The 553272-nt window shown below is 38.6% G+C and overlaps 7 protein-coding genes, 2 non-coding genes and 1 pseudogene across 23 annotated transcripts; 6 read left to right on the forward strand and 4 right to left on the reverse strand.

Moving 5' to 3' along the window:
- Window positions 1-4284: 4284 nt before the first annotated feature.
- LRCH3 (leucine rich repeats and calponin homology domain containing 3) lies at window positions 4285-113201 on the forward strand. Of its 10 annotated transcripts, none has more exons than XM_059920906.1 (21): window positions 4285-4590; window positions 45230-45374; window positions 46986-47112; window positions 50142-50247; window positions 54301-54437; window positions 55603-55712; window positions 63315-63408; window positions 64760-64880; window positions 67257-67405; window positions 70989-71065; window positions 79957-80008; window positions 80394-80543; window positions 83884-83934; window positions 85611-85664; window positions 89904-89975; window positions 93708-93756; window positions 94612-94719; window positions 96228-96346; window positions 96964-97101; window positions 103689-103766; window positions 110298-113201. In XM_059920906.1, the coding sequence occupies exons 1-21, from the start codon at window positions 4329-4331 to the stop codon at window positions 110421-110423; spliced, it is 2325 nt and encodes a 774-aa protein (XP_059776889.1). In that variant the 5' UTR covers window positions 4285-4328; the 3' UTR covers window positions 110424-113201. The 10 variants fall into 10 exon arrangements, with proteins under 10 accessions (XP_059776889.1, XP_059776886.1, XP_059776885.1 ...); XM_059920903.1 differs by lacking the exon at window positions 110298-113201 and adding an exon at window positions 107216-109186 and having other exon boundaries at window positions 55651-55712; XM_059920902.1 differs by lacking the exon at window positions 110298-113201 and adding an exon at window positions 107216-109185.
- Window positions 56602-56674, forward strand: TRNAR-UCU (transfer RNA arginine (anticodon UCU)). The gene has a single exon. It is a non-coding gene; the product is annotated as a tRNA-Arg (tRNA).
- A 6209-nt stretch (window positions 113202-119410) lies between the features above and the next one.
- IQCG (IQ motif containing G) lies at window positions 119411-165738 on the reverse strand. The gene is made up of 11 exons (XM_059920913.1): window positions 165669-165738; window positions 157151-157221; window positions 155910-156177; window positions 151290-151513; window positions 148273-148401; window positions 146138-146219; window positions 134170-134331; window positions 133104-133178; window positions 122222-122353; window positions 121036-121137; window positions 119411-119613 (listed from the first exon to the last, which is right to left on the reverse strand). Exons 2-11 carry the CDS (start codon window positions 157156-157158, stop codon window positions 119473-119475), a joined length of 1323 nt encoding a protein of 440 aa, XP_059776896.1. The 5' UTR covers window positions 157159-157221; window positions 165669-165738; the 3' UTR covers window positions 119411-119472.
- On the reverse strand, window positions 135703-137217 carry LOC132365398 (heterogeneous nuclear ribonucleoprotein K-like; annotated as a pseudogene).
- Window positions 165739-166033: 295 nt separating the features above from the next.
- Window positions 166034-169452, forward strand: RPL35A (ribosomal protein L35a). Of its 2 annotated transcripts, none has more exons than XM_059922109.1 (5): window positions 166034-166083; window positions 166718-166762; window positions 166976-167128; window positions 168226-168370; window positions 169391-169452. In XM_059922109.1, the coding sequence occupies exons 2-5, from the start codon at window positions 166752-166754 to the stop codon at window positions 169412-169414; spliced, it is 333 nt and encodes a 110-aa protein (XP_059778092.1). In that variant the 5' UTR covers window positions 166034-166083; window positions 166718-166751; the 3' UTR covers window positions 169415-169452. The 2 variants fall into 2 exon arrangements, with proteins under 2 accessions (XP_059778092.1, XP_059778091.1); XM_059922108.1 differs by lacking the exon at window positions 166034-166083 and adding an exon at window positions 166207-166283.
- Window positions 169453-173460: 4008 nt separating this feature from the next.
- On the forward strand, window positions 173461-300892 carry LMLN (leishmanolysin like peptidase). 2 transcript variants are annotated; one of them, XM_059920915.1, is made up of 18 exons: window positions 173461-173679; window positions 194192-194289; window positions 194922-194952; window positions 195837-195919; window positions 196417-196540; window positions 199256-199434; window positions 203437-203542; window positions 207200-207294; window positions 211145-211262; window positions 212491-212598; window positions 215547-215623; window positions 218518-218628; window positions 228745-228877; window positions 230611-230770; window positions 232885-233015; window positions 266265-266447; window positions 286824-286884; window positions 300854-300892. In XM_059920915.1, exons 1-17 carry the CDS (start codon window positions 173461-173463, stop codon window positions 286842-286844), a joined length of 1977 nt encoding a protein of 658 aa, XP_059776898.1. In that variant the 3' UTR covers window positions 286845-286884; window positions 300854-300892. The 2 variants fall into 2 exon arrangements, with proteins under 2 accessions (XP_059776898.1, XP_059776897.1); XM_059920914.1 differs by lacking the exons at window positions 266265-266447; window positions 286824-286884; window positions 300854-300892 and adding exons at window positions 238969-239179; window positions 243801-247461.
- On the reverse strand, window positions 296007-309167 carry LOC132364385 (GRIP and coiled-coil domain-containing protein 2-like). Its single transcript, XM_059919980.1, has 2 exons — window positions 309101-309167; window positions 296007-296905 (listed from the first exon to the last, which is right to left on the reverse strand). Exons 1-2 carry the CDS (start codon window positions 309165-309167, stop codon window positions 296007-296009), a joined length of 966 nt encoding a protein of 321 aa, XP_059775963.1.
- Window positions 309168-310026: 859 nt separating this feature from the next.
- On the forward strand, window positions 310027-409920 carry OSBPL11 (oxysterol binding protein like 11). Of its 3 annotated transcripts, none has more exons than XM_059920916.1 (13): window positions 310027-310217; window positions 338368-338436; window positions 344058-344233; window positions 345098-345177; window positions 346818-346994; window positions 357038-357239; window positions 361129-361274; window positions 366792-366932; window positions 369982-370480; window positions 373354-373540; window positions 380672-380854; window positions 403400-403553; window positions 408217-409920. In XM_059920916.1, exons 1-13 carry the CDS (start codon window positions 310027-310029, stop codon window positions 408280-408282), a joined length of 2271 nt encoding a protein of 756 aa, XP_059776899.1. In that variant the 3' UTR covers window positions 408283-409920. The 3 variants fall into 3 exon arrangements, with proteins under 3 accessions (XP_059776899.1, XP_059776900.1, XP_059776901.1); XM_059920917.1 differs by lacking the exon at window positions 310027-310217 and adding an exon at window positions 312427-312497; XM_059920918.1 differs by lacking the exon at window positions 310027-310217 and adding an exon at window positions 320598-320620.
- Window positions 409921-420456: 10536 nt separating this feature from the next.
- On the forward strand, window positions 420457-486180 carry SNX4 (sorting nexin 4). 2 transcript variants are annotated; one of them, XM_059920920.1, is made up of 14 exons: window positions 420457-420637; window positions 434293-434414; window positions 440234-440369; window positions 440447-440596; window positions 441061-441108; window positions 447777-447832; window positions 451132-451204; window positions 460110-460171; window positions 471514-471579; window positions 475322-475411; window positions 479182-479281; window positions 480671-480816; window positions 482102-482216; window positions 485014-486180. In XM_059920920.1, exons 1-14 carry the CDS (start codon window positions 420497-420499, stop codon window positions 485059-485061), a joined length of 1353 nt encoding a protein of 450 aa, XP_059776903.1. In that variant the 5' UTR covers window positions 420457-420496; the 3' UTR covers window positions 485062-486180. The 2 variants fall into 2 exon arrangements, with proteins under 2 accessions (XP_059776903.1, XP_059776904.1); XM_059920921.1 differs by having other exon boundaries at window positions 420499-420590.
- On the reverse strand, window positions 427077-427149 carry TRNAR-UCU (transfer RNA arginine (anticodon UCU)). The gene has a single exon. It is a non-coding gene; the product is annotated as a tRNA-Arg (tRNA).
- Window positions 486181-553272: the final 67092 nt, after the last annotated feature.

The following is a 553272-nucleotide window of genomic DNA, read 5'->3' on the forward strand; positions in this document are numbered from 1 at the left end:
GTGAATTGAACACCCACAGAAAGTAGTGGAATTGTTTGTGGCTTGTCAGATATCTAAGAATTGGTAGTAGCCATGCTTTAGCCTTTGTAGCACTGTAAGTAAATATACTCTGCCAGTGATGATTATGAGATTTCATCACTTTGGTATTCCAGTTAGGTAGACCTATTAGAAAAGGCCAGTGCTCCTAATCAAACATTATGTATTTTTTTCTAATAGGCATAAACTTCGCCACAATTTTAATTTATAAGCAAATCATAAAATACTTCTAAGTACGAAGAAACTTAGACTTTATTGCCCAGTGGTTATTTTTTGTTATAATAGATAGGTATATCATATTTTGCTGTCAATAGCTTTGTAATTCACACAGCATACACAGTGTCAGGGTAACTTTTGTTCTGATTTATATTACTCTTAGGAGATAAGAGGAGAGGAAATAGCTGACTTTGCACTACAGAGAATGAATACCATACATTCTGAATGCAGGCAGTATTAGGGCAGAAAATGATTCCTTCATTTCTGATCAGTCTACCTTCGAAGTTTCATCAGAATTACATGATTACTTGTTTTTTGCCACTGTAAAAAAAAAATGAAGCATGTGATTTAAGCTTTCCTTAAAAGCAAGTTCTTTTTGCATAATCAATTTGGAGTTAGCCCCTTTTTAGAAATGATAACAAAAAACCCAAAGCATTTACAACAGGAATTTTGGACTATTGCAGACCATTAATAGGGATTTAAAGATTTGTTTATAAATTGTTGACTTCGAATGTTTCTTTTTTTCCCTGCCATTACAGTTTATTTTCTATCTGAAATCTATTCAACTAAAAGCTTGATAAAACAAGGAAATGTGATACCATTCTGGAACTGAAATTCCTTTTTCTCAATGTATTTGGATGAGGTTTACCATTGTTTAAAGATGAATAGGAAAACTGTTTCCCTAGTGTGTATGTGTTTAATTTCTACTTCCACTTCTGTTTCCCTCTAAGAAGAAAATCACATTGTCTAAATTTTCTTGTATAAAGTTTTAAAAAGTCAATTATTAGTGATTCTTATTAAAGGAGTCAGAAAGGGTAAGACCAAACATTTATTGAATATATTCAACAAACCAGTTTCTGTGCTTTATATTTGAAGAGAATGGGATTGGCCAAGATTTTAATCCTACTGCTTTGAGTTTATAAAGTGGAATCTTAAAGGAGTAGCCATAATATATTTCTAGTGAGTGAAAGCAGGGAAAGGACTTTATTTCTGCATGATGGGAAACGCAGAGCTGGAGAGAGTTACTGAGATTGGAGTGAAACTTTTGTCCTAGTGTTCAATGAGTAAACTTCCAGCCTGTAAAATACACAGGAAGAAGCAGGGAAGTTCTCTATATTATTCCTAACATTCAGTAACCCCCATTGCCTATTTTTTCATCTCCTGCTTCCAGACCACAGAGCAGTAGTGGAATAAGTTATAAATCCTTGTATCCCTTTTGCCCACAGCCCTTTTGCAACTGTTTCTCATCACTTCTTTTATTCATCACTAGACTCTTCGGTGAATTCCCTACAATGACTCCATTTTCTATACCTCATTCTTACAAGATGATCTTGTTCCTTGCTTTATGTAGAATATTGAGGGAGTAGGATGAGAATTCCCTCATATTCTACCTTTACTTTGTAGATGAAACTACGAATCCTTAGAAGGCTCAAAATTAACTTCTTGATCTATTTTTTCTTCCAGCCTTTCTTTATGTAGGACTGGTTTTCATGTATTGATAATAGTGTATATATAGCATCTTCATTTTTCTTGTATCCACAGGCCTCTGTTTTGGCCTTCAAATATCTACAGACTTAATGTCTACAGATATTTTGGCCATAATGAGACCCTGTTCTCAAAAATTGTAATTCTTTTTTCTCCTAACCTCCTCTGCTGTATTAGCACATAAACTCCTATTGATATACTCAGCCTAGGATATGGAAGATAATTATAGAGTTTAACATATTAAGGACCTTAAAATCTAGTTGGCTAGACAAAGTAACATCAGTCTATAAACTTGCTCAGAAGTTCAGAGACCAGGATTAGCATGGTATGTTGTAATTATAATGAGATGTGCAGGTAGTTAGGAAGAATGAGGCCATATTATAGAGAATTTGTCAGAAGAATTTGGTGTAAATGTGGAAGGTAATAGGTAATCAAATATAGATGACATCTGTGCATTTTAAATATCTGGCAACTTTCTATAGCATTGTAACATTAATATGGAATATATGGTTATGCTTTTAATTATTGCGGTTGAAATAGCTCTAAAAAATATAAAATGAGGACCTGCTCTTTAAATAGCTTAAAGTCTAAGAGTAAAAGAACAATTTTAGGAGTCCAGAATAACAAAAACCAACTCATGCGTTGGATAAATGTTACTTGCCAGGGATGACCATGTTCATAAGAGACATTGATTGTGGAACTTGTCACTGAAGAAACTAGAGCACAGTATCAAGAATTCACAGAACAGGGCTTCCCTGGTGGCGCCGTGGTTAAGAATCTGCCCGCCAATGCAGGGGACACCGGTTTGAGCCGTGATCCGGGAAGATCCCACATGCCGCGGAGCAACTAAGCTTGTGCGCCACAACTACTGAGCCTGCGCTCTAGAGCACGTGAGCCACAACTGCTGAGCCCGCATGCCACAACTGCTGAAGCCCGTGCGCCTAGAGCTCCACAACAAGAGAAGCCACCGCAATGAGAAGCCTGCACATGGCAACGAAGAGTAGCCCCTGCTCGCCACTACTAGAGAAAGCCCGCGCACAGCAACAAAGACCCAACGCAGCCAAAAATAAATAATTAAAAAAAAAAAATTCACAGAGATCTGAGCAACCAATACTAATCAGCTTTGGCACCGAGATTAAACATTTTTACAGTCTCTTCCATTTAGGAGTTCGGGAAGTGCTAATCAAGGTTTCATTGAAGAGGTTGACCTTGAATGATGGACAGGATCTCTCTCACATTATTTTCTTTTGCTCTCTGACATGAACTTTTTGGCCTGTGGCAGTGTTCTCCACAAGAACCATTGTAAATCATACCTGGATGTGTTCATGCTGATATTCCTTTCAATTTAGAGTATTACTCTCACCTTCCAGCCTTCCTTCAGATTTGTTTCAAAACCTCATTCGACGTACAAGATTCCTTTTCTCTGAATTCTGATGGCTAATCCCCACCACTTCAATTTAGCCCTTTTTGTGGTTTTAATCTCTAATTGGCTTATTTGTCTGGATTTCATAATTACATAATAATCTAGGAAAAACTGACAGTCTGTTTCCCACAGAAAATACTAGTTGATTGATTGTAGGGGAAATTTACATCATTTAGCAGGAATGGCTTAAATGTGTGAAAGAAACAATATGCTGAAGACTGGTTGCAGTATATGTGAGGTCTAATTGGTTTAAAATGAAGTGGCGGGAATTCCCTGGTGGTCCAGTGCTTAGGACTCCGCTCTTTCACTGTGGAGGGTGCGGGTTCAATCCCTGATCAAGGAGCTAAAATCCTGCAAGACACGTGGCGTCGGCAAAAAATTTAAAGAAATTTTTTAATCAAATGGAGTGGTATTTTCTACTTTTTCAGTAACTGAATGATTTTTTTTTTTAAACTATTTCTTCAGTTCTATATTTCCCACATGTAGATTATGGTCAGATCATTTTCTCTTCCTCAATTTTGGTTCCAAACTAAAATTTTAGACTTCAATGCCGTTCACCCAGCTTTGTTCAACAATAAAATTTTGCCTAAAGAACAGGTACTATCTAAGGTGTTTGTTTTATTTTCCTTAATAAAGCTATTTTGTACAAGGAAGAAGGTTTATACAACCCTTTCAATGAGAATTATGAAGTTTGGGGCCAGGTTAACACTTCTTTTTCCCTCAGGCAATAATAGTTAATAAATCCACAAGTCTCCATTAGGATCATTTGGCTTATAGAATGACAGAAGTCGAACGTTTCTCCTCTCACTGCCAAAGTTTCTGGCAGCAACGGTGTTAAGCCTTAATATTTACTCTAATCCTCCAGTGCTGAGGAAGGAAGGTAGAGAAATTCTGGTGAGACGCGTTGTCTGGAAGATTTTTTTGTGGAGGCATGTTAGAAAGGCTGCTGGGAACCTAGAGTAGGGAGCTGCTCCAGATTTGCGAGTTCCGTTTTAATTTCCCTTGGAAACCTCACGTGGGCGGAGGCCAGCGCCTGGATGTGCGGGGCGGCACCGCAGCCCTGCCCATCAAGGGACCCGTCCGGGGTCTGTAAGCCCCTTTCCCCGCCCACCCATCATCTGGCCGCGCATGCGCTGAGCCGGCGGGCCGGAGAGTTGTCGGCTGGGAAATGGCGGCCGCGGGTTTGGTCGCTGTGGCCACGGCTGCAGAGTACTCTGGCCCAGTAGCGTCGGGAGGTAACCTCTCCGTTGTTAACTGCGGCCCGAACTCCGGGGCAGGCCCTGGTCCTGGCCCGGGCTCATGGAGCCGCTCCCTCGACCGAGCGCTGGAGGAGGCGGCGGTAACCGGGGTGCTGAGCCTGAGCGGCCGGAAACTGAGGGAGTTTCCCCGGGGAGCGGCCAACCACGACCTGACGGACACCACCCGGGCGGGTGAGTGGGGTGGGGGGTATCCCTGCCAACAGAAGGCCCGGGGCGCGGTCAGAGGCCGCCGCAGCCGATGCGGAGAATCGCGGGTCTTTACGTTAACGGGTCCCATTACTCCTGGTCTGGACCCGGGTACCGGGGAGAAGCCGACTGCCCCAACCCACCCAGCCCTGGGGCCTGCGGGCCAGACCCCGAGCCTGGGGCGAGGCGGACAGCAGCGTCTCTTGAGAAAGAGGGCCACAGGGGACTGATGGGGAGTGTTTTACTCTCTTAGAAAATTAACTTGTGCCGCTGCTGAGGTAGACCTTTGCTCCGCCCCGGGTTTTGCAGGCCCTTTCGTACTGGGGATGCCAGATTGACTTTACTAAGATTTAGGTTTGTAGCGCGCTCTTAATCGGAGTCGCATTGGTCGCTGCATTGTCAGGAAAGCATGACTCCCGCACAGGCGTGTTTTTCAAGAGTTGTTGTTTTTAGTGTGAACCCGAACGCTTTAACTTTTCTTTCTCCCCTTCGTCTAGGTGACTTACCAAATGTACTTGCAAAAAATAACGAGAGCCCACCTTCAGACTCTCACTCCTTTCCTCTTTCCTCAGGCCCCCTCAAAGAAAGTTGAAGGAAGAAAACTGTTTAGAAAAGATGCATAGGTTGCCTACCGTATCTGTACTTAATGCTTTTTAAAAACAAACATCAGTTTGCCTTATCTATATTTTTTTAACACAGAAAAGAAAATAAATGAGGTATTATTTGGTTTTCTTAGTTGTAGAGAACAATGTCTGGTGACTGAGGTGTTCAACATAATATGTTTCTCTTGTGTTTAAAACATAGCTTTCTCAGGGAGTAGATTAAAAACAGAGTCAATCCCCTTATATATAGTGTGGTATGATGTAATTATTTTCATATACCTTTCCTAAGGTGTTAACTTCTCCTATGTTTGTGCATTCATTAAAGATTGCTAAGTATTACATATGATTCACTCATTTTAGAAAGATAAGCAAAACTGTTAACACTACTTCAAGAAACTATTCTTTCCAAAGAAACTTTTGCTCTAGTGTAAAATGGAAGGAATCAAATACCTATTTGTTTAATCTCTTTTTGGAAACAGTTGTACTGAATATAGTTTGTATTTTTTAGTGAACGACATTAAGATTAAATTTTCTTGCTGATGTAAATATGAGCAACCACTTGCCTTTTGCATGTATTCTGAGAGACAACATCTAAAATTGTCATTCATACCCCAGATTTCGCGATTCTGTTCAGTAGATGGCTATATGGCATATGACTGGTCAGGAGATGGATAGCATAGTGATTTCATATGGGCATGAGTCATTTCAGTATTAGTACATTAAGCGTGGAGTTAAAGAATACGTTGATTACAGGAGTTTATCTAGCTCACTGTCTTACCTGCTTTTAAATAGTTCTAGGACCAAAGTGTGTTTTGCCTTTAAGAAATATTTTTTTAACTAACAAAACCCAAAGGCATTTATGAAGAATAATAAGTAATCCCAATGAATTTTTCCCTTACTATGCCCTGAATTTTTAATTTGTTATTATCCACACTTATTTTTATTACTTTGATAGTTTCTTTATAAACCAAATCTTTTGTTGGTCGACATTTTATCTGGCCAGAAAAAGTGTAGAGGGGAAGAAAAAGATTACAAGGTACTTTATAACCTATTAGACTAGATTCATTTCTAACATGTTAGAAATATCACTTATTAAGTGTAAGAAATTTTTGGCAGACCTTGGTGAGTACAAAACTACTGAAATATTCTCTGAATTATTTTAAACAGGTGATTTGATATGGATAACATCACTGATAGGGTTTTCACTGTTTACTATTCATTGGTAGGTGTTTAAAATACATTGCCTTGTTAAATGCTTAACTACCAATGGATTAAATATTATTATCCCTCATTCGCAAATGAGGAATCACTCAGAATTTACAGATGAGTCACTCAGAGAGAATCATATAAATAATATTAGTGGTAGAATTTCAGCCCGGTTCCATCTTACTCTTTTCTCTCCACTATGCCACACAGCCTCTTTACGTACAGATAGATATTACCATTCCTGTTTTTACAGATAGTGAAACCAAGGTTTGGAGAGAAAGATAATTTGCTCGAAGACCTGTAGCTAAAGGCCAAGGAAGGTGGTGTTAGCCAGGATTTGAGCCTAACTCAAATCCTGTTTGAGGTAACTCCAAAACCATATACTACCTGTTACACAGGGTACTTTGAATTCAGACCCAACTTTTGTTGGCTAAAATGTTTTGTTTGGGCCCTATAGAAAATTTAAAGCCAAAAAAATTATTTGAATGTTATATTAAACTTGCCACACAGTCTGTTCTTTCCTAATGTATAGAATGTATCTGGTAGAGCTGCTGTCCTTACATTTTAAGAAACAGCACATATTACCGATTTCATTTATAACTTGACATGATTAGAATTCATCATGCAGCATTTTCTTGAGGTTTTTCCTTCCTGTTTGTTTTAAAAGATAGATCTTTAGAAAAAGGGAAATATTTATTTGGGAATGAGTTACTTGATCCAGGGAACAAGGAAAATCTTAAAAGAAATCATGAAAGACTTTTGGGGGCAGAAAGGTTGTAACTTGGATTTGGGGAGGCGGAAATGAGAAGGAAGGCCATTCCGGGCAGTGGAATGGATCCCACCCCGACACAGGGTGTGCACATAATTCAGGGTTAGCCAGTCAATGTAGTCCATCCCTCTGGCAACAGTGATGGTTCAGAGATAGGCACATTTTCCTGTCAGCACATGAGAGTGTTAATTTTTTATTGGAACTATTGAGAAAGAGGCATGCTTTGAACCCTGGGGTTGCTGAAAGAATAGAATGTGAACCTGGAGCTTGCCAATGAATTGAAAGCAGAGCCAAAAGATGGAAAGAGTGAGGCCAAGTTCTGTTGGTAACCTTTGAACTTTTGGATCAATAGCCAGGCCTTAAGTTAGTGGTATCCTTGGACTTTCAAATTATGCAAGCTAATAAATTCCCTTTATTGCTTATTCTGAGTAGACTTTTTGAAACAAAATAGGAGTCCTGACTAATACAGTGAAACTGCTCTTGATGAAGTTGTGGGGAGATCAGCTTGGTCAGAATAAATGGTTGGATTAGAGCATATGAGAGCTACCTTTTGCATTTGAGGCAGCTAGATTGATGATAGGTTTGGAGAGAGGGAGAGTAGTCAACAGTCATTCATTCAACAAACATTTATTGACTAAGGGATTTTCAGGTGTAGATACACAAAGAGAACCAAGACACTCCCTGTCCTCAAAGAACTTAAGGGATCTAATGAAATAGAATAAATAGATGTAAAGATTATTTGAATTGTCTAATAATAGCAAAACTTTATGCATAAGGCATTATGCTACGTAATATAGTGGAAACAAAAACAAGAAGAGACTCTAACCTGTAAGCATTAAAAATCTAGTAATTTGTTTGGCCGGCTGCAATAACAATCCAGGAATGAAAAACAGTCAGAGATCACATTGGAAAATAAAAGTGTACAAATGCTGACCGAATTTATTTTTTTTTAAAGAGACAGAATGCATCAAGTTGACTGAGCTATTAAACCTGTAGGACTAGGAAGGTGGTAATGCTACTGATAATAATAGTAGCGAACATTTATTGAGCTGTTAGCATATTCCAGGTATTGTACTAAGCTGTATATATAAAATGCACATACAACAACCATGAGTTGTAAGTACTAGTTTTAACCCCATTTTACACATGAAAAAATGGAGACTTGAGATTAATCTGATCAAGGTTACACAGCTAATAAATGACAGAACTGGGATTCAAATTCAGATACATCTGATCCTGAAACTTCTGTTTTTGATAACTAAGCCACTGACAAGTTTGCTACACAATTTCTTTAGTTTGCCTGATACCTTTAAGTGTCTGGTAGCACATCTAGTTAATCTGTAGCAGCAAATAGAAATGTAATCTGGAACTTTTAAGAGTGAAGTTAGAACTATAGCATAAATTTGAGACAGTCGTAATGAAGAGTTTATGTGATTCTTGGAGAAAGAGGGTCACTGACAACCATGGGATACACCAGCATTTAAAAAGGCAAGAAGAGGAATCAGCCTGAGAAAAAACCAGAAACAAAGTTTTGTAACCAGGCCTGTACTAGAATTAGGAGAATCCTAAAGCCAAAGAAACCGTAGTAACCATCTTAAGTTATTTTACAGATGAGAAGCAGTCTCAAAGATTAAGACTTTGTTTAAGATTATGTAGTGAAGTGGTGCTGTTTTACAGAAGGCAAATAGGGTCATAGTCGAAGGTGTAAGAAATCTTTTCTGAATGGAAGATAGAAAACAAGAAACCAAGGATTCAGCTTTGGGAAAAAGCCTATGGTTGATGGCAGACGGGGAAGACTAAGATTACACAAAAAAAGGAAACAAATTGAGGTGTAGTGGGTGAGCCAAGGTAACACAGTCTTATTGAAGCCGTGAGCATTAAGGCTTTCAAGAATTGCGGGGGGTGGGGGTGGGGGTGGGAGCGGGGAAAAAAAAGAACTGGGTACTTATTTCCCATGTAAAGAAGAATGAGGAGTGCCTGAAGACCATTTAATTTTTCAAAAAAGCAATCTGTAACCCACAAAATTATGGTTTTGTTAGTCTTGGAAATATGCACTGGAATGCCAGGTCTTAAGTGGAAATCATATTTTTCTTGGATCCTTATTTATGTATATTTTGTATCAACCACAGTATATGTACTGTGAATTTTTCTAGAACAGTGCTGTCCAATATGGTAGCTACTAGCCATAAGTGGTTATTAAAATTAAAATAAGTTAAAATTTTAAAATTTGGTTCCTGGGCTTCCCTGGTGGCGCAGTGGTTAAGACTCCGGCTGCCAATGCAGGAGACACGGGTTCGGGCCCTGGTCAGGGAAGATTCCATGTGCCGCAAGGCAACTAACCCTGTGCGCCACAACTACTGAGCCTGCACTCGAGAGCCCGCGAGCCACAACTACTGAGCCTGCGTGCTACAACCACTGAAGCCCACGCGCCTAGAGCCCACGCTCTGCAACAAGAGAAGCCACCGCAATGAGAAGCCCGCTCACTGCAGCAAAGAGTAGCCCCCACTCACCGCAGCTAGAGAAAGCCCATGCAGAGCAGTGAAGACCCAACGTAGCCAAAAATAAATAGATAAAATAAATAAAATTTTTTTTTTAATTTTTTTAATTTTTTATTTTTTTACTTTTTTTCTTTTTATTTTTTTTCACACACACACTGTATTTTATTTTTACAAGAGATAAATAGACTGAAACCAAGCATTGTACATGGATGACCACAACAAAAGCAACAATGATTGCAATTACCAAACATGAAACACACTCATACTATGTCATAATATTGACATTCAGTCCAGTAATCCTCCACTGTAACAGCTCCTTTACTTTGCAGTGAAAATTGATTTGTATATTCTTTGCCTCTGAGTCCTTGTGGGATTTTTTTTTTTTTTTAATTCAGACAGAAAGTCACAAAAATTATACTCATCCTCATCAGTTCACTCAGTCCCATGTAATTAATTTTTTTTTTCATCTTGATCTTTTGTTAGCACTTTTATGAGTTCATCAGTTTTTCATTAGAGTTCTGAAAATTCAGTTCTGCTTATTCATTCAGTTCAGCAGTACAGTCAGTTACCAGAAACCTGTACTTGTCAGAGACTTTTCCATGAATTTCTTAAAGATGAAACCCTTTTATAGGAACATATTTGCAATAGCATCAGAGTACACCCAGAACTGTCTGTAAATGACAAAAGACTTAAAAATGACCACAGTTAAAGATTTGATGAAAGTTCATAATAATGCAGTTGACAAGAAAATTAGTTATTTCTGAGATATACATTTTAAAGTAATAACTAGGATTATGACTTATAACATTATACCAGAACATATAAGATTTTTAGAAATTTCATGTAATGTCTGAAACATTTATATTAACATATTTCCATACAAATAACCCAATGAAAGTTTAGTATTAGTTGTTTTGTTTGTTTGTTTGTTTTTTATACTGCATGTTCTTATCGGGCATCAATTTTATACACATCAGTGTATACATGTCAATCCCAATCGCCCAATTCAGCACACCACCATCCCCACCCCACCGCAGTTTTCCCCCCTTGGTGTCCATATGTCCGTTCTCTACATCTGTGTCTCAACTTCTGCCCTGCAAACCAGCTCATCTGTACCATTTTTCTAGGTTCCACATACATGCGTTAATATACGATATTTGTTTTTCTCTTTCTGACTTACTTCACTCTGTATGACAGTCTCTAGATCCATCCACGTCTCAACAAATGACTCAATTTCACTCCTTTTTATGGCTGAGTAATATTCCATTGTATATATGTACCACATCTTCTTTATCCATTCGTCTGTTGATGGGCATTTAGGTTGCTTCCATGACCTGGCTATTGTAAATAGTGCTGCAATGAACATTCGGGTGCATGTGTCTTTTTGAATTATGGTTATCTCTGGGTAAATGCCCAGTAGTGGGATTGCTGGGTCATATGGTAATTCTATTTTTAGTTTTTTAAGGAACCTCCATATTGTTCTCCATAGTGGCTGTATCAATTTACATTCTCACCAACAGTGCAAGAGGGTTCCCTTTTCTCCACACCCTCTCCAGCATTTGTTGTTTGTAGATTTTCTGATGATGCCCACTCTAACTGGTGTGAGGTGATACCTCATTGTAGTTTTGATTTGCATTTCTCTAATAATTAGTGACGTTGAGCATCTTTTCATGTGCTTCGTGGCCATCTGTATGTCTTCTTTGGAGAAATGTCTATTTAGGTCTTCTGCCCATTTTTGGATTGGGGTGTTTGTTTTTTTAATATTGAGTTGCTTGAGCTGTTCATATATTTTGGAGATTAATCCTTTGTCCATTGATTCGTTTGCAAATATTTTCTCCCATTCTGAGGGTTGTCTTTTTGTCTTGTTTATGGTTTCCTTTGCTGTGCAAAAGCCTTGAAATTTCATTAGGTCCCATTTGTTTATTTTTTATTTTATTTCCATTACTCTAGGAGGTGGATCAAAAAAGATCTTGCTGTGATTTATGTCAAAGAGTGTTCTTCCTATGTTTTCCTCTAAGAGTTTTATAGTGTCCAGTCTTACATTTAGGTCTCTAATCCATTTTGAGTTTATTTTTGTGTACAGTGTTAGGGAGTATTCTAATTTCATTCTTTTACATGTAGCTGTCCAGTTTTCCCAGCACCACTTATTGAAGAGACTGTCTTTTCTCCATTGTATATCTTTGCCTCCTTTGTCATAGATTAGTTGACCATAGGTGCGTGGGTTTATCTCTGGGCTTTCTATCTTGTTCCATTGATCTATGTTTCTGTTTTTGTGCCAGTACCATATTGTCTTGATTACTGTAGCTTTGTAGTATAGTCTGAAGTCAGGGAGTCTGATTCCTCCAGCTCCGTTTTTTTCCCTCAAGACTGCTTTGGCTATTCGGGGTCTTTTGTGTCTCCATACAAATTTTAAGATGATTTGTTCTAGCTCCGTAAAAAATGCCACTGGTAATTTGATAGGGATTGCATTGAATCTGTAGATTGCTTTGGGTAGTATACTCATTTTCACAATGTTGATTCTTCCAATCCAAGAACATGGTATATCTCTTCATCTGTTGGTATCATCTTTAATTTCTTTCATCAGTGTCTTATAGTTTTCTGCATACAGGTCTTTTGTCTCCCTAGGTAGGTTTATTCCTAGGTATTTTATTCTTTTTGTTGCAATGGTAAATGGGAGTGTTTCCGTAATTTCTCTTTCAGATTTTTCATCATTAGTGTATAGGAATGCAAGAGATTTCTGTGCATTAATTTTGTATCCTGCAACTTTTCCATATTCATTAATTAGCTCTAGCAGTTTTCTGGTGGCAGTTTTAGGATTCTCTATGTATAGTATCATGTCATCTGCAAACAGTGACAGTTTTACTTCTTCTTTTCCAATTTGTATTCCTTTTATTTCTTTTTCTTCTCTGATTGCCATGGCTAGGACTTCCGGAACTATGTTGAATAATAGTGGTGAGAGTGGACATCCTTGTCTCGTTCCTGATCTTAGAAGAAATGCTTTCAGTTTTTCACTGTTGAAAATGATGTTTGCTGTGGATTTGTCATATATGGCCTTTATTATGTTGAGGTAGGTTCCCTCTATGCCCACTTTCTGGAGAGTTTTTATCATAAATGGGTGTTGAATTTTGTCAAAAGCTTTTTCTGCATCTATTGAGATGATCATATGGTTTTTCTTCTTCAATTTGTTAATATGGTGTATCACATTGATTGATTTGCGTATATTGAAGAATCCTTGCATCCCTGGGATAAATCCCACTTGATCGTGGTGTATGGTCCTTTTAATGTGTTGTTGGATTCTGTTTGCTAGTATTTTGTTGAGGATTTTTGCATCTATATTCATCAGTGATATTGGTCTGTAATTTTTTTTTTTTGTAGTATCTTTGTCTGGTTTTGGTATCAGGGCGATGGTGGCCTCATAGAATGAGTTTGGGAGTGGTCCTTCCTCTGCAATTTTTTGGAAGAGTTTGAGAAGGATAGGTGTTAGCTCTTCTCTAAATGTTTGATAGAATTCACCTGTGAAGCCATCTGGTCCTGGACTTTTGTTTGTTGGAAGATTGTTAATCACAGTTTCAATTTCATTACTTGTGATTGGTCTGTTCATATTTTCTATTTCTTCCTGGTTCAGTCTTGGAAGGTTATACCTTTCTAAGAATTTGTCCATTTCTTCCAGGTTGTCCATTTTATTGGCATAGAGTTGCTTGTAGTCGTCTCTCATGATCCTTTGTATAAAAATAAATAGATAAAATAAATAAATTTTTAAAAATTAAAAAGAAAAAATTTGGTTCCTTAGTTGTACTAGCCACATTTCAGGTGCTTAGTAGCCACATGTGTCATATTGGACAGCACATTAGACAGACCTATTGTCTGTTATGTTGGATAGCACAAATAATAGAATTTTTTCAACATCACAGAAAGTTATATTGGACAGTGATGTTGGGGCATACTGTCTTGAATAGAATTGAAATTTTCTTCTGCATTGTTTATTTTATAAGTCATACTTCTTTTGGCAATGTCTTTCTATGTCCGTGAATACAGTAAGCCACCATGGTCACTAGAAATGAAAACACCTAAATATGGTTGAGAAGGCCAGAGGCAAAGGGAGGAGGTAGCGGCAAATGGGGGCTCAATCATAATTACAAGATCTTTGCTAGCATCTCAGGGCTGGGAGGGGATATATAATTTTTTCTTTTAGAAATAATATCTTGTTAATAAAAACTGTTTAAGCATGTCATCTTTGTTAATAGGGACATTAACTATATATTTGACACATTTAGCATCCACTGAGTATTATGTGTTGAAATCGGGAAGCTTCTAAGAGCCTTAGTAATAAGAAAATAGTAGAAAACACCGAAGCTAATTTTATTTGATTAATCAGACTTTCAATTTAGTATACTTAAAAATCATTCCTTCGGATATTAAGAGTTGTACATGCTCATTGTAGTACAAAAAGTTATAAAGAAGACACTAAAGATCATTTGTAATTCCACTTACCAGAGATAACTGGTAATGAAGCCTGGTTTGAAATCTTCAAACATTTTCTTCATGAAATATACATTCTCACTTTTTAAAAAAATTCTAAAAATGGGATCATACAAAGGCTGTTTTATCATCTAATTTTTTTTCACTACATGAGATACAATATCAGAAAATATAGATCTGTAGCATAATTTTTAATAGTAGTCCACTATAGATATACTGTCTTTTAATTTACCCTCTTGACACTTCGGGATTGTTTCGACTTTCACCATTACAAATGATATTGCTGAGAGTAACTTCGTGCGTATGTCTTTGCAGACTTGTTTAATTATTTCCTTAGGATAAATTCCTAGAAATATAACTGATTGGTTAAAAGATAGGCACAGTTTTAGGTTTTTTAAAAATACAGATTGCAAAATTGTACTTCCAAAAGGGTTGTTCAGCTTAGATTTATACCAGTAGTACATGAGTTGTCTTCACTTTGCACCCACTGATTTTATTCTTTTTGATCTGTGTCCGTCTGATAGATGAGAGATAATATCTCCTTGTTCTGTATTCAGTGCATCTTGAGGAGTGTAATTTTTACTACAATAAGAAAGTAGTATATAAATATAAGGGGAAAATATTTATTTCTTCTAGTTTTTTCTATGTCCTTTTGTCATAGAACCAGCTGATGACAAAGAATCAGAAGCTCTTTGTGCATGTATATAAACTCCTGTATATTTAATTTGAATTCCTTTGTAAGAGTAACACATACTTATTATAGAAAATTTAGAAGAACAAAATACACAAGGTAGAGGAAGGAAAAAAGGAATAATACTACTGCATAGATAAACCACTGTGAACGTTTTGACATATTCTTCCAAGTTTTTTTTTTAATGTATGTATGTATATATTGAAAAACATGGTATCAGCTTTTTGTAGTTTGCTTATTTCCACTTCATAGTATATTAGAAATATTGTGTCATATCTATTAACATTTTCTTATAATAGAATTGTAATGGTTGCAAAGTATTTAATTGTATCTTTGTACTTAACCAGATCCCTTTTATTGGGCATTTAGACTATTTCTAATTTTTTATTGTTATAAATAATACTATGAACACTTTATATACATAACTCTTTGCTTACATCTCTCATTATTATCTCTTATTGGGTAAATTCCTAGAAGTGGAATTGTTCTAACAAATTATATGCAACTTTTATAATGTTAAGTAAACATAATTTACAAACAAAATTACAAAAGCAGTTACTCATAGAAACAGTGTTGCATATTGTATATAGTTTAACTAGGTTTATAGGCCACCCACAAAAAAGTAATTTTTTTCCTAAACATGAAAGTCAGCTTAACTCACATTTCATACCTCTTTATACCTAAAAACCGTGATCTCCCACATGTCTCTCTCTCTCTCTCTATAAAGAGTGTGTGTGTTAATGACACAAATTTTTATTGAAGTACCTCTAACCTCAGAGAAGATCTGGGGTATAGAACTTGAAGTTGCCTTAATAGGGAACTTGAAATTTGAAGGCTTGGAATTTTATTAAGAATTCTACCCTATATTATATGTTCATGCTTGTTTTAATACAAATCTATGGCTTCAAATTACCCACCATTAAGGAAGACCAAACCAAATAAGTTTCTATAATGTTTATTCTGTTGTTTTCTGTAATCCACCTCTCCCCCCACCACCCCCAGTATGCTAGTTTCACAAGTATGGATATAATATTGTATATACTACTACTCTTTATAACAAGGTTTCTGTGGAAATATGTATATTGAATTGCAATGTGGGATGCTAAGAACACATCTCAGGAAACAACATTTATAACTCCCCTCTTACAGCTTTACCTCCTGTTTGGAATGAGAAATCCTATAGCTCTAATATAGTCTCATCCACATGCTTCTTCCTTTCTCTTCTGCTTGAAGAGCCTATTCTCTTTCTTAGCTTTGGAAATAGTGACAACTGACTTCTGTGTGACTGGGTGTAATGAGGACCCTTGGGGCTTCAATGATATAGTAGGATTCAATCAAAACATTCTCAAGCATAATACCAGTGAATATACTTCCCTTTTATGTCAAAAGTCAGGTATTCAGACCCTCTTTAATTGGTGTCATAGAGGATAAGAGTGATGATGTTATTGATACATGTGCTAAGACTCAGTACCCCAAAATATAACCAGTAGCAATTGAGAGTCTTTAGGTGTTTGAAAATTTTCAAAATACGACCTTGATCATTTGATGTAGCCCCTGGCTAGTTGGCTCACATTCCTCCCTTGAAGACTGCTGTGATTCAGACAGTGATTAGCCTCTTCATGATCTTTCAGTACGAGAAAGGGAATTTCTTTTTTTTTTTTCTTTTGGCTGTGTTGGGTCTTCGTTGCTGCGTGCAGGCTTTCTCTAGTTGTGGCGAGCGGTCTTCTCATTGCTTGGGCTTCTCTTGTTGCGAGGCACGGGCTCTAGGCATGCGGGCTTCAGTAGTTGTGGCTCGCGGGCTCTAGAGCACAGGCTCAGTAGTTGTGGCGCAAGGGCTTAGTTGCTCCGTGGCATGTGGGATCTTCCCGGACCAGGGCTCCAACCCATGTCCCCTGCATTGGCAGGCGGATTCCTAACCACCGAGCCACCAGGGAAGTCCTGGAGAAAGGGAATTTAATGTTAAATATCCGAAAGCACTCTAGGCCCTACTTTGAGGCAATATGGGAAATGAGAGACTGTCTGAAGTATGGAACCCAAGAGTAGAGAGCTGTGACCTCTTGAAAAGGAAGAATATTAGAAGACAGAGACTTAAGGAATTTCTTGAAGCAATGCTATAGATGACGAGGGATTCCTTTTATAGCATGTACAAAACAAACCATTGTGTATATGAAGTGGGCTGAGCTGCTTCCATGGATTCAAAGGGGTGGGGTTGAGTAGGGTAGGGGCGGTGTTACTTTGGGAGTAAGAAGATGTTTCTTCTCTGACTGCTTTTAAGATTGTTTTCCCTTTGTCTTTGATTTTCTGCAGCTTGATTATGATGTGGCTTTCTTTTTTTTTTTTTCTTTTTTTTTTTTAATATTTATTTGGCTGCGTTGGGTCTTTAGTCGCAGCACGGGGGATCTTTCGTTGCCGAGCACAGGCTCTTCATTGTGGCACGGGGGCTTCTCTCTAGTTGTGGCACGTGGGCTCTAGAGCGTGCAGGCTCAGTAGTTGTGGTGCGCGCGCTTAGTCGCCCCGCAGCATGTGGGATCTTAGTTCCCCAACCAGAAATCGAACCTGCATCCCCTGTATCGGAAGGCGGATTCTTAACCACTGGACCACCAGGGAAGTCCCTGATGTGGCTTTCTTTATATGTGTCCTACTTGAGGTTTGCAGAGCCTCTTGCATATGTGGATTGAAAAATTCTTGGTTATTATTTGGTTTCAGTAACACAAGTTTTTCTGTTTTCTTGGTTGACATACTATTCAAAGTCATAATTACTCTTTTTGTTATGACTTGCTTTTCCTAGGGTACTATTATTATATAGCATCTTCTTCTGAAATTTTCAAGTGTGATCTATGGGTCTATAAAGTTTTGTTATTCAGAGTGTGGTTTATGGACCAGCAGTGTGGCATCACTTAGGACCGCGGTCCCCAACGTTTTTGGCACCAGGAACCGGTTTCATGGAAGACAGTTTTTCCACAGACGGGGGGTGGGGGTGGGGTGGGAATGGTTCAGGTGGTAATGCGAGCGATGGTTTAGGTGGTAACGTGAGCCATGGGGAACCATGGGGAGCGGCAGATGAAGCTTTGTTTGCTCGCTACTCGCCTCCTGCTGTGCAGCCTGGTTCCTAACAGGCAACGGACCAGTACCGGACCAGTACCGGACCAGTAGCGGTCTGCAGCCTGGGGGTTGGGGACCCCTGACTTAGGATTTTATGAGAAATGCAGAATTTCAGGCTCCATCTCAGAATTAGAGTCTGCATCTTAATAAGACCCCCCAGGTGCTTATGAGAACGTTACAGTTTTGAGAAGCACTGCTCTACAGCTAATCAGGTAATTGAGGTTGCTCGTCTTTTCCCAGAGGGTCTCTGAGTTTAGTAAGTGGTTGACCCCAGTTATTCTAACCTCATGCCACAGAGGTGAACCAAATTGAGCACTCTCAACACCAGTCTGTTAAAAAAAGAGGAAAGGTGCAGTAGGCAAAGAAGAAAGTTATGCCACCAGTTACTTTGTTCCAGGATATGATATGCTCATGATCTGGGCATATCATGGATATGTATATGGCTGGAATTAAATGTGATGTTAACAAGTCCTTTTGGACTGTGCCTTGGCTCAGCTGGGCCGCTGCCAAAGTTACACTCAAAAGGTAAAAAAAAAGCCTTAGTATGTCATCCTATAGGTGTAGTAAGGATGCCAGCTTGTGCAGAACCCCCAACCTGTGTCCACAGCTTAATCTTCTTGTGTTTTTTGGTCCCCACTTCTATTATGAGGATTGGGGCTTTCTACCCAAAATTGTTATACCATAAGCAGGTCTTTATTTCTCATTGGATATTTGTTTCTCGTATTTGCTTTTAGAAGCCTAATTATTACTGGTTCAGTTGTTTATCTTGCTTATGAAGACACTGTTTAGTAACAATAGAAACAATATTCTTGAGGTCAGATCAACAGCGATCAGCATAAGTTTATTAATTTTGTTGTCTTATCATAGTACTTGCAATTTTGTAAACACTTCTTTATTTTCCAACGTAACATAATGACAAACACAGCTTAAAGACTTACTTTCTATAGAATCTGTATCTTGATTATCCTCTCCTTTTGTCACAAAAGAAAGACAGTTTTTCATAATAGGTATAGATTTCTTCACAGCACCCTTTATGTTATCTCTGCTTTTTAGGATCCTTCTGGACTTAAGGATCTCTTAGAGATTCAAGAAGTTTATAACTGGCTCTACCTGTTGTGTTCCATACTCGCATGTCACTGCCTAAACCCTTCACATGTAGGAGCCCTCCTCTTGAGCAAGCCTTTCCCCATCCCAGCATTGCTGCTGAGAACTTGAAAATTGCATTCCAAGAACAAAAAGATTTTCTAGATCCATCTTGTTTCCCCTCTTCCCCCAAATAAAGCATCTGTTATCTTTAAGCAGTCTTGGTTCCTTCTGGTGAGCAATAGGATACAGGATTACGATCTGTCTACTGGAGCCTCCTTTTATATCATTTCACATGACAACTGATACCAGACAGGATGGCATCAAGAGCAACTTAGATACTTTATGTGAAGGAGTAGGAACCTTTCAAAGTCATGAATGTGGACAATTTTAAGTCCTATTTGACCAAATTCTTTTCTTACTCTAGTATTAAAGCTCTTCAGTTGAGTCTCACTTATGTTCTAATCTGAGTTACCAGCTTTTCCTTTCCTTCATACCAGTATAGTCATATTTTATGTATCGTGTTACTATATATTATTATACCAAGCTATATTTTGAGTGAAAGTACTATCAAAAGCTTCAGAATATTGACATTTAAATGCCACCTTGTGACTGCTCATTTTCAATAAATCTCATGTATATGATGCCATTGAACCCATATTTTTGAAGGCTCCTGAATTTAACTTCCTTAGTGTCCTCAGTGTAGTTAGTCTGATTTCCTTTGTGTATCCAATAGATTAATCAGGACCAATTTCACCAAAGATTTATTTTCTTTCTTTAAACAGAGGAATATTTCATATGCATAATGACTTTCTAGCAAAATGTATTTAAACTAACATACTAAGTATTTAACAACTATTACTTAAATTCAATGTAAAATAATATTATGATCAAGAATAAATAGTATTGAATTATTTCATGTACTCTGTGCCTCAGCAAGTGATGGTTTTTGCGGAATACAGTATATTCTTTGCTGTCTTACATTATGCTGCCTTGTCAAAAAGATAATTTTTTACTTTGCCAGGGTTCTTGGTATGACTCAGAACTTTCCATTTTTCTTTAACTTGTTGTGTTACTATTATCATTAGAGTACGTATCAAAAGTTTGAGTTATTTCTTCCTCCAGTTTCTTCTGGAGGAAGAAACCTTACAGCAACATAAATATATCACAGTTGCAGCTTCATAGTAATATAGTGTTCAAGTTTCTTAGTATATTTTCCAAATGCGGACAAACACAGAAACAGAGATAATTACAGAATGCCAATCATTTAGCTTCTCTGAGAAAATAGAAAGAAGAAAAATCATATTGCTCTTAGTTGCAAACATTCAAATTATTGTCTTGGACTAGAAATCCTAGGCCTGCTCTACCAATACACAAGTCTGTTGGATTTACCCTAGCTTCCCATAGAGCGCCGGTTGTCAAAGTGTGGTTCCTAGACTAGCAGCAACAGCATCACATGGGAAATTGTTAGAAATACATATTATTGGGTCTCACCCCAGACCTATAGTTTCAAATTCTGGGGATAGGGCCTTGCAATCTGTGTCACAACAAGCCCTCCAGGTCAATCTGATGCATGCTAAAGTTTGATAGGCATTGCCATGGAACATAGAAAATCTCATAGTAATTATATAATTATTTTTAAAACTTCTCTATTAAATTCAGAGCATCAGTTATTTTTAACAGTTCACAAACTAAAGAATTTATCTAAATTCTAAAGCTCCAATTTTGAAGGGCCAATATTTTGAAGTCTTCATGGTTACAACTCTGCATAGGAAGTCCTAGTGCATTGCTTGCTGCTCTATGGAAACTTTGTTATATCATTCCCCCACCATACTTATTTTTAAAACTGGAAAACTGCCTTTTGCTTTTTAGAAACCATTGAGTGGTGGGGGAGGAGTAAAGCTTTGATCACAATATAAGAACATTTTATTAGAAGTTTTATTAAATACCTCTTAAAAATTATAATAATCCCCTCCCCCCCAATGTAAAGGAATAAAAATTCCAACAGATACTGAAAAGCAGGCCAGGGAGCATGAGTAAGACTTAGAAAAGTAACCCCTATCGCTTCCCGTTACAATTTTCAGCCTTCCTATTTTAAGATGTGAAGGAAAATCCAGTCCAGTGACACAGCAGGGTATAAGTATACTGTAGTTATATAATCTGTAATCCCTATGGATCTTAAAGGTAATATTTAGTAAGAGTCTCTGTCTGAAGAAGTAATTTAATGATGCTGTATAATACCTTTTATGTATTAAATGGTATCTCTTTAAAAATCCTGATTTTCACTAGGATAATGGCGTTGCCTATTAATCGTATGCCTGTTTTTCAGCATTTTAAAATAGTAATTTATAGTATAATAGTGTTTTGTGTAAGTATATTTATGCATGGGCTTTGAATTCAGAGATATCTAGGTTTGAATTTCAATTCAGTCACTTACTAACTTTGTGTGACCCATAGGCATGTTTCCTAACCTTCCTAATGGCAGTTGCCTCATCAGTACAGTGCCTGCCTCGTAAGGACATTTTTGTGGATTAAACAAGATTATAGCCATATGGAACATTTAACAAATGCTCTAGTGCTTATATGTGCTCAGTAAAAGTTAACTTCCTTTCTTTTTCTCCTTTCTTTCCCCTGTTTAATTCAGTGCCATATTTATTTAGTAAGAATGTATTTTGTGCCTATGTCTCAGGCACTGTTTTAGGAATGGATATAGGGGTTTTTTTTTTTAAATTTTTTTTAAATTAATTAATTAATTTTATTCATGGCTGTGTTGGGTCTTCGCCTCTGTGCGAGGGCCCTCTCCAGTTGTGGCAAGCGGGGGCCGCTCTTCATCGCGGTGCGCGGGCCTCTCACTATCGCGCGGCCTCTCTTGTTGCGGAGCACAGGCTCCAGACGCGCAGGCTCAGTAATTGTGGCTCACGGGCCCAGTTGCTCCGCGGCATGTGGGATCTTCCCAGACCAGGGCTCGAACCCGTGTCCCCTGCATTGGCAGGCAGATTCTCAACCACTGCGCCACCAGGGAAGCCCCATAGGGGTTTTTTTTTTCCCTGTTTTTTTGTTTGTTTGAATATTTATTTGGCTGCGCCAGGTCTTATTTGCGGCGCGCGGGATATTCATTGCCACTTGCGAGATCTTCGTTTCAACATGCGGGATCTTTTTAGTTGCAGCATGCAGGATCTCTTAGTTGTGGCATGCAGGATCTCTTAGTTGTGGCATGCGGGATCTAGTTCCCTGACCAGGGGTCAAACCTGGGCCCCCTGCATTGGGAGCAAGGAGTCTTAACCATTGGACCACCAAGGAAGTCCCTAGTTTTTTAAAATATATAGAGATTGCTTTTTAAAATATATATTTAATCTAAAATAAACCAACTCCAGTTTGTTACAAAATGTTTTCAATTTTTTCAGTCTTATTTTACATTTCATTATGGAGTCATAAAATATATATAACAGGATTAAATTGATACATTGTACTACCATGGTTCTAAACGGACACGTGCCCCCCAATATAGAAGATAAAGATGGTTGATTGGTTACTACTGGTAATTGGTATCATGTTTTCCCAGAGTTTTTTGTTGAAGTCATTTTTGTAATGTATGATTTAGTTTCCTTCTGATTGTACTTTAAAAGTTTCATTTTACTTTGACTTTTTGGATTATCATTTTAAGGATTTCTTTTAAAATTTCTGGAGAAATTATTTTAGTTATCTTTAGATTTTATATTACTTAAAGTAAGAAGCTATCAAATAAAAATATTATGTTTGGCTGCAAATTTTCCATCATTAATAATGCATTATATTTGTAAAATATATACAATGTCCTTTTTCAAAAAACAGAGTTCTCATCCTTTTTCATTACACAATTTTCACATTTCAAAATAAAGTGACTTTATCATCCCAGTGCAGCATATGTCACCAACAAAAGAAGATTAGAACCCAGGTCTCCAGACTACAAAGATAATTCTCTTAGCTAAATTAAATTAGAGTTTTAAGTTTGATTTAATTTTTCACCCTTCTTGTTAAATTTCTTTAATATTTTTATCATAGCCCAGCTTTAGAAATATGTACCAAAATTTTATCAACCTACATACATTTTTCAGCATCCCACACTCCTAGGATATGTAGAAAACAAAAATGGGGGGGGGAGCTATTTTTCCAAATCATTCAGTATACATTATTGCTTTTCCTGGGTAATATGTATGCAAAGTGATAAAGCATGGTGTGTGGGCCTTCTTAGACTCCAGCATCCTTGATAGCTTTTCCAGTAAGACTTTTTTTTTTTTGGTTTATTAAGCGCTCAGTTCCAAACATTGACTGCCCTGGGGCCTCTCCAGACAGTGGACAGAGGGTGGATAGAAGGGCTGGAAAAAATGCAATGTATCATGGTATTATAGAAATGAGACCTTTACTCTGGCAATAGGAATTCACATTTCAAAAGCTGATGATTGTCAAGCTCATCTCAGAGACTTTATGAGAATGCAGAAATAGTTGCTGCTTTTTAAAAACTTGGCCATTTCTAAAACAATTTGTTTTTGCTTTAAATAGCCTTTCATATTAATAAGCAAAGTATGTAGTCGGTTATTTTTGAATTAGTTCTCTTCTTTAAAATGTGTTGGGAGACAGCATTCCAAGCAGGAGAAAAAAGGGGCAACTGTATCATAGTTTAAATGAAAATATAGAGTGTTGCAATGAAAAATAAAAATTCATTTACCTAGATTTAGTTGTGCTGAAAATAGATGGCATTGCTCTTGTCAGTAATTAAAAGTTAAGTACTAATTTGGGGTTAGGGGGAGCCTCTTGAGATAGTAAAAAAAAATCTCAGAAAGTTGCTAGAAACATCTTGTTTTAAGTTGTGAAGAAATAATGATCAACAAAAGCATTTACATAACATCAGTATTTAGCAATTTTACACATGCTCTGTAAAATAAAAGTTTGGGATTTGAACATTCAGGTATTAACAATGAGACCAAATTGCTCTCCAGTAGGAGCCTAGGAAACTTTGGTCATCATTAGTGAGCTAGAGTATACAAGATTACCAGTGCGAAGAAGTCCAGGATCAAGGTATCAACATGGTTGCTTCCTTCTGAGGGCCAAGAGAGAAACCGTTCCATGCCTCTGCCCTAGTTTCTGCTGGTTTGCTGGCAGTCTTTAGTGTTCCTTAGCTTTAGAAGCATCACTTTGATCTCTGCCTTCATCGGCATGTGGTGTTTTCCCTGAGTGCATGTCAGTGTCCAATTTTCCCCTTGAGGTAAAGACATGGATCACATTGGATTAGGACTCACCCTAAGGACCTCATTTCAACTTGATTCCCTCTGTAAAGAGCCTGTCTTCAAATAAGGTCATATTCTGAGGTACTGGGGGATTAGAACTGTAACATACCTTTTTGGAAAGACAAAATTCAATCCACAACAAGTGTTAAGTTCAGTTAAAGAGAAATAAAGTTCTAATTTTGCACACCTGAAAAAAAAAAAAAGATTACCAGCGTGATATTTAAAAACTGCATTAAGACTATAATTGGTTTTATAGAATGACTGAATTGCAGAATAAAAAGGTTGTTTGAGTATCACTTTGTCTTCATCCTTTTGGTGAATAAAATAACCTGTTATTTTTACCAGTAAATCCTCAATTTGATTTAAGAGTTATACTATGAAGAAACCATTTCTGGAAAGCTGATTAAAATTTTAAATAGGGTAATGATAATACATTTGGCCATAATTTAAATTCTGCATACATTTTGCAGAGAATTTTATAAGAATGTTAAGTTTTAAACAAGTGCTATTTCATGCTTTTAAAAATAAATTTAGGCTAAGCACTTAAAAAAAGAAAGACAAATACATGTTTAAATTAAATACTAAGTCAGTAAAGGGATTCCATTGTGAAAGAAGGCTGATGATACAATCTCAAGTACTGACAGAAATTAACCCCACCATAGTAAATTATAAATTCAAAGTTGAAATCCTTTCATTACACTGCAATTGTCAAAAAATTTTGAATAAACAGTCAACTGAATATTTTCATTTTATGGTATTTGTTGAGGATATAATATACTTAATAAGACATTTCTGTGAAATTAAGTATAAATATGGGCCTGGAAATAGGTTTAAACCTTTCAGTAAAGATCAAAAATCAAACCCCATACACTTTAAAAATATTAGCAGTTTATTAGGAATTCTTCCCTTTCTCACCTGTACTAGTAACAAGATACTGGTATCAGTATTTTAATGTAGACAATTGGTCAATCTGTATAACTACAACAAAAAAAATAGGCGTTAATCTTTTAATGAAAAAGGAATATATAGAAACCCTTAGGTTTTGGAATACATAGAAACTCTTAGATTTCTATATTTTACCTTTTCAGGTTTATATATGCAAGTCTTATATTAATAGTCACATATTTTAAGATGGGAAAACAAGTTACTTCTAACAATTTTTTTTTTCTAGTAGCATGTTACTATGTTAAAAAGATTTGACAGTGCATTCATTTAACCTGGTGATCTTCTATTAACAACAAATTAAACCTTATTGTAAAGAAACTTCATAGTATCATGGCCAGATTTCCTAATTTTAGGGGAGGCCAGACATGCTGCAGTTAAAGTTTGTTGTGATGAGATTGTAATAAATTTGTTCAGAGAGTTTATGAAGTTTTAACTTTTAAGGTGCTAGAAAGAAACATAAAAAGATGTCACTATATCATCTAAAAATTTGACTGTTTTGATCATAATCTATACTTTTAATTTTATAACTGATTAAAACCAAGATCTGCCTCATAATGAGGCTCATTTTGGCATCTCTGTAAATGCTGCTGTGTGAAAGTAAAAATAAGGAAAATAAGTTGTGATAGTCACATTCATAACGTTCATAAAAAAATATGTATTCTCTGAATTAGTCATTATCAAGTGGTCATCATTCAGTATGAATTCCAATGTTATAAACAAAAATAAGACATTAATGGATTTTCTCTACTTATTTTTAACAGTCTACTTCTTTTTTGCTGATTATCAACATCCCTATTACTGAATCCCTGGGCCCTTCTAGTTCACATTGCTTTTGACTTTGGGGATTGTTAATTATAGAGATTGGATCTTATTAAAGTATTTGCTTCACTCAGAAGTCAGATAGGTCAGTGGCACTCCCTCTTAAAATGTGCCTAATCTTTTTTTATTTCAGTAATGACACCATTCATGGTGGTCTGAATTTTTATACTCTAATGTAGAAATTAAAATTAGCATCGGGTTGAGATTTTGAAATTTTTTCAGTCCTTGAAGTTTTTGCTACATACCCTATACACTTCCCATTATTTTCTTCCTCTAAGGAATCAAGAGATTTCTTCAAGGTCCTTGCTTTCTGAAAAGGAAGAGCAATCTTATGACAGACCATTTGTTTTTTCTTTCTGCCTCTGCAACAGGTGGGCAGTGGTCAGAGTCCTGACTCTCCTAGTCCTCCTCTGACATCACGCCAGCAGGAAGGCGGAGGGCTCCTCGTTACTGCTGGTTAGAGGTGGAAGTCCAGGCTCCCCATAATGTCTCCACTGATCCCACATGATGGGGAGTGGGGCCACATTACCTTCTAGTAGGCATAAAAGTCCCGGCTCCTTCCTTGACCCTCTTTGACACCACACCAGTGGAGACTGGTGGGGAGCCACTAAAATGTTAAGTTACAGTCCTGCAAGGGTGGAAGTTTAGGCTCCCAGTTAGCCTTTGTTCCATGGGTGGCATGAGGCCACAATTTTTTGTGAGGTGTTTGGCTGAAGTAGAGTAGTTACTGTCTAAAAGTTTTCTGTCTTGTTAAGTTGCCCCTTTCCTGGTCCTTTGGATAGAGAAAGCAGGCTTTTGTTGGTTTGTTTGTTTGTTTGTTTTTGTCTCTGCCCATTGGTGTTTCTGGATTGCCAACTTGGAGATGTCAGCTCCAAGTCTAGGATACATGAGGCAAAAAGAAAACCCAGGGGACTGATCACCGTGTCATTCCTTGGGTCTTGAAGTCCTTAGTTGTCTTGTTTCAACCCTTTAGAATCTCCTTATGTTTGTTTTAGATGTGATTGCTAGGGTTTTTAGTTTAGGAATAGGGAAAAGTACATCTGCTTTATCTTCCTGGAAGCAGAAGTCACTGATTGGCATTTAAAATTATATAAATTTACTACCTTTAATAAAAAATTTAAAACAATTTAAAGAGAATATCCATATATAAGTAATATGACTTCAAAATGAAAAGCATTAGATCTAATATTCTCATTTCTGACCTTTCTGGGTTGTATAATTAATAGCTAAAATAAAATGATTTTTATTGCATTCTCTCAACAAAATTTTCATGGCAGTGGCATAGTAGTTGAAAGCATAAAGGAAATAACTAAATATAGAGTGTTTTTTGGATTTAAAATTTTGGAGCAAATTTAGAGAGAAGGTTTAAAAAGTGTAACAAACTTTTATCAGCCATCACAGTATCTTCATTTAATGGGCAAATGTTTATGTTCTTTCTCCTTGGTATTTGTTAGCCTGTGGGAAGCACCCTAAACAATATCATTGAGGTTTGTTAAATAGTTACCAAATCATATTTTAAGTTATTACTTTTATATAATTCTTTAGGGACTTGACCTTCCTTAAGAATTTTAGTTTTTATTTCTTATTGAATTATTTCATATTGAATGTGTATTTTAGAAACTTTTAATAATTTGTATTTACTATTTCTTTATGTGTTAAAGGATATTATCCCTATAATATTCTTCTGAAGTTTGTATAGCTTAGTGTTAAAAATCTCTTATACAGAATATTTGTCATAATCTCAGGCCCTTTTAACATTCACAGCAGTGACTGTTCTCATAGAAAGTGATAGTACTGTATATCTGGGTATTGCATAATGGGCTTTATTTGGTAAGGATGATGTCATTGCGTGGGATGGCCTGAAGGAGTTATTAGAAGAACATAAGACTTTTAACTACTAGCATTTCTTAATAAATGCCATACAGTTGAAAACATTAATTTGTGTTTAGACTGGCTTAGCTTTAGAGATTTAAAGAAATAAGTTCTACTGTTATAATTACAAAGCTGAATAGAATGAAATGTCAAATACTTTTTTTTTCCCTGGGAAAGAGAAATGGAGTTAGGAAGGAAAGAGATAATAAACAGTTTACATTTTTTTTTTTTAAAGACTAGAATTTAGGGCTTCCCTGGTGGCGCAGTGGTTGAGAATCTGCCTGCTAATGCGGGGGACACGGGTTCGAGCCCTGGTCTGGGAAGATCCCACTTGCCGCGGAGCAACTAGGCCTGTGAGCCACAACTACTGAGCCTGCGCGTCTGGAGCCTGTGCTCCGCAAGAAGTAGAGGCCGCGATAGTGAGAGGCCCGTGCACGGCGATGAAGAGTGGCCCCCACTTGCCGCAACTAGAGAAAGCCCTCGCACAGAAACGAAGACCCAACACAGCCATAAATAAATACATAAAAATAAATTAAAAAAATAAAAAAACACAGTTCAAGTACTTTCTTTAAAAAAAAAAAGACTAGAATTTATTTATTTGTTAATTTTTTTTTTAATTTATTTTATTTATTTATTTATTTAGTTTTGGCTGTGTTGGGTCTTCGTTGCTGCACGCGGGCTTTCTCTAGTTGCGGTGAGCGGAGGCTACTCTTCGTTGCGGTGCACGGGCTTCTCATTGTGGTGGCCTCTCTTGTTGTGGAGCATGGGCTCTAGGCGCGTGGGCTTCAGTAGTTGTGGCACGCGGGCTCAGTAGTTGTGGCTCACGGGCTCTAGAGCACAGGCTCAGTAGTTGTGGCACACGAGCTTAGTTGCTCCGCGGCATGTGGGATCTTCCCGGACCAGGGATCGAACCCGTGTCCCCTGCACTGGCAGGTGGATTCTCAACCACTGCGCCACCAGGGAAGCCCTATTTGTTAAATTTTTAAAGGAACATTTATTTATTTATTTTTGGCTACATTGGGTCTTCGTTGCTGCATGCGGTCTTTCTCTAGTTGTGGCGAGCGGGGGCTACTCTTTGTTGCGGTGCGTGGGCTTCTCATTGCGGTGGCTTCTCTTGTTGCGAAGCACGGGATCTAGGCGCGCGGGCTTCAGTAGTTGTGGCACGTGGGCTCAGTAGTTGTGGCTCACAGGCTCTAGAGCGCAGGCTCAGCAGTTGTGGTACACGGGCTTAGTTGCTCCGTGGCATGTGGGATCTTCCCGGGCCAGGGATCAAACCCTTGTCCCCTGCATTGGCAGGCGGACTCTTAACCACTGCGCCACCAGGGAAGTCCCCAATTTACATTTTTTGTTACACAGTTATGAAACTAACTTTTTGAGATTTGGGATTACAGAATACTTTCTGTTGTTTTGGGGTTTTTTTAAAGATTTATTTATTATTTATTTTTCTTTATTTTTGGCTGCTCCGGATCTTAGTTGTGGCACACGGGATCTTCATTGAGGCATGCAGGATCTTTTGTTGCAGCGCACGGGCTTCTCTCTAGTTGTGGCGTGTGGGTTTTCTCTTTGTAGTTGTGATGTGCAGGTTCCAGAGCGCATGAGCTCTGTAGTTTTGTGGCATGCAGGCTCTCTAGTTGAGGTGTGCAAGCTCAGTAGTTACAGCACATGGGCCTAGTTGCCCCATGGCATGTGGTATCTTAGTTCCCTGACCAGGGATTGAACCCGCGCCCCCTGTAAGGTGGGTTCTTTACCACTGGACCCCCAGGAAAGTCCCCAGAATACTTTGAATTTTTGTTTCTTAAATTTCTGTATTATTTGGTTTATTGCCAAGGTATAATATACGGTTTTTAGAAAAGTCCGTAATTTTGGAGGAAGATTTTTAACGTACATATCACTAAAAAGAGGCAGATTACATTTATTTTCTACTTTGAGTACTATACATTTTTTATTTTGATAAAATATATGTAACAAAATTTACCATTTAAATCATTTTTAAGCATACTGTTCAGTGGCATTGAGTAGATTCACATTGTTTTGCAACCATCACCACTGTATCCATCTGCATAACCTTTTCATCATCCCAGAGTGAAACTATATTAAACAGTATCTCTCCATTACCTCTTCCCTCTACGCCCGGTAACCATTCTACTTTCTATCTCTGAATTTGAGTATTCTAGGTGCCTCATATAAGTGGAATCATACAGTATTTATCCTTTTGTGTCTGGCTTGTTTCACTTAACACAGTGTTTTCAAGGTTCATCCGTGTTGTAGCATGTATCAGAATTTCATTACTTTTTAAGGCTGAAGAGTATTTTGTTGTATACATATACCACATTTTGTTTATCCATTCATCTGTTAATGGACACTTGGACTGTTCATTGGGTTGTTTCCACCTTTTGCCTATTGTGAATAACGTAGCTGTAATATTGGTAGACAAATACCTGTTCGAGTCCCTGCTTTCAGTTCTTTTGGATGTATACTCAGAAGTGTAATTGTTGGATCATAAACATAATTTCATGTTTAATTTTTTGAAGAACCACTCTACTGTTTTCTATAGCAATTGTACCACTTCACATTCTCACCAGCAATGCACAGGGGTTCCAGTATTCTGTATCCTCACCAACTCTTGTTATTTTCTGACTTTCGTTTTTAATAATGGCCATCTCCGGGCTTCCCTGGTGGCGCAGTGGTTAAGAATCCGCCTGCCAATGCAGGGGACACAGGTTCGAGCCCTGGTTGGGGAAGATCCCATATGCCGCGGAGCAGCTAAGCCCGTGTGCCACAACTACTGAAGCCTGCGCGCCTAGAGTCCGCACTCTGCAACAAGAGAAGCCACCACAATGAGAACCCCGCGCACTGCAACAAAGAGTAGCCCCTGCTCGACGCAACTAGAGAAAGTCCACGCGCAGCAACAAAGACCCCACGCAGTAAAAAATAAATAAATAAAATTTATTAAAAAAAAAAAAATAATGGCCATCCTCATTGATGTGAAGTGGTATCTCATTGTGGTTTTGATTTGCATTTCCTTAGTGATTAGTGACGTTGAGTGTTTTTCCATGTTCCTTTTAGCCATTTGTATATCTTCTCTGGAAAAATGTCTATTCAAGTCCTTTGCCCATTTTTTAATTGGGTTGTTTTTTCTTGTTGAGTGTTAGGTATATATATGTGTGTGTGTGTGTGTGTATAATATTCATTCTGGATATTAATCTGTCATTGATTTACCCATTTTATTTTTAATTCATGTTGCAGAGGATTGGTGGTGGTGTGGGTGTAATCTGACCTGGTCTGTAGGTATCTCTCCTATATTTCCTCTACTGCTATTAAGGATCTTTTCTTAAGATTTCCTTCATGGAGCCGACATTTTAAAGATTAATTAATTAATTATCTACCAAATAAACTTTGTTTATTCAGAAATAATTAATTTTCCAATTTTTAATTTAAAAATAGCTGATTAGAGAATTGATCAGCATGATATATCCAGTGTTGGCACACTAAATTAACTTAATTCTAGCAAATAAACTTGACCTTTTAATAAGTCAGATATTGTGTTAGATGCTAAAGACACAAAGCTCTTAGTCTCAAGGAACTTAAAATCTAATGAAGAATTACCCTACTGTGTGATAATTGCTACACTAGAGTAATAGAAACACAGTGGGCGAATTCTTTGAGTGCCTAGACAAGTCAAGGGAAGTATAATGAGATTATGCTTGAGATGGCTCTTAAAGGAGGGGCAGGAGTTTTACCAGGGTATCAAGAATGAGGAGAGCCCTGGAGTTCAGTGTTACTTCCTTTGAGAGGGTTCCCAGGGTTAAACGTTACTGGTATATATGACTCTGAAAAGCTGGGAGGGAAGGAGAGCCAGCCCCTGTGAATGAAAGGGAGAAATTAAGAACATTGTGAACATCCTAAAAGATGTCTCACTATATATTTACATGTTTGATAATAAGCAATACACAATGGCTAAAACATCTCTTTTTTTAAATGAGAGATTTGGCCCCTTTTTCCTGTGTGCTTTAGGTAACCTGCTCATGCATAAGAGCTGGAAACACTGAAGAACACTATATATCTGTAGAAATGAATAAGTACAGTTATTTAAGTTTAAATTAAAAATATTTGCATTAATTGGTTGAATGAATTTAACTTATTTTGGGTGTGATTCAAATAGGTGGTTCCTTTTAATGGAAATGTCACCACATTATTTCTTCTGATAGCTTCCATGAGGATAGGGAGAAGAATAGACAGGTAGAGGAGAGTACGATATTAGATCTGGTGGGTCAAAGGAAATGATCTCAGGCACCGTATTATAAAAGTCAGACACTGGTCTGAAAAAAAAGAAGGGTGCCTCCTACAGCACTAAGGAGAATCAAGAATGGTAATTGTAACAGTTCGACTGTATCTGAAAGAAGGGGAAAAATTGAGCAGACTTCTTTAAGAGCAAAGAATGAATTTGTTGAACTAAACAGAGAAACACTACTTAGATATTTATAATTATTTTCTTTTAAGAGATTTAATTTATAAAATTATTTAAGTTATTGACAAGTTTTTGTGTTATAAAGAATTAGGGTTTTTCCTTTTCTTTTTTCTTTTTGCCAGCTTATGAGGAGTGAGCAATATCATGTTAGTAAAATAATTATATTATTTTTCTGGACCTTGTGACCTTCACAGCCTCAAACAGAAATAGGAAGTCAGAAAGTTAGCTGGGAGGAAAATGCCACATCAGTTAAATAAGTGTTTCCCAAAAACTTTTTTCAAGTTTAAGAAGCCACATTACTGTCGTCTTTGGGCTCCAGGTTTGTCCCCCGAAAGTAGGAATCAACTACTCCTAATTCATAAAATCATAAAGTTATTGAACAGTTAATGGGAGAAATAGACTTAGGAAAAAGTACCTTTTAGCATGCTTTTTTTTTTTTTTTTTTTTTTTTTTTTTTTTTTTTAATTTTATTTATTTACTATTTATTTTTGGCTGTGTTGGGTCCTCGTTTCTGTGCGACGGCTTTCTCCAGTTGCGGCAGGCAGGGGCCACTCCTCATCGCGCTGCGCGGGCCTCTCACTATCGCGGCCTCTCTTGTTGCGGAGCACAGGCTCCAGACGCGCAGGCTCAGTAATTGTGGCTCACGGGCCTAGTCGCTCCGCGGCATGTGGGATCTTCCCAGACCAGGACTCGAACCCGTGTCCCCTGCATTGGCAGGCAGACTCTCAACCACTGCGCCACCAGGGAAGCCCCTAGCATGCTTCTTACCTGAAAAAAAAAAAAGTAAAATAATTGAAAACATCTCAGTGAAAGTGTTAGAGAAGAAGATTCTGAAATGTTCTAGAGATTGAGATGGTAGTAAATGGTAGAGCTAGGGCTAAAGTCTGGCTATATCGTATGTCTCATTTAAGATAATAGTTTTTCTCTAAATTGCATTGTTTTGGGGTATAGTTTTGAAAACTTTTTTATTGGCAGGGTATGTAATGAGCCATATTTCAAGATGAAAGAAAATATTATGAGAATTGGATAACACTTTTAAGGATGGTCTTTGTAAACTCTAAAATTGAGTTCATTTTCCAATATTATATAAAACCAGAATCCATTCTAGGCAGAAATTCACGTTCTTTCCTGTGTGAGCAAAGAGAGTCTTTTAAGTTGGTTGACTTTTTTTGTCTTCTCTGCATTATTTGAAAAGGAATAATATGTAATACATTTGAATGATATGTAAAAATAAGTGAGGGGAGAAAAATTTAATTAGAAAATTACAGGAATATATATACGTATGTATGTGTGTAAATATATATATGCCCTTTCTTATCAAGATTTAAGATTAATACTTAGTGATCTTTATTGTCATATACCTCTTCAACTAACATGTTTCACTACAGATAGCCACATGTATTTATGGTGATTTAAATCCTTTAGATACCCTCTGTACCTATCATGATATGGCAGGTTATAGTTTCTTTAATTGTTCTGCCAGAGCAGAACTAGGGTGCCCTTTTCTCCAGCCTTCAATAGCATTTTTTTTTTCCACTGCCCTCCAGCCTCCACTAACAGGCACTGGGAGGCCCCTTAGGGCCACTGCCTGCTGCCTCATTTTAAGCCAGTGCCAGATGTTTTAGTTTTTTGTTACACACCACTTCCAGGTACCAATTTCTGTTTTGTTTTTCAATTACTGTATAACAGACCACTACAAAGCTTAGTGGCTTACAAAAAAAACCCCAACGGTCATTAATTCTGAAACTTCCCTTGGGATTGGTGGTTTTCCCTTTTGCCCCCTACCCCACAAATCTAATGCCACAGATGTTGCTGTTACACGAGGGTGAAAAATAGCTGATTCTACAACTGGGGCACAGAAGTTGCAAGATAAGCCTGGAACATCTTGCTGTGTCAGAATATAAGGAAATGCTAGGGACTTCCCTGGTGTCTCAGTGGTTAAGAATCTGCCTGCCAATGCAGGGGACACGGGTTCAAGCCCTCGTCCGGGAAGATCCCACGTGCCGCGGGGCAACTAAGCCCGTGTACCGCAACTACTGAGCCTGCGCTCTAGAGCCCGTGAGCCACAACTACTGAGCCTGCATGCCACAACTACTGAAGCCCACATGCCTAGAGCCCATGCTCTGCAACAAAGAAAAGCCACTGCAATGAGAAGCCCATGCACCGCAATGAAGAGTAGCCCCCGCTCACCACAACTAGAGAAAGCCCATGCACAACACCAAAGACCCAACGCAGACAAAAAATAAATAAATAAAATTTTTTTAAAAAAGTTATTTGATTTTTGTCTGCGTTGGGTCTTCGTTGCCGCGCATGGGCTTTCTCTAGTTGTGGTGAGTGGGGGTATTTGTTGCAGTGCACGGGCTTCTTATTGCAGCAGCCCCTCTTGTTGCAGAGCACGGGCTCTAGGCACGTGGGCTTCAGTAGTTGTGGCACACGGGCTCAGTAGTTGTGGCTCACGGGCTCTAGAGCGCAGGCTCAGTAGTTGCGGTGCATGGGCTTAGTTGCTCTGCGGCATGTGGGATCTTCCCAGACCAGGGCTCGAACCTGTGTCCCCTGCATTGGCAGGCAGATTCCTAACCACTGCGCCACCAGGGAAGCCCCCCAATGTCATTTTTTATATACCTTAACCACTCTTTCTTATGGTTGTAACCTATCTCAGCTTTTTTTAAATTATAAATACTTATCTATGGTTTGATGCACATAATAGTTTTTCCCTCAAGAGTTGGATTTGGTTCATTTTATCTAACACTTTTTTGGAAATAAATTATTTTCAATCCAGGTTATGTAGTATTTAAAAAAGAAAATCATAAAGGCAAAATTGTGATTTGGTCCTTTATCAGTATATTAATTATGTTACAGTCTTACCATAGATGAAGCTCTATAAGATGGAGGACAGGATTCTTACCCATTTCTGATTCCGGAGTTTTTGTTTCATTCATTTATTTGGTCTTTTTTTTAATAAATATTTTATTGAGTACCTACTATGTGCTATGTACTATGGCACTACTAAGTGCCAACTATACAGAGTTGAACAAAACAGACATAGTCCCTACTCAGTGAATATTTGCTATGTGAATCTAGAGTGATCATTCTTGTGCACCCCCCCATTAATATTAAAGATTCTTTTTACTATTTTTTTAGACTTTTCTCTTTAACATATTATTTTTAAACTTAAAGTAGATCTGAGATGAGTTTAACTTGGAGGGTAACTTTTTTGTAAATTAGGAAAATAATCAGGCATTTGATTGCAAACAAAATGCCTTAAAACTTTTTCCATTGAAATATTTCTTTTAGTTAATTGAAACTTCCATGGTACTTTTTTTTTTTTTTAACTTTTGGGTTTATTTATTTATTTATTTATGGCTGTGTGGGGTCTTCGTCTCTGCGCGAGGGCCTTCTGTAGTTGGGGCGAGCGGGGGCCACTCTTCATCGCGGTGCGCGGGCCTCTCACTATCGCGGCCTCTCTTGCTGCGGAGCACAGGCTCCAGACGCGCAGGCTCAGTAGTTGTGGCTCACGGGCCTAGTTGCTCCACGGCATGTGGGATCTTCCCAGACCAGGGCTCGAACCCGTGTCCCCTGCATTGGCAGGCAGATTCTCAACCACTGCGCCACCAGGGAAGCCCCATGGTACATTTTTTAGCGAAAATTTTTCTCATATTTTTATCAGGCCACAATAGGGTTTTTCTGCTTTGCTCAACTGAATAATACATCCAAGGGCTGTGCCAGAGTGGTATAGTTGTTGGCTCATATTACTAGCATTAGCAGAAAAGATAATGGCTGGTGCAAGACCAAGGCCACATTCAGGATATGATACATAGAAGTAACTTAATAGCTTAATTGCATAATTGCTTATTATCCTGTTTGTGGCTGTTTACAATACTTGGCAAATCTCAATTGAGCTTGCAATCTGGAAACAGCCTACAACTGACTACACTGACACAGAAATGGAAATTTAGGGGGCTTGTGTGGCAATAACTAGTCTTATCTGTATGTGTGAAAGCAAGTTTACTCTAGTGACACAAAGATACAGTAACCTCTCTGCTTATTTAACCTCACTGAAAGATAAGGAAACTATTTTAAACATTTTAATGTAAATCTTTAGATAAATGTTCTCTACCTTTTTTGCCTTTTAAAGGTAGAGTATACTGAAAGCAATATTCTTTTTGGTGACCAAAGATCATAAATTATTGTATTGTACTCTGTAATATTTTATTGCAGGGTACAGTACCCTGAAATTAGGGGGATGGGTGTTATTTGTTTTTGCTGTATGGCTGTCAGCCTTATGAAGCTGGCTTTATGCGTGTGTGCCTCTTGGCATTTTACAGTATATGAAGTAATTTTCCATGCATTGTTTGATTTGATTCTTAGAACAATTCTAAGAGGCAGTGACAAAGAGATGAAGAGAAATGGAGAGGCCCAAGATATATTTGGACCAAGAAACTGACAGTGTTTGTTGATAGGATTAGATTAAGGGAAAAAAAGAAAGGTGTCAGGATGCTTCCAGAATTCTGACTTAAGCAACTGGATAGACAAAAGCATCATGTACTGAGATAGGAAATACTGGAAAAGGAATATATTTGCGAATATATAACATCGGCATTGGCATTGTGTGTGAAGTTAGCCCTCAACAGCTAAGAAGTCTTTTTTCCCTCTATGGAAAAACATGAGGTAGTTTCAAAGCATTCAGTTTGCATACCAACTCAGGACACTGGCTATAAATGAGAATTTCCTACATCAATTTAGTTACCAGGACAAATATGGTTAAATTTTATATCTGTCTTTATTTCCTTTGTTTGAACTTTAATGATTAATAAAATTGGAAATATCAGTCAGTGGTCTAGCTGAGCCCTTTGCTGTTTTCAACACAATTGAGATTCTGATAGGAAGGAAAGAGCATAGATATTCAAAGGGCAATGAACTACATCTGTCATAAATAACATGACCTTTTAAAAAGTCCAAATATATTGGGTAATTATGTTAAATATAGAGTGCTTCAGTTAAAAGATTAAGATTGTCAGACAATAAAAAGAAAGCAAAATCTACCTATGTGCTGTTTATAAGAAACACGTTCAAAGTGTAATGATCCAGAAAGGTCGAAATTAAAGAATAGGAAAAGGTACTCTGTAGAAATATTGACTGTGTTAGTTTTCTATGCTGTATAACAAGTTACACAAACTTAGCAGCTTAAGGAACTTCATGGTTTCTTTGGATCAGGAGCCTAGGCACAGTTTAGACTGGTCTGCTGCAAGGCTTCAGTCAAGGTGTTGATCAGGCCTGAGTTCTCATCTCGAGGTGTGACAGGGGAAGGATCTGCTTCCAATCTCCCTCAGGTTGTTGGCAGAATTTATTTCCTTGCAACTATAGAATTCACAGCAGCTTACTTCTTCAAATTTGGCAACAGAGATAGGACAGATCAGATAGACAGTCGTAACCACGGGAATGACATCACATCATCTTTGCAGTATTCTATTGGTTAGGAGCAAGTTAGTTTTGAAGTCCCACCTACACTCAAGTGGAGGAGGGGGTATTATACAAGGGTGTAAATAGGGATCATGGGAGTCACATTAAAGTAAGTCCACCAAACCAACCAAAAGAAGAGATTTCAAAGCAAATTACAGTACTAGGAACGGAAGAAGTAACTTAAGAATTATAAAAAGTTTGATTTATCAGGAAGGTAATAATTTAAAATTTTGGGGACTTCCCTGGCGGTCCAGTGGTTAAGACTCCATGCTTCCACTGCAGGGGGCATGGATTTGATCCCTGGTTGGGGAACTAAGATCCCACATGCCACACGGCATGGCCAAAAAAAAAATTGATAATAATAATAATAATTTAAAATTTTGTAGGTACCTAATAACAAAAGTCCAAAATACATAAAGAAAGGGTTAAAGAATTAAAGAGAGAAATAGACAAATAGCAATAAAAATGAAAGACTAATATACCCTTCTCTCTCAGCAGTTGATAGAAAAAACTGACCAAAAAAAAATCAGTAAGGACGAGCCTTGAACAATGCAGTTAAACAGATGTGACCTAGTAGACATAACTAGAACATTAAGCCAATGTAGAATAAATATTCTTGTCAGACTCACATAGAATATGTATAAAAATGGACCATGTGCTGGACCGTAAGGAAAATCTAAACAAACATGAGAGGATTGAAATCACATAAAGCATGTTCTTTTACCATATACAGTTGTTAGAAATCATTAACAAAAAAGATAATTAGAATATCATTATATGTTCGGAAATTAAGGAATTCATTTCTAACAGAATGAGATGAAATCATAATGGAAATGAGGAAATATTTTCTAATTGAATATTCTAATTAAAAAATGTATATATATAGACTCATGAGATACAGCTAAGGCAGCACTTAGAGGGAATTTTATAAAAGCTTTAAGTGCATATATTTGGAAAGAAATAAGTCTAAAAATTATTGAGCTAAGCCTCCATCTCTATAAATTAGGAAAAGAATAGCACAACCCCTTCCCCCCAATAAGAGGAAGATGATAAAGATAAGAACAGAAATAAACAAAATAAAAACTGTACAATGAATAGGGTTAACAAAGCCAGAATGGATACTTTGAAAACACTAATGATATTTTCAAATCTCTGATGAGGTTGCTCAAGAAAGAAATAAGGTGCAAAAACCGAAGTCAGAAATGAAAATAGAGACATCCCCACAGATGCTGTAAACATTAAAAAAATAAAGAGGATATTATGAACAACTTTATGCTAATAAAATGGAAAATTCTGATGAAAATAGCAAACTCCTAGACTGTAATAACTGAAAACTGGTTCAAGAAGATATATATAAAACTTTAATAGTCTTATCAATATTAAAGAAATTCAGTCAATAGTGAAAAATCTTCCTTCAGGGAAAACGTAGGCCCAGGTGGCTTCACCAGTGAATTCTAAGAAGCTTTTAAAATGAAATCATTTGAAAGCTGTATAAATCCTTTCAGTCAATAGAAAAAGAGGGAATACCCCCAAACTAAATTTTGTGAGACTAATACAACCTTGATATTAAACCCTCAAAGTTAGTATGAGAAAAGAAAATGGTTCAAACTCATTCATGATCATATATGCAAAAATCTTGAACCAAATGTTAATGAACTCAGTCTAGCTAATGTAAAGGATAATACATCATGACTAAATTTATTTTATCTCAGGAATACAAGATTTAACATTAGAAAGTAAATTTAATATACTGATAGAATAAAGTTTTAATAAGGAAAAAATCAGTTCTACACTAATGGAATAAAGAATAGTGGAATAAAGAGTAAAATTAATTCAATATTAATGTAGTAAAAGATTGAAATCCTATGATCATCTCAATAGATGGAGAAAAAGAGATTGATAAATATGACATTTGTTACTGATAAAAAACTCATAGCAAACTAGGAATAGAAAGGAATTTCCTTAATCTGATAAAGAATATCTACAGAAAACCTTTGAAATTGGGAACAAGACAAGAATACCTTCAATTACTGCTTTTATTCAACATTATACTAGAGGTCCTAGCCAGCATTGTAAGAGAATTAGATGGTAGATAGATAGATAGATAGATAGATAGATAGGTAGGTAGGTAGATACGTACATACGTATCAGAAAGGAAGAAACAAGCTTTCATTATTCACAGAACTAAGTAATTGTGGATTTGGAGCTATCCAAATGAATCTACAGATAAATTTTATAGACTAATAAAAAGATTTATCAAAAGTTGCAAGGTACAAAATCAATATATTGGAATCAATTTTATTTCTGTGAGTAACTAATGGTTAGAAAATAAAACTTGAAAAATATATATCATTTATAAAATAATAAAGACCTGTGAATAAATCAAGTAAAGATGTCATTTTTTTCCAAATTGTTGTTTGATTCAGTGCAATCTCAGTAAAAGTTCGAACAAGTGTTTTTATGAGATATAACAGGCTCATTCTAAAACTTACAGGGAAATGCAAAGGACCTAGAAAGCCAAGACACACTTGAAGAACTACAAAGAGGAAGGAATACCTCTCCTACTAGAAGTGATGTAGGAGTACATCATCACTCTACTAGATTTCAGAAATCATTGTAAGCTATAGTAATTAAGATTGTGTAATATTGACATAAGAATATATAAGTAGTGCAATGGAACAGATTAGAGAAGCCCCCAAACAGGCCCATGCAAATGTAGGCACCTGATATATGACAGGTGTTACAGGGAAATAGTTGGGGGGGGAGGTGATGGTCTTTTCAGTAACTGTCACTGGGATAAATGGGTATCCCTGTAGGAAAACATGAAATTGGCCTTCTACCTCACATCATACTAGAAAATAAATTCCTGGTAGATTCAATGTCAGACTCTAAAACCTTTAGAAAAGAATATCTTTGTGACCTTGGAGTAGGGAAGGATTTCTTTTAAAACTGCAAATACCACTAACCATAAAGGAAAAAATTAATAAAACATTTTACTCTATTAAAATTAAAGACGTTCATCAGAAGACACCACAAAAACTGTGAAACTTCAAACTACAGAGTGGGAGAACACATTTGCAACACATATAACTGATAACAATCTCATATTCAGAATTTATAAAGCTGTCCAACAAACCAAAAGACTTGAGCTGGTACTTTACAAAAAGGGAAATCTAGATGGCCAATAAACATATGAAAAGCTGTTGTACCTCATTAATAATCAGGGAAATGAAAATTAAAATTACAATGAAATGCCACTGTATAAAAATCTTTAAAACATAATAAACATTAAAACATCTCAATAACGAGTATTAGCAAGGATATGAAGCCACAAGAACTCTTTGTACATTGCTGGTAGATGTGTAAATTGGTACAATCTCTTTGGAAAACAGTTTGGAGTTGATGATACATAAATCTTATTACACAGCATTTTCTCTCCTAGTTCAGTGTGTAATCGAAATGTTCATCAGTAGTAGAATGAGTAAATAAATTGTAGCACGTTCATATAGTAGAATAGTATGAAGACAATGAAAATGAAGGAACTACTGCAGTATGCAACTACATGAATGAATCTCAAATGTTGAGAGAAGGTCACAAAAGAAAACACATAAAGTATGCTTCTACTTTTAGAAAGTTGAGAGGTGTGCTAGGCAGAATTATGGCCCCCCCCCATTAGGATGTTGGGATTAGTCTACATCCTAATCCCTATAACCTATGAATATGTTACACTACATGGCAAAGGGGCATTAAGGTTGCTCATCAGCTGTTCTTCAAATAGGAAGATTATCGTTGATTATTTGGGAGCAGGGGGAGGTGGGCAAAGTCACAGGATCCTTAAAAGTGGAAGAAGGAGGCAGAAGAGGGAGACCCGCAGAGATGGCAGCATCAGAAGGACTCCACCTGATATTGCTGACTTGAAGATGGAGGAATGGGGCTATGAGCCAAAGAATGTGGACAGACTCTAGAAGCTGGGAAAAAGAAGAAGACAGATTTTCTCCTAGAAGCTCCAGAAAGAATGAAGTTCTGCTGACAATTTTTTTAAAATAAATTTTTTAATTTTATTTTATTATTTATTTTTGGCCTCATTGGATGTTCGTTACTGTGCACGGGCTTTCTCTAGTTGCGGCGAGTGGGGGCTACTCTTCATTGCGGTGCATAGGCTTCTCATTGCAGTGGGTTCTCCTGTTGTGGATCACGGGCTCTAGGCGCTCGGGCTTCAGTAGTCGTGGCACACAGGCTGAGTAGTTGTGGCGCACAGGCTCAGTAGTTGTGGCATGCAGGCTTAGTTGCTCCTCGGCATGTGGGATCTTCCCAGACCAGAGATCGAACCCATGTCCCCCTGCATTGGCAGGCAGATTCTTAACCACTGCACCACCAGGGAAGTCCCTAAGGAGCAGTTTGTAATTGAAATTTATTTCTTTCATTTCTTCAATTTTTAAAATCATACTAACAAAATTTAAGTAGGAATTTATAAAATAACTTTTGTTGTATTTTGTATTAAATAAGTTATTTACCGTGTGATTCTGTAGGAAATTTTTATTTGTAAATATTTGATGCCCTTTGCTACCTGGGCTTTTAACTTTTTCCTAATGAATACAATATGGGGAGGCATTTTGGTAAGATGGTGGTCTTTCCCAACTTCAGTTACTAAGTACTACTTCAGAGTGAAGCAACTCGGAGGCTCACAGGCTGGTGGGACCTGTAGGGAATATGTGAGTCTGGGGGACATACTGGGATCCAAATGAAAATAAGAGGCAAAAACCTATGGCAGTTATCAAAACTTTTGAGTTCTCAAGAAGAACTGTGCCCCAGAGGGGAAGCTTAGTTCCAGTGCATCATGGAGCTTGCTTCCACTATTTTGATGTTGAATGCCATTCACGGTACTCTAGCAGCTTGATCTGAGCTCCAAAGATGAGGCAAGCCATGAATTGGCAAAGGAAGATAATTCATTTAAAGGAACTCCAGCAACCAGAGAGGATGAACAAGGATTACATCTAGAAGAAGTGATTTCAATGAAATAGAACTATTCGAAGAGATAGATGACAAGTTTAACAAATAAAACAAAACAGAATGTTCCAGTAGTCCCACTCCTGGGCATATATCCAGAGAAAACTCTAATTCGAAAAGATACATGCACGTACTCCAGTGTGCATAGCAACACTATTTATAATAGCCAAGACATGGAAGCAACATAAATGTCTATTGACAGATGAATGGATAAAGATGTGGTGTATGTGTATGTGTGTGTGCGTGTGTATACACACACACACACTGTGGAATATTACTCGGCCGTAAAAAAGAATGAAATAATGCCATTTGCAGCAACATGGATGGACCTAGAGATTATCATACTAAGTGAAGTAAGACAGAGAAAGACATATATCATATGATATCACTTATATGTGGAATCTAAAAAAATGATACAAATGAACTTACTTACAAAACAGAAACAGACTCACAGACGTAGCAAACAAACTTATGGTTACCGAAGGAGAAAGGGGAGGGAAGGGATAAAGTAGGAGTTTGAGATTAGCAGATACGAACTACTATATATCTAACAGCAAAGTCTTACTATATAGCACAGGGAACTATATTCAATATCCTGTAACAAACTCTAATGGAAAAGAATCTGAAAAAGGATATATATATCAAGTTTTATGAATCACTTTTCTATTCACCAGAAACTAACACAACATTGTAAATCAACTATACTTCAATTTAAAAAAACCAAAAAACAAAAACTAATTTATCCTGAGATTCTCAAGAGAAACAGGGTGACATGCTTCTAATCATAGCATGAAAGAATTAAAAAGTGAGGGGAAAAACTTTTCTATATATTAATTTAGGGAGAGAATGATTACTGTTGAGACTCAGATTCATGGTTTGGAACATTGAGTAGAAGAGTATATCAAAACAGAAAAAAAATATAAAGAAGGAGAAGGAGCAAATGGAGGAGATGCAACAACTAAAGGTATAATAGAGGAGAATTTCTCTGGTTTAAAGAAGGATTGAAAGAACCAACTGAGTTCTGGACCAGAGTGTTAATTTAAGGGTGGAGGGAGACAAAGAACAAGCTGCTTACAAAGGAAAAATAATCAGATATGTGCTGAACTACTCAGTGTGACACTGAAAACTAGAAGGTAGTAAAATAACATCTACAGATTACCAAGAAAAGAATTGTCTATACCTAGCTGAAATATCATTCACTTGTTATGGTGAAAGCAAGGTACTTGCAGATGTGCAGGAATTCAGATCCTCCATCTAAGGAAAGTTAAAGGATTCTCACCAAATAATTCTCAACAGAGAATTTAAGGGGCAGAAGAAGAGAGAAAACAGTAGTGAGCAAATGAATCTCACAGTGTATTTAATTAAATCTAAATGGTAATGACAGAGTGACTGTATTTCAGCATACTTCTTTGTCCTCTTCATTTTCTGAAAGTTTGCAGCTGATGGAAAAGCTTGATTTGACTCAGGTTCTGTCCCTTTGGCAAGACCATAAATGATGTTCTGTTCTTCTAATGGGCATATACTTTCTGATTATCTTTTTGTAAAGATAACAGCCATTAATACTCAATTCTGGATCCATTAATTCATTGAGAGTTGCAAAATGCTATATTCTATCTTTATTTTTCGTTTATAGCTAGAACACTTATATAAAGATGCTTCCCTTTATCTATTTGGTTACTCAGTGATACAGTTCACATAGGGAAGGCAAAGTAAATGTTTGCTTTCCCCCCCCCCCTTTATCAGCTTACGAGGTAATGAATTGGTTCTTTATCATCTTTTGGGGAGGATAAATTCAATAATATGTGATAGATTTCAATTCGCTGCGATTATTATCTTTATTGAAGCTCAGATTATCTCATCTTTGGCCAGTGGGAGCAAAGATGGTTCCTGAGTCCTTTTGACATGACAGTGATACTTTTTGACTGGTAAAGAAAGGAACAATATTTTTTTGTTTCCTTTTGCTTCGCTTTTCTGAAAACCTCAGAATGTTGTCTGAGCTTTTGGGAAGGTGGATTTTAGGGATCCATTTGTTTTCTAGGATATTTGGTACTTAGCATGCTCTGTGATGTAATTTTTAAGCTGGTATTCCTTGGAATTTATGTTACTTGCAAAGAATAATGGTTTTATTTTTTAGTATATGTAGAGTCAAAAGGAATCAGCATTTCCCAGCAACAGGTATAGAGGCATATGTTAAAATGGTTTCTTCAATCATTTAATATTTGAATATTTAATCTGGACCAGTCTCCACAATAGGAGCTCTAGGAAATTCAAACCATTATGAAACCTGCTTTTTTATTTAAAATTTCAGTAAAATAAGTTCCAAGGATTGATTTTAAACTTAATTTATTTTTTCTTTCAGATCTGTCACGAAATCGCCTCTCAGAAATTCCCATAGAAGCATGTCACTTCGTTTCTCTTGAGAATCTCAATTTATACCAAAATTGTATTCGGTATATACCAGAGGCAATTCTAAACTTGCAAGCTCTAACGTTCTTAAATATTAGGTAAGGATTTTTTTTTTTTAATTTTTAGTTTTGTGTGATCTTTTCAATTTTCCTCTTCCCTTTCACTAAAATTTACATTATCTGGGGAATTCCCTGGCGATCCAGTGGTTAGGACTCCGTGCTTCCACTGCAGAGGGCATGGGTTCGATCCCTGGTCGGGAAACTAAGATCCCACATGCCACGCGGCCAAAAAATAAAACTAATAATTAAAAAAAAATTTACATTGTCTGTTTATATCAGCCATATCTCGACATATTCTTAGACTAAATTAGCGGTATTTTCTATATCCCTCTAGTTTCTCCCTTTGTCTTTGTCTTTGTAATAATTAACAAACTCTAAGAGCCTTTAGCCTAATAGACTTGGAGCGGTCTTGTAGCAGTGGTTTTCCAATTACATTTTCAAATAAGCTTCATCAAATGAGAATAGTACATCTGAAATTACTTTGTTTGGTTTTTGTGATTACGTATTTTTGCGTACTAAGTTCTGAATATATAAATGCATTTATTCAACTCATCTACTCCATTTTTTCACATCTTACAAGAGTTCTTTTGTTATTTTATTTCATTATAAAAGTTATAAATGTTGACTGGAGAAAATAAACAAATGTAGAGAAGTAAAGGAAATTCATCAAAATGTTATGTCTGAGTTATATAATTATAGGTGAACTTTTCCTTTTTTGTAGGCTTTTAGTCAAATTTTTAAATGAGTTTTTCCCCTTCTCATGAAATATCCTTTGGAAATATTTTTATATGTAATCATTTTAATGTACAGTTTATATGTTTCTAAAACTCATTTTCCCTCTGGGATATTTATTCTTTCAGTTTTTTCCCATGATCAAAGTAGCACTAGTAGACAGTTTTGTATGTGAATGTCTAATTATTAGATTCTAAAAGTTTTAAAGGCTTATGATCTGTGTTAGTAAAATCATCAAAGATCTTGAAAATGGGGGCAATTGTTACTAAGGATTAAGATGTTAAATCTGCATAAGTAAAATTTTAACTTATTTTTATCCTAATGATAGATGTGTTTTTTACTTTCAGTTCTGATTTGAATATTTTTGTATAAATAAAAATTCCTTACCTATCCTTCAGTTAATATGATATATTTGAAATCACAATCTGTCCCTTATTTCCCATAGAATTATATTTGGGTCGTTTATGTACATTTGGTTATAATAATGTAATGATGAGGGAAGTAAATTACAAACACTTTGTATATAACTCTTTGGAAGGAAGAGGAGAGGATGTTAGTTATCTACCCTATTTTAAAATCATTTTTTCCTATATAAGTTTAAGTTTAATAAAATAATAATATGTTTTGTTTATATGGCACTTCATTATTTACAAAGGAGTTTTATGGTGCAAGAGTCCTGTAAGCCCTGTGATTTACAGATGAGGAATCTGTGTAAGTTGCAGATAAATTAAATGCTGTGCCTAAAAGCACAAAGCTGACAAGTGAGGAAATGAAGACTCGAACTCAAATCTAATATCCTGTTTGTTCCTTGCAAGACTTACCTTTGTTAGTATCCTGAGTATAGAGTGAGAAAGATGGCAGTTTTTTTTCCTTGAGTGGTGGTCTCTGACTTTTCTCTTTTTCTACTTACCCATTTAGTCGAAACCAGCTGTCAACACTGCCAGTACACTTGTGTGATTTACCATTGAAAGTCTTAATTGCTAGTAATAACAAATTGGTCTCACTTCCAGAAGAAATTGGACATCTCAGACATTTAACAGAACTTGTGAGTTAATATTTCATTTTTTGATTGTTTTATATATGTGTGTGTGTGTGTGTGTATACACACACACACATGCACATACTCTTTTGTGTTTTTGAGTTATTTTTAAGTACTGATAATGAAGTTTTACTGATTGATGAGCTCTCAAGTGCTTCAACACAGAATTGGGAAAGAACTGAAAGTACAAGTCTAATCAAAGTCTAATCAGGTTCTAATCAATATAAAGTGATTTCTATGTTATTAAACTTTTGAGACATAATTTAATAAAGGGTTTGAATTTTTTTAATTAAATCTTGTTAATAGCATCAATATTCTGATTTTTGGTTAGTGCCTATAAGGAATGGGCAGTACAAAGGTCAGGTTTATTTTTTTACCTTATAGGCTATCTTTAGAACCTAGCTCCCACTCTAAAGTGAGCTATTTTTTATATTTTCTAAGAAGCTTAACCTTCACCTACCACTTCTTGTTATTCTTGAGTGCTTTTGTTCTGGGCATGGGAATAAGGCTTTTCTTATTTAATCACCACAATAACATTATGAATTGTTATCATCATATTACAGCTGAGGAAACTAGCACTCAAGATAGGTTAAGTAATTTGCCAAAGGTTCCAGAGGTTCCATAACTGAAGTAGAATTTGAAACCAGTCTACCTTAACTCCAGAACCTATGATTCCTATTTCTGAAATGGTCAAATACAATTATGTCCATTGAGATTTGGGAGTATAATTCCATGTAGGTTTATTAACAAAGATGTACATCATAAACAAAAAATAAATACAGTTGGCCTTCTGTTTTTGTAGGTTCTACATCTGTGGATTCAACCAACTGTGAATCAAAAATATTTTTTAAAAAAATTTCCTGGGAATTCCATGGTGGTCCAGTGGTTAGGACTCTGCACTTTCACTGCCAAGGGCGTGGGTTCGATCCCTGGTCAGGGAACTGAGATCCCACAAGCCATGCAGCATGGCCAAAAAAAAGAAATAAAATTTTAAAAAAATTGTTCTTTCAGAAATCTCTGAAAAGGAAAATTTGAATTTGCCGTGTGTGACAATTATTTACATAGTGTTTGCATTGTATCAGGTATTATAAGTAATCTAGAGATGGTTGAAAGCATACAGGAGGATGTATGTAGGTTATACGCAAATTATGCACCATTTTGTATGACACTCGAGCATCCATGGATTTTGGTATCCTCAGAGCCAATCCCTTGCGGATACTGAGGGACAACTGACTGTACACATAAAGTCTAATTGGACCACATGTTGGGTCACTTTTTTTTTTTTTCAGGTGGATTATGAATATAAAAGGTCACATATAAGAATTCACAAATATATTAAATTTAGAGTCTAGATACTAGACCACTATTTAAACTTTCTGTTTCTACTTATTGAATCCTAAATACTTAAGAGATAGATAAGTCTCACAGAAGGTGCTTTTAGCTTTCTATGAAAGAAGTGAGTTGATACTTCAGTCATAAAAAACAGCTTGTGGCAGAGTAAAAATTAATAATCGTAATGCTCCTGATTCCCTTGTGGGTCTTTCTGCAGCATCCTTATTGCTTCTTTTCCTTTTTTTTCTCCTTCATTTTTTTTTTAGTGAAAGTAAACTGCTGTCTTTCAACATACATATTTTCTGAGAGAAATATTATAGATTGCTATTCCCTTCTGGCTCAGACTCAATCTTCCTATCCTTTCGACTTCTTTTCTTTTTTTTTTTTGGCTGCGTTGGGTCTTTGTTGCTGCACACGGGCTTTCTCTAGTTGCAGCAAGCAGGGGCTACTCTTCATTGCGGTGCAGTCTCTTGTTGTGGAGCATGGGCTCTAGGCATGCGGGCTTCAGTAGTTGTGGCTTGTGGGCTCTAGAGCACAGGCTCAGTAGTTGTGGTGCACGGGCTTAGTTGCTTCACAGTATGTGGGATCTTCCCGGACCAGGGCTCGAACCCGTGTCCCCTGCATTGGCAGGCAGATTCTTAACCAGGGATCCCTTGACTTCTTTTAGAACCCTTTTAGCTTTGATACCTAGAGCATTGGGCTAAGAAGTCTAGCTTCTGATTCTACTTCAATCATGAATGGGTAGGAAAGGTAAAAATAGTATTATTTCTTTCTGAGAATATTTTGGGAAAATTTAAAAATAATGTCTGAAGCTTATTGAAGTTTTTTGTAAGCGGTCTTTTCTAATAGCAAGTCTCAGTATTTTCTTTTTATTTATATATTGGAGGAATTCTAAGTGTTACTGTGACATCTTAGAGCTTTTATTAACCTAGGCAGCTTCTTGTTGCTATGCATGGGTTTACAAATTCTGGCTGGTCTCAGAATTATGGAATCCTGAATTTATCAATCTTGGAACCTTGTAGTCAGTCTCTTTTCAGAACCAGTGGAATCAAGCTATTTGCCAAGATACCAGAAGGCCTACCTAATATATGTATTAGAATCAGGTTGATGAGCTGCTAATAGAATAGTATCTACTTTTTCCATAGCCTTTGAGTTATGTGTACTTTATTATTTTTCCCTCATGTTCAGTTTGATAAAGAATGATTTGAGTCATCTTCAGTGCATTTTTATTTTATATTCTTGAATAGTTGAACTTGTATTTTGAGAATGGGATTTCCTTTCAAATAATTTTATCATTATAATTTTTATCATAGTTTTGTTTTTTCTTCTAGTTTCTTTAGAACAATATAAAATAAAACTATTGTCCTAAAGGTCTGTTTTAATACCTTTTTTTAACCTTTTCACCAACATTTTCATTTGATCTGATATTCTAGGCCTCCTGTCCACATCTTAAGTCATTTAACTTTAGTTCTGCTCACAAAATTAATGTAGATCTATATACAATGTATAGAGTCAGTCAAAAGCCTATACATTTTAAAAATTAAATGCTATTGCAAACTATGGGATTATTCTTGGACACAGAATCATAGTACTTTTTACAACAAGAGGGGTATTATCTTCTCCAACCTCATTTTACAGATAGTTTAAAGCATGCAAGTTTGTAATATTAGTACAATTCTTTACTTTGTATCTTTTTGAAATAGGATGTGAGCTGCAATGAAATTCAAACAATCCCTTCCCAAATTGGTAATTTGGAGGCCTTGCGAGACCTTAATGTAAGAAGAAATCACTTAGTACGTTTGCCTGAAGGTAAGAAATTGTGAAACAGTTTTTTTTGTTTTGTTTTGTTTTTTGCCTTTTTATTTTAAAGATCTCTCAGACTGATGGGCACTTCAAAAATGTATAAAAGTTACAGCCAGTATTTGAGATGTAATGGTTTCTTTAATATGTGCTATCTGTTCCATTGTGGATTTTAAAAGCTAGACTCTTCAGTGAAAAGCTCCAATAACTATTGAACAGTGATTGTAATTTTAGATCCTGTTAACTGATATAATTGATAACTCAGGGTAGGGTCACTGGAAATTTCAGTTGGCATAACTACTTAGGAGAAACATAACATGTTTTTGATAAGGGGATAGTTTAGTATAATGAAAACATTCCTGCAGTTAGCACTGACTGACTTAAAATGGACTTGATTGAATTTAATAATTTTATCCTTCACTGGAAATGTTCAGATAGAGGCTAATTAACTGTGTGGAGGTGATGTGTAAAATGAATAATGAATGGAGTGAGAGACTACACTAGGAGACTGGTTGTCTTAGGCTGACTATAAGTTCTGGTACATGTATTTGAATGATAAAAATGATTAAACAAATTAATTAAGTATAATTGATCAATCGTTCAAAAATATAAATTCATGAAAGAGAAAGCTATAAGAGAAAGTGAAAATGGTGAAAATCATTATTTTATTAAATCAGAATATATATTTCTTTAATTTTATTATGTAAAATTTAATATCTAAATGAGAGTAATGAATCACCCAGCTACATCAGTCATTAGCTCATGGAAGTTCTTGTTTCATCTATACTCCCATCCTCTTTCTCTTGCTCTGTCCTCTAGATTAACTTGAAACAACTTCCAGAAATTCATCTATAAACATTTCAGAATGTCTGTCTCAAAGATAAGGAATCTTTAGAAGATGTTTTCATGACATTGATTATCTAGGTTCTTCTACAAAATACGACTTCTAATGTACAGTAAATATTGAATTAACTAATGATGCTTTTGCTTCATTGTAGAATCCAGATGTTTATACCAATTTGATCCTGTATGATACTGAGTTCTAATATACTAGTGTGTGTAGCTTTGACATTTTTTGATCCCAAGTAAGCGTCTCAGAAAGTGACTTTTCCATTCCACTTTTATACATTTTCTGCAACCATACTACCCAAAATCCTGCATATCTTTCCCTTCAGTAGGCTTGTCCAGTAACCTTTATACCTTTTATCTTCAGAGCCTTCCTCATTTCCTCCTGGTTCTGCCTTCTACCACCTCAGCAGTGGGAATGCAGGCCATTAGCAGGACCGACCAAAATCATGACTGACATATAACTCAAAATTTCTATCAGGATTACCCCTCTACTCAGGACCCACCTACTGTGGTTGATCTTTAAAGGCTTACTAATGCAATAATACTGACTTAATATGAAATTAAATAATCAAAACAATTGGGGTTTTGGTGAAGATGAAAATCTGGGATTTCAGATGATGATTGCAGTCTGATAGTTTCATCATCTAATTTATTTCTCTATCTTATTTTGAATGCATATTACCAAGAAAATCGTCACACAGATAGTTTCAAATGTTTTTTTGTAGACTTATCTTGTAATCTCAGCATACTCAGTTAAACTGAGATGGCAGGAAAGCTTCATCCAACACCTACACAAATTAGTGTGGAAGTTCATGTTCCTTGGTGATCTCTAACATATTACAGTTTGGTAGATAAAGATATTATGTCTTTTGTTATATTGTCATTTTGATTTTAAATTAATTTTAATTTTTATCAAATACATTATTCAAAAAGTCAAATAGTAATAAGCTTAAAATAAATAATAGCATTCTCCTGCCTCAGCCATTCCTCTCTCCAGTTTCAATGGCCAGGCATATACCTTCAAGTCCTTTGACTCTTTCCACTACTATTTGCTGACATATTTCTGAATGATCTGCTTTTACAGCTATTGCTGGATTTATCAACTTTGACATCTTGTTTTTGTTGTTGTTTTTCTAGAGTTAGTAAGTCCTTTTTTAAAAAATTTACTTAGCTTTTTATGTACCCGTGGCTAATTCCTCCCTCTTTTTCCAGCAGCTTTATTAGTCAAACCAATCAGATTATGTATCTTTCTTTTTTTCCCCTGAATATCTCCCTCATTGAACCTTTTTTCTTTCTCTTCCAGTCTGGACTGGTTGTTCTCTGTTATTTTCTGCCTAGCTTTTCTTCTTCTTTGCTGAACTCTTATTCCTCTTATTCCTGGACTTCATGTGTATTTTCTTACTTTTTTTTTTTTTAATTTCAGCTTTATTGAGGTATAACTGACAAATAATTCCTCTTTCTTACTTTACTCCCTTGTTTTGCTAGAGGGCATCTTCTAGTAGTTTCCTGAGAACATGTGATAGGAAAACATTTTTTGAGATTTCACTTGAAAAAAAATATCTCTATTCTGTGCTCACCATTGATTAATAATTTGGTTATAAATTCTAGGTTGAAAATTATTTTATCAAATGATTTTCAAGTCTTTTTTCGCTTTTTGCTTTCAATTTTAAAAATTAATGGTTGAGGGACTTCCCTGGCAGTCCAGGGGTTAAGACTTAACACTCCAGGAGGCATGGGTTCAGTCTCTGGTCAGGGCACTAAGATCCCACATGCTGCATGGCACGGCCGAAAAAAAAAAAAAAAAAATTTAATGGTTGAAAATTTGATGCCATTCCCAATTCCAGTCCATTGTTTGTTACCAGTTTTTTCCTCTGGAATATTTTAAGGTCTTCCCTTTTTTTTCCCTACCGCTCTGAAGTTTTATGATGATGTGCCATAGTATGAGTTGTTTTATTTCAATAAACTAGATACTTGGTGGGCTTCTATCTAAACCAGAGATTCACGTCCTTCGTTCTGAGAAATTGTCTTATATCTCTTTTTCGATAGTTTCCTGTCTTCTGATTTCTCTGTTTTCTCTTTCTAGAATTTTTGTGAATTAGATATTGGACTCCTTTAATTGATCCTATGGTTTTCTTATCTTTTTTATTGTTCATTTCTTCATCTTTTTGTTTAACCAGGTGGTAAACAGTTCCAACTGTTTATACTCTAACCATTCTTCTGAATTTTTAATTTCTGCCATCTTATTTTTCATCTCTAAGAACCCTTGTTTTTCTCTGATTTTTTAAAAAAACATTCCTTTCTTGTTTCAGTAATTGAGTATTTTATCTCTCTGAAATTAGAGACATTAATTCTAGTTTTCAAAGTTTTCTTCTATTTCCTATATATTACCTATTTTTTCAGAGATCTTTTTTTCGATTGGCTTGCATGTTTTGATTTCTGTCTTACATGTTGGAGGCTCTTCTAAATGTCTCTGGATCATGTACTGTCTGTATAGAGCTAATTAGAAATTCCAAGTATACTGGGCAGGAATTGTATAATAGTAGTTAAGCAGTAAGCTGGATATTTTATTGGGGGAAACTCCCTATCAGTATCTAAAGGCCGTTTATATGGGACAGTATAGTTTCTCCAGAGAAAGATGTTTTCCTTCTTCTACAGTGTTGTGTATGTTCCTAACTACTGCCAGTCAGGAGCTGGGGATGGGGTGAGGTTGGGGAGGAAAGTGCTAAGGTCTTGTGGTTAAGTTTGTAGACTTTTACTTAAATCCTCCATTTTCAGCAGGGAACTCATCCTGACTTTCCATTGTGCCTGGGGTCCTTGAGTTCAGAGCCTTTCAATTCAGCTCCTGTCATGATTGGAAAGGAATAGTTACCTAGCTGCATGAGTTGGGATTGAAGATCTAGGCATCTGACCTGTTCTTTATACAGATTATCATGTAATCCTTGTGTTGTTCACACTTTCTGTGGTATCAGACCTAGTTTCTAAGACTTTCTGTTGTTCTGTAAGGGGTCAGACAGTTTGCTTTTCATTAATATTACCATCCCTAAGCAACTAGATTTCATTTTACGCCACTTTGCTGTATATCAGTTAATCACTACGAAAGAATGGAGGTAAATACTTATGTTAAGTCCATTATATTTAGCTAGAAGCTCCTGAAAAAAATTGTCTAGTTTTGAAATATCATTAATTGTTTATTTCCACCTTATCTCCCTGCAGAGCTAGCAGAGTTGCCTTTGATACGGTTAGACTTTTCCTGCAATAAAATTACAACAATCCCTGTTTGTTATCGGAATCTCAGGCACCTACAGATGATCACCCTAGATAATAATCCACTACAATCTCCTCCTGCACAGGTAAACCATAGTTGATTTGAAGTATGTTGTGAACTTTTTGACAAAAGATGAAGTTTAAAAGTTATAAGTTATATGTATTTATCTTTTTTTTTGGAAATTCAGTTCTTTTAAAATAAATTCACAACTCATATGTATTCTTTAGAAGCCTTGAATAAATGGGATGGAAGATAGGTAATATTCCAAAAATGTTTTTCCTTTCACTAAATTGACTTCTTTTTAATTTGAAGGAGTCTTCCTTACAGTTTTTTTCTAATAAAATTTGAGTTATTTCTTTCTAGTAAAACTTAAATGTAGACAGTGTAAATGCTAAAGACAAAATACTCAGCTTACAGAACTAAAGATCATCAATGTATTTCTCATGACCATTGTTTCTGTACTTTCCTATTTTCTAAAATCTTAAGTTCCTCGTTTAGTCAGTCTGGTCATTTGTTTATCAGTGACTGAAATGAAACTACTTAATAAAGTTATTATAAGGTAGCTTTACAAATAGATTCTAGACATTCTGTACTCTAAAAAGTGTTGACCAGCTTATATTTTTCACTGTAGCTTTCCTTACTCTGCAATTAATTGATGGTCTTGTACAAGCCTCTGTATGGCAGCTGTTAAACTTTATGAGTAAACTTCATAACTATAGAAAGGTCTCATAATCCTAAAGAATTTGTGTGTTGACTTATGGGACAGAAGTCAGTAGGTAGCAACAGAAGTGTATATAACTTTTTTAATCATTTCCTGCTTTTCTCTCTTACAGGAAGTAGGATTGAAAACGTAATTGTGCATGATTGTTGGATTCCTAAAAACAAAAGTTACCAATATAATCCATGGGGAGCAATGCTTTAAATCCCTGACTATGCCTAACCAATCAATATAAGTTTACTTGGTATTCTAACAGTGTTTATAATCATAAATTATTTATTTTATATGTTACTGAAACTTATTAGTGACTAGAAAACAAAAACCTACATTTATATCACTTAAATGCCTAAAGTAACAAATGATATAATGTTATAATCAGTACATTTTTAATATTACTGTATATACTTGATAGAAATGCCTTCTATTTCCAATATACATTAAGTAAAAATGTATTTTTATTTTAAAAGGCGAGGGGACACATATATTTCAGATGAGTAATAATTTGGTTGTATTTATATGTTACTTTGTTTAGATATGTATAAAAGGCAAAATCCACATATTTAAATACCTGAACATACAGGCTTGCAAGATTGCTCCAGATCTGCCAGATTATGATAGGAGACCCATGGGTTTTGGCTCCTGGTGAGTATGTTGTATTCTTTTATTATTATATTCCATCTCACAGAGAATCAAATAAACTGAACCTTTAAATTTACCTGACTCTTTGTTTGACCAAAGGGAAATATCCTATTCTGACACAATTTTTCTCAGAATGCTTATATTGAGTAAAAGTTGATTACATAGATGTGACAAAGTGTAGTCCTAAGTCAGGGTTTCTCAACCTCAGCACTGTTGATATTTTGAACTAGATAATTCTTTGTGGTGAGGAGCTGTCCTGTACATTGGAAGGTGTTTAACAGCATCCCTGGCATCTGTAGCACCTTCCAAAGTGACAAACAAAAGTGTCTCCAGTCATTGCCAAATATCCTCTGAGGGGTCCCCAGTTGAAAACTACTGGTCTAAGTGACTTGAATACTAACCTTGGCTCTCCTGTTAACTAGCTCTGTGACTTAAGGCAAGTCATTCAAACTTTTTGGGCTTCATTTTTCCCAGAGGGAGTGAAGGGGTTGGATTTGATGACCATTAATGTCACTTCACGATCTTTTAAGTCTGTGAATCCCTCAGCTACATATAACACCTGACTTTTACAAAGTTATTTTTTTGGCATTCCCAACCAATGGAACAATCTTAAGTAGCAGGAGTTAAATTCAAAAGGCCTCTAAACAGGCAAAATTGATGTCTCAGTGAAGGTGCAGTAATATTCATAGACTTTACTCAAAAGAGAACCCTTTAGGCCTTCTCTTAGAACTTGTCACATTTACGTAAAAGCACAGTCCTAACCTTCTCAGTGTCTTAGTCTAAAACAGATTAACAAACTTCTGTTTTGGTAGAGTTTCTAAAAGCAGGCATTAAAAATACAAAAATAATTTGAAGGAAAAAAGAAACTGTAAAAAGCAGATGCATAGGGAATTCCCTGGTGGTCCAGTGGTTAGGACTTCACACTTCTACTGCAGGGGGCCTGGGTTCGATCCCTGGTCAGGGAACTAAGATCCCGCAAGCTGTGTGGCGTAGCCAAAAAAAAACAAAAACAAAACAAAAAAGCAGATGCATATTCAAAAATTCAAGTAAGTGATAAACTCTGAAAGGGAGGAAGATTCTGTGTGAAAGAGGCACAAGGGGGCTTCTCATTGGGGTGGCTTCTCTTGTTGCGCAGCAGGTGCTCCAGGCGTGCAGGCTTCAGTAGTTGCAGTGCACGGGCTCAGCCGCAACTAGAGAAAGCCCACGCACAGCAAGACCCAACAAAGCCAATAGATAGATAGATAGATAGATAGATAGATCCTTTTAACTCTGAGAGGACTGAAAGCACATATGTGGTGTTAAGGAGGACATAAAAGGTTTTGACAGATGGTAGGGGTTAGGTCTTACATACAATGTGCTAATCTAGACCTCTCTTAGAGGAAGGATTTTGGCAGTGGGGGTGGATATGAGGAGACCCAGACCACTAATACCAAGAATTTTAAATTTTCTCCATTATCTCCTTTTCATTTCTTTTTCCTCCTACCTCAGTTCATTGCTTATAATATGGAACTCTTGTTTCTTATTTATAGAAGAAAGTTTTGTTTTTCCTATTTAAATATTTCTAAAAGTTTCTACTCCGGTACTCTTAAAGAAGATGTACAACAAATAAAAGTAGGTTTTCTTTTATATATACACTAATTTATTTTCTCCCTTGGAGTTAGTAATCCTTGGGAAGGAAAAGTGTTCCTCTCCTGAAATAGCGGAGTAGGAACATTAAACTGCTACTGTTGCCTTTGAGGTTTGCGTGTAAGACATGAATAGTGATTACTGGTTATGTGTATGTGAGGGTATGCCTGAAGAAACCAAGGAGGAAGCATCATTACCTGTATGAACAGTGAGCTTTGGTTGAGGGCTGCAGTGCTAATTGAAGAACCTATTTCTCTCTGTGACTCTGTCCTTAGTTTTGAAGACTAATTAGTCTTGGCCTAATTTTTTTTTTTAAATATAGCAATCTTCATTATTTTACTTTAAAAACATATCAGGGCTTCCCTGGTGGCGCAGTGGTTGAGAGTCTGCCTGCCAATGCAGGGGACACGGGTTCGAGCCCTGGTCTGGGAAGATCCCACATGCCGTGGAGCAACTAGGCCCATGAGCCACAATTACTGAGCCTGCGCGTCTGGAGCCTGTGCTCCACAACAAGAGAGGCCGCGATAGTGAGAGGCCCGCACACCGCGATGAAGCATGGCCCCCGCTTGCTGCAACTGGAGAAAGCCCTCGCACAGGAACTAAGACCCAACACAGTCATAAATAAATAAATAAAAAATTTTAAAAAAAATTCCTGCCACTTTGCCTCTTAAAAATCTCTTTAAAAAAAAAAAAAAAATCAAAAAATCCTGGGAAGAGACTTGTGTGTATTTGCTAAGAGATACAGGAAAGCTTCAGTCAATAGAGAAACCTTTCCTAAATAGGAAGTCTAAGTAGCATAAACATGTCATGTTTCTCCAAAGGAATTAGTAATTATAGATCTAATATATTCCAATCCCTATAATAATCCCTAATTATGCTCCCTAGGTTAATCTGTCTTATACATTTTCCATTTTTTCCAGAGTTATGTTACTTTATTTATATATATATAAAAAACAAAAATATTTCCTTCAACTCCTCATGTACCAGCAAATGAGACATCGTACTTTCATGTCTTTCTCACTAAGGTACAGATTAGTAAGATTGCATTGTAGTTAGCAGTGCATTTATTCAAAATGCAGTCATGGAGTCAGAAGGCCTTAGTTCTAGCTCTGGATCTCTGTACTATTAGGCAGTTCACTTAACCTCTCTGAACCTTGGTTTCTTCAATGTGATCTTTACCCTGTTTATATTCTAACAGTAGTTGTGAGGATCAAATGACCTGTGTTTGAAAGTGCTTTGCTCACCATAAAGCCCTATATGAATATTAGGCATTAGAGTTATTAGCTGTCTACTGTGATCTTGGACAAATTTAGTCTAAGAGTCCTGTCTTGCTAAAGAGAATTTTTATTAATCCTGTAGCTCTTCAGGTATTCAGTACAAGTTACTGCTGTGGTAATTTCAATCCTTAGTTGCAACTTTCTAACTACTTTTGTGTAGCATAAAAACATCACACAGTCTTTCTTAAATCATTTTATAAAGGTCACAAATGTTTTTACTCATTTTCAGATGTAAATGTTTCCAACTCCTTTAGCAATTTACACTGTTGTGATAACTTTATTTTATACAATGGCACACATTTTTTAAAATAGTGATCTAAAGTGAACTATGCTTTTTTGCTCTGATGATTTTAAGCAGCTTTATTTTATAGACTAAATATATTTATTTATGATGACGTGGCAGTGAGCCCAAACGAAGGAACGACTAAGCAACTGGTAAGAAAAGTCCTGCCTCTGTAACCCCAGTAGTGGAATTAATTCTCTACAACAAGCCTGAGCTTGTGAAAGCAGTGGCCATCCTTTATTCATATTTATATTCTAAGCACCTGGAAAACTGCCTGGCATTCAATAAATGTTTGGTGAACTAAACTCAAATGAAGCAGATTTAGTGACTCTCTCTTAAGGACACAGTCTTCATAGAATGATAACTTTTATTTAATGCTTTGTACCAGGCTTTGTGCAGGTCCTTAGCTTATATTTTCTCAAGTAATCTTTATAGCAACTCTGTGAGATAGGTGTTGTTAATCTTTTTTTTTTTAAACTTACGAGAAAACAGGTTGAAAGAGGTAAAACGGGTTAATTAAAGTCACATAGCTAAGAAATGATGGTGCCAAGTTATCAGTCCAGATCTGTTAAACTATTTGAAAAAAGCCATATTTTAAACTCCTTACTGCACTATACTGATTCACAGTTCATCTCCCTGCCACACAGAGTAACATAAGCATTTGAATCCATTTTATGCTAGGTAGTTTACTAAAGAGACTGGACTTTCTAACAGGACATAGCTGGAGCCTGGCTGGCACAACTCTTCCTGGCCTCACAAAGGCCATATTTATACATAGGGTGACCATCTGTCCTAGTTTACCTGTGACTAAGGAGTTTTCTGGGACACAGGACTTTAGTGCTAAAACCAGGAAAATCCTGAACAAACCTGGAGAGTTGGTTAACCTATGTCTCACTTTAATCTTATCAGTTTAATCTCTGAGGCAGAGCAAATATGTGGAGAAGCTAAAGGTAACTGAATAAAGAAGATAAAATAATAGCTTAGTGCAAAGATTTTTTTCTCTTTATGTTGCCCACTTATAAAATAGCACAGTAAAATTAGGCTTACCTTGATTGGTCACTTCACAGAAAATACATTATATAAAACAGTATCCTCTAGAAATCTGAAAATCTTTACTTGAAAATTTTACATACTATTAAAAAGTACTGTTCAGTAAATCCTGAAATACATGTATTTCTTTTGGCATGTGCAAAAAAGAATTCTTTAAGTATGGCTTAAATATATATTTCATTAGAAAGCTTTTAAAATTAGGTACCTTGGCCTGACTTTGCTGTGATAAAACACACACAGTACCTGTCCTTAAGATCTGGACTCTAAAACAGGCATAAAAGCAGACATGTCATGTAGACAGTATACATAAAACATTTTACTTAAATGCTAACAATTGGGAGATCTAGATGAAGGGCAAATAGATATCATTGTATTACTCTCCCAACTCTTGTGTAGATATGAATGTTTTCAAGATAAGAAGTTGGGGGAAATTCACTACTTTTTTTTTAGAGAGAAGTAATTTTAGAATTATACTGAGACACTTATTTTGCTAAATGATCTTTGTAGTGGAGGGTAGGAAAATGAATTAGATAGCTGGAAAGTGCCTATATTTTTGGATCTTTATGATCAGCATGTTTAGCACATTGGACAAATAGGTCTGTATATTACTAAATACATACAAGGTAAGATCTTTATCAGTAAAAATAAATGACAAGTTATAAAAGTGTCTTATATTCACATAGGGTTTTTGTTTGTGTTCTTTTGTTTTTACTTAACACCTTTCACTTTATGTGAAGGCATATGAGTAAGAATGTTTAACCTCATTTTACAAAAGTTAAGCAACTTCTTTGAGCTAATAGTTGGTTAGATTATCTGTGAAATCCAAATACATTGCTCTTTCCCTGTACCTTAGGTTCTGATTCATTGTGACAGCATGACACAATAACTTTTTTAAAGTTATGTACACAAACTATGTAAGAATACATGGAATACAAAATTTGATACCAGAAGAACACTACATATTTTAAATTTGTACCATTGAAAGTTGTTTTCACCCTAGGCAGTCTTATTAAATGAAATGCTAATAGACCAATTTTTAACAGAGTCTTTATCGTGTTTTAGACTTCAAATTAAGCTAACTTTTAAAACTATGTTTAAAAACAAGTAAAAACTAAAGCTATAAACAAGTAAAAACTAAAGCTATAAAACTTTTAGAGGAAAATATGGAAGAATATCTTTGTGACTTGGGGTGGGCAAGGATATCTGAGGACACAGAAAGCAATAACCATTAAAAAAAATGATAAACTAAATTTAATGAAAATTAAATACATCTATTTACGAAAAGAAAATATTAAGAAAACAAATAGGCAAACCACAGACTGGGGGAAAATATTTACAAAATACATATATGACAAAAGACTTGTATCCAGAATATCTAAAGAATACCTGCTTATACTTAATGTTAAAAAGACAAACAACCCAGTTGAAAAATGGACAAAAGGCTTGAATAGACTTTACAAAGAAAGATATATAAATGGCTAATAAGCACACAAAAAAGTGCTTATCATTAGTCATCATCGAAATGTAATGAGATACCACTGCACATCTACAAGAACGAATAAAATTAAGACTGACAACACCAAATGTTAGGATGTGGAACAACCAGTGCCCTCATATTGCTTATGTAATATGATATGTAAAAAGTAAAACTGGAACATCCATTTTGGAAAAATGGTTTGGCACATTTTTTTTAACAGCTTTATTGAGATAAAATTTACAAATAATAAAATTTACCCATTTTAATGTGCAATTCAGTGAGTTTTGGTACATGGATACAGTCACAAAACTACCAACACAATCAAGATACATATATTTTTATCACCCTCAGCCCCAGACAATCACTGATTGGCTTTCTGTCAGTATAGTTTTGCATTTTCCAGAATTTCATAGAAATGAAATTGAACATTATGTAGCATTTTGTCTGGCCTCTTTTACTTAGCAAAATATTTTTAAGATTATTGATGTTGCATTTTTAAATGGACAAAAGATTTGAACAGACATTTCACAAAAGAAGATAAATGAACGGCCAATAAACACATAAAAAGGTATTAAATATCACTGATATTAATTATCACTAGTCATCAGAGAAATACAAATTAACACCACATTTTATACCCATCAGAATAATAACTAAAATTAATGACTGGGAATACAGTGTTGGCAACTGGAACTCCAATACATTGCTGGTGGGAATGCAAGATGATACAACTACTTTCAAAAACAGGTTGGCAGGTTTTTTTGTTTTTGTTTTTGTTTTTTAAGTTAAACCTACGCTTACCATACAATTCATCCATTCTACTCCAAGGTATTAAAAACATCAAGAATTTCACTGACATGATGCTGAGTAGAAAAAGAGTACATATTCCATTTTTATGCATTCTGGAATAAGCAGAACTAATTGTATTACTTTTCTATTGTTTCCACCCAAACTTAGAGGCCTAAACAACACAGATTTATTATTTTATGGTTGTGTAGGTCAGAAGTCTAAATCTTGGTCTCGTTGAGCTAAGATTAAGATGATGCCAGAGCTGCATTCTTTTCTGTAGGTTTTGAGTAGGATGTATTTCCTTGCCTTTTTCAGCTTCTAGAGGCTGTCTTCTTTCCTTGGTTCTTGGTCTCCTTCTTCCATCTTCAAGCTAGCATTGAATCCTCCTCTTCTATTTCCCTCTTCCATGTTTAAGGAACCTTGTGATTACATCGAGCCCATTCAGATAATTCAGGATAATCTCCCTAATTTAAGGTCCTCTGATTAGCAACCTTACTTCTATCTGCAACCTTAATTCCCATTTGCAATGTAAAGTAACACATTTATGGGTTCCAGGGATTAGATCTTGGACATCTTTGAGGACAGTCTATACTAATTAAGGTGAAAAGAATTTGAATGGTAGTTGCCTCTTAGCACATAGTGGTGAGGTGAGGGAAGTTGACTGGGAAGGGATGTGTGGGAATTTTCTGGCGAAGTAGAAATGTCCTATATCATGATAGGTGTGTATGTTACAAAGATGTATTCATTTGTCAAAGGTTTGTGCATTTAAACGTATGTAAATTTTACTTTAAGAAAAAGAGTACTGTTAAAAATAAAAATAATTGAGGGGGGCATTGGGAATGGCTGGAGGAATAGATGAAGTAAGGATGTGGATATTTTTAGAGCTGGATAATGAGTACATGGGAGTTCATTATACTATTCTATCTACTTTCTTTGAATTTGGAATTTTTCATATTAAAAAGTTAAACGAATATTCATTTCATTCTAAATAGTTAAGTCCCTGAATGCCATGAAAATGTTTATTAGTAAAATTGCATCTATTTCAAATGTTAATTTTTAAAATATCAAACTTTACATTAACAACTGAAGTTTCTTTTTGACAGCCACGAAGAACTGTACTCAGGTCGCCCCTATGGAGCCCTTGATTCAGGTTTCAATAGTGTGGACAGTGGTGATAAGAGATGGTCAGGGAATGAAGTAAGTGTTTATTCTGCATGTTATAACTTATGATTAAGGAAAAATAAAATGATGAAAATGGAAAATGTCTTAATTGGACTCAATTTCTTGTTATATAAAATATAGAATAGCCAAGAGAAGGGTAAAAATCCCACATAGTCCTACCATCAAAAATGGTATTATGTTTCTTTACCATCTTTTACCTTGTGTGTTTTACATGTTTGTTACCTCATTGTGTTGTATAAATAATTTTATATCCTGGACGGTCAAATGGGAACTGAGCCAGTTACAACTGAAACCTGAACTTTGAGGGCCTGTATAGCCTTGAGCAGAGGTGGTAGAAGGGGAACTGTAAGGTGAGAAAATAGAACTGTAGGCTGATGGGTAATGAGATGGGAACCTTAATGGAGAGTATCCACGTGCTCAAGATAAATAAGTAACTTTCTCAGCTAATTATATCATTTTTCTCTCTCTTTTTGTTTTTTTTTTGGCTGAGTTTGGGTTTTTGTTGCGGTGCGCAGGCTTCTCATTGTGGCGGCTTCTCTTGTTGCAGAGCACAGGCTCTAGGCGTGCAGGCTTCCGTGGTTGCAGCACACGGGCTCAGTAGTTGCAGCGTGCAGGCCCTATAGCATGCAGGCTTCAGTAGTTGCAGCACGTGGGCTCAGTAGTTGCGACGTGCAGGCTTTAGGGCGCACAGGCTTAGTTGCTCCTCAGCATGTGGGATCTTCCCGGACCAGGGATCAAACCCGTGTCCCCTGCATTGGCAGGTGGATTCTTAACCACTGCACCACCAGGGAAGTCCCTCATTTTTCTCTTTTAATTATCAGCATTATGTTTTCTCTCTTCTTTTTAAATTACTAAGGTATAATATTTTAGCTATAAGTTAGGTTAAATGATTAAGGTTTTGTTTAGCAAGACTAGTAATGTACCATTTGTAACATTGTTTTATTGGGAGTCTAAAGCAAATTAATTTTAGAATACAGCCCATTTGTCATTTGGAATTGCTTGGGTATTTGTGCGTGGGTGGGTGTGTACATGATTGTGGCTATATCAATACAGATACATTTATGTCAATACTTTAAATTCATATATGTATGTATATAGAGTCATATATACCCTATTCTTTTTTAAAATTGTGGTGAAATACATATAAAATTTACCATTTTAACCATTTTTAAGAGTGAGTTTCAGTGGCATTAAGTACATTCATATTGTTGGATAATATGTGCATCTCTAGATGCATCTCTGAAACTACTTTGCTATTTCTTCTTAAATATAAATTCTAACGAATTTATATTATATCTGTGTTTTAAGTACCATGTTGTCTAAAATTTGAAATGATTTATTTTAATGTTTCTGCTATTTTTTTAAGCCTACAGATGAATTTTCAGATCTGCCTCTTCGAGTAGCAGAAATTACTAAAGAACAAAGACTACGAAGAGAAAGCCAGTACCAGGAGAATCGCAGCAGTATAGTAGTAACAAATGGTGGAGGTAAACATGATTCCTGATGACATCCAAAGTCTTTATAATCTCTCTGACTTTTTAAGTGGCCTTTTCACATCCACTCCTTTTATTTGTGTATCTGTAGCTTCTTCCAGTCTTTCTTTAAAGACCTCCCTCCTCTTCTCATCTGATTAGAAAAAAAATGTTTTCTATTAGGGTTAAATTTCAGTTTCTCTGTTTCAGACTTGCAATTAAAATACAATGTTTTTCCCTTATTCTTATTTTGGGAGGAAACTTTACTAAAGACAGTTTACCTGGAATAGATCTTTGTTAATCTTGATTTAACCATGATCTTCTTTGAAGTACTATTCTCCTTTTTAAAGATTCTCTTTGTGGTCATTATTTGACCTCTTTTAGGAATTCAGTACATTTCTTGATGTCTACCTTTTCTTTCATCTGGAACTGTGCTCTTCATGGGCATCTGAATCCAAGTTTTCCTTATTCTGGTATTTTAAAATCTGTAATTTAAATTAAAAAAATTTTTTTAATTTATAATTATTTTTATAGTTCATTAACAGAGCTCTTTCTGCTTTCTTGTGCTTTTGAAGCAGACTCTTGATTTTAGCATTCCATTCAATATTGCTTTAGTTTGAATTACCAAATCCTAATGTTTAAATTTTAAGGGCCAGCTATAAGGGAGAAATGACTTTGATTTTCCAGAAATCTATTATATTATCTAAGAAGACCTTTCATCTCTGAATGATGAGTTCAATTAAATGGTTTGCCCCGCCTTTTTTTCCTTACCATCTTATATTCTTTTTTTACTGCTGTCACTTACCATTTCAGTACTTTCCATTTTAATCTTGCTTTTGTATGAGATATCTTTCCCATTGGTTCATTTCAGACTTAAAATAATCTCTAGATCTGTGCCACTAGCCACATGTGGTTATTGAGCATTTGAAATGTGGCTTTTCTGAATTGAGCTGTACTATAAGTATAAAACACACATCAGATTTTGAAGCCTTTGCATGAGAAAGAGAATGTAAAACATCAATAATACTTTATATTGATTATATGTTGTAATAATATTTTAAATATATTGAACAAAGTAAAATATATTATTAAAATTAATGTCACCTTTTCTTTTGACTTTTTTATGTGGCTAATAGATAATTTAAAATTACATGTGTGGTTCACTTTCATAGCTTACGTTCTATTTCTCTTGGATAGCACTGGTCTAGACAGTATGAAAAAGTGGTGTTGCTTTCTTGGGAGATAGTTATAAAATGAACTGTTGATTTAGTCACACAAGTTTGTAGCACATTGGAAAAATGCATTTATGTACCTGGTTTCTAACACGGGTGTAGACTTAAAACCTTTTCAGCCTTTTATCTATTTATATAATTATGATAAGTCAATTCATTTTTATATTAACTGCAGTTATGGAATTATTTAGAAATAACTGAGTCAGAAAACTAAATTGAGAAATAGACTTCTTCAAATTTACTATTCCCAGCAACTGCAACTTTTAGGCAGCCTATAGACCACCATACAATAATGGCTGGGAGTTAATACATCTCTGGAGAAATCATCTTAGTAGTAAGTTTTTTTTTCTAGTGTGCCATCTAAAGTGGCTTTTAAAAATAGTTACTTTTTAAACTTAAAAAAAAATTAATGGGGTGCACCCAAGTGTATTAGAAGAAATAATGATGTGGCTATATGTTATTTATGTGCTTCTCCTCACCCCAGAGCATTTTGAGAAGCAAAAATTCCTCAAATGATTCCCTTCCATCCACAAACTGCTACAAAATATCTGCAATACTGACCTGTAGAAAATAATTTTCTAAATAGGAAAATAAATCTTGTTCTAGTTATGGACCACAGTTACAGGAACGGGAACAGTCGTCAGTATCTACTTCTTTATCACCAAGTCCACTTTCCTCCTGTCTTTTCACTTTTATTTTGAGTTGATTATGTTAGGTTTTCTGCCTCCCAGCTCTTCAAAGAGGTATGATTAAGCCCCAAACCTAAAACATGCAAAAAAAAAAAAACTAAAAGAAGATATATTTTCCGATGTTAAAAAATTGTTCTTCTTATCTGTCTCACAAACTCAAACTGTCTTGTTTAAGATAGTCAAGAGCTGTCCAAAGAAAAAAGAAAGATTAGAGGTCTGTTTTCCAATAATTACCATCAATTACTGCATTCTTTATAGTGAATTAGGACTAAGATTTTTTCTTTAGCCTATTTTTGTGAGTGGCCATAGACTAAATAATAAAGGCTTATGTAATTTAAACTTCTTATTCCTCCCAGTTTCAGAATAGAAAATGTTAGGGAAAAGGAAAGAATGCAATTCAGTGTTTTTTGTGGGCTATCTAATTTGAATGTTTTTTCTGGTGTCTGTGTGTGTATGTGTCGTATGAACAGTGGAACATGATCTGGATCAGATTGACTATATTGACAGCTGTACTGCGGAGGAAGAAGAGGAAGAAGTGAGACCACCCAAGGGCCTGGACTCAGACAGCCTCAGTTCACAGTTTATGGCATATATTGAACAACGGCGAATCTCTCATGAGGTAGTATACACACTTAAGCTTAAATTTGTTGCTATCCCCTAGTAAAAACAGTTTATGACAGTATAAATTTCTATCATATCAGTGATTTGTTGGTTTAGGCTTAATTATTTGTTTTATTATATTTAGTTCCAATTTTATTACTGAGTTTTTCAGATTTTTTTTTAAAATCAGACAATACTCTCAAGTCAAGTTTAGGTTTATTTTTCAAATAAAAAGACAGATTTCAGAATTTTGAAGAAGGAATAAAAGAAGTCCTAAGAGTATCCTGTGCCTTGGAAGAAAATGCAGAGGAATATGATGCTTTTCATTGTTGTTCTTATTGTTTTTTTAATGTTATTAACTGGTAAATCATAGTTTGATCAGTAATTAAGAACTGAACCAAACTGCTGACTTTTGGAGCAACATACAGACTTAACCATAGAATTTTTATGATGAGCTTAATTATATTGGCGCTTTTATGTGAAATCACACAGAATATAAATTGTTTGCCATTAAAATTCTTGGATGTCTCTTATAGTGGAGCATTGAGTTGCCTTAGAAAACAAGTGAGCATTCAGCCCACTGCAAAATCTCTGCCAATTCCCCAACGGTCTCAAGTAGAAATAGCATTCTTCAGTGTATCTAGTCAGCATAATAAAATGGCTGCACTTCATTGTGTGTGATGTTAATGTCTGGAGTTGGTCCCAGGCTTTGAGCAGGGATTATTTGAGAAACACTTGGGGCCTTTTTGGAGAATGATGTATTTAGTCTTTTAGAAATAGCGAATAGTCACTTCAAGTGGGACATGTTATAGAGTGTTATTATCATTCTTTAAAAAAAAAAAAACCCTTGGTCTTCCTGTCTGAAGGCTTTTGAACACAGTATTTTTTGTTGGTGTTCAAATGACATTCTTTTATTTAAAGTTGGATAAAGTTATATACAGTATTCCCCCCACCCCATATCCACAGGGTGTACGTTCTAAGACCCCTAGTGGATGGTTGCCTGAAACCACGGATGGTACTGAGCCCTGTATGTACTATGTTTTTTCTTATACATACACACCTATGATAAAGTTTAATTTATAAATTAGTCACAGTAAGAGATTAAGAATAATAACTAATAATAGAATAGAAAAATTATAACAATATACTGTAACAAAAATTATATGAATGTGGTTTCTCTCTCTCGAAATATTTCATTGTACAAATTTAATGCCTTTTCCATCTTAACTAAGCATTCATTTATCACATGCTGTGACTGTAACTTTTGCAGTTTGAGGTTCAACAGCAAAACTAGCATGAATGTCTTTTTCCTTCACAATTTCACAGATAGAAGATTTCTTCTTACTATAGATCTTACCTCAGCATGCAATTTCTTTTCTTTCCTTATTAATTCAAGAACTTTCACCTTTTCACTTAAAGGAAGCACTTTATGACTTATCTTTGGTATATTCAAATTGCCAACATCACTACTTTTGCACTTGGGGCCATTATTAAGTAAAATAGGCACTGCTGTACTGCGACAGTCAATCTGTTAACCAAGAGAGACTAACTGAGCCGGCTACTAACTGACTAACAGGCAGGATACTCTGGACAAAGAGATGATTTACAACCCAGGTGGGATGGAGCGGGACAGCTTGAGGTTTCATCAGAACAGCGTGCAATTTAAAACTTATTAATTGTTTATTTCTGAAGTTATCCGTTTAATATTTTTGGAACATGGTTGACTGTGGGTGACTGAAATCTCGAAAAGTGAAACCAGAAGATAAAGTGGACTACTGTAAATCAAAGTCCTGCAGCCTACAGATAGCAGTGTGTACCTGTGATTAATGAAACTTGTGGTTCAGGCTATAAGCACTTCTGCTAGAGCAGAGGGCAACTACTTTGCAATAAAGTTTAAGTTAACAATGCACATTATAATCTAAAAGGGAATCCTCTTTCTTGTGGTCTTTCTCTTTGACCATTTTACTGTTAATTAGGCTGTGTAGATGAGGTATTTCTACTAAAAGTGAAAATGCATGTTATGCTACTGATGAAAAATTGTAGTGTCATTTCTTTAATCCATTATATTGGCTAATTTGTAATAAGTTTTTTGATTCCATCTACCTACTATATATAGTAGTTTTTATGATTCTGTCATAAGGCTCTTTATGACTTCTGTGTCATAAGGCTTTCTAAAGTTTGGCACCTATAAAAATAAAATAAAGCAGTATTATTTTAAATGGTTTAATAACCAGTGACGAAATACTTTTTTATATTCTTGGATACTACCTAAACATGGGTTGTTAAAAACAATTTGAGATTTTAAACACTCTGCTATTGTTTAATTTTATCATAATGCCTGTCACATACATAGTGATACTGTCATAAAATAAGGTATGACTTATATTTATAGACTATGACATATTTATTTTTTAAATTAAACCAATGTTACATTCATTTTGTCATGAAAATTTCATGTACCTCTTGCAATAATTTTAGGTAATTGCAGTATGGTAAAACCAGGGTGATAAGTCACTGATGTTAACATACTAGGAGAGATTTTTGTTTACTTAAAAAGTCATATTCACTGAAATTAGAGTAATTATTCTCTCATCAAGATTCTAGAATTGTATCTCATTTAATATGATTATGCCCAGACTTTACGGGAGTCAGCTTTAGCCCTTTGGAGTAACTCACCAAAGAAGATTTTCTAGTTATGTGTGATGTACCTATTTCTTGGAGATAGACTATAAATAGTTTTACATTTGATTTCTAGGTTTTTTTTTTTTTTTGGATAAGTTTTTTTTTCCCCTTCCAGAATACCCATTTTGATGATTATTTTTGGTGTTGAAGTAAGATTATATTGTTTTTATAGATTCTCATTTGACAAAATATGTGGTGTGATATCCCATGAGCCTCTACCTTTGATTTATAATTTTATTTTACAGTATATAGTCCATATAACTTAAGCCAGTTTAATTTTCTTTGGTAATATTTTTTGAAATGACCTTTACCCTTCAGTTTATAAATAAATTGCCACTATTTTTCTTTTAATTAATATCATATTTTACCATAAATAGAAGTTACTTTTTGCTTTATCTTGGTATTCCACCAGCATCCCCAGGACTATTTGTCTGACTAACATAAGTAACAATTTATGACGATGAAGAAGTAAAGAAATGTAATCTCCCCAGTGAACTTCCTATTACTAGAAATATTCAAGAGAGGCTGAGCAAAAGTCACGGTAGGGTTGGTAGGAATTCCTGTTCTAGATGGAAGTTTGTACTAGATGACCTCTAAGATCCTTTTCAACTTTCACATCTTATCATCTAGTAAATATTACTGTATGGTCATTATAATTCATAAAATACGGTGTGAAGAAAATCTGCTTTTTTAAAATAAATGTTTTTGGATTGTGAACAGTTTTGTGTTTACCAAAGCAGTAATATAGCCTATAATGCTTTTAAACATGAAAATTCACACTTGAAGTTTCTGTTAAAATATTTTTAGTGTAATATACAGATCCCTAAATGCCAAGTTGAATGTGAACTGTGTAATTACACTTTTCTGGATACATGTGGATACATGTGTTAAATTGATCTGTTTTTCTTTTTTTGGCCTAGGGTTTACCAGTAAAGCCAGTACCCATGAGGGAATTTCAAAAAACAGAAGACATGAGAAGATATTCACATCAAAACAGGTTTGAAAAACCAATTCTACTTATTTCTTTCTGTCTGAAAACTCAATAATTAGGTAATGAAATGATTTTCGTTTTGTGTAGATCTATGTATAATGAAGATGTTTAGATACTATGTGTTTTAAATATGATGTATTTAGAGCTAAGTGAAATGTACCTTTGTGCTTAGGTAATAGAAAAAGAAGTAAAATTGATTTATTCATTCTAAATTCAGATCACCTAAACCATTACCTGTATAATTATTTGATTTGAAGATACTTAATAGCAGTGAGATTTTATAGTGATATGTCTGGATTTATGCATAAAGAGGGCTAAATGAATTTCCAGAGTCCTGCAATTATATTAGTTAAACTTTTGATTAGAAACAGAGCCACAGACCAAGACAGCGATATATTCCTCATTCCTATCTCAATTGAAGTGATCTTTTATCTACAGTTAGTGCCTCACACAATATTTCTAAATTTAGCCTGGCCATTTAGAGTACTGCTGCTGCTTCTTTTTTTTTTCAAGAGTACTGCTTCTTATTCTTGAATTCCAAAAAGTTTCTTGTCATAAACTGTATCACAATAGTTGAAAAATTCCCAGCCTTTGGTTTTTGCTTCCTTTTTATTTTTATGAAATCTTAAAGTGGTAGACTTGATATGCCTATTCTTAAACAACAGTAAATTTACTGTGTAGATAGTGTCATACATCATTCTTTACTTACACTTGGCAGGATATTGAAGTTCTTTAGGAGACTGAGATATAGATGGATAAAGAAAATGTAGGGAGAATAATGAAAGAAGTCTTATAACTTGGACTTCTTAGTCTTATTAGTTAGTTCATGGTGATTTAGTTACATTTCATATCTTTGAAATTTATCTCAAAAGAGCTTTTTAGTTACCATGTGTCCTTATATTGAAAGTGTGGTCATTTGAGATTCCAGTGTCATGCAAGGATTTCTTGTTACACTTCCCCATAGTAGGGGGACCTCAGCTTTATCTTTTGTCCTTCCTGCCTCCTGTGTCCATCATAAGTAAAGCCCAAGAGTCCCAGGATATGATACACCCACCCTCAAGGTGAAAGCCAGCTTTTTTTTTTTAACATCTTTATTGGAGTATAATTGCTTTACAATTTTGTGTTAGTTTCTGCTATATAACAAAGTGAATCAGTTATATATATACATATATCCCCATATCCCCTCTCTCTTGCATCTCCCTGCCATCCTCCCTATCCCACCCCTCTAGGTGGTCACAAAGCAGCAAGCTGATCTCCCTGTGCTATGCAGCTGCTTCCCACTAGCTATCTGTTTTACATTTGGTAGTGTATATATGTCAATGCTACTCTCTCACTTTGTCCCATCTTCCCCTTCCCGGCCCCCCACCCCCGTGTCCTCAAGTCCATTCTCTACGTCTGCGTCTTTATTCCTGTCCTGCCCCTAGGTTCATGAGAACCATATTTTTTTTAGATTCCGTATATATGTGTTAGCATACGGTATGTGTCTTTCTGACTTACTTCATTCTGTATGACAGACTCTAGGTCCATCCACCTCACTACAAATAACTCAATTTAGTTTCTTTTTATGGCTGAGTAATATTCCGTTATATATGTGCCATATCTTCTTTATCCATTCATCTGTCGTTGGGTGCTTAGGTTGCTTCCATGTCCTGGCTCTTGTAAATAGTGCTGCAGTGAACATTGTGGTGCATGACTCTTTTTGAATTATGGTTTTCTCAGGGTATATGCCCAGTAGTGGGATTGCTGGGTTGTATGGTAGTTCTATTTTTAGTTTTTTAAGGAACCTCCATACTGTTCTCCATAGTGGCTGTATCAGTTTACATTCCCACCAACAGTGCAAGAGGGTTCCCTTTTCTCTACACCCTCTCCAGCATTTATTGTTTGTAGGATTTTTTTTTTTTTTTTTTGGCTGCATTGGGTCTTCGTTGCTACACGCAGGCTTTCTCTAGTTGCGGCGAGTGTGGGCTACTCTTCGTTGCGGTGTGCGGGCTTCTCATGGCGATGGCTTCTCTTGTTGCAGAGCACAGGCTATAGGCATGCGGGCTTCAGTAGTTGTGGCAGGCAGGCTCAGTAGTTGTGGCTCGTGGGCTGTAGAGCACAGGCTCAGTAGTTGTGATACACGGGCTTAGTTGCTCCGTGGCATGTGGGATCTTCCCAGACCAGGGCTCGAACCTGTATCCCCTGCATCGGCAGGCGGATTCTTAACCACTGCGCCACCAGGGAAGCCCCTGTAGTTTTGTTTGATGATGGCCATTCTGACTGGTGTGAGGTGATACCTCATTGTGGTTTTGATTTGCATTTCTCTAATGATTAGTGATGTTGAACATCCTTTCATGTGTTTGTTGGCAACCTGTATATCTTCTTTGGAGAAATGTCTATTTAGGTCTTCTGCATATTTTTGGACTGGGTTTTTTGTTTTTGTGAAATTGAGCTGCATGACCTGCTTGTATATTTTGGAGATTAATCTTTTGTCAGTTGCTTCATTTGCAAATACTGTCTCCCATTCTGAGGGTTGTCTTTTCGTCTTGTTTGTAGTTTCCTTTGCTTTGCAAAAGGTTTTAAGTTTCATTAGGTCCCATTTGTTTATTTTTGTTTTTACTTCCATTACTCTAGGAGGTGGGTCAAAAAGGATCTTGCTGTGATTTATGTCATAGAGTGTTCTGCCTATGTTTTCCTCTAAGAGTTTTATAGTGTCTGGCCTTACATTTAGGTCTTTAATCCATTTTGGGTTTATTTTTGTGTATGGTGTTAGGGAGTGTTCTAATTTCATTCTTTTACATGTAGCTGTCCAGTTTTTCCAGCACCACTTATTGAAGAGACTGTTTTTTCTCCATTGTATGTTCTTACCTCCTTTATCAAAGATAAGGTGACCATATGTGCTTGGGTTTACCTCTGTGCTTTCTATCTTGTTCCACTGATCTATATTTCTGTTTTTGTGCCAGTACCATGCTGTCTTGATTACTATAGCTTTGTAGTATAGTCTGAAGTCAGGGAGCCTGATTCCTCCAGCTCTGTTTTTTCTTTCTTAAGATTGCTTTGGCTATCCGGGGTCTTTTGTGTTTCCATACAAATTGTAAAATTTTCTGTTCTAGTTCTATAAAAAATGCCATTGGTAATTTGATAGGGATTGCATTGAATCTGTAGATTGCCTTGGGTAGTATTGTCATTTTCACAATATTGATTCTTCCAATCCAAGAACATGTTATATCTCTCCATCTGTTTGTATTGTCTTTGATTTCTTTCATCAGTATCTTATAGTTTTCTGCATACAGGTCTTTTGTCTCCTTAGGTAGGTTTATTCCTAAGTATTTTATTCTTTTTGTTGCAGTGGTAAATGAGAGTGTTTCCTTAGTTTCTCTTTCAGATTTTTCATTGTTAGTGTATAGGAATGCAAGAGATTTCTGTGCATTAATTTTGTATCCTGCTACTTTACCAAATTCATTGATTAGCTCTAGTAGTTTTCTGGTAGCATCTTTAGGATTCTCTATGTATTGCATCATGTCATCTGCAAAAGTGACAGTTTTACTTCTTCTTTTCCGATTTGGATTACTTTTACTTTTATTTCTTTTTTTTCTCTGATTGCCGTGGCTAAAACTTCCCAAGCTATGTTGAATAATAGTTGTGAGAGTGGGCACCCTTGTCTTGTTCCTGATCTTAGAGGAAATGGTTTGTTTTTCACCATTGAGAATGATGTTGACTGTGGGTTAGTCATATATGGCCTTTATTATGTTGAGGTAGTTTCCCTCTGTGCCCACTTTCTGGAGAGTGTTTATCATAAATGGGTGTTGAATTTTGTCAAAAGCTTTTTCTGCATCTGTTGAGTTTATCATATGGTTTTTATCCATCAATTTGTTAATGTGGTGTATCACATTAATTGATTTGTGTATACTGAAGAATCCTTGCGTTCCTGGGATAAACCCCACTTGATCATGGTGTATGATCCTTTTAATGTGCTGTTGGATTCTGTTTGCTAGTATTTTGTTGAGGATTTTTGCATCTATATGCATCAGTGATATTGGGCTGTAATTTTCTTTTTTTGTATTATTTTTGTCTGGTTTTGGTATCAGGGTGATGGTGGCCTCGTAGAATGAGTTTGGGAGTGTTCTTCCCTCTGCTATATTTTGGAGGAGTTTGAGAAGGATGGGTGTTAGCTCTTCTCTAAATGTTTGATAGAATTCACCTGTGAAGCCCTTCTGGTCCTGGACTTTTGTTTGTTGGAAGATTTTTAATCACAGTTTCAATTTCATTTCTTGTGATTGGTCTGTTCATATTTTCTATTTCTTCCTGGCTCAGTCTTGGAAGGTTGTACTTTTCTAAGAATTTGTCCATTTCTTCCAGGTTGTCCATTTTTTATTGGCATATAGTTGTTTGTAGTCGTCTCTCATGATCCTTTGTATTTCTGCAGTGTTGTTACTTCTTTTTCATTTCTCAGTCTGTTGATTTGAGTCTTCTCCCTTTTTTTCTTGATGAGTCTGGCTAATGGTTTATCAATTTTGTTTATCCTTTCAAAGAACCAGCTTTTAGTTTTATTGATCTTTGCTATTGTTTCCTTCATTTCTTTTTCATTTATTTCTGATCTGATCTTTATGATTTCTTTCCTTCCGCTAACTTTGGGTTTTTTTCGTTCTTCTTTCTCTAATTGCTTTAGGTGTAAGGTTAGTTTGTTTATTTGAGATTTTTCTTGTTTCTTGAGGTAGGATTGTATTGCTGTAAACTTCCCTCTTAGAACTGCTTTTGCTGCATCCCATAGGTTTTGGGTCGTCGTGCTTTCATTGTCATTTGTTTCTAGGTATTTTTTGATTTCCTCTTTGATTTCTTCAACGATCTCTTGGTTATTTAGTAGCGTATTGTTTAGCCTCCATGTGTTTGTATTTTTTACAGTTTTTTCCTGTAATTGCTATCTAGTCTCATAGCATTGTGGTCGGAAGAGATACTTGATACGATTTCAGTTTTCTTAAATTTACTGACTGAAAGCCAGCTTTTTGCTCAGGTGCCTTATATATTAGTTTTCTAGTACTTATGTAACAAATTACCACAAATTTGGTAGCTTAAAACATACCTATTTATTATATTACAGTTGTGAGAGATAGAAGTCTGGGCAGGCTTCTCTTGTTTCTCTGCTTACAGCCTCAAAAGGCCAAAGTCAAGGTGTTGGATGGCCTGGATTCTTATCTGGAGAACCCTGGAGGAGAATCCACTTCCTGGCTCATATAGGTTGCTGGCAGAATTCAGTTCCATGCAGTTATTGACTGAGGTCTCCATTACCTTGTTGGCTATTAGCTGGGAGTCATTTTAGCTTCTAGAGTCCACCTACATTTCTTGGTTCTTGGCTGCCTCCATCTCAAGACAGCAGTGACAGGCTAAATCCTTCTCACATTTTGAATCTCTGATTTCCCTTTCTGCCACATCTCACAAACTCTCTTGCCTCCTCTTCTGCTTTTAAGGACTTGTATGATTATATTAGGCCCACCTGGATAAGGTCAACCAATTAGTAACCTTAATTTCATCTACAAAGTCCTTTCTGACGTGTAACATATTTATTAGAGTAACACACCAGAGTGGAGATCGTGGGGGCCAAAAGTCTGCCTACCAAACCGTAATCCATAGTTCCTGTTTTTACTTCTTTTTAGAATCTGTGGATTCTTTATTTTTATGGCACTTTAGCAATGCATTTTAAAAGATTACTTTATTGAACAGTTTTTTTGTTTCCATTGGAAGAGTCATTCAGAGTATCTAATCTGCCGCAGTGCTAGAAACTGAATCAATGATTACTTTTAATTGGGTGTCTCAAAGCATTAGACCTTAATACAGTCTTTGGATAAGAACTCCATACTTTATCCCAAGAATCAGTTAAGCTCTAAGATCAATACATAACTTCATTTGTTTTAGTTAGATATGTGCTAAATATCTTCTTTGTGCTAAGTACGTTTTTAGATATTGGGAAATAGCTGTGAACTTTGAAAGTTCCTGTCCTCCTAGAGTTTACATTCAAATGGAATCATGAATTAGAACCTAGAAAAACAAAATCACCTCCGAATGACTGGCAGCTCTCAGGCTCACAAGACTTGTCTGTAACCTGAGTAATATGTTAACCAAAAAAGTTGATCAGTCCTCCAGTTACAAAGACTGAGAGGAATTGAGTCAGTTTACATATTGCTACTTGCTCATTAGTCATTGCTGAAAAGTTGCTTACCTGTTTTTTTCTCCTAATTCTCCTCCCCTCCCATCACCCACCATGTACATTTCTTCCTACCTACCCCTCCCACACACAAACACAAGACACTACTTGCCTGGGGGATAGTAAAGGTAGGGGGATACATTAAAAGTATTTTGATAAATTGGTAAGTGTTTTGTAGTTATTTGCTAAGATGGATTAAATGAACTTGAAGTTAAAACTAACAAAATTGTCATTCATTTTATATATCAAAAAAAATTTTTAAGGGCTCACTTATAATTTGATTGGCATTTTAGTTCAGGAGAGATGCTAATGTCAGGCTAGGTCCTGGGAAGTTCATTAATTTCTAGTTAGAAGCAGTATAGAATTACAGAACAGTTGAGTAATACCTGGAAATTTTTAGTTTCATGTTAGGTAGACAAAACTAGAAAAGCTACTCATATTAAATGTGGTTTTATGAACAAAGACAAGCAGAAGGGCAGTTCAGAGTCTGCTTCTTACTCTGCTCAAATAAGTTCAAGATTTAAAAAGGCATATAGTTACCTGTGTTTTTGTTTCAGTATCCCATACGTTTTGAGGGGAAGATGCCACTGCCATTCATTTAAACAATATTTCTTGAGCACTGCAGCCGTCTGGCTGTGTTCTAGGTCCCTGATGTCATAAAGCTAATCTTTTAATGGATGTAGACAAGTATATGTAACAAGTATTTGTCAGGAACTGCTAAGTGCTATAAAGAAAAATAAAGCAGGGTAAAAGAGTAGAGTCAGAGCAGGGGGAGAGTGAGAGCAATTTTATGAGGTAATAATATTTTGATAGAAACCTAAAAAATAGAGGGATCAAGCACTCTGGCTATCTAGGGGAGGAACAGTCTAGGCAGAGGCCCTGACAGAGGAACATGCTTGGTATGTTCAAGGAACACTAAAGAGTGTTATCAAGGCAGAACAGGTTTGGACTGTGAGATGAGAATTAAGTTGTGGTTATGTTCTACTTAAGGTGCCTGCTAGACATTCAAGGGGAGTTATCAAGTAAGCAGGTAGATACATAAGTTTGGAGTAAAGGGGAGAGAATTAGGGCTTAAACAACCAGCAAAAGAGGCTTAAGCAGGAAAGGTCATGGGGATAGGAGAGGGTGGTATCCCAGAGGCTAAGTGAAGAGAGCATCTCAAGACATGTGGAGAGAGATAAGCAGTGTCACACATACTGCTGGTAGGTTCAGTAAGGTGAGGGCTGAGAAATAACTATTGGATTTGGACATGTAAAGCCTCAGACTTGAAGAGAGCAGTTTTCAGTGAAGTTATGAGGACAGATCCAGATTGGTGTGGGTTCAAAATAAAATGGGATGAAATGAAGTAGAAACAATGGATTTAACCAGCTTTTTAAAGAGGTTTTGGTATAAAAAGAGAGTAAAGAAATGGGAGTAGAAAGAAGGTGTATACTAAAAGGTTTTGCTTGAAAAGCATTATTAAAACATAGTGTTCAAATCAGGGCACATAAACCCACTTGGGATGGGTTTACATGGTCCTTTCTGGGTTTTTTGGTGTCATTTATCTACAGATGGCCAATAAAAGCTATAGGAAATATTAACAGTGAAATTAGTAGTTTGGGACAAATTTACAGTTAATGCCAGTTATTCTTCTCCCAGACTAGTATATAGTACTGGAGTCACTCATCTCTCATTATTGGTTATATCCCAGTTAAAAGTCTTACCCTACCAACCCACTCTCCTCCTCTTATCTTGTCAGACTTGTGACTGAGGATGCACTGATTAGGAGTGCTAGGATAAAGGTTGACAAGGATTAGTAGAAAGTTAAGGAAGTTTTTCCCTAGCTTTAACATTATTTTAAACCTTGTGTAGGAAGTTATTAAGTAATTTATTTGGTAGTTATTTATTCTGTTCCTTTTAAAAATTATAAACATAATTTATTCTGTCAAAAGTTTTTTTAATGGCTAGAAATTTTTTTAAAAAAAGAATTTTGTGAAAACTTCAAAGATTTGGAACCAATATAAGAAAAAAAAGTGGCATGAAAGAGTATAGTAGAATAGCTTAAGTTTTTGTTTTCTTACATATTATATTTTTAAAATTCAGGGATTACAACAGGGAATATATATCGAAGTATAAGAATTAACACTGATAAAACCGAGAAGCAAGTTTTACTGTTTTTTTTTAAGCATCAAATCAGGTTTCATGTTTTTCTAAAAGATAAAAATCAACAAAATCTTTACTTTCGTTGTTAAAATTGCTTCTTCAATTAAAATGGGAGTAGGAGTGCTTTAAACGTACAGTTACAGGTTCTGTAGTATTCCAGGTTTCTGCTGATAAAATGGCTTTGTGTATAAACCATCTCCATTTACATGTATCTTGTTTCAGTCATGGTAGTAAGATTGTAGTTCTGTGTGCTGTAAAGAAACGATATTGTTTGAGAAGTGATCTCAAATAACCGTATTGTCAGCACTGGCTGTCATAGATAGTTGTTAGCTATCTGTAGCTTCATCAGTGATATCATCACGTGAAATGTGAGTTGGAGACATCAGGTGTTCCTGTAGCTTAATTTAGTGACTTGGGCTCAAGTTTACAAAATGCAATTGGTCTTTCAGTGCTGACCAGACAGTTTGCCTGCTGATTAATAGAAAGCTGCATTAACAATAAAATTCTACTTGTCTTTTATCTATCTGTCTGTCTTATCAAAGAGTTTTTTCTTTCCTTTTTTTCTTTTTTGGGTCAGGGTTCCAGCTGAGCCATCTTCTCTCTTATCACTATCACCGAGTCATACTCAGGTAAAAACATTTTTTTCAGTTTTAGTTTGTGGGTTTTTTTAAAATTAAGATGGTTTTCTTCTTTTATAATACTTAAATTACAGTTAATTGCCAAATATCTATAAATTTCATTACCTGTCTCTTCAATCTACAGTTAATATAATATGTGCACCTTATGCTGGTAACAGTGTTTTTAGACACCAGACAGAAAATAATTCTTTATAATACATGTAAGAACACAGTGCAAAGATGGGAAAAGATTAGCAATAAACACATCTGAAGAAATGCTAGGTGACTGCAAAGTAAAAGTTGCTTGGGTCAGCAGTAGTTTCCCAAATTGATAAAGAATATTGGTAAGTTGATCTTTATCGCTACTTACATATGCAAAATGATACTTTTCTTCTAGTTTTCACATGCAGACTTGGAACTTCATCGGAGAAGAGAACAATTAATAGAACGTACTCGGAGAGAGGCACAACTTGCTGCCCTACAGTATGAGGAGGAGAAAATAAGGACCAAGCAGATTCAAAGAGATGCTGTCCTGGACTTTGTCAAGGTGAGTCCTTTGGATTCATTGAATGATATTCCTAAAGTTTCTTAGAAGTAAGTGCTTATTTGTTTTTCTGAGGATGTCAGGTTTTATTGTCTTAATTTAAAAAAAAAGAGTTGATATCTTAATTACAAGAATTCTCAAGTAAATAGTATAACTGTCTCCTGCTTGTGATTAGATTAATTGTCCTCATATGTAGATAGGCTTGAGGACAATCAGAAGTGATTTATCTTGCTTTTAGGACAGTGATAGTCTCTACTCTTAACTACCTGTCTATCGTTAGACATATCACTTTACTGTCCAGCTGCCATTTCCTAAATCTCTAGTACATCAAGAAAGTGAAAATGCTATATGTAAACTGTAAAGTACCATGCAAATATAAACTATTGTTATCTGAACCTATCACTGACTTCCTTACCTCTAAGGAATACCAAAAATTTGCAAGGCTCACAGGCTTAATACTTTAGTCATCTTTGATTCTTTACTTTCTGTTTTCTCCACATCTACCCAATTAACAACCCCTGTTAATACTTCTTTTTCTAATCAGCCTCTATAGTTGCCTCTAAACCTGGTTTGATTTTTTGCCTATGTTACTTAAGTCTTTTTGTTCTGAAATCACCTTGGAATTTTTTCTGTATAGTTAAATAATTATTTATATTTTTGCTTGTTTAATATCTGTCTCTCCCAGGAATTACCTGGTGGTCCAATGGTTAGGACTCCACGTCCTCACTGCGAAGGGCCTGGGTTTGATCCCTGGTCGGGGAACTAAAGTCCCACAAGCCACGTGGTGTGGCCAAAAAAACACACACACACACACGCATGCACACACACACACACACATATATATAACATATCTGTCTCTCCCATTTATCCATAAACTCCATGAAGACAGGGACCATGTCTGTCATGTTTATTCACTGCTATATCCCTAGATTTAAGCAGGTCTTAGCCCCTAGTAAAGCTCAATAAATATTTTTTAAATGAATGATTGAACAAATGAATCACTCATGCTCTAAATGCTTTCTCTCTTGTTTCGTAACTCTAGCCAAAGTATATCTTCCTTAAGTACCATACACATGATAAATTCTCTTATATTTTTTCAAATGTATCAAGCCTGTGATGATGATCTCTGATGCTCAGGGAGGATAACAATTTTCCTAAGGTTAAATACTCAGCTAATAAGTGGCAGAGCAAAGATTCTAATCAAGACAGGCTGAACAGAAAATGGAAATAAAGCTGATGGAAAATAAACAGTTTCTTTTAAAAAAAAAAAAGTCTCGATGGTAACTAGACTTATCATGGTGATCACTTTGTAATGTATAGAAATATCAAATCACTGTCTTTTGCACCAGGAACTAACATAGTGTTGTAGGTCAGTTATACTTCAAAAACAAACAAACGGACAAGCTAATAGAAAAAGAGGTCAGAATTGTGGTTACCAGAGACAGGGCATGGGGGAGGGAGAATTGGCTGAAGGTGGCCAAAAGGTACAGATTTCCAGTTATAAGATAAATAAGAATTAGGGATGCAATGTACAAAATATATGTTAAATGTGAAAGTTGTTAAGAGAGTAAATCCTAAGAGTTCTCATCATTTCATCATTATTTTCTTTCTCTTTTGTTATCTTTATGAGATGGTGGATGTTCACTAAACTTACTGTGGTAATCATTTCATCATGTATGTAAGTCAGATCATTATGCTAGTACACCTTAAACATCTCAATAAAACTGGAAAGAAAAAAAAAAAAAAAGAACAGGCTGGCTCCAAACCCTGGTCTATGACCAGAATGCTATACTGACTCTCAGTAAATGATAATGGCTAACACATACTATGTCCTAAGTGTTGTTCTATGCATTTTACATAAATTAACTCATTTAGCTTGCCTTCTGTAGAAGTCATATAACTAGTAAGAGATAATTATATTGTAGATAGCCTTGATTAAATGTCAAATTAGAGTTTGATCTTGAACAATTAGGCAGAAAAGAACAATTTTAGTTCTTAAGCAGGAGAAAAACAAGACAGGGAAAAAACTAATCTACTCATGTTAGAATATGTTAGAAAGAGATGAGGAAAGAAGGAAAATGAAATAGAGAGTAATTGCAATAATTAGATTAGGGTACAAAATGAAGGCATAAGACTAGATGATTTCTAAGTTTCCTAAGGAAAGGCAGTGTTGTCCTGTGGTAAGGGCTTAGAATCGGAAATATCTGAATTTGAATCCAGCTTTGCTACTTGGTATGTGCTTGACTTTTGGAAAGTTACTGAGCCATTCTGTGCCTTTATTTTTCTCATATGTTTAATGTTTAACTATTAACTATTTCAGAATTATTATGGCTGCACCTAGTACTTTTACTAGTATGGTGTATGCTGCACCCCCTACTACCACAAAGGGTTTTATAAATTAACTATAAGAGAGATTTCAAGAGAAGCATCATTATGTCTTATACATAGATGTGTAGTGAATGTTGAATAAATCACTGAAAATGAGTGGAAAAAAAAGCTTCCAAAGCAAGGGTTTGAGGCTAAAAGAATGGTTTTAATGGGAGTTAGCTTTGTGGAAAGAATGTCAGATTTGGGGTCAGAAGGCATAGGTGCAGATCTCAATTATGCTACTTACTAACTTTGTAACCTTGCACATATCATATAACCTCTCTATCCTCAATTTTCTCATCTTTAAAAGAATATGATTATGATGTTTGTTTATCTCACAGAATAAGAAGAATCACTTGAGATACTGTGTATAAGAACACATTGTAAAACACTCACTGTACAGATACTGTGATATTATTAATTGACATAATAACAGAAATTAGCAAATTGGGGGGAAATACCCAGTTAGTATGGGAAATTGAGGGGTTTTTTTGGTTATGTTGAACAGGAGATGACAGTGGGGTTTCTAAGTAGAGAGTTTCCACAGGCATTTGAAAATGCAAGCCTGAAATTTGGCTGATAGGAGAGAGCTAAAGCTGTTAGCATTAGAGTGATATTTGAAGCCATTAAAGAAAGAGAGGATGATTTCATTGAGAGAATTTAGTGAGAGATTACTACTCTGTGAATGTGTTTATATCCATGTACATATAAAAAACATAGTTTTTTAAAATTTCTCTTTATAGATGCTTATAGACACAGGAAAATACTGTTTGTCAGCTTATTGCTTTTCCTCATTTAAATTGTAAGCTATTTAAGGGAAAGGGCAGCTTCTTTTAACCAGTAAATCTAGAAAAATACCATACACGAGAGATACAGAGATTAATGTGAGTGATCATTTTAGTAAATAGCATTTTTCATTCCCAGTGTTCTAGATTCTGACCAGCTTCCCTTTTTTGGGGGGTGTGGGGTTATATAGCAAAAAGCGTCACAAAGTCCACAAAAACAACAGCCCCCCTTAGACGGTGAGGTAAGTTTATATCATCACCTTTCTTTGGAACTTTTTATTATTGCAATGAAAATGAAATGTTTTGCATGTGATTATCATATGTTTTCAGTGATCAAAATATTGCCATTTTCTTTTTTCCCCCTCACAAAATTCTCCTTACTAGGGAGAAAAAGACACAGGCCAGGAAGTTTATCAGAATCTATAGATCGGGGTTTTTTAAATCTATACACATCCGTCTGGAGATTATTTCCCTCCTCCCATCCCAGCAGAGTTATCATCTCCCTCATCCATTTTCAGAGCTACTGTGTAATGAGAGATGGTCCTGAGAGCTGTATCTGGCACACGTGAATGGTGTCGGTATTAAACAAAAAACTCTACATAGTATTTCAGCTTCAGTGCTCATTTCCTGTGTGTATATTATTGATTATACTTTGTACACATTAGTTTTATAATATTAAGTAGTACATTTTCATTACAAAGTAACATGTAAGATTGTTTATTAACCTTTAAAAAATCTATACAGCTAGATTCTGAATTATAATGATGTCCTAGCAAAAAGAAAAAAACAAACTAGATTGTAAATTTTATTGTTTTAACGTGTGTGCACGTTTAGTGACATTTACATTTTGAAATAAAATTTATGATTCATTATTTTTTAAAAAAATCTGTGCACCTATTTTGACTTGTTAAAATGAAGCTTATTACTAAATGAATATTTTTTTGTACTTGGCTTTTTCATTAGCTATTTTCCTTTATCTTTGCCTTCTTATTTTTTCAATTTATGATCATTACTTCCTTAAAAAATGCATAAAGGCATTATTTCACGTGAGTGTTGACTTTGCTTTTTGTAAAATAAGTTATTTGAAAACCTAACACATGGGGCTTTACAAGCATCAATCTTCAGCACAGTGTTTTCAAAGCACAAGTGTTTCTGGAATGGTAAAATGTATTGTTTGAAATGTTTTAAATTATCCATTATAAAGTTTTTTAAAATTTTATTGGACATATAATAACTATTTTTGGTCATTTATTTGAGAGCTTATGCATTGGTGTAGTACCTGAAAGATTCACTCAAGCACTTTCAGTTGTCTTTTCTTCACATGGTAATAACTCTGTACAAACCTTTGACAATCAAAGTTTGATAAGTTAATACACTCTTCCTTTTTTACCCAACATTTCCTTCTTACTGGTCATTCTGGAGTAATTCATTATCTGAAAACTAAAGCTCCTCAGGAAAATAACATGTGTAGTTTTAAAATTTCCAGTTGTACCCTTGTTTTGTCTGAGAAAGGCAATGAAGAGATGCCTAGACTAGAAATCATGACTCTTGGGTTTATTGTTTTGAATTTGTCACTAGCTCACTAAATGACCACAAATTATTTATGTTACTGCTACATCTTCAGCTTTCTCTTCTCAGAACAGAGAATAATTCCTATTCCCCTCCTTGCTTTAGAAAGTTTCTATGCAATAAGATCATATTTGAAGTTGTTTAAGTTCTTTAGAAGAAAACCGTTACCCAGAAACAACTTATTAGCTATTTTAATGCATGAATTCTGAATGATTGTGAATGTGGTCCTGTATGTCAGCATCTTCACAAGTATGTGTTAATATGTCTCTTTGCTTGTGTATTTGTGAAACTCGTCATGTGTGTGCATAGCTTGTTTTTGACATTGCTTCATTTTTCTCCACCTCTCCAGTGTCCCTTCCCATCCAGAAGGTCTCAGCACACTGATGATAGTGCCTTGTTAGTGGTAAGAACCTTGCACAAAATGGAGTTTTACATTGCTGTGTCGAGATTTGGGGAATAGCTATTGTACTTTTCATTCTGAATTGATCTAAATACCATAAAACATGATGAGCATCATTACTAAATGCTTTACAAATAGCTAGAACTGTCTCCCTACATTACTTCTCATGATTTACCCAGTGTTCCAAGTGTTCTGCAGATATGATTCAAATATCTTTGTTAGTGTTTCCAAAAGTAAAATATTTGCATTGAGAACCATATTGGCTTTGTATGTGTGTTTGGAGGAGAGGGAATAATATATTTGTTTTTTAAATGTTGTTTCTAATTCCAGGTGAACTTTATTAATCACTGTTTTGTCTTATAAGTCACCTGTATGATGAATGGTTCCCTTACTTCATGATGCTAATTATACAAATGTATATTTGGCATCCTATTTTATTATCTATTTTAACCTACTGAAAATCCCAAACTTTTAGCTCTCAAGATTATCCCTCCATACCCATTTTATATTTTAAGCTCAGGGAAACATTAACTTGGAATGCTGTCTACTGATCATTTTTAACATTGGTTTACTGTTTTTTAAATTTTGTATTTGATTTTATTGGACACATGCAAATTTAGAAGATACCTTAAAACACACTGGTTTACTTTTATTGCCTGTTTCATCAGCTGAAAATGAGTATAACTTCAGAGCTTTATTGAGAGTCTTACTTTTATCAGCTTTGCAAGAGAATTCTAACCATGTACATAATTGCTTTTCCTATCATGTTTTATGTTATTTTTTTCACCATAGTATTGAAAACTAGCAGTTCAAAAGCCTGTTGTCTGTAGCAATTCCTGTCTTAGGAGCTAGTAACTGCCGCCATTGTGCATACTACTGCATGAACTACATACTTGAGCATGAGATTTCTATTACATAAACTTTCATTGTCAGAATTTCTGTGTTCTGTAATCATCATTTCCTTTAAGATGGCTAAAGCACATTTTAACTGACAGTCTTATAAAGAAGTAAGCCTCTGGAGTTTTAGTCAAAGCTAATTGGCATGAGAAGCAAATAACAATTTAATGTAGAAAAATATTGAGAGCCTATGATGATCCAGACACTTTACCAGAATTATCTCATTCACTCCTCACAGCAGCCTTAAGAGTTAAACTTATCACCATTTTACAAATGATTACTGAGGCACAGAATGTTTTGTCCAGAATGTGACTTCTCCAAGGTCACAGCTAGTAAGTACAAGGCTGGGTTCAAATCTAGATCCGGGTGACTTGAGAACCTGCATGAACACTGTGCTATATTGCCTCCTGTACTGTAATTGAAAACACTTTGAAACACTTTAGGAAACTGAAGATGAGATTTAATAACACATATAGTAAGTGCTGAATGCCCAGGCGTTTTTGTCAAGGAAAAAGTGGAATTTGGAAAAACAATAAAATCCCCTTAGCGTGAAATTTGAAATTTCAGCCATTTTCAAAATACATACACTTTTATTTTACTTAACAGTATTCATGTCTGGCCTAAATTAGACGGCCTTTACAAACAAGAACCATGTCTCACATATTTTTGCATGCCAAATAGTGCCCAACATGTATGTATAACAAAAAGTCATTTTTTAAATCATACCTCTGATCTTCTCAAAACTACTTTTCAGTGGCTTCATATAGTAGAATAAAGTTCATATACTTTTTTTTTTAGATTTATTTATTATTTATTTTATTTATTTTTTTGGCTGCGTCAGGTCTTAGTTGCAGCACGTGGGCTTCTCTGTAGTTGTGGCGTGAGCGTTTTCTCTAGTTGTGGCGCGCAGACTCCAGGGCACGTGGGCTCTGTAGCTGTGGCGCGCGGGTTCCAGAGCGTGTGGGCTCTGTGGTTTGCAGCACACAGGCTCTCTCGTTGAGGCACGCGAGCTCAGTAGCTGTGGCGTGCAAGTTTAGTTGCCCCGCGGCATGTGGTATCTTAGTTCCCCCACCAGGGATTGAACTGGTGTCCCCTGCATTGGAAGGCAGATTCTTTACCACTGGACCACCAGGGAAGTCCCAAAATCCATATACTTCTTAACAAAGCCTACAAACCTTTTAGAGTAGGTTCCAAACTTCTTAACATGGCCTATAAGCTCCTGTGTACTCTGGGTACTATGTATCTCTCATCTCTGGGGTCATGCTATATCAGCATTTTTTCAGCTCTGAAAATATGGCAAGCCCTTTCCCACCTCAGGATCTTTGCAAATGATGCTCCCTCTGCATGGAATGCCTCTCATTCCCTGCATATACCCCTTGGTTAATTCCTACTGATCTATCTGGTATCAGCTTAAATGTCACACCCTTAAAGTGGCTTTTCTGCAACACGCCTACCCCCAAATCAAATTTGTCTCCACTGGTTTTTTTTTTGTCATAGTACTTTTAGATGGGTGTCTATTGTTTTGTATCTCCCCCTCTCCCCCACCCCCTATAGACTACTAGACTGTAAGCTTCATGGGCACAGGGATATTCTCTGTTGCATTTACCTATGTATACTCAATCCCTATCGTAATTCCTGGGATATATTAGTTGCTTAATAAATAATTCCTGAGTGAACATGTATTCTGTACATCTAATAATTGCTCATTAGGGGAGTTCCCTGGTGGTCTAGTGGTTAGGATTCGGCATTTTCACTGCAGTAGCCCCAGTTCAATCCCTGGTCGGGGAGCTGAGATCCCACAAGCTGCGTGGTGCCACCAAAATAAAAAAATAAAAAATAAAATCACGATCAGAAAAAAAAATCTCAAAAAAAATTGTTTCGAGAAGTTCTGATGATATAGCAAGTAAATGTTGGATTTGATTTAAAGACCTTGAAATATGGGATTTGAAATAACTGTTAGTAATGTTTAATATCAGTTACACTAACATTCTCTTAGGATTGCCCTTCAGGCTTCTGTTGCTTTCATATATGTCCCATATGTATCTATATCCCATCTCTAGATACTAGAAAGGATCTAGGTTCATTTCACTTCCTCTTCCTTCCATCCTTTTTTCCTTCTTTGCCAGCATAGTGGCTTTTAGCCTTTTTATATTTGAGACTGACAGTAATTCAAGTCCATTTGATCATAAGGAGGCCCAGAAAATCTAAACAGGTGAAGGCATATACAATGTAAGACTGCTGTCACAGCCTTGTTCTTTGGTACATTTCTTTCCTCACTTTCTTCTGCCTTAAGATAATGTTGCAGTGTGTGTTACATGCTTTTTTTTGCACACACGAAAAAGACATTGCTATCTATCAACTTATTAAAAATATAGTTGTGTTTATTATATTGACCATCCTACTCACCTTTTCCTAAACACCACGTGTGTTCTTGTTCATTTATCCGTTATTCGTTTATTCATTATTTGTGATTGTAGTTTAAATTTTTAAAAATTATTTAACTTATAAAGGCTTTAATATCTTTAAGCCTTTGGCATTTTTAATAGATACAATCTTACCCAAGCGCCCTTTGTAAAAGTTCTGTCTTCTCTGATTTTCACTCCCCACCAAATGAAAAAATTGTCATGTTTTGAGCAGCTTTTATCTGTAATCAAAATTCTATACAATAGATTCTAACACTTAACTGTCTCTAATTATATCTCTAATATATCTAACTAGTTTTATGTAGGCTGGTGAAAGGATAAAGGATTCAAAGAAAAGGAAAATTGTACTTAACTTCTCAGAGGTCATTTGGACTTTTACAGAAGCAGAAATGAAATGCTGGTTCATCCTTAAGGTGTGATGCAAAATCCTCATGTCCTGGCTTCTCACATCAGAGCCATTAAACTGAATTATAATAAATCTAATTTGGATTAATATTGAAAAGATGTTGCTCTTATTCATGCCAATTCTGATCAGTTAAAATGAGCTCTTTGACTGGATTTGTTTCCCCTGTCATAGAAACAGCACAGGACTCATTTGTTTCTAAGGCATTTTGCTAAAAAAAATTTGATGTACTCAGTTTTATTTCTATATAAAATCGTGTTTAATAAATCTTGCCTTTCATTTCTTGATTAATGTGGTATGAGGTATTGAAATAATTTGAATTAAACAGGTGGAAAACTGTGTTTAATAAATTATAGGGTTTTTTCCCCCCAACTATTCTCTTTCTGCCCTATCAATATCTTAGTAAACCATTTGAAAGTTTGTCAGTGACCTTTCCTTTTCTCTGCCTGCCTGCCTGCCTGACATTTTGCTAACATAAATGCTGCCTTCTGTTTCTTCTCTTTCTCTTTTGCAATTTAGTCACTGTCAGGTGTGAATCAAGTGGGCTGTGCTGCTACCCTGCCTCATTCTTCTGCCTTCAGGCCTCTTAAGGTATATCTTGTTACTGTAATTTATCAGGAACTTTGAAGAGGAGGTTTGCAGGGGAGGTCTTAAATTTCCCAATGGATTGGTCTAACAACAGTCTGAAATCTAGAATTGTATGAAATATAACTAAGCTTATGAAACTAAGTTTAACATTAATATCACTTGAACTTTTTTGGAAGTTTTATTATGCCAGAAACATAGAGCCTTTGTTAATTCTTTATATTGAGATTTTTGTTTGAAATGTCCTTCTAATTTTCTTATCAAAGGGTTGGGGGTTTTTTGTCATGAGTTACTATGTTATTTTGGTTAATATATGATATTGAGTTAACTCTGTTGTCTAATGGGCATGCAAAATAATTTGAGTATCAGTCCCCCAAAGTGTCACTGCCAAAACCCTATTACAGTAGAGGTCGGCAAGCTATGGTCCCTAGGCCACCTGTTTCTGTGAATAGTTTTAGTGACATACAGCCACTCCCATTTGTCTATGGCTGCTTTTGCACTTAAAAGCAGAGTAGGAATAGTTACAATGGAGATCATATGGCCTGTAAGTCTAAATTAAAAACCTGTGGTATTTTATTTTTTAAAGGCCTCTAGGGATGGTAATTCCATACTTATTATCATATGATACCTAAGAAATGATTCATAATCCTGACTGTCAACAAGGTCCTCTCCTTGTCTAACTTATATCTGTCCTCCTGTGGTTTACACCTATTTCTTCTTGTCTTTCCAGAGTGGAGATTTTCTAGTTACTTAGCAGTCCTTATGTGGAGAATCTTTATATTTGAAAACTATTATGATGCCACCCTTGTCTTCTCCGTAAATAAGCTTTGGCCCTTTTATGTGCCTTTCCTAGCCTGTTTGTCCTTATGAACTTTCACAAGTTCTCTGCCCTCCGTTTTGACTCCACAGTTCCCAACTAGAAATATATCCCTCATTAGAGCCCACGTGGTACTGAGCATGAAACAAGGGTTATTCACGTCTTATGCTGAGCATTAGGTTGGTTTTTTCCATTTTGGTATTCATTTTGCTCAGTATCCATTGTAATTCTGAGATGTTTTAGTTATATTCCTAAATGATAATTAATTTCTAAACTTTGTATCTTTTGTTTTCCTAAATACTTAATTTTGCTTTTCGAACATTTAAAATTTTCTAATTTCCCGGAATACTTTCAAATTCTTGCGTCATGTCCTTCTAAATGCTGACCCCAACTTTATAACATCTGTAAACCTGATAAACCTTCTCTCTGGTTATTATTGAAGCTACACATACCTGGATGACTCCTGAAGAAACTTTATAATTCTCGTCTGTATTTACCTTTTGCTAGCCTTTCTCAGCTAGGTTCCTTATTTGAACTACAAAGAAAATTATTTGAGGGACTGTTTTCAAAATTTTTCCAAGGAAGGTGTATAACTAGTACCATTCTAGGTATATAGGAGAAAAGTTAATTCGTTACACTCAGTGGATACCTTAGGGCATTGGAGCTTATCCTCCCCTAGAATTATAGTTGAGTAAGGCCAAATCTGAATGTGCCAGAAGTTGTGTAATGTCTAACATTCTTCCTGTCGGACCTGCTGCACTGTCAAATGATTCGTTTAAAAATATTTATTCTTTATTTTTTGGTATCTCAGTTACTTTGCAGCAGGTATATACTATATTTAGGCATGATTTTATTTCTTTTGTTGCTTAACTAGGCACTAAAAGTTGACTTTGTATCAGTTTCCATTTTTTGCTCTCCAGTTCTCCAAAAGTTCTCAGATATACTAGTCAATGGCCTCAGCGTGATTTGAATTATTTCAGTATCCTAGAATGTAAGCAGTTAGATTTATAGTTTCAATAAAAATATATTTTTTAAATCACCATTTTGTAAGTCCCCTCTTTTCTGGCTTTGTTTTTCATTACACCCAACTGTATGTTATCTTTTGGTATTCTTGGAGGTAGAGAACATTTGCTGCCATTCAGTGGAATGTGTTTCAGCTCTTCCTTCTACTCTGATAGAGTTGTCTAATAACTTTATCGTTTCATTCCTAAATATGTTAAAAAGTTTCCAGTCTGTCTCACTGTAATAGGCCTTTTTAAATTAAAAAAACTTTTTTTTTTCATCTGTATCTGGAATAATCTCTACTTTTTATGTTTTTCTGTTTGTACCATTGATCCTAGCTTTCTCCTTCCTACCTCATCTTCCTTGAAAATAAGGATAGTATTTTGTTTCCTTAAAAAGATATCCAGCTTTTGCCTCATTGGCCCATTTATTCCTTTTACTAGTGCCTGTTGCTCTTATTTTAAATTAAATTTGTTATTTAAATTTTCATTTCTTCTCAGCATCCTAAACTTAGTTTATTGGCATCTTTAAACTTGATGAACATGTTGTATTTTTCACTAATGAAGATGTAATACATTGCTTCACTCAAGAGCGCAGCTTACTTTTTAAGTCTTAATTCTTGGCCTAAGAGTTATCAAACCAAGGAATCATTACCACAGAATTGTCTTTCAGATCAGTCCAAGAATTTTCTCAACAGCATGGCTTCTGTTTATTTATTTATTTATAGCAGTTTAAATTTCCTGTCATCATTAATCTCACCTGACCCAACTCCAACTTCAGATAAAAGATTTCTGAAAATATTGAAAACCAAAAGGGAGAAAAAAGCATGGGAGTGTGTATGTGTGTGTGTATTTGTGTGTGTGTTTTAAAGTCATTCTGTTCAAAAATGTGTCTCAGTTATCATAAATGATTGAGTGCAACTCATTGATTATTGAATATAACTAGCTATCAAGGCCTGAAAACCTGTTGTTATTCTAGCTTTTCTTGATTCTACTCCTCTGCCAAGTCTTCAGTATTTTTAACCCAGCTAACCAACGCTTCCTTTTAAATTAGCTTAACTCCATTCCCTTTTTTTAGGTACACTCTATACCAGTTGAGCTAGTTCTTCCTCCTTCTTTACAGTTCCTTTGGTCAATAAATTAAAAACATCTTGGATTCATATACTAGTCTCGAAATACAACTATCATCTTTAAATACCTCATTTCCTAACTGAAATGAAGAAACCTTCATCACTCTTTCTTAAAACATTACTCAAGGAGGGAGGTAGCAATACTTTAGAAAGTATGCCAGAAAAATACTATTATAAAATAAAATTTTATTCTCTTCCATACATTTCCCAATAAAATTTTCTACCTTAGGATGGTTTCATTTTTCACAGTCATAGGAAAGGCCTGTTATATAATAGGACTATCTTTAGAGAATGCATTACATAAATCTTGTATTCTGTAGAACTAAATAAAGTTTGGCCTTGGGGGTGTGGTGGGATGTATTGGGAGATTGGGATTGACATATATACACTATTGATACTATGTATAAAATAGATAACTAATGAGAACCTACTGTATAGCACAGGGAACTCAACTCAGTGCTCTGTGGTGACCTAAATGGGAAGGAAATCCAAAAAAGAGGGGATATATGTATACATATAGTTGATTTACTTTGCTGTACAATAGAAACTAACACAACATTGTAAAGCAACTGTACTCCAATAAAAATTAATTTAAAAAAATGTTTGGCCTTAAAAAATATTCAGAATTATTATACCAAATTCTCATTTCTAGACTTAATTTTGGAGGAGAGTTGCATGTTTTTATTCTTTTATTGATATAATCCCAAATGTGGAAAGAGGTACTTTCCATAAATGTGGAAAGTACCTCTTCTTGAATAATAATTATTGATGTATCTATGTTTCTCCACAGAATGATCACAGATCTAATGCTATATCAAGTTCACCTACAACAGAAACAGGTAATAGACACAAAAGTGCAATTAACCACATCCTGATTATAATTCTTTACCAGGATTTTCCTGATAAATTACTCCTTAGATGGCTGTGGCTTCCTTTTCTGAAATGAGAAATCAGACACAAAATTGGGAACTCTGCACATTTTTCACTTTTTAATTCAACTAGTCATTCAGCCACTCAGCCATTTGATATGAAAAAACGAGCAAGAGCTAGCAGGGCTGTAGGTTTGCAAGAGACTATATTTAATATATTAACATTCATTTTGCCTTTATTGATATACCAAAAGTAACATGACAATTAAAAATACATACAAACAGGGATTTCCCTGGTAGTGTAGTGGTTAGGATTCCAGGCTTTTACTGCCATGGCCTAGGTTCAATCCCTCGTTGGGAAACTGAGATCCCACAAGCTGCACGGCACAACCCAAAAAAAAATAAAAATAAAAATACATACAAGCAGCCCTCCCACTTTCAGGGTTACTTTTCTTTTCTTCTTTTTTTAAGTATTTATTTATTTGGCTGCTCCGGGTCTTAGTTGCGGCATGCGGGATTTTTAGTTGCGGCATGCGGGATCTTTTAGTTGTGGCATGCGGGATCTAGTTCCCTGACCAGGGATCGAACCTGGGCCCCCTGCATTGGGAGCGTGGAGTCTTAACCTCTGGCTTATGAGGGAAGTCCCGGAGGTTACTTTTCTATACCAGATTTTCTATTAATAAACAAAATTATCATTTTATATCATTGCAATATTTAACTTTTTTCTTCATTTGCCATTTATTGAACTTTTGTCATGTGTCTGTTATTATATTTAATTTTTTTCCATCTTCTTTAATCTTATTTTGCTTTTCCATGCTGATTCAGTTCATCATTCCCCTGCATATTCTTTTCCTGCTGCTATTCAGAGAAACCAGGCCCAGCGCCCTGAAAGCTTCCTTTTCAGAGGAGCTGTCAGGGCAGAAACAAATAAAGGTAGGTGGCAGTGCTAAAAGGGGCATTGGGGGGGGGTGGTTATACAATGACATTATATGTTACATGCTTTTAAACTTCTACCCTGGGAATTCCCTGGCAGACCAGTGGTTAGGACCCTGCGCTGTCACTGCCGGGGCCCTGGTTCAACCGTGGGTCAGGGAACTAAGATCCTGCAAGCTGCGCAGTGAGGCCAGACAAACAAACAAATAAATAAATAAACTTCTACCCTGAGATGTCACCAAGGCAAAAGTTTTAAACTCTGCGTTCGTCTGTGATCTCACCGATATTAAAGGAAGAGAATCTTAATCTTGTTTGAATTCATTTTGGTCAGAAAGTTTCTCAGTACCACCTAAAAGCAGGTTATAGTGTTTGAACAAAAAAATTACTCTTTCAGGGCTTCAGGGAATGTCCCTTCTCTCTGTAGTGTGCTCTTTTTCAGATTTTTCTGTTGGTAAAATCTGTTTTCTGTGTTGTTAAAGAAATGAATCAGTAATTTTAAAAAAAAAGAACTATTTAGTCTCATGGTTTTTAGTTAATGTGGCAAATTTCTGCCTGACCCCCAAAGGTTACCTAGAAGTGGAAACAGACATTTCACTCCCAAAATAACTATTTTTAACATAACTGATAGATACACTCACAGTGAGATTTAAACTCAAACCAGAGATGCACTGCTGGTGGGATTGTTAATTAGCATGGAAAACTGTTTACATTATCTGCTAATGGTGAACCTTGTATATCCTATGACTAGCAATTTTGCTTTCTGAAATATGTACACATCTGTACCAAAAGATATGTCCAAATTATTCATAGCAACATTATTCATAGTAGCCCCAAACTGAATGTCCATCAACAATAGAATGGGTAAATAATTGTGTATATTTGTACAATGGGATACTAAATAAGCAATGAAAATGAACACATTAGTATACACAACAATGTGGATAAATCTTATAATGTTGATCAAAAGAAGCCAAACATAAAAACATACACACATATAATATGGTTTTATAGGTAGAAAGTTCAAAAATGGACAAAACTAATCTGTGGTGTTAGAAGCCAGGAGGTCCATCGTTAGAATTAGAACCTGTGGTACTAGAAATAACTGTTGGGTACTGATGGGTAGGGAACATGAGAGGGTCTCCTCGGTGTTGGTAATGTTACATTTATTGACTTGCTTGTGTCTGCTTTGTGATGATAATTTATTGAGCTGTTTGCTTATGATTTGTCTAATTTTTTGCATGTGATATTTTTCAATAGAAACGTTTTTAAATGGATGTAATCAAACACAAAGTAGTTGAGCCAAATGGGTAATGGACATGTGGTAGTTTTTCATACTATTCTCCCTATAATTGTGCATATTTTTAAATTTCCATAATAAAAACTTGTTTTAAAAGGTCAGTCCAGAAGTAGAAAGTGCTGTACTTTGAAGGAAACTGTGATCAGGTGGATCTGAGTATTTTTGCAGCACTGGCAGTCGCCTTTCTATCTTACATACCAATATTTTTTAGGTCATGCGTCACCCTTCCTTTCATCTTCTGCACCTACCACTGATTTTAAAGATCCGGTAACAAGACAGAATTCAAGACAGAGAGAAGAAGAGCTGGAATTAATAGACCAACTACGGAAAGTATGTACATTGCCTTTGAATTACATTTTTCAGTGATACTGCTGTAGCCCATAATCCTGGCATCACTTGTTCATTTGACTTATAATTTTTAATAGAATCAACAAGTGCCCATTGTGTGCTGTGGTGCCCATTGTGTGATGAATTTTTTCACTTGTTTACTAGGAAAATGAGATGGGTTATTCCATAAAGCTCAACCCCTGACCCTACTCATTTAAAATTTTTTTCTGCTTCATGATTTAAAGAAATCTTGTTAGAGTAATAATAATTCATATGTATGTACACATATACATATATCGATACATACCACACTTACATCATACGTAGTGTTTATTTTAAAATTGGATCTAGTTGTTTTTTGTTTTTTTAGTCAGAAAATTGTAAGTGAATTCTGTTGTGAAACTTTGCAGCACTGTCGCCTGGCTGCCATACATATATATATATATATGATCTCCTTAAATTATTGACTTGGGATAGAAAGATAAAATAGAGATTGTGGTGCTTAAGTTATTTGCTTTTTAACTTGATTTCTAATTAAAAATATTCCATTGTGACTCCATTATGTCCTGTGTGTCAGCCACTCTTGAATTAATATATTTCACATTTTCCTGTTCTTTTAGCATATTGAGTACCGGTTAAAAGTATCTCTGCCTTGTGATCTTGGAGCAGCTCTAACCGATGGTGTTGTTCTTTGCCATTTGGCCAATCATGTGCGGCCTCGATCTGTCCCAAGCATTCACGTTCCCTCACCAGCTGTAGTAAGTTTATAATGCTTAAAAAAAGTTGGCTCTTCATCAGACATTTGTTAAGTACAGAGGCAGGCACTGTGGAGAATGCTAAGGGTACAAATATGAACAAAGTCCAGCCCCTGCCTTCCGGGTCTCACTTCTACTAGAGAAAAAGTAGGCATGTAAACAATAACTTAACAGCTGTGTGTGATGTTATAAAAGAGGTATGTAAGAAGTGTGCTATGGGAATACAAAAAAGGGGCCACTTCAACTCTGCCTGGAAAGTTCAGGAAAGCATTCCCAGAGGAGGTAAAATTTGAACTAATTCTTGATATATGAGTAGGAATTTGCCAGCAGTACAGAGAGGGAGAAGAGCATTCTGGGCATAGTATTCCTAGACTAAAAAGCTAAGGAAGGTCATGGCATATTCAAGGATTTCTTAAGTTGTTCAGAATAGATCATTCACAAGGTGTTGGTGTAAATGGCAGAGGATGTAGCTAGAGAGGTAAGCTAAGGGCCATGTGACAAGGGCTTCATGTCCCATGTCACAAGGGCCTCATGTCCCATGTCAGGGAAATAGAAGTTTATCTTAGTGTAGACAATCAGGAAACACAGAAAGAATTTGAGAGGAATAATGTGATTATAATTGCAGTTTAGAATGATGAATATTTTGGGGTAGAAGTGACATTATTGAGGGACCAACCTCAGGTGGAAAATGAGGCAGAATATGCATTCAAGATGACTGGCAGGTTTTTTTAGACTGCTGGTTAGATATGGACATCAGTATCAGGATGGCAACCACAAGAGAAAGAGCAAGTTTTAGATTGACACAACTCTCCTTTTTCTTCCTTCAAAATTTTTTAATATTTTTTTTCCATTCTTTTTTATTTATTTGGCTGCATCAGGTCTTTGTTGCAGCACACACGATCTTTGTTGCAGCAGGCGGCTCTTTCATCGTGGCAGGGGTTCTCTTCATTGCAGGCTTCTTTCTAGTTGTGGCATGTGGGCTCAGTAGTTGCGGCGCACACCTTCAAATTTTTATTAAGAAAGATTTCAAACCTTCAGAAAAACTGGAAGAATAACACAAAGAATACCCTTAAAGCCTCCACCTAGAGCTGACATTCATTGCATCTTGCCATCTTGCTTTGTCTATATTTATGCGTGTTCATGTGTGTGTGTGTTTTAATTGCACCATTTAAAAGTTGCAGATATTATAACACCTTACCCCCTAAATATTTCTGAGAATTGTCCTAGGCCACCTTGCTCTTACCCGTAGCCTGAAGCCAGGGATGAACAGTGTGGTGGCTGAGCCCTATTCCTCAAGGTGGGAGTGTGATGTGATTGATTCACGGTGCTCCCTATGGGATCAGGCTGAAACTGAGCAGGGACAGCTCTGAGCCCTTAGCAGCCAGCAGGGAGTGGGGGTAGGAAATGAGGATGGATACACAGGCTAAGTAAAGAGACATTGGGTGAGGCACCAAAAGCATCCACAAGTTATATTCAGATTTCCCCAGTTGTTCCAAGAATATCTTTCATGGCTGCTCTGCTCCTCTCCCCTCACTAGTATGCACACACAACAGGATGTACTCAAGGTTTCCACATTGCATTTGATTATTATTTGATGTTGTGACAGCTCTTTTGATGAGTCTGAATGGATATTGTGCATCTGTAACATGCTTAGCCGTGTCTAACCTTTTCAAAGGTTTTGCCCTCATCTCATTTTCTCGTCATTTGTTGTTATTTATGTTATTTAAATAACATAAGTATGTTATTTACATACTTCCTGATGCAAATCCTTTACTCAAATTGCAGTTTTATCTAGGCCTATAGATTGCCACTCTGGACATTCATCTTGCTGCCTCCCCAGATGTAAATCGTTTAAGCCTCCCAAGGACCTTTGATTCTAATTATAAAAGCTGCTTTGTTACCAAGGTCCCAAGAGGCTGACATGGCCCTTTCCCCTCTAGCATATCCAAAAACAGAGTCATGCATTTGCTTCTAAAGAAAATAGGTAGCCACTTTTTATTTAGTGACCTCAGAAAACAGGCATTCAGCTTTGTGTAGAAAAGGCAGAGAGGAACAGTAGCACTACCAAATCAACTATGCCTCCAAAGACTTGAAAGACTTGGTTTTGCTCCTAAAGGTGGTGATTAAGAGAACAGGAATTGACATGCTATTTGGCAACGCCAGAAGGGGAAGGGCTTATTCATACTTTGCCTTCTTCCCAGTTTCTGTCAACTGAATTAAGAAAAATAAATTTTTTTAGTAATAAGAAAAGACAAATCTATCATTCTTCATTTTCAGGGGAAATAATTAGGAAGTAGCAAGGAGCTCATGTAGAAAGTGGAATATGAGAGGAAGGGTGACTGAGATTCTTTATCTTCATCAACCAAACATAGTGCCTTTCATTTAAGAATGTAAAGTATTTACATACAGGAAAAATAAAACTATTTTATCAATGTTAAACCACTTAGAGACATAAAACACATGGACCTTCTTGTCAAAGAAACATGATATAACATGAAATTAGAGCATTTAAAACTTGCTAATGAAATCAACAACAACATTTAGTCATATTTATTGAGCAGCTAGTCAGTGGTAGGCATTCTGAATAGGATGAAAGGTACAGAGATGAGTTACAAGTGGTCCATTCTCTCAAGAACATGTATTCCTCTTAAAAAGTAAAATAAATGAGGTCTTTCCTGAAATAGTATCCTTGACACTTAAAAGCAAGTAGGCCTACTAAATAAAATTGTTTAAGAGGGGATCTTTTGGGTTAATAAATGACCTATAAAGTTGAGAAACACCTCAGTGTGTAAAAATTCCCAAATTATAACATTTGGGGGTGGAAAAATGGACTTTGAGTCAACCAGATGAAAACCGTCCAGTATTTTAATTAAAAGCAAAAAAATCCCTCACTTTTAAATTATGATACTGATTATTATGAATAAGTCAATATTGCTTTAATGGGGATACTGTTACAGTACTAGATTTCAGTATAGATATTTATATCTATTTTTCCTTCATACTGAATTGCTCTCCCTCATATTAGACTATTTCTCCCCTTATTCTGACCATACAGAGAGCTTTGTAACTTACTTTCTTAGAGATTTTTCCTGATGAGAATATAAAATTAAAGCCAAATACAAATGAAAAACCGTAGCAGTTTCTTTGTGGCTACATTAACACATAGTGATTTATTGTAATTCTTTGAAAACCTGCTAATTAGATCTCTGAGTGTAACTTAAGAAACACTTTCATGATGTACTATATGAACCAGGCTTTTTTTCCCCCCCAGTTCAAGAAATGATCCCTCATTGTAAGGGGAGGTCATAAGTCCAGGTATTTCGAAAGAAACTCAGAAGGGCACTTGTGCTTGTAACCATTAGGTTATAATTCATCTTTCTTTGTTATTTTGGGAGAATCTGTGATATATGATAAACTGCTGTTTGGTTGTTCAATAGGCATAGGTTTTAAGTAGTACAGTTCACATTGTTAGAAGTGCACTATTGAATCATATAAAAAAATCATAACAAATATTGTGATGTGACAACTCATTGAATGAACCATATCACCAAGGAAGATGACCTGAAAAAATGCTGAATCATTTCAAATTTCAAATAGCAAAATCATTTATTTCTTGTTCCTTTCAGTGTAGTTCCATTCCTCTTGCTGAAATTATTACTTTCTTCCCCAAAACCCACATAAGATTTCTTATTCAGATCAGGCTGTACATTACAGAAATGAAACAGGCTCTACATGGCTATCCAAAACCATGTTTTATGTCATACGAAGTTCTGGAAAAGCTTTTGGGGATAGCAGGTCCCTCTGATATTTGACTTAAGGCAAAATCATGAGTCCCTCTACACTCCAGAGTGATAGGGAGCCTACACCTCTGGGTCCTTTTTTTTTTTTTTTTAAAGGTTTTATTTATTTATTTATTTATTTATTTATGGCTGTGTTGGGTCTTCGTTTCTGCGTGAGGGCTCTCTCCAGTTGCGGCAAGCGGGGGCCACTCTTCATCGCGGTGCGCGGGCCTCTCATCATCACAGCCTCTCTTGTTGCAGAGCACAGGCTCCAGATGCGCAGGCTCAGTAGTTGTGGCTCACGGGCGTAGCTGCTCCGCGGCATGTGGGATCCTCCCAGACCAGGGCTCGAACCCGCGTCCCCTGCACCGGCAGGCAGACTCTCAACCACTGCGCCACCAGGGAAGCCCTCCCCTGGGTCCTTTTAACTAGCCATTCCATTGGACACATACAGAGCGGGGATGTGTAACCTGGGATTCATGCACTCCTAAGGCTTCCAGCACTCGTTGAACTCCCTAAAATTGTATGCATGTGTATTCTTCCCAAGAGTAGATTCACAGCTTTCATCAGACTGTAAGAAGGAGTTGTATCCCGGTTATGAAACACTGACCTACATCCCTGGGATTTAGACAAATGCTAAGAGAAGGAATGACTGGAGACAGATGATGGTTCCCCACTCCATTTCCCCTTCATCAGTCAGAAATCTGCTCTTTGTAGGGGAAATCTCAAAGGAATCTTTTTATTCTACTCCACAACCCCCCACCCACACACATCTTAGGGTGCTAATACTCCTCATAGAGATAATGCTGAGTTGGACCCCAGGATCACTATTCTGAGCTTTCTTTTCTTTTTGTCTGAGGTGGTGGTGACTCTTGGACCAGTTTCATACTTAGCAACACGAACTCTATCGTTTTATCCTTTCTTTTGCACAGAAGGAAACTTTTTTTTCTGCCTATGCAGTAAGACCTATTTCACTCTGTCCTTCCAACATCTGAGGGAGATGTTTCAGAAATGTAGGGGTCCTTCTTTTATAGAATGAAATGCCCAGGTCCCCTTCTTTTGCTAGAGTCCCACATTCATGATCCACCTGTGCACACGACGCCCCTAGCCTTCTCTCCCAAACTCAGATCAAGATCCTGGTCTGCTTAGCTAAGGTCCCTTCAGAATAAGGGAAGCTAGTTACATTGATTCTGCTTCCCTTTCTACTGGTATATGGAGAGGGAGTTTCTAGCTAATGAAAAATTCTTCTAAGTGAAAAGCAGTTGTCCTATGTTTTCTTTGCCCAGTTTCTCTTAAAGTTAAGCCCATGCCCCAATAGCTTTCACCACAGTGACTTTTCTATTAGGCCTCAATTCACCTTACCTCCCTCTTAACTAGCAAGGAGTTAAAACCATAGCATCACTCGTACCGTGAACACCCGCTCTTTTACATGTAAAGAGTCTAAGAGAAGGAGCCCAGCTCCAAGTGAATTAGCCAGTGTGAACCCCCATGATTGTTTTTCTCCTTCTGTTAAGCAGATTCTGATTCTATTTATGTTTCACTTTTTTTTTTTTACTTTTTTACCTCAGTTATAGAAGAACTTGGCATAGGCAAGAAGGGGTGCTCTCCATGGAAACCTGTTATCTTCTTTCTAGACTTAATTTTGAAAGCTTTTCAATTTGAAATTTTAAAATTATTATTACTCTCCTTCCATCTCAGTTGTTGCCTTTCATAAAACTTTTATGATAAAGCCAATCCTAGTGCCTGCTACGTTTCTCCGGCCAAGATTATAGTACCTTCAACCATTACTATGTAGTTATCTTGTTTCCTCTCTTCTTGGCAACAGTATGATATTCCATCTTTGAAGAAAACCCAGATATTCCCAAGTGAAACCGTTTTTTTTCTAGAGATGGTACAGGCTTTCATCTGCTTTGTAAAACCTATAGGTCAGATTCCCTGCAAATGTTTGGCTTCCATGCCTGATACTTAAACTAGCAGATGAATTTGAACAATTGAGTTTGTTAATCACTTTGGAAAATGAGATTCAGATTTCTTTCTTACATGATAACCCACTTGGCAAAAAATTTTATCACAACTTTAGGTCATGTGATACAACTATGTTCTAGTCATCAGAGATCTTTTCAGAAAAGCAAGCTTACTGGTTAGTGGCTAGGGAAATTTCCACCCTTTGGAAAATGGTTCTTTAATCCAATCTTTTAAAATTCAAATGTTTAAAAAATTTTAAATATAACCATTGAGTAGAGACATTATGTATCTGTAACATATTTATGAGCAAAGGCTATTGATTTTTTTTATTACTGTTTTCTTTAAAAAGACTGAAAGGAAATGAACCAAAGTGTTAATAACTATAATTATATTTGAATGACTGAGCTGTGGGTAATTAATTTTCTTGTTATTCCTCCAAATTTTCTTTGGTGTATATTGCTTTAAAGTGGAAAAAAATGAAACCGTCCTCCTAAAATTTCTCTATTTAGCACTTGCCTTACAAAAATCAAAGCCCAATGTCTAAAGTAGGGGGTGGCAAACTATGGGCCAGAGGCCAGTACCTATTTTTGCAAATAAAGTTTTATTAGAACACAGTCACTCTTATTTGTTTATATATTGTCTGTGGTTGCTTTCAAGCTCTTAGCAGATTTGAGTAGTTGCAACAGATCATATGGCCTAACATCTTTATTATCTGATTCTTTAAGAAAAAGTTTGCTGACCCTCTGGTCTAGAACATTCAGTTTATGAAGCAGTTGTCAAGAGTATTTTTAGTTAGCAAATTTTTTTAAACTTTGCTAATAACACCATGTTTTCTTTCCTTTGCAGCCTAAATTAACAATGGCAAAATGCAGACGAAATGTGGAGAATTTCCTAGAAGCTTGCAGAAAAATTGGTGTACCTCAGGTAATAAATTTATCATATTTTATGTTGCTAAATAAATTTGGGTATTATTTTCTTAAAATCTTTTAGACATGCAGGTATCTAAAATCTTATAGGGTAGTTCTGAGCTAAGTTGATAATTACTAACATGATTTTGTGTTACTAGAGTCAGTCATTATATTTTGAGCAGTTTCCCTTAATTATTTACAAGGACCAAGCAAAGAAATCATATACACATGAATTTCAATATGTTGTAGTAAGTAATTAGTGCTAAGTAATCAAAAATAGTTATTCTGATATTTTCCTAAATATCCCCTCTTGCTGATTGACTTGTGTACAACTCCATACACAGTAGAGTCTGTGCTTCAGAATAAGTGCATCTCAGACTAAGAATGTTTCAGTCGGCTTCAGTTTTTTAACACTTGCTTTAATGCTTTTAAAAAATGTTTATTTTGAAATAATTTTAGGCTCTGAGAAATGTTGCAAAAATATCACAGAGAGATACTGTATACACTTCACCTAGGTTCCTGGACTGCTAACATCTAACATAAATGTAAACATAGTATGTCATCCAAACCAATAAACACGTAGACAGTGCTGTTGACTAAATTGCAGATTTTATTCAGACTTTACCAGTTTTCCACTAAGCTCTTTGGAACGGAACACACAAGAGGCCATTTCTAGTCACTTGTCCTGCTCTTGAGATTTTTTGCCTCCAGGTTCCTCAGTTAGAGCTTTATTGCCCTTTAATAGTACAAGTAGTTAAACTTTTACCCTTTAAAAAACAATTATGTTAAGTGTGGCACTCTTAAAAAATATTACATATAGTGACATATATAGATAAATTTAAAGAAATAAAAACTGGTGCCATTTGATACTTTTTTCATTAACTACAACCATTACAGTTCATGTCACCATATTTTGTCCAACGTTCAAGGAGAAAAACATGACACTTTTCTATCACCTTCTTAATTAGCTGTCAGAAACCCGGTATTGGCCCCTGGACTCAACAAGTCCACTATTTCTCTCGAAGTTAAGCCCTTGTCCCAATGGCTTTTCCTGATAATGACTCGTTTTACCCAGTTCACCATTCCTCTCTTTAACTAACATGAGTTGAGAAGGTCAAAGCATCACTTGTCCAATGAACACCTTTCCCTTTCAGCTCTTTCACAAAGTGGAAGAGAGCCCAGCTCCACAGAGCAGTTGCACTAGCCAGTGTTAATTCCCATGAGTGTTTTTTCTCCTTTTATTAAGTAGAGTGTGATTCTACTACTTATTTTTTACTTTTTTCTTTTGCATTTTATTTAAGCTGAGTTATAAAATAACTGAAATTTATATTTAGTGATAGTTAGTAAGGATCTTTTTTGTTCCTGTGGACAAATTCAAAGCAAATGTATTGCCTTTATATCATATTGTTTTCTGAAGGCTCATCATCTCTTTTAGAACTAACCATTTTTAAACATATTGAGAGCATTAATAAGGTTTCTAGATAAATGGCATACATTTCTGCATATTAACAGGCAGGTTCTAATATTCACATGTACACTCTAACATTCAGTGTTTCCCTTATGCCTACTTGAGATGATCCTACCTGACCATCACAAGCATGCCCAGTACCTGCCCCAGTTCCATAGCACAGTGTCTTTGAACAAGAGAATGTGGCATGGGTTGGTGCAGGAAATGGGAACCAGAAGAAAAATATGAGTGATTAAAAAGAGGCACCACATACCTAGAGAGAAGAGTGCTGAAAACGGCCCCACACGGCAAGACGTCCTGGCGCACTTAGCCTATGTCAAACCTGTAAAGGACTTCTTACAGTCCTTGTACATGTACTCTGGGCTTTACAGAACTGTCATCTGTCTCAGATTTAAAGTCGATACACTGAAATTCTTTTAGAATATAACTGCCATCGGTCAACAAAATAAAAAACAGTGTGCCTTTTAAAGCATGCACTTTATTCCATCATTTGCCAAGCAATGGTTAACAGTATTTATTTGAAGGCAGGAGATAGAAAAAATACAATTTTAAAAGACTGGGTACTAAAAAAAAAAAAGACTGGGTATTTTTCCAGGGTGGTTTTAGACTGGAGTTCTTGCCACATCCTCCTTCCCCTCCCTTTCCCCCACCAGAAAGAGTAAGTGGACATTCCACATGGGCCACCTCTTCCTTCTCCACTCCTGCCTTCCACCCAAGTCTCACCACCACCATCACTAACACTTTTAGATGGGTTCCTGTTATGCTGCTACTTCTGCTAAAACAGTTGATCATTTGCCTAAAACAAAATGAAGGAAAATGAATAAATACAAACTTGTAGGTTTAAACTAGCATTCTCAGGTCCCTCTGCCATGGGAGGGAAGAAGAAACCTATACCTCTTCTTCTTTTGTTCTCCCCTACTTCTGGGCATTATGACCTTTACCTAAACATGACCACCTGCTGTGTTTAACTTGTAAATAAAATCAGTGATGTAATAATGATCACTTTTGAAAATAGATAACATAAAACTTAATATTGAAAAATTTATCAGATCTTCTGTCCAGAAAACATGTATAAAGGTGAATGATTTCCCTTCTCAGTATAACTTTTTAAATGTTTACAAGTTAAATTATGAATGAAACACTGAAGAATAAAGTGACTGTTAAAAACCTCCAATAAGGTTGGGCATATGGATAGTCTCTTTATTATTATGCTTTTATTAAATATATGTTACATTCAAAAAACTATAGTTGGTGATAAAAACTTCTGTTTGAGTCTGATATCTTATGTTCTGGAGTTATTATATGTTATGTGTGAAAGAATATTTTCCTGTTATCAAGTCCAGTAATGCTTTTATTTATTTAATTTCTTAATCTGTGAACTAGAGGGTTTGGATGATCTCTAAGGCCCATTACATCTCTAGATTCATTTTGTACAATTAGTAAACAGGACTTGTTAAGATGGACTTGACTTGATTTTTAGAGGAACACCAAGCCATTCAGTACACCTGACTTCCAAGTAATAAATTTCCCCTGATTATTATGCTTTCTTCATTCTTTGAACCTTCTTGACTCACCTGGCTTTCTCCGAAAACTTCCCTCTCCTCAGCCCACCCCCAGGTTTTGTCCTTGCTTTCTGGCCTATTTTTTGTTAATAGGGAAGAATGAGTCGAGAAAGAGGTTGCCTCACCCACTCAACCACTCTCAGGCCTCACATAACCATTAAGTCAGCATCCACCTCTGTTCATTTTATCCTGAATGTTCATGCTAATCGCCAACAATTTTATTCCGCTATTTAGTAGTAAAATCAAGCTGAGCACATAGAGGATTCTTTGTGGTTTTGTTTTTCAGCATTTTGATTCATCATAATAAAAAATGTTATAGGATATGTTTCTTTGAATATGACTGAGATGATCATATTGAATTCTATACTCAAATCTGTATTTCTGATCCACTGACTTTATTTTTCTGTTTTCCTTTCCTGCTCACACTTTGGACAGGACAATCTTTGTTCCCCTTCTGACATCCTTCAGCTAAACCTCAGCGTAAAAAGAACTGTTGAAACACTACTTTCTCTTGGGGCACATTCAGAAGAATCCAGTTTTGTCTCTCTATCTATGCAGCTTTTGGGTTTTGTGGCATTTTATTGTACTTTAATGTTAACTCTCTGTATGCTTTATTACTGGATCTTCCCCCTTTAGCCGAAAGTGCATTCCAGTGATTTTTCCACCTCATTCCTGTGCTTGGTAAAGGAGGTTTGTTTCTCATTCAAAAGTATTTACATATGTGCTTTTTTTAAGTTGGTTAGCCATCAAAGAGCTAACCGATAAAGTGGGTAAACCCTTTCCTTGTGCGTCCAGATGCGCAGCTCATCACGTTAGGGAGCATTTATGATTGCTAGCAAAGAGCAGGAAGACCAGTATATTTTCTTCTGCTCATTTGTCCATTTTCCTGGCCTATATGTGGCCTTGTTACTCTTATCATAAATGCTGAGCAGGGTCTACTAATACAATCCTGAGCCTGTTGTTAAAATATGACTTAGAGCTTTATTTCCAAATGGCATAATAAAATTTCCATCTGGCCTTCTTTCCATGCCTCAACACAACTTAAGTGTGGAAATTGTGAGAAGTATTAAAATTAAGAGTTGCTGAACTTTTCAACAGCTGTTCATGTGGAAACAGTTGTACCCCTTCTGTTCTGGGGAGCACCTGGTCACTTAGATCTCTGCATTGAGCTGTGCCCTGAAGTCCTGAAATCTGTCTTTATTGGTAGGCACAAGTCCACCTAATAAGCATCTGCTCTCTGGACATCTGGAAAGCACTGGCCATTTAATCTTAATAATTTTAATTTGATCAGAATGTTCAGTACAAAGATAATGTAGGTCCCTAGATTGCTATTCTGAGCCCATTGTGTACATTGGAAACAGTACACAAGCAAATTATCTGGAGCTGATCTTTCACGGGTAGGCACCTGTCTGCACGTTTATTATGTTTGTTATCTTTAACTTCACTTCTAGAATCCTATTTAGAATTTAAAATTGGAATTTATGTAATTTCCAATATATTTGAACCATCTTAATAGGTGAACTTATATTTGATAGGCTGTTGAGGAGATTTTATCTGAACAGTAGCAGGTAAAGTATTAGGCAGCAATCTCTGTTCTGTACCCAAGGCAATGAATGCCTCTTTCAGAATGCTTAGTATATTAGCTGCTAGCCTTAATGCTTGAAAGTACTTTATAATTGCATTCAGATTCTGGTTCTCATAAATAGTGTTTCTGGACATTCAGGAATCTCTGAACTCTGTTAAGAAAATTGGACAACTGAACTCATGTATGAAGGAAGATTGTGAGGAACATATCATGTTGTAGAAGTCAATCTGAGGATCTGATTGCTTTGGTTTTCTTTCATATTAAATGGGAAAATTATTTAACACATTAAAAACCTTTTACTTTTAATGCTGAAACATTGAACAGTGTTGAAAACAGCAGTAGTGCCTTTTGGAGTTGGGGGGAGGTTTTTTTTTGTTCTTAAGATGTCTCTGAGTCAGAGATCATTCAGTTTTGTGAAGTTCTGTCCCTTTAAAAAAAAACACATGGTGTTTTGTGTGGTTTTGGGGGAGTAATGGTGCATTCTCTTCAGAACAGAGTTCCCTCTGAGCCAGCTAGAAGGTAAACGTGCATCTGGAAAGCATAAGCCACTGAGGGAATGTGTAAGCCACGGGCTTACAGGTCACAGGGCACCCCTGGAAATGGAGATCAAGGAATCGGTGTCAGAGGAAATATGTCTCCCCCCAGAGTAAAACACCCTGCAGGTTCATTTTAAGTATAGTTAATCTGTACTTCAATTGTACTCAGAAGATTTATACAAAGTTGCTAGTTTTATAAGATCAAAAGATTCCATTTACCTTGTTTTATCAAGGTAAGTATTAAATAAAAAGAAAGTGATTAAGAAGCACAAGTACCAATAACGGTTCACAAAACATACGTGTTATATTTTTTATTGCAACTGGTTTTGTAAACTTCCTAATAATATATTAAGTGCCAATGAAAAACTGAGAAAAATCCAGTTATCTTCTTTAATAAGTATGTATAGTCTCTTTTTCAGTAGAACCAGAATTCCACTTTCATTCCTTTAAGTGTAACCTCTTCTTTCTTTCATCTAATCAATGATAGATGTTATTCTTATGATATGCCTTTTTGTCTTACAAGAAAGGATTAACCAAACACATTAATGAGGTAATAAACAAGATAGAAGTAATTTAATTTGCTTAAGCAAACATGTAAATGATTTTCAAATATATGTTAATTAATATGTTCCTGACTAAGCTCACATCATAGTTCTCCAGCATAATTTAATCCATTAAATACCAGGATATGAAATACTTTTTCAAATATGATTTCTTTATTTAAAATCTGTAATTCAAGTTTTTAAGTAATTCAAACTGGGCCTTCCATGAATTATCCAATGTAGGGGAAATTTTCTCAAATACTTCTAAATCTCAAGGATATACTTCAGCTTCTTCCTGTGATCCCTGCCTGGTCTGAGAACCCTGATTTTCATAGTCAGGACTATAATGTAGAGAGCATTCCTCTCTCATGCAGTCTGAGTTATGGCATGAAACTATCTTGCATTCCTATGGTTTGTAATTTCCAAAGCGCTTTCTCCTACAATGTTATATCTTTAGGCTTCAGCCATCCGGTAACTTGGAACTGTTTTTCTATTTTCACCTGCCTCATTTTACTGATCTGCATTGCTCCTTTATTTATCAGGGGTGAAGGATGCTGCTTTTACTCCATAGTAGTATGTTTATCTTCTGTCGTGTGTAAAAGTGTATGTAACTTGTCCATTTTCTAATATTCAAAATGATCTGTATGTACTTTTAGATGTATTAATAAAAAAAAAAAAGTGACAGTGAGTGTCAGGTACCATCTCTGTGTAACTCATATTACAGGTACTGACTTCTCATATCTCAGTTCATTATTATGAGGGGGAGAAGAGATGCTTATTTTTTCTTTTCAGTTCTGTGATGTTCATCCTCTTTTCTCTTCTGTTTGTTTTTATGTTACATTGTCCCATTTCAGGAGCAATTATGTTTGCCTCTCCACATTTTAGAAGAGAAAGGTTTGAGCCAGGTTGCGCTGACGGTCCAGGCCCTCCTGGAACTTGCCCCGCCCAAGCAGCAGCAGCACCAGCCATCTGCTGTGTAAGGACTCCCAGCACCGTGGGCGTTGGCCTGGCCAAAACGAAACAGGACAGCGTGACTGCTGCTGTGAGCCGTCTGCTTAACAAAGCGCTTACGTGTTCTTAAAAGGGACTGTTTCCATGATTCCTAACAGGAATATTTTGCTTCATTTCTCCATTTTAGGGGAGGTTATATCCATTTGCATTGAATTGTTTATGAAGACACGGTTGGTTTTCACAAATGAAACTTAATTCTGTCATTATTGAGAACCCAACGCTGAAGCCTAACCTGGCTGTGCTTTTCTAGAGAGTAGGCTCTTTCACATACTGAAGACTATCTTCTCAGAAGGATATTTGTCTCTCTTGAAGGCACAGCCATGCTGTTATCTTTCCCTGTTTGCAAGCCCTCTGGAATCCACTAGTTTCTAAACGTGGTTGTTCATTAGAATCTCCTGGAGAATTTGTTAAAGTACAGATTCTCACTCGGTTGGTCTAGAGTGAGGCCTGGGTATCTGCATTTCAACAAACATTCCAGGTGTTTCATGTAGTGGAAACCATTGTTCCAAGCTAGATATCTGTATAATTTGGGGGGAGTAATGACTTCATCGTGTTTTTCAGCTCTGTTATGACTACTTGGACTGTTCTGTCCAAGGTAAAATAAAAATAATGTAGAAGGTCTAGATTTTGCTTAGTAAAACAATGAAACAGATACCGTTGCATTTAAGGCCAGTGTCCTAGGCGTCCCCCCAGCTCCAGTCCACCACCACTTAGAGGATGGTTCCATGTGTCATCCCACTAGTATCTAAACATTATAATCAAGCACTCTACACACAGGGTCCAGATCTTTAGGCTGGTAGCTTGTGGCACTCTGCATCCTGTGTGTTGACTTCACTGAGCTCACCCCTTCTCCCCTGCAAGCTGCTCCCAGGATACCTGGACCTGCGAACACCTTCCAGTCACAGCAGATGCACTTCCAGCTCCCCAAATAACAGAAGATTATGAAAATACAGGAAAAGCCAAGCTTCTTACATTTCTTTCAGCTAACTGCCAATTTCCGTAGCTGAGTTAAAGCACTTGTGGCGTTTTAAAAACAGCTTGCTGTCTTTTCATCTAGCCATCTAGCTCCCCAACCAGTGCCTTATTTACTCAATTATGGGTGCAGTAAAAGGGCCCAAGGGCTCAGACAGCACAAAACCAGGAGCCCTAATTCAAGTCTAAGCCACTTGGGTCTTTCTTCCCCTATATTTTGAGACCCTTTTAGTTGTCAGTGATATCTTCTTGTATTCACTGCCTTTGTAAACCAAGTAAATAGAGTAAGTGAAGATACTAGTTATCTAGGTTTTTTCCTGTTGTTAACTGTTCTGGGGTTTCTTTACCAGTACATGCATTTAAGAATAATGTTCTCTCGTTTTATCATGTAGCAGCATCTAAAAGTAAATCTGGATAAAATCATGTTGAGTATCTGGCCAAAGTAATGTTTTCTCCTTGTTGTCACAGGTTTAAACTTATATAACACAAAACATCTGAGCTCAAAGCCCAATCCTTCAGGGTCCTTACAAAACAAAAGTAAAATATGTTTTAAGTGCTTAGAGCCAGACCCCATTATATTTACAGTTCCAAACAGACCCACCAATCATAGGACTTGTTTAGAATTTAGCTGTGTATATTTTTAAACTCTAGGTATTTTTACTTCTAGTCAACATTAAACCTCAGTACAATCTCCAAATTATAGACAGCCATTTGAAATGAAACTCAGCAAAGGACAGGACTATTTGTCACATAGTTGCAAGGAATAATCCCAGTCAGCATACATAATGCAACATTTGGAACATTTGTGACTAATTTCCCCATAGGAATAATTGGAATTTTCAACTTATTTCAGATTTTATACATAGCATGAAACCTTATTCATATATTTTTATCAGACTAATTCAAATTTATATTTGAATAGTTAGAAAATATTTGTTTACAGTTTTGGTTGATAATGAAAGAAAAATATAAGATATATTGAATGTCTTTTCTGTGTCAAGATGCAAAACAAGTCATTATGTTTTTGTTGGAAAATTTTTGTACTCAGTGTTTTGTATATACCTTTTTTTTTTAAACTGGAAAGAAAATTTAATATTTAGCCTTGCTAGACTCTAACATAAGATGAAGATGACTTTGTTACAGTTCCACCTGACCATTTATGAACTTCCTACTGAAGCAGTGACCTTCCCAGCGCTGAAGAGTGAATGAAGATAAGGCTAAGTGCCCGCCCACTAGGGCTTCTGCTAACAGTGGAGATTTTAAGTCAGCAGGTTTCTGGGCTTTCAATCTCATACTTGCTTAGCACTCCAAACCAATTTTCTCTGGAAACAACTCATGGGAGGAAGGGCTTTGTATTTGACTAGAATAGAGTAGGACACTTAGTAGTAGTAGGTCACTTTCCTTAATAGCTTTTGAAAATACAGCCTCACAGCTAATCAAGGAGTCTGATTTCTCTACTTGATAAAAGCCCAGCAGTGACTAATGATGTATGACTACGCTGACGAGTATGATGAATTTTTTAAAACTAAGCGCTTAAATGGTTATAGAAATGAAGGAGAACATGGATATTCAGAAACGTTTTTATATACATATTGCAGTAAGGTGGTTTACAGCATATTTCATTTTATTTCTGAAAATGTTGTAAACATGTAATTAGTAAAAGATTTTGTAAAACATTGTCCTATATTTGTATGTCTGTAAATATAATGCATAAGTTCTAAGAATAAATATGTCAGTATCATGTATGTTATTTTAAATTGCCTGTATGCCACTTTACACATTGACATTAAAATAAAAGACAACACTTCAATAGCATGAAATAAAGGCTGATTTGAAAATGTTCATACCTAAAGCATGGTTTCCTTGGCAAAAATAAAAGGGTAAATTCTTTGATGGAACATCAGTAGAAACTGGGTCCTCATATTGGTTCCTTCAGATCAAAATATACTTTTTTAAGGAAGTGTACATATCAGTACTGTCCGGTATTTGGAGTTAGATATAAGGCTTAATTTTGAAATATATGTGACCCATTTGGAAGACTTTTCTCAGAAATTACCAACTGTGCTATAGGGAGAGCTTTAGCATTCCAAGACATTCTATTCTGATTAATCAAGGCAAGAATGACCCAATGGGCTCATTCTCTTTTAGCAGGAGAGAGAATGACAATCAGCTTTATGTGCCAGTCACAGATTAGGTATTTTCACATGCTTTACCTCTTTTAGTCTTAATACCCCATAAGGTGAGAGTTGTTGAGTAAGCAAAGCAGGTATAGGCCCTACTGTCTCACGTCTCAGCAATAGCTCCAAACTCATCTCCCTGCTGACCTGTGTCCCCTGTCTTTCCTATGTGTGGGTTGTATATCCTGACATCTCATTTCTGTCTTGTATTTATCATTTATATCCATACCTATTTCCCAGAAAAGGAGCTGAAGCAGCTTATAATAAGATATATGTTCCATGTGACAACCCCCCCATAAAAACAGTAAAGTGATAATAAATTTAAAAGGCAGGCAGGAACCAACCTTTATTAAAACTTTATTGTGTATGTATTATCCTAGACACTTGATAAACGTCATCTTGTAGTTCCTACTGAACACCACTTTTGCTCATAAGAGTGTCGTTTATTACACTAGAAGGAATCAATAGCAGAATAACTGAGGCAGAAGAATGGATAAGTGACCTGGAAAACAGGATGGTGGAATTCACTGCCATGGAACAGAATAAAGAAAAAGAATGAAAAGAAATGAAGACAGCCTAAGAGACCTCTGGGACAACATTAAACACACCAACATTCACATTATAGAAGTCCCAGAAAGAGAAAAGAGAGAAGGGACCCAAGAAAATATTTGAAGACGTTATAGTTGAAAACTTCCCTAACACAGGAAAGGAAATAGCCACCCAAGTCCAGGAAGCGCAGAGAGTCCCAGGCAGCATAAACCCAAGGAGAAACACGCCGAGACACATAGTAATCAAATTGACAAAAATTACTAAAAGCAACAAGGGAAAAACAACCTACAAGGGAACTCCCATAAGGTTAACAGGTGATGTCTCAGCAGAAACGACAAGCCAGAAGGGAGTGGCATGATAAACTGATGAAAGGGAAGAGCCTACAACCAAGATTACCTGGGGCTTCCCTGGTGGTGCAGTGGTTGAGAATCTGCCTGCCAATGCAGGGGACATGGGTTTGAGCCCTGGTCTGGGAAGATCCCACATGCCGCGGAGCAACTGGGTCCGTGAGCCACAACTACTGAGCCTGCGCATCTGGAGCCTGTGCTCCACAACAAGAGAGGCTGCGATAGTGAGAGGCCCGTGCACCGCGATGAAGAGTGGCCCCCGCTCGTCGCAACTAGAGAAAGCCTGCGCACAGAAACGAAGACCCAACACAGACAAAAATAAATTAATTAATTAATTAAAAAAAAAAAAAGATTACCTGGCAAGGATCTCATTCAGATTTGACGGAGAAATCAAAAGCTTTACAGACAGACAAAATCTAAGAGAATTCAGCACCACCAACCCAGCTCTACAACAAATGCTAAAGGAACTTCTCTAAGTGGAAAACACAAGAGAAGAAAAGGACCTACAAAAACAAACCCAAAACAATTAAGAAAATGGTAATAGGAACATACATACCAATAATTACCTTAAATGTGAATGGATTAAATGCTCCAACCAAAAGACACAGGCTCGCTGAATGGATACAAAAACAAGACCCATATATATGCTGTCTACAAGAGACCCACTTCAGACCTAGGGACACATACAGACTGAAAGTGAGGGGATGGAAAAAGATATTCCATGCAAATGGAAATCAAAAGAAAGCTGGAATAGCAATACTCAGATAAAACAGACTTTAAAATAAAGAATGTTACAAGAGACAAGGAGGGACACTACATAATGATCAAGGGATCAATCCAAGAAGAAGATATAACAATTATAAATATATATGCACCCAACATAGGAGCACCTCAATACATAAGGCAAATGCTAACAGCAAATGCTAATGCTAAAGAGGAAATCAATAGTAACACAATAACATTGGGGGACTTACACCAATGGACAGATCATCCACACAGAAAATTAATAAGGAAACACAAGCTTTAAATGACACAGTAGACCAGATAGATTTAATTGATACTTATAGGACATTCCATCCGAAAAGAGTAGGTTACACTTTCTTCTCAAGTGCACACAGAACATTCTCCAGGATAGATCACACCTTGGGTCACAAATCAAGCCTCGGTAAATTTAAGAAAGTTGAAATCATATCAAGCATATTTTCCGAACACAGCACTATGAGATTAGAAATCAATTACAGGGAAAAAAATGTAAAAAAACACAAACACATGGAGGCTAAACAATACACTACTAAATAACCAAGAGATCACTGAAGAAATCAGAGGAAATAAAAAAATACCTAGGGACAAATGACAACGAAAACACGACAATCCAAAACCTATGAGATGCAGCAAAAGCAGTTATAAGAGGGAAGTTTATAGTAATACAATCCTACCTCAAGAAACAAGAAAAATCTCAAACAATCTAACCTTACACCTAGGGGAACTAGAGAAAGAAGAACAAACAAAACCCAAAGTAAATAGAAGGAAAGAAATCATAAAGATCAGAGCAGAAATAAATGAAATAGAAACAATAGCAAAGATCAATGAAACTAAAAGCTGGTTCTTTGAGAACAAACAAAATTGACAAACCTTTAGCCAGACTCATCAAGAAAAAGAGGGAGAGGACTCAAATCAATAAAAATTAGAAATGAAAAAGGAGAAGTTACAACAGACACTGCAGAAATACAAAGCATCCTAAGAGACTACTACAAGCAACTCTATGCCAATAAAATAGACAACCTGGAAGAAATGGACAAATTCTTAGAATGGTATAACCTTCCAAGACTGAACCAGGAAGAAATAGAAAATATGAACAGACCAATCACAAGTAATGAAATTGAAACTCTGATTAAAAATCTTCCAACAAACAGAAGTCCAGGACCAGATGGCTTCACAGGTGAATTCTATCAAAGATTTAGAGAAGAGCTAACACCCATCCTTCTCAAACTCTTCCAAAAAATTGCAGAGGAAGGAACACTCCCAAACTCATTCTATGAGGCCACCATTACCCTGATACCAAAACCAGACAAAGATACTACAAAAAAAGAAAATTACAGACCAATATCACTGAGGAGTATAGATGCAAAAATCCTCAACAAAATACTAGCAAACAGAATCCAACAACACATTAAAAGGATCATACACCATGATCAAGTGGGAATTATCCCAGGGGTGCAAGGATTCTTCAATATATGCAAATCAATCAATGTGATACACCATATTAACAAATAGAAGAATAAAAAGTATATGATCATCTCAATAGATGCAGAAAAAGCTTTTGACAAAATTCAACACCCATTTATGATAAAAACTATCCAAAAAGTGGGCATAGAGGGGACCTACCTCAACATAATAGAGGCCATATACAACAAACCCACAGCAAACATCATTCTCAATGGTGAAAAACTGAAAGCATTTCCTCTTAAGATCAGGAACAAGATAAGGATGTCCACTCTCACCACTATTATTCAACATAGTTTTGGAAGTCCTAGCCACAGCAATCAGAGAAGAAAAAGAAAAGGAATACAAATTGGAAAAGAAGAAGTAAAACTGTCACTGTTTGCAGATGACATGATACTATACATAGAGAATCCTAAAGATGCCACCAGAAAACTACTAGAGCTAATCAATGAATTTGGTAAAGTTGCAGGATACAAAATTAATGCACAGAAGTCTCTTGCATTCCTATACACTAACAACGAAAGTTCAGAAAGAGAAAGTAAGGAAACAATCCCATTCACCATTGCAACAAAAAGAATAAAATACCTAGGAATAAACCTACCTAAGGAGGTAAATGACCTGTACTCAGAAAACTATAAGACACTGATGAAAGAAATCAAAGATGACACAAACAGATGGAGAGATATACCATGTTCTTGGATTGGAAGAATCAATATTGTGAAAATGACTCTACTACCCAAAGCAATCTACAGATTCAATGCAACCCCTATCAAATTACCAATGGCCTTTTTTACAGAACTAGAACAAAAAAATCTTAAAATTTGTATGGAGACACAAAAAATCCCAAATAGCTAAAGCAATATTGAGGGAAAATAACAGAGCTGGAGGAATCAGACTCCCTGACTTCAGGCTATACTACAAAGTTACAGTAATCAAGACAATATGGTACTGGCACAAAAACAGAAATATAGATCAATGGAATAGGATAGAAAGCCCAGAGATAAACCCACGCACCTATGGTCAACTAATCTATGACAAAGGAGGCAAGGATATACAATGGAGAAAAGACAGCCTCTTCAATAAATGGTGATGGGAAAACTGGACAGCTACATGTAAAAGAATGAAATTAGAGCACTCCCTAACACCATACACAAAAATAAACTCAAAATGGATTCGAGACCTAAATGTAAGACCGGACACTATAAAACTCTTAGAGGAAAACATAGGAAGAACACTCTTTGACATAAATCACAGCAAGATCTTTTTTGGTCCAACTCCTAGAGTAATGGAAATAAAAACAAATAAACAAATGGGACCTAATGAAACTTAAAAGCTTTTTCACAGCAAAGGAAACTATAAACAATAAGAAAAGATAACCCTCAGGATGGGAGAAAATATTTGCAAACGAATCAACGGACAAAGGATTAATCTCCAAAATGTATAAACAGCTCATGCAGCTCAATATTAAAAAAACAAACAACCCAATCAAAAAATGGGCAGAAGACCTAAATAGACATTTCTCCAAAGAAGATATACAGATTGCCAGCAAACACATGAAAAGCTGCCCAACATCACTAATTATTAGAGAAACACAAATCAAAACTACAGTGAGGTATCACCTCACACCGGTTAGAATGGGCATCATCAGAAAATCTACAGACAACAAATGCTGGAGAGGGTGTGGAGAAAAGGGAGCCCTCTTGTACTGTTGGTGGGAATGTAAATTGATACAGCCACTATGGAGAACAGTATGGAGGGTCCTTCAAAAACTAAAAATAGAATTACCATATGACCCAGCAATCCCACTACTGGGCATATACCCAGAGAAAACCGTAATTCAAAAAGACACATGCACCCCAGTGTTCACTGCAGCAGTATTTACAATAGCCAGGTCATGGAAGCAACCTAAATGCCCATCGACAGATGAATGGATAAAGAAGATGTGGTTCATATATACAATGGAATATTACTCAGCCATAAAAAGGAACGAAATTGGGTCATTTGTAGAGACGTGGATGCATATAGAGACTGTCATACAGAGTGAAGTAAGTCAGAAAGAGAAAAACAAATATTGTATATTAACGCATATATGTGGAACCTAGAAAAATGGTACAGATGAACTGGTTTGCAAGGCAGAAATAGAGACACAGATGTAGAGAACAAACATGGACACCAAGCGGGGAAAGCGGGGGTGGGGGTGGTGGTGAGACGAATTGGGAGATTGGGATTGACATGTGTACACTAATATATATAAAATAGATAAGTAATAAGAACCTGCTGTATAAAAAAATAAATGAGATGCCAAAAAAAAAAAAAAAGGAGTGTCATTTATGACACTCTGCTCCTAAGTGCCATTTTTCACTATAGGCAAGTTGAATAAAGTCAGAATCAGAGACATTACAGGAATTACTGAAATTTTAATGTATCACTATAACTAGGATTATGTACTTTTTTTTCTGGTGAGAAAGAGCAAGAGGAATCTTCACAAGACTCCTAGAAATATTTCTTCCCAGCAATTTTTTTTTCAAGTTATGAAGAAGCTCTGAATCCACAGTATAATCCTAACTCAGGGTTTGAAAACTAGTATAACAGTCAAGGTGACCTAGTATAACCAGGCCTCACCTGGGAATGTCCAAATAAGAAACAACCTGTAGATGAGTTATATGTGATGGTAAAAGATGTTTCTTACTCCCTTCAGGTCCTCCTTCCCACCTCCAGAACACCAGCAGAAAAGACAGAAGATAACTTGGTCACTTCTTGCCTCTCCGCTTGTCCTTGTCTTTGCCTTTACCTTTACCTTTTGAATCCTTGCCGTCATCTTTGTCCTTCTTGGGCATTTTGAAACCACCAATTTCCTTCCGTACCACAGTGCCTCGCCACCAGGCCTGGAGCTGGAAGAGGACAGGGAAGCGGGTACAATTTGTAGTATATCTGACAAGTTGCATTCTTTCTACATAAGGGGATTGTTTCTTCATAAACTAACTTCTGTGAAGATGGTCTCTGAGACACAGAAGTGGCCAAGCATGCTATCCTTAGAGCAATGCTTGCCTGTTGTGCAGGACCCAGAGCTTAAGTCCTGGACTCTGAAGTTCTCAAGGAGTAAAAATAAACAAAAGGGATCTGATTAGGCCTACCTTTCCTTTACACTTAGAAACCTGAGTCCCTTGTACTGCTGCTCTTTATGAACATCCAAGTCTCCCAAATCTAACAACCATTTGATCCAAAAGGGATGCTAGTTACCTGGACCACAGGCAAAAGCAAGCACTCAGTCAAAAATGTACAGATAATCTAGTGATTTCAGTAGGTTTCCCGGTGCATTTCAATCTCTAATGATTGATGAAAGGATCAAAACTCCCCTTCAAAAAGGATTTAGTTAGCTCCCTTGAATATCTTAGTCATTAGACACAACTGTTCTAAATACAGTCTGGTCTACTTTCAAATCAGATTAAGCTCCAAAGACTGGGAGCAAATCCACTAATGAAAAGAAAACAAAAATGGTCTTCAGCTACCTCTTACAGTTTTGCTCTAAATTGAGGAATCCTGACAAATAGAAAACACCAGAGAAGCTCAATAAATACTTGCTAACTATACATCTGACTCCTAATGGAAAGCTCAAGTTTGGGTTTAAATACCTGGTCCTGAATGTACTTCAAAGTTTACTATCTTAATACACCCCCTAATATACATCCCAAACCACAGCTTGCACACTGTAAGGTCTCAGCAGATACTCCTCTTTCAGAGAGAAGGGCAATTGTCAAAACTACAGTTTTAGTCCAGCTGATGTTACTCTTGCTTGAAAATATTTCCCAGAATCTGACTTGCCAGTTTCATCATCACTAATATACACAAGTTCATATAAAACTCTCTCTCTTTTTTTCTGAACTGCTACTTAATCACCTTCACCTTTTTTGAAAACAGCTCTTTATCTGAACCTAGCAGATAGCCTGGACTGACTTACAAATAGGATTTTAAGAAGCAGTAGTATATTAAAAAGAATTCCTTTAAGAGCTATTTTGGTTAGAAATAGTATTCATAAGTTTGACCTCTGGGCACAAGTTCTAGGTTTTGCTTCCACTGCTAACCACCTCTTCCTTCCTGGATTAAAAATTGGGGGCATGTCCTTTTCTCTTAACTCTCTCCCTGCACCATGGACCGTGTGTTGGCAAAGTCCAATTATTAGGCCACGCTTCCTCACAGATTTCCTGTTCCATGTGTGATAATAAACGAGAGCTGCTCTGCACTCCTCAGTGTTTGGCCAGCTACAGAACTGAAAAAGCCCCAAGATGCCAGTTACCAAGGTGCCAGTTTTCTACCTTTAAGCTGCTCTTTAATTCCAAGTGATCCTGTTCTATCTTCTTCCGGGTATTCTCCTTTTCTATACGATCTTCAATGATGACTTGTTCATATTCCCTTATCTGCAAAAGTAGACATCAATCATATGTTACAGGACTTGCTCACTAAGCTGTGGCCCAGCCAGCCCAGCTTTTTTGTTTTTTATGTTTATGTCTGCACCACATGACTTGTGGGATCTCAGTTTCCCAACCAGGGATTGAACCCCAGCCATGGCAGTGAAAGCCTGGAATTCTAACCACTAGGCCACCAGGGAGCTCCCCAGCCCTGTATTTTTAATATAAAACTTTAACTTCCCTGGTGGCACAATTGTTAAGAATCCACCTGCCAATGCAGGGGACACAGGTTCGAGCCCTGGTCGGGGAAGATCTCACATGCTGCGGAGCAACTAAGCCCGTGCGCCACAACTACTGAGCCTGCGCTCTAGAGCCCATGAGCCACAACTACTGAAGCCCGCGTGCCACAACTACTGAAGCCCGTGCGCCTAGAGCCTGTGCTCCGCAACAAGAGAAGCCACCGCAATGAGAAACCCGCACACCGCAATGAAGAGTGGCCCCTGCTCGCCACAACTAGAGAAAGACCGCGCATAGCAATGACGACCAACACAACAAAAAAATAATTAATTAATTAATTTAAAAAATTGCCCTCTCCTTTAAAAAAAAATGAAATACTAACTTGATGTGTGGCTAATGACATCAAAATAATTAATTTTTTAAAACTAATAGAATGTATACCTACAAATAGCAGCCATCTTTTAAAAGAGAAATTTGAGAAGTTCTACATTTATTCAATGATGAAACCATAATCAGAAGCTTTTTATAAATCATCATTTATAAATTATCTCCAGAGGTCATAAAGTAGAAATAAAAACATTATCTAGCTCAAGGGGTTTGGGGAGGGTTAAATTAGTTATATATGTAAAATACTAGAAAAGTGTCCGGGACAGATTAAGCAATATAAAGTGTCGGCTGCGGCTATTATTAATGTCCCCATCAACGAGGACGTCATCATCATCATCAAGAAAGAATCCTAGTGGTTTATAGGCATACCACGTTGTGACCAAAAATAGTATCCCCCAGCTACTGTTGCTTAGCTACCACCCACTCCTCAGTGCTCTGCCTTAACAGTATTAAGACTCTGCTTCCTTACCGTCTTTGCAAGTTCTTGAAGGTGTGCTAAGTCACTGGCCTTAGCAGCTTTGAGAGCATTTAGTTCATTCTGTTTCATTTCTGTGTCCTTATCAAATTTCTCCATCCAGAACTCTAGCTTCTCCTCAAGTTTCTACTTGGAAAAAAACATTAAAATATGGCTCTACCAGACACAAAACAGTATATACTGTATGAAATCATTTATATAAGGTTGAAAAACAAGCACAACTTTTCTATAGTGATAGAAGTCAGAATGATAGTTACTTTTGGGGGGAGGGTTAGTTTATTGATTGGGAATGGGGCAAGAGGGAGACTTCTGGGATGCTGTAAATGTGCTCTATGTCTCTATCCGGATGGTGGTTACAGGGGTGCTTAGCCATATTCATCAAACTATATACTTAATATTTGTGTACTTTGTGTGTGTTATTATCAATTTTAAAACAGGTGGGGGGACTTCCCTGGTGGTTCAGTGGGTAAGACTCTACACTCCCAATGCAGGGGGCCTGGGTTTGATCCCTGGTCAAGGAATTAGATCCCGCATGCATGCCACAACTAAGAAGTTCGCATGCTGCAACTAAAGATCCCGCATGCTGCAACAAAGATCCAGCATGCCGCAAAATAAATAAATATTTAAATAATTTTTTAAATAAAATAAATAAATAAATAAAACGGGGGGAAAAGGGCCTTCCACGTGTCTGGATAAGAGAAGTTGCAGTGAAGAGGAAAGGAATAAAGGGTAGGTAGAAATTCTGAAGGATAGGAATGGCATCAGACATCTCTTTGATTGCCAACACTAAATAATAGTCGAGAAGGGTACAATGTTTTCAAAATTCTAAAAGACAATAAATGTGAATCTAAGATTCTATTCCTAGCCAGCCTCACATTCAAATGTGAGGGGAAGAAAGAAATATACCTGGTCTTTCTGAAAGAGTTACTCAAGGATATACTTTATTTTTTTTAATATATTTATTTAAATAATTTATTTGGTTGCGCCAGGTCTTAGTTGCGGCTTGCGGGCTCCTTAGTTGAGGCTCGCCACCTCCTTAGTTGCAGCTCACCGGCTCCTTAGTTGTGGCATGTGAACTCTTAGTTGCGGCATGCATGTGGGATCTAGTTCCCTGACCAGGGATCAAACCTGGGCCCCCTGCATTGGGAGCACGGAGTCTTATCCACTGCACCACCAGGGAAGTCCCTCAAGGATATACTTTAGCAAAATAAAATGAAAGAGATATGAATAAGAAATAGTAAAATGTATATTTAAGCTATATGTCATAAATTTTTAGTAATAAATCATAATCTGGAACTAAATCCCAAATTAGGCAGTATTGTCTAGTGGAAAGAGCACAGGCTCTGAAGGCAGATTGCCTAGGCTCAACTCCCAACTTTGGCACTCAAACAAGTTTACTCAACTCTCCAAAGCCTCAGTTCTATCATCTGTAAAATAGAAATATATGATGAATGATTTCAACATGGGATGTAGGAGAGGAAGAGAAGAGGTAAGTAAAAGCTTTGCCTTAATAAAGGCAAGTAGATAGAGATATTGATCAGATTTAATAGAAAGAACAAAGTTAAATATTTAAGGGTTACCACTGCAAGAAAAGAATGTATGACAAACTCCTGAAGCATGTACCTCAAGAATGAGACATCAAGAGGAGCCTTTAGATGGTACATAAACATGATTTTTTAAAAAATCAATCACAATCCATGATTCTGATTAACTTAGAGCCTGTCCGTTTGCTGCAATCGTGTCTTTAACATCTTTCTAAATCTTAACACTTTCATTTTCTTTTAATCAAAAAAAAGAGAACAGGCTCCAGGCAGGCAGGAGGAGCTGGCTGAAATGTAATAACATCATCTGATATTTCTTGTACTTCTATTAACATTAATTTATATTTACAGCAAATGATACTGGCTTTCCTTTTATAGCAATAATATTATCTTAACTGAAAATAAATTGATATAGTTGTTTAGGTGAATAACTAACTAGAAAATAGTAGTAATACAGGTGGTATGCAGATATTACAAAACCAGGAAAGTGGTATGCAAATAATTGAAGTTTGCACTAGAAAGCTGGAAATCAAGAAATAAAAATTCTATCAATTCCACTATTGGATGAGAATCTGCCTTCCAAAGCAGGGGATGCGGGTTCGATCCCTGGTTGGGGTACTAAGATCCCACATGTCACGGGGCAAATAAACCTGCGCACCACAACTACTGAGCCCGCGTGATCTGTAGCTCATGTGCCACAACTAGAGAAGCCCGCACGACACAACAAAGAAGAACCCAGGCGCCACAACAAAGACACAGCACAGCCAAAAAAATAATAAATAAAATAAAATAATGATTAAAAAAAGGAGAGCAACAACTAGAAAGCTTGAAAAGCAGGAAACATAAAATAATATGGAAACATTAAGTATAAACAAATGAAAAATCACAATAAAATTAATTGGAGTAAATTCCCCTATCAAAAAAAAAACCTCTCAGATTTTTTAAATCCAACTATGAGCTATTTATAAAAACCACAGTTAATATAATCAAAGGAAAAAGAAAGCAGGTTTGGCAATTAATATCTGGCAAAACAGAACTCAAGCCAAGAATAATTAAATGAGACAAAAAGGGATATTTTAAACTGATAAAAGGCAAGCTTTATTAAGAAGATATTACAGTTATAAACTTTTATATTCTAATTACATATTTTTGGAATATATAAAGAAAAAATTAGAAATGTAAGAAATTGACAGATCCACAATCACCTTAGGAGACTATCACACCTCTCTGAAATTAATAGCTCAGGTAGACCAAAATAAATAACAATATGAAGAATTTGACAGCCAGACTAACAGTCAATTCCGCAACTTTGTACCTAACAGAGGAAACATTCTTTTAAAATACCCATGAAATATTCATATAATGTGAGCATATATGAAGCCCAAGTAAGAGCTCTACAAATTCCAATAAGCATAAATCTTATATTTCACATTCCTAGACCATAATGGAAGACAGTAAGAGTGTAAAGGTCAAAGCATTGCTGTGAGCAATAGAAAGACAGCCTACACTCTTTCCTCTCCAACTTTAACCACTTGGACATTTAAAAAACACCCTATTAATACGGGGAGAGGGAAGGGTAAGCTGGGACAAAGTGAGACAGTGGCATGGACATACATACACCACCAAACGTAAAATAGATAGCTAGTGGGAAGCAGCCGCATAGCACAGGGAGATCAGCTGGGTGCTTTGTGACCACCTAGAGGGGTGGGATAGGGAGGGCAGGAGGGAGGGAGACGCAAGAGGGAAGAGATATGGGGACATATGTATATGTATAACTGATTCACTTTGTTATAAAGCAGAAAGTAACACACCATTGCAAAGCAATTATACTCCAATAAAGATGTTAAAAAAAAAAACAACCCTATTAAATAACTAGGGTTAAAAAGGAAATAACAAAAAATAATAATAATAACAAAAAAAGGAAATAACAAATTGTAAACTAAAAATTATGATGCCTACAATTTACTTTTAAAGGCCCAAAAAAGGTAAGATGGATTAATGGAGGAAGGATGTACAGACGTGTGATAAAGCAAGAATAATAAAATGTGAATGGTAGAATCATAACTAGAAGATGGGCTTTGGGGCATTCACTGTAAAATTCTTTCAACTTTGTGTATATTTGGAAACACTCAAAATGTTAGGGAAAAATAAATAAATTTCAAATTATTTGGAAAGGAATGACAATGCAAGCATTATTTATTAAAACTTCAAACTGTACTCAGAAAAATGTTGGTTTATATGCATTTACAAGAAAATAAGGGACTTCCCTGGTGGCTCAGTGGTTAAGAATCTGCCTGCCAAATGCAGGGGACATGGGTTCAATCTCTGGTCCGGGAAGATCCCATATGCCTAGGAGCAACTAAGCCCGCAAGCCACAACTACTGAGCCCACATGCCGCAACTACTGAAGCCCATGCGCCGAGAGCCCATGCTCCACAACAAGAGAAGCCACCGCAATGAGAAGCCCGCACACCACAACGAAGAGTAGCCCCCGCTCACTGCAACTACAGAAAGCCTGTGCTCAGCAACAAAGACCCAACGCAAACAAAAATTTTTTAAAAAGAGAATAATAAAATTTGAAAATAAATGAATTGAGTATTTAAGAAACTAGACAAAAATTAGCAATATAAGCTCAAAGAAAATAATTATACATAATTATAGTAATTATATAATTAAATACTTATAAATAATAATACATGAACATAATTACCCAAAATTAAAGCAAAAACCAATGTGACAGGGAACAAAACAGATTTGCTCAATAAAACCAAAAGATGGTTTTTATGAAGACCATTAAAATGGTCAAACCTTTGACAAAGCTCAGCAAGAAAATGGGAGAGAAGACACAAATTTTTGAAAATAAAGGATGAAAAAGATAACTTCAGAAATAAGAGAAAAATTTAAACAGTAAGAGACTATAGATCACATGTTTATACTAATAAATTTGAAATGAATGTTTTGATGAAATGGATTATTTTCTAGGAAGATATAAGTTACCAAAAATGACTCAAAAAAGAGGTTTTTTTTAAGTAAAGACATCAGTAATCATTTTAAAAAATTGAAAAGGGAGCCAAATATCTCCTTTAAAATGATACTCAGCAAGACTGTTTATGACTGAATTTACCAGTTTCAAGGAACAAATAGTAATCTATTTTGTTCTATTTTTATTTTTTAGGTTTCAGAGTATAAAAAGATGAAAAGCTTCCCAATTCAAACTGCCAAGCTAGCATAGCTGATCACAATACAACAAAGAAGCACCAAAAAATGAATCTATAGGTTAATCTCATTTATGGAATATATAAATACAAAATAAAAATCTACAATTCTGTCTAGTAAAAGAATAATAAATTATGAACAAGTAGGATTTATCCCCCAAATTTAAGATGATTCAACATCAACAAATCTATTAATGTGTTTTAATTTATTAACATATTAAAAGAGAAAAAGATATCATCTCAATGGATTAAAAAAAAATCAATCTCATAAATCTGAATGCTCATTCCCGATTAAGAAGAAAAAAAAAAAATTTAATATATGACTAAAAGGAAACTTTATTAACTTGATAAGGTTCACCTCCCATAAACCTACAGTGCAAACGTCATACGATCCCCATTTGTGCCAATTATCAAATCATCATCCTCTCAGCTCCAAATCATCCTTCACTGACCCACTTTGTGAAACTTGATGCTTGCAGTAAACATTTGTTTTGCAAGCTGGCAAAATGTGAAGCTTTGTCAGTAGAGGGCGCCAGAGGGACATGACAGAAGAGCTTCTCTCCTTGGTTCCAGTGTGCTTCCTCTTTTGTTTCAGGGGCACAGCTGACTGTGGCATGGGTGTGGGACATTCAGTGGCACTTGTTCACCAAGTCCTGCTGACACAGCAGAAGGATTCTTGCTTGCCAAACAGTCCACAGTTCCCTGCTTGCCAGCTTTACCCAGGGCAACAAAGCAAACATCTGTTTATTCCTTCCTTGCATACTGTCCTTTAGCCCTAGAGTTCTCTTTTATCCCTCCTTTGTAGCCAATTCCTTATTACCAGTTAATGATTCTTTTGTTAAGTGTTCCCTGCTCAAAATACTGATGTGGCTTCTGTCACCTAACTGGACCATAATGATACAGAATTAGTACCAAAAATAGAGTTTGTCTTCCCACCTTCTAATTCACATGTCTTACTAAGGCATCTAAAATCCTTGCTTCTTCTGTTCATCAGATACAATCACCATAATGCAGTGAACATAATGCAGTGAACATATGTTTCACTGCCTAATGCAGTGAAACATGACGTTTTGTGGAAAGTCAAAGCAGGCAATATCTCTGCAGACCATAATATGGCAGAGAAAGGAGAAATGACATAGCCCTGATGCGAGACTGTGAGGGTGTACTGTTGGCCCTGCCAGGTAAAAGCAAACTGCTTCTGCAGTTTTTTCGAAACTAGTTTGGAGACAGGGACCTTAGTCAAGTTAATAGCTGCCTACCAAGTACCAGTGGCCGTTGAAGATTTTCTCCAGTAAAGATACTACATCTCGAACAGTAGTTGCAAGTGGAGTCACCATCTGATTACATTTACATTAGTCCACAGTCACTCTCCAAGATCATTCAACTGCACAGGCCAAACAGCTGAGTTAAACGGGGATGTGACAAGTGTCACTACCTCCACTTTGAAGCCTTTGATGTTGGCACTAATTTCTACAGTTACACCAGTGGTACAGCACTGCTTATGATTTACTATCTTGGTAGGGATGGGACGTTCCAGAGACTTCTACTAGGCCCTTACTACCATAAAGGCCCTCACTCCATGAATCAGAGAGCCAATGTAGAAATTTTGTCTGTTATCAAGTATGTCTATTCCAATCCTATGTTCAGTAACTGGGGAAAATAACCACAGAGTGTATCCACGGAACAGGTGGGCCCAGAGCAAATCAGACTTAAGTCACCATCTATCACCTGACCACCATAATCCCCCATTTTGAGGAGGGGCCACAGTGTTGTTTTGAGTCCCTAGGAATTAGCATCAATTCAGAGCCAATGTTTAGTAATCTCAAAAGGTCTGGATATTTCCTTTTTTCCAGTGCATAGTCACTCTAATAAGTAGCCCCAGGTCCCTTGGGTAAGGCTTGGAGGGAGATTCACTTGCATTACTTGCAGCAGTGCTGCAGAGTTCATCCTCAGGGGGACCTGCTCCCTTCAATCAAGGGGCTCTGGGTCTGTGAATTTACTTAGTCTGGAAACTGGATGAGAGGCCTTGACTCTTCATTGTGGTGACTCAAATCAGGTTTTTGGCAACTAGACTTGGACTTTTTTTCTGTTATATAGATCAAGTAATGCTTTATCAGGCTGCCCATCAATTTTGTTCCTAGAGATACCACAATTAATTAGTCATCGCCAAACATCCTTGTGGGCAAAGGCTTTCTAATTACCAGTACCTCTCTGCTGCCCTCCATGGCAATCGTGTCCACCTTCGCTTTGGTAGTTAAGTGCTGCCACATGTCCTCTGGCACTCCGTGAGTCCATCATCCCCATCAGGTGTTCCCATTCTAAGTTGCAGGGTCCTGTTCTTTCCCAAGGAACCCTAACTTGCACATGAGAAACTTGGCATGACTATGAATTCATGTGTAATAGTGTTATACTCCACCTTCCTTGGTCTAACACCCTTAGAATCCATTCCCATACATATCCCCTGGGTTTCCGTCAGTATGTATCAGTAAAGTCTTGTAATTCTTTTGGAGTGTAAGCTATTTCCTTCTGAGTTAAAGTTATCTGAGTTATCTATCAACCTGGAATCTGCTGAGATTTGACCCTAGTGATGGATCCAGGGACAAAAGGGGTGATTGCAGTAGGTCTTGAGAATGAGCATCCCTTTTCAAGGCATCTGCCTCAGATGAAGTTATTATCACAGAGTTTTCAGGGAAAGGAAGACTAATCTCAGACATAGGAGGGCAGGCTACTTCCACTGGCAAGAGAGGCTTACAGTGACTTGGGGGTTCAAGTCAATTACATAAATTACATAAATTACATAAATTGTCAATTACATAAATCTGAGTCCAACCAGGTGTTCCCATTCTAAGTTGCAGGGTCTTATTCTTTCCCAAGGAACCCTAGCTTGCACATGAGAAACTTGGCATGACTATGAATTCATGTGTAATACTGACTGAAACATCATTAAAACCAAGAATAGAAAAACGGTGCCACATTATTATTACAACTACTACTAAACATTACACTTGCCATTCTATCTGTACAATAAGCCACAAAATGGAAATAGACATATAAATAATGAAAGGGAAAATATAAAATTGTTATTATCTACACTCAGTAAGATTTTCTACCTAGAATATCCAAATGAATCAACTGAAAAACATTAAAACTAATATGAGAGGACATAAGGAACCTAGAACAATATTACAAAAATGAATAGCATTTCCATATACCATGCACTTAGAGACATGTCCACTGACAGAAGGATGGTTACCTAAATTTTGGTATAACCCCCTCATGGCATATTATATAGCAATTGTACTGCCTTACAAAACATTAAAGACAGGGACTTCCCTGGTGGTACAGTGGTTAAGAATCTGCCTGCCAATGCAAGGGACACAGGTTCGAGCCCTGGCCAGGGAAGATCCCACATGCCAAAGAGCAACTAAGCCCATGCGCCACAACTACTGAGCCTGAGGTCTAGAGCCTGCGAGCCACAACTACTGAGCCCACGTGCCACAACTACTGAATGCCTAGAGCCTGTGCTCCGCAACAAGAGAAGCCACTGCAATGAGAAGCCCGTGCACCGCAACGAACAGTAGCCCCCGTTCGCCGTAACTAGAGAAAGCCCGTGCGCAGCAATGAAGACCCAACACAGCCAAAAACAAATAAATAAATTTATAAAAAAAAAAGAAAACATTAAAGACAAAGTAAATTCTTTTAAAAAACTGAGTCTGGAAAAACATATATAGTATGATCCCATTTATGTCAAAAACAAATATAAATAAATACTAAAAACAAGTAAGTATTTAGGTACATACACAAATATGTACATGAAAGGAAAAGAATATGGAAGAAATCTTTGGAAAGGGGAGTGACTGAGAAAGCTTTCGCTTTTTGAAAATCTATATATTTCTGTACTGTTTCCAATTTTTCATTAAAAAGTATTTATGTATCACTTGTGTTATTAGGCTGAAGATGTGAGGAATACTAACTTCATGCATCCAACATCCATTTATCCACCCACTCATCTGATTGTTACCAAACACCTGCTATACTTCTAACATTTGAAACAGGTAACATGATACATAATCCTGAAATTACAGGGGTACAGGTTCTAATAACCTACTGATATGTTTTTCAGTAAAGGCCTGTGAGATAGCATCTAGAAATTATTTTCTTTAACCACAGATTTAGAGTTATTTGCTGAAAATTCATCCACTTTCTCAAAGGCAAGCTATATCATGAGTAAGCTGGAAATTTTTTCCTTATTCATCCAACAGGGATATTTTGAAAGGTTCCATTCAGCTTGGTTTGTTATTAGTATTGGAAATACTAATTAAAACCATTCAGTCACATATAATTCACACAAGAAGAAATAAAATGAGTAAATAAATACATGGAAAAATGGTTAATTCTATTAGTAAGCAAAAAATGCAAAATAAGACAATTCATTAAATTAGTAGACTTTAAAAAATATCTAAAACATTGCAGTACCCTGTCTGACAGGACCAAAGATGGATGGAGTGATAGAATTGAGGAATGTTAAGCCCTGTGTCATAAAGCAGACCAGTGCCTTTGTAGGAGTGAAAATGCGCACTTATAAGCCCCTAATGGATCGTCCTAAATGCCAAGGATTAGAGTCCCGGATCCAGCATTTTGTACGTAGGGGATACACGGAGCACCCACATTTATTCCCTGAGGAAGAAACAAAAGCCAAAAGGGACTGTAATGACACGCTAGAGGAAGAAAATACTATTTTGGAGAAACCAACAGAGACAGTTTGTGTTGATACAGAAATTAAAAGCATCGTTTAACCACAGAAAACTCACCAAGATCTAGGAGGCAACAAAAGACCATTAGGCTAAAGAAGTTCTTGCTTGAATAAGAAAGAATTTAAACATTCTTCCATTCCTGTCCAAAAGAATTAGAGATGGAAGAAGCAAAAAGCAATTTTAAAATGGACATATATTTACATACACCTGGAAGACTGTGCCTTGTGTTCAAATTCATTAAAGCCAGATTCTGCAAGTAAAAAAAAAAAAAAAAAAAAAATCGAAAACAGCTAGTTCTATTGAGGATACCTTGAAATTAGTGCTTGCATAAATTGCTGATGTCAGTGTAAAATAGAGAGTACTAGCATTATTTATCAAAAGTCACAAAATAACAGACTCTCTGAATTAATAATCTCATGCTTGAGATTTACTTTTAGTAAGTAATTGCAATGAATAAAACAGTTATTTGGGCAAAGCTTTCATTACTGAATTATTTATAATAATGAAACTTTGGAAATAACCTAAATATCCAAAACAAAGAGTAACAAATTATGGAATAACCATTCAATGGAACATTATAAAACCACTTAAAATTATTTTATGAAGCGACTGTAATAAAATGGAAAAATGAGTAAAAAACCAACTGGCAATTTTTTTTAAATTAATTAATTTATTTATTTTTGGCTGTGTTGGGTCTTCATTGCTACATGCAGGCTTTCTCTAGTTGTGGCGGGCAGGGGCTACTCTTCATTGCCGTGTACAGGTTTCTCATTGCAGTGGCTTCTCTTGTTGTGGAGCATGGGCTCTAGGCGCACGGGGTTCAGTAGTTGTGGCATGTGGACTCAGTAGTCGTGGCTCGTGGGCTCTAGAGCGCAGGTTCAGTAGTTGTGGTGCACGGGCTTAGTTGCTCCACGGCATGTAGGATCTTCCCAGACCAGGGCTCGAACCTGTGTCCCCTGCATTGGCAGGTGGATTCTTAACCACTGTGCCACCAGGGAAGTCCTCAATTGGCAATTTTTTAAAAATCTTCCCTCAACTAAGAATATGCTATTTTTATAATTTTAAGAAATCAGGAAATTTTAGTTTTAAATTATGACTATGAAGCAATATAGGAATAAGAAAACTGTTTCTTATATAGTGCTAAATGATAAAGGTAGAGGACAAAATTTTACCTGTACTCAAATTACAGCTTTATAAAATATTTATCCAGATAGACAACTTTTAAAGAAAAGTGGGCTATACAGCTCATTTATTAGGCTGGTAGAATTATGGTTGATTTTTCTTTCCTTAAATTTTTTTTGCTGTCCTTGGTATTTTATAAGCAGGACACAAACATGTCAGAGGATAAGAAAGTTTTGGGGACCCACCTGCTGCTCCTTTCTAAGGAATATTTCAATCTCTGCATGAATCCGGTTCTCTTCTTCAGTTTTCAGCCTTAGTTTCTGTGAGAACAACAAACCAATGTCAGGAATTCTTCCCAACTGGGCTGGAAGTGAGTTCTCAAGATTAGGGGTGTAGCTGTGACAGTAGTACAGGTCTTCTCTACCAGCTGGGATCCTAAGATTCCGAGATATTGCTCCAGAGCAGCAATTCCGTTCCCTTCAACTCAATTCATGTTCACAACATGGCTGAGCCATGTCTGGCACTGTGCTAGACACAGGCAACTGCCCAGAGCAAAAGGACCATAATCCTGTGGCCTGGAAACTGGTGTCCATTTAAGGAGAGAAACAATGCTTCAAGGGCACAAGCTTCTCAGGCCTACAGAAGGAAATTCCAGAGTGCAAGAAAAAAGTTTGTTGTCATAGTCTTAAGCCACACTTGGGAAGTAAGCTTTCAAATAAGTCAGAGAAAGGAGTCCGCCTCCTGCACACAGGTGATATGCTCTACTGATGTTTGCTCCTTCTCGCTGACCTCTTGTTCTTTTAGCCATTTAGCCTTCCTCCTCTAATGAGGGTCTACCCTTGTTTCTTTCTCCTGATATTTTTCACTGTGACTTCTCATTTCTGTAAATGTAGGTTTGCATGAAATTCAGCCCTCTAGATTTTGTATTTCTTAATGGAGGGATGAAAGATACTGGTTGAGTGAGAAAAGTAGCAGCAAAAACCTGCAGTTACTGAATATCTTGTTTTGCCCTCTCCCTATAATTACCAGGAGAAATGGCAAGTGGTTTTATAAAGTAAGGATAAAGTGACCAAGAGAAGAAAGTAAAACCAATTTTCAAAGTCATTACAAAAAACCAGGAGATGTAAGCTACAGCCCATCAGAATCTCTGCCTGCAAAAAAGCAAGTCCTCATTCTTTTTTTGTTTTTAACCTCAAATGTTAGGGTTGCTGGAGAGAGAGAGCAACGATTGGGAAAGTCTCCCTCTCTCTCCTCCTTTGTCAGCTGAGGCAATATCAGGAGGCTGATTCATTCCTAATTAACAGTGATTACCTCAATCTCTTCCAGCAAGAGCTCCTCTGTTTTGCTACATTTTTTCTGGGTCTGGGAAATCTGCAGCTCAGTGTTTCTCTTCATATAGCGATTCTCCATGCTGGTTTTTGCCTTCATCTCTTGCAACTGGTCCTTGAGGTGAGCAATATATTCATGCCGACTCTGTAAAGGTAAGACCAGGTTTCTAAATTAAAATACATTCTACCTCCATTCAGCTCAGTCAGTGGCTTAAGCTTACCTTTTGTTCTTTTTTTTTTTTTTTATAATTTAAGATTATTGTATTTCCTTACAAGAGGAATGTTTTAACAAATTTTACAGGTGTCAATCAACCCTTGTTCAAATTGGGCACACATCAAATCTAGCATTATGGGAATTTTATTTGGAAGTGAACTTTTAACTATCAATACAAATGCCAAGATACTACATAAAACATCCACAGGAACTTTTTTCATCTTTTTTTGAATTGTCCACAAACATTTCCTACATAATCCAACATACAACAGAGAAATGGTACATCTTTTTCTTTCAATTTGCATACAATGGAAAAACAAGAATATATATATATATATTTTTTTTTTACAAAGTTTAACTAATAGACACTACCAAGCTGACACTTTAAGTCTATAGGTGAGAAATTATTTAATAAAAAATAATCAGAATTTATTTAGCATCAGTCACTTCCATAACCAAGTATTATTCTGATTAATAAAACTTGCCACCATTAGGCTTCTGGTATATACTTATACCAACTACTCCATCTGTTGCATTGCTCCCCACCTTGGTTCTTCACAACTACAAACAGAAAATCGTTGCAAAGTAGGGGCAAGCATTTGCAAAAACAAACAAAAATCCCCAGCTTATTAGAAGCATGAATGTGTGGTGGAATTTCCTCCCAAGCAATGGACTTTCAAATCACTTAAGAAATCACCAGAACTGAATGTGTCAAGATATTTGCCTAAGTCCAAGAAGAGATGCATTTATTTATACCCAACAGAGGACTGAAAATTAAACTTAGTGTTTAGTTTGGGGGCAGGTTGGGGGGAATTCAGCCATTTGAAAAATGACCATCTTAAAAAAAATGACCACCAAAAATAGGTTCACTAAATTTATTTTAAAAATCATAAAACGTTTCTTACAAAAGAGCATTACATTCTGCACACTGCTCTGAATAGATGCCAGGGACACATGGACTATTGCTACTTTTCCTCCCTGTCCCACTCCCCAAATGTTACAGTGACCACAAAGCAAAGTGTTCACAATAATTACATGGGGGGATTTTTTTTTTAAACCATCAACAATGAACAAAAATTACAAGTCACTCACTCTGCTGCTGTTTCAAAATTTCAATGTTGATTTTTGCACACCCTCCCCCAACCCCCAAGTAAGTCTATTTGTAAGGAACTAAAACATTACATCTGGTGAACAGCAAAGATTTCACTACACCTCAAATGCAGAACACCTGTGAAGCAGAGGAATGTTGGCTTTTTAAACAGAAGCAGAGAAAAAAAAAAAGGATGCAGGACTCCTTCACTAGTCTTAGAAAAACTTTCCAGAATACTGCTTCACAGTGTTCTGCAGCAAATACTGTGCACTCTGTATCTGGGCCTGTGTTCCTGTAATGGTAATAATCCGATCTTCGGACTCTTCTAAAGGCTCATCAATTTTGATCGAAGCTCCTGACTCATGACGGATTTGTTTAATCCGCTGACCACCTTTGCCAATAATAGATCCAGCCAGATCTTTGGGAATAGTTACTTGTGTAGTAATAATAGGTCCACCAAGATCACCGTATGAGCCACGACCCCCTGCGTAGGAATAATCATATCCAGAGCCACCCTGTGGTTCATAAGCCATCCGCCACTCTGATGGGCTCCATGTATCTACTGCAGAGTCCCAGGTTTCATCAGCACTGAAACCAACCATGCCATCATAACAGTCTCCAGGTCTCCCTCTTCTGTCATAGGCCATTAGATCTCCTCCTCTAGGTGGTGGTGGTGGAGGAAGAGAAAGATTCTGAGCTCTGCCACCACCCCAGCCACCTCGTCCAGGAGGAGGTGGACGAGGTCCTCAACGAGGGCTCACATCACAATCTCTTCTGGATGGAGGCATGGGACGCCCACCCCGACCAGGAGGCATTCTGTCAAAACCACCTCTTCCCCGCATGGGAAATCCCACAGGACATCCACGGCGGTCATCAAACATCATTGTAAAACCACCATAATCATAGGTTTCATCGTAAAAATTGGGGTCATAAGGCTGAGCATGTCCTTTGATGGGAGACTCTGATATAAGATCAAGGATGATCTTTATGCACTCTACAACCCTATCAGGTTTTCCTCCAATAAGAACAACTCTGTCAGTGGATTGAGGACAACATTCCTGGAAAAGCTTGATTGTTGTCTGAGTGTTCTCTCGAAGTTCTTTGATTTTAGCACCTTTGACCCCAATAATTCCTCCAGCCAGACTCTGAAGAATCAACAGTCTCAACTCGCAGTCAAAGTCGCTTCCTTTATAGTGTTGGTAATTTAAGCATTCCACAGCATCAGATTCAAGCGGGAGCTGGCTGGTTGCAGTGGGTGATGGCACCTGCAGGCCCTCTTCCAAGATAGGGATGATTTTCTTCAGAATTTCTCCAACTGTTTCAATATCAGCACTGATACTCAATATGCACTTGGGGCCACTGCTGTCTGGGACTGAAACACTGACATTGTAGTCTGTACGGAGAGCCTTAATATTATTGCCTCCTCTTCCAATCACTGCCCCAGCATTCTTGCTCTGAAGCAGAATGCATAATTCAACCATCTCATCAGTGTTTCTAGATCTTTTAAAAGCTTGTTCGTCTTCCATATCTTCAGCAGGGCGTTTACCAAATTCACCATTGGTTTCGGTGTTGGGAAAGGTTCCCTCTGGCTGTTCAGTTTCCATTTTCTTGTATTAAAGGGGCACACCAATCAGTTATTAAATATATCTTTGCAGGGCAGAACTGAAGTGTTCTGGGCGGGACCAACTGACACCCTAGTGCTGCAGTAGCCGGACAAGGCTACCGTCCCTATGCCGCTGTGCAGCCTCAGCCGGTCACAGCTAGACAGAGAACCTACCTTTTGTTCTTATATTTCAACAAGGAACTGGATCTATTTTTCTGCTATCACACTATGGGAAATTTATCCAATAATCATGGATAGTATAAATGAAAATGAAAGATAAGTAGTTCTAAGCATCAGGACTGTGAGATTCTTTCCTAGGCACACCATTTGGGTACTCTGTATCCACACAAATTTCCCATTACTATCTCATTTTGGTGGAAAGAGCACTGAACTAAATGATCAAAAGACCTAACTTCCCACCCAAGCCCCACCAGCCGTGTGAATTTGGCCACGTCAGTTAAACTCTCTAAGTCTTACTTTCTTTAAAATAGAAACATTAATATCTACCCTGCCTGCAATATCTTAGCAAGTAATTATAAGGATTGATTGACAATATGTGTGAAAACTCTTTGCAGGTTCCAAAGTGCTTGGCAATTTCTTTTCTTTTTTTAATTGAGTTAACATTGGTTTATAATATTATGTAAGTTTCATGTGTACATTATATTTCAATTTCTGTATACATTACAATGTGCTCACCACCAAAAGTTCAGTTTCCATCTGTCACCATACAGTTGACCCCCTTTACCCATTTCCCACCCCTAATCCTTTCTCCTTCTGGTAACCACTACTCTGTTCTACATGTTTGTTTTTGTTTGGTTTGCTCATCTATTTTGGTTTTGTTTGTTTGTTTTAGATTCCACATGAGTGAAATTATATGTTATTTATCTTTCTCTGTCTGACTTATTTCACTTAGCATGATAATCTCAATGTCCATCCATGTTGTCACAAGTAGCAAGACTTCATCTTTTTATGGCTGAGTAGTATTCCATTGTGTATATACTGTGTATATATATACCATATCTTCTTTATCCATTCATCTGTCAGTGGGCACTTAGGTTGTTTCCTTATCTCGGCTATTGTGGACAATGCTGCAATGAACATAGGGGTACGTATATCTTTCCGAATTAGTGTTTTCATGTTCTTTGGATAAATACCCAGAAGTGGAATAAATGAATGATATGGTAGTTTTATTCTTAATTTTTTGAGGAATCTCCATACTGTTTTCCATAGTGACTGCACCAATTTACTTTCCCACCAACAGTACATGAGGGTTCCCTTTTCTTCACATCCTTGCCAACACTTGTAATATCAGGCCTTTTTGATAATAAGTGCTTGGCGATTTAATGGCCTTGGTATTCATTTTTAAAATATTTATTATGTATCAGGCATTGAACTAGACTCTAGGTAAACAGTAAAGGCCAAATAGACATGGTCCTTGCCCTCATAGAGCTTACAATCTAGTGGGAAAGATGTAATTAAAAGGAAACAAATACATATAAACTTTTTAAAATGTGAAATATGTTATGAAAGAAAAGGGCAACAGGCTATGAGAGAAAATAACAAGAGAGACCTACATTAGATTGGATAGTCCAAAAAAGGATTCTCTGAGAAAGGAATGTTTAATCTGACACCTGAAGGGTAAGAAAAGTGGGTTGCGCTTCCCTGGTGGTGCAGTGGATAAGAATCTGCCTGACAATACAGGGGACACGGGTTTGAGCCCTGGTCCAGGAAGATCCCACATGCTGTGGAAAAACTAGGCCCGTGTGCCACAACTACTGAGCCCGTGAGCCACAACTACTGAGCCCGTGTGCCACAACTACTGAAGCCCACGCACCTAGAGCCTGTGATCCGCAACAACAGAGGCCACCGCAATAAGAAGCCCACGCACTGCAATGAAGAGTAGCCCCTGCTCGCCGCAACTAGAGAAAGCCCGTGTGCAGCAATGAAGACCCGACACAGCCAAAAATAAATAAAGTAAAATTAAAAAAAAAAAAGGAAAAGTGGGGTCGAGAGGAATTCTAAGAAAAAGGAAAAATGTATGCCAAAGTCCTGAGGCAGCAATAATGCCTGATTTTATGCTGATCTAGAGTTTCTTAAAGCAGTTTGCCCTTACCTCATCCTATTGACTCCAGCATGTATAATAAACCTTTCCAATGCTGGAGCTGCCACGGAGGTATATAGCACTGGGGAGATGTTCTCAGAACAGGATTCCAAGAAGGAGTTATTTCCCCACTGGGCCTAGGAATTCTCATTTCCCTTAAATTTTGCGTGCTGGACAACTGGAAGTAGAGATAGATAGGTAGATAACATACATACATATAGAGATATATCTTATGTAAGCTAGAAGCCTGAGCCTTCAAGGAGAAGGCTGGCTGTTAAAGAAGAGTCCTTCACTTACTTCAGCTTTGCCATGATTATTGAGGTTAGATGCAGTAAGCATGAAGGATATGAACCCACCCCTACTCATTTTGACTGGTTATAAAAGGAGTCAAAGGGCACAAGCTGGATGTCCTAGAACCCTAAAATCTTATGGCAATATTGAGAGGGATCTTCCTAATGGTGCTCAGTGATTTTGAGTACAAACTCTTGCCTTTGACCCTCATAGTGACCATCTGTATTCTACGGCTGGATGAAGAGCATTTTGTACCTCTTCCTTAGCAGGAGTTAATCACGAAAATTTGTTTCTTACACCTGGGTTCACACGAATGTCTAGACTGGGTAGCCCTACATCAACTACAGCCCTCCTGATTTCTCATCCTTTTGTTCTTCATTCAGCAGCCCCATTGCCATCCATGGTCACTGACTGCACTTTGGAAAGCTCTGTGCTATACTGGAAGCTTTGCATGATATCTTAAAACATCCCTGAACTGCTCCACACTCCAAGCCACACTTCGTTTTTTCTCTGGCCACACTATTACTAATTTTCGCATGTTACCTCGCTCTTTCTTCACTCATCCCCTCAGCTTTTTGCATTCTTTAATGACTAATTTCCTTTTGGGGGGCCAGAAATAGAAAGAGTACCAAAGAGAATAGGTTGCAATGATGATGATGAACTCTAGGCTCCAAAATGGATTAAAGAATTAAATACAGATATAGAAAACATGCTTGTTAAATTTGCAAACAACTCAAAGCTGGTATATGATACGTAAGAGACATTAGAATTCAAAACCCTGTTGATTATTAGAACTCTGGACTGACTCCAAGAAGAAGCAAAGGTGAAACTAAAGTCCTGATTTTGGTTAGAAGAATCTTGTAAGTTGAGAATTGTGAAGACCTAACTTGTCTTCCAACACTTTCATTAGAGGCTTACCCAGCTTCTAACATGAGAACCTGAGGTTAGGGCCCCACCACTGGTTGTTGTAATAGCAGCACTCTAAAAAGGTGCCACCCTTCCCTTGTATTCTTTAGACTTCTCAGAGTCTTCCTTTCACTGTGCTTCTTCTAGTGGTTTGTCATCAGAATCTTCACAATCATGAAAGAATATTGCCATACAATATTGTGAAAAGCATTTGGAGTGCTTCCTCTTTGTTTATATTACTGCAATTTGTGGCACTGTATACTGTTTATATAACAGGGAAAAAATTCTCCCCTATCCTCTGTTGTGGTTAGACATCTATAATAGTGTGTACAGTTTTAGGCATCACATTTTTTTTTAACATCTTTATTGGAGTATACAGTCATCACATTTAAGAAGGAGTTTACTCAGATGAGATTATCCAAGACAGTGAAGTGTGCGAATATTTTAGTACAAAAGGAAAGAAAAGAGGAAATTGGTGTGATTGGAAAGGTAATAGTTCAAATGGAAATGAAAGCAGTGGGTGGAATTGGAGCCTGAAACTTTAGAAGTTCTGACTTGATCATGCTTCATCTGCATTTTAGAACGGGAGACTATTTGGCTCAGAGTTTATTCATAGACTCTCATAGAATCAGCCAGTATTCTTAGTTACAGACGGACAGGCAAACATAAAAGTTAATTTAATACAGAACTCTATTTTTTTCCCATGGCTTTTATCACTTTAATAGACCACATTTCCATTTTCCTTTTTCCATCCAACCAAAGAGGCAGCCTGAGGTATAAGACAAGTTCCATCTTCTCCAGCTCCCCAAAATTTCAGGAACCAGTACTCTCCTCCCTACTTTGTGTTCAATTATGAAAACAGACACTACCATTAAAAGCCTCTGGGGGAATTCCCTGGCAGTCCAGTGGTTAGGACTCAGTGCTTTAACTGCCATGGGCCTGGGTTCAATGATCCCTGGTCGGGGAACTAAGATCCCACAAGCCCCACGCTGCAGCTGGGGAAAAAAAAAAAGACTTCTGCTCACAATATTGTGGCAGCCATCGGAGCCTTATTAACTCTAATTGGTTGACTGCTTCTTTCCATTACTAAAGCTTCTCTGAATTCAAATAACAAGTCCAGAAGTCTAGATCTGAAGGCAGTTTGGGGATTTGGAAGTAAAGTTTGGTCTGCTACAAAAACCCACAAATATGCTGCATCAGTTCATGATTGATCATGGAGAAAGCTCTAGATACCATGGACAACCAGGGTTATGATAATGGGTTATGGTGAAGGCAGATCTCTTCTTAGTGAGAATCTTAAAAGGAATTCATACAACTGAAGATCCTTGGCCTATAACTCAGTATTTCTAGGCTGGATCTTTTTTTTTTTTTTTTAACGTGATAATCCATTTATTTATTTATTTATTTATTTATGGCTGTGTTGGGTCTTCATTTCTGTGCGAGGGCTCTCTCCAGTTATGGCAAGTGGGGACCACTCTTCATCGCAGTGCGCCGGCCTCTCACTATCACGGCCTCTCTTGTTGTGGAGCACAAGCTCCAGACGCGCAGGCTCAGTAATTGTGGCTCACGGGCCCAGTTGCTCCGTGGCATGTGGGATCTTCCCAGACCAGGGCTCGAACCCGTGTCCCCTGCATTGGCAGGCAGACTCTCAACCACTGCGCCACCAGGGAAGCCCTAGGCTGGATCTTTGTTGCATATTGGAAGATGAAGAAATGGCATGACACTTGGGTTCACTTATTAGTATGACTTAATCATGGTTTTACAATCATAGCCTGTAAGCATTTTATATCCTCCTCTGTTTCCACACTGTCAATATGGAATGCCGTAAGTTTGTGCAGAACAGCTATACAGAGAAGAACCAGAGTAATCAGAGGCCCATGGCAATAGCATTAAAACGAGATGCCTTTGACTTGGCACAGGGTAATTGAAGACAAATGTTATATGACCTTTTAAACAGTTACATAATATAATAACTTCTTTTTTCTTTTTTTTTAAACTTATTTATTATTATTATTTTTAAGCTGCGTTGGGTCTTCGTTGCTGTGAGCAGGCTTCCTCTAGTTGCGGTGAGCGGGGGCTACTCTTGGTTGTGGTTGCCGGGCTTCTCATTGCAGTGGCTTCTCTTGCTGCAGAGCATGGGCTCTAGGCGCATGGGCTTCAGTAGTTGTGTCACATGGGCTCTAGAGCGCAGGCTCAGTAGTTGTGGCGCACGGGCCCAGTTGCTCCGCGGCACGTGGGATCCTCCCGGCCCAGGGGTCGAAACAGCGTCCCCCGCACCAGCAGGCAGACTCTTAACAGCTGTGCCACCAGGAAAGTCCCGCAAGTTCTCTTTAATAGTGTCTTGACTATTCTTGGTCCTTGGCATTTCAATATAAATTTTAGAATCAGTTTGTCAAGTCTCACAAAAATGAGTAAATATGTAAATTAAATTAAATCCAATCAAGATTCTGATTGGGATTGAATTCAATGTATCAACCAATTTTTGAAGAATCCACATCTTTTTAATTGGAGTCTTCCAATCCATAAACATAGTATATCCCTCCAATTATTTAAATATTATTTAATTTTTCAGTACTGTTTTATAGTTTTCTGCAAAGAAGTCCTGCACATTTTGCTGCTGCCACTGGATTCATTGCTAGATATTTGATATTTTTGATGATATTATAAATATATGTATTTCAATTTCTTTTTCTAAGTCTGCTGCTGATGTATGGAAAAGATACATTAATTTTTATATATTGACCTTGGGTCTCTCTTTTTTCCCCTTTAGTTTCATGAAAATACTGCTCCACTGTTATCTGGCTTTGTGTGCTGATGTTCAGAAGTCTAACAGCAACCTGATTTTTTTCCTTTGTGACTTTGTCGTTTTGCCTGGGGACCCAGTAGGAAGCTTCATAAGGCAATTGCTCCCTCACATTCCAGTGATCTCCACACATACTTTCACACACTCAAACCTGCCATCCTAATTACTATCATCATTTTCTGACCCACAGGTCTCTAATATCCATGTACCTCCTAACTATCTTCTTGTTTTCCAACCTTGACTTGACCACTGGTTTTTTAGTAACTCTAGGGATTTAACTTGATTTCATCTTGATAGCTGTTTTTTATTCAAGGTTTGCCTTGCATCTTCTAGTTCTGGTTTATCTACTCCTTCGCTGATGATCAAAATATCTGAGAGATATTCTACTTTAGTTTTACTGGGTCTGAATGTAACAGCTGAGACTGTAATCCAAGAAGGTAAGTTTCACAACCTAGTGTTACCTGTTGTCTGGAAAATTATACTGTCACCAATATATTTATTTTTTAAGTCTTTATTGAATTTGTTACAATATTGCTTCTGTTTCATGTTTTTTTGGGTTTTTTGGCCATGAGGCATGTGGGATCCTAGCTCCGTGACCAGGGATCAAACCCGCGACCAGGGATCAAACCCACACCCCCTGCATTCGCAGGCGAAGTCTTAACCAGTGGACCACTAGGAAGTCCCCAACAATATAATTTAAAGTGTTTAAAAAAAAAAGAAAAACAGTGGCTGTGATAGTAGCAAAGGGGAGTTGATTGGCAGAGTGCGAAACCTGAGGTCTCTTTTTTTTTTTTTTAAAAGGAAAATTTTTTTTTTTAATTAGTTTATTTTTTTATTTATTTATGGCTGTGTTGGGTCTTTGTTTCTGTGCGAGGGCTTTCTCTAGTTGCGGCAAGCGGGGGCCCCTCTTCATCGCGGTGCGCGGGCCTCTCACTATCGCGGCCTCTCTTGTTGCGGAGCACAGGCTCCAGACGCGCAGGCTCAGTAGTTGAGCCTCACGGGCTTAGTTGCTCCGTGGCATGTGGGATCCTCCCAGACCAGGGCTCGAACCCGTGTCCCCTGCATTGGCAGGCGGATTCTCAACCACTGCACCACCAGGGAAGCCCCCTGAGGTCTCTTTTGATACTATTTGGTTTGGAGCCTTAAAAGGACATTGATACAAATATCTTCTTTTTTAATAGTCAAGAAATAAAAGAGGAAGTTTTAAATAATGGTAGAGCTTTTGAGGGAAAAAAGGCTAAGAAACCTCTGAAAAAGTCTATTCATTAGAGAGAAAACCTAAGTGCACACCAGTTTTTATGAAGCCTTTGAGGGGGAGGGTGGTGCAGAAATGGTTTTCAGGGGACTTCCCCGGTGATCCAGTGGTAAACAATCCACCTTCCAAAGCAGAGGACGCGGGTTCCATCCCTGGTCGTGGAACTAAGATGTCACATGCTGCAGGGCAACTAAGCCCGTGCACCACAACTACTGAGCCTGCGTGTCACAACTAGAGAGCCCACGTGCTACAAACTACAGAGCCCACATGCTCTGGAGCCCTCACCCCACAACTAGAAAGAGAAAACCCGCATACCACAACTAGAGAGAAGCCCATGCGCTGCAACAAAGATCCCTCGTGCAGCAACTAAGACCCGATGCAGCAAAAAATAAATAAATAAATAAAAATAAATGTAAAAAGAAATGGCTTTCTAAAAATGTAGGCTATAAACAGAGGGTTAATAGGGATAATGAAGTGAAAATCAATACCAAAGTTACTTCAAAATTGATAATAGGAAATGAGAGATAATAGAACAAATAAACGATTTGTTCAGAAGACCTAAAGATAGTATCTCAGAAGAAAGGTTAGTGACCTTTTTTAGACAATTCTTCCGAATATATTTTTCAAATATTATTCTAACTTCTCTGTAGGGAATGATGAAGATTCCCTGACTGGAAGCATAAACTTGTTCAAATAGCTAGGCAGTGAAAAGCTGATATTAGGCCATACTTTGTAACTTTCTAAACTGCTAATAGTGTTAGTCATCCTAATGGTACTAATTTCTAACTGCCTAGGTTGTAGACCAAACATTGTTTTGCAAGTCACTTGCTTAAAACTCAGGATGCGGGCTTCCCTGGTGGCGCAGTGGTTGAGAATCTGCCTGCCAATGCAGGGGACACGGGTTCGAGCCCTGGTCTGGGAAGATCCCACATGCCGCGGAGCGACTAAGCCCGTGAGCCACAATTGCTGAGCCTGCGCGTCTGGAGCCTGTGCTCCGCAACGGGAGAGGCCACGATAGTGAGAGGCCCGCGCACCGCGATGAAGAGTGGTCCCCACTTGCCGCAACTAGAGAAAGCCCTCACACAGAAACGAAGACCCAACACAGCCATAAATAAATAAATAAATAAATAAATAAATAAATAAATAAATAAAATTTAAAAAAAAAAAAAAAAAAAAAAAACTCAGGATGCATTTTCCCATAGAGGTAGATTAGACATAAGGTTAGGCCCTAATGACCACAGAAGCTCAATAAATCCACTCTGTACTTGAAATATAATGCAAATGACATTATTAACCCTAACCATCAGGTGTAAGGAGGTATGTAATGTGCTTAATGTCCTACCTAGGACTATGGTCTCCCATCTGGGATCTTGGCATACAAGAGACTGCCTGAGACACGGTCTCCTGGAGGGAAGGAGTGGGTGATGTGGTTGGATCAGTTGGGAGGGGTAAGAACAGGCTTAGAGCTCCAGAGGGTTAGGGTCTCCCAGAGGTCGATTCTGGACATAATTGTACATTCCAGGCCAAATATCTAATTACTCTCTTTATATTTTTAATAGTTTAGGCACCCCAGGAGAAACGACAATTTCTTATACATAACTTCTTTTTTTTTTTTTTGCTTGAGATAGATGACTTCTATTTAGCTGTTTTAGCTCAGTAACTTTTGGCGTTGCCCAGGTAATTCTTACCTGTACTTCAGCTTGCCTTTCTCTTTTGACATTAAGTAGCTGTTTTTGTAGAGATTTTATCTTTTTTCTTCCATTTTTCTCCCTAGGAGAAATAAGAATAATTTGTGTTTAGAGTAGTGCTTCTCAAACTTTAGGGTGCACAGGGTTCGCCTAGAAGCTAAGAAAGAGATTCCTGGGCTTTACCCCAGAGATTCTCATTCATTTGGTCTGGGTTGGGGGCCCTGGAATTTGTATCTCTACCAAGTTCCCAGGTGGTGCTAATGGTGCTGGTCCATGCAGCAAACTTTCAGTAACACTTTAAAAAAAGACTGTGTTATCTCTAAAATAGCTGCTGCTGAGAAAAAGCTAAGAAGAAAAGGAACAGGAAGAGGAAAAAGAAGACTCCTTTCTATTCTGAGCACCTCTCAATAACCTTATGTGGTAGTCTTTATCATTACCCCTATTTTACAGATGAGGAAAATGCATGTAGAATGCTGAGGTAACTTGCTGTGGAGGACATGAGAATGTGCCACACAGACCTCCAAGTACAGGCAATGTAAGCAAGTAAGGGTCCCAGCTCTAGGCTCTGAACTCCTTCACTGTGTGTGCTCTGAGGCCACACTTCCCACTGACTGCTCCCAGCCAAGTTTTGAGTGTGGCAGGGATAAGATCATCCCTTCCTGGGAGACCGAGGACTTTTCTGATGCTTGACTTTGGCTCAAGGGCTCCCTGATGACCTTGCCAAACCATCCTTAGACTGCAGGGCAGTATCTTCCACTCAACCTTTGTCTCCTTCACTTAGGGTGAGTCCAGCATTGAATCCAAAGGCTCCCTCCTCATTTTCTCTCACATAGGTGTTTCCCTGATAAAATCTTTACATTAATAATGTCATCTTGGCATCTATCTCTCAGAAGACACAGACTAACACACTTGCCATGGTCACACAGATAGTAAATGGCAGAGCAGAATTCAAACTCAGTACTGTCTGAATGAGAATTTAACTATTTTATGTTGTTTCTGTTTGCTCTCAGAAACAGAATTCTGCTTATCTCCAGCAATCCCATTATTTAGGTTTAAAATAAAATAACAGAACAATACAAGAAAAAACAATACCTATCTTAGCTTGGGCTGCTATAACAAAAATATCATAGATTGAGTGGCTTACAAACAAAGAAATGGATTTCTCACAGTTCTAGAGGCTATTAAGTCCAAGATCCAGGTGCTATCAGATTCAGTGTCTGGTGAGAACCAGCTACCTGGTTCACAAATGGCCATTTTCATTTGTATCTATATATGACAGAAGGGGAGAGGGAGTTCTGCTTGGTCTCTTTTATAAGGGCACTAATCCCACTGATGAAGGCTCCACCCTCACAACCTAATCATCTACCAAAGGTCCCACCTCCTAATACCATCACATTAGGGGTCAGGATTTCCAAAAACTAGGGGGGGGGGGCAAGAACATTCAGTCTATAGCAACAACAACAACAAAAACACTTATCACTAAATTGCAGCTAGAGAAATACTGCTACTCAGGAATTTTTAGAAAGCATGAACTTGCACTTCTCTGGTTGCGCAGTGGTTAAGAATCCGCCTGCCAATGCAGAGGACATGGGTTTGATCCCTGGTCCAGGAAGATCCCACATGTCGCGGAGCAACTAAGCCTGTGTGCCACAACTACTGAGCTTGCGTTCTAGAGCCCATGCTCTGCAACAAGAGAAGCCACCACAATGAGAAGCCCACGCACTGCAATGAAGAGTAGCTCCTGCTCAACGCAACTAGAGAAAGCCCGCGAGCAGCAATGAAGACCCAACGCAGTCAAAAATAAATAACTAAAACAAATAAATTTATAAAAAAAGAAAGAAAGCATGAACTTAACTAGAATCTTGAGATTGTCATTGCCAGAACAAACCATAGATTATGCACTACCCATTTATAGTACCTATATTGTACCTTATATATTGTAGACACAGATAACTGAAGCCCAGAAATTGAGTTATTGTCCCAGCAGAACTAGGAATAAAACCCAAATTTCTGACTTCTAGTTATCTTCATTCAAAAGCAAAAATTTGATTTGCTTTAGAAATCTAAGACTTCCAGTGAGAATTTTATAGAACTTTAAAATGCAGCAAAGCAAATAAAACTAAAATTACTCTGACCTGGCAATGATATTATAGAAATGCATTTTGTTTTCCCTTTCTTTGCCCAAAGCTTTCAGGAGATTGGTGAAAGTGCCTGAATCTTGCAACTCCTGCATGGTTTCTGTAATTACATCACTGAAAAATTGCCTGTAAGGAGAAACAAAAAAGATGAATCAATAAGATATATTTTCCTACATTCCCAAAGGGCTACAGAAATCACACAAGTTAAGACCCAGAAGGAACATCATAACTAAGTTGGAATTATACTTGGAATGCAAAAATTGTTTAGTATTAGAAAATCTATTAATGGAATTCCTCACATTAATAAAGACAAAAGGAGAAAAAAGCCATATGATCATCACATCATTTAAAAACAAACAACAGGGATTTCCCTGGTGGTGCAGTGCTTAAGAATCCACCTGCCAATGCAGGGGACATGGGTTTGAGCCCTGGTCCAGGAAGATTCCACATGCCGCAGAGCAACTAAGCCCGTGGGCCACAACTACTGAGCCTGCGCTCTAGAGCCCGCGAGCCACGACTACTGAGCCCACGTGCCACAGCTACTGAAGCCTGCGTACCTAGAGCCTGCGCTCCACGAGAAGAGAAGCCACCGCAATGAGAAGCCCACGCACTGCAACAAAGAGTAGCCCCTGCTCACCACAACTAGAGAAAGATGGTGTGCAGCAACAAAGACCCAACACAGCCAAAAATAAATAAATATTTAAAATTTTAAAAAAATAAAAACAAACAACAAAAACTCTTAGCAAACTAGAAATAAAAGAGAAATTCCCTAACCTGAAAAAGTTTACATACCAAGGACTAACAGACCTGGAATGTACAGCATGATACTATGTATACAACATTTAAGAACATGTAAAACCATATGTATTGCTTAAATAAAACACCCACATACCTAATAAAAGTATCACAATATGCAAGAGTATAATAAAAAACAAATTCAGAAGAAATATTTGGGGGAAGGGTGAGGGAACTAGAATCAGAGGCTTCAGTTGTATCCTAAGTATTTTATTTGAAAAAACACTCTAAAGCAATCATGTAAAATGTTAAGATTTGGTGGTTACATGCATAAGGATTCATTATTTTATTATTTATAATTTTCTGCATTTTTGATATATTTCACAATTTTTTTTATTTTTTTTTTAATTTTTATTTATTTATTTATTTATTTATGGCTGTGTTGGGTCTTCGTTTCTGTGCGAGGGCTCTCTCCAGTTGTTGCAAGCGGGGGCCACCCTTCATCGCGGTGCACGGACCTCCCACTATCGCGGCCTCCCCCGCTGCGGAGCACAGGCTCCAGACGCGCAGGCCCAGCAATTGTGGCTCACGGGCCCAGCCGCTCCGCGGCACGCGGGATCCCCCCAGACCAGGTCTCGAACCCGTGCCCCCTGCACCGGCAGGCAGACCCTCAACCACTGCGCCACCAGGGAAGCCCTATTTCACAATTTTTGAAAAAGTTAAATCATTTAAAAATTTTTTTGTTTAAAGAGCTATTACAACACATTTTAGAGATGAGTAAACCCAGGCTCAGGAAGGTTAAATGCCTTGCCCAAGGTCACATAACTAGTTTGAAAAAGAACTAGAACTATTTAATCCAGATTCCTGACTCCTAGTCCATTGCTTTTTATAGTATTCTCCTAGGTAGAGAATTTTTAAAACTGCTATTTAATGTTTTGATCTAGAATCAGTAAGAACTACACTTACTGTTTTACATAATAACTTATTACCAATAGTTCACACAAAAAGATTCAATAACTATATTAAGAAAATAAATACAATGGAGTCAAGAAATCAATTAAAAAATATGATCCAACACACTGAGAATGAAAGGACATTAACTAGCAACTTATAAACAGGACACTGTCTGTCATGTATGCAAATCTGTATCAGATTGTTTTTAGCAAGAGACAATACCCTCCTGGTGAGGGCCTAAAGCAGGGGTCAGCAAGTTTTTCTGTAAGGGGACAAATAGTAAATATTTTTGGTTTTGCAGGACATAAACTCTCTGTTGAAACCACTCAACTCTGCTGTTATCCCATGAAAGCAGCCATAGATGATATGTAAACAAATGGGCAATGCTGTATTCCACTAAAACTTATTTTCAAAAATAGACTACAGGCTGGATTTGGCTAATGGCTCTGGGTAATTGCTACAAACCCTTATTTACCAAAAATTCTTACCGTAAGGTTATACCCTCTTTTAACTTAACAGGCTTCTTTGTCAGCAAGCCAGTTGACAACAAAAAACTGAATAATGAGACAATGGAAATTGAGATTGCTTTTAAGAAACACTCAGGATTAAAGCAGTTTAAAATTTGGCTACTTTGACAGTGTCTGTCTCTTACTAATGGATAAAGTATCATAATAGCTACCAATTTGTGTCAAACACTTGGCTGAACCTTCCTGCTAATCCTTACATTAATGTTGCAAAGTTGCTATCATTATTCTCATTTATTTATTTATTTAATAAATTTATTTATTTATTTATATTTGGCTGCAATGGGTCTTCGTTGCTGCACGCAGGCTTTCTCTAGTTGCGGCGAGCGGGGGCTACTCTTTGTTGTGGTGCGCGGACTTCTCATTGCAGTGGCTTCTCTTGTTGTGGAGCATGGGCTCTTGGCGCACAGGCTTCGGTAGTTGTGGCATGTGGACTCAGTAGTTGTGGCTTGCGGGCTTAGTTGCTCCGTGGCATGTGGGATCTTCCCAGACCAGGGCTCGAACCCAGGTCCCCTGCACTGGCAGGCAGATTCCTAACCACTGCGCCACCAGGGAAGCCCCATTATTCTCATTTTTAAAAACTGTAAACAAAGGCTCAATAACTTGCCCAACCATACAGCCACCATACTTTCAACTGTAGCACACTTCCCCTAGGTAGTCTTTGGCTAATCCTATTATCTGCAGTCACTCGGATACAATGACCAACCCATAAAAGAAGAGAGCAGTGAGCCACTCCTGCACCCACTCTTCAGCCATCTAGAAATACATTATCACATTTCCAAATATGCTCTCGTTCCTTACCTATCAATCTGAATTTTCTTCAGTGTCTCTATATTCATTATGGTCTGCCTTGTAGGTTTTTTGAAGATAAGATCTTGCACTTTGTTAAACTGGCCTCCTTGTCTGATTTCTGGCAACTTGGTCTCTTCTTTATGTACGAATGGACCGGATATTTTTGAGGGTTTTGAGACCAGTGAAGGTTTTTCTAAGCTTTTTCCTTCTAAATGTATTTCTTTGTTATTCTTCTGAAAGCAATAAATGATGTTTTACGTTAAGACAGATTTTTAAAACATAAAGAAACAATGCTACATGAGGGCCTCTGCCTACATTTTGAACCTCTTATAATATTACCACCAGAAAATTACCCTTTTCTTCAGCCACATCAAACTACATGCTCTGCTGTTTTGTGTCTTCCTGACTTTAGACAACTTTCCCACTCTCTGTCATTCCCCAACCTGGTAAACTTTAAGACTATGACCAAAGGTAAAGTTCTCTGTGAAACATCTCTATTAGCAGACATTTACCATTTATAATTATTTGTATAAATATCTCCATTAGATTGTAAATTCTATGAGGGAAGGGACAGTGTCTTAGAGATCTTGGTGCACCTTAAATTCTTTTTAGAACAAGATGGGATATTAAATAAATGTGGCCATCTTTATAATCCCATTGTTTAAAAGAATGTCTAGGGTACAGTAAAGACTCAAATGTTCACTGAACACATGAATTTTAAATACAGTTGTCCCTTGGTATCTGTGGAGGACTAGTGCCAGGATCCACCCCCCACCCCTCAAGGAGACCAAGATCCACAGATGCTGATGGCCCTTACATAAAATGGCATAGTATTTGTTTATAACCTATGCACATCCTCTCATGTACTTTAAATCATCTCTAGGTTACTTATAATAACTAATACAATGTAAATACTATGTAAATAGCTGCCAGCACACAGCAAATTCAAGTTTTGCTCTTTGGAACTTTCTGGAATTTTTTTCTGAATATTTTCGATCCATGGTTGCTTGAATCTGCAGATGTGGAACCCGCGGATATGGAGGGCCCACTGTATAAAGAATGAAAGGAGAATCATACCAAAGAGTAGGAGTTGATAGTATATTTAGTGGTGTGATATAGATTTCAAAGTTCATGTGGGGAATTTTCAAACCCAAACTTGAATACTAAGGGGTGAGCATTACCATAGGAACAGGATATGTCTTTCAATTGATGATTCCTATTTAATCTGTGGCTAAAATCTTGAGCCATTGGGAAGCCACATAACACAGCAATTATGCTGTGCATATGGACTCTGAAACCAGACTTCCGTGTTTAAATCCTGGCCCTATCTGTTACTTTAAACAGATAAACCACATTGACTTTAGGCAACTACTTAACATCTCTATGCCTCCATCTTCCCATTGATAAAATAGGGATAATAATAGTACTTGCTCTCCAGTAGTTATTATGAGGATGGAAGGAAGGAAGGAAGGAAGGAAGGGAGGGAGGGAGGGAGGGAGGACGGAAATAAGAGAGAGAGGGAGAAAGAAAGAAAGAGAAAGAAAGAAAGAAAGAAAGAAAGAAAGAAAGAAAGAAAGAAGGAAAGAAAGAAAGAAAGAAAGTATTTAGAACAGTACACAGAACTATGCAAGTTTAGCATTTGATATGATTACTTAAATTCTTGTGCTGATCCTATGCACAGAAGAGTTTCATATGCATATTGACACATAAAAGCCTAGGTCTTCCTTAGCTGAACTTCAATTAGACCAGAAATGTTAAAAAAAAAAAACAACTATCCATAAAAGTTAATAAACACAGACTCAAGAGCATTTTTCCTTATATCAACCATAAGCAAAGATTCAGATCTGAGGAAAACATTTGTAGGCAAGTACAAAACAAAATGCTGCCTTAAATAAGAATTAAATTTTAAAATACTCCTTTAAATTAAAATTTATGATTGACTACAAAGAGAACAGACGCCATAGAATTTCAACAGTTAAACTGAAATCTATCTGTACATAAGGAAAACGTTAAGTACATGGATGGTTATTACTCTAGATTTTGTCTAGGGAGGGAATGGGAAATGTAAGGCCTGGAAAGTTTGTTTTTTCTGATCCCCCTAACCATTGTTCCTCTACCTTTGTTCTTGGGCATCTGGAAAAGGAAGCAAACGTGTTAAACAGCCTGATGTACTGATTGCCAGAAATAAATATGAATTTTCGGAAGAGAACTTAAAGGAACTAGCTAAATATTCTGATCCATTCACTTCCTTGTACAGTAGGGTATTAGGTCCTAAGGGAAAAGATAAGAAAAACAGTATTCCGGGCAAGGGAGCTCTTTCCAAACTTTGGACCAATTACTCCCACTTCTGGTAGAACTTGGTACATTAGTATATTTTTCATCATTCCATTCCATGATTCTAATGAATGAAAAACTCTTTGGAAATATCTTTAGCTATAAAAATGGTTGTGAAAGAGGGATAATGCTAACTAAACTTTCATCCCAGGGTTGTTATTGTAAGGCTCAACCATGTGAAGCTTTTGGAGAAAGAAAGCATTCACATTCACACTAAGATTTTTAATTATATATACTATGCCCTATAGGGCAATGGTACTGTAAAAAATTATGAGTTAGAACAACTATAGTACTATAAAGTAAAAAAACAAAAAATTATTTTAAGGGTCACCATTTTTTAAAGTTATAGAACTAACATATTGAGAAAGGGGCTTTTAAGCTGCTATTAATCAAAATAAGAGTACAAACCTTTACTTTTTATACTTCTATAAAATCATAAGCAAGGCCTCTGTTAAGTCAGAAAATTTTGTGGGTGAAGATCATAAACCAGAATAAAACTGCAAAAGTTTTGTTCTTTTATTTACTGGAGTGGTGACCACTACTGAATGTTGTTTATAAATTTGGGTTTTTCCTTCTCTCTTGAGTTTCTATGATGGCAAATTGCCCTTTTTAAAGCCTGACAGTAAATATCATTGATAAAACTTTATCTTGTTAACTAAATATCTTCCCTCTTTATTTTTGATTCTTACTGAAGGAAACAATAGAAAGGAAACACTAGTCTCTTTTGTACTATTTGTTAACCAGCTTAATTTAAGAATTAGACTCATTTTAAAAGCATTGAAAGGCTTAGTTCTTGGGTTTCCAATATCTTTGCTTTTCTTAAGTTAATAAGGAAACTAATTCCTATAATACCCCTTAATGTTTTAAAAGTACCTCAAAACTCATAGAATGTTAGTATTAGAAGGGATCATTTAGTTAAAACTCCATCACACTACTGAAGCCCGCGTGCCTAGAGCCCAGCGCTCCACAAGAGAAGCCACCACAATGAGAAGCCCACGCACCGCAACAAAACACAGCCCCTGCTCGCTGCTGGCTGCAACTAGAGAAAGCCCGCTCACAGCAACGAAGACCCAACACAGCCAAAAAATAAATAAAATTAAAAAAAAAAAAACTCTATCACAATTTACAAATGAGAAAACTAAGACCAAGAAAGCGAAATGAATTGCCCATAGCACACAACTAAATCATAAAGGTCCCCAACTCCAAATCCAGTGTTCTATTAAAATTTTGTATAAACTTTTAAAACTTTAATAAAAGCCGTATAAACCCAGGTTATACATATACATAAAGTAATAATAATAACTTTAAAATCGTAAGGGGCGGGCTTGCCTGATAGCGCAGTGGTTAAGAATCCGCCTGCCAATGCAGGGGACATGGGTTTGAGCCCTGGCCCGGGAAGATCCCACATGCCGCAGAGCAACTAAGCCCGTGCGCCACAACTACTGAAGCCCAAGTGCCTAAAGCCCGTGCTCCGCAACAAGAGAAGCCAGTGCAATGAGAAGTCCACGCACCATAACGAAGAGTAGCCCCCGCTCACCGCAACTAAAGAGAGTCCGTGTGCCAGCAATAAAGACCCAACGCAGCCAAAAACAAATAAATAAAATTTAAAAAAAAAGAATATATTCTGTACAAATTATATAATGCAATTTTGTTAAACGTAATAAATATGTATTTGTATTTATAAATTGTTTCTATTTTATATCTACAACCCAAGTTATTAAAATTTATAAGAGCTTAAGAATTCATATAGATTTTGCTCACTACCAAGCTGAGTTTTTTGATAACTCAGTGGTCCTTTGCAGAGGAGTCGGTAACATCATTGAAAATGTAATGGCTGACACAATGATGTGGCTGGATATTTAAAAAGGCAGATTGCAACATATTTAGCAATAACAAAGTCATTTTAGATGAAAGCAATGTTGACAGGGTCCAGTTGAATTTCCTCCCCCTAGTGTTCAGTTAGCTTTTAGCAGCTGAGAAATACAAGATAGGTAAGACACAATTACTTGTTCCATCGCCTCAGTATATATATTGTATTTATATTGATTTACCTATAGGCCTTTTAGAATAATGCCAATATATTGGAAGAAAAGGATATTCTGATTGGTAATGTACCTTGAGCTATGTCTATTTCACTCCATTAATTGAGAGTATATATCTCAGATAATTATTGTAGGCCTTTATCTGATATGAAGGTGCTATTTCCCAAGTTAAATTGAATGGCATAGGTACTGACAATGATGGAGAAATAAAAAGAAAAGAAAGCAAAAATTAAGTAATGCTGAATGTATATACCATGCTGACGCTTTTTCTTTTTTCATACTGAACTGGCATGATATAGTTTAGAATAGAGAGCTGGTCTGTGGTGTCCTCCAGAACTGCAGAGATCCTCAGTACATCTAGAAAGGAGAGTGGCTCCATGATTTCTGGGATGATTTCTACGGCTGTTTCTTTGGCTGTTTCTTCATTTTCTTCTATAGCAGTAGGTGGTTCCTTTGTCACTGCCACTGTCACCTCAGAATGCCAAATTTTTGGAGGAGGATTTGAGGCTTCCAGCTGACCTCTAAAGAATGAAGGAAAAAATAAGTCAGCCACCAAATGTTTAAAAATTACTTAAACTCAAAAGCAGAGGCAGCATGTAGATTGGCTCCTACAAAGTCCATTTTGTCATATAATATAACCAAGATAATGAACAAAAGTAGTTTGCAGATGATTCTGCTAAATACCTCCCAGTAACATTCTGACCACCCAAAGAAAAGCAACCTACTGTTTAATAAAGATATGTAGCCTGGGCTATTTGGCTATGCTTAACCAATTTGAACTTGGACTAAAATAAACTTTTTTCTAGCAACATCTTTAGATGCCAACCAAAACTGTCTCATGGTTAGTGAAAAATAGAATGTAGTAGCCAGTCTCCAAGGTGGACCACATGATTCTCACCTTCTTGTACTCTTGCCCTTTGGTAGTCTTCCCCACATTGAATAGGACTAACCTATGAAACCAAAAGAATATTGCGGTTTCCAAGGCTAGGTGATTTTGAGACATTAAAGTTTCTCCATTATTCTCTCATATCTCTCAGTCTGTGGGAATCCAGATGCCTTGTCACAAGGACACTTAAGGAGCCCTGTGAAAAGGTTCATGAGGGTGAGGAACTAAGGCCTCTTGCCAACAGCCAGCATCAACTTGCCAGCTCTGTAAATGAGCCATCTTGGAAGTGGATCCTCTAGCCCCAGTCAACTCTTCAGATGATTGCAGCCCTGGCCAACTCTGACTTATGAGAAATCCCCAAACAGAACCATACAGTTAAGCTGCTCCCAAATTCTTAAACCATCCAACCAAGCTACGCCTAAATTCCTGACCCACAGAAATTGTGTGAAATAATAAATGTTTATATTTTAAATCACTAAGTTTTAGGGTAATTCGTTATACAGCCATAGGTAAACAATACATGGAAATTTAACATAAGGCATTTCATATATTTTTTCTATATATATATATACATATGAATATATAATAAATTGGAATTTGAAACATACTCTTCCATTCTTCTTGAGTTAGTTTTGTTAACCTCCTTGGTACATTTATAATCTCACAAAAATGCAGTCACCTAAAGTGGGAAGAAAACATTGAGATTAGTTTAAGGGAATGTTGAATGACATTTAAGTTACTTCTATACTCTTCCATTAAGAGAAAAAGAATTACAAGCGCTGTGGCTTATCCCCCCTTTTGGCTTAGCAGAGCAGTGCCGGAGATGGAAGAACCACTGCCACCGTGTGGCACAGGTGTATTAAGTAGTCAGCTTAATTACTGGCAGATAAATATAATCTTCGAGTTTCTTAAGGTAAATTAGTGCCCAACGTGGCTTTTGTATGTTTTTTAATTATATTCTGAGTATTAATTGGTAATCTTTATATAACAGATTTACTTTTCTGTTATTGTGATTACTAAAATATTTAATTTGATGGCTCCATTTCCCTGATCTGCCAGATTAACAGAATTTATTGCACCCAGACTTAGAAAAACAACTGAGATTGCACTTAGAAAAACTGTATTTATCCTGAAAATCAGTTTAACACTGCTGTTAAGATGTTACCCTTCCTCAGTAAACCAAAGTCCTTTCTGCTTAAATAACCTTTACAATGAGAACACCCTATGGAGATTTTTGCTCTATACTGAATGAGTAATGAATGGTAAGTTTCCAGTGTGATTTTGTCCACAGTAAAGTGATCCTGAGGAGGGTGGTTACAAGTATGTCTCATGCAACAAACATATGCAAAAATTAAAGAATCTTTATGTAAACTGAAAAAAAGATACTCCAAACTAGCCAAATTTTGTGGTTCAAGGGCAGTCTTAGGAGGAAGTAGCATGGTGTTAAGATTTTGTTCTTTTGCTGTGTTGTTGTTTCTTTATTTTTCCATTTTTTAGGCCTGGGGCATAGGTAAGTGTGCCTCACATAGGTAAGATAGGACTATGCTTATGTAGAATCCAGTGCTTTCATTCTGTTATGGCTTCTCATTCCTCAATACTAGAAACTCAGGAGTCATTTCTGCTTCTTTCCTGTCATCCTGACATCAGCATTCCCCCAATTCAAACCACCATGAGGTCCTGTGGATTTTACCTTCAATTTCCATCTCCCCCAACACCATGCTGAATCTAGCTGTTGTTTCTTGCCTGAACTACTCTAACAGCTTCCAAATTTTAAAAAATTAATTAACTATTTTTGGCTGCATTGGGTCTTTCTCTAGTTGCAGAGAGCAGGGGTTAGTATTCGGTGCGGTGCGCGGGCTTCGTATTGCAGTGGCTTCTCTTGTTGCAGAGCATGGGCTCTAGGTGCACGGGCTCAGTAGTAGCGGCGCACGGGCTTAGTTGCTCTGCGGCATGTGGGATCTTCCCAGACCAGGGCTCTAACCCATGTCCCCTGCATTGGCAGGCCGATCTTAACCACTGCACCACCAGGGAAGCCCCACAGCTTCCAAATTAAAAGTGATCTCTTTGAAATGAAGAACTCATCTTTTAAAATTGAAAATCTCATCATGTCTCTCCTTAGAACCCTTCAATGGTTTCTCACTAACTTGGGAAAAAAAGTAAAATTCTTAACTTGGACCATAGGGCCTGCATGATCTGGGCTACTCTGTTCCTCTCCAGATCCATCTGGCATTGCCCTTTTATTGCTCTCATGCCTCCAGCTTCAATGGGCTTCTTTCTCCTATGGAATCATGCTCCCTTCCAACTCAGGGTCTTTGCATATGCTATTCTTTCAAGTTGAATGACTCTTCCCCTCACCTCTTCACCACTGGTCCATCAGGTACTAGCTTAAATCAGTGGCATATTTCTAGGTATCTGCTATTTGCCCCATCTGGAGCCAATCTCCACAGAGAAAATTTTTTCTCACATTACCTTCTAATGTGCCATATATTTTACTCGCTCATTGTCTTGCTCCCCCTACTAGAATGCAAGTTCCATGAGGGCAGAGTTTTCTGTTGTTCTGTTTACTCCAGCCACCTCCAAGCCAAGAACAAGGTTTCGTACATGGTAGTCAGTCATTCAACAAACTGCTGACAAAAGGAATGAATCCATGGGGCAACACAAATAAATGTGCAATAATTAGGAAATGTAAATCTCTCACGTCCACTAAGCTATCCCATTCTAGTCTACGAATATTTACTGAAGACCTATGGCACGTGACCACGGTGCTGCGCGTCGCGAGAGTTTGGCAGCTGAATGACTTCTCCTTAAAAGGCAACAAAGCCGAGCTCTACCCACCACCAGAGCCTCCCATCAAGGCTCTTAGATAGCCTCAACCACCAGAGGGCAGACAGCAGAAGCAAGAAAAACTACAATCCTGCAGCCTGTGGACCAAAAACCACAGTTACAGAAAGACAGACAAGATGAAAAGGCAGAGGGCTATGTACCAGATGACGGAACAAGAAAAAACCCCAGAAAAACAACTAAATGAAGTGGAGATAGGCAACCTTCCAGAAAAAGAATTCAGAATAATGATAGTGAAGATGATCCAGGACCTCGGAATAAGAATGGAGGCAAAGACTGAGAAGATGCAAGAAATGATTAACAAAGACCTAGAAGAATTAAAGAACAAACAAACAGAGATGACCAATACAATAACTGAAATGAAAACTACACTAGAAGGAATCAATAGCAGAATAACTGAGGCAGAAGAACGGATAAGTGACCTGGAAGACAGAATGGTGGAATTCACTGCTGCGGAACAGACTAAAGAAAAAAGAATGAAACGAAATGAAGACAGCCTAAGAGACCTCTGGGACAACATTAAACGCAACAACATTCGCATTATAGGAGTCCCAGAAGGTGAAGAGAGAGAGAAAGGACCAGAGAAAATATTTGAAGAGATTATAGTTGAAAACTTCCCTAACATGGGAAAGGAAATAGCCACCCAAGTCCAGGAAGCGCAGAGAGTCCCATACAGGATAAACCCAAGGAGAAACACGCCGAGACACATAGTAATCAAAGTGGCAAAAATTAAAGACAAAGAAAAATTATTGAAAGCAGCAAGGGAAAAACGACAAATAACATACAAGGGAACTCCCATAAGGTTAACAGCTGATTTCTCAGCAGAAACTCTGCAAGCCAGAAGGGAGTGGCATGATATACTTAAAGTGATGAAAGGGAAGAACCTACAACCAAGATTACTCTACCCGGCAAGGATCTCATTTAGATTTGATGGAGAAATCAAAAGCTTTACAGACAAGCAAAAGCTAAGAGAATTCAGCACCACCAAACCAGCTCTACAACAAATGCTAAAGGAACTTCTCTAAGTGGGAAACACAAGAGAAGAAAAGGACCTACAAAAACAAACCCAAAACAATTAAGAAAATGGTCATAGGAACATACATATTGATAATTACCTTAAACGTGAATGGATTAAATGCCCCAACCAAAAGACATAGACTGGCTGAATGGATACAAAAACAAGACCCATATATATGCTGTCTACAAGAGACCCACTTTAGACCTAGGGACACATACAGACTGAAAGTGAGAGGATGGAAAAAGATATTCCATGCAAATGGAAATCAAAAGAAAGCTGGAGTAGCTATCCTCATATCAGATAAAATAGACTTTAAAATAAAGAATGTTACAAGAGACAAGGAAGGACACTACAGAATGATCAAGGGATCAATCCAAGAAGAAGATATAACAATTATAAATATATATGCACCCAACGTAGGAGCACCTCAATACATAAGGCAACTGCTAACAGCTATAAAAGAGGAAATTGACAGTAACACAATCATAGTGGGGGACTTTAACACCTCACTTACACCAATGGACAGATCATCCAAAATGAAAATAAATAAGGAAACAGAAGCTTTAAATGACACAATAGACCAGATAGATTTAATTGATATATATAGGACATTCCATCCAAAAACAGCAGATTACACATTCTTCTCAAGTGCGCACGGAACATTCTCCAGGATAGATCACATCTTGGGTCACAAATCAAGCCTCAGTAAATCTAAGAAAATTGAAATCATATCAAGCATCTTTTCTGACCACAACGCTATGAGATTAGAAATGAATTACAGGGAAAAAAACGTAAAAAAAACAAACACATGGAGGCTAAACAATACGTTAGTAAATAACCAAGAGATCACTGAAGAAATCAAAGAGGAAATAAAAAAATACCTAGAGACAAATGACAATGAAAACACGATGATCCAAAACCTATGGGATGCAGCGAAAGCAGTTCTAAGAGGGAAGTTTATAGCTATACAAGCCTACCTAAAGAAACAAGAAAAATCTCAAGTAAACAATCTAAACTTACACCTAAAGAAACTAGAGAAAGAAGAACAAACAAAACCCAAAGTTAGCAAAAGGAAAGAAATCATAAAGATCAGAGCAGAAATAAATGAAATAGAAACAAAGAAAACAATAGCAAAGATCAATAAAACTAAAAGTTGGTTCTTTGAGAAGATAAACAAAATTGATAAGCCATTAGCCAGACTCATCAAGAAAAAGAGGGAGAGGACTCAAATCAATAAAATCAGAAATGAAAAAGGAGAAGTTACAACAGACACCGCAGAAATACAAAGCATCCTAAGAGACTACTACAAGCAACTTTATGCCAATAAAATGGACAACCTGGAAGAAATGGACAAATTCTTAGAAAGGTATAACCTTCCAAGACTGAACCAGGAAGAAACAGAAAATATGAACAGACCAATCACAAGTAATGAAATTGAAACTGTGATTAAAAATCTTCCAACAAACAAAAGTCCAGGACCAGATGGCTTCACAGGTGAATTCTATCAAACATTTAGAGAAGAGCTAACACCTATCCTTCTCAAACTCTTCCAAAAAATTGCAGAGGAAGGAACACTCCCAAACTCATTCTATGAGGCCACCATCACCCTGATACCAAAACCAGACAAAGACACTACAAAAAAAGAAAATTACAGACCAATACCACTGATGAATATAGATGCAAACATCCTCAACAAAATACTAGCAAACAGAATCCAACAACACATTAAAAGGATCATACACCACGATCAAGTGGGATTTATCCCAGGGATGCAAGGATTCTTCAATATACGCAAATCAATCAATGTGATACACCATATTAACAAATTGAAGAAGAAAAACCATATGATCATCTCAATAGATGCAGAAAAAGCTTTTGACAAAATTCAACACCCATTTATGATAAAAACTCTCCAGAAAGTGGGCGTAGAGGGAACCTACCTCAACATAATAAAGGCCATATATGACAAACCCACAGCAAACATCATTCTCAATGGTGAAAAACTGAAAGCATTTCCTCTAAGATCAGGAACGAGACAAGGATGTCCACTCTCACCACTATTATTCAACATAGTTCTGGAAGTCCTAGCCACGGCAATCAGAGAAGAAAAAGAAATAAAAGGAATACAAATTGGAAAAGAAGAAGTAAAACTGTCACTGTTTGCGGATGACATGATACTATACATAGAGAATCCTAAAACTGCCACCAGAAAACTGCTAGAGCTAATTAATGAATATGGTAAAGTTGCAGGATACAAAATTAATGCACAGAAATCTCTTGCATTCCTATACACTAATGATGAAAAATCTGAAAGAGAAATTATGGAAACACTCCCATTTACCATTGCAACAAAAAGAATAAAATACCTAGGAATAAACCTACCTAGGGAGACAAAAGACCTGTATGCAGAAAACTATAAGACACTGATGAAAGAAATTAAAGATGATACCAACAGATGGAGAGATATACCATGTTCTTGGATTGGAAGAATCAACATTGTGAAAATGAGTATACTACCCAAAGCAATCTACAGATTCAATGCAATCCCTATCAAATTACCAATGGCATTTTTTATGGAGCTAGAACAAATCATCTTAAAATTTGTGTGGAGACACAAAAGACCCCGAATAGCCAAAGCAGTCTTGAGGCAAAAAAATGGAGCTGGAGGAATCAGACTCCCTGACTTCAGACTATACTACAAAGCTACAGTAATCAAGACAATATGGTACTGGCACAAAAACAGAAACATAGATCAATGGAACAAGATAGAAAGCCCAGAGATTAACCCACGCACCTATGGTCAACTAATCTATGACAAAGGAGGCAAAGATATACAATGGAGAAAAGACAGTCTCTTCAATAAGTGGTGCTGGGAAAACTGGACAGCTACATGTAAAAGAATGAAATTAGAATACTCCCTGACACCATACACAAAAATAAACTTAAAATGGATTAGAGACCTAAATATAAGACTGGACACTATAAAACTCTTAGAGGAAAACATAGGAAGAACACTCTTTGACATAAATCACAGCAAGATCTTTTTTGATCCACCTCCTAGAGTAATGGAAATAAAAACAAAAATAAACAAATGGGACCTAATGAAACTTCAAAGCTTTTGCACAGCAAAGGAAACCATAAACAAGACGAAAAGACAACCCTCAGAATGGGAGAATATATTTGCAAACGAATCAACGGACAAAGGATTAATCTCCAAAATATATAAACAGCTCATTCAGCTCAATATTAAAGAAACAAACACCCCAATCCAAAAATGGGCAGAAGACCTAAATAGACATTTCTCCAAAGAAGACATACAGACGCCCACGAAGCACATGAAAAGATGCTCAACATCACTAATTATTAGAGAAATGCAAATCAAAACTACAATGAGGTATCACCTCACTCCTGTTAGAATGGGCATCATCAGAAAATCTACAAACAACAAATGCTGGAGAGGGTGTGGAGAAAAGGGAACCCTCTTGCACTGTTGGTGGGAATGTAAATTGATACAGCCACTATGAAGAACAATATGGAGGTTCCTTAAAAAACTAAAAATAGAATTACCATATGACCCAGCAATCCCACTACTGGGCATTTACCCAGAGAAAACCATAATTCAAAAAGACACATGCACCCGAATGTTCATTGCAGCACTATTTACAATAGCCAGGTCATGGAAGCAACCTAAATGCCCATCAACAGACGAATGGCTAAAGAAGAAGTGGTACATATATACAATGGAATATTACTCAGCCATAAAAAGAAACGAAATTGAGTCATTTGTTGAGACGTGGATGGATCTAGAGACTGTCATACAGAGTGAAGTAAGTCAGAAAGAGAAAAACAAATATCGTATATTAATGCATGTATGTGGAACCTAGAAAAATGGTACAGATGAGCTGGTTTGCAGGGCAGAAGTTGAAACACAGATGTAGAGAATGGACATATGGACACCAAGAGGGGAAAACTGCGGTGGGGTGGGGATGGTGGTGTGCTGAATTGGGCGATTGGGATTGACATGTATACACTGATGTGTATAAAATTGATGCCTAATAAGAACCTGCAGTATAAAAAAACAAACAAAACAACTAATACTAAACTTTCATTGGGTTATTTGTATGGAAATATGTTAATATAAATGTTTCAGACATTACATGAAATTTCTAAAAATCTTATATTTGTATTTGTATGGAAATATGTATTGAAATATGTTAATATAAATGTTTCAGACATTACATGAAATTTCTAAAAATCTTATATTTGTATTTGTATGGAAATATGTATTGAAATATGTTAATATAAATGTTTCAGACATTACATGAAATTTCTAAAAATCTTATATGTTCTGGTATAATGTTATAAGTAATAATCCTAGTTATTACTTTAAAATGTATATCTCAGAAATAACTAAGTTTCTTGTCAACTGCATTATTATGAACTTCCATCAAATCTTTAACAGTGGTCATTTTTAAGTCTTTTGTCATTTACAGACAGTTCTGGGTGTACTCTGATGCTTTTGCAAATATGTTCCTATAAAAGGCTTTCATCTTCAAGAAATTCATGGAAAAGACTGACAAGTACAGGTTTCTGGTAACTGACTGTACTGCTGAACTGAATGAATAAGCATTTTCAGAACTCTAATGAAAAACCGATGAACTCATAAAAGTGCTAACAAAAGATCAAGATGAAAAAAAAATTAATTACATGGGACTGATTGAACTGATGAGGATGAGTATAATTTTTGTGACTTTCTGTCTGAATTAAAAAAAAAAAAAAATCCCACAAGGACTCAGAGCCAAAGAATATACAAATCAATTTTCACTGCAAAGTAAAGGAGTTGTTACAGTGGAGGATTACTGGACTGAATGTCAATATTATGACATAGTATGAGTGTGTTTCATGTTTGATAATTGCAATCATTGTTGCTTTTGTTGTGGTCATCCATGTACAATGCTTGGTGTCAGTCTATCTCTTGTAAAAATAAAAAAATAATAATAATAAAAAAAAAAAAAGGCAACAAAGCCTTTTCAGGACAGTGCTCTTCACCCTCGGAGTCAAAATGAAGATTGGCGGTAAGAACTTAAGTCATTTCTGGAAAGAGATAAAGGAGTAGGAGGAAAGGAGTAAGGGGGTGGTGGGGGACAAAAGATAAAGAGAAGGAAGAGCTCTCCCTTCCTGCCTTTGTGCTCGCAGTCTTTCTCTTCCAGGATAGGATCCGAGAGTTTCCGTTCGCCCTACTGCTATGTGGTAAGAAGGAAAGATACCCCCTTGTTGGCGAATCAAATCTGGGGTATTCGAGGCGGGGGTAGTCCTCCAGTCCGGCTTCACTTTTCCCGCTACAGCACCCGACGCCGCCGGAACCAAGCTAAGGTGTTTCTATGGCAACGCACAGCTTCGGAGGACCTGGTCTTCTCCTTTAGCTGGCTACCATTTTGCCTCCCTCTGTTCCAAAGTATATAGTACATGTTGCAGTTTACAAAGATAAAAGGACTTAGGGAAAGAATTGTACGAGTGCTCTTGAACGTGGCTTATTTCAGTCAGAAGACGATTTCTGAGGCTTATTTTCTTGGCGGTGGCGGAAGATACCTACATGGGGGGGCAGGGCGGAGAGGCGTTTACCCACGAGGCCACGCGGCGGGGCCTTCTGTTTCTTTTTCAGCCATCTTGGACCCTGTGGAGGTGTGTGGCGTTCCCGCAGCTGAACTTTGGGGGCGAATAAGTGGGGTCGGCTCGGCTATATGCCTCTCATGATATGCTGGTGCGGCTCCGAGGCTTTACCAGCTCATGATTTCTATGGATTCCAGCAACAGGGAGGACAGGATGGAGGAGATACGGGACTGATGGTGCTGGTCCCCTGACCTCCGAGAATGGGTGCTCCGGTAACTGGAGTTGCTTGCGGTCCCTAGCGGAGTAAAATATAAAATAGATGCATTTTGTCTGGCAGCAGTGGCACCTTTAGGCAGGGTTCTTTGTTCATTTACTCCCACCTCAAACCTGGCTTTGCCTGTTTACTATGTCTTTCTGTAGTTTTTCTTTCCCATTCAGTGTTTAAAAGTCTTGTTCTCTGCGTGCTTCTCTGGCTCCTTGATCTTTTTTTCCCCCATGATCGTGGCGTGAACTTTCTTAAGGTTTTCTTTTGGGGTTTCTAGGAGTTACTTCCTGTAGTGTACTGTCTTGCTACTTTAGGTTTTGTCTTCCTTTTGGAATTTGCTTAGTTATCAGGTATTCTCTTTGAGTTTGGGGCGCTATTCCAGAGGAGACTAGGTGGGAAACGCGCGCTGCAAGATTTTAAACTGATTATTTTTGTTTTAAGGCCTGCTGGGAACAGGACTTCTAAAACGACAAATATGTCTGGGAGGTATGCGTTTTAAATATCATTGTTTTGTACTTGTAGTTTGTTTATTAGGCGTGATCCTACATGTGAGTTTAAAACTGGTGGGGAAAAAATTAGATGTTTGCTATATAGGTAACTTTTAGGTGGTTGTCATTACAAGCCAAATCATACCTGTGGTTTGTTGAAGTTAAATGAGATCTTTTAACAGCTTATGATTAACAGTATATTTTGTCTTAGGCTGTGGTCCAAGGCCATTTTTGCTGGCTATAAGCGGGGTCTACGGAACCAGAGGGAGCACACAGCTCTCCTGAAAATTGAAGGTGTATATGCTCGAGATGAAACTGAATTCTATCTAGGCAAGAGATGTGCTTACGTGTACAAAGCAAAGAAGTAAGTTGATAGCATTGTGCTTTTTGAGTTTTCACTTGATTGGTCTCATTTGAAGTTTGTTAAGTAAATGGTATTGTTGTGGTTTCTACTTTGGGAGTTCAAGGAAATTCATGGTTAGTGTTGGATATAGGTGTCTTCTGCACTTAGAAAAATTACATCTATTAATTTGTTTTAAGGAAGGCGTCAGGTCCTTGTATTATGATCTTAAGGTTTTATAGAGCATTTTTCATATCGCTTAATTCATTTTGTTGATTTCTTGAAGTTACAATTTTTATAGATGTTTAAAGATGTTATCTCTCTAGAGCATTGGTTCTTAAACCCATTCCAGATCAATTAAAATCTCTGGGATAGAGGTGGGGCTGGGGTGGACGAAATGGGTGGACTATTGTGTATTTAACTTGTATTTAAAAAGATCTTTGGGAACATGTTTTCATTTCCCCCATTCCCCTTTCCTCCTGCAACCAGAGTGATCCTTTAAATTTTTTAATTTTTTAATTTTTTTTGCCATGCGTGGTTTGCAGGATCTTAGTTCCCTGACCAGGGACTGAACCCGTGTCCTTGGCAGTGAAAGCATGGAGTCTTAATCACTGGACCACTAGGGATTTCCCAATCCTTTAAAATTATAAGTCAAATCATCTGTACATTGCTCAAATTCCAACTCTTCCCCATCTCATTTAGTAAAAGCTAAAGTCATTAAGGAGCTTCCAAGACCGTATGCATTCAGGGCTCCCTCTGTCCTCTCTTAACCCAGCTAGGATTCATCTCTTGGCATCATCTTCCTTTCCACAAGCCAGGGACACAACCTCAGTTTTTAACACAAGCTGTTCCCTTACCTTCGAGTCTTTTTTTCCAGTGTTAGCTTCTTAGTAAGGCCTTCCCTGGCTATTTAAAATTACAAACAAGTTCCTCTCTCCCTACACTCAAAATATCCTCACATTTCTTGTCCCCCCCCCCTTCCCTCCCCCCTCCCCATATTACAGCTATTACCATTTAAGCTAGGGTTGAGGGTAACTGGTCTGGAAGTCACCTTGATTTTGTACCACACTATACTGGTTGTCTGGGTTCTCATACCTTTTTTAATCCTCTTTTAAAATCAGCAACACAGTAACTCCTGGTGGAAAACCTAACAAAACCAGAGTAATCTGGGGAAAGGTAACTCGTGCTCATGGAAACAGTGGCATGGTTCGTGCCAAATTCCGAAGCAACCTTCCTGCCAAGGCCATTGGACACAGAATCCGTGTGGTAAGTACATTATTAGCAACGTGGCACCTTTTGAATCAAACTAAGCTCACGGTGTTTGGCTTTGACTACTAAGGACTATTGTGATTATAAAATGTCACCAGTAGATCATGCTGTAAAATTAGGGGCTACTGTGTAAATGTATTATGGAACATTTTTTGGCATTATAAGAAAAGTGAAGGCAAAGGGTTCAAATGGATTGTGCCTAGATTTCAGGTAATTGCTAAAGCTGTCTGGGGGTGGTGGGGAATAGCACAGTTGACCCTTGAACAACGCAGAGGTTAGGGGCACTGTGAGAAATCCACGTATAACTTTACAGTTGGCTTCTGCATCTGTGGATTCAGTCAACTGTGGATCATGTAGTAAGTATTTACTGAAAAAAAATCTGTGTATAAGTGGACCCGCACAGCTCAAACTTGTGTTGTTCGAGGGTCACCTATTTAAATGAACAATTTTCTGGCAAATATATTTATTGGGCTCTGAAGTAATCGCTAGAAAATAAAAATTCAACATACCTTTTCCTGGCATAATTAATATTTCTGATCTCTTCATCATGACAGTCTTGTTCAAATAGGTATTAGCCTTATTTTATAGAGGAAAACCAATGCTCATGTCCCAGGACTTCAACTCCAGATTCTGTGATATTTTTAACAGGATAGCTCCTGTTTTCTTCAGTTAGGATCTATTTTTAATAGACATGGCTACATCCTTGGGGTCACGGGGTACTTTTGAACCCTGCTGAGCAGTTGAGATTTCTCATCAGAGGAGGTTTTTACTATCGTTAGAGGAAGCAAAATTAAATGGACTCTCGGGTTCCCAGTACTGGTTCTTAGTCAAAGAATGTTCACCTAGAAACTGAAGGCTCTAAAAATTTAGTTCCCTTCCCACGAGTATATAAGTCATTGGGTGCCTTTCAGAGATGGGTAATGGGACAATGGGAGATTTATTCATGTTGTGGTATTCAATAACTGTTTGTATATAACATGCACTTAATGACATTATGTTCTTTCCCCCCCCCACCAGATGCTGTACCCTTCAAGGATTTAAACTTATTGAAAAGTAAATAAATAAAAGTGTGGATTTGTTCCCTTGTATTTTTGTTAACACGGCTTAAAAAATTCTTTGCCCTGAATTCAGTTGCTAAGTGCTTAAATGGTGGTGGTTATTGGGCATTTTCAGAGTATACAGGAGCCCAGAGAATATGGCAATTACAGGGATTTAGACAACAGGAGGGTTTTGATGAGGATAGGATGTATCTTAATATAAGACCTTAAATGTTGGGGGGAAGGTTACAAGTAAGCTTTAGTTGGGGACGGTGGAAAGGAGTATCTTGGAAGGTTTACAGTGATGGAGTGCTGGAACCTAGCCTATGAAACGTTTTTGGACAAGTGGAGATACCCGCAGAAAGGACAGAAGTCAATTTTTAGCCAGTATTGATACACACCATGAAACTTTTCCAGATTTCCACATCAAATGGATCTTCTATAACTTTTCCCCTTATTTCAGCTGTGGTACTGGTAACTGCCTCCCTCATTAAATTGAAGGAAACTGAAAATATCTTGACCTCCTAAAGTACCTTGTAGTAGCATGCACTTGTTTAATATAGATTGGTTGGGAAACTTGGGGCTTAAAAATGGTAGTTGGGAGAAATTTGAATGAGGATTATATTGATGGTATTTGGCAGCTCATTTGGATGAGATATCCTTGGGATTTGTGACTGGACAAAGCATCCAGTATATAACACTTGACTGGGAATAATGTCTAAGTTGAAAGTGTCCCTAAGTTGCCACATACCTTAAAAAATCTTGGTGGGGGGTGGTCAGGATTGCCTGGACAGGGTTGCTTTCCTTTACTCCATGTTTTAATAGTAAAGTGCAGGATTGAGATGTTTTGGCATGATACAAAGGCAACTAAGCAGGGCTGCAGAATATTTTAAATCTCAGAATGTGCTGAATACAAGTTTGAACCAAGGCATCAGTTTGCAGTATGGTGGATTTAGGTGTTTGATGCAGTAGCAGGTACTCCTTTTGTTAACCAACAGATCTTGACGTTCCACTGAAAATATCAACAGAAAACTGGGAGTTTGCCAAACTGCACCCCTTTTAACAGTTTTTAATTGTATTTGGTTTCTCTAAGAAGCAGACTCTAAAAAATGATTAGCATGAAGGCGCACAGCAGTTCTACGGTTTGGTTAGTTTAATGGTGGCCCTGAAGCCAAAATTGCTGTTGGAAGAGTCACGGAAAAGGGGCTTGTGTTTGTACTGCCAGTCTTATTTGTCTAGCAGCAACCCTCAGGAGCCATGGCCTCAAGGCAAATGAGGTGGATGGTAAGGAGAAGCAGCTTGGCGTCATTGGTCAGTTATGCTCTCTTCGCCGGATCTAAGCAGTTCATTTCATGGCCCCACAGCTTGAAATTTGGTTAGGGGACTTCCCTGGTGGTCCAGTGGTAAAGAATCCGCCTACCAATGCAGGGGATGCAGGTTTGATCCCTGGTCGCGGAACTAAGATCACACATGCCGCGGGGCAGGTAAGCTCACGTGCCACAACTAGAGAGAAGCCCGTGCACCACAAGGAAGAGCCTGCACTAAGACCCGACACAGCCAAAAGACAAAGAAAATAAATATTAAAAAATAAGGGGGGTGGGGTGCTTCCCTTGTGGCTCAGTGGTTAAGAATCCACCTGCCAATGCAGGGGACACGGGTTTGAGCCCTGGTCCGGGAGGCTCCCACGTGCTGCGGAGCGGCTAGGCCTGTGCACCACAACTACTGGAGCCCGTGCTCTGCAGCAAGAGAAGCCACCTCAATGAGAGGCCCGCGCACCACAACGAAGAGTAGCCCCCACTCACCACAACTAGAGAAAGCCCCTGCGCAGCAACAGAGACCCAATGCAACCAAAAATAAATAAATTTATAAAAAAATAAGGGGGAGGGGGGGTGGTGCTTCTCTGGTGGTGCAGTGGTTAAGACTGCCTGCCAGTGCAGGGGACATGGGTTCAAGCCCTGGTCTGGGAAGATCCCATATGCTGTGGAGCAACTAAGCCCGAGTGCCACAACTACTGAGCCCGTGCGCCTAGAGCTCACGCTCCGCAACAAGAGAAGCCACCGCAATGAGAAGCCCGCGCACTGCAACTAGAGAAAGCCTGTGAGCGGCAACAAAGACCCAACGGAGCCAAAACAATTTAAAAAAAAACAAACAGCCAACATAAACTAAAGGTAACTACTTTGTTGTGCCAGTTAAGTAGATGTACTCTTGGGGATCATCGAATAGAGGAAGAGATGCTTGGGGGTGGTACTTCAGAAAAGGAAAATGGCACAAACATTGCGAAAGCAGAAGGCACTTGAACAATTTAACTGGGTTATGTAGTGACTGAAACCAATTGGAAGTAATTGGACAGTAAGTCTAGAAAACTACCAGCTGCCAGGATTTTAGACAATAGTCTTTATTTTTTTTTTTGTCTACGCTGCCCATGACATGTCGGGGATCTTAGTTCCCCGACCAGGGATGGAACCCTTCCCCCCTGCAGTGGAAACACTGAGTCTTAACCACTGGACCACCAGGGAAGTTCTAACAATATTCTTGTATTAGAGTGTTACTGAAGAGCTTGAGTGACAGGTGACAAGATTCATATTTTAGAAAGATCCTTGTGGCAACCCAGCATAAACTGAAGGAAGGGAAAACCAGGTAGGCTTTGCAGTCTTAACTGAGATATTTGAGTACTTTAATAGAGCAGACTAAACATTAACCGAATGTTTAAACCAATTGATTGTAGAGAGGAGTCTTCAAAACTAACTTCCTAGCTTTGGTTGCTGAACGGGTAACAGTGCATTTACAAAGTTGGGGGACTAGGAGACGGTTGGGTGGGGGGAGTGAGAGCCTGTATTACGCTTTTCTGCTCCCATAGCTAGGTTTGGTCAGTGCAAAGGCAGTCCTCAAGCCAAAGTTACATTGGAGGAGTTGAATGTTTCACAGAAATGAACTTAAAACGGCTAGCATCTTGTCCTTTAGACTATTGAAACTGCCCCTCCACCAGCATGACACTGCCTTTACCCCTAGGAAACTGAAGATGACCGGTACCATTCTTTACTCACAATCCACAATTTCTTTGTGGTTTTGTGTAGACAGTACGTTATAAAGTGATAAATTTTGTTTGACATCCCAGCTTCCACTAGTTGTGGGATGATAGACACATCTAATGAGTCTACTGGTAAAATGCCCCAACCATTTTTTTTTTTTTTTAAGTACATTATCTTCACCAATGAATTGTAAATTCTTGGGGATTTTCTGTTCTTTTTTTTTTTTCTACTACAGTTCCTAGCATAGTAATTTACAATATTCAGTTCCTGGAATGACTGTTACAGCTCGGTGCTTTCAGTTCCTGGTTTTAATTCTTTGTTTCATGGGCCACAAGGAGATTTGTCCCAATTTCCAATTTCTTATAGTTCCTCACGGCTCAGTTTTTAAGGTAGTTTCCTTAATGGCAAGGGTCTACCTAGTCTCCGGGGTTAATGCAGTTGCAATTCTTACATTCATAGAAGTTAAGGGATGGGGTTGAATAGTAAAGAACACATTTGATTTTACAGAAAATGACTTTCATTAAGTGGGTCTAACACGATACTGTAAATCAACTACACTTAAATTTTTTTAAAAAGTAGGTCTAGAATTGGTGACTCAGGATAAGTAAAAATGAAAATTACATTCCATTTACCTTTTATACAGAGAGCTAACCATAAAAGATTTTGCATGTATTTATATGTCTAAGCACCTGGCACCTAGTGAGTGCATATCTTTTCGGTGAATAACTGAATTAAAAAGTGAAAAACTGCCTCAGTAAGGACACCGACGTATCATCCCATTACCAACAGCACCCACTAGTCTTCCCACAGCCCAACTCACGTGGGCCGCCAAGTGGCGTTTATTGGCCGGCTTCGCGCGAATGAGACGCGATGGACGTGATGCAACTCTCGTCTTCCGCGGTGAACTTCTTATGGGTGACGCTAGCCAATCAAAAAGCACCTTTCCACCGCCAAGTCCCTCCACCTGCCTCGAGAGGCGAGGGGCGGGGCTGGCGATGGGCGCGGAGGCGTCACGTACTCCATGGTAACGACGCTCGGCCTGAAGATGGCGGCCGAGACGGGTGGAAGAGCGAGCTCCTCGGCTTCAGGCCGGAGCCCGAGCCGGTGGCAGTGGAGCGGTTCTTTATGGGTCCGAGGCGTTTTACTCCTGTTGGGCGGGCTCCGGGCAAGCGCTACATCTATTCCTGTCTCCTTGGGCAGTTCTCCTCCCTGCCGGCACCACGTCCCCTCTGAGTCTGAGGTAGGGCGACGGAGGGGCCCTGTGAGGGTAAAGTAATACGGGAGGCGATGGCATAGAGGATAGTGATTGGAACAAGGGGTACTGGAGGAGAAAGCGAGATTGGGCCAGAGACTGAACTCTTAGAGGGCTGGGACCTGCTATCAACTCCCTTCCTGCACCCAGCGAAGTGGCTCACTTAGGCACTCAGAACGTCATCAGTTTCCTGCGCGGAGGGTTGTGCTTATCAGGAAGTCCTAGAGCAAAGGTTTTCAAACTTGAACGGGCATCAGAATCACCTGAAGGATTTGTTCAAACACAGATTGCCGCTCCATTCCCTCCCTCTGCCCACTTCTGACTCATTAGATCTGGGATGGGGCCTCAGAATTTGCAGTTGAAGTTCCCAGATAGTTGATGATGATGCTTGTCCAAGGACCTCACTTTGGGAACCACTGATCTAAAGGTTTGAGAAGAAATTGATAGGAGAGCTAGACAAAGGCACTGAAGGGATACTGGGGATTCTCTGGAGACAAAATTTAGGTTGATTTTCAAGTTACTTCATCACAATGCTTGCTTTACCCTGTTCTCCTGCCCTGGAAGTGCCTGCCTCCCTCCCATTACATTTTTATTCCTGTCTAAATTCTTTCATTCTGAGTTCCTTAACCTCAAGGCAGCCTGCTGAAACCACCCCCAGTAGAATGTTCTTTCCATTTCACAGTATGTCTTATCTGTACTCTCTTCTGGCACTTAACCAAGTACCGCTATGTGGTGACGGTTTGTTTTCAGGCGTGTCTTGCCTTTGTAGTTAAATTGTAATTTTCCTTGGGATAAGGTTTGTGTCTTATACTTTGATTTCTCCACAGTACTTAGATCAGAGGAGGGAACACAATAATCAGTATTCTTTGAGGAAAGAAGACACAGTACCTGGGTCAGGGCTGCATGTTGTGATTGATTTTATAATTTGTCTTCTTACTTTAACAAGAAAGATTAATCTAGAAATTTTCAGTTCAGCCCAGAATCTAAGACCATTCATTTTTGTGATAATTTCCAAAAATTTCTATGCATGCTGCTCGTAACCGTATATGCCAGAATACTAAGTTTGGGGTTTGTGGCTGTATTACAGCTTTTATCATGACACTGCATTCTGGCTGAATTATTTTACTTTATTTTTTTTAGTCTCTTAGCAACTTGTAAGTTTATAATACAGTATTGTTGTCTATAATCACTATGTTGTACGTTAGATGTCCGGGACTTATCTACTAGTTTCAAGTTTGTACCCTTAAACATCTCCTCAGTTCCCCCCACCCACCTAGTGAATTCTTTTTAAAAGACATTCCCACAAAGCCCTGCACTTCTCTCTTTGAATTTAGATCAAAAGAAGAGAAAATAGTTCGGAGAACTGCAAAATCTCTGTACTAGAAGGAACCTTAATAGCTGTTTTCTTCTTGTGATTGTTGCCAGTGTACAAATCTCCTACTTATATTTGAACATTTCCACAAATAGGGAAGTTATCTCCAAAGGCAGCCCCTTTGCTTTTTGGAGAGATCATTGTTCTTCTTTTTATAGAGCTGAAAACACAGACGTTCCTGCTGGTCCAGTGGTTAAGACTCCGAGCTTCCACTGCAGGGGGGCACGGCTTCAGTCCCTGGCGGGGAACTAAGATACCGCATGCCGCATGGCACGGCCAGATATAATAAAAATATAGAGCTGAAAACTCCTCCTGAACCTTCCATCCACTATTTTTATTTATGGCTCTTGACTGAACAAACTAAATAGTGATAGTGCTTCAGATATTCAAAGCAAGCTATTAAGTTCTTCTTGAGAGTTCATATTCCTAATAAATTTTACTAGTTCTTCATAGTGTGTGTAGTAGCAAGTCCTCCTAACCAATCTCTTTGCTTTGGCTTGGACACAAAGTATAGGCAAGTACTGTTCATTGTAATACTAGTGACTGCACCTCTTAATTGCAACAGGAAATTACAGTAACTTTTTATTGGTAATGGTGGGGAACTACGAAACATTTTGACTCATATATCTTCTTCTCAACTAAAAACTCTACGTTTTGTTTTGTTTTTGTTTTTATTATGTAAATTAAAACAAACCCCAAAACAGAATAGTACAATGAACTCCCATGACCCTTCACCCAGCTTCAGCACTTAACAGTATTCTCTTATTTTGTTTCATATACTTCTACCCATTCCCCATTTTCCCACTGTTACTGTTACTTAAAAAAAAATTTTTGTAAGGTTTATATATACTGAAATGTAGCAAATGCAATCATGTATATTTATGTAAAACCCACAACCCTATCACAATATAGAACATTTTCAAGTCTCCAGAAAGTTCCCTCCTGTCCTGTGCCAGTCAGTCTCTCCCATCCACCCCAGGCGACTATTGTTCCTTTTTTCTTTTGATATTAGATTTAGATTTTACATCAAATTAGTTTTGCCTATTCTGGAACTGAGCTTATATCAATGCAGTTATATAATATGTAGTGTGATATGGTACATAACTTTGGATTTTCCAATAGTAAATCAACCGTGCATTTTTGGAATAGACCCTACTTGGTTATGATGTATTATCCTTTTAATACACTTCTGAATTCAATTTGCTCATAGATTAAGGACTTTTGCATCTATGTTTATGAATGATGTTGGTTTATAGTTTCCTTTCTTAGTGAAGTTTTTGTTAGCTTTTTTTTTTGAATTTTTGAATTTTATTTAATTTATTTTTTTATACAGCAGGTTCTTATTAGTTATCTATTTTATACATATTATACATGTCAATCCCAATCTCCCAGTTCATCCCACCACCCACCCCCTGCCACTTTCCCCCGTTGGTGTCCATACATTTGTTCTCTACATCTGTCTCTCTATTTCTGCCCTGCAAACCGGTTCATCTGTACCATTTTTCGAGGTTCCATATATACACGTTAATATACGATATTTGTTTTCTCTTTCTGACTTACTTCACTCTGTATAACAGTCACTAGATCCATCCACATCTCTACAAATGACCCAATTCCGTTCCTTTTTATGGCTGAGTAATATTCCATTGTATATATGTACCACTTCTTCTTTATCCATTCGTCTGTCGATGGACATTTAGGTTGCTTCCATGACCTAGCTATTGTAAATAGTGCTGCAGTGAACATTGGGGTGCATGTGTCTTTTTGAATTATGGTTTTCTCTGGGTATATGCCCAGTAGTGGGATTGCTGGGTCATATGGTAATTCTATTTTTAGTTTTTTAAGGAACCTCCATACTGTTCTCCGTAGTGGCTGTACCAATTTACATTCCCACCAACAGTGCAAGAGGGTTCCCTTTTCTCCACACCCTCCCCAGCATTTGTTGTTTGTAGATTTTCTGATGGTGCCCCTTCAGATTGGTGTGAGGTGATACCTCATTGTAGTTTTGATTTGCATTTCTCTAATAATTAGTGATGTTGAGCAGCTTTTCATGTGCTTCTTGGCCATCTGTATGTCTTCTTTGGAGAAATGTCTATTTAGGTCTTCTGCCCATTTTTGGATTGGGTTGTTTGTTTTTTTAATATCGAGCTGCATGAACTGTTTATATATTTTGGAGATTAATCCTTTATCCGTTGATTTGTTTGCAGATATTTTCTCCCATTGTGAGGGTTGTCTTTTCGTCATGTTTCTTGTTTCCTTTGCTTTGCAAAAGCTTTGAAGTTTCATTAGGTCCCATTTGTTTATTTTTGTTTTTATTTCCATTAATCTAGGAGGTGGAGCAGAAAAAATCTTGCTGTGATTTATGTCAAAGAGTGTTCTTCCTATGTTTTCCTCTAAGAGTTTTATAGTGTCCAGTCTTACATTTAGGTCTCTAATCCATTTTAAGTTTATTTTTGTGTATGGTGTTAAGGAGTGTTCTAATTTCATTCTTTTACATGTAGCTGTCCAGTTTTCCCAGCACCACTTATTGAAGAGACTGTCTTTTCTATATTGTATATCCTTGCCCCCTTTGTCATAGATTAGTTGACCATTGGTGTGTGGGTTTATCTCTGGGCTTTCTATCCTGTTCCATTGATCTATATTTCTGTCTTTGTGCCAGTACCATATTGTCTTGATTACTGTAGCTTTGTAGTATAGTCTGAAGTCAGGGAGTCTGATTCCTCCAGCTCCGTTTTTTTCCCTCAAGACTGCTTTGGCTATTCGGGATCTTCTGTGTCTCCATACAAATTTTATGATTTTTTGTTCTAGTTCTGTAAAACATGCCACTGGTAATTTGATAGGGATTGCATTGAATCTGTAGATTGCTTTGGGTAGTATAGTCATCTTCACAATATTGATTCTTCCAATCCAAGAACATGGTATATCTGTCCATCTGTTTGTGTCATCTTTGATTTCTTTCATCAGTGTCATAGTTTTCTGAGTACAGGTCTTTTACCTTCTTAGGTAGGTTTATTCCTAGGTATTTTATTCTTTTTGTTGCAATGGTGAATGGGATTGTTTCTTTAATTTCTCTTTCTGATCTTTCGTTGTTAGTGTATAGGAATGCAAGAGATTTCTGTACATTAATCTTATATCCTGCAACTTTACCAAACTCATTGATTAGCTCTAGTAGTTTTCTGGTGGCATCTTTAGGATTCTCTATGTATAGTATCATGTCATCTGCAAACAGTGACAGTTTTACTTCTTTTCCAGTTTGTATTCCTTTTATTTCTTTTCCTTCTCTGATTGCCGTGGCTAGGACTCCCAAAACTATGTTGAATAATAGTGGCAAGAGTGGCCATCCTTGTTTTGTTCCTGCTCTTAGAGGAAATGCTTTCAGTTTTTCACCATTGAGAATGATGTTTGCTGTGGGTTTGTCGTATGTGGCCTTAATGATGTTGAGGTAGGTTGCCTCTATGCCCACTTTCTAGAGAGTTTTTTTCATAAATCAATGTTGAATTTTGTCAAAAGCTTTTTCTGCATCTATTGAGATGATCGTATGGTTTTTATTCTTCAGTTTGTTAAAATGGTGTATCACATTGATTGATTTGTGTATATTGAAGAATCCTTGCATCCCTGGGATAAATCCCACTTGATCATGGTGTATGATCCTTTTAATGTGTTGTTGGATTCTGTTTGCTAGTATTTTGTTGAGGATTTTTTGCATCTGTATTCATCAGTGATATTGGGCTGTAATTTTCTTTTTTTGTAGTGTCTTTGTCTGGTTTTGGTATCAGGGTGATGGTGGCCTCATAGAATGAGTTTGGGAGTGTTCCTTCCTCTGCAAATTTTTGGAAGAGTTTGAGAAGGATGGGTATTAGCTCTTCTCTAAATGTTTGATAGAATTCACCTGTGAAGCCATCTGGTCCTGGACTTTTGTTTGTTGGAAGATTTTTAATCACAGTTTCAATTTCATTACTTGTGATTGGTCTGTTCATATTTTCTATTTCTTCCTGGTTCAGTCTTGGAAGGTTATACCTTTCTAAGAATTTGTCCATTTCTTCCCAGTTGTCCATCTTATTGGCAGAGTTGCTTGTAGTAGTCTTTTATGATGCTTTGTATTTCTGTGGTGTCCGTTGTAACTTCTCCTTTTTCATTTCTAATTTTATTGATTTGAGTCCTCTCCCTCTTTTTCTTGAAGAGTCTGGCTAAAGGTTTATCAATTTTGTTTATCTTCTCAAAGAACCAGCTTTTAGTTTCATTGATCTTTGCTCTTGTTTTCTTTGTTTCTCTTTCATTTATTTCTGCTCTGATGTTTATGATTTCTTTCTTTCTACTAACTTTGGGTTTTGTTTGTTCTTCTTTCTCTCGTTCCTTTAGGTGTACAGTTAGATTGTTTACTTGAGATTTTTCTTGTTTCTTGAGGTAGGCTTGTATTGCTATAAACTTCCCTCTTAGAACTGCTTTTGCTGCATCCCATAGGTTTTGGATCATTGTGTTTTCATTGTCATTTGTTTGAAGTGTTTTTTGATTTCCTCTTTGATTTCTTCAGTGATCTCTTGGTTACTTAGTAACGTATTGTTTAGCCTCCATGTGTTTCTATTTTTTATGTGTTTTTCCCTATAATTCATTTCTAATCTCATAACGTTGTGGTCCGAAAAGATGCTTGACATGCTTTCAGTTTTCTTAAATTTACCGAGGCTTGATTTGTGACCCAAGGTGTGATCTATCCTGGAGAATGTTCTGTGTGCACTTGAGAAGAAACTGTAATCTGCTGTTTTGGGATGGAATGTCCTATAAATATCAATTAAATCTATCTGGTCTATTGTGTCATTTGCACTTTGTGTTTCCTTATTAATTTTCTGTGTGGATGATCTGTCCATTGGTGTAAGTGAGGTGTTAAAGTCCCCCAGTATTACTGTATCACTGTCGATTTCCTCTTTTATAGCTGTTAGCAGTTGCCTTATGTATTGAGGTGCTCCTATGTTGGGTGCATATATATTTATAATTGTTATATCTTCTTCTTGGATTGATCCCTTGATCATTATGTAGTGTCCTTCCTTGTGTCTTGTAACATTCTTTATTTTAAAGTCTATTTTATCTGATATGAGTATTGCTACCCCAGCTTTCTTTTGATTTCCATTTGTATGGAATATCTCTTTCCGTCCCCTCACTTTCAGTCTGTATGTGTCCCTAGGTCTGAAATGGGTCTCTTGTAGACAGCATATACATGGGTCTTATTTTTGTATTCATTCAGTGAGCCTGTGTCTTTTGGTTGGAGCATTTAATCCATTCACGTTTAAGGTAATTATCGATATGTATGTTCCTATGACCATTTTCTTAATTGTTTTGGGTTTGTTTTTGTAGGTCCTTTTCTTCTTTTGTGTTTCCCACTTAGAGAAGTTCCTATACCATTTGTTGTACAGCTGGTTTGGTGGTGCTGAAGTCCCTTAGTTTTTGCTTGTCTGTAAAGCTTTTGATTTCTCCGTTGAATCTGAATGAGATTCTTGCAGGGTAGAGTAATCTTCGTTGTAGGTTCTTCCCTTTCATCACTTTAAATATATCGGGCCACTCCTTTCTGGCTTGTAGAGTTTCTGCTGAGAAATCAGCTGTTAACCTTATGGGAGTTCCCTTGTATGTTATTTGTCATTTTTCCCTTGTTGCTTTCAGTAATTTTTCTTTGTCTTTACTTTTTGTCAGTTTGATTACTATGTGTCTTGGTGTGTTTCTCCTTGGGTTTACCCTGCCTGGGACTCTCTATGCTTCCTGAACTTGGGTGGGTATTTCCTTTCCCATGTTATGGAAGTTTTTCACTATAATCTCTTCAAATATTTTCTCTGGTCCTTTCTCTCTCTCTTCTCCTTCTGGGACCCCTATAATGCGAATGTTGTTGCATTTAATGTTGTCCCAGAGCTCTCTTAGGCTGTCTTCATTTCTTTTCATTCTTTTTTCTTTATTCTATTCCATGGCAGTGAATTCCACCATTGTGTCTTCCAGGTCACTTATCCGTTCTTCTGCCCCAGTTATTGTGCTGTAGATTACTTCTAGTGTATTTTTCATTTCGGTTATTGTATTGTTCATCTCTGTTTGTTTGTTCTTTAATTCTTCTAGGTGTTTGTTCTTTAATTCTTCTAGGTCTTTGTTAAACATTTCTTGCATCTTCTCGATCTTTGCCTCCATTCTTTTTCCGAGGTCCTGGATCATCTTCACTATCATTATTCTGAATTCTTTTTCTGGAAGGTTGCCTATCTCCACTTCATTTAGTTGTTTTTCTGGGGTTTTATCTTGTTTCTTCATCTGGTACAAAGTCCTCTGCCTTTTCATTTTGTATATCTTTCTGTGAATGTGGTTTTTGTTCCACAGGCTGCAGGATTGTAATTCTTCTTGCTTCTGCTGTCTGCCCTCTGGTGGATGAGCCTATCTAAGAGGCTTGTGCAAGCTTCCCAATGGGAGGGACTGGTGGTGGGTAGAGCTGGTTGTTGCTCTGGTGGGCAGAGCTCAGTAAAACTTTAATCCACTTGTCTGCTAATGGGTGGGGTTGGGTTCCCTCACTGTTGGTTGTTTGGCCTGAGGCGATCCAGCACTGGAGGCTACCCGGCTCTTTGGTGGGGCTAATGGTGGACTCTGGGAGGGCTCATGCCAAGGAGTACTTCCCAGAACTTCTGCTGCCAGTGTGCTTGTCTCCACAGTGAGCCACAGCCACACCCCGCCTCTGCAGGAGACCCTCCAACACTAGGAGGTAGGTCTCGTTCAGTCTCCCATGGGGTCACTGCTCCTTCCCCTGGGTCCCGATGCACACACTACTTTGTGTGTGCCTTCCAAGAGTGGACTCTTTGTTTCCCCCAGTCCTGTCAAAGTCCCGCAGTCAAATTCCGCTAGCCTTCAAAGTCTGATTCTCTAGGAATTTCTCCTCCTGTTGCCGGACCCCCAGGTTGGGAAGCCTGATGTGGGGCTCAGAACCTTCACTCCAGTGGTGGACTTCTGTGGTATAAGTGTTCTCCAGTTTGTGAGTCACCCACCCAGCAGTTATGGGATTTGATTTTATTGTGATTACGCCCCTCCTACTGTCTCACTGTGGCTTCTCCTTTGTCTTTGGATGTGGGCTATCTTTTTTGGTGAGTTCCAGTGTCTCCCTGTCGATGATTGTTCAGCGGTTAGTTGTGATTCCGGTGCTCTTGCAAGAGGGAGTGAGTGCACGTCCTTCTACTCTGCCATCTTCTTTGTTAGCTTTTTAAAATCTTTATTTATTTATCTATCTATCTATCTATCTATCTATCTATCTATCTTTGGCTTTGGGTCTTTGTTGCTGAGCACAGGCTTTCTCTAGTTGCCGTGAGCGGGGGCTACTCTTCGTTGTGGTGCGCGGGCTTATCATTGCGGTGGCTTCTCTGTTGCAGAGCACAGGCTCTAGGCGCACGGGCCTCAGTAGTTGTGGTTTGCGGGCTCTAGAGTGCAGGCTCAGTAGTTGTGGCTCATGGGCTTAGTTGCTCTGCGGCATGTGGGATCTTCCCAGACCAGGGCTTGAACCCGTGTCCCCTGCATTGGCAGGCAGGTTCTTAACCACTGCGCCACCAGGGAAGTCTCTTTGTTAGCTTTTAAATTTATTTATTTTATGGCTGTGTTGGGTCTTCGTTTCTGTGCGAGCGCTTTCTCTAGTTATGGCAAGAGGGGGCCACTCTTCATTGCGGTGCGTGGGCCTCTCACTATCACGGCCTCTCTTGTTGCGGAGCACAGGCTCCAGACGCGCAGGCTCAGTTATTGTGGCTCACGGGCCCAGCTGCTCCGCGGCATGTGGGATCTTCCCAGACCAGGGCTCGAACCTGTGTCCCCTGCATTGGCAGGCAGATTCTCAACCACTGCGCCACCAGGGAAGCCCGCTTTGTTAGCTTTTAATAGCAGAATTATACTGGCCTTACATAATGAGTTGGGAAATTCTATCATGTATTTTCTAAAAGAAAATTTCTTCCTTAAATGTCTGGTATAATTCATAACTGAAACTGTCTGGATCTAGTGTTTTCTTTGTAGAGAGTTGTGGGTTTTTTTAATACTTTTATTGAGCTATAATTTATATACCATAAAATTCACCAACTTAAGTGTCCAATTACATGATTTTTATAAATTTACAGATCTACAGAACCATCACCACAGTCCAGTTTTAGAACATTTCCATCACCCCAGAAAGATCCCTTGTGCTCACTTACAGAAAACCCATGTTTTCACTTCTGGCCCCAAGAAACCACTATGTAGGGATAGATAAGTCCAGTTTCTCTCATACAAGTCTGTTCATAGTATCCATTTGATCTTGTGTCAGTCTTGGTAACTTGTGTTTTTGAAGGACTTTATTTCATCTGAATTGTTAAATGTATTGACATAAAATTGTTCATAATATATTATCCTTTTGATGTCTGTAGAATCTGAGTGATATCCATGCTTTCATTTCTAATGTGGTAATTTGGGTTTATTCTGTTTTATTCTAGTCCATTCTTTCTAGGGGCTTATTAAGTTTATTAATCATTTTATTTTATTTACAAATTTATTTATTTATTTATTTATTTTTGACTGTGTTGGGTCTTCGTTGCTGCACATGGGCTTTCTCTAGTTGCAGCGAGCGAGGGCTACTCTTCGTTGCAGTGCGTGGGCTTCTCATTGTGGTGGCTTCTCTTGTTGTGGAGCATGGGCTCGAGGCACACGGGCTTCAGTAGTTGTGGCACGCGGGCTCAGTAGTTGTGGCTCATGGGCTTAGTTGCTCCGCGACATGTGGGATATTCCTGGACCAGGGCTCAAACCCGTGTCCTCTGCATTGGCAGGCAGATTCTTTTTTTTTTAAATTAATTAATTAATTTATTTATTTATTTATATTTTTGGCTGTGTTGTGTCTTCGTCTCTGTGCGAGGGCCCTCCCCAGCTGCGGCAAGCGGGGGCCACTCCTCATCGCGGTGCACGGGCCTCTCACCATCGTGGCCTCTCTTGTCGCGGAGCACAGGCTCCAGACGCGCAGGCTCAGCAGCTGTGGCACACGGGCCCAGCTGCTCCACGGCATGCGGGATCCTCCTAGACCAGGGCTCGAACCCATGTCCCCTGCACTGGCAGGCAGACTCTCAACCACTGCGCCACCAGGGAAGCCCTGGCAGGCAGATTCTTAACCACTGTGCACCAACAGGAAAGTCCCTATTAATCATTTTAAATAGCCAACTGTTAGCTTTGGTAATTTTCTTTAATTATTGTTTTCTATTTCATTTTTTCCTGTTCTTTATTATTTTTCCTTTCTACTTATTGTGGATTTACTTTGCTCATATTGTTAGGTGGAAACTTAGATCATTGTTTGTTTTTTTTTTTTGTCTTTTTTATTTTTAATGTTTATTTATTTATTCATTTATTTGGTTGCACCAGATCTTTGTTGTGGCAGGCAGCTTCCTTAGTTGTGACTCATGGACTCCTTAGTTGAGGCTCCTGGGCTCCTTAGTTGTGGCACGTGGGCTTCTTAGTTGCAGCTTGCAGGCTCCTTAGTTACGGCAGGTGAACTCTTAGTTGTGGCATGCATGTGGGATCTACTTCCCTGACCAGGGATCGAACCTGGGCCCCCTGTATTGGGAGCATGGAGTCTTATCCACTGTGCCACCAGGGAAGTCCCAGATCATTGTTTTTTAGCCTTTTTTTTCTTCTCTACCATAAACATTTAATGACCTGTATTTCTCTCAAAGTACAACTGTAGCTACATTCCACAGATTTTGACACATTGTATTTTAATTATCACTTCATTCAAAGTGATAATTCATTTTTATTTTCCCTGGTAATTTCTTCTTTGATCCATGGATTATTAAAAATGTTTAAAATATAATTTCTAAATATGTGGTCCTTTTCTAGATATCTTATGGTTATTGATTTCTAATTTAGCGAGTATCTTTTGTAAGATTTCAGTTCTTTGAAATTTGAGATTGATTTATTTATACCTCAGCATATGCTGTATCCTGCTAAACTTTTCTGTGTACTAGTAAAGAATATATATTCTATAGGTATTGAGTGTAGCTTTCTATACATGTCAAAAAGGTGAGGTGATTGATGGTACACTTCAGATTTCTATATTCTTTTTTTATACAATTTTTAAAGGTTACATTCCATTTACAGTTATTACAAAATATTGGCTACAGATTTCTATATTCTTAAAATGTTTTGTCTAAGAGAGTCTTTAAAAATTTCTAAGATTATAGATTTTTTTTTCTTCCTTTAGTTCTGTCAGCTTTTGCTTCATGGATTTTGAATCTATTGTTAGGTACATTCACATTTATAATTATGTATTTCTGAGGTATTAACCCCTTATTATTATAAAATATTACTCTTTATTTCTGGTGATACTCTCTGTCTTGAAGTCTGCTTTGCTGATATTAGTATAGCCATTTCACCTGGCTTACGATTAGAATTTTCCATCCTTTTATCGATACATTTCACTTGTCTGTGGGGTTCGTGTGCGTGCTGTGTGTGTGTGTGTGTTTAGGGATTACAATATGTATCTTTTGCTTATTACAAATATTTAATGTTAATATTGCCTTATCATACTGACTGGGACCTTCATTATAATATTGAATAAGAGTGGTGAGAGTAGACATCCTTGCATTGTTCTTGATCTTAGGGGGAAAACATTCAGTCTTTCACTATTAAGAGTATTAGTTGGGGGCTTCCCTGGTGGCGCAGTGGTTGAGAGTCTGCCTGCCGGTGCAGGGGACACGGGTTCGAGCCCTGGTCTGGGAGGATCCCACATGCCGCGGAGCAGCTGGGCCCGTGAGCCACAATTGCTGAGCCTGCGCGTCTGGAGCCTGTGCTCCGCAAAAGGAGAGGCCATGATGGTGAGAGGCCCGTGCGCCGCAATGGGGAGTGGCCCCCGCTTGCCACAGCTAGAGAGAGCCCTCGCACAGAGACGAAGACCCAACACAGCCATAAATAAATAAAAATAAATTTTAAAAAAAAATTAAAAAAAAAAAAAAAGAGTGTGTGTACTTTAAAAAAAAAAAAGAGTATTAGTTGCATGGAACACTACTCAGCTTTAAAAAAGAACAAAATTTTGCCATTTGCAGCAACATGGAGGAACTTGGAGGGCATTATGCTAAGTGAAATAAGTCGGACAGAGAAAGGCAAATACTGTATGATATCACTTATATGTGGAATCTAAAAAATGCAACAAACTAGTGAATATAACAAAAAGGAAGCAGACTCACAGATACAGAGAACAAACTAGTGGTTACCAGTGAGGGGGGTGAGAGGGGAGAACTACAAACTACTGAGTATAAGATAGGCTTAAGGATGTATTGTACAACACAGGGACTATAACCAATATTTTGTAATAATTGTAAATTGAAAGTAACCTTTCAAAATTGTATTAAAAAATTTTTTTTTTCTTTTTGGCTGCGTTGGGTCTTCATTGCTGCACGTGGGCTTTCTCTAGTTATGGTGAGCAGGGACTACTCTTCATTGCAGTACGCGGGCTTCTCATTGAGGTGACTTCTCTTGTTGTGGAGCATGGGCTGTAGACGCATGGGCTTCAGTAGTTGTGGCACATGGGCCCTAGAGCACGCGGGCTTCAGTAGTTGCAGCACGTGGGTTCAGTAGTTGCAGCGCGTGAGCTTCAGTAGTTGTGGCATGCAGGCTTAGTTGCTCCACAGCATGTGGGATCTTCCTGGACCAGGGATTGAACCTGTGTCCCCTGTATTGTCAGGCAGATTCTTAACCACTGTGCCACCAGGGAAGTCCCTATAAAAAATTTTCATGCAAAGAAAAGTATTAGTTTGTAGATTTTTGGTAGATGTGCCTTATCAGGTTAAGAAAATTACTTTTTGTTCCTAGCCTGCTGACAGTTTTTGTCATGAATGGGTGTTGAATTTTATTAAATGTCTTTTCTGCATCAATTGTTATAATCATGTAGCTTTTTTTTTTTTGTTCTGTTGATATTGTGAGTTACATTGATTGATTTTTTGAATGATGAACTAGCCTTGCATCCCCCTGAGATAAAACCCCACTTGATCATGATGTATTACCCTTTTTACATTTTGCTGGATTTCATTTGCTAGTGTTTTTTTGATGATTTTGCATATGTATTCATTAAGGATATTGGTTTGTACTTGGCTTTTTTTCCTTCTGTAGCTTTGTTGGGATTGGTATTAAGGTAATGCTGACCTTATAGAATGATTTGGGAAATATTTCTTCCTCTTCTACTTTCAGAAAGAGTTTGTATACAAGCAGTATTGTTTTTTCCTTAAATGTTTAGTAGAATTCATGAGTGGAGGTATCTCAGCCTGGAATTTTCTTTATTGGAGTGTTATAAACTATGAACTTATTTTCTTTAATAGATATTGGACTATTCAGGTTATCTATTTCTTCTTGATTGTGTTTCGGTAAGTCATATCTTTCAAAGAATTTCATTTCATCAGAGTTGCCAAATTTATGGAAATACAGTTTTCTTAATGTTCCCATTTGATCTTTTAAATGTCTGTAAAGGGTTCTGAGTTACCAGTTCTAATGTGTCAAGGGTTTTCCACACATCACCAAACCACTCTCCAACACCAGGTGAGTGTCCCACAATTCATGTCAATTCTGACACTGTCTACCCAGAGATAGCATCAGATTACACAGGTTAAGAGTTCAGACCTACAGCATTGCCCCTTCTCCCCTATTTGATCCAATGTAAGTCCAGGTGGTTACCTGTGCTTCTGACCAACCAGCTATCGGAAGTTCCAACAACCCCCTCTTTGGTTTTGATTAATTTGTTAAAGAGGTTCACAGAGCTCAGAGAAAATTTTTACTTACTAGATTACTGGTTTATTATACGAGGATGTAGCTCAAGAACAGTCAGATGGAAGAGATGTATAGGGCAACATATGGAGAAAGGGCACAGAGCTTCTGTGCTTTCTGAGCATGTCACTCTCCCGGAATCTCCACGTGTTCACCACCCTGGAAGCTCTCCAAACCCCATCCTTTCGGGTTTTAGGTAGGCATTACATAGATATAATTGATTAAATCATTGGTGGTTGAACTTGATCTCCAGCCCCTCTCCTCTCCTCAGAGGTTAGAGGGGGTGGGAAGGACTGAAAGTTCCAATCTTCTATTCACATGCTTGGCTCCACTGGTAACCAATCTCCACCCTTAGGTGCTTCCAAAAGTTACCTCATTAACATGACAAAAGACACCTGATCACTTTTATCATTTAGGAAATTCCAGAGGTCTTAGGAAATTCCAAAAATGGGGCAAAGACCAAATATATATATTTTATTATAAATCACAGTATCACAGTCTGTAAAGTCTACAGTGATATGCCCTGTTTCATTCTTGATATTGGTAATTGGTATCATCTCTCTTAGTCTGCTTAGAGATATATCAATTGTATTGATCTTCTCAAAGAACCACCTCTTGGTTTCATTGATTTTTCTCTATCATTTTTCTGTTTTCCATTTAATTGATTTCTGTTCTTTATTATTTACTTTCTTCTGCTTTCTTTGAGTTTAATTTGCCCTTCATTTTCTAGTTTCTTAAGGTGGAAGCTTAGGTCATTAGTTTGAGATTATTTTTTCTAATATAAGTATTTAAAGTTATAAATTTCTAATCACTAATTACATCACACAAATATTAATTGCTTGTAATCTTATTATCATTCAATTAAAAATATTTTCTGATCTCCTTTGTGACTTCATCTTCAACCTAAGAATAATTTAAAAGTTTGTTGTTTGGGAATTCCCTGGCGGTTATGACTCCAAGCTTTCACTACAGGGGGCACAGTGAATCCCTGGTCCGGGAACTAAGGTCCCGAAGGCCTCGTGGTGTGGCACAAAAAAAAAAAAAAATGTTGTTTGATTTTCTAATATTTGGAGATTTCCCAGTTATCTTTCCCTAATTGCATTTTAGTTTAATTTAGTTATGGATAGCAAACATCCTTTGTATGATTTCAGTTTTTTGTATTACTTAAGGATTGTTTTATAGTAAAAAATGTTTTATAGCCAAAAATCTAACCAGGTTAACGTTCTGTGTGTACTTGAGAAGAATGTACATTCTGCTGATGTTGGGGCAGGTGGTTCTATAAATGTCATTTAGGTCAAGTTAGTTGTAGTGCTGCTCAGGTCTCCCATGTCCTCACTGATTTTCTGTCTACTTGTGTTGATTACTGAGATAGGAATGTTGAAGTCACCAGCTATAATTGTGGATTTGTTTATTTCTCCTTTCAGTTTTTAGTTTTTGCTTCACGTATTTTGCAGCTCTGCTGTTAGGTGTTTACACATTTTACATTGTTATTTTTTTGGTGAATTGACCCATTTAGCATTACATACTGCCCTCTCTTTATTCCTGGTAATTAATACTCCTTGTTTTGAAATACACTTTGTCTAATACTAATATAGCCACTCTGGCTTTCTTTTGATTAGTCTTTACGTGATGTGTATTTTTCCATCCTTATACTCTCAATTTCTGTGTCTTTATAGTTAAAATGGGCTTCTTATAGATAGCAAATAGTTGCATCTTGCTCTGTCTAGTCTGACAGTCTCTGCTTTCTAACAAGAATGTTCAGTCCTTTTACATTTAATGTTTACATTTAATGTGATTTTTGACATGGTTGGGTTTGGATTGGCAGTTTAGCTATTTTTTTTCTTTGTTTCACTTGACTGCTTGTGCCTTCTGTTTTTTAGTATTCTATTTTAATTCCTTTGTTTACTTTTTAGCTATATCTCATTGCTTTACTTTTTAAATTGAGGTGTAATTAACCAACAATAAAATGCAATATATTTTTGAATGTTTGCTCTATTGATTATAATATATATCTTGAATTTATGACATCTACTTAAAGTTTATAGCCATGTTAAATATGGGAACTTTTCAACAGTATAGTGTCACTATTTCCTTGTCCTTTTGCTATTACCGTAATATATAATAACTCTACATATATTATAAATCTCACAATTGCAATTTTATAATTTTAGTTTTAAACAGTTAATGTCTCTAAAGAAATGAAAAGAAGAAAAGAAATATGTGTATAATTCTGTTGAATGTCTCCAAACCACCCCAGGTTTGGTGATTTGCTGGAAGGACTCACAGGACTCAGCATATAGTTGTACTCACAGCTAAGATTTATTACAGTGAAAGGATACATATCAAGCACAATCAGTGAAAAGAAAAGGCTCCTGGAGCAAAAACTGAAGGAAACCGGACACAAGCTTCTGATGAAATAAAATGTGTATTTTAAGGCAGGACAAGAAAATTTAAACATAAAGTTCTGTCTCTGTGTCCGTTTGGGCCTCCTCCCTCCCTCCTTGTGTGCATCTGAATTACACATTAAACAGACCTCCTCAAAGATGGGAATGCCTGCTGGACCGTAAAGATCAATTTTTTCCCTTTCTTCTGGCACTAGCAATGTAATTTCTTAAAAGAATACCATTCTTTCCCAACTCTGTAGGGGGCCGTAGTGACTTACTGTTCTCTTTGCCTTTGTACGTGCTTACCTGGACTATATATCTTTGGTGAACTTTATGTAAAATATCAGTATGTCATTTTGATGTATGATTCTTTGTCTTGAGAATGTATATGACTGTGCCTTTGACTTCTAACAGGCATAACAGTTCTCAGAACTTCTGAGAGTCTATCTCCCAGGTTATAATCCTCAGTTTGGCCCAAATTAAATACACTTTTCTCTTCTTAACTTGATTGTTAGTTGAATTTTTGTTGACATTTCCAAGAGTCCTCTCCTAGTGGAGTCACATAGGACATGCTTAATCCGTTTAGCAGTAACTTGTAAGAACAAGCACAAATTGTCTACAGGGAAGCTCGTCTGAGTCTAGGAGTCCAGGGTTTTTATTGGAGATTGGTCATGTAGGCACAGTTTCAGTCACTAACATTCCTGACTCTGAGAAGTAAACAGATGTTCAGCATAAACTGTATTATTTCTATTAACAGCTTGGGCAAAATGAGACTGCCTTATTGCTTAGGGAAGTTTTATGTCAGTGTAGGGACTGTTTACCTTTCAAATTCCGGGACCAGTGAAAGGTCAAACTTGCAAGCAGGTCTTTCTAAAGATCGTAGTCTTAGGCCTGCTATGTTAACTGTTTTCTACACAATAGACTTTTGTATTTACTTATCTATCATTTCCACTTGTCCACATTCCTTCCTACAGATCTTGTATATACTGAATGTTTGTGTTCCCCCAAAATTCATATGTTGAAAGCCTAACTCTCAATATAATGGTTAGGAGATAGGGTCTTTGGTAGATGATTAGGTCATGAGGGCAGAACCCTTATGAATGAGATTAATACCCTTATGAAAGAGCTCCTTGCCCCTTCTGCCAGAGGATACAACCAGACTATGGCCTTAAGAAACAAGAAGTGGGCCTTCACCAGGCACCCAGTCTTCTGGCGCCTTGATCTTGGACTTGTCAACCTCCAGAACTGTGAGAAGTAAATTTCTGTTGTTTGTTAGCCACCCAGTTTATGGTATTCTGTTATAGCAGCCTGAACTGAGACAAGATCCAAGTTACCCTCTAGTGTCATTTCCATTACCATGAAGAACTTCCATTAGTGTTTCCTGTAGTGGAGGTCTGCTGGAGATGAATTCTCTCAATTTTTGTTTATCTGAAATATCTTTATTTCCTCTTCATTTTTGAAGGGTAGTTTCATTGGAGATAGACTTCAGTATTGAACATCTTTCTTTTAGCACTTTAACTATTTGTTCCATTGTCTTCTCATCTTCATTTTTTTTTAATTAAAGACTATTTTTTATTTATTTATTTATTTATTTTGGCTGTGTTGGGTCTTCGTTGCTGCGCGCGGGCTTTCTCTAGTTGTGGCGAGTGGGGGCTACTCTTCGTTGAGGTGCGCGGGCTTCTCATTGTGGTGGCTTCTCTTGTCGTGGAGCATGGGCTTTAGGCACATCGGCTTCAGTAGTTGTGGCATGTGAGTTCAGTAGTTGTGGCTTGCGGGCTCTGGAGTGCAGGCTCAGTAGTTGTGGCGCACGGGCTTAGCTGCTCCGCGGCATGTGGGATCTTCCCGGACCAGGGCTCAAACCTGTGTCCCCTGCATTGGCAGGCAGATTCTTAACCACTGCACCACCAGGGAAGCCCTTAAAGACTATTTTTTAAAAGCAGTTTTAGATTCACTGCAAAATTGTGAAGAAGGTACAGAGATTTCCCAAATACTCTGTTCCTCCTCACATGCATAGACTCCCCTATTATCAACATCCCCAACCAGAGTGGTACTTTTGTTATAATTGATGAAACTATATTGACATTATCATAGTCACCCAAAGTCCATAGTTTACATTAGGATTTACTCTTCGTGTTGTACATTCTATGGGTTTGGACAAATGTATAAAGACATGTAGCTGTCATTACAGTATCATACAGGGTAGTTCCACTGCCCTCAAAATCCTCTGTGCTCTATTAATCCCCCACCCCTCCATCCCTGGCAAACACTGATCTTTTTACTGTGTCCATAGTTTTGCCTTTTCTAGAATGTCATATAGTTGGAATCATATAGTATGTAACCTTTTCAGATTGGCTTATTTCACTTACTGATATGCATTTAAGGTTCCTCCATGGCTTTTCCTGGCTTAATAGCTCATCTTTTTAGCTCTGAATAATATTCCATTGTCTGGATGTACCACTGTTTATTTATACACTCACCTCTTGAAGAACATCTTGGCTGCTTCTAAGTTGTAGCAATTATGAATAAAGCTGCTATAAACATCTTGAACAGGTTTTTGTTTGGAAATAAGTTTTTAACTCATTTGTGTAAATACCAAAGAGCATGATTGCTGGGTGGTTATGGTAAAAGTATGTTTAGTTTTGTAAGAAACTGCCAAACTGTCTTCCAAAGTAGCTGTACATTTTGCATTCCCACCAGCAATGAATGAGAGTTCTGTTGCTCCACATCCTTGGCAGCATTTGGTATCGTATGTGTTCCAGATTTTGGCCATTCTAATAGGTGTATAGTGATATCTTGTTGTTTTAATTTGCATTTCCCTGATGACATATAATGTGAAACGTCTCTTCGTATGTTTACTTGCCATCCATATACCTTCTTTGGTGAGGTGTCTATTAAGGTTTTTGGCCCATGTTTTACTTGGGTTGTTCATTTTCTTTTTCTTTCTTTTGGCCGCGCTGGGCATAGCATGTGGGATCTTAGTTCCCCGAAAAGGGATCGAACCTGGGCCCTCTGCATTGGAAGCGCAGAGTCTTAACCACTGGACCGCCAGGGAAGTCTCTCATTTTCTTACTGTTGAGTTTTAAGAGTTCTTTGTATATTTTGGATAATAGTCCTTTATCAGATTTGTCTTTTGCAAATACTTTCTCCCAGTCTGTGGCTTGTCTTCTTATTCTCTTGATGTTAACCTTCATTGAGCAGAAGTTTTTAATTTTAATAAAGTTGAAATTATCAATTATTTAATTCATGGATCATACCTTTAGTGCTGTATCTAAAAAGTCATCACTGTATCCAAGGACATCTGGTTTTTCTCCTGTGGTATCTTCTAAGAGTTTTATATAGTTTTGTGTTTTACATTTTAGGTCTATAATCCATTTCGAGTTAATTTTTCTGAAAGATGTAAGGTCTGTCTCCAGATTCATTTTTTTTTTTTCCCATATGAATATCCAGTTGTTCCAGCACCATTTGTTGAAAAGATCATCTTTGTTCCATTGTATTGCCTTTTTTCCTTTGTCAAAAATCAGTTGAATGTACTTATGTGAGCCTATTTCTGGGCTCTCTGTTCTGTTCCATTGGTCTATTTGTTATTTCTTTTGCCAGTACCACACTGTCTTGATAATGTAACTTTATAGTAAATCTTGAAGTCAGGTAGTGTCAGTTTTCCAACTTTGTTTCTTTCTTCAACATTTTGTTGGCTCTTCTTGGTCTTTTGCCATCTGTATAAACTTTGGAATTAGTTTGTTGATATGCACAACATAACTTGCTGGGATTGTGATTGGGATCACATTGAATCTATAGATGAAGTTGGGAAGAACTGACATCTTGATAATATTGAGTCTTCCTATCCATGAGCATGAACTGTCTCTCAATTTATTTAGTTCTTGTATTTTTTCTGGGTATTACACTTGAAATTTAGTTTACTGATTTTAAGTTGGGACCTCAATTAGCTAATCTATACATTTTTTTCAAATCTGTTCCTTTTTCTCAGGTCATAAATAAGGTCCATCTTAAGGCAAATCATGTTGTAAAGAGAGATGTTAATGAACATTTAAGAATCAAGACTGTCTATGATAAAAGTATTGAAGAGTAAGTACACCATTATTTGTCATCTTTTTTATTAAGAATCAAACTATTGAAAATATTTTCATCTGTTACCTGGAGTTCCATAAATGGAACTAGATGCTAATGCACCCTCAAAATGGAATTAAGCTAAATATGCTTTTTAGTTTAGAAAGATGAAGGCCATGGGATATGATTTAAATCTATACATCATGAATAATTTAAACACACCAGTGTATATCTACCTATGTGGTCAATAACAGACCTGGAAGGCACTTAAGTACTTGGAGGAACAATAAGACAAAATACTAATATATACAATAATAAGAACATTTACAAAATTATTAACCAGAGAGATGATATAGCCTAATTTTTAATTTAGAGTAAGAAGGTGTCCAGAAAAGAGATAAATTATGAATCTGTAGTAGTTTATGAAGAGCTGTTGGGAGTAGCTGATGTCTTTCCCTGTCTTTAACTTCCCAAATGAATGAGACAGTATGTGATCAACTCTGAAATGCTCACTGAGATTTAGAGGGACTGATATGGCATGCTTCCACAAAGCATTCCTTGGGACTCCTGCCATTTGTATTCTGAACAAAAATGAGACAGTGGTTTGCCCTCAACATGGCAATCTTTATGTTTTATGTCATCATTTTCAGGTTGCTCCCTGAGAAAAGACACCTTGTAAAGGTATGTAATAAATACTCATAGCTTGAATTGGACACTTAAAATGGTGCATTTTATTGTATGTAAATTTTACTTCAGTAATGAAAAACTTACACATGACTATTTTGTGAATGACTGAATAAAAGGTGTTGGTAGTGAATGTATTTCTCATTATCACCAAGGTGTTTTTGTGATGCACTCACTAAAACTTTGTTCATATTTGATATTAAGTTAGTCTTCTCATTTTATAATTTGATATTAAATCATTCTCATTTTTTTACTTGTCCTCTTAAGTTTTAGGGGAGCAGAGCATGCTTAGGATAGGATGAAAAAGACGATGTTTTAAAAACATTGAGAACACTATTCTCTTGGTGGAAATGCTCATTCTCCTGAAGATTAATTGGCCTGATAGTATGAAATGCCAAGGTCATTTATAGAGGTGCTAGCCTCATAAGTTTTTTAACTGTTACAGAGGCACACACACACATTAAGCCAATTCATTATGGGCCACAGAAATGGGTGAGGCTAAAGTAGATCTTCTAAATATAAGATTTTCTTAACATAAACTACCTTCATGTTGGAATAATCTAAATCAGTCTCAAATTTAAAGTAAGATTAATAGTTGCAATTTATATTTTATAGTATTCTATTTAAATGGGGTAGGGAAGGAACTTTCTGGTGTTCTTTCCTCCAAACTAAACTAGAAAATGAGGAAATTCCTTTGCTCCTAGACTCAGTCTTTCCCCAGCCCTAGTCACACAACCTTTGACTAGTACCTATATTCCAGAATTATAAGGCTTTTTCCTTCTTTCCCCTTAGTCGTTAATATCCTATGCTTACTTGTTTTAAATATAGTTTATCTTTTAGCTGTAATTCTGACTGGTTTTTTTTTTCCAACTTTTATTTAGACCAAACTTTTTCCACAAGCTGTTTCTTATTTAGAGAAGACTTTTCAGGTTCGTAGACCTGCGGGCACCATATTACTTAGTAGGTATGTCGCATTACACACCCGTCATTTTCTTCAGTTGTTTAGTACTCTGCCCTCCCCATTCTGTCAGTATGGCAAATTGTGAGATTTATACTGGAGTATTTTATTATGCTGGTTCCTGGAGACCAAACTGTAAGATATTTAAAAAGAATAAAAGAGCATCTGTTGGGTAATCATTCTTTCCCCGATTTTCCATTATGAGGTGACCCACTGGATCTTTTCCTTGGGTGTAGTTGTACCCTTTTTCCCATATCCCCTTCCTTCCTCCTTCATGTGTACAGTATTGGCTTTTGAAGTATTTGAGTGTTTGAAAACCCAGATCAGAAGGATTTGCCACGGAACCAAAATTCTTTCTTAGACTACTTTTCTAACTAAAATAGTAACTATTATAAATGAACTAAATATAGCAGCTACTAGTTTTTTTATAATGTTTTAACTGCTGTGAACTCATCTTTATTTTTTTTTCTGTAATTAAACTTTGATGTACAAATGAACTGAAGACAATGTGCAACAAACCAATACCAATACCTACGGAAGGAAAATGATCACCATAGATGCTGTACTGAGGAATGTGCAGAGCATACAAAATGTGGCCCCATTATAGTACCTGAGGAGCACCTCCAGGTATTTCACCCTGCTCTTAGCAATGTTCTTAGTCTTTAGGATAAACTTATGACAGATTTTCAATCTGTGATTGTCACTAAGAAGATTTTACAGACTTAAGTTCAAAAGCTTCATTCTCTACCAAAAGCAATCACAGTTAGGTGTGCTGATTTTATTCTTCCATTGGTTTTCAAGTGAATTTAATTATTTTTTTCTTTTTTCAATTAATCTCTGGGGCTGCTGAATCATTTCTGCTTAGGACGTTATCTTTGCCCTCCAAAACATCTTTTAGCAACTATATACCTCAGAATTTTTAAAGGGCAATTTAACATTATCTCTTCAAATAAAGATAATGTGTATGCTTTAACCCAACCTGGAAATGTATTCCATAAAAATACTTATAACTATGTAATATATGTTCAAGGATATTCTTTGCAAAACTATAAATATGCCTATATTAATATTAGTTAAATTATGGCATAACCACATAATGGAGCACTACACAGCTGTTAAAGAATGAAGTAGAAGGACTCCCCTGGTGGTCCAGCGGGTAAGACTCTGTGCTCCCAATGCAGGAGGCCCAGGTTCAATCCCTGGTTGGGGAACTAGATCCCATATGCATGCCGCAACTAAGAGGCTGCATGCCACAACTAAGATCCGGTGCAGCCAAAATAAATACACAAATATTAAAAAAAAAAAAAGAACGAAATAGATCTTTATATACTGATTTGGAAAGATAGTTAAGCTTTTAAATGGAAAAAAAATAGTTGTAAATCAGTATGGGTAGTTAGTCTATTTCATTTAAAAATTAAAAATTATCATCAATTATTCAGCTTTCAATAAAGCTGAAATAAAAACATAAAAAATAAAAATAAGAAGTGTATATACACATATAAAAAATTATGAAGTAATCTGGAGATATATGTATATTAAAAAATCTGGAGACATTAAAATTTTAATGGTTTTCATTGAGTTGGATTATGGGGGGCTTTTATTTGGTAACTTATACATTTTTGTAATGTTCTAATTTTTCATATTAAGCATCTATTATTTGTATCAGAAAAAATATAAAAATTTTAAATGCATAAACCAGAAAGCCAATTTATTTATAGCTATATTTTGGAAAATATGATTATTGCTTTAGCTGCTTTTCTCTACTGAGCTGTGTTCTCTCATTACTTTTAGAAAATGAATACATTATCAAACATTGACTTTGTAAGCAAAATTAAGCATATAGTTGAAGTTTACTTTATAATTTTTTTCTCAGAGTATTTGAAGCTCACTAAAGGCTTTTAGAACCCTGTGTATTGGCACTAATACAGCTAACTTACTCAGTTTCCATTTCTTTTATCAAATTTCTTGAAAGCATAGAGGGTTTTGGGAACATGTTTAAAAATTAAAACAACTTGTTAATTACATATTTATCTCTTTTCCTAAGACATTTAGAGATATTTCCTAGACATTTTAAGGCACATTTCTTTGCTTTTTTTCTAAGGTATTTTTGTTTTTATTCTTTTGGCTTTTTCAAATTCTGCTTTCTACTTATCTTCTTGGGGGTCCTGATTTTTTTTTTTTTTAAATAAATGAGAGATCATTTGAAAGAATGCTATTAAATCACAGCTTTTCTTAATATGAACTATTAATAGATTAAAGTAATTGAATTTTAAAATTATAAATACATGTATTAGAGAAACAAGAGTAAACAATGTAATGAAGGGCTTCCCTGGTGGCGCAGTGGTTGAGAATCTGCCTGCCAATGCAGGGGACACGGGTTCGATCCCTGGTCTGGGAAGATCCCACATGCCGCAGAGCAACTGGGCCCGTGAGCCACAACTACTGAGCCTGCGTGTCTGGAGCCTGTGCTCCGCAACAAGAGAGGCCGCGATAGTGAGAGGCCTGCGCACGGCGATGAAGAGTGGCCCCTGCCTGCCACAACTAGAGAAAGCCCTCGCACAGAAACGAAGACCCAACACAGCCATAAATAAATAAATTAATTAATTAATTAAAAAAAAAAAAAAACAATGTAATGAAATGAGAATTTCTGTCTTTTCTCTCTCTACAAGCATCACTTACGCCTTAAAAAAAACACCATTTACTGATTTTCCTATATATAATTTGGAGATTATCATTGTTTAGGAACTTTGATAGAAGAAGTTCTCTAAAAAAAGTATGTTAAAAGGGCAAAGTTTGCTTAGAAAACTAGAAACAAAGGTAATATTACAAGATGACTTTAACTTTTTACCTTATATACTTTTGTATTATCTGAATTTTTAACAAGATACATGAATTACTTATAATAGGGAAATACTTCCAGTAAATAAAGTTTTTTATTAATTAGTTTTGAAGTAACTATAGATTCACGGGAAATTGCTAAAAAAAATGTGTACAAGAAGGTCCCTTGTAATTTTCACCTAGTTTCAGGGTTTAATAAAACCTTTTCTATTGCTGTCTTTTTTGTACCCTGGTTGGATGCCCTTTATAAATATCAATTGTTTCTTTTAATTAATATTATACATTTATGATTATAGTATAGAAAGTAGAAATTTTAATAAAATAAATTTAAAATTAGAGATAGGAATTGAGTAGAAAGAGGTATGGATTTTGATAAAAGCTGAAGGATAATAAATAAAAATTAAATCATACATATTTAGAGTCTGGATTCATTATAAATTAAAAGTCCTGATAGCTAACCTCATCTCTGGTCTGTTTTTCCGTTGTTGTCCCCCATGGGCTTAGCAATGCAGAGTCTGCTGTGGGGGTAAGTGGCCCTGTGGAGCAGTGGGTGTGCCAGACCAAGAGGGAGTCCGGGATGCAGACTTTGTTCTTTATGTTGGTGCTCTGGCCACTGAGAGGTGCAGCCATGAAAACATCATCTCTTATGCAGCCTATTGTCAGCAGGAAGCAAAAATGGACAGGTAAACTTTCCCCTGAGACTTATTTCCCAAGATCTAAAATAAGAACTCTTAAACCATATTCTAAGTGTTGAGAGTACAGTAAGTTTGCATTTGCCAGATTACCTCCAGTAGTAAGAAATGGCATACAGCCTGGATTGGGGTGTGATGGGGGAACCAGGTTATACGACTGCTATGCATATGGTAATATAAGTACCAATTCCAAAGGAAAAGTCTACTGTCAATAGAATTTTCTTTGAAAGTGATGGCACCTCTCTAAGGAAACAATTTGAGCTCTAATTTTAGCACTTCTGTGCTAAACTGTAAGATGTTCAAAATAACTCTTCATCTAATTGTCATATCATTATGTCCTTCACTTAGCTTAATTGTCTCTAAAGAGTTTAGAGTCCCAGAACTTCCCTGGCAGTCCAGTGGTTAAGTCTCCGCACTTCCACTGCAGGAGGAGCCAGTTCAGTCCCCGGTTGGACTAAGATCCCACATGCCGCTTGGCCAAAAAAGAGTCCTCTTTTTTATTTACAAAATATTTCAAAAAATTTTTCTCAGTGAAGCAGCCTTGAAATAAAGTTGTTATGTATACAGAAGATTGCCTGTCACACACCAGACAAATCAGTTAAAGGCAGTAGAAACTGGTATGTCTCAGTATAGTTTATATGTGACAGTCTCAAATCTAGGAGAGTTAATGTGACCACATTCAAAGGTCCAGTGAATGTAAGGACCGTTGCTGAGTTCCTGAACATTCATCTACCTATCAAAATACTAGCTGACTTTAAAGAGCTGTTTCACTTCTATTGATGTCTAATTAATGTAAGGAAAAAATGAAATTATTAGTAGGACCAAGTAGCCAATACAAAGGAAACACTAATATATGCTTCAGAATTATACTGTCAATACTGAAGGTGGTAAGGAGGTCAAAATCGGCATCATGGATTATGAAAGCAGTCTGTTAGCATGTTACTATGTAATTGTTGATCCATGAAATAAAAATCTTTAGCTTCTGAATGTTGAGAATGCATCGAGTCAAATATTTAATATATTACTGAAGAAGGAAGTGCTATATGGTTTTGCAGATGTATATGTACTATTGTTTAGTAAAAAAATATATGTATTTAATAGAGTGTTCCTTTTTTCCTGAGAAGCTGTCATTAAATTTATGATATTTTATAATTACTGGTGTCTCAATATCAAGGAAATATGGCATTTGAAGTGCTAAATGAATGACAAGTTACTTGATAAAATGAGATACTTCTTAAAGTAGATGTCTTTGAGAAATATGCCTTCATAATAGCAGTGCTGCAAAATCATGGTTCTTTATCTGAATTTGACCTAAACCATATGGATTGTGCACACACACAATCTCATTTTTAATATACTGTTGAGTGTCAGAAGAACATTGCAAAACAGTGTACATAATACGATTTCATACTTGTTTTAAAAATCTGTATGGACTTGAATGTGCTAAGGTAAAAGTCAAAAATAATTAGGATTACCAGCTATCCCAGTTTTCTCGGGAGTACCCTTGTTTTAGCCCTAAAATCCCATATCCCGGGAAATCCCTCAGTCCTAGGCAAACCAGGATGGCTGGTTACGCTAAAAAATAAAGCACCCCAACTGTTGATAGCAGTTACCTGTGATAGTGGAATTTAGTGGCGGCAGTTTGTAAAATAGGGAATTTTTACTTTTTTCTTCATGCATTTCTATATGTTTGGATATATAGCTTTTTCCAATGAGCTTTTATTACTTTTTTAAACAAAAGACATGTTAAAGTGAACCTTATGTATTAGGAACAGAATGGCTTCCCTGGGGAAGTAGGGAGAGGGATATAAAATCCCATGTTGAGATGGGCCTAGATTAGTTCAACTCCTTTCAGCATCTGATAATACTGAAAGTACTTAAAGTATCTAATTGTCTTTTGGGAGAGAATCCAACATAGGAGTTATCACATAGATGAGAATCCCATAGCCCAGAGATGCATCTCACTTTCATTGTACTGCTATTATGTTTCTTTAAGGCACTTGAACATTTGGTTCGCTTTAGGTATGAATGACTAGCTGAAAGAATAAATGTTCCTCGTGTCAGTGAATCTGAAGCTACTCATGTATGTATTCTCATACCTGGGGAAGATTTTGTTTTCTTATGAGGAGAATGTTGATGTTAGAAGAGCAATATCTTAAGTTGTTCTTTTTGAATCTTTTTGATAGAAGTGAAACTTTCCTTCAAAACTGCTATATTGCGTTAATTCATTCCATAAATATTTGAGCGCTTAATATGTTGCCAGCAGACTAGGTGAACAAAATAGACACGTGTACCTGTCTCATGGAACTTACAAATTACAGAGGGAGTCAGATATTAGTTAAATACTGATACAAATAGACATGTGACTTCAAATATGATAAATACTTTGTAGAAAAAGACAGGGTGTTGCAACATTAAAGAGAACAAAAGGGGGAAACATAATTTAGATCAACTGGGCAAAAAAGGCCTCTTTGAAAAAGTGAAACTTTAGATATAACCTGAAAATCGATAGGCTTCAGCCAAATAAAGAGCTGGAGAAAGAGCTTATGTTAGGAAAATGCTGTGTCTACCTGTTGCTGTTAGAAGCCACTCCAGTGGAAACTGTGTTTGAGGATGAGAGCTTTAGGGGATGCATTGGAGGGAGAAGTAGACAGGGCTGTTTCATTCTAAATGCAGTAGGAAGTCCCTGACAGGGTTTAAGCCTGATAGTGATGTTTATTTTATATCTTAGAGGTCACCGTGGCAATATTTTGGTGAGTGAATTATACTCATACTTTTCTAAGTGTAAGTCTGTTGTTTTCAAGTATGAAGAAAGTGCACTGTATGTTTTTTTAACTAAATAAGGCAAATGTTACTCTGTAAATAGGCCATCACCATTTGGGGAGGTTTGTGGTATTTCTATGGTAAAATGTTGAGGTAGTGTTGGGAGAAACACCTTGGGGTTCCTTACTGTTTGTCACAGCTTTTGAAAGGCAGGTGGGTGCATGGTGAAACTGATTGAATTACTGTGGGTCCTTGTCAGCTCTTGGACTCTCAAGTTCTAGGCTCAGAAAGAAATATAGAATTCTGTAGATTCTAGAAGGTATAGAATACTGTATGAAAGAAGATAATAGGAAGATAAAAAACTTTATGTTGGGCTTCCCTGGTGGCAGTGGTTAAGAATCCACCTGCCAATGCAGGGGACATGGGTTCGAGCCCTGGTCCGGGAAGATCCCACATGCCACAGAGCGACTAAACCCGTGCGCCACAACTACTGAGCCTGCGCTCTAGAGCCTGTGTGCCACAACTACTGAAGCCCGCGCGCCTAGAGCCCATGCTCTGCAACAAGAGAAGCCACCGCAGTGAGAAGCCCGCACACCGCAGCGAAGAGTAGCCCCCGCTCACCACACTAGAAGAAAGCCCATGCACAGCAACAAAGACCCAACACAGCCAAAAATAAATAAATTAAATAAATAAATTTTAAAAAATTTTTTTATGTTAATGAAGGCATTAGTGGGACAGGAGAAAGGGGATAGTGAAATGGAAATCAGAAGGTTCAGCAACTTGCAGCAACCTGAATGATTTGCTTATTGTCCTATTTTGTACCTACTTTTCCTCTCTACCTACTTGTCTGTCCCTGTGCCTATATATATAGTGAAATGCTGAAGTCAGAAATGAATTTTGCAAGTAAAATAGTGTTATAATTTAAATTTTTTAGTTCATTCCCTTTTTTGGTACATATTGACATACTTTACAAATTCACACTGAAGTATAATTAACTGACTCTATCCTCTTGTGGGAACAGGAGTTGATTAGCCATGTCATAGGAAAACACAGGTATATGTCTTGAAAGTAAAAGATAGTGAAAGTTAGATGTTATGTTATAAAATGACATTTGATATTTCACAAAGATTTTTCTGACCTTGATCAGTTTTTGATAGAAAAATATAGGTTAATAAGTATAATACATATTGTCCTGGAATATAATTAAACATTTAATGTCTGTTTTAACAGGCCAATTGCAGGATATGCTAACCTGTGTCCAAATATGATCTCTACCCAGCCTCAGGAGTTTGTTGGGATGCTGTCCACAGTGAAACATGAGATTATTCATGCCCTGGTAAATTTTGCTGTTAACTATTGTTCTCTCCTTCATGCCTTCATTTTCTGATTATACTCTCATTTTGATGTATATGTTAAAATTTAGGATTACGTGGCATCTTAGATCATGTTCAGTAAAACCTAGTTGATTAGGCCTCTGCCAGTAGACAATTTTTAATGATTAGGATAGCGGCTCGGTTGAGTTATACTACCTAAAATAATTAAACAAGTAAATCTATTGGGCAAATAGGAGTTCTGAAAAAATGATTAAGCTTCTTAAGAAAAAACTTAGTAATTAAAAAAATTCACTTTCATCTAAAATGATAGCTGATATGCTAATTATAGATCTTATCTCTTACAGAGATCTCATTTCTAAAAGTCTTCTTGGTCTATTTACACTTTCTGAATTTTATATATACTAACTGATTCAGAACTTTGCTTTTCCCCAATTGGTCCAAAGTAGTAAACTTTTACAATATGTCTGGGGAATTAAATAAAGTTGCCTAAAACCTAGGAAATGTCCTCCTGACGTCATTCATATGTTTAGAAAACAGATGGGAGTAAAATGCAGTGATTAAGAGAGAGAATGGGACTTCCCTGATGGTGCAGTGGTTAAGAATCTGCCTGCCAGTGCAGGGGACACGGGTTCAATCCCTGGTCTGGGAAGATCCCACATGCCACGGAGCAACTAAGCCTGTGCACCACAACTACTGAGCCTGTGCTCTAGAGCCCGCGAGCCACAACTACTGAGCCCACATGCCACAACTACTGAAGCCCACGTGCCTAGAGCAGGTGCTCCGCAACAAGATAAGCCACCGCAATGAGAAGCCTGCGCACCACAACAAAGAGTAGCCCCCGCTCACCGCAACTAGAGAAAGCCGCCATGCAGCAACGAAGACCCAATGCAGCCAAAAATAAATAAATAAACTTATAAAAAACAAAAATTAAAAAAAAATGGTAGCACCCACTATAGAGTACATTATTAAAAAAAAGAGAGAGGGAGAGAATGGATCACGCAGATCTAGGTGTGAATCTCCTTAGCTTTACTGCTAAAAATCTTTGGGATCTATTACAAATTATTTAGCCTTTGTAAGCCTCTGTTTCATCTATAAAATGAAGATAGTAGTACATATTACAATGGATTTTTTTCTTGAGGATTAAATAAGATGAAACATAAATGGCTTAGCACCATGCTCTACATAGTAAGGTATAATAAAATTAGTGGCTATCATTTATTCGTCTTATTTCGTGAGCTATTATGTATGACCTCAGTCTTTAAATCAGCAAATACCTTGGATAATTCAGTGAAACTCTAGTGTATCCAGATAGCACTTCTGTTCTTCAAGTAAGGAGATTCTAAAATGAATCATCTCTTTTCCTTTTATTAAAAAAGTAAGTCAAACCTGCTATTGTGATGAAAGACAAACATCATTCTAAGTAACATTTTAAGCTTTAAGCTCCAAAAACAATAGATACTTGATGTTGAGAGAACCAGAAAAAAACAGCAGGTTTTAAATGCAGTATATAAGTGAACATGAATGCAGAGGTCCCAGACATGAGGTAAATTAGGTTTTGAACAGGCAGGTCACAAAAGAAAAGGTCCAATTGGCCAAGAAGTATATGAGAACATATTCACATTTACTTTAGCAATCAGGGAGTCTCAAATTAAAGTCAGACACCATTGAATATAAAAGCATGTGTGAGAGTTACTATGTACATTGACTTTAAGGTAGTGATTACCTCTGGGAAAAGTGGGAAGAGAAAGGGTGAAGGTAGTGGGCCTTTAACGATATTTATTCTGCAGTGTTTTATTTCTTTAAAAAAAAGTCTGAAGAAAATATGGCAAAACTAATATCTTAAATCCTCTTAAAGAGTATACATAAGTTTCTATTAGATTTTTAAACTTTTTTGTGTATTTGAATTATTTAAAAAATTGTAAAAACCTAGGAAATTTAAAATATTAGTTTGTCTCAAAAACCATCCTGGAGGATGGTAAGAATTAAATGTTTAACAGATACACTTATTCCCTATAAAGTTATATATGCTCTAGCTATCAATACAGTCATTCCTGATTCTTTCAATACCAGATAAGCCTTCTGAAATGTGAGTGCTTAGAAAAATTTTCAAATTGATATTGTGGAAAAAAATGTGTATTTAGAATATTATGAAAGATGAGGCACAGCATACTATTTTAAGCTTTATATAACCTCAGTGAATTGTATATTAAAAACTGTTTAGATTTTCTTACCTGACTCCATTAAATGTTCTTTGCATCTTCAGAGATTAAAAAAGAAGAAATGTAGGAATAAAAGAATACTCTGGATTCCATTAATCATTTTGGCAAGCCTTGAATGACACAGGCCACGGTTATGTAAGCAAAGACATTTGCCAAAGAAATTGATTAATTAAGTGATCATTTGTGATTGTTAGTTATTTGGATATAAACTATAGCATAGTCTCAATGTATAAACATACTTAAATTAGTAGTTACAAGAGCACTTTGTTTTAGTTATTAGGTTAGGAAACAAAGTAAGAAAAGAAATCTCACTAATGAAATAGGAGATATCAAATGTCAGTATTTTTTTTTTTTTGGCCCATTTTCTCATCTTATTTGGGAGAGGGGATAGAGAATGGGAATTTGAATACCTTTATGTGAAGTAGCTACTATCTTATTAAAACAGAAGACTTCTTAAAAATACTGTCTAAAAATGTGATTATAAACACACAAATTGGGGCTTCCCTGGTGGTGCAGTGGTTGAGAATCCGCCTGCCAATGCAGGGGACACGGGTTCGAGCCCTGGTCTGGGAAGATCCCACATGCCGCGGAGCAACTGGGCCTGTGAGCCACAATTGCTGAGCCTGCGCGTCTGGAGCCTGTGCTCCGCAACAAGAGAGGCCGCAATAGTGAGAGGCCCACGCACCGTGATGAAGAGTGGCCCCCGCTCGCCGCAACTAGAGGAAGCCCACGCACAGAAACGAAGACCCAACACAGCCAATAAATAAATAAATAAATAAATAAATTTATAAAGAAAAAAACCAAAAACACACAAATTCACATTGTAAAAAACTTTTAGAAATACAGATGATTTTACACGTTACTCTACCACCAAAAGAACCACAGCTAACATTTCGATATATGTTTCCAGTCTTTTTTCCAAAGTATACACCCCCCCACATAAACACACATTTATAGTCTTTTTTATTTTAGATATAGATATATATTAAATATGGACTTTGGTATCAAAGACTTGGAATTTTTATGAGTGATCTTACGAGCACACCCCCCTGCTCTAAACTGTATTGTTAATTGTTAATAGTAACATTACCTGGTTGCAATTGTAGAGTTTGTTAGTAAGTTCATGTGAAGAGGACCAACTATGATAAACACGTCTTTAAACAAATAAATGCATTGTCTATACCAACCAAAGAATGTCTCTGTTACTATTACTTTTGGTTTCCTCACTTAGAATTATCTCAAGTAATTGAAATTTAAAATTCATAATATGAAACACTTAATTTCAGTCCAATTCCAGTATATGACAAGTTCCTGTAGAAGTATTGGCCTGACGCTTTTATGTGGTTGTATCAGTGTTCTCTTTTGATAGTGGCATGTTGTGATATCTATAATCAGATTTGATATTTTTCACTGTAAGACATTTTGAACTTTTTCTTACAGGGTTTCTCTGCTGGGCTATTTGCATTCTACCATGATAAAGATGGAAATCCTCTAACTTCAAGATTTGCAGATGGTCTCCCACCTTTTAACTATAGGTATTTGGTTTTTTTTGTTCTTGTTCTTCTCTTTTAGGAGAGTGCTAAGACTAGAATCTGAGAATCATAGCATGTTAAGTTCCATAAATAATAGTGGCTTTATGGCTAGCCTAAGAAGATTGTATCTTATTAAAACAAGATAGGATATAAGGGTGGGATGAATTGGGAGATTAGGATTGACATGTATACACTACCATGTGTAAAGTAGCTAGCTAGTGGGAACCTGCTGTATAGCACAGGGAGCTCAGCTCAGTGCTCTGTGATGACCTAGATGGATGGGATGGGGGTGCAGGGTGGGAGGGAGGTCCAAGAGGGATGGGATATATGTATACACATAGCTGATTCACTTCGTTGTACAGCAGAAACTAACACAACATTATAAAACAATTATACTCCAATGAAAAAAAAAAAAGAGTTCATTTAGCTTCACCTTTTCATTTTACAGATGAAACAATTGAGATGGAGAAAACTTAAGTGACTTATCCAAAGAGCCAGGACTCTTTGCCAAGCAGAGTTCTTTTGCACCACTCTGTAGCTTGTATTACTTTATAGAAGAGTCAGGCCATGGGAAAATATGGGTTGGTTATAGTTTGGTTTTTTAATAATTATTGCCTGTACATGGCAATATTTACATGTTAACTGGTATTTTATTTAGCACATCATATTAACAGTGACCTAGAGGTTCAGGGCCTAAAAGAAATAATACCAAGAATTACTAAAAAAAAAATTATCAAGAATTTTATATAGAATATCAGTCACAGAACTATAACCATTTGCATGCATTTATATAAAAAATAAATCTCTAAATTAAGAGCACATGTCCACAAAAAGACATGTAAATGAATGTTCATGGCAGTTTTGTTATTAATAAACAAAAAATGGAAACCACCTAAAGGTCCATGAATAGAAGAATGGATTAATAAATCGTGATATATTCCTATAACCAAAAACTACACGGCACTAAAAAGAACACATTACTGCTGCATGCAATAAAGTGTATGACTATCACAGTTACAAGGTTCAATAAAAGAAGTTGTAGTCCAGGGACTTCCCTGATGGCGTGGTGGTTAAGAATCCACATGCCGGGCTTCCCTGGTGGCGCAGTGGTTGAGAATCTGCCTGCCAATGCAGGGGACATGGGTTCGATCCCTGGTCTGGGAAGATCCCTCATGCTGCAGAGCAGCTAAGCCAGTGTGCCACAACTACTGAGCCTGTGCTCTAAAGCCCGTGAGCCACAACTACTGAGCCACAACTACTGAGCCCGTGTGCCACAACTACTGAAGCCCGCGCGCCTAGAGCCCGTGCTCCACAACAAGAGAAGCCACCGCAATGAGAAGCCCGTGCACCGCAATGAAGAGTAGCCCCCGCTCGCCGCAACTGGAGAAAGCCCGTGCACAGCAACAAAGACCCAACGCAGCCAAAAAAAAAAAAAAGTCATAGTTCAGTTGTATGGAGTTTAAAAACAGTCAACGATAAAAGACAGATTAGTAGTTTTACTTGAAGCCGCAGGCTATTAAATGCCATACAAGTTGAACAGATTGAGAAGGGGCATAAGGAAACCTTCTCGGGGTGCTGACACTCTTCCATATCTTTATCAGAGTAGTGGTATATGGATGTAGAATACAAAATTAATTCTCACACAAAGATCTCCATTTAGGTAGCTAGAAGTAAATAAATATTAAAACAGATAGTACTTTATTCATCATAGCATTTTTTTAGAGTATATGTTAAGAAACAATTCTAATGTAGGAATACATGTTTTACTTCCTAGATTGTGTTCGTTTGGTGGTATGGGAGAAGTCTGGTCTTTCCTAAGAATTGTGGTCTTTATGGGAAACACATAAGTAGTGAGATAGGCAACATCTACGTAGTGATGTAGGTAAGGAGGACAGAGATTCCTACACACAAGAACCATTGTTAAGCTGATAATTTGCAGTGCTTTCTTACATTCGGGATATTCCTCAAAAGCAGGAAATCTTACAGTATAAATGGAGATAATACAGTAATAAGAAATTCAGGTGTTAGACATACAAAGAGTCAGATTTGGCCCTAACCTATTTATTTGGAGAAACCATTAATCTTGAAATGTGAATGATGAAGAGGATATTGGAGTTATTAATGAGGTAAAAGCTGATTATTTTCTTGTTGGCTTTGTTCACTGTGTTTAAACATTGCCTTGCCACGGAAAAAGAAAAGGAATTAAGAATAATCTTTCTAGGGCATGGGTAGATGAATAGATATATAATACAACAAATAAAAGTATTCATTGTAGAATCTAAGTAATGGTTACTGGGTATACAGGTGTTCACCATATAATTCTTTGAATAAATGTGTAAAATCTTCATAAAATAATGGTGGGAAAAAATAGCCTCTTTATATTCTGTTTTATTGGTGAGAATGAGAGATTCATAGGGTCAGTGGTAGAAGTAATCTAGGAAAAAGCCAGAAAAAAATGATACAGGTTATAGGGGAAAAAAAAATTGATGTCCATTATAATTTTCTATAATAAATATAACACTTTTGTAGTAGTGCTTTTATTTGTGCAAGATAGATTCCCCAAAATGAGATTGTTTTCTCCCATTTAGTTATCTTTTTATTTGTCATATTTTTTCCCATACAGAAAAGTTTTAAAATTTTATATTATTAATCTTTTTTATTGCTTAAGAAAGTTTCTTCTGCCCTACAGAGATTATACAAATATTCTTCTAAATTTCTTCTGGTAAATTATTATTTGAATTTTTTATGTTCATAGCTTTAATCCATTTAGAATTTATTTTTCCTTCATGTATTTGGGGGTTCTTTTGTAAGGCACATATGTGTTTATAATTGTTATGTCTTCTTGGTGGATTGACCATTTCTTCATTATAAAATGTCTCTAGTAACAATTTTTGTCTTAAAGTCTATTTTGTCTGATGTTAGTATAACTGTTCCAGCTCTTTTTTGAGTCCTATTTTCATGGTACATGCTTTTAATCCTTTTACGTTCAACCTACTTGTATCCTTGACTCTGAACTGTGTCTCTTGTAGACATAGTTGGATCATGTTTTTTTTTTTAATGCATTCTGCCAGTCAACCCCCTTCTGCTCCCTCTGGCTGCAAGATTGCTGGTTTTCACCATGATTGTGGGCTGTTGGTTTTCAAAGCTGCCACGAAGCTGGAGAGAGGGCATGGGAAAACGCCACAAAGCTTGCTGTTCTTTCTGAGATTCATCCATTTTTCTTAAAGAAGTGCTTCCTGGATTACTACAAGGCTTTGGTTAATTTCCAGAGTTCTGAAAAGGTTCATTTGGCCAATTTTGATACTTTCCCCATTGCTTTCATGAAGTTCAGAGGTCCTTACTCTGCCATTTTTACTGACATTTGTCTGGAATTTATTTCTGTATATGGGGTAAAATAGGGATTTAACTTTAATTTTTCCTAGTAGGATAACCAATTTTACAGCACAGTTATTAAGTAAATTATGCTTTCCCACTAAATTAAGATGTCACCTTTTGTTAAGTTTTGTTATGTACAGTACTAAGATATGTCTCTCGACATGCTTTTGTTTTATCCAGTAAATTTGTTAAGAGGAAGTAATTCATTGTCATCTTAGCCAAATATTTATTAGCTATTTGAATTTGAGCAAGTTACTTCATCTCTCTAAGCTTCTGTCTCTTTATCTGCAAAATAGTGATGATAATCTCATAAAGTTATTGAAAAGATTAAATTAGAAAATGCTATCAAGTCTTTGCTTGCACTTGGTGTATAGTAAGCTCAAATATTTTAATTTCATATTGATATTCATAAACACTTTTACACTTAAAGTGGTGGTGAATTTGCAAAAAGGACTGTCTTTTTATTCTTTAAATGCAGTCTTGGATTATATCAATGGAGTGATAAAGTAGTTCGAAAAGTGGAGAGATTATGGGATATTCGAGATAATAAGAGAGTTCCTCACACCGTGTATCTTCTAGTAACACCTCGTGTTGTTGTGAGTATCACTGAACTTCATGTCTCATGAGCCATCTGCTCTTTTCGTTCATTATGGTCCCTTCTTTACTAATCATTATTGTTTAAGAACTAATGATTAAATTTCAAAGCCTGTAGCAGGAAACATAATATAAAGGCAGTACAGTAAAGCTACAGGCCAAGCACAATCTGAGGAAACAGAAATTTGGCAATGACTCTTATGGCTGCATTCTACCCACTGCTTTAAGTTGTGATACCAGTGCTCTGTTGTGATACCTCTTAGGATCCCTGGTACTATATGCATAATTGCGGGTCATTTCATTTGGAGTCTGTTTTAGTCAGGGTTCTCCAGAAAAACAGAACCAACAGGATATGTTGAGAGAGAAAGAGATAAAGAGATTTATTTTAAGTAATTGGCTGGTCCAAAATCTGATGAGGTAGGCTGGCAACCTGAAGACTCAGGGAAGAGTTGTAGTTTGATTCCAGAAGCATTCGGCTGGCAAAATTCCTTCTTGCTCAGGAGTAAAATCAGCCTTTGTTCTATGAAGGCCTTCAACTGACTGGCCCATTTATGTTAGAGACTGATCGGCTTTACTTAAAGTCCACTAATTTAAATGTTAATCTCATCCAAAAACACCTTCACAGAAACATTCAGAATAATGTTTGATCAGCTATCTGTGGACCAGCCAAATTGACACATAAAATTAATCATCACACCCTCTTATTTAATGACAGAAACCTATTCTCCCTTCTCCCCCTTCCTTGACTACACACAGCTCCTTCTGACCTCTGAACTTTTGCACTGCTCTTGGGATATTTCCCATCCCTGGAAATCTCTAACTGAAGGACAGACGAAACCAAATGAACAAAATTGTTTTCTAATGAACAACTTATTTTTCTTACAAAAACTATATCCATAATAAGAGCAGTTTATACCTGCATTAAAATCATTGTTGACACAACAGTTGCAAATGGCAATCATACCAGTCTATAACTTTTTTGAAATATATGACTTAAAGGCAAAATCTTCAAATAGAGGAAAAAATATTAAGAGAAATAGTAGTTCAATAGCAAAGAAAAGTGTGACAGTATCAAAATATTTAATTATATTAAAAACTATAGTTTTAAAAGACATTCTCTCTTCTCACCAAAGTAATTCTTTAATGACTATTATATCCAGTGTGGTAAGGAGTTTGCCATTATGTTGGACTTTTGTAGGGTTTATTTACTTATTTTTTTCTGATTCTTAGGATGAAGCACGAAAACACTTTAACTGTCCAATTCTGGAGGGAATGGAACTTGAAAATCAAGGTGGTATGGGCACTGAGCTCAACCATTGGGAAAAGCGATTATTAGAGGTCAGTTTATTTTAGAATTTTACTAGATTTCTTTAATAAAAGAATTCGTACTCAACTTATTCAAACATATAATAGGTTATAAAGTAAAAAAATTTTAAAAGTCCCTTTCCCCTTTAGCTTTCCAGATCTACTTTCCAGATGTAATCACTATTTAAGTTTTTTAAATATCCTTCCAGAAATGTTAGATAGACAGATAGACAGACACACTAACACACAGTTTTTTTTAAATAGGTTCATACGTTTATGCAACTTTTTTCATTTAACAATATATCTTAGACATCTTTCCAAGGCAGTATAAGTGCTTCTGCTGTCATACAATGTATGCTTTCCTAAGGAACCTCTTTCTTCAAAATCGAACACTAAAAATAACAAGGCGTGTAGGAAACACAAATACCAGGTTATTAACAAAAGCAATAAGTCATAATAAAAGTACTAGCTCAGTCTGAAAAGACATCATATTTCCAATAAATAAACTCCTGTATTTACTCTAGTATTTCTTTACCTTAAACAATAGCAAAAAGCAATGGTAGATAGATGAGAGACTATAAATCTGAATAATGGGGACAAGAGTAAAATGTACAAAGGCAAGAGAACAATGCAACAAACACTTCGAAGACAAAGCCTCTGGCCATACTGAGCCAGTTGGAAGAACATGGAGTGAATGAGCATCATACACAGCACAGCATTCCTCTGTTGCTGTGTTCGGCTGTCTTCATGTATTTTGGGTTTTTGTTTGTTTTTTAATTTTTATTTTATATTGGAACATAATTGATTAACAATGTTGTATTAGTTTCAAGTGTACAGCAAAATGATTAATTTAGCTGCTATTGTTCCATTGCACAAAACATTAAAATCCAGAGAGAAATCATTATGAACCAACATGATTCCATCTTATCCTGATGTCATTCCCTTATTTACTCGTCTCACATGAGCTCATTTACATTACAAAAATACATGCATTAGTAGAATAGACTGTATACATGGATCTACTTATTTTTAAACAGCTACATAGTATTATATGAATGTAAAAACAATCCTTTTTAATGAATAATTATATTTTAAATTTTTTGTCTTAAAAATGTTGTAATGAGCAATTTATTTATACCTTCAGTGCCTTACAGGAGTGGCATTCCAGTAGGTGTTCTTAGATTCAACTAAACAGTCAGTCAAACCTATAAGACCTAAACAGGTCACATTCAAAAAACATTAGAAGGATACAAGAAAGAAAGAACAGCATGCCAGCATGGCAGAGTCAGGCATTTCTCTAGTGCTCTACACAGTAGTCTAAGGGCTGTCATCCATGCCTCTCTCCCTCTCCCTCCAGCTCAAATACCATAAGCAGAAGACCATAATAGAGGGGTGCAAGAACCAGCCTGACTTAGAAGTACCATGTCCCAAATAAGAACCAACATCTTTTTCTAACAGTTTCATAGACATAACTTCCAGATGCCTGTAAGGGACATACCCGTAAGAGTCACTGCACACAGAGAAGTCCAAAACTGTGGTTTACCAACAGGTATTCATGTTCATTTATAGTAATCCCAAGTCCAGAGGCATAACAGGTGGTGATTTTTCCTTAAGTCCTGTTGCCTAGTAACACAGTTGACATTCCACCCTTATTAGGTTTCCAGGGGAGCAGAACTAGAAAGTTAATGCAAGATCAGATTTGTTTATATAGAAAAAGGAAGGATAAATCCCTGGAAATGGAATTTCTGGGTCAAAGGGTATATGTGTGTGTGTGTGTGTGTGTGTGTGTGTGTATTTTTTTTTTAGATGTCTGTTTAAATAATTAAATACTTGCAGGTTACATACACCATGATCCAAGTTAGCAAAATTATGAAAAGAGTGAAATTAATGCTTGTGCTGACTGTTCTTATCTAGGTGACCACAAAGTAACAGTGATAGAAACTTATGGAAAACATGTACACTTATTTCTCACATGGGAATAAGTTTCTTTATTTTCCTTAAACAGTTTTCTCAAGTGATTCCCTTTAGAAAGCTGTAGATTGGCCAGAAATGAAAATTTACTTAGTTTTCAATAGAAGACTTGAGAGTAGTCATTTTATTAGTTTCATTAACTGCTGCCTTTCCTCTGAAATCAACTTTGTGTCCTTGAACTATTTTTTAAAAAGATGATATTAAAGTACTTGAGATGGCCATCCAGTGTTCAACATAAAGATTAGCAGAATACGGGAATTCCCTGGAGTCCAGTGGTTAGGACTCCATGCTTTTGCTGCTGAGGGCATGGGTTTGATCCCTGGTCTGGGAACTTAGATCCTGCAAGCCGTGCAGGCACCCCAAAAAAAAAAGAATAATCAGAGCTTCCCAAAGATAGAATATGCTTCCTTAAGAGACAGTGAAGCCCTTACCATTAGGTGACCTTCTGGTAGGAATTTTATTATACAAATTAAGACATTGGGTAGTTAGTAGACCTTGATATTTTGGGTCCCTCAGGCAACTCCTTTGATCCTGTGATTCTGTGATACTTGTTTTGCATATTAATATGTATTTCTGTGATCGCAAAGTATAGAAAGTTGGTTATAAAAGCATTTTCTTTGTAATTCAGGCAAGTGTTCCATTCCCCACTCCATTATCTGGGCATCTGTCTCAACCACCCACTTTACTTTGCCTGAATAGTGTAATGTTTTTAACAGTATTTCTGTTTCCATATATTTATCTTCATTTTCATCACAGAGTTCTAAATGCTAGTTATCTATCATTACAGGGAAATTGTATACAATATAGACATTTGAGGCAGAAAGTAGATTTTGCTTTAAGCTTCAGTCTTGTCATCTTAAAGAAGGCTTATGTATTCCACTATTTTAAGTCAATATTTTGTCAGCCTCTCACACTTGCAACATTTTAAATATACATCAAAGCACTCACGGAAATTATTGGGACTTGCAAGGAGTCCAGTCTTCTAATTAAAATCTGTTGGTGATTTCCAGAATGAAGCAATGACTGGTTCTCACACCCAGAACCGAGTCCTCTCTCGAATCACTCTGGCGTTAATGGAGGACACTGGGTAAGACAGCTGTGAGAATTTTATATGAATTGTTTATTAAAATGAAATGAATATTAAGATTACTATTAAGATGAAATGAATATTAGCTTAAGAAAATACTGACATTTTACATGAAGTAAAATATAGCTATTTTTAAAATTTTGTGCAGTTAGCTATCCATTACCTGTACCAGCTCCACTCATTCATTCAGTAAATGTTTGAGGCCCTGAGGTGTATAGTAATGAATAGAATAAATCCCTGGCATTATGAGATTTATTTTTTAATAAGTAGAGCCCATGCGGATATGAAGGAAAAGCTTACATAAACAATTTTTTTTAATTGTAAGTGAAATTGGTTTACGTAGAGATTCCTGGTTTTTAAGGCAATAGAACTTTCTTGTAAAGCAATAGAATACTGTTTTTAAATGACTCCAATGGGAGTCTTTTTCGCTGTGGGCTCCTGGGTTTTTTTTTGACAAGTCTCAGTTTTTGATAGCTTCCTTGCTTTTTGGTATAGCAGGATGTACCAGGCTGATCTGCACATACCCTATATCATCCTAGATCTGGCATCAGCCAGTTTTCCAAGGAGCACTGGAATGTCCCTTTTGATGGAGAATAGCTTTTAGAAACCACAATCTAGGGACTGTGTTCATTTCTACTGGGTTGTCATTGCTTCTCGTCCTTTTCAGTGGACCAAGTAGGGAAATTCATATTTTTGAAAAGAAAAAAAAATGCTGGATTCCTTTTAGTGCCATTATAGCTCTTTCCCATTTATCCCTGAACAAGCAATGGCCAACAAAAGTGGTCCTGCTGCTCTGTTTAACAACCTATTTATAGCCCTTCTGTAAATAATGCTAGTTTCTTTAAGATACCAGTAGGATATAGAAGCACTGTGGAGTGTTGTGGGTCACTAGTGAAACATGGCACTGGTGAATTTCAAAGCATTTCTTCCTTTTTCTGATGCAAGAGAAAAATGAGCCAGATGTTTCTAAGTATCTGGCAGTATTTTTAAATTGTAGATGTGGAAATTAATTTTCATAAATCCATAAGACGTTAGTGTAGATTAGCTAAATTCCTTCTCCCAGTAAAAGACATTATCATGTCTCCATCCAGAAACCTGGGAATCATCCTTGACAACTCCCTCTCCCTACCTCTCACATCTAATCAATCATAAATCTTGATTAATTTTTAGCTCTTCAGTATCCCAGGAGTCTGTCTACTTTTTGGGTCACATTTATCAAGGCCACCATTATCTTTTCCTTGGATTACTATAGTAGCCTTTTTTTTAATGTCTCCCTGCATCTCAAGTGGTCCTTTCTACTGCCCAAAGCCCTTCACACATTCTGCAAAATGTCGTTTAGAAGTTTTTTAGGCATGGTGTCTCACACAGTGAGAAATACATCACGACCAAAGTACACACATACATATATAATGGTTGAGAGTAAAGATGTTGATGAGGGTGCCAAAACCATTCAATGGAGAAAGAATAGTTTTTTCAACAAATGGTGTTGGGACAACTGGATATCCATATACAAAAGAATGAACCCCTACCACACATGATATACAAAAATTAACTCAAAATGGATTGAAGACCTAAATATAAGGCTAAAACTATACAATTCTTAGAAGGAAATATTGGTGTAAATCTTCATGATACGAGATTAGGCAGTGATTTCTTAGATATGACACCAAAAGCACAAGCAACCAAAGAAAAAATAGATAAATTGGACTACATCAAAATTAAATACTTGTACTTCAAAGGACACTGTCAAGAAAGTGGAAAGAACTCACAAAAGGAGAAAATATTTGCAAATTATCTATCTGATAAGGATCTAGTACCCAGAATATATAAAGAACTCTTAACAACTCGAAATAAAAAGACAACTCAATTTAAAAATTGGTGAAGGATTTGAATAGATATTTCTCTAAAGGGCTTCCCTGGTGGCGCAGTGGTTGAGAATCTGCCTGCCAATGCAGGGGACACGGGTTCGAGCCCTGGTCTCGGAAGATCCCACATGCCGCAGAGCAACTAGGCCCGTGAGCCACAACTACTGAGCCTGCGCGTCTGAATCCTGTGCTCCGCAACAAGAGAGGCCACGATAGTGAGAGGCCTGCACACTGCGATGAAGAGTGGCCCCTACTTGCCACAACTAGAGAAAGCCCTCGCACAGAAACGAAGACCCAACACAGCCAAAAAAAAATTAAATAAATAAATTAAAAAAAAAAAAAAAGAATAAAGAAGAAAAACTAACAAAAGTAGGTTCGTTGCCTTTGATTAATTTTGCCAGGAAATTATCGATAAATCACTGTGGTTTTTCTCTGAAATTGGAACATTTTTAATGTTTTGGGCATAGTATTCATTTGTCTTATTATAATGGTGTAATGTTTAGTCACAAGCAGGAGCCATATTGATAGAATATCACAAATTCGAGGCCAGGGAAGCAAGAAACTAGGGCCAACTGGATCAGATTAGGTAAAGGCTAGACAACTAGTAATTCTACTTTTCTTCTTCAGTTTACTCCCTTCTCTTTTTCTCTCATTCTCTTTGTTTCTTTGCCTTTTATTCCCCTTGTCTCACACCTTAATCATTTTCTCCTCTGTGACTTATATCGTCTTTGAAAATTACAATGGGAACACGGTTTGGTTTGGTTTGGTTTGGTTTTTTTCAAATGTAAAAGCACCCTCGAGTACTCATGTTTTCCTCAAGACTAAAATTTCACAGTCCCTGCTGCAGTGATCCTGTGCAGCAATCCTATGCAGGATGGACTTTGTTTGTAAATGCTCATCTGTGGGGATGGTCACCAAAGTCCTTTTTGAGGTTCTAGTTTGCTCATTGTTGAGATTTGTAATTGGTATGCTGGAGTTGTTTTTTAAATGACAGTAATATAAAGTGCTTTGTTTGAATTATTTCCACAGCTGGTATAAAGCTAATTACAGCATGGCTGAGAAGTTAGACTGGGGCCGAGGAATGGGCTGTGACTTTGTCAGGAGGAGCTGTAAATTCTGGATTGATCAGCAGAGACAAAAGTAAGGATGCCTTTCCTCCTAATGTCTTTGATGACACCGTTTATTCCTGATTTTGTTCTCTATCCAGAGCCTAAAGTGTCCCGATTTTCAAAATGTCGTCTAAACAGTTCAATTTCAAAATGTGTGGAAAACCGTCTACAGTTCTTTATGATAATATCATAATAACTAGCCACAGTATTGTTTTAAAGCATATACCAAAAGGATGTACAGTGTGAGCGCCAGAGCCATAAAACATTTCTGTTTACCTTGTAATTCATAAATATATATATTGCAAAATTTTCCATACTCTAGCATTCTTATTTGTTTTCTTCAGAGAATGCACTCATAAACATAGATGCCACTATTGATTCAGTATCAAAAACATAAAGCAACATTTGAATAGTGTTTCTCTAATCTGGATGCATCTCATAATTACCTAGAAAGCTTTTTAAAACATACAGTCTCCAATTTTGGGGGAAACACGCACACACACATGCGCTCATATATTTACAAATGTATATATTTTTAAACTTTTTGAGGTAATTGTAGATTCACATACAGTTGTAGAAGAAATAGAGCCCTCATGTGTACTTTATCCAGTTTCCTTGATTGGTAACATCTTGCAAAACTGTAGTACCATATCACACCCAGGATATTGACATTGATACAGTCAGATACAAAATATCTGGATCACCACAGGGATCCCTCCTATTGCCCTTTTGTAACTATACCCACTTCCCTCCCACCCCTGAAAACTACTAATCTGTTCTCCATTTCTGTAATTTTGTCATTTCAAGGATGTTATATAAATGGACTCATAATGGTATCTACTCTTTTGGGATTGGCTTTTTTCACTCAGCATAATTTTCTGAGGATTCACCCAGTTGTGTATATCAAAACTTTGCTCATTTTTATGGCTGAATAATATTCCATGATATGGATGTACCACAGTTTGTTTAACCATTCACATGTTGACATCTGGGTTGTTTCTAGTTTTGGGCTATTATGAATAAAGCTGATATAAACTTTTGTGTACAGGATTTCGTGTGAACATAAATCTTCATTTTTCTAGAATAAGTGCCTAGGAGTGCAATCACTGTGTAATATGGTAGTTGCAAGTTTAGTGTTGTAAGAAACTGCCAAACTCTTTTCCAGAATGGCTATACCATTTTATATTCCAACCAGCAATGTATGAGCAATAACAGTTTCTCCACATCCTCACCAGCATTTGGTATTGTCACCTTTTTTTTTTTTTAACATCTTTATTGGAGTATAATTGCTTTACAGTGTTGTGTTAGTTTCTGCTGTATAACAAAGTGAATCAGGTATATGCATACATATATCCGCATATGCCATTTCTCTTGCGTCTCCCTCCCACCCTCCTTATCCCACCCCTCTAGGTGGTCGCAAAGCACCAAGCTGATCTCCTTGTGCCATGCAGCTGCTTCCCACTAGCTATCTATTTTACATTTGGTAGTGTATATATGTCAGTGTTACTCTCTCACTTCGTCCCAGCTTACCCTTCCCCCTCCCCGTGTCCTCAAGTCCATTCTCTACGTCTGTGTCTTTATTCCTGTCCTGCCCCTAGGTTCTTCAGAACCATTTTTTTTTTTAGATTCCATATATATGTGTTAGCATACGGTATTAGTTTTTCTCTTTCTGACTCACTCTGTACGACAGACTCTAGGTCCATCCACCTCACTACAAATAACTCAATATCGTTTCTTTTTATGGCTTGAGTAATATTCCATTATATATATGTGCCACATCTTCTTTATCCATTCACCTGTTGATGGGCACTTAGGTTACTTCCATGTCCTGGCTATTGTAAATAGTGCTGCAATTAACATTGTGGTACATGACTCTTTTTGAATTATGGTTTTCTCAGGGTATATGCCCAGTAGTGGGATTTCTAGGTCATTTGGTAGTTCTATTTTTAGTTTTTTAAGGAACCTCCATATTGTTCTCCATAGTGGCTGTATCAATTTACATTCCCACCAACAGTGCAAGAGGGTTCCCTTTTCTCCACACCCTCTCCAGCATTTATTGTTTGTAGATTTTTTGATGATGGCCATTCTGACCAGTGTGAGGTGATACCTCATTGTAGTTTAGATTTGCATTTCTCTAATAATTAGTGCTGTTGAGCATCTTTTCACTTGTTTGTTGGCAATCTGTATATCTTCTTTGGAGAAATGTCTATTTAGGTCTTCTGCCCATTTTTGGATTGGGTTGTTTGTTTTTGGATATTGAGCTGCATGAGCTGCTTGTATATTTTGGAGATTAATCCTTTGTCAGTTGCTTCGTTTGCAAATATTTTCTCCCATTCTGAGAGTTGTCTTTTCATCTTGTTTATGGTTTCCTTTGCTGTGCAAAAGCTTTTAAGTTTCATTAGATCCCATTTTTTTTGTTTTGTTTTGTTTTAATTTCCATTTCTTTAGGAGGTGGGTCAAAAAGGATCTTGCTGTGATTTATGTCATAAAGTGTTCTGCCTATGTCTTCCTCTAAGAGTTTGATAGTGTCTGGCCTTACATTTAGGTCTTTAATCCATTTTGAGTTTATTTTTGTGTATGGTGTTAGGGAGTGTTCTAATTTCATTCTTTTACATGTAGCTGTCCAGTTTTTCCAGCACCACTTATTGAAGAGACTGTCTTTTCTCCATTGTATGTTCTTACCTCCTTAATCAAAGATAAGGTGACCATATGTGCGTGGGTTTATCTCTGTGCTTTCTATCTTGTTCCACTGATCTATATTTCTGTTTTTGTGCCAGTACCATACTGTCTTGATTACTATAGCTTTGTAGTATAGTCTGAAGTCAGGGAGCCTGATTCCTCCAGCTCTGTTTTTCTTTCTCAAGATTGTTTGGCTATTCAGTGTCTTTTGTGTTTCCATACAAGTTGTGCAATTTTTTATTCTAGTTCTGTGAAAAATGCCATTGGTAGTTTGATAGGGATTGCATTGAATCTGTAGATTGCTTTGGGTAATAGAGTCATTTTCACAATGTTGATTCTTCCAATCCAAAAACATAGTATATCTCTCCATCTGTTTGTATCATCTTTAATTTCTTTCATCAGTGTCTTATAGTTTTCTGCATACAGGTCTTTTGTCTCCTTAGGTAGGTTTATTCCTAGGTATTTTATTCTTTTTGTTGCAATGGTAAATGGGAGTGTTTCCTTAATTTCTCTTTCAGATTTTTCATCATTAGTGTATAGGAATGCAAGAGATTTCTGTGCATTAATTTTGTATCCTTCTACTCTACCAAATTCATTGATTAGCTCTAGTAGTTTTCTGGTGGCATCTTTAGGATTCTCTATGTATAGTACCCTGTCATCTGCAAACAGTGACAGTTTTACTTCTTCTTTTCTGATTTGGATTCCTTTTATTTCTTTTTCTTCTCTGATTGCCATGGCTAAAACTTACAAAACTATGTTGAATAATAGTGAGAGTGGGCAACTTTGTCTTTTTCCTGATCTTAGAGGAAATGGTTTCAGTTTTTCACTGTTGACAACGATGTTGGCTGTGGGTTTGTCATATATGGCCTTTATTGTGTTGAAGTAGGTTCCCTCTATGCCTGCTTTCTGGAGAGTTTTTATCATAAACGGGGTGTTGAATTTTGCCAAAAGCTTTTTCTGCATCTATTGACATGATCATATGGTTTTTATCCTTCAATTTGTTAATATGCTATATCACATTTATTGATTTGCATATCTTGAAGAGTCCTTGCATTGCTGGGATAAACCCCACTTGATCATGGTGTATGATCCTATTAATGTGCTGTTGGATTCTGTTTGCTAGTAGTTTGTTGAGGATTTTTACATCTATGCTCATCAGTGATATTGGTCTGTAGTTTTCTTTTGTGTGACATCTTTGTCTGGTTTTGGTATCAGGGTGATGGTGGCCTCATAGAATGAGTTTGGTATTGTTCCTCCCTCTGCTATGTTTTGGAAGAGTTTGAGAAGGATAGGTGTTAGCTCTTCTCTGAATGTTTGATAGAATTCGCCTGTGAAGCCATCTGGTCCTGGACTTTTGTTTGTTGGAAGATTTTTAATCACAGTCTCAATTTCAGTGCCTGTGATTGGCCTCTTTAAATTTTCTATTTCTTCCTGGTTCAGTCTCAGAAGGTTGTGCTTTTCTAAGAATTTGTCCATTTCTTCCCGGTTGTCCATTTTATTGGCATATAGTTGCTTGTAGTAATCTCTCATGATCCTTTGTATTTGTGCAGTGTCAGTTGTTGCTTCTCCTTCTTTTTTTTTTTTTAATTTTTATTTATTTATTTATTTATTTATTTATTTATTTTTGGCTGTGTTGGGTCTTCGTTTCTGTGCGAGGGCTTTCTCCAGTTGCGGCAAGCGGGGGCCGCTCTTCATCGCGGTGCGCGGGCCTCTCACTATCGCGGCCTCTCTTGTTGCGGAGCACAGGCTCCAGACGCACAGGCTCAGCAACTGTGGCTCATGGGCCCAGCTGCTCCGCGGCATGTGGGATCCTCCCAGGCCAGGGCTCGAACCCGTGTCCCCTGCATTGGCAGGCAGATTCTCAACCACTGCGCCACCAGGGAAGCCCGCTTCTCCTTTTTCATTTCTAATTCTGTTGATTTGAGTCTTCTACCTTTTTTTCTTGGTGAGTCTGGCTAATGGTTTATCAATTTTGTTTATCTTCTCAAAGAACCAGCTTTTAGTTTTATTGATCTTTGCTATTGTTTCCTTCATTTCTTTTTCATATATTTCTGATCTGATCTTTATGATTTCTTTCCTTCTGCTACCTTTGGGGTTTTTTTGTTCTTCTTTCTCCAGTTGCTTTAGGTGTACGATTAGGTTGTTTATTTGAGATTTTTCTTGTTTCTTGAGGTAAGATTGTATTGCTATAAACTTCCCTCTTAGAACTGCTTTTGCTGCATCCCATAGGTTTTGGGTCACTGTGTTTTCATTGTCATTTGTTTCTAGGTATTTTTTGATTTCCTCTTTGATTTCTTCAGTGATCTCTTGGTTATTTAGTAGTGTATTGTTTAGCCTCTATGTGTTTATATTTTTTACAGATTTTTTCCTGTAATTGATATCTAGTCTCATAGCGTTGTGGTCAGAAAAGATACTTGATATGATTTCAGTTTTCTTAAATTTACCAAGGCTTGATTTGTGACCCAAGTTATGATCTATCCTGGAGAATGTGCCCTGAGCACTTGAGAAGAAAGTGTATTCTGTTGTTTTTGGATGGAATGTCCTATAAATATCAATTAAGTCCATCTTGTTTAATGTGTCATCTAAAGCTTGTGTTTCCTCATTTATTTTCATTTTGGATGATCTGTGCATTGGTGAAAGTGGGGTGTTAAAGTCCCCTACTATGATTGTGTTACTGTTGATTTCCCCTTTTATGGCTGTTAGCATTTGCCTTATGTATTGAGGTGCTCCTATGTTGGGTGCATAAATATTTACAATTGTTATATCTTCTTCTTGGATTGATCCCTTGATCATTATATAGTGTCCTTCTTTGTCTCTTATAATAGTCCTTATTTTAAAGTCTATTTTGTCTGATATGAGAATTGCTACTCCAGCTTTCTTTTGATTTCCATTTGCATGAATATCTTTTTCCATCCCCTCACTTTCAGTCTGTATGTGTCCGTAGGTCTGAAGTGGGTCTCTTGTAGACAGTGTATGTACAGGTCTTGTTTTTGTATCCATTCAGCCAGTCTATGTCTTTTCATTGGAACATTTAATCCATTTACATTTAAGGTAATTATCAATATGTATGTTCCCATTACCATTTTCTTAACTGTTTTGGGTTTGTTATTGTAGGCCTTTTCCTTCTCTTGTGTTTCCTGCCTAGAGAAGTTCCTTTAGCATTTGTTGTAAAGCTGGTTTGGTGGTGCTGAATTCTCTTAACTTTTGCTTATCTGTAAAGGTTTTAATTTCTCCATCAAATCTGAATGAGATCCTTGCTGTGTAGAGTAATCTTGGTTGTAGGTTTTTCCCTTTCATCACTTTAAATATGTCCTGCCACTCCCTTCTGGTTTGCAGAGTTTCTGCTGAAAAAGCAGCTGTTAACCTTATGAGGATTCCCTTGTATGTTATTTGTTGCTTTTCCCTTGCTGCTTTTAATATTTTTTCTTTGTATTTAATTTTTGATTGATTAATATGTGTCTTGGCATGTTTCTCCTTGGATTTATCCTGTATGGGAATCTCTGTGCTTCCTGGACTTGATTGACTTGATTGACTATTTCCTTTCCCATATTAGGGAAGTTTTGACTATAATCTCTTCAAATATTTTTTCAGACCATTTCTTTTTCTCTTCTTCTTCTGGGACCCCTATAATTCAAATGTTGGTGTGTTTAATGTTGTCCCAGAGGTTTCTGAAACTGTCCTCAATTCTTTTCATTCCTTTTTCTTTATTCTGCTCCCCGGCAGTTATTTCCACCATTTTATCTTCCAGCTCACTTATCCGTTCTTCTGCCTCAGTTTTTCTGTTATTGATTCCTTCTAGAGTGTTTTTAGTTTTCTTAATTGTGTTGTTTATCACTGTTTATTTGCTCTTTAGTTCTTCTAGATCCTTGGTAAATGTTTCTTGTATTTTCTCCGTTCCATTTCCGAGATTTTGGATTATCTTTACTGTAGGTTTCCTATTTCTTCTTCGTTTATTTGGTCTTGTAGGTTTTCACCTTGCTCCTTCGTCTGTAACATATTTTTTTGTCGTCTCTTTTTTCTTTTTTTTTTTTTTTTTGATGGGTGGTGCTGTATTCCTGTCTTATTGGTTGTTTGTCCTGAGACGTTCAGCACTGGAGTTTGCAGGCAGTTAGATAGAGCTGGGTCTTGGTGCTGAGATGAGGACCTTCTGGAGGCCTCAGTCCAATTGATATTCCCTGGGGTCTGAGGTTCTCTGTTAGTCCAGCAGTTTAGACTCAGAGCTCCCACCACAGGAGCTCGGGCCCGACCTCCAGCCTGGGAACCAAGATCCTGCAAGCTTCGTGACACAGTAAAAAAAAAAAAAAAAAGGAAGAAAGAAATTAAAAAAGGATCAGTACAATATCAAACAATAAAAAACAAAATAAAATTAGAAAGATAAAAATATATCAGGAGAAATAAAACTATAATTGAAACAACTGCAACAAGGTAAAATAAAACCACAGCAAAAAAAAAAGAAAAAAAGGGAGGGGGGCAACAAGCCAAAAGGAGAGATCACTAACAAAGTATAAAGAATAAAATAAAATTAGAAAAATAAAAGCTTTTTAGGAAAAATATAAAAGAATCAACAACAGTGAATCAACAAGGTAAAACAGAACCCCAGTCTGAGAGGAAAAAAGAAAAAAGAAGCCTTGGCTATGGGGGTACAGTTTAGGCTGGGGTGGGGGTGGAACTTAGGCAGAGGCGGGGGTTTAGTGTGGGGCAGGACCTAGGCCGGTGGGGGGTGAAATCTGAGCATGGCGCAGGGCCTCTGTTTAGGTCCTGCGCAGAAGGGGAGAGGCAGCACGTTGAAAGGAGGGCCTCTGGTGTGTGGGGTTCCGGAGTTTGGACGTAGGGCCCTGAGTGAGGGTGTGTGGGTGGGGTTTAGGCCCAGCTCGTGGCAGGGGGTCTCGAAGTGTAGAGGCAGGGCCCTGGGTGGGGGTGTAGGGGCAGGGCTTGGGCTCTGTGTGGCAGGAGGGAGGCTCCGAGGGCAGAGGATTAGGCCTGGGAGCCCAGCAGGCTTCCTGGTGCCTACGTGGACAGGGAAAGCACTGGCCCCATTCCCTTCTGTTCCTTCACGCCCCTCCCCCACTGTCTCCCCCAGGCTGTCCACCGTCGGGCTGGACCCCCAACTGTGGGTGGGTCCCGCTGGGTGTAGGAATTCCTCCCCCAGCCACCCCTCAGGGGTGCTGGTCCCAGAGGTCCGGCCTTTACTTTTGCTCCCCCTTCCCTCCCTCCCACTCCCTCAGGACCCGCGCAGCTGGAGGGGGCCTAGGTGGACAGAGGATCAGGCCTGGGATCTCAGCAGGTTCCTGGGGGTCCAGGTGTGCAGGGGAAACCTGACCACGCCCCCTTTTGATCCTCCTCCCTCCCAGTGGTTCCCCAGTTTCCCCCTTGGGGCGTGGGATCCCTTCCCCTCCCCCAGCCGCCCCTCAGGAACGCCAGTCCCATCCCGCCTCCACTATTCCTCCCCCTTCACTCCCCCCACGCCCCACATCCTACCCAGTCACTGGGTTTTCCTCCCGTCCCCTTAGGTGTCCATGGTCCCCCACGGGAGCCAGCCTGGTAGGTGCCCTAGTTGTGAGGAGATGCAAATTCTGCATCCTAGTATGCCATCTTGACTCTGCCCCCGTCACCGTTTTTTATTTTAGCTATTCTGAAAAGTAGTGTGATATATCATTGTGGTTTTAATTTGCATTTCCCTAATGGCTAATGATGTTGAACATCTTTTCATGTACTTATTTGCTATCTAGATATCCTCTTTGGTGAGATGTCTCTTCGTGTCTTATGCCAATATGACTTTTAGTTCTCTTAACAGTGTTTTTGTGGAACAAAAGTTTTTTAATTTTGATGAATTTCAAATTATCAGTTTGTCCTTTTATGAGTCATACTAATGCCTGATTCCTGCCTTCAGACATTCTGATTCAATTGGTATGGGGTGCAAGGTGGGCATGGAGACTTTAAAAATCTCTCTAGATGATTCTAATGTGCAGCAAAATTTGGGAACAACTACACTGGCAGGTCAGGTTGTAGTACTGGAGTTAACTAGCTGTCCCCAAAGTAACTGCAGTGCTTCCTGCTACTGCTTATGAGCAGCTTTTCTCACAGCAGGCTTATAACTCAGACGTCAGACTCCTTAGTAGAAACTATGAGTGATTTAAACTGCTTTGGGGCCTAGCCCAGATGACAAAAGATAAGACTAACATCTTTAACACAAGTACCCATCACCAGGTACTTCTGTGATGAGCAAGGCCCTGGCCTTGGAGAGAGAGATTGAAGTCTCAGCTCTGTCCCTCATCAGCTTTATGATCTTGGGCAAGCTAATTGTCTCAGACTTTTTACTTATCAGTAAAATAAAGATACTAGTTCTACTTTGGAGGGTTCCTTTTAGAAATAATGAGATTATGTACTATTTGAAAGTTCTATTAATCATAAAATGCCAAATAAAAGTTGTATGGTCAGGCCATTCAAGATGGCTGTTCTCTTGTTCTCTGTTCATCTGCTCGACCAGTCCCTGCTTTATTCACGTGACTATCCAGTCCTCTGAATTATAGGGCTTAATCAGTAACTGCCTACCTGCTTGCCCCCACCCCAGCTGCTGGCTTCCCTGGTAACTGATGAGCCCACCTGACGTCAGTTCCCCATAAATGGTAGCCCCTTTCTCCCCTGAGTAGGGAAGATTGCTGCCACATCCTGCCTGCAGTCTGCCATACACAGTGGGGTGTCACTCCAGGATGCTTTTGTTTCAGACGTGTAAGAATAAACCATTGATGTCTCTGTCACTGTCTCTGCACTCTTTATTCAGTCTGGAGGCAGGGCATCGACCAGGCTTTCAAGCCTGTGGGATACAACATCATATTATTCCCCAACATAGTTCCTTAGTCTGAGTGCATCACAATCACCTGGGGAATTTTTTTTTTTTTCACAGTGCCATGTGCAGCTTGCAGGATCTCAGTTCCCCGACTGGGGATTGAACCCGGGCCATGGCAGTGAAAACCCAGAATCCTAACCACTAGGCCACCAGGGAACTCCCCCGGGAAACCTTTTTTTAAAAATAATATAAAAATACAAGTCCCACTTCCATTTCTGGGAAGATGTAGATGTACTCTTTCCTATTCCTCCTTCTAAGCACAACTAAAACCCCTAGACATTATAAATAAAACAACTGTAAGAAGACTCTGAAAGGTAGAGAGAAGAAGGCAGACTGGTTAGGGACCTTGGAACTCCATTTTATGGCAAAAGTGGAGAAAGAGCTAAATAGGACCTTACTTAATAACAGTGAAAGAGTCATATATCTAGCATTAATCCTCACACCTACATTAAGCATTTCCTTTATGCTTTGAAAAGTAAGTTTATAACTTACAACTGATTTAGCAATTAGTTTTAAGGTATTAAAACATATTGAAATTGTAATGGAAAACACAAACTCTAGAATAGACTTATAATATCTTCTTCAGAGTTTGATACCATGGTGTTTTATCTTTGTGTACAGGAGACAGATGCTGAGCCCTTACTGTAACACGCTCAGAAGTAATCCATTGCAGTTAACTTGCAGACAGGACCAGAGAGCAGTTGCAGTGTGTAATTTGCAGAAGTTTCCGAAACCTTTACCTCAGGAGTACCAGGTAACACTTCTTTGGGGCACAGTTTCAGGAATCAACCTTTTAAAAAGAAGTCTCCATTTTGAATTAGAAGAGTGAATTCTCTTAAGTTTTTCAATTTTTAAGCCCCCATTTGTTTTCTGTAAGTTAGAAAAAACTGAAGAATTCTTCCATTTCTTTATAACCAATGTGTTAATTGATAGCAATTAATTAATATCCAGCAATGTCTTGTAGTAATGGTAAGAGACATTTAGAATATTTATTCTGATCTATTTTAAAATACATATTTATTTTTTTATTTATTTGGCTGCGCCAGGTCTTAGTTGTGGCATGTGGGATCTAGTTCCCTGACCAGGGTTCGAACTCGGGCCCCCTGCATTGGGAGCGTGGAGTCTTAACCACTGGACCACTGGGGAAGTCCCTATTTTGATCTACTTTTTATAAATTGTTTGTATTTTCTTTTTAATTATTTCCAAAGTCTTCGTCTTTAATTTATATCAAAAACAAGGTTCTTTAAAGAAAGAAACTAACCGAAGAAGACAAATATCATATGTCACTTATATGCGGAATCTTTAAAAAATGATACAACTAAACTTATTTACAAAACAGAAACAGACTCACAGACTTAGAGAACGAACTTATGGTTACCAGGGGGGAAGGGGGAGGGGGAGGGATAGATTGGGAGTTTGGGATTGACATGTACACACTGATGTATTTAAAATAGATAACCAATAAAGACCTACTGTATATCACAGGGAACTCTGCTGAATACTCTGTAATGACCTAAATGGAAAAAGAATTTGAAAAACAATAGATACATGTATAACTGAATCACTTTGCTGTACACCTGAAACTAACACAACATTGTTAATCAACTACACCCATTATAAAATAAAAAATTTTTTTAAAAAGGAAATAAAATAGAGTAACTAAGGTACTGTAGTTCAGTTAATTAGAAGACTTGGAAGTTCTGCTTTAGAAAAGTTTGCCTAATGAGATCTGAAAGGTGAAGGAAACAGTCCCATGTGTCCAGTCTGAATCTCTGATTTGACCTTTAAGTTTTTTGTTGAAGTGGCTATTTCTAAAAAAAGCCTCAGCTCTGCCTGCCATTGACAGAGGACCCATTAGTCAGAAATGATATCTCAGAAGTGAATTTAAAGTGATTGCTGCTAAATTTTGAGCTTCCTACATATGTTTATGACCACACTGAGTGCTTTAGACACCAGAAGATGGCGACTATATATTTCTACTCTTAGTAATATAATTTAAAATGTGAAATCTTTAAAATTTATCTGGTACCTTGTTCCTTTGGTGTTCAAAGTATTTTATATATATGATCTCATTCATTTTCTTATGGTTTTTTCAAGTTTGTCAAAACAACATATAAATTAATTCTCCTAAAAACACTTGAAGTACATTAAATTTAAAACATCTTAATTCTATGCATTAGTTTTGTGTTTTGTCAGCTCTTAAAACTCTTCCTATTCATCCTTTTAAAACATTAGTCAAATTTGTCATCTAATAAAAAACAGACTAATTTACTTACCTTGCTTATTTCTAAAACTACAACAACCTCAAAATACCCCTCAGGTAGTATATTACTATCTTTGTGTTGTACTATGTATGAAAAAAATAGATTAATATCTTCTTTGTGTTATACAGCATTAATTGGTTGCTATAAATTGCCTGTGGGCTTTGTTTTGATTATGTAGAATGTTTCTTACTCTCCTGCCTTCCTAATATTTTTTTCTTTGTAGTACTTCGATGAACTCAGTGGAGTACCTGCAGAAGATCTGCCTTATTACGGTGGTTCAGTAGAAATTGCTGACTACTGCCCTTTCAGTCAGGAATTCAGTTGGCATTTAAGTGGTGAATATCAGCGCAGCTCAGATTGTAGAGTATTGGAAAATCAACCAGGTTAGTAGTTTAGTGAAATTAAATGTTATATACATATTAAAAGTATATATCAGCAATACAAAATAGTGGTTAAGGATACAGACCCTGGAGCCAGATTGTCTGAGTTTATGTTGTGGTTCCACTGCTATCCACCTGTTCAAAGTAACTTCTCTGCGCCTCAGTTTTCTCCTCTGTACAAAAGAGATAATACCTGTCTCATAGAGTTGTGAGGATTAAATGAACTAATACAGTAAGTGCTTAGAATTACGACACATAGAAAGGATTGTTAGCTATTAGATACACTTGCACATGTGTGTACACACACTACCGTTTAGTAATACCTTATATTTGCATGACACTTCATTTGCAAAACAATTTCACTTTTATCATTTCATTTTGTTCTTCTAAAAACCTGGCAAGAGACATAGAGAAGATATTATCGAATTTCACAGATGAGGGAAGAGCTACTAAGTAATACATTTAATTGATGTCAGTGCGAGATCCTCCAATGCAGAACTCTTTTTATTAAATCATATTAGGTATTCTATTCTTTCCTCTCCTGAGGAGTGTGCATTTTATGTAATTTAGACATAACGTGTCATTCTCCAGATATCAGAATAATACTATTGTCCCATGGCTAGTAAGATGTATTGCCATCTTATTTATTCCCATTTAGTATATTTAAATGAACAGGTCATCAAGGAAATAAACAGTATGGCAATTGGATATTCAGCAATAGTAGTTATAGCTCATACTAACCACCTTTGTAAACAAAATGTTCTCACATCTGATTTGTTAATCAAGAGCAATAAGTAGTTTTTCTGCCTGTGGTCATCAAAATTTTTAACCTGGTCCTTTCCTCCCCGCCCCCATTCCATACTTTATTTCAGACTAAATCATTTAAAATTAAAATTTCCATAATTTTTGTCCTTTTATTCTTAAACCTGGCAGATGTAACTGGATTTGTACAGTCATTTTTTCCCATCACTTACCTACTTAATAAATGTCTAATGACATAACTACGCAACAGTTGCATGTTACAGCAAAAGAAATGCACATATTTGTCAATTATGGGTTTGCCAAAGATATAGTGTCACATTTTAATATTTTAGAGCTGGAGTTGGCAAATATTTATTATTAAAAGCAAGATAGTCAATATTTTAGGCTTTATGGGTCATGCAGTCTCTGTTGCAACTTTTTAGCTCTGCTGTTAAGTGTGAAAGCAGTTACAGATAATATGTAAGTGAATGAGTATAGCTGTGTTCCAATAAAACTTTCTTTATAAAAACAGGTATTTCTCAGGATTTGGCCTGAGGGTTGGCCTGACCCCTCTTTTCTTTTTTTTGACAATGATCACTATGTGTTTTGAAGACTTTGAAATATTCATAAATAAAGAAATATAAAGTTCTGTTTTATTGTTTTACATTTTCTTTCTTAGCTTATACAATTAAGATTTTTTTAAACTGACATAAAATTTTTATCTTTATAATATTTCAAAATGGGCTAATTGAACTCTGCTTTCAAAAGGTGAAACTTGTATTAAGTGTAAAGAGAGAAAATTATTCCTAGGCTTTTTTTTTTTTTTTTTTATTCCTAGGCTTTAAGGACTTCATTCCTTTGTCCATTAGCTAGTTGGGGGTCATTTAGTCTGCCCCATACCTCTGCAGATTTGTGCTTAGTCTAAGACTAGTTCAACCTGTCATTTATTGACTTCCAGGAGATGGCATAAGTTGAAAATACAAGAACGTCTTGCAAAAGTTGCAACACTCCAAAAAAATCTTCATTATATAAATCACTTGGCCTTATCCTATCATGGGTCACTTGGGAAGTGACTCCTATTTAGGACACCATTGAAGGTGATTCTTAGTGCCATTTCCTCTATATATTTAATTTAGTTGCTTTAGGCCCAATTTTATCTCTTGCTTCTGATATAATAATTCTCCTACTAATTGCTTTATTGAGAATCCAGTTTGAGTTTGGAACCCTCTCTCTTGATTTTTTTTAATTGAAAATTTCCATGAAACATGTTTGATTTTTAAAGCAACTTTTAATTATAAGAGTGGAATACTTCAATTTCTTATTCTTTGAGCCCAAAGTCAATTTTTAATAAAGAAAACTTTTCTGGTTTGCTTCAGACCTTTTTAAAAACTATGGTGCTGAAAAGTATGGACCTCATTCAGTGTGTCTAATTCAGAAATCAGCATTTGTCATGGAAAAGTGTGAAAGGAAGCTGAGTTACCCGGACTGGGGGAGTGGATGCTATCAGGTAAACCATATGATTGTTAATAACTGTACCAAATATTACATAATTGTATCTCATTATATGGTTTTTATATTTTCAAATACATTTTATATCTTTTATTTCTACTGATTAATACTTTAACTTATTTATTGTAAATATTAGTTTGGATATTTGTGTTTTGTCAAAATATTGTCATTTCTTTGAGAGAAATTGCCTTTCTCTGTCTGTTTAAAAATTATATATAGTTGCTATATATCAGCAAGTTTTATAATAATTTTGCTTCTGGGCATAGATCCTAAGGAAATATTAGGAAACATGTAATTTTGTTCTTTTTTTTAAGTAATTAATTAATTTATTTATTTTTGGTTGCGTTGGGTCTTCGCTGCTGCGCGTGGGCTTCTTATTGCGGTGGCTTCTCCTTGTTGCAAAGTGGTCTTCAGTAGTTGTGGCACACAGGCTCGGTAGTTGTGGCTCACGGGCTCTAGAGCACAGACTCAGTAGTTGTGGTGCACAGGCTTAGTTGCTCCACGGCATGTGGGATCTTCCTGGACCAGGGATCAAACCCGTGTCCCCTGCATTGCAGGCGGATTCTTAACCACTGTGCCACCAGGGAAGTTCTGTAATTTTGTTCTTTAAAACTACTTTGTAATGGAAAAAAACTATAATTTATTTTGTAAAATCTGAAGAAAGCATGGATTTAAGAATTAATAAATCAACTACTGATTAATAGTAGATTTTTTTCCTTTGAAATTAGAAATCCAAAGAGAGCAAACTACTATTTTCTTAATTTATTATTTGCATGTCTGATATTAAATGACTGCATCACCATAGAACTTACTAAGATACAGGCATTCTGTAACTTAGGAGCATCAAACCTAATGAATATTCCATACCCTACTAACGGACATCAGGGAGGAGAGTGTGATCCTGAAAACTGAAACATAAGAATTTGTTGTGTATTTCACCTACAAGAGCTAAATGGACTAATGTAGCTGACAATTTAACTTATTATTTTTAAAGTTTCTTTAAAATTAACTCTTTTTTTTGGGAACTGCTTTATTGAGGTATAATTCACACACCATACAATTCATGTAAAATTACCTTTGAAACCTTATAAAAGACAATTAAAAATAAACACTTTCCAGCTATAATCCTATAATCTGACAACTATAATCCAGCAACCATTTTCTGATGAATTCATTCTATTAAAGATTATGTATTGCTTAAATACATAGTTTTGATCTAGTTGTAATCAGAATACATAATTTTGTTTCAGTGACTTTACTTAGTACTTTTTATACAGACCAAGATACCTTTTCCAAGTTCTCCCAATAATAATACTTACTGTTCTTCATAGCTGTGGAACATTGCATCATTTTAAAGTATCATAATTAGGGAAGTCATTTTCCTGTGAGATATTGAACTAATTTTCACTTTTCACTATATAAAAATGCTTTTGTAAGTATATTTACATGCTTTACTTTTTTAAAATCAATTTTTTGAAATAAATTCACATAAGTGAGACTATTAGGATAAAGGGGATAAAGCTGGAACAGTGTGAACTATAATAGGAGGATAACCTTTCCAGCCTGTTTTAATGTCTTCTCTACACCACCACCACCACCACCACCACAAAGGGATTACGTAGATTTGTAATACCATCTACAAAGACTGAATGTACTTGGCTTCCCTGTAGTACCTAGTGTTGTCAGTTAATTTTGCTAATTTCATACTCAAAACCATTTATATGGGGAAATGTGCATGATTTCCAAACAATTAGCATATGGATTAGCTGTTTTGTTTTCTGCTGTTCTTTGTTTTACTTATTTTGACAGAGAAGTTGCAAGAATGGTACAAAAATATGGGTCATTTAAGTGCAAATTGCTGACAGTCTGCCCCTTCACCCCTAAATACATTAATGTGTATTCCTTATAAACAAGGACATCCTCCTATATGACCACAGTACTACCAAAAAAATCAGGAAATAACACTGATACATCTAATTCTTGGACCCCATTCAAGTTTTGCCAATTGTCCCAATAATGTCCTTGTAGTAATAGGATCTGCACTGATACCACATATTGAGTAGTTGTCACATCTCTGGTCTCCTTCAATCTGGAACAGTTCCTCAGTCTTTTCTTGACTTTCATAACCTTGACACTTTTAAAGATTGCAAGCCAGTTCTTATCTATGATGTGTCTCCATTTGGGTTTGTCTGATGTTTCCTCATGATTATATTCATGTAATATGTTTTGGGCAGTAATATCACAGAAGTGATGCTTGTGTTTTTTTGGTGGTACACTTTTTTATTTTTTTTATTTTTTTTGACTGCGTCAGGTCTTAGTTGTGGCACGCAGGACCTTTCATTGCAGTGTGCGAGCTTCTCTCTAGTTGTGGTGTGCAGGCTCATTAGTTGCGGCATGTGGGCTCTCTAGTTGTGGTGCACGGGCTTAGTTGCCCCATCGCATGTGGGATCCCAGTTCCCCAGCTAGGGATCAAACCAGCATCCCCTGCATTGCAAGACAATTCTTAACCCCTGGACCACCAGGGAAGTCCCTGGTGGTGCACTCTTGATTTGTCCCTTTGCTGGTCATGTTAACTTGCTGGTATCTACCAGGCTTCTCCACTGTCAAGTTACCGTTTTTCTCTTTTAATTAATTCCCTTTTTAATTAGTAAGTATTTGGGGGGAAAAGTACTATATCAATAACTTATTTCTTATCATACTTTCATTTTATTAATTTATGCATTTAAATCTGTATTGACTCACAGATTGCATTTTATTCAGTGGGTATTACCATTACTATCATTATTTATTTGGATATTTAAGTTGCCCCAGATTTAGCCAAAGGGAGGGAGCCCTTCATGTTGGTTCCTGTGTCCTTTTGGCTGTCCTATCTTTTTAACTATTTCCTTGCTTTCTAGCACAAGATATTCTAGGCTCATCTTCACTTTCTTTGCCCCAGCCCTGGAATTAATCATTCCTCCAAGGAGCTCTTGTTTCTTTTAGTGGAATGAGGTATTTAGAGACTAAAGTCTGGGTGCTAGGGACTTCCCTGGTGGCACAGTGGTTAAGAATCTGCCTGCCAATGCAGGGGACAGGGGTTTGAGCCGTGGTCCAGGAAGACCCCACATGCTGCAGAGTAACTGAGCCCGTGTGCCACAACCACTGAGCCTGCGCTCTAGAGCCCGCGAGCCACAACTACTGAGCCTGCATGCCACAACTGCTGAAGCCCGCACACCTAGATCCCGTGCTCTGCAACAAGAGAAGCCACCTCAACAAGAAGCCCACGCATCACAACAAAGAGTAGCCCCCACTTGCCGCATCTAGAGACAGCCTGTGCACAGCAACAAAGACCCAACGCAGCCAAAAATAAATAAATAAATTTATTAAAAAAATAAAGTCTGGGTGCTAGATGTATTGTTCATTGCTCTTGGGATACAGCTGCTCCCCAGGTCTTCTTGGTGAACAGAGCTAGGAAATATATGTGTGTATGTAATTTTATATATACTTGTACATGTGCATATATGTAACCATGAGTTTGTACCAGTATCTTTGATTCCAGTTTAACACCAAATAATTCATTTTAGTTTTCTCCCTTCCCATATTTGTAACTCTTCTTTCAAGCAGTGAGAAATCTGGTTCTCTTTGTGTTTAATATGCTTGTTATTTGATCTGTCCACATCCTTTCCATCTTCATCCACCCCTACGCGGTTACCCTTCTCACCCACTTGGACTCTGACACAGCCCACCAGCTTACAACATGTCTCCCTCACTGTGATGCAAACCCTGTGCACATCTTTAGAATATAAATGCTTTCTTCCATGAAACTTTCTAATCTTTGTTGTTCTTTTTCCTATCATTTATTGCCTCTTTATCATAAAACAGTCTGACACTGTTAATTTTGGGGGGAAATTTGTATATCCTACCCTTCTCTCCTCAATTAAAGCTGCTAGAGGTCAGGCACTGTGTCATGGACTTCTTTGGTATCCTTTTCAGCACCAAGCACAATACCCAGTCAATTCTCACTTACAAGAATGATTACATTACATTGCAGCTGTGGTGACGCTTACTGGGTGTGGGTCATTGAATGACAGACTTATAGAAGAGTTTACACTTTGTTGTTTATTTTTTTGATAGCTTATTATAACTTAAATTTCCAAATGAATGTTATATTTAAACTTAATTGATGAAAAGAGTTGTTTTTAAAATGACTCCATTGTTGAAAAACACTTTTGGAACTCCTTTTTAAATTGCTTTTAGAGATAGTTTAATAGCCATCTAAGAAGTCAATTTCAGTATTTTACATCATACCTATGTTGACCTAGTCTTAACCAGTTTAGTCAACTGCCTTTACCAGACTTGGATCTGGGCAAGTTTTGGGTATTTCCAAAAATTACATCTACTTGCAAAGTAAAAATTTGCCACCATCAAACATACTCAGAACCATGCACTTTCTTTGGAAATAGTTCCAGGAGAGAAGTTCCAGAAATATTTAAGGTGAAGTAGCATAATGTTAAGTCTTTTTAGAAAACAACTTTGAGGGCTTCCCTGGTGGCACAGTGGTTGGGAGTCCACCTGCCAATGCAGGGGATGAGAGTTCAAGCCCTGGTCTGGGAGGATCCCACATGCCACGGAGTGGCTAAGCCCGTGCGCCACAGCTGCTGAGCCTGCGCTCTGGAGCCCACGAGCCACAACTGCTGAGCCTGCATGCCACAGCTACTGAGGCCTGCATACCTGGAGCCTGCGTTCCACAATGGGAGCGGCTACTACAATGAGAAGCCTGTGCACCACGATGAGGAGTGGCCTCCATTCTCAGCAACTAGAGAAAGCCCGTGCGCAGCAGTGAGGACCCAATGCAGCCAGAATGAATGAATGAATAAATAAATAAATAAACTTTATTAAAAAAAAGAAAACAACTTTGAAGACAACACAGTCGTTATAAATTTTTTTAAAGTTAGCTTTAATATGTTTGTTTTTTAAAATTGATTTCATCAGTTACCCCTTGTATTTGAGATATGAATCCTGCCTTTAAACATGTTACCAGTTGTATAAAATCACTGTGACCATTTTCATCTCTGAGCAGAGGATCTGGGATAGGGATAATGAATAACAAACTTTTACTATGTCATTTCTATACAGTGTGCTTTTTTTTTTTACAATGAGCATATATTGTTTTTATAATTTATTTTATTTATGTTTGGCTGCGTTGGGTCTTCGTTGCTGCGCATGGGCTTTTTCTAGTTGCGGAAAGCCGGGGCTACTCTTCGTTGCGGTGCGCGGGCTTCTCATTGTGGTGGCTTCTCTTGTTGCAGAGCACTGACTCTAGGCACGCGGGCTTCAGTAGTTGTGGCTCGTGGGCTCTAGAGCACAGGCTCAGTAGTTGTGGCGCGCAGGCTTAGTTGGTCCGCGGCATGTGGGATCTTCCCGGACCACGACTCGAACCTGTGTCCCCTGCATTGGCAGGCAGATTCTTAACCACTGCACCACCAGGGAAGCCCTATTCTTATAATTTAAAACAACTAAAAAAATTTGAGTTACAAAATTTAGCAACTTGTAGAAAAAGTGACGTGATTCATGGCTCTTTGACAGACATTTAACCTGAATTATAGGAGGATACTAGAATCTACAGAAATGTTATTATTGATAACTTGGCTTCAGGGGTCTGTGAATCCAAATTGTATGTAAAGCTGTATGTTACCTTGTTTTTTTCAGGAAGTGTCCATAGCTTTCATTTGATTTTTTAAAAGGTTCTAGACAAAAAGTCTAAGAACTACTACCACAGAGTGAAATTCTTTTAGAACATGAATAACTTAACCCTCTTTATATGAGATTAAAATATGCCCACGTTCCAAATTGTCTTTTATAGCCAGCATTTTTAGTAAATTCTGCCATATTTTCCTACAGTTGAGGGAGAAGTCTCACAAACTAGAATCTTACTGATCTGATTTTTTTTTTTTTTTTTTCACTTTTTGAAGGTTTCTTGTTCTCCACAAGGTCTGAAGGTTTGGGTTCAGGATACTTCATATTTGTGTAGTCGGGCCGGGCAGGTCCTCCCCGTCAGTATTCAGATGAACGGCTGGATTCACGATGGAAACTTGCTCTGCCCATCATGTTGGGACTTCTGTGAGCTCTGTCCCCCAGAAACAGATCCTCCAACTACTAACTTGACCCGAGCTCTACCCCTAGGTGAGTAGTCTCTGTGGTTGGAGTACAGAGAAGGACTTTTCTTACAAGATGTTGAAAATTCCCTGCAAGGAAGCTCTAAAACAGGTTGCGCGTCTTCTCTTCTAATTGCAGTTTTATGGGAAGATCTCCTTCCCTCCATGGTTAGAAATTGAAGGTAGGTAGACTTGACACCTCTCTTCAGTAAGAGTGAGGGTGAGGAAACTTTCTATATGTGAAGAACCTCTGACTTGCACAAAAACATTCATTGAAGGTTACAAAAAGTTAATGTTTCAGCCATTCATTTTGAAAGTAAGAGTAAAAATTCTGTTCATGAATACAAAAAGCAATTAAATATATTTTAGTTATATTATAACTAGGTGAGGTGAAAGAGTGGGAAAGTCACTGGAAAAGATGCTCAAAGAAGGGATTGACATGCCCGCAAAGAAGAGAAAGGTGCAGGGAGATGCAAATATACACAGTGAGATAGAAAGACAGGCTGGCAAAGACAGTGGTTTTCACTGAGAGATATATTACTCATTCTGTGAGACTCCAGAGAGTAGCACTGAGAACAATGAATTAAAGTTGTAGGGAGACAGATTCCAGTAAAATCCTTTAGAACCAGGAGAGGAATAGAAGGGACTCTCTTGAGAAGAGTGCATTCCCTGTTGATGAAGATGTGCAAACTGAGGCTGATGACCCATTTCTAAGAGTTTTAAAAGCAGAACTCATGAACTCTCAATGAAAGCTTTGACCTATGGTCTATAATATTTTAATTAAATGACCTATGAGATTTTATGACAGTTTGATATTTTGGAGTAGGCCATGTTTCATTTTCTCAACTGGAGGTATTTTTTAAATGGAACTGTATAGCCCTTTGCTTGCTCCATGGTCTGGTTGAAAACAGAGGGCTATGTTCACTTTATAGCTCAAAGTTTCTTCACCTCTAAAATTTAATTCCCTTTCTTTCTCACATTCTGGGGCCTTTATCAAGACATGGGCTATAAGTAGAGGGTGAATTTGGGGAGATTAATACTGGTGTTAGGGGTGCCTAAGACCACCCCCAGATTTCATGACTCTCTAGGACTCAAAGGACTCAGCCTCTGGTTGTACTTATGGCTAAGCTTTGTTAAAGCAAAAAGATACAAAGCAGAATCAGCAAAGGGAAAGGGGACAGTGGGTGAAGTCTGGAAGAAACCACTTCCCAGACACCAGCTAAAGGCCGTCCTTGCAAACAGGACTTTCAAATGATGGCCATCTCAGGCCTGCTTTGTTAACTCTTTTCACTTAACTCCTGTGAGCCAGCTGAGTTTTCTGCAGTTATACTAGTAATGCACAATGAATTAAAAGATCTTAGGTCCTTTTGATATGGTATATAATAAATGTAGTGTTAAATATTCTTAGTTAACTTTCATATGAAGTGATAGGATGACTTCATTTTATTGTTATTGTTAAATTGCTTTGGCTAGAATTAAAGGGCTGCTAGTCTACAAATAGGTGGTTCTGTTGGAGTTCCCATCCTCGGGCCTTATCTCAGAGTTAACTATAAGAAATATCATCATTTCAATGTCCAAGAGATGAGCATTGATTGAGCCATTAGCAGTTAGAGTTGAGTTAAAGAGAGAGTTACTCCAGCTGGTTCAGGGGTAAGGATCTTAGGAGTACAGTAAAAAAATGTGTAGAAATGAGGAGAAAGCCAGACTAGTTCAAGGAGCTGTGAAGTGATTAGTTCCTGTCCTTGGAGCATGGCAAAGACAGGTGAATCTGTTGAAAGGAGGTGGGGAGTAGAGATTGCAAATGACCCCACCCCCTCCACCAACCTGCGCCCTAGACTTGACTTCTTATCCAGCTCCCTCTTTGTAGTCACCCTTCTGATACTGTGGTACTGTGTTGTGATTTCTTCCCCTGTTAACCAGTTCTATGAGGAAGCATGCTCAAAAAAGGATTGTAACCTCCGAATCACTACCACAGTTTTGAAAAATGTATAAAATATTACAAGAATAGATGTCTTTTAGAAAAAAAAAAAAGGAATAGATACCTTTTAGGCATAGTTTCCATTAGTGAATATGAAAGATTTATTTCTAAATTTTCTGATCTCTTCAGATTGTGGAGGTTGTTTTGTTTCTATTTATTAAGTGCTAGACACTTTGCTGAGTGCTTTATGTCTATATCATTGTATTTAATCATCACAAAACCTAATGAGGTAGGAATTATCATTTACACATGAGAAAACTAAGGTATAAAGAGATTAAGTGATATATTCACTGTCACAGCTAATGAGGTTCAGATCAAAACCCAGATCTGATCGTCTCTGATTCATTTTGAAACACGCTCTTTGTATCTTTCCTTTTTAAAGAGTGCTATCACAGAAAGGGCAGTGTTTTTGAAGGACAACAAATGTTCCAGAGCGGCCATTAATATTTTAATAGCTTGTTAAATGTTAGTACCAACAGTAGATAAACAACAGTTCAGTTCTCTTCCTATTTCCTTTGTGCCAAATTGAGAATCGGGAGATAAAGGGATATGCCTGTGTTATTAGTGACTCCAGTGTCTATTCCTTATTCCATCCAGGACCACTCTACCTGATGCTGTAGGCCAGAACTTATCCAGTAGACCTTTCTGGGGTGATGGAAATGTTCTGTAATCTGTACTGTCCCATACAATAGTCATTAGCCACATGTGACTATTAAACATGTGAAATGTGGCTAGTGTGACAGAGGAGCTAAATATTTCATCTCATTTTGGTTAATTTAAATTTAAATAGCACATATAGCTAATGGCTGCCATATTGGACATTGCAGCTCTAGGTCAGAAGTTCTCAAACTTTAGCATGCATCAGAATCATGTTAAAACACAGATTGCTACGACTCACCCCCAGAGTTTCTGATTCAGAAGTTCTGGGTTGGAGCCTGAGAAGTTCCCAGGTGATGCTGATGTTATTGACCCAGGTACCATACTTTGAGAAGGATTGATTTTTCTAACATTTAATGATTGCCAGCTGGTTCCATTGGGGAAGAATACAAGTTCTCCATGGTTTACCTGTATTACATACAGTGAAATAATTTTTTAAAATACTTATTCCACACTGTATAGTTCTCAGAAGAACAAGCTCCAGTGCCTTAACATTATCATTTTATTAATTCTATAGCTGAAAAACCAGTCCTTTTTTTCTTACCTTTTTTTTTTTTTTAATTTTTATTTATTTATTTATTTATGGCTGTGTTGGGTCTTCGTTTCTGTGCCAGGGCTTTCTCCAGTTGTGGCAAGTGGGGGCCACTCTTCATCGCGGTGCGTGGGCCTCTCACCATCGCGGCCTCTCTTGCCGTGGAGCACAGGCTCCAGACGCGCAGGCTCAGCAATTGTGGCTCACGGGCCCAGCCGCTCTGCAGCATGTGGGATCCTCCCGGACCAGGGCCCGAACCCGTGTCCCCTGCATTGGCAGGCAGACTCCCAACCACTGCGCCACCAGGGAAGCCCTTTTTCTTACCTTTTAAGCAAGTCAGACTTGAAGCTTGGTTGGTTCTCTGTTGGTCAAAATAGTAGAAAGGACAACTCATCCTGAAATAAAGTCAGGTTGACCTGGTCTCTTGATTGCTAAAAAATGTACTCCATTCTGAGAATTGTTTGGGGGAAATAGTTTTAGCTGTTAGAACAACTCTTAGATAAATTAAAATATACTCCTACTGCCAAAAACTCATAGAATCTTCTGCTGTTTCTAAATCAAGTCTGGGGTGATATGGATAGATGGGTAGATATTTAGAGATTGGGGAACATATGTCATGTTTTGCCTGGGACAGTCCACGTGCCTATTGTCCTGGTATGATTACTAATAGCATTCCCTTGTGTTAAAATTATCAAGAGAACAATTTAGTTGATCAAAGCAAATTTTATTTCACACAGGCAGTCTCTACTCTCAGGAGTCCAGAGAACTGTAAAATAAGGGAAAAAGGCTACAAGCAGGAAACAAGGAAGAAGTACTCAGCTTGGGTTGATGGGCTGGGGTTAAGTATCTAACCTTATTTAGAAAGATCAAGGAACAAAGAAATAAGTATAGAGCCCACATTGGCTCGGCGGTTGGAGATTGGCTGACTGGATATTCTGTGGTTCTGGTCAAGTGGAGCATTTACACAAACAAGAAAGTTATCTAAGTTTTAATTTGCTGATGTGGCACCATGGGCAGGAGAGGCTCCATCTTGAGACTAGAAATTTATTTCAATGCTTATCTCAAAATGTCCTGATATGGGATGATAAATTATACGGTCACCCTACTTAGAAGGGACAAGGTAGAATAGAAGAAGAGAGTCCAGCATCCCATGTCAGAATAGCCAAGAATTTCATTTACTTTCCTGTGTAGCATCTTTAGCTTTGCCAGGATACTACCCTGTCTTTTCTTGGGTGCTGACTTTGTACCTTGATATGGTAGGTACATCTTCTTTTCTCCTACATAAATATTTTGTTCTTTTTCTATAAATATAAAAAAAGACTATGCATATATGGATTTCAGGAAGTCACTCTTGATTCTACTCTTCAAGGTAGTCCTTCTTCACCTTTTAATAATTACCTCTACTCATCTGTCAACATTTTAGTTGGTATAATTTTTTCCAAAAATGTCTATGGAAAGTCAATTTTTTGTTTTCAACCCTAGATCTCTGTTCCTGTTCCTCTAGCCCGGTGGTTACCCTTTGGCTTCTGCTAGGCAATCTATTTCCTCTGCTGGCTGGATTTCTTCTGTGCGTATGGCATTAGGAATGGAAAAGTGAATTCTGAAGACATTCCTTTGTGTCATGTTCCTCTGAACAAAGCACAAAATCTGGGCGAGTTCCAGCCTATGCAGATGGCAGAAGTGGCATTCCTGACTTTGGCTTGGAAGTGTTGACCACAATCAGATCTTGAAGCAGAGCTTCACAGCAGTCATTCCTCATCAGCAACCCAACAGCCTCAAAGTTTGGAGAAGGAGGAGGAATTCCAAATCACCAAGTCTCTTTATTTTTCAGGATAAATACTCTTCTTGAAGTTTTCCTTTGAAAATGGGATAATAGGTGAAAATTTCAGTTATTACATACCTCAGCATTTTCATTAACCTAAAACAATGGGAAAGTTCATCACTGCTGCAATAATTTAAAGAACAGCTAATCATTGCAAGTTTATAAGTTGTGGACCCTGTCCTCAAAAGTATAAATTGTCCTTTGACTTACAGAAAATAACTTGAATTGGGATTTCTACATCACTATTATACCTATTTTGAATTTAATGACTGTATATGGTACACCTAAGTCATTGTTCTCATTGTTTTTTTTTTTAATTATGTTTTGCTAAATCTTATGATTTAACCATGCTAGCCTTTTCAAACCAGCTGTGTGGCAGTTTCCTGCTGAACCATTAGGTGTTGGGTAGCTGTATCTGTACTCATTGATCTTCAGAGAGTAGCTTCCAGTTGTATTCTCCATTAGTTTAATAATGACTTGAAAAACTGGGAAGCAGAGAGAGAAAAATACTCTGCCCTGTGAAAACATTGAAGACATGCAAATAAAAGAAAACCTAATTGTATGTTTTTCAGATAATAGTTATGACAACTGCAATCCAACAAAAATAGAACTTTCCTTTTTGACCAATGAAGATAAAAAGAAATTCTGGTATAGACAGGTATGCAGTTATTTTCAAGTGGGCTTAGGAATTGTTACAGAAGAATTTGACTATCTGAAAATTATTTTATGTGTAAGAAGAAAAGATATAAGTCAAAACAAGATGGTCTGAATTGTTTATAGGAAAGTGTAGGTTTGGTGTAGGGCCTATCCAATAGGGTCCACTTTACCACACAGGGTATGGCTTAGTCCACAGAAGTCAGAAAGTTGCCTTTGCTTTAAAAGGAGGTAATGTCCTTTACCTCTTGTATTTGACACTCTTTCTGTCACCCATAGATTCTGGTCCCCAGAAGCAATTCTGCTCTTGTACTAGAGCTGACCAACCCTACTTAGTAAACCCAATTTGAAAATCTTTAATGATGAATGATGCCCAGTTTTTCTCTCTAAAGCTAATGAAGTCCTGTGGCATTAGAAACATAGCCCTTGGACATGCATTCATTCATTCATTCATTCATTCACTGGTTGGCCCTTTAATTCAGCATACAGTTATTGAGCACTCAGTTTAAGAACTTGTGCTAAGTGAACAAACAGCATAATTACTAAGGAGTAATTCCAACTTATTATTTGGCACTGGAGCCAAACAGCAACTCCAGCATAGAGGAAAGTCACCTTTTTTTAAAAAATGCATACATTTAAAATACTTATTTGCCTACAATTTTAAATTGGAGGTATTTGTCATTGTGAAAAGCTGGGGGTCTCTAGCATAGCCAGCCTCAGCTGAAGAAAATCTAATACCAATGGTGTTTCTGCCTACGTTCTGCATACTTTAAATCATGAAAAGTCAGAGAAAAATGCAGAGTATATTTTTAAAGAAAGTTATAAAAATCTAAACTTATATACCCAATGTGATTATGAATCATCCTGCAAAGTTGTATAAAGAATTTCACCAAAAATAATATGGATTCATAATATAATTGAGACTCAACAGTGATAGGTTCAATTATATTTTGACTGTTGTGCAGTAATGCCATTTAGGTAGTATTGTTTCTGAGCATGGTGCTTTTTATACTTGAAATATATTTTTGCTTTATTTTTTATTGATATAATTATATTTGCACTAATGACTTTCTGAAGAAAATATTATAGATGACATTTTTTCTATATATATATATTTGTTAAGCTTGGAATCTGGTAGCCCAGTGTTTTCTCTGCACAAATGTAGAACCTGGTAAAGTATGATGTTAAGAAATCTTGAGTTTTTGAGGGTAACTAACAGTGCTGGCGTCTTCCTTCCTCTTCAGCAAGTCTTGAAAGTGGTTGCTTATCACTGATTCTGCATAGTATACTCAGTGAAGATTTAGAAGACCACTGAACCTGTAAGAAATTTTAAGAGGCATGGTTTAGTCCCTTATAATATGATAAAATTCTAAAATAATATTCTAAAAAGGATTTTTAAAATCTGAAATTTCAATGCAGAATTAGCAGGCTAGAATTAAGTTTTGAACTGAAGAATTTGAGATGACCTAAATTTCAATATCCTGTGGAAGGTAATACCCTTTATGTTCACAAAACCAGTTCACTGAGAAAGAGACCATGCAGACTGCAGCCATGGTGGGAGTGAGGTGGGGCAGGGAAGGGGAATGGGGATAGCTGATTTGAGGATAGTAGACTGAAGTTCCTTTCTGACTCAAAAGGGTCAAGTGCTTATAAAAACTGACTACCTCAGTTTTCAGTTCAGTCTTAGGTTCATTTTGATAGTATTAAGGTCCCAATGTCAAAATTAACAAGTGAATTTGTCTCTCAGGTTTTCAAGAACAGAATTTACAGGAAGGAAGCAAAAGCCATGTCGCTAGACTTGAGCTGATAGCTTTAAAGAAACTGGAAAGCAGTTAGGTAGTCTTAATGTAGATCCCTCTGTATTCTCCTGAAAAACATCCTTTTCCCTTACTTATTTCTTAAGGATACTTATTTTTGTTAAGATCAACTAGGCATTCTAAAAATGTAATAAATTATGCTTAAAATTAGTTTCAGCCTAATATGTTGGTTTAGAGTTTATCAATATTTGAAAGTGAAACATTAGTGAAGTTTAAATAGTTTTAGGAAGATACATAAATAAGTATATCAGAGTATTCCATAAAATTTTATCAATATTCACTTCAATATCAGAAGACTCACTGATTGAGACCATCTGTAAAATGATTAGATGCTTTCTCAGAATCTTTCCAGCTCTAATATTCTGTGACTAATATTCATGAATATTCAGAATAGTCTAATATTCTGCATGACTAATTCATGCAGAATTGCTAGGTCACTGCTGGCTCTGACCCACCTCCTGGAGTATGCCAGCTTACACACCATGTTCATCGCAGTGTCCTGTGCTCAGAGCCTTAGCGCTGTCCTTGTCCTTGGACACTGAATGGAGAGAGAAGAGCCCGTTTCTGAGGGCATTTGAGTAGTCCTGGCAGGAGGAGGTGGACTTCAGTCACAGCCCCACAGACCTGTTTCACAGTTGGCACCAGTCATCCGTGCCATGTCCCTGCAGCCCAAGAGGACTAACATATTTTAATAAAGTCTGTGCTACTCGTTCTGAAGAAAGAACTTACCTGAAAGGATGACCTTTTTTTTTTTTTTGATACATTTAGTCAGGGTTGGGGAGGGAGTGGTGAATTATTTTCTTTTTGTTTACATTTTTAATAAATAAAATAGATTTAAGAATTGATCTTTATTTATGGTATTTAACTTTAAGTGTAATATATTACTTAGAAAAAACACAGCTTTAATAAAAATGGAAACTAATCTGCATCTTGTCTTTACTTAATTAACACCATCAATTTTTTTAAACCTGGATGAGGAATACAAACACAGCCATGCACTCTATATGGGGACGATGAGGTGTTTATGATGAAGCATAATTCAATTTTTACTTTAACTGGAGTAAAATTGTCCTACTTAAAGAATAGGGACAGGTCTTATGTAAAGCTACAGGGAATAACCCTCCTCAAATAGTTAAGCAGGAAAGACAGCCGACTAAAACAATTCAGGGCAGCCGTCTCTGGCTGGAGGTTATTCCTGTCCCATTTGTTCTGTGCTGTGGGCCAGGAGTCTCACTGCAGGACCGCTCTGCGCATTCAAGTACCACACTCCATTTGGTAGCAGCAAGTAAATTGTGGCTGTGGAGTGTGGGGCGTGATTCTTCCTCATAAACTGACTGTAGTTTGAGAGAACGTACCTGGGGCATGCCTTCACCATGTGCACTCAGAGCCATCCTGCCCTGTGGCCTGGAGCCAAGCACTGTGAAATGGATTGAACACAGCCTCTGTGACCTACTTGCTGAGCTGAGATCTTTGTGGGAAATTTTAATGATAATATTTAGATTTTTTAACATTTTAGATATTTCATGTAAGTAGCTAAAACTATGTACAATAAATTACTTCAAGTAGTTGAATAAATTCAATATTATTTGTACAGTATACTGAAGACGAAGCGTCTATGGCTCATACATTACCTGTTTATACTACCTTTTGGTATGTTCATAGAATATATCTTATTTAATAGGCATCAATACATAAATGAGTCTTTTGTCAACAACTCTCTGGTAGGTACGTTGAAATGGAGTGGTTTATTTAAATCAGCTTGTTAGTGTTCCACCAGAAGTTTGTTCTTTAATGTTTGAAATAAACTGGACATATTTGGAGATAGAAGTCCAAATACACCATCTGATGTTCTGGTAGATGACCAATACCATTCTCATTTTTTTTTTTTTTTTTAATAAATTTATTTATTTATTTATTTATTTTAGGCTGTGTTGGGTTTTCGTTGCTGTGCATGGTCTTTCTCTAGTTGCGGCGAGTGGGGGCTACTCTTTGTTGTGGTGCATGGGCTTCTTATTGTGGTGGCTTCTCTTGTTGCGGAGCCTGGGCTCTAGGCGTGTGGGCTTCAGTAGTTGTGGCATGCGGGCTCAATAGTTGTGGCTCGCGAGTTCTAGAGCGCAGGCTCAGTAGTTGTGGCGCATGGGTTTAGTTGCTCTGCGGCATGTGGGATCTTCCCAGACCAGGGCTCGAACCCGTGTCCCCTGCATTGGCAGGCGGATTCTTAACCACTGTGCCACCAGGGAAGTCCCCATTCTCATTTTATATGTATAGAAATGTTTTTTTCTGCCTATAGACGTTAGTATATCTTAGATTCGATGCCATTTTAACACTCAGTGCCACTAACAATTTTTTCAATTTCAACAGAAACAGTAACTCAACTTTCTGACATTGTCTCATTTGAAAATATTCAAATCACAATATCTGAACATCTCCTGGCTTCCCCCTCACCCAACCCCATTAGGTCTCCTAATGACATTTTAAGAAGGCTACAGGTTGATTGAAAGAGATTTCACATGTGCTTACACACATGGGTGCTCATTAGTGTTTATATAGTGAAGACTTTGATATATTTGGTTGAGGGTCTGAAAATTTAATGGAAGCGAGGAAGCTACAAAGAATAGAGCAAATGTCGCGTGCCTCAGCACAGCCTGCCAGACCAGCCCCAGAGCCTTGAATCTTAACAGAGGTCAGATAAAACAGGTTATGCCACCGTTCTAAAATGATTTGGTTAGCTTTATGCTTGTTACTAAGTAAATAAAGTGTGTAAAATCTGCATTTCTTACGATAGGTTTGACAGAGGAGTAAAGAGGGAGCCCGTAAGTGCTATATAGGTGTTAAATAACCTTTAGGGATAAGCATCATCGTGATGAAGAGAAAAGTGAAGAAGGGAAATATCTGAGGCAAATCAGTCCTCAGCCTGATTGAGGTGAGTCTGTGGCTTTGCCACTCTGGGATTTTGCCCCAGAACCCCGGCACCAGCAGTGTGCCCCATGCTGGATCTCCTCAGATGGGGTTTTTTCCTCCTTTTTTTTTCTAACTTATCCTCTCACAGCTGCCCTCTACCCCAGGCTCTGACCATTCCTCCTCCTGTCTCCCCATTACCATTTCAAAACAGCCCAGTTTTCTGAAGTATATATGCATATCTATTTGGTGGTATTATTAACTGGGGGTGGTGGTGAGGGGGTCTTACCCCTCCATCATTTCTCAAGGATTGATTTGGAGGGAGGGAGCCAGCAGTTCTCACTAATTTATTAATTTGGCAGAAACTCCCCTCCCCCTGCAGTTCGCTCCTGCTGTTTTATAATTTTCATACCACCATTCAGTTCCAGGTCGGGAATGACAGTGCCTGGTGTGGCTGCCGTGCGCTATGGCCCAGGAGCATGGTGGCGAAAATGAGCAGACTGGAGTCTACTGAGCTGAGGAACCGCAGCAGGTCAGCTCCAGGGAGGGCAGGCACCGGTCCGGGTGTGGCATTCAGCTGCCAAAAGTAAGCCGAAAGCATAGATCCAGAACTTATTAGTGCCCAGAGGAAGGAACAGATAGTGAAGGTAAGTCTAAATACAAGGGAGAATGAAGGCCTAAGAATTGGGTACTAAGAAATGAGTCAAAGACGAGGGAAACAGAAAGGGCCAGGGGAGCAAGCGTGTGCATGCAGAATGACCAGACCTTGTAGTGCTGGATGGGGAGGGGCTGCCATCTGTACTTGCCTCCAGGGTGTCAGTGCACTTGAGAGTGCCTTCTGACACTTAGCACAGTGGAGATACTGAATCTAGTGACTGAACATTGAAGAAGTTATTTGTTGCGTACTTACTATATTCAACGTGTATTTAGCACCAACTGTGGCAGGCACTCTGCTGGGCCATAGGAACACAAGAAACAGACAGACATGGTCTTTGTCCTGGAGTCAGTGAAGGAGGGGCACAATTAAGCGATTATTTACGGTAAAGTTTAGACTTGAAACTGATGGAATAATACATATAGCATGCTGATAAGAAAGAGTGGAGAGAGCAAAGGCTTAAGATAAAAGACAGATGCCCAATCAAGTCAGGCTCTGAGAGGTTAGAAGGTGGGAGCAGAGCACCGCACCTTCCACTGTGAGTAGGACACGGAGGGAAGCGGGAGCACGTTTGTTAGGTTTGGTGGCTGTCGCTGAGTTCCCAGTCCTGAAAGGGAGGGAAGTCACCATTGTCTGAGGTGAATAGGGTCTGAGATCTGAAGAGCACAGTTGGCCCTGGCCCTCCATATTTGCGTAAATTCTATCCCCAGTTGGTTGAATCGCGGATACGGAACTGCAGATGCAGACGGCCTACTGTATTCTGCCATTTTATATAAAGGACTTGAGCCTCCACAGATTGTGGTATCTGCAGGGGATCCTGGAACCAATCCTCCTGCGGATACGGAGGGATGAGTGTATTAAAGGTTTAAGCTTCTGTAAACAGATATGTTTTTTTTTTATAATTTTTTTTTTTTTAATTTTTTTTTTAATTTATTTTATTTATGGCTGTGTTGGGTCTTCGTTTCTGTGCGAGGGCTTTCTCCAGTTGTGGCAAGCGGGGGCCACTCTTCATCGCGGTGCGCGGGCCTCTTGCTATCGCGGCCTCTCTTGTTGCGGAGCACAGGCTCCAGACGCGCAGGCTCAGTAGCTGTGGCACACGGGCTTAGTTGCTCCGTGGCATGTGGGATCCTCCCAGACCAGGGCTCGAACCCGTGTCCCCTGCACTGGCAGGCGGATTCTCAACCACTGCGCCACCAGGGAAGCCCATGTAAACAGATATGTTTTGGTGACGACTGTTCTGGGTCTGTTTTTTCTGGAAGACAGTGTATACCTTTTCAATCCATAGATCCAAGGCTAAAAATTTCAAATAATTTTTTCGAATTTTACCTTAATTTACTGTTTTCAGTTTTACTCTTTAGGAACGTCAGTTATGTAGAAGCTTGTCTTCAATTACTATCACTTTTTCTCTAATCCTTTATTTTTTTTTTAATTTTTATTGGGTTATAGTTGATTTACAATGTTGTGTTAGTTTCAGGTGTACAGCAAAGTGAATCAGTCATATATATCCATCCATTCTTTTTCAGATTCTTTTCCCATATAGGTTATTACAGAATATTGAGTAGAGTTCCCTGTGCCATACAGTAGGTCCTTGTTAGTTATCTATTTTATATATAGTAGTGTGTATATGTTAATCCCAATTTCCTAATTTATCACTTCCCCCCATGTTTCCCCTTTGGTAACCATAAGTTTGATTTCGAGTGCTGTGAGTCTGTTTCTGTTTTGTAAATAAGTTCATTTGTATCATTTTTTTTTTATAAGCATATTAGTGGTTTTTCTTTTTTTTTTTTTTTTTTAAATTATTTATTTGTTTATTTATTTATTTATGGCTGTGTTGGGTCTTCGTTTCTGTGCCAGGGCTTTCTCTAGTTGCGGCAAGTGGGGGCCACTCCTCATCGCAGTGCGTGGGCCTCTCACTATCGCGGCCTCTCTTGTTGCGGAGCACAGGCTCCAGACGCGCAGGCTCAGTAGTTGTGGCTCACGGGCCTAGTTACTCCGCGGCATGTGGGATCTTCCCAGACCAGGGCTCGAAACCGTGTCCCCTGCATTGGCAGGCAGACTCCCAACCACTGCGCCACCAGGGAAGCCCCATTTTTTTTTATTAGATTCCACATATAAGTGATATATTTGTCTTTCTCTGTCTGACTTACTTCACTTAGTATGATAATCTCTAGGCCCATCCATGTTGCTGCAAGTGGCATTATTTTGTTCTTTGTTTAGGGTTGAGTAATATTTCATTGTATATATATACCACATCTTATTTATCCATTCCTCCATCGATGGACATTTAGGTTGCTTCCGTGTCTTGGCTACTGTAAACAGTGCTGCAATGAACATTGGGGTGCATGTATCTTTTCAAATTACAGTTTTCTCCGGGTGTATGCCCAGGAGTGGGATTGCTGAATAACGTGGCAACTCTATTTTTAGTTTTCTGAGGAACCTCCATATTGTTTTCCATAGTGGCTGCACCAATTTACATTCCCACCAACAGTGTAGGAGCGTTCCCTTTTCTCCACACCCTCTCCAGCATTTGTTATTTGTAGACTTTTTAATGATGGCCATTCTGAGCAGTGTGAAATGGTATCTCATTGTAGTTTTCTTTTTTTCTTAAATTACATTTTTTATTGAGAAAAAATACACATAACATAAAATTCACCATTTAACCATTTGAAGATGTTTCTTTAGTAAATTCAAGATGTGATGCAACCCTTCATTCCTAATTGTAAACCGTCTCAGACTTTTCAGCTTGTTGCACCTGAACAGGTGTGGTGCTCCTGACACTTACTGGGCAGGGGCCAGAAATGCTGCTAAAGTCCCAGAAGAGAGAATTATCTATCTCCAAAGTGTTGAGGCTGAGAGACCCCACTCTACACCATTACAGCACCACATCACATCCAAGGAAATAAACAGCCATTCAGTTGTGTCATCCCTACTGGTCTCAAGAATGTCTTTACAGCATTTTTATTTCAGTTCAGAGGCAAGGTTCACATGTTTGGTTGCTAGATCTTTTTATTCTCTTTTAATATAGAAGAGTATTCTCTGCCCCATGCTCAGCCTTTTTGTCTGATTACTTTTTGTAAGACTTCAGGCCAGTTTTAGCACTGCATTCTGTTTCCATATTTTATTATTACCTTTTTTTATTGAAGTGTAGTTGATTTACAGTGTTGTGCCGGTCTCTGCTGTACAGCAAAGTGACTCAGTTATACACAGAAACATTCTTTTTAAAAAATTTTTTAAATTTTAATTTATTTTTTATACAGCAGTTTCTTATTAGTTGTCCATTTTATACATATTAGTGTATACATGTGAATCCCAGTCTCCCAAATCATCCCGCCACCACCCCCCCACCTGCCACTTTCCCCCCTTGGTGTCCATACGTTTGTTCTCTACATCTGTGTTTCTATTTCTGCTCTGCAAACTGGTTCATCTGTACCATTTTTCTAGGTTCCACATATATGCGTTAATATACGATATTTGTTTTTCTCTTTCTGACTTACTTCACTCTGTATGACAGTCTCTAGATCCATCCACGTCTCTACAAATGACCCAATTTAGTTCCTTTTTATACCTGAGTAATATTCCATTGTATATATGTGCCACATCTTCTTTATCCATTCGTCTGTCGATGGGTATTTAGGTTGCTTCCATGACCTGGCTATTGCAAATAGTGCTGCAATGAACACTGGGGTGCATGTGTCTTTTTGAATTATGGTTTTCTCAGGGTATATGCCCAGTAGTGGGATTGCTGGGTCATATGGTAATTCTATTTTTAGTTTTTTAAGGAACCTCCATACTGTTCTCCACAGTGGCTGTATCAATTTGCATTCCCACCAACAGTGCAAGAGGGTTCCCTTTTCTCCACACCCTCTTGAGCATTTGTTGTTTGTAGATTTTCTGATGATGCCCATCCTAACTGGTGTGAGGTGATACCTCATTGTAGTTTTGATTTGCATTTCTCTAATGATTACTGATGTTGAGCAGCTTTTCATGTGCTTCTTGGCCATCTGTATGTCTTCTTTGGAGAAATGTCTATTTAGCTCTTCTGCCCATTTTTGGATTGGGTTGTTTGCTTTTTTAATATTGAGCTGCATGAGCTGTTTATATATTTTGGAGATTAATCCTTTGTCCATTGATTCATTTGCAAATACTTTCTCCCATTCTGAGGGTTGTCTTTTCGTCTTCTTTGTAGTTTCCTTTGCTTTGCAAAAGCTTTTAAGTTTCATTAGGTCCCATTTGTTTATTTTTGTTTTTATTTCCATTTCTCTAGGAGCTGGGTCATAAAGGATCTTGCTGCGATGTACGTCATAGAGTGTTCTGCCTATGTTTTCCTCTAAGAGTTTTATAGTGTCTGGACTTACATTTAGGTCTTTAATCCATTTTGAGTTTATTTTTGTGTATGGTGTTAGGGAGTGTTCTCATTTCGTTCTTTTACATGTAGCTGTCCAGTTTTCCCATCACCATTTATTGAAGAGACTGTCTTTTCTCCATTGTATTATCCTTGCCTCCTTTGTCATAGATTAGTTGACCATAGGTGCATGGGTTTATCTCTGAGCTTTCTATCCTGTTCCATTGATCTATATTTCTGTTTTTGTGCCAGCACCATATTGTCTTGATTACTGTAGCTTTGTAGTATAGTCTGAAGCCAGGGAGTCTGATTGCTCCAGCTCCGATTTTTTCCCTCAAGACTGCTTTGGCTATTCGGGCTCTTTTGTGTCTCCATACAAATTTTAAGATTTTTTGTTCTACTTCTGTAAGAAGTGCTACTGGTAATTTGATAGGGATTGCATTGAATCTGTAGATGGCTTTGGGTAGTAGAGTCATTTTCACAATATTGATTCTTCCAATCCAAGAACATGGTATATCTGTCCATCTGTTTGTGTCATCTTTAATTTCTTTCATCAGTGTCTTATAGTTTTCTGAATACAGGTCTTTTGTCTCCTTAGGTAGGTTTATTCCTAGGTATTTTTTTCTTTTTGTTGCAGTGGTGAATGGAATTGTTTCTTTAATTTCTCTTTCTGATCTTTCGTTGTTAGTGTATAAGAATGCAAGAGATTTCTGTACATTAATCTTATATCCTGCAACTTTACCAAATTCATTGATTAGCTCTAGTAGTTTTCTGGTGGCATCTTTAGGATTCTCTATGTATAGTATCATGTCATCTGCAAACAGTGACAGTTTTACTTCTTCTTTTCCAATTTGTATTCCTTTTATTTCTTTTTCTTCTCTGATTGCCATGGCTAGGACTTCCAAAACTATGTTGAATAATAGTGGCGAGAGTGGCCATCCTTGTCTTGTTCCTGCTCTTAGAGAAAATACTTTGATTTCACCATTGAGAATGATGTTTGCTGTGGGTTTGTCGTATATGGCCTTTATTATGTTGAGGTAGCTTCCCTCTATGCCCGTTTTCTGGAGAGTTTTTTATCATAAATGGGTGTTGAATTTTGTCAGAAGCTTTTTCTGCATCTATTGAGGTGATCATATGGTTTTTATTCTTCAGTTTATTAAAATGGTGTATCACATTGATTGATTTGTGTATATTGAAGAATCTTTGCATCCCTGGGATAAGTCCCACTTGGTCATGGTGTATGATCCTTTTAATGTGTTGGTGGATTCTGTTTGCTAGTATTTTGTTGAGGATCTTTGCATCTATATTCATCAGTGATATGGGTCTGTAATTTTCTTTTTTTATAGTACCTTTGTCTGATTTTGGTATCAGGATGATGGTGGCCTCATAGAATGAGTTTGGGAGTGTTCCTTCCTCTGCAATTTTTTGGAAGAGTTTGAGAAGGATCGGTATTAGCTCTTCTCTAAATGATAGAATTCACCTGTGAAGCCATCTGGTCCTGTACTTTTGTTTGTTGGAAGATTTTTAATCACAGTTTCAATTTCATTCCTTGTGATTGGTCTGTTCATATTTTCTATTTCTTCCTGGTTCAGTCTTGGAAGGTTATACCTTTCTAAGAATTTGTCCATTTCTTCCTGGTTGTCCATTTTATTGGCAGAGTTGCTTGTAGTAGTCTCTTACGATGCTTTGTATTTCTGTGGTGTCTGTTGTAACTTCTTTTTCATTTCTAATTTTATTGATTTGAGTCCTCTCCCTCTTTTTCTTGATGAGTCTGGCTAAAGGTTTATCAGTTTTGGGGCTTCCCTGGTGGCACAGTGGTTGAGAATCTGCCTGCCAATGCAGGGGACATGGTTTCGAGCCCTGGTCTGGGAGGATCCCACATGCCGCGGAGCAACTAGTCCCGTGAGCCACAATTGCTGAGCCTGCGCGTCTGGAGCCTGTGCTCCATAACAAGAGAGGCCACGATAGTGAGAGGCCCGTGCACCGCGATGAAGAGTGGCCCCCACTTGCCGCAACTGGAGAAAGCCCTCGCCCAGAAACGAAGACCCAACACAGCCATAAATAAATAAATAATTCAAAAAAAAAAAAAAAAAGAAGCTTTTGGTAGAGGACTGCTTATATAAATTAGGCATATTCACAAACTAGAATAGTTTATAACTATTTTAAAAAATGGTTTATCAATTTTGATTATCTTCTCAAAGAAGTAGCTTTTTGTTTTATTGATCTTTGCTATTGTTTTCCTTGTTTCTATTTCATTTATTTCTGCTCTGACCTTTATGATTTCTTTCCTTCTACTAACTTTGGGTTTTGTTTGTTCTTCTTTCTCTAGTTCCTTTAGGTATAAGTTTAGATTATTTATTTCAGATTTTTCTTGTTTCTTGAGGTGGGCTTGTATTGCTATAAACTTCCCTCTTAGAACTGCTTTTGCTGCATCCCATAGGTTTTGGATCATCGTGTTTTCATTGTAATTTGTCTCTAGGTATTTTTTGATTTCCTCTTTGATTTCTTCAGTGATCTCTGTTATTTAGTAACGTATTGTTTAGCCTCCATGTGTTTGTGTTTTTTATGGTTTTTTCCCTGTAATTGATTTCTAATCTCATAGCGTTGTGGTCGGAAAAGATGCTTGATATGATTTCAGTTTTCTTAAATTTACCGAGGCTTGATTTGTGACCCAGGGTGTGATCTGTCCTGGAGAATGTTCCATGTGCACTTGAGAAGAAAGTGTAATCTGCTGTTTTTGGATGGAATGTCCTATAAATATCAATTAAATCTCTGTGGTCTATTGGGTCATTTAAAGCTTGTGTTTCCTTATTAATTTTCTGTGTGGATGATCTGTCCATTGGTGTAAGTGAAGTGTTAATGTCCCCCACTATTATTGTGTTACTGTCGATTTCCTCTTTTATAGCTGTTAGCAGTTGCCTTATGTATTGAGGTGCTCCTATGTTGGGTGCATATATATTTATAATTGTTATATCTTCTTCTTGGATTGATCCCTTGATCATTATGTAGTGTCCTTCCTTGTCTCTTTTAACATTCTTTATTTTAAAGTCTATTTTTATCTGATATGAGTATTGCTACTCCAGCTTTCTTTTGATTTCCATTTGCATGGTATATCTTTTTCCATCCCCTCACTTTCAGTCTGTATGTGTCCCTAGGTCTGAAGTGGGTCTCTTGTAGACAGCATATATATATGGATCTTGTTTCTGTATCCATTCAGCGAGCCTGTGTCTTTTGGTTGGAGCATTTAATCCATTCATGTGTAAGGTAATTATCGATATTTATGTTCCTATTACCATTTTCTTCATTGTTATGGGTTTGTTTTCGGTAGGACCTTTTCTTTTCTTGTGTTTCCCACTTAGAAAAGTTCCTTTATCATTTGTTGTAGAGCTGGTTTGGTGGTGCTCAATTCTCTTAGCTTTTGCTTGTCTGTAAAGCTTTTGATTTCTCTGTCGAATCTGAATGAGATCCTTGCCAGGTAGCATTATCTTGGTTGTAGGTTCTTCCCTTTCATCACTTTAAATATATCATGCCACTCCCGTCTGGCATGTAGAGTTTCTGCTGAGAAATCAGCTGTTAACCTTATGGGAGTTCCCTTGTATGTTATTTGTCACTTTTCCCTTGTTGCTTTCAATAATTTTTCTTTGTCTTTAATTTTTGTCAGTTTGATTACTTTGTGTCTCAACGTGTTTCTCCTTGGGTTTATCCCGCCTGGGACTCTCTGCACTTCCTGGACTTGGGTGGCTGTTTCCTGTCCCATGTTAGGGAAGTTTTTGACTATAATCTCTTCAGATATTTTCTCGAGTCCTTTCTCTCTCTCTTCTCCTTCTGGGACCCCTATAATGTGAATGTTGTTGGGTTTAATGTTGTCCCAGAGGTCCGTTAGGCTGTCTTCATTTCTTTTCATTCTTTTTTCTTTATTCTGTTCCACGGCCGTGAATTCCACCATTCTGTCTTCCAGGTCACTTATCCGTTCTTCTGCCTCAGTTATTCTGCTGTTGATTACTTCTAGTGTATTTTTCATTTCAGTTATTGTATTGTTCATCTCTGTTTGTTTGTTCTTTAATTCTTCTAGGTGTTTGTTCTTTAATTCTTCTAGGTCTTTTTTAAACATTTCCTGCATCTTCTCGATCTTTGCCTCCATTCTTTTTCCGAGGTCCTGGATCATCTTCACTATCATTATTCTGAATTCTTTTTCTGGAAGGTTGCCTATCTCCACTTCATTTAGTTGTTTTTCTGGGGTTTTAATCTTGTTCCTTCATCTGGTACAAAGTCTTCTGCCTTTTCATTTCGTCTATTTTTCTATGAATGTCTCATTGTAGTTTTGATTTGCATTTCTCTAATAATTAGCAGTATTGAGCATCTTTTCATGTGCCTGTTGTCCATCTGTGTATCTTCTTTGGAGAAATGTCTAGTTGGGTCTTCTGCCCATTTTTCGATTGGGTTATTTTGTTGTTGTTGTTGCATTGTATGAGCTATTTGTAAATTTTGGAAATTGTAAGTCCAGCATGTTACATATATGTATATACTTAGTAAAATCTAGATCCTTTTCATTTTAGGCCATATTCCTTGAAGAGCTGGATAAAATGTGTTATTCTGTGACATAGCTAAGGATTTAGAAAGGACTTGGTAGTGAAGATTCCTGTGGGGAATATTTTGGCTCCTGAAGAGCTTCACCCAGAAACAAAATCTTAGCTACTTTCCTCATTTCACCCAGCTTTCCTTCTTTGGATTTTCCCAATTCCTAAGCTTCTCAGAGGGAAGAAAAACTAGTTAATTTGGATGCTTTCCCTGGAACAGTTTTTACCAGTCACAGTCTTTTTCCCTTCACTTCTGCACCTCTGTGGCAGTGTTGCCTCCATCAGTGCATTTGTTTTCATGCCCAGCTTCCCATAGATCAGACTGGACACCAGAGTTTTCAAAAATTCCCTGGTTAAAAGGAGGCAGATGCCAGCATTAGAGGAAAGACAGGAACAGTACATAGTCCAAAATTAGAGGAAAGAAAAGCTAGAAGGAAGTAGAACAGCTAACCGTTTGGAAGGAGCCATCACAGTCTTCTGCTCACTGTGAAGACAAGGAATACAAACTTTCTTTCTTATACCCTCTGTGCCCCCTCAGCCTCCTCCATCCTTACTCCCTCCCCTTATCTACATTAGATCTCATTGTCTCCCATTTCAGTCTACTGCAGTGGATCTCAAAGTGTGGTCCCCTGGACCAGCTGCATTCATCAGAAATGCAATTCTTTTTTTTTTTTTTTGGCCACGCCTCACAGCTTGGGGATCATAGTTCCCCGACTAGGGATCAAACTTGGCCCCCGGGCAGTGAAAGCATGGAATCCTAACCACTGGACCACCAGGGAATTCCCATAGAAATGCAGATTCTTGGGCCCCATTCTAGATCTACTGAATCAAAAACTCTAGGGGTGGGGCTTCCCTGGTGGTGCAGTGGTTAAGATCTGCCTGCCAATGTAGGGGACACGGGTTTGAGCCCTGGTCCGGGAAGATCCCGCATGCTGCAGTGCAACTAAGCCCATGCACCACAACTACTGAGTCTGCACTCTAGAGTCCATGAGCCACAACTGCTGAAGCCTGCGTGCCCAGAGCCCGTGCTCTGCAACAAGAGAAGCCACCACAATGAGAAGCCCACGCACCGCCACGAAGAGTAGCCTCCACTCAGCGCAACTAGAGAAAGCCCGTGAGCAGCAAAAAAGACCCAGTGCAGCCAAAAATAAATAAATTAATAAATTAATTTTTTAAAAAAAACAAAAAAACTCTAGGGGTAGGGCCCTGCAATCTGTGATCTAACAAGTCCTCTAAGTGATGCTCTTGGAAACTCAGATTTGCAAACTACTGCCCTAAACTCTCTTGTGCTTCTTACCAAGATCCACTTGGTAAAATTCCAACTTTGGATGAACTCAGTTATCAGCCTTGGCCTTAACTTATACCTGGGCAGATGAGCCCTGCTAGGGAAAAGCACTCAGTTGAATGTATATACACTCAAGTGGGTTCTGCGCAGCAATCTTGTCTTTCTCTAGTCACTTTCTCTGCCACCCTTAGGGTTGCCAGAATTAGCAAAGAAAAACCAAAAACAGGACACACAAATTTTAATTTCAAATAATGATATACTAAAAAATTATTTGTTGTTTATCTGAAATTCACATTTCACCGAGCAACTTGTATTTTTATTTGCTAAATCTATCAACCCTAACTAGGAGATATATATAGTCAGTAGGCAGGTAGTTGGAAAGAGAGCCTGGATGTAAAGTGGAAGAGAGCAAACACAGGATGGAGCCCACAATAAAACCATGTCAGTCCTTGTTGCCTCTGACCTTGACGGTACAGATGTCCTGGAGAAGCTGGGACCCTTCATCACAGAACTAAACACACACACCTGGTCCAAAAGCCAGAGATTCTGTAGGAGGATCCAAAGGAAGATAGGGCAGTTGTAGGCCTGGCTGATGCCTCACACCAGCAAGGTGAGCCAGCAAATAAATGAAAATGTGTGTGAACGGCAGAATGGCTATTGCTTTACTTCTGCCCTCAATGTCCTGCAAGAATGTCTCTGTGAACCATCCTAACTGGAAATACACAGGGAAGGGAATTTTGGGAGAAGTAGCTTAACCTAGCCAAGGTGACACATTACAGTCCACCATGCCCATTCTCCAATTTAGAAAGAGGCTTGATATTAAGTGCCAGGGACAGATGAAAATTTGCCCAGGAAGAAATAGCTACCCTTTGGGAGAGCAACATGGTAGAAGAAGATACTGTCTTTGTCTTTCCCCTTCAATCTACAACCAGTAAAACATCCACAACTCAACAAGGTGCCTCTGTGCAACATACCAGAATGCCAGAGAATTCCACACATCTGTACAACTAAGGGTGGGTGGGCTGGAACACATAGAGGAGGTAGAACTGGGGGAACAGCAGAGGCAGTGCCTGCAGTCCTGGCCCTCTGGCTGTGGCAGTTGAGCCCAAAGCCCCAGAGAACCCAGCAGCAGCAGGAGAGGCAGTGCACACCACTCCAGCCTCTTGGCCACAGTGGCACTCATGGCCACAGGTAACTGGGCAGCAGTGACAGTGGGGCCTTGGACCCTCTTCCTCCAGCTGTGGAAGCACCCATGACTCTAGCGCCCTCCACCCCAGCAGCAGTGGCAGAGCCCAGGAACCTAGCACCAGACACAGCAGAGGAGCCTTCATGACCTTGGCTCCCCTCCCCACCCTCCCCCTCCGCTGACAGCCACAGAGCCTGCAACTCACAAGATCCCAAATGCAGAGGAAGAACCCACCATCCTGGTGCTTCAGGTGGTGACACTAGTGACACTGGCAGCAGCAAAGGCACCGACAACCCTGGAGGCAAATGCAGTGATAAGGACCACATGGGGCCACACCTCTGATGGAGGCAGTGGAGGGTGAAAAGTTCTTTCTCTTACTGAGGCAGCGCAACAAGAGAAACCAAAAACTTGTGCTATGGCGCCACCTACTGGAAAAGAAAAGAAAGGCCTCTAATTTCTAATTTGTTGAATTGTTAGAATCAAATAGAAAGGTGCTCCCTGTTCCACATGCCCTGGCAGAGGAACTGAATAGACATTTTTCCAAAGAACACATACAGATAGCCAACAGGCACATGAAAAGATGTTTAACATCACTAATCATTAGGTAAATGCAAATCAAAACCACAATGAGATATCTCCTCACACCTGTCAGAATGGTTATTATCAAAAAGGCAAGAAATAACAAGTGTTGGTGAGGATGTGGAGAAAAGGCAACTTACATATAAATGGAAAGATATTTCATGCTCATGGATTGAAAGAATTAACATTGTTAAAATGTCCATATTACCTAAAGCAATCTGCAGATTCATTGCAATCCCTATCAATATCCCAAGGACATTGGTGACATATACTGTTGGTAGGAATATAAATTGGCACAGCTACTGTGGAGTACAGAATGGAAGCTCCTCAAAAAATGAAGACTAGAACTACCATATGATCTAGCTATTGCACATCTGGGTATTTATCCAAAGAATATAAAAACACTAATTTGAAAAGATTTATGCACCCTTATGTTCATTGCAGCATTATTTACAATAGCCAAGATATGGAAACAACGTAAGTGCCCATCAGTGGATGAATGGATAAAGAATATGTGATATATAGATGTATATAAAATGGAATATTACCCAGGCATAAGAAAGGTGAAATCTTGCCATTTGTGACAACATGGAGGGACCTTGAGAGCATTATGCTAAGTGAAATAAGTCACGTAGAGAAAGACAAATATCATATGATTTCATTCATAAATGGAATATTTAAAAAATAAAAATAAATGAACAAACCAAACCAATCAAAAACAAACACACAGAATATAGAGAACAGAGTAGTGGTTACCAGAGAGGAAGAGGCCAGGGGGAAGGCAAAATGAATAAAGGGGATCAACTGTATGGTGACAGAAGCCAACTGAATTTTTGGTGGTGAGCATGCTGTAGTGAATACAGAAGTAGAAATGCTTGTTGTGTACGTGAAATATGTAATGTTATAAACCAATGTTACCTCAGTAAAAAATAAAATATAAAAAATCATGAAAAGACATATAATAAAGTACAAGAGAAGACCAAAAAAAAAGAAATAGCTACATTTTGTTGAATGCTTGCTATTTTAGGACATCTCATACTCTTTTTTATTAAAGTACAGTTTATTTACAATATTATATTAGTTTCAGGTGTGTGACACAGTGATTCGATATTTTTATAGATTATACTCCATTTAAAGTCATTATACAATATTGGCTATATTCCCTCTGTTGTACAATACATCCTTGTATCTTATTTATTTTATACCTAGTAGTTTGTACCTCTAAATCCCCTACCCCATTTTGCCCCTCCCCCATCTGGTAACCACTAGTTTATCGTCTATATCTGTGAGTCTGTTTCTGTTTTGTTATATTCATGTGTTTGTTTTATTTTTTAGATTCCACTATAAATACTCTTTATACACATTTTACTTACATAGGTATGGGTATACATCCATTACAAACATGATCTCATTTAGTCCTTATAACAATGCGATAAAATTGGTATTACTAATACTATTTCATAGGTGAAGAAACTAAGGTTGGAGACATTGTCCCATGAACATACAACAAGCAAGGGGCAGAGCTTGACTGAAGCCAGATCTCTCTAAAGCCTGTGTTCCTAACCATTAAGTTCTGTGCTACCCAGCCTCCCAATAAACTGTGGACTTTGTTATTTCATAAGCACTAAATCTGCATTCAGTCTACTGACCACCTGGGAAACCTTCATGCACTAGTGCTCAGTGATTGATCCTTGACACCACTAGTTTGGGGAAAAGTTCCTGAGGCACTCATCACACTCCCTGAGAAGTCACCTGAGTTGGATTCCCAGCCCTTTCACTTAGTAATTGGGTGGCCTTGGGCAAGTTACTTCACCTTTATCAGCTTTACTCTCCTCATGAAGGCAGTAATTCCCACCTTACAAAACTGTAAAGATAGATAATACCAATACTAGGAGAACATCTGGGACAGCCTGATTATCCTAGACAAATGGGAGTCTCCGCCTTCATCCCCAAATGGGAGTTCTCCGCCTTTCTCAATGGACTAGCTACTATTGCCTGTGTCTAGGCTAAAGGCCCTTTAATCTATATCTTCAATCCTAATCTCTTATTCTTCCTCTAGATCTGTATTTCCTGTTTCCCACCAGGAGGCATAGCCAACTCCAAATCATCTTACACTTGAACAATTATTCCCAGTTTTTCAATACCAAATACCATCAGTGCCATCTTCAATACCATCTTTCTGGTCCTTGAGCTTACTTCTTTAAAATTACCTCCATCTCTCTCTCCTTGTACCTTGTCAGACATTATGTGTGCAGCATAACTACTCTTTCCCAAGAAAAAATACTTCAACTCCTAGTGCCATATTTTGAAAAGTATATTAGCAAATTATGTTTGATAGTTGCCAAGAGAGTAGATCTTAAAAGTTCTCATCACAAGAAAAAAAATGTTTTCGTAACTATGTATGGTGACAGATGTTAACTAGACTTACTGTGGTGATCATTTCACAATATATACAAATATCAAATCATTATTTTATCATCTGAAACTAATATAATGTTATATGTCAATTATACCTCATTTAAAAAAATCATACTGTGAAAAAAAAGTACATTGGCAAACTTGAGTAAATCAGAACACAATGATCATGATGATGGGGGCCTGGAAACTGGCATACTAGAATGAACATATGTATATCAAGGAAATAGGGAGTTTCCTCCGTTAGAACAGAAGCCTAAGGGTTGTCAATGGGAAGAAAAAGTTCTTTCTCTGTGGGCTTCAAAGTACAGACCTCATCCATGGGAAGTGAATTTCTGCTCGACACAAGGAAATTTTCAGGACTTGAGTCTCTGCCACTGAGGTTGGTTATGGCCATTTGGGGTTCTCTGTCTCTGTTTCATCTGCTTGCTCCTTCCATTCTCTGCGGGGAGGAGGAAGATTTAAGCAAAAAGACATAGTCACCTTCTGCTGTAAGAATCTTAAGGAAAGAGCTTGCTAAGTTTCAAGTATGTGCATACCAGCACCTCTGCTGAATGATTTTAGACACACTGGAATCATATGCTACCCATTTGGGGCCTGTTTGAAGCCTGGCTTCCCAGCATCAGTGGCATGAAACCTAAAGGCTGCTAATGGCAAAGAAGAGATTATAATCCCCCTCTGAGCCAACCAGACACTTCAACTCATAATATTGCCTTGAATAATAAAATGGTATACTTCTTTGGTATATCTAGCATGTTCATTTTCAGCTTGGAGAGCCCCAGTTTCAGGCTATTGTTTGGGTCTTTATTTATCTACCTTCTAACCAAGGCAGTCAATGTTAGCAAGACAGAGACTTCTCTTTTAAATGGCCCTTCTGCTCTTAAGAGTATGAGGACCAGAGCAAAGGGACTTGGCAGATAGGCCCCACTGGCCTGAATACAGAAGATGTGGTGGTAGGATGAAGCAGGGAAGGCTCCTGAGGGTGGGCATGGGGAGAAGGGTAGAAGAAGTTCAGAGGACAAGAAGAAGTGCCTACCCATCCAAAAGGAAACTGCATAGAAACAGAAAAGAAATATTTTGCTCCATCCTCCAGAGTCTGAATGTGTTCACTGTGGTCCACAAATGGAGGGACATGAGAAGAGAAGTACACAGGGATCTTGGGCTCTGGACGTGCTCAGACCAGAGAGAAAGTAGAATTGATGGCTGACCTGCAGGTGTTGGAGCAGTGTGCCTGGGTTCTGATCCAGATCCCACCACTCACTCACTACCTGCCTCAAGCAGGCTGCTTAGCCTCTATTGCCTCATCTCTAAAAAGGCCATAATGTCCCTGGGCCTCTGAAGGGGATTAAAGGACTTAAATTTAAATCGGTTAGAACAGGCTAGCATGGGGAATTCCCTGGTGGTCCAGTGGTTAGGGCTCTGTGCTTCCACTGCAGGGAGCACGGGTTCAATCCCTGGTCGGGGAACTAAGATCTCACACACTGTGTGCAGTGTGACCAAAAAAGCCTAGCATGAAGGAAGCCCTCAAAAATGTTAACAATCATTTTCTTTAGATGGGAAGTTGACCTTCAGTGGCTTCCAAAGTTCTTCACCCTCTGAGATGTTTTGTTAATCTTGTGACTTTTTTCCCCTTCACCTCAAGTCCTGGCTCTCTCTTTTCCTATCCATTTCTATAGATATTCCCCTGATCCAGGATTCTATGCTTGTGCTTGATAGGATGAAACAAAAGGAGAGCTTCGCATTGTTCCCATTTTTGTTGGCTTTCGATTGTCCCCACATGGATCTCTTGAACACCAGCCCTTTCTCCTGACGTCTGCTTTCAGCTCCTTCAACTCCCTTACTGTGTGGTTCTGCACAACAGTGAAGAAAATATCAAGGCTCCAAAACAAGATGAGGCAGGTAAGCTCCTACCCAGACTCCTGACGCAAGTCAGTGCTCACAACGTGACTCACCAGGTAGGCTGGGACAGTTGTAGCATCTGCCCCGGGCTTGCCTTTGCTCCCACCCCCAGCAGCCTGGCCACCAGCAAGCAAGGTTCTCCTGAGTTCTCCAGGCTTTATCTTTTGATTCAGGCCAGAGTGAAACCCAGGAGCCCATGAACTCCAGACAAACAACCTGAGAAAGGGCTCTCTCTACCCTGCCTCCAGGTCAGCCCCCAGAACCATGCTTCATCTTAATCTCCGCTGACAGGTCCATTTTCTGGACAGTTTCTTTTTATTGCATTCAGTGTCCTTCTCTCAAGCAGGCACACAGCTTACACAGCAAATCCTGATTGGCAGGTGCATCAAGGAGTTTCACAGGCAAGTTCAAGCATGTCTGAAGCCAACCTGAAAGATTGTGCCTCCCCTGTCCTGGCTTCCTGCCATCCAAACTACACAAAGCAGCAGTACCTCTGCCTCTACACATCAGTTTGAACATGTCCCATCTCACCCTCAGTTCCCTCTGGCGTGAATTTGCACTTCTTACGTTGAAGTTAATTATATGTACTTTTTGCCTCTCAGTCTTTGCCCTTAACATGTCTTAGTCGGTTCATGCTACTATAACAAAGTATCACAGGCTAAGTGGCTTATAAACAACAGAAATTTATTTCTCATGATTTTGGAGGCTGGAAGCCTGAGATCAGGGTGCCAGCTTGGGTGGGTAAGGACTTCTTCCTAGTTCATAGCTGGTGCTTTCTCTAGTGTCCTCACCTAGTGGAAGGGGCTGGGGAGCTCTATGGAGAGCTCTTTTACAAGGCACTAATACCATTCATGAGGGCTCCACCCTCAAGACTTAACTACCTCCCAGAGACCCGACCTCCTCATACCATCTCATTGGGCATTAGGATGTCCACATATGAATCTGGGGAGGGACACAAACATTCAAATCATAGCATCATCTATGTTTTCCTCATTAATGTTGTGCTCAGATGCCTGAGGATAGCGAGGTGAGTTGGCTTCTTGTCACCACATAAGTTGTGTGGGTTTCCACTTTTCTGTCCTCACATATGTCATTTCCCTAGCCTAAACTAACCTGCCTTCTGCCATGTCACCCCCACCAAACTCAGCCCAAAAGATGATTCAGTGTTGGTACTCCAGGCTCACCTTTGGCTTTGCAATTCATGGTTACAAATGTACAAACATCTCACAAATATGAGGCTTGTTATAAGTGACTTTGTGCTTAGTGGTAGCCTGTGGATTACTAATCAAAATGGCAACAAACACATGCTCCAACTTGGATGGCTTAACCATGAGGACATTATGCTAAGTGAAATAAGCCAGTCATAAAAGAGCAATATTGTATGATTCCACTTGTATGAGGTACCTAGAGTAGTAGTCAAATTCTTAGAGACAGATAGTAAAACAGTGGTTATCAAGGTCTAGGGGGAGGAAGGAATGGGTAGTTACTGTTTAATTGATACAGAGTTTCATTTGGGGATGATGAAAAAGTCCTGGAGATGGATGGTGGTAACGGCTGCACACAACAATGTGAACGTACTTCATATGAATGAACTGAACACTTAAAAATGGTAAATTTTGTGAATTCCCTGGCGGTCTAGTGGTTAGGACTCCAGGCTTCCACTGCAGTGGGCACTGGTTCAACCCCTGGGCAGGGAACTAAGATCCTGCATGCCACGTGGCCCAAAGAAAGAAAGAGAGAAAGAGAGGAAGGGAGGAAGGAAAGAAGAAACTTTGTGATAAACGAATTGTAGACCATGAAAAGACTGAAATTTCTAACTTGGCTGAAGGGATATTTGAAACAAGAGTAATAATGTCAGCTAAAATAAAACCTCAAGTTTAAGAAACATTCTTTTTTTAAAAAATGGTAAATTTTATGTATATTTTACCACAATAAAAAACTTTTAAAGTGATACATGGTGATTATAGAACTTTCAGAAAATATGAATAATAAAAAGAAGAAAATAAAAATACAGTTAAAAGGTTTTCACTTAATATATTATAAACATCTTCCTAGTCACAAGGATAATCTTCTATACAACTTATTTAAAGGCTGCATCATATTTTATTTTATGGATATATATTAATTAACGTAATCAATATGCTATTAGTGAATATTGAGATAATTTCATTTTTTAACTATTAAAAAGATTACGGCAAGAAACATCCTTTTAGCTAAATCATTATGACTATTAGGAGGTAGGTGTGGTTATAAAAGGACAAAATGAAGTATTTTTGTGGTGATGGAATTGTTCTGTATCTTGACTGGTGGTGGATACACGAACCTTCATATGTGATAAAACTGCATAGAACTAGTTACACACACACACACACACACACACACACACACAAATGAGTACAAGTAAAGCTGGGAATGCGTCAACAAGATCTGGGGATTGTATTGAGGTCAATATCCTAGTCGTAATGTTGTACCATAGTTTTACAAGATGTTATCATTGGGGGAAAGTGGGTAAAGGGTGCAAATTATTCCTTATAACTGCATGTGGATCTACAATTACCTCAAAATAAAAAGGCTTAATCTCTTTAAAAGTGAAGGGAAAAGGATGCACATCAAAAATTAGTTTATTAAGATAAATTTTTAATAACTGAGTTAAAAGCACTATTTTAAAGACTTTTGATACATACTACACTCCAGAAAGGTTTTACTGTTTACGCTCCTGCCAATCTTATAAGAGCTCTACCTCATAACACTAAATATTATTACTAAAAATACCCTTTCATCCAATCACAAAATTATTTCTCATCATTATTTAATTCCCTCAAGGTTTTAAAATAGCAACAGACTGTCATTTCTCCATATTTAATTAAGTAAAAGTTGTCCCGTGTTCTTTTCATTTTTATATTGGTTAATGCCTTCTCATTCCCATTTGCTGAGAAACTTCCCTTTAGGGAATGCACATTAGAATTTGAAAAGTGCTGTGTGTAGAAGACATTGATGAACATTGTTAATTTTTTTCTCCCTCTCTCCACCCTCAACAGCATTATCAGCTCTATGGCAACAGACCCTTTACCCATTTAAGCTCACCTTTACACCCCTAGTACCTAGAGAGCATTTGGCACAGAGTGAGTGCTTAATAAATAATTATTCAAGAAAGTTTAGAAATTAACCAAACTCTGCTCCTTAGGTTCTGTGTCTTCACTCTGGAATGAGCAGCAGACACTCAGGGTGGACTCTGGCAACTATTAACATTACAAGGGTGAGTCTTGTGGGTGTGGAAAGGAAGGCCCCCTGTGGAGCTGATTTCTTGGTTCAGCTTTGCAAGTGCAAGGAGGGCGATCTGAAAAAGTCTGGGAGTGATAGTTGGCCTATAGGCTTGTAAAAGGTTGGCCATATTATGCCTCAAACCCTAAGCTCAGTCAAAGTGAAACTTGTGTTATAGTGTTGGTGATACAATACTATTCAGTCAATGAGAACAGCAAGCAGTAAAAAAAAAAAAAAAAAAAAAAAGGATGCTAGACAATTGTGGATAATCTCAAACCCACAGTAGCCTTCCCCATCATATGCCTGCTCTGCAAGGTAGCTCAAAATGAGTATATGACAAGTCTCAAATGTTTTTTCCCACTGTACCTCTGTAGCAGGACAGGCAGAGACAAAAACATTGTGAAAAATGTCATGGGGCTCACCCCTTCCTATTAGAATGTAAGCTCTCTGAGGCACAGATTTCTTTTATTCTCATTGATGTCTTCCAGAGCCGAAAACATTTCCAGCCAATAGTAGATATTCAATAAACATTTCTTGAACTTTTGCAGGGGGGAAAAAAATGAGCAAGATGCTCTTGTTTTATGATGCCTGTTCTCAACGGCCAATACCTTCTAGAATTGATCTACCCCCCTAGTCCAGTCTTTTGAGAGCATCCGGGATGCTAGGAAAGACTCCACTGTGAACCTAGGATTCTGTTTGTGTCTGAGCCTGGTGCCCAAGACCATAATCCCAAGGGCAGCTTCTTAATCTTCTCTTAACTATGGGAGGCTGGGTTTTGAGGCCTGAAGCAGTAGCATAAGACTTGATAAACCAGCTAGGAATAGGGGCAAGGCACCAGCATGAGGACAGGAAGAGTTTCACCCTAGCTGCCCAAGGATGCTTTTACCTAACTGAGAGTCTTTTGATTTCTCATTGGAATTTTCCCCTCTGATCTCACTGAGAAGCTCAAAAAACAGGTACTAACCCAGTACATAGAAACTGGCTTGGGGATTTACTTAACAGTCTTTGGAGAAGGGTTGATGTTGACTCAGGGTTTGCAAAGCCTGAGTGCTTAGTTCTCTCCCTAGTCCCCAAAACACACCTCACCAAAATTGTGTGCAATCACAGTTACCACTCAGTTTAGCAAAGCAAGAGCAAATCTTGACTACCAAATGCTCCAGGCCTCACATGAGTCATCATTCAGCTCTGTGCATACAGCCCAGATGTAAATCACACAGGCATATAGCTGGCGGCTATGTTCTTATACACATTTGGACCTGCTTCCTGGAATCAGAAAAAGCAGCCTTTACCTGTGACTTCTGCCAAGTTACTCTTCCCCATCCCCCCCCCGCCCCCCAATATGAAACCTGGCTGGAAGTATTTCCTTGGTACTGTGAAGTTGGGCTAGGGATTGGGAACCTAGCTCCTCACTTGCCAGGGTCACAGGTACACTGTGCTCAATTGACTGAGCCTCTGCCTCAGCTTCTCTATGAGGGTTCTTAATCACAGAACCATTCCAAGCTCATTCCGTTCAGCCCCTTGCCTCCTGGCAGCTCACTGCTGAATAATCCAAGAGAAACATTTAGATATCTCCATTAGCAGAGATACCCAGAGATATTTTATACAACAGACAAGCTTATGGAATCATTTTACTTTTTTATATTTTTTCTCCCACATAAACAAAATTCCTCTTGGAAAAACTAAATCTTATTATTTGCCACAGTTCTTTAGTCAGCAGTGAGTTCTAGGTCCAGCTCAGAGTTTCAGTTTTTCCCTTTTCTTTTTTAATCTGCTTCTCCAAGTGCTTCATCTCTGGGTAAGAGTGTCACACATCTCTGAATCCCCCTTGTCTCACAGACAAACAGTTCACCTCTTTGTCCGACATGTTTCTATCATGATTGCTGCCCAATTTTCTCATCTCTGCTTGCTTCTGCCCCCAAATCAGTGGCATCCATCATAAAGCCTAGTGCTTCTGAATTTTTTCTTCACACATCTTCCCCTCAGGGCAAGCTTTCTGTCTTTTGCCTATGAATGTTTTGGTTAGTCAGTGCATGCCACAGTGTACTTTCATTCCCTCCTCCTGTATTAATGGGCATCAGTGATGTTCCAGGCTTGGGGGACTCAGCAGTAAATAAGCAGACATGGCTCCTGCAGTCTCAAAGCTTACAGTCCTGCCTCTATTTCATCTTTACATATTTATATATATATATATATATATATATATATATATATATATATATATATATATATACACACACACACACACACATACATAAAATATCTTCTTTATCCATTCATCTGTTGATGGACACTTAGGTTGCTTCCATATCTTGACTACTGTAAATAATGCTGCTATGAACATTGAGGTGGTTATATCTTTTTGAATTAGTGTTTTCATTTTTTTCAGATATATACTCAGGAGTGGAATTGCTGGGTAATAAGGTAGTTCTATTTCTAGTTTTTTAAGGAACCACCATACTATTTTCCATAGTGGCTGCACCAATTTATATTCCCACCAACAGTTTACAAATGTTCCCTTTCCTCTACATCCTCGCCAACATTTGTTATTTGTAGGTATCTCATTGTGGTTTTGATTTGCATTTCTCTGATGGTTAGCGATGTTGAGCATCTTTTCATGTGCCTCTTAGCCATCTGCATGTCTTCTTTGGAAAAATGTCTATTCAGTTCTTCCCATTTTTTTAAATTGAGTTGTATGAGCTGTTTACATATTTTGGATATTAACCTCTTAGAGATCATATCATTTGCAAATACTGTCCCCTTTCAGTAGGTTGTCTTTTTGTTTTGTTGATGGTTTCCTTTGTTGTGCAAAAGCTTTTAGGTTTAAGTAGGTCCCATTTTCACAGAACTAGAACAAAAAGTTCTAAAATTTATATGGAACCACAAAATATCACCAAAGCAATCTCGAGAAAAAAAGGAAAAAGAACAAAGCTGGAGGTATCACACTCCTTGACTTTAGACTATACTACACAGCTACAGTAATCAAAACAGCATGGTAGGGATTTCCCTTGTGGCACAGTGGTTAAGAATCCACCTGCCAATGCAGGGGACATGGGTTCAAGCCCTGCTCTGGGAAGATCCCACATGCCACAGAGCAACTAAGCCCATGTGCCACAACTACTGAGCTTGCACTCTAGAGCCCACGAACCACAACTACTGAACCTGAGTGCTGCAACTACTGAAGCCCACGTGCCTAGACACCCATGCTCCACAAAAAGAGAAGCCACCGCAATGAGAAGCCCGCACACCACAACAAGAGTAGCCCCCACTCACTGCAACTAGAGAAAGCCTGCGCACAGCAACAAAGACCCAATGCAACCAAAAAATAAATAAATAAATAAATTTAAATTAAAAAAAAAAAGATTATATCTGAAAAATTAAAACAAAAGAAAAACAACATGGTAGGGGCTTCCCTGGTGGCGCAGTGGTTAAGAATCCGCCTGCCAATGCAGGGAGCATGGGTTTGAGCCCTGGTCCAGGAAGATCCCACATGCCATGAAGCAACTAAGCCCGTGCACCACAACTACTGAGCCCACGCTCTACAGCCCACGAGCTGCAACTACTGAGCCGGCGTGCCAAGAGCCCATGCTCCACAACAAGAGAAGCCACCGCAATGAGAAGCCAGCACACTGCAACAAAGAGTAGACCCCCTCGCCACAACTAGAGAAAGCCGGAGCACAGCAACAAAGACCCAATGCAGCCAAAGATAAATAAATAAATAAATATTAAAAAACAACAACAACAACAACATGGTACTGGCACAAAAACACACATGTAGATCAATGGAACAGAAAAAAACCCATGCACCTATGGTCAATTAATCTATGACAAAGGAGGCAAGGATATACAATGGAGAAAAGACAGTCTCTTCAATAAATGGTGATGGGAAAACTGGACAGCCACATGTAAAACAATGAAATTAGAACATTCCCTCACACCATATACAAAAATAAACTCAAAATGGATTAGAGACCTAAATGTAAGACCAGACACTATAAAACTCTTAGAGGAAAACGTAGGAAGAACACTCTTTGACATAAATCACAGCAAGATCTTTTTTGGTCCACCTCCTAGAGTAATGAAACTAAAAACAAAAATAAACAAATGGGACCTAATGAAACTTAAAAGCTTTTGCAAAGCAAAGGAAACTACAAACAAGACGAAAAGACAACCCTCAGAATGGGAGAAAATATTTGCAAATGAATCAATGGACAAAGGATTAATCTCCAAAATATATAAACAGCTCATGCAGCTCAATATTAAAAAAACAAACAACCCAATCCAAAAATGGGCAGAAGAGCTAAATAGACACTTCTCCAAAGAAGACATACAGATGGCCAAGAAGCACATGAAAAGCTGCTCAACATCAGTAATCATTAGAGAAATGCAAATCAAAACTACAATGAGGTATCACCTCACACCAGTTAGAATGGGCATCATCAGAAAATCTACAAACAACAAATGCTGGAGAGGGTGTGAGAAAAGGGAACACTCTTGCACAGTTGGTGGGAATGTAAATTGATACAGCCACTATGGAAGACAGTATGGTGGTTGCTTAAAAAACTAAAAATAGGGACTTCCCTGGTGGCACAGTGGTTAAGAATCCGCCTGCCAATGCAGGGGACAAGGATTCAAGCCCTGGTCAGATCCCACATGCCGCGGAGCGACTAAGCCCATGCGCCACAACTACTAAGCCTGCGCTCTAGAGCCCTCAAGCCACAACTACTGAAGCCCACATGCCTAGAGCCTGAGCTCCACAACAAGAGAAGCCACCACAATGAGAAGCCCACGTACCGCAGCGAAGAGTAGCCCCCGCTTGCCGCAACTAGAGAAAGCCTGCGCACAGCAACAAAGACCCAACGCAGCCAAAAAAAACCTAAAAAATAGAATTACCATATGACCCAGCAATCCCACTACTGGGCATATACCCAGAGAAAACCATAATTCAAAAAGACACATGCACCCCAATGTTCACTGCAGCACTATTTACAATAGCCAGTTCATGGAAGCAACCTAAATGCCCATCGACAGACGAATGGCTAAAGAAGAAGTGGTACATATATACAATGGAATATTACTCAGCCATAAAAAGGAACAAAATTGGGTCATTTGTAGAGACGTGGATGGACCTAGAGACTGTCATACAGAGTGAAGTAAGTCAGAAAGAGAAAAACATATCATATATTAACACATATATGTGGAACCTAGAAAAATGGTACAGATGAACCGGTTTATAGGACAGAAATAGAAACACAGATGTAGAGAACAAACGTATGGACACCAAAGGGGGATAGTGGCGGGAGGGGTGGTGGTGGTGGGATGAATTGGGAGATTGGGATTGACATGTATACACTGATGTGTATAAAATGGATAACTAATAAGAACCTGCTGTATAAAAAAATAAATAAAATTAAATTTAAAAATTAAAAAAAATAAGAGTAACTAGGAAAAAAAATAAAGAAATCAGAACATTTCCTCACACCATATACAAAAATAAACTCAAAATGCATTAAAGACCTAAGTGTAAGACCTGAAACCATAAAACTCCTAGAAGAAAACGTAGGCAGAACACTTTTTGACATAAGTCATAGCAATATTTTTTTTTGGCTCTATCTCCTAAGGCAAAAGAAATAAAAGCAAAAACACAGTTTCCATTTTAAAGAACCAGGTATTTCAGAAAGGACTGGTCCTGGAGGCAGTGTGGTATTCCAATGCCCATGGTATGGCTGAAGCTCCGGGGACAAACTGGAGACCACCTCACCCTTCTAAGGGCGCAGCTGCCTCTCAGCACCAGTCCTGTTTCCAGGAAAGGCTGTGGACCCAGTTTTGACAGATCTTCCAATTTTTCAAGAGGAGCTATAAAACATAATTTGATATAAAATCTTTTTATTTTTAAATATTAGCGGACTTCCCTGGTGGCGCAGTGGTTGAGAATCCGCCTGCCAATGCAGGGGACACGGGTTCAAGCCCTGGTCCGGGAGGATCCCACATGCCACGGAGCAACTGGACCCGTGTGCCACAACTACTGAACCTGCGCTCTGGAGCCCGCGAGCCACAATTACTGAAGCCCACGTGCCACAACTACTGAGCCCGTGTGCCTAGAGCCTGTGCTCCGCAACAAGAGAAGCCACCACAATGAGAAGCCCACGCACTGCAACAAAGAGTGGCCCCCACTCTCCGCAACTGGAGAAAGCCTGCACGCATCAATGAAGACCCAACACAGCCAAAAATTTTTTAAAAATATATATATATATATTAGCAACTTTTTTTTTTTTTTTTTTTGGCCACACCGTGTGGCTTGCAGGACCTTAGTTCCCTGACCAGGGATTGAACTCGGCCATGGCAGTGAAAGCACTGAGTCCTAACCACTGGACCTCCAGGGAATTCCCATTAGCAACTAATTTAAACACTGCATAGACCAAGTATATCTGGTGGTTCCATGGCTTTGAACTCTTTTATGATTACATATTAAAATTTTCTGTATATAATTTGTTCTATTGTTTGCCTTAAAGACCTTTGCGATTCTTTTTGCCACATCCTCATCAAAATTCCCCCTTTGTACTTTCTAATATGTCCTATCATCACAAGTACACTCTGTTCCCACTGTCTTAAACCCCAGGCAGATGGAAGATATAACACCTGCCAATTCTTGTCTTTCCTGCTTTGTTTCGTTAAACCCTAAAATCAGCATATTGTTAAACAACTTCACATATATCAGTCCCAGGTCTTTCCCTAAGGCTGATAAGATTTGATAAAACTAGTTTAGCTGCTCCCTATGTTATACTACAAAGGCCTCAGAGTATTTGTCTCCCCCAAGCCCTGGTAATTAAACATTTGTCCTTTATGAATCTTGGGATTCATAGGACTTATGCTTTTTTCTTTTTAATTAATTTATTTAATTTATTTATTTTTGGCTGCATCAGGTCTTCGTTGCTGCGTTAGGTCTTCGTTGTGGTCCGCAGGCTTTCTCTAGTTGCGGCAAGTGGGGACTACTCTTCATTGCAGTGCGCGTGCTTCTCATTGTGGTGGCTTCTCTTGTTGCGGAGCATGGGCTCTAGGCACGCGGGCTTCAGTAGTTGTGGCACGCGGGCTTCAGTAGTTGTGGCACACGGGCTCTAGAGTGCAGGCTCAGTAGTTGAGGTGCACGGGCTTAGTTGTTCCGTGGCATGTGGGATCTTCCCGGACCAGGGATCGAACCTGTGTCCCCTGCATTGGCAGGAGGATTCTTAACCACTGCACCACTAGGGAAGTCCCCTTATACTTTTTTTAAATTTTTATTTTATATTGGAGTATAGTTGATTTACAATGTTGTGTTAGTTTCAGGTGTACAGCAAAGTGATTCAGTTATACATATAAATATATCTTCTTTTTCAGATTCTTTTCCCGTATAGGTTATTACAGAGTATTGAGTAGAGTTCCCTGTGCTATACAGTAGGTCCTTGTTGATTATCTATTTTATATACAGTAGTGTGTATATGTTAATGACAACCTCCTAATTTATCCCTCCCCCGTCACCTTTCCCCTTTGGTAACCATAATTTTGTTTTCTAAGTCTGAGGACTGATGCTTTTTACACTGTGGCAGTGTTGTTTCCCTGAAAGTTCTTCTTTCCCTGGCAGAAAATGTTCATGGTTTCTTCATGTATTTACTTTTTACTATTTTTTTAAAAATTGTGGTAAAATATGTATCTCCTCAGTTTTGTCATTTTAAATATTTTTATGTGTACAGTTCAGTGGCATTAAGTGTATTCACAGCGTTGTGCAACCATCACCACTATCTGTTTACAAAATTTTTCATCTCCCCAAAAAGAAATTCTGTACCCATTAAACAGTAATTCCCTTTCCCTACTCCCCCAGCCCCTGGTAACTTCTAATCTACTTTCTGTCTCTATGAATTTGCCTATTCTAGTTATTTCATATAAGTGAAATCATACAGTATATGTTCTTTTGTGTCTGGCTTATTTCACTTAGTATAATGTTTTCAAGGTTCATCAATTCTGTGGCATGTGTCAGAAGTTCATTTGTTTTTATGGCTGTAAGATATTTAATTGTATATCACATTAAATGTATATATCACATTTTGTTAATCCATTCATTTGTTAATGAACATTTGGATTGTTTCTACCTTTTGACTATTGTGAATAATGCTGCTATGAACATTGGCACTGAGTCCCTGATTTAAATTCTTTTGGGTTTATACTTAGGAATGGAATTACTGGGCCATATGATACTTCTATGTTTAACTTTTCAAGGAATCGCCAAACTGTTTTCCACAGCAGCTGTACCATTTTACATTCCCAGCAATACATGAGGTTTCCACTTTCTCCACATCTTCCCTGACATTTATTTTTTAAAATTTTATTGTAGCTCTTCTAATGGGTGTAAAGTGATATCTCATTGACATTTTGATTTGTATTTCTTGATGGCTAATGATGTTGAGCATCTTTTCATATGTTTATTGGTCATTTGTCTATCTTCTTTGGAGAAATGTCTATTCAAGTCCTTTGACTATTTTAAAATTGGGTTGTTTGTTTGTGGTTTATTTTGAACTTAAGGGTTTTGAAGGCCTCACCACTGTAGGTCACAGGCAGTCACTCTGCACTTTGAAGAGTTTCTTTACAACCTAGAGTTACTCTCAACCTAAGAAGACAGCCTCTGGTATCAAGGGTTGTCCATTTTTAAATTCAGGGCTCACTGGAGGAACTGATCGCTCAGCCATAGAGTTTGTCCCTCTGGTCCTATCATATCATAAGATAGATGAACCAAAAACTAAAATTAAAATAAAAACAAACAGGGAATTCCCTGGCGGTCCAGTGGTTAGGACTCTGCTTCCACTGCCGGGGGCCTGGGTTCAATCCCTGGTCAGGGAACTAAGATCTGTAAGCTGCGTGGCATGGCCAAAAAATAAATAAATAAAAATAAATAAAAAATAAAAACAGACAGAAGCAGAGGATAGGATTTGAAGTTAGTCTAGTTTACTGTTCCTCATTCATCAGTTTAACAAATATTTCTTGAGCACTTTATAAGCAACAAGCACTGTGCTAGGTACTGGGGGTACAGTGGTCAATGACACAGATGTGGGTCATGTGGGAGGCAGGATAATGGTCCCCAAAGCTGTCCACATCCTAATCCTGGAACCTGTGAAATATGTCACCTTACATGGCAAAAGGGACTTTGCAGATGTGATTAAGTTAAGGATTTTGAGGTGGAAAGATTATTCTGGATTATCTTGGTGGGCCCAGTGTAATTATAAGTGTCCTTAGAAGAGGGAGGCAGGAGGATCAGAGTGAGAGAAGATGGAAGCAGAGTTAGAGATTCGAAGACACAGTGCTGCTGGCTTTGAAGATGGAAGAAGAGGCCATGAGCCAAGGAATGCAAGGTGGCTTATCAAAGCTGGAAAAGGCAAGGAAGCACATTCTCCCCAGAGCCTCTGGAAGGAATGCAGTCCTGCCAACCCCTTGACTTTAGGACTTCTGACTTCTAGAACTGTAAGATAATAGATTTGCCTTTTTCTAGGCACTAAGTTTGTGATAATCTGTTATAGCAGCAGTAGGAAGCTGACACAGTTCTTCATCCCCCCATACAGGACACTGCGGTGTGGTGGGCAGCAATCAGCACACCTGGGTCTGACTCGTGTCGTGACTTGGGGGAAAGTTCCTTTATCACACTGAGACTCATTTTCCGTGTCTATAAAATGGGGATAGCAATGTCTGCCTCACAAAGTTGTTGTAAGAAGTAGAGATAAGTTATGTAAAACAGTGGGCATTTAGTAGGCTCTTAGTAAGCGGAAGCTATTATTTTTGCCATCACTGTTTATTTTCTTTTAAATGCTTTCCTTTAATTAGGGAAGAAGATGGGAAATCAAAGACATGGACCTTATTTAGAATTAGGATGTTGGAAGGGGAAGGGATTACAAAATGCTTACTTGGGAGTAATTAGGGGAGATTCTTTTCTAGGGGGCAAGTCCGTGGCCCCAGCTGCCCTTCCCGCTCGCTTTTCCTCTCTCTTAGTGACACTGTCCTGCTGCTCAGCCTCCAGGTATCATACACAAGGATTCTCTTCATCCCATTTTTTTTTAACTGCCATCAAGCCCTGCTTCCTTTTCTCCATCTAAACCCAACCACAAGACAGGCCCTTGTTTTGTTTATCCTTCTCAGTCATGATTCAGGTCATTTTGGTTATATTTGTTCATATTTGGTCATGTTTGCTTTCTTTATGCCATGTTGATACACAGTCTAGATTGATCTCCAGTCCTTGGTCATAACTTGTAATGACTGTGTCTTCCTTCTCATAAAGGACAGGCTCCAGCAGCCAGTTCTGCACTGGGTATCTCATTTTCTCTGCCTGTAGTAGCTCATTGGCCAGGATGGACACCTTACCCAAGCCAGGAATTAGAATTTGTGATCTAATCAGCCCTGACTCAGAACTAATTGGAACCATATCCATCAATCACTCTCTCAGGAGAGTGGTAACAACTATATAACACCAGGGGAGGGGGAGGGGAGGAGAGAAGAGCTCAGCAGACATGCAAGATGGCCCAATGCTTCTGCAGTTTCCTCTTCTACAGCTTTACTGTATTTCTGTCTTCAGATTCCATAAGAAAGGACTATACATATCCTTATACATTATACATAGTGTACATACATAGAATATACGTATACATAAATATGCATATCCATGTACATGAACATGTATATAGCATATACAAATACATATTGAAATAAATTTCTAGGCCACTCCTTCCCAGGGTACCATGTCAGCAAATGGAAATTTAGATAACTTTCATGGCCCTGTAAATGCTCCATGTGATCAGAAATGCAGCATATCCAGTCAGCCAACCCCCAAATGCCAATCTAGCTCTGGGCTCTATACTTATTTTCTTCTTCCTTCTCACCCCAGACAAGGTTGACTGTGTGGCCCCAGTTCATCAGATATTTTCTATTTTTCTCTTCTTTGTTCTTTATTCTTTATCCTATGAAAGCTATCTGCCTTCTGCCCCGTTTTGCAGTTCTCTGGACCCTTGGGAATGGAGGCTGCCTGCTTCATGAAGTGTTAAATAAGGTTTGTTTGTATCACCTAAATTGTCTTCCTTAATCATTTTTAATATACATTTCTCACTTTTCCCTTCAGCCAACTTTAAATGAATTCTGTTATGGCAACCAAAGGGTTTCAGCTAATTTAAAAGTAAAGATCTTTGGGGACAACGAGCTCTAGAATTAACCCTAGAGGAAAACCATGTAATATAAATGCTGCCATACATCCTCATCTCATTTTATTGTTGAGACAGAGGCCTAAAGACTTTAATGGCCAATGTCCTCCATCATCAAATGCCTTCATCCAAGAGAAAGTCTTTGGAAAACCACACAATGCAGTCATTACCAACATTGAACACTGATAAAAGCATTATATCGCTTCTTGAAATGTATAAAAAGATAAGATGAGTTCAGGATGTCCACAGCCCTGGCCAACTGATCTCAATTTCTCTTTGTGTGGAAAAAAAAGAAGCAATAAAAATGATGCACTCAAAGTTTCCTTCTTTCTTTCTTTCCCTTCCTCCCTTCTTTCTTTCCTTCTTTCCTTCTTTCTTTCTTCCTCTATTCTTGCAGGCCCAAGTTAGTCTGAAAAGAGGCACTTTTGAACGAAGATCCTCTCCATGGGTGCAGACATTAATGTTTCGAATACCTTGTAGGTTTGATTGTTCACACTAAGCTAACTCACCAAACCAGGCAAGTCCTACCATGTGTTTGTGCAGCCAATACCCCCTGTAGGAAAGATCCAAAGATTGAGTGGGAATATGCTGAATGCCTGCCTTGGGCCAGGCATCTGACTTCTATTCATTCCTCACAGTTATCCAGTGAGGAGGGTGGTGTTTTTCCCATATGACAGGTAAAGAGCTGAGGTTCAGGGTGGTCAAGTAATCTGTTCAGGATATCACAGATAAAATGTGGTGAATTCCATCTCAGTCTAGGGCCTGCAAAAAAATTTTTTTTAATATATATTAATTTACTTATTTGGTTGCATCAGGTCCTAGTTGTGGCAGGTCTGCAATTTTTAGTATACTAAGCACAACCTTCAGTTGAGAAGGACCTCATTCCCAGGAAAAGAGTTGTAGAGTTTTCCCACTAGGTCTGGAACAGAGCTCACGCTATAGCCTGTGTCAGGAAAATACTCTAAACATTTATCCAATGGACTTCCTATGGTTCTGTTGCTATGGATTCTAGGTGCTAACCTAAAACAATAAAACAGCTGGTTATTTTACCAGCAAAACAAGTTTATTCAGGAACAGCAAAGAATTGCAATTTGGGACATGCAACTATGGTGAACCACATGTAAGTCCCGTAAAGCAAAGGAGAGGAAACTCTTTTATAGAGGAGAAGGGAAGTTGAGAGGGACTATTAAAAGCAAAAAGTCCATTGGAAGAAACTTGGTGTTCTAAGTATAGTGGCTTTTCATTGGCTGACCTGTTGCCATGCAAGGAGAAAATCTTCCTCGTAATGGTGGTACTAAAGTAGTGTAACTTCCTGCCCGAGATGCAAGGTATGTCTTCCTGTTAGGATCTGTGTTGATGTCGAGTGGAACATGCATGAGAGCTCCCCTTTCTGGCCTCCCAACTCCATTTTAGTGAGGTTCCCCTTTATTAATTTTCACAAGGGTTCTACTTTCAGAGTTTATTATAACTGCCTTCTGAAGTGGTCAGTGAGAGTGTGAAGGGCTAGATGGAGAAGGCCTTGGGCTGGGGAGCAACCCAGTGTGGGGTTCTCATCTCTGCTTCTGATTCCTGTGCCTTTGATTCCAAGTCCATAACAAGGAAATAATAATTCTTGTCCATTCTACCTCACAAAGGACAAAGAGGAGGAGAAGTCACTGCCAAGAGTGAGTCCACCAGTGGGCCAACACACTGAGGTCCAATGTCCAAGGTCCCCTCTCACCCTTAGCAAGATCCCTGTGATGGCAGAAAAAAACGTGGCAGATTAGAAAACTCAGGCAGATGCCTCCTCTTAATGTCTATGTGCTTCTCCTAGCCCTACATACTATAAAGCTGCCCTTCCCTGGGGCAGGGCAGGGACCTAGCAAGACAAGCCAAACTGTCCAAGCCTTATCTAGGTCACCTTGAAGCAAGATAAGCAGGGCTTCAACTGTATTTCCTTGAACACAGAATAAAAGGACAGGGATGAGATTAAGTAGCAGGGAAAAATTAATTGCTCCCCTCCCCTAAGGCCTCCCATAAATGCTATTACAGCACTTATAACTATCTATCTTACTGTTTATTTTCATGCCTGTCTCCCTCTGATAGTGAGCAACTTGTAGTCAGGGATCTTTTCATGTTAACACAAGAAAAATGTGAATACATTTTCTGTGTTAAATAAAAATAAAAACATTATAGAGAAGCCTGGGGTCCTCTTTGACCCTCTTTTTGTTTAGCATCCCCAATCCCAGTCCTCTCCTGGGGAGTAACCTTACTTAGCAGGATAGTGTAGGTATTTTTCTATGTATTTCACCAAATGAGTGTCATACACATATGTAGCTTACACAAGTTCAATTTCAGCCAAAACAGAACAAAACAAATAAAACTCTGAGAGAGACATTGTAATTTAACTAGTACCATTCCACACACTGAGTCAATGGCCTGGAGAAGTGTGGGATGAATGACAGAATCCCTCAGTTAAACTCAGGTCCCTCAGCTGTCCTGGTGCTTCTCATAGTGTGACCATTTCACCACCCTTGGGGATGATTTTAAATATTTTCAAAGGTATTTCTGATAATACTTGATTTTTGCCTTAGACATTAACTTTTGGACCCAATCCCTATAAGAGTTGTACTACATACACCCACTCGGGCTCAGTGACACACCATGATGCCCAGTGCAAGATCTGAAATACAGCCATAAAGTTAATTCCTCTGTCGGGACCCACAAAACGGAGGCAACCCAGTGCTCTCCCACACACACACACAAATCTAAACCTAAGTCAGCAGCACTTACGGGAAATGCCTCACTGTCAAGGAAGCCTAACACCAATCTCAGTCCTCCAGCTCAGCTTTAGCTGGTTTACCTGACCCTAGAAAATAGGGCCCCCTAGCCAGTCATGCCCTGTTTCGTGTTGCCACTTCTAATGCAAAACTTGCTCTTGCCCAAAATCCCTGGGAAGAGCAGTCCACTGCTGGAGAGGCCCTGTACTTCCCCAGTCCATGGACTGCTTTCCCTTGAATAAAGGGCATCACACTAAATTGTTTTAGTTTTGTCATTTGACTCTAGGATGAATGCTCTGTAATTTTTTAGGACAGAGGAAAGGAAAGAAGGAACGATCTGGGAGTGGTGGTACCTTACGAAAGAAGAAAATCCTGGCTACAGATTATTCTGAGTAATGGTATTTCTGACTTTGCCAAGATGATATCCAGAGGGAACCACCACTCTGCTTATGTGTAATGTGAGTCTTAAACAGTGGCCATTTGGGGGCTACCTTTCAGAGCAGCAAGTGTGGGCTTTCTGTTTTGAACATGATGTCATGCTAATAGGGCCTCCATCAGCAGGAAATACCAATGACCCCTGTCCACATGAACTCCGTGATTCCAGAATCTGACTTCAGCCAGATGTACTTTTATTTATTTATTTTTTAATTTATTTAATTAATTTATTTTTGGCTGCGTTGGGTCTTTGCTGCTGCACGTGGGCTTTCTCTAGTTGTGGTGAGTGGGGGCTACTCTTTGTTGCGGGCTCTAGGCACGAGGGCTTCCATAGTTGTGACACATGGGCTCAGTAGTTGTGGCTCGCAAGCTCTAGAGCGCAGGCTCAGTAGTTGTGGCGCACGGGCTTAGTTGCTCCGCGGCATGTGGGATCTTCCTGGACCAGGGCTTGAACCCATGTCCCCTGCATTGGCAGGTGGATTCTTAACTACTGCGCCACCAGGGAAGCCCAGCCAGATGTACTTTTAAACGGAACCAGTTTGGCTATATTTTCTCTCAAAACCAGGGGAACTTTGGGCCTTACTCTCCTCACTACATTCTTGGGGATCTGGTCTCCTGGCAGGTACTTGGGGTTTTTAGGGTCCTGGTTGATGATTGCTATCAAATCTCTCCTACCCACCAGCTCCTCCTTAACCCAGAGTTTCACTTTACTATCAAATTTATTGTTTTTTGGATATTCGGGACAATGATTCCTGCAATGGGGAATTCCTTGCAAAGGAGAAGAAAAGTGGGTGGCTGATTCTTACAATGTTAAAGATTGTCCCAGAAAAAAAATAAATAAAATGGTCATCCCGGAGTTGGCACAGCCAGCTCAGAATTGCCAGATAATTTCCCATCAGATCTGGCCTTCCACAGGAAACAGCTGCATTAAGGGAACATCCTAGCTCCTGCCCAGCTGTTCCGGAGCGTGGGGCAGAGCAGAACTGAAAGCATGTAGCTAAGTACTCATTGTGTAAGCCTTTTAGCCCAGCAAAGGTATCAAAACCAGAGTTGTTCATCCCTTCTGAGCAGGATAGAAAATGGGGATTAGAAGGGCTGCTAGAAATAATCTAATCCAGACATGTCATTTTAGATTTTTTTTTCAATCCATTCAATTTACAAATGAGGAATTTGAGGCTCCAAAAGGGGAAGTGTCTGGTTCAAGATCACACGTTTGCATTATTGGCAGAGGGGAAATGAGAACTCAAGTCTTCTGACTTCTAATTCAGTGTTCATTCCTCAACACTGAGCTTTGGAAGCACTGGGTGAAACAAAATTAAACTTCATTCTTTATCCCCAGACATCTGAGCCTTTAATATGCTAATAAAGTCTTCAGACTTTCCCAAACTTTTTTGACTGGATTACTGTTTTAATACAGTGTCTATTTACATTCTCCAAAAGAGGATTAGAGGATTCCTCATAACAATTTAGGAAATGCTACCTATGCCATGCCATTACTGCTAAGTGCTACACCAAATAATTATTCACACATAATCCCTACGATCAACATTATGCAGCACTGATGCTGAAACATAGGATAATCAACCCGTGGCAAACATCACCTGTCATTCTAAAGCTCAGCCATGAGCTGTGCATCTCAAAATGCATAAGTGTGTGTGTTGGGGGAGGGGGAATGTGGGCAAGACCAGGGCTAATGATCAGCTCTTCGCCGAGGTGCAGTCCTTCCAGCATATGGGATTTAGGGCTGGTCAGCCTCCATTCAACATGCATTGGTTGCGCTTCTGAGACGTGTCCTAGATCCTTGCCCTCAAGGAGATCACAGTCAAGTAGGGGAGCCAGCACATAAAGGAGAACTGTGATGATGTAATGACAGGGACATGTACAAGACAAAGTTAAAGGTACTGAGGAGAGAGAGTGAAAAGTTAGGCCTGGAGAAGGGGTTCAGGGGCAGTGGCTAGAAAACTTCCCAGAGGGGTCTTTCCACCGGGTGTTAAAGGCCAAGTAGAATTCACTAGATGGCTGGATGGGATGGGGCGAGGCAAAGACGACGTACAAATGCAGAGAGGGGAGAAACACCATGGGTTTGGGGGCAGCTAGGTAGCTGAGTATTGCTGGTGAAAGGGGGGGCGTCACAGGGATATCTGGCAGGGAGCTGAGTATGAAGAGCCTTCCGCACTGTGCTGAGGTGTTTGGACTTCACCTGTGCATAACTGAAGGCGTTAGCCCAGTCTCTCTCCGTAAATACCGAGCATTCTGTGACTATGCGGAGAGTCAGCTACCTCCTCAGGTCAGACTAAGATTCCAAACTGCCTTGTGAACAGATGGCGTTGTGAGTGTGGAGCTTCAGAGAGAGACGCTGGCTGGGGCTGAGTTTCACAATACCCTCTTCTACCACGTACAGTTTTAAAATGGAAGCTACCCGCAACTTAGAGAAGCTACACTGTTCGAGAATTGTTGAAGAATTTAGAGTCAAAGCTATCCTTATAGCTCTTTTTGTGGTTAAGATAACTTAGACTCTGAGAAGTGAGGTGATACAGCCAAAGGTATCCGCAGTAGAACCAGGATGAGGACCTGTGTGTCCTGCACCCAAGACCAGGGCTTTTTTTTTTTTTAATTGCAGTTAAGTTATCCAAACCAAGAGGAGTTTATCATCAAGCTTGTTCCCATACATTTAGTCAACATCATTTATTCACTCTCTTCTGTAAATTTGGTTTTAGAGACGGAGGACTCATGGATGACAAAAACCTGGTACCTGTGCTGGAGGAGCCCAAGTCAAAGGTGAGGATATTAGGCCATGGGAGGCCCTGGTGGCTCTGGGGACTGACAGCATGCTGAGTGAAACAGGACGGTCCTTACATAGCTAGCTTCGGATGATCATTGTGTGAATATAGGCTCCAGGTTGCCTCTATAGAGAGAAGCCAGAAATCTAGATTTCTGAGTAAAATGTTCTGATTTTTAAAACATGGTAAGGGCCAAACAAGATAGATCTGCAAGTGAGTTTGATCTATGGCTGCCATTTTGTGATTCCTGTTCTAGGCAATTGTTTTATATATATATGCACACACATATATACACGCACACACATATATACACACACACACACACATATATAAAGGATCTTCCAGTGGGCTTGTTAAAAATACAGAATTCTTGGCTATATTCCAATATTTGGAATAAATAGGCCTGGGTTGGGACCCTTTAATCTCCACTCAGCAGAAACACTTCTGATGCAGGTGGTCCACAGACCACACTCTGGGAAACCCTGATCTAGCTGTTGTGTTTCCCACTTAGAAGCTTTCATCTCATCCTCTTAATCTTGGGTCCCAGAGGATTCATGCCGCTGATTTGACCGTGCTGCGGTTCAGTTAGGAAACGCTGTTGTGGAGGCCAAGCCGTATACATTCGGTTCATGTCGGTAATGACAAGCATCCCATGCAAGCTCAAAGAAGGAACAGCGGAGACAGACACAGGAAAAGGGCAGAGGTGTATAGGTAGTTTGTAGGAGGATGGAGGCAGAGAGAAAGCCCGGGTGGGAGGGGAGGGGTCGAAGTTAACTGCTTCATCACAACAATTCACTGCGGGTGTGGGCTTCAGAAGAGTCACCCACTGTTACACACTGACTCTAATCTCTGTCCCTAGCTCTCCAATTGCTTATCTGGCTAGATACTTGATCTGCTAAGAGATGGCCCAGGAGCCTCCCAGAGGAGAAATGATTCTCCGGGTTGCAGCAACACCCTCCCTCCCAGTAGACTATCTGACTTAAACTTTCACCTAAGAGTAACTGTTGGGGGCCATTTTAATTTAATTTTTAAATTAATTAATTTATTTTGGCTGCACCCGCGCGGCATGCAGGATCTTAGTTCCCCAACCAGGGATCGAACCCGTGCCCCCTGCAGTGGAAGTGTGGAGTTTTAACCACTGGACTGCCAGGGAAGTCCCTGGGGCCATTTCTGGATTCTCAGCAGGGGACAGGCTTCTTCACAGAGCATAAGTTTCAAGGGGAAGAGTATAGGTCATTGGAAAAGCAAAACTACAGGGACAGCCTTGACCTGGCCCCTGCTTACCATGCCAGCCCCATCTCCACACCTACACTAGTCTAGCAATCCCCACATTTGTGGATCTCACACTTAATGCTGTTTCTCATCTCCATGCTTTTGCTTGTGTTGCCCCCCTCCCAATGCCTGGGATGCAGTCTGTCCCTTTTTAACCCTCCTTCACCAGTTCAGTGCTTACTGTTTCATCATCTAAGACCCTCGTGACTACCAGGCTGGTCAAGTTCCGCTATCTGTGCTCCTGTGATGCCCTTTCCATACAGTTATCACTCCTTTACTACATTTGATTATATAATCCATTTGGAGATCCATCTTTGTCTTTGGACTGGGAGCTCTTGAGTGCAGGGCTACTTCTTATTCATTTCAGTATTTCTAGAGTTTATTCCAGTGCCTGGCAACAAGCAGGGGCTCAACAAACATTTACTGAATAAATGAGGTTTAACCACTCGGGAACTATGCAATATTAGCAAATCACTTAACCTTCTGGAGTCTAAGATTTTATCTGTACAGTAAGGTAATGATACCTCCCCCCCAAAGCTGTTAAGAGAATTAAGTGAGATAATGTACATAAAAGCATTTAGCATAGCACCTGGCTAAGAGGACGTGACCAATAATATTTTTTAAGCTAAAAGAAGATTGAAGAAATCATCTGTTCTAGCTTCTTGCTTTCATTAAGTCAGTCTCCTCATGCTGCAGGATCTAAATACCATTTTAGTTTAAAGGAAGAAGAAGGTAACCACGTGCCTCCTTCTGGGGATACACACTAGATTGGGTTTCAGAGAACAACACTCGGAAGGGCAAGTTTTCCAGAGTGCACTCTGCCTGGGTCACACCTAAGTAGATGAGCAGGGTTTGCATATGAAACCAAGTCAAATACTCCTTTTACCCAGACTCTCATGAAACAATAAACACTCCAGACTTCCACTACTCTTTAAATCAGGAAGGAAAAATGAAGCAGAATCAATGGTCCCAGGCTGACTATGTTCCAAAGATAGGATGTTACTTCTAAACTCTAACCCATCAGTCCTTCTTACTTCCCACACTTAAGATAATATCCATTTGCCTTTGAAATTGGGAGTGGAGGAAGAGTGAGTAGACATAGTGGAGAGGAAGATAAATTGGCTGGATAAACTGGCTGTTGTTTCATTGTAGTGACTGAAGTAAAATAAAATCAACATATCTTGTTTGTATCATTTTTACACTTAAATTTGCCCTTGAAATAAGGGTGGAAGCTATAGAAGGTCTTAACATATGGACGTATGAGCCTCCCCAAGTCTCATTTAAGACTAGAAGTTTGCCTTTTTTAAGGCAAACAGAAGGAAGCTGCCCAAATCCAGAGTGCAGAGGACCTATCCTCAGAGTGCAAGTCTTTGGACAGCTTGATTCAATCTAGTTCAACGCATATTTACTGCCTACTTTGGGCCAGGCACTGTGCTAAGAGCTGGGGAGACAGATACCGATAAGATGTGGCACCTGCCCTAAAGGAGCTCCCAGGCTGGGGCCCCCTTCCTAAATGATGTCCAGGTCTATCAGTGGATGTGCCGAGTGGGAATGACATATGCCATCTCCCCTCCTGTGCCTACACTCATTCCCATTCAGCTCCAATGCAGTCTCAGAATTGTTCTCAACATAGCACATCTGACTGACCACCTGGCCAGGAGTTGAATCTATCCCTACAGCTGGTAAAGTATGTGCTTTGGAAACAGGCAACTCTAAATTCAAACCCCAGCTCCAGCACATACGAATTGTGTGGTCTTGGGAAAATTCCTTACCATTCCTTGAGCTTCAATTTTCTCATCTGTAGAATGGGAAAGGCTTCACAACAACACTGTGAGTTGGCACTATTACTGTCCCCATTTTAAAGATGAGAAAACTGAGGCACAGATAGGGTACAAAACTTGCAGAAGAGCAAAAATAGAAAGAAGGAGAGCCAGAATTCAAAGCCAGAGGTCTATTTCAGATCCTGTTCTGGTAGCTGCTGGGCTACTCTCCTCTTAGGCTGGTCAAATACTCTCTAGGTGCCAAGAAGCACAGAACTGCCAGACTCGGATGAAATATTCAGTAGAGGGTTTATTAAGGGCAATATTCCATTGGCTGAGACATTAGCTCTGGTTGGAGACAGTTTCTTTTGTCTTCAAGTAAAAAAGGCTATGGTGGAGAGGCCTGCTGGATTTGCAAATATAAAGGCTCACGTCATATTTAAACTATGTGGCAGAGTCTGACTCTTGAAAACAACTCACCTGATAACAGAAATATGAGAGTCAGAGATCACTTGACACAGTAGTTCAAGCCCATCTGACTAAAAAATGTGCCTCTGGGGAACATTGTTAAAGTCACCACCCATTTCTAAGAGGATTCCACGGTGATCAAGGCACAAGTTTAAAAGTAAAAAAGAAAATAAGGCAAAACTTAACTCAGGACTGAGCCATATTAAGTGGGCTGATATTTGTAGACCTCTAGAACAGTGCCTGGCACCTAGTAAACATGAAGTGTTTTGTAAATAAATGAAATACAAACATGTGGGCGTGGAGGAAGACCTAGTCAAAAGCACCCATGCTTGGGTGGCAATTGATCTTTTTTTTCGCACCCTTCCCCCACTGACCTTAGAAAAAATCTTTTCACTTCTGAACCTCAGTTTTCTTGCTTGTTAAATGAAATTATAACAATTACAAATTCAACGGACTTGTAAGAACCAAATGAGACCAGTGAGATATAAGGATGAAAATATGTCATTTGTAAATCATAAAGCACCATACAAATGTCATTATTATTACTATTATTGAAGAACTAGAATGAGGTTCTGAGAGAGTCACATTTCTGGTGCTGGTGCCCAGGATTTTCTGCCCTTCTCCCCAGCCCCCTCCCTGGCACAGCCCAACCCCTAGCTGAGGGCCCAGCCAAGTAGGGAGTAGGGGAGAGCTGTGTCCCTGGCACCCGGGGCCGTAACACAGCGTGCCCTCTCTCCTTCTTTTGCAGAGCCAAGGACGTACAGAGTTATTGGGAGTAGCTGCATCTTGTGCGCCAGGTCAGCAACATTCAGCGTTAGACAGACTTTTGTGGACTGCCCTGAGAACCCAGTGACCCAGGGTAACCTCATTCCTGTGGGCCCTGGCATTGTGAGTTTTAAATGACTGGCTTTGTAATTACACTTCACAATCCATAACCTATTCCAGAAGAGGGGACTGCTTATGCAGAACCAAATCGAACTGCTTGAACTATGGTGTGTCCATCAGAAAAAAGTACAAAACCATGGCATTACCATAAACTGTGAGAATTACCGCACAGAAAATTCCCTTTTCTTTCTCTCTCGCTCTCTTTTTTTTTTTTTTTTTTTCCATTTTCTTTTACTGTTCGGGAGAGAACCATAGTTACCTATTGATTTGTCTCTAAGGTTAAATCAAGGGGAAAAAAGAAAGTGACTCCTCAGGAATATGTGAAAGACAACAACTCCATGGATGCCATGTGTAGGATTTAGCTACCACGAAGGGCAAAAAGCAATATAAAGCCACCAAGGAAAGATGCAACTGCAAGGTAATAAGGAGGAAGTCTGATATGGCCCATGAATTTAAGAGGGAAGCAGAAACCCCCAGGCTGATGGCAACTCTTTGTAAATACAGCTTTTAAGCTACTTTCCAGTACGCCATCAATAGCAGAGGTCAATGATTTCTGTCTAGAAATATTTAGACAGGTTTCTTTACCTGAAATAATGTGAGAAGGTAATTAACATCAGATGTTATTTCATTTACACTCCCTAAAACTCCAGCAGGTAAGTATTAATAACCCACTTTTAATAGGTTAGAGAACTGATTCCTAGGGATGGTGTGTAGTTTGCCCAAGGTCATACAACTGTAAAATGGTAGAGCTCTGGCTAAAGAATTGTCTGCCTTTAGTCAGTGGTCTTTCAGTCACGCCATGTTGTCTCCACCGTGTAGCCCTATGATAGAGATGCACTACCGAACTTGCAAACGGTAGACAGGAAGAGGATCAGTCTGGAAAGTAAAATTTGGTTCTCATACATATAGTAGGGAGTTCAGTCCACCTTGGTATAATGCCTTTAGGTATCTGACAACTGATGGGTATTTTATCTGGGAGATGCTGTTCTATCTGGTTCACTTATTCATAGAAGAATCATTTGTTTATTCAACATACATTTATTGTACCAAGCATTTTTCTAGGCAGTAGGGATAGAAAGATAAGAAATAGTGCTATGCTCCATAACTTACATGTATGTTATATATATTCTTTTCTGTGTATCAATAATTATGGAAAAAATGAACCCACTTGCCCTGTGGAACTTCCTTTCCAGTGAGGCTGTAGAGGACCAATTGTTAAGTGCACTATAAGTGCTGTACTACAGGCATGGGGCGCTTTGAGAGGTCAGTGCTTTCGTCAGTGTCAGCAATTATTCCTAAGGCAAATTCACACACATGCAAATAAGGCATCTTGGGGAATTCATTTTAACCATGTTTGGAATACTTTCAGACTTCAAAATTGTTTTGGCAACAGGTTTAGACAATAAAGACCCCTAGGGAATTCCCTGGAGGTCCAATGGTTAGGACTCCTCACTTTCACTGCTGAGGGTACAGGTTCAATCCTAGTCTGGGAACTAAGATCCTGCAAGCCTCAAGGCGTGGCCAAAAAAAAAAAAAAAAAAAAGACCCCCATACCTGTGCTGTCCTGGCACAAAAAACCAAACGAGTGGTGTAGGCTAAGTTTGGCTCAAATCCTAAGATGATTCTGATCTTCCCAAAGACATAGTGTATGCCAGCTAAGTCCCCAGATGTGTTCCAAGTGTCACAGAAGATTTTGTGTAGCTAAGGATCACAAATGAGCTTTCTTATTGTCGGAGTGTTTGAGGCTGAGAATGAACACTTTGCATGGGACCTCTCTTCCCCAGCCCAATACTTTTATATATGTGAACATGATTTAAATAATTGGGTATAGCCTAAAACAAACGCCAGGAATTAATAGATATAAGCACTAGAAGAATCATACACTTGTTCATTCATTAATGTATTCATTCATTCAATATTTAGCATCCAACAGGGCCTGTGCTTCAGTGGGGAATATGAGATGAACACACCTCTCAGCTCCCAAGAGCATGCACTCTAGAGGGGCAGGCGAAGCGTGAACACAGACACTTTGTGCAGAGCGAGCCAAGAGCCCACAGTGGCTGTTGGAACAGGTGGGCTTTTTTTTTCTGAGAGTAGAGCAGGACGTTATGTTAGAATTTGGTTTTGGAGAAGGAGGAGGAAGGTACTAAAAGCAGAGAGCAGAGGGACTTCCCTGGTGGCGCAGTGGTTGAGAATCCGCCTGCCAAGGCAGGGGACATGGGTTAGAGCCCTGGTCCGGGAAGATCCCACATGCTGCAGAGCAACTAAGCCCGAGCGCCACAACTACTGAAGTCCGCGCGCCTAGAGCCTGTGCTCTGCAACAAGAGAAGCCACCACAATGAGAAGCACACGCGCTGCAACGAAGAGTGGCCCCTGGGACTTCCCTGGTGGTGCAGTGGATAAGAATCTGCCTGCCAATGCAGGGGACACGGGTTCAATCCCTGATCCAGGAAGAACCCACATGCCACGGAGCAACTAAGCCCGTGTGCCACAACTATTGAGCCTGCACTCTAGAGCCCGCAAGCCACAACTACTGAGCCCACGTGCCACAACTACTGAAGCCTGCGCGCCTAGAGCCCGTGCTCCGCAACAAGAGAAGCCACTGCAATGAGAAGCCCGCGCACCACAACGAAGAATAGCCCCCGCTCGACGCAACTAAAGAAAGCCCCCGTGCAGCAATGAAGACCCAACACAGCCAAAAATAAATAAATAAAATAAGTAAATTAAAAAAAAAAAAAAAAAAAAGAGTGGCCCCTGCTCACCACAACTAGAGAAAGCCCACGCGCAGCAACGAAGACCCAATGCAGCCAAAAAAATAAATACATAAAATAAATAAATTTATTTAAAAAAAAAGAGAGAGCAAGAGTAAGTGCAAAGCCATGTAGCTGTGAAAGAAACTGATGGGTTCAGGGATGGCGACAAGTCACGTGTGGTAGGAAAAGCAGAGCACAGGCACAGGAGCTGAGGCTGCAGAGGAGAGCAGGGACAGATCATGAGGGCTCTTACACTGAGGAGCTCAGAATGTGATGGGTAGACAAAGAGGCACAAACTGTAAGAAACGTTTAAGCCCAGGAGTGCCACAGTCATATTTGCATTTTAATAGATCACTGAAGAAGCAATGAGAACGATTACAAAGGGCGAGAACAAAGGTAGGGGACCACTTAGAAGGCTACAGCAGTGACTTGACACAAGTAATATGAAAGCCTTTTCATTCTCAGAAATTTAAATGATACAGAAGCTCTTCCAGGAACAACACATTATCCTACTAATGGATACTTAGGCTGTTTCTAATTTTCTTATTATAAACTATGAACATGCTTGTACAGACAGTTGTTCAATAAATTGCTTATGAAAAACACTGTGTCTTTAAAAAGCTAGATAACCATCATCTTGTCATGGCTAAATTGATTCTTCCAGGAGTTAAGGGATGTATAAAATGGTAAGGTAACTCTTTAAGATTACTTCAGGACTGAGACCAGGATTATGGAGAACAATACTCAGTCCATCAGAATCCAGTTTGATGTAGGGAAGAACTCTCACAGCTCTGGTTCTGGTCTGAATGTTTGTGTCTTCCTCAAATTCATATGTTTAAATCCTGACCCCCAGTGTGATGATATTAGGAGGCTGGGCCTTTGGGAGGTGATTAGGTCTTGAGGATGGAGCCCTCATGAATGGGATTAGTGTCCTTATAAAAGGGACTGCAGAGCTCTCTTGCCCTTTCCACCATGTGAGGGCACAGCAAGAAAAAAGCTGGCGTCTATGAACCAGGAAGAGAGCTCTCACCAGACACTGAATCTTGGACTTCCAGCCTCTAGAACTGTGAGAAATAAATGTTCGTTGTTTAAGCCACCCGGTCTATGGTATTTTTGTCATAGCAGTCCAGACAGACTAAGACAGCTCTCATGGACGTGCTTGGGAAGCAAAGGTGAACAGGATGAAAATGTGATTTATTTTTCCTCTGAGGCCTGGACCTAAAGAAGAAGCTGGTGACAAAGGGGAGAAATTGGGCTGAATGGAAGAGCCTTTTCAGAGCTCACACATGAAGCTGATGGACCAGGCAGCACCCAGGAGGTAGTGTCCCACTGGGTCCTGGAAGGTCATTTGGACATTTGAGGCTTAAAACAAGTACTCTCCACTTTTCCCTCTCTGTGGCAACTGTCTTCCTAGTGGCTTCTTGTTAACACTTGAAACAACTGAAACCCTTCCAAGGTCTGGGTCAGGTTTGTTTGAGGTCACATCTTCCTCAGTTTCTGTACCTGACAGATTGGTGTTAATTCTTTGCTGAAAGCCCTGCAGGGATCAAGATTTCCCAGTATCTTCCCTGTAGACTCATCTCAGGGTCTCCCATACTTTCATAGTCAGGGAGACACCCTATGTCTCCCACCTAAAGCCGAGCTCAGGGTTCTTTGTTCAGATTTTAGAAACAAGGATGAGGACAGGAGGTCAGTTGTGATATTAGAGTTACGGCATCACAGGAGGCTGGAACTCAAGGTGGGCAGAGAAGCTTTTGAGCGCTGCTCTAGGCTAAACTGTCTGAAGCTCTGAGTATGTGCAGATTTAATAATGGTTAGTTCTTTAAATAGTCATATAGTAAAATATTCTTTCACTCGAGAGAACAAAGGATTCCTAAGAAGTGTCTTAAAACTGTAGTGGTGGATCCATTTTTTTTTTTTTTTTTTTTTTTTTTTGCCAAATGGATTCTATTTGGTTAATAAATAATGCTTTTCCCATCGGTCTATCGAAGTCCAGACCAGCTGTGCAGATAGGACGCCCAGCCGGAGGAACGGGAAGCATTTTCCCCCTCACCTTGGGCGGCGACGGCCAGCCTGGCCTTCTCCTCGGGGCTGAGCTGCAGCATCGTGTCCACGACGGGCAGCAGCCGCTCCCGCTCGCTTCCCGGCTTCAGGAGGATGAACTGCAGCAGCACGTTCTTCAGGTATTCCAGGTTGGCGGCCGACTGCTCTCGCGCCTGGTTCCTCTCCAGCCGCCTTATTTCACTCTTCAGAAGCTTAATCTGCTCCATGAGGATGGCGTTGGTGGCTTCTGTTTCCCGAAGCAGCCCGTTTAAGTGGTCGGCACTTTTTGTGGTGGAACTGAGCTTTTGAACCAATTCTTCTTTGGTGAATTCAGCGTGCCAGGAAGGAGGCTCGAGTCTGGCTTCGGGAGAACGGAGCAGCTGCTCTAAGGACTGCGCCTGGATGCCGGCGGAAGATATGGACTCGGTGTCCGTGGTCTCCATCCCCTCCCCCTCCTCCCAGGTCGTGGCTGGCACATCCAGAAGCGGGAGGTCTGTGCTTCTCCTTTCTCGAAGGCTCCTCAAAGGTTGCTGGGAAGAAGCTGGGCTTCTTGTGGACGGCTCGCTCCGGAGCTGGAAGAGCTGGGCCTCCAGCCTGGTCAGCTGCTGCTGCAGCGTCTCCACCGTCCGCCGGTGCTCCTCCTGCAGCTGCAGCACCTGGTCTCGGAAGCTGCCACGCAGGGCCTCGTGCTGGGCCGAGAGCTGACTCACGGTCTGCGCGTGCTCAGACTTCATCGCGGAGTTCTCCGACTGCACGGCGCACAGCTTCTCTCGGAGCCCGGTCTCCTTGGACACGGTCTCCTGCAGCATCCTGCTGAATTTGAATTCTCCTTTCTGCCCTTTTTTTTTTTTTTAAAGATTTTTTTTTGTTGTGGACCATCTTCAAAGTCTTTATTGAATTTGTCACAATATTGCTCCTGTTCTATGCCTTGGTTCCTTGGCCCTGAGGCTCCCAGCTCCCCAATCAGGGATCCAACCCTCACCCCCGCAACACTGGGAGGTGAAGTCCCAACCACTGGACTGCCAGGGAAGTCCCTTTCCTCCCTTCTTAAGCTACACACAAGTGATGTGAAAGCACGACACAGGCATAGATTGGGGAGATGTGGCTGGAACCTCTTTGACCTGGGACCAAGCAACACTTAAGTATGAAATCTTCCTTGTCATGGATACTTGAAACAAATGCCTTCCTTCTTGGCCCTCATTGCTAAAGAATTATGGCTATAAGGACTATAATTACCATCCGGCCCAGATCTCCTGCCAGATCTTCCTTACAGCCAGTCTGTGCCAACTATAACAACCTTTCTAGGAAGGAGATTCCACAGACGCTGAGGAAAACTGTTTCAAATGACTAACAGCCCATACTTAAAGAAAATTTCATTTCCTCCAATTTGCAGAAGGGAAAAATCACAGGAAAGGACATGGCATGGTCAAAGTAGATTCAGCCAAAGAGGTTTTTACCTACCTGCAGCTCTGTTATTAAGTTTGGATCATGGACGGGTCCCTCTAAGGCCCGCCCTTGTCGTATCCCATTTTCTCTCTACTGATGGAGAAGAGCAGAGCCCAGTCCTCTTGACTGTGTTTCAGGTGTGTGTTCTCATGTCTCCAAATAGATTGGGAGATTTGGGATAGCAGAGACCACACTGTTTCAGCTCAGCCACTAACTTGTTGGGTAATTCTTTTTTTTTTTTTTTTTTTTTCTTTTTTAATTTGGGTAATTCTTTAAGATTAAGGCTGCTAGAACATAGGATAGAGAAATGCTGTAGCCACAGGATTTCGGCCAAATCTCTTATAACAGCCTTTCAAATTAGGTAGAGAAATATAAGCTGGGTGAGAATGGAGGCACTCCACCACACCAAACGGTTCTGATTGATTGGATACATGTGAATCCAGAGGGAAGACTCTACCAGGCTCTGTCCTGGTCAAAATTTTGCCCATGACTTGAATGAGTACAGGTGACAACCTGATGAATCTGCAAAGGACATGAAGCCAAACTGGTGGCCTATGGGTCGAACCTGGTCACAAACACTTTTTGTTTTGATTCCTACATATTAAACAATTTTTTGAAATAGTGGTGAACATGTAAAACTTGAGGGACTTTCACATGAAAGCTCATATTTCTGGCTTCTCTTAGAAAATCGGAAGATTTTGCTTCACGGGGCCTTTCTGGCAATAGTCTGTTGGAATGAACTAGTGCTCCTCTCCTTAGATGGGGCAAACACTCTCCACTTACTACAGTCTCCACCTGGCCTACTGCATTCATTTATCTGACCCTGTTCAGCATGTGTCTGTGACTCTTGTTAACTAAAAAGGCCAAAAAAAAAAAAAAAAAAACTGTTACTCTCTACCCTGCAGAGAGTCATCACAGAATTTGCCCTCAATAGCAAGATACATACAATTCCAAGTGTGATATTTTCTTTGCCTTTTGTTCAACTAGCAAAGCCTATATCATGTTTGGCTCTTCGGATCTTGATTAAAAGCTGAGCATGAAATAACACGGTGCAGTGAGAAAGGATCATAGAAGCCTGAAGAGCTCAGGCTTAGGGAGGGCTGGAGACAGATTAGAGAACTAGCTGATCTTGGCCTCTGGAAGCCTGACCAGGCACTCCAAATAATTAGCAGCGTGGCCTGCCAACACTACTGATTTCACAAAGGGTAACTTAAATTGCCAAGAACGACAAGGAAATTGTTGCCACAAGCTCTCCAGGATTGAAAGCACATTGAATCAGACATCTTGCATGGCTGAGGACACTCTCTCTGCTCTGCTTCTTTGAGATGAATTGATACTATTGGGCTGTGGTCTGTGTGAAATGCCTTCAACCTGTTCTGTTCTGAGAACAGATGAGAACTTGGTTTAAGATCTGATCAGTTAAATTCTAAAACATTTGGAATGGTTCAGAAGAGCTAAAATAGGTTTTGTTGCAGGTGAAAGTGTCATGAACAACTATAATTGCCATAAAAAGTACAGCTTATGACAAAGCCAGAGTTGTTTTGAAAGATGGAAAGAAGGAGCAGAATGTCCCTTGATGCTGTTGAGCAACTTTTCACAAGGTTGTATGGTTGCCCAATACCACTTGAAAATCTATGGCGATGGTAGGAGGGAAAGAAAGGAACAATTAGGAGAGAATTCTCATGCATTTTTTTCTGGCCAAATGAGAGTCAGAAAATAGAGAAATGCAAACAGGTGGTAAAGATCCATCACTTACCTGTCTCACAGTCATCTGGGGAAGAAGACTTCCTTGCTGGAAGTTTCTTTTTGTATCTTATGGCTTGCAAGACCTGGCAGTGGAGCCAGGTGTCATTTTTCTACTTAAAATCCAGCAATGAATGGGAACAGAAGCCTTCCTAAGAACCTAATTCAGGGCAAGGGTGTACTTAGGTCCAAGTAGAAGCTAGGTCTAGAAAGAATGTTATTATATATTAAACAATCTAAATCTCATCATGTAATTAATTCTTTTGCTTGGAATCGTTCAATGGCTCCCCTTGTGTTTTAGAAAAAGTCCAAATTTCTCCTTGGCCTGGCATCTGATCCTTCACTACCTTCCTAGACTCATCTTCTGATATATTCCTTTTGATACCTGGCCATCCTGGCCTTTAAGTTCCTCTTATATCTCTTCCCTCTCATCTTTGAACATGTTCTTCCCTCTACCTGGAATATTGCTTCACTCTGTCTTCAATTCATCCTTCCAGTTATAAGCTTACATATCACTTTTCTCAAGAAGGCCTTCTCTGGGACTTCCCTGGTGGCACAGGGGTTAAGAATCCAACTGCCAATGCAGGGGACACGGGTTCGAGCCCTGGTCTGGGAAGATCCCACAGGCCGCGGAGCAACTAATCCCATGTGCCACAACTACTGAAGCCCGCGCACCTAGAGCCCATGCTCTGCAACAAGAGAAGCCACCGCAATGAGAAGCCCGCGCACTGCAACAAAGAGTAGCCCCCGATCACCTCAGCTAGAGAAAGCCTGCGCGCAGCAATGAAGACCCAACACAGCCAAACATAAATAAATAAATATATATATTAAAAAAAAAAAAAAGAAGCCCTTGTCTGATTGCTACATTAGGTTAAAAAAAAAAAACAAAAAAACCACCCACCCACCAATCTATTTCTACTCAGGCTCCATACTATTGATAAATCTATCTTTTGTTGTTGTTGTTGTTGTTGTTAAGTAAGTGAGTTGTTTTTTTTTTTAATTTATTTTTTGGCTGCTCTGGGTCTTCATTGCTGCACACGGGCTTTCTCTAGTTGCGGTGAGCGGGGGCTACTCTTCGTTGTGGTGCGCGGGCTTCTCATTGCAGTGGCTTCTTTTGTTGCGGAGCACGGGCTCTAGGCGCGCGGACTTCAGTAGTTGTGGCATGAGAGCTAAGTAGTTGTGGCTCGCAGGCTCTAGAGCGCAGGCTCAGTAGTTGTGGCGCATGGGCTTAGTTGCTCCACGGCATGTGGGATCTTCCCAGACCAGGGCTTGAACCCGTGTCCCCTGCATTGGCAGGTGGATTCTTAACCACTGTGCCACCAGGGAAGTCCCGATACATCTATCTTGACACTTCTCACTTATTTTAAATTTCTTGTTTAAGATCTGCCTTCCCAGCTCTATACGTAGACTTTGGGGGCAGAAACTATGTCTTATTTATGGTTGTTACCTTTGCAGTTAGCAGAGTACCTGGCATATAATTCATGTGCAACGAATATTTGTTCAATTAATGACTATAATGAAGGCTTTCAGAGAAGAAATAAGAAACAATATTCATTGGCTTTGAAAATCTGAGACCATTTAATCTCCTTTTCTCTAGGCAGACCTCATTTCAGGTCAAGAAGATGAGGAAAAGGAGAAACCATCACTATTTTTTTTTTTGAATTTTATTTTATTTTTTTATACAGCACGTTCTTATTAGTTATCTATTTTATACATATTAGTGTATATAAGTCAATCCCAATCTCCCATTTCATCCCACCACCACCCCACACCCTCACTTTCCCCCCTTGGCATCCATACATTTGTTCTCTACATCTGTGTCTCTATTTCTGTCTTGCAAACCAGTTCATCTGTACCATTTTTCTAGATTCCACATATATTCGTTAATATACGATAAGTGCTCAGGATCTAGCAATTTGCACTCGAGGTGCTCACAGTCTGGGAGGGGGGTGGGAATGGAGGAGTTCTTATATGAAACAGATTATGTCTGTTCTTGCTTATCAAAGATTTACATTAAAGACTTCATGTAAATGCAAACATAGCCCCACAGAGACCTTAAGTGTAGAATCCATGATAGTTATTCAGACCAAAAGACTAAAAAAAAGACTGGGAAAAAAAAAAAAAAAAGACAAAAAAAGAGGGCCCAAGGCAAAACCATCAAATACACAATCCGCTATCCACTTAGCTAAACTAGGCCCAATTCCCTGTTGCCCCAGGCCTGTCATCAGTGGGCTGATATCTCTAGCTCCCTTCCTGTTGCAAGCTTTCTACCACTTCACCTTCCTGAGTCTCCTTTCGCAGATGGGAAAGAGATTGAATTAAGTCCATTAGTACAAGGGTAGACCAGTAAGAGCGTCCTTAGGATCTCCCTTCTCCCAGGCGGGAGCGCGTCTCTCCAGGGCAGTGCTGGGCCACCCAATGAGCAGACTAGGTAGCTGCTTGGCACACCGTAAAGCCCCACCCTTCCAAGTATTTCCAGAGTTTGATAGGGGAAATCCAAACTTTGTTGGGCTCTTTTTCATTTGTTTCACAGGTTGGTATTATTTTTATTTGGAATTATATATGAGAAACACCATCTTTTCAATGCTTAGGGCCTTGAAGTTGCAACTCCTTCCCTGCCAGGGGCTTTATGGCCACATCTGAGACCTTGATCCTAAAATCACCACCCAGGGGAACTATTCTCATGCTAAGAATTCTAAGCCATGCAGAATCAGAGGAGGCTGTGGAGAGAAATGATGCTAAAACTTGCAAAATAAGGTAAATTTAATCTGGATGGCTTTCCTCATAAGATTCTACTTGCTTTCTAAGGGTATCCCAACCTATAAACTTTGTGGATACTCTTCCTGGGAGATGTTCTATGTAAAAGGAGTTCTGTGGTCAAATAATTTTGGGAAATATTGCACCTTCTGTCTCTCTTAGAAAGATATATGATGTACATTAGCGTATTAAATCCTCCAAGAAGCCCTGCAATAAAGGAACCGGTGTAAAAAAAAAAAAAAAAAATCAGTGTTTTTCAAATGTATCTAATCACAGCAAGAAAAAATTTAAATCAAGTAACACCTATTAATATCCTGCAATATTGTGTGGAGCACATATTGAAAAATGCTACCCTAGTATTTACTTTTTGGTTGTTGTTTTGGTGATGGGATGCGGTGTTTTCAAAAGGGACGTTGGCACATATCCTATCAAGTAAATCAATGTTCTCTTGTCAACTGACTTACTTGATGGGAACAGTAAATTCACATGCTGACCCCCAGAATTCACACCCATGTGGGTTCATGATAAAGCATTAGCTGGCTTTTCTTTCTCTCCTTTCCCAGGGTATTCACCAGTTGATGATGGAAAGGTCATGTGGCTCCCATTGACTTTGCATTTTTATGGGCTTCTGTCAGCAAAACACTACCTGCACTAGCCAAATGAGTCTAAAAACAGGCTGAGCACATCACATTGAAGGAACCCGTGTTCTCATTTTATAACAGTTTGAAGAGCTAATGTCACTGTCTACTGTTTATTTAAGCAAAATACTTTCAGGTTCAATAGGGATTCAGGGGAGAGGTGCTGGGGGAGGCAAAGAAAGGGAGGAAAAAAATCATTTTATCAGACTCTGAGCACAGCTCCAGTCTCTCTTCGTCAAGGTTCCTTCCTCCTCTCAAACAAAAGCCCTGAGAGTGTCTGCTTCTTTAACTCCCACAAGGAGCCTTGAGCTTGGCAGGGGAGTGTTTTCAGTGAAACACTCGCTAGCTTACAGCCCTTCAGCTGAATCACCCCACTGGATGGGGAAATGGCTAAGGATTTCAGTCTAAGCTGGAGGCGGGGAGGTTGGGGCTCCTGGTTCATTGAAATTCTGTTTCACCACAGTAGTAGTAACATCTGCTGTGAATGTGAACATTCTGTCTTCTCAGAATTTCTGTTTTTCTCTTTTCCTTCCTTCATTTTTTTTCTTTTTTAAATTTTATTTATTTATTTATTTTTGGCTGTGTTGGGTCTTCGTTTCTGTGCGAGGGCTTTCTCTAGTTGTGGGAAGTGGGGGCCACTCTTCATCGCGGTGCGCGGGCCTCTCACCATCGCGGCCTCTCTTGTTGCGGAGCACAGGCTCCAGACGCGCAGGCTCAGTAATAGTGGCTCACGGGCTTAGCAGCTCCGCAGCATGTGGGATCTTCCCAGACCAGGGCTCGAACCCGTGTCCCCTGCATTGGCAGGCAGATTCTCAACCACTGCACCACCAGGGAAGCCCACCTTCCTTCATTTTTTAAAAATAGAAATTGCAGGTGAACAGCCTTATTCTCACAGCAGCTCTCGTGGGATTAAGTACTGCTCCCCACTCCCCTCCTGTCTCCAGTTTCTCTGCGGCCTGTCCACCTTTTCATTCCAGCTGCCACAGCTGCAGGCTCATAGAGAAAGCAGGTGTCCTGTGCTTCAGGGAAATAAATTACTCTTCCCTCCTCTGCCCATCAGGGTGAGAAAGAGAAAATGTGGCCAGCATTGGTTCAGTGCTAACTAGATGCCAGGCACTGTGTTAAGCACTTCCTATATATTTTCTTATTTCATCCGATTTCCATTTTACAGATGAGAAAACTCAGGTTCACCAGGGTAAGTAACTTGCCCAAGATCACATGTCCTAAGTGACAGAGCCAAGATTTGAAGACTGATGCCAAATTTCGTGTCCTTAACCACTATCATAAATTCATTCATTCATTCAACACATGTACCAGGCGATGTTTGAGTACTGGGGAGACAGAGGTGGGGGAAAAAAGAATCGACTCTTTCAAAGAAAAAAAAAAAAAAGAATTGACTCTTTCCTTGTGCAGCTTACATTCTAGTGAGCAGACAAAAAATGCACAACAAAGCATATAATGTCAGGTGCTTTCAAGAAAACTAAAGCAGGGCAAAAGGGTGGAGAAATGGGGAGGGCTGCTACTCTGTACAGAGTGAGTGGTCAGGGAAGGCCTCTGTGAGGGGGTGACACTGAAGCAGGGATCACCCCGTGCGCCTGCGTTTTCACCCAGACACCCACAAGCTGGTGATTCCAGGCAATGTTCTTAGGACTCTTCATTTATGTACCCTGACAGGTCTCTTTTGTTACCTCTGGAAAACTCCATTTCATCTGGGAGGCAAAGCTGGTATTCTCCCATAGAAATATGTCAGATGTCTTCAGAGCTGTCCAGGGGAAAGGTGCCCTCACCAAACACAACCATTCATTTTACTTGGTAAACCCTATTCTTCTAGTAACCATGGCTAACAGTTGCTAAGCACGTAGCATGTCATGTGTCAGACTTTACATGTGTCATTTCATTTAATGCTGATAACCACTCAAAAGGGAGATTGTCTTACCTTCAGCTGTCATAACAAAATACCATAGACTGGATGGCTTAAACAACAGACATTGATTTTCTCAGTTCTGAAAGCTAGAAGTCCAAGATCAAACTCACCAGTTTCTGGTGAGAATTGTCTTCTAGGCTTGCAGACGGCCTCTTTCTCCCTGTGTCCTCACATGGCAGGGGGCCAGGTGAGAGAGAGAGGGAGAGCACTCTGGTGTCTCTTCTTACAAGGGTACTAATCTCATCATGGGGGCCCCAAGCTCATGACCTCATCAAAACCTAATTATCTCCTAAGGTCCCATCTCTGAATATCATCACGTTGATTGGAGATTAGATGAATTTTCAGGAGACACAATTCAATCCATAGCAGAAATATTATTAGTCCCATTTTCAGGCAAGGAAACAAGTACAAAGAGTTTAGGTAACTTGCCTAAGGTCACATGCATGCAATCAGTATCCATGTGCACGGACACATAAGCCCATGTTCTTGACCACTATGCTATGCAGCTTCTTTCCATGTGGAAGGATGCATTGATCCATCATCCAGCTGGAATACTGGGGAATGCACCTTAAATTCTTCAAAAAGATGAACATATCCTTCTTTGAAGGCATTTTAAAAAAGTGCCTTTCTTTATTTCCCTTGTTCAAATTGTATGCCCTCTTTTCTCCTTAGACATTGAATGAAAGTCAGACTCAGACCCTACTGTACAACAACAAAAAGTTTTTACTTAAAAAAATAAAATAAAACATCTATCAATCAACTCTCCTGGCTCTGATTCCATGACAGTCATGTAAACTTCTGGTAATAATTTAGCTTATCCTGTTGAGTTTCTTTCATGGAAAGTGCTGACACCAAACTTGAGTACTCTACTGTATTTTTCATTATTAAGTAACACTTATCTTTGCAGTTGCTACACATCAGTCTGTTGTGCATTTGGTTAGCGTGGGCTAGTCCCCAGGTCTCATCACCACTGGGAGCAATGACAAAATAGTTTCTGGGTCTCTAAAGCTGAGGCCTTTTCCAGACTCTATGTTGTCCCTTATCCTTGGGTTGGCATGTTCATCCTTCACACCTGCCATTTCTCCAGTGAAGGTGTACACTCACAAGGCTTCTTTTCCTTGATCGGAGCCTGGATGATCTTGGTCGAGGGTGCCTTACTTTTTTTTTTTTTTTTAATAAATTCTTTCAGGATTTGTTTATTTCATCAGTAGTGGAATTAGTTCATTCTTTTTTTTTTTTTTTTTAATTTTGGCTGCATTGGGTCTTCATTGCTGCACGTGGGCTTTCTCTAGTTGCAGCGAGCGGGGGCTACTCTTCGTTGCGGTGCACAGGCTTCTCATTGCGGTAGCTTCTCTTGTTGCAGAGCACTGGCTCTAGGCACATGGGCTTCAGTAGTTGTGGTACACGGGCCTCAGTAGTTGCAGCACACAGACTCAGTAGTTGCGGCACGCGGGCTCTAGGGCACAGGCTAAGTAGCTGTGGTGCACGGGCTTAGTTGCTCCGCGGCATGTGGGTTCTTCCCGGACCAGGGATTGAACCCGTGTCCCCTTCGTTGGCAGGTGGATTCCTAACCACTGTGCCACCAGGGAAGTCCAAGTGTGGCTTACTTCTATAGCTGGCTGAACTCATTGGTTATTTAGAGCTCTTTATCTCAGTCAGTATTGGACTATAAAAGGATAACTTTAAATCCTATAGCTATTACAACAAACTTCATGCTATTTTTTTCTTGGATAGAGGAGTTTGGAATTTATTCCATAAATAGTGAAAAGTCTTTGGAAGGTTCTGAGTTTCAAAGGGGCATGATCAGAGTTGTGATCTGTGAAAAGTGTAGAAAAGACCAGAATTGGAAAGGCCTGTAAGAATATTACTGCACTGTTGCAAATCCAATCTATTTACAGCACCGTAGCCACTCCTACCTCCATGCAGTTTAGATGGACTTACTTTTTTCTATCCTGACTGCCATCACCCTAGTCTTATCACTAGCATCACTTCTCACTTCATTTCCTGTAATAGCCTCCTGACTAGTCTCCCTACTTCCTCTTTTTCTCCCACTAAAATTAATTCTTTATGTGGCAGCTAGAGAGTTTGTTTTTTAAAACATACCTTTATTTTGATTTAATTCACCTACCATGAATTCACCCGTTTAAAGCGTACAGCTAGGGACTTCCCTGGTCGTCCAGTGGCTAAGACTCCCAATGCAGGGGGCCCGGGTTCAATCCCTGGTCAGGGAACTAGATCCCACATGCTGCAACTAAGAGTCCGCATGCTGCAACTAAAGATTCCGCATGCCACAACTAAGACCCAGTGCAGCCAAATAAATAAATAAATATTAAAAAAAATAAAGTGTACAGTTAAATGGGTATTAGTATATTCACAAGATTGTGCAACCATCACCACTAATCTAATTTTAAAACATTTTTATTACCCCTCAAAAACCTCATACCCATTAGCAGTCACTCCCCATTCCTCCTTCCTCCCAGGCCTGGCAACCACTAATCTACCTTCTGCCTCTATAGATTTGCCTATTCTGGACATTTCATATAAATGGAAGCACACACTATGTGGCTTTTGCTTTCTTGCTTCCCTCACTTAACATAATGCTTTTGAAGTCAGTCTTTGTTGTAGCATATATTAGCACTCCATTCCTTTTATGGCCAACTAATATTCCATTGTGTGGATATAACCACATTTTACATTTCCACTAGCAGTGTATGAGGGTTCCAATTTCTCCACATCCCTCACCAACATTGGTTTGGTTGTTCTCTACTTTTATATATATATATATATATATATATATATATATATATATATATATATATATAATATATATATGTATATATTTATATATATAAAAGGTATATATTTATGTATGTAAAAGGTATATATATATATATATATATATATATATATATATATATATACACACACACACACATATAAAATATATATATATATATTTTTTTTGCCACACCACATGGCTTACAGGATCTTAATTCCCCGACCAGGTATTGAACCCACACCCTCAGCAGCGAAAGCTCAGAGTCCTAACCATGGGACTGCCAAGGAATTCCCTTCTCTACCTTTGTGATTGTAGCCATCCTAGTGGGTGTGAAGCGCTATCTCATTGAGGTTTTGATCTCTGTTTCTTTGGTTAGTAACGATGTTGAGAACTTCTTAATGTAGTTATTGACCTTTGCTATATCTTCTTTGGAGAAATATTTATTCAGTTCCGTTGTCCATTTTAAAATTTGGTTATTTATCTTTTTATTAATGAGTTGTAAGAGCTCTTTACATATTCTGGATATAAGTCCCTTATCAGATATATGGTTTGCAAATATTTTTCTCCCATTTTATGGATTGCCTTTTTACTTCTTGATGGTATGGTTTACAGAACAAATGTTTTTAATTTTCATGAAACCCAATCTACTTTTTCTTCTGTCACTTATGCTTTGATGTTGTATCCAAAAGGCTTTGCCTGACCCTAGGTTGTGGACATTTACACCTATGTTTTTCTTTTAAGGGTTTTATTGTTTTAGCTCTTACATTTATGTCTTTCATATATTTGGAGTTAACTTTTGCATATGGTGTGAGGTAGGGGTCCAATTTCATTCTTCTGTATGTGAATAGCCAGTGTCCCAGCACCATCTGCTGAAAAGAATACAGAGATCTTTTAAAAAATAGGTCAGATCACAGTCCTCCTTTATTACAATTTTCAATGACTTTCCATTGCACTTACAATAAAATCCAAATTTCTCTGCCTATCTCTTCACTTTCATTTCACACCACTCTCTTATTCACCATGCTCCAGGTCCCAGGTCTCTCATCTCCCAAAATAAGTAAAGCTTGCTAGTCCCTTAGCTTCCTCACGTTTCTTTATTCTCTCACTTTAAATGCCATCTCCTGATAGATGACTTTCCTCAACTGTTCTTTCTAAAGTAAGTTCTCTATTCCATCTCTCTTATTTTCTATATCATCTCCTTTTATTTTCTTCATGGCCTTAATTACCTGTATATCTGTATCTACTTTACTACTTTATTTACTTTCTTTGAGTAATACTTCTTTGCCTCTGCCATAGTGTTTCGCATATGGTGTACATTCAATTCATAAGTCATGTTGTTAGAAACTATTATTTACAATTAGAAGGGACTTTAGAAATCACCTAAACACTCATTTTACAAATGCAAAAATCTAGGTCTAAGGAGGGTGAATGAGTTGTCTGAGGTCAGAAGGAATACTTTGATACTTTGATACCGAGAGCTCTAATTTCCAGGACAGTTTCTTTTTCATTTATAACACTGATTTGCCTTATGCCAATATCATGCTTTTTTTTTTTTTTTTCAAAATAACTAAAATGAAGAAATGGTTTTGTAATTCCTTATAGAAATGATATTATTTTTCTAAGCTTTCTTCCTAAAATGACTGAAATGGGCCCTCAAATGGAAGGCCTGGCCCGGGTTAGGAAGGCCGGAAGTCACCCTCCAGTAGGGCACTAACTCCTTTGTTTCTCCCTCCTTGGTTGTCCCACCGCCTCCTCCCTCTGCTGCCCACCGCCTCCCTTTCTTCGGAGTCCGCCGCCGCCCCAGCACAGCCATCGCCGAGGCTCCGCCCGCTTCAGGGCCCCGTGCCCTGCTCCAAGATGGCGCTAGGGGCTTCTGCTCTGGGGGAAGTGAGCTCACGCTACTCCGGAAGGGAAGTGGGGGGAGAGAGCAGGCGGGCGGGTGACCGGCCCGGGGGCTGTGGGTGGGGTGGCGGCCGCAGCTGTGGCTTTCACATTTGGGCTGGAGAGAGTGCAAGGGACTCGTCCTGCCCCTGGGAACCCAGTCGAGGGCCCAGGGCCGGGGGCGTTGGAGGAAGTCGCCCCGAGCGGCTCGCCTGTACCTGGAGGCGAGGCGACCCTGGGAGCCGGCGTCCCGCCTTCGGCGGCCTCCTTCTCCGACCCTCCTCCCGGGGTGGCCGCGGGCGGCTCCAGCTCTTTCTCGAGGGCTGCGGCGGGAACCGGCGAGCGGGCTGGACCGGACCCTCCCGCTGAGGACCGGCCGGAGGAGCAGAGGGAGCGCGGCGGGTCAGTCCGTCAGCCCAGAGGTCAGGCCGCGGGTTCCCGTCCGTGGTCCGTCCTTCGCCCAGCACTCCTGGCTAGAGTCCGCGACCTCCCCACGCTGCTCCTGCTTCTCCTTTGAGCATGCCACCAAATCCTCTGGCAGGGTGATTTTTTTTCTCCTTGCTTTTGCCCAGAAGGAGATATATATTGAAAGGACATCTGTCCTCATCGCTACCCCTCTCCTCTTAAAAGTTTTCCTTCAGGGGGAATGCTTGTATTTCTCCCCTGGACCATTTGATGATTACTACTCCAGCCCCCGTCTGGTTTAGCAACTGGGATCACCTTCAGATCAGATCTTAAATCTTATCACTTACAAAATTACAGAGTTGTTCTCTCCCGCCCAAGAAGGGCAAATGGACTTTGGAGTTAAGATGCAGGGGGGTGAACCAGTGTCAACAATGAAAGTCTCCGAGAGCGAAGGAAGGCTGGAGGGCCTGGCCACCGCGGTGACCCCGAACAAGAACAGCAGCAACAGCAGCTGTGGGGGTGGAAGCAGCAGCAGCTGCAGCAGCCGAGGCGGCAGTGCCAAAGGCTGGCAGTACAGGTACGGCCCTTTCTCCACGGTGATAGCCTGAGGTCGGGGTGTGCTGGAGTCTGCATTCCTGCAGTTGCTGAAGGATGACGTTTATTCACTAACTTCAGAAGTAACTAATACATTTCATTTGGACCTGGGGTCTCATCTTTTTTTTTTTTTTAATTTTATTTATTTATTTATTTATTTATTTATTTATTTATTTATTTATTTATTTATTTATGTCTGCGTCGGGTCTTTGTTGCTGCGTGCGGGCTTTCTCTAGTTGCGGCGACCAGGGGCTACCCTTTGTGGTGTGTGGGCTTCTCATTGCAGTGGCTTCTCTTGTTGCGGAGCACGGGCTCCAACACACGGGCTTAGTAGCTGTGGCACGCGGGCTCAGTAGTTGTGGCTCCTGGGCTCTAGAGCGCAGGCCCAGTAGTTGGGGCACACGGGCTTAGTTGCTCCGCGGCATGTGGGATTTTCCCGGACCAGGGCTCGAACCCGTGTCCCCTGCACTGGCAGGCGGATTCTTAACCACTGCGCCACCAGGGAAGTCCCTCATCTTTCATTAGCAAGATTTAATTCATTCATTTGTCCATTCATTCAACAGGTACTTATTGAAGGCCTTTTGGAGAACACATAAATGTATCCCTGAACTTCCTCTACGACTCTAGAGCTAATTTTTTCTCTGATTTGATTCTATACTCACTTTTGTTTTTCCTATATTGTAATTTGTTTACAATAAGTCTGCCTCCCTTGCTTGCTTGTTGAGGGTAGGGACTGTTGAACTCAGCTCGCTCCGGAGGCTAGCAAATGCTAGGTGCTCAAAACATGTTTATCCAGTGATGGATGGAATCATTCAATCAGAAAAGATTCTTTCCCTCATGGTGTTTGCGATTTAGAAGAAGAGATGTACATAAATAATCTGAATACAGAGGCAAAAGTACAACTGCTAGTGCCTCCGAAACTCTAAACTAGTGAGATGTTTCAGTTTGACTCATTCAGACCACTCACACCTCTCTGTCTTTGAGAGATTCTACATTTATTAATTTTCATTGATATGAATGAAAAACTGAAGGAACAGGAAGTGAGTACTGGAGAAGCAATGCTAGTTTTATTTTTTGTTTTTGATATGTAAAGGATAGGTGGGTATAACCATCCAGAATCTTTTTTTCCAAATTGAGAAATATTTGACATGTAACATTATATTAGGTTCAGGTGTACAACATAAAGATTTGATATTTGTATGTACTGTGGAATGATCACCCCAATAGATCTAGTTAACATCTGTCACCACAGAGTTAGTTTTTTTTTAATGAGAATTCTCTTAGCAACTTTCTTATTTTTTTAAATATTTATTTATTATTTATTTATTATTTTATTTATTTTTGTCTGTGTCGGGTCTTAGTTGCAGCATGCGGGATCTTCGTTGAGGCGTGCGGGCTCTTCGTTGCAGCACGCGGGCTTTCTCTAGTTGTGGTGTGTGGGGCTTCCTCTTCTCTAGTTGTGGCGCACAGGCTCCAGGGCGCGTGGGCTCTGTAGTTGTGGTGCGTGGGTTCCAGAGTGCGTGGGCTCTGTAGTTTGCAGCACGCAGGCTCTCTAGTTGAGGCACACCAGCTCAGTAGTTGTGGCACGTGGGCTTAGTTGCCCCACGGCATGTGGGATCTTAGTTCCCCGACCAGGAATCGAACCCGCGTCCCCTGCGTTGTAAGGTGGATTCTTTACCACTGGACCACCAGGAAGTCCCAGCAACTTTCAAATGTTTGATACAGTATATGGTATCTATATGGTATCTATAGTCACCATGCTGTACATTACATTTCCAGGACTTATTTATTTTATAACTGGAAGTTTGTACCTTTTGATCACCTTCACCCATTTCACCCACCCCTCACTCTGGCTACCCTCAATCTGTTCTCTATATTTATGAGTTTTGTTTTGTTTTTTAGATCCCATATGTAAGAGAGATAACACAGTATTTGTCTTTTCTTTGTGACTTATTTCACTTAGCATAATGCCCTCAAAGTTCATCCATGTTGGTGCACATGGCTAGCTTTCCTTCTTTTTTATGGCTGGATAATATTCCATTGTGTATATATACCACATTTTCTTTGTCCAATCATCATTGTCCATCTGATGGACACTTAGGTTGCGTCCATGTTTTGGCTATTGTAAATAACACTGCAATGAACATGGGGGTCCAGATATCTTTTTGAGTTAGTGTTTTCCTTTCCTTCAGATAAATACCTGGAAGTGGAACTGCTGGATTATTCAGAATCTTAAGAATGAATGAATTTGGAATATCTCATGGTACTGGAACTATAGGAATGAATTCTTAAATTTTGGTTAACTGACTGCCTGTGTGCTTAGCTCTCGGTTCTTTTTAGCTTTTGTGCTGTTTGTAGTTGTGAAATTTGAAAGCGATTAAAGTCAAGATTTCATGAAGGATATACATTTATCATGAATAATATCCATATATGTGAAATATGCATGACTATATTAACACACAGAAACAAAGTGTAGAAGATTATAACTTTTTATTGTTAAGTGATTATATGACAGGAAAGTATATTTAGTTACTGTGAGATGTCTAGGCTCACTTTTGGAATGCATGATGCTTTTTCTTTTGTGGTTTAAGACTAACAATATAAAATTATCAATAACTTGGCAGGGCTATTTTGATATGACTTAAGGAAGCAAGATAAAATAATATTTCATGTAGCCAGAGGTCAGTCTTCTGACATCCTCAACTCTTTGAAACCCAGTCTTAATTGAATTAAAAAGTGAAACAAGTTTCTTAACACTGTCATAAAGCCATATACTTTACTCCTATACTTTGATTCAGGACCCTCTTATCCCTTACTTAGGGTATTAGTTACTGGTTATATAATTTTGAAACTAGAATCTGTTGGAAGCACAAATGAAAAAAGTTATCAGGGGAAGTTTAACAGGAAATGGCAACTGACAGCATAGGACAGTCAAAGATTTGAAAAGTTAACACGCAGACTAAGCTGTATTACTTCCTAGTAATATAATCATGGTTACAGTGACTTTAAGTCATCCAGGAAAGCACAGTCTGTTTAGGCAAAGAACTGTAAGATACAGTGGTGAACAATTTCAAGGAAAATAGCTAAAATTTTTTTAAAAATGCTTAAGTATCTGGAAAATTCAGTTATGTGGAACTCTTCCCCAAGGATGCAGATATATAACGCATTACTGCATTTACATACTGACATATCTCTTTACTTAAATGAGGCTTGTTCGAAGCTAATCCTTCAGCCTACCTCTCAATCGAATTTATCCCCTTGTCCTCTACGACACTGACCAAACAATTTTATCCATTGTCCTGCATTGCTCCTTCTTCCCTGGCTTCTTCCTGTGAGGCCCAAAGCTCTAGACTTTAAAAACAGCAACAATAATGAAAACTAACCTAAATCCTTTCCCCTTAAAAACAGTTTACACTCAAACTGCCTCCATTTCCTTAACCCTCATTTATTGCTCAACCCATGACAGTTGGCTCTGTCCTTACCAAGGATATGAGTTAAAAATGATGAATGTTTTTAGATTCCTATTCCAGTTGATATCTCTGCAAGTGTATCTGTTATTATTCTTTTCTTGGCTTTTTTGACATTACCTTCTCTTGGTTTCTCCTTTATTGCTCTGTCGTCTAATTGCTCCTTTTTCGTTTCTTTGGTTTCTTTGGCTCTTTTCCTTTAGAAGCTGATGTGATACTTCATCATCTTCTGTTCTTAAGCTCATGTTTTCTGTTTGTTATCTCAGTCTTTTCCATGGCCTCAACAGCTCTCTCTGGAACTTGAGAGCCATAAATTCAACTGCTTACCTGTAATTTGCTACTATCCCGTTTTAAAAAATGGAGTTTTCAGCTTATGTCTTAGGGAGTGGTTGAAATTTAGTAAAGACTGTGCTTCAAACCCTGGGCTTTGGCTTTGCAGACTTAGAAAATTAATTAGCATAATGTTTTCAAGGTTTATAAATGTTGTCGCATATATCGTTACTTTATTCCTTTTTGTGGCTGAATAATACTCCACTTATGTATATACCATGTTTTGCTTATCTCTTCATCAGTTGATGGACATTTGGGTTGTTTCCATTTTGTGGTTATTATGAATAATGCTGCTTTGAACATTTGTGTTCTCGTTTTGTGTGGACATATGTTTTCATTTCTCTTGGATATATACCTGGGAGTGGAATTGCTGGGTCATATGGTAACTGTTTAACTCTTTTTTTTAAATTTATTTTATTTTTGGGTCTTCGTTGCTGCACGCAGGCTTTTCTCTGGTTGCGGCGAGTGAGGGCTACTCTTCGTTGCTGTGCGCAGGCTTCTCATTGCAGTGGCTTCTCTTGTTGTGGAGCATGGGCTCTAGGCGCACGGGCCTCAGTAGTTGTGGCACATGGGCTCAGCAGTTTTGGCTCATGGGCTCTAGAGCGCAGGCTTGGCAGTTGTGGTGCACAGGCTTAGTCACTCCATGACATGTGGGATCTTCCTGGATCAGAGCTCGAACCCGTGTCCCTTGCATTGGCAGGCAGATTCCCAACTACTGCACCACCAGGGAAGCCACTGTTTAACTTTTTGAGGAACTGTCAGACCATCTTCCAAAGCTGCTGCACCATTTTACCTTCTTATCAGCAGTGTGTTAGGGTTTTAATCTCTTCACCTTCTCATCAACACTTGTTATTGTCTGTCTTTTTGGTTTTAGCCATCCTAGTGGGTATGAAATGGTGGTGGTGGCACATTGTGGTTTTGAATTGCATTTCCCTGATGACTAATAATGTTGAGTATCTTCATGTACTTACTGGTCATTTGTATTATCTTCTTTGGAGAAATGTCTGTTCAGAGGTTTTGGCCATTTTTTTTTAATTGAACTATAGTTGGTTTACAATATTGTGCTAGTTTCAGGTATACAGCAAATGTCAGATATATGTATGTATGTGTATATATATATATATCAGATTCTTTTCCATTATAGGTTATTACAAAACATTGAATATAGTTCCCTGTGCTATGCAGTAGGTTCTTGTTGTTTATTTTATGTATAGTAATTTGTATCTGTTAATCCCAAACTCCTAATTTATCCCTACCCCCTTCCCCTTTGATAATCATAAATTTGTTTTCTATGTCTGTGAGTCTATTTCTGTTTTGTAAATAAGTTCATTTGTATCTTTTTTTAGATTCCACATATAAGTGATATCATATGATATTTGTTTTTCTCTGCCTGACTTACTTCACTTAGTATGATAATCTCTAGGTCCATCCATGTTGCTGCAAATGGCATTATTTTTTTGTATGGCTATGGCTGAGTAGTATTCCATTGTATATATATATATGTACCACATTTTCTTTATCCATTCATCTGTTGATGAACATTTAGGTTGCTTCCATGTCTTGGCTATTGTAAATAGTGCTGCTGTGAACATTGGGGTGCATGAATCTTTTTGAGTTAGAGTTTCGTCTTTTCCAGATATATGCACAGGAGTGAGATTGCTGGATCATATGATAACTCTACTTTTAGTTTTTTTAAAAATAAATTTATTTTATTTTATTTTTATTTATTTTTGGCTGTGTTGGGTCTTCGTTGCTGTGCGCGGGCTTTCTCTAGTTGTGGCGAGTGAGGGCTACTCTTCGTTGTGGTGTGCGGGCTTCTCATTGCGGTGGCTTTTCTTGTTGCGGAGCACAGGCTCTAGGTGCACGGACTTCAGTAGTTGTAGCATGTGGGTTCAGTAGTTGTGGCTCGCGGGCTGTAGAGTGCAGGCCTGGTAGTTGTGGCTCATGGGCTTAGTTGCTCCGTAGTATGTGGGATCTTCCCGGGCCAGGGCTCGAACCCGTGTCTCCTGCATTGGCAGGCGGATTCTTTTCTTGTTTGTTTTTTTTGTTTTTTTTATTTTTTTGGTGCCGAAACCCGGGAGGCAGGCGGATTCTTAACCACTGCACCACCAGGGAAGTCCTGGCAGGTGGACTCTTAACCACTGTGCTACCAGGGAAACCCCTATTTTTAGTTTTTTAAGGAACCTTTGTACTGTACTCCATAGTTGACACACCAACGTACATTCCCACCAACAGTGTAGGAGGGTTCCCTTTTCTCCACACCCTCTCCAGCATTTATTATTTGTAGACTTTTTGTTGATGTCCTTTGGCCATGTTTAATTTGGATTTTGGGGGGTTTTTTTTGAGTTGTAAGGGTTCTTTATGTATTCTGCATACAATTTCCTTATCAGATATATGATTTGCAAATATTTTCTCCTGTTCTGTGGGTTGTCTTTTCCCTTTTTTTTTTTGCCATGCCACGTGGTTTGCCGGATCTTATTTCCCCGACCAGGGATTGAACCCAGGCCCATGGCAGTGAAAGCACTGAGTCCTAACCACTGGGCTGCCAGGGAATTCCCATCTTTTCAATTTCTTGATGAAATTACTTTCAGCACAGAAGCTTTTAATTTTTATGAAGCCCAGTCTTTCTTTTGCTTATACTTGGTGTCACATTTAAGAAATCATTGCCAAGTCCAAGGTCACAAAGATTTGCACATATGTTTTTGTCTAAGAGTTTTATATTTTAGCACTTACATTTAGGTCTCTGATCCATTATTACTTTATTTTTCTTTATGATTAATTTTATTTTTTCTTATGTGAAATAACTGCTTATATCTTTTATTTTTCTATTAATATTTTCTCAATATTTTTATTAATATACTTGAAGTCTATTTTAAGTATTATTTTTAATTACGTCGATGTTTGTTTATTTATTTATTTAATTTTTGGCTGCATTGGGTCTTCGTTGCTGTGCGTGGGCTTTCTCTAGTTGCAGCGAGCAGGGGCTACTCTTCGTTGCGGTGCAACAGGCTTCTCATTGCGGTGGCTTCTCTTGTTGCAGAGCACGGGCTCTAGGTGTGCAGGCTTCAGTATTTGTGGCATGTGGGCGCTGTAGTTGTGGCTCGCAGGCTCTAGAGCTCAGGCTTAGTAGCTGTGGCGCATGGGCTTAGTTGCTCCACGGTGTGTGGGATCTTTCCGGACCAGGGCTCGAACCCGTGTCCCCTGCATTGGATTCTTAACCACTGCGCCACCAGGGAAGTCCTTGAAGTCTATTTTAAAATACTCCATACTAATTAATTTTTTAATATCAATAATGCTTTAAACTACTTTGATAAAAGAGGGATATACAGTGAAATGTTTACCTTATGTACTTGTCCCAGCCACCCAGCTTTCCTCCCTGGAGGCACTATCTTTTACTGATTTCTTCACTATAGTTTCAGATTTATATTAGTTTTTTATATAACAAATATATAACTACATATAATATATTTTAATTTTGTATGGTTAAGTATTTTGCTATACTTGCTGCAAAGATTTTCCATAGTCTTTGTATTTTAATTTATTACCTTTTTCCAGGCATATAGAAAACTTGTATAAGTCAGACTCTTACCCTTTTTTTCTTTCACTTCAAATTATAGAAAATTATTTTTATGAATATTTGTTTTCATTTAGTTTTAAGATGATTTGGTGGTTTTATGTTTAATTTATGTTTAATTATGTTAATTATAATTAATTATGTTTAATTTTAATCCACCTGGAGTTTATTTAGAAATTATGAGGTAGTGTGTTATCTATTATTGTGTTACAAATTATCCGCAAATTAAACAGCAGCGTTTTTTTTTTTTTTAAGATTTTTTTTTTTGATGTGGACCATTTTTAAAGTCTTTATTAAATTTGTTACAATATCGCTTCTGCTTTATGTTTTGATTTTATGGCCCCGAGGCATGTGGGATCTTAGCTCCCTGACCAGGGATCGAACCTGCACCCCCTGCATTGGAAAGCGAAGTCTTAACCACTGGACCACCAGGGAAGTCCCAACAGCGTTTTTTTGTCTCACAGTGTCTGTGGGTCAGTAATGTCTGTGCAGCATTGCTGGGTGATCTGGCCCCGGGTCTTCCACAAGGCTACAGTCATCTTGAGGCTCAGCTGGGAAGGATCCACTTCCTGGCTCATTCTTGTGGCTCTTGGCACAATTCAGTTCTTTTGGCCTGTTGGAAACAGACCTCAGTTCCTCATGAACTGACCACTGGTGGCCTCCTTTGGTTCCTGGCCACATGGGCCTCTCCACAGAGCATCTTACTACTTGGCAGCTTGTTTCATCAGAGTGAGGAAGTAAGAAGAGAGTGCTAGCAAGAAGGAAGTCACAATCTTTCGTAACCTAGGCATGGAAGTGAAGTCACATCACTTTTCACTAATCATTAGAAGAAAGATGAGGTTCAGCCCACACAAAGGTGTGAATACCAGCAGGTGGGGATCAATGCAAGCCATGCAAGAAGGTGCCTGTCGTAAATGTTAGTATGAATGGACTCAAGATTGTCATCTATGATTGAGATAGGTTTGACAAGTACACAGTTGGAAGTAAAGCTGAGAGTTGGAGGCTGAATTTGACTGTTGGGGAATAAGAGGAGCTACTTGGAGATCAGTTGCAATGACCTAGACATAAGCTAATAAAGGGAAGGTGTTAGTAGGCTGGAAAAGAAGGAAATCATTAGAGGAAGAGTGACAGACCTTGGTGGTTGATTAGGTGATTGGGTAGAAGGTAGTAGTGAGGGAAGGAAGTAAAAATTGACTTCAGTTATCCAGAATAAAACTTTGAAAAGTCTATAGGAGAAACAGATTTGGGGGAGTCAAATGATGCATTTGCTTTTAGGTATGTTCAGCTTAAGTTGCCAGAATGTTTAAGTGACCTTAGAGATATGGTGCATTAGAAATGTAGATAATTGCCTTTGTAGTATCCAGAATGTTTTCACTTCTGTTATCACATTTAATCCTCTTGGACGAAGATAGGGCATCTAGGGCTTCGTTATCCCCATTTTACAGTTGAAGAAAACGGAAATCAAAATGAGTTGGCCAAGGTTATATAGCTAGTAAGTGAAAGAACTTTTATTCCTAAGTAGTTATTTGCATAAAGATATTAAAAGTAGATGAGCTGGGCTTCCCTGGTGGCGCAGTGGTTGAGAATCTGCCTGCCAATGCAGGGGACACGGGTTCGAGCCCTGGTCTGGGAAGATCCCACATGCCGCGGAGCAACTGGGCCCGTGAGCCACAACTGCTGAGCCTGCGCGTCTGGAGCCTGTGCTCTGCAACAAGAGAGGCCGCTACAGTGAGAGGCCCGCGCACCGCGATGAAGAGTGGCCCCCACTTGCCGCAACTAGAGAAAGCCCTCGCACAGAAACGAAGACCCAACACAGCCATAAATGAATGAATAAATAAATAAATAAATAAATAAATAAAATTAAAAAAAAAAAAAAAAGTAGTCAACCTTTAAAAAAAAAAAAAAAAAAAAAGTAGATGAGCTCTCTAAAGGAATGAATAATTATTGATAAATAATTAGTTTAGAACATGGTGGTTTCATCATTTACTAGTGTTTTAACTCATGCAGCAAATACTTTTGAGCGTTTACCATGTGTGAAGCCCTCTATTAGTTAATTTCCAAATTAATGTGTGCTCTCAGAACAATGAAAGTAGGGACCCCAAGGCTTGGTTTGGGAGGGTCATGAAAAAGAATCAGAAAAGGGAAGAGCCTCAACTACATTTGCAAAATATGTCATGACAGACTTTTTTAAAACCAAAGCTGAGATGTGAATTTATTAGATTAGCCTTAAATTTTCTTCTTTCCAGAGTAATTTATACTCATATGATTTATATTCACCGTTTAAAAATAGATTTCTTTTTTTTTTAGATTTCTTAATTCTAGATCCTTCCTTCCTTTTTCATAGTAATGTTCAAAGTTTATAAAATGTGTGTGTTTCCATTATTTTTCTTCATGTCAGCTTTCAGAAAAATTTTCAAATCTGCAAATCTGCCACTTGTTTATTTAAAATGGACAGATGAGAACTACCCAGAGGAGGAACCGAGAAGCAAATTGGGGTGTATGATGGGCCTGCTTTTTCCTGTTTTGGGCTCTGTGCTAGCTAACCTCTGTTAACAAACAGACAGATCTCTTTTCCTCATCATCAGATAGTATGCATTTCAGTAAATGGGTAGAAGTCTGCAAATGTATAGTATAGAAATAATTTTTGTGGTCAGACCTGGTATCTTCCACTCTAAATACTCTGTTACAGGGAAAAGTACCCATTTGCAAATGGGGAAATGACATTTGCCTAAATATAACCTAATGTTTGCTGTCTTTGAGATTTTACCACTTCTTTTGAGGTTGATTTGAAGAAAAAGTCATAAATGTTTGCTTTTTTCTCTGTAGGGGTTAAAGGGAAGTTGGATATATATTTCTGTACCCTAGATTTTGTTTTCCTATCTGAAATCTGCTACAGATGATAATAAAAACAAGGGAAAGACAACTTATAAGCATGAAACTGAAAACAGTAAAATACTGTACCAAAAATCTAGTGAGAACTCTACCAAGCCTTGAACAAGATTTTGGTTTGTTATGGTATGCTGTGATTTCTTATATTTCTGCTTTACGAATTTAAATATAATCCATTTGAGTTCATATTTTCCTAGAAGTGATACTGTATTGAAACTATACAAAAAGGGGACTTCCCTCGTGGTCCAGTGGGTAAGACTCCACGCTCCCAATGCATGGGGCCCGGGTTCGATCCCTGGTTGGGGAACTAGATCCCACATGCATGCCGCAACTAAGGAGTCTGCATGCCCACAACTAAAAGATCCCACATGCTGCAACAAAGATCCCATGTGCAGCCTAAATAAATAAATAAATAAATAGTTTAAAAAACAAAAAACTATGCAAACAACTTAATGTTAGAACATACAGATTAGTTTTTTTTTTTAGTATTTTCTGAATAAGTCATGTAATTTAGGTCCCAGAGGTAATTGTCCATCAAATAGACTTGTGGGAAATTATGTCTTTTGTTTTTGGTTTTGAATATAGTAGAGATAGCAGGGCCCATGGTGTAATGGTTAGCACTCTGAACTCTGGAAATAGTGGAGAATATTCTTGATGTAAATTATACTACTTTGAGAGAGGGAAAATCTTTCCTAGCTAAGAATCTTCCACTGTACTGATTTTGTTTAATAAAATGATTTGTGTCCAGACTTGTTCAGGTTTAACTTAAAACTAAATTGCCTGATTGAACAGTCACATTAGTGTTTTGGCATTACCATCTGGGTTTTAGGACAATTAATAGAGTAGTATAGTTTGCTGGTGAAAGAAAGGATTTTCTTTTTGGTTAATTAGGTATTGTAACAAAACATGATTTCCCACCTGGAGTTTCCCTGTACTTGAGTTTGGCTGCCGTTGCAGTTTGCTTCCATTGCTACTATTGAGGTTGGCTGGAAGGTCCCTGGAGGGGTAGACTGAAGTGTATGGTTGCTACTGGCTGTAGCTGGAAACCTTAGTCAGAGGCATAGAAGGGAGAGAAAAAGAAAAGGAACAGGAGGGAAAACAGGGACAGAAAAAGGACATAGCAAAGAGAGACAGAGGGAGAGAGAGGGAGTGAAGGAGGGAAGAAAGGGACAGAATGAAAATTATATAAATGGTGAGATGAAATGCCACCAATGTTCCTTCTGGAACAGGTTTCCTAACCTTGATAGAGGCCTTTTTAATATACTGCCTGAGCCTATACCCTCAATTCTATAAAGAATTACTTGTTTAACAATTTTGTAGATGTTGCACATTATAACTAACATAAATGAAAAGTATTTTTAATTTAATTTTGGGGAATAGGTAATATGTTCACTTGATCCAAAAAAATATTGAAAGGTGTGTAATGAAAATCTTCCTTCCTTCCTTCCTTCCTTCCTTCGATCCTCCACCTGCTCAGGACTCCTTCCACCTAAAAATAGAGGGTACACACTACACTCATGGCTTCCTGTGTGTGCTTTCAGAGATTTTTTAAAAAAGAATTAAGTAAATACAATATACATTTGCCCCACTTTTAATTTTATCACAAATGGTATCATACTATGTGTGTGTGTGTGTGTGTGTGCGCGCGCACACACACACACACACACACACACATATATGTATGTAATAGTAGTTCAGGCTGCCATAACAAAATACTGTACTCTGGATGGCTTGTTTTAAACAACAAATTTATTTTCTTACAGTTGGTGGAGGCTGGAAGTTTTGAGATCAGGGTGCCAGCATTGTCAGGTTCTGGTGAGGGAGTATTCCAGGTGTGCAGATGACCTTCTTTTCACTGTGTCCTCACATGGCAGAGGGGTGGGCTGGGGGTGCTTCTCACTGTGTGCTCACATGGCAGGGGGAGGGGGACGGGGGTAGGGAGAGAGAGGTTGAGAGAGAGAGGCGTGAGAGAGCTCGCTGGTTTTTCTTGTAAGGGCACATCTCATCATAAGGGCCCCAGTCTGTACCTAAGCATCTTCCAAAGGCTCCATCTCTAAATACCATCACATTGGGCGTTAGGACTTCAACATACGAATTTTGTAGGGACACAATTCAGTCCACCTTTATAATAAGTTCCCTGTCGATGGACATTTAATTTGTTTCCAAAATTTTGCTGTTATAATGATGCAGTGAATAACCTTCTGCACATTTCATAAGCATATGAATATATCTGTGGGAAAAATACCCAGGAGTCGGAATTACTGAGTCAATTTGTAATTTTGATAGTAGTTATCAGATTTCTCCTCATTGGGGTGTACAGTGGCAATGATTGAGTGCTTATTTCCCATCAGCCTCATCAGTGTAATGTTTTATTAGATTGGCAAAAATCTAAAAGTTTAATAGGTTAAAAAATGGTACTTCAGTGTAGTTTTAATTTGATTCTTTTTTTTTTTTTTATTATGAGTGAGGTTTTAGTATTAAATTCTGAGTGGGATTTTTTTTCCAGAAAAATTTAACAGGTTTATTTATGATTATACTAAAGTTGAACTGCTGAAACTTGTTCACTGAAACATTCTGAGTTGCATTAATGCTTTATGTCCCCACATTTATATTAAAAATTCAGGGACTTCCCTGGTGGCTCAGTGGATAAGAATCCGCCTGCCAATGCAGGGTACATGGGTTCAAGCCCTGGTCCGGGAAGATCCCACATGCTGTAGAGCAACTAAGCCCGTGTGCCACAACTACTGAGCCTGCATTCTAGAGCCCGTGAGCCACGACTGTTGAGCCCTCGTGCCACAACTACTGAGCCTGTACTCTAGCGCCCATGTGCCACAACTACTGAAGTCCACACGCCTAGAGCCCGTGCTCCACAACAGAAGCCACTGCAAGGAGAAGCCCGCCCACCGCAACGAAGAGTAGCCCCCCCCGGTCGCCACAACTAGAGAAAGCCTGAGTGCAGCAACAAAGACCCAGTGCAGCCAAAAATAAATAAAATTAAATCATTAAAAAAAAAAATCACACACAAATGAAAATGGAAAAACTGCCAATACCTGATTACTGTCCCCTATTTTTCCACTAGCAATCATATACTTAAGTACCTTTTGACCTCATGGGAAAAAAATATCTAACATTCAGAACTACCAATGACAGGAAGAAGAGGATTTTTTTTTTTTTAAAAGAATGAAAGGTTTCCCATCATAGTGGATTCTTAAGCATGTTCTCCATGTATATGGCATGCTAGCTGGATGTCTTTTTTTTTTTTTTTTTAATGAATAAATCCTTTCTGCAGTTAACAGCTAAGTTTTTTTTTTAAAATAAATTTATTTTATTTTTGGCTGTGTTGGGTCTTTCTTGCTGCGAGCGGGCTTCTCATTGCGGTGGCTCCTCTTGTTGCGGAGCACGGGCTCTACGCACGCAAGGTTCTGTAGTTGTGGCTTGCAGGCTCTAGAGCGCAGGCTCAGTAGTTGTGGCTCACGAGCTTAGTTGCTTCAGGGCATGCGGGATCTTCCCGGACCAGGGCTCGAACCCATGCCCCCTGCATTGACAGGCGGATTCTTAACCACTGCGCCACCAGGGAAGCCCTGGATGTCTTTTGGCATAATTGTTATGGCATGGATAGCACACGGGTTGGTGTTTCCAAAAAGGCCAACCAGATAGGCCTCACTTGCCTCCTGCAAAGCACCAGTAGCTGCACTCTGGAAGTGCAGATCTGGTTTGAAGTCCTGAGCAGTTTCCCGCACCAGAGGCTGGAAGGGAAGTTTGCCAATCAGAAGTTCACTGGACTTCTGATAATGTCTGATTTCACGGAGTGCCACAGTACCAGGCTTGTAACGATGAGGTTTCTTCACACCTCCAGTAGAGGGCGCACTCTTGCGAACGGCTTTGGTAGCCATGTTTCCTGGGTGCTTTACCACTGGTGGATTTGCAGGCAGGCAGCTTTGTACGAGCCATGGTATAGAGACCTCTTACTTACCCACCTTCTCCTTGGCTGGTGCTCAACAAGCTAGAGCTGGCGCTGGTGTTGGAGAGCGACGGCCTTTGAGTAGGATTTTGTCCTGTTTTGCTATCATGGTAAATTGTGAAGTAGTTTAAATCAGCAATTGGGAAAAGTCTATACAAAATATACTTATGCCTTTAAAAATTTTTTTCTTATTATATTCTTGGTAGCTCAGAGACATGGCTTCATCTTAGAGTATACATTGTATGTTTTGAAGCCATATTTTTAAAATTTCAAGTGATTTTATAGTTATACAAGATATGCAATCATTTGATTATACACACTTGTAATTGGGAGGTGATCCACTTCCTAGTAGTAATAGGGAGTTTGAAGATATATATATATCTCTCCACCAAAAATTATGATGAAACTATTATTTAAAAAGATTATTTATTTAGTTTTTTGGTTGTGCCAGGCAACATGCAGGATCTTAGTTGCCCGACCAGGGGTCGAGCCTGGGCCCTTGGCAGTGAGAGCGCAGAGTCCTAACCACTGAACTGCCAGGGAATACCCAGATTTTTCTTTTATTTAAGTAGTAGAATGAGCTTTTAAAATTTTGTGTTGTTTTTTGAATAATTAATATTTATAGGTTCTTTAAGGAAAAAAACTTGAGCGTTTGAATTTGTTGTTACTTAGGTAATAAGTGTAAAATTTTCAAAAGAAGAATCAACTCTTTAGTCAGGTTATATATATATATGTATATATATATATGAAAATGAACATTGCTTGGTGCTTCTTGTGTGGTTGTCACCTTTTTTTCCCCCTTTTTTATTCAAATATGAAGGAAGGGAAATGGTTTTCTGCTTTTTCTTTATACTTTCAATTTTGAAAGAATTAGCACAAGGGAAGAAAACATTCTTTCTTGAATTATGCTATACAGACAGAAATTAAATGTTACTCTAAATGTGTTTTTGGAACCAAGTATGGTTTAAAGCCAGAGAGAGGTACATACAAAAAGAGAAAGAGAGAGTAGACATACAGATAGGGAGGGTGGCAGTGGACTTTAGTACCCTGCTGTTCTCTTGGTCTGTGCTGTCTTGGTCTCATTGAAATGGCTTACTGCGAAGACCTTTTGAGAGTGTATGGGGGATAAGTAAATGCTACTATGTGAACAAGAAATAATTTCCTACTTTTCTCTAAAATTTTTAAATGTGAAACATGATGTTGCTCTTATTTGCAAACTTTACTTTTTAATAATTTTCTTTTGAGAAAAAACCTTTAGAATTTTGAGTAATGAGTAATGTACACACATTTTAGATTGAAAGGGTCATCTAGCTAAAGCATGAGAAAACTGAGGCCCAGAGAAATTAAGTGATTTGGTCAGTGTCATTCATGGTGTTAGTCAGTGGGAAAGTCAGAACTAGATCCTGTATCCATCCCTTTTAGGTGTGCATTCCACAGTATAACACTACCTCATACTTAAGCTTTAGAAACTTAATTTTGAACATAAGCGGTATTGAAAAGCCTACTAGTAATGTCTGAAAGTCCTGTTTATAGGTAAAAATTCACCCTATTTTTGTTGGCCAACAATGGTGCTATAGGCTGGTATGAGGAAACTGGCCCTTTTTTTGTATTGAAAGATGGGAGTTATATTGGTTGCAGCCTTTGGAGAGCAGGTTGGCAATATCTATACAAATTAAAAATGCATGTACTTTTCACCTAGCAATTTCATTTTTAGCAGGTGTACTCAAAGATATATGTGTAACTTGTTTTGTTACAGTATTGTTTGTAATAATGAAAGCCTGGAAGCAAATGTCCATCACTAGGGGGACTAGTAGTACTGCTGTGCAATGGATTACTATGCAGATGCTAAGAATGAATTAGACCAAAATGAAATCATCCCTAAGAAAACTGAAAAAAGCAAGGTACGGTGTATGTAATCTCAACCATTTTTTTTTTTGGTTGCACCGGGTCTTAGTTGCAGCACGTGGGATCTTTGTTGAAGTGTGTGGCATCTTTAGTTGCAGCATGTGAACTCTTACTTGCGGCATGTGCGATCTAGTTCCCTGGCGAGGGATCAAACCTGGGCCCCCTGCGTTGGGAGCATGGAGTCTTAGCCACTGGACCACCAGGGAAGTCCCTAATCACAACCATTTAAAAAAAAGAGTGTGTGTGTGTGTGTGTGTGTGCGCGCTCATGTGCGCACGCGCACACTTGTAGGTACATAGAATATCTCTGAAGAGATACATAAAAAGTTGAGAGAGGGCTTCCCTGGTGGCGCAGTGGTTGAGAATCTGCCTGCTAATGCAGGAGACACGGGTTCGAGCCCTGGTCTGGGAAGATCCCACATGCCACGGAGCGACTAGGCCCGTGAGCCACAACTACTGAGCCTGCGCGTCTGGAGCCTGTGCCCCGCAACGGGAGGGGCCGCGATAGTGAAAGGCCCGCGCACCGCGATGAAGAGCGGTCCCCGCACCGCGATGAAGAGTGGCCCCCGCTTGCCGCAACTAGAGAAAGCCCTCGCACGAACCGAAGACCCAACACAGCCAAAAATAAATAAATAAATAAATAAAGTAGCTATAAAATTAAAACAAAACAAAACAAAACAAAAAAGTTGAGAGAAATGCTTGTCTCTGAGGAGGGGAACTCGTGGCTGGAAGACGAGGTTGGATAAGAAACTTTTCACTGTAGGGACTTCCCTGGTGGCACCGTGGTTAAGACTCCGCCTGCCAATGCAGGAGACACGGGTTCCAGCCCTGATCCGGGAAGATCTCACATGCCGCGGAGCAACTAGGCCCGTGCACCACAATTACTGAAGCCTGTGTGCCTAGAACCTGCGAGCCACAACCACTGAGCCCACATGCCACAACTACTGAAGCCCGTGCACCTAGAGCTTGTGCTGTGCAACAAGAGAAGCCACCGCAATGAGAAGCCTGCGCACCACAACGAAGAGTAGCCCCTGCTCGCTGCAACTAGAGAAAATCCACGCACAGCAACACAGAACCAATGCAGCCAAAATAAATAAATAAATAAATTTATTTTTTAAAAAAAGGAAAGAAACTTTTCAGTATATGTATGTAATAATCATTAGGAGACAGTTCTTAATGGGTCTCTCATGTTTCTGCCTGACTTGTTAGCAGAGGTATTGATTCTCCTTTGTTCTTTACTGTTTTTTCAAAAATATTTGTATAGCAAACAGTCTTGGAGGATAGAGATAGTATTTCCCTCCTGAGCAAAAGTCAGGTTTGTTTACTGTCTAATATAATAAACATAATGTCTCCTTGCCGTGGAGGTCAGGTAGACTTACTGTCCTTAAAAGATTTGGGTTCCCTACACTCAGGGTTCCTTTTCTGTACCTCAACCTACCACATGTGCAGGCATCTCCTGCCCTCTCTGCATTGCCCCATGTGATTGGGCTGATGATCTGTCTACTGCTATTGCTGTGACTGCTGAAGTCTTTTGTCTCTGACTTGGGAGTTTCATGTATCCTGCCAGCATCCGTGAAACTGGCAAGCTAACTTGTTAGCTTGCAAATAGGGTGACATCTCAGACCCTTCATAGTTCTTGACAAAATACTTACTGGAAAAATACAATAATTATTTTTTTAAATAAAGAAGTGGGGGACTCAGGGCTTTTTAGGTCCCATCATTCTGACTTGAAAATGTCAGGCTAACAAGGTAAGACAGATCTAAAGAACTGATCTAGAAAATGAGCCCTTTCCCCACAGAGGAATCGACTCCCTGGAGTGGGAGAAAACCAGAACTTGCTGAGCATTTACCATGTTGAAAGATACTTCAAATGTATTTGGGTTGAAATATATAATCTCTTCCTATTTCCTCATTATAAATCTGAAGTTAGATGTTCTTATCCGCATTTACAGATAAAGACACATAGGACCAGATGTGTTACTTGCGTAAGGTTACACTGGGATTCAAACCTGTGTTTGTGTTAAGCTCATGCTTTTCCCATTATAATAAACCACTTCCTAACTTTCTGGAAGCGTTAGAATTGACTTTCTGCTTTTCCATGTAGAAGTTTCTTCTGTCCCATCTTCAAATGGCCAGTTATCTGCATGAGGGATTTCTCAAATTTAGTTGTTTGTAACAATCAAATTATATATTGGACTTCTTCTGTTTTTGGTCTGTATAGGCAACCATTTTACAGCTGTGCTTCTTGAACTTTCTTCATGAACTCTCTCTTAACTGCATAAGACAGTAGGTACCCCCAGTGGATACAGTTTGTGATTTAAAGCAGCCCATGGTTGATATCACTTTCTTGGGAGTTATCTATAATATCTTCAAAATTCATGAGGATTTTATATTCTACTCTGTAATATATTTGTTATTGGGTTTTTCAGAGGTCTATAAATAATATCATGAGTTCAGGACCAGTTGAGAAAGGGAACATTAGGGATCAGACAGGATGCAATCAAATCGTCAGGTTATTTTTTTATTGTGGTAAAATGTACATATCATAAAATTTACCATTTTAACCCTTTATAATTATACAGTTCAGTGGCATTAAATGTATTCATATTGTTATATAACCATCACCACTATTCATTCCAGAATTTTTTATCATCCCAAACTAAAACTCTGTACCTATTAAATAACTCCTCATCCACCCCACCCCCCAGCCCCCCGGCAACTACTATTCGGCCTTCTGTCTCTGATTTTGACAAATCTAAGTATCTCATATAAGTGGGATTTTTCTTTCTCTTTCTGATTTACTTCACTTAGTATGATAACCTCTAGGTCCATCCATGTTGCTGCAAATGGCATTATTTCACTCTTTTTAATGACTGAGTAATATTCCATTGTGTGTGTATTTGTGTGTGTGTGTGTGTATCTCACATCTTCTTTACCCATTCATCTGTTGATGGACATTTAGGTTGTTTCCATGTCTTGGCTATTGTAAATATTGCTGCTATGAACATAAAGGGTGCATGTATCTTTTCGAATTATATTTTTCTCTGGGTATATGCCCAGGAGTGGGATTGCTGGATCATATGACAACTCTATTTTTAGTTTTTTGAAGAACCACCATACTATTTTCCATAGTGGCTGCACCAATTTACATTCTCACTAACAGTGTAAAAGGGTTCCCTTTTCTCCACACCCTCTTCAGCATTTATTATTTGTAGACTTTTTGTTGGTGTCCGTTCTGACTGGTATGAAGTAGTGTTTTGATTTGCATTTCTCTAATAATTAGCGATGATGAGCATCTTTTCATGTGCTTATTGGCCATCTGTATGTCTTCTTTGGAGAAATGTCTTTTTAGGTCTTCTGCACATTTTTTGATTGGGTTTTTGTTTCTTTGTTATTGAATTGTAGGAGCTGTTTGTCTATTTTGGAAATTAAGCCCTTGTCATTTGCGTCATTTGCAAATATTTTCTCCCAGTCCGTAGGTTGTCTTTTCGTTTTGTTCATGGTTTCCTTTGCTGTGCAAAAGCTTGTAAGTTTGATTAGGTCCCATTTGTTTGTTTTTGCTTTTATTTCTATTGCCTTGGGAGACTGACCTAAGAAAACATTGGTATGATTTATATCAGAATGTTTAGCCTATGTTCTCTTCTAGGAGCTTTATGGTGTCTTGTGTTATATTTAAGTCTTTAAGCCATTTTGAGTTTATTTGTGTGTATGGTGTGAGGGTGTGTTCTAGCTTCATTGATTTACATGGGACTATCCAGTGTTGTTTCTACCTTTTGGCTGTTGTGAATAATGTTTCTGTGAACATTTTTATCTGTTGGAGTTCTTGCTTTCATTCTTTTGTGTATATACCCAGAAGTGGAATTGCTGGATCATATAGTAGTTCTATGTTTAACTTTTTGAGGAACCATGATGCTGTTCTCCACCGTGGCTGCACCATTTTACAGTTACACCAGCAATGCACAAGAGTTCTAATTTCTCCACATCTTTACCAACACTTGTTATTTTCTGTTTTGTTTTGTTTGGATTGGTTTTGGTTTTGATAATAGCCATACTAATGGGTGTGAAGAAATTGTTTTATTACTGGAAAAACTCACTGAAGAAAGTGCCTTTAACATGGGTTAAATAGGTTAGCTAATATTTCACCCTGGAATTAGTCATGCCTATCCACCTAGTCACAGGCAGCTTGGAATACTCAGGTCTTTTTTCCATCAGAGCAGATGAGAATATCTTCTCTGGGTAGGCAGGCAGATAAAAAGGAGAGAGCCCAGAACGGGCTGAGCCATTCATTCATGCCCAGCTGTGGAAAGAGTCGGGGGAGGGCTGGGGAGAGAAGGACAGGAGTTCTCTGGAGAAGTCCTCCTCATGGAAATATGTGAGGAGGGAGCAAGTTTCTTAACATTTATGTGAGTTTTTTTTTTTTTTAATAAATTTATTTATTTTTGGCTGCATTGGGTCTTCATTGCTGCGCACGGGCTTTCTCTAGTTGCAGTGAGCGGGGGCTACTCTTCGTTGCAATGTGTGGGTTTCTCATTGTGATGGCTTCTCTTGTTGCGGAGCACGGACTCTAGGCGCGCGGGCTTCAGTAGTTGTGGCATGTGGGCTCAGTAGTTGTGGCTCGCGAGCTCTAGAGCGCAAGCTCAGTAGTTGTGGCGCACGGGCTTAGTTGCTCTGCGGCATGTGGGATCTTCCCGGACCAGGGCTCGAACCTGTGTCCCCTGCATCGGCAGGCGGATTCTTAGCCACTGCGCCACCAGGGAAGTCCTTATGTGAGTTTTGACATTAAAAATGCTTTAACTTCTTATAGTCAAGTAAATTTGCTCTAGAAAGATAGTCTAGTTTTACCCTGTTCTCCTAGCCACCTAGCCCAGTTTTGGATATGTGTAACCTAATTTGAGAAGTAAGGGCTTTTAGGAAACACAGTTCTACATCCCAAAAGAGCAAAGCTCACATAGTCACATGGGAAAGTTTTAAAAAATTTAATCCATACCTATTAATAAGTATAAATAGCTCTGTGCCTGGACTGTCCCACCTAGTCAATGTAATTGAACATTTTAAAAATGTTTTATTTGATTATAAAAATAATATATTAAAATTGGAAAATGTGAAACAGTAAAGGGAGCAAATTAATTATCATCCATAATTCTTCCATCCAGTGATAACCAGTTAACTGTTTTGTGTACTTTTGTTCTGTGCATATATTTTACACACTATATAAAATTCTGTAACCTGCACTTTTAGTGCTATTAATAAGCGTTTCCCCATGTTGTTAGAAACTCATAAGCATTTTAATTGGTGAATACTGTTCTATCATATTTCTTAATCATTTTCTTAATGCCATTCATCTCGCTTATTTGTTTTTCTTCCTTTCCTCTGCATTCATTTCCTTGTCTCTCCACTTTATTTTTTTTACTATTATAAATAGTGCTACAGTGGACATGTTTGCATATTATGTTTGTCTACATTTTTAATTGTCTGTCTGGATACCTAGAAGTGAAGTTCTTGGACCAAAGAGCATTAACATTTTTAAGACTCTTAGCAGAAGGGAGGGAGTCTCCCTTGACTTGTATACTTTTTGGTATAGATTAAGACACAGTTGAAATTAGAATTAGTTTTAGCTGGGATTTATTTGAGTATACAGGCTGTGAATTGAGTTGTTGTTGCTGGTTTTTGTTTCTCTTTTTGTTTTTTTTTGTTGTTGTTTTGTTTTTTTTTTTTTGCAGGCTACTCAGTTGTCTTGTGGTTTTATAGAAAAATTCTGCTTCTGTCTTCCCATTGCCTAATTCATTCAGTGGATATGTATTGAACACCTGTTTATATCCCAGGCTATACACTAGGTGCTGCGTGGACTGCTAGGATGAGTAAGAAGCAGTCACTGCTCTGTGGAATATCTTTTTACAGCACCAGGAGGTACATGTGTTGCAGTCATTCCCATCTGTTGTCAGTTGCTTTTTCCTCAGCTAAGCAGACTGCTCCCTCCCTTCATGCTATTTATGTTACAAGGTAATGAACCAAAGCTAAGCCTTTTTTGGAGGATAGTTCTTGCCTAGTAGAAAGTAGGAATTTTGAACTGTGGCTTGACTGGCATCTCCTTTACTACAGCTTGCATAAATTTCTGCCTGTAATAAATGCCTTAAGGTATCCATCTCTAATTCCTCTACCTGGGCTCTGGAGCCCACCTCTCCCCCATTTCCCTCTATCTCTCTCCTCAGTTGTGGTGAGCCTTTTTCTCGTTGCTATATCCTGCCTGTCAGGCACTTACAACTACCGTTGATTTAAGCCCATATCACCGTAACCACTTCTCTCTTCAGTTATTGCCAGCTGGCTCTGCCTTCATCATTACATTGGAACTGTTATCTCTTGGTTGTTAAGTCTTTTTTTTTTTTTTTTGCTGTGCCTCGTGGCTTGTGGGGTCCTAGGGGCCACAGCAGTGAAAGCACCAAGTCCCAACCTCTGGACTGCCAGGGAATTCCCTTGGTTGTTAACTCTAATAGAAACTTCTCAGTCTTCATCTTCCTTCACCCCTCAATAGTATTAAACATTCTTGACCAAAAACTTACGTGAAATATCCCTGATTTTCTTCCTACTACTCATCTACTTATCTCCTCTCTGTACTCCTCTTGCCTTTAAAACTTTTCCTTAGGGTTCTCTCTTAGACTCTGTCCCTTCTCTTGTCATTTTATAATACTTCCTAGCTGATTTTATTTACTCTCATCGTTTCAAATACTAGTTACATGCTTATATGCTGATCACTACCAAAATCTGTATGTTCAATCCAAATTATGCTACCTTATTGCATATCTCCCTGTGTTATGTCCCACAGGTCCCTTGAATTCAACATGTTAAATTGGGACAAATCCAAAACTTCCTTTATGATCCCCATAAAGACGTTCATTCGTATCTACACAGTTGTGCCAGCTGGAAATCTGGGTGTTCCCCTTGTCCCTTCTCTCTCACTCTCATTCTCATTTCACATCTGATAAGTCAGGTCCCGTCGTTTCAACCTAATCACTATTGAATCCTGTGTCTTTGTTTAATGAATCCCGTGTCTTTAACAAACTGTCCTTTTCATTTGTATGACAGCTAAAAGCAGAGTCCCAGTGGGTCATTGTCTTTTTCTTCAAGGAGGTATATTTTTCTTATATTAGGTAATGGATTTGGGATGGAGAGGAATCGCCTTTTTTACTTCCCCATCCTTTTCAGTGGATTTTCAGAGTGCTTTGCGTTTAGAAGGTACTGAGCAATTGTGTTGAACTGAAATAAAAGGATGTGAAACTGTTCAAAAAGTAGCTTAATTTTATTTTATTTTTTCATTTTAAAACTATGTTTAATTTTCACATATTTAATTTTATATATTATTTTGTTTTTATTAAAATACAAATAAATGCTTAACATTTAAAAATAAATGAAGAAAGAAAATCAGTGAAGAATAGAACAGTCTCTGTGGCTTCCAAGGTTCTTGTCATTTCTCTACATATAATATTGATCGGAACCTCTGTTCTCAAAATACAGGGTTTAGTCTACCTGGGTCTAACCATGGAAACAGACTTTTTTAACTGAATTCAATGTTGGTGAAAAAGTAGTTTAATTTTAAAAGCTTCTACACATCTTCCTTAAGTCTCATAAAGAAGGGTTAAGAAATGTGTGTTATAGTAATGAAGAGTTAGGAATTGAAGCAGTCATTGTTAAGATACCTAGGAGGTGATGAACCTCAAATTAAATAGAATAATGCCACTTACATATAGTTCAGTTAATCAACTGTATTTATAGACTATCAGCTTCTAGCGCTAATTTCAATAAAATGTTAACAAGATCAGAATACACACAATTTGTTGAGTGGTGGAGTTGCTGAAGGACTGAAGAAGAAATTAACTTTTTCATGGCTTATTTTTCTGTGTATTAGTCTTTTGGACCATCATCTCTAATTCATAGAACACAGAATATTAGTATGATATAATCAGATATGTGGTATATTCCCACTTTAACAACTAGGTTTTATTCATATTAACAGGTAAATCTTCTATTAAATTTATACATTTTAAATGGGAGCAAACCATGAGTGTTAGAAGTACTACATAATAACTATAAGGAAGTAGAGAGAAGAAAGGAGAGGAAACGAGAGATGTTCACTCACAGAGCTTTTTATGCTAGCCACCAGATGGCACAGTGGTTCCGCATCAGCTGGTTGCACTGACTAGAGAAGGGGAAGGATGAGAGAGGGACAGTGCAACCAGCTGTTCCAAGAATGGATTGCTCTTCAGTTGGTTCTTTGTAACCTCAGATGTCTGTTTTCTGTAGTAAAAGCAGGCCAGCAGTTTATAATTACATATTTGAATTTGTTTCTTTTGAAGCTGGCTTTATGCTACAACCAAATGAACCATGTCAGTATCCCTCTTGTGATTTTTGTGAGAAGGTTAACTCTTTAGATACAAGCATCAAAAATATTAAAAACACTAAAAATTAAACATAAAACATTACTGTACTGTGGAATATGAGGATACACGTTCATTTTATTTAATGAATGATGCTACTGAAATTATACTCTTAAAAATTCATTGATAGTCATTAAATGACTGATATAAATAACTTAGATATGACCAAAATGAGGAATACCTTTAATAATATGAGGGACTAAACAAAAATAAGGGACCTGAGGCATAATCTTTGATTGCTTTGAAATGAAGATTTTGTTTTTCTCAGTTGTAGATAGTTTATTTGAAGTTTAATAAACATTCTCCGCACAGTTCACGTATCCATTTGAAGAATATATATAGTCCTAGAACCAGAGGAAGTGAACTATAACTGAGTTGTAATGTTTTTATAGCATGCTAATAGCCTTATCTAGTAATGAAAGCTTGGTGTAGAGAACCTAGATTAAAGGGGAAAATAAAAAATGGTGAATTATGGAATATCTGGGTACTTTGGGGAAATATTTAATTTAGGTTATGTGACACACTAGGCCTTTTGTGGATTGGTACAGAGTGTAAATAAATATTCAGGTTATGAAGCTACAGGACAAAATAGACCAAGAATAAGGTTTTTTAAAAATTTAGATATTATTGATATATAACATTAGTTTTAGGTGTACAATATAATTTTTTTTGTATGTTGCAAAATGATCACAATAAGTCTAGTTAACATGCATTACTGGGCTTCCCTGGTGGCACAGTGGTTAAGAATCCGCCTGCCAATTCAGGGGACACGGGTTCGAGCCCTGGTCCCGGAAGATCCCACATGCCACAGAGCAACTAAGCCCGTGTGCCACAACTACTGAGCCTGCGCTCTAGAGCCCACGAGCCACAACTACCAAGACCGCATGCCACAGCTACTGAAGCCTGAGCGCCTAGAGCCCATGCTCCGCGACAAGAGAAGCCATTGCAGGGAGAAGCCCCTGCAGTGAGAAGCCCGCGCACTGCAACGAAGAGTAGCCCCCACTCGCCACAACTAGAGAAAGCCCGTGCACAGCAACGAAGACCCAACGCATCCAAAAATAAATAAATAAAATAAAAAAAAAACATGCATCACTACACTGTTACACTTTGTTTTTCTTATGATGAGAACTTTTAAGATCTACTCTCTTAGCAACTTTCAAATGTACAATATTATCAACTATAGTCACTATGCTATAAATAACATTCCCAGTACTGACTTATTATATAACTGCAAGTTTGTGTCTTTTGATCACCTTCACCCATTTTGTTCACCTCCCACCCCCACCACTGGCAGCCACTAATCTGTTCTCTCTATGAGTTTTGGGGTTTTTTTGTTTTTATTTTTAGATTCCATATATAAGTGAAGAAATAAGTTTTGAGGACAAGAACAGTTCAAGACAGCTAAGCTCTATGTTAAATATCTAAAACAGATGAGGAACTCTTTGGGAAATTATTTTTGGGCAGAGTCCAGGGGCATTGGGATTCCTCTGGCCCCAAAAAGCTGTTTAAGCCTGAAGCCTGGGGAAAACATGAGCACCAGACTGGAAATCTCTGCCTTTTCAAGTACCAGTGGAACTGAAAGAAATAGCTTTGCTGTGACATAGGGCTGGAAGTAGGGCAAAAATCCAATGGGTTGGGTTTCTAGAGAAGAATCCTTCCTCTAGATGTGGGTTTTAGAAATTACTGAAATGAGAATTCAAATGGTACTGTCAGTTTTAACATGACAGAATACATGTATAATTATCATAACTTTGGGTTGGCGGTTTAGAGGTTGACAACCTTTGTCTTCTTGAGATTAGTGACCGTATGAAACCAAAAGGACGTGAGCAGTTTTCACTTAATATTAGTAAACAGTGTTATTTGCTAGCCTTAGAATGGAAGAAAAATACAGGAAAAAGAAGTAACATATACTCAGTCATGGGATCAGTTCTTTATTTCCAAGCACTTTGAAGAAATGAGATTAGAAGGGCACTCAACTTCCAAGCACTTTGAAGAAATGAGATTAGAAGGGCACCCAACATTGAGTTTATCCCTGAGGCATCCTCCTACTTGCTCTCCAGTAATAATAGCTACTAGAATCTTATAGTCAATATGGGCATTTTGTTGTGTGTTTGTATAAGAGAGTATCTTTATCTTCATCTCTTTTCATTTGTCATTCAGATCAACCTAAGTCTTTAAAAAATTTTGTTCTATTGGTTGTGTCAGCTCTCCCTTGATTTTGCTTTTGATGTCCATGTTTTAAAGGTTGCCAGTTGTCTTATACTTTCCATTTCCTAGATGCTGGTTAGCTGAAATTTTACCAAATAAGCTCTGTGATTCAGGGATAGTAGAGAAAATAAATGTTTAATATCGTTTGCATCTTATAGTTTAAAGTTAAAACTTTAGAGTAGATGAGTTTAAAGAGAATTCTTAATGTAAGTTACAAAATAAAAAATGAAGCCCATATATCAAAAAGATACATCAACATAGGTGAAGCTTTAATATCTTTTCATAAGTATAAGGAAGCTTAAAATATTGGAAACAAAGTATCAATAAGATACTGCATTTTCTATGAACCACGGTAACAGAACATTTCTGATAAATAGAAAAAGGGGGCAGGAGGTAAAGAAACTCACTTTCAGTAAGACTAATGATACAGGTCCCAAATAAATCTTTCCAGTGGTAAGACTTGCAGTGAGCACTTTGCCGCATGCCTATCTGGGGTGGGGGAGTGGGAGTGGGGTGTCATACTCATCAAAAACAGGATCTCCATTTTGGAAGCCCAAAGAATCAAAGACATAACATGTCCCACCAGATTGAGGAGGCACTATTTGACCTGGAGACCTTTTTTAGTTTATTCTAGAACCATAAAACTGGATTTTCTTTGTTTAGTATTGAATTAAGTTATAAAATATTTTTATTTATAATTATATTTATAGTATATTTGTTTCATATTTATGTAATTTTATACATATATAATGATTTTATATTTGAAATATTGTATAGTAATTTATGGGGGATTATACTTGCTTCGAAGAACTCTGGTAAAGTCCTATGGATATGAAATATGGGGGATTAAATAGCTCTATTTGTTAACCTATAAATTTTACTTCTGAAGTAAGTTTGAAGCATTTGTAAAAAAGTATGTGTCTACAGCTTATTTATTTATTTATTTATTTATTTATTTTTGGCTGCGTTGGGTCTTCGTTGCTGCACGCAGGCTTTCTCTAGTTGCGGTGAGCGGGGGCTACTCTTCGTTGTGGTGCACGGGCTTCTCATTGCAGTGGCTTCTCTTGTTGCAGAGCACGGGCTCTAAGCACGTGCGCTTCAGTAGTTGTGGCGCTCAGGCTCAGTAGTTGTGGCTCGCGGGCTCTAGAGTGCAGGCTCAGTAGTTGTGGCGCACGGACTTTGTTGCTCCATGGCATGTGGGATCTTCCCGGACCAGGGCTGAAACCCATGTCCCCTGCATTGGCTGGCAGATTCTTAACCACTGTGCCACCAGGGAAGTCCCTACAGCTATTTTTTAAACTGTACAGTTAACTTCCTGGAATTTCTTCTAATTTTCACTGACTTTGGCCCTTTCTGATCTTTTTGAAACAGTGATCACATGGAAAGTGTGTGTGGCTATTTAATGAAGTACACCAACCTTGTCACTGGGTGGCAATACAGGTAAGTGTGATTATTCTGTCACATCTCTCTCCCAAGAGACCAGAAATGGGGCTGATAATTTTATATTCTGATATTACTTCAGTACAAATATGGCTGGGAAGCATGTTAGAGAAAGATTTACCATGTTTTTTCTAAAAGTCTGATGACTTTCTTCTCCTTTTTAAGGGGTAGGAGGAGTTAACATCTGTCCAAATTGCAGCCTCCAAATGCCTCAGAAGTTAGAATCATTTGTCCACTTGCCTTATGCATACTTGCAGTGGTGAGGCTTTTAGGGTGGTTTGGAGACGGCAAAGAGATTTGTATTAGGTGCCTGTTCAGGATTCTCAAAAGTTCTCTGGGACCTTGGAGAGTTTAAATAACCAGCCGAAGGTCAAACAAGCACTCAATAAGTAGCAAAGCCAGCTATTTAGAATACTGTGTGGAATTGGTAGTTGTAGGGCAGGGGATTAAACTTCTTTTTTTATTGTGGTAAAGTAAACATAACATAAAATTTACCATTTTAAACATTTTTTAGTATACAGTTCAGTGGCATTAAATACATGCACATTGTTGTGCAGCTATCACCTTCATTCATCTCAGAACTTTTTGCATCTTCTCAGACTAAAACTCTGTACCCATTAAACAATATTTCCACATTTCCCCCTGCCCTGAGTCCTTGGCAACCACTATTCTACTTTCTGTCTCTATGAATTTGACTACTCTAGGTACCTTAATAAAAGTGGAATCATACAATATTTGTCCTTTTGTGATTGGCTTATTTCACTTAGTATAATGTCTTCAAGGTTCACCTATGTAGCGTGTGTCAGGATTCCTAGCTTTTTAGGGCTGAATCGTAGTCCCTTGTATGTATATACCACATTTTGTTTATCCAGTTATCTGTCAGTGGACATTTGGGTTACTTCGACCTTTTGGCTAATCGTGAATAATGCTGCTGTGAGCACTGGTGTACAAAATATCTGTTGGAGTTCCTGCTTTCATTCTTTTGTGTATATACCCAGAAATGGAATTGCTGGATCACATGGTAATTCTGTGTTTAACTTTTTGGCGAATCTCCATATTGTTTTCCATAGCAGCTGCACCATTTTACATTCCCACCAGCAATGCACAGGAGTTGCAATTTCTGTACATCTTCCCAACACTTGTTACTTTCTGTTTTATGTGGGTTTTTTTGTTTTGTTTTGTTTTTTTTAATAATAGCCATCCTAATGGGTGTTAAGTGGTATCTCATTGTGGTTTTTAAATTTACAAGTGTTAAAGCTAGAATTTGAACCCAAATAGTTCTGACTCCAAAGTCTATGTTCTTGGCATTATAACATGCTGCTTCTTATTCACTTGTCATTTGGAGACCTCTGCTTTTGGCTAGGTCAAAAGCATGATGGAATAACTGGAGCTGAATTTGCATTTTACCTTTAACAACTAGAAAATGGGACATAGTATATGAAAGAATGGTTTTCAGACTTCCAAAAAATAGTTGAAGCACTATGATGAACATGTGATTTATTAAAAGAGAAGGCAGTTTGGGCCATGTTTAGTTTGAAGTAACAGTAGGGCTTTCAAATAGGAGTGATATGCAGGAAGTTGGAGGTCATATGAGAGGTCAAAGCTGGATGTGAAAACATAGAAGGGAATCATTCCTGTTGAAGTGAAAAGGGTAGTTCTCTAAGGTTCTCAGTTTTTATTTTTTTTTTAAAAGAGCAAAGTCAAGGGAGCCTTTTCATTTTGCATTTTCCCACCTCAGTTTTTATGTAATTTTTAAAAAGCTTATACATTTAAATGACATATAAAATATTTTTTAAAAAAATTTATGTCACTCTGCTTTTAGCACTATTCTTTGTTCTCTTTTTAAAAAGGGAAATAGGTTAACTTTTCTCCCCCATGCCATTCAACAACTTTCATTCATATTATATTATTGAGAAAGTCTCAGAAGTGGAACAGAGTAAGAAAGCTCCAAAATATACCCAAGCTTATAAGATTTAATGTATGTTAATGATGGCATTTCAGGTCAGTGGCAACTTGAGACCATGGGGAGAAGGGGCAGGTGTTTGTATCATTGAGTGAGGGAGCCTTCCAAAAAGATCCATTGGCCACTGGTTGCCTGAGGAGTTAGCTAAGAGATCCAAGCCAAAGTTCCAGCTTAGGGAGGGGCACTGCCTCTGCCCATGCGATCCCTCCAGCTGTCTAAGAGGCCAGTTTTAGCAGCAGCAGGAAGTGGGGATGAAGACAACCCATCCCTGTTTGCCACTGAGAACACAGAATCTTTTACCAATTTGCCCCATCAGAGAGGTCTCAGCTTGTCAACTTGATTGCTGCAAGACCACTTTAGAAAAAAACTTCCATTTTCTGCCAACCTGGCTGGAGGCTTGTGGCACAGCAGAGATATACTGGGTTCTCAGCATGGAATGTGCAGATTGAATGATAAAAGAGGAACAGAAAGGTTAAGACCACGTTTAAGGACCTTAGGCTTAGAGCTCAGTTCCTTTGGCAGGCCTAGCCACTTTGTCCCTGTGCTGCAGATAAAGCTTAAGTAACAAGAGCACTGCACCTGTGCCAGATATTCAAGGCAGTTTCCCTGCAGTCCATTTCTGTTTGACTAAGGGCAACTTAGAGCAGCTTGGAGAAATCCAGCATGGGCGTACTCTATAAATAACTGCTTGCTTTGGAATGTAGTGCCCTAGGAATGAGCAAGACCCTCTCTTGAACCCACTTCCTTTCACTTTCAGCTCTAATTCCTGAAGATGAGATCACTTCCCAGTTGGCTTAGAAGTTCTATACATGCTCAGCACTGAAGTCTAGGATGGTCAGAGCAAAGCACATGGGTGCCTTTCCATCCAGAATCTTCACTAAAGTTGATTTTTGCCATCATAAGACATACTTCCAAGTCAGAATATTTTTTAGATTAAAGTTCCATTTGATGATACTTCACCTTAAGTTGTGGGCTATTCTGAAGATTAGTCATTTTCTCAAACTGACAGTCTTTGTTGTTTTGAAATTGCAAAAAATAAACAATTATTTAATTTTCCTTTTAACAACTTAGGTGACTTTTCTGCATGTAAAGATAGATGCTGAATCTTAAGTCTTTGTTTCTGCATTTCTTTAGCTTCTTGGTTAGGCCAACTTGATAAAAATACTATAATCAAGAGTCTCGTACCCTTCTGGGCAAAATAGCTTTATTAAGTTTTCTCACTATGTGGATTGTCTCTCTATCCCCAATCTACACATCTTGTAAAATATCTCCAGAGAAGTGGTGAAGGAAGAACATTTGGATTAATTCATGTATGATGAAAGACAGCCCAAAGTGCTCTGTTATTGCCAGTGGGTCCATAACATCATCTTGGTGTTAGAAAGATATTCAGTTATTGGCTCATTTCTATCATTTTACCAATCCCTCCTTTTGTATATTTAGGTGAGTACCTCCCATGTTGTAAATTTGCGGTAATGCTTTTGGGATAAGAAATATGTGTTCACAGCAAACTTGAGATTTCCAAACATGTTATTCTCTAAATTTTCTTTGAAGTGACTGCTTGTAAGAGAAGAGATCAGTCTTTTTCCTTTGACTGTTTGAAATGAATTGTGCTTATTGCTTAGAACAGTCGGAAGAGATTTCTTTCTTTTCTTGTTTCCTTCGTTCGTTCCTTTCCTTATTTCTTGTTTGTTTGTTCATTTGTTCCTTTGTTCACAGCTTTATTGAGATGTAGTGCCCATTTGAAGTGTACAACTCAATGGTTTTTAGTATATTCAAGAGACTGCTTTCTTGCCAACAGACCCCTTACATTTGCTTGCTGAATTTTTTGTAGTAGATGCATGACTTAGTCTGTTCAGGCTGCAATAACAAAATGTCACCGACTGGATAGCTTATAAACAACAGAAATTTATTTCTCACAGTTCCGGAGGTTGGAAGTCCATGATTATGGTGGCAGCATGGTCAGGAAAGGGTCCTCTTTTGGATCACAGACTTCTCATTGTATTCTCACATGGCTGTAAAGGGCCAAGGGAGCTTTCTTGGGTCTCTCTCTTTTTCTTGTTTTCTGGCCACACTGCTCGGCTTGCGGAGATCTTAGTTCCCCAACGAGTGACTGAACCCCTGCCCATGGCAGTGAAAGTGCCGAGTCCTAACTGCTGGACCACCAGGGAAGTCCCTTGGGTCTCTTTTATAAAGGCACTGATCCCATTCATGAGGGTGTTACACCCTTATGACCTGATCACTTCCCAAAGGCCCCATCTCTTAATATCATTACCTTAGGGGTTAGGATTTCCACATGTGAATTTTGGTGGGGACACATTCAGACCATGGCAGATTACTAAGGACACTTTATATGTTTTAGGAATTTAAGATGATTTCAGTGGCTATTTTTGTGTTGATTAAAATAATCCCTTCAAATCTTAGGGAAAATAATGTTAAACAGCCCTTTTAAAAATAGGCAAAAATGTGAGGGGCAGTTCACTAAGTAGAACTACAGATGGTCAATAAACACATGAAAAAATGTTTAACTCCTCTAGTAATTAAAGAAATGGAGGTTTAAAGCTCTCAAAGATATTAAAATTAATTTATCAAATATCATCAGAATATGTGAACATAATTTTTAAAATCACAAGCATGCTAAAAGACGAATGAGAAAAACAATAGTCTTGCTTTCCCGTCTCCCTTTTCAGGCATCCGCTTTCGACTTGTGTTTTCTTCTCATCGTTTCTTTTTCTTTCCCTGAATAAAAGGCTGATTTCATTCTCTTCCAGTTTGGTATGGTTGATATGGTTGCCATGTTGCTTAAGACAATATCTTCTAGGAACTTGAACTGGATCAAATTGTCTACCTGACTCTATTACGGAACACACTAACATGTAGAATGCCAAATTGCTCTAAACCCAAACATTAATTTTTTGAAATAGAAACTTTTTAGGTTTTTTTTCCTAAAGAAAAGAACTATTGCACTACTTAAATTGGAATCTGAATTAACATATTTCCTAAAGTAGTTAATCTAAAACCAAATCAGAACATCAAATTCTTTTCCAAAGTGTATCAGTATTTCATCATTTAGTTTCAAGTTCCTTGTTTCTGCATCTCCAGTTGCAGCTTTTTCATTTTTAAAGAGGATAAGTAATCTTTAGTTGTAACCTATTTAATGTTACGTTCACAAAATCTTAATACCTTGGCATTATTCTTATTGTTTATTTCACTGATTAAATCTTAAATCAGATTCATTTCTTACCTAGCATTTGTTGACTTCAGAGCTCATGCTTTGATTTGTTTCCAGTGAATTTTAAATAAAAATTCTCACTACCATTTGTCTTGGGCAACTTACCCTCCCTGTTAATGAATTCTGGAGAGAAATCTTCCTCTGAAAGGATACTATATCTTTGTTCCTTTTTGCATTGTCTAGTATACCTCTTCCCTATTAAATGCCTCTTTCACAGCTGAAGGTTTTATATCTTTTATTAAACTCATTCAATTTTTCAGTAACATTTACTGCTAGGAAATTCAATCTAGTGTTTCCAAGTACTTCTTGAGATGCTTTTGAATTTTATTTAATAGCAAAAACTCAAAAGTGTGTGATTAAAATTTGGTTTGCTTTAGTTTGACTAGGGGAAATATTTTAAAATTATGACCTTTTTTAAAATCATTACAGGTTTTTTGTTTTAAACAATGAAGCTGGGCTATTGGAGTACTTTGTGAATGAACAGTCTAGAAATCAAAAACCCAGAGGTACTTTGCAGCTTGCAGGAGCTGTAATATCACCCAGTGATGAGGACTCTCACACCTTCACTGTAAATGCTGCCAGTGGGGAACAGTATAAACTCAGAGGTATGACTGAAATATGAGAATTAATAGTGTGATTTTCTTTTTCCTTGAGAAGTTGGTATACTTCCCTGCTTTCATTTAGGTTTTGGAAATAGAAACTGCCGTCATTGATGATATAGACACAATATTTTAAACCTTGGAATTGCTTTAAGGATTTATGAAATCTGTTTTAATTAATGACTTTTTTTAAGTGGCACAGTGAACAAGTCTGTTTAAAATTGGGCCCTCTAAAAATTTGTGTAGAGGAAATCCTGATTACTGAAAACTCTGAAAACATAGACTTCTTTAAATTTTTTTTATGTCTTCCATGGATTTGTATTTTACCCCCTTTCTTGATTTGGTTGGTATGCTCTCTTTGTGGTTTTTAGTGACTAATGTACATAATTGAGATTTATTAAAATGCTCGTATTCATTAAAATAAAGTATAACTTCTGATTAGATACATTTAATTTGTATATATAAAGTTTCTGTTTTTTATTTAATTAATACACATAAAGTATAACAATAACCCTAATTGAGCATGCTTCTAGAGATCTGAAAGAATATACTGAGGATACATTAAATGCTTAATAAAGGTTATTTCTTTAAGGAAGAGCATATTTTTATGAGAAAGTTAAGACATGTCATATACCCACCTAGCTGCATGTAATTTATCCTCCTAATGAAATAGCCACATCCAGCTATGGTGTTACCTAACAAGGTTGATGCTTTGGCCTCTTTCCTACCTCCCTCTGGTCAGGGACATTTGCTCTAGGGAGAGTAAGACCAATCCCTGATTTTCAGTGATCTATTCTTCATGCTATAGACAATTAATTGTATTCTAAAAATAAATATAAAAGTGAATAACTTGTAGATACTTTTTATCAGCCACAGATGCTAAAGAGCGACAACATTGGGTTAGCAGACTTCAGATATGTACACAACACCACACTGAAGCTATTGGCAAGGTATGTGGATTCATATACGATATTAATGCACAAAAATGGGAAAAGATTTTTAACTTATTTTTTTATATTTTAAAATTGAGGTAGTATTCACATACCATAAAATTTATCCTTTTAAAGTGTACAATTTCATGGTTTTTAGTATATTCACAAGATTGTACAACTGTTGCAACTATCTGATTCCTGAACATTTTCATCACCTTCCAAAAAACCCATATCCATAGTCACTCCCTAGTCCCCTCTTCCCAGTCCCCTGACAAACACTAATATAATTTCTGTTTCATTGGATTTGTTTATTCTGGACATTTCATATAAGTGGAATCATACAATATGTGCTTTTTTGGTCTGGCTTCTTACAATAAGCACAGTGTTTTCAAGGTTCATCCATGTCATTGCATGTATCATACTTTATTCCTTTTTAAGGCCAAATAGTACTCTATTGTATGGATGTACCACATTTTGTTTATTCACCAGCTGATGGACATTTGGATTGTTTTATTTTTTTTTTCACCATGCCGAGTGGCTTGTGGGATCTTAGTTCCCCAACCAGGGATTGAACCCGGGCCCATGACAGTGAAAGCGCTGCGTCCTAACCACTGGACCACTAGGGAGTTCCCTGGATTGCTTACATTTTGTGGCTGTTATGAATAATACTTCTATGAATACTTGTGTTCAAGTTTTTGTGTAAACACATGATTTCAGTTCTCTAGGTTACTCCTAGGAGTAGAATTACTGGGTTATATGGTAGTTCTCTGTTTAACTATTTGAGGAACTGCCAAACTGTTTTTCAAAGCAGTCAGACTATTTCATGTTCTCACCAGCAATACATGAGGGTTCCAATTTCTCCACATCCTTTCCAATACTTGTTGCTGTCCTTTTTTACAATTATTATGGCCATCCTAATGCATGTGAAGTAGAATTTCATTGTGGTTTTGATTTCATTTCTCTAATGACTAATAATGTTGAGCATCTTTTCATGTGCTTACAGACCATTTGTGTATCTCCTTTGAGGTGTTTTATTTTTTAAGATGAAAAGGAGGGTCTCAGTACTTGAAATCTGAGGTTAGAAATGTCTAAAAAATAATATAGGGAAGCATAGTTAAAGGATTCCATACCTACTTTTCTTTTTCTTCCTAGTGGTTTTTCCCCATAGCTAAATTTTTTAAAGTTGTGATTTAGGCCTATAGTCTGAAATCCAGCATAAAAGCTTTATTTGTGCTGCAAGATTCTAAGCATTGGCAGTGACCAGAAAGTGCTAGTTTGTTTCAAAGATACTTGAATGTTACATTAGAACATTTATTATATTGAGTATTGCTGAGTATATTTTTTGCTTCAATCATGATGTTTAAAGATCTGAAATTAGAAATTTCTTGTTATTCTAATACATTCTAACGTGGATAAAAAAAGTTCTTGACAGCACACACCTGGAATTAATTTTCTAACTACGTTACCAGTTTACTATGGGATGTGTGAAATACTTAAACTTTGAAGGATTTAAACTTTATCATCTTCAGAGCTATTCTTGTAGTCAATTTTGAGGTTAATTTTATTTTTAAAACTGTGTGTAAAAGACTCAGTTTAGTATAGGTTGAGGGTTAACCTAAAGTTTAAAAAAGGAATGATTTTCTTTGTTTGTCTGATAGAATAATCCTCCTCTGAAATCACGGAGCTTCTCACTTGCATCTAGTGGTAATTCTCCTATATCCCAGAGGAGACCCAGTCAAAATGCCATTTCCTTTTTTAATGTTGGACATTCCAAACTACAATCAGTGAGCAAAAGAACTAACTTACCTCCAGACCATCTTGTGGAAGTCAGAGAAGTAAGTATGAATTGAAATCAAGTTAAAATGCATAAAATAATCTTAACTGCTTGGTTTTGACACACAAAAATTTTAAATCCTGTGTCTTCTGAGGCCCTCAATGTTTAAGTCTTAAAGAGTCCCTGATTTGGGCTTCCCTGGTGGCGCAGTGGTTGAGAATCTGCCTGCCAATGCAGGGGACACGGGTTCGAGCCCTGGTCTGGGAAGATCCCACATACCGCAGAGCAACTAGGCCTCTGAGCCACAATTGCTGAGCCTGCGCGTCTGGAGCCTGTGCTCCACAACAGGAGAGGCCGCGATAGTGAGAGGCCCGCGCACCGCGATGAAGAGTGGCCCCCGCTTGCCACAACTGGAGAAAGCCCTTGCACAGAAACGAAGACCCAACACACCCAAAAGTAAATAAATAAATTTATAAAAAAAAAAAAGAAAAAAAAAAAAAAAAAAAAAAAAAAAAGAGTCCCTGATTCTTTAGGTGTCCTAAGTTTCCTCAAGTCTGTCAACTAGGTTCTGTGTACACTGTCATCTTTCAAAAGTCTGCATCTTTCATTTCTCAAGTAAGAGTACAGACTCCATTAATGTAAAATTTATGATCAAAAGGGTTATTAAGCCTAGTGGAAAGACTATATGGTCAAACAACTGACTATTTTCTTTAACTGGTACATGTAAATGGAGAATTTCACACACACACACAAAAATAGAATAGTTAAATCCTTGATGTTGCCTTATCTCACCATTTTCTTCATTCTCTTTCAAACTGCGTACCAAATAATTCTAGTTAATAAAGGATGCAGTTGTTAGGTTCTTAATAGTCCGGGTGTTTTTTACTGAGTTAATTTTGGTAGAGCTTATAAATATCTGTGTAGTGAATTGTGAAAATAGTATTATAAATCACACCCAAATGATTTAAGGCAGGAAGCTGGGGAGAATGTTCCCTCTATCAAGTTATTTTGGTTTGTATTTATAGATGAAGAAATTGAGATTTAAAGAGATGAAGTAACATCCTTGAGATAAACAAACAATAGCTTTGACTCACTTTTTAGTCCTGTTATAAATAAGTGACTATTATAAATACCTTTTTTCATAAAACAATACATTTTTAGTATTTATGTTGATGATATTCAATCTGTTGATAAATATTGGTGTTTCTGTCTTAAGGAAATCAAGGTACTGATATATTAATCTACAGTGAAGGAAAAAGAAATATTAAAAGTGGCTAAGATAAGGGATAGAATAAAGAAAAATATCTAGGGGCAGACTTGTATCGTAGTGTGTTCCTTAACCCTTAAAAATTAGGCTGCCATGAAATTTTTGGAAATCTTTGATCATGGCTAGTGATGGGAGCTTGAGGGTTCTTCAGAGATGCTGATGATGTTCTGTTTCTTGATCTGGGTGTTGGTTACATGGGTGTGTTTGGTTTATGAAAATTCGTCAAGCCTATATACTTGTGAGAAGTGTACTTTTCTATCTGTAATACTGTATATCAGTATATATACTTCAGTAAAAGATTCAAAACAAGCAAAACTCATGTGAAGTTGTCATGAATTTTGGTGCACATTTTCACGGAAAAGGAACCTTTTTGTATTTGAGATTTTAGCTATCTGTGGAGACCTCTACTTGGCTGTGCTTGGATCTTTAGGACCTGCTGTACTGAGACTATTGTCATATCTCAGCTTCTCTTCTACTGTGATGACTTTAATCACCCACGCTTCTCTTTCTTGCTCTAATGGTTCTTTTGTTATTCTCACACCCAGGGGTAATTTCTTACAGTACCCACACTATAATGTTCTGTGATTTTAAATATACCTTTCATATCATTGTGATAGCATGTTAATGTTTAGCATGTAACTCTGACACTTGTATGTAGAGAGTGTGTGTCCCCAAAGTTTCACAACTACCTCTTTAGGAAGGACAGGTATTTACTTACAGAACTGACTAATTTAATGGCAGCTTTCTTGAATTATGACGCCAGTAATTATCGTAGGATTTGAGGGTTGACCATTGTTTGGCAATCTCTGTGCCAATGCCACCTACAAAAAAAAAAAAAAAAAGTTTTAGTTGAGTGTCTGTGTCTTCACTAGGTTGATGTTTTTGCTTTTAAGAACTCAACAGGTCAAATTATAAAATTATAACTCTATTAGGAACATTCTGTATTCCAATGGAATAATTCTATTTGTGAGAAAATAGTACATTTGGAGAGTTTATAGCATTTTTTGTCCTTCAGACAAATATTTTTTAATGTTTTTATTTTTTAATAAATTTATTTATTTTATTTATTTATTTTTGGCTGCGTTGGGTCTTTGTTGCTGTGCACGGGCTTTCTCTAGTTGTGGCGAGCGGGGGCTACTCTTTGTTGCGTTGCGCGGGCTTCTCATTGCGGTGGCTTCTCTTGTTGCGGAGCACGGCTCTAGGTGCGCGGGCTTCAGTAGTTGTGGCATTCGGGCTCAGTACTTGTGGCTTGCAGGCTCTAGAGTGCAGGCTCAATAGTTATGGCGCACAGGCTTAGTTGCTCCGCAGCATGTGGGATCTTCCCGGACCAGGGATGGAACCCATGTCCCCTGCATTGGCAGGTGGATTCTTAATCACTGGGCCACCAGGGAAGTCCAAGAACACTTTTTAAATGCTTACTTTGGACTAATTTTAAATTTACAGAAAAGGTGCAAAAGTAGTACTGGGTTTCTATATATCCCCCACCTAACTTCTTGTAATGTTACCATCTTTCATAACATAGTATCAAAACCAGGAAATTATATAGATACAATACTGTTAACTATAATCCTTATTCAAATTTTAACAGTTTTTCTACTGACATTCTTTTTCTGTTTTAGGATCCTGTCCTAAAATGTTGCATTTAGTTGTTGTTATTACTACTTAGTCTCCTTCTGTCTGTAATTGTTTCTCAGTTGTTCCTTATCCTTCATGACCTTGACACCTATGAGGATCCAGTTATATTTATTTAATGTTCCCAAATTTGCATTTATCTGATGTTTTCTTATTATTTGAGTGAGATTATACATTTTTGGGAAAAATACCCTAGAAGATATGTATCCTTAGTGCCTATATCAAGGAGTTCATGATGTCAGTATGTCATATTACTGGTGATGTTGGCCTTGGTCACTTGGTTAAGGTAGCTTCTACTGGATTTCTCCACTGTAAAGTTGCTGTCTTTCCCTCTGTAGTTAATAAATATCTTGGGGAGGTACTTTGAGACTATGCAGGTCCTTTTTCTCTTCAAAGACATTGAGAAAACTTTTGATACCACGCTGACCTATGGTTCCAGGTAAGAGTTCTCAAGCTTTTTGTGGTCTTGGGATCCCTTTCAGTCTTAAAAATGATTGAGGACCTCAAAGAGCTTTTGTTTTACGTGGGTTAAATTTACCAATATTTACCTTATTAGAAATTAAAACAGGTATTTTATTTTATTTATTATTTTTTATTAGTTATCTATACATAAAAACAGGTATTTCAAAAATACTTGTTTTAAAATTTTATTTTAAATGTTAAATGTTAAGTGTTTTATTTTAAAATAAAAATTAATAAATTCATACATGTTAATATAAATTACATATTTTTATGTCAAACAACTATTTTTTCCCAAAACAAACAAAATAATTGTACTCAATTTATTGCCATATGTAGTTTTGGTTGAAATACGTGAAAAAAAATTTGGCCTCACACAGATACGTGGTTGGAAAAAAAGAGGAATATTTTAATAGCTTTTTAAGATAATTGTGGCTATTCTTCTCTGATACTCCACCAAAACTTGACAGTGGCAGTTTCTTGACAGTGGCAGTTTCACCAAAACTTGACAGTGGCAGTTTCTTCTCCACCAAAACTTGACAGTGGCAGTTTCTTAAGTGTTAGATGCAGTGTGGAATCTAATATATATCAGTGAACTTTTCATATTCTGTTTCATGAAAATACATTGGTTCATCTTGCACTTTGAACGGATCTTTAACCTATGCACAATTTTGTAACACTATGCATTAGTCATTTGGAAAATATTAGTTCAGAGTTGTGCAGGTCTTACAGATGTTGATACACAATATCAAAAATTCACATTCATTAAGATCCCCACTAATCTCATCAGAAAAGGCTTTCAGTATTGGAAACCTGTCAAGCTCATGGTAACTGACATAGGTTTTCCAAGATTGTAATTTCATTTTAAAGCTCAGATTTTATAATTGGCCACAAATACTGTCAGTTGTTTTTCTTGAAGTGGCAAGTCATTTTGTTTAATTTGAGATGTCTACCACATACCCCCAAGCCTGAAGAGCCATAGTTTCTAACAGTCATTATTTATGTCAAGGAAAAACATCCCCGTGTTTCTCCTCTTTTCTACTGCAACACCCTATACTTCTGTCCTCCGGTCACCAAATGTGTGGAGGCTTCCTCCACACTAAGCAGTTCTCTGATCCTCTGCAGACTCCACCTAGGTGTTCTACAATTTAATTCAGTTCTGACACTATTTATCTGAGATAGTATCTGCCCCCACTTCAGATGCTATTCGCAAGTCCAGGTTGTCACCTGTGTTTGTGACCAACCACCTATAAATGGGAGGTTTCCATTACCCCTTCTTCAGGTTGGGTCATTTGCTAGAACAGCTCACAGAACTTGGGAAAACAGTCTACTTACTATATTACCAGTATATTATAAAGGACTGTAACTCAGGAACAGCCAGAGGAGGAGATACGTAGGGCGAGATATTGGGGAAGGGATGCAGAGCTTCCGTGCCCTCTCTGGTTGCACACCCTCCCAGCACCTCCATGTGTTCACCAACCAGAAGCTCTCTGGACCTCCTCCTTATGGGTTTTTATGGAGGCTTTATTACTTAGACATGGTTGACTCCATCACTGGTCATTGGTGATTAATTCAACCTCAGCCCCTCTCTCCTCCCTAGAGGTTGGGGGGTGGGGCTGAAAGTTCCAACCCTCTAATCTACAGGGTTGAGTCCCCTGGCAATCAGCCCCCATCGAGGGATTCTGCAAAAATCACTCCATTAACTGTACTGTGGTTGAAAGTGGTTTTTATGAATAACAAAGGACACATTTCACCTTTATGCTCTGAAGCTATTACAGGAAACCAAATATTGTAACAGAAGGTGTCCCTATGCTCTGATCACTTAGGAAATTACAACGGTTTTAAGACCTGTGTGCCAGGAAGAGGTGGGATTCTTTCATGTCAGAATGGTGATCTGTGGAAAAAACAGCTAGTTCAGCTTGCAGCTCAGTCTCACAAGTGCTTTTCCTTAGGCAACCACAGTACTTTAGTATGCAGCAGAAGTGCACTTTTTTTGATATGCAATGGAAGTGTACTTCTCATCTTTCATATAGACTATTTAAAAATGTATACTCAAGAGTCAAAATATAGTAAAACTAATAATTTTTACTAATTTTTCAAGAACATTCTTAAGTAAAACTGTCTCCCCCCCGCTCCCCGCCCCCCCTTAAGTGCATGGAAGTGAAGAATACAATGATGACTAGTACTGTTGATGATGACACTGCCTTCATTCTAGCTAAGACACCAGCAGTTTTACCCACCATTGCTTTCACATCATCAGTGCAAATGCCACCAAATGAAAAAGGCAAATTAATTTCCTAAAATTATTGTGAAAATAGTTTCGACTCCATAGACCCCCCCGAAAAGAGTCCGACAAGAATCTGCAGAGCACTGTTTGAGAATTGCTGTTCTAGAGTGATCCAGCTCCAGGAGGTTGTAATGCAAAGATATAATTCAAAGTGAGTTTGAAAGGAGTATTTTAATCAAAGTCCGTGGGTAAGTCCGGCAATAGATAAAGTAACAGTTGGCAAAAGCAACTGACTATTGAGAATGGAGTCATATTGTGCTTGAACATAGATTTATTACTAAAGTGTTAAAGTGATCTATTTTAGTATTTACTGTTTATTATTAGTACAATTTATCAATCACTCCATTAATCAGTGTGTGCTTTATGCTGGTACTATGCTGTACCCTGGGAGGGGCTAACATGACCAGTCTAGTAAAGGAAACAGACATTTAAAATACAAGCAATAAAATCATGATTCTCATCTGGTTTTCAGACAAACTAGATGCCACTTAAGTGATGTACACTATCACCATATTTGCCATATCTAGCTACAAAACACAAATTAAGCAAGTTTTCAGCTTTCCTGATGTTTTTTCTTTCTTGAGGAACTGGTTTCATAATGTCAGGAACAATCACTAAAACAGCTTCACACAGTCAGTTCTATTTCATTGTAAATATATGATCAACTCATTTGTTCGCTTTGGAAAGAACTATAACCAAATTTTAACATTTGCACTATAATTATAATTTAAAGTTTATTGTTTCTAGTCGAGAACATCACTTTCTTAGGCATCTTCACTTCTAACATCAGCACTAGCAAGTGGCTTTTTTGGGCCATTTGCACAAGGAAACACTTTCTTCTCTTAAGTGTTATGTTGTGATAGCTGATTATTTATGTTGTCAGTATCCTGCTTATGATTTTTCCTTTATTAAACTTTTTTTGGCTTATAACATAATATAGAAAAGTATACAGATAATAAGTGTACATCTTTTCTTTTTTCCTTTATGCTCTCTGAAGAGTGTAGTCAAGTGAACAGGTGTTTTTAATTTAAATGTCCAGTTTTTCAAATTTTTTCTTATAGTGAGAATAAGAAGTTATATTCTCTAAGTTCAAGAAAGAAAGTGAGGGGACTTCCCTGGTGGCGCAGTGGTTAAGAATCTGCCTGCCAATGCAGGGGACACGGGTGCAATCCCTGGTCCGGGAAGATCCTACATGCTGTGGAGCAACTAAGTCCGTGTGCCACAACTACTGAGCCTGCGCTCTAGAGCCCGCGAGCCACAACTAATGATGCCCGCACGCCTAGAGCCTGTGCTCCACAGCAAGAGAAGCCACCGCAATGAGAAGCCCACACACTGCAATGAAGAGTAGCCCCCGCTCACCACAACTAGAGAAAGCCCGCGCAGCAACAAAGACCCAACGCGGCCAAAAATAAAATTAATTAATTAATTAATTAATTAATTTTTAAAAAAAGAAAGAAAGCGAAAAACAGCCTCTTGTTTGGCTCTAGATTGAGGCTCTTAGCAAGTAACATGGAGCCTGTTTAACCAGCTCAATTCAGTCATTAACAGCCCTGTTTTAGTATACTTACTTCTGAACGTTAGACAATCCCTAAAGGCCATACTTCCTCCACTCTGTTACTTTTGTTTGTAAAGTCAACCCATCCTTGAATGTTGTACTTCCCCAAAAAATCTGTATAAGATTAGCTCTTTGATTTGTTCTGGAAGAACAGTTCTTCCTTGCCTGGAAAGTAATAAATTCAGCTTGGTTTCAGATATAGTTGAGCAGTAATTTTTTCCCTCAGCAATACTAGCACTTATTGTGACTTGTTTAAGAAATCTGACAAGTGTAAAAGTTAGTATTTGCTCATAACATTGCTAGAAGCAGAGGGGAAGAGCAATTATATTAAAGACCCCTAGACCAGTGAGAAATACAAAAGAGGCATAATATAAGCTTCCCATTTCTAATTACATACCAAGAAGTTCTTTTAGAATGAAGAAATAGGGTAAGTATGTAATTTGCTCTTCAAACTGGGACAGGTTTAGATACAATTACAGCAGACTCTAAGCATAAACCAGGACTGTCTCTAGAAATTCAGAGCTTATGCCTCAACTAATTATAGAATTTTGTCTACAGTTTCTTATCTGGCTTTCTGCTCTGTTTAATTAGCCATAGAAGTTCTTTTCATTAGACCAGAGGTAAACCTAATGGATCTGTTTGGCCCTCTTCCCTTGATCTCCATCCCAGTTCTTAATTAACCTTCTAAGCATGTATCCATGTATAAAAGAACCTGACACACAAGTGTGCATCTTGTAATTTTCATGTAACTACCTCCTGGATCAAAAAATTAAATATTACTAACACCCTAGAAGACCCTCTCATGCCTCTCCATCATTACACCCTCCTCACTATCCTGACTTCTAATACCATAGATTTATTTTGCCCGTTTTTGTAATTTCTAAAACTGGAATCAGAAAGTATGTGCTCCTTTGGGTATGGCTTCCTTTTAGTCAGCATATGTTGGGGATTTACTTACGTATTGAGCGTAGCAGTTCCTTTCTTTTCACTGCTGCACGGTATTTATTATATGGATATACTTTAATATTTTTAATTCGTTCCAGTGTTGATAGACATTTGAGTTGATGGACGTATATACATACATATCTGTTGGTTATGTAACTAAGAATGTTGGATCATGGATTATATTTATTTAGCTCTATATATTTAACTCTAGTAGATATTACCAAACTGTTTTCCAAAGTATTTGTACTTATTCATAATTTTGGATTATTGGGAGTTAGTCCTAGCATTTATATACAAAAACATTTACACACAAACAGTCCCCAACTTACAATAGTTCGACATATGATTTTTTGACTTTACAATGGTATGATTTTTTGACTCTACAATGGTGCGAAAGTGATACACATTCGGTAGAAAATGGTCTTTGAATTTTGAATTTTGATCTTTTCTTGGGCTAGTGATGTGTGGTACAATACTGTCTCCTGATGCTAGGCAGCAAGCCACAGCTCTCAATCAGCCACGTGATCATGAGGGTAAATAACTAATACACTTGTAACCTTCCTGTACCCATACAGCCATTCTGTTTTTCACTTTCAGCACAATAGTCAGTAAATTAAATGAGATATTGAAGACTTTATTATAAAATAGGCTTTATGTTAGATGATTTTGCCCAACTGTAGACTAATGTAAAAGTTCTGAGCATACTTAAGGTAGGCTAGGCTAGGCTAAGCTATGATGTTCTGTAGGTTAAGTATATTAAATGTATTTTTGACTTAAGATATTTTCAACTTATGATATTTTCAACTTAATAATGGATTTATCGGGGTGTCACACCATTGTACGTGGAGGAAGATCTGTATAGATACCTTCATACCCACACTTTTCATTTAACAACCCTTTTTTCTGGTAAGGGTGACTGTTTGATCCAGTATTACGCATGTGTTTTCAGGGGCTATTTCATGTATGACACACTTAATTTGCTTGGTAGGATCATTTCACATCTCTTTCACTAGCCCTCCAATGAACTGTATTAAAAATTGTCTGGAATAGAGTCTCTGAAATCTGAAAGAGTCTCTCCACTCTAGAGTTTCTTTGTGAGTTAAAATAATTTCCAAAGGGTGGACAATCTGAGAACCTTCTGCTCACAATTGAAAATAAATAAGCATAATGAATTCCGGGGTTTTGTTTGTTTGTTTGTTTTGCCGCACCATGCGGCAGCATGCAGGATCTTAGTTCCCCCACCAGGGATCAAACCCGAACCCCCTGCAGTGGGAGCACAGAATCTTAACCACTGGACCACCAGGGAAGCCCCTAAATTCAGTTTTCATTATTAAAACTTGGGTTGCTCATCATCGTTGTTATTCCACTGACTCTGTTAGGAACTGTATAGATAGGCCTCCTAATCAAAAAGCATATTGAACTCTTTTAACTTGAAAAGCTTGTACCCAGTATTTGCTTAAAATCAACCTAATGGGACCAGAAGGTTAGACTGGGAAAGCAGAAGCATGTAAACTATCATGATTTCACTGTAGGTTCAAATTGAGCCTGTCCAGATGTGCTGTGAAGAAAGTGGTTGAGAGCCCAGAGTGGGAATTATTTTTACTTTGGAGTGAAATATCTAATGCTGCTATTAAAAATGATCTGGAATGTTCTTTCTGATGACTTATATAAATGTATACTGTTAAAGAAATTTATATAAAGGTGGAAGTCTTTTGATCTTTGTTTCTGCCAAAGAAAAAGTGTAGCTCCCAAAAGTTACCGTCTTTTGAGAAGCACTATTAAATGCTTATTGAGAATAGCCAAACAAATTGAAAATAGATTTCTAGGCCTAATATGCCCTAAAAATGGCAACTGTATGTTTACATGTTATACAGGATATTGTAATTAAAATGGCAACTGTATGTATACATGTTATACAGAAATTATGAGTGGGACACACAGAATTGTTGTTTTCCTTAGATGATGTCTCATGCTGAAGGACAACAAAGAGACTTAATTAGAGGAATTGAATGCCTTCCTGCTTCTGGCCATCTTAGTTCCTTGGACCAGGATCTCTTAATGCTCAAGGCTACTTCCATGGCAACTATGAACTGCTTAAACGACTGCTTTCATATTCTCCAGTTGCAGCATGCATCACATCAGAAGGGCTCATTGCCTTCAGGTAAGTTATTGCTTAAAGGTAGGACTTAACATTGCAGGTCAAAACATGGAAAGGACCAACTGTATTCTTTGTAATTCTACTCCAGAAAATCTTAATCAAAATGAAATGAATAGAAAACCAGCAAGCCTCTTGGTTTTTAATTATCACACTAATGTTATACAAAGTCTTTTTAACTGTGTCCTTTTTCAAATCTAAAACCATCTTAGATCTCATATAATTACATATCCCTTTAGAAACCTCAAACTCAACATGTCAAAAACTGAACTCAAAACTCACGTCTTCTATATTTCTGTTAAAGTTGGTGGCATCACTCTCTCTCGACGATCAAAGTAGAAATGTTGGAATGATTCCTTGAGTTTTGCTTTAGTCCACTATTCATTATTTCCATATTGAGATATATATATATTAAAGTCTAGAACTTCCCTGGTGGCACAGTGGTTAAGAATCCACCTGCCAATGCAGGGGACACGGGTTCAAGCCCTGGTCCGGGAAGATCCCACATGCCGCGGAGCAGCTAAGGCTGTGTGCCACAACTACTGAGCCTGCGCTCTAGAGCCTGCGAGACACAACTACTGAAGCCCGCACGCCTAGAGCCCATGCTCTGCAACAAGAGAAACCACCGCAATGAGAAGCCTGCGCACAGCAATGAAGTCCCAACGCAGCCAAAAATAAATAAATAAATAAATAAATTACTAAAAAAAGTAAAGTCTATCAGCCACCTTTCAGTTTGAAAAATAAGAGGTACATCTAGTATTTGAGAGCACCTATTTGTTGAAATTAGTTTACTGGGGAAAAGAATGTTATTGCATGGGATAACAAAAAATGAGTTTTTCTATTAAATGAGATGAATAAACTCATTTTAAAAATTGAGATATAATTGACATATAACATTGTGTAAGTTTAAAATGTTGATTTAATACATTTATATATTTGTGTACCACCAAAGTGTTAACTAATGCCTCAATCACATCACATAATTGTTATTTATTTCTTCCTTTTTTTCCTTGGCCATGTCGCGAAGCTTGTGGGACCTTAGTTTCCCAGGGCTGGGCAGTGAAAGTGCCAAGTTCTAACCACTGGACAACCAGGGAATTTCCTGTCATTTCTTTTTTGTAGTGAGAACATTTAGGATCTAGTCTCTTAGCAACTTTGAAATATTTAATATAATATTGTTGACTACATTCTCTGTGCTGTGCATTAGATCTCCAGGACTTATTCATCTTCTAGTTGCAAGTTTGTACCCTTTTAACAACATCTCCCCAACTCCCCCACCCCCATCACATTGTATTAATAGTAGGAACTTAGTGTTTCCCAATACTCATTGTTTTCTTATCCAAGGAACTCCCCTTGCTTGTGGAAGAAAGATATTTTCTGAAGATGTTGAGACTTTGTGCAGGAAAAAGTTTACCAAGTCAGATCTTGATATGGATAGGGTATGAATCCCATCCTCGTGTGTGCCTAAATTCAATATTTCAAGCTAACAATAACAAGCTAATGGCAATTGTAGATATAAGTCAGGGCAGTATTACAGAGGCCAATAAGTTATGTATGTTCCACTTAAGGAACTCATGGTCCACTTGGGGAAGAAACATGTAAATAGTTAACTGTAATATGTAAAGTGCCACTTACAATGGGAACAAAGTACTGTGGGAGAACATGTGAATGGACTAATACTTCTGGTAGAAAAAAAGTCTGGGAAAGGCACAGAAAAGCTAATAAAACCAATTAGTTCAGGAGTGGGAGGTAGGGGAGAGGGCATTCCAAAGAGATAGAAAAGCCTAAATTGTGCATTGTGAGCACGGACTGTTGTCTTAGAGGAATTCTAAGTAGTCCAATATAAATTTTCTCCTGTTATAAAGCACTCATTATAAAAAATTTAGAAACTACCGTGCAATTGAAAGAAAAATCATATGTTATCTTACCAAGCAGAAGTTGCCCCCATGAATATATTAGTACATTCCCCACCAGGCTTTTCTTTTTTTCTTTTTAATTTTTGTTTTACCTCATAGTTGTTTGAAGATAGGTGTTTGTAAAATAGATAACCAATAAGGATATATTGTACAGCACAGGGAATTATAGCCATTATCTTATAATAACTCTTAATGGAGTATAAGCTATAAAAATACTGAATCACTATGTTGTACACTTGAAACTAATATAATATTGTAAATCAACTATACTTCAGTTAAAAATATAAATAAATACTTGATTAATTAAATACTATGTAATTTTTAAAATTCTTAGAATTTCATTTGTGTAGTTTAAATTAATAGTCTTATTTTTTAAATGATTGCTTTGTTGATTAATGAAGCATGCCCAATATAAATTTGTATTTTTTTAGTTAAAAATGTGAAACACACTGTAAACTTTATAGAAGTGTCTAAAGTAAAAGGTATTCTCCCGTATCACTATTTTTTGGAGCACAGATTTGTGGGTATTTGAGGGAATTAACTAATACTGGTGTTTCTCACCATAAATTGCCATATTTTCTAAATTAAGTAGGTAGAAATTTATTCTTGTCAGTTGAGAAGGAAGATACAACTGTGAAGAAAAAAACTGAATTACCTTCCCACTCAAATTTTGAAATGATCCAAGAAATGAAATCTGAATAAAAATTAGTGTTTAGTCCCATGAGGTCTTAATGTATATTATACAAAAGCACAGCAGTGATTATTGATGTAGAAGTGTCCTGAGACCAAATGATTGGTTTGATGAAGAGTTTTGTTATGGTTTATCAGTTGAGTGATCTCTTAAAACAGATCTCTTAAGTCTAGTGTTTGTGTGCATTTTATTTTGAGAAGTAAGGAAATCTAGATATTGATATTAAAAATAAACATTTCAAGGTAGCAACACAGTGGTTTCATTTCTTTGGAATTTTGGAAGAGACCGCATGAACTTATCCAGGGCATTCCCCTAATTATGAATCCCCCCCCACCCCGCTGCCATCCCAGTGCCAAGTGAAACTGAACTGAGTGGCAAGGCAAGATGCTCTGGTAGCCTGATAGGTACTTTGTAATTTATTCCTCTACTCAAGTCTGGGATTTTGTTATAGACTAAGTAAATTCCATACTCCTTTTAATTTCTGCTGTGGTTGTCTGAGCATCCCTTAATGTAGCACTATATAACCAAGTTTCTGTGAAACCTAGATCAGCCTCTGAAATCAAATGGAACATTTTCCATTATTGATTAGGCATAGAATCCACTTTGTTAAACTAGTTGAGGGTAATAAGAGACATTGAGTCATTAATTGAGAAGATGACAGGTCTCTAAATGTGACCACTGTCTTTCACTAGGTCAGCTATTATTTATTCAGTAGGAGAGCCTTTCAGTTTAAAAGTATATGGAGCTTTTTTATATGATTGGAAAAAACATAATGGACATGTATTTGCAATTCTTAAATTAGATCAAGGGGGTTATCTTGATTAGTTAGAAAATTGCTACTGAGAATAAGGTTCAACCCCAAATTGAAGCAGATTTTATCGTTTCACAGTCCCAGGTTTCTCCTGTAATTGTGACTTCCTTTAGCCTAACTGCATACTTCTTATCACTAGAGGGACAGGGTTCATGCAGAAAGGCCAGCAAATCAACTGTTAGGGTAGGAATACACTTTATGATTCATAGATTTGCATAAGAAGTGAGTCTAGTCCTATTCAGGGTTGATTCATTTAAATGGTATCTGATTTCAAGTTGCAGGTTGCTGTGTTGTAAAATACCCAATCGTGATGCTCATGCTAATGAGATAAAAGTCACTGTCTTGCAGAGCCTCTTAACAGGTTCAATTGCTTTTAGCCTTGTAGGCGCAAAAGAAAATTGTTTAATAAAATCCACATTTGCTGACCGTTCCAGATTATGAGCAAGTTTCAGCGAAAGTTTTCTCTTACTTCATCAGGAACGACAATCGAGTGGTTAGAACCAAAGATACCTTTATCAAACCACTATAAAAATGGAGCTGACCAGCCCTTTGCAACTGAGCAGAGTAAGCCAGTGGCAGTCCCAGAAGAGCAGTGCGTTGCAGAATCTGGACTATTCGCAAGGGTAAGGTAATGTGAACATAGAGTTTTGGAGTAAAAATTAGGAATCACTGAAAAGCACCTTTTCTTTGTCAGGACATGCAAATCAACATAATGAGAGCATACTCTAGACGTTGTTCTACCCTAAACTGCACTGGCTTTGGAAGGGGTCTATTGTGTAAAACTTGTACATAGTTTTCCAGGTTAAATTATGTGGCCTTTTTAGTTTTAGTTTACTTTTGCTTCATATAAATGTATTTAAAAAATGAAATTTGCATGTTTTTCTTTTTCTGGAAAATCGCTTTTCTAATAGAAAATTATTTGCATGATATTTACCTCTTACATTTCTTAATTTAACATTATTTACTAGGTGTTTACTATTAAGTTCATAAGTTTAAAAGTTTAACATTAAGGTTTTGTTGATAGTAAGCACTATACCAAACCAATTTTTAAAAGTGTTAGCCTACTTAAAATAGCACACAGTCTTAGGGTTTAATATTTTTATAAAGTAATATTAATTCTACATTTCTCAGAAGCTAAACAGTGTTTTCTTCTATTCATAGTTCCACCACTGTAGCAAATCATACTGGTTTTTTGCCTTTTGAGTTTACATCTGTTATATTTATGGTTATCATAATTACACAGATAGTTTTGTTTTAAGCTCTTTTTACTTGCTACTTCTCATAAGTATTCTTATATGTTATTCTGGCCTATATAATAAAAGTTTTTAGGTTGAAGTAGGCTATTGAATGTGTAGGTTGTTTGTTATTTTTTGTTCTTATAAATAATGCTATATGATTTTGTCTACTGCTTTATTTTTTTTTCTCCCCTTTATTTGGATTATTTCTTTAGGTTATATTCCCAACTAGAATTACTGAGTCAAGAGTAATGCATGGTTTATGGTTATTTATATAACAGCAAATTATTTCTTAAGAGAAACATATGACACAGGGACTTCCAAAGCTGGCAAAGGTCTTGACTCAGTGAGGCAGGCAGTGGCAGTAGGGTGGGTGGGGGAGAAGAAAGAAAAAAAATCCTTTTTTTCCTATAGCTTTTTGACTAATTCATCTGTGGAGTCAAGCAGTTAGTAAGTATTCATTAAGTTAGCTAATATGTGACAAGTCCAACGTTAAGAATTAGAGGAGACACAAAAATAGAAGACAGTTCTTTCACTGAAGAGACTTAAAATCTATTTAGAGTCACAACATATATATACTGAAACAATGAGATGATAACATAAAGCAGTATTTTTTTATTTTTTTTCATCTTAATAGATATCACTTAGATTCTTGGGATATGGGCATTCAGGGAAAGAAGAGAGGTATATGAGTAGAGTGGATGAGGAATGCTTTGGAGAGAAAGTGGAATTGAAATTGGGCTTTGAAAGGAGACAAGGTTTGAAGAGAAGAATAGTAGTAAGGGAATCTCAAGATGGGGGAGTAACACAAGCAGGGATACTAAGGCATGTGTACTTATTGCAGAAAAGGCTTGCCTGATGATTTTGAACCCAGGTCCTGTCATTTACTAACATGTGGGCCAATTGATTAACCATGCTTAGCTTCCTCATCTGTAAAGCAAGGGTAGTAATACCTTATAAGATTGTTATTTAGATAAAATAAATTTAGCAGAGTACCTGGTTTATGGAAAATGACCCCAGGGTTGTTGGATTTTATAAATCCAGATGACCATTCATGTTGCATGCTATGTGGAACGATAATCCCCCGAGCACTGCTCCGTAGAATACTGTGTAAACTGTGCCCCCAAGGAACATAAAACTCATGCAGAAGAATTTAGTCTTAATGTGATACATAATGAGATCATGAGCATGGGGAGGGATGCGATATGTTTTAAAAGATTGGTATATGATATGACTTGGAATTAAAGTGTGGATAGAATTAAAGTGTGGAAGTAGAAATGAAGACAAATGGATAGGTAATGTGCATTTCAAACGAAAAATCAGTTGAGCTTGTGATTGACTGGATATAGGGTTGGATCAAAGCTGACTCCAAGTTTTTGAGACTAAATGATTAAAATTGTGGTGCCATTCACAAAGCTAGCAAAATTAGGAAGAAAGAGCTTTTTGAAAGAAAAGGTTTAGTATGGTTTATGAACATGTTGAATTTTATTTGAGAAGAGGACATATGATTGTTAATGTATATGAAAAGCAACTGGAAATGATGTAACCAAAGCTTTGCAGAGAGATCAGGACTAGAGATATAATTTACAAGTGAAAAGTTATAAACTATAGGTCATACACTCTAACATTTTCATACTTCTAAGTGAGAATACAAAGCATGTTGGAGGTCAGGATAGAGGCATATGTTAGAGATGGGGCACAGAGGTGGGGAGGAGAGGATCATTGAATTTCCAAATCTTTTGAAATGTTGAGTAGACCAAGTGTATGACCTAGTGCAAATAGAAAAAAATAAGTGCATAGATTTTTTTTTTTTTTAATTACAAAAGACATTAGACTCCACTCAAGCATACCAGAAAAGACCTGAATTTTTCAAAACTTTCACATATGCCTTCTTTGGAATATGAGTGTCAGTGCAAGCTTGAAACGTATATTACAGTAGTGGAAATTTTGCTGTCAAGTGATAGAGGAGGTAAACCTCAGTGAGGCTAGAATGAAGCCCACAGTTCCTTAGTGTCCAAGTCAGAAATCAGGAAGACACAAAAATGGGATTAGTATGAGTTTTGCAGAATATTGGGGTTTCCCTCTGCCATGCAATCTCCAAATAGTATGAATTCCTAGAAATTCAACAGACCTTGCCACTGTATTTGCTAACCATTCTGGGTTTTTAGGGATTTTATATGTTTGAGCATGTTTATTTGAATTTTTGTAATGCTTTTTTTTTTTAACCTTAAGCTTTCCTTATTTTTTTAAAATTTTATTTATTTTTTGCTGCATTGGGTCTTCATTGCTGCACGCGGGCTTTCTATAGTTGTGGCGAGCGGGGGCTACTCTTTGTTGCGGTGCGCAGGCTTCTCATTGCGGTGGCTTCTTTTGTTGCGGAGCACAGGCTCTAGGAGCGGGCTTCAGTAGCTGTGGCACGTGGGCTCAGTAGTTGTGGCTCGTGGGCTTAGTTGCTCCGTGGCATGTGGGATCTTCCCAGACCAGGGCTTGAACCTGTGTCCCCTGTATTGGCAGGCAGATTCTTAACCACTGCGCCACCAGGGAAGCCCTAACCTTAAGCTTTTCTTTAAGAAAGGCATGACAGTCTCTAAGAAGGGCCATTTCAAAAAGAAAAGAGAGCTTCCAAATTCTTCCATTCACATCATGCTTTAGAGTCAGTATTTAATCGTGAATAGAATTCCTTTTTTTTCTATTTTAGTAAGTGGTTTGACTATTTTTATAAAAACAACAAAAACTGTATTCTTTTAGTTTTTCTACGAGATTTTTTTTTTTTTAGCAGTTTGGTTTTCTTTTAAATTTTATTTATTTTATTTTTGGCTGTGTTGGGTCTTCGTTTCTGTGTGAGGGCTTTCTCTAGTTGCGGCAAGCGGGGGCCACTCTTCATCGCGGTGTGCGGGCCTTTCACTATCGCGGCCTCTCTCGTTGCAGAGCACAGGCTCCAGACGCGCAGGCTCAATAGTTGTGGCTCACAGGCCCCAGGCGCAGGCTCAGTAATTGTGACACACGGGCCCAGTTGCTCCTCGGCATGTGGGATCCTCCCAGACCAGGGCTCAAACCCGTGTCCCCTGCACTGGCAGGCAGACTCTCAACCACTGCGCCACCAGGGAAGCCCTACGAGATTTTTTTTTAACATCTTTATTGGAGTATAATTGCTTTACAATGGTGTGTTAGTTTCTGCTTTATAACAAAGTGAATTAGCTATACGTATACATACATACCCATACCAGATTATATTTTATCTCTTTAGTTTAATATTATTTTCATTAGAGGAAACCACAAAGTAAACTTTGTGTATAACTTTGTGTATAATAATGTTTAAGGCTGTATTTGCATTATTAATCTGAGTCCTAGGTTCTGACCTCAAATGTAATAGTACCTTTCAGAAGGTTGGAGAACATTATTTAATTAAGATCTGTTAGTTTTTTTCCCCCTCAACATTTCTCAAATGAAAAATTGTTATATTTGGAATTCATATATAGAAAGAGGGATGATCGGTTTTTCCCCTGTTTCATAATGAGTAAACATTCACTGGTATACTTAAACTATATTGTGCAACTGACTTAGGGTAGAAAACAGGAAATAGTTCCTGACAGACTTACTAGCCATTGAAAGGGGGAATTGAGAAACTTGCCTTTGGGATCTTTCCTCAAGGTCATAAAAACAGAAATAATTCTGATATACACAGTTGTTCTGTTTGGTCTCTGAAGAAAGGAACTAGACCATTAATTGACTTATCAGAATTTGAGCTAGTAAAGATTTCTTTGTTCGAAGGAGAGAGAAGAAAAAGGAGAAAAACAAAGGCAAAAGAATGACCAGAAACCCATTATTCTTTAACTGTGTCACCAAGTTTTGTATTTTGTTTTTAATATTTTGAGAACATTAAGTTCTTGATTTTATGCCTGATTAGGATTGGTTTTCTTTGCCTAGCTACATAGAACAGATGGGCGTCTTGTTTGATAGAATTTGGTTATGGGAAGAGAAAGTTAAAGGCAGAGACATTAACAGAATCATTTCCTTTTTAAAATCCTCATAACTTAAAACTTAATACAATACCAAAGATAATATACTCATGAAGGCTGTCTTGCAGAAAGGTAATGGAAAGAGGTACCACTGAGAGAGATGGGACACCATCCCCACATAAACATGGAAAGTGACATCTGATAAGATTATAGAATCTTGGGATTTGAAACTTTTATTTGTTGCTTAAATAGAAATAAGAAATTATGTTTCTCTTAACCAGTTATTTGGAGCGAAGACCCTATTTAGATGAGAGTAAACATTTTTGGTTTTTCAGGGGGCTGTTTTATTGATTGAAAAACTATGCAGAGAACATTTTGTGGCATTAAGACTGCATAAGCAACTACAAGCTTTCTATACCTGCACCTAGAATTCTCTTCATCCCCAAAGTTTCTTCCCGACAACTCCAGAGATGCGTGAATATCTAAATATAGATTACAGAAGTTAGACTTGACATGTACAGTCACTTTAAAATTTTACTTTTATAGTGTTAGCTTAAAACTAGGGCAAATATTTAATTCTCAAAACATCTTAAATTATAGGTAGTGGTAGGGTACCCTGGCAGGTGGTCAAAGCCTGCAAAGCCTAAGTTTCAGGTAAGACATTTTCACTCTTTCTGAAAAATCCTGTTTTCACAAAATATTTGTGTTTTATGTGTGATACTTATGACAAAACCACAGTATGTTCAATGTCAGTGATAATGGGTTCATTGAAGGAAATCTGTTCCATGGCCAAGTGATGGAAGTTGTATTTTCAGGAAGATTTTTGTCTGTTCTCAGATTCATTTAGGCCCAATATAAATATCTTCATCTGCTGTTTATACTTTTATTCTTAATGGATATTAATAAGCACTAGTAACAATAGACTTTTGCTTTATTTTGCATCAAGGAACCTGAAGAAATAAATGCAGATGATGAGGTGGAGGATACTTGTGACAACAAGGAGGATGACCTGGGAGCTGTGGAAGAGCAACGCAGTGTTATCCTACATCTCTTATCACAGCTCAAGCTGGGCATGGACTTAACAAGAGTAAGTAATGGGATAAACAGTCTAAGGAGATCATTAGATTAGGACTATACCTATGATTGTTAATGTCAGGGCTTTTTAATCTTTATGAGTTGGTTTCTTAGTCTCTTGATCAGCATTTATTTTCATAAAAAATGTGATAGGTTTTTTGTGCAGCATTAAGTCACATGACAAATAAAGACCTATAGTCTTGTTCCTGTACAAAATAAAAGGGGTCCATTGGGATACAGAATTGGAAAATCTAAAGAAAAAGATATAATCCCACAAGACCATTAAAGTCATTGATACTTCTACTTTATTCTTACTTCTCATTTTGGATAGTGCATTTTGGGTATTAATCTATAACAGAGATCAGCAAACATTTTCTGTAAAGGACCAGATAGTAGATATTTTTAGCTATGTGGACATAGATCTCTGTTGGAACTATACTTGACTCTTGAACAATGTAGGGGTTAGGGGCGCCAACCCCCCATGTAGTTGAAAATCCGCATATAATTTTTGACTCCCCCAAAACTTAACTACTAATAATCTGTTGTTGACTGGAAGCCTTACCAATAACATAAACACTCAATTAATGCAAATTTTGTTTCTATGTATATGTATTGCTAGTATATACTAGACATCAAAAATGAAAAGATAATGTGAAAAAAATTTATATTTATTTACAGATATAATGATTCATGCATTGATAATGAAGAAGCAGCAATATGATTGCTTTACGGTAGCCTAGTGTAATCAGCTTCATGGTAGCCTAGCCTATACACTAATGAATGAATTGTTATAAAATTTTTATGACATACAGTATTACAGTCATATTCATGAAACAATATTGGAAACATTGTTACATTTAAAAAAAAAACCCACATACCTGTGATAATACACAGTTTTTCTCTCATTGTGAGAGAGGTACGGTACTTTAATGTAATTGTTTGAAAGCGAGGTTATAAAACAGTAAGAAAACTAACATATTATTCATTTTATATTACATATTACTCACCTTAAGCCTGTGTAAGAATAGACTATCCACTTCAATACAAGTCTTGCACATGATGTTCTACATGTATATTTTTGTATATTTATTGGAAAAAAATCCATGTATAAGTGGACCTGCAATTCAAACCCGTATTGTTTAAGGATCAGCAGTACTCAACTCAGCCTTTGTAGTGTGAAAGCAGCCATAGATAATATGTTGGATGGGCATGGATGTATTTCAACAAAAGTTTATTTACACAAACAGGATGCCAGATTTGGCCCAAAGGCCATAGTTTGCAAACCCCTGGTCTACAGCCTTGCTACTTTAAAAGTGTGGCCTGAATTAATTTGATAGAGTCCTTTCACTGTATATGTGTATATCAAATCACTACAGTGTACACTTTAAATATCTTACAGTTTTATTTGTCCATTATGCCTTAATAAAACTGAGAGAAGAAAACAAGTGTGGTCTGAAGATCAGTAGCATCACCATCACCTGAGAACTTGTTAGAAACGCATAATCTCAGCCCCCAATCTCAAAGTTAGAGAACCAGAATCTTCATTTCAGTAATATGTACATTAAAGTTTGAGAAGCACTGATCTGTAGTTTTTAATTTTAGGCCCATCTTCTCCATTCCCAGTTTATCTAATTTAGTGTGCCTTAATTTGTTTTAACAATTAATCCATGATGTTGATTTAAAAAGCCAGTAAGGTTCAAAACCTATGTATGTCAAACATTTACTACTGTGGAATTACATACTTTGAGTTACTGTTGACACTACTTTGCATTAGTGTGGGATTTCAAAATTGACTTCACGAGGTGTATTTCAAATTGAGGTTTTTGAAGGTAGTGGAAGTGTAAATTAAAAGGTTGTTTGATTCCAGTGAGTTACTCACCTGAAAGTGCAACTTAAATATAGAAAGCATTTTGCCTTTAGCATTCACTTTGAAGCATTTCAAAATCAAAAACACATTTCTTTCTTTACTTAGACTTATAGTAATTATAGGAGGGTTTTTAAGTAAATTGATTGAATTAATAGCCTACTAAGAAGCAAACATTTTAGGAATAAAGAAACCCATTTAAACATTCATCTTTCATCTAACCTTAGTATTCAACTGGGTATCATTTTTATTCTAGAAATATTTTTTATATTAGTGGTTCAGAAAAGACTATTAGTTGTAAAATAGGTTAAAATGAGCAGTCAGGTAAGGAGTTTATTTGGTTATTATGGTATTTGCTGTCCCTTAGTAGATTTAGGTTTGTAAGGCATAAGAACAATGTTTGGGTTTATGAGGCATAAGAACATTTGAAAAGAATGTTCTGTGATAATAATCCAGATGGTAAAGTCTCTCTTGACATGAATAATGAATTTAATATCATTTCCCCACATTTGTGCATTGTTAATTGAAGAAATACATATATATTGTATTTATATATAAAATAATTAGCATTAACTGATCACAAATTATGAACAGCCATATAACATTTAAAAGAATGGTACTTTTTGAGCAACATTAAAGAACCTGGTGACTAAACTGCAGTCGCATATACCTCCTGTCTAACAATGACACTGATACAACAGATGTTTATCAAGCCCCTCTTATATTCCAGACACTGTGCTAGGTGCTGGGACTACAGCAACCAAGAAGGTAACCATGGTCCTGGCCTGCATGTTGTGAATAAGTAATAGCCATTTTCCCCATTATTTTGTTCTTTTAAAAGTAATATTATAGGGACTTCCCTGGTGATGCAGTGGTTAAGAATCCCCCTGTTAATGCAGGGGACACAGGTTTGATCCCTGGTCCAGGAAGATCCCACATGCCACGGAGCAACAAAGCCCGTGTGCCGCAACTACTGAGCCTGCGCTCTAGAGCCTGTGAGCCACAACTGCTGAGCACACGTGCCACAACTACTGAAGCCCACATGCCTAGAGTCCATGCTCCACCACAAGAGAAGCCACCGCAATGAGAAGCCTGCGTACCGCAACAAAGAGCAGCCCCTCAATTCTCTGAAGATACTAATTACTGTTTTTTTGTATTGCTCTCTCTGGTTGATTTGTTGTTGTTGTTGTTGTTTTAGGTGGTGCTGCCTACATTTATCCTAGAGAAGCGTTCCCTGTTGGAAATGTATGCAGACTTTATGTCTCATCCAGACCTGTTTATAGCCATCTCTAATGGAGCTACAGCTGAGGACAGAATGATTCGTTTTGTTGAATACTACCTTACCTCATTTCATGAAGGCCGTAAGGGAGCCATTGCTAAGAAACCATACAATCCTATCATTGGAGAAACGTTTCACTGTTCCTGGAGGATGCCAAAACGCGAGGTAGCATCCAGTGTCATTAGCAGCTCTTCCACCCAGGCTGTCACAAATCATGCTCCTCCGTCAGAGGAGGCTTTGAGCCAGGTGGGATCAGACTGTTACACGGTCAGATTTGTTGCTGAGCAGGTTTCCCATCATCCTCCAGTCTCAGGATTTTATGCAGAATGTGCCGAGAGGAAGATGTGTGTAAATGTGCACGTCTGGACTAAGAGCAAATTCTTAGGCATGTCGATAGGTGTGACAATGGTTGGGGAAGGTAAGTAGAAAAATTATTCTCCGATTTTTAATATTAAACTATAACCTTAAATTTGGGGAAGCTAGAGAAATATTAGTTATAAATTTGAACTGCTATGTGTACTACTTTTTTCCCCAATTCCTAGTATGTTTCAGAATACTGATGGCGGGGGGAGGGGGTGTATCTATCAACAAATATAAATTCTGTTTTTTTACTTTTTTTTCTGATTTTAAATGTAAATTATTTTTATTATAGAAAACTTAGAAAACTATCAAGGAGAAAATACAAGTATCTCTAATCCCTTCATCTAGAGATAGATAAATTTAGCTAGTATTTTGTATTTTTTCTATGTGTGTATATGTTCATACTTTTAGTTTTATAAAATTAGGATTCTCTCTATGTAGTTTTTTGTCCTCCTTTTTTGTACTGAATATTCATTTTCCCAAGTTATTGATAATGCTTTAAAACGTGTTTTTGTTATTATAAACAGCACTCAAGAAATATTTTCTAGGTTAATCTATATCTACATCTTTTGTATTTCAAAGGAGATATTCATAGAATATTTTAAAATATATTGCCAAACTTTATATCTACTCCAGCAAATGCTTATGAAAAAACAATTTAAGGAAATACTATATTTTTTGGCTAAGAATCGAAAAAACAAATTAACAACAACAAAAAAATCTCCACAGCAATCATTGCAGAGTTAATGAAAATATAATGGTCTGCCATTTTAATGTTAAGGAACACTCTCGTGCATAGGAAAATTTGTTCTAAATATAAACTTACAGTATAAGCATGGCATAATTAAGCTTATGACCCTAACATTTTGAAATTGTGTTATTTTAGCCTTGAAGAAAATATATTATCCCCTTTTTAAGCTTTCCTCATCTTTAACTCCTGTTGTGCTGTGAGTCTTACCAATTTCCAAATGTTTCAAACTAATCAAAACTTTTATAACATTAGAAGATATTTTATTAGTTAAAAAAATAGTTTGCTATCTCCAGTTATAAGCTGCATCACATTAACCCTAGGCTCTTCAAAAATCAGTTTACTTACTTTAGAGATGAAAAACCTGAAGCCTAGAGGTGATGGGATGTGTCCAGGATCGTAGAAGTTAAGGCATAGTCGGATTTAGACCCTCATTCTTTGACACACTCTCCCTGAGGACAGTTACTCTTACCAGTTCATGAAACAGAGAGTATCTGGTGATAGTATCCTCTCCCGCTCCAAGAAAGGAAATACCTCAAGAAATGAGGAAAAGCATTAATATCTTAACCATGCATTAATTGAGAAGGATGTATATGATAGTTATTTTTTGATTTGCTAGTTATATATTCATGGATTTGCCTTTTTTAAATTAAATTGCTATTGACACTCTCAATAGAAAGTAAATTAAATCAGAGAATGGAACTTATGACAGTTTATTTTGCTTCTGTCAGCAGCCATGTTTTTATTGAAAAGTAGGGGAAAATTCTGTTTAATTATCAAATAAATGAGATTTTAGAATACTTTGAATCTCAGTTATCCTAACTAGTCTCATTTTCCCATTCAGTAGAAACTGATTATATATTTCTTAGACGTTAAATTCCATAGTGAATATTACTTATGTTAACTGTATTCCTAGAAATCAAAGATCATGAATCTAGTTTATAAGGCCAAATGTTTCTAGAAAAGTACATGATATCCTTTCCAACTTAGAATTAATCAACAGTTATTATTAAATACTTGAAATATAACCAAGTATGTTATGTATGTCTTCTGACAGCTCCCATTATATATAAATATATCACATACAGAGCCATGTTCCTTTTCAAATGGCTCAATATTAATTGTTGCCCATTGTGAAAACTGTTAAGGGCAATACAAATTAATAGTTGGCGTTGCTTTATGTAAAGTGGACTACTTTAGAATCTCTGTCTGTTTGTTTATCCTAAAAATAGACTATATTAAAATATTTATCATAATTTTTGCCCTTATTTGTGAACATTAAGAACACAGTAGTTAACGAGCATTCATTAAGAGAGACATGCCATCATAGTTCAGACTAGTAGTACACATCCAGTTCGGTATTTGTTTTTATGGTGAACTAGGTAATGAGCTTAGGTTAGTAATGTAGCTCAAGTCTGCTTAATGTCTCTTAATTATCTAGGATAGATTGATTATTCATTTATGTAATTCCCCTTTTTTTTTAATTCCCTTTTTTATATGTTTTTTAAAACCATCTTTATAGCATCACTTAATATGGAACAAGCCCCATTAGAATAATATTTATTTGAAAACTACCACTTCTAACTCTTGTAGCTTCACCTTAAATACTTCGGAATTTGGTAAACAAAATTATTATGAGGACCTTAGTTTATATCATAAAATTACTTTTTTTCTTTCTTAATATGCATAGAATAGAATGAAGAACACCTTATCCCCCCTGCCCCCCCGCCCCCCATCATACCATCTGAGATTAAGGTCTATGACTCTATAATGTTAGATATTTAGTTATTCCAGAAACTGCTTAAAAAGTTATTAGTACTAACTAACGATCAGATCTTATGATGATACAGTATAGCATAGACTTAAATTCTGACTTAAGGTTTTATTTTACTTTTAAGAGCATTAGAGAGAACTCTTAAACAGTTTCCACTGCAACATTTTCTGGTCCCATGAACCCCAAAGGGATAATAAAGTCATAATGAAAGTAACCTCGATTTACTATTACCAGGAACTGTTGTCAAATACAATTGTAAATGAAGCCAATTTCGTCCAAAGCTAAAAGAAAATTAAGCAAAATTATGATGTTCATTTACCAAGCAGGAGAAAAACTTAATATGGATTTTTCATAGCTGTCTTTTTTTTTTTTTTTAAGTTATTAACCACTTTTATGTTTTCACATTCAGGAATCCTCAGTCTACTAGAGCATGGAGAAGAGTATACATTTTCTCTACCTTGTGCATATGCCCGGTCAATTTTAACTGTTCCTTGGGTAGAACTGGGTGGCAAAGTCAATGTCAACTGTGCAAAAACTGGGTATTCAGCCAGCATCACTTTTCATACTAAGCCATTTTATGGTGGCAAACTGCACCGGTAAGAATATTTTAGTGATACCTGGCTCTTATTCTATCAGTTTGATCTTGTATTATAACTCCTTATTCTTTTTCTGCTTTGTTTTATGTGAAATGGGATTGGATTTTTATTCATGTTTATTTTTCGTTTAATATATTTGATCTTTGAAGGCATTCTGGAAATCACGATCTGGTTTTAAAAATAGTGACAGACCTATCTTCTCTTGTAAACTAGAACTCCTAACAAATGGATATGTAGCTTCTGGCCCAATTTCTGCTTTTAAAGGGATTCAGACTTGGATCCAGACCTCAGTAGAGGTAGTATGGCTACAAGTTAGGATGAAAATACATCTAATCATAAGAAGTAGTTCAAGAAGCACAATGATGGAAGCCAATATCTTTAGGCACCAGTATTGAATGTGGCTTTGTTCTAATTCCATCTAGGAATCGGCCAGTTATTATACCCCTTTAGTGGTTTGTTGGTCTTTTCAGCACTCGTCCAGATCACCCAACTACATGAAGACAAGTTTTCTAATAGGATCCTCAAAAGGATCCTCTTTCCTTAAGCTTTTGATGTCTATTCTGACTGTCCTGAAGTAGGAATAGTTTTCTTTTTCTTTTTTTTTTTTTTTAATAAATTTATTTATTTATTTATTTTTGACTGTGTTGGGTCTTCGTTTCTGTGTGAGGGCTTTCTCCAGTTCCGGCGAGCGGGGGCCACTCTTCATCGCGGTGCGCAGGCCTCTCACTGTCGCGGGCTCTCCCATTGCGGAGCACAGGCTCCAGACGCGCAGGCTCAGTAGTTGTGGCTCACGGGCCTAGCCGCTCTGCGGCATGTGGGATCTTCCCAGACCAGGGCTCGAACCCATGTCCCCTGCATTGGCAGGCGGATTCTCAACCACTCCGCCACCAGGGAAGCCGAGTTTTCTTTTTCTACAAAGCTTTTATTGAAGAATAACATACATACAAAAGTATAGAAGTTGATTTGGGGCCATTTCAAATAGTGCTGCTAGAACATTGTGAATGTATGTATGAATTTCTGTTTGGTAGATACCTAGGAGTGGAATTGCTGGGCTGTAGGGAACGAAACTTTAACTTTATTACTGCCAAACAGTTTTCTTACATGGTTTTACCAAAATGCACTCTCTTCAGTGACGTATGAGACTTTCAGTGCATATAGCTATTTTACTTCTTCACCGGACAGCTGGTACTCAACGATCTTAGAAGTGGAAAGAAAGATTTATTGGCTCCCAGGCACTGAATGGGCCTTAAAAAACACAGATTTCAAAAACACTGAAGCAGAGAATTAAAAAAAAATTACAGATCACCCAAACAGAATCACTGGAGATTGTCAGAATAGTCATCTTTTATCCTTAGAGAAGGTTTTAATATGGTTCACACTTTGTTATATGTGCTTCTACTTACTCCTCTCACCATAGTGATCACAGGATTCAAACTTTACAATTAGAAGGAACTTTAGAAGTCACTACACCAACATTTGCTAGGTGTCTAAATCCTTTTGCATCCTACCCGATAACGGATTTGTTCATTGTGTTGGTACATTATTATTAGTACAGAACTCATAATGCATGAGGCAGCCTATTCCATTTTCAGACTCCCCTTATTTATATGAAGTTAAAGTTGAAATCTATATCCCTGTAACATTCCCGCATTGGTGAAACCATTCTTCAAAGTATATAATTGAGTCAAATGCTTAGGGGACACAACTACAGTGATAAATTTTCCAAGTCCAGCACTTTTTATTGACAATGATATTGATGAATTTCTTTTCTTTTTTTTAATTGAAGTATATTTGATTTACAATATTGTGTTTCAGGTATATACCATAGTAATTCAGTATTTTTGCAGATTATATTCCATTACAGATTATTACAAGATAATGGGTATAATTCCCTGTGCTATATAATATATCTTTGTTGCTTATCTATTTTATATGTAGTATCAATAGTTTGTTAATCCCATACCCCTAATTTGCCCCTCCCCCCCTTCCTTCTCCCTTTTGTTAACTACAAGTTTTTTTTCTATATCTGTGAGTCTTGTTTCTGTTTTGCATATATATTCATTTGTATTATTTCTTAGATTCCACATATAAGTGATATCATATAATATTTGTCTTTCTCTATCTGATTTACTTCACTAAGCGTAATATTCTCTAGGTCCATCCATGTTGTTACAAATGGCAATATTTCATTCCTTTTTATGGCTGAGTAATATTCTGTTTTTTTAAGCTATATATCACATCTTTTATATATATATATATATATATATATATATATATATATATATATATATATATATATTTATTTATTTGGCTGCTCCGGGTCTTAGTTGCGGCATGTGGGATCTTCATTGCGTCATGCAGACTCTTAGTTGTGGCATGCAAACTCTTAGTTGCAGCATGCATGTGGGATCTAGTTCCCCGACCAGGGATCAAACCCCGGCCCTCTGCATTGGGAACGTAGAGTCTTACCCACTGGGCCACCAGGGAAGTCCACGACTGTGGACTTTTTTGAAATCATTATTATTCATCATAAGGTTCCTCTCCTCTGTGAACTTTCTTGGGTTGATTAAGAGATAAAATACCTTTTAAGGATTTCCCATATTTATTCTATCCATATGCGTTATCACATGTTGAGCCATGAGTGGGAACTTTCCCATATTTATTATGATTCAGCGGGTTCCTTTCCATTATTAAATCTCTACTACCGAGAAGGAAATAAGAGGCTGTTAAAGGCTTTCCTACATATGTTCATTTGTATTTCTACATATGAATTTTCTGATAATTTTCAGTTAACACTTCAGTTTCATATCTAGTACACATAATGTTACCTCACTTGCATGTTCAGAATTTTCTTCTTTTGTAACAGCTCAACTATATGATAGCTATTCTGATTAATTTTTTAGTCTTGATCATGTTTCAAACATCCCTTTATAAAAACTCAGATTATAGTTTTGAGCTCAGGTTAATTTTTTTGTCAAATGCAAAATATCCAAACTTTTGTCCTGAACCAGTGCTTTATCTTGCCTTAAATTATAATGATAAATATAAGCTATAATTTATCATATTGCCAGGACTACCTTAATTTAGAGAATCAGAATTCATCCCCCAAATCTTACCATTGCCATGACATTTAGATGGTTCCTTGCTGCAAATATCCTGCATAGAAATTTTCTCTTGGTTTTCATACTTTGACTTTTTTAAGACTCCTAATAATTTTAGATAGATATCCTTGGTTTGTTAGTGATCAGTCATTATATTTGCCATCTTATTTCTTTGAATTTCTTATTTAAATTGGCTTCTTTTCTCCCTTCATACTTTTTTACCTATTCACAAGGCCACAAGTATTGGATCTTTTTGTTACTTGGAAGTACACTTTTGGTTGCCCCCAAAGTTTCCTCATTTTTTCCACTCTGATTTCCCTTAAGACCAATGGTTTTACCTAATTTCTCGTTTAAAAGATTCATATTTGAAACATACTTCTCTATTTTGATATCTTTTCTTCTTCAATTTTATAGAATATTTTAACTAAGACTCTCTTTCATGTCTTTATTAATAACCATGCCTCCCTCCTCAGACATAGCCTAGTTTTTCTACTGCTGCCTGCAATCAAGCAGACACATTATCTGCTGTCTGCATTTGATATAAATATATTATCTTCCACTTGTCTTTCCTTACTCCCTCATTTTCCACAACTCTCTCTGATGGAGCCAAACAGGCCTAGTTAACTATTCCTCATGCCCTTGTCCATCTCCTGATCCCATTTTCCACATTCACTTTAGGATGGTGATTTTTTAAATATATGTAGCAGTATAATGCCATTAAGATTTATGTTAACTAACTGCTAAGTGGCATACTTTTCTGCACACTGAAGATATGGAAAAGTAAAAAGACGATCTCTGCCTAAGGTTTTAGTCTAATATTAGAATGCAGGACCCTATCTTTGGAAAGCATTTATAAGGCTTTTAGGAAAAACTCATGTATAATAGACAATTAAAAATAAAGTCTGTGCTGAGCCTGCGCGTCTGGAGCCTGTGCTCCGCAACAAGAGAGGCCAATAGTGAGGGGCCCGCGCACCGCGATGAAGAGTGGCCCCCACTTGCCGCAACTAGAGAAGGCCCTCGCACAGAAACGAAGACCCAACACAGCCATAAATAAATAAATAAATAAAATTTAAAAAATAAAGTCTGTTATAGTAACCATAGTGATGGAAAAGGACAATAATGCTGTGAACCTGGGATTAGGTAATTATTGTACCCGAAAATACTCTTCTGCTAAAGTAAAAAGAGCAATATGATGCTCAACATACTTCTTATTGTCTGATAAAGGACGCCTATCACTTTTTTCAGGAGAGACAAACTACTTTCCTGGTATTAAATTTTGAAGGGATTTGTATCAAGTATTCTTATGTAGTGGCATTGAGTAACATAATAGAAAAATGTCGTCTTTAGTTCTGCATAAGATGTAATTCCCTTCATGTGGTATTTCTTACATGTACATCAATAAAACCCAAAGCTGAAGTCTTAACTTTCAATCTTTAAATAAAATTTTTCTATGTGAAGCCAAGTTAATATATCCAATGATTTTCTGGTATTCTAAATAGCTATAGAGACAGGGTCTAGATAATCTAAAAAGTCAACTTGGGGACTTCCCTGGTGGTCCAGTGGTTAGACTCCACGCTCCCAATGCAGGGGGCCCAGGTTCGATCCCTGGTCAGGGAACTAGATCCTGCATGTTGAAACGAAGATCCTGTACGCGGCAACAAAGATCCTGCCTGCTGCAACTAAGACTTATTTTGCACAGCCAAATAAATAAGTAAATATGAAAAAAAAAAAGTCAACTTGATGTTGTTCTTAGAAAGTGAGAGAGTAAATGCCTTATCGGTTATCAGTTATCCTCACTTTAGAGATGAGTAGGATGGCAACTTAAAATTTAACTCTTTGGTAAGTATTTTAAAGGCAGCGTATCCCATATCATTATTTGATACAAGACCTAGATTTATATGCTTTAGATATTTAGATATTCATTTACATATTGTCTGTGATTGCTTTCCTGCTACAGTGAGAGAGTCAAGTTGTGACACAGACAGCTTGGCCCGTGAATCCTAAGATATTTACTTTCTGGTCCTTTATAGAAGTTCGCCAACCCTGCATTAGACTGTTAAGAAGAATTGTTATAAGCAAAATGAGGCGAGGCCCTTCTTCCTCCTTATGCTCCTTTTGCAAGTTCCTCATGGCCTGCCTCTAGCATGTGCAGTTCTTGTTCCCTGCCCCAGTTCTTGTCACGATGCTTTTTCTGTGTAGCTGCACTAAGCAGCAAAGACCCCGTGTAACCCAGCACGCATGAACAGGGACCTAGGGCTTGTTACTTCTTAAGTGGAAAGGCTTGTGAAGGAAATAATGATAACTTGAGAGATTGTGGCAATAAAAGAAAGATCAAGTGAGAAACGGATTATTATTCCTCAGTTCGCAGAATATAGTTCTGGGTATATGTGGTTGGAAGATGGAAGAGGTAAGTGTTCAGTGTCATCTCTTCATATCGTGTTTGGTTACAGATAAATTTTCAAGGAAGGAAACAATGTTGGCAAGTGGGATCAGAGAGGAAACATGGATGTCACAAAAAACATTCAGTCAGGCAAAAACCCTTAGCAGTGTAGTTATTTAAGTTCAAACGCTTTGAGGTATAACCTAGAGTTCCCACTCCTGCTGTAATCAAGCAAACTTGTAGTCATGGTGTTCTTTGTGTTCAGTGAGCTACAATTATGCCTAACGTTTAATTTTGGATGTTTGGTCTGCTCTTGGATTCCAAACCCTCGTACACCTTGATCTCTAAGACCTGGCTCATTTGCTTATTGGCTCCTACACCTCTGCCTTGAGCTCTGAATTTGTAGACCATTCACTTCTCCTGCTTAAAAACTATGGGCTCCCTAAATTCAACTACAACCTTCTGGTTCCCAGGCCCTTGGCTTATATCTGACAGATGCTACTTATGGTTCCTGAGCTGTCACCTGAACCTGGGCTTTGGTGCTTTGGATTCTCCCCCTTTTTTTAAATATTCATTCATTCATTTATATTTTGGCTGAGCCTGGTTTTAGTTGCGGCACGCGGACTTCTTAGTTGCGGCATGCATATGGGATCTGGTTCCCTGACCAAATATCGAACCTGGGTCCCCTGCATTGAGAGCGTGGAGTCTTACCCACTGGACTACCAGGGAAGTCCCTGGATTCTCTTTTGAATCCAGATGAACCATAATCCCTGGCACACTGACCAGAACCTAACATTTGCCCACTATTCTTTGTGTTCTGAACCTCTGTCGAATCTGACCCTGTTGTTTGTGTCCGACAGTGAACATAAAGTACTTCATTAAAAATAATTAGACCTGTTTCTATTCCAACCTTCATTTGAGCTGCATCCTGTCTGTCTGTTGATAATCCAGCCAGGTAACTCTTCATTAAACTTTCAACAACATTAGTGCTTGAGTTCTCTGAGTTTTGTGTAGATAGTGATAATCTTTGTATACCAGTGCTCTGTTTGTCAAGAGAATTAACAAATGTTTAATGTATCTTTTATTTTTTTCTACCTCTTACTGATTTGTCTGGTTTCTATATTTAATTTAAAATTAAGCTTATGTGGTTTTATACAGAATCTGTATATCCAGAATTTAAAATATAGGGACTCTAAACTTTTAAATAGGACTAGCTTGAAAAAAAGTTGAATAGACTGTAGTGTTGCAACATTTTTATACTGTAATAAAAAAGAAATGTTAATATTTTTCATATTCCTACTTAGTTTTAATATTATAATGGTTGTTTGTAGCAAGCATTTAAAATACCACACTTTGTGATCATTTATGGTAACTAAGTCTCCAGTTTGATTCCTAGTATTCTTTCTCAAATTAAATTGTTGTTATTTGAAAAAAATTATCTAGGGAACTATCAGGGATTTACAAAGACTTTGTAACTGACAAATTGACTTGTAATTGTAACTGTAACTGACTTTGGCGCTGACAAATTGAAGTGATATGTGTACCTAATTTAAACAGAATTCACAAAGTACATTCTGGGTTTCAGAATTCCTAAGAAATAAGCAATATTACTTATTAGAGCATATCTTTTTTTTTTCTGCCTGCTTCTAGGGTTACAGGTGAAGTAAAGCACAACATCACCAACACTGTTGTATGCAGAGTACAAGGGGAATGGAATAGTGTTCTTGAGTTCACTTACAGCAACGGAGAGACAAAGTACGTGGACTTGACTAAATTGGCAGTGACGAAGAAAAGAGTAAGACCTCTGGAGAAGCAGGACCCATTTGAATCCAGGTATGTCATCCTTGCATCCATCCAGGAAAGAGTCAGAAACTCTGGATCTTAATCTAAGCCTTTTCACTAACTTCCAGCCCTGGGCAAGTCACTTCACTGCTTTGCATCAGCTTCCTCATCTGTAAATTGAAAGTATTGGTCTGATCTGATGCTCTTAAACCCTGTACCAGCTGTGACATTATGTGATACATAGTCACATTTTAGTAAAAATAAAACATTAACTGGGCAAAAATATTAACATTTACTAGTCAAAGGATTACTATCCTTATCATAAAAACTCTTCCAAATTATTAACAAAAAGATGGGTACCCCAGTAGAAAAATGGGCAAAGACACAAAGAGGTAGTTCACAAAAAAAGGAAAAAAAAAAAATGCCCACTAAGAAAATGAAAAATTGTTTAGTGTAATTAGAATTCAAAGAAATATAAATTAAACAATAAGACAAATTCATTTTTTAAAATGGTATCTCTTTTGGAAAAAGTATGAGTGAATAGACATTTTCATATTGCTGGTTACAGAGGTAAACTGCTACAGCCTTCCTAGAGGGTATTTTGACAATATATGTCATAGGCCTTTAAAAGTAAATGAAGTGGATCTATATGTGTTAACAAGGTAGTCTCCAAAATGTATTGGCAGTGGTTGCTTCCAGAGAGGAATACTGGGGTCTGGGATAAGAAAGAGACTTACTCTTCACAGAATGCCCTTTTGTACTGTTTAAATTTTATATCACGTGGAAGTATTACTGTATCAAATACAAGGAAGCATTAAACATCTTAAGATCACATAAATGAAACCAAACAATTTATAAGTAGATGTGTAAAGGGATTTAATACCTTTTAACCAAAAACTCAGGTTCGGTCAAAAAATAAAACAGCAATGATTGAAAAAAATTCTTCTATGGGTGTATTTAGGATTTATTTAGGAGAGTTTGTCAAGGTTTGGTATGTGGACCCCTGGGGCCCTTGAGACCTGTACAGAGGGTCTGCAAGTTGAAAAAACTTTCATAATAATGCTAAGATATTATTCGCCTTTTTCTCTCTGTTTGCATTTGCATTGGTGATACGTAAGCAATGGTGGGTAGCACTGCTGGGCCTTAGCACCAATCAAGCAGTGGCACCAAACTGTACAAGTAGTCGTGGTATTATTCCTCACTGCCATGCAATTTTTTTCTTTTCAGCCTTGCAGTTTTTTTAAATGCCATTTTCTTTTTAAAATGTGCTTGAAAAGCAGTACAGATTATTAGTTTTATTAAATCTGGAACATTGATTACCTGTCTTTTTTAATATTCTGCATGACAAGTTTGGAGTATACATAAAGCACTTGTGTTAGATAATAAAGAAGTACAGTGGTTATCTGGAGGAAGAGCACTTGTGCAGTTGTTTGAGTTACAAGCAAACTACCCTTTCTTGAAACACTATTTTTACTTAAATGATTGACAGACAAACTAAGGCTGTTCTAATTTTAATATTGGGCAGACATTTTCCTTATAAATGAACGATGTGAACATGGCACTTCAAGGAAAACAATTGGCAGTATTTTTTGCTAATAATAAAATTTAAATGGAAACAACCTAAGTGCCCATTCACAGATAAATGGATAAGGAAGTTGTGAGGTATATATATATATAGTGGAATATTATTTAGTCCTTAAAAAGATGGAAATCCTGCCATTTGTGATAACATGGATGGACCTTGAGGGCTTTATGTGAAGTGAAGACTCAGAGAAAGAACAAATACTGTATGATCTCATTTACATATGGAATCCAAGGGAAAAATAAAAAACACTGCACTGTTGATGGGAATATAAATTGGTGCAGCCATTATGGAAAATAGTATGGAGGTTCCTCAAAAAACTATGTACTCCCATGTTCACTGCAGCATTATTTATAATAGCCAAGATAGGAAACAACCTAAGTGTCCATAAATAGATTAATGAATAAAAGAAATGTCATATATATATATATATATATATATATATATATACACACACACACACACACACAAACACAAACACACAATGGAATATTACTCAGCCATAAAAAAGAATGAAATCTTGCCATTTGAGACAACATGGATGGACCTTGAGAGCATTATGCCAAGTGAATTAAGTCAGACAGATAAAGACAAATACTGTATGATCTCACTTATATGTGGAATCTTAAAAAAACCAAAACCAAAACCAAACAGCTCATAGATACAGAGAACAGAGATTGGTGTGTTGCTGAAATGCCAGAGGTGGGCAGCTGGGGAGTGGGTGAAATGAATGAAGTAGGTCAAAAGGTGCAGACTTCCAGTTTTAAAATAAATGTCATGGGGATGTAATGTACAACATGGTGGCTATAGTTAATAATACTGTATTGTATAATTGAAAGTTGCTAAGAGAGTAGTTCTTAAAACTCCTCATCACAAGAAAAAAATTTTTTTGATAATTATGTACGGTGATTGATGTTGACTAGTCTTATTGTGGTGAACATTTCACAGTAATACAAATATTAAATCATTATGTTGTACACCTGAAACTAATATAATGTTACATGTCAACTATACCTTAATAAAAAAATAAATTTAAAAAATTCACAGAAAAGGAGATCAGACTGTGGTTACCAGAAGTGTGGGGTAAGGAGTGAAGGAATTGAATGAACTTCCAGTTATAAGATAAATAAGTACTGGGGTTGTAATGTACAACATGATGATTGTAGTTAACACTACTGTATGGTATATTTGAAATTTGTTGAGGGAGTAGATCTTAAGAGTTCTCATCACAAGGAAAAAAATTTTTTTTTCTATTTCTCTAATTTTGCATCTATATGAGAGGATGAATGATGATTAACTAAACTTACTGTGGTAATCATTTCACAATATATGTAAGTCACGTCATTATGCTGTACATCTGAAACTTATACAGAGCTGTATGTCGATTATATCTCAGTAAAACTGGAGAAAAAGAGACTTCGCTGGTGGTCCAGAGGTTAGGACTCTGCGCTTCCAATGCAGGGGGGTGCGGGTTCAATCCCTGGTTGGGAAGCTAAGATCTCACGTGCCACCTGGCGCAGACCAAAAAAAAAAAAAAAAAACTGGAGAAAAAAGTGGAGCTTTAAAGACAGAAATCAAAATTTTGGAAAACTTGTATCTGTCACAATAAACTGAAAACTTCCCTAGTAAAGAGTTTTGTGATGAAATTGGTGGTGAAACTAATGAATGTGATCTTTAAAATATGATAGAATATGTCAACATCTGGAAGATCATTCTTCAGATGACCAATGCATGTTATTACAAAATTATGCATGGGTAAAAATTCCATTCAAGGTGCAAATTAGACCAATGGATTTCCATGTAGCAGAGCATGAAAAATTCATTGACATTTTTCAGTTTCCACATTGCAGCTAATCTTTTAAAAACTACCATTTGCTGAGTTTTAATATGGTATCAAAGAACTGAGTTATTTGAAATATCTATTAAAATATTCTTCCATTTTCCAGCTATATGTGTGAAGCCATATTTTCCTTACATACTTTAACTAAAACAGTATGTATCACAATAGATTGAATGTAGAAGCAGATATAAGAATCTGGCTATTATTGAACCAGATGTTTAAGAGATGCTGCTGTATTCTCTTTGCTAAACTTTTATTATAGATTTCTGTCTACATTCCTGGGGGTTATTGGTCTTTTGTTTTCTTTGGAAGAAAGTTTTTAACCACAAATTTAGTATCTGTAGTACCTAGGGCTATTGATGTTATTGGTTTCTTCTTCTTTTTTTTTTTTTATAAATTTATATATTTATTTATTTATTTATTTTTGGCTGTGTTGGGTCTTTGTTTCTGTACGAGGGCTTTCTCCAGTTGCGGCGAGCGGGGGCCACTCTTCATCGCGGTGCACGGGCCTCTCACTGTTGCGGCCTCTCCCATTGTGGAGCACAGGCTCCAGACGCGCAGGCTCAGTAGTTGTGGCTCATGGGCCTAGTTGCTCCGTGGCATGTGGGATCTTCCCAGACCAGGGCTCGAACCCATGTCCCCTGCATTGGCAGGCAAATTCTTAACCACTGCGCCACCAGGGAAGCCCTATCGGTTTCTTCTTGAGCAAGTTTTGGTAGTTTGTGTCTTTCAAGGAGTTGGTTCATTTAATTTTTCAAATTTATTGGCATGTATTTCATAATATTTCCTTATTATTTTAATGTGTGTAGGATATGTAGTGGCCCCACACTCATTCCTTGTATTGGTGACAACTTCTTTTCCTGATCAGTGTGATTAAAGGTTTATTAATTTTACTCAAAGAACTAGTTTTTGGTTTCATTGACTTTTCTCTGTATTTCTGTTTTCTTTTCCATTGATTTCTGCTCTTAATTCCTTTTTTCTGCTTATTTTTTGCATCATTTGCTATTCCTTCTTCTAGTTTCTTAAAATAGAAGTTAGGTCAGGGTCAGCAAACTTCTTTTTGTAAAAGGCCAGAGAATAAATATCTTAAGCTTAATGGACCAGATAGTCTCTACCACAGCTACTCAATTCAGCCATTGTAGTGTGAAAACAGCCACAGACAGGAAATGGATAGATGTTGCTATATTAAAATAAAAGCCTATTTACAAAAAAGAGCATCGGACCATAGTTTGACCCCTGGTTTACATCACTGATTTTTCTTCTTTCATAATATAAATGTTTCATGCTATATATTTCCCTCTAGATCTGCTTTATCTATATCCTGCAACTTTTGAACATTTATTTATTTATTTGTTTATTGACGTATAGTTGATTTACAGTGTTGTGTTAGTTTCTGGTGTACAGCAAAGTGATTCAGTTTATACATATAGTATATACACATTGTTTTTCATATTTTTTTCCATTATGGATTATTACAGGATATCAAATACAGTTCCCTGTGCTAGACAGTAGGACCTTGTATCTATCTTATATATATTAGTTTTATCTGCTAATCCCAAACTCTTAATTTATCCCTCCTCCATTCCTTTTCCCCTTTGGTAACCATAAGTAGTTCTCTAAGTTTGTGGGTCTGTTTCTGTTTTGTAAATAAGTTCATTTGTATCATTTTTTATTTAGATTCCACATATAAGTGATACCATGTGGTATTTGTCTTTCTCTTTCTGACTTGCTTCACTTAGTATGATAATCTCTAGGCCCATCCATGTTGTTGCACATGGCATTATTTCATTCTTTTTTATGGCTAAGTAGTATTCCATTGTATATACATACCACATCTTCTTTATCCATTCATCTGTAGATGTACATTTAGGTTGCTTCCATGTCTTTTTTTTTTTTTATTCACACTTGTGGGTTTGTTTTTTTTTTGGCCATGCCCTGCGGCACGCAGGATCTTAGATCCCCTACCAGGAATTGAACCTGTGCCCCCTGCACTGGGAGCATGGAGTCTTAACCACTGGACTGCCAGGGAAGTCCCCTGCTTCCATGTCTTGGCTATTGTAAATAGTGCTGCTATGAACATTGGAGTGCATCTAATTTTTGAATTATAGTTTTCTCCGGATATATGCCCAGGAGTGAGATTGCTGGAACATATGACAACTCTATTTTTTGTTTTTTAAGATCTCAGGGGACATCCCTGGTGGTCCAGTGGTAAGACTTCGCATTCCAGTGCAGGGGGCACAGGTTCAATGCCTGGTCAGGGAGCTAAGATCCCACATGCCTTGGGGCCAAAAAACCAAAACATAAAACAGAAGCAATATTGTAACAAATTCAATAAAGATTTTAAAAATCGTCCACATAAAAAAAAAAACACTTCATATTGTTTTCCATAGTTGCAGCACCAGTTTACATTCCCACCAACAGTATAGGAGAGTTCCCTTTTCTCTACACCCTCTCCAACATTTATTATTTGTAGACTTTTTGATGATGGCCATTCTGACCGGTGTGAGGTGATACCTCATTGTAGTTTTTTTTTTTTTTTTTAATTTATTTTATTTGTTTATTTATTTTTGGCTGTGTTGGGTCTTCGTTGCTGCGCGTGGGCTTTCTCTAGTTGCGGCGAGCGGGGGCTACTCTTCGTTGCGGTGCGCAGGCTTCTTCATTGCAGTGGCTTCTCTCACTGTGGAGCACGGGCTCTAGGTGCGCGGGCTTCAGTAGTTGTGGCATGCGGGCTCAGTAGTTGTGGCTCATGGGCTCTAGAGCACAGGCTCAGTAGTTGTGGCACACGAGCTTAGTTGCTCTGCAGCATGTGGGATCTTCCCGGACCAGGGATCGAACCCATGTCCCCTGCATTGGCAGGCGGATTCTCAACCACTGCACCACCAGGGAAGCCCCTCATTGTAGTTTTGATTTGCATTTCTCTAATAATTAGTGATGTTGAGCATCTTTTCATGTGCCTATTGGCCATCTGTTTGTCTTCTTTGGAGAAATGTCTGTTTAGGTCTTCATCAAAGATACTGGCCTGGCTTGTAATTTTCTTTTTTGTTATTTTTGTCTGGTTTTGGTGTCAGGGTGATGGTGGCTTCATAGAATGACTGGGAGTGTTCCCTCCTCTTCCATCTTTCGGAAGAGTTTGAGAAGGATCAGTATAAGTTCTTTGTATGTTAGGTGGAATTTCCCAGTGAAGCCATCTGGCCCTGGACTTTCGTTTGCTGGGATTTTTTTTAAAAAATTACAGACTCTATTTTACTTCTAGTGATTGCTGTGTTCAAATTATCTGTTTTTCAATTCAGTTTTGGTGGGCTGTATGTTTTTAGAAACTTGTCTGATACTGCTGAACTGAATGAATAAGCATTTTCAGAACTCTAATGGAAAACTGATGAATTCATATAAGTGCTAACAAAAGATCAAGATAAAAAAAAAATTACGTGGGACTGAGTGAAATGATGAGGATGATTATTTTTGTGACTTTCTGTTTGAATAAAAAAAGAAAAGAAACTTGTCTGTTTTTTCTAGGTTGTCCAGTTTGTTGGCATATAATTATTTATGGTATTCTCTTATGGTTTTTTTTTTTATTTCTGTGGTATACCAGTTGTTATTTCTCCTCTTTCATTTCTTATTTTGTTTATTTGGGTCCTCTCTCTTTTCTTCTTGGTGAGCCTGGCCAGAGGATTGTCGATTTTGTTTGCCCTTTCAAAGAGCCAGCTCTTGGTTTTATTGATTTTTCTCTATTGTTTTTTTAATCTCTATTTTATTTATTTCTGCTCTGACCTTTATTATTTCCTTCCTTCTGCTGACTTTAGGTTTTGTTTGTTCTTCTTTTTCTAATTCTTCTGGATAGTAGGTTAGGTTATTTATTTGAGATTTTTCTTGTTTTTTGAGGAAGGCCTCTATTACTGTGAACTTCCCTCTAAGAACTGCTTTTGCTGCGTCCCATAGATTTTGTATGGTTGTGTTTTTATTGTCATTTGTCTCAAGGTGTTTTTAAATTTCCTCTCTGATTTCATCATTGACCCATTGGTTTCTTTTTTTCTTTTTTTTTTATTGAAGTAAAATGGCTTTACAATGTTGTGTTACTTTCTGCTGTACAATGTTGTGAATCAGCTGTATGTATACCTATATCCCCTCCCTCTTGGACCTCCCTCCCCCCCTTCCCCCACATCTAGGTCATCACAGAGCACCGAGCTGAGCTCCCTGTGCTTTACAGCAGGTTCCCACTAGCTATCTATTTTGCACATGGTAGTGTATTTATGTCAAACCTAATCTCCCAGTTCGTCCCACCCTCCCCTTCCCCCACTGTGTCCACATGTCCATTCTCTACATCTCTGTCTGTATTCCTGCCCTAAAAATAGGTTCATCTGTACCATTTTTCTAGATTCCACATATATGCGTTAATATGTGACATTTGTTTTTCTCTTTCTGGCTTAACTTCACTCTCTATAACAGACTCTTTGTCCATCCACATCTCTACAAATGACCCAATTCCATTCCTCTTTATGGCTGAGTAATATTCCACTGTATATATGTAGCACATCTTCTTTATCCATTCATCTATTTTTGGACATTTAGGTTGTTTCCATGTCCTGGCTATTGTAAATAGAGCTGCAATGAACATTGTGGTACATGACTCTTTTTGAATTATGGTTTTCTCAGGGTATATGCCCAGTAGTGGGATTGCTGGGTCATATGGTAGTTCTATTTTTAGTTTTTTAAGGAACGTCCATACTGTTCTCCATAATGGCTGTATCAATTTATATTCCCACCAACAGTGCAAAATGGTTCCCTTTTCTCCACACCCTCTCCAGCATTTATTGTTTGTAGATTTTTTTAAAATAAATTTATTTATTTATTTATTTATTTTTGGCTGCGTTTGGTCTTTGTTGCTGCATGCAGGCTTTCTCTAGTTGCGGTGAGCAAGGGCTACTCTTTGTTGCAGTGTGCAGGCTTCTCATTGCAGTGGCTTCTCTTGTTGTGGAGCACGGGCTCTAGGTGCGCGGGCTTCAGTAGTTGTGACATGTGCGTCACACAAACTCAGTAGTTTTGGCTCGCCGGCTCTAGAGCTCAGGAGCGGTAGTTGTGGTGCACAGGCTTGATTGCTTCACGGCATGTGGGATCTTCCCAGACCAGGGATCTAACCCATGTCCCCTGCATTGGCAGGCAGATTCTCAACCACTGCGCCACCAGGGAAGTCCTGTTTGTAGATTTTTTCATGATGGGCATTCTGACCACTGTGAGGTGATACCTCGTTGTAGTTTTGATTTACATTTCTCTAATAATTAATGATGCTGAGCATCTTTTCATGTGCTTCTTAGCCATCTGTATTTCTTCTTTGGTGAAATGTCTATTTAGGTCTTCTGCCCATTTTTTAATTGGGTTGTTTGTTGTTTTAATATTGTGCTCCATGAGCTGTTTGTATATTTTGGAGATTAATCCTTTGTCCATTGCTTTATTTGCAAATATTTTCTCCCATTCTGAGGGCTGTCTTTTCATCTTGTTTATGGTTTCCTTTGCTCTGCAAAAGCTTTTAAGTTTAATTAGATCCCATTTGTTTATTTTTGTTTTTATTTTCATTACTCTAGGAGGTAGGTCAAAAAAGATCTTGCTGTGGTTTATGTCGAAGAGTATTTTTCCTATGTTTTCCTCTAAGAGTTTTATAGTGTCCAGCCTTACATTTAGGTCTTTAATCTATTTGGAGTTTATTTTTGTGTGTGGTGTTAGGTGGTGTTCTAATTTCATTCTTTTACATGTAGCTGTCCAGTTTGTCCAGCACCACTTTTTTTTTTTTTGGCTGCATTGGGGCTTCGTTGATGTGCACAGGCTTTCTCTAGTTGCGGCAAGCAGGGCCTACTCTTCGTTGCAGTGCACGGGCTTCTCATTGCGGTGGCTTGTCTTGTTGTGGAGCACGGGCTCTAGGCGCATGGGTTTCAGTAGTTGTGGCACACAGTCTCAGTAGTTGTGGCTCGTGGGCTCTAGAGCGCAGGCTCAGTAGTTGTGGCTCACGGGCTTAGTTGCTCCGTGACATGTGGGATCTTCCCAGACCAGGCCTCGAACCCATGTCCCCTGCATTGGCAGGCAGATTCTTAACCACTGTGCCACCAGGGAAGTCCCCCAACATCACTTATTGAAGAGGCTGTCTTTTCTCCATTGTATGTTCTTGCCTCATTTGTCATAAATTAGGTGACCATATGTGCGTGGGTTTATCTCTGGGCTTTCTATCCTGTACCGTTGATCTATATTTCTGTTTTTGTGCCAATATCATTTTGTCTTGATTACTGTAGCTTTGTAGTATAGTTTGAAGTCAGGTAGCCTGATTCCTCCAGCTCTGTTTTTCTTTCTCAAAATTGCTTTGGCTATTCGGGGTCTTTTGTGTTCTCATACGAATTGTAAAGTTTTTTGTTCTAGTTCTGTGAAAAATGCCATTGGTAGTTTGATAGGGATTGCACTGAATCTGTAGTTTGCTTTGGGTAGTATAGTCATTTTCACAATATTGATTCTTCCAATCCAAGAACATGGTATATTTCTCCATCTGTTTATGTCACCTTTGATTTCTTTCATCAGTGTTTTATAGTTTCCTAAGTACAAGTCTTTTGCCTCCTTAGGTAGGTTTATTCCTCAATATTTTATTCTTTTTGTTGCAATGGTAAATGGGATTGTTTCCTTAATTTCTCTTTCTGATTTTTCATTGTTAGTGTATAGGAATGCTAGAGATTTCTGTGCATTAATTTTGCATCCTGCAACCTTACCAAGTTCATTGATTAGTTCTAGTAATTTTCTGGTGGCATCTTTAGGATTTTCTATGCATAGTATCATGTCATCTGCAAACAGTGACAGTTTTACTTCTTCTTTTCCAATTTGTATTCCTTTTATTTCTTTTTCTTCTCTGATTGCCATGGCTAGGACTTCCAAAACTATGTTGAATAATAGTAGTGAGAGTGGACATCCTTGTCTTGTTCCTGATCTTAGTGGAAATGGTTTTGGTTTTTCACCATTGAGTATGATGTTTGCTGTGGGTTTGTCGTATATGGCCCTTATTATGTTGAGGTAGGTTCCCTCTATACCCATTTTCTGGAGAGTTTTTATTGTAAATTGGTGTTGAATTTTGTCAAAAGCTTTTTCTGCATCTATTGAGATGATCATATGGTTTTTATTCTTAAATTTGTTAATATGGTGTATCACATTGATTGATTTGCGTATACTGAAGAATCCTTGCATTCCTGGGATAAATCCCACTTGATCATGGTGTATGATCCTTTTAATGTGCTGTTGGATTCTGTTTGCTAGTATTTTGTTGAGGATTTTTGCATCTACGTTCATCAGTGATATTGGTCTGTAATTATTTTTTTTTTGTAATATCTTTGTCTGGTTTTGCTATGAGGGTGATGGTGGCTTCATAGAACGAATTTGAGAGTGTTCCTCCCTCTGCAATTTTTTGGAAGTGTTTGAGAAGGATTGGTGTTAGCTCTTCTCGAAATGTTTGATAGAATTCACCTGTGAAGCCATCTGGTCCTGGACTTTTGTTTGTTGGAAGATTTTTAATACAGTTTCAATTTCATTACTTGTGATAAGTCTGTTTATATTTCTAATTCTTCCTGGTTCAGTCTTAGAAAATTGTACCTTTCTAAGAATTTGTCCATTTCTTCGTGGTTGTCCATTTTATTGGCATATAGTTCTTTGTAGTAGTCTTTTATAATCCTTTGTATTTCTGTGGTGTCTGTTTTGATTTCTCCTTTTTCATTTCTAATTTTATCGATTTGCATCCACTCTCTTTTTTTCTTGATGAGTCTGGCTAAAGGTTTATCAATTTTGTTTATCTTCTCAGAGAACCAACTTTTAGTTGTATTGATCTTTGCTATTGTTTTCTTCATTTCTATTTCATTTATTTCTACTCTGATCTTTATGATATCATTCCTTCTACTGACTTTGGGTTTTCTTTGTTCTTCTTTCTCCAGTTGCTTTAGGTGTAAGGTTAGATTGTTTGAGATTTTTCTTGCTTCTTGAGGTGATATTGAATTGCTATAAACTTCCCTCTTAGAACTGCTTTTGCTGTGTTCCATAGGTTTTGGGTCCTGTTTTCGTTGTCATTTGTTTCTATGTATTTTTTTATTTCTTCTTTGATTTCTTCAGTGATTTCTTGGTTATGTAGTAGTACACTATTTAGCCTCCATGTATTTGTGTTTTTTACAGTTTTTTTCCTGTAATTGATTTCCAATCTCATAGCATTGTGGTCAGAAAAGATGCTTGGTATGATTTCAACTTTCTTAAATTTTCCAAGGCTTGAGTTATGACCCATGATGTGATCTAGCCTGGAGAATGTTCTGTGTGCACTTGAGAAGAAAGTGTATTCTGCCACTTTTGGGTGGAGTGTCCTATAAATATCCATTAAATCTATCTGGTCTATTATGTCATTTAAAGCTTGTGTTTCCTTATTTATTTTCTGTTTGGATGATCTGTCCGTTGGTATAAGTGGGGTGTTAAAGTCACCTACTCTTATTGTGTTCCTGTTGATTTCCCCTTTTATGGTTGTTAGCATTTGCCTTATGTATTGAGGTGCTCCTTTGTTGGGTACATAAATATTATTTATAATATAAATATTTATTATTATAATTATGTAATCTTCTTGGATTGATCCCTTGATCATTTTGTAGTGTCCTTCCTTGTCTCTTGTAGCAGTCTTTATTTTAAAGTCTATTTTATCTGTTACGAGTATAGCTATTCCCCCTTTATTTTGATTTCCATTTTCATGGAATATCTTTTTCCATTCCTTCGCTTTCAGTCTGCATGTGTCCCTAGGTCTGAAGCGGGTCTATTGTAGACAGCATGTATATGGGTCTTGTTTTTTTTTTTTTTTCTTTTTTATAGCTACTTTATTATTTATTTATTTATTTTTGTTTGTGTTTGGGTCTTCGGTTCGTGCGAGGGCTTTCTCTAGTTGCGGCAAGCGGGGGCCACTCTTCATCGCGGTGCGGGGACCGCTCTTCATTGCGGTGCGCGGGCCTTTTCACTATCGCGGCCCCTCCCGTTGCGGGGCACAGGCTCCAGACGCGCAGGCTCAGTAGTTGTGGCTCACGGGTCCAGCTGCTCCGTGGCATGTGGGATCTTCCCAGACCAGGGCTCGAACCCGTGTCCCCTGCATTAGCAGGCAGATTCTCAACCACTGCGCCACCAGGGAAGCCCTGGGTCTTGTTTTTGTATCCATTTAGCCAGTCTGTGTCTTGGTTTGAGCACTTAATCTATTTACATTCAAGGTTATTATTGACATGTATGTTCCTATTACCATTTTCTTAATTGTTTTGGGTTTGCTTTTATGGGTCTTTTTCTTCTCTTGTGTTTCCTGCCTAGAGAAGTTCCTTTAACATTTGTTGTAAAGCTGGTTTGGTGGCACTGAATTCTCTTAGCTTTTGCTTGTCTGAAAGCTTTTGATTTCTCTGTTGAATCTGAATGAGATCCTTGCTGGGTAGAGTAATCTTGCTTGTACGTTTTTCTCTTTCATCAGTTTTTGCTTTTATTTGTTTGTTTGTTTGTTTGTTTGTTTATGACTGAGTTGGGTCTCTGTTGCTCCGCACGGGCTTTCTCTAGTTGCAGTGAGCAGGGGCTACTCTTCATTGCGGTGCGCAGGCTTCTCATTGCGGTGGCTTCTCTTGTTGTGGAGCACGGTCTCTAGGTGTGCAGGCTTCAGTAGTTGTGGCTTGCAGGCTCAGTAGTTGTGGCGCACGGGCTTAGTTGCTACACGGCATGTGGGATCTTCCTGGACCAGAGCTCGATCCCGTGTCCCTTGTATTGGCAGGCAGATTCTTAACCACTGCGCCACCAGGGAAGCCCCTCTTTCATCACTTTTATTATATCCTGCCACTCCCTTCTGGCCTGGAGAGTTTCTGCTGAAAAATCAGCTGATAACCTCATGGTGATTCCTTTGTATGTTATTTTTTGCTTTTCCCTTGCTGCTTTTAATACTTTTTCCTTGAATTTAATTTTTGTTAGTTTGATTAATATGTGACGTGGCGTGTTTCTCCTAGGGTTTATCCTGTATGGGACTCTCTGCGCTTCCTGAACTTGGGTGACTATTTCCTTTCCCATGTTAGGGAAGTTTTCCACTATAATCTCTTCAAATATTTTCTCAGATCCTTTCTTTTTCTTTTCTTCTTCTGGGACCCCTATATTTCGAATGTTGGTGCGTTTAGTGTTGTCCCAGAGGTCTCTGAGATTGTCTTCAATTCTTTTCATTCTTTTTTGTTTTTTCTGCTCCTCGGCAGTTATTTCCACCCTTCTGTCTTCCAGCTCACTTATTCGTTCTTCTGCCTCAGTTATTCTGTTATTGTCTCCTTCTAGTGTATTTTTCATTTATGTTATTGTGTTGTTCATTTCTGTCTGTTCTTTAGTTCTTCTAGATATTTGTTAAACATTTCTTGTATTTTCTCAGTCTGTGCCTCCATTCTATTTCCGAGATTCTGGATCATCTTTACTATCATTACTCTGAATTCTTTTTCAGGTAGGTTGCCTATTTCCTCTTCATTTATTTGGTCTTATAGGTTTTTACCTTGCTCCTTCATCTGTGACATATTTTTTTGTTGTGTCTCTTTTTTTTTTTTTTTTTTTTTTTATGGGTGGGATTGTGTTCCTGTCTTACTGGTTGTTTGGCCTGAGACTTCCAGCACTGGAGTTTGTACGCTGTTGGGTAGAGCTGGGTCTTGGTGCCGAGATGAGGACCTCTGGGGGACCTCACTCCGATGCATATTCCCTGGGGTCTGAGGTCCTTTGTTATTCCAGTGGTTTGGACTCGTAGCTCCCACCGCAGGAGCTCTGTCCCAACCCCCGGCTCATGAACCAAGATCCTGCAAGCCGTGTGGGGTGGCAAAAAAACAAAAAAGAAAAAGAAAAGAAAAAATGGAGCAGAACAATAACAAAGAGTAAAAAAATAAAATTAGATTAGAAAACTAACAGTTGTTAGAAAGGGTAAACAATAAAAATATAGATGAAACAATGACCTGAATGTAAAAAAGAACCACAATAGTAAAAGAAAAAAAAAAAAGGAGAAAAAGAAAAAAAAAGCCTGAGAAGGCCTTGGCTTGGGGGGGGCGGGGCTTAGGCAGGGGTGGGGTTTAGGTGGTGGGTGGGGCCTGTGCTTAGGAAAAGGCCCTGAGGGGATGCGGGTGGGGCTTAGGCATGCCTCTGGCCTTGGAGGGCAGAGGACCAGGTCTAGGATCCCAGCAGGCTCACTGGGCCCGAGTGGGTGGGGGAAACGCTAGGCGTGTTCCCCCCCCACCCCGATCCTCCGATCCCGGTGGACCCCTTCTCGTTGGCATCTCTTCTTCTTCTCCCCCCTCCCTCCCTCCTATGTCCCTGTGACCCATGCAGCCAGAGGGGACCCTGGAAGGCAGGGGACCAGACCTGGAAGCCCAACAGGCTTCCCAGGGCTGAGTGGGCAGGGAAACTCCCGTGGCCCCTCCCCTAATCCCCTGGCCCCAGATGGTCCCCCACATCTGCCTCTCCTCCTCTTCCCCCCTCCTCCCTCCCTCCTACACCCCTAGGGCCCCCACAGCCGGAGGGGGCCTTGGAGGGCAGAGGACCAGGCCTGGGAGCCCAGCAGGCTTCCCAGGGCCCGAGTGGGTGGGGGAAACGCCCTCTGCGCCTCCCCTGATCCTCCCGTCTTGGAGGGCCCCTCCTGCCCACCTCTCCTCTTCTCCCCCACCTCTCTCCTTCGCCCCTAGGACCAACACGGCCCAGAAGGGGCCTGGGAGGGCCGAGGACCCTGCCTAGGAGCCCTGCAGGCTTCCCGGGGCCTGATTGGGCAGCAGAGATGCTAGGCATGCTCCCCGCCGATCCTCTGAGTTCCCGAGGGTCCTTCCAGGAGTGGGAACCCCTCCCCAATCCCAGCCACCCCTCAGGTGCCCGGTGCTGTCCAGCCTCCACTTTTCCTCCCCTCTTACTCCCCCCCTCATCCTACCTGGTCACTCAGGGGGTTCCTCCCGTGTCCTTGGGTGTCGAGGACCCCCACCAGCATCTAACAGGCATCCTAGTTGTGGGGAGATGCGAACTCCGCATCCTCCCCTGCCATCACCTTTGACTCTGCCCTGACCTACTGGTTTCTTAGTAGCATGTTATTTAGTCTCCATGTAACCTTTTTTTTTTTCTTATTTCTCTTTCTGTGGTTGATTTCCAGTTTCATGATGTTGTGGTGAGAAAAGATGCTTGAAATTATTTATTTATTTAGTTGTAAATTTATTTATTTATTTATTTATTTATTTATTTATTGGCTGCATTGGGTCTTCGTTGCTGCACGCGGGCTTTCTCTAGTTACGGCGAGCAGGGGCTACTCTTTGTTGCAGTGTGCAGGCTTCTCTTGTTGCAGAGCACAGGCTCTAGGTGCATGGGCTTCAGTAGTTCTGGCCCGTGGGCTCAGTAGTTGTGGCTCATGGGTTCTAGAGCGCAGGCTCAGTAGTTGTGGCACACAGGCTTAGTTGCTCTGCGGCATGTGGGATCTTCCCGGACCAGGGCTCGAACCCGTGTCCTCTGCATTCGCAGGCAGATTCTTAACCACTGTGCCACCAGGGAAGCCCTTCAAATAATTTCTTTTCTCAAATTTGTTGAGGTTTGTTTTGTTTCCTAGTATGTGGTCAATCCTAGAGAATGTTCCACGTGCACTTGAAAAGAATGTGTGTTCTGGTTTTTTTTGGATGAAAATATCAATTAAGTCTAACTGTTCTATTGTATCATTTAGGATCTCTGTTGCGTTATTGATTTTCTGTCTGGAAGATCTGTCCACTGATGTGAGTGAGGTGTTAAAGTCTCCTACTATTATTGTATTCCCGTCAGTTTCTCCCTTTATTTCTGTTATTATTTGTCTTTTGTATTTAGGTGCTCCTATATCACGTGCATATATGTTAACAAGTTTAATATCCTCTTCTTGTCTTGATCATTTTACCATTATATAGTGTCCTTCTTTTTGTTTTATTATGGCCTTTGTTTTAAAGTCTTTTTTTTTTTTTAATAAATTTACTTATTTATTTATTTATTTTTGGTTGCATTGGGTCTTCGTTGCTGTGTGTGGGCTTTCTCTAGTTGTGGTGAGCGGGGGCTACTCCTCGTTGTGGTGTGCAGGCTTCTCATTGTGGTGGCTTCTCTTGCTGTGGAGCACAGGCTCTAGGCACACGGGCTTCAATAGTTGTGGCCCACGGGCTCAGTAGTTGTGGCTCGCAGGCTGTAGAGCGCAGGCTCAGTAGTTGTGGCGCCCAGGCTTAGTTGCTCCGCAGCATGTGGGATCTTCCTGGACCAGGGCTTGAACCCCTGTCCCCTGCATTGGCAGGCGTATTCTTAACCACTGAGCCACCAGGGAAGTCCGAGTCTTTTTTGTCTGAGTATTGCTCCCCCTGCTTTCTTGTCATTTCCATTTGCATGAATTATTTTTCCATCCCCTCACTTTCAATCTATGTGTGTCCTTTGCCCTAAAGGGGGTCTCTTGTTTTTTTATCCAATCTGCCACTCTGTCTTTTTTTTTTCCCCACTCTGTCCTTTTTTTTTTTTTTTTTCTTTTTTGGCTGCACTGTGCAGCCTGTGGGATATTAGTTCCCTAACCAGGGATTGAACCCGCACACCCTGCAGTGGGAGCGCGGAGTTTTAACCACTGGATCAACAGCGAAGTCCCCATTGTGTCTTTTGATTGGAGCATTTAGTCCATTAACATTCAAGATGATTATTGATAGATATGTATTTATTGCCATTTTGAACCTTGTGTTCCAGTTGATGTTGTATTTCATCTTTGTTCCTTTTTCCTTTTGTGGTTTGGTGGTTTTCTTTTGTATTATGCTTGTGTTCTCTTCTTTTTGGCTTTTGTGAATATATTGTGTGTTTTTGATTTGTGGTTACCCTGGTTTTAAAGTTTGTTAGCCCATTACTATATCTACTTGCTTTAGACTGGTAGTCATATAGGCTCAAGCACAGTCTTTAAAAAAAAAATCTGCATTTTCTTACTCTTCTCTCCCATGTATTATGAACTTGATGTCCTCTTTTACATCTTCATGTTTATCCTTTTGCTCTTCATTGTAGTTACCATCGCTTTCCAAAAAAAAAAAACTTTTTCATCTGTGTACTGGTTTATTTAAGTGATTTACTTTCCAATTGTGATTTTCTCTTTGCTGTAGATTCTTGCTGCTCTTCTGTTTGGAGACGATCTTTCAATGTTCTTTTAGGATAGGTTTAGTATTACTGTATTCTTTTTGTTTTTGATTGTCTAAGAAATTCTTTATCTCTCCTTCTATTCTAAATGATAATCTTGCTGGGTGGAGTATCCTAGGTTGCACCTTTTTCCCTTTCAAGACTTTGAATATATCTTGCTACTGTCTTCTGGCCTGCAGTGTTTCTGTAAAGAAATCAGCTGATAGCCTATGGAGGTTCCCTTGTTAATTAACTTTGTTTTTCTCTTGCTGCCTTTAGAATCCTCTCTTTAACTTTTCCCATTTTAATTAAAATATGTCTTGGTGTAGGTCTGATTGGGTTCATCTTGTTTGGGACCCTCTGTGCTTCCTGTACCTCCACAACTGTTTCCTTCTTTAGATTAGGGAAATTTTCAGCCATAATTTCTTCAAGTACATTTTTGATCCCCTTTTCTCTTTCTTCTCCTTCTGGGATCCTTATTATGCGTAGATTGGCATGCTTTATATTATCCTATAGGTCTCGTATATTGCTTTCATTTTTTTTTTTTTAATTTGTCTTTCTGTCTGCTGTTCTGATTGGGTGATTTCCATTATTCTACCCTGCAGATCATTTATTCGTTCTTCTGAGTTATCCAGTTTGCTATTTATTGCCTTTAAGCTCAGCTTTTGTCTTGGCAAATGAGTTTTCTAATTTTAATTGGTACCTCTTTAATAGTTTCTAGTTCCTTTTTACAGTAATCTGCATTTCTATCTATAGCCTTTCTTAATTCCTTCAGTATTTTCATTATCTCCTTTTTGAACTCAGAATTGGGTATACTGGAGATGTCTGTTTCATCTTTAGGGGAATTCTCTTGATCTTTTAATTGAGAGCGGTTCCTCTGCTTCTGCATTTTACTTGTATTTCTCTGACTCTGTGAGTTTAGGAGAAACAGTTAATCAACTGTGGTCTTGAAGGGCTGTTTTTATGTGGGAATGTCCTGGTGTAGCCTCTGTGAGTCTAATATTTTTGGAATAAGGGCTGTCTTTAGTATGTATGACTGCCACATCTTTCCTCAGTGTGTGTTGGCTGTTTCCCACTGATGGGGGTGTGATTGTTGTGGTGACCAGAGCCTGCAATGGATGTTGAACAGGGTCTCCTCTGTGTCACAGCCCGGCTGGGGGCAGGGCCTGCTCCCCAGTTTTTGGAGTAGACACCCCCAGATCTGTTTCTGATTTGTGGTATGAGGTAGGAAGGACTGGAGCGCGTCCTCTGGGAGAGGAGCCACTGAGTATTCCTCCGTTGGAGCTGTCCACTGGGAAGTGAGCTCTGTGGTGTTGCCTGTCACCCATTGTGCAGGCTCACAAAGTACAGTTTTTGGCACTGCCCTCAGCCCTGCCTCAACCATGGGAATTTTGGCAGTCGGCCAGGTGTCCCTCAGGCTCCGTGCTCACAAAGCCACTAGCACAGATCCGTTGGTGCAGAACTGCTGAAGTCAGGCACCAGGACTACCATAGTCGCACACCTAGACCCACTGTGGGAGCTACTGAGTCAGCCCAGATCCCTGGCCCCACCTCTGGTGTGTACCTGCATAGCCTGCAGCTGCTGTCACCAGGCCCACCCCGGCCATGGGTGCACCAGTAATCTTCTCAGATGTCCCACAAGCACTGAGTTTACAAAGCCACCCATAGCACATAAATCTGCAGATCGCACAGCTGCTGGGACGCTCAGATCTCAGCCCTGCTTCTAAAGTCATGCAGTCCCTGGGGATTGGCTCGGATTTCAGCCCCACCTCCGTGTGTGGTTATGTGCTCCCAGAACTCATAGAGGCAGACCCATCCTGCAGTGAGCACACTGAGAATGAGGCTGCTGTGACGGGCCCCACCCCTTCCTTTGCACTCATATGTTAACAATGGGGCTTCAGTGGCAGACCCAGGCTCCTTCCTCTGCACACCCCTGGTTGTGGCTTGGGCCTCACTCCAGCCCCTTCAGGCTGTCTCCATGTAGCCATCCCCAATCTGCTCCCCAGGTCTGTCCTCTGAAGCCTGAGTTTCAGCACCCAGCCCCTGCACACACCAGCAGACGTGCATCTTGGGCTAGGGAGTGCATGGAGTTGGCCAGGACCTTCTGTGCAGGTCTCTCTCTGTTCTGCATGCCACAAGCTGGCTACTGCACTCTCCTTCAAGCCTCTGAAGCTCCCTTTCCATCCCGGCTGATCTCCCTGCCAGTGAAGAAGTTTCCCAGGGTGAGGGAACATTTCCTCTTTCACAACTCCCTCCCAGGAGCACAGGTCTTGTCCCGATTCCTTTTTTTTTTTTCTTTCATCCTGCCCAGTTACTTAGTGATCTTTTTTTTTTTTAATTTTTTAATTTTATTTTTTTATACAGCAGGTTCTTATTAGTCATCAGTTTTATACACATCAGTGTATACATGTCAATCCCAACTACTTAGTGATCTTTTTTGCAGCTTTGGTTGTATGAGATCTCTGCCAGCATTCAGCAGGTATTTTGTGAGAATTGTTCCACATATTTTTGATGTGTTTGGGGGGGGAGGGGACCTCCATGTCCTTCTATTCTGCCATCTTGATCTGGCCTCTACCTTTTGAACTTTTTGATATGAGTTTTCTGATTTCTCTTGTGGGTTTTTCTTCTTGCTTTTTTTTTTTTGGACTTGAACTTATTTAGTAATGTGTTGTTTAATTTCCAAATACTTGGAGCTTTTCCAGATATCTTCTCAGTATTCATTTCTAATTTAATTTCATTTTGGTCAAAGAATGTGCTTTGTGTGGTTTTAATCCTTTAAATTTATTGAGATTTGTTTTATAGCACTGAATGCATTCTATCTTGGTAAATGTTTTGTGTGCACTTGACAGGAATGTGTATTCTGTTGATGTTAGGTGAGAGTATTCTGTAAATGTCAATTAGATCAAGTGGATTAATAGTATTTTTCTAGTCCTCTGTATCTTTACTCATTTTCTGTGCATTCTTTCTATCAGTTGAGAAGAGGTATTGAGATCAGTTACTGAAATTACCGATTTTAATGGAATATTTCTCTTTATAGTTCTATAAGTTTTTGTGTCATGTTATTTGAACGTCTGTTGTTTGGGCCATACACATTTAAGATTATATGCCCTTTTCTCAGGAATGGTAACACAGTTGTTGGAAACATCATCAAGCTTCCTGGCAAATAGGAACCACACTCTATTTCTCCAGAATGCTGACCCTGAAAAGACTGCACGTCCTCTTGCTGCATTGCCCCCCACCCTTGGCCATTATGAAATGATCCTCTATCCGTGGTCATAGTTCTTGCTTTGAATTCCACTTTAATATTAAAATTGCCACTTAAAAATATTATTGAGTTATATTTTACATATTATAAAATTCACCTGTTTTAAGTGTACAATTCAATGATTTTTGGTAACTTTCCTTAGTGGTGCAGGTTTTAACATTAATTAGTTTTAGAATCCTTTGATCCTCCCATAATATCCTTCATGCCCATTGACAGTTAATCCCTGTTTCTGCCCCCAGTCCCAGGGAACCTACTTTCTGTCTCTATAATTTTACTTTGGACATTTCAAATAAATGGAATCATACAGTATGTGATCTCTTATGCCTAGCTTTTTTCACTTAGCACGTTTTTGAGGTTCATTCATGGTACAACATGTATCAATATTTCATTCCTTTTTATTACTGAAAAGTATTCCATTATGTGACACTACATTTTGTCTATCCCTTCACCAACTGATGGACATTTCCAGTATTGGACTATGATGATTAATACCGCAGTGAACATTCTTGTGCAGACCTTTGTGTGGACATGTTTTCACTTCTCGTGGGTAAATACCTACGAGTGGAATTCCTGGTTTGTGTGGTAGTTTTATGTCTAACTTTTCAAGAAACTGCCAAACTATTTTCAAAAATGGCTGCATCATTTTACATTCCTGCCAGAAACATATGAAGGTTCCAGTTCTCATCTTCATCGACATTTGTTATTGCCTGTCTTATATATATTCCCATTCTAGCTGGTGTGAAATAGTATCTCATTGTGATTTTAATTTGCATTTCCCTACTGGCTAATGATGTTGAGCATGTTTTTATGTTCTAATTAGCCATTTGTATATCTTCTTTGTTAAAATGCTTGCTTATAAATTTCACCCATTTTTTAAATTGAATTGTTTGTTGTCTTATTGTGTTATAGGAGTTCTTTGTAAATTCTGGACACAGATCCTTTATTGGGTATGTGTTTCGTAAATATTGTCTCCTAGTCTCTTGCTCATCTTTTCATTTTCTTAATGGTGTTTATTTCAGTAATCAGTTTTTATTTGATGAGGTGAGAGTATCATTGTTTTCTTTTATCTTCTTCTAAGTTTTATTGTGAAGTGAGAGCCTAAGGTCACCTTTTCGCACGGGGATATCCAGCTGTCCCAGCACCATTTGTTGAACAGACTATACTTTCCCCAAAGAATTGTCTTGGCAGATTTCTTTGGCTTGGAGTTTGTTGAGCTCCCCCCACCCTGCCCCCGTGCTGTGCCTGCAAACTCTCTAACTCGTCAGTTGGAGCACTCATAGGACCCCCCTCATTTGTTTGCCTGCTGTCAGGAGTCACTGTCCTGTGCTGCCTTTTGTTCGATGTCTGAAAACCATTGTTTCATTATATTTTGTCTGGTTCTGTAGTTGATTGAAAGCAGGAGGGTAAATCTGGTGCCCATTATTTAATCACGTACAGAAGCAGAAGTGGTCTCTTCTATTTCAGCTTTTTAAAAATTTATTTCTCCTTTTGCTTATTGTTTCCTAAGTTTCTTAAAAATAAAAATCTTGGTTATATAACTTGGGAAAATATAAATTATTTTTAATTTAAAAAGAAGCAGAAGCAGCAGCATCTTGGACATTAACATCAGCAACATAGTGTCAGCATTCTTGTAACTCATAGGCATGAAATTATAGATCTGATTCGGGAAATGTAATTTATTAAAATCACTGTTAATTTTGAGGGTATCAGTTCTATTTAATTATCTTTTTTGAAGAATGTAAAATGTGTGGTTTTCGGATTTCAGGCGATTGTGGAGAAATGTGACAGACTCTCTGAGGGAATCTGAAATCGATAAGGCCACAGAGCATAAACGTACCCTGGAAGAACGCCAGAGGACTGAAGAAAGGCATCGTACTGAAACAGGCACACCTTGGAAAACCAAATATTTTATTAAAGAGGTATATGTCCTACATGTCTTCAGACTAAAACTCATTATCTACTTAGTGAGAACTTTAGCTTAGTAGGCTTTCTTGAATTATCACTTAAATATCTTCATTTCTAAAAATAGTCAAGCTTAACCATGAGCTTTTTCATGAGCTTTTCACAGTTTGTCAAAGTAGAATAGTTTCAAAGTAGAATAGTTTACCAGCAGTTCAGATGAAATAGATTTGGGGATTTAAATTGGCCACAAAATACCGACATTAATCTTTAATCTCAATAACAGAATATGCAATTGACAATTTGTTGCCTTTTGTACCACAGTGAAACTCTTTGTTCACTTCCAGAGACCACATTTTAAGGATGCATGAAAAACTTAAATGGCTACACAGAGGATAGTGAGAAGTGACTAGAATCTTTGCAATGTTTAAGGAAAAAAGAGTGATGTGGGGGGTGTTTAGGCTGGAAAACAGAAAATTGGAGACATTCATTATAACTTTCTTCAAATATAAGTTAGGCTTATCGCGTAGAAGTTTCTTATCAGCTCCAATAGCAGACTTGGGCTAGGCCCAGACTACCAGGAAGCATTTTGAGCTTAACATGAAGGAATGTATAACAATAAAAAATATCCAATAATGACAAGCGTACATTTTATAGTAATGTGTTCCCCATCGCTAGACTCATGTAAGAGACCATGGCTTATGTAGAAGTGTTTAATTCACTAGTTTTGGAGGTAAGACAAAATGATTCCTAAAGTCTTTTCTACATTTAAAGGTTTTGTTTTATTTTGTTTATTACTTTCTGGTAGAACTCAGAGTAAGGTGAATAATGGACCAGAGCTGATGCCAAGAAAAGTTTTCTTGTCCATAGCCAAGTCTAAGGAAACTCATTGAATTTTGATATTGGTCTGTCAGGAAAGAATCTGGAAAAACAGTTTGTGAATTTTGATTACCCTTAAAAGCCCACAGTTTATTGTAGTAGTTTCATTGCTTTAATTTTTCTCAACTGTTTTCTTTCTTCCTTCCTTCCTTCCTTCCTTCCTTCCCTCCCTCCCTCCTTCTCTTCTTTCTTTCTTTCTTTCTTTCTTTATTTTTGGCTGCATTGGGTCTTCGTTGCTGCATGCTGGCTTTCTCTAGTTGCAGTGAGTGGGGGCTACTCTTTGTTGTGGTGCATGGGCTTCTCATTGCGATGGCTTCTCTTGTTGTGGAGCACGGGCTCTAGGCGCACGGGCTTCAGTAGTTGTGGCACATGGGCTCAGTAGTTGTGGCTCACGGGCTCTGGAGCACAGGCTCAGTAGTTGTGGCGCACGGGCTTAGTTGCTCCACGGCATGTGGGATCTTCCCGGACCACGGCTTGAACCTGTGTCTCCTGCATTGACAGGCGGATTCTTAACCACTGCACCATCAGGGAAGTCCCCCAAATGTTTACATGGATAGGAATTCAAGGAAAAGTACTTTACATCTCTTCATTTTTATATGAAAAGATAAACCTTTGTAAATACTATGCAAAATTATAGTCTGGTAACCTTGCATTTTTTTCATTTCAAGCTCACTAAAATAGCATACCAGAAGCAGATTCTAAAGAGGAGAATTTTTCTAAGGGAAGACTTCTATAAATCATTAAAAATGAACTCTAGGGGCTGAGAGCAAGAAGCTGTAATGGGTAAAAGATGCAACCAATTTTAAAAGATTTTAAAAGATAGGCCTCCTGGTTCTTGTAACTAACATGACATGTAAACATGCTACTTCTCATGTATTCTTTATTTGACAGATATTATTAAGAACCCGCCACTTAATCCCTTTATTATACTTTGTGATGTTGGATAGACAGATGTAGAAAGTGATAGCAAGATATGGCAGTTGTCTAATAAAGTAGTGAATTTCTTTCTGCCTAGATAGTCTTAACTAACTGCCTTATGAAACAGTAGACTGGAGGTGCTGACTCAGGTTTGGGCCTCTTTAGTTGGTAAGATGTAAGATGGCTTTCTAAATGGTGTGCCATGACACAGTGGTACAACAACAGATGGGTTAGATTCGTGTCATATACTGATTGCCTAAGCCCCTGGGGCTGCCGCGTCACATCCTGTGTGTGACAGGACCATGGACTGTGCTGTAAGAAGCACTGCAGAGGAGAGGTGAGGCTGATGAGGATGGTAGTTAGCTGACACTGATACCACGAAGTTCATAACAACTTTGGCGCTATTGCCATCAGGTATGGCTCTTTGCTAAGAAGAGTCATATGTTATTGAAAAGTCAACTTTGTCTCCCCTGTGGTCCTAAACACAGTGCTGGGCACTTAGTAGATGTTTCATACATATTGTTATGAGTAACAAGAGCTTTTCCACTTGTTTGGTACTTTCATTATTGCTGTCAAACCAACAGACCAGTTTGGAGTTGACTTTAGTTAGATGGAGGAGTAGAGTCACTTGATATAAAAAGAGGAGGTAGAGTAACCTGAGAAAGTATAGATGAATTTAAAGTATTTCTAGTATCATTTGATAATACCTACCTTCTTTTCCTGACCATTTCTCACTGACATTTAATTTATTAGATCTTCCATTTCCTCTCTTTTGCGATTTTACACATCCGTCAGGATCTATTGGTCGTATCCTCTTGAGTGGATGTTTAAAATTTCTTAAGATGTATATAAATGCAAGAAGGAAGGCTTTTGCAGAATAGTGGACCACATTGGAGTCAGATGTGTTAAGTTTGAACCTCAGTCATACCTTGGATAGTTTATTTACCACTTCTAACTTCGGTTTCCTCATCTGTAAAATGTAGGTAATTATATAGAAGGTGCACTGAAAAGAACTCTGCCCTTCCTGGGTGAAGTTGGACAACTCATTTCACTTCTTGGAGCCTCAGTTTCTTCATCTGTGAAGTGAGATGGTCAGGTGGCACGTCTTAACTTCTAAACCTAGCATTCTGTAATGTGGTTAGGAGACATCTTTTGTGTTTTTGTGTTTTGTGATAATTATCAACCAGGTGATTTAATTTAAACAACATAATGGTTTCTGTTGTTAAAGAGAAATTATTCTGACACTTATTAAAAATGACAAGGAAGGGCTTCCCTGGTGGTGCAGTGGTTGAGAATCCGCCTGCCAATGCAGGGGACACGGGTTCGAGCCCTGGTCTGGGAAGATCCCACATGCCGCGGAGCAACTGGGCCCGTGAGCCACAATTACTGAGCCTGTGCGTCTGGAGCCTGTGCTCCGCAACAAGAGAGGCCGCGATAGTGAGAGGCCCGCACACCGCGATGAAGAGTGGCCCCCGCTCGCCGCAACTAGAGAAAGCCCTCGCACAGAAACGAAGACCCAACACAGCCAAAAATAAATAAATTTAAAAAAAAAAATGACAAGGAAGACTTTATTCAAGAATATCGCAGTAGAGGAAAAAGATTGAATTCAACTCTGAATGTGTTGATAAGTGGGAATTTATAGCCAGTGGGCAGGATGAGGGAGTGGATGGAAGATTACTAAGAGGAACTTGGTCAGATGTCAAGGATGGTGGGTCGGGGGAGGCACATGATTAGATCAAAAATGCGAGGAGAAGAGTTTCATTGGATATCAAAGATGAGAGAATTCTTGATAAACTAGTTCATCAGGATGTTTTTTTGCTACAACTGAGTTTAGCAGGCCTAGGATGAGGCTTAGTCAAGAAGAGAGACAGAGGAGTCTAACTTAAAGTTTGGTCAAGGAGAGAGTCCTCGTCACTATGACCCACATAATTGCTGGGCATAAGCCATTTTTGGAGTAAGGTAGGGTAAATATATATTTTTAAATATTTTTTTGAGGATTTTTTTTTTTGATGTGGACCATTTTTAAAGTCTTCATTGAATTTGTTACAATATTGCTTCTGTTTTATATTTTGGTTTTTTGGCCATGAGGCATGCGGGATCTTAGCTCCCTGACCAGGGATTGAACCCGCACCCCCTACATTGGCAGGTGAAGTCTTAACCACTGGACCGCCAGGGAAGTCCCTAAAAAAATTTTTTTAACGCAAATAAACTGAGGGCGATATAGGGGTTACGGAGAGAGGTTCAAATCTGACTTACTTCACCTAGTCGCATAAACACTGAACTGCAGTCTTAGCTACTGTGACCTCAGCTCTGCCAAGCTCGCACCCCAGTATGCTGCTTCATGCATTTGCTGCAGCACTTTTTTCCTCACTTGGTCTTCTCCTGTCTTTCGTTCACTCTTTGACTAACTTTATCTCCTTTTGGTATCCTTCTATTCACAGGAACCAGGGAAAACTAATAGGGTAGAGTCAGGAAAGAACTAGGAAACAATACTCAGATCCTAGAGATGCTGGTTGAGGTGTAGAGAACAGCTCGTACCTTGGTGACCATTTCCTGTGCTCCACCTGCTGCCTGTCACTCCATCAGTGGGGCTCAATCTGCAGCATCTTGGCAAAATTGGCAGAATTGCTACAAATGACTCCTGCAAAGTAAAATATTCGTGGAGCACAAACTAGGTCTTCCCAGACCAGAACTTCTCACCTAATCCTAGCTAAACCACACATATTTTTTGGTGTCTTAAGCACAGAGGCTTTTTCTTCACAAACTCTTGTTTTTAAATGTGAGAACAGAATTCGATTTCAATGAAGGCATTGCATCTAGTTTTGGTTACTGATTCTGAACATAATAGAGGAATGGTTCTTTAATTTATTTTTCTACTTGTTTCAGGGAGATGGCTGGGTTTATCACAAACCCCTTTGGAAAATAATTCCAACAGTACAACCAGCAGAGTGACACATACTATCTAAGACTCGACCAAATGAACTTCTCTATTTACCCTAAACTCTCCCAGAATGGAGTCATTGCACTGAGTGACCTGCTTCCTGATTGCACAGACTGAAACTAACTACACACGAATGTACCAATTAGGGCACCATAGAACTGCAGCAAGACCAAAGTGTTGAAGAAGCACGATGGACCTCTCACCAAGCTGTTCATGTGATGTGAGCAATATCATCTGAAGCCCTTTCACCTGAATTATTAGATGATTAATCTTTTATCCAGTTCCTGCTCCAAAAGCTAAGTTTGAATCCCCTCTTTTTGCATGGGGGCAGCAGATAAACACAACAGTGAGAACTCAGTGATTTTGATTTCTTTGTAGTGAAAATTGAAGTCTCTTTCAGAGTTTGTGCTTTGCTTTCTGTCAGTAACTGAAGTATTCACTACTTTTACAACAAATCAAGAGGAGGAAGAAGATGACCCAGAAGTGGCTTCAGCCATTCATTGTGCCTGAAATCAGTGTTAAAAAAAAGTCAACCAGGTTGTCGTAACAAGGCATTCTGTTTCTTCAAAGAGACTGTGTGCCTGTGTCTGAGGAACTTATCCGTTATCCACCTCTGTTGGAACTCTCTTTTAAAAAGTATATTTATAAATTGATTAGAATTATAACCATGGAGAATTTTTTCTTCTGAGCATTTTAATATACTTGAAAACAGCATTGACTTGAAAAATTTCAGAGCATTTTTCAATACCTAGTTTTATTAAATATTATACTTGAGAGACAGTTTTTTAAAACATGGTCATGTCAATATGATGAGATTTTGGCCCTTCTCAAGAACTGAGGCATTAAAGAACAAGCAAATATTAAAAAATAAGACTTACTGTTTTCCTTACCTTTTTTTCACTTGTAGGTTAATATCCAATATTACGTGCTATCCCTCTGGATAAGTATGCTTTATCTTACCTCTGTTCACTCAAAATTTAAAACAACTATTCATATTTGTCAGTAATTCAGAAGTTATATATGTGACTAAGTGCATGTATGGTATGTTTTGTTTTTTCAAGGAAACGCAAATGCTGAAGAAAGAGTATGAAATAAAAAGGTATCAGGAAAAAAAGATATCAGGAAGTTGTATTCAGGTACAGTCTTTTTTTTAAATAAGTATTTTATTGAGGTTGAAGAATTGCTGGCAATTAATAGAATAGTGCTAATTATGGCTTTCATCATTCATTCACGTATTTATTTAGCACCTACTTATGGTGCTCAACACTTGTTACTTCAAGCTACCTTAATTTTCCAAGAGTGGTGCCTTACTCTGTTTCTTCTGATGTGGTCTTCCAATCAGTGTGTGTAACATATACCTGTTATCCATCAGCCATTGTAAGTGGCTGTATCTGTTGCATCATCATAAGAAGCTTAAGCTTTGTGCTCTGATAAATTGTGTTTTATTGAAGGGGGCTGATAGGATGAAAACAGCAAAATAATAATTTTTTTCAACAAATTGTAAATTGTAAGAAGATAATTGGTTAATGTACAACCATTTTAATGATTCCCTTGTTCATTTTTGCTGTGAAATGCACTGAAAAATCTCAAAATGAGTTATAGTTCATGTGTTGGGAAGATTAAAAAATAATAAAACTAGAGAACAATGATGCCTTTGTCTGTTTTATGAATGGAGAGAAATAGAAAGTTTATATTTAGCGGAGTTATTGCCCTGTTCATTCGAGAAGGACATTGATTTTAAATCCTTACCTTCAGGAATCTCTTAGGGAAATAAGGGAGTAAATTTAATAACAGTTTTTTTAAATTAAAATGTTTTAATTTTACGACTTTTAAATAAACTGGAAATAGAGCAAGAATATCAAATGAAACTGGAGGTTTTTGTTTTGTTCTTTGAACCGTTTGAATGCCCATTTATTTCTTTGAATTTTTGAACCATTTTAAGAATTACTGAAATATGATTTTTTAAAATTCTTATTAAAAGTACATTTATGAGTAATTGAAATTTCCCCCCCTTGACAGGAGTGAAATAATACCACTTTAGGGTAACTGTTTTACCTTGTCCTTCTCTTCTTGACATCTGCTGTAGCTTATTCACTTAACAAGAGGTAGAGGCCTTTTCTGGTTTTTGTTTTTGTTTTTGTTTTGTTTTTTAATCTACACCTTGTTAATATTTGGCCAGGGAAACAAGTCTTTGTAGCAATTGTATCTCTATCTTTTGGGGCAAAGTTTTAAATGTACACTTTCCTTCTGGCTATTAGGAATTGTATGTTAAGAAGTCCAAGACTAGAAGTGAAAAAAAGAGAAAATTCTGGCCTTTAGATTGTGTATTGGGAGAGGTATGGCATCTGCATATTGATTCACTGAATTCTGCAAGTTGTAACCAACATCACCTCTAATACCTACTTGTCACCAAAAATAAGAAGAAGAAGAAGAAAAGTATTGAGTCCCTTCACTCCACAACAACCCTGTGAAATTGTAAAGTGAGGGATGGCTGTTCAAACTTTACAGATGAAGAAATTATTGCTCAGAAAGTTTAGTGCTCACTTCAAGTCACTTAGCTAGACCTTCATTCATTCAACAAACATCTGCTGAGTATTCCTTTGGGGCTGGGATTCCTTTGTCTTTTGGCTGGGGATAAAATAAAAGTATTCCTTTGCTACCCTGCATTGGACTCTGATGTGGCAAATACTCTCCCTATCCTCAGAGACTTGGATGAGGGAAGAAGCTAAAACTTAATTCCTGAGAATGGGATGTTGACACAGGCAAGGCTATTGGTCTTTCCAAATCCCAGAAAAGCATCAGTGATACCTAGGTAATGTGGAAGGCAGAGTTGAGCAGTGAGCTGAAAACAACAGGGTTGGTTCAAAGTCTGCATAAGAAGCCCCAAACAATGCATCCAGGTGACTAACCCTTGTTCCACCCTACAAGAGACTCTTGAGAGATTGAACCAGAACCAATTGGTTCTGACTGAACCAATTCAGATCTTTCAGCCCCTTCCCCTATCCCATTCCCAAAATATTGGCAGTCAGGCTTATACCCTTAGGCGAGAGATTAAAAGATCCATTTTAGGAGAACAACTCCAGAAAAAAAGAAGTCCTACGATATATTTGAAGGGTCCACCAGCAAAAAGCTCAGCTGACAACCCTGTTAATTACTTTACAGTAAAGCCAAGTCAGCAGTTCCTCCAACATAACCCTCCACCCTCTCACCAATACATTACACATATCCATCGTCCACCACACTGTATATATAGACAGCATATCATTACTCATTTTAATAGCTAAGGATCAGCAGACATTTGAGGAAAGCTTCCAACATGAATAAAAGAGAGATCAAAGCAAACAGGAGAAAAGAAATTAGAGGAAGCAGATAATTCAGGAAGTCAGGGGAAGTAACTTCAGAAAAAATTAAATCTTCAGGCAGATGAGATGATATTGCTTCCACGAAACATGAACAAAATGCTATTTTTAAAATGGACTGTTCAGAGAACAAGCACAGGTCTTGGAAATTTAAAATATGATAGTTCAAGTTAAATACTCAATAGATCATCTAGAAGATAAGTGAGAAAAAGCTCTCAGCAAATAGAACAAAAGGATAAACAATGGACAATAGGAGAGAAATGATACGGAAATGAGAGAAGCAATCCAGGAAGTCTAACGTGTAACTAGTGGGGATTCCAGGGAAAGAAAACCAATGGAAAGGATGATACTATTTTGATATATGTATATGTGTGTATGATGTGTATGTATATATTTATGAGAATTTCCCAGAGTAAATGATGTGAATCCATTTGAAATGCCATGAATACCCTGCACAATAGAGAAAAAATAAAAGCCCAACCCAAAGCACATCATTGTGAAATTTCATAACACTAAGGATAAAGAGAAGATTCTAAAAAGAGAATGGCATCAGCCTTCTCAATAACATCACTGAAAGCTAAAAGACAAAAGAGCAATACCTCCAATTTTGCCTAGAATTTTATCCCCAGCCAAAAGACAAATCTGACATGCAAGATTTCAAAAAAATTTTATGCCAGCATTTCCTTTTCTGGAAGCTATTGAAGTATATGCTCCAGCAAAACATAAGAAGAGGGGGGAAAAAAAACAACAACAACAGGAATTGGAGAAGATAAGAGATCATGCAAAACAGAAGATCCAACAGAAGAAGTCAAAGAGGGGCATCAAAATCTATCTCACTACAAGGATGTCATTGGTCTCAGTTCTAATGAAGTTCATATAAGATGAGAATGTTTTGTACATTGCAATACTTAATATATTTGATTACTTTATATACTAATATATATAAGTTCTCCAAATTTTAATATTCTGGGGTTATTCAGCTGTTCTTCATATGTTGGTGTTTCATCTCATGATCAGTTTTCTGAGAGTGCACCATATAGCAATGTTATGTGGACTACTTCCAAAAAGCCAGAATATTGCGAGTGGAATCTTGTTTTAGACCCATGGATCTTTCATCTTTTTAACAGTTTTGTTAATGTATAATGGACTTAAAAACAAAGTATACAATTTGACAAGTTTTGACATATGTCTCCATCCATGAAACATCATCACAATCATGATAATGAAAATATTTATCATTCCCAAAAGTTTACTCTTACCCCTTTGTAATCTCTCCTTCCCACCTCTCCCCTCTCTCCACCTCTTTCCCATTTCCAGGGACTACTTGTATTAGTATCCTCTTGTAAGGACACTTGACACTGGATTTAAGGCCCACCAGGATAATCCAAGACGATGATCTCATCTCAATATCCTTAATTACATTTGCAAAGACGCTTTTTCTAAGTAAAGTAACATTCGCAGTTTCCAGAAATTGGGACGTCACCAACCACCAATGGTGATTTTTGGAGATCACAATTCAACCCACTACCTCACTAATCTGCTTTATGTCACATAAATTAGTTCAAGTTTTCTAGAATTTTATATAAACAATCAAACAATATGGTCTTTTGGGAGGGCGTCTGGCTTATTCCATTCAATATAATTTTCTGCGATTTATCCATGTTGATTCGTGTATCAATAGTTTATTCTTTTTTATTGCTGAATAGGAATTCATTGTTTGGAATATACCACAATTTGTTCATTCATTCACTGGCTGATAGATACCTGTGGCTGTGTCCCCAGCACCTCATCCCTCCTCAAGTGGAAAAGAAAAAACTCCCCCTCCTCCACCCCTCCAGGCAAGGAAATGGCTGTTCCCGTGAGTGAGCTCACCTGGCCTTCAGAAGAAGCTGAATCAGGCACTCTCTGCCCCTCAATCAGAGTTTGGGACCAGAGCTGTGTCCCAACCACCTTCTGCTACTAACTGGCTGTTAGCAGTGACTGTGGGCAAGTTGAACTGCCTCTCTGGGCTTCTCTGTCCTCATCAGAAAAATGAAGGGGTTGGATTAGAGGATCTCTGAGACAATACCTTACCTATGATCTCCAGTTTGGGTTATTTATACAGGAAAACAAAAAACAAAAAAAACCCTCCTCTGCCATTCCCCTCAGGGCTGAAGTTGGTGGTTTCTGGGATTAATCAGTTGACTTGGATCTCTGCAGTGTCAGTGCTTTTCCTTCCTAACAAAGGGGAGAGGTGAGGATGGTAGGGCGGCTCAGAGACACTCCTGGTAGAAGCAGAGATCTGACTGATTAGGGCCCAGCTGCAGAAAGGGACACAGTGACTCCTGCTGCTTGCCTCTCAATCTCAAGGAAATGATTCTCAGGGACCAAGCTGGGGTCCTCACAGGACCAATCCCATGGGGAAGGGGCTAGGGAGGAGGGCCCACCTTGGGATTGGGGAAGGGATGCAAGAGGAGACAGCACTGGCCACCATTCCACCGTAACCATTCTACCATTCTTACCTCCCCCCTTCCTTGCAGTTTCAGGGAGAATTCCTGTGTGAGGAGTTGCCTGCAGAAGCTGGAGGAGGAAGGGCTTTCTTTTGGCCTGCTTGGTACAGTGAGAGCTAGGGTAGGCAGGAGGCCTGGCTGGCTTTCATAAGTAAAAGTGTGGTTTGTTATTATTTCTTTGCTTGTTTTGTCTTGTATGTTGTGCCCCTCCCACTCATTCACTAGTTCAGCAGACCTATATGCTGAGTGCAGGGGACACAGAGACGTGAGGCATGTCCCACCCCATTCTTACTGCTGAGTTCATTAGCCTAGAAGAGGAGACAGACAGAGCTAGTAAACAAGATGAGAAGTGCCAGAACAGAAAAAAGCCAGCCTTCAATGAAGAGGGTTAATGAGTATGTGGGAAGGAGGTCATGGAGAAATCCCAAGTTGAGAAAACAACCAGTCTAAACACAGGGCAAAGTACATTCAGTATAAATTTACTTACTTACAATTATTTCTCGTATTTGGAAAGTCCTTTACTGTTCTATAGATTCAATAAAAAGGGCAAAATAGTTTAGGAAGAAACAATTTAAAAGCTACCCAAAGGTCATCAGTCACAAAAGCTTATATCTCTTGCCTGTTTCTTGCTCACCTTTCTGAACGTGTATTGGACAGGATGCTTCTCTCAGGCAGAGGTAAGATCCCAGATGCTGCTCCCTCTCTCCTGTGTCCTGCCCTCACTTAATTCTGCTCCTGAATGTCCGCATTCACAGCCATGCCCCTCCCCTTGCTTTGCTACCCTGGGAACCGCTGCTCTCAGGGGTGGTTGGCCAGTTGACTGAAGAAGAATAGGATCCCCCTTAGGAGGGCTGTGCCTCTGATAAGTGACAGCAAAGCGTTCCCGTGTGGCAGTCCACACAGCATGGGGCAAATGATACCAGAAGTTCCAAGTAGAAGATTCCATGTAAGACATAAATGTTTTAAACTGATTGATGGTAATTTAAATTTTCTCACAGATGCAGCCTTCCTCTCCCCCCTCCACTTATACTGTCTATAAGAGAAACTTTAAATAAAGACACACATAGGTTGAAGATAACAAAATGGAAAAAGATCTACCATGCAAACAAAACAATGAGCATTGTATAGCTGGTGTGGCCATATTGATATCAGACAAAATGGGCTTTAAGAGTATCATCAGACAGATGGAGACACTTCACAATGATAAAATATCAATTCCATTAGAAAGTCATAACAGTCATGAGTGTGTATGTACCTAATATACATCTTCAGAATACATGAAGCAGATGTCACCCACACTGACACTAAAATGAGAGACGGGGTGGGGTTGGGGGCTGGTTGCTGGTCAAGGAGAAGGGTGTAGTTTCAGAGCAAGAAGAACGTGATCTTCACAGACCCTGGGGGGCCGGCCAGACACAGGAGGAGAATCCTGGGGAGGGGAGACAGAACCTGGATGATGGGAGCAGAGAATGGGTGTTTCATGAAGTTTCTAGGCTAACACAGGAGCTCAATAAATATTTGTTAAACTCATGAGAAAATGGAAGCCTAAATCATGCTATTCAGATATAAGAGACTGAAGTTCCTCTGGCTGGATGAGGTGGGGAATGTGTCCACACAGAAGGCGACTCAGCCTTAGAGCCACCCTGGCCGGTCACCCCTGCTCCTGAGACTTTTACCATTGCGGTCCTCTCCCAAGGGGGTGCTGGAGTGGGTATCCTTCTCCTGTCTGAATCAGAAGAACAGAGAGCATCTGTATTGGAAATCTCCATGGAGTTGGCTTTGGGCTTTCCCAGACTTTAGCCAGTGAAGTGACTTTGCCTTCATAATCCAAGGAAATGTGCTTCTCTCTGGGTTTTCAGGTGAGGAATGAACCCTCGATTTCTGCCAATTGCCCCCTTTTCCAGAAGAATCTCTCTTCTTCCTCTCCCCCATCCAGAGCAGCATGGCCCAAGAGCTTGGATACTGGGTATCCTATAAATCTGGGTTTGAATCTCAGGTCTTCCCCTTATTTGCTGGCTATGTGACCTTGTCAAATATTACCCAAGCCTGCTTCTTTGTGAAATGGGGAAAATAATGCCTGCCTTGCAGGGGCATTTCATGAAAATGTATGTAAAGTGCCAAGCACATAAAAACTTCAAGGTAGGGTGTCCAAAAGATGGACCCATTAAAAAGCTCGAGATACCATTTCTTCTCCCACCCCAGGCTCTTAACATAAACACTAGTTTTGTCTCTTTATTAAAAAGAATTTCTTGGGACTTCCCTGGTGGTCCAGTGATTAGGACTTGGTGCTCTCACTGCCAGGGGTCCGGGTTCAGTCCCTGGTTGGGGGACTAAGATCCTGCAAGCTGGGTGGAGCAGCCGGCCAGAAAAAAAAAAAAAAAGTTAGCTTATAGACAGCCCCAAGGGTAAGATGTATTATCTAGTGGATACAAATATCAATTTTTTTAATAATTAAAAAAATATTTGGCTATGCCAGGTCTTAGCTGCGGCATGTGGGATCCTCGCTGCCGCGTTTGGGGTCTCTTTTTTTTAGTTGCAGCATGCAGGATCTAGTTCCCTGACCAGGGATCGAACCTGGTCCCCCTGCATTGGGAGCGAGGAGTCCCAACCACTGGACCACCAGGGAAGTCCCACAAATATCAATTTTTTTTTTAATTAATTAATTTATTTATTTATTTTTGGCTGTGTTGGGTCTTCGTTTCTGTGCGAGGGCTTCCTCCAGTTGCAGCAAGTGGGGGCCACTCTTCATCGCGGTGCGCGGGCCTCTCACTATCGCGGCCTCTCTTGTTGCGGAGCACAGGCTCCAGACGCGCAGGCTCAGCAATTGTGGCTCACGGGCCCAGTTGCTCCGCGGCATGTGGGATCCTCCCAGACCAGGGCTCGAACCCGTGTCCCCCGCATTAGCAGGCAGATTCTCAACCACTGCGCCACCAGGGAAGCCCCCAAATATCAATTTTTAAGAAATATATTTTTTTGTAAAAGAGCAGAAATAATTCATCGGGTACTATCCGAGCTTAAATGAGATTTTCCGTAAATCTTCCAATGCCTATTTAGCCTAAGGAAATAACTGGTTGGGTACTCAAAGATGTTATATAAAAGGATGGTCACTGCAGTGTTGTTTGTAAAAGTCAAGCTTAGAATCAAATTATAACTACTGAGGATTATAAGATTAAATAAGTGATAGTAATTTTTTACAATACAAAATTTTTTACAATTTTTTACAAAAGTGTAGCCTTTAAGAAGATTCTGTAGAAATATATTTAATTGCATGGAAAGGTGTTCTTACTGTACTAAGTGAATAAAATAAATTATAAATTAGCATTGTAGTGTGGTTCCATTTTTATTATATATGTGTATGATATTTGAATGGATATATGTTAAATGTGATGTGTTTATCTCTGGGTGTGGGAGCATGGATAGCTTTTATTTTTATGCATAACTATCTTCTAATTTTCCCACAATGAACATGTATTATATGTATATAAGATAAGGGGAAATGAACATGCAATCCTTTTTATCCGTATTTTAGACACTTCAACACCCTTCTGATTTTTCAAATTTGGTTTCTTCAAGGCCATCTCTTAAGAAGATACAGGAACAAAGTTATATCTAGGTGAACGACTTAAAATGGATATCAAAGGCAGTCTTTTTTTAAAAATATCTTGTTAGATATTGTATTTTTTTTTAACTTATTTATTTATTTATTTTTGGCTGTGTTGGGTCTTTGTTGCTGCACGCGGGCTTTCTCTAGTTGTGGCGAGCAGGGGCTACTCTCCATTGTGGTGCATGGGTTTCTCATTGTGGTGGCTTCTCTTGTTGCGGAGCACGGGCTCTAGGCACGCAGCCTTCAGTAGTTGTGGCGTGGGGGCTCAGTAGTTGTGGCTCGAGGACTCTAGGGCGCAGGCTCAGTAGTTGTGGCGCATAGGCTTAGTTGCTCTGTGGCATGTGGGATCTTCCTGGACCAGGGCTTGAACCCGTGTGCCCTGCATTGGCAGGCGGATTCTTAACAACTGCGCCACCAGGGAAGCCCCTCAAAGGCAGTCTTGAATTTTTTTTTTTCACACAAACAGAGGTGTGAATGGAGGGGAAACAGATGTCCCTACTCTGTTTTAGTATTTTGTTTGTTTGGTTTTTTTTAGAAACCACAGATAGCACTGTGGCCTCCCCTCAGGTGATTGCTTTGTAAAGCCCCGAGTCCTTTTCCTTGTTCCAGTTGTTTAAAACAAGACAACAGGCCCCAAATGGAGTCACTTATGCTAACCACACATCACCAAACCGGGACTTAATATTTAACTTAATTATAGTTTCAGCTCTCCCCGAAATGGAATCTTAAACCAGTCAACCAGGAATTACTTGGTCAGCACTAGTAAGGTAATCTGTTCGTTAGAGCCCTGCCGTCCCCTAAAGGAAAGTGTCCTTGCTACAGCCAATCCACTTTTTGCTAGTATAGCTTCCTTGCCCCCATTCCCTCCTATAAAAGTTTTTCATTTTGTACAGCTCATTGGAACGCCTTTCTATCTGCTACATGGGATGCTGCCTGCTCCATGAATTGTTGAATAAAGCCAACAAGATCTTCAAAGTTTACTCAGTTGAATTTTGTTTTCTAACACTACTCACTGCAGGGTGAGATGCTCAAGTCACCAGCACAGAGCACTTATCCCAATGGCTCTAGGACTTAGTTTCCTGGGTATCTCAAAACTGGGAAAAGGGCAGAGGATAACAGATACAAATCTGTCCCTGGAAAGAAGACATCTATTTCTCCTATAATAAATTAATAAAATAGTCTTCTGATTTAAAAATGGTTCCTGGGAATTCCCTGGTGGTCCAGTGGTTAGGACTCCGTACTCTCACTGCCGAGGACCTGGGTTCAATCCCTGGTGGGGGAACTAAGAAAAAAAAAAAATTCCTGAGAATTTGCGTAGCACGGATATTCCCTGAAAAACTGATTAAATGCCTTTAAACATTTATTGAGTAAATATCCTAGGTTTGGTAACAGAAAAAAATAATAAAATAGGGTCCTTGCCTTAAAGGAGTCTGAAGTCTAGTTGGGGCAGACCAACATATAAGTAAATAATTGTAAAAAAAAATATGAGAAAGGTCATAACCGATTTCTGAACAAAGTGATAATAGCACTTGGACATGATAACTTGAGGTTTTAGGGATGAGTGGGAAAAACTGCTACCAAGCCAGAGGCAGTATCAGGAGGAGGAGAAAATTGTGTGTCACAGCTTTGAACAGCCAAGTTATTTGGGCAGAAAAATCAGTTTCTCTCCTTGAAAAATTGATGACCAGACTTTGTATACAGGGTACTTCAAGGTACCACAGTCTGGTACACCCAGTGAGCGCTTCCCATCAAGTTACCATAGTGAATGCTTGTCTAGGAAGCAGGTTCGAAAATTCAACTGAGGTGTTTGTAGAAAATTATCAGATATCTCCAGGGCTTCAAGAAACACTTAAGATAGAACTCAAGTACGGCTTCAGCCAAGCGCTTCATTTTTCTCAAACACTTAAAAGTGTTACCTTTTGCTAATTGTTACTCAAACTGCTGACAATAATTTATGCGGCTTGGATCTTTCTGGGTGTGGGGGGGGCGGGTAGGTGGGGCGAGGAATGGAACCAATAATGGCAGGCAAGATAGAGGCCAAGAGGGAAACGTCAGATCGCAACCTCCAATTTCTTTTTTTTAATTTATTTATTTTTGGCAGCGTTAGGTCTTTGCTGCTGCCTGGGCTTTCTCTAGTTGCCACGATCAGGGGCTACTCTTCTTTACGGTGCGTGGGCTTCTCATTGCAGTGGCTTCTCTTGTTGCCCAGCCCCGGCTCTAGGCGCGCGGGCTTCAGTAGTAGTGGCACAAGGTCTAAGTAGTTGTGGCTCACAGGCTCTAGAACGCAGGCTCAGTAGTTATGGCTCACGGACTCAGTTGCTCGGACCAGGGCTCAAACCCGTGTCCCCTGCGCTGGCAGGCGGATTCTTAACCACTGCGCCACCAGGGAAGTCCCAACCTCCGATTTCTTTTGAGTTTCAATTTTTCTTTAGGTGGTCACCGACCCGAATGGTTCCAGTACCTACTCTGATCTTCACCTTCCTCTTGCCTTTCTCTCCTCTCTCTCAACCATTTCTCCGGGATTCCTGGGTCTCCTGGCTTAGCAGCTGACCACTTCCCTTGTAGGTCCGCCCTTCCTTCCTAGCCCCATCCCCAATTTCAGCCCTCGCCCAGGAGCCCTCTCTGCCTCCGCAGCAGCCCCGAGCGAGGCCAGGCCAGGTCGGGAGGCCGCATGCCCACGGGGCGGGGCCTGGCAGCGGCCGCGGGTGGAGGGGCGGGCTCGGCTGGGCGCGGCGGCGCAGGCGCACTGTGTCCGCCGAACCGGACCGCAGCTATGGAGCAGGCGCCTCCCGACCCCGAGCGGCGTTTGCAGCCTGCGCCCCTAGAGCCGCTGGGCCACCCTGACGCTGGGGTGGAGTCTGTGGTCGGTGAGGAAGCGGAGGGGGTCCGGGACGAGGGCCCCGGGGACGGCACGGTGAGGAGAAGGGGCGGCAGAGGTCGCCCGGCCTGGGTCGGGGCCTAGCGGGCAAGGCTGGGCTGGTCTAGCCTGGCCGGGGCTGGTGTGCTCGGCCGAGAGGCCCCGCGGTGACTGGGAAGCGGGGTGGAAAGGCCGGGCCACAGGTGCAGAGTCGGGGGGAGGCTCAGTGGGAAAAGGGGGTTCTGAGTAGGGGGCGAGCGCCGGGCGCTGCAGGACCACCGGAAGGGTGGAGGGGGCGCGGCGAAGGGAGCGGAGGGCTTTCTGTGGGTGCGGCTCGGCGGTCGTGGAGATGGGGCCCGGAAAGCGCCAGGCTGGCGTAGGTGCGTTTTTCAGGGTCGGGGAGCCTGGGAGTTTGGACCTGAAGAGGAACGCTGATGTTTCTGGCATCTTGTAAGGGGTTGTGCGGAGGAGAAGGCTTAACGGAGGCACCGTGGGCAGTGGCAGCGGTGTTTGAGAAGGAAGAGAATGGGGGACTTGCAGAACAAGCCTGGGGCAGTAAGGGTGGTTGGCTTGGTGTCACCGTCAGGAGATGGAGCAAAGTGTTAGAGTCATGAAAAAGTACAAGTGAAAAAGATTTTTTTAAAAACTCCTTATTTGACTGTAATTTCTTCATTTGGGGTCGGTGCTCTGTCTCCCAATGGAGACGTGCCATGGATATCCCATGTATCTGCTTTGCGAAGCTCCTTCGGTAATTAGTGATTTTCATTTGCTTGAGGAAAGGAGAAAATGCATCATTTTATATTTGTAATTGCTTTCATTCCGAAGTGTTTTCCTGCATAATGCAAGATGGGTAGACCAGGTTGAACTGAAGCGATTCAGAAACTCAGTGGAGTACTTCTCATCAGACCACCCTAATCAGAGTGTGCATTGCTCATCCATTTTGCTTCTTTTTTTCTGAAACAGGTGTTAGTGCTAATGCAAAACTGCCCATCCTTATGATCAATGGATAAAGAAAAGTTAAAGTTGTTTGCTGACTGAAGCTAGAAAGACTTAACTAGCTAGGAACTTCAACATAGGAGTTGAATGTTTTGCCTACTTGGGGGAGATGTCGAGATATATAGGATAGCATGAAGACTTTTATGGGTGAATTTTAAGTTTTTCATTTAATTTCTTCCCAAATTCTAGAATTATTTGTGGAGAGGTCAGTATCTCATACAAAATGTGAGAGAAGTGTGTGTATTCTGTAGTGCATAAACTTGGCTCTTAAATGATTTGCTTTTTTAATGAAGGTTCCCATCTGTGACTTAGTTTTTCTGTTCTCTTAAAAAGAAAGGGAGGGAGGGAGGGAGGGAGGAAAGAAGGAAGGAAGGAAGGAAGGAACTTTTATTGTGAAGTATACCATTAATGCAGAGAAGGGTCTCACAAAATAATTATCAGTTCCTTTGAAGCCTCCATATATTCTCCTGGGTTACATCCACTCCCTCCACCACAGAAGTAATCTATATTCTGAATTTTGTATTAACAATTCTCTAGCTTTTTAAAAATAATCTTATGGTAAGTGTCCCTAAACAATATGGTTGTTTAGTTTTACTTGATTTTGAAATTTACATAAGTGGACTAGTTTTACTATGACTTCCTTTCTTTGCTCTATAATGTTTTGGGGATTCATTGAAAATGTAGCTTAGTTCATTTATACTCATGGCTCTATAGTATGCCATTTTATAGATATTCTACAGTTGATTTCTCTTTTCTTCTGTTTACAGACACTGGCGTTGTTTCACAAGATTCTTGCTATTTCTAAAAGTTACTACTACCATGAACTTCTTCCTGCATATTCTTGACGCAAATGTCTCATATAAACTTAACAGTGGAATTGCTGGATTATAGGGTGGTAGCATAGGATATAGGGTAGTAGGTAGTGCCAAATTGTTTTTTAGAGTGAATATACCAATTTGTATTCCCATCGGTAGTGCCTCATGCTCTCTGTCCTTATCAACACAATATTTTCAGACTTTAAATTATTTGCCAATCTTGTGGATATGTGTTAAAGCAATTTTAGATTGTTTCAAAAGGTAAGAGTCATGTCTTTTGTTAGCTACGTCATGAGTTTAATTTTGATTATGACGAACATTTTGGTAATTTTTTTGTGAAAGCCTTTGGATACTTAATTAACTAATATGAAGTTGTAACTATAGTATAAAATCCATTTATGTTTATTTAAAAGTGATTATAAATATCTCATTAAAAAAAAACCTATGTGTTCAGTTTAAGATATTTGAAAACCCAAATATGCCATCATACAGTAAAAGTTGTAGTTACACAGTGTTACCTGACTCTTCAATAAATATGTGTTGCAGGAGACCATTCGTTATTGCCCAAACTTAAGGGTTTCCTCAAACAACTCTGTAATTTAGTAATTTATAGAGATATAAGCCATTTGGACAGATATTTCAGAATCACCAGGAGTTTAAAAACACACGTTCACATGTACTGTGTACGTTGTCCCCTCCTCCTAAAAGATTCCTCAGTCTCCTCCTTAGAAGGTCTGCTCGTTTTCCCTGTTCGTATCCTCTCTTCCACTCCAGTCCATCCCCAGTTGAGAAGTATTGCAGTAACCGCAGCCAGGCTGCTACTGTTACTGGTAGATAGGAATGTGGTCTGGGCAGACATGTAAGTTACATTTGTTATTTGTGCTAGGCACAGTAAGGCTCTACTTTTCATTTAATTTTCAGAATTACCCCCAAAAGACATATAAAGATGAGGAAGCAGAGGTTGAGAGAGAAGTGATTTGGCCAAGGGCACAAGCTAGTCAGTGGCATGGTGGGATGTGAGCCCAGGTCTGCCTGGCCTTGATATCAGTGCTTTGTTCATTAAGGCATGCAGCTTCATTCCAAAAAAAAAAAAAAAAGTTAAAAATAGTCTTGTAAATTGTAAAATACTGTATTTAAAGTTTTTTCCTTTAGTTAAGATTAAGTTGTTACGTTAAGAAGAAAAAAAGGTCTAAACGATGTGTTGATTTATCAATCAGTTTTTCACCACAAAGATACCTATGCAGATAGTGGGCAGAGATGGCAAAAAGCCTCATCAGCCTTATTTTTGACTGCACATTTTGGATGGAGAGGAAGTTGTACCAGTTGCCCTACACCTAGGGCTAGTGGAAACAAGCACTGTCTAAGGGTTGCAAATCTTTTCTGGTTTTAAACGTCACTAATTAAGATCCTTTAAATTCTGTTGTAAACTCTTTTTCTGTATTATCTTATTTTTCTTTCTGTGAGTCTTCATCCTCTTCCTTTCCATTGTCTAATTAGAAGTCTCCTTTCTTTTCATACTTTTTCCTTATAAGGAAGAGTGTATTTTTTTTTAAGTATTGTCAGTTTTATTTAAAGTAGTTTAGAATATGAAAAATGAGAGATGAATTCAGTCTCCAAGAGAGTAGTAATTAGTCCTGGCAGAAGAGAGAGGAAATAGCAAGGGAATGGACGTAAAAATACTTCTTTTTTAGGCTGGAAGATTCCATTGAGTTGGCAGTTAACAGTATTTGCTCAGAGAAGAACCACTGCCTGAGGGATTCATAATGATTTTTGTAGGGAGAGGGGTCTAGGCCTAGGAGTGCTGGTGGCGGCTAAGGCTGCTTGAGCAACCGATGCTTGAAAATGCCTATACACAATTAGCACCTTCACAGATTGGCAGCACAGAGCTAAGTGGAGGAGGCCAGAACTGTGGGGAAGGTTTGAGGCATTTGTGGGTGAAGATAACATGAAAAAGGAAAAGAAAATGTATAGGCATAGTTACAGAATTTATCAGTTTAGTAGCGGATAATTAAGTCATTCTCAAGAATGTTTTCCTCATTTTCTACCTCAGCAGCTCTCAGATTTTTTTGGAAGGTGACTCACAGTACAAAATACATTTTTACATCATAGTCAGTATACATATACTTGTATACATAAGTGTTGTTTCAGGAAACAATACTTAACCATTACTTCACGTAGTGCCCTCTTATATTTCTCTCTTCTTTTTTAAAAATTAATTAATTATTATTTTTTTTGGCTGCATTGGGTCTTCGTTGCTGTGCGTGAGCTTTCTTGAGTTGCAGCGAGCGGGGACTACTCTTCGTTGCAGTGCAGTGGCTTCTCTTGTTGCGGAGCACGGGCTCTAGGCGCACGGGCTTCAGTAGTTGTGGCTTCTGTGCTCTAGAACACAGGCTCAGTAGTTGTGGCACACGGGCTTAGTTGCTCCGCGGCATGTGGGATCTTCCCAGAACAGGGCTCGAACCCATGTCTCCTGCATTGGCAGGCGGATTCTCAACCACTGTGCCACCAGGGAAGTCCCTTGAGTTTGGGTTTGCCTGATGTTTTCTCATGATTAAATTCAGGTTATGCTTCTTTGGCAGAAATTGCCACTAAAGTGATGCTGTGTTCTTCTAATTGCTTCTTACCATTTTGCCCACGATTAGGTTTGGTCACTTTTTCTGCCAGTCTTCTCCAATATAAAGTTACTCTTTTTCCCTTTGTAATTAATTTTTTGTGGACATAATTTTTTTCTTCCAGTTTTATTGAGATATAATTGGCATACAGCACTATATATGTTTAAGGCATACAGCATAATGATTTGACTTGCAGTCTTCATGAAATGAACATCCATCAGCTCATATAGATAGAAAATTTAATAAGTAGAAAAGAATTTTTTTTTTCTTGTGATGAGAACTCTTAGGATTTACTCTCTTAACAACTCTCATAGGGGCTTCTCTGGTGGTGCCGTGGTTAAGAATCCGCCTGCCAATGCAGGGGACACGGGTTCGAGCCCTGGTCTGGGAAGATCCCACATGCCGCAGAGCAACTAAGCCCGTGAGCCACGACTACTGAGCCCACCTGCCGCAACTACTGAAGCCCATGCACTCTAGGGGCCCGCGTGCCGCAACTACTGAGCCTGCATGCTGCAACTACGGAAGCCCATGCGCTTAGAGGCTGTGCTCCGCAACAAGAGAAGCCCCTGCTTGCAGCAACTAGAGAAAGCCCACGTGCAGCAAGGAAGACCCAACGCAGCCAAAAAAAAAAAAGAAAACAACCCTCATAAATAACATACAGCAGTGTTAATTATATTTATCATGTTGTACGTTCCATCCGTAGTACTTATTTATCTTATAACTGGAAGTTTGTACCTTTTGACTGCTTTCATCCAGTTCTTTTTTCCCGTATACCTCACCTCTGGTACCACAAATCTGATCTCTTTTTGTGGGGACACACTTTGAAACTATGAAAATATCTTGTTTCCTCATCAAAATTTCTGTTTGTCTGTTTCATTATGGACTCGTGGATTTTATTTTATTTTTTAAACTTTATTAAGGTATAATTTATATACCATAAAATTCAGTCATTATGAGTATATAAATTCAGTAATTTTTAGTAAATTTGCAGAGTTGCACAACCATCACTGCATCCTAGTTCTAGAACATTTCTGTCATTTCCCCAAATTCCTTCATTTCCCTTTGTAGTTAATCCCCCTTCCCACCCTTAGCCCTAGGCAACCACTGTCTGCTTTCTTTATAAATTTGTCTTTTGGATATTTCATATAAATGGAATCATACACTCTGTTGTCTTTTGAGTCTGCCTTCTTATAATGTTTTTGAGGTTCATCCATATTATAGCATGTATTAGTCATTTCTTTTTGTTACTGAATAATAGTCGATTGTATAGATATATCACATTTTGTGTATTCACCATTTGATGGAAGTAGGGTTATTTTCAGTTTTTAGCTATTATGAATATTACTGCTATGATGAATATTCCTGTGCAAGTCTTTGTGGGGATATATGTTTACAGTTCTCTTGAGTTAGACTTGAAGGAGAGTAATTGCTGGGTTATATGGTAAGTTTATGTTTACTTTTTAAGAAACTGCCACTGTTTTCCAAAGTGGCTGTACCATTTAACATTACCAGCAGCAATTATGAGGCTCACATTTCTCCACATCCTTGCCAGCACTTGGCATTGTCTATCTTTCTGATGATGGCCATTCTAGTGGCTGTGAAGTGGTTTTAATTTGCATTTTTCTAATGACTCATGGTGTTGAGCATCTTTTCAATAAGCATCTTTGCTTATTGCCATTTGTATATCTTCTCTGGTGAAATTTTATTCAGATCTTTTGCTTATTTTAAAATTGGATGGTTTTCCTTTTTACTGAGTTGTATATACGTGTTGTTCAGGTATTCTGGATACAAGCTTTTTCTTTTTTTAATCAGGTAATGAGATTTATAGATTTTTTTTCCCCTAGGCTGTGGCTTTTTTCTTTTTCTTAATGGTGTCTTTACAAGAGCAAAAATTTTTAATTTAGACAAAGTCCAGTATATCAATTTTTTTCCTTTTATGGGTTGTGGTTTTGGTATTGTATCTAAGAACTCTTGGCTTATCCCAAGATCACAATGATTTTCTCCTTTGTTTTCTTCTAGAAATTTCAGTTTTAGCTTTTTTTTGGCCATGCCGAGTGGCTTGCAGGATCTTAGTTCCCCAACCAGGGGTTGAACCCGGGCCCTCGACAGCAGAAGTGCAGAGTCCTAACCACTGGACCACCAGGGAATTCCCCAGTTTTAGCTTTTATATCTGAGTATGTAAGCCATTTTGAGTTAATTTCTGTGTACCCTGTGAGTAAAGGGTCTACTTTTTTTTTTTTTTGCCTGTGGCTATTCAGTTGTCCCTGCACTGTATGTTGAAAAGACTCTCCATTCGCTGTTGACTTGCCTTGGTGTGTTTATTAAAATCAGTTGATCTTAAATGTAAGGGTTTATTTCTGGATTCTCAGTTCTGTTCGATTGATCCATTGATCTCTATGTCTGTACTGCCAATACCCCACTGTCTTGATTAGTTTAGCTTTTTAATAAATTTTGAATAGTGTAGGTCCTGCAACTTGTTATTTTTCAAAATTGTTTTGGCTATTCTAGGTCCTTTGTATTTCCTTATAAGTTTTAGGAACAGAGTATCAGTTTCTACAAAAAAAAACCATGCTGGGATAAAGTATTTTTAAAGGAACAATATGTTAGTATGTTTTATAATATTTCAAGCATGTCCTGTATACGTGATGCTTCTTTGTCATTTGGACTTTATTATTGTGAAATCTAGGACAAATCTGGTCTTTATTCTTTTATAGTGGTCTTGTTTTTTATTTTTCTGCCTTAGTCTTCTTAGGATTTTTTTTTAACATCTTTATTGGAGTATAATTGCTTTACAATGTTGTGTTAGTTTCTGCTGTATAACAGAGTAAATCAGCTATACGTATACGTATATCCCCATATCCCCTCCCTCTTGCGTCTCCCTCCCACCCTCCCTATCCCACCCCTCTAGGTGGTCACAAAGCACCAAGCTGATCTCCCTGTGCTATGCAGCTGCTTCCCACTAGCTAGCTATTTTACATTCGGTAGTGTATATATGTCCATGCCACTCTCTCACTTCGTCCCAGCTTACCCATCCCCCTCCCCACGTCCTCAAGTCCATTCTCTATGTCTGCGTCTTTATTCCTGTCCTGCCCCTAGGTTCTTAAGAACCATTTTTTTTTTTTTTTAGATTCCATATATATGTGTTAGCATATGGTATTTGTTTTTCTCTTTCTGACTTCACTCTGTATGACAGACTCTAGGTTCATCCACCTCACTACAAGTAACTCAGTTTCGTTTCTTTTTATGGCTGAGTAATATTCCATTGTATATGTGTGCCACATCTTCTTTATCCATTCATCTGTTGATGGACACTTAGGTTGCTTCCATGTCCTGGCTATTGTAAATAGAGCTGCAATGAACATTGTGGTACATAACTCTTTTTGAATTATGGTTTTCTCAGGGTATATGCCCAGTAGTGGGATTGCTGGGTCGTATGGTAGTTCTATTTTTAGTTTTTTAAAGAAGCTCCATACTCTTCTCCATAGTGGCTGTATCAGTTTACATTCCCACCAACAGTGCAAGAGGGTTCCCTTTTCTCCACACCCTCTCCAGCATTTATTGTTTGTAGATTTTTTGATGATGGCCATTCTGACCGGTGTGAGGTGATACCTCATTGTAGTTTTGATTTTGCAGTTCTCCAATGGTTAGTGATGTTGAGCATCCTTTCATGTGTTTGTTGGCAATCTGTATATCTTCTTTGGAGAAATATCTGTTTAGGTCTTCTGCCCGTTTTTGGATTGGGTTGTTTGTTTTTTTGATATTGAGCTGCATGAGCTGCTTGTAAATTTTGGAGATTAATCCTTTGTCAGTTACTTCATTTGCAAATATTTTCTCCCATTCTGCGGATTGTTTTTTTGTCTTGTTTATGGTTTCCTTTGCTGTGCAAAAGCTTTTAAGTTTCATTAGGTCCCATTTGTTTATTTTTGTTTTTATTTCCATTTCTCTAGGAGGTGGGTCAAAAAGGATCTTGCTGTGATTTATGTCATAGAGTGTTCTGCCTATGTTTTCCTCTAAGAGTTTTATAGTGTCTGGCCTTATATTTAGGTCTTTCATCCATTTGGAGTTTATTTTTGTGTATGGTGTTAGGGAGTGTTCTAATTTCATTCTTTTACATGTAGCTGTCCAGTTTTCCCAGCACCACTTACTGAAGAGGCTGTCTTTTCTCCGTTGTATATTCTTGCCTCCTTTATGAAAAATAAGGTGACCATATGTGTGTGGGTTTATTTCTGGGCTTTCTATCTTGTTCCATTGATCTATATTTCTGTTTTTCTGCCAGTACTATACTGTCTTGATTACTGTAGCTTTGTAGTATAGTCTGAAGTCCGGGAGCCTGATTCCTCCAGCTCCGTTTTTCTTTCTCAAGATTGCTTTGGCTATTTGGCATCTTTTGTGTTTCCATACAAATTGTGAAATTTTTTTATTCTAGTTCTGTGAGAAATGCCATTGGTAGTTTGATAGGGATTGCATTGAATCTGTAGATTGCTTTGGGTAGTATAGTCATTTTCACAGTGTTGATTCTTCCAATCCAAGAACATGGTATATCTCTCCATCTGTTTGTATCATCTTTAATTTCCTTCATCAGTGTCTTATCGTTTTCTGCATACAGGTCTTTTGTTTCCTTAGGTAGTTTTATTCCTAGGTATTTTATTCTTTTTGTTGCAGTGATAAATGGGAGTGTTTCCTTAATTTCTCTTTCAGATTTTTCATCATTAGTGTATAGGAATGCAAGAGATTTCTGTGCATTAATTTTGTATCCTGCTACTTTACCAAATTCATTGATTAGCTCTAGTAGTTTTCTGGTAGCATCTTTAGGATTCTCTATGTATAGTATCATGTCATCTGCAAACAGTGACAGCTTTACTTCTTCTTTTCCAATTTGGATTCCTTTTATTTCTTTTTCTTCTCTGATTGCTGTGGCTAAAACTTCCAAAACTATGTTGAATAAAAGTGGTGAGAGTGGACATCCTTGTCTTGTTCCTGATCTTAGAGGAAATGGTTTCAGCTTCTCACCATTGAGAATGATGTTTGCTGTGGGTTTGTCATATGGCCTTTATTTTGTTGAGGGAGGTTCCCTCTCTGCCTACTTTCTGGAGGATTTTTATCATAAGTGGGTATTGAATTTTGTTGAAAGCTTTTTCTGCATCTGTTGAAATGATCTAGGATTTTTTTCTTTATGCTGAAGATATTTAATTTTCTAAATCATTATACATGGGCCACATGCCTTTCAGTTTGGAGCTGTAGAAAAAATTTTTTCAATCCAGAAAAGATTTTTGTTGGTTTCCTTTTTAGTTATACAGATTATTATCTCTGTTCTGTTTCTTCTGATTTCTTCTTCAAGAACTTCTATTATTTAAGCGTTGGTTCTTAGTTTTCCTTTTTTTAAAATCATCTTTCATCATTTTCACTTTTTGGGGGTCATTTTTTCATTACCATTCTGGGAGAGCTTACCATCTTACTGTTTTGATATTTTTGCAGTGTCAGTTTTACAGCCTAGAATTCTATTTTATTTTTTGCTATTTATTTTTCTTTCTTTGCATTCTTTCTCTTCTGAGTTAGCTCCATGCTCATCTCCATCTGCCTGTTTTTTGTTTTTTGGCCTGTTTTCTTTTAATTTTATCTTTTCCCCATAATTTGTACTATAACAATGAATGTGATATATTTTCTTTCTTGTGAGATTTAAATAAGATTAACTAAATGAGTGCTATAGATATGCCAACTCTTTTCATCTACAGTCCTGAAAGTTGTTATATTAAGGTTGTCATTTGTCTTCATTTTGTCTTTAATCCTAAAGAACGCCACAGATGAACATTAGCTACTAGATGGTGAGAATTCCTCAGGCAAGCAGTGAACCACTGAGCTCAGGCACCTTGTCTCAGTTATCTTCCCATTCCTAATGACTGTCATTGTATTGATAGATAGTCAGTAAATATTCAGTTATTGAATTGATAGTTTCTTATTGTTCCTTTTATCATTGTTATCTGTTTTATGCTTGCTTGTACTGTTTCACTGTTTGCAACATTTTTAAAACTTAAAGTAGATTATATTCATTTTTACTCACTGAATTGGAAATAAAGAATTTCATCAGCCTTTTAAGTATGTCCATCTTCTATATTTATTTGGTCTTAAGTTAGGTAGAAAGTAGCGATTCACATATCAAGCATCTGCATTTGGGATGTTATTCCTTTGAATATAAGTGTAGGATGTGAGTGTAGCGTCACTCTTTAGTGATGTTCTTTACTCTAATGAGAAGTCCACTTTTAATACATCTAAAATGTCGTGTCTTACTAGCACACATTATAAATCAACTATACTTCAATTTAAAAAATAAATAAATAAAATATTATGTCTCTCTTTAAAACACACTCCTGGTCCCATCTTCCAGTCATCAAGTTTATCCATTTCTCAATATTTTGAATGTGTCCTTTTAACAATTATGGTATTAGTTGTGTTATTCTTGGCATTGTTTGTACTTCAGTATGACAGGATAAGCAATTTTATGTCATCTACCAAATCCTGCTGGTATTTTTGTATGCCAGTCTTTAGTTTTTATGATAGTTGATTTTATTCTTTTATTTTTTCCTTCTGTGTAATTGGATGGCATAATGGGGTAAATTTATGACTCACATGCATTATATTTTTGGCTGGGAAATAGTTTGCTTTATCAGTTATGTGCTTCCAGAATTCAGAGAATTTTTCACTGGAGTACGTGATGGTAGTAAATCAGTGCTTGGCTGTGGGCCCCAATTTTTTATATGTATAATCTCAACCAGTGAGGGCTTCATAACCCTGATGTTGAGTGGTTTGTGCTTATGTAATTTTTTGAGCCTTTTAATTGAATGATTTCCTCCTATCTTATTTTCTCTTTAGTACATAAACATAAAACTTTTAATAAAAGTGTCTTGTTTGACAGCAGAGTGGTTTTTGTTTTTGTTTTGTTTTGGGTTGGCTCTTACTTCTCTGTCCTTTATCTTCTTTTAGCATTTTTACCTCCTCCATTTTTCTTTAACATTTCGGGTGGTACTTCCTAAGTGTGTCATCTTTATTCATCACTGATTTAATTTTGTGTACTGTCACATAGCTTGTTTTGTCTTCATAGTAAGTACACAGGTTTAATTTTCTGTGTAAAGTATCATCATGGGTTTTACTGCATGCATCTTTTTCTTTAAACTTTTGGTGTATCCATCTTTTTACTTATATCTCTTCTTCACAGACTAACCCCAGTTATAATATAGTACAGAGTTTTTAATTAAAACCCACTGAACTTTAAAAGTGAGCAAGGGAGAAAAAAACCAAAGCATAGCAGTTATCGCATGGTCTCACTGTGTCTTTCTTGTTTAAACTTGGAGTTACTTTGGATATATTCAAGACCCTTCTTCAGTGGCACACTTCCTACAGAAAGAGCCTATGAACCACCTGTGATGTCTTTGTCATTTTCTTCGGTGCTTTTATACAGACCTGGGGATGATCTAGCAGAAAAGAAAGAAGTCTCCTGTTCTTAAAACCTGCTGTCTCAGATAAACAAGGTCCTACTGTATATAGCACAGGAACTATATTCATTATTCTTTAATAAACCATAGTGGAAAAGAATATGAAAAAGAATATACATATAACTGAATCGCTTTGCTGTACACCAGAAACTAAAACAAGTTTGTAAATCAACTATACTTCAATAAAAAAATGAATAAATAAATAAAAGCAATATTTTTTTAAAAAATAGGGAAACCTGCTGTCTCACAGTGGAGCCTGTTAATCACTGCCAAAAAGTTTAGGCAGGGACTTCCCTGGTGGCGCAGTGGTTAAGAATCCACCTGCCAATGCAGGGGACACGGGTTTGAGCCCTGGTCCAGGAAGCTCCCACATGCCACGGAGCAACTAAGCCTGTGCGCCGCAACTACTGAGCCTGCGCTCTAGAGTCTGCGAGCGACAACTACTGAGCCTGTATGCCACAACTACTGAAGCCCGCGCACCTAGAGCCCATGCTCCGCAACAAAGAGAAGCCACCTCAGTGAGAAGCCTGGGCACCACAACAAACAGTAGCCCCTGCTCGCTGCAACTAGAGAAAGCCCGCACGCAGCAATGAAGACCCAATACAGCCAAAAATAAATTAAAAAAAAAAGGTTTAGGCAAATTTATGGTTAAATATGTGATGACTCCTGCTTTTTTTCTTTTTAACCTGCCTGCTAAAAATCTCACATTTTGCCATATATGTAGTATTTTACATTTGAGATAGAGATTTGACTTTGGTAAAATAAAAAGATTAGATATCAGGGACTTCCCTTGTGGTCCAGTGGTAAAGAGTCTGCCTTCCAGTGCAGGGGACGCGGGGCAACTAAGGCTGTGTGCCACAACTGCTGAGCTTGCGCACCTCAACTTAGCCCGCATGCTGCAAACTACAGAGCCCATGCGCTCTGGAGCCCACACGACAATGAGAGAGAGAAAACCTGCTCGCCAAAACTAGGGAGAAGCCTGTGCATCGCAAGGAAGAGCCCGTGCACCGTAAGGAAGGGCCCGCACACCACAATGAGCACCTCAACAAAAGATCCCACGTGCCTCAATGAAGACCCGACGCAGCCAAATAAATAAATAAATATTAAAAAAAGATTAGATATCAGTATTGAGCATCATTTGTCTTTGTATATAGTGTTTTTAGATTTTTTCATGTGTATTTCTATATAGGTTTATTCTTGGTTACTGTGTGAAATGTCTACATTTTATTTTAATTTTTTTCTCTTATAATCTTGCCTACATTTTAATAACTAATATGGCACTTCTTAAAATGGCTTCTGGAAAAGTTTAATGTGCTACAGTATGCTGATAAAAAGAGGCATGGGGGCTTCCCTGGTGGCGCAGTGGTTGAGAATCTGCCTGCCAATGCAGGGGACACGGGTTCGAGCCCCGGTCTGGGAAGATCCCATATGCCGCGGAGCAACTAGGCCCGTGAGCCACAATTACTGAGCCTGCGCGTCTGGAGCCTGTGCTCCGCAACAAGAGAGGCTGCGATAATGAGAGGCCCGCGCACCGCGATGAAGAGTGGCCCCCGCTTGCCGCAACTAGAGAAAGCCCTCACACAGAAACGAAGACCCAACACACCCATAAATAATAAAATAAATAAATTTAAAAAAAGAGGCATGGCATTTGCTGATATCATTTAGCAACCCCTAGCAACTTAAGAGATATAAAAACGTAGCCTGAAATATGTACTAATAATGGATTTTATTAAAATAGCTAGGGTATTTTCAATATAATTTTAAAGGTTTTTTGTTGTTGTTCTTCCATTGTTTTTATTCAGATGACGGAAAATAATTTTTGGTTGAAGAAGATAGAAATTAGTGTTTCAGAAGCAGAAAAGCGAACTGGGAGGAATGCCATGAATATGCAAGAAACATATACTGCTTATCTCATTGAAACAAGGTGAGTGATGAGAATTAGGCCTAGGTTTAGATAGAAATAGCTTTGGTAGCTATTGATGCAAATTCTGTTGTATAATGGAATTGTTTACAGGTCATTGTCTTTTTAGGGGTTTTTGCTGTTGTTTTACTTTTTAACAGGTTAACAGGTGTGTCTTTTACTCTGGTACTCTTAGTAGCTAAGTTCTAATGTACTTGTTTTGGAGGGAGAGGGAAGGTTATTGGAATACTTTTGGGATCTGGAATGTTACTTGACACATGCTTTCGTGGAGTTCTTGGTGTTAGATACAACGCTTTTGTGATTTTGGGGAAAGATACCAGGTTCTCAGGGGTGTATGAAGTATGAAGTGGACTTAAGTAAGTGGAGATGGTTAACAAAGAAGTCTAGGAGGAGAGAATACAGTCTAAGTCAGTTTAGGAGAGTTGGGAGTTACAGAGAAATTAAAATCCCCCCTTTGCCCCTGCCAGCTGTGCAGCATGCGGGACCTTAGTTCCCTGACCAGGGATGGAACCCATGCCCCCTGCAGTGGAAGCATGGAGTCCTAACCACTGGACCACCAGGGAATTCCCCATTTTTAATTTTTTTTTTTTTTGGCGAGAAATTAAAGTCAGTTAAAAATTGATTGAGACTGGAGCTTTAGACGTTGGGGTAAAATTGAAAAGATAAAATAAATCATGGTGTAATCGAAAAAAAAAAAACGGAAGAAGATAAAGTAGCTCATGGTGTAATCACAACTCACCAGAAAAGTCTTACCTCACAAGGAAAAAGTTAAAGGAATTAGATTGTTTTGTCTAGAACAAAGCAAGGGAAGACTCAATTTATTTTGCCAATTATAAACAGTTTATGTAAAGACTATACTGACAAGGTCTTTTCTCTCTGTGGACTGAGCAGAAATACTTTCAATTAAAACAAGTAGAGGGGGGACTTCCCTGGTGGCGCAGTGGTTAAGAATCCACCTACCGGTGCAGGGGACGTAGGTTCAAGCCCTGGTCCGGGAAGATCCCACATGCCGTGGAGCGGCTGGGCCCATGTGCCACAACTACTGAGCCTGCGCTCTAGAGCCTGCGAGCCACAACTACGGAGCCTGCGTGCCACAACTACTGAAGCCCGCACGCCTGGAGCCCGTGCTCCACAACAAAGAGAAGCCACCACAATGAGAAGCCTGTGCACCTCAATGAAGAGTAGTCCCTGCTTGCCACAACTAAAGAAAGCCTGTGTGCAGCAATGAAGACCCAACACAGCCCAAAAATAAATAAATAAATAAATAAATCTATTTAAATCAATCAATCAATCAAACAAACAAACATGTAGAGGGACTTCCCTGGCAGTCCAGTGGTTAAGACTCCGTGCTTCTGGTGCAGGGGGCATGGGTTCAAACCCTGCTCAGGGAACTAAGATCCTGCATGCTGTGTGGCATGGCAGAAAAAAATAAATAAATAAATAAAACAAGTAGATATGAGAGAACTTTCTGATAGCTTCTGAAATAAAATAATAGAACTGCCAGACCTAGTTGATAAAGTGTTACAACCATGTTTTAATGTGAATACATTAAAAAATTTTTTTAGTTATTTTCATTGGCTTTACCACACCATCACCAAACTAGCCTTAGGGCTGAACCCTGTGCCATTTTCAGGGTTTTCTCTAGGTCTGTGGTTCTACCCAAAATGAAAGTTAAAATCATGGTGAAGTTTATTTAGTCTACAAATAATTCTGAAAATCCTTTCTTTAAGTATAATCTTCCTTCTTACACACACACATACATACACATACAACAAGCAAAGAAAACAAAACAAGAAAAGAAAAAAAGGGGCTTCCCTGGTGGCGCAGTGGTTGGGAGTCTGCCTGTCGGTGCAGGGGACGCAGGTTCGAGCCCTGGTCTGGGAGGATCCCACATGCCGCGGAGCGACTGGGCCCGTGAGCCACAATTACTGAGCCTGCGCGTCTGGAGCCTATGCTCCGCAACAGGAGAGGCCGCAATCGTGAGAGGCCCGTGCACCGCGATGAGGAGGGGCCCCCGCTTGCCGCAGCTAGAGAGGGCCCTCGCACAGAAACGAAAGACCCAACACAGCCAAAAATAAATAAATAAAAAAGAAAAAGAAACGAACACTCTCTCAGCCTTGTTTAAAAAAAAAAAAAAAAGAAAAAAAAATCTTCCAAAAAGAAGAGAAAATTTGTGTACGATAGGAATTTTGGGAAAAGAGCTAAGGTGGGTCTTTTAAAAAATAGGTTGTTTTGGGACATGCATATATACATGTATGTATCAGAGAGATTTTTTAAGGCAATTAAAAAAATTATGGTCCCATGAGAGAGTTTTTTTTTTTTTTTAAGTTAAATTAGCCACTTTAAAAAATCATACTTTAGGGGACTGCCCTGGTGGTCTAGTGGCTAACACTCTGAGGTCCCAATGCAGGGGGCCCAGGTTTGATCCCTGGTCAGAGAACTAGATCCCACAGTCATGCTGCAACTAAGAGTTCGCATGCCATAACTAAAGATTCTGCATGCTGCAACTAAAGAGCCTGCATGCCGCAACTAAGACCCAGTGCAGCCTAAATAAATAAATAAATAAATAAATAAATAAATCATACTTTAGAAATTCATGGTTCTAGCTTTCTAAGTAAATTCTTAAATTTAAAACTGAAAAGGATAGTTTTATTTTATTCTGTTTTATTTATTTATTTGGTTGCCCTGGGTCTCTTAGTTGCGGCAGGCAGGCTCCTTAGTTGCAGGAAGCAGGCTCCTTAGTTGCAGCTCGTGGGCTCCTTAGTTGTGGCTCGCCGAAAAAGGACATTTTTAGTATGTGCCTATTTCTTCACCCAATTGAACAATGAAATTAGCTGTTGATTAGTTTTACTGCTGGAAGAGACTCTTGATTTGAATAATCTGGAATGATTTATAGTTTACTCTTGACTTTGAAATGAATAGAGTATTATAATTTGAAACTTGGAGTTAGAAGTGACCATACACGAGTAATACAGCTAGACTCTGGATAAATATTTAAGTGGATCATCAGTAAATGTGTGGTGCACAAAAGGATTATTGAGTTGACTTTCACAATTGTATTTCATTTATTTTAAAACAGTGATTCTCAAACTTTAAAATGTATAGGAATCACTTGGAAATTTTGTTAAGCTGCAGAGTTTTGGGTGGGGTCCAGGAATTGACACATTTTAAGCAAAATTCCAGGTGTTTTTGAAGCAGATGGACCATGGACCATAGTTTTATCAAGTATAAAGGCTTTACTTTTTTTTTTTTTTAATTTTCCTTTTTTTAAAAAAAATTAATTAATTAATTTATTTATTTTTGGCTGTGTTGGGTCTTCGTTTCTGTGCGAGGGCTTTCTCTAGTTGCGGCGAGAGGGGGCCACTCTTCATTGCAGTGCGCGGGCCTCTCACTGTCACGGCCTCTCTTGTTGCTGAGCACAGCCTCCAGACGCACAGGCTCAGTAGTTGTGGCTCACAGGCCCAGTTGCTCCGCGGCATGTGGGATCTTCCCAGACCAGGGCTTGAACCCGTGTCCCCTGCATTGGCAGGCAGATTCTCAACCACTGCGCCACCAGGGAAACCCGGCTTTACATTTTAAGATAGTTAAATTTATCTGTCTTTTTTCTTTTATGAGTTGTGTTTTCCCTCTCTTAAATTCTTGCCTACCCCACATCATGTACATATCCACTTTGAGAAATATTGCTTTTGGATAGATTATTTTGAAAGTATTGTACCCCACATCATGTACATATCCACTTTGAGAAATATTGCTTTTGGATAGATTATTTTGAAAGTACTGTACCCCTAAGGCTAACTTTCCTTCAACAACCACAAAACCCTGGAATTTATTAATTTAATCATGTAGGATTCTTGCTCTAATTCAGTATTATTCAGATAGTCTTGGGCAATATGAGTATTACTGAGCCTTGATACTGACTAAAAGTTGAACTTTAACATATAGCTTATCTACCTACTCTTTGGACACAAGTAGAAAGTCCATTTAGCAATTGCCTATAGTGTTATAGTTTAATAGGCTAGGAATGAATAAGGCTAAAGTCATTGATTTTAATTTCTCCAGAGGTTTTTATGCTTTCCTGTTCATAGAGTATGAACCCTTTTAAAATAAAGTATACTGTACGTAGTAATAGGTAAGAATGCCTCGTTGTCTTGGGAGGCTATATGATGTCTTCACTTAATTCCTCTAATTTGTAAAACAGGGCTGATGATCCTATCTACTTTATTGTGAGGGTTAAATTAAATGTTGCATGTAAAACCAATTATGTGCTGTTAAGTATTTGTTAAATGATTGGATAAATGGGGTAGTTTTGTGGTCCAAAGAAAGTCTTCTCTATGCTTTTAGGTGGTTTCCAGTTGTTAGGCCCTGCCTTTCGTGGCCTTTAAAACAAAACAAAACAAAATCAACTTGTAAAAGATCTTCTAACAGCCTTTAGGTGTACTGCTTATAGGCTGTATTTATCTACTTATTAGCAAGCTGTGGGTTCTGTTGGTCATGATTTTAAATAATTTGAAACTTGATATTAACCCAAGATATTTTTTCAGCTGAAGTTGAAAATCTGAATTAGAATAGTATTAGTCATAGCTAATGGTTAGGTCAACTCTTTAAAATGAATTATGATTTAATAATCCTATATCTTTGCCATGGGAGCCGTTTGTACATTTTGAATTCCACATTATGCTTCCTTTTCTGTTTCCTTTCTATTATGTTTCCTTTTCTAACATATAATGCAATGAATAAATTTAGTGGCAAACTTAATATAAAAATTATTTTTTATTATAATAAATAATAATAAATTATTTTATTTATTTATTATTAAAATGCTTGTGTTAAGCATGACACAGTGTATATATCTTCTCAAGAGTTTACTTTATTCTAAGACTGATTTAGCCTCTGTGCCTTTATGCCATAACGTACAGATGCACACTTTGGTTATATGCGTGTTTCTTGGAGGGCCTGTAAGTTATTTTCAAGCAAACAATTAGAAAATGGGAAGGTTCTGATAAGGTTTAGAAGACTAATGTTTTCTAACAGTGATTATGCTAGCAGAAATTGTAAATAGTCAAAATAATTTCAAATATTCTTTATATGATTTTACCCAGCTTTCCTCCAACTTGAACTTTTATATGGATGAGACATGGCATTGCCTGCAGCTCTTTATATTAAAGATAAGACTAGAATTGAATTTTTACATCCCTTCTCCCCACTGTTTCAGAGTTAATTGACACTTTGCTTTTGTGGATTTCTTCTGGTACTTGGATGCATCTGATTCATTTATAACGTTGAATCGAGGGTTTTTTTGGTGTCATCGTCTTTGGCATGAATGTTATTCCCTCATCGTGGCAGGAGTTGTTCTCTCATTGTGGCAGTGAAAAATACTTTTTCTTTAATGAAACACTGGCTAAGCCAGACTTTACTATATTGGAAAGCCAGCTGTTATACATTAACCGAATTATTTTGTATTGAGGCTTTTAGAATGTTCCTAATATGACTATTTCTCTTGAGTTCAAATAGGTTTTCTATAACAGAAGAAAGTGGTTAGGAGTGAAGGCTTGGGAATCAGATGGATCTGAGTGCTCTACCCACAGGTCTTTGTGATTGTAGGAAGAGCATATACTGTGCAGCTGCTTCCTCATCTGTGAAATGGGGACAGTAATCCCTGCTTCTCCAGGTTTGTTGTAGGGATTAAATAATACATGAAAAATTCTCTACTCAGTGTCTGGTTCATAAGCCTTCAGTAAATGGAGTTATCAGTTTTAAAGGAGGTCATGTGCATGCATTTGTATTTTTAAAAAACACTAGAAATCTTATTCTGTCTTTTTCAGGTCAGTTGAACATATTGATGGTCAGAGTGTCCTAACAGACTCACTATGGAGGCGGTATAGTGAATTTGAGTTGTTGAGAAACTACCTTTTAGTTTACTATCCGCATATTGTTGTGCCACCTTTACCAGAAAAAAGGGTAAGAAGTGAAATGGCAGTATAGTTCAGAAGTATTTAGCATTGAGACTATTCTTCATGGTTGTTTTGTTTATCTAGGCAGAATTTGTTTGGCATAAACTCTCTGCTGACAACATGGACCCGGATTTTGTGGAAAGACGTCGAATTGGTTTAGAAAACTTCCTCTTGAGAGTTGCTTCACATCCCATCCTTTGTAGAGACAAAATCTTCTATTTGTTTTTAACACAGGTATTTTTCTTTTATTTAGTCTTTTAAAAAAATTCATTTGACTTGGGATTTTTTAAATTTTAAATTGTGGAATGCTTATTCTTAAGGATCCTTTTGGAGCAGCTTTGTTAATTTATATGCATTTCATGGTTTGTTCTGTTTTGAATTTCCAAAGTAAATTACATCATTCTTTTGGCTAACATTTTTATCCTTAAACATACTAAAGATGGTACTTTTTGGTATCACTTAAATGGTATCAGAGTTAGCCTTTAGTTTTTTGAAGCCCAGGTCTATAAAATCTTGGGTCCATCTCTGGTAATCTTTTGGAATCTGGACTGTATGTTTAATTTTGCAGTGAGAGTAATTCTTTTTTAACCTTTCTCTCCCATCTCCCCTGAAAGAAGAACAGAACGATAGGTATTTAATTTGGAATATTCCTTACAGGCTATTTTGCAATGATATTTAAAAATAACTTTAATTTTTAGGAAGGTAACTGGAAGGAGACTGTGAATGAAACCGGATTTCAGCTGAAGGTAAGGATAATTGTATGAAATAATTTGTTATGTTCCTTTACAGTTTCTAGCACAGTGCCATGCACTTAATGGGTTATTGCTGTTTACTGAATGAGCGAATGTTGGAAATTGGCTTTGCATCTAATATCATTGGTAAAGTTTTTAAAGAAACAATGCAGTTTATTTTTGATTGGTGTAATTTTTGTTAATAGTGAGACTATAATGGGCATATTTATGAGTTTATTGGGAAAGAAGATTTTGAAGCAGTAATTTAGATACAGGCTATAGATTTTTCCCACAGTTTAGTCATATTATACATTGTATATTTTTTTCTTCCCTCTGTCCTTATCACCACCACTATCAATGGTGCCCCCATAATTGCTCACTCTATTAAATAGTAGACATGCTTCTTCTGTCTACTGGGACATGGCCAGTTTTGAGTGGGCGTAGAATTCATTTTGTATTAGCGTCTGTTAGTAATACAGGCCTAATTAGATTTTGACAGCTTTTCATATTCAGTCATTAGAATTAGTGTCTGGGAATGGAACTGTTATCTAAAAATTAAAGAGCATGTTGGTCATAAGTTGGCCACCCTAACTCCAGTCTACTCTCCCTCTTGTTCCCAAAAGTAATTTAACACTGGTGCTTGCAAATTTTTAAAAGTTTTCATCTCTTGTGTAAACTGAATAGGTAAGAAGAAAAAGTAATATAAATTGATATAATATATAAATTGATAAACAATTCACATGATAATGCAGTAACAAAATTCAGTAGGTCTAGGCAACAAGAACAAAATGTCTTTACAGTAATTTTAAGAACACCCCCTAGAGATTTATGCATTGGTATATAGGTATTTTAATTTTAACATAAAAAGACAAGGAAGAGAAAAATTTTTGTCTGTGCAGAAAATATAATCAAGTATCTAATTCTGTCATAAACCAATTTTAACTTATAAACATATTGTTGGCAGATAACATGAAAAAATTAGTATTTTCTTGGCTATAATTCATTATGGTGCTCAGAGAGAATACTGGAATTTTGGTTTAGAGATGGTTTGAAATAACTCTGAACTTTAAAAAATTATTTATATTTTGATAGAATTTTCTGAGAACCAGTCCAAGATTTCTTAGCAGCTAGTAATAAAGAAAAGAGCAAACTAAAATATATTTTTTTTAGTGATGTCTCTTTATATAAAAAGAAAATTTAAAAATTTTTAGTCATTGATTTAGTCATTAGTTTAGTAACTAGTTATCAGTTGTTTGTCCTTAACTCAGTTTTTGACCATAACTTGGGTGGCCTTGAGAAAACTCCTAAATTTCTCCATCCATATAGACTATGCTTTTTACAGAGTGCTTTGAATCTTGTGTGTAGGTGCTATTTAAGTGTTTAGATACAATGTTTTGTATTTGGGTAGCCTTATGGTGAAATCTTAGTTTCACTTTCATAAAATCTTTGAAAGGTAATACTCTGTACACAATAATTTGAAAAGTCAGAATTTAAATGAAATGGACCAGACATACAATGTATGGGGAGAATTTGGAGACCCATGCAAGGAAATGGGACTTTTTTTTAAATGAAGCAGGGTTTTTTAAAAAAATATTTATTTATTTATTTGGTTGTGCTGGGTCTTAGTTGCGGCACATGGGCTCCCTAGTTGTGGCCGGTGGGCTCCTTAGTTGCAGCTTGCCGGCTCCTTAGTTGTGTCTCACGGGCTTCTTAGTTGTGGCATGTGAACTCTTAGTTGTGGCATGCACGTGGGCTCTAGTTCCCTGACCAGGGAATAAACCTGTGCCCCCTGCATTGGGAGTGTGGAGTCTTAACCACTGCGCCACCAGGGAAGTGAAATGGGACCTTTTAGGACTACACATACACACACGTACGTGCATGCATACATACAAACGTATGTGAGGTTGTCCGAGAGATAGAGAGAGAAGGACACACACTTCACTTATCTGGAGGTCATGTATTTGGCAGTTACAACTGACCCAATCACAGTTGAAAGGGGGGATTTAGAACTGACTTCTGAGATGTTCAAATGGATGTAACATAACTTACTATAGTACTTACAGATATACTTTGGTCCTTTCAGATAGTACCCACTTAATTTTATTATAGTTATTAAAACAAACTTGGCTATCTGTTTTCTAGGCTACAACATATTAGAAGAAAATTTAAGAAATCTAAAAGTGAATACTGCCAGAGACAGGCACACTGTTACAATAGTGAAATTGACAGCTGAGCCTGCTAGTAAAGGATAACAGTGATCTGAGAGTCAGACACTGCAGTATGGAGGTCTCTGGCATGGGGCCAAATCCCCACACACCTATGTAACCCCTAGGGCTTCATTGTGTCACAGGTGGATTCAGTATTAGTTGTTTATAGTGGTTACCTTGAGGCTTCAAGAAAAGGTTGAATTGCTGGCTGAGTACTCATAATTCAGCGTTTCTTCTTTTTTTAGCGTGGCACTAGTTTTTTGATTAAAAAATTTTTTTTTAATTCAGTGTTTCTTAAAGTGTGGTCAGTTGGCTTCATGAGTCTCAATTTGCTGGGATTGTTTGTTCAAAATACTGAATCCTAGAGTTCATTCCAGACATATTGATTCCCACGAGCCTAAAACTTAAGAACCATTGCTGTAAGATGACAGATAAGAATATTTTTAGGGAAGATAATTTTAGAAGATTATCAAAATTGGTAAAAAAAAGAAAAAAAGAAAAAAAAAGTTAGAACCTAAAGCAGTATCTTATCTGAATATCATTAACATTAAATGTTTAGTATGTCCTTAAGCACTGTACTCTAATACACGGTCATGTTTTTTTGCTGACAGTTGCCTCAGTACCTTTGAGGTTAGTTTAGTATTATTCCAGTTTTTTAGATGAGGAACTAGAGAAAGTGACTTAATGGTGGTATAATGTTGATTGTTCTCAATTATTGTTTCAATTTGATGGCTGTCAACTTGAACTGGTCTACCCGACCGTGGAGCACTGTCCAGCAAGAAATCTCCAACACGAAATTTCGCAAACCACTTTTGACACATTCGATTAGTCACAGCACCTTTTCCATACACTGCACAAATCTTTCTGTGCGTTTCAGTTGCGTTTTTACCTTTCTTGAAATAATAAAGCATAATATGCCGAAAATGCTTTTTTTCTTCCATCTTCAATATTAAAATTGCTACACAAAAATTCACCAATTTTGTTGTCTTTTTTTAAACGCACGCTGATATGACAGCTGTCACATACAATCTAACAAAATTGTTTTGAATGAAGTTAAAGACAGCTGAGTGCTACTAGAGCCATCTTACGGAAAAAACCGAACGCAACTTTTGGCCCACCCAATACTTTATTTTTTATTTATTTATTTATTTAAAAAAATCATATGGTATTTGTTTTCAGTTCACTCTTTTTTTTAAAATTAATTAATTAATTTTATTTTTGGCTGCATTGGGTCTTTGTTGCTGTGCGCAGGCTTTCTCTAATTGCGGCAAGCAGGGGCTACTCTTTGCTGCAGTGTGAGGGCTTCTCATTGTGGTGACTTTTCTTCGTTGCACAGCACGGGCTCTAGGCATGCAGGCTTCAGTAGTTGTGGCTCGCAGGCTCAGTAGTTGTGGCGCACAGGCTTAGTTGCTCTGTGGCATGTGGGATCTTCCCAGACCAGGGCTTGAACCCATGCCTCCTGCATTGGCAGGCGGATTCTTAACCACTGTGCCACCAGGGAAGTCCCCCACCCAATACTTTAGTTTAAAGTAATATCATTTTAACTCAGTTCTCTCAGTAAGTTACTTACATGAAAGTAAGTGTCATCCATATGCCCAAACCTTAAATGAATTTAGTCTGACTCAGAAGAATCCAGAACCCTGTCTGTTGCTTGGAGCAGGCACTGCCAGAGAGAAGATCTGGGCCTTTAGGATCTCTGCTAATCCTGCAGATTCCAAATGCTGGGTGCCTACAGACTGTCAGGTACTCTTCTAGGTGCTGTGGATACAACAGCAAATAAGCTGGAAACATTCATTATCTCCATGTTCTTACGGAGCTTGTATTGTAGTAGCTGGAGACTTTAAGTTAACATTTATTTAAGATACTTTGAAAGTTATAGGTGATATAAAGAAAAACAATCATTACTGTGAGAGAGTATGACAGCAGGAATTTTTTTCTAGGGGTTTTTCTGAGATAGGTGACAATAAAATTTATTGTTCAAATGGGGACACTTTTGAGAATAAAAAGGGGGTCTGCTAATAATTAGATTAGGGACAACAGGTGTAAGCCAGAATTGTCCTGGGCAAACTGCATCACATGGTTGAAGAGAGAACATTTGAGCTGAGACCTGAATAGTGAGAAACCTGCAGTGGAGTCAACCTAGCAGGTAAAGGGAGAATGTTAGAGAGAGGGCAAGCTGGTAATGGTTTACTAGGCAAGGTTTGGGGGAAGATAAGAACCTGAAAATGAAATAAAGGAAAGGCAAGGTCTAGGACAAGGAAAGTAAAGTATGTAATAGTCATTGGAAAGGGAAGGAGAGGTGGGGATTAAAGAACATGGGAAAGGAAGTTAAGTTGGGGCTGTAGAATAGTCAGGGTTATTTTTTTCATTCAGCCAATACTTATCGCATGTTTTTCTTGTGCCAGGCATTGGGAGGCATTGGGGATACAGGCATGAACAAAGAAGATTAAAGTATTGCCATGGCAGCCATTGTGCAACTCTAGGAGCCCCATTCACATTGTGCTTTTCTTGTGGCTCTTATATTCTAGTGGACAGCTAGGAAACAAGAAAACAACTCAGGGGATTTCAGATAGTGCTGTATTAAAGGAGATAAAGTAGGGTGGTATGAAACAATTATGTAAGGGCTTCTTTAGATATTTAGTGGGGAACCTGATAAGATGGATGAATGGTAGCCTGTCAGATTTGGAACAGCCTAGGTAGGTGTTTAGAGATCTAGCTTTGGGGAGAAGTTTCTGATTTGATGACATTTTAGGCAATTTCTCTTATTATGGAATCTTGTGAAATGATGAGCAGATTGAGTGGGGTGTTGTGATGGACTGACCTGACAGAATGCTTGGTAAGCAAAGGTTAGGATGGTGATGGTTTACATTTTATATGCCTTCTGTAGTGGTAAAATGGTAATATTAAAAGTAAAAAATAAATTGGTAGTATTAAGTATGAGATTCAGAAAAAGATACACATGAAAATTTTCTTTTTTACTGATGGTTTTCATTTAATTTCATCCTTATTTAAAGAATCTCATTTGCATGTGACTATAAAGTCATTAACACGTTGATGTTTAGTGATTTGAATTCACTTAAAGAACATAAGGGAGTAATATTATATGCCTTAAAATCATAGTTGCTTTAATTGTAAGGACTTTCACATGATTAGCTCCTTTGCCCTTGAGATGTAAGAAAGGTCAAGAATTGATAAAATACCCATTTTAGAAATAAGAGAATCCCCTGAATTCAATGACAAATTAAGCTTTAGATATTCTTGATAGCTCTTTGAATTGCTTTTGGTCTGAAGGCTTAGGAGGCTGGGTTTATGGAGTGGTGTACTTGTTGCATTTGTTTTTATTTCTTTAGCCATGTAATCTGGGGAGCCCTAGTAGTTTTGCTTTTGTTTGTTTATTATTTTGGGAGTATTTGTAATTAGAGCTTATAAATTGGAATAATATAAAATATTCAAGCTGATTGGGATTTTCAAAACCAAACCACATTATGAAATTGATTACTGATTGAGCTACCTTTTATGAACCATATCATTTTTGTGCCTTGGTCAGAAAAAAAAAATATATATATATATATATATATATATATATATATATACACACACACACACACACACACACTTATTTATTTATTTTTAATTTTTTAATTTTAATGAGAACATATGATAAGAGGACAGGATTTGGCTATATTAAGTATAAATTTATACAATGAAATTATTATTTCATGTTGATCCTTCTGTCTCTCCTTTGAAATAAGTTAGGGTAGAAATAAGTAAAGGTAGTTAAATAGTTGTGTTGCAATATCTAGAAATAAGTAAAGGTAGTTAAAAAGTTGTAACATTTCCTGCCAGCTAGAAAGGAATTAATTTGATGTCATCTAGCTTGGTTTTTTTTTTGGCTGCACCTCAAGGCATGTGGGATCTTAGTTCCCTGACCAGGGATCAAACCTGTACCACCAGGGAAGTCCTCATCTAGCTAGTTTTAATTTAGTACAGGCATTTCCATATTTCTTTATTTTCTAAAATACTGATTATGAAAATGAGAAAAACCAATGTACATTTGGTTTACATTCCACCTGAGAACGACCCTCAGTAATGCACAGGCTTCAAAGCAGTAGTTTTATTTAGTTTATATATACAGATCATTGTTTTTCTTGATTTAGAGGAAAAGTAAACTACTTTTTTCACACGACCTGTTCTGTTATAATAATGCAGAGCTATATGCTTGCTAGTGTGTTGGTGTTTACAGTTGTTTTACTTTGGTATTACTGAATACCATGTGTTCAGTTTAATTTATAAATATTTTTGTAGTGTTTTAAAAAATAACTACTAAGCTGTTTTTTGGGGTATGTTTAATGTGTTTGACACAAATGATACGAAGAAAACTGTACTTGAGCATCTTAATTCTAAAGGGAAAATAAAACTGTTTGGATTTATACCCTGAAATGTAATTATATTAAGTGAATAAATTATTTTTTCCAGGCAGACTCCAGGTTAAAAGCGCTTAATGCAACATTCAGAGTGAAAAACCCAGACAAGTAAGGTTTTGTTTTAATAACAGTTACAATGTTGTTTTGAATGGTGCCTATCAATCTATTTAATTTTTCATTTCTGAATGTATGCACTTTATTTGCCAAGTATTTTAAATAGTAATTCACGTTAGTGAAATCCTTTTACAGTCTAAAACTGATTTTGAAATTTGGTAATTTAATTGGGATTAAGGTTGTAAGTAACTGAAGTTTTAGAAGATTAAACCACTGCTTTTTCCTAGAAAGATTTATTAAGTGTTGTTTAAGGTATCAGAAAAATGAGAAAAGTAATTTTAATTTCATATAAAATAGTTTTTCTTATTAGACTTTGCTTGTCAGATACGTACAAAACTCAAGATAATATATTATTTATTTTAATAATAAACTACTTTGAATAGCAAAAAAACTTGATAGACAGTTGCATACTAGTATAATAATTTCGTGGAGATGTATTTATATGACAATTACCTGACTTCATCAGTGTCGCTTTGGTGTTTGTGAGAGCATTTCTATATTAAAGAAAGCTGGTGTATTCAGAAATAACTTTCCTTAGGGTGGGATCTAGGTATTTAAGATTTGGTTTTGTTCATTCTCTGAATTTGGTGGATAATTCAGGCTCTTCATTATATGGACCTTTACCTGAAGCTTGCTTCAGCTGTACCTTCCAGGTAGAAATGTGCTTAGGTAGATGAGGCTTTTCCATATTTGGTGACCAAGTTTATGAGGTCTGTTAGAATTTCTCTAGTCAGGCCTTCAGCATTAACTTCTACATAGTGTAAATTCTTAGCAGGCAAAGACCAAGTTTGCATAGTCTGATAGCCTATTGTGCTGGACTTTACAAACCATAACACATTAACATTATGCCTCTGGTTTTTAGTATACATTTTGAATATAAAATATAAATAAATATTTTAAAGTTTCGTAATTAAGAAATTGTGATGGTAACCATTGAGGTTTTTATTTTATTTTTTTAATAGACTTTATTTCTTAGAGTAGTTTTAGGTTCCCAGCAAAATTAAGTGGAAAGTACAGCGCTCCCAGGTACCCTCTGCCCCTACACTTACACAGCTGCCCCTAGAGGCACAGAGCCGCCCCCATTATCCCTTACCAAAGTGGTACATTTGTTATGATTGATGAACCTACATTGACTCATTGTTACCCTCTCAAAGTCCATAGTTTACATTAGGGTTTACTCTTGGTGTTACATGTTATATGGGTTTTGACTAATGTATAATGACATGTATGTGTCATTATAGTATCATAAAAAGTATTTTCACTGCCCTAAAAATCCTCTTTGCTCTGCCTGTTTATCCTTCCCTCCCCATAGCCCTGGCAACCACTGATCTTTTTACTGTTCCCATAGTTTTGCCTTTTCCAGAATGTTGTATCATACAATACGGAGCATTTTCAGAAAGGCTTTTGCTTTGTAATATGCATTTAAGTTTCCACTGAGGTTTTTATAAGGGTTATAATGACATCCATGGTATACGAGATGTTCTCTAGGTTAAGAACTAAATTATGTCACCCTCCAAAAAAAGCTTTGGAAAACCTAAGCAGCAAAGTTTATGACATTGGTGAATGTACATTCATTAGAGGAGCATGTAGATGAGACAGTTTTTAAATTAATATTTAATATTATTGTTTTGTCAGTTGAATGTTTTTTAATTTAATGAAAAATATTTTGTCAACTGAATGTTTGTCTTCCCTTTTCTGACCTACCAGCTTTTCTAGATTGCTAAATTTTATTTAATATCCATATTATATATAGAATTTTAAATGTGATATGACCAATAACATAAACAAGGCAGTTTTTTGCTCCTAAGTTCTTGTTCAAGTATTTAATTAATGTATAATTAGTAATAGAATTTGTTTGCCTTAAGTTTTAGATAAGAGAATTATATCAGTCATTGTTGTAACAGATTTTTAATATACAGAATCTCTGTTCTAGGTCTATTTGGCCCAATAGATTAATTATTATTCATACCATTACTGAAATAGTTTGTATCACTAAAATACTTTCATTCTGTTCTTTCTTAAAATCTAGAAAACCAGAAAGATTGTTTCAGAGGTTTCAAATGATACCTCTTCATGCATGTTTATTTTTATTCAAACTAGACTGTTAAAAGTAGTGAGGAGGTGGACCTTGAGTCTCTACTTTTTTGTGGCCATATTTGGCTAACATTTAGGAGGCAGACTGAGTGATTGGTAGAATGTATGGGATGAAAGAGAGGAGAAGGAAATACAGGTGGCACCTAGGTTTCATTGTTTAAACTGCTAGGGAATAGAGGAGAGAGATTTGACGGGATAGGGGAAGATAAGTTGAGCTTTGGATATGTAAACAAGTACAAACGTCTGTTAGTTAGTTGGCTTCATAGATAATGGCTTTTAGGAGAGATTTGGGCTGGAGTTATATATTTGGAGTTCAGCAGCATGTAGATCATAATTGTGAAGCTTTGTGAATAAGTCACATAGAGTGTGTAGATTGAAAGATTGGTTGTAAGATGGGTGAGGACCTAGGGCTGAATCCTAAAGAAGCCAGTGCTTGAAGGGCATTTTCCAAAGTGTAATCTGAGGATTGTCAGCATCTGAATCCTGTGAGTGAGTTTGTTATAAATTCAGATTCCTGAGTCCCAGTAGGGCCTCTGTGTACAGTTGTGGTGGTTACTCATGCCCTCTTTGACTTAGAGGCCCTCAGTAGTGTTCTTAGCAAACACTTCAGAAGTCCTTTGCATGCTAAAGTTGGCGGTATAAGAGATGAGTGAAGGGAGTGAGTCCTGCAAAGGAGACTTTAGGAATGACCAGAGAGTAAAAGGAAAATCATGAGAAATTAACACTGATGTCAGGGAAACAAATTTTTGAGGAGGGTGAGGTCAGGTGTTACATTGCTGGAAGAACAGTGGTAATAGAAGTTTCAGGTCTTATGGAGAATGGCAGATATCAGATTATAGAAACAAAGATTACTGAGCAGCATGAAGATTAAGGTTAGAGACAGTGAGTTTATGGTTGCACCATAAAATTTTTGCACTATAAACTTTTTCCTGTTTTTCTGTTTTCAAACCAACAAATATTATCTCTATCTCAGTTCCACAGTGTAAATTATGAAGTATGACATCTTTCTTGGCTTTAAAAATACCTGGAGAAAATATGGTTATTTTGTTTTAGAACTTTCTGAGTTTGCATCGGTGTGTAAATGTTTAAGGCTAGCAAATAGTTAAATAGAATCAGTTTTATTATTCTCAGGAACTGCTGTTTTGTCTTTCAGTTTTTGACTTTTCATGAGAAAAATGATGTTTTGTTTCCTGTTTCAGGAGATTTACAGAACTAAAACACTACAGTGATGAACTACAGTCTGTCATCTCACATCTTCTTCGAGTCAGAGCTGTAAGTGGTCCCCAAGAACTTTTTGACAGACATTAAAAAGGAAGTGCTTCTCATTTAATCGTTATGTTTTTAAGTAATGGAAGATATTTATGATGAATAACTGATTTTTATATTCAAATTTGGTGTGTTCATCACCTAAATTGCATTTTTTAAAAAATGTGAAATGTTTTCTGGCATAAATAACTTGAAGAATTTTAGCCTATAGTTTTCTCTGTAGTCTGTATATGGTTGTTTTGACATCTTATCAAAGGGCCTACCATTTCAGTGTTGGAATATAATTAAGTGTGGGATTTTAGATCTACACATAATATCCTATCCTTTCAATGTTTTTTTTTTTTAAGGTTGCTGAATAGTTAACACTGTGTTAGGCCATTCTGTGTGCTCTTAAATTATACTAAATAAATTTATGTAGGGTAATGGTCTGCTCTGACAAAAGGGACTAGAAGTCTACGAATAATGATTGTACTTAGCTGTACAGTTTGGCTGTAACAGACATGGGAGAAAAATATTTTTGGGTAAATTAATGTAGTACCTGAAAAATGTTGTGTCATCTACTCTGGTCCTTTGGGGTAACCTAGAGGAACCTTAGAACTCTCCTTAAAGGCTTTGAAAGACGCTGGGTTACCAGGTGTAGGATTATATCTTATGCTGATTAGAATCATCTTGAAATGAAATATATTATCTGAGATTTATTTTAATGAAAGGGTCTACTGGTAAGGAGTGGAGAGTGGGGGCAGTTTTAGATGCAACTAGATTGGCTGTATAATAATTGTTGAAGGTGAGTGTTGGGAAATGGGAGTATATCTTACTATTCTCTGCTTTTTGTATGTTTGAAGATTTTCATAAGTATAAAAAAAAATAGAGCAAGGGAAATAAATCCTTCTGAAGTATCCTCGTATTGGCCCAATCTGTGTAACCATTCAGAATACTATAGGACTTCTTAAAAAAATTGTAAGATACTTTCCAGGAAAAGAAAAGTTACCTGTGAGAATTATTAGGGTAGAGTCAAGAACTGGGTATTGGAAAGGACTTGTGAATTAATGATATAAAATTTCTAGGCCCTGAGCTGCTTTGAAGTTACCTAAACAAATTAGGCAGCAGTTCTTGTGGAAATTGGAGGTGGGGCAGAGACATCCCAGAAGACTGGAAGAACACTTCATACTGCTTTGTCTTCTGTGCCAGAAAACTTGAAGAATTTACTCAAATTAGAAGTCTTATCTGATTATGAAAGCCGTATCCTCCTTAAAGGCCTTCAACCAAAGGGAAGGGGGGCACCCTGTAGAAAGCATCATGTAGCAGGGAGCTTAACAGTTCTGAGAGTCTAGGGCAGGCAGAGGTACACCATTAAGCAGTCACAGGACTAACCCCAGATATTGAGATGTTCTCAAGCAGTCCTTCACGCCCAGAAGAAGCTAAGGGACAAGGCAGAAAAACCATCCAGAATCAGATTTATCAGAAATAGCAGAGATGAGGAGTGAACTGAACAAAGTTTAACAGTTAAACACTCAGAAAATCCATGAAGCATAGGTAGTAAATTTGAGTGAGATCTAAAGGAGGGAGGAAATAATTGTCATTGTTGTGAAACTGTGCTACAGATCATCTAGCCTGCAAGAAGGTATGGGTGATTGCTCTCATAAAGCAAGTAAGAAAATTGTCAAAACTCAAGATAGGATAGTGATTATATCTGATTTTCTGCTGAAAGTATATTTTTGAGTATGATTAATACTTAATAATCTTTAAAGATCATGACAAATTTTAACTGATGTTAAATAAAAATTTTGAGTCTCTCTCAGTTGTTTTTATGTTCCTTTTTTTTAAAATTAACTTATTTTATTTTTTTAATTTTATTTATTTTATTTTTGGCTGTGTTGGGTCTTCATTGCTGCATGTGAGCTTTTCTCTAGTTGTGGCGAGCGGGGTCTACTCTTCGTTGTGGTGTGCAGGCTTCTCATTGTGGTGGCTTCTCTTGTTGGGAGCATGGGCTCTAGGCACACGGGCTTCAGTAGTTGTGGCGCGTGGGCTCAGTAGTTGTGGCTTGTGGGCCCTAGAACACAGGCTCAGTAGCTGTGGCGCACGGGCTTAGTTGCTCCGCGGCATGTGGGATCTTCCTGGACCAGGGCTCGAACCCGTGTCTCCTGCATTGGCAGGCGGATTCTTAACCACTGCACCACCAGGGAAGCCCCCTATGTTCCTTTTTATTTTTTGTACATTCCACTTCAGCCCTGTTGTCCTTCTAACTACTTTCAACCATGCCAAGCTTGTTTCTGCCCTAGGGCTTTTATTTGCTCTTTCCTGTGCCTGCACGATTCTTCCCCCATGCCCCACTCTCAAGAACCTCTCTTGACCTGTTCTCTTTTTGTCATTCAGTTATTGGCCCAAATGCCCCCTGAGAGAAATCATCTTTCCTGAGCATCCTATATAAAATACGATGCAGTTTTCTATCATTTCCTGTCATTTTCTGTCATCACTGTTGTCTTTATAGCAACACTGACATTGTATTCTGTACTCATTTGTTAATTATCTCCTCTACTAGTGTATGTGAGCTCCCAAGTGCAGGAGCTTTGTTTTCTCACTGTCAGATCCCTAGAATAATGCCTGACTCAGAGTAGGCACCCACTACATATTCACTGAATGGATGAATAAATGGATGTATGTGCTGACAGTTTTATGTTTAAAAAATCTTAAAGAGCAGTAACATAAATTACTTCTTGAATTTAATTATAACCAGCCAGGGAGAACTGGTTAGTAATGTATATTTGACAAGAAATATGACCTTTAAAGAAAAATGACCTTGTCATCAGAGAGCTTACAATACACAAGTAAGAGAATTCTGGGTATCGATATATTTACCCTAAACTTTATGAAAACAGGCTTCAGAAACTTAATTGACATAAAAGACAGCTTGAGCTCTTCAAAGGAAAGGCAGCACTTGTTCTGTGAGTGAAATTGAAATTCTGACTCTATAAATGAGATAAATGCCAATGGAAAATACAGAATAGCTAAAATCTTGATTGTTCTAAAATTAGGAGAAAGGCTGTTTAGTCATAGACAGTGACATACCAGTTAAAAATGGAAGTTTAGAGCCCAACACTGACAGAAGCCTGCAAACAACACACAAATCACCACAGTGAGGGCTTTTTTGTAACATTCAGAGTGTCAGGAGAAGGCTTAGACACTGTTTGAGACAGATGATGAATTGTTAACAGACGAAGAGAAAGTAGAATTATTTGGCTATCTTTTCTGACAAGGAGAATTCTTTTGAAAGTAGAAAAGGCAAAAAATAAATGACTAACAGGTTAAAGAGTTAATATTTAAGACGTCAAAACAGAACAACCAGAAAGGGCAGGTGGCCTTAGACTGAGAGGAGCTGGATTTAGAACTTGTCTCTGGCATTTACCAGGTCCTTCAGGCAAATCCACTAACCTTTCAGAGTTTGTTTTCTTTGCCAGAAAATGGGAATATCTGCCTGGCACATAGTAGGTATTACATAAATATTTGTTATATGAATGAGTGTGTTATTCATAGAGTTGTGAGACTCAGATGAGATAATCTGTGTTTTGTAAACTAAGACAAAAGGAAAATAATGCTAATCTAATATTTATATACTGTTGTATATCAGCCAAGCATATTGTGTTATTCTTACCTAATTCCGACAGTAGCCCTTTGAAGGTAGGTGCTGTAACTGTCCCCATTTTATAGATTAGGAAGCAGAGGCAAATGAAGTTAAGTAACTTGCCTAATATTATACTATAAATAGATATGATGAAGCCAGAATTTAAACCTTTGTCTGACTCCAGAACCCATGCTCTTGACCACCTACAAATGATATATTGACAGAGGACATGAATTCAGGTAGATTGAGGGAGAAGAGAATTGATTTTCATTGAGTAACCTTGCTTATTGCCAGAAACCTTACAAATGCCATCTTCTTTAATCCTCAGAGTCATATGATGAGGTTCATTTCCACATTTCCAAGAGAATGATATAATACTAAGGCTAAGAGTAGTTTAATAAATTCTCAAAAGTCAAACCCTAAAGTAAGAAGGAGCGGGAATTTTTTTTTTTTTAATATTTATTTATTTTGGCTGCGCCGGCTCTTAGTTGCAGCACCGGATCTTCATTGCGGCATGTGTAATCTTTTGTTGTGGCATGCCGGCTCTTTGTTGTGGCTCATGGGCTTCTTTCTATGTGTGGTCCCTTGGCATGTGGGATCTTAGTTCCCCGACCTGGGATTGAACCACGCCCCCTGCATTGGAAGGCATATTCTTAACCACTGGACCACCAGGGAAGTCCCAGGAGCTGGAATTTGAATTCACATTTGTCTTACTCCAAATCCCTTACTTCCTACAATCATATTTGCTGCCTCTCTAGGGGAAATCAAATTTAAAAGGGAGGGAGGAATGTTTAACTTTGCTAATACTCTAAAAATGTAAATTGAAATTATTGAGGCACTATTTAACATTTAATTTGTAGTCATATATAAAGATGGTAATATCTAGTGTTTGTGAAATATTTGGTGACAGCGGCATTGTGTAAAGTATTACATACAGTTCCTTTGGGAAAGATTTTGGCAGTAGTATCAGGAGTCCTAAATCTCATAATCATTGCCTCCTTAGGAGATAATTCAAAAGAAAAGCTATGTGTCCAGATTTTTAAAATAAGATCATCTAATAGACTGTCCTAAGACTTTGTGTCCTTTTTAACATTTAATCCCCTACTACTTCAGTGAGGATAGAGAAGGCATTCTTACCATAGTTGCAGATGATTCAGAACTGGGGAGGATGATAAGATGAGTCTGTCAGATTTCTTCTGTTGTCATATTATTTGCTAGGTGTCAGTCCTCCCCTGTCAGTTGTCAGATGATCACTTTTCAAAAAGAAAGGCTTGTCAGCAGAATTGAAATTGAGTGGCAGTGTAGACTAAATCATTGTGTATAGCCCCCCTTTACCTGGCACCATGATTCTTGCTTACCAACGACCACTGAATTAATCTGGTTTCAGGTTTTAATAATTCATGATTTATTTACCTGCCATTTTTGTCTTTACTTTTCTCTAGAAATGATCATTTTTGTCTATAGTTTCTGGTTTTTCCTCGCTTCATCTTTTTTCTCACTGCCTGATGATCTAGATACCAATCATCTCATGTTTTGGTTGGCTAGAACAATTTGTTTTCATGAGTAGTTCATGCCAGAAACATTGCTGGTCCAGTAACAACTGCTGAGTGGCTCTTTGTTGCCTCATTCACCAATAGAGTAGTTCCTTGTGTGGGTGCTCACCTTTCTGGAGTATGAGAATTCTTGCCTCTTTATGTCATGTTCTATGGACCAGAGTATTTTCCAGAGCTCTGATTATCATGGTAAAAGTTCCTTTTGTATCAGCTGCCAGGAGTGATAAAATTTAAAGGAAAAAAAAAACTTTTAAATACCAGGGATTCAGAAACTTTCTTTGAACATTTATTTTGTGTATGCATTTTGTATTTAAGTTGTTCTAGTTTTTATTCTCATGTGGTTATTTAACAAGCTCTTTCCCTCTCTTCTATACTTAATATAATAGGTAGATGATAAAATGCTCAGCTGTCAGGAGGACGTTTGATCTTTAAAAGTACGAGGATGTAGGGATTTCCCTGGCGGTCCAGTGGTTAAGACTCCGCATTTCCACTGCAGGGGGCGGGGTTCGCTCCCTGGTTGGGGAACTAAGATCCTGCATATGCCATGCAGCACAGGCAAAAAAAAAAAGTATGAGGATCTGCAAAAGTTAGTAGTCTAGAGTGACATTTTCCGTTTTATATTCTGTGGAATGCCAGTCCTGTAACATGTTCCCTACTGCAAACCAACTCTCTCTCAGTAGTCCTGATTCATATATAGTGTTAAAGATCAAAAAAGTCCTGCAGAAAAAAAACCTGTTTAAACGTTTTAATCTCAGTATTTCCCAAACTTACTTGACAATGGAACCACTTTAAACAACCAACCAACCTTTGACACTCTATAGGACTCTCAAAAAATAATTGGGAAATAACATCCCAGAGATATTAGTTTAGAGGTCTGTGGACAGCCCTGGAAAGTTTCAAGCCTAATAAAGACTATGAACTTTGTCCTGAAAGTGGAGTCTAGTACAGGGGTCGGCAAACTTTTTCTGAAGGCCAGATAGTAAATATTTTCAGCTGTTTGGGTCATATGGTCCCTGTTGAAGCTATTCAACCCTGCTATGAAAGCAGCCATAGACAGTGCTAATATGAGTGAGTATGACTGTGTTCCAGTAAGACTACAAAAACAAGCTGCAGACCTGTAGTGTGCTGCCCTCTAGTCTAGCAGGTCAAGGAGAGATGGAAAACATTTTATGATCCTCCTACGCCTGCTCCAGGTTTTTACAATGTGGTTCATTCAGTTTAAGCTGAAGTGTTGAAAGGTTTAAGAATTATTGTATGGTTAATGCCTGATTCCTCAAATTACTCATGTTTGAGTAAGGAACTAGAGGGGTTGAATGTAAATTCAGGGTTTACATTTGGAAATTATATACTAGGAATTCTTTTTTAGGGTTTTATGTGGGATTGACTTTTGATCTAGTTCATGTCCATAGCACTTTGGGGGAAAGTATAGGAGATTACTGCATATGGTGTTTTGTTTTGTCTTTTGTAAAATTTGTGTGAATGGCTAGGCAGTAATTTCTTTTTTTTGTAGTTTTTAAAAATATTTATTTTATTTATTTATTTTTAATTTTTGGCTGCGTCGGGTCTTAGTTGCAGCACTTGGGCTCTTTGCTGTGGCGCGTGGGCTTCTCTCTAGTTGTGGTGTGTGGGTTTTTTTTTCCTTTCTCTAGTTGTGGTGCGTGGGCTCTGTAGTTTGCGGCATGCGGGCTCTCTAGTTGAGGCACTTGGGCTCAGTAGTTGTGGCGCATGGGCTTAGTTGCCCCACGGCACATGGGATCTTAGTTCCCCGACCAGGGATAGAACCCATATCCCCTTCATTGGAAGGCAGATTCTTTACCACTGGACCACGAGGGAAGTCTCTAGGCAGTACATATTTTATCTCAGTGACCTAAACTGTAATTCTACTGTTATTAAAACATCTAATCTTAGTTGGTTAGAAGGCATTAACTTGATAAAGTAGCACAGAAGTATATTGCCTGGGAACTTCCCTGGTGGTGCAGGGGTTAAGAATCCTCCTGCCAATGCAGGTGACACAGGTTCAATCCCTGGTCTGGGAAGATCCCACATGAGCAAATAAGCCTGTGCGCCACAACTACTGAGGCTGCGCTCTAGAGCCCGTGAGCCATAACTACTGAGCCCACGTGCCCTAGAACCCACGTGCTGCAACTACTGAAACACACGTGCCTAGAGCCCGTGCTCTGCAACAAGAGAAGCCACTGCAATGAGAAGCCCGCGCACCACAGCGAAGAGTAGCCCTTGCTCGCCGCAACTAGAGAAAGCCCACGTGCAGCAGCAACAAAGACCCAATGCAGCCAAAAACAAAAAAAAAGTATATTGCATGTGTGCAGTGTTTATATATAAAACTGTCAATACAATTGAAAATGTTTATATTCTTTTCCTTGGTAAATTCCCCTTTGGGGACTTCATCTTAAGGAAATAATGTGAAATTTGGAAAAAGCTGTGCTCTCAGAGATGCTTATTTCAACGTTATTTATAATACTGAAAAAATTAGGGATAACTAACTATCTGACAAGGAATACTTATATATTTTATACACCACTAGGTGGAATTTTATGCACCTATTTAAAGTGGTATCAGGGGACTTCCCTGGTGGTCCAGTGGTTAAGACTCTGCACTCCCAATACATGGGGCCTGGGTTTGATCCCTGCTCAGGGAACTAGATCCCACATGCCACAACTAAAAGATCCTGCATGCTGCAACTAAGACCTGGCGCAGCCAAATAAATAAAATAAAATAAATAAAAATCTTTTTTTAAATGGGGGCACTTCCCTGGTGCTCCAGTGGGTAAGACTCTGTGCTCCCAATGCAGGGGGCCCAGGTTTGATCCGTGGTCGGGGAACTAGATATCCCACATGCATGCCGCAGCTAAGAAGTCCACATGCTGCAACTAAAAAACCCACATGCTGCAACTGAGTCCTCATGCCGCAACTAAGAAGCTGCATGTCACAACTAAAAGATCCCGCATGCCTCAACTAAGACCCAGCGCAGCCAAAATAAATAAGTAAATAAATAAATATTAAAAAAAAAAAGTGGTATCTATTAAAAGTAATATTGGGACTTCCCTGGCAGTGCAGTGGTTAAGAATCTGCCTGCCAATTCAATCCCTGGTCTGGGAAGATCCCGCATGAGCAACTAAGTGTGTGCACCACAACTACTGAGGCTGCGCTCTAGAGCCCACGAGCCATAAACTACTGAGCCCACGTGCCCTAGAACCCGTGTGCTGTAACTAATGAAGCACACGTGCCTAGAGCCCGTGCTCTGCAATAAGAGAAGCCACGGCAATGAGAAACCCGCGCACCACAGCAAAGAGTAGCCCCTGCTCGCCACAACTAGAGAAAGCCCACGTGCAGCAACGAAGACCCAACACAGCCGTAGATAGATAGATAGATAGATAGATAGATAGATAAATAAATAAATAAATGTATGTAATAGTAACCTGCTGGTTAAAAATATTAGCACTCTTGGTATAGGAAATTTTAAAACGTTAATTAAAAATAGATATATGTATGAAGAAATATGAAAGCTATTACATAAATATGATAACACTAGGTGTTTTTTCTCCCCATGATGAAACTTTGGGAGATTTAAGCTTCTTTTCCATATTTTTCAGGGTTATTGTGCTAAGCATGTATATATATATATATTTTTTTTTTTTTTTAAATGAGGATAAAATCTTTTTTTTAAGTAATCTTTATGTAACTTTGACTTCATAGCAATTTCTTTCAAATATTTATTCCAGAGAGTAGCAGACCGACTGTATGGTGTATATAAAGTACATGGGAATTATGGGCGAGTTTTCAGGTAAGCATTATGCAAACTTTTATAATAAACAACAACTAGCTCTAATTAGCTTTTTGCCTAAGAACTATAATTCTTGAAAATATATGATTCTGGAAAGCAAAAGATTATTTCTTAAATGATGTCCTATAGTAGTAGTCTTCAAACTTTTCACTGTAAAGCCTTTGTTTAAATAAAGAATAATAAGGAAGCCCAATATATTGAGCAGATAAAAGATAAACTGCTCTGAAGCAGTGAGCGGTGTCTTTTACTTTCTTGGCAGAATGCCCAAGAAGATTCCTTTGGAAATCACTGTCATATAGAGTTAGCGGTTTTCTTTTTCTTTTCTTTCTTTGTGTCACTTTATAATTTCTGAAGGCTTTTGCAAGATGGGTTTTTCAGTCTTGAGGTGATATTAGTGTAAATTAGAATATTTATTTGTGTAGATAACTTGCATATTGGTTATTTTTGAGCTTTTTCTTTTGTGAATTTTTATGTGTGTTAATTATTTTAGTTGTGACATTTTAGAAGTTAATTATCCAAATCTTCTTGTAAGAAAAATGTCCTTGCTAATGTTCTAAGTCCTTTTGATTGAATTAATCAAAATAATTCATTTAACATATTTGAATAGGTAAAACATTCATATAGCACAAAATTCAACAGGAACAAAAGCTTATATAGTGAAAAGTCTCTTCCCTCCTGCCTGCTAACCACCCCAGTCTCCTCCTCTGAGGCAACTAATAGCAGTTCCTGAGTTACTTGTGTATCCTTCTAGTAACATGTAGCACCATAAATGTATATATTAACACACAAACAAGTGCATTTCTCCCTCCCCCCTTTTAAAAAAAAATTTATTTTTCGGCTGCGTCGGGTCTTAGTTGTGGCACACAGGATCTTTCATTGCGGCGCGTGGGCTTCTCTCTCTAGTTGTGGCACGTGGGCTTCTCTTTATTTGTGGTGCACAGGCTCCAGAGCGTGTGGGCTCTGTAGTTGTGGCACGTGGGCTCAGTAATTGCAGCAGACGGGCTCAGTTGCCCCTCGGCATGTGGGATCTTAGTTCCCTGACCAGGAATCGAGCAGGCATCCCCTGCGTTGCAAGACGGATTCTTAACCACTGGACCACCAGGGAAGTCCCCCCACTCCTGCCCCCCGTTTTTTTAAACATGGAGAGGGAGCATATTTTATACATTGCTATGTTCACTTGTTTTACTTTGCTTTTTTTCTACTTAAAAGCAGCTCCCCAATATATATTGCTATCAGTAAATAACTGTATGGGGCTTTTTTTTTTTTATTTAATTTTTTGGCTGCATTGGATCTTCATTGCTATGTGTGGCCTTCCTCTAGTTGCGGTGAGCTGGGGCCACTCTTCATTGCGGTGCACAGGCTTCTCATTGCGCTGGCTTCTCTTGTTGAGGAGCATGGGCTCTAGGCGTGTGGGCTTCCGTAGTTGCAGCACGTGGGCTCAGTAGTTGTGGCTCGTGGGCTCTAGAGCGCAGGCTCAGTAGTTGTGGCGCATGGGCTTAGTTGTTCCGTGGCATGTGGACCAGGGCTTGAACCCATGTCCCCTGCATTGGCAGGCGGATTCTTAACCACCACACCTCCAGCGAAGCCCTTCTGGTGGTTTTTGATATACAGAAATACTCAATTTGTTAAATTCAGTTAACATGTAAGTGGTTAGATTTTCTCCTTTATAAAGTAATAGCCTCTGACTTTTGTGTATATCTTAATAAGGTCTTCCCCACTATGGATTATAAAAAAATAGATTTTTCATTTCTTCTACATTTTTGTGGTTTCATAAATTTTTGATTCATATTAAATTTATTTGAATGTCAAGTGTGAGATATGGCTACATATTTACTTAATTTGAGTAACAGGTTATCCATATGTCTTGGTTGATCAAATGCAAGATGGGACAGTATCAGCATTATATGATTTTTTTAATGAAGAGAAGCATATTAATATTGTAAACATGTAGACTCTTCATAACTAGGATAGGAGTATATGTCTAAACAGGAATAATGGGAAGAAAGGCAAATCATATTCAAGTCAGCTGCATGATGTGCGACTTACCTGCTTTTAGATCTATGCGTGAGTCAGCCCTGATTTTAAGAATACTAAAACTGGAACTCTAGTTAAGCTTGGGAATATGCTCATATGATAATTAACATAAATCAGACACTCTCAAAAGTAGTACATTTATTGTAAATAATAAATGGACTTGTGTTAATTTGAGAGGCAAGTGGATAAAAGGTCACTTGGCTGAATCAAATTATAAAAAAAATTATTTGCATTAATGTCTCATGATAAATATTATACAGATTCGCCTTTGTGCTAACTCAGTAAATTAACAGAAAGCCATTTTACATCTAAAATACTTCATAAAAAGTGAGCCAAGGAGACCACAGGTGGTTGAGGTAATTTAAGCAGGTGATCAAGAGCCTGAACCAGAGCAATTGCCAGTAGGGACTATTAAGGAGACATAAATGACAAGATTTATCAATTGATTCTTTCAGTCATTCAGCACACATTTGCTGAACTCCTGCTACCGTGGTAGGTGCTAAAGATACCAAAATTTAATTTGCAGGCAGCTGAATGATTAGGAGGATTGTGATAGAGAATGTAGGAAATATAACAGGTTTGAGGAATGAATTAAAGGGTTCTGTTCTGAATAGATTGCATTTGATTTAAAGATTTCTATTAAGCAATTGGAAATTTGGATCTGCAGTGTGAGAGGCTGGTGAGAATATGAGTTGTATATAAAAGTTACATCCTAATAGAATGATATTTAATGTAGGGTTAAGGTGATAATGTTAGAGGGTTAGGGTAAGTCTGTGAGAGACTCAAGGGCGGAACCTTGGGGAATATCTGTGTTCAGGGGTCAGGCAAAGAAAAAGAATGTGAGGGAGACATTGGGAAATTGATGAGGAGTGTGCAGTGTCAAGCAAGTGAAGGGAGCACTTCAAGAAGTTGGAGTTATACTGTAGAGGAATTGAATTTAGTCGAAAAGAGGGGAAATGGGTGGGTAAATCTTCGGTGTTAATTTGGAGAGCAGTTTGGTTTGAGTGATATAATGCTGTGGTCCTAGGAATGACAGGAAAGGGTTAAGGAAGGAAAGACAGCAAGTTACTGATAAGTCTGTTAAGAAAAGTCTCTGAGGTTATTCTTGAAGGGGTATAGGGCCTCTTTGTGGTGGTGGTGGTTGTTTTTTGCAGGGGGAGCAAGGGTAGGAGGGTGGATGGAAGAGAAGATAGAGAGGAAGGCACAGAGCTGTCTTAAAGGAGAGGAGCAGTATGTGGCAGGAGGCCGCTTTAGCTGGCCCCTGTCTTAGTAAAGCAGGTGTCTCTGCTGAGAACAGGTGGGGTGATTCTGTGGTTAGGAAGCTTGAGGGGAGTGATATAGGGCAGTCTGTCTCAAACTAATGGAGAGGAGAGTTCTTAAACTGATCCTACTGCATACCCTCCTTTATCTCCCCTTACCAGCTCCGTGGGGGATTGGCTGGAAGCAGCTGTGGCAAGTGCAGAATATCTTTGAAGACTTGAGTTCTGTCAGTTTATTCAAATTTTACATTTTACTCTGTAGAGCATCCATGGTTATTTAAGTATATATATAACTTTCCCTGCCTCAAACTTAAAATTCGTTCTTCAGAAAAACTGTGCCATGCTTAGATGGCTTCAGATATCCAAGATGAAGTATCCCAGTTTGAGAAGCACTGATGAAGGTATCATTTAGGAAAGTGGGAAAGGATTGCTGAGCAGTACCAATTGGTAATGAGTGTTTTTTATCTTTTCTTTTTGTTTCCTTTTTATTTTTTCATTACTCTTATGGTCAGTGGCACTACACTGACCATAAGAGTAATGAAAAAATCCAGGGAATTCCCTGGTGGTCCAGTGGTTAGGACTCACATTTTCACTGCCGGGGCCTGGGGATTAAGATCCCACAAGCGTCGCGGCGCAGCCAAAAAAAAAGAGTAATGAAAAAATCCAGAGCTTGAGGGTCACATAATTGGAAAAAAGTTTAATGTGTTTCTGTTCTTTGGTTTGAAATTTGAGAGGGGAAGAAATATAAAGCTGATTTCATCAGCTTTGTCTCTTAATTTAAATGTTTTCTATATATATCAAATAACTGTAAAATTATGCCTTTTTGCTAAATTAGAGATTGAAGTGAGAAAATGGATTAAGAAAAAAGATTGAGCTATGAGTGGAAAAGGACTGTCAAAGAGGGAAGGAAAGGTGACAAGACTTAAACTTACTTGTAAGTAAGAAATGAGCAGGAATTAGATGCACAGAGAAGAAACAGGGAAGATTTTTGTGATATGTTCATGTTGCATGTTGCTGGGTTTTTTTGTTTTTGTTGTTTTTTAAAGTATAGGAGTTCATTTTGTGCTCTTCTTGAGTTCCTAGGCTTTTTGCAGCTTCCTCCTGGATATAGCACCTGATTCAATTTAGGACAGGCCAAAGGGTCATTCCATGTACGTGCTTATAGGACTTGTCCATATGTTCACTAGTTTCAGGAACTTTTGAGATCTGCCTGTCAAGAATTAGACCAAACACTGTTGACATGAAACAAATAGACTGCCAGATATTTCTCCAGCAAAGATTAGCAAAGAATTGCAGTTTCAGGCTGCAACGATGGCAAGGCTCATGCAAGTTCCCACAGGGCAAGGGAAGGAGAAGGCTTTTATAGAAAGGAAAAGGAAGTTGGGAGGGCTAGAGTAAACAAAGAGTCTCTGTGGCTTTTCATTGGCTGAGACCTGGCCAGGAAAGAAGAGGAATCTTTCTTCTTCTTCTAGGGCTCTGCTGTGGACACAGGGCATGAGAGCTCCCCCTTTTGGTCTTCCAACTCTATTTAATTGAGGTTTCTATTTATTTTTTACAATACATAGGTGGGATTCACTCTGCAAAAGACTTAGAAAAAAGAGAGTTTTAAGTGCCAGTAACTAAGTTTTTGAAGCTAATGAAAGCTGTCAGGAGCTAATAGCCTAAAATGTTATATTCTGTTAATTGAACATTTTAAAATACTCATCTTAATTCATAGATTGTGAATCCATATAGAAGCAACCAAGGAAACACAGCTTTCCCAGATTCAGTTGGTATAATTCCTTTCAAGGGATTCCAGGAAACTGCAAAAGCAAATTTCTTTCAAAGAGTCATGTGTAAACATGATCAGGGATATGCAAACCTTGTCATATACCTCAGAGCTCAAAGATGCACAGGATGTATTTTGTTGAAGGATTCTATAATTTATTTTTTATTTTTTGGTCATATGGTTGACGAGTGGCGGTGAAGAGCTCTTTTTTTTTTTTTCTTTTGGCCGTAACATGCAGCTTGTGGGATCTTAGTTCCGTGACCAGGGACCGAACCCGTGTACCCTGCAGTAGAAGCGCGGAACCCTAACCACTAGACCGCCAGGGAATTCCCTAAAGAGCTCTTTTGATTAAGAAAGCCAAAAAAAGGAAGTGAAGGTTGGGATTAGTGAGTAGAACACTCTGATGGCAGTTGATTCTAATCTCAGCTCTGCCTCTCATTGGATGCCTGACTTTTGAGTAAACCATGTTAGATCTCTGAGCCCGATTTTAAATATCTGTTCAGTTGTGGGGTTAAATGGGGAGAGTGATTTCCAAACCCTTTTTTAGCATGGAACTTTGTTTAAATGAAATGATATACGGAAGTATAAACAAATAAAACTTATTACTATAGACCTGCTTGGGGCTGGAGACTTTCCCTCCCATGCCTCTATCCCTGATGAACACCAGATTGGGCAGCTAAATTTAGTTCTGTACCTCTATTTTTGTTGTAATAATATTTTTATTCCTTTCCAGAGTCTTGACCCTTGGGCATTCTTGGAGTTCTTTCCTTTCTTTCTTAATGGAACTGTAAAATACTAGAGCAGGAGGGACCTTTGTGGTTTTATAGTTAAGATTCCTTAAGCTAGGAGATAAGGATGGACTTCAGGTTCTCTGAAGTCTCTGAAATATTTATAGTTATTATGAAATATTAACTATATTCCCTGTGCTGTACAATGTATCCTTATAGCTTGTTTATTTTACACATAATAGTTTGTACCTCTTAATTTCCTATCCCTATCTTGCCCCTCCCTCCTCCCCTCTTCCCACTGGTAACCACTTATTTGTTCTCTATATCTGTGAGTCTGTTTCTTTTTATTATATTCACTAGTTTGTTTTTTTTAGATTCCATGTATAAGTGATAACATACAGTTCTCTGTCTGATTTATTTCACTAAGCATAATCCTCTGTCTGATTTATTTCACTAAGCATAATACCCTCCAAGTCCATCCATGTTGTTGCAGATGGCAAAATTTCATTCTTTTTTGTGGCTGAGTAATATTTCATTTTGTGTGTGTGTGTGTGTGTGTGTGTGTGTGTGTGTGTGTTTCTGTATATACACACACATATATATACCACACTTCTTTATCCATTCGCCTGTTGACGTCTGTTAGGTTTCTTCCATATATTGGAAATTGTAAATAATGCTGCTGTGAACATTGGGGTGCATGTATCTTTTCGAGTCAGTGTTTTCATTTTCTTCATATTTATAACCCAGGAGTGGAATTGTTAGAGCAGGCAGTTAGCCAGATACGAGCAGAGAAGAGAGGCATGGGTCATATGACAGGAAACCATACATCTTGCAATGACAGGGTCCTAGAGGCAAAGAAAGGTGGGAACCTCTTGTGTCTGAATGCTCATTATACCCTCATTACAATAGAATTAACATTGCAGCCAGAGCAGTACCCATCATGCACCTGACGCCATGGCAGATCCGAGAAGACCAAGGACAAAAACAGCCCCTCCTCTCAGAAAGGTGGAACTTGGATGAAAGCCAGGAAGTTACCCCAGAGTCCCTCCCTTCTTGATGAATATTCCACCCGTTTTCACACCCCATATAACCAGCTTGCCAGAAGGAGCTCGGGGCAGCTGCTCTTCTGAGCTTGCCAGCTCTCCCTCCTGAGAGTATACTGTTGCTCAGTGAATCTTCACTTCGCTTACTTGGCGTCTGTGTCTCGTCTCTGAATTATTTCTGTGACAAAACAAGAACCTACCCTCTGGCAACAGAATTGCTGGATCATATGGTAGTTTTGTTTTTAGTTTTTTGAGGGCTCTCCATACTGTTTTCCACAGTGGCTGCACCAGTTTACATTCCCACCAACAAGTGTACAAGGTTTCCCTTTCTCCACGTCCTTGCCAACATTTGGTGTTTGTGCTCTTTTTGATGATAGCCATTCTGACAGGTGTGAGGTGGTATCTCATTGTGGGTTTTTTTTTTTAATAATCTTTTTTTTAAAAAGTAAATTTATTTATTTATTTTTGGCTGTGTTGGTTCTTTGTTGCTGCGTGCGGGCTTTCTCTAGTTGCGGCGAGTGGGGGCTACTCTTTGTTGCGGTGCGCAGGCTTCTCATTGTGGTGGCTTTTCTTGTTGCGGAGCACGGGCTCTAGGCACGCAGGCTTCCGTAGTTGTGGCTCATGGGCTCTAGAGCACAGGCTCAGTAGTTGTGGCACACGGGCTTAGTTGCTCTGCGGCATGTGGGACCAGGGCTCGAACCTGTGTCCCCTGCATTGGCAGGTAGATTCTTAACCACTGCCACCAGCTAAGTCCCTCATTGTGGTTTTGATTTGCATTTCTGTGGTGATTAGTAGTACTGAGCATCTGTATGTCTTTGGAAAAATGTCTGTTCAGGTCTTCAGTCCGTTTTTTAATTGAGTTCAGTTTTTCTGATATTGAGTTGTATGAGCTATTTATGTATTTTGGATATTATCAGTCATATCATTTGCAGCTATTTTCTCCCATTGCATAGGCTGTCTTTTCATTTTGTTGATGGTTTCCTTTGCTGTGCAAAAGCTTTTAAGTTGAATTAGATCTCATTTGTTTATTTTTGCTTTTGTTTCCTTTGCTTTAGGAGACAGATCCAGAAAAATATTGCAACGATTTATGTCAAAGAGTGCTCTGCCTATATTTTCTTCTAGGAGTTTTACGATTTCCTGTCTTACATTTAGGTCTTTAATCCATGAAGTCTCTGAAATTATATGCAAAATTTTGTTTGTGATTTTCCCTCCTTAGTGGAAAAGGTCCACAGTCTTCATCAGATGCTACAAAAGATTTATTACCCTCTTTGATCTGGTTCATCTGTGACAGTTATCCACCCATTAAGTACTTTATGATAGCAATTATGCCTCTTATAAAGTTGATGCTAAATCCTTCTATACTTTTTATTTTATTTATTTATTTATTTTATATTTTGGCTGCGTTGGGTCTTCATTGCTGCGCGCGGGCTTTTCTCTAGTTCCAGCGAGCAGGGGCTACTCTTCATTGCGGTGCGCAGGCTTCTCATTGCTGTGGCTTCCCTTGTTGCGGAGCACGGGCTCTAGGCACGCAGACTTCAGTAGTTGCAGCACACGGGTTCAGTAGTTGGTGGTATGCAGGCCCTAGAGCATGTGGGCTTCAGTAGTTGTGGCGCGTGGGCTCAGTAGTTGTGGCTCGCAGGCTTTAGGGCACGTGGGCTTCAGTAGTTGTGGCATGCGGGCTCTAGAGCGCAGGGTCAGTAGTTGTGGCGCACGGGCTTAGTTGCTCTGCAATGTGTGGAATCTTCCTGGACCAGGGATTGAACCCATGTCCCCTGCATTGGCAGGAGGGTTATTAACCACTGCGCTACCAGGGAAGTCCCTCCTTCTGTACTTTAATAGTTCCTTGTTAATGGATCCCTCCTCTCCCTCCTCTCCCTCCCTAAACTGGTTAACATTTTCTAGTTCCAATCCTCAGCATATACCTGGACCCCAGTTAGAACCTTTTGTTTAGCAGATGCTTCTTAAATTGTAATAGGCATACAAGTCACCTGGAGAACTGTTAAAATGAATATTCTGAGTCAGTAGATCTGGAATGAGTCCTGCGAGTCTGCATTTCCAACAAGTTCCAGGTGATGCTGTTCATAGACCACGGTTTGAGTAGTCAAGGGCTAGACTATGTATATCTTGAGGGGAGAGGTCTTGTGCCTAGTAGTGGCTGATACATAGAACCCAGTACATGTTTCCCTCCTCACATTTATTCATTTATCGGTTCATTCTTTCATTTTACCTACAACCTATAAATGCCAAGTATTTATCAGGCACTAAACGACTTAATAGGAGTAAATAGATGATTAAGTGTAAGTCTTACCTTTCTTGAACTAGTTTTTAGTCTTGTTTGGTAAACAAAAGAATTAAATTTGGTTATATTGACCTTGAGTTGGTAGCACATTAAAAGGTGCTCAAAGATTAGATGGATGAAGTACCTGTGGAACATCCAATAGATAGTTGATCTGGACTGTCCATTAATTCTGTTGACGTGACTCATAGCTGCATTAACTGTGATTGCTACCTTACAAATTTGGCTAGTTATGCCTGTAATCTGCCAAAACCCCTAGACTTTGTTTTTCATGTGAAGAGCTGGGCTTTAGGTATGTTGAATTTGAAGTGACAGAGGTATATAAAAGCAGAATTGGGCTTCCCTGGTGGTGCAGTGGTTGAGAATCTGCCTGCCAATGCAGGGGACACGGGTTCGAGCCCTGGTCTGGGAAGATCCCACATGCCGCAGAGCAACTAGGCCCGTGAGCCACAACTACTGAGCCTGCGCGTCTGGAGCCTGTGCTCCACAACAAGAGAGGCTGTGATAGTGAGAGGCCCGCTCACCACGATGAAGAGTGGCCCCCTCTTGCTGCAACTAGAGAAAGCCCTCGCACAGAAACGAAGACCCAACACAGCCAAAAATAAATATAAAAATAAAAATTAAAAAAAAAAAAGCATAATTGTCTTGTAGGCATTGGAAGTGTGGCTTTAGATAATACAGCTAGAGGTGTTAAAAATTCACTTTATAAACAGCAAAGCACTGAAAGGTTAACTGTTGCTATTACTATTTTGAGGGTAAACATATGAGTAAAAATTGTCAGAAGGAGATATGTTTGTGTTTGTTTTCCTTCCTTGACAGTTTTAAAAACCATGTGTGGTTTTACCCTTCTAGTATTATAAGCATATAATCTGATATTTCAAGAACAGTGTATAAAAACTACAGATTAACAGAATCATAGTGTTTTAATTTTTTCCCTTTTATGATATATGCAATTGAAGGTGTTTATTATACATAGCAGAAAAATTGGAAACAATCTTGAATGGTCAGGAAAATGGTTAAAAAATTATGAGTTGCCAAAAAAAAAAAAAAAAAAAAAAAAAAAAAATTATGAGTTGCCATCTGAAATAATGCTGAGAACAAGTTATTTTAATAATGTGGGGAAATACTATTAATAGAAAAAGCATAATACAAAATTGCATATACTGCATGATCTCAGCCATATTAAAATGAGTAAATAAAAAGAACTAGAAGGAAATATATCAAATTATGTCATCTCTTAGTATTTAGGATTATAGATTCATTTCCCCCTTTATTATAATACACATATGCATCTTCCATAAGAAGGAAATTTTTTTTTTTTTAAGTTTAATTTTTTTTTTTTCTTTATTTATGGCTGTGTTGGGTCTTCGTTTCTGTGCGAGGGCTTTCTCTAGTTGCGGCAAGCGGGGGCCACTCTTCATCGCAGTACGCGGGCCTCTCACTATCGCGGCCTCTCTTGTTGCGGAGCACAGGCTCCAGACTTGCAGGCTCAGCAACTGTGGCTCACGAGCCCAGTCGCTCCGCGGCATGTGGGATCCTCCCAGACCAGGGCTCGAACCCGTGTCCCCTGCACTGGCAGGCAGACTCTCAACCACTGCGCCACCAGGGAAGCCCCAAGAAGGAATTTTTATTTCAAGAATTTCACTGAAATGACAACAAAATGATCTGTGCTTTTAAGTAGACTTTGTCATGCAACTTTAGTGCAAGTTATCAAAGTTTTATGGTACACCTAGTATTTCTGTACAGTTGTCTTTTTCTGTTACCTATTAAGATAGTGACATGTAATCATGTGTGTTTATCAGAATCATCCATGTAGTAATTAAAAATATGCATGCCTCAGCTCTATCCCCGAGATTCTAATTAAGTAGATCAAGAGCAGGGTAAGCATTCATAGTTTCTAAAAGCGCCACAGTTGATTTAAATAGGCACCCTAGCTGAGAAAGTTGTCTGTAAGCAGAAACTGTTTTGTATGATACTTGCTTTACACTTAACAGCAGCAGATACAAACTTTTGAACTAATATTTTAAAGCCTTCACTTGCATTTAGTTGTTAAACTTCGGGGAAAGGAGCATATTTGAGTCACAGAAAATAAATCCAAAATAGATACTATACATTGTTTAAAAGCTAGCTAGAAAACAACCTTGTAAAAGAATCCATTTAATAATATTCCATATCTAATTCATGATGTTTTTGGTTTTATCTTTTTCTTCTTAGTGAGTGGAGTGCCATAGAAAAAGAAATGGGTGATGGACTGCAGAGTGCTGGTCATCACATGGATGTGTAAGTACCCAGAGAATTTAAGGTAGAACCTGAGGTGACATTAGTGGTGGAGTGTTAGTGATTCTTCTGTTCTTCTGTTTTTATAAAGTTTGCTGGCATTTATATTGTGCTCTCTGTATATAGATTTGACTTAAAGAAGTTTATCTCAGGAATGCAAGATTAATTTAACATTCAAAAATCTTTCAGTTCAATTCACATATTAGCAGAATAAGGAAGAAAACCCATGTGTTCATTTCAGTACATGTAGAAAAAGCATATCAACATCTATTCACAGTAAAAATTTTCATCAAGCTAGGAATATAAAGAATTTCCTCAGTCTAAAACTTACAGCTAATACTGTACTTAATAGTGAAATATTGGTGTTTTCTCCTAAAATCAGGAAGAAGGCAAGGTTGTCTGCTTCCACCACAACTAGTAAAAATGGTAGTAGAGGTCCTGGTCAGTGCAGTAAGATAAGAAAATCAAATACGGGGCATACATCTTAGAAAGGAAGAAGTAAAACTCTCTTTATTTGCGGTTAACAGGAGCTTTTATGTAGAAAATCATAAAGAATCAACCAAAAATATTATGGAATAGCTGAATTTAATGAGAATGCATGATACACGATGAATATATTAAAATAAGTTGTTTTTACATACTAGTAACAATTGGAAAATAAAAACTTAAAAATGCCATTTATAGCATCAAAACAGAATACTTACAGATTAATTTAATGAAATATGTGAAAGACCTATACACTGAAAACTTTATATATAAACATTGCTGAGAGAAAGTAAAGACCTAAATAAATGGCGAGATTAAACCACGTTCATAGATTGATTGGAAGACTCAGTAGTGTTAATATGACCATTCTTCCTAAATCACAGTCCCAATCAAAACTCCAGTGACTTTTTAATAGAAATTGATAAGCTGATTCTAAAATTTATATGTAAATTCAAAGAACGTAGAATAGCCAAAACAGTCTTGAAAAAGGACAAGCCTGGAATATATTACCTGATTTCAAGACTTAGTATACAGCTATAGTTATCAGGAGGTATTGAGATAAAGAGATCAGTGGAATAGGCTGGAGTCCAGAAATAGATCCACATTTACATAGTTCATTTCAAGAAATGGTTCTGGAATAACTGGATATCTTCATGGAAAAAAATGAACCTTGAGCCATATCTCACACCTTACATAAAAACTAATTCAATTTGGATGATACACATAAGTGTAAAAGCTAAAGTTGCAGGTTTTAGTAGAAAACATAGGAGAATATTGTTGCAACCTTCGAGTAAGCAAAGATTTTTTAAAGCGGATATGAAAAGAAAAAAATATTTTTAAAATGGTAAATTGTACTTCATCAAAATTAAAAATTTTGCTTATCAAAAGACACCATTGGAAGTGGAAGGAATGTGGGAGTACAGTTTCAGTTGGGGAAGATAAAAAGTTCTGGAGATGAATGGTGGTAATGGTTGCACAACCATATGAATGTACTTACTGCCACTGAACTGTACACCAATAAATTGTTAAAAAGGTGAATTTTACATTATATTTTACTACAAACACACACAAACGCACCATTAAGATAATGAAGAGGCAAGCCACACACTGGGAGTAAACATTTCCAACCGTAATATATAAAGAACTCCTACAACCGAATAATAAACAGACAAAAATATATTTATTTTATCTAAGTATTATTTTTTGGGGGGCTGTTATATAAGCTGACCAGCTGCTTTTCAGCCATTTTGTTAAGTCTTCGTGCATTCTGTTGACTGGACATTTTTAGTATTTGCAAGAATTTGGGATTATCCCTTTACTTGGTTTATTTACAGTGTTAAATAAAATTAATTTTAGTAATGATATCTAAAAAATCTTTACCATTTACCCTTTGCTACCCAAAGATGTGCTGCTTATCCCTACACTGTGTTTCCTATCTTCAAGCCACCAGCCACCTATCTTCTTTTTTTTCTTAACATTAACTTTTCCAGAATTGTAGATTTATGAACTAAAGGCAGTTTTTCCTACTCTTAACAATGATTCTCAAGATGTCTTTCAGTCACATAGGGGAAATTCCACACTCTAACAAATGTAAATTTATATTTACAGAATACATATTTTGCCTACTTTTATAAATACTGTAAACACATCACTTTTCAGTGAGCATTAACATAGATTTTTTGTTTGTTTTTAGAATTCAGTAAACTTGTTTACTTGCCTACATGAAGTGGGCTTGGAGACATAAAATATATTTTTATTTTATGCCCATGCTAGGGAATCAGAATTAATTTGAAAAAAGGATGCTTCTTATACCATACAGAAGTAGTAAATGATATAGCCCATGTCCTTAGGGAATTTATAATGTGATCAGAGAAAACCAACACAAGAGACATTTCTTTGATAAAATTTGTCCTCAATTTTTGATAAGAGATCAGAAGTAGAGTGATGACTAGGACTAAAGAAGTCTGGGAAGATTTCTAGAGGTGTTGAGATACGTATGGTAGGATTTGGAGAAGTAGTGTGGAAACCCATCACTTTTCTGTGCAAGGAAAGACTCAAGGCCAGGAACAAGAGTGGCACGACAGTGAAGGGCTTGTCCAGATCAAAGCAGAGGTTGCTATTGAGAATTAGAATAAAATAAGGCTTCTAAAATTTTCTGTAATCTTTATTTGCTCGACTTTTCCTTTTGTAGCTTTTTGGCATTACTGTATGTAGTTGCTACCAGGAGCACTAATGTACCAATTATACTAAACTCTTACTCTTTCTACAGATTTTGTAGCCCTTTTTGTAATATATTTGAACAAAAGATATTACAGTGCTTCTTAAGCTACCTTAAGAAGGACCGTTTTTTGTTTGCTTTGTTTTTCTATTTCTAAGACCTTGCTGATCAAAACATTTAGGTAAATAAAATAAAATTGTCATGGTAATTAAAGATTGCTGTAGGGGGGAGGGATAAATTAGGAGTGTGGGATTAACAGATACAAACTACTGTACATAAAATAGGTAAGCAACAAGTGTTTACTGTATAGCACAGGGAACTATATTCAGTATCTTATAATAACCTATAATGGAAAATCTGAAAGAAATATATATATATAACTGAATCACTTTGCTGTACATCTGAAACTAACATAATATTGTAAATCAACTGTACTTCAGTTTTAAAAAGTTGTTATAAATGTTTCTAAATGCTTATTCTCACTTTCTGTACTTGCTTTTGTCACTCATGGGTAGCAAATGGTCTGTGGACCACGCTTTGAATAGCCCTTCTTTAGAACTTCAATACTTTGTGTCCTGATAAAGGTTACTCTATGCAATGTTTTTTATTTTTTTATTTTTATTAAAAAAATTTTTTTTACATCACATTTTTATCAAACAGAAAGTCACAAAAATTATAATCATCATCAGTTCAGTCAGTCCCATGTAATTAATTTTTTTCCTCTTGATCTTTTGTTAGCAATTTTATGAATTCATCAGTTTTTCATTAGAGTTCTGAAAATGCTTATTCATTCAGTTCAGCAGTGTAGTCAGTTACCAGAAACCTGTACTTGTCAGAGTCTTTTCCATGAATTCCTTGAAGATGAAACCCTTTTATAGGAACATTTTTGCAAAAGCATCAGAGTACACCCAGAACTGTCTGTAAATGACAAAAGACTTAAAAATGACCACGGTTAAAGATTTGATGAAAGTTCATAATAATGCAATTGACAAGGAAATTTAGTTATTTCTGAGATATACATTTGCAATGTTTTTTAAATAGGTATGCATCTTCTATTGATGATATTTTAGAAGATGAAGAACATTATGCAGATCAGTTAAAGGAGTATCTTTTTTATGCAGAAGCACTGAGGTAAGTATAATACATGTTCCAGATGCAGCCCTGTGGCTGGTCACCACTCATATGCTACTCTAAAATAAAGATTTTTAAATGAGTTCATTCCCCCAGATATTGAATGAGGTCTCATTGTATTCCTGTGTGTTACAGAGGGCTAGACATAGCTATTTAAGATGAGCCCTGTGCTTGAAGCATTATGTTGATAAAACCTGTTAGTCTCAGACTTCAGGTCTGTCTGTATGTTGTTCTACTTTTTCCAGTTTGAAGATTGGAAGCAAAGTACAGATTGAGACTGTGTAGCATAATCTGTCACTAGGTTGTATATTACCATTTAAATTCTGTAATTTTTTCCATACCTGCATATTTTATCTCCTTAGTAAGGTTGTAAAACTTCTTAATGTCAGGACTTTGTCTTCTCTTTTTATAGTATCTTCTACAGAGCCAAACAGTTCTCTGGGAGATAGTCCAGTTTAGAAAAATGAATTGTTTTCCTACCACTTTTTTGGGGGGCAAATTATTATTATTTTAAAATTTGATTACAACTGATTTTGTTGGCATTAAAATTTTAAATTTGAATGGATATAAACCAAAAACCAGAAATTAAGTTTGGTAAAAATGGGAATAGGAGTTTTCTGGTAATTACAGATTAGAAGGCAGAAATCGATTTAGAGAAACATAGACAAACCCCATGTTTACAATGATTGTGCCACAGATTTAAACTGCAGTAGTACATTAGTAAACTGTTCACACTGAGATCTTCACCTTGAGATTCGACAGCTGTTTCTTGAAAAAATATCTCAGTACCTTGTGCAAATAAATTGGTCTTTCATGTGCCTTAGCACGCTTAAAATTTCTCCATTGTATATATACAAAACACCTACCATTTGGGCAGGGCAAAATGCATACCTTCATAACAAAACTATAAAGTACCTCTCAAGTATGAAGAATATACACATAATACATGGTATACAGTATTTACAAAATATATAATACAAGCTGTTTGTAATTTTTAAACTCATCTTTTGCCCTTGTATATTGCAACAAGGTAATTTTCCATTTCTGTACCATTGCTTTTCAAGAGTCCAGGGATTTTGGAAAAGCTATGTTTTACATACATACTGAAATCTGAGATCTAAGTTTGAACTTATAGGAGAGTTTTAAAGTGTACTGCCATCAACTCCCTATTTTGGTTGGAATTTTCAATGGTGCTTCCCATCCAGTGATTAGGAGGCTTTGGAAGAACACTAGGAGAAAGTGGATCACTAAACTTTACCCCAGCATAATTCTTCTTTTGGCTCACTTCAGTTAGAAATGATGATTTCTTCAAATGCTTATTTTTAATATTCTCAGTATTTTTAAAAGGCTTTTTTTCCTGCTTCTGAATTATATCAGATGAAACAGAATCCTGCCAAAAGTTATTTTCATTTCTTTTTGCAGAGGTGATCTTGGTTAGTGGTAAGTTACATTTGCTTTTCTGTCTGTTTATCTTTGGTTGTTCACACAAGTGTATACCATGAACAAGCTGGCTGTGGGGAATGGCAATTTTCTCCGATTTTCCCATCTCTGATTTTAAAACGACTTTTTATCATCTTGTCCAGTTATACATATAATACATAGAAGAAAATGGTTTCTGCCTGCCCCCTACTTTGTTTTAACAACTGCTTCAAGAACTTTACTGCTTTAATTCCAGTCACTTTCCTAGCTCAAGTCATCCTTATAGGAAGCCATGAGGAGATGGAAAGACAAGGTAATCTATTAGATCACTGCCCTTTCAACACTTGTAATATGGTAGGGAAGCAGGACACAAATAGAAAGCCAGAGCACAAGGTAACATAATCCATGTCCAAAAGGGTAACTGCCAACAGAGCTCCCTGGTTTTAATAACGTTCTAGAAAATAAAGGAATCTTACTAGGAAACAAGTACAAAAGCTCGCTTTTACATTATCACTAATATTACAGAAGAGCCATGGAATTGAAAGGAACCTACACAAAATTTAAGTAATCACAGTGGACAAATTTAATTTTTTGCAAGGCACAGCTAGATAAGCTGCAAATCTCTCAAACCAATATTCTTTCAACAAATGTCAGTAACTTATTTTCATTAGTATTATGAAGGTTTTTGAAATTAAAGTCAAAATGTTTTATTTTGATACAAAGGTTACTTTAAGTAATATAGCGACTTAATACCGATTAAGTTTTAATCAATTTTATCCTAGTCCAGTAGCAACTGGGCAGCATATCGTCAATTCAGTTGGTAACTTTTCTTTCGAAAACTTCATCATTCTGGACACAAGTAATAAAACTACCTTCCATTAAGAAAGCCTGGCACAGTATACAGTGGGAATAGTTAAACAGTAAATGCCGTTCATCTGATACACTAGCACAGAGAACTTACCGCTTCAAAGAGGCAACAACTCTGCTGTCGCTCCTGCCAACTTTCGAAGTTGAAAAGTACAGCTAAGTAGGTTGCCCCGGCTAGGAGCAGCGCCCCAGTTGGACTGGCGCCCCACACCGGGCACCTCATAACTCAGTAAAAAGCCAACTGGAAGTGGGCGGCTGCCAGCCCATGGCAAACCCCACACCAGGCAGCGAGAGACCATATGCACGTCCTGACGAGTCTTGGCACTACCAACGGTCCCCTATCACTTTTAAAATCAGCCTAAGAATTCTGTTAATAAAACAGAGGAGCAATATTCCTTTAGTTGTTCAGTAGCTGGTATGAAAACATCACATTGTTAGCCTTTTTCCTTCTAGAGTTTTGAGTAGTAAGAAGTTACACCAAGGACTTCCCTGGTGGCGCAGTGGTTAAGAATCCGCCTGCCAATGCAGGGGACACGGGTTCGAGCCCTGGTCCGGGAAGATCCCACATGCCGCGGAGCAACTAAGCCCACGTGCCACAACTACTGAAGCCCACGCACCGCAACGAAGAGTAGCCCCCGCTCACTGCAACTAGAGAAAGCTGGCGCGCAGCAATGAAGACCCAATGCAGCCAAAAATAAATAATAAATAAATTAAAAAAAAAAAATTACACCAAGGTGTTTTCAAGTTACGGACCAAAAGAAAGTTGCTGAACACAGTGTAATTCTCTGCAGCTCTTAAAAGTTATAGAAAAGATTAATGTGTATTGATACAGAAACATATGTGTCTTTGGTATATAAATAGTTGAGAAAGAAAAGATGTAGAATTACTGGGGGTGGGTGGATATGTGTATTTGTAAATGCCTAGGTAAAGTCTGGAACGATATATACTATCTATTAACATGAATTATGTCTGGATAGTGGAACTGGGGAAAAGAGAGCGTTCTTGAAACTTATTTTGTGCATTCCTGTATTAGAATCCTTTTTTTTTTTTTTTCAGTGAGCATGGATTACTTTTATGAAAATAAAAACTAATAGACGTTTCTAAATAAAAAGAAGAAAGCTTTGAGATAATGTCTTTTTAAACAATACTCAGTTGTGATGTGAGATTATAGCATTAATTCCTATGTTATACAAAAGCTTTTTTTAAATGTATGTGATAATGGTATGTTTATTGAAAAAAATGTTGCAAGTATCTGGAAAACAACCTTTTTTGTTTTAAGTATATATAAAGTTTTTATGCTTAGGTTCTGCTAGATTAAATTTTTAATGTTGGGCTACTACATTTTAAACTTGAAAATTCTGTATATAAAAGTTCTGACCGTAGTAAGACGTGAATGCCTCCCCTTTACCCTTGAAAAAAATTTTTTTAACATATTAATGGAGAAGCCACAAAAATTAAATGGCAGCACTTTCTTTCATCCCTAGGGCTGTGTGCAGGAAACATGAACTTATGCAGTATGATTTGGAGATGGCTGCTCAGGACTTAGCATCCAAGAAGCAGCAGTGTGAAGAGCTGGCAACCGGGGTGAGTGGTTTTCCATTTAGGTCTCTGGTACTTTTATAGCAAACCTTAAGTGGAATGGGCTGCAGGATGCCTGGAGCTTTTACAGGGAAATAATTTGTGGGCAACTTCATAATTCTTTTGTTTGTGATCTTGATATAAAAGGATGTAAGCCATTAAAACACGTATTATATAGTGTTGTAAGAAATTTTGCCAACATTGCTGTGTGTAATAAGAACCATCTCTTTTCTGATTAAGTCCAAGTGAAAAAACATTATTCTTTGGGATTGAAATAATGACCTTTGCCAGGTTTAATTTTACCTGGTATATTATAGAAATTTTAGTTAACTTTGAAAAACTTTGCCCTTTTAGAATCAGTGCCTCTCTCCTAACAGGGAGCTTTTTGTGTACTTTATTCTTGAATGCTTACAGTGAATACTTGCGAATAAAATTCCTGATCGTATTGGACTTAGATCATTTTTATAATCAGCTTTCTACCGTCCAGCTATTTCATTGGAATAAAAAAGCTGTCATGGTGAGAGCACACAATCTGGAAGTAAAGAAGCAGTTACAATGCCACCATTTATGAGTCATTTCATAGTTAACAAGTACTTTACTTGTGAAAGTGCTTGTGGGCTACCCACATAGAGATATGTGGGAAAAGACCTCTGACCATGAAACAGGTGCACACTGTCTTGATTTATTTTTAAAATCCAGGGGAAATTCCCAGTCCATTTTCAGGGAGCTTGGTTCTCTACTCCTAAATGTGTTTCCCTCAGTAAACTCTAGAGTTTACTAGAAGTTTTCCATATGATGAAGAAGCTCAGTTAAAATTTTTCCCTTTTTGATTCTTCCATATTTTCCAGTGTTAGAAATCTTATTAGTAGCCCCCTGGTTGTAAGGCTTGTGGTGTTTTCTGTCTGAGCTAGGGAGGAAATGGCTATTTCCCCTTTTTTTTTTTTTTTTTTTATTTCCCCTTTTTAAAAAAAAAAAAAAATTGTGGTAAAATATCCAGAACATAAGATCTATTATCTTAACCATTTTTAATGGTAAAGTTCAATAGTAGTAAGTACATTTACATTGTTGTGTAACCAACCTGAAGAATTGTTTTCATCTTGCAAAATTGAAACTCTGTACCTATTAAATATCAACTGTCAATTTCCCTCTCCACCCAGCCCCTGGCAGTCACCATTCTACTTTCTGTCTCTGTGAATTTCACTACTTTGGATACCTCATATAAGTAGACTCATATAGTATTTGTCTTTTTGTGACTGGCTTATTTCACTTACCACAATGTCCTCAGGGTTCATCCATGTTGTAGCATGTGTCAGAATTTCCTTCTTTTTTAAGGCTGAATAATATTTCAGTGTATGTGTGTTGTTTATCCATTCATCTGTTTCTATTTCATTTTAGACCGTGAGAACATTTTCTTTGAAGGGAATGACTACCAAGCTCTTTGGTCAAGAAACTCCAGAGCAGAGAGAAGCCAGAATAAAGGTGCTAGAAGAACAAATAAATGAAGGAGAACAACAACTTAAGTCTAAAAATCAGGAAGGCAGGTAAAATGCTGAGGTGTTTTAACATGGCTAGACATGTAGACTCTGTGACAGATTGTTTATAACCATTCCCAGCTTCACCAGTGTCCCTGGATGTAGCCTGTTCTTCTAAAATGCAGTGATTGAGTATTCCTAAGAAATTTGAGTAATCAAAAATCATGTTGCATAGAAACAGTTGTTTTAGTGTCAGGGGAAGAGGAAGAAGAAAGTATCTAAGCTTCATAATATTATTTTCCTGTACTTTTCATGATTTCTGTCCTTTGCACATCCCCTCTGCCCTTTTCTGTCAGTTAAAAGCCTGATCATTCTCCAGTGCCAAGCTCTTGCATTACTTCTCTTGTGAAGCTTTCTCTTATCCTCACAGGCTGTCATAGCACTTGGTCATGCCACTATTGCATGGCAGTTTTATATTGGGTGGTTGGTTGTACAGTGTGACTGTCCCTGGCTAAATTACAAACCCTTCAAAGTCAGTGACTATGTCTCTTTCATCTTTATGTCCCAACACCTTGCATAGGGCTTGGAATGTAATTATTCCATAAATATTTTTAGAAATTCAGTTCTCAAAGGTCTGCCATGACTGTTGGGCTCATTTTTCATATTGTTGTTTTCATCTGATAGTTGTTGAGTAGACCAAGGCAGACCAAGAGTGTATCACTGATTTGGAGGTGGTTTTGTTAATTTTTAGAACTGCTGGCATCAAGTAAGTCAAATTAAACTCTCATGAATAGAGTTAAAAAGACAGTGGTTAAGATTCTGCACTTCCACTGCAGGGTGCATGGGTTCGATCCCTGGTCAGGGAAGTTCCGCATGCCAGGAGGTGCAGCCAAAAAAAAAAAAAAAAAAAAAAAAGACAAATTGCTCTCAGAATTTTTAAAACTCTAGTTGTCATTTAAAGTAAGCACATGATAAATGTGATACATAATCCGTCTTGTTGAAAAGAATGTATGTTTTCTAGTGACCCCAGGAAGGCAACTTCATGTGGCATCTGTTAGGCTTATGAGCTGGTTCAGGGAGCCATTTACATCTGTTTTATGGGAATAATTTGAAGCTGGAATTCTTGTGGCAAAATAGAGATTATTAAAATGTAGATGAGTGTATGACTGTATGCTTTTTCTCCCACTGTAATTTTTAGGAAGAGAAAAAATAGAACAATCTTATACACGCAATAGCTTTTTCCTCTATATAGACAAAAACCCAACTCAAATGAGAAATGGTTATTCAAATTTATAATACGTAGTTTACTTAATTTAAATAAGAATAATAATAATGACTATACCTTTTATTTCAGAGAATTTGTCAAAAATGCTTGGGCTGATATTGAACGCTTCAAGGAACAAAAGAACCATGATTTAAAGGAGGCCCTCATAAGCTATGCAGTCATGCAGATCAGCATGTGCAAAAAGGTAGGTTTTGGTTTCAGTGAAGGTACAAGTATATTCAGAAGTGCCTGCAAATTTCTTTAAAATCGGTTTCTTATTTGGACCAAAGTATTTATCATTTTCATTTTTAAAGTCCATTCTTCTCCTCTTCCAGAATGTTTCCCAGTTTCTCTACTTAATTTTGAAAGAAGGGTCATAATCAAAATATCAATTACCGAGTCTCTACTCATCTAAAGTTCCAAATTTGTATGCCCCGTTTATAACTTGTATGTGAAAATATGTACTAACAACATTACTTTGGTTATATGTCCCAGGATTACTGCCCTTGGACAGGGCAGTACAGTACCATTCCTAACAGTGATATATACTTCGACTGGAAAATGGTTTCAGCGTTATTTTGGGAAACTGTGGCTGCGATACGGTTTGTTAGAGTAAACCCTTCGCGTAGTTGACATCTCAGTAGAATACATGGACGTTGAAGCTTATTCTGGTTAAAATAAATGTTTTGGCAGTGATGGAGATCTTTCTAAAATGCTGTTATAAGAACAAAATACAAAATATTCCTTAACCTCTTTTTCATAACCCAGGATCTGCCCGTGCAACCACCAGTCAGTCCCAGCGCTTTACATTTCTCTAGCACTTCGCAATTTATTAAGCGATTTAACATGCTTTATCTCAGCATATCACATAGTAAGATGGAGTCCCATATTTATGAAGACATTCTTAGAGGGAAAAAAAATCACACTCATACAAACACTCTTATGCTTTAGTTTATCCAAAGTTTGTATTTTCTGGCTCGGAACCGTCACTTTCTTAGCCCTTTTTACTTGTATGACCAGAAATAGCAGTAGACAACAAAGATGTTTTGAGACAGAAACAACAGACTCACACATTAGTCATTGGGCCAAATTTATAGTTATGCCTCAATGAAATTGTAAGTTACTTCATGTTGTAGATCTTTGGGGTCACTTGAGAGAAGTTAAAACCATGACTGATCAATCTGCAAATGCTGATGGTTGAATATATTGTAGTTTGGGCTGTTTTTGTCTCTGCTGCTGTCATCCCATCAGCTCCTTCTGCTGCTTCACGCTTACCGTCTTTCTAATCTGCCTTTTTAACTCTTCGATGGTCTGAAAGATCAGAAAACAAAGGTTTTTTAGAGTTGGTTTTGTTTTGTTTTATTCCTATAAAAGATTCATTAATAGGTTCTTGTGATCTCCCATTTGCTTCTTTTCCAAGAATGCAGATTTTGTATAATGGCTCAAAGGACTTTCCCCCTGCCACTTTGCTTAGGGTGAGCTGGTTGAGGGTGCTAAAAAGTAATCTCTGGATAAACAGGATATTACTGTAGGTATGTGCGGACACACTGTTGGATATCTGGTGTATCCTCAGATAATAACTAGAGTAAACAAGAGTTTACTCACATGAGATTAATAAGAGTGTATGTTTACCTTATTTCTTAGGAACAGTGTTACAGTGTTTCATGTTTTATTTTCTTGCCTAAGTGGAGTAGATTCTTATATTTGAAAATCTACAGTGCTATTTTCTTTAGAAACTTAAAATTAAGTACGAGAAATCAAGATTAACATCAGCTTTTTTTGGTAAATGTGGGTATCTATATATTTCAAGTTATTTTATCTTTTTAAATTAAAAAAATTATCATAAAAAGAACATATATGCTCATTGTAAAAATTTCAAATAAGCCAGAAGCATATTAAGTAAAAATTCTCCTCCTCCTTCCCCAAATCCCTTTTTGAAAACTCAACACTGTTACATCTTCATGTTTATCTTCTCAGACTCATTTGTACATATACAATCATTTAGAAAATATACACTTTCCTTTCCCACAAAAACAGGATTGCATTATATGTGCTAGTATAGCTTTTGTTTTTTCATCTGCTGTCTTATGGATGTCTTACTAGGACAGTGCACATGAGATCTATCTTATCCATTCTACCAACGAATACTCCATTAGATACTACTTTATCCAGGCAATCTGGGACATTTTAAAAGATTTTTGTGGGTTTTTTTCTTTTTGTATTCCATCAGGGAGGAAGAAAAGCTAAAAAGATTAATTTTTTTTCCTATTGTTTGAAGCCTCGATAAATATTGACAAACTTTAATGTTTAAATATTAAAGAAAATATTCTTTCTTCATAAATTAGCAGTTATTGGCAAATATATATCTTGTTTACTGAAAACATACCTTTATTTCTACCACTTTCTAGATTTTACTGTTACATTTTTCCAAACATGCATTTTTTTCCCCAGTTTCAAACATGCATTTTTGTTTAAGCATGTTAGGTATATTATAGCATATTAGTTTTTTGCTAAATTGCCTGCTATAACCATTGAAAGGGAGTTGATAACTTAGTACTTAATTAGTACTTAATTATCAAAATATTGATTATTAGACTAATAAATTAATAATTCATTAATTTATATTTAATTGTTAGACTAATAAGTTTTTTCTTTTGTTTCAAATATTACAGAACTTGTTTGGTTTATAAATAGAAATGATATGAATATGTGATATGAGTAAGTGAGTTTTTCAAATAGAAGTTGTAGGAGTTCTTTCTGTTTTGAAGATAGATAGGCTCATACAAATGATTCTATTACTTTTTTCAAAAGTATCTGACATTGACTTATATTAGCTATTGCCAGAAGAAGTGTCCTATTTGCTGGACTTGTTAATTATTCCAAAAAGTAAAACTTAGCATACCAGTAAGCCAAATACTTGGGCTTTCAGAATCCTTCCAAAATCATTTTTAAGTTTTGTTTTGTTTTGTTTTGTTTGTTTTTTGATTTGTTTGTTTTTAAAGGGAATTCAAGTTTGGACCAATGCTAAGGAATGCTTTAGCAAGATGTAATCCTGTGAAATGAGTTTCTCTTCAATCAAAGTGCCCCAAAACAGAAGCACAAGTAAATAGAAAAATTTAAGTTGCTACCAGTATACACAAAAATGTATAATAAGTTGAGTAAATTCAGCTTTCTTTAATTTGATTGTAGTGTTAATATAGCACAAAAGGGTGTATTTTAATGAAGATTAAATATTATAATTTGAGGTTTTGGGGACTGGTGCTGATTCTAAAAATGTTAATTAGATAAAATATACCAACAAATTGTCAGGCTTCTGAACCAATGACTGAATATCAAGATGTTAGGTAATTTTTAGATGTTCGTTTTAGTGCCCACTGTTTCAGATCTGCTTATGTAGGGAGTTTTTTCCTAAGATTGAATTCTTATCTTTATTTGGTAAGACCCACTAATCTGTTATAGGGGGTTAATTTTCCTTGCCTTATAGTTGAGCTGTTTGGTTTGACAAACGTCAGCAGAAACTTAGTGTGGAATCTAAGAATTTCTCCCACATTCTTTAATGCCCCCAAACATTGCATACACTAGAAAATGCCTTCAATGTGTGTTCTACCAGAATTTTGATACTAGTCAAAAATTTTACACTGCCAACAAAGAAGACTCAACTTCTCAGATATATAGTAAAATACATTGTTGTGATCTGGGAATTGGTATATAGCAAGGTTTCATTGAGTATGTTACATATGAGCATTAAATTCTCAGATAATTCTTAACCTCAGTGATGAGCCTAAATTGACTCTGCTTGGCTTGCTACACATGGCATTTCAGGGTACAAAGTGTAGCATTTCATCGTATAAGATACATGTAGTGAACATACGTGTTAGTATCTTCATTATTAACATCCTTTTTTATTGCTTGGCTGTAATTTTTGTAAAGATAAATTATATTGCTTTTGTGTGTGTGTTTTTGTGGTATATGTTCAGAAGCCAAGCACCCTTGGTATTTTGCTAGCTTTGCAGAACCCTACATGTGTACTCATTATTACTAATTATGTAAAAAGAGATTTCCAGTACTGTTCAGCATTTGACTTTTTTACATGTTTAAAATGTTGCTGAAGTTTTGTGCTGTTTGCCAAACTTATACAATAAATAAATGAAGTATTGTGTTGATTTTCATATGATTTTTGTTATTTTAACAAAGTGGCCTGTACCTATTAGTATCTGATGCCCTATGGAAAAATAATATATGCCATATTATATTTTAAAGTGTTTAATTGTATAAATTTGTCTTATGCCAAAATGTTGGATTTTTTAAAAATAAGATGCTGAGATGTATGATTTTAAAAATTCTACCTTTTTTTTTTTTTCAAAAAAAGATAAAATTGTTAGAAGCAAAAGTCATCTTGATAGGTACACATTTCATTCCATTGAATTGTATCATCATCTCTTGGCTCATGAAATAAAGTAGCTTGGCCTTTAAAAATCAAAAGCCTTTTCTTCCAGCCTAACCTTAGACTAAATATAAAATTAGATTTTTTTTCTACTAGCTAACTTAATTTGAAAAGGCCACTGATACCTATGTTTTAAAAGATGATCTTCTCTGAAATATACAAATATTCACTTGGTTGTATGTATATTTAAGTAGGAATTTCTTGATGGGTTGAGTTCATTTGATAGCACAATAATTCCTTAAAAAAGAACTCTTAATGAAATTTTATGATGGAAATCATTTTTGGTACTATCCATAATAAGAAGTATAAAGAAAATCTATATGCATTAACCCTTTTCTGTATTTAAAAACCAGAACTCAAAATGAATTAGTTAAAGGGTGAGTTAGATCTCCAAAGATAAATATAAAAAGATAATATAAGCAATAACTAAAGAAAGAAGATTCATTACATAAATGTAAATACTTAGTAACAGAGGAAAATTTCATCTTGACAGTGTACTAGTGATGCAGTTAGTGTGGTCAGAGCATTAAAATTAACTGAAGTCATACCTAGCCTTCAGTTACATCCCAAAACTTGATGAATGAGTCACTGGTAATTACAGCATAGCATCCAACAAAGGAACTGGGGGTTCTTAAAATTCAAGCATCTTTAGAATAAACACACACCCAGCTTGGAATGGAATGAAAAACCAAGAGTTATGTAAGAGGAATGCTAGGCTTTTTATAGCCTTATAATCATTTTTTAGATATATATGCATACTCTCCTCCAGGGTAGAATTTACTGATTCTCCTGAAAATGTTTCCCTAAAAAAATTTAGGAGTTTCTTTCAAGGTTTAGTAACCCCGAAAAATAAAGTAACAAAAGGCCAAATCAGAAAAATTGTACTTGCTTCCTAAATTATATAGCTTTAAATATTTATATATTTGAAAGGAAGGAAGGGACTAGGGGGGAAAGGAGCAAATTAAATTCAAAGTAAGGACTTCCCTGGTGGCGCAGTGGTTAAGAATCCACCTGCCAATGCAGGGGACACAGTTTCGATCCCTGGTCTGGGAAGATCCCACATGCCGCAGAGCAGCTAAGCCCATGTGCCATAACTACTGAGCCTGCGCTCTAGAGCCCGCGAGCCACAACTACCAAGCTCACACATCACAGCTACTGAAGCCCGAACGCCTAGAACCCATGCTTTGCAACGAGAAGCCACTGCAATGAGAAGCCCACACACCGCAACGAAGAGTAGCCCCTGCTCGCCACAACTAGAGAGAGCTCACGCGCAGCAACGAAGACCCAGCACAGCCAAAATTAAATAAATAAATAAATATAAATAAATAAATTCAAAGTAAGTAGAAGAAAGAAATATTAAAAGTAAGAGCAAAAATCAGTGATACTGAAAACAGGTAAATCATAGAGTTAACACAGCCAAAAGTTAGTTCTTTGAGAAGAGTAATAAAGTTAAACCTCTAGCAAAACTCGGTGGAAAAAGAAAAAGCACAGATTATCCCTATCAGGAATGAAATTGGGGATGTTATTATAGATCTTACAGTCATTAAAAGGATAATAATGGACAAATTTTAACCAATAAATTAGATGAAGTCATCAAATTCCTTGAAAAATAATAGCTTACTAAAACTGATACGAGACAGAAAATGTAAACAGCCTTATATCAAAGAAATTTATTATCAGAAATTTTCCTGCAAAAGAACTTCAGGTCCACATGGCTTTATTGGTGAATTCTATCAAACATTTAAGGAAGAAAAGCTTTAATTCTACATAAATTTTCAGAAAATAGGGAAAAGGGAATACTTTTCCCAATTTTTTTGAAAAAAAGAACAAGTATTACTCTAATACCAAAACTGGCGAAAGACATTTCAAGGAAAGAAAGTGACATATCAATATATATCATGAACATAGATGCAAAAATCATTAAACTATTAGCTAATTGAATCCAGCAATATGTAAAGAGCATAATACCTTATGACCAAGTAGAGTTTATTGCAGAATGAAAGGTTAGTTTAAAATTAAAAGAGTCAATAACTATAATCACCATATTAACAGAATAAAGGAAATAACTTCATGATCAATTTCAATACATGTAGACAAAGTATTTGACAAGATTCAACACTGATTCACGATAAAACTCTCAGGAAACTAGGAATAGAAGGAGACAGTCTGATAAAGGGCATCTGTGGAAAACCTCCAGCTACCATCATACTTAATGTTGGGAAAGTTAAGTCCATCACTAGACAGTTGCTCTCTAGACAATATCTGTCCCCATTTCCCCCTCTCCTCCCAGCAATGCTGAAATTCCTCTGGCTTTCTCCCTTCACCTGTCTCCCTCCCCTATTCCCTGTGCTCATTTTTCTCAGAATATTTGTTGAACCTTGAAGAAGATGGATCCCTCATTCTTTTTTTTTTAAAGAATTAGTCATTTTTATTTATTTTTATTTTTGGTTGCGTTGAGTCTTCATTTCTGTGCGAGGGCTTTCTGTAGTTGCGGCAAGCGGGGGCCACTCTTCATTGCGGTGCGCGGGCCTCTCACTATTCGCGGCCTCTCTTGTTGCGGAGCACAGGCTCGAGACGCGCAGGCTCAGTAATTGTGGCTCACGGGCCTAGTTGCTCCGTGGCATGTGGGATCTTCCCAAACCAGGGCTTGAACCCGTATCCCCTGCATTGGCAGGCAGATTCTCAACCACTGCGCCACCAGGGAAGCCCCGGATCCCTCATTCTTAAAGCTCTAACAGGAAGTATGTTCACTTCCTGGGCACTCCACAAGTCCAAAAGGTTTGGGGAATCTGTTGATTCAGCAAATATTTATAAAATCATACCCAGATGAAGGTGGAACCAGTTGATTCAGTAGCAAAAGTCCACATGAATAAAACATCCTTTCACACACCTGTGTGATAGAAGCACCATCAGCAGAAGACACGGAGAAATTCCTAAACACTCAGTTGTTAAGGCCTTGATTTCAGAGGATGATAGCTAACATGCATTAAATCCTTATTACTACTATACCTGAAACTGAGGCACAGTGCAGTGATGTGCTTGCCCAAGGTCCCACAGCTTGTAACTACTAGAGCTGGAGTTTAAATGAACGCAAGTAACATGGCTCTAGAGCATGTACTTTTTGAGGCTTTTCCCTTTTGGAGGAGCAGAGATCTGGAGGAGACCCTCTGGGACAGACCCGTGAGGATGGGCGAGGGATAGAAAAGGTAACTTTATCATACTGAAGTTGTAAGACATTTGAAAGGAAAATGTCTTGGGTACTTCTGGGGATGGGAGCTAGAAGGGGAAACCTGAGAGAGGGGCAGGCTATGGTGAAATACTAGATTAGTTTTCCAATTTTAATGTGTTTGTGAATCACGTGGGGATCTAGTTAAAACACAGATTCTGATTTGATAGAGTGGAGCCTCAGAGTCTGCATTTCTAACTAGTTCCCAGATACTGTCAGTGCTACTGGTCACACTTTGAGTAGTGAGGTGTTAACGAAATATATATATTTATATAATGTGGAATATCACTAGCTATTAAGCCAGTGGCCTGGCCAAACATCTATTTCGGTACAGTTATTTAGAAAATAAACAAAAATTCAGCAGTTATACAAAAAAAAGGAAGGAAGGGAGGGAATTAGGTAATACCAATTTCTTAGTACAATTTCAAGTTTGCAAGTTTATAACAAAAGCAAATTTTATGTTAAGCTTTAATGATGAGTATATGGATAATAATTATGCAGAAATTAAGATGGAAATTCAATAATATGGTAATAACAAATAGCATTAATGAGGCTTTCATCAAATATTGTAGAAGATTTCCTATTAAATAGTACAGTGATTTAGACTGTACTTTGGGTTTATCTTTGTACCTTCTCAAAATTCCTCTAAAATGGCAGTAAGGAAAAAAATATTTTTTTGAGTACCATTAAGGACAAAGGAAAGAGAAGAGACACTGTGTACAAGAAATGTTCACAAAATTTTGGAAGATAAAAAGATGGAGGAGTATTAATTGACTAAGCAAAACGGTGGCAGCTCAAACTTATGTGCCTGTAGCTGGGGCTACTAATGAGAAAGCTAATTTACACAGCAGAATCCGAGAAAGACTCAGGAATTAGAGGAAACAGATACACTGGTAAGAAGGAATAAGTGTGGAGTTGGGTGGGGGGAGGGGCTGGTGGGTCCTGACCCTTTCTCCATATGCTTAGGAGATCACCATTGCACATTACCATGAAATTTCAGATGAATAAAAGTCACCAGGAAAACATTTAATATACAAAAAATTGCCATCAGAACAGCATCAGGCTTCTCAATAGCAAAATTTCTTGGATGCCAGAAGAGAATAGAGTAATCCCTTCAGAATTCTGGAGAAAAATTATTTCCAACTTGACAGCCAAACTGTCAATCAAGTGTGAGGCAGAACAAAGACATTTTTGGATATGCAGTCTCAAAAAATTCTCTTCCTATACACTCTGTCTCAAGAAGCTATTGGAGGGGCGGAGTCAAGATGGCAGACTAGGAGGATGTGGAATTTGCCTCTCGGCACAACTAGGGCACCTACCAGGCACCAGCAGGGGACCACAGACACCTAAGGGTACAGGAGGAACCCCCAGCAACTGGGTAGGATGGGTGGGGTGGGGCGGAGTGAGGGGGAGGAGAAGTGGAGGCAGGACAGGACTGGGGCCCCTGAGGGGTGGCTGGGGGAGGGGAAGGGATCCCACGTCCAAAGGGGGAAATTGGGGGACCATTGGGAGGGCAGAGGATCAAAAGGGAGCATGGCCAGGTTTCCCCTGCCCACTTGGGCCTCCAGGAGCCTGCTGAGATCCTGGGCCTGATCCTCTGCCCATGGGTCCTGAGGGAGTGGGAGGGAGGGATGGGGAGCAAAAGTAAAGGCCAGACCTACGGACCAGCACCCCTGACAGGTGGCTGGGGGAGGGGAGGAGTTCCTACACCCAGCGGGACCCACCCACAGTTAGGGGTCCAGCGGGGATGGGGGAGACCCTGGGGGAGACAGTGGGGGAGGGGCACAAAGGAATGGAAGGGAACGGGGCCAGTGCTTTCCCTGTTCCGTTAGGCACTGGGGAGCCTGTTGGGCTCCCGGGCCTAATCCTCTGCCCTTGGAGCCTCCCTCCTCGTGTGCAGAGCCCAAGCTCCTCCCCTACACCCACACCCAGGGCCCTACCTCTACACTTGGAGACCCCCTCTGAGACCCCCTCCAACCGTGCTGGGCCTAAACCCCACCCACACACCCTCACGCAGGGCCCTACCTCCAAACTCCAGAACTCCACACTCCAGAGGCCCTCCTTTGGACGTACTGCCTATCCGCTTAGGCACAGGTCCTAAGCAGAGGCCCCGCCCCACACTTAAACGTTGCCCCGCCTAAGCCCCTGGCCCCAAGGCCTTTTCCCGCTGCTTAGGTCCTGAGCCTAGGCCCCCGCCACCCGCCTCGGTCCCACCCACCCTAAACCCCGCCCCTGCCAAAGTTCCCCCCCCCCAACCTAAACTCCACCCCCCATAGCCAAGACTTTTCTTATTTTTTTTCTTTTTTCCTCTTTTAGACTGGGGTTGTTTTACCTTGTTGATTCATTGTTGTTGACTCATTTATATTTTTATTTTTTCTAATAAATCTTTTATTTTTCTAATTTTATTTTATTCTTTATACTTTGTTATTTTTCTGCTCCTTTTGGCTTGTTCCCGCCCCCCCCCCTTTTTTTTTTCTGTTCTGGTTTTATTTTACCTTGTTGCAGTTGTTTCAATTATATTTTTATTTTTCCTAATATATTTTTTATCTTTCCAATTCTATTTTGTTTTTTATTCCTTGTTATTGTATTGCTCCTTTTTTCTTCTTTTTTTTTTTTTTTCTGCACCACATAGTTTGTGGGGTCTTGGTTCCCAGGCCAGAGGTCAGGCCTGAGCTTCTGTGGTGGGAGCTCTGAGTCCAAACTGCTGGACTAACAGAGAACCTCAGACCCCAGGGAATATTAATTGGAGTGAGGCCTCCCAGAGGTCCTCATCTCAGCACCAAGACCCAGCTCTGTCCAACTGTCTGCAAACTCCAGTGCTGGATGCCTCAGGCCAAACAACCAGTTAAGACAGGAATACAGACCCATCCATAAAAAAAAAAAAAAAAAATGCAGTGACAAAAAACTATGTTACAGACGAAGCAGCAAGATAAAAACCTACAAGACCAAATAAATGAAGACGAATTAGGCAACCTACCTGAAAAAGAATTCAGAGTAATGTTAGTAAAGATGATCCAAAATCTCGGAAACAGAATGGAGAAAATACAAGAAACATTTAACAAGGATCTAGAAGAACTAAAGAGCAAACAAACTGTGATGAACAACACAATAACTGAAATTAAAAGTTCTCTAGAAGGACAAATGGCAATGAAGACATGACGATCCAAAACCTATGGGATGCAGCAAAAGCAGTTCTAACAGGGAAGATTATAGCTATACAAGCCTACCTCAAGAAACAAGAAAAATCTCAAATAAACAATCTAACCTTACACCTAAAGGAACTAGAGAAAGAACAAACAAAACCCAAAGTTAGCAGAAGGAAAGAAATCATAAAGATCAGATCAGAAATAAATGAAATAGAAACAAAGAAAACAATAGCAAAGATCAATAAAACTAAAAGCTGGTTCTTTGAGAAGATAAACAAAATTGATATTGATAAACCATTAGCCAGACTCATCAAGAAAAAGAGGGAGAGGACTCAAATCAATAAAATTAGAAATGAAAAAGGAGAAGTTACGATAGACACCACAGAAATACAAAGCATCCTAAGAGACTACTACAAGCAACTCTATGCCAATAAAATGGACAACCTGGAAGAAATGGACAAATTCTTAGAAAGGCATAATCTTCCAAGACTGAACCAGGAAGAAATAGAAAATATGAACAGACCAATCACAAGTAATGAAATTGAAACTGTGATTAAAAATCTTCCAACAAACAAAAGTCCAGGACTAGATGGCTTCACAGGTGAATTGTATCAAACATTTAGAGAAGAGCTAATACCCATCCTTCTCAAACTCTTCCAAAAAATTGCAAACTGCTGGACTAACAGAGAACCTCAGACCTGAGGTTAGAAGGAATGCTCCCAAACTCATTCTATGAGGCCACCATCACCCTGATACCAAAACCAGACAAAGATACTACAAAAAAAGAAAATTACAGACCAATATAACTGATGAATATAGATGCAAAAATCCTCAACAAAATACTAGCAAACAGAATCCAACAACACATTAAAAGGATCATACACCATGATCAAGTGGGATTTATCCCAGGGATGCAAGGATTCTTCAATATATGCAAATCAATCAATGTGATACATCATATTAACAAATTGAAGAATAAAAACCATATGATCATCTCAATAGATGCAGAAAAAGCTTTTGACAAAATTCAACACCCATTTATGATAAAAACTCTCCAGAAAGTGGGCATACAGGGAACCTACCTCAACATAATAAAGGCCATATATGATAAACCCACAGCAAACATCATTCTCAATGGTGAAAAACTGAAAGCATTTCCTCTAAGATCAGGAACAAGACAAGGATGTCCACTCTCACCACTATTATTCAACATAGTTTTTGGAAGTCGTAGCCTCGGCAATCAGAGAAGAAAAAGAAATAAAAGGAATACAAATTGGAAAAGAAGAAGTAAAACTGTCACTGTTTGCAGATGACGATACTATACATAGAGAACCCTAAAGATGCCACTAGAAAACTACTAGAGCTAATCAATGAATTTGGTAAAGTTGCAGAATACAAAATTAATGCACAGAAATCTCTTGCATTCCTATACACTAATGATGAAAAATCTGAAAGAGAAATTAAGGAAACACTCCCATTTACCACTGCAACAAAAAGAATAAAATACCTAGGAATAAACCTACCTAGGGAGACAAAAGACCTGTGTGCAGAAAACTATAAGACACTGATGAAAGAAATTAAAGATGATACCAACAGATGGAGAGATATACCATGTTCTTGGATTGGAAGAATCAATATTGTGAAAATGACTCTACTATGCAAAGCAATCTACAGATTCAATGCAATCCCTATCAAATTACCAGTGGCATTTTTTACAGAACTAGAACAAAAAATCTTAAAATTTGTATGGAGACACAAAAGACCCCGAATAGCCAAAGCAGTCTTGAGGGAAAAAAACAGAGCTGGAGGAATCCAGCTCCCTGACTTCAGACTATACTACAAAGCTACAGTAATCAAGACAATATGGTACTAGCACAAAAACAGAAACACAGATCAATGGAACAAGATAGAAAGCCCAGAGATAAACCCACGCACCTATGGTCAACTAATCTATGACAAAGGAGGCAAGGATATACAATGGAGAAAAGACAGTCTCTTCAATAGTGGTGCTAGGAAAACTGGACAGCTACATGTAAAAGAATGAAATTAGAACACTCCCTAACACCATACACAAAAATAAACTCAAAATGGATGAAAGACCTAAATGTAAGGCCAGACACTCTAAAACTCTTAGAGGAAAACATAGGCAGAACACTCTTTGACATAAATCACAGCAAGATCCTTTTTGACCCAGCTCCTAGAGTAAGGGAAATAAAAACAAAAATAAACAAATGGGACCTAATGAATCTTAAAAGCTTTTGCACAGCAACGAAAACCATAAAGACGAAAAGACAACCCTCCAAATAGGAGAAAATATTTGCAAATGAAGCAACTGACAAAGGATTAATCTCCAAAATATACAAGCAGCTCATGCAGCTCAATATCAAAAAAACAAACAACCCAGTCCAAAAATGGGCAGAAGACCTAAATAGACATTTCTCCAAAGAAGACATACAGATGGCCAACAAATGCATGAAAAGATGCTCAACATCACTAATCATTAGAGAAATGCAAATCAAAACTACAGTGAGGTATCAGCTCACACCGGTCAGAATGGCCATCATCAAAAAATCTACAAACAACAACAAATGCCGGAGAGGGTGTGGAGAAAAGGGAACCGACCTGCACTGTTGGTGGGAATGTAGATTGATACAGCCACTATGGAGAACAGTATGGAGGTTCCTTAAAAAACTAAAAATAGGACTACCATATGACCCAGCAATCCCACTACTGGGCATATACCCTGAGAAAACCATAATTCAAAAAGATACATGTAGGACAATATTCATTGCAGCTCTATTTACAATAGCCAGGGCATGGAAGCAACCTAAGTGTCCATTGACAGATGAATGGATAAAGAAGATGTGGCACATACATACAATGGAATATTACTCAGCCATAAAAAGGAACGAAATTAAGTTATTTGTAGTGAGGTGGATGGGCCTAGAATCTGTCATACAGAGTGAAGTAAGTCAGAAAGAGAAAAACAAATACCGTATGCTAACACATATATATGGAATTTTAAAAAGTGGTACTGATGAACTTAGTGGCAGGGCAGGAATAAAGATGCAGACGTAGAGAACAGACTTGAGGGCACAGGGCTGGGGGGGGGAAGGGGAAGCTGGGATGAAGTGAGAGAGTAGCACTGACGTATCTATACTACCAAATGTAAAATGGATGGGTGGTGGGAAACTGCTGCATAGCACAGGGCAATCAGCTCGGTGCTTTGTGACCACCTAGAGGGGTGGCATAGGGAGGGTGGGAGGGAGGCGCAAGAGCGAGGGGATATGGGGATATATGTATATATATAGCTAATTCACTTTGTTATAAAGCAGAAACTAACACAACATTGTAAAGCATTTATAGTCCAATCAAGATGTGAAAAAAAAAAAAAAAAGAAGCTATTGAAGGATGTGGTTCACCAAAGCAGGAGCATTGATGAAAAATCAGGACAACATGGGATACAGAAAAAGAAGATCCAGCATAGAAGGGAGATGACAGGTACACCCAGGATAAGGTCAGAAGGAGTCCTGGGAAGGCACTGTCCAAAGGTGAGCTAGAGATGGGGAGCTCCAGGAGGCAGAACACCTGGGAAAAGTTGGAATTGTAGGCTTCTGTATAGATTTGACAAGTGTGGAATGTTGTATTTGGAGGCTATTGGAGTGGGATGTTTTAGCCATAGCTAGAAAGAAAACTAAGCAATAAAAACAAGTCTATTATAATATTCAGGAGAAAAAGAAATGTTTTGTAAGAAGAGAATCATAATCAGAATATACTGCCTGGCTCTGAAGTTAAAATATTTACATGATTATAATAATGGAAATAGGACAATCAGCTTATCCAAACATGGTGTTAACAACTATAGCAGTTGTTTGGGAGGGGAGGTTAAGAGAGCCAGTACTCATCTAGTATGTCTTGATAAATCAAGACATAGTACCAGAAGCATTGTTAAGAAATAGGAAGATAAAAAAAAAAAAAAAAAAAAAAATAGGAAGATAAATGTCCAAAGAAATGGCAAAAAGAATTGAAGGGACTGAGGAATGGGGAATAGGTGGAAGTGAGGCAAGGGGCAGCTATTTTATATCATAAACCTTTTAACATTTTATTGTGGAAATTCTCAAACATATTCAAAAGTGTAGAGAAAAATACAATGAATCTCCATGTACCCCTCATCCAGCCCCAACAATTACTGACGTGGCCAATCACATTTCATCCATACTCTCACTCACTATCCCATCTTATTTTATTTTATATCATAAACCTTTAAGTACTATTTAGTTTTTTTTTATTTTATTGAAGTATAGGTGATTTGCAATGTTGTGTTAATTTGTACTGTACAGCAAAGTGATTCAGTTATATATACATTCTTTTTCATATTCTTTTCCATTATGGTTTATCACAGGAAATTGAATATAAGTATATACTATTTAATTTTTAATTAATAGTTAATTAAATACCTGCAGATGATAGGAATAATATTTGTGAAAAGATACCACTATACACCAAACTGCTTTGCAACCAAAAGAAAAATAACAGTAATCACTACCTCTGACAACATGGCCCAATAGGAACTTTATCAAAGTTGGTACATGTACTACAGATATACAATGGAATACTACTCAGCCATAAAATAGAACGAAATAATGCCTTTTGCAGCAACATGGATGAAACTGGAGATTATCACACTAAGTGAAGTAAGTCAGAAAGAGAAAGACAAATACCATATGATATCACTTTTATGTAGAGTCTAAAATATGACACAAATGAATCTACCTACAAAACAGAAACAGACTCACAGACACACAGATCAGACTTGTGGTTGCCAAGGGGGAGGGGAGGATGGAGAAGGATGGACTGGGAGTTTGGGGTTGGTAGGTGCAAACTATTACATTTAGAATGGATAAACAAGGTCCTACTGTATAGCACAGGGAACTATATCCAGTCTCCTGGGATAAACCATAATGGGAAAGAATATTAAAAAAAAAGAATGTATGTGTATAACTGAGTCACTTTGCTGTACAGCAGAGATTGGCATAGCATAGTAAATCGACTATACACCAATTTTTTAAAAAAGTTGGTACATGTACTAGACAGCATAATACACTGGGAATGAATATGGACATGGGTAATGAAAGTGACAAAAGCACACATCTTCCCTCCAAATGTGGCTCCCAAAGGAATTTTAACTAAAATTAAAGTCAGAAGATTAAAACAAATAAGTATCAGGAATTAGGCTATCAGCAAAATATGGCTACAGCATGCTGAAATGAAAGGGCAGTGTCCACATCTGCCCCTCCCCACTTATTAATAGATAATGTCTTAAAGTGATGGTTTCCAGTAACCACAGTGAGGTACACTGCATGTTAGAAACACTGCTTGGGGTGCAAATGCTGCGCTCCTTTATGTGACAAGATGAAGAAAGGAGAAACAGTGTGAGGCAGTAGCTAATTCAGAATATGTGTAATAAAAATGTAAAAATAATTCCTTCTTCCTCCTAATATATAATCAGCACAGAAAAAGGCAGAGAATACGCAATAGGCACATAAAGGCAAAAAAAAAGCCAAATCCTGTTTCCCCATGCCCACCCAGGGAAGTAAAAGAGGTCAAATCAAAGACTGTATTAAAATCAAGGATCCCATAGTATTATAAATGTAAATGTTAAAGGACATATCAAAGTTTCTTGTAGATTGTGAAATTCATATTTGACATTTCAAGAGAATGTTAAAATGTTTTTTTAAATTAATATATGGAGATGGTTAAAAATTTTTTTAGAATGGTGCTAAAGGCCTATACATGAAAAGTTGTGTCGTTCTCTCTCATTTCCCATCCCTCAGTCTCCCTGTTCCTCTCCACAGAGGTAACCACTCTTGTTGTGTTCCTGTGTATCCTTCCAGAAATTGTCACACGCATGTGTATACACCCCTGCACACACACAAAGGGGAGCATACCATGCATACTTACTATAGCTCAGAGAGGGCTCCATGTCAATACATATACCTCTAGCTCTTTTTGGCCATGTGGTATTCCATATAGACCATAATTTATTAGCCTCACATTGGTGGAAATGAGAGTGGGTTCCAGTCTCGGACCATTATAAATGATGCAATGAATATCCTCGTCTTTATGCTCATGTAAGAGTACGTCTGTAAGATAAATTTGGTGGGAATTTTTCAAAATAAAGTTTTATATCCTACATAAAATGGTGCATTGTGTATTTCCAATGATGTTGAGTGAACTTCATGTTCTAATTCCAGTTTGAGCATGTGCTTCATAAGAAAAAGTCAGCTCTTGATGATTTATGAGCGGGTTGCCCTGTGAGGATTTTCATATAGTGGCTCTGGCTGAGCCTCCTGCTGCAGCACTGGTCAAAAAGGGATTGAGAGTGGGAAGCAGAGTGTGTAACCCAGGGAGCGGCTGATGCAGGAATGGAGGTGTATTCTAGCACCTTCATGTCTAATTACATTCCCATGCTGGTTTTAAAATAATTTGGCAATGACCTACCATTTAGAACTACCTACATTTTACTCATCCCCACCCCACCCCCTACCCACAAGGTGAGCATAGCCATATTTTGCTTGTTCAAAGGGAAAAGCTATCAAAAGTACAGAAAGGTAGCCAGCAGCACATCGAGGCTACAAAATGACAGATTCTTGTCAGATATCTGAGGCCGGAAACTCAGGGCCATCCCCAGGCCAAGGGGCAGCATGGGAGCCCACTGAAAATTGGTGTGGGCCAGTGTGGATATTAGGACCTTTCGGTGCCTGTCCTGGCTACCCTGCCCTTTCTTTCCCTACTCCTGAGCTGCCAGTTTGGTGGGGGGCAGGGCGGAGAGAGGGAGAGAGAGAGAGTGATTTAACAGTTTCTCCAAAGAACAGAATTATTGTGAGAACAAATTAATACTGTGCAATCAACCACCTGATGCTCAGAGAGGCCAAATGAAGGGTAGATTCCCTCTGGAGGCATCAAGCGCATAATGCTTCCCAGAGTTGCTAAATTTCAAGAGAATGGTTGAGAGGTGTGTTTTCTGGTTAAAAGTGGTGATAAGAGCCAAGGCATTCATTCCCTCGAAATCAATTCCTGATCTTTCCTACTGCCTATAATAAATGTGAGAAATGAATTTTCAGCGGTGAAATTTATGACTTGTTAATTAACATAATGGACTTTCGTTGATCTCATTAGTGGGAGTCAAAATTTGAAAGAAAAAAGAGTTAAAATTCTTGGGATTCTGATTCATGGAGTTTTGGGTGGGGCCTGGAAAAAAATCTGCATTTTCTAAAAATGTCCCAGGTGATTCCGATGAGCAACCAAGTTGAAAATACCTCATTCTAAGGATAGAGGCAAATGGAAATGGTAACCATTTACCATTTAGTTATAAATGACACACTCCATACCCTCCCTTGCCTTCCAGATGTGGTTGGTAAAAATGCAGCCCATAAAAGTTGAAGCCCTTCCCAATATGGTCATGGATGTGGTGAAGAGTTCACTTCAGGACATGTGGAGCTTGGTATGCAGGAGAACGTCCAGGTCGAGGTGACCAGGAGGGAGTTGGAGGTACAGGTATGAAGCTCTGGAGGAATCTTGGCTGAAGATGGGTTTGGGAGACATTAGGAGATAGATGGAATGAACAAAGTCACTGAGGAGAGCGGGCTGGATGAAAGGAGACCCAAGGATGAAACTCTATGTGCGGATATGGTCGTGGCCATTGTAACTAATCTTTCTTCCTTCTACTTACATTTTGGTAAAAACTCAACTCTATTTCTATGCTAACCTATATATCCCTTGCCTTTGTGTGTGCCTTTACTACATTCGCCCTGTCTGCTCCTGTCCAGGCTCTGAATGCCCAATTCTTTCAACCATCACTCAGTGCTTTCCAGACTCCACCCCACCTGAGCTGATATTACATGGGAGCCTCTGGTTTGAAGTATCCTTCTCAAAACTTAGGACCCAGAAATAAGTATGACCCTCCAGAGGTTGGCCCAGATTAAGCAGGATACAGGAAGGCTGCTCATTGCTGGTGTTGAGGCACCACAAGTTCCCATCAGCAAGCTGAAGATCACCACTGTGAACCGGGGTATTGTCCCTGTTTCCCTTACACCCCCCAAAGATGCTCAAGAACCAAACCTACATTTTATCACATAATTCTACTTTTCCTTTCTTTTTTTTTTGGTCATGCCGCGCATCTTGCCGGATCTTAGTTCTCCGACCAGGGATCGAACCTGTGCCCCCTACAGTGGAAGCACGGAGTCTTAATCACTGGGCTGCCAGGGAATTCCTAATTCTACTTTTCTTGATTCACTATATATTCGTATATTTATGGAGAGAGAGATCACAAGTTTCTCTACATATATGTATCTCTGTAGGTATCTATAGATACACACATGCACACACATGTGAAGGATTGGCTTCTCTTAGGACTTATTAGCATCTCAAAAATGTTGGTCAGGCCTGATAGAAACACCAGTGTTCCCCCTGTGTTGATTCAGGCAGGTGAGGGTGACTGAAGAACAGTGGACCTACTGCCCCAAGTCCTGGTGGCAGCCGGGAGACCGTGGGTAACCATTAGTCAAAAATCCATTTTAGGGGCTTCCCTGGTGGCGCAGTGGTTGAGAATCTGCCTGCCAATGCAGGGGACACGGGTTCGAGCCCTGGTGTGGGAAGATCCCACATGCCGCGCAGCAACTAAGCCCGTGAGCCACAACTACTGAGCCTGCGCGTCTGGAGCCTGTGCTCCGTAACAAGAGAGGCCCGCGCACCACGATGAAGAGTGGCCCCCGCTTGCCGCAACTAGAGAAAGCCCTCACACAGAAACGAAGACCCAACACAGCCAAAAATAAATAAATAAATTAATTAATTAATTAAAAAAAAATCCATTTCACCTACCTTCACTAGTCAAGGTTGTCTAGGAAAGGCTTGCATGTCCTCCACGCAGCACGTAGCCGAAACAGTAACGTTTTTGCCCGACTTGCTTTCCTGGAACTTGGAGTCAGCTGCGTCTACTCTGAGCTGAGCTGGTCCTGAGACTGGACAGGACTACCGACCTTTCAACTGGGCATGCGCGAGTGCCCACTCGCTGACCTTTTGGCGTCAGAGGGCCGGAAACTCCGCCCCCAGGTGGGGCTAAGCGCCTCCATTTTTCAACGTGTTGATGCCTGTGGCTTGGTTCTGCCTGCGCAGAACGTGGATTACCTCACCTTTTTCCAGTCACCGTTTTTCTCCTGTTGCCCACACCCCGGGCCGCCAGGTGTCTTTATTTCTATCCCATAAATGCCCCGAGCCCTTGTCCGTGGGAAGGCAGGTGTGAGGCGTGTTCTCCCTTCTGCTTGGCTGTCTTGTGAATAAGCGCTGTCGTTGCTGTAAACCTCAGCGTCTCAGCATTTTGGCTTGCTGCGTGGGGCGCAGAACGAATCTGGTACCTGGTTCGGTAACAGCCCCTTGTGAGGTCTAACTCCCCGTCTGTGGCTCAGCGAGCCCCACTTCTGATTCCTTCCACCTCTCAGCACCCCTGGTAAGTCAATGGAAGGGACGATATCCTCTGATTAAGAATTTGCTCAACTGACCCTTGAAATAGACCTAGTTCTTTTAATGATAGGATCCCAGAATCTTCAGCAAGAAATGAGCTTAGAGATGATTTCCCCTATTTTTTTTTTTAAATTATTTATTCTTATTTATTTATTTATATATGGCTGTGCTGGGTCTTCGTTTCTGTGCGAGGGCTCTCTCCAGTTGCGGCAAGCGGGGGCCACTCCTCATCGCGATGCACGGGCCTCTCACCGTCACGGCCTCTCCTGTTGCGGAGCACCGGCCCCAGATGCGCAGGCTCAGCAATTGTGGCTCACGGGCCCAGCCGCTCCGCGGCATGTGGGATCCTCCCAGACCAGGGCCCGAACCCGTGCCCCCTGCATTGGCAGGCAGACCCTCAACCACTGCGCCACCAGGGAAGCCCGATTTCCCCTATTTTTTAAAATGAGGAGACATGACCAGAGAGGGGAAGTGACTTGCTCACAGTCACACAGCAGATTCCCAACTTCCTTCCTGTATTCTCCCTTCATATTTGTCTCCTGAGCTAAAAGGCCTGAGTGGCTTGCCCAAACCTCTCTTGGCTATCACATCTCACCACCTGCTGAGTAGCCAGGGACGGGGACTGAAAGGGGGATAAGGCGAGGTCCCACACCAGGTCAGGGGGGCACATGGAGTGTGGTTTGTGGGGAGGACACGGGAAAGCAGTTGGCTGAATTGAATGTTTGGGATCAACACTGGCTTTCCACCACGCAGGGGCTTTGGACAGTTACTGTTGCAAACACCTCTCGAGTTCCCTCCTAAACCTGAGCCTGTGTATGTGACACCTTGGTGGGGTGGGCAGGAGGCCAGTGATACCTGTGTTTAACAGGTGGCCTGAGCCCCAGAGGACAACGGGTGATCTGGGTCACATAGCTGGGTTGGACCAGGCCTGGAAGTCTTGGCTCCCACTTTGCTTGGCCCAGCCTGCAGGCCTCTAAGGCTCTTTAGGGGTCCCCGTAGGGGATGGACAGAGTTTCTTTGGTGGCTGGCGGAGCCGCGGAGTCCTGTGACCTTCCCGCTCGTGGTGAGCTCACCAAGCCTGCCTGACACCTGAGCTCTGGACGGCTCCTTTTCGGGCCCAGCTCATGTTTCTCTCTGGGGGACATGCCCCGGCTTGGAGGTAAATGAAGACCCCCGTCTCTTGTTAGAGGCAGAAACTGAACCATAGCTTTTGGTGGGGCCTGGATATTCATGAGAGAGCCTCTGCCTGGAAGCAGGCTGACTAAGAGAGCTTGGTATTACAGACACCCAGGGATGCTCTCTGTAGTTCCCTGAGCTCACTTGCTTTTGTTTGCCTCAGGACCCTCGGACCCGCGACTTCTGCCTGAGGCAGGCTCAGCTCCCAGCCCCATCTTATTTATCTGGAGAACTGTCTTCACAAACTCATCTTAGCCATAACCTCCTGTGGGAGATCTTCTCTGAGTTCCAAAGAGCATCTGGCTCCCTATCCTCACCAGTCTTAGAATTTAGCATCAAGTACTGATATTTCTGGTTTCTCTGTGTGTGTGGTCAAGTCTGCATTTGAAAAGGTCATGTTGTCTTCAGCTGTATGGTGCAGTGTATTATGCAGGGTTCTTATTAAGCTTCTAAATTGTGGGGTGCAACCCTTTTTCCTTACTGATTTTTTTTTTGTCTGCTCGATCAACTACTCAAAGAGGTGTATTAAAATCTCCTACTTCAATGTTGAACTTGTCGATTTCTCCTGATAGTTTTGTCAATTTATGCTTTATACAATTTGAAGCTGTCTCATTAGGTGCATGAAGTCTTCTAATTTTTATCTTTATTTAATTGAAACTTTTTATCAGTATGTTATGATCCTCTAGTTCTAATTATATCCCCCACCCCAATTTATATGATGAGATTTTTCCCTTAAATTTTGAAGGACTACATATGGGTAAGCCACAATTTAATTAACTAGTCCTCTATTATTGGACATTTATTGTTTTTAATTTTTCACTGTAATGAGCATCTTTGTGTACAACTCTCTCTGGGTAGAGTCCTAGTAGTGGAATTAAGAGGTCAGGGTGTGTGAACATTTTAAAGGCTTGTCATATCTGTTGCTCCTTCATGGCTGTTGATCAAATTAGAGTTTTCAGTGTGGAGTCACCCAGTTGGTTGTGGTTGAGCTGTGTGTTCTTAAAATCTCTCAGTGTTTTTGGCCTGGTGTTCTTTTGTCAGCTAGGCATCCCCCACGTTTGTGGACACTTGGTGGACAATAGATATAATTTATAACTTTATTCCTGTTACCTTTCGCCTGTTAGATTTGGCCCAACATGCCAACATCTCTCAGCCTCAGATTCAGCCACCAATGCAGGGGCTGTGCCTTCCATAGCTTCACTCGAGTCAGGATGGAAATGAGGAGAACAGAACCCCACGGGGATATCGAGTTCTTTCCCGATACGACTAATGAATAGTTTATTAAACATTTACTCTGCACTAGGCACTACACATACGTTAACTCATCGGATCATCACAAAATTCCCCAAAAGCCGGTATTACGGTCTCCACTTTAAGATGTGGAAATTGAAATTCAGAGAGGGGAACTCTGTCGAACTGGTCATCCTGCTCTGGGTGAGCGGAGCCAGGATTCCAGCCCTGGGCTGGGGTTCTGGTCTGCGACCCAAATGGCCAGCCCCGCGCTAGAGGAATCCACCACCAGGTGGCAGTAGAGCCAATGGGCCCAGGAAGGACCTCTTGCTGGAGATCCGAAATCAGCCACAAAACTGCATTTTCTTCCTATAAAGTAGCACTGACTCTTATTGACATGCCTAAAACTAGATTATTCAATAAAATAAACATTAACCCAACAGGCACATTCCTCGGGGTAAAACGATAATAAAGTAAACAGACCTTTGAACGTGGACCTTTCTAGCCTAGATTTCATCAGTATGATTCCTCAGGGGGAAATCTCTGCTCCTAACTCATCTCCCTGGCTTTCCGCCCACTCCTTTCTGCTTCTGCCCCCTGCATTCTCCACTCGTAGCAGTAATCTAGGCTTTGGGGCCATCCTCAGCTGGGAGAGCTTATCAGAATCTGGGGCAAGGGTATTAGAGAGGGGAACTTGGTGGCCCAAAAGCCCTCCTGGGGATTGGGATAGTCCCGGTTTTGGAGAGAATTCTCAACTCACAATCCAACCACCCACCCTTCCACCTATCCAGCTTGTGAGGGAAGATGTGCCTCTTTCTGATCTAAGAGTCCACGAAGCCCTCTCATTCCGTCAATCTCCCAGTCATGGTCTGAGATTTTTCTGCCTCCTTTAAAAAAAAAAGAAAAAGGCTTTTATACTTTCTTTTTAGAGTTCCTGAACAAGCACGAGGGCTTTGCTTGCTGCTTTCCCCCTCTTGCCCAGCAGCATTTCTTTCAAACCCCTCGAACAAGCACACATTTGTATTGTCTAACTGCGTCTGTCCTTCAACAGAAATAGAACAGCCAAAGGATTTTTTTTTTTTTAACATTCTGACACACGTGGGTTCTGCCTAGATGGTCCAGGGTTGAACTCCAAGCCCGCCTCAGCAATGTCCCTTGCTGCAATCTGACTGCTCCCAGTACCCTGTCCTCGTGCTTGGGGGAGGGTCTCTCTGCTCCACAGGCAGAGTGAGTTCCTGACTGTCACAGGAGTTAGGGACCTCTGGGTGGGACTGATGCTGGAGAAGCAGCCAGGAGTGGAGCTCTAAGCTCCACCTTTTACAAGTTCTGTGATTTGGGGTAAGTTACTTGAGTTTGATGAGACTTGGTTTCCTTGGTGCAAGGTGGGCATAAGTATAGCCTGTCCTGTGCAGAAGTGTTGTATTCGGTACAATAATGCATGTCAAGTGCTTAGCACAGGGCCTGGCACACTGGGCTAAGTGTTCAGTACTGTTGGCTATTGTTCAGTTCAGTAAGGAATGGGGATAGCTCATGGAATCATGGAACATCACTGCTGATGGGCCCGTAGGGATCAGGCTACGCTATGGTCTGAGTGTTCATTTCCCCCCAGATTCATATGTTGAAATCCTGATGCCCAGCCTGATGGTATTAAGAAGCGAGGTCTTTGGTCCTGAGGGTGGACCCTTCAGGAACGAAATTAGTGCTCTTGTAAAAGAGAACCCACAGAGCTCTCTCGTCCCTTCTACCATGTGAGGGCCTGGAAGGAAGTCGGCACCCGGAAGAGGGCTCTTACCACAACCTGAGCCTGCTGACACCTGATCTTGGACTTCCAGCCTCCAGAACTGTGAGAAATTTCTGTTGCTTATCAGCTACCTAGTGTGTGGTATGATGTCACAGCAGCCTCAATGGACTAAGACAGGATAGTTCTCTCAAATAACAAGATGTCTTGCTTTACCAACTTGGATGAAAATAAGGAACTATTTTTTAAGGCCCAAATAAGCGATTCCAAGCTCCCAACATACAACTTATTCAGAATGTCTCCCATTATTTTTCAATTTTACCTCAGTAAAGCTTAAAAAAAGGTGTCCTCCCGATAGTGAGTCTAGAGACCCTGAGTGGTTCCGGGTTGTGGTCACTTCATGTCTGAGAAGATACAAGAGGCCAAAGGACCATTCTTCGTGCGGCCTGCCTCCCAGGCCACAGCTGTTTCTCAGGGCTCTCTCTGCAGGTTATGGTCAGCTGGGGCTGGCCTGGGCTCCCGTGGCGATGGTGTTTCAGAGATGGAGCTCTTTGAGCTTCTCCACCCAGCGTATGTCCAGCCTGGGCTAGTTCTCCCCACAGCTCTGGATCCTCCAGGGGCTCTTTGGGTCCCCCCGGAAGCTGGAGGCTGTCCCTCCCTGCAGCCGCCAGCAAAAATGAAATGGCAGCCCAGTGATGCTGTGAATCCCCGCTCCGCTCCACACCCACACGGCCAGCGTCAACTCAGCCCCACCCCCAGCGCTGCTTCCTGCCCTCCCGACATCTCCAAGCCGAGTTCCAAAACCCCCGGAGGAAGTCCTTCCTCTCCCAGGCCTAAGTTCACAACAGCCCTAGATTTCTCTTCTCAGCAGCACCTCCCATTTCCTTCAGCAGAAACTACCATCCTGTTGCTCCTGTATTTAGGTGCGAAAACTGCAGCCGGCTGGTCAGTAGGCGGGGCCCACGTGTCCTGACGCCCAACGTAGGGCTCTTAGCCCAAACCCTGACGGGCCTAGGTTCGAGTGGAAAAATTGGGAGGAACAGATAGGGGTCAGGGGTCAGGAACAGGTCAGTTAAGTCAGGGCACTGAGGGGGAGCTGTGGGGGCGGGTGAGTCTGCAACTGGTGGGGTGGGAGTGATGAAGGGGCCAAGGCCCACTGGATGCTGATATTCATTTTTGGTAGAAAGGTCCCTCAAGAGCTGTGCAATTAGGTGCTTAATGAATCAGAAAGAGTTTTTTTGAGGATGAGAAGGAAATACCCGGTGCTGGCTTATGGGCTGTAGGGCTGTTGTAAAAACCAAAACCAAAACCATGAAGTCTGGGGGCTGCGAATTCCACTCATTTGCATGTGAGCTGCCATTAATTTGTAGATTGAATTTGGGACCCTAACAAGGAGCACATAAAATTAAATTAAGTAATTAGTGCTAATGTCTGCAACGGCTCTCAGGACAATTACTCAATGAGGGAGCGGTGAGAGCCTAAGAACTTTACATCCGTTCTTCTTTTCTCGGTCAGCTGCAAACGCGGAGCTGCAGAAAGCACAGAAACACACATGAGCACACCACCACCATCCCAGAAGCCCCCGCGTGGATGGATGGGGTCCACACGGAGTGGTCAGAAACCAGAGATCCCATCAGTCCTGACCCAGGTAGGGCCTGACTTCTCTGCACTGGCAAATTGTAGACCCTCCCCCAGGATACTGTTCCTCATTGAGACCAGGAGCGGCCTGGGACGCCTGGCATCCAGACGCTTGCGTGCAGGAGAGATGGGGGAGTCCATCCAGCTTGGGGCACATGTACCTTGGGGTTGCAGAGTGGGGCATCCAGGCTGCTCAGAGCCCTTCATCCCAGACCCTTAGAAAAGAAATCTGGAAAAGGGAGCTGTTGCTCCAGGTAGCTGGCTCCTCCTTCCACCTTAAGGCAGTGGATCTCCGAGTGTGGAGCCCGGACCAGCCGCATCAGCATCACCTGGAAACACAGAAGTCCAGATTCTCAGCCCCGCCCCCAGACCTGCTGAATCACAAACTCCACGCAGCTGGTGGGGTCAGCACCCTCCTGGTGGCTCTGATGCATCTTCACGTTTATGAAGTTCTGCCCTAGGGGATCCTTGGATGGTAGCAGCTTCATGGCTAAGAGTGTGGCCTGCGTTCCAATTCTGGCTTTGCAGTGGGTGGGCCTACGGTGAGGCTGGGGTCACCTTCGGGTAGATTGCAAGAGGGCCTGGCTCTCTGGTGCACCCTGGCTGTAGCCGCCTCCATTGCCTCCCCCTATTCCCAGCCCTGTCTTCCTGCTGGATAGGTGTGAGACCTTGGACCCTAAAGAACTGAGTTCTGGTTTTGTTGCTGTGAGGTGGGGCCCTAGGAATGTGCATTTTAAGAGCTCCCCAATTATTCTGATGGTCAGCCAAACTTGGGGATTACTGGTTTAACATCTATGAACCTCAGTTTTCTAACCTGTAAAACAGGGTCATAGTATCTGCATCATGGGGTCATTGTGGGGATTAAATGAAATAGTGCAGGGAAAGCACTTAGCATCCGCCTAGCATGCAGCAAGCTCCCAACAATGGTTGTGAGGGAGGAGTTCCTGGGTCACCGTGTGGGGCGCTGAAAAGGCCTCAGGGCATCCCAGCAATTCTGTGATCCTCCCAGTTGCCTCAGCCTTTCTCCTGCCTGGATTTCATCCTGTCGGGGAGGGAAACTATGGTTAACCCCTCCCTTACCAGGAGTCTGGCCACTCTCCAGAAGAGGGGCTTCGGTTGTCCCAGAGAGTGATGATCTGCAGAGGCCTGGGGTGCCGCGGTGGCCTCTCTACTGTTGAGCTGAGACTTGAGTCAAAATGAAAGCAGAGACATTGTGGGTTACCAACTAAGAGCAGATATGTGCTTACACTCTGGGGCTCATCAAGTTCTCCTAAAAACGGTGAGGCGGGCATCGTCATCTTCCGCATTTCACAGATGAAGAAACCGAGGTGCAGAGATGTTCACCTGCTCCGAAGCCCAAGCTGGTTGCCTTACACAAGTGGTGTTCAAATTGTGCTCTGCAGACCCCAGGCCATTTATGTTGCTTTAGGAGGATAGGAGCAAGGAGGGGTCCCCTGGCCCTGCTTGGACATCCCCCTTCCTCTTCAACTACAGCATAGCTTTTGACTCATTTGGACCTTCAAATAGGACTCTGCCAGGATTTCCTGGCTAAAAAAAATTTTTTTTAATCACTGTTCCATCCATCTGCTTGAAGACTCCCACCGTCAGTGTCTGCCCCAGCCAATCCTGGACCCAGTGCCACAGAATCTGAACATGAGGTTCTTTGAGCCCCAGCTTTAACTGAGGAATTAATATGAACGATAGCAGACATCTGTGTGAGCGTCAGACAGAATTCCCATACACTTTGACCTTATAAAGGAAATGTTTAAGTGGTTTCACAACTCTTGGACTCCTCAGGCAGATCAGGGATATGAAAATGGGTTAGAGTGTGTGGAGAGTGGGTGATTTGCAAAGAGATTTCCTTGGAGAGATCTGTTGCCATGCTGAATCCCCCATCCTGCCATCTACTTCACCTCAAACTTAGTGAGAAAGGCTTCCACGGGGCTACTTGGAGAACTTGCAAAGCATTTCAGTTACCTATTGCTGCAAAACAAACCACCCCCAAAAGTAGTGCCTTAAAACAATAATCACTGATTTGTTCACATTTTTACAGTTTGGACCAGGCTCAGTGGGGACATTTGTCTGTGCTCCAAATGGCTCGGTCATCTGGTTGGCAAGTTGGTGCTAGTTGGAGGTCAGCTGGGATTGTTGGCTGAGGGGCTTGGTTCTCCACCATGTGGCTGCCTGGGCTTCCTCACAGCATGGATGCAGGTGCCAACAGGGAGGAAAGGGAAGGTGCTAGTCTTCTTAAAGGATGGGTCCAGAACTGGCTGAGTCACTTCCAGCTGTGCTATTTGTTAAGCAGTCACAGGCTAGTCCACACTTAAGGGGGCGGGGTAATAGATTCTACTTCTTGATAGCTGAGTGGACACGCACATAAAGGGAAGGGAGACATTGGTGGCGGCCACCTTTGAGACAATGGCCACAAGACCTCTGGAGTTGAGGGGTGAATAGGCGCCCAGGGTCTGATTCCTTTCTCTGGGGGATGACAGAGAGATGTGCTGACTCGGGGCTTTGAGGCAGAGCCAGGACCTGGCTGGTATCTTAGGATCATCTGGGACTTCATTAGAACTAAGGGGATTGTGAGTGCTTCCCATGGATCAGAAGTGGGCCAAGCAGAGGGGAGAGGCTGTGGGGCCCAAGCAGCAGGAAGCTGGAGCTAAAGGTGTCGCGAGTGACCATTTAGGATACAGATGAATCACGGGGGAAGGGAACCGTAGGAGAAAGATCTAGGGGTGGGAGTCTTGGAGCAATCCACAAAAGCACCTGCAGTTGAAAGTCAGCTTGAATTCTCTACCAACCCAGAGAGTGCCAAGCTGTCTAGCCTGGTAGCATGTGACCTTACCTCATCTGCTGCCCTCTCCCTCACCTGGTGATGATGGAAACAGCCTCTGTGGGGTGGGGAGGAGAGGGGATCGGGTTGGAGGAAGAAACAGCCTTTCCTAGAGGCGGCAGCACCAACTGCAAGCCTTGGCTGGGAGAGAGGAACAAGACTCCTTTAAATGAAGAGTGAAGACTGACTAACATATAACTACAGAACAAGAGTGACTTTCTGACCTAAAGTAACTGCGAGGCTCTCTCTTCTCTAAAACTGAGCACACGAAAAATCATGAGGCCTGCTGAATTTTCATCCTGTGGCAGAAGAAAAGTTTTACCCACTGAATAAAATTTAAAGGCTAGTGGGAGACAAGAGAAAGTTCAGTTGGTTACAAACCGTGCTTGTTCCTCATACAGGTACAATCAATGATTGTGGCCACAGCAAACCCTGGGCCTGGGTTGGAACTCTGCCACAACCCTGTGGTCCAAAGGCCACAGTGTGGAGCAGGCAGAGCACTAGGTGTTGTGCAGGATGTTTGTTCCTGTGACCTTGCTTTGCAGCGGGGAGAGGCTCACCAGAAATTTCTCCCAGATCCTGGGGAAGGTGGTTTTCATTTCCCTGCAGGGCCTCCGATCCATCAGATAGAGAAAGTTATCTCCAACCCTTCTGGACTTCTTGTCCTGGTCTGGAGGTGTCTTCCATCTCTGTCTGCCTCAGGCCTTGGGTCTGGAAATGACTGCACCTCCCTCACAGATATGACCTTGGCACTCATGGGCCAAGATCTTCATATTGCCTGGATTCTTGGGCTGCTGTGTTGACAGCTCTGGTTGTGAGGTCAGGCAGATTGGGGGTAGCTGGTAGTAACAAAATGCTGGATACATTAATAGGATATAACCCAGAATTTCTAGGTCTGCTCATGAGACAGACTCTCTTGTTGGGGAGGGGGCTGGACCATGTGGCTCTCTTCAGCTACTCCTGCCTCCCATGCACTCTTTCCCCTTGATGCTCTGACCCAAGTGTGGATACATCGCCTACTCTCATGGTCTGGACCACTGAGACAAGACTAGCCCATTCTAACAGGTTTGACCAAAAGCTTAGGCCATACACATGAGCAGTGGACACAGAGAGGCCCCTCTTTCTGACCCCAGACCTCCCAGTTCCACAGGGTGGACACCACCTTGGCCCCAAGGTCGGAACAATGAGGATCGTAGAGAAAAGTGGATTCCCCACTCCCGCCTGCCTAGGGCTTCATTTTAAGTGAAGAAGCTCTTCTTCCCACAGGGGATTAGCCCTGGGAATGACATCATTTCAAGGAAGTCTGGATGCTGGGCTTCCCCCTCCCCATTCCAAGGGATTCCTGGGTTGGGTTCAAATTATATTTTCAACACCATAACCCCAAGATTCATATAGTAAAGACTCATAAACACAGCAGTAAACCTCGGATCGAGATCTTGTTGAACTCTTAAGTGGCCAATGAAATCTCCTAGGATTCTTCCAGTCATTAGTACTACTCACCAAATGTTTATGCTTCAACTCCCAGCCACGTCTTTTGCTTTGAAGTTAGGTGTAGGCTTGTGCGGTGGTTTTAAAAAATCCGCATGTTCTTTGATACTCCCCCCCTTCAGGAGGTGGAGCTTAGCTTTGCCCATATAGCATGGGCTGGAGTTAATGACTCACTTAGAAGTCTCTGATTTCTGAGACTAGGTCCTTAAAGGTTTTGTGGCTTCTTCTTGGACTCTCTGTTGACTTGCTCATTCCAGGGGAAGCCAGCTGCCATGTCATGAAAACACTCAAGGAGTACTTTAGGGAGTTTCATGTGGCAAGGACCCGAGGCCTCCTGCCAACAACCAGTCCTAAGCTGCCAGACGTGTGAGTGAGCCGCCTTGCAAGCAGATCCTCCAGCCCCTGTCAAGCCTCCAAATGCCTGCAGCCTTGTGCGAGACCTGGGGCCACAACCACCCAACTAATCGACTCACAGATTCCTGACCCTCAGAGTCTACCTGAGATCATAAATGTTCATTGTTTTTAGCTACTAAGTTTTGGGGTTATTTGTTATATGGCAATTGATAACTAATACACCTGTGATTTGCTTTGGCTTATGAAGAATGGAAAGAAGTGTCACGTGTCATTTCTAGGAAGGAGCCCTTAAGAACAAGGTACACGCCACTGTGTTCTTTTTCCAGACAGGTTCCAGATGGTGACAGCTTCATCAGTCTGGCCCTGGAGTGAGGACCGTGTGTGGGTCAGGGTCCAGCAGGGGAAAGATGACATAGGCAAAAGGGGAATTGAGGAGAGTTTAATGAAGGGTCCGTCCACAAAGGCTTGGGCAGCCTTAGCAGAAACCAGCGAAGGATGGTGAAACATCTCAAGCCAGCATTACTACCCCCAAGCCTGAAGAGGCAGGGGAGGGAGGAGTTGCCAGGATTTGGTGAGAGCTGTAGCTGTAGGAGGGCTTCAAGCAGGACTGTGACTTTCTGTAGAGAAATGCAGCCATGCCAACCGACAAGGAGGCCTCTGGAGGAATGAATACCCGACCTTACCTCCTCTGGGTCTTCCCATTGGCCAACACATGTAGTCTCAAATATTGGTTTTACCAGTATTTAAATGACTCTTTAAAAGTGGTACCAAACAGTTCTATCTGTTAGCTCTTTAGGGATACAATTTGTAGCTTACTCATTTTGCTAGTTCATTGAGAGGACATTTTTCTTAAAATAGCTGTACTGCTGAGGCCATTCTGAGGTTCTTCTATGGACGAGGTGGCCAGCATCTGCTTTAGATACTTTTCCACAATGAAATATTTTCTTCCTTGTTTGATGGAGCTTTCCAGATGCCTACTGGCCTACCCCTGGCCTGCACTTTATGAGTCTTGCTCTTGGAGGTTGTGGCCTCCAATTTCCAGAGAATACATATTTTTCTGAAAGATCTTGGGCCTTCCATAAACACATATGATGGCCCAGCCCATTCCTAAATCCATCTAGAGGATTTGCACAACACCCCTCCCCGCAGGGCTGCTTTAGCTAACCCTAGGCTTTTAAGATCCAGGAGTCCTAGGCAGAGAAAGGGCCAACTGAATAGGAATGAGCTTATAGGAAAAAAGACTCGACGTGCAAAATTCTTAGAGTGTGCTTGCTCTCACAGAGTGGCAGTTTGGAGATTTCAAACCTCTCCTTAGAGCCTCATTATTCTAGTGAGATTAGCCCTGCCAAGTGTCCACCACCCAGGAATCTCCCCCCTAGGATTTCAGGTAGGTCATGATCATGAATGCTAGAGATTAAAAGATCCTTCTTGAGAAGTGTGTTGGCCCTTGCCTAATGTGGTCACTGGATGTTTGTACCTGTGTAAAACGGTGGCTGAGCAGTAAGTCCAATTCATTTATGTTCACCAGCTAATGTCACTTAAAAAAAACACACACACACACAAAACCTGTCAACAAGAGCTTATATAGACCCTCTTTTCTGTACTTTAGAAGAATACATGATGTTCTGTTCCAAGACATCTAATACTGGAAAGGAGCAGTTTACTAATCTAGACTCTGAAAGCACTGGCCCAACATCAAATTAAAATAATGGTGTATCTGTGGGAATGGGGAGGTCCAAGGCAGCTGGCCAAGGGATACTCGCATAGGAGAAAAACAGCCCATCTTCCTGGAGCACCAATTTTATTAGAAGTTTTAAAGGCAGGGGACACATTTTTACCTATAACACATTATGAAACAGACTGTAATCCTCATGGATTTTAAATATAAATTGCAAATCTTCAAACACATTTTAGCTTACAGCTGGCCTTTTTGGGCTACAACATCTTCTCACCCACCTCCAACTCGTATTCGCGTGAGGGTGCTTTCACAGCAAAGCTGAAAAAGCACGGGATCTGAAAGCGCCTTGCTGGTGGTAGAGCTCCCCAGATGAGAGGAAGACACAACTATGACCAGAAGCCAAAATACCCAGACCCCACTCTCATCTGTTTGCATAGATACCTTCCCCAGGTTAGGAGAGGATATCTTGCCGTGTGCTTTCATGCAAGTTCATAGCCCTCCAGGCCAATGGGTTTAACAGGATTTCTTTATAAACTGTTCGAAGATAGTAAGGGGTCTGAGCACCCAGTCCTAATGCGTGGCGGAGGGTGGGTGTGGGCGTGTGTTTCCCCACAGGCAATTCTCCCCCACCAGCTGGGTGTCCTACGATTCAACTCAATTCTGACACTGTCCACCTGGAGATAGTGCCAGATCCCACAGGTTAAGGGCTCCGTCCCGCAAGACGTCCCCCGCCCCTCCCATGCCAGTCGCAAATCCAGTTTGTTATCTGTACTTCTGACCTACTGGCTATAGATCGGAGGTTCTAATAACCCCCACTCTGGGTTCAATCAATTTGCTAAAGGGGCTCACAGAACTCAGAGAAACATTTTACTTACTAGATCACCAGTTTATTATGAAAGGAACAGCCAGATGGAAGAGATGCTGAGGGCAAGGCATGGGAAAGGCTCAGAGCTTCCTTGCCCTCTCTATCTCCCCCCATCTCCGTGTGTTCACCAACCCCAAAGCTCTCCGAGCCCTGCCCTTTGGGTTTTTATGGAGGCTTCGTTACACAAGCATGATTGATTAAATTATTGGTCATTGGTGATTGAACTCAGTCTCCAGCCGTCAGGGAGTAGGACTGAAACTTTCAACCCTCTAATCATAAGGTTGGCTCCTCTGGTAGCCAGCCCCCCATCTTTAGGTGCTTTCCAAAAGTCGCCTCATTAACATAAAGTCAGTTGTGGTTGAAAGGGACTTGTTACGAATAACAAGACACTCATTTCACCTTTATGGCTCTGAAGCAATTTCAGAAACTGAGGACAAGCGACCAAATACTACAACAAAAGATGCTCTCATGCCTCTTACAGCTCAGGAAATTCCAAGGGTTTGGGGAACTCTGTTCCAGTCTTCAGTGTCCCTCAATACCCATTATATGAAGATTCACATAAATTCCTGCTTGATTTTATTTTATTTATATATATATATATATATATTTTTTTTTTTAAATTATTAGTTTTATTAGCAGTCAAAAAGGAAAGATTGGAATCCCAGAAAAATGTCAGTTTCCTCTGGCATAATTATAGCAAGGACTGACCAAGCCCTTCCCCCTGAACTGCCCAGAGGATGGTGGGTAGGGGCTTCAGACCCTCCCACACCTGCTTGATTTTAGATCCCAGAAAAAACTGCCTCCACAAAAGAATTACTCTGAATTCTTTGTCTTATTGGACAATGGAAATTATGTAACTTAATTGTGTTTCTTTCTGCTTCATTGCCAGACATCTTAGAACCGAATTTCTTAGGTCTTAAAACACATCAGCTTTGATGCCAGAAAATGCCTGCCTCTTCTGCCTCCTTCAGACGGACTTGGAGCGCTTTCATCCTTATATGTCAAATCTTGTTCTGTGTTGTAAACAGTCAGCCAGCTCAGGAAGCAGGCAGGGCACAGATTTTAATGTAAATATTTTTTTCAATCGGTATTTAAAGGGATGTGATCAATTTACAACCAAGATTCAGATACAAGACCAAAATTTATTAACACAGACAAAAAGATAAGCACTGAAGAGGAACAGCTGATGGATATTATTTTTAAAAAAGGAAAACCTATGCAAATTCATTTTGTTATAAATAATGCTGCAATGAATACCTATGTGCATGATTCTCTGATTAGTTCTCTAAAGTATATTTCTACAAGTGAAATTATTGCCCTTATGGTGTAACTATTTTCAAGGGCAAGTTAATTTTCTATGGGTATTAGGATATTTGGGCTCACAAGAGAGGCCGTACAGCGCAGTGGCTGAGACTGTGGACCCCAGAGTTCAAATTCTGGTTCCACTGGGTTCTGCCTGGGTTCAGATTCTGGTTCCACTACTGAGTAGAATTAAAAGCAGGCTGTTTACACTCCAGTTCATTTTATGAGATAATGGTAAACACAGTGGTCTACTCAGCAAAAAATAAAATAGAAAAGAAAGAGCAAGGACACATAAAAACTAGAAAGCATAAAACAAAATGAAAGAAGCAAACTCATATAAAACTATTATGAAAATAAATGTAGATGAGTTAAACTTGCTTGAGTAAAAGACAGTGATTCTCAAATTGGGTCAAGTGTCAAATGAGAGATTGGCTGCTTCCTCAACTTCAGATAACTCTTTACTGTGAAATCTGGTCACCATGCCCAACTCATCCCTGTTACTCACTGCTCTTGTCATGTCATGTAGGTAGTCACTAAATCCAGCGTACTCTTTTCAGCCCTTGTCTTTCTTAACTTCTTGGAAATATTTGATGCTGTTAGCCACTCCCTTCCTCTTGACACAAGCTTTTTCCTCAGCTTCTATAAGGCTGCATTTTTCCCCTGGTTTTCCTCCTATCTTGTTGGCTTTTCCTTCTAAGTGTCTTTTTCCTTTGCCTATCCCTTCAGTGTTGGCACTGTTCTTCAGGGTCTGCCCTAGGTGCTTTTCTTTCTCTCTCTACATATTCTTTCTGTAAGATCTCCACCACTCCCAAAGCTTTGATTACAACCCATATGCTGATGGATCCCAAATCTAGAATTCCAGTCCAGGTCTCAGGAGGGATCCTGAGCTGCAAATCTGTATATCCAGTTGCATTTTGGCTATTTCCATCTGGAGATTTTGTAGGAGCCTCAAACTCAACATTACCCAACCAAACTCATAATTTTTCTCATCTCTTTCTCCCGATACTCATAAATGGCACCACATGGTTGCTAAAGTCAAAAACCTGGGATCCAGCTTTGACTCCCCTCTCTCTTACCACCCCTATCAAATGAATCAGCCTCTCCTAAATATTTTCCAGGTCCATTTGCTTCTTTGAGTCCTCACTTTCAGCACCCTCTTCTGGCTCACCACCCTTTCTTGCCTGGGCTATTGAACAGCTTCCTAAATGGCCATTCCTAAATGGCCTCCCTACCTTGAGTCATGCTACACTTCAGTCCAATGTCCATTGTGCTCCAGGGTGCTTCCTCTAGAGCAAAAAAACTGGCCACGGAACACCCATGCTTAACATCCTTCAGTGACAAGGCCCTTGGTGACCTGCCACTGAATTTCTTTTGTCTTGAGTGTGTCCTGCTCTTCTCACATTCAGGCCTTTGCACATGCTGTTCTCTCTCCCTAAAATATTATTTACAATTCTTTTCTTAGCTTATCTCCTCTCATTTGTCAGGTCTCAGATTAAATGTCACTTTCTCAGGAAAATCTAAAGTAGGTTAGACTTCCCGGCCATGTGCTTCCTTATTACCATACAATTTCTCTACCATTTATCACAAAAGTGTTGAAATTTCTTACTTAATTGCCCTGTTTCCCTGCTGGGCTGCAAGGTCCATGAAGATGGGAACTGTGTCCATCTCTTTCACTACCATGCACCCCAGCATGTGTCCAGTAATAATCATTAGATGCTCAGTACATAACTATTTATTGAGCAGATATACAAGAATGTGTATATCTTCACATTGCTCAGAATGGCAGAAAAACTTGGAAAACACCTAATTTTCTAACACAAGAGGGTAAGTTCAATGGAGTATGACTCTTCACATGTTGAATTACCCATGCAGTCCAGTTATTAGGAATATTATGGTAAAAAATATTTAATGACATATGGAAAGATGTTTCTCATATATTGTTAGGTGAAAACAACAGTATTATATGTGTAGATGTAGAGTCTGATCATATTTTTGCCCTTGTGTTTATGATTTTTCCCTTAGAATTCCTTATCGCATGCATCTACCTTTCTATTTATTTTGTTCTTTTTCTTTTCAGCTTGTTTTCATCCTGTGACTATCTGCTCATGTTTTATGAAAGACATCTCTTCTTCCATCTTATTGAGGATGCCAAATAATTTCACAGTATTTTCTTTCTGTGTCCTGTAGCAGTCTGCATTTTCAGGGATTTGTCCCTTCCCCTTGTCCTTTCCCTTATTTAGTAGTTTTTCATGGACACCATTTTTCTTCTCCTTTTACTTACTTGGATTGAATGAAACAATGCCGTCAGCTTGGCCCAACACTGTCTGCTTGGGAGATAATAGCATCCTTTTCTTAGATCAACAGCTTGAGAGGAGGTTGGTGTGAATGGTTCCCAGTCAAATTCTGAGTTCTAGGGGACTCTAGTATAGCTTTGCTCACTGAAGTGACATCTCCTTCAACACCTACCGCCTGGCTCTTTGATTCTGTGACCCTATATGGTACATAACAACTTCAATTCCTTTTCCACTAAAAGGAACCAGGGCTTCTAGGGGAAATGGCTGATTCTAGGTCTGGATGGGAAATATACAAGGTAAACCTGAACATCTTGCCACACCAGATAGGATTATACATCAAAAGGATTCAGGAACCTATGTGAAGGGGCTTCCATTGGCCAGTGGTGGATAATTTGAGCATCAGTGAGGATAACTGCAGTGGATTGAAACACTCAAATAATTAAATCCATGCGTTCACAATACCCTAGTTGGTCTCTGTGGGAGGATGCTAGACACCAACTCATTATTTTTAAAATTGATAAATAAGAAATTAAGCATTATAGTGCTTTTCCGTTTTTGGACTGTATCATGGAGAAACCAAATACAGATTGTGGGAAGTTTCTCTTTATAGAAGTATTACAGTTAATAAATGAAGAAGGATGGACAGAGTTAGAACCATTTTGCAGCCCCCAATGTGATAATGGATCTAGGCTTTGACCATCAACAGCCACCAGCATCACAAAAAAGAGGAGCAACCAGACATTAAGGGACTCCTGGTGGAAGAAAGCAGCAGCACCTATAAGGTAGTCGTGCCAAAAAAAAACTAACAAACCTGATTAAGCCTTTAGATTCAACTCCTTTTTATAGGAAATTCAGAAGATAGAGGAGCATGCTAAGCATTTCAGCACCACCAGCATGAGAATGCAATCATCAAAATCCAGATGGTGGGAAACTCTGCCTGCTCCCTTCCACAAACAATTTGCCAGCTATTAAAAAATCATGATATTTATCAAACAATTGGAAACTTGAGCACTGATTGGATTTCTTTGTAATAAGAAATTACATTAACTTCTTGGGGGTGATAATGATATTGTATTAATATGAAAAAAAGTATTTTTATAGATGAAATGGTATGATGTTTGGAGTCTGTTTCAAAATGTATGGGGATAGTGAATGGAATAGAAAAGAAACAAGATTGGCCGTGAGTTGGTAATTGCTGAACTGGGTGATGGGAACACAGAGGCTATTATATCATTAGACTATTTTCCTAATTTTGCACATCTGCTATTCTCTATAATAAAAAGTTTTTAAAATTGCAATTATCAAAAAAAAATTCAGTGAAGTAAACCCTTATACTTGACCCCCAGTAAACACTCCCTCTGTCCTTATAGTATGGTAGAATCCTCCCAGCTCACTGGGACCTACAGTAGATCCCATTCCATCGCAATTACATTCTGTGTCAGCACCTATGGCTAAAATCAAGCCAAGTCAGAATTACCTTGAAAATCTTTTAAATTTCCCACAAAATAATAAATAAGGTATTGTCTAGATGCTTTGTAGAGTGATTCTTATGCACATGGGCATTTGGAAAAAACTGAGAGAAACTAAAGGAAGATTCAATAACTTGGAATACTTTCTTCATTTGTTTTCCTGGACACCACTTTTTCTTGATTCTCCTCCTACCTTACTAGCCACTTGCACTTTTCCCGTCAGCCCCCTCTCCATGTTAGAGTGTCCCAGGGTTCAGTTCTTGGATCTTTCTTTTCTATCTACTCTAACTTCCTAGTGAATTCATCGACTCTTAGGGCTTTAAGTAGTGTCTATAAACTGATGACTCCAGATTTCCATCTCTAGCTCAGAATCAATCCCTGAACTCCAGACTCATTTATCCAATTGCCTACTTGATTTGTCCATCTGGGCGTCTAATAGGCATCTCAAATTAACATATTTGAAACAGAATTCTTTTTATTAATTATTTATTTTTATTTTATTATTGTTTTAATTGAAGTATAGTTGATTTACAATATTGGTTTCAGGGGTACAACATAGTGATTCAATATTTTTATAGATTGTACTCCATTTAAAGTTATTAAAAAATAATGGCTATATTTCCCTGTGCTATGCAATATATCCTTGTAGCTTATTTATTTTATGCATTATAGTTTGTACCTCTTAATCCTCTAACCTCGTCTCACTGCTCTCCCCTTCCCTCTCCCCACTGGTATCCACTAGTTTGTTTTCTTTTTCTGTGAGTCTGTTTTATTATATTCATTTGTTTTATTTTTTAGAGTTCACATGTAAGTGATAACATACAGTATTTGTCTTTGTCTGATTTATTTTGATAAGCATAATACCCTCTAGGTCCATCCATGTTGCTGCAAATGGCATTATTTCATTCTTTTTTATGGCTGAGTAGTATTCCATTGTATATATATATATATACCACATCTTCTTTATCCATTTGTCTCTTGATGGACACTTAGGTTGCTTCCGTGTCTTGGCAATTGTAAATAATGCTGCTATGAACATTGGGATGCATGCATCTTTTTGAAATAGTGTATTTGTTTTTTTCAGATGTATACCCAGGAGTGGAATTGCTAGATCATATGGTAGTTCTATTTTTAGTCTTTTGAGGAACCTCGGTACTCTTTTCCATGGTGGCTATGCCAATTTATGTTCCTACCAACAGTGTATAAGTGTTCCCTTTTCTCCATGTCCTCGCCAGTGTTAATTATTTGTGGTGTTTTTGATGATACCCATTCTGACCGAAGTGAGGTGATATCTCACTGTGGTTTTGATTTACATTTCTCTGATGATCAGTGATGTTGAGCATCTTTTCATGTACCTGTTGGCCGCCTATGTCATCTTTGGAAAAATGTCTATTCAGGTCTTCTGCTCATTTTTTAATCGGGTTGTTTGGATTTTTGATATTGAGTTGTATGAGCTGTTTATATATTTTAGATATTAACCCCTTATCAGTCATGTCATTTGCAAGTATTTTCTCCCATTCAGCAAGTTGTCTTTTCACTTTGTCAATGGTTTCCTTTGGTATGCAGAAGCTTTTAAGTTGAATTAGGTCCCATTTGTTTATTTTTGCTTTTGTTTCCTTTGCCTTAGGAGACAGATCCAAAAAAAAATATTGCTATAATTTATGTCAAAGAGTGTTCTGCCTATGTTTTCTCCTAGGAATTTAATGGTTTCTGGTCTTTAAAATTCATTTTGACTTTATTTTTGTATATGGTGTGAGAAAATGTTATAATTTGCTTTTTACGTGTAGCTGTCCAGTTTTCCCAGCACCACTTATTGAAAAGAGTGTCTTTTCTCCATTGTGTATTCTTGCCTCCTTTGTTGTAGATTAATTGACCACTGGTGTGTGAGTTTGTTTGTTTGTTTATTTATTTATTTATTTATTTATTGGCTAGGCTGCATGGCTTGCGGGATCTTAGTTCCCTGACCAGGGATTGAACCCGGGCCCTTGGCAGTGAAAGCACAGAGTCCTAACCACTGGACTGCCAGGAAATACCCCCTGGGCTCTCTATTATGTTCCATTGATCTATGTGTCTGTTTTTGTGCCAGTATATACTGGTTTGATTACTGTAGCTTTGTAGTATAATCTGAAGTTAGGGAGCATGATACCTCTAGCTTTTCTCTTTTTTCTGAAGATTGCTTTGGCTGTTCAGGGTCTTTTGTGGATCTGTATAAATTTTAGGATTATTTGTTCTGGTCATGTCAGAATTCTTGATTTCTGAACCTTCCCTGTCTTACTCCTCCCACAGTGTTCCTCTTCCCTATCAATGGCACCAGTTGCTCAGGCCAAAAACTTTGAAGTTGTCCTTAATGCCTCTTTTTTTGCTCACGTCCAAAATTCATTCTTTCATTAAATCCTATTTATTCTACCTTTAAAATAGATCCAGAATCCATTCTCTTCTTACTACTTTTTCCTGGATGATTTCCATAGTTTTGCAACTGGTCTCCCAGCTTCCAACCTTGCCCCACAGACCATTTCTTTTTAAACCTAGCAACCAAGTGGTCTTACATCCAATCATGTTACTCCTCTTGTCCAAATCTGCCCACTGTATCCCACATCAGAGTAAAACCCAAAGTCTTAACATGACTTACAAATCCGTTCAAATTATTGTGCAGTGAGCTCCACTACTTTCCATGATTCAACCAGCCCTCTGACCTTCTGTCTTGCTATTCTCTGCCTCACTGACTTTGCTTCAGTCCCACCGACTTTACTGCTGTTCCTTGAATATGCCAAGCACAGTGCCGCCCGAAGACTTTTACCTTCTATCAGTTCTCTGCTCAAATGTCACATTATAACCTCTAATCACACATGCATACACAGCCCTCAGCACTCCCTCTCCCATTTAGCTCACCTTATCTTTTCTAGAAGACCTGTCTTCTGATATACTATACATTTCTTATTTATTTGTTATTTGTCTTCTCTACTAGAATGTAAACTCCCTAAGAAATGGAAATGTGTCTTATTCATTGCTGTATTCCCACTACCTAAAATTGCTCTTGGCACATAGAGAGAGCCCCCAAATATTAGTTGAATGGATGAATCAGTGAAGGAAGGAACAAGAAGGATGTCTAGATGCAGATGGGTAGGCATGAAACGTTTAAGATACTCCTCAAATCAGCTGTGAGTGGGAAACGGGTGGGGAATTCAGAACGTTCCTGCTAGTCTACGGGTTTACTCCATTCTGTTTTATTATTAAAACTCCTCAGAAGCTGCCAGGTTGTGATAAGCTCTGTGGAGAAGCCCATATCTCAAGGAACCAAGGAATCCTCAGTCCGACCACTAGTGAAGAGCTGAATCCTATCAACAGCCATGTGAGTGAGGGAGGACGTGAGTCTTGTTGAGCCTGAAGAGAGGGCCCAGAACTAGGGACCCAGCTAAGCCATGCTTGGACTCTGACCCACAGGAACTGTGAGAAAATAAAGTTTTAAGCCCTTAAGTTTTGGGGGTAATTTGTAACACAGCAATAGTTAACTAAGACAGAATTTGGTTTAGTGACTAGACCAGAAATTCCTTGAAAGCAGTGACTATTCAGTGCTTGTCAGATGAGTATTTTTTAAATCCCTGGATGACTTAGAGTTTCTAATCTTTTTCTGTGTCTGCATGTATTTTGGGGGTGGGGGGAGTTCCATCAGGCGGCTGCTCACCAGGGGCTACTTTAAATGTAATGTCTGCCTCTCAGTCCTAATCCCTCCGTCTCATTTATGTGAACCTCCCAGTGTTTGTGATAATGTGGACAGAGTGAAGTTTCCTAAACAAGTGATCGCTTTCCACCCTGTATAAGATGCATTTTTCAAAGAGAAGAATAAGCACAGAGGGGATAATTATTATCAGTAACAATGCCCCCTTGATTAGAAATTGGAACGCTGCTCTTCTTAAAGCGTTAAACTGTAGTTAACAATCACAAGTTATTGTTACAGATTGAGCTGCTTGAATATTTCCTTCTTCATTTAAGATGCACATCCTTAGAGGTGTGGTCCATAGGGAACAATCTTCCCAGTCTAAATAATACATCATAGAGTGGACTTTTCTAGAGCCACTGATGATGCTAGCTCCCAGGTCACCAGCATTTAATCCCTCATTTTGAATCTCAGCCAGAGAATGTGATAAATACAAGAGATCCAACACATGAACTATTGAGTGCAAGCACCTGATTTTTCCATGTATGCATTTTGATACAGGCAGTGCTTATACTGAGACATAGTGAATTCTTTTCATCAGAAAGCTGACTGAGCCTCAAAGTAAAAATTCCTTATTGTACCAGTCAGAGGCTCAGGGAAAACTGTTAGGCTCTGCCAAGTCACGTGGTCGGTGGCCAGGCTCACGGGGAAACTCAAAAGCAATGGATGTGAACACTTCCCTTTATACCCAGGCTGCTTCTGGGGGTGGGAGGATGATGTGAGAGCCCAGGAGAAAGGTGGTTAGGTCAGAATCTCTTCATTTAATCCCACATTCCATATTCCAAGAAATGATTTATACTCTCTATGGGGTGTGTTCTAGGGCCCTGGGGATTGGGAGAATGCAGCTGCTTGGCTTTTTTCCCTCAAATTTGCATGCTTCTCCAGCAGATGATTGCTAACACTGGCAGGGCTGGACAAGCCTAGTTCTAATTTCTTGAGGCACAAAAAAAAAAAAAAAAAAAAAAAAATTGAAAAAGATTTTCTAAGCTGCTTCTGAGGAGGAGGAAAAGGGCTTGGTGATGCATCACCCAGCTGGGCAGGGCAGGATGTTCTATGATTGGTAAAACTGGAATTATGCAAGGGTGTGAGGGGTCGGGCTTGAGACCTGGGGCACAAGGAGTGGATTTGAGAGGGGCCCTCCCTGAGGGTGGGGTCGTTAGTTAGTACGGCTAACATCAGGGAATCCCGGAGTTGGGAGAGGCAGCTCTGTGGAGGGGTGCTTCCTGATGCTCAGGCTGAAGGGGGTGGAGGTTGTTGAACTCTTGGCAATGAGAGCGTTTGGGCTGGTCATTTAGAAGTAGATCTAAGGCTTCATATAGGTTGAGCCGTCTGTGTCTGTTCCTCCCTAAGTTAACGTGTAAAGTTGTCCAGAAGGTCTTCTTCTGCTAGTATCTGAGCATTTCTGTGAAGATCTAGGGAAATCAGAATCTGGAAATAAATATTTTACTCATTTATTTATTTATTTATATAAATTTATTAAAAATTTTTTTTTTATTTTTGGCTACGTTGGGTCTTCGTTGCTGCATGCGGGCTTTCTCTAGTTGCCGCGAGCGGGGGCTACTCTTCATTGCAGTGCGCGGGCTTCTCATTGCGGTGGCTTCTCTTGCTGTGGAGCACGGGCTCTAGGCGCACAGGCTTCAGCAGCTGTGGCACGTGGGCTCAGTAGTTGTGGTGCATGGGCTTAGCTGCTCCGCAGCATATGAGATCTTCCTGGACCAGGGCTCGAACCCGTGTCCCCTGCATTGGCAGGCGGATTCTTAAACAGGGAAGTCCCTTTACTCATTTATTTTTACGTAATATTGATAGTCTCTGGCATTCTCTCTGGGCCCTGATTGACATTTGATTCATGATCCATTTATACAACCATTGAATACATTTCTTGAGCACCCCCTTCATGTCAGATGTTGTTCTAGGCTTTGAGGTCACAAGGGTGTAGAAGACCCATGGGATCTGTGCCTTCATAGAGTTTACTTTTGTGCGGGGATGACAGGGATCTAGCACCATCCAAAAGGATGAGTCTGCTGGCTCATCAACTTCTGTGGGCAGTTTTATTCCAATAGTCAGCACAGATGTGATTTCCCCCGTGGGTAGCTATTCTTGACTATAAACAGCTGTGAATCAGCATGTCAAAAGCCTCCTTAAAGCAATGCTCTCTTGTCTGAGACTGTGGAAGCTTCAGAGAAAGATGTTTTTGTTCAGGCCTGGGGAGGCTGTGTGTTAGCAAGGGGCACCCAAGAGAAACTCTCAAAACACCTGTAGGTGAGTGTAGCTTGAGCACCCTCCCCTGCCCCGCCCCGGAATTTTGTCATTAGAAATATAAAAACATCCCTCAACCTCCACTCTCACTCCACCATCATAGTTGGGTCTAGTGGACCTGAGGCACGAGGTCCTCTGAGAGTCAGGACAACAGATAAAAAGAATTCATCCATTGATTCTGGAATGGTGTTTTGCGATATGATAACACTGTTAAGTTTCTAGAACATAAGCAAACTGGCTTGTTCCGAAATGATGTCTGAGAGGAACATGGTTTAAAATGGCAATTCTCAAACCTTCAAGAACAGAACTTCTCATCCCTAGCTGCACATTAGAATGACCCAAAGAATTTTTAAAAATGACCGATGCCTGACCCAATCCCAGCCCAGTTGGGAACCACTGCTGTAGTCTGCTCCAGACAGGAGGTGGGCTGACCTACCAGAGGACAAAGGTAAGTTAAACAGGCTGCTGGCAGAGGGACTTCCAAGCTCACCACTAAATTGGTCAATAGGTGTACATTTCAAAAGCCAGTTTCCAAAGTTCAAGTCACCTTTCTTGTGGCTAGAAACCTTTAAAATTGTAAAAGCAAATTTTTATTTCCAAAGCAGCTTTGAAGTTTGAAATTTAAAGCTAGCAAGCTGTGCCGTCCTGTAGAAGGGAATATTTTAAACTCCTGGAGAGCGTGTCAGAATTTCAAAAGCTAACAATAATAGGTGAAAGCTGACTGATGTCTAGTGTCAAACAGGCAGCAAGGTTTAACAGGATTATAGTAACCAAAAACCTCTGGACCCTCTCTCTGTGTTCTCCATAGAAATAGACAATTATGGAGTTGGAAGGCCAGCCCTCACCCAGCACACGAATCTTGTGTGGAACATCTCTGCTGGAAGGAACATTGCTGCTAGAACAATTTAGATAAAGAAACACTGTTTTCTAGAACAGTGTGCACCCCTTTAGTGTAGCTGAGTTAGTGTAAGAAAGGTACATCTTTGGGTTGGGCTGAAAGCAGCAAAGGTATCTCATCAGTCTCTATGACAGCCGTGTCCACTCCCCAAGACCTCTGTTCTCTAGCCCATGTCCTCAGTTTCTCTGACCATTCTGGGTGTAAGATGGCTTTCAGATCCCTCACCACTTGGTTGTTCTCTCAAGTTTGTCATTGTACTTTTAAACGATGACACCCAGGACTAAACACAGGGTGTGAAATACCAGGTGCATTAAGTGGCAAGATTCAGACACAAGACCACCACAGTCTAGCTTCTCTGTAATTACAAGAGAAGGACGGGCCCAGACCGGGTCAGCATGGGGACTCTCTGGCATAGTCTGAGATAGACCTGGGAGAGACACAAATCTTGGGTGACCATAACTGTGAGATCAGAGAAGGATGGACAAGATTTAGCACTGATTTGTAACCAAGGATTATACACAAATGCTACTTTGTGGTTTTAGTAAAATCACTCCTTTAATTTTCTTTAGTAAACATCTTGAAAATGTGTGGTCTTCTCTGTGTGGTGTCTTTGTAGTATGGGAAAAGGGAGGTCACAGATGGAAAAGAAGGAAAAGCAAGGTAGGACAGTGCTCCCTGTGCCCTGGGCAGGAAGAACGCTGTTGGCCGCTCTGGCATGTGGGCTGAGAAGTCAGAGGCTCTGATGTCAAACAAAAGTGATACGGGAGGACTCGTAGTCCCCCAGAGCTAGTGGAGTAATCTGGAAGGCAGGGGGGAATTGAGACCAATAGTGGGTACTGGTGTTAGTGCCCTGTCCCCTGCCAAGAACAGTGGGAAGCTCAGTGTTCAAGGAGAGCACGGAGGAGGCGAGGTGGCGCCTAAATATATTCACCAAAAGCCACTTTTCCTGGAGAAGGAAGAGGACAGTTATTTCACGTCCCTTGCACCCCTATTTCTGTCTTGTGCCAGAGAGTCTGGGCTTTAAAGAATGCTTCAAAGAATGTCTTGTCTTGGAGAGAGACAAGTTAAGGGAGATTTCCAAGGGTAGAAAACCAGAGGCAGCTTTGTCCTTCAGAAGGTTAGGGCTGCTTGGGGAGCTGGCAATCTGGAGGTGAGGATAAAAGCTAGCACACTGTTTCCTCATGTTGGAGCCAGAAAGAGGAATTGTAATTAGAAGTGAGGTAATCGTTCTGCTTGCTTATAATTTCTGCGATTGTAATAGTTGAACTTGGAGCTTCTCCCTCTACAGTGAAGGTGTTCTGTGACTCACCAACAGAATGGGCTTGTTTCAGAAAAAACTCAGGGCAGGGTCTCAAGTGGTCATGTGGTTGGGACCATCCTACAGCAGGAGACTTCTGAACCTATGTTGACGCCAGCGCAGGCAGCAGCCACTAGCTCTTTGTCATTTTGTTTAGTCCTCAACACATTACCACGTACAATAACTTCATGATGAAAGACTTTCTGATTTTGTGGGGACTTGATGGCTGATACGGCCACTTCTGATCTGATTTTCTCCTGTTAATTTCACCATCTTCCTAGAAGTAATCTCCTGAAATACAAAGTAGAGATGATGAACAATTAACTGTAAAAACTGAGGGTGAGGGAGAGAGGGGAGGGGCAGTTTCCTCATCTGAAATATCTGGATTCTTGAGTTCTGACATGGCTGGCCTGACATCTGAAACAATATGACATTATGGCAATTGGAAACAAATATATGCAAAGAACTTCCATGGAAGGATATTTTCCTCTTGGGGAAAAAGCAGCCTATTTTTGGTGGTATTTCTTTAAACTGGAAGGAGTCAACATTTAGCCTGAGTGGATCCTCACGAGCTCCTCTAACAGCTCAAACAAAAACCTGGATAGATATTGCCTAATAATATCCACAACATCTCAGAAATTCCAGGGGATGTATCCTTCTCATGTTTTAGAGAAGAAGGAAGCAGGTTTGGAAATGGAATCTGCTGAAACGAATGTCAGCCTGTAAGGAATTACGCTGCTTGAAGGGGAATTTAAATGTTCTGCCATATGCAACTATTCGGAGTTGTGAAGTGTGTTTGTTCATTTGCTCATTCACCCATTCATTTATCCACTGATTTAACAGATATTTATTGGGGGCCATCTCTGTATCCACAGTGTCTATTTGGCTTTCCAGGTGAGAAGGAGCTGTGTGTAGGTTTCTAACTCTGCAGGAGAGAGATAGTGCATAGTTACTAATGTCCCCCTGAGAGGCAGGCGACAGGACAGTAGTCAAGCACATGAGGCATCACCTTTACGTTTTGTAAGCTCCCGGCAGCCTTCATATTTGGAAACACACAGTTATGGAGATGATCTCACCTACGTGGCTGGCGTCGGGGCCACATGAACCCAGGCTTGTTCAACTTCCCTACTCTCCACGTTGAAATGTACATCTTTACTCACTGGCTTCTCCTGCCCTCTTGTTTCAAACAGAGAAGTGTCCAAGGCTGATCTCTTCAGCATCTGGTCTCTCTCTTCCCTCTTGATTTTTTTCTGCTCTCCACAAACATACCTAGTTCCCTGCCTTTTGTACTGACCATCTTTCTATTCTGCTACTCCTCAAACTCCATCTCTTTTCTCTATTTCCAGTGACCACTAATCTTCTCACATGGTCCTTCTTTCTCTCTATTCACTCCACCCTCTCCCTGTGAACTCCCTACAGCCCACTAGGTGAAACTAGCTGCAAAGGTGACCAGTGAACCTCTGTGGTAGAGAGTTGTGTCCCAATGTCTGTCATCTTTTTCTTCCTTTAGAAATAGAACCCATCAGTTTTAGCTGAGTACCAAACTTCCCAGCTAAAGACTGCATTTTCCAGGTTCCCTTGCAGCTAGGTGTTGCCATGTTCATAACTTCTGGACCATCCCCTTGAAAGGAAAGGGTACGTTTTCCATGAAACTTTTAACCTTTATGCTGCCTAGACTGTGGAGGGATGACAGGAACCGTACTTTTAGACCTGAGATAGAAACCTCATGCTCAAAATGAGAAACCCCATGCGTGAGATAGAAACCTCATGCGCCAAGATAAGATGGTGGGCCGTATTAGCCTGGAACTGCTTATGCTGGACTGTTATATGAGGGGAAGTGTGCTTCGCATTGTTATTTTGGCCTTTATTACAGCAGCCAAGTATGTATCCTTCAAGAATAACCCACACCTTCATCAACACAAGCTTCAAAGTGCCAATTCCAACGTCTGTTTCTCAGGCCCCACCCTTCTTGCTCTCTCTGCAGCACTGGGCACTGTGGATGACCTGTCTTCCTGAAACTTCGTCCTCCTTGTGCTCCCCTGCTTTTGCACAGTCCTGCTTCCCTTCCCATCTCTCTGATTGTTCCTTCTTTGTCTACCTCTGTGGCTTTCCCTTCTCTATCCCTCCTTTCACCATGGTTTTCTCCACTGACTTTCTCCTCTATATTCAGTGGCCTCCTTTGGAAAGCTGATCCCAGCTGCTAATTTCGATCCTTTCCTCAGAATTTACCAGCACTGCCTTGGTCTGCCTCGTGGACTGGTGCAGATACTTAGCTCACAGTGGTGTGGTGTGATGGTTAAGAGCACAGGCTCCGGAGCCAGACTGTTCTGTTTGAATTCCAGTTCTGCCACTTACTCATTGAGGGATCTTGGGCAAGTTACTTAACCTCTCTCTGCCATCGTTTCCTCAAGGATGAAAGGAAGATAATAAGAGTACTTATCTCAAAGGGTTATTGTGATGATTGAATGGGTTCAACGTTGTGCAGCAGCTAGAGCAGAGCCTGGCACCTGGACAGTGCCATGTAAATGTTAACTCTCGTTGTTGGCATCACACCTGAGGACACAGGTCCCAGGCCACAGGACCAAGCTGTGGTTGGCCCAGACGTTACCTCAGAGTCATAGTCACTCATGCTGCTTTGGTGGCTAGAAACATGATTGGATTTCTCCGCGTGCCTGGATTCCTGATCTCCTCCCTGCCCTGGTCTCTGGAAGTTACAAGATAGTTTTATTTCCCTTTGTGTCAATGACTTTTGACACCAATCTCCAGTCCTGGCCCTTCACTGGAGCTCCAATGAAGGGGCTTAAATTATCCACGGCCGTGGCACCTGGAGCCCATCCTTCATGTCACTGTCAAAGCTGCCTGCGTGGGTTCTGCTTGGCTGTTGGAATCATAGGCCTTGTACTGTGGGGCTGATTCATTGTGAGAATTCCCATACACTACCGAGCATTTTCACTGGGAAGTTTCTCTTTCCTTCTCTCGGGTGATTATGGTTGTCAGACTTATGTGGATTAGTAGGGAGACCTAATTCTAGAATCAGACTGATCCTAATAAAAATCCAAGCTACTCCACTAGCATTGGGGAAATTATTTAAATATTCAGAATTTCATAACACCCAGCCCACAAGTATGTTAAGTAAAATTGGACGCATTCAGGTAATGCACGTAGGGAATTTGGACATAGGAGGCAGTCAATACATTTTTTCTCTTATTTTAAAAATAGCATTTATTCCATTTACTTTTATTTATATTTATTTATAAATATTTATATTATCCCGTTAACCTTATACGAGAGGCTAAAGGGTTTGACGTTGCTTGTGCCCTTCTCTGCAGGAGAAGCTCACTCTTAGTGGGTTTGCTAGCAGTGCACTGACTCAAAAAGTTTAATATTAAATGAATGAATTTATATCAGGCTGATTCCAGAAATGAGTTTAAGTGACCCTTTAATAAGGATTGGCCTGCTTCCTTCCCCAGCCATGCTGTGTTGAACAAGTGGGGTGGTCAGTTTTTTCATCTGACTATACACAGAGCCAGCCCAGAAGGAGCTTTCCTTTTTTTTTTTTTTTTTAACAGGAATTGCTACTGAAAGGTACGTCATTGCCATCTGGCTCTGGTCTTTTATGCTTCTGAAGTCCCCTAACTGATGCAGTGGTGGAGAAAATAAGTAGTTGTCTATATACCCTGCCTCTTGGAGGGGGAGAAGAACAAGCATAGGGCTAAAAAGAAATCAAGTAGGTTCTTGGTTCCCTCCCCAAGGAAGACCTTGACTCCCTTAATAAAAATACGCTAGTGCGGGCTTCCCTGGTGGCGCAGCGGTTGAGAATCTGCCTGCCGATGCAGGGGACACGGGTTCGAGCCCTGGTCTGGGAAGATCCCACATGCCGCGGAGCAACTGGGCCCGTGAGCCACAATTACTGAGCCTGCGCGTCCGGAGCCTGTGCTCCGCAACAAGAGAGGCCGCGACAGTGAGAGGCCCGCGCACCGCGATGAAGAGTGGCCCCCGCTCGCCGCAACTAGAGAAGCCCTCGCACAGAAACGAAGACCCAACACAGCCATAAATAAATAAATAAATAAAATTAAAAAAAAAATATGCTAGTGCCTCCAACACTGGCAGTGGAAGAAGACTCCAAATTTTTTTTTTTTTAATTTTTTTAAATTTTATTTATTTATTTATGGCTGCGTTGGGTCTTCGTTTCTGTGCGAGGGCTTTCTCCAGTTGCGGCGAGCGGGGGCCACTCTTCATCGCGGTGCGCGGGCCTCTCACTGTCGCGGCCTCTCCCGTTGCGGAGCACAGGCTCCAGACGCGCAGGCTCAGCAGTTGTGGCTCACGGGCCTAGTCGCTCCGTGGCATGTGGGATCTTCCCGGACCAGGGCTCGAACCCGTGTCCCCTGCATCGGCAGGCAGATTCTCAACCACTGCGCCACCAGGGAAGCCCAAAGACTCCAAATATTATGCGGGGTATACTTACACTAAAAATTTATGTGTTGTTTACCTGAAATTCAAATTTAACTGGGGATCCTCTATTTTCTCTGGCAGCCATAACTAGGAGAGCAAGGAAAATTGGTGATGGTGATGGGTTCCATGTGAGAAGAAGGGAGGGCAGGACAATGTCCACTTGGTGAAACAAACAGAATTCTTGTGGACAGACGATTTTAGTATATGAAGCAGCATGCTGTGGCTGGGTTTGAGCCTAAGACACTGTGCCCTCAAGGGCTGGTGGGGCTTGTTTTTCTTTCCTTTCCTGCTTTAGAGAGCGTGCCTGAGGGAAGTCTCTATCACCCCACTGTCCTCAGAGAGGGAGACTCTTCACTCCAACCTAGAGCTGTTCGTTCTTTTTTTTTTTTTAACACCTTTATTGGCGTATAATTGCTTTACAGTGGTGTGTTAGTTGAGCTGTTTGTTCTTTTAAGAGCCTTCTGAGAACCAGAACATTGAGGGGAAAAAGAGATATGCAGTGAAATGCCTAAAGTATAACCTAATCTGGGCCAAATGTAGCCCACAGCATCCTAAAAATGAGACACGTGGGCACCTCCAGCCTCTAATTACACAGTGAGGATGACGCAGATTGGCTGCAGCTCCGGGTTGCTAGAGTGTACAAAACCAGACGTTTCTTTTCTTATGGGAAATGGGGAAGCAGTCACTTTGGTGATCGTGGGGTGGAGAGAAGGCATGCATTTAATTCTCATCAGTATAAACATGTTGTTTATTTCTACCCACCTAATATAGTTTATGTGAGATTTAAAGCATCCAAAATCATTTGTATGTTAAAACATGAAGTCAAAACAAAGGAACTCAACATTGCTAGTTATTAGGGAAAATGCAAATTAAAAACACAATAAGATACCACTACCTACTTTCGAGACTAACTAAAATTAAATTATAAAACAAACAAAAACTGACAACATCACGTGCTAGCCAGGTTGTAGACCAGCAATGCAAAATGACACAGTCACTTTGGAAAACAGTTTAGCTGCTTCTTACAAAGTTAAACATACACTTACCACAGCACCCAGAAGCCTCACTCCTGGTATTAAACTTGTCAGTTACAAGGGAAATAAAAACGATGTCCACAGAAATACCTGTATGCTAATGTTCACAGCAACTGTGTTCATAATAACCAAAAAATTGGCAACAACAAAAAGTTCATCAATTGGTAAATGGATAAGCAAACTGTGGCACATCCAAACAATGAAATACTACTCAGCAGTATAAAGGACCAAGGCTACTGATGCGTGCAAAAACATAGATAAATTGCAAAAGCATTATGTAAGCAAAAGAAACCAGACTCAAAGGCTACATGCTCTACGATTCCATTTATATGATGTTTTAAAAGAGCCAAAAAACCCCGATAGGTACAGAAAGTAGATCAGTGGGGTGGAGAATTTGTACAAAGGGGTATGAGGGAACTTGGGGGTGATAAAGCTGTTCAATATCATGATTGTGTGGTGGTTACACAATTGTGTACATTTGTCAAAACTCATTGAACTGTATACTAAAAGAAGGATGATTTTACCCCATGTAAATTAACTCAATAAACCTGACTTTTAAAAAAAAACCTCTAAGGTATTATTTTTATTAGGATATCATTATCAACTATGTTTATGTGATCTAATATTAGAATATTTACTATGTGTCAGTCACTATGCCACACATTATATATTAGATGATTTTAGGTATATATATATAAGATGATTATACATACGTATGTATATTAGAATGATTATTAGCTGAGGAAACTAAGGCTCAGAGAGGTTAAGAAACTTGCTCAAGGTCACAGAGTGGGGTAAGTGGAAGAGCTCAGATTTGAATCCAGCTGTGTCTGATTCCAGAGCTTTCACATCTTGCTGCCCTAGTTCAAGATGTAAGCATAATCAACTCATATATCTAGCCAGGGTTTCTCAACCTCAGCACAGCTGACATTCGGGGCTGGATATGTTTTTGTTTTGGGGGATTGTCCTGTGCATTGTAGAATGTTTAGCAGTGTCCCTGGCCTCTACCCACTAGATGCCAGTAGTGTCCACTCAGTTGTGACAACCAAAAATATCTCCAGATGTTGCCAATTGTAACCTGGGAGCAACCCCTCCACCCGCATTAAAAACACTGAGATTTCAGGGAGACTGTCTCAAAGAAAGACCAATATGGAGTCACTGTGAATACTGAAGATCCAGAGAAGATATTTGGCGTATTTGGGTAGCTGGGGCCCTGACTTAATTGGAACATTTGGGTAGTGGGTGAATACTCATAAGTTAATTAATTCTACATAAAGTCAGGTGCAAAAATATACATGCACATGGACATAGAAACACAAGGATGAAACCATGAAGTTTCATGATAAATACTTATGTCAAAATGCATGTTTTTCCTCCTATAGTCACTGAGGGGAGCTTTATGCTTGCGCCAGAGGTGCTTCATTATCCAGGGTGGTGGTGGGGCTGCCCTTGGGAACTGCTTCTGCTTTGAAATCTCTACCCGTGGCAAGTCTTCATCTTCTGGAAACAACTAGCAGTTACCAAAAATGGTGAACAAGGTAGACAACCAAATGAGGTGATGATGTGTTTTTCTCAAAAAGCAGATGTGACCACGAAGTAATAAGATTGCTCTTTCTCTGCAAAGCTTGTTCAATGATTGTTGTGTGTTTGGTGGTTTTGTTAAACAAATAATACAGTAATAATACTAGCTACCAGTCACCGAGAGCTTACTATGTGCTTCGTAGTATGCAATATTCATTTCACTGAATCATCATAAGAACTCTGTGATCTATCACCATATATAAAAATTAACTCAAAATGGATCAACAAGTTAAATGTAAGAGCTAAAACTGGTAGAAAACATAGTTGCAAATCCTTGTGACCTTGGATTAGGCAATGTTTTTAAAAATATGACACCAAAAGCACATGCAATAAAAAAAATAATAAATTGGACTTCGTCAAAATTAAAAGCTTTTGTGTTTCAAAGAACACTACCAAGAAAGTGAAAAGACTGTCGCAGAATGGGAGAAGATATTTGCAAACCACATATCGGATAAGGGATTAATATAAAGAACATATAAAGAACTCTTACAAACCAACAATAAAAAGATAAATAAACTGATTTTAAAATGGGCAATGTAAATATACATTTTTCCAAAGAAGATATACAAATGGCCAATAAGCATGTGAAAAGATGCTCAACATCATTAGCCATCAGGGACATGCAAATTAAAACTACAATGAGATACCACTTTACACCCAATAGGATGACTGTGATAAAGAAGACAGACAATACCAAGTGTTGGCAAAGATGTGGAGTAATTGGAACCCTCATACATCGTTGACAGGAATGTAAAATAGTGCAGCTGCTGTAGAAAAGTTTGGCAGTTCCTCAAAAAGTTAAACATAGAGTTACCATATGACTCAGCAATTCCACTCCTAGATAGGTACCCAAGAGAAATAAAACATATGCTCACAACAAAAACTTGTACAGGAATGTTTATAGCAACAGTATTCATAATAGCAAAAAAATGGAGACAATCCAACTGTCTGTCAACTGATGAATGGATAAACAAATTGTGATACCCTCATCCAGTGGACTATTTTTCAGCCATAAAAAGAAATAAAGTACAGTTATTAATACATAGTATAACATGGATGAACCTTGAAAATATTGTATGATTCCATTTATAAGAAATGTCCAGAATAACCAAATACATAGAGGCAGAAAGTAGATTAGTGGTTACCAAAGAATGGGAGGAAGAGGGAGTGGGGAGTGACTGCTTAGGGTTATGGGGCTTCATTATGGGATGATGAAATGTTCTGGATTAGATAGTGGTGATGGCTGCACAACTTTGTGAACATACTAAAAAACACTGAATTGTACAAAAGGGTGAATTTTGTGGTGAGTGAATTGTATCTCAGTTTTTTAAAAAGAACTCTGTGAAGTGATTACTATTATTACCTCTCTTTTACGTAACAGAAAACTCATGTTCAGAGACAACAAGTTATTCTAGGTGGCTGAATAAAATGTGAAAATCCCCCTTTGCACCTCGAAACACTTAGCAGTTTGGTATATTTGCTTTTAGTCCTTTTTCATGCAGTCACGTGTGTGTGTGTGTGTGTGTGTGTGTGTGTGTGTGTGATATAAATCTAAATCATATTATACCTATTGTCCTACACTTTGCTGGCTGTTTTATTCTGTGTTTTACTTTAGAGATCAGTCCATGCATATTCATGTAGAGAGAGACAGAGACAAAGACAGAATGAGAGAAAGGAGTTCCTTAGTATTTCATAGAATGAATGCATCGTAATTTATTTAATCATTTCTCCTATTGATGGATACTTCAGTCCATCCATTCTGTAAACAATGTGTTTATTCCCCAGAGTTCTATCCTTTCTGGTGTCTCCACTCTCCCTGGATTCTCTCTCCTCTACTCTCATGTTACCTGCTATCCAGTGGTACCTACTCAGTACTTTCATTAGACAAGAGGGTCCTGCCCTGGACTGTGTACTTTGGAGGTCCTTACATATGCAAATACATACAATGTAAATTAATTGAGGACTACCTGAGCACCTTTGTCATCCAGAATCCAGCAGTCAGCACAGGTACAATGTGACCCATATCTTTAAACATCTACTCTACTAATACTGTTCAGGTCTCAAGGAAACACTTCTCCACATCTCTTGCCCTATGTCCCTAAAACAAAAGGCAGCTGCCTCTGAATAAGTGCTGCTGACATAGAGATGGATGCTGCTTCTGAGTTTGAAGAGGAATTGAGCAGGGTAAGTATTTAGACAACTAACTGGTCAAATCCTTCCTCTCAGACTGCGTGAAGTATAATAGATTATTGCACGACGAAGTGTCTCCCAGTAGTAGTAGAAAGTGGATGCTGAGCCTCCATCTTCTTGCTTCTCTTCATGTTCTAAATCCTGATTCTCCTATTACTCACACTTGTTGCACAGAATGGCAGAGGAGCATTTTACAATATTAAACAATAATATTATATTAAATTATATATCCTATTTAATATAGCCTATTATTTTAAATTTGTATGTATGTAGGTCTAGGCATAACATCTGTGAAGCTATGAAGATAACCAATTCTTTACATCGGCAACCGGATGGACTGTGGTAAATTGTTTGCAAAGATAGCTGCCAGTAATGCCTCCCATCCCTGTCCACTCATGGCATTTCTCCCATCAAGAAGTGGAGTCCATGGGGCTTCCCTCGTAGTGCAGTGGTTGAGAATCTGCCTGCCAATGCAGGGCACACGGGTTCGAGCCCTGGTCTGGGAAGATCCCACATGCCGTGGAGCAACTAAGCCCGTGTGCCACAACTACTGAGCCTGCGCGTCTGGACCTGTGCTCCGCAACAAGAGAGGCCGCGATAGTGAGAGGCCCGCGCACCACGATAAAGAGTGGTCCCCACTTGCCGCAACTAGAGAAAGCCCTCGCACAGAAACGAAGACCCAACACAGCCATAAATAAATAAATAAATAAATAAATAAATAAATAAAATTTAAAAAAAGAAGTGGAGTCCATTTCTCTCCACTTGAATCTGTAATGACCTTATGGCTTGCTTTGACCAACAGAAAGTGGCAGAAGTGACTATGTCCGTTCAGGGCTTAGGCCTTAGGCCCGGCAGCTTCTGCTTTCCTATTGGGATCCAGCCACCTTCCTTCAGACCACTGAATGATGAGAAACCATGTGGAGGGAGAAGTCCCAGTCTCCAAGCCACTCCCTCACAGCCCCAGGCATGTGGATGAGGTCCCCCTCCAGTTCCAGCTGAGCCTCCGCATGACCATGGTCCCATGAAGAGCTCAGGAGACACTAGGAGAAGAACCAGCCAGCCAGTCCACAGGGTGGTGAGAGATGAGAGCTCGTTACTTGAAGCCGCTAAGTTTTGAGATGATTGGTTATGTAGCAAGAGATAATGAAAACATGAATATTGCTAGAGTTGCTAATAGTTTCATGTTTCTAAAAATATTTAATAAGATTTAAATTGTCCAAAAATTAAAACTTTCAACTTTAAGTAGTTTTGATTTAAATTGTTGATATTCATTCATAGTGATTTGTATTTTGCTTTTCAATTTTAATAGTTTTGAATAGTTTAGAAGAAAAAGAATTTTTAGAAATGTACATGAAAGGTAATTAAAAATTTTTTACACTTCTTTGATTTACATTTTAATGAAAATTTATTAAAAATTTTGGGTACTTTGAATACAGTTACATTTACTGTTTAAGTCTCTGAATCACTACTGTCAACTGCATACAAGTTATGTGAAAATCTTCATTATAACAACATTATTGAAAATTTCGCTGAAATGAAGGCATGAAAAATAAATTTCATAAAGGAAAGGAACAGTAATTTATGAATTACGTATATACTTTATGACTCATCCCAACTGCTGACCCATCAACAGAACTCCCAAATCATCAGCCGTTTTGCCAACCTTCAGGCATATAAAAACCATCTCTTTATATACGTTTTTAAAAATTTTGTCATTATGAAGATATATTTGTCATGGTAAAGGGAGACAGTGTATTTTATTTAAAAATAAGTCAGTTTGATTTATAACTTTTAAATATTTAGGTCCAGGTTATGTGCACTCTTGCCCCAGGCCCTGCAAATGTTAGGGGCAGGCTTCTCTGCCATGACCTTCCCTTCCACCATCTGAGGTATATATTCATTTGCCTACTAGATAGCTCCACCTGTTTGCCTACTAGAACTTCAGAATCAGCTTGTCCAAAACTGTCACCTTTCTCTACAAAACTTCCTCCCTCTTTTGGTGATTTCTCTGTCACTCAAGCTAGAAAGTCATCCTGGATTTCTTCACCCAGTTACTCTCCCTTAACTTTCTAAATAATTCTCTAATCTGTCCTCTTCTCTCATCTTTATCACACCTACCCCAGTTCGGGCCCTGAGGGGCAGTATCATCTGGAGCAGTGCTTCTCAAACTTCAGAGTTATCTGGAGGGCGTGGCATGTTAAAACACAGATTACTGGACCCCACCCCCAGAATTTCTGATTCACTTGGTCTGGGGTGGGACATGATAATTTGCATTTCTGACAAGTTCCTTGGTGACGCTGATGCTGCTGGGCTACACTTTGAGACCCATGGGTCTAGGGGTTGATCTCAAATTTTGCTCCTCTTATTTACTATGTGAACTTGGGCAAGTTACTTAGTTTTTCTAGGCCTGGTTCCTGGTGTATAGCATGGTATAAAAGTCTAACAATAATAGTAAGCACTTACAGTGATCCTGGACAAGTAAGACCTTATGAATGACAGTTACTATTGAGGCCCTCATCATCTTTCTCCTGGAATCACTGCTGGTCTTCTCCATCCCTTATAAAACCATCTGAGTGATTCGTCTCTCTCTCTCTCGGACCACAGTCTCTTCCTTTCTATCGATGCCTACCCAATAACGTTTTCAACACATTCAAATCTCTTACAATTTTTTAAAAACCCGCAATCTGGCTTTGACGCCATTCTTGCCTCCTGCCATCCTATCTCTATCCTTTCCTTTGTATTGAAGCATTTCAAAGAATGGTCTAGCATTGCTGTCTCGACTTCTTCCAGTCCGTCAGCATGCACAGACTCAGAAGCCAGCTCTCTCTAAAATAACAAATGGCTTCCCAGGAGATTGCCAAATCTCCTGGACACTTGATCACGCTACAACATTTAATACTGCTGACACATCTTCTGTAGGAGGCAGTTTCAAAAATGGATCCCAGTGATCTCCGCCTCCTGGTATTCACTCCCTTTTGCGATCCTCTCCCCTTGTGTGTGGGCTGAGCCAAGTACCTTTCTTCTAAAGAACAGAATAAGACACAAGTGAGATGGGATGACATGGCACTTCTGAGATTAAGTTGTAAGAGACTTGCTTGCACTTTTCCTCGGAGTCTTCTTGCATGTTTGTTCTGTTGACGCAAGCTCCCAAGTTGTGAGGTGCCCTATGGAGAGACCCACGTGAGAAGGATCCAAGGCCCTCATCCTAACAGCTCTTGGAAAACTGAATCCTGCTAACAATTGGACAGTTTTCTAACAGTTTGGAAGAGGATTACTTCCCAGTCAACCCTACAGATGAGACCACAGCCTTGGCTAACAGCTTGATTACAGCCTTGTAAGATACCCTGAAACAGAGGCCCTAGCTAAGCAGCGTACAGATTCCTGACCCCCAGGAAGAGTGAGATAATAAATGTGCTTTGTTTTAAGCCACTATGTTTTGGGGTAAGTGTTACACAGCAATAGATAAGTAGTACATCTTCCTTCTTAAAACCAGTTTCCTGGGTGGGGACTTCCCTGGTGGTGCAGTGGTTAGGACTTTGCGCTCCCAGTGCAGGGGGCCCGGATTTGATCCCTGGTCAGGGAACTAGATCTCACATGCATGCTGCAACTAAGAGCCTGTATGCCACAACTAAGACCCAGTGCAACCAAACAAATAAATAAATAAATATTTAAAAAAAATTTTTTTCCCATGGACTTCCACAACCCCCAGTTTTCCTCCTAACTCCCTGTCTCCTCATCCTCTCCTTCATTGGCTCTTCTGGCTTTTCAGCTCTTACCTCCTGCTGTTTCTTAAGGTTCTTCCTTCTTCTCTACAGTTTTCTCTCCAGTGTCACCCATTCAAATGCTGTCTATAATCCAGTGACTCTCAGATTTATACCTCTAGCTCTTTTGAGTGCCAGGCCCATATATGCAACTGCTTAAAGGTCATTCCCACCTGGATGTGGGTCTCACAGACTCTTAGACTTAGTATGTCTGAAACGGAACTTGTTATTTCCCACCAAATCTCTCATCCTCCTAAGTTTTAAGCCTCAGTGAGCAACCATCCACCCAGTTGCTCAAACCAGAAACCTAAGAGTCATCTTTCATTTTCTTTAGTCAGATATTTTTTGGAGCCCCTACAATGTGCTAAGCAGCGCTCTAGGCTCAAGGAGAGTTTACAATCTTGTGAGGAGAGAGACAATGAAAATAATAAATAAATTTTATGTATGTTATATATATTTTTATATATTATATACACAACAATAAATGCTATCAAGGAAAAACTGAGCAGGCAGAGCACTGAATGTCATGGAGAGTGAATTGTAGTATTAGATGAGATGGTCAGAATAGACCTCCTGAAGGAAGAGAACCTTGAAGGAAGCGAGGACTGTGCTATATGAATAAATATTTAGGGGAAGAACATTTCAGGAAGAGGGACAGCTAGTTCAACGGCCTTGACCAGGAACTTAATTGGGCGGTTTCAGGAACAGCAAGGTGGTCAGTGTGGCTTGAACAGAGAGAACCAGGGGGAGATTATTAGACATGAGGTCAGAGAGGTACCCAAGCCTAGATCATGTGCAGCCTTACCGGCCATTGTAAGGATTTTGAGTTTTACTCTGAGTATAATAGGGAACAACGGGAGGGTTTGGAGTGGAGAAATCATACAATCACTCTGATTAGTATATTTAGAATAGGCTGTAGGGAAATCATTCTTCTTCTTTTTATCTCTTTGCCCCCAAATCTTTTTATTTTTCTCAGTAAGCCCCTTTTATTTTATCTCTTAAATATATCTTGAATCCATCCAACCTCTCTTAATTTCTGTTGTCACTACCTGAGTCAAACCAACAACTTCCCTTTTTCACTCAATCAACTAATACTTGTTGAGAAGCTACTATGTTCCAGGCACCATTCCTTATTCTCGGTGCTTGGGACAGAGCAGTGAAAAAACAGCCTGTGTGGAGCTTACATTCCTCCCTTGGACTTATAGCTTTTAAAAACTAGCCATCCCTCAAATTGTCTTATGTATATATTTGGTTACGTGTTCATTGTATCCTCTCCTCACCAATGCGTAAATCTTGTGAGATCAGGGACATTTTCTGTTTTGTTCGCCAACTATATTTTCAGTGCCTAGAACAGCGCTTTTCAAATAAGATGTGCTCAATAAATACCAGTTGAACGAATGAACAAAGTACTGCAACAGCCTCTTAATTGGTCTATTTCCAGTGGCTTTTAAACTTTCTTTGAACTCAACTCACAGGAAGAAAAACATTTTACACTGTAATTCAGTGAAGACTCACACACATGTATACATGAACATAATATATTTAAAAGTATTGATAGTGTGAAGCTGTCTGATATTATTCATTCTATCCTATTATGTTTCATTAAAAAAAACCCTGCCAGTTACAACTTTAAATATGATTTCAGAATCCTCTAATGGAATTTAATCAGAAGTTTGATGAACACTGCCCTGATGCATTCTCCACAACCAGAGTGTTGTGTCTAACTCAGAAGTCATGTCCTGTTACCTCCCTGCATAAAATCATTCAAAGGCAATCTGTCGGTCTCAGGCATTTCTCCCAAACGTCAGTCTTTTATGGTTGTTCATGTACCAGTAATAATATAACATATATAAAAATTTGTGTGAATTGAATCACTTTTGTCCCTCAGCCTTACCTTGAGCAATAATGTAATAGAATATGTTGGATACATGCATTATATATTTTCTAATGCATATAAAATTCATTAGCTACCAAAAGGAAAAACATTGGATAGCACACCATCTAAAATCTTCTTGCTCACCACCCAGCCACACTGGGGAATCCTGCTCTCGGGATAAAGGTCAGATGCCTCAGCTTAGCCCACGAGGCACTCTGGAGCTGGCTGGTGCTTTCTGCTGCAGTCTCGTTTTTTTTTTTTTTTTTAACCGCTTCCTGCACTCATTCATTCTGAATGACTGGCAGGTCCCCAGAACGCACCAAGCTCTCTCTGGCTCTAGGACTCTTTACCCACCATCTCCTTCCTCTGCCCAGGACTCCACCAGAACCCCAGCCTACCTCCTTTCAGGTCTTGGCTTCAGTCTCATGTTGGGAAGAGAAAGCTTCCCTGGCCGTGGGGCTGAGCTGTGTCCTCCCCAGGAGGCTGTGCTTATCCTGTCTAGAGTGTATCATCATCCTCAAGTGAAGCGGCTTCTTCATGTGTTTTACTGCAACTGAAGGCGGTGAGCTCCTTTTCGAGGGCTGGGGGAAGAGTATTTTATTTACCATAGTATTTTTAGTATTTACTATAATACCAAATATTCAAGAACGATTTGGTTGATGAATAGAAGAACAAATGTATGGATTTCTCAAGGAAATGAATATCACTAACACTCAGCACATTGCCCGATACATGCTAGGCATTCCAAAAATATTGTTGAGTGATTGAAAGAAGTAAAGGCTGCTCCTCACTCTAGTGACATTACCTTTTTAAAAGATTATTTGAGACGTGGTCTCAGATTCGAATGGCTTTGTTCTATGTGACATTATTCTCTCCTCTCTGCCCAGGAAGAGGTCAGAAATGAGGTCAAAATATCTATCTGTGGCCTTAGAGACTTTGGGTCCCTCGATAAACAAGCTTGCTGCGACAGAGGGCAGGCAGAATGTCAGGGAAGCTGCAGCAGAGTGGGGATATATACCTGTATGCTTTTCTCTTAGTGCAAAGTAGCTATAGAGTAAATATTAAACATTTGAATTAATATTAAAATCCAAGGACTTCCCTGGTGGTTCAGTGGGTAAGACTCCACGCTCCCAATGCAGGGGACCTAGGATCAATTCCTGGTTGGGGAACTAGATCCCACATGCATGCCACAACTAAGAGTCCGCATGCCACAACTAAAGATCCTGCAGGCCGCAAATAAGACCTGGCACAACCAAAATAAATAAATAAATAAATCCATGCTTCATGTAGGTTTTCAGTGCATTTAATGCTATTTTACTATATATCCAACTTTGTTGCCATTATCCCCCTTTTCTGAGATTCTAGAATACAGCCTATGCAATTTTTACAGTGACGGTACCAACGTTTCTTACAACAATGTGTGCCATAGGGATATATAATAAAGGTTTTACAGAAACTAAATTATACTCAAAGACTTTTTTTTTCTCTTTTGTAATAGCTCTACTATTTGGCATCTTGGGGAATGCAATATTTGGTATAAGTGGAGTTTTCAAATATCGATGTTTAATCTTGTAAACACCAAAACATTAAAAAACAAAAATGATGGGAACTTTCCCAATATATTGCACACTTCTCTATCTTTTTAAAAATATGCCCCCGATATTAATGGTTCTGTGTTGACTTGAGGCTCTTCCCATGGACACCAGTTATTTGAATGTCATATCTGTCTGTGCTAGAGGTCAGGGGAGCACACATGCAGACTCAGATGATATGGGCCCTGAGGCTAATTGGGCTATCACTTTAACGGTGACCTTGAAACTTATTTTCTTACAAACAAAACTGTACCCCAAGTCAGCTGATTTCTGAGCTGTCCCCTTCCCCCTTTTTTCATAAGGGAAGAAGATAGCTTATGTAGCTATATAATCTTCTTTGGGAAAGCGTAAAATGGTTGTCTTTATGAAATATCAATTAGCAAATGAAAAGGTAAAACAGCCTGTTCCCACAAGAAAATTATCCACTTTATCACTGATGCTATCATTTCTGTCTGCTACCCCTGCCATAAATAACTTTCACCTAATTTTCAACTTGTATTTTTCTCTGCAGCCTTACTTGTTCACATTTTGTTCATGGAGTATGGAGGATTATTCTGCCATCATTTCAAGATGTGTGCATCTGTGTGTGTGTGTGTGTGTGTGTTGGAAAGAATTTGCTTCGAAGCTTACACATTTTTTAATTACCAGGAGATAAATGCCTCTCTAAATGTGAAAGACCTGCATCATGTTTGACGTTTGTATAGAATTTCCCGTGTAAGTTTTTAGATGTATGAACAAGGTGGAAAGTATGGTTTCGGTATCGGAATGATATGTGGGTTCCATCAGTGAGGGAACCCAAAGCACCTTCTGCCTACCTCTATGTTATCACAGCATATTATGCTGAAATTATCTCACTTTGTATCGGTCTCCTCTATTAGTCTAAGAGCTTCGCGTGAGCTTAGACCACATCCTAGCCTTCTTTGAATCCCAGCAGTGTGTTCTTATGTAGCTGCATAATCTTCAGGAAAATGTAAAATTGCCTTTATGAAAAATCACTTTGAGAATGAAAAGGGAACACAGCCTCAACCCCAGCGCTCCGTTCTCGTGTTCTTGTGCATCTTGACCTTTCACCCGTGTCTTCCCCTGAATCCCTCCAAACCATAGTTACCTCACAGCTGATGAACTTTAGTGCAACCCAGGATCGCTTTTATCTCTTTTGCTGAGCCTTGCAAGTGGGCTTTTAATAAATGTTTACCCTGAACATTGGCATGTAGGAAGATGGTCATTTTGGGGGAAACTCCTTCATTGTGTTGATCTCCACAACCGTTTAGCAACAGGGTAGTTTTAAGATTCTCCGGTAAGGCTGGAATTCTGACATACTTTTAAAATTTAAATTATAAAAATAGTAAAAACTAGAAAAAAAATTCATCTCCACATTGTATCGCACTATCTGGCAATAAGCTAATGTATGAAATCTTTGAAAGGTCGAGAATGATAAAATTTTCCATTTGCCATTCTATTTTAAGGAAACTCACAGTTTTAATACATATAACAGTAGTTAACTTGTCTTCATTCTGCTTAAACTTTGGGAAAGAAGAAGTAGAAACTTGATTTGCTGGTATTTGCTGAGTAGAAAATAGCAAGCGTCTTTACAATAGACCAATTTCATCAGCCTTATAAATAAAATTATTCAGGCAACGATTATGCCTAGAAATAAATTCTCTGAATAATGTTACATATCTTTTTCTGCAGCTTAGTTGCTTATTTTTTTTCTGGCTCTATCATATACCCTCTTTATTCCCCACGCTAAACATTCTCCAAGATATTTTTCCACTTAAATCATTTTTCTGTACTTGAATAGTTTCTATCTTGTCCCTTCCCTCAATCCACTTGCAGGAACCGATTTTTTGCCCCTACTGAATTTTATTTTTAGGAAATTTGGTTCAGCACCGTCTTTAAATGCTTTTTAATAGTAAGAATAACAACAACAATAATATCTATAACACATAGAACATTTAACTATGTGCCAGATATTATTCTAAATAATTTACATGTATTAACATTTAATATTCTTAACAACTCTAAGAGGAAGGTACTATTATTAGTCTCATTTCCTAGATGGGGTACTTGACAGCACAGAGAAGTTAAGTAACTAAGGTTGCAAAGCTAGTAAGTGGTAGAGATAGGATTCAAACCCAGGAGGATTTAGTTTAACCACAAGGCTAACCTCTAGGTCCTGATAAGGTTTTATCCTCATAATGTTGCTTCATTTTACTTTTTCCTTTCCCACTGATATCATCCTGGCCCAAGACATTATTTTCATCCATCACTGTGTTCTTGCACATCTTGACTTTCACTCATGATTTCCCTGGGATCCCTCCAAACTATAGTTATCTCACAGCTAATGAACTTTAGTGCAACCCGGTACCTCCCTCAGGCTCCTGAGAGGTGGAGGGCTACTTGTCTCCCTAAACTCAAGAATTTATTGTGTAAACTCAATATCCAAAGTAGGAGTGAATAGGTCATTCATTAGCTTTAGCTTTATTTATTACATAGCTTAATTTAAGTATAATTAATACCAAGAACTGCACATATTATGTGTACAATTTGATGAGTTTGAACATATGCAAACCCCAGTGATACTATCACCACTGTTAAGGCAAGAGACATCCAAAACCTCTCAGACATTCCTTTTGTGTATGTTTCTCTCTCTCTCTCTCTCTCTGGTAAGAACACTTAACATGAGATTTGTCAGGAAAACAAATTTTGAAGTGCACAATACCGTATTGTCAACTACAGGCACTATGTTGTACAGCAGATCTCTAGAACTTACCTATCTTGCATAACTGAAACTTTATACCCATTGACTAGCAATACCCCATTTCCCCTGCCCCCCACCCCTCCAGCCTCTAGTAACCACTATTGTATTCTCTGCTTCTATGGGTTTGACTATTTTGGATACCTCATACAAGTAGAATCATGCAGTGTTTGTCTTTCTCTGTTGGGCTTATTTCACTTAGCATGATGTCCTCCAGGTTCATCCATGTTGTTACAAATGGCAGGATTTCCTTCCTTTTAAAGGCTGAATAAGGACTTCTCTGGTGGCGCAGTGGTTAAGAATCTGCCTGCCAATGCAGGGGACACAGGTTCGAGCCCTGGTCTGGGAAGATCCCACATGCCGTGGAGCAACTAAGCCTGTGCACCACAGCTACCGAGCCTGCGCTCTAGAGCCTGCAAGCCACAACTACTGAGCCCATGTGCCACATCTACTGAAGCCTGCGCACCTAGAGCGTGTGCTCCACAACAAGAGAAGTCACCGCAACGAGAAGCCTGCGCACCTCAACAAATAGTAGCCCTGCTCTCTGCAACTAGAGAAAAGCCCACGTGCAGCAATGAAGACCCAATGCAGCCAAAAATAATAGTAATAATAATAAAACAAATTTATAAAAAAAATAAACGCTTAATAAGATTCCATTGTATGGTAAAGAAGATGTGGCACATATATACAATGGAATATTACTCAGCCATAAAAAGGAACAAAATTGAGTTATTTGTAATGAGGTGGATCGACCTAGAGTCTGTCATACAGAGTGAAGTAAGTCAAAAGAGAAAAGCAAATACCATATGCTAATGCACATACATGGAAACTAAGAAAATGGTACTGGTGAACCTAGTGGCAGGGCAGGAATAAAGATGTAGACGTAGAGAATGGACTTGAGGACACGGAGGTGGGGGGGAAGGGGAAGCTGGGATGAAGTGAGAGAGTAGCATTGACATATATACACTATCAAATGTAAAATGGATGGCTAGTGGGAAGCTGCTGCATAGCACAGGGAGATCAGCTTGGTGCTTTGTGACCACCTAGAGGGGTGGGATAGGGAGGGTGGGAGGGAGGCTCCAGAGGGAGGAGATATGGGGATATATGTATACATATAGCTGATTCACTTTGTTGTACAGCAGAAACTAAAACACAACATTGTAAAGCAATTATACTCCAATAAAGATGAAAAAAAAGAAAGGTTCCATTGTATGTATATACCACATATTCTTTATCTGTTCATCTCTTGATGGATGCTTGAGTTGTTTCCACATTTTGGTCATTAGTTTTAGAATATATCAGTGATCTGGAAGTGCCCTTCAGATCTGAAGCAGAAACTGAGGGAGAGGTGTCCCACGAAAAGATGGCCCACAGGAATGGGAAAAGCCATGTTTCTCTGGGTGGAGTGGGAATGACAAGATAGAGTGGATCAGGCTCCTGTGGACCTATCTCTGACAAGTCTATGAATTTAGAGCTTTGCAAAAAAGCCAACTTTCTCCTTAAGGTAGAAGCAGCCTTGACAAATGGCTCATGTTTCAGGCAACCACACGGGTAGAGAACATAGTACTTCCACATCCTCCTGAGCCTGAGAAGTCCAGGAAGCTTGGAAGATGGTTAATACAGGAGGTTCTGAAGACCTGGTGAAGTCTTCGGGGACGAGAGATGGAAGTACATTCCTCTCCTAAGGAAGCCAGAGGGCCAAGACTGAAGAGAACCCATTCCAGAGCCAGAGGAGAGGAAAGAAGCCCTGGAAATCCCACCAGTTGGAGCAGTGGTGCCAGCCTTCCACAGGTTAGGCCTAATCAGATAAGATAGACTGGTGGCTGTAGGCTGAACCTGACCCACAGACATGTTTTGTCTAACATGCTTTCCTGTTTTAAAGTCATTTAAATGTTACTTGTCATCATTAATATTAGGGAGAGTTCACCCCAAAGTTCAGATTCCTGATTCCTCTTGATTTCCGGTTCTTCACATTCTCACTTGGAAATGAGTAGTGTCTACGCCCTTTAGACTGGCTTGAGCTGTCTGGCTCTTTACTGTCCCTTTCACTGTCAGTTATCTTTACATCTGACCTGCTTCACCTATTTATGTTACCTGCTTGGCTAGTTAGGCATTTAATTTTGCCACCTGTGCACCGCATCCTGAGCAGCTTATGTGTACCACTTCCCAAAAGAAATTTCTACACCTGCTTAACAGATGTTTCCTGGAGCCGTCTCAAAAAAGGGTGTCAAAAAAAGACATAAGCTATACGTACTTAATGTTTCAAGAAACTTTATACCTTGAGTTGTAAAGTTATAGCTTGTAAAGCAAGAGTTGTGTTTCTCTGCAGTTATATGTAATGAAATCCTTCAACAAATGGGGCCTGTGAGCTTGTTTAAAAACACACATGGAAAGTAGGAGTTAGAGAGATAGCATGCATCCTATGTAGGAACCAGCTATGGGGAGAGAGAACCTCTTTTTAAAAGGGAGAGAACCACAATGAGATACCACTACATTATTAAAATAGCTAAAATAAAGAAGAGTGATAATACCAAGTGCTGGTGAGGATGGGGAGAGACTGGATCTCTCATACATTGTTGGCGGGAATGTAAAATGATGTAGCCACTCTGGAAAATAGTTTGGCAGTTTCTTCAAAAATTAAATATGCACTTACCATATGACCCATCAATCATAATCTTAGGTATTTATTCCAGAGAAATGAAAATTTAAGTTCACACAAAAACCTGTACACAAATTTTCATAGTAGTTTTATTTGTAATAGTAAAAAGATTGGAAACAACCCATATGTACCTCACCTGGGGAATGGATGAACAAATCTTGGTACATCCATACAATGGAATACTACTCAGCAATCAAAAGGAATGAATGTGGGCTTCCCTGGTGGCGCAGTGGTTAAGAATCTGCCTGCCAATGCAGGGGACACGGGTTCGAGCCCTGGTCTGGGAAGATCCCACATGCCGCAGAGCAGCTGAGCCCGTGAGCCACAACTACTGAGCCTGCGCGTCTGGAGCCTGTGCTCTGCAACAAGAGAGGCCGCGATAGTGAGAGGCCCGTGCACCGCGATGAAGAGTGGCCCCCACTTGCCACAACTAGAGAAAGCCCTCGCACGGAAACGAAGACCCAACACAGCCATAAATAAATAAATTAAAAAAAAAAAAAAAGACTTACTGCCTGTTAAAAAAAATAAAATAAAATAAAAATTGTTGATGATTAAAAAAAAAAAAAAGCAATGAATGTTTGATACCTGTCACAACAGGGATGGGACTCAAGGGCATTATGTTTAGGTAAAAACATCGAAAGTTTACATGCTCTATGATTCCATTTATATAACATTCTTGAAATGACAAAACTACAGAAATGAAAAACAGGTTAGTGCTTACTATGGGGCAAGGATAGAGTAGGGGGGTTAGAAGGGGAGGTAGATTTGTGAATACAAAAAGGTAGGTGGCATGAGGGAGTTTTTTTGTGATGATGGAACAGTTTCATATCCTGGTTGTAGTGGTTACACAAATGACACCTGGAATAAAATTTCGTGTGCACACACACACACACACACAAATGTTTTTAAAAAAAATGGTAAAAACTAAGTTCTGTAGTCTAGTTAATGATAATGTATCATTGTCAATTTCCTGGTTTTGATATCTTACTAAAACTTTATAAGATATTGCCATTGGGGGGAACCTGGGTGAAGGGTAAATGGGATACTGTACTATTTTTTGCAATTTCTTGTGAATCTTTATTTCAAAATAAAAATTAAAAAAAATAAAGGAAAGTAGGCTGAATGCCTAGGACTGGTGTTGGGGAGGTGAGCAAGAGGAGCATGAAGGAGGCAAACTGGGCCTGAGAAATATTTCCAGAAGTTTAACCTACCAGAGGCTTAAACTTGCTCCCAGTCATCACTTCTGCTGTCACTACCTCTTTAGTGCTCTTTATTCTGACCATGTTAAGACAGTTGTTCCTCTATTGTTTCTTAGTTATGGTGCTGAGCAGAGAACTAGATCTATTCCTGATGATAAACCAATCAATCTCAGCCCACTGGGTGTAATCTCCAGGACTTCAACCCTTTTCAGTTATTAGTTTTCCTATTACCTAATATTCAGAGTCTGCCTCTTTGCTGTCAGAGGTGTGTTTTTTTTTTTAACATCTGAATTTGATGCCATTGCAGATGCTAGAAGTTGCCAGAAGGCTGTCCTCCAGATAACTGTCCCTTGCTCTAGCTTGTATCGATGTTTTGTTGCAATTAGCATTCAGAATATGCACTGTCATCTTATTAAAATTTATATTTTTTAATGGAGAAAGCACATGGAGAGGTGATTGTGGAGCTGTAGTTTACCCTTGATCTTCTTGGTTACCCGTGTCTAAATTAAGCTGAACCTCTGGGCTTCTGCTATTTCTAAACAGGCATCACAATTTACTAAGGTTAATGCCTGGGGGAACATTAACCTTGCAGACACTAATCTAATTCAGTGCCATCACAAGTGCATAATGCAGGAATTTGGAGTTTTGCCAAAAAGCACTATTCAAATGAAGATTCAGTTGGCAAGGGGTGGGAAGGTGGGTGTGGATAAGGGAAGGAGAACTCCAGAAATGGTTATATAGATATTTTAATGCCTTTCCTTTCCCTCGCCTCTCAGAGGTTATGTTTTAAGTATTGCAGAGAGATGCTAAATAAATCTTCAGACTATTACGAAGAAATCTTAATGAAGGTGTTTCATCCCATGGTACGTTTCTGATGCTCATAATCACTCAACATTCACTGAGCATCTATGTTACATGGCTGACCTTGTGCTAGGGTGCGGACACAAAGATGAGTAATTGTAAGCCATCGCAGTATGCATAAGCACCTCAGGGCGCCCAATAAATGTTAGTTGAATGAAGGCACCATTAAGGAGGTCACGGTTTGGCTAAGGTCACTTAAAGGGCCTCCAAGTGTTGAGACATTAATTGTGCAATTCTAGTTCCACACAGACCATAACCATGTCTTTTGCCATACAGACCGAGAAGGTTTGGGCCCCAGGTGAAGTGAGGGGGAAATACCATGTAAGACCTTGCGCAACAGGGTCCAGGGCCGTATTTCTTGATCTTTCTCTGTGCTCACACCCTGCATATGGTTGCAGGCACTTAACCGGGTTTGCTAGTTTCAAGAGCGCTGTGTTGCCGCTTTCGGAAAAGGTAGCATTTGGGGTGCTGGTGGTCAACGACTGGAGGTCGCAGGGAAGAGGACTGGGGAAGAGAGGAGAAACGAAAAAGCCAAAAAATTCTGAAAGATAACCTTTCACTTAGGTCCCCGCCCCTTCCTTTGCCCCGAGCCTGAAATGCACCCGGCCACCGAGTCCTCCACTTCTCAGAGCGATAAGCACTGATTAAAGCTGAAGGCGGACCCCCGTCTCATAGACATTTCCTCAGTTCTGATCTTTTTCAAATTGCTTTCCTCCCAGGCCCAGCCCGAAG

Source organism: Balaenoptera ricei, chromosome 4, assembly GCF_028023285.1.
Source record: "Balaenoptera ricei isolate mBalRic1 chromosome 4, mBalRic1.hap2, whole genome shotgun sequence".
Classification (NCBI taxonomy): Eukaryota; Metazoa; Chordata; class Mammalia; order Artiodactyla; family Balaenopteridae; genus Balaenoptera; species Balaenoptera ricei.

Excerpts from the sequence above, each read along its gene's own strand:
- LOC132364385 (XM_059919980.1), bottom strand. The coding sequence starts at position 309,167 with ATGGCTGTGCTGGGGCGGCGGCGGACTCCGAAGAAAGGGAGGCGGTGG. Across the intron at positions 296,906-309,100 it reads GGCAGCAGAGGGAGGAGGCG|GGCAGAAAGGAGAATTCAAA; the intron begins GTGGGACAACCA and ends AAAAAAAAAAAG.
- LMLN (XM_059920914.1), top strand. The coding sequence starts at position 173,461 with ATGGTAACGACGCTCGGCCTGAAGATGGCGGCCGAGACGGGTGGAAGA. Across the intron at positions 196,541-199,255 it reads TACCTGAGGAGCACCTCCAG|CAATGCAGAGTCTGCTGTGG; the intron begins GTATTTCACCCT and ends CCATGGGCTTAG. Across the intron at positions 199,435-203,436 it reads CAGGAAGCAAAAATGGACAG|GCCAATTGCAGGATATGCTA; the intron begins GTAAACTTTCCC and ends CTGTTTTAACAG.
- RPL35A (XM_059922109.1), top strand. Across the intron at positions 167,129-168,225 it reads TACGTGTACAAAGCAAAGAA|CAACACAGTAACTCCTGGTG; the intron begins GTAAGTTGATAG and ends TTTTAAAATCAG. Across the intron at positions 168,371-169,390 it reads TTGGACACAGAATCCGTGTG|ATGCTGTACCCTTCAAGGAT; the intron begins GTAAGTACATTA and ends CCCCCCCACCAG.
- OSBPL11 (XM_059920916.1), top strand. The coding sequence starts at position 310,027 with ATGGACTTTGGAGTTAAGATGCAGGGGGGTGAACCAGTGTCAACAATG. Across the intron at positions 346,995-357,037 it reads ATCTTGTGGAAGTCAGAGAA|ATGATGTCTCATGCTGAAGG; the intron begins GTAAGTATGAAT and ends TGTTTTCCTTAG. Across the intron at positions 370,481-373,353 it reads TGTGACAATGGTTGGGGAAG|GAATCCTCAGTCTACTAGAG; the intron begins GTAAGTAGAAAA and ends TTTCACATTCAG.
- IQCG (XM_059920913.1), bottom strand. Across the intron at positions 122,354-133,103 it reads TCCTTAGAAAGGAGCAGCAG|AAACTTGAGGAGAAGCTAGA; the intron begins GTGGGTCCCCAA and ends TTTTCCAAGTAG. Across the intron at positions 119,614-121,035 it reads AATTAAAGAGCAGCTTAAAG|CTCCAGGCCTGGTGGCGAGG; the intron begins GTAGAAAACTGG and ends GTCCTCTTCCAG.
- LRCH3 (XM_059920902.1), top strand. The coding sequence starts at position 4,329 with ATGGCGGCCGCGGGTTTGGTCGCTGTGGCCACGGCTGCAGAGTACTCT. Across the intron at positions 63,409-64,759 it reads AGAGATGGTCAGGGAATGAA|CCTACAGATGAATTTTCAGA; the intron begins GTAAGTGTTTAT and ends TATTTTTTTAAG. Across the intron at positions 97,102-103,688 it reads ACGTTCCCTCACCAGCTGTA|CCTAAATTAACAATGGCAAA; the intron begins GTAAGTTTATAA and ends TTTCCTTTGCAG.
- SNX4 (XM_059920920.1), top strand. The coding sequence starts at position 420,497 with ATGGAGCAGGCGCCTCCCGACCCCGAGCGGCGTTTGCAGCCTGCGCCC. Across the intron at positions 447,833-451,131 it reads AGAGTGAAAAACCCAGACAA|GAGATTTACAGAACTAAAAC; the intron begins GTAAGGTTTTGT and ends TTCCTGTTTCAG. Across the intron at positions 482,217-485,013 it reads AGATCAGCATGTGCAAAAAG|GGAATTCAAGTTTGGACCAA; the intron begins GTAGGTTTTGGT and ends TTGTTTTTAAAG.